Raw genomic sequence first — 576,716 nt, forward strand, 5'->3', positions numbered from 1 at the left:
TTAAATCCTGGGTCCGCACCTGTATCTAACGTTAAAAAATTAGATCACATGATAAAACATACCACGAATTTTACAATTGGCACATTGTTACACATATTATATTGAGGGGTGGGGTGGGTGGAGAGATGTTGTCATCCTAGCAAAAATAAACAGTTAAACTCGAATTAACGAAAATGAAAGCATCCATTCCCAAGTCCCGATAAGTGTAAATCCCGAATTCCAGCAAAAATAAAGGCCAAATCCCGATGTATTCTTCAGCTGAAAAAAATCTTTACGTTAACCTCAGTTAAAGTGACCACATTATTTCAATAACAGAATTAATTTGAATTTAGTATAAAAAGATTTTTGACATTCAGTAATTAAATTTTGGATCTTTTTTTTTACATGTAAATGAAATTGAAAGGTAGTAAAATAATGAAAATCACATATGTTAAGCTATGTCACAGTAACAGTTAAAGGGAGATAACACTTTTTAATTCAAATTAACACCAACCGATTTTTGTTTACTATTATTGATTGTTTTTGTAATATAATTCGTTGTTAATAAGTCATCAGGAGTGAGATACTGACTTGACCAATGATTATTATATATATATACACTTCCTCGATCAAACTAATAATACATTTATACCGTTTCCAAAATTTTGGTTCTTAGTAGCCTTATATATATGGTATTAAGACATGTATTGGTTCCAGAATCACTTCCGGGTCTCAAATAACTTGGTTCTGAATTAACACACGCTGACGTCTACTTATCGTTCTATTCACATAAATTTTGGCATATCTATCAGTCTCAATCCTTAATGGATGAGCGCTTATTCTAATCTTACAGATTGATTGCCTTAATCTAAAATCTTTTAGATCCAAATATTTTTCAAAACAAAATAGAGTTTTAAAGGAAAAATAGGTATTAAGTTTACCTTGATCTGATTGTAAAATTTTATTTCTATTTTCCTTCCAGAAATGGAGATAGTTTTTATATAACTTATCTTTGATAAATTTTGTGAAAGAGTAAATACTGGTATTTAAATTACATGTTTGTATGCCCAGCTTTTGTAAAATACAGTCTATACTTGAGAACCATGTATTCACTTTATTATTGTGAAGTTCTTTACTACATAAATATGCATCATATAATAACATGTTCTTAGAATTATCTAGTCGATGATAATATTTTAACATTGCTAATATAATATAAAAATACATTGGGTATCTCCCTAGTTCAGAAGTCACAGCAAGATTACTGGATTTCTTATTTACACCTAGAACATATTTCATAAATTTGATATGTGATTTTTCAGATGTATCATTTGAAAACACATTTTCTAAAATATATTGATCATTTTTCTTACATGCAGCTGAGTTTACAGAAAACATATCCCAGACTGGCTTCACATCCATAGGTTAAAATTGGTTTTACAGTATGGTCATATAAATGAAGTAAAGTTGAAACACTAGGGTTTGACGATGACATACATTGTTGTAATTTAAAACATGCTTTCGTAGATTTTTTGTACAGTTCATCTTTTCATTGAAACAATTTTCCACTGGGTATAAAAGTGATGCCCAAATATTTATAATTATATGTACAACCAATAGCTTTCTCACCTAGGTAAAAAGGGAGATTAAAATGTCTCCCTGTTTTATTAAAAATCATAACTTTTGTCTTGTTCTCATTTACATTTATACACCATTTAGAACAATAATTGTTAAGCATCGTTAACCTCTCTTGCAATCCCTCTGCTGAATTTGAGAAAATTACAATGTCATCAGCATACATTAAACAATCAACCCTTTGGTTATTAACATTGACATGGTTAGCACAAGAAAAGAAGACATCAGGGAGATCATTAATAAAAAGTTTGAATAAATTGGGGCTTAGAACATCCCCCTGTCTCACTCCAATAAATGATCTAAATAATGGAGTTGATTGGTTGTCAATTTTGACACATAGCTTACTTTTATTATACATATCTTTAACTATAACATAAAACTATCCGGCTATGTTGTGTTGAAGTAGTTTAAATTGTATACCTGTATGAATAACAGAGTCGAATGCTTTTCTGAGATCTACAAAGCATGCAAAAGGTTTACCATTTTTGCTATTAATACACTTGTCAATTAAAGTCTTAAGAACAAATATATGATCGGATGTTCTTGATTTTTTTGTAAATCCAATTTGACATTTACTTATGATATCATGTTCTTCAAGAAAGTGGTCTAGTCTATTATTTAAAACACAATTAAATAATTTACCTATGCAGGAGTTAATAGCAATACCTCTATAATTTTCAGGTTTGCATGGGTCACCAGACTTAAAAACCGGGGCTATATATGCTGATGACCATTGTAAAGGATAAAATCCTGTTGAAAATACAATACTATATAGTTTTTGTAACAATGGAACTAAAACTGATGAACCTGCCTTTAACATCTCTGCAGGAATACCATCTTAACCTGATGCTTTTCCATTTTTAAGTTTTCTCACAGAGTTTGCAATTTCTGTATTTGAGATTCTAAAATCTAATTCACAAAATTGTTTAACTTTCTCCAATTTTTCTACCTCAGACCTTATTTCATGTATTCTATTACTATGGAAATTTGATGGCTTATTGAGCTCTGAAAAATATTCATGCCACTCCTCTGGCTTAGCTGAATCTAGAGTGTTATCATTTTTACGTTCTTTAAGTGAATTTATGAGTTTCCAATATTTCTTGGGATCATGATCCCTTAACTGATCAAGCTGATCTAAAACTTGTTGCTTAAAATGTCTTTTTTTATATTTTCGCAATTTGGTGTATTCTCTGTAACATTTTAAATATGATCCTCTTATAATCGGATTAAAAGGATATTTAGAAAGCAATGTTCCTTTATCCATCAAAAATGTTCTTTTCCTCTTTAAATCTGAATCAAAATATTTACATTTTTTTGTCTTTTTTTTTATTTTTCATATTTTTTTTAAGAATACAAGCTTTTGAAGCAGCTAATTTTAGTATATCAGCAAATTGGGTAGCTGCTTTTTCTGAAACAAAATCTTGCTTTAGAAAATCATCTATTTTAGCCTTGCAAAGTGGGTGACATAGAGCATCTCTAAATTTTATTGGTGAGGAATTCCTCCAAATGTATCCTCCTGTTAAATCAGTCATATTTATATTACATTTTGACGAATTCTTAATATAAGTTGCCATAATATTGAATGAAAGCTTACAATGACAATCAGAAAAAGTTGGTAAAAAATCTGAAACCTCAAAACTAAGTATATTTGACATTAAACCTTCTGATACTACTACATAATCAACTACACTAGATCCGACTGGCTTATGGCAAGTGAATTTACCAAACAAGTCACCAAACATCCTTCCATTCAAGATTCTCATATTAGTGAAACCGGCGCTTGGGTACAAAATTTTGGGATAATTTTTTTTCAATGGTTGCACTCGCCACTGAATATTAAGTTTTCTACTTTAATACCACATACTGAACACAACAAAGCTTGTATTATGTCACCGGTTCTTGGATGAATTTATGCATTCTAAAAATATCCCTTATATTACTATCCATCATACCTTATCGATATATATAAGATCATATAACGTTATGTATATATACATGTGTCTGCATAATAGTGCCATATCTGGGACTATTATACAAGTAGACTATAATAGTCCCAGTTTACTTATAGATTTTAAGTATGGATAGTTAAATAAAGGATATTTTCCGTGAATGCATAAAATTAAATTCATCAAAAACAGACGGTTCTAGATTGGCATGTCAGTAACTTCTAGTAGTCCTTTGTGAATTATGTTGATCATTTTCATTTTGCTTAGTTTCTTCTGTAACCAATTTAACATCGGACTCGGACTTCTTTTAAACTTAGTTTTACTGTGCGTATTGCGGTTTTTATAGTTTATATATTCCACATAGACAAGAGGTATAGAGGAGGGTTGAGATATGTTTAACTGGCACGCCACCGCGATGATTTTTGCGCCTGTCCCAAATCAGGAACCTCTGGCCTTTGTTAGTCTTGTATGTTTTTTTTTTAAATTTTGGTTCATTTTATGTTCCATGTTCAGTTTGACGTCCATTTTCGCTGAACTAGTATATATATATACGTTATTGTTTAAGGGCCAACTGAAGCCCGCCTCCGAGTACGGGACTTTCTCGCTGTATTGAAGACCCATTGGTGTCCTTGGGCTGTTATCTGCTCTTTGGTCTGGTTGTTGTCGCTTTGACACATTCCCAGTTTCCATCCTCAATTTTATGAATTAAAATCAGTTCTCCGCACTTGCTTCTCACATGCTACGTCATTTTGGTTCGGTTTTTTATATGTCGCGCGAACCGGCGAACGAAAATGAGGAGCCTGGCAAGTGCAAAGAACTGATTTTAATTAAATTGGAATATTCAGTGCAAACTGAAAGAAAAAAAATATATTCAAATCCTGTACCCAAGCGCCTGTGGTCATTCTGGTAGTTGACGATATGATTAGGTCACAAGGTCTCGTTTAAAAACTGCCTCAGGTCACCAGGTCATTTTTAATTAATTTGACAGGTTTATTTTTCACAATAAACAACCTGCATTTATTAAAGATAACATGCCGTCTCTTTAAATCATTATGAGACGTCAGGTTGCACGGTCGCTCTCCGAACTTCCAATGTCGAAAGTCGGATTTGACCATGTTGGAGCCACATATAAGTACTGAAGGTAACTGGCAATTGTTTCTTACGCCTAGTAATCAAATTGTCAACGCGTATTTAGATAAAAATATCAATTAAATGGTCAATACTTCTGAATAAGCCATCTGAAGGTCGGGTCAACTGAGGATCCTCACCAAAAAGAATCTGGCCGGCATGCTAGACAGAGTCATTAATTTTTATTTGCAATATGACACATACGACTATAAAGATTATTACAAGAGTTAAATTTCGTAAAAAGTGTATAGCACTCCTTCTAAAATATTATTATTGAATTGTACTTCGAATGTCCCCATCCAATAGGATGTGACTGTATGAATTGCTGAGGCACCTCCCCTCTTAAAATGGATATTTCTACAAGACTGATGGATCCCAGTTAATATTAATGCCCAATTTATCCTTGTTGGTGTCTACAGTATGTGATGGTTTTCCTATCACATTTGACCACCTCGGTGGTCTCATAATGCATGGTGACGTGTTCGCCTCGAGTGCGGTAGGTCCGTGGGTTCCGGGCCTGCGAACCCTGTCCGGGGCAAACCAAAGACTTGCAATGTTAATTGCTGCTTCTCCGCTAAGCACGCGGCATTTAGGAGTAAGAGCAAACGTTTTTTTTTGCTTGGAGTCAGAATAATGTGTCCGGGCAGGGTGACAAGTCTTCCTGAGGACTGTTACCTTGGGAACTAGCACGTAAAACATTCCGCTCAGCGTATCGGTCTAGTACAAAGCAGGGTTTATACTAATATCACATTATCATGTTCTCATCCTGAATATGCATTTAATTTGCCACTGGATGTTAAACAGCCATACATCTATCCATCCATTCACATTTGCTTTAAAACAGATATCAAAATAGTATTATCTTTCCCCCTAAACATTACGTAGGTCCTTCATAGTTTCAAAACTGTCTTACATATAACATGTTTGCCTAGTTTTGAATGTGTCCCATCTTAAAGCAGTCATTCACTTCATAAATCATACAATGATAAATTCAATCATACCATGTAAGGCTTATAACTTCACAATTGTCTAAGGGGTCTGAATGAATTGTCATAGTTGTGGAGCCGGAAACTCACAGCTGCCATTCTGATTCGCTGTATACATCCCATGTATAAGTATATCCAGTAGTGATTTCAGAAACTCACGAAATACAAAAAGATTAGTTTAATGTCTTAGGGGTAAAAGTGATTTTTACGCGGTTTAAAACAACTAAGAGAGTACGGAGTTCCGAACCCTTGACTTTTTTTTAAATTTTTTTCGTATCTATATTTCCAATCAACGAAAGTTTGTAAACCTATGCATAAAAAGAAAAAAAAAGAGTATACGTCAAAGAGACAGCAATCCAACGACAAAAATAACCAAACGCTCAAAGACAATAATAGTCTTTAACAATATACAGATGTCGACATATTAAGTCATGCAGTAAATCGTCCCCATTCTATGAATTTAACAGAAAAAAAAGATCTTCTATAACACCATATTCTCAAATAACGAAATCATTAAGATATGACATACGATAATTATATACGCATGAAAATGGTGCGGGGGTAAACTATTTTTTTTTTTCAGTGAGATCTCAATCCTCCTTATCCTTTCGTCATAAATCCCTTTGTGCATGCCCTTATGAATGTACATCCACTGTGTCAGCTGGGTTATCAAAATCCGCTGGATTGGATCAAAATTTAGCTGATAAATTCAAATATTTTAAAGTTTAAATCATATTTGATCTGGTTATTTTAATGTGTATATGTTACAGTAAATTTGTAAAATAAGTGATTTTCTAAAATGACTGTTTTGGGAGTTTTGTATAATCACTGAATTGACTACGGATACTAATATTACAAATAAAGCACTGCAATAATGAAGAAACGTTTTACAGATTCACTAGTTTAATTAAAGTTATTTTGAAAAAATAGACTTTTTAACACTTTGGATGCTAGTTGTCTGGACTTGAGGGGAAACATTAGGATACAACAGCCCAAAAATTTAGTTAAAAATTAATTAAACTATATTTTCAAATATTTTGAAGTATCTTCATTTTTTTTTGTCCATTTGGGATTTAGAGGGTCTTTTTTTGCTGTCAACAGTGAAACCCATGTTAAAAAGGACGTCTGCTTTTCTGTGCGGGATGTATAAATACATTTTTGTACTATGACATCCACGTTCGGTCAAAATGAAGGCGTTTAATCCAATAACACATGTAGGGAGAGCGACAAGCTCTCTGGATGTTAAAGAGAGTAAGATTATTTGTGGGGTCCCGCGAAGGTAGCCTGTTGTAAGGCATAATTTCAACAACAAAAACGACATACCATAATTTTCCATTGACAGCCGAAATTCCCACCCGTTATCCCGGTATATCATCTTTGCACATCCTACGAATTGTTTTTTTTTTGTAGAATTGTGCTCGACTCGTCCTGAATATCACATAGATATATAAATTGTCATCAAATATTTGCCACTGAACGTTAGGCAAACAGCAATCATTCCATTACTGTTTATGTTTGGGAAATGTCAGTCTTTGATGATTATCATGCACCCTTTTTTGTGTGTTGTCTTTTATTTATTTTCAATATTAGGAGTTTACGGGGATAGTAACGAGTTTAAGTCGTATTTTTGGTGATGCATTATTAGTGCCGATTGTGGCGTTACTAACCGGAAGTAAAACTTAATACAATACCAGAAATAATTCCAAATTTCAGCCAATCGTAGACCAAAGTCACTCTAAAACGTTCCATTGGGGAACTGGCACGAAGGTTATTTGCATGCGTAATAAGACATAACTGTTTTACCATTTTGTGTAATATCCCCTTGGGGAACATATTATGAAAGTTACAATTTAGTGAAATGTTCCCAGAAGAACATAACCATGTATCCAGTGGAAAATATCACTGAATGGTAACTGTTATTATCTTCTAACCACATGCTCCTTAAATTTGTCACAACCGGTCTCATCTCTAATTACTTAACATATAGGTTAAATTATCCGGTTTAGGATGCATTCTTGTAGGGAGAGGGTATAATGATGTGCCTCTCAGGCCATTTTCGGTGGTTTCTTGATAAGACTGCTATTCTTACATTTTCATGAGTTAATTACATGATGGCTCTCATCGGCTCTACTCATTGAAGTGAGCCCATACCATTTAGTTCTTTCGAGGACGTTTGCTGCTCTTGCTGATCGAGAGTTGGATATTGCTGCTATCGTCACTGCTGGAGGGTACGGGTATCGCTGCTGCTGATCAACATCTGTTGCTCTCGAGTTTTGTTTTGGTAAATGAAGAAAAAAATAGTGTCGACAGTAGTATTGTTAAGCGATGTGCAATGGGAAATCAATAATAAGGAATATGGTGGTTCTTCATATAATATTCACTTTAGAGTTTACAAATAACATACATGTAGTTGGAAAGTTCAGGCCTTGAACTCCTTCAACACTTCATCTAGTAACTAATTTTGTTTTTTAAAAACACATTTCCATGATCTCATGTGCTCGCAATAATATCTCGCCATCTGATTTTGTTCCGAAACCACGATTAAAAGAGAGGCGAAAGATACCGAAGGGACATTCAAACTCATAAGTCTAAAAAAAACTGACAACGCCATCGCTAAAAAAAAAGACACACATAAAAACAACAATACACAAAACACAACATAGACACATAAAGAATGTGCAACACGAACACCACTAACAACTGGGGCTGATCTCAGGTGCTCCGGAAGAGTAAATAGATCCTGCTCTACATGTGGCATCCGTCATGTTGCTCATGTTATTACAAACCCGGTGATAAGTCAAATTCGGTAGGTCACATTCGGGAAAAAGAGGACGGGATTGTAGTTACGACAATTTGAACATATCCGTTGTCATCTGTGAAACGGATATTCCATAACGGACAACCAACTCGTGATGGCGTCCGTAAAATTTACGAAGGGATGTTTTCCACTTTACCACTTGGAACTTTTGGTTTAATTGCTTCCTTGTGTGCAGCAACCCTCTATCAAGGACATTATGATAGGAAATATAAGCCTTCGAATATCGTATCAACTGTGAGATATATACTCCGTATGCAGGCTTTGCTGGAATTTTGCTACATAGAAATGGAAAGTTCACAATTGGGAGGCTGAAATCATCTCTTTTGTCGTAAAGTTTGGTTTTCAACCGACCATCATTGTCAATTTCTAGATCTTAGTCAAGATCTGAGACAGACTTAACTGTATCTGTTGTATCAGGAGCACAATAAAATTGTAGTCAGCCTCATGTAAATAAAGGAACACGTCGACAAGAAGAGGTTCACGGTTGGTTCCCATTGGAGCCGATTGTTTGTTGAAACACACGTCCTCCAAACGTAGCAAATATGTTGTCAATCAAGAAATCAAGCATCTTGATAATGTCAGTTTCAGAGATTTTTTTGTTTGAATCAGAGTGATTATTTACAAATTACAAGTTATCCTTCCCTAAGATACTTGTATCTACGCTGGCCATTCTTTTTTATGAAGCAAAGCAGGACCAACTCTTTCTATTTGCCTTATAGTTTGGAATGGAGAATAATTGTGTAAAGTTTAGAAAAGTCAAATGTTTTAATACTATTGCAAGATGATAGAGTCTCAGATTGTATGTACTCTAAAAGATCTTCGGAATTTTTAAGTATCCACATCTGGTTCACGCCACCTTTAGAATAGGTAGTTTCACAATAACTTTGAAGCACGGCTTTGATTGCTGATAAAATTGATGTTAATAATTTAGAAAGTGGTTTCGTGGAGCATTTGGAAGACCCAGCAATATAACGTTGTTTGTAAGGACGCTTATGTAGTTTATAGTACAGTGAAGGAGGATCCAGTTATTCGTCTTTGGTTGAAATTCCAAAAGATTGATGTAGCATGTTTATTCATAGACCCATTGAGTTTTTAATTCTGATTTGTATAAGCGACCTCACAGCCTTTCTCCATTCGGAAAGAGTATCTACGTCTTCTTCCATAATCCTCGAATGTATCCATCAGTAATTTGAAGTTGTGTTTCCAATTGACGTATTTAGGCTCACGATATTTCGGGCCTTTGGATAACCCATTTCGCAGGGAAGTGTTTACGTGGCCATCCGGATTATATATGAATGGGGAACTAGCACAGGTGCAATCAGGATGTTTAGACTTGAAGTCGTCAATATTGAGATCATGCAACACGTGTTTGTATTTGAAAATTTTAGTTGCAATTGGTTTGGTGGAGGTATAAGAAATGATACAGGCACAGACTGATCTTTAAAACAGGGAGGTATTTTCGAGTGAACTGATTTATGATGAAGGATATTGCCCGAGTTGATGGCATCGATAGCTTTGTTGGCAAAGGAAAGTTTTAGAAAAGATCTTTTCTCATTTTCATCTTTTCCAATGCGAACTGGTTTGAAAAGTCTGTGACTTGCAATATCCGAGATGATAGCTGTAAGTTTGTATTGGTTTGAATAGGGGTTTGCAACAGTGGTTTCCAAACATAAGTTGTACAGAGAATGAAGTTTTGAAAGTGAATGTGATGAATACCTAACGGGTTATGTATAAATGGCAGCAGGTCATTAACAGAGTCATCATGGAGAGTAGGTGATATATAATGACGATGACCATGGCTGTGTCGACGTCGAGGGGTAGAGTTGAAAATGTTCATCACAATCACCGAGCTACAGGAAGGACTAGATAGAATACCTTTACCATCAATTTTGTCATTGCAACCATATGGTGTTGCAGTTCCCAATTGTTAAATCCAGTAGTCTTGTTTTTGTCTATGGAGAGGTGTTGCTAGATGAGAATTGTTAGTCCTGTGGTATATTTTTTCGATGATGCGAGCTTGCATAGAAAAGATTGAATGATCAGGCTGATTAAAATGCTGGTAAACATTGTCGCTTGCATTGTTCTTGATGTCTGATATGGCGCACATACGTTTATTAAACCTTCCTTTCGTTTCACCGACATATACCAATCCGCAAAGGTTACACTCTAATCCGTAGACGAGATTTGCTGATTTACAATTCAGATCATCGTAGCTAGTAGTATAAAATGGTTTATTCTACACCACCTTCCATTTTATAGTAGAAATTCAGCATCTTACCTCCAAAATGAAACATAAACGGTAAACGAACAACGTTTGAATTATTAAGTAGTAAATATGCAACATGATAGCATTTTTAAACAATGATAGAAACATCTTAGAAATTGAAATGAATAAAAGCTGTTGATATAAGTAAATAGATAGTTATGGGAATATATGACTTATATATGAGTAGTAATATTTGTGATGGAAGACGTTTTGATTTCAGTCCTCCAAGGTCTAATTATGTTAATAACACCATAAGGATGTACTTAGGTGAAATTAAAAAAAATCTAGAATTTAAAATTGATACTATAAGTCAGAAGAGCATTAGTTAAGGAACAAAATAAGCCAAAAAAAAATTGATAGAATATGGAGCTCCTTTTCGAGATATTTAATTTTTTTAAAAATGAAGGGAAAAGGCTGACTCGTATTTTTACCTTATATTTGCATTGGTATTATTTGGGTCTCAAATCGAAAGAAAAGAAATCTAGAATCTGCTTAAATTTTGGTAAATGTCCTTTTATGAGCTATTGAAGTCTTATATGAAAAGAAAAATAGGTGTTATGGGGCAAAATATTTTACCCTGTATCGTAGGAAAAAACCAAGGAGTCCGAACATCTGACAAAATTCCTAAACCTGACCTAAGTACATCCTTAAAGGGAGGTGTTGATAACAGTAATATGGAATCCAAAATTGAAATAAATAAAAGAATGACAACTGATCATAATAATATGGATTTGATACAAAGGTATGATTTTGAAAATAAAAAAAGATGACTTTATCAGCGACAACGCCTTCGAGGAAAAGGTACAGGAGCAAAATCAGGAAACTTTGAAATGGAAGGAACTCCCCGTGGGAGTGATTCATAAAATGTTAGAGGTAAGAGAAGTAGAGACTAAGTTTGGTAAAGGTAAAACACTTTCTTTGAAAAGCAGAGAAGGGAAGAGATTAAACAAACTCATCATAGATACCAGGATTGAAATTTTATATTTACGCCAGACGCGCGTTTCGTCTACAAAAGACTCATCAGTGACGCTCGAATCAAAAAATATTAAAAAGGCCAAATAAAGTACGAAGTTGAAGAGCATTGAGGACCAAAAATATCTAAAAGTTTTGCCAAATACAGCTAAGGTAATCTATTCCTGAGGTAGTTTTGTCCTGTAGTGGACTTAATGCTGAAAAAGAACCTATAGCACAAAACATTTGTACAACGTATGTAAAAGGAAAATTATTCAACAGTGTGTTAAATAATAGGTTTGATGTATTTATGACAGAACACAATATCATACATGAATGTCAGATAGGTTTTACAAGAAAGTCTAGAACTTGTGATCATTTATTTATTTTGAAATGTATTATAGATGAATATTGTAATTCAAAAGATGGTAGGGTGTATGCCTGCTTTGTTGATTTTCATAAGGCTTTTGACACTGTTATTCACACCGGGTTGAAATTAAGCTTTTAAAAATTGGTGTAGGCACATTATTTTACAATATCATTAAGCAAATGTATGAGGTAAGCAAATCCTGTATTCGACTTAAGAATAGCATTGCAGATTTCTTCCCTATGTACAGCTTGGAGTTAAACTGGGAGATACCTAAGTCCTAACCTGTTTAAGGTTTTCATCAATGACCTTCCCAACTATTTGGAAAAATCTCTAGACCCTGTAAACATAAATGGGCGACCTATCCATTGTCTGATGTATGCCGATGATATCATTTTACTATCTTCTACAGCTACTGGTCTTCAGTCAAAACTTGATATTATGGGAAAATATTGTCAAGATTGGTGTCTTACTCTTAACCCAAATAAAACAAAAAATGTGATTTTCAACAAGGCAGGAAGACATATCCGCCTCAAATTTAAATACAAAGAATATGATATAGAATGTGTACAATATTGTAAATATCTAGGTGTGTGTTTTAGTGCTCAAAATGAATTATACAAGAAAGCTTTAAAAGCATATTTTAAACTTAGAAAAGATTTATTATCTCTAAATCCTAGCTTAAAAACTAGTATACATGTTTTTGATCATACTATTAAGCCTATTCTTCTTTATGGAAGTGAAATTTGGAGCCCATTTAATCCATTTATAGCAAAATTTAGATTTGGAAACCAGTTAACATTAGATAAAATTTATTCGAATTTAACTTGTGAAAAGCTACACAGTAAATTTTGTAAATTTATTCTGGGTGTGCACAAAAAAAACACAAATTTTACAGTCTTATCTGAACTTGGTCGGTTTCCACTGTAATTGGACTTAGTCAAATCTATTTTGAATTATTGGCATAGACTCGAAAATTTAGACTCATTTCCTTTATTACCAGATGTATACCAGCATTCAAAAACTTTATTTTCTCAGCATAAATCGTCATGGTATGGCTCTCTCCAAAAAATTTTAAAAACTCTTCCTGGGTTTGCAAACCTAAATGATGGGAAAAATATTTCAAAAAATACCATCAGGAAAATATTTAAAGAGACGTGTATAAAACTTTGGAAGGATCAACTGACCAAGAATTCATAAGGGAAGCTTCGCACTTATGTAAAATTTAAGAATAATTATGGTTTCGATAAGTAACTAAATATCATGAACAATTTTGAACTTAGGAGACCATTAACAAAATTTAGGGTTTCATCTCACCATTTGCAGATTGAAATAGGACGATACTAGGGTACTCCTCCACACCTTAGACTATGTCAGCAGTGTAACTCTGGTAATATTGAAGATGAAGTTCATTTTCTCTTTTATTGTACAAAATATAACGAAGACAGACACCATTTATATCACATTATTTCGGAATCATGTCCCAATTTCATTAACTTAAATTCCCAATAGAAATTGCCTTGGCTGCTGTCTTTTGAGAACTCGACTGTATTAAAATAGTTGTGTATATTCCTGGTTAAACACTGCAAATAGCAGATTTATATGACATGTTTCGCATAATTAGCAATTGTTGTTATTTAAAAAATTATTTGATAATTGACCGGATTCAGTTTCTCTATTTATTTTGTTCATCTGCTTCTGACACGGGGAGGATTGCTGTTATTGCCTTCCGCAATCAACAGTATATCATGGAGCACCGTCCCTTGGTGTCTCCTGCAAATGAAAAAAATTCCATCTTTATAGATAATAATTTAAATATGTTCAAACTTTATTGTTTTTTTATTGTTCATCTGCTTTTGACACGAGGAATATTGCCGTTGCAGCTATTGTATACAACAGTATATCCATAAGCATAGTCCCTTGGTGTCTCCAGCAGATGAACAAACTATATATCTTAATTTTATAAATCTTAAACGATAATTGTGCTGATGTGAACACGAGGTGCACTGCTGGACATAAAAAAAAATACTCAAGAATACTTTTAATGTATTTATGTTATTAATGCTATTTTCATTTGTCTATTATACTATCTCTCACGTTATATACTGTACAATGTCTCATGTTTGTCGCTTATATTATCATAATTGTTAATTGTAAATGCCCCCCACCCCCCCCCCCCCCCCCCCCCCACCCCCGTGGGACCCTGATTAGAATAATAAAATATTTGATTTGATTTGATTTGATTTGTAAAAAGTAAAGGTTTAAAAACAAGTAAAAAGACCAACAATGATTATTTGATAGTGGTGTTTGTGAAAACGTTCCTAACGGAGCATACTCACGAAGCGTAGCGGAGTGATGTGTGCATGCGCCGTAAGGTCTTTCCTAGGTTGTCGTAGGTGTTGTTTTTCATCGTAGTAAAAGTCCAAAAATTTAACAATACCTGTAAACTCTATCTTACTAATATTCTTTGCTGACTGCATCTTCGATCTTAGATTTGGAGGTTTTGATAAGGTGTACAGTATCTTTATGTTTTTTTTCGTTTTTTGTTGATACGTTTGGATAACACTGTTAACCCCACCATTCCCAATTTTTAGAAGTCGTCATTCCACCAAAAGCTAACTCTCAGCCGGATGGACAAACAGATGTCGATGTTGATTCTTATCTCAGCACCGGAACTATTCAAGGATGCTCCAGTTTGGGGCTCGTATTCATGGACTTGGTAATTCTGAATATTGTCATAAAAAGATAAACCTTTTGTGATTTGAAGTATTTCAAACATTGTATATTTATTAATAGCGATTGACGAAGTCGTGAATGTTTGCAATACCACTGCCTATGACATTGTTTAAAAGGGCTTGCTGCTGATGAGTCTTTTTGTTTTTAGGTTAGATGATGTTGTTCAAACGCGCTTGCAGATAAGGAGTCTTTGTTTTTGGTTTCCTACTCACTTTATGAACCACATGATCCTCAGCGTTGGTAGCTCCTTTTGCAACACCTTTAAGAGCTACATTACTGGCTTTACTCCCCAGTGTCTTTGTGGTAGAAGAAGTAAACATGCGTCCAGCTAAACCGGCGATAGTGTCAAACAGACCTCTACCGCCATGCACGTATTTTCGACGGTCTCCTTTATTAATTTGCAACATATATTTATAGGAGTTTACGATGAACTTGCTTGTACTCCTCATTGTTGATTAAGCCACTCCTTTTCATTGCGTCGAGGATGGCTACGATCTCATTGCGTACACCATTGTTTCCAGTTTGACGAGAGGCGGCACACAGCTCCAATCGATCTAGAAGCTGATTAAAGTCTGAGGATAGAAATACGGTTGACACCCCACTACCATACTTATCTAACTTGTAGAGGCGTGAGACGATATTTCCCTATTTGTAACTCTCACTCGCTTTAGGGGTTTGAGAAAGGATCGAGTTGCCTTGGTACATGGCGCCTGTGCTTTTCAAGATCTCGTGATACTGTTCCAAATCATCAGGCTCGTAGGTGTCTGGTTCCTTCATCACAATGAGTTCCCACAAGCCGGGGTTCCTTTGTACCTTACTCCATTGACGAAGGTATCATCTCCATCAATCGTCACCGGTAAATTTCCGATGAAGATTCCACTGTCTTCAGAACGCAATCCAAAGGTGTGGTCAGCGTGACAGGTCATACAGAGTTGAAAATACTTTTGTGCTAGAGAACCAACTTGTTAAGATCACGACTTAAACCTTGTATGTTAAGTTGTTGGTGAAAGTTGCTAGCTTTGGTGTCATGCTTTACATCTATCAACTCCCTAGATCTTCACGCTGCTAAGGATAGGTAATTTTTACAAACGTTATTTATTTATAGCGATAGAACGAACGCTATCGAACGCCCTATAGCGATGGAACGAACGCTATCGAACGCCCTTTAGCGATAGAACGAATGTTCTATAGCGATGAATCGAACACCCCTAAGCGATGGAACGAACGTTCTATAGCGATGGTACGAACGCTCTATAGCGATGGAGCGAATGCTCTATATTGTATAGACCATCATCGATGGAACAGTTGATGGAACAACGGGGTGAATTTTCATCTTCTTAAACTCGCAGTGGTGGAGGCGAAGGTCTCGGTAACATGGATTCTCACACTGATGTCCTCTAGTTGTCATAGCACTGCATTGGGGTTATTGAGGCTTTGGGGACACTTGATCCTTAAGTTTCAAATGTCTGAGGCATTTGTCTTTACCCCGTCGACACGGATGAGTGCGTTAATGTCCTCTGTTCGTAATTGCACTACATTGTGATTGTTGAGGCTTTGACACCCAACCTGCTTTCCTTCCTGCATTCCAGTTATCGAAATCCTGACCATCAAAAGGATCCTCATACTTTTCAACGCCACATTCAACAAACATGTAACCTGGGATAAACCCGTGAAGGGATCCTGTGGTGATATTCACACGTTCCCACTTATTCTTACACACTCTTCTTGGAGGATCGTCATCGCTGTCATCTGACGACGAATCATTTTTACTGCTACTATCACCAAACACAGTCAAATATTCGTTAAAATTCCTTAGAAGTGTATCCATTCTTTATTTTTAAACGAAACTCTTTTAACTTAGATCTGTATTTGCCATTCCCCTTGGTGCTGGTGAGCTCGATGGTGACAAATCCGTAAGATTCAGACCAGCGGCGGTTGCACAAAGTCTTAACCTCTTTAAAGCTTAAATCCAAACAATGATCACGATGAATGTGTTGAAGATTTTTGACGTTTTGTTGAAAGAAACATATAAAAGAGGGACGAAAGATACCAGAGGGACAGTCAAACTCACAGATCGAAAACAAACTGACAACGCCATGGCCAAAAATAAAAAGACAAACAGACAAATAATAGTACAAATGACACAACATAGAAAACTAAAGACTAAGCAACACGAACCCCACCAAAATCTGGGGGTGATCTCAGGTGCTCAGGAAGGATAAGCAGATCCTGCTCCACATGTGGCACCCGTCGTGTTGCTTATGTTATTACAAATCCGGTAAATAGTCTAATTCGGTAGGTCACATTCGTGAAAAGAGAAGGGTATTGTAGTTACGACATAAGGAACATATCCGATATCATCTGTGAAACGGTTATTCCATAACGGTCAACCAACTCGTGATGGCGTCCGTAAAATTTACGAAGGGATGATTTCAACTTCACCATTTGGAACTCTTGGTTTAATAGCTTCCTTGTGAGCAGCAATCCTCTATCAAGGAAATCATGATAGGAAATACAAGCCCGGGAATATCGTATCAATTGGGAGATATATACTCCGTATGCCGGCGCTGCTGGAATGTTGCTATAAAGTTGGTGTTCTCCCGGATCGTCTGGCGTGGGAGTTTGAAATAGTTTTGACATAGATAGAAACAGTCCACATTGTTGTGTCGACCTCGGACATAATAGTCTTCGCATTTGTGCTGTCTGCTCAACATCAAATCATCAAACACCATTAAGTTCTTACGATGGGTATCAAGCTCTCGAGGGTCTGGCACATCTCCCCCTTGATAGTAAAAATGCATCAACGCCGCTGCGTTGTTTGGGTGGGGGTAGACCCTCAACAACATCGATCAAGGATACGGGACACTTCCGTTTGACGGATAAGAGGTTGCGTGGAGGTTTTAATTTCATTCACTTTTCCTCGAGGCATTGTTGCAGGGTGGTTTCAGACTTATCCACTTTTTCTTAAGTTTTTTTATTGTTGCATCATATCCTTTCTTTATTCGTTTGATATCTGTCTTCATCTGGTAACACTCGGATTGTAATGCTTCGGTTTTACTCATACTGTCCTTCACTTGCTGCATAATCCATCGTTTTGTTGCAGCACCCGTACCGTGACTCGGAGGTTTCAGGTTGACCTTACGACAGCAATTTTAACACACACAAACAAAAGTGTCCGCATACCTCTGTTCCTCTGTCTTGTATTTCATCGGTGTTGTAGTAGATCTTAGGTTCTAGGTAGTCAACCATTCCGTTGGAGGGTGGGGGGGGGGGGGGGGTAGTTTGCCCATAAGAGTCAAAGTACACCTTTGTTGATGTATTCTTAAACCAACACGTCCAATTTGTTCCTGGACCCATCGAGGTGTCATGGTTTAAAATATAACACTCATCTATGTGCGGTTTGGGTGGTAGGGTATCTCGCATAAAAACTCCTCTAAAATGAGATATCTGAAGAGCCTCGGCAGCTTTCTCTAGCTCTCTGTTGAATAGGGGTGTGTTGGGAAGAATTATGTTGTGTAGTCGTATGTTGTTCATTTATTTAAAGTCTTTTCTCAAAACAATAACATCCATCCTCTGTTTAGATCTATTTAATCGTTGTCGTTCTAAACCCATTGAATCTTTATGACAACTATCAATTTTGTGTGATCCAGCCATTCTTATTTTTATTAACACCTCCCTTTAAAGTGTTTTAATCAATTTTCACACGTTTAGTTGCAGATATTATCATGTTAGCTGATTTAACACGAAAACAAAATGTAGTCTATATAATAACTCTTCATTACTCTTATCATGTAGGGGTCTTGTGTAAAGTTCTTCGATCATATACTCTAGAAACTCATAGTCGGCATAATCGAGTTTATACTGAAGTACATAAACAATAAGTATTAGACGTGGGTGGTGTGTCTTATAGTTGTATGTATGTATGGTTGTGTAAATCTACCGCCATCAAATCGCGGATTCAAACGCAAGCTTCTTCAGGTGTCAAAGAAACTTCTATGCCGTCTCCTTCTTCACTCAAATCATATTCGGATATTTTGGAGAACTGTCGCACCTTCATGTAGTCTATGTGATTAAATATTGGATACTGTTAAAAGTAGTTAATTTCCTTTTGTAATAGTTGAGGTAGATCGTTGCTTGGAATCCCAGCCTCGAGAAACTTTCTTATACACAACTGTTGTAAGTTCATCATCATCATTAATCATAATTTATAAGTTGAATCTCTTTAAGATCTTTTCAATTTTGTAATGCCTATGAGCTAGGGTGCTGATTCCACCCGGTAGGATGCAAGGTTTGTCATCCTTGGCTGAGAGTGCGATCTTGTTGATCTACTCGATCTGATGAAGATGGATGCGGATGATATTCATGGGTCTGTTTATCTCCTGCTGCGTTTTGAGACATCTCTTGTAATCATCGACAACCGCCTTTTTAACCCCTTTGGCTTTCTTGTGACTTTACCATCATCCATCTGATACCCGTACAGCTTAGCCCGAAGGCCCACAAACTCTTTCATGATCTTACCTCCACATTCATCCTTCATCATTCCAAGTACCTTCTTGTTCGCAACCGTCGCGATTCCCGAAGAGTGTTCGGCTAGATAGTTAGAGGTGTCAAAGTTATCCTGGACGTGTGTTGCAATGTCTTTATAAAAATCTTCGATTTGGATTTCATAGGCTAAGCCGTCGATGTTCGTACAGATTCCGTATGATACCGTAGTGGAAGTCATACATTAGAGTCTTTAAGAGATTTAAAATACAAGTTCCTATGTAGACGGGTTTATTAAACTCAAGTTTAGTCCTCTCTATGTGAACTGCTAACAAGATTTCGATAAAGACGACTCTGCGATCAAAGTTGGGTTTGGCCACAAGCTTCAATGCCTGCTTTTCTGATGTTACCAGTTTCACATTAACTCTCTTGCGAATGTTCTCAATGGTCTTCCCAAACAACGATTCATTCATCAACTTAAAAAAATCCTTCTCAGAGTCAGTCTTAACCTTGGCGGGAAGATCGGTGTTGAGATCAATATATTGAAACGCTGCCTCCCTGGTGCTAGTGTCGGCCACCAGAGAACACAGGGTCATAAATAAAAAGAGAGTAAAATGATCTATAAAGTGTAAGTTCGACGTCCACTGTTTACCGTCGGACCAAAACACGTTACAGAAAGGGAAATCGTATACTTGTGTTTATATATATATTCTCAGTTGTGAAATAAAATATCTGAATAAAATAAAGTTTCATATTTTATTAATATCAAAAGTAATCCTCGACGGAGAGAATGGGTCTTGCAGGCTCTGTCACTGGTCTGTTCGGGTCCCCGGTAATGGTTGGTCTTACAGTATACAAACAAACTTTTGATAATAACCAGCTAATAATATATAATTCAACAGTTAAGTAACCCGGTGGTCCCTTATTTGGACTCTTTCAATAATCCCAATTTAAGGATATTATCACCATTTCACAGTATTCAACATCGACTTATCATAATAAAACATCTAAAACAAATATTAAATACAGAACGCAACAATTTTACCCCCGTCACTAACAACCTTACTTAGGACTGTCATTAACCACCTTAGCACCGTCCTCCACAACTTTATTTATTACTATCACTAATAACATTAGCACCCTCACCGGCAATATTATTTAGTCTCGTCATTCATTAAATAATTCCTATCGCTAACAAACTTAATCACTGTCAATGGCAATATTAATTAACACCACCACCCACAACCTTAGCACCGTAACCCACAACTTTAGCACCGTCACCGGCAACCTTAGCACCGTCACCGACAATCTTATTTAGCACCGTCACCCACAACCTTAGCACCGTCACCGACAACCTTAACACCGTCACCGTCACCCACAACCGTATTTAGCACCGTCACCGGCACCGACAATCTTAAATTAAAACAAAGTTAACTTTCAACGCCTGTCTGTATTTCTCAGACATATTCCAGCTTCTATTAAAGTTTGTCACTTCCCATTCTTTGTCAAACCAACACTCCCCCGGTTGTGTAGTTGCTTTTGCTTTTATACTTCCGACTGACCAATGGCAGAGCTTGTTACATATTGTTTGCCAATCGTCAACCATGGATCACACAAGGGAAATTCCCGTAATGTTGATATTATTTGTAAACATGGATTGATCTTCATCAATAAAGATGAGTTTTGACTTTAAATATATTAGTAGATCATTAGAAGAGTTTTATTTGAGTTTATAGTCTAACAAGGTAATTACCGTGAAAATATGGAATCAGTACGTGAAATAAAACTTCCTAACATTCACAAATCTGTCGTATCCTTGAAACAACAGCCAAAATAACAAATTACAGGTCTTATATTATTTTCAACATTGGACATCTCACTAACATCTATCGTTTATCCTCAATAATTTCCAGAAACTATACAGACATAGATTTACTATAAAAAGGGGGGAAGGCCGGCATTACAATATTTCTTGAGCCATCTAGATTGATTGAATCTAATGATGCGATGTACCTTTGTTAGTTTCATTCAATATGACAGGCCTTGCTTAAATTTTTTATCATTGAATACATATTTGATGCGTTTGTTTAAACGTGCCACTAGTTTATGCACCTTGTTGAACTCTTTATTCTCAGGTGCGGAAGGGTAATCGTTGTGACTACCGTGAAGTTCTTAAGGATACTCCAAATAACATTCCACCAACGCCCCATACTTGTGATCGTCTGGATAGTTCAAGATATTTTCAATCTCCTCTGGTTCCACCAATTCGAAATCTCCTGTGGGCAGGGGTTGTGTCATAGCCCACCCATACAACTCGTTAGCATCCACATAAGATAAGTACTTGGTAGGTTATGAACCGTTATGTGTATTCATGTATGGGTTGTTAGCCATACCATGTCGATGGGAGATCATGGATAATCCTCCTCTAATTTACTTCTCAAACATCAACAGTATGGCTGGATCTAGAGGAGTTCTAGTTTAACTCTGCTCATTTTAGAGCTGCATCATAGGATAGTCAAGGAGATGTGTTATATTATATTGGGTCGAGTCCATAGTTTATGCAAATATCTCCAAAATCTTCAAAGATGTCCTCTAGTATAGCCACATCGCTTTTTATGTAATGACTGTGATAGTCTTGCATAGACTGACATCCAAATTCTGTAAACACATGTTGAGCGTGTGCATTATCCTCGTCGCTAATGTACTCACCGTAAAGTTTGCTAAAACTAAATAGCTCGACCTTGGGTGGTAGTTCTGTTTCCCTCATCTGCGAGAGACCATCCGTGCAATCATAGGAATGCACTCCCTTCCTAATCACCATTACGGTCGCCGCAACACTTCTTTACCACCTTGAATTTATCATTCGTAAGATTCTTTGCCAAGGTGTCTATGGAGTTTGGCATAAACCTCACTGAATCTCCAAGTCTCCATTCTCTTTTTTGGGAAAAACTGATGTACTTTTCGTCCGTGTTCGGCATAGAGTTGATCTGCCCTTCCCCAAATTCTAATTCCTTCACGAACAGATGAGCGTTATACCCACTTTAATTGTGGAAAACAATAGGAACAAATTTTGGAAGTCGATACTCCAAGTTGCACTCATTGTGTGCTTCGTCGCGATACTTACCCATGAGGTAATTGTGATCTCGAACCTTGTCCTCACCCAACACTCCGCCACAAATGTGGCAGGGTGTACTTGCTGCAATGCTCTTCTTATCTTCCTCGGTCATCACCATCTCTTTCTTGTCTTTGTAAATTTTAGAAATCTCCCTCACTTCCTACTCTATTTGTTGAACAAACTGTTTGGCTACATCTTCCCCACAGTAACTTTTTGACTCTTTGTAGTCTCCGTGAGCGTACTTTACACGATAATAAAAACCTGGTTATCGGTAATGTTGATTCGTCTTTGTGTAGGCCCTCGCCTAATAGGCAGGTGTCAATCTTTTCCGTAAAATATTCAAAATCTGCATAAATGGTAAATGGAACTCTCATTTTACGTTATGGGTTTGAAAACTTATAAAGGTTCCTTCTTCCGGCATTTTTATTCTAACTGCATCCATCTGATTGCAATATTCCATGTGGTCGTCTAAAATGTCTTGTCTAGAAAAGTGATTCAAGCACCTTCGACAAAAGAAAAGTTCATGATCGTGTGATGATATTTGGTCACTTAAAAGTCGTGATATGCTTTTTATTCAACAGTAATGCTGTTTACTGGCGTTAGTCAAGAACAAGAGCTCTACGTGTTTCACACCGGTGTTCTTCGATATCCTTTGGGTGTATACTTAAACATCTTCTTCTCTATCCTCACCCTTCTTAATGCCATCGAAACCAAAGATATTGATGTTAATGCCCATATTTTATCTTTCAAATTTGTCGATCGCCTTGAGTGACACTGGAAATTTAATACCGTCACTAACATGAGCTAGTCTTCCCATTTCTTGCATTGATTCAGTCGTTAAGCATGATTCTTATCCATCTCATCTTGATGCAGTGCTGCTAACACCGCCCATTGAAAACACTGCTCATCCTCGCGATCGTTTCTCACGTTAACAATCGCTTTCTTTTTGGAAAGTGTTGATGGAGTTGCTATGTAAGAGCCCCTTGAGTGGATTGAATTTGTTTAGATGAATTTCTAATTTTTTTCGATGAGACCAAATGTCAATCCACTGCCTCCACGCATATACTTTGCCATATTTTCAATAAATTTTTCCGTCATAAATGCAATCTCCAATTCAAAATCCGTTGATTGGGTGATAGAGCTGTGAACGAGGTTTTGGGTGCTTTCTGGGGGTTATGATCTGAATGTAGTGATGATGTTCTTGTTTGTTTGTTTGCTGATGTTCTGCTGCTTGTGAGACTGTAATGAAAACAAGCTTTTAAGAATACAACTTTATTCAGTGCTGGTCGGAATGAAACTGCAATACGATATATAATATTCAACATATAAACATACATAACATCATATATAAGCGTCTTGTCTTTAATTAACCAATCATCAGTTACCCCACTGTAAAATAATAAAAACACCCCAAAACATGTTCACTTTAATCAAGACGGGGGAAAACTAGCTCACGTAATCTATTATTAGAATAATGATGCCTGGATGTTATGGAGTGCTTAGATAAAACATATGAGCAATGTCTCTTTTCAAAACAATTAACCAGACTTTAAAGCACACAATAAATTGTAATAAAATCAATAGGGCAAACTATTTAATGACATTGCCTTGTGAAATAATTAAAATAAAAGGAACTTGCTATATACATGTTCTTTAAACTAGAACCACAAAGGGTTATCTAATGTCCCAAAGTTAATCATATCTGAACACCCCCCTTTTCCCTTAATTTTCATTTATCACTAAATTTACACATAATAAAATATAATCATTTGATGTATGCAATTTGCCATAACATATGGACTTGAAATAATAATAGTTATCTCTTTGTTATACCTGGAAATGCCTGATATGTGCACAATTCAACATCTTTGTTTTTGTCGCGAAGAATGCGATTTCAAATAATGGGAGATAATTCAATATGCTACAACCAAAGACCAAAAAGGTAAACATACACTATAACGTGCCATGATTCAATTAACTGAGTATAGTTATGAAATTAATACAGACAAAGAAAAATAGAGTCTCGATATGTGTCGCACAGACATTACAAAAGAAAGCGTAATATATCAAATAAACAAACTAACGTATTTACATTGGTCATAAATTTAGTGCATACTACTTCTACTGAATGAGTAAAACTCTTTTCTGGAAAGCGTCTATTAATTTCTCAGAATCAATAACATCTATAAAAACAATAAACGTATTTACAAAAATCAAACTAGACTGACTCGACACTTTTGAAAGTGTTTATTCACTTTGCACACCATGGACGCTTGGGAAAGTTAATTCTTTGACGATCAAAGCTTACACATAAAAACATTAAAACTTGGACAATGCATCTTTAAAATATATACAAAACATTAGGACTTCATGCTTAAGACCTTTTTGATTTAGAGTACAAAAATATATAGTCTGACAATGACTCGGCATTTAAGTATTAAAATGTAAAAACATGTAAACTGACTAAGAATGATGAGGCTTCATCTGAGACCTAAACCAGAAAAGACATTTAAACACTTCAACGAATGGACACCAAGACTTTGTAACTTGACCAAACATTTGAATTAAACAAAGGATTAATTCAACTATAAAAATGCTCAATTAATGATTTTGAATCTAAGTAACTTTGTATTTGAATAAACTAAAATATCATATGAAAAATACTAAAAAAATATTGAACACTCACCTGTAATGAAAACAAGCTTTTAAGAATACAACTTTATTCAGTGCTGGTCGGAATGAAACTGACCAACACTGACGCTTGTTAACAAAGTTTCCTGCTTAGTTTTCAGGTGAGGTTCGACAAGGTTTACTTTGAAAGCTAACAAAAGGTTTAATTAAAAAATATCCTTTAGCTGGCCCCATGTCATATATGGGGACGCTAACAAAAATATCACCTTAACTTTTCTTGACATAAAACGGATTATTGAGATTCCTAAATAAGTAAATGACCCAAGATTACATAATATCACTTTGTCCAGATAAAACTTATTTATATCTATTGTCCTGTGTCTTTAGATAAATTGCTAAAGATTATAAAAGTTAATTTACGTGGCTATTAGTATTAAGTAATGAGATAATATAATTTACGTTAAATTATACTGATTCATAAATATTGTATAACAAATTTTCATACTAAAAAGTTCATATATAAAACATAATAATTTGAAACAAATAATACAAATTTCTTTAAATTATTAAAGTTAGAATGCAGCTGTTGAGGCATGAAGTTGCACTTAAATTTTCACTGTCACATATTTCCCACCCGGTCAAAAATTTCTTCGACCCCGAAGAAAAATAAAATTGTAGATAAATCCAAACTTAAAAATAATTATTTCCCCTTTTTGTAAGAAAGACATTTTACACAAGCTATTTTGAGAGTTTACCATAAGTCATGAAAAATACAAAAAGGCATTGTTCTGTTGCATACAGGATTAAATAAATTATATTTCCTATTTCAATATCATAAAATGGTTGTGGTGCGTGAGCAAAATATGGCAAAAGAATGGTGTGTTTAATATTTTTCGTATTTTTCTCGCAGTGTATGGGTTGATTGAAATGTATTGAGGTAGTGGTATTGCATGTTTTGTATTGGTCCCACGAATACAAAAATCATGCCAGTCTGCATGTAACCTTGTAATGAAAAATCCTGAAATTCTCATGTTGGTAATAGTATCTGGTACCTTTATGTCCCAATCTGTAGGACAAAGTGATAACTTGACTATTGGTATGGTGATGCATGATAATCCATTTGTGATTTCGAGAACGACTTTTGTATGATTGTTATTTGTAGACCTTTTGTAAAAATAGACTGTAAAAATTGTTAATGTAATTGTAGTTATTATGGATAATATAACAAAAGGCCATGGATTGCACTGAGTGTTAAAAATGTTTTCAATGGTACTTGGAGTTGTAGTTTTTGAAATTTGTTTGTAAATAAATGTTGGAATTGTTGACGCAATAGAGGTACTTTGTGCCTGTGGAATCTTTTGTAAAAGAAGTACTGTGGCTGTGAGGATGCGAACTTTGTTGACAAGTGTGAAGCATACGATTGCTAAAATGGATGACAGACCTAATGCTGCAATAGCAAGAATTGTACTGAGATCAAGCCATGAATTGTCTACTGTAATTTTACCATCAAGAAGGGGTTCGGACAGTGACGTAAATACTGTACGTTCTTTTTGTGTTGCCTTTGCAATTCTTTTTAAACTGAGGTGTAAAATCTTATCCTGTGCCAAAATGTTTGAAAATGTGTGGTTAAAAATATGTATTTTCGGAATGTCTATATTTATGGGTTTAGTAAAAACAGTATCTCCTAAAATAGAATTGTATGTTTCATGTGAAAAGAAATGTTGAATAAGTGCAAGATTCACTGGATGTAATACAGTAATAGTGTCTGTATTATTTTGACAATGTTCTATTTTTTTCGGAACAAAAATTGAGTCGGTAGATAATGAACATCTGCATGGAATGTGAATAAAGCAAAAATGACAGCCTTTGACAATGCTGTGTTTGTTTTGACACTCAAATGCGAGTGTGTTTGTTTTATAAACTAACAGTGTGTTGTCAAAAATTTGTTCGATTGAAGGTTGTATTGTGTTTAACAGAAATCTAAAATCACATTGTTTGTGAATATCTGATTTTGAGTTGAAATATAATGACGATATACAATTAGTTTTGACAGCTGATACTAGAGGTAAACTATGAGAACAATATAATGTGTTTGTTCCAGAACAAGATCTCAACTTATCAAAAGACAGTGATGCATAATATTGATTATTATGTGTAACGACAAAATATTCTGGTAAATCTAATATCTGGGTTGCATGGGTACTTGTAACATTTACAGGAACTGGATATGAAGTTATCTTGTATAAATACAGTGGAAAAGCAAAAGTAGATATAGGAAACTTTAAGGTTAAATACAAAGTTGAATGTTTTCTGGCAAACAACATGCTACATTCTGAGTAATAATATGCAGGATCTGAGTTTAGAAGATAAAAACCTTTAAACTTGTCACTAAGAATAAGTTTAATGTGCTTAATAGCATTATTAAGTATATTGGGAGAAATAAGAAAGGGGGATAATTTGCCTTTCACCATTTCATGAATTCCAATGTTCAATTCCTCTAAATATTTTGTAATTACAGAACTATCATTCATTTGATCAATAAACAGGTTGGATAACTTAAGACTAACGTCTTCAAAGTGAGCAACAAATTTTGCAGTTTCAAAAGTTACATTTTGGATGCTGTCATAATTTTTCTGAATACCACGCATCATGTTACTGAAACGACTGTCAGTATTTGTCATGAATGATGATAACTCTTCATCATGGTGTGACATTGCTTTTGCGAACTTATTGTTTCTTTCAGCCAATATATTGATATGTCTTGCTAGCTTTTGGACGTCTTTTACTGTAGCTGTTCCAAATAAAGAACGAGAAATAGATCCTATAAAATCAAAAAGCCCTCTTTTGCTTCTACTCTGGGAATGGGTATCTAAGTTGAAATCTGCTTTCTTAACTAATCTATGAATAACATCTATAGTGTTATTAATATTTGCTGTGACTCCTGTTCGGACAGCTGATAGCTGTGAAATTACTTGATTGAGAATATGACAATTCTGATGCACTATATCACATCTTGGGAACTGGACTGACGATATCTTGTGTGGAAGAGGTATCTCAAAAGTGTGAAGCCAATTTTCACTACCGAAAACAATTTTTGCTTCCTTAGCAAAAGTTACTCCATAGTTGATGCGGTGCATCTGTACTTCTCCATCTGCATTTACGGCATTTAAGTATTAAAATGTAAAAACATGTAAACTGACTAAGAATGATGAGGCTTCATCTGAGACCTAAACCAGAAAAGACATTTAAACACTTCAACGAATGGACACCAAGACTTTGTAACTTGACCAAACATTTGAATTAAACAAAGGATTAATTCAACTATAAAAATGCTCAATTAATGATTTTGAATCTAAGTAACTTTGTATTTGAATAAACTAAAATATCATATGAAAAATACTAAAAAAATATTGAACACTCACCTGTAATGAAAACAAGCTTTTAAGAATACAACTTTATTCAGTGCTGGTCGGAATGAAACTGACCAACACTGACGCTTGTTAACAAAGTTTCCTGCTTAGTTTTCAGGTGAGGTTCGACAAGGTTTACTTTGAAAGCTAACAAAAGGTTTAATTAAAAAATATCCTTTAGCTGGCCCCATGTCATATATGGGGACGCTAACAAAAATATCACCTTAACTTTTCTTGACATAAAACGGATTATTGAGATTCCTAAATAAGTAAATGACCCAAGATTACATAATATCACTTTGTCCAGATAAAACTTATTTATATCTATTGTCCTGTGTCTTTAGATAAATTGCTAAAGATTATAAAAGTTAATTTACGTGGCTATTAGTATTAAGTAATGAGATAATATAATTTACGTTAAATTATACTGATTCATAAATATTGTATAACAAATTTTCATACTAAAAAGTTCATATATAAAACATAATAATTTGAAACAAATAATACAAATTTCTTTAAATTATTAAAGTTAGAATGCAGCTGTTGAGGCATGAAGTTGCACTTAAATTTTCACTGTCACAGTTATAACGGATGATTTAAAGAAGGGAGTAACTCAGGCACTCTCTCCAGTCGCGGCGTTCGTTTTCACCAACTCCACTTGAAGCACTAATTGTACATTCAAACCCTTCTTTTTGGTGAGTGCATTAGTTATTTTACTGGAAATGGTGCTTTCACTTACCTTAAAAAACGTATCTAAATCATGTTGCTTCAAAGGCTCAATGGTCACCGAATCAAATACACCATTTAGCGCTTCGCGTCTATCAGTTCTTAAATTTCATCTTCAACTGGTGCATTTTCAATGTCCTTTATCACCAATTCATGCAGATCCTCTCTCCTTAGCCGAGAGTACTTGGTAATATTACGTCTCTTCGCAAGTGTTTTAGCTCATTTTGGAAAAAAACACTTTGCGATCAAATTTTCGGTTGGTTTTCTCCTCAATGAGCTTTATTAACTTTTCCTTTGAAATCTTACTGTACCTTGTTAACCCTCATCTTTAGCTATTTGACGGAGTTCCTTCATGTTCTTTTTTAACTGCATCTTTCCTCCAATATCAAAATTTTCATCATCCTGGATGGTTGTTTTCTATGTCCCCAGCACAGTCCGTCAATTCCAGAATTACTCTTACAAAACCCATTACTCCTCTTCAGTTATGCGCCACAAAACGTTTTAACAAATTTAGCACATCCGACTTCGCGTGGTATAAATTAAGATGTCAGCCCAGATGGACCAGGCATTTCTTCGTCGTCAATTATATTTGAATTCATTTTATTACTATCTCCACTTTCCTTTAAGGTGTTTAAATCAATATTATTATTATTATCAGTTGTCATTCTTTCATTGATATCAATTGAAATTGATTCAATCTTACTTGTATCAACACCTCCTTTTAAAGTGTTTCTAACATTGTTTAAAAAAGCCATAACTATCTTTTAAGTTGCATTTAACAACTTTTTCTTGCACACACCACACAAGGCATAAATAGTTTCGGGTTCTTCACTTGCACGCACTCGTTTCGAAGAGTACAACACGTTTTTCGAATGACAGTGTTTACACTCAAGTATACCTTCTTCGATGTCTGCATAAATATCGTCATAATCGGCTTCGAATTTAACACTGAAAATATCACGCCATCAAAAATTCGACCAGCTCACTTCCTTTGAACAGTCTACGTCAATCATCTGATGTACCATCCAGGGTTTTAATAACAACGCGTTTACGTTTATTTGGTATTTAAACATTTGCTCGTTTAAATGATTCACGATACTTTTGTAAGAAAGCCATATTATTATTATTAGTTGTCATTTTATTTTTTTTTAAATGCCATCATGTTGTATATTTACTTACTAACTAATTCAAACGTTGTTCGTTTACCATTTATGTTTCATTTTGGAGGTAAGATGCTGAATTTCTACTATAAAATTGAAGGGGGTGTAGAATCGGTCTTTTTATACTACTGTACCTTCTGGTAAGATAAGATTTTTAGTTAAATTGCTAGTGAACTGAGCATCTGTTATTAAAATTTTACAGGTTTTGCAGTTTTTGGTTTTACGAAATGAGACATTGTTGTTCAAAGTCATTAAATCTAAAATGTCTTGAAGAACTGAACACGGTCGCGTACGAAGATTATTGCTGTTGTCATTAGTATGATGATTTGAATGTGTCATATTTGAGACATTTGCCATGTCTGGTGATCCGAGACACCTGCCGTATCAGACGACACCGTGTCCATGGTGACGTCTGTTTAGGACCATTTTATACAGGGCGACGTCCGAGCCAGTATTATATTTATCTTTGTAAATTCATGCATACTATTCTACTAAGCGGGTGATGTCCTCGGGGACGAAATGTCCACACACAGAGACATCGACCCAGTAATTGTAAAAGAGAGGCGAAAGATACCGAAGGGACATTCAAACTCATAAGTCGAAAACAAACTGACAACGCTATGGCTAAAAAAGAAAGAGACAAAGAGACAAACAACAGTACACAAAACACTACATAGAAAACTAAAGACTGAGCAACACGAACCCCACCAATAAATGGGGCTGATCTCAGGTGCTCCGGAAGGGTAAGCAGACCCTGCTCCACATGTAGCACCCGTCGTGTTGCTCGTGTTAGTACAAACCCGGTGATAAGTCTAATTCGATAGGTCACATTCGGGAAAAAAGGGGACGGGATCTGTTTTCAAGCTCTTGTCTACGTTGGGTTCATAAGGGGCCAGCCAATATGCTTCTGTTATTACTGTCATGTCCGTCTGAATTTGGTCGTTCTTCGAATTGTTTTTTTATTAAACACGAAATTTTCTGTACAAACGGTCCCAGGGTCAGTGTTGTGGGATCTATTGCCAGCTTCCTCTGTTCATGATTCTATAATGGACGCTTACGACACCATTTCAATCAGTTTCTGTCTCGCTATTTTCTGTAGCATGGATATTTTCCTTGTGTCGATGAAGATTTGATTCACGTTTCAAGCTTTATATCCACAATATATCGCATCTGCACATTTATTTATGTGTCCAATTCTATTTACATCTAAATTAACAATGTACCAACCTTTCATTGCATGTTATATATGCATGGATATCTCTTAGTTTGACTCCTTCCCATTCTTTACATTTCATCTTTTTACAAAGAACATTTGCATTAACTGCACGTACTTGATGTCATCAAGCTCTTACTTGATGCGATATTTATTGTATTTCCACTAGTGATGATAAATGTAACGATAAGCTATACTATGTCTCCCTATATTTATGAATTGCTCTTGGTTTTTGTTTTACTGAATGTTGTGCAGGTTTGCTATTTAGTTTGTGATAAGCTCTTATCCCGGTTTTTTTCGTTGTGACATTTCGTAGAAAGTTGCTCATTATCAAATATACAAGTTATATTTTCTGTGACGTCCGTTTCCTTCGAGGTAATTCTAACGAACAGTTACTGATAGATGATATATATATATGAAGCGTTATTTATTTGCAAACCTTTGAATCCGCGTCGCTCGATGCACACTATTCCTATAGATATGACTGGATTTCATTGGTTCTTGATTTTTGTTTATACTGGGTGAATTGTTTAAAAGGTTCAAGCTACCGACTCTATACTTACATGAAACATGGGACAATAGAACAAATCAAATGAAATATAGTGGAAGTCCACGGGGGTCACCCCACCCCTCCTTTTTTTTAAACTTGTAAACAGTCGAGGTCCTAACCCCTAAACCATATATATTCTTGTATGGGACAAAAAAACAAATCAAACGAAATAAAGGGCGAGTCCCCTTGGGATCACAAACCCCACCCCTTTTAAGAACTTGTAAACGGTCGAGATCCAATCCCCTAAACCATATGTATTCCTGTTCGTCATTTCAAGAAGATTTAAATGACAAACAGGGTCAATCCCTAGGCGTCACTTATGCATATCACTTTACTAGACCAAACCAATTTGTACTGGACTTACCAAATGTCAGGCGACCATGGGACTGAAGAATTATGATAGCTTTGTTTGGGAGACTTCGTAACAGCATCCTGTTACAATTATTTCTTGTTTGATTTATTATTAATTTGTTTTCGTCCTATATTAACATAAAATATTTGCCACTGAACGCAAACAAACAACAATCAGTCAATCAAACAACATCCTTCTTATTCTGTGCTTCATATTTCACACTTTTGTTTTGAATCTAGATTTTTTTTATTCAAATGTTTGTAAATTTTGTTTTATTGTAAGATTAATTTGTCCTTCTGTCACCATGGCTATCTGAAATACAAAGTAAGTATAAACTTAAAGAAGTTTCACTAAAAAAAACTTATGACATACATACAAACTTTCCCAGTTGGTATCTGAAGAATAATCTTAATTTTACTTTACTATTAGGTATTTTCTTTACAATATATTGTGTTTTTGGTCATATCTCAATGATACTCTTTTTCTATAAAAGAGAGAGGCGAAAGATACCTGAGGAACATTCAAACTCATAAGTCGAAAATAAACTGACAACGCCATCGCTAAAAACGAAAATAACCAACAGACAAACAACTGTACACAAAACACAACACAGAAAACTAAAGACTGAGCAACACGAACCCCACCAAAAACTAGGGGTGATCTCAGGTGCTCCGGAAAGGTAAGCAGATCCTGCTCCACATGTGGCACCCGTTGTGTTGCTCATGTTAGTACAAACCCGGTAATAAGTCTAATTCGGAAGGTCACATTCGGGAAAAAGGGGGGGGGCGGGATTGTAGTTACGATATTAGGAACATATCCGCTATCATCTGTGAAACGGATATTCCATAACGGTCAACCAACTCGTGATGGTGTCCATAAAACTTACGAAGGGATGATTTCAACTTCACCACTTGGAACTCTTGGTTTAATAGCTTCCTTGTGAGCAGCAACCCTCTATCAAGGAAAAAGTAAAATCACAAAAATACTGAACTCCGAGGAAAATTCAAAAAGGAAAGTCCCCAATCAAATGGTAAAATCAAAAGTTCAAACACATCAAACGAATCGATAACAACTGTCATATTCCTGACTTGGTACATGCATTTTCTTAAGTTGAAAATGGTGGATTGAACCTGGTTTTAAAGCTAGCTAAACCTCTCACTTGTATGACAGTCGCATCAAATTCCAGTATATTGACAACGATGTGTGAACAAAACAAACAAAAACAATTGGTAAAAATGTCACAAATAGGGGTAAATAGTCTAATTCGGTAGGTCACATTCGTGAAAAGGGAACGGGATTGTACTTACGACATAAGGAACATATCCGATATCATTTGTGAAACGGATATTTCATAACGGTCAACCAACTCGTGATGGCGTCCGTAAAATTTACAAAGTGATGATTTCAACTTCACCATTTGGAACTCTTTGTTTAAAAATAAAATTCACAATTGGGAAGCTAAAATCATCTCTTTTGTCGTAAAGTTTTGTTTTCAACCGACCCTCATAGTCAATTTCTAGATATAAGTCATAATCAAATGGAAAAATTAAAAGCTCAAACACATCAAACGAATGGATAACAACTGTCATATTCCTGAATTGGTACAGGCATTTTCTTATGTAGAAAATGGTGGATTGAACCTGGTTTTATAGCTAGCTAAACCTCTCACTTGTATGACAGTCGCATCAAGTTCCATTATATTGATAACGATGCGTGAACAAAACAAACAGACACAATTGGTAAAATTGCCAACAAGTTGCTTTCTTTAAAAAAAGGAATGCAATCGTAAATCTAAATGCTTGTTTGGCATTAAATATCAGATAACTGTTTAATAAAGATGCATTGTTTTACATTATTTTTGTTGTATAAGAATTAGAAACTGACATTGATTGTTCATGTTACTACTGTTCAATGTGGGGTGAAATATTCTTGTTAAAGGAATCATTTTTTGTATCTCCGCTCTCCCGATAGACAACATGCTAAGTCACCTACTGGATGTTCCATTCTAAGGTGCTGTTTTTTTTTAGATAAGAGTTAGTTTTCAGGCTAATTTAAAAGTTCAAATGCAAATGTGAAGAAATTTAATCAATTAGTCATGATCATTATTTGTTTTTGTAGCCAGTTTGAAAATAGTTAAAAATTCTAAGCTGCATTCTTTTTTGATAATCCCAAACTAAAACCATTTTTTGTTGTTGAAAACGTATCAAACTGGTTTATAAATATATATATATATATATATATATATTAATATTAATGGTTTATATACATATAACTACTCTAAATATCATAACAACAATGTTAAATCTGCAAATTGCGGAAGCAAATTTTTTATTTTTCCTCGCCGAAATACTTATAGATAATTACATTAAAGTTTTCTTTTTTTAATATTGCTTTTGTTTTGTTGTTTGGTCATTGGCTATCATATTCACGATTTTTTTTATCAATTTATAAATACCATGCACGGGCAACAAATTCAAACTAATCTTTTGGAGTGAAACAGTTTGAAACCGGAACTTTATACTTTTTCAAACGAATCTCACTTTTTTATTTCTAGCTTGTCCTTTTGTAAATTTGCCCAAATAAAGAGAAGCTGTAGCTTTGTTGTTTTTATACGGCTGTGTGATAGAAACTGAGAAGGAAGCAGGAATGAAAAGGCCAATGCAGTATACATGTAGTTCAGTACGCGATTTAAAAAAAATGTAATTTTTTCAATCGCCTGTCCGTTGAATACGGATATTGACTTTCATTTTAAGAAAAATAATTTGTACTAAGCTGGGTTTTTTATGTGTGTTTTTATTTTGCTTATAACATATCGTCCTAATTTTTCGCCAAACACGCTCTGAGCCTCTGTCAACTAGACCCTCTAACTTGACTTAAGAATACAGATTGCCGCAACTCCTTGTAAACGAATTGACGGAATTCCCAAAACTTCATCTATAAGACTTATAAGACACAAAGATGTGCATCTGCTACATTATGTTTAAACTAGCTTTATTTGGGGTGGGGTTTCACATGACAAAAACAAAAGAATGCGCTTCTTTCTATAAATGTGTACGCGATCAACACTTTTTCAACCCTATCAAATTGCTAAAAGAAGCATTCATTTCTTATTTATAACTATATTTTTTGGATAGGGTTGTCGACACAGGTCAGTGTCCCTTTGAAAACTCACCTCCTCTTCCCTCCCCCCCCCCCCCCCCCCCAAACAAAAGAGAAGACAAACGGATCTCTGACTTGATAAGATAATCATCACTAAATAAGTACGTAAACAATATTGCTAATCTTTTCTCAAAAACAACATACCGGTAGTAATTTACAATAGTTTTCGATGGCAAACATCGAGGAATATATCAAATAGATATAGGAAGATGTGGTATGAGTGCCAATGAGACAACTCTCCATCCAAGTCAAAATTTATAAAAGTAAACCATTATAGGTCAAAGTACGGTCTTCAACACGGAGCCTTGGCTCACACCGAACAGTAAGCTATAAACGGCCCCAAAAATTACTAGTGTAAAACCATTGTTGTGTAATATGGTATAATGGACGTGACATTACTATGTAGACAGTACGGTAGTTAGATATACCGCGTAGCCCGGTTCCCGGAATGATCCATTGTAAACTACCTAACTCAGGATAAGATCTCGGATAGTTACCAGGTAACGAGAGTTGGCGTATTGGCGGGAATAAGGACGCAACGAGAAACATATTACCAGAGACATATCAGAGGAATCCGATATTTGGTAAGTTAGTACAATTAGAGGCGTTGAATTGTATAAGTAGTATTAGTATTGAGTGATAATACTCGGAAATCACATCACTGGCGCTTGGCGAGCAGGGTTTCTTGTGTTAAAAAGACGAATTAATCGAGAAACAGAAGTGAGTACGTCACGTGTCATTGCGAAGTTCATATTGCTATATTTGGTATATTACGAAGTGTTTGAACACGGAAATATTATAAGCATAAAAACTTGCGTTAATTACAGTGTTTACAAATTTTTTTTTTTTTATTTTCGAAAATTGTTTCACGTTTTGCTAAAATTAGCCGTTTTGTGTAGAAATTAGACAAATTAGCCGTTATCAGAGCAATTTGGAGAAAATTAGCCATTTTCGGAAAAATTAGCCGTTTTTTGTGTGGTTAGCCACATAGCACATACACATTAATTTTTTTTTCTGGTTCAGCAACCAGTGATTTAATTGAATTGTATTTGTTTTATAATAACATAATGGCAGACTTAGCTTTTCAGAAGAAGCGTACAAAGATTAATAGCTGTACTTATTAAGAATTATTATTGTTACCTGGTGTTGGAAATGTCACAGCTGACAAGATTATCTCTTTGAGAGAGATATATGGTAATATTCAGTTTGAGCATCTTTCTGAAATACCAAGACTACGACTTACTGAAACTTTGATGGATTTGATAGATTTTTCACCAGCTACACAGCTACAAGAATACAAATCACGGACTCAGTCAAGTTATGATTTACAAGACTATGTTGATTATGGTGAAGTTAAAACATCTGGATTTCATTCGGAATATGCAAGACGAGAAGCAGAAATCAATGACTTTTCAGATTCTGACACACCTTCTGATGAATGTTTGCTTAAACCTGAGCCTGAGGAAGTCAAACGTGAGTTATCACGTCCCAGTTCAGCAATGAGCAAGCCATTAAATTACAATTTGCAGTATGGGTACCACCAGTATTCAACAAAATTGTCAAGACCTGATGAATGAAAACCATTACTACAAACCAAGTATGATGACCAGGATAAAGTTCAAGATTTTTCAATTGATCAACAGTTTAAGCCAGACAAAATTCATAGAACAGATGAATTAGATACACGAAACCAAGTATCAGATTAAATGTCGAGGAAAACATTGATAAACGTGATTATTCAAGTAACCAAAATACACAGCAGCAGACATCACAATTGGGATGGCAGCAAGGTCCCAATGAGCACATTGAAAAACGTGATGATTCACGTAACCAAAATACACAACAGCAGACATCAAAATTTGGATGGCAGCAAGGACCCAACCAGCACGAACCTAGATCAGAAAGGCCAGTCCCAGTCCCAAGACGTCATCAACAGGTAGAATCACATATACTTTCACCAGAAATCCGACGCAGAATACCTTCACCTGAAATCCGTCGCAGAATACCTTCACCAGAAATTCGACGCAGAATACCTTCACCTGAAATCCGTCGCAGAATACCTTCACCAGAAATTCGACGCAGAATACCTTCACCTGAAAACCGTCGCAGAATACCTTCACCAGAAATATTTAGGGAACCAGTATATTCATTGAGAACACCAAACCCAACACACTCTTCTACAATAAAGAGAAATATGTACCCTCCAAGACCTTTTTTAAGTTATGAGGAGTCACCGCAATTATTACCTAAAGCGAAACCAAAATCAAAGAACCTAGAAATACCAAAAGGACTGAAGTATGATGGTTCATCAAGTTGGAAAACTTTTTACACCAAGTTTCAGAGGGATGCTGATCGTTTATCGTGGACTACCACGGAACGAAAAGATCAACTTTGTTGGTGTTTACATGGTAAAGCAGGTGATTACTATGCAAATTTACTGGATAGAGACCAAGGTGTGGATTACTTTGAATTAATTCACAAATTAGAGAAAAGGTTTAATTTTCAAGATTTACCAGAGACTTTGCAAGTTCAGTTTATGAGTGCACGACAAAATACAAATGAGAAATTAGAAGGTTGGGCAGACCGAGTTCTCTCGTTAGCCTGTAAAGCCTTTAGAAATCTTCCCGACAGTTATATGTATACACAAGCTATCTGGAAAATATTCCAGGGATGCTCAGATAAAGAAGTTGGTCAACATGGAGCCACAGCCAGACCAAAATCTGTTGAAGCAGTAATTGACCAGATAAAATGGTTCCAACATAACCACACAGCTATATTTGGTAAACCAACCGGTAGACGTGACCCAACACCAACTCAGGATGAACCAAGTGATTATGATAGCGACCTAGCTGTTCACGCCATTGGTAAGACAGACACAAAGTCTGAATTGTCTAAACAAATGGAAACATTGCTAGAGAAGATGACTGCTATGGAAGCATTTCATAAACAGGAAAAAGGAGACCTTAAACAGCAGCTTCAAAAACAACAGCAGGCAAAACAGTTTCCTGCACAAAATGAAGTCCAGCCAGCAACCCAACCATTCAGCAAACAAAATCAAGGTATTGGCCAACAATGGCGTAACAGGGATAATAGGCAAGATAATCAGCGACAATCACCATTTAAAAGGCGCTGGGGACCTATACCACTTGAAAAAATTAGCAAATATGGCTTGCTATTTCTGTCATCAGTTTGGACACATACAACGGGATTGTCCTGAATTACATTCAACGACAGGAAATAATTATACAGACCATTTAAACCAGAAGGAGTCGGGCTAAAGGGCGGAACCCTGACTCAGACCACACCTAACCGCCTAACGTTGAACACTATTTCAAACGAAAGAAACAAGACACCTGTTTCGGGGATTACCCCGTTAAAAACATGTGACATGTCAACATCCACAGATACTCTGTCTAATTCACCATTGCACACAACGCAGCCTGATAATTGCACACAACGCAGCCTGATAATGATTTACAGAAAGTAATTGACTTTCAGTTGCAAGATCCTGTACACTTAGGAGGAACTATTTGCCAGTTAGGCTCAGCATCTATGCTTCGATTCACTTTAAGTGCATGGGCAGCCTGTAATTTCGGTAGTAGATACCGCAGCAGAATTAACAATCATTTCTGACAAAGTTTAAGAATCTCTTAGCAAAAAACCACCCATGAAAAGAAAAACAACAATGCATGCAACAGGGCGTGGTATGCACATGGATGCATTAGTAGTGGGACAAGTTGAATTACAAATTGGTGAAAGAACATATCGGACAGATATTTATGTTACGCCTATTGATAATGACATGCTATTAGGACTTGATTTTCTAGTCAAAGCAAAAGTAATTTTAGATTGCAGAAAATTAGTCTTTTTCATCAATGGAGAGGCATTACCTATGGTTCATAGACATGTTGGACTGGTACCGCCTGTGAACGCGATAGCAAGAGTAGCCAAAATAACCGTTTCAAATAGAACAGTCATACCTCCTAATTCAGTTGTACAATTAGAGTCAGATTTGTCAGCGGAATTAATTGATTTTATAGTTGAACCTAATAAAGAGATAGATTTGTTAATCTCACGTGGTTATTACAACGCTAGTTCTTTGCCATGTGTCAGTTTACTTAATGTAACGAACAACAAGATAGTTTTGCAAAAGGGAACTCTATTAGGCGAAGCAATTGAAGCTGACGTTGTTGAAACGGGGCCAGCCCCGTCAGTAGCAACAACTGGAATAGCCAGAGATAACAATACACTACCGGAACAGTTGCAGAACATATTGGATAAATCCAGTACACTTACTGAAGACCAAAAGTCCAAAGTTGCAAACTTACTTCATGAATTTGCTGATGTTTTTGCACTAGATGATTTTGACTTGGGAACATTTAACCACATTGAACATGAGATTGATACAGGCGATGCGCGCCCTATCAAACAACGAATAAGACGAACACCTATGTGCTTTGCACACGAAGAAGAAAGCCATTTAAAGAAAATGTTAGATGCAGGTATAATAGAACCATCTATATCAGAATGGGCATCTGCCCCAGTACTTGTGCGCAAGCGCGATGGCAACGTGCGCTGGTGCATTGATTACCGGAAGTTGAATTCCGTGACGAAAAAAGATGTCTATCCGATTCCCTTGATAGACGAATGTTTGGACACTTTAGCGGAAAACGAATGGTTTTCAAAATTGGACGCTAATAGTGCATATTATCAGATTAAAGTGAAGGACTCAGACAAGGAAAAGACTGCCTTCATCACTAAATATGGATTATTCCACTTTGTCCGAATGAGTTTTGGCCTTTGCAACGCCCCAGGGACATATTCACGAGTAATGAATCTCGTTCTCAGAGGTTTATTCTGAAATGTAAATGGAGCAGAATCATATGGACATAGAAATTCAGTTGTTAATTGTTATTGGAAATTACATCAGATGTGAATAGATTGTGTTTAATACATCTATATATATATCAAGGAATGATATGCTAGTTATAAATTAACTCCGGAGAGCAACAACGGAGCAATTGTGGAATTTTGAAATATATGTATGTTGTTAATATGTCAACATTGGATAATATATATAAATATATATTTGGAGATTTATTTTTTATCCCTGTGGTGCGACCAGACGGGGTGGACTAAAAAGTGATAGTGAATATTCAAATAGGAAGTAAACTCACTCCTTTCAAAGTGGGGGGGGGGGGGGGGTGTTGTACGTGTAATATGGTATAATGGACGTGACATTACTATGTAGACAGTACGGTAGTTAGATATACCGCGTAGCCCGGTTCCCAGAATGATCCATTGTAAACTACCTAACTCAGGATAAGATCTCGGATAGTTACCAGGTAACGAGAGTTGGCGTATTGGCGGGAAAAAGGACTCAACGAGAAACATATTACCAGAGACATATCAGAGGATATTTGGTAAGTTAGTACAATTAGAGGCGTTGAATTGTATTAGTAGTATTAGTATTGAGTGATAATACTCGGAAATCACATCACCATTCAAACGGGAAAACCAACGGTCTAATTTATATAAAAAACGAGAAACACTTATGAACCACATCAACAAACGACAATTACTGAACATCAGATTCCTGACTTAGGACAGGTGCAAACAAATGCAGCGGGTTTAAACGTTTTAATGCAAACCCCATTTTTGCTTATCGCAATGACCATAAGTTTTAAAGAATTCGAAATTCGGTGTTCGTGAATCGTTTTATATAGATCTATAGAATAATTTTAAGGACTTAGTCTAACGCGTATTCATCAATCAACTGTTTCGATATGACATAATTTTGCATTTAATTGGCCAGACACTTACAATACTGTATTATATTTCACTGATTTAACACACCAAAAAAGTGCCTTTTTAATTTCGTCTTAATTTCCAGGGTTAACAGGCATTGTTTTCATATAAGATTGATAAAAAATGTGCACATATGGTATGATTGCCAAAGAGACAACTATCCACTAGAGTTAAAATGAAGTGGAGGTGAGCAATTACTGGCAACCATATGGCCGTACTTTATTCTGTTAAGAATTTAAACGCTGCTTACATGGACTGCGCTCTTTTTTTTATTTCGCTAAAAAATGGCCAAATTTTAAAATCATAAAAACGCTCTATCTATTCACTGACAGTCACTTTTTTTCGCTTAAAATCTTATCCCATATTGGAGCACAGCTTGTTCCGAAAGACTACGGAGGTCGTACAATATATACTGCGTAAACCCTCAGGGGTTTACGCAAAAATAGGGGTACAGCAGTCAACATTGTGTTATCATCTTAATCACTATAAAAATAAACAAATGTAACGAAGAAGCACAAAAAGGCATACATCAAATTTAACATCCTCATTTTGCTTATATTATACGATTTTATTTATCTATGTATAATCCACCCATAAAGGATATTGAAGGTTTTAAGTACTGGCGTAAAATCGCGCGTTTGAAATTCGCACAGGTAGACATAAAATAATGTTATCGTTCAGGATACATAAATACAGAGTCACGTAAAATGGATATCACAAAAAACAGACTTAACACTAAAAGTAATATCAATAAATAAAATAATTATGTCGTTCAAAGTATGACGGGATACATAAGTACAGAGTCACGTCAAATGTATATCACAAAAAAACAGACTTAACAGTAAAAGTAATATTAATAAATAAAATAATTTAGTCGTTCAAAGTATGACGGGATACATAAGCACAGAGTCACATCAAATGGATATCTAAAAAAACAGACTTAACAGTAAAAGTAATATTAATAAAGATAAATAAAAGAATACTATAACACGTTACTAAGATGATAAACACGCAAAATCTATATTTCAAGACCATCGTGTATTATTTGTGAAGTTGATACGGAATATTTATCAACAAGTTCTTGGTACCTTCCGATGAACTTTTTTAGAAAAAGGACGAGACGTTCTTTGACATACCCCTGGTTCATCAACTTTCTGCTCAGACACTGATGACGTTTTACAAAGTCTGATTAGGAGCTGCAAGCTCTTGAATACCGAATAAGTTGGGAAATGTATATCCCATATGCAGGTGAAGTTGGTATATTGCTACTAAGGTGGGGGGAAATTGATTATTTCAAAATAAAAATCGTCTCGTTTGTCATAGATTCTGGTACTGAGATGACTGTGTATGTCAAATTCGAGGTATAAGTCTAAAAATGAGGCAGAGGAAGCCGTGTCTGTTGTTTCTTTAATTTCTAGTTCTGGTGGATATATTAATGGAACCCAATCAGAAAAGTTCGGATTGTTAATGGAAAGAACATCATCAATATATCTGAAAGTGAAATTAAATAACCTGTCTTCTTTGATCTTCTTGTGTTTGACAAGTGTCTGAAGGAACTCCGATTCATATGAAAATAAGAAGAGGTCGACAAGGAGAGGCGCACAGTTCGTTCCCATAGGAATGCCGACAATTTGTTGAAAAAGTCTACCTCCAAATTCAACAAATATGTTGTCAATAAGAAACTCCAGCATACTGATCACTTGTTCCTCTGTGTAGCATGTTTTACCCTTTTGTTCATCATTAACAAAATATGCCTTATGGTATCCCGAAGTAATAAATTTATAGCGTATGCTACCATTTTTATGATGAAAAGCCTTGTGGATTATTTCTTTTAGACGGTTTCTCAAATTCACATGGGGAATGGTGGTATACAAGGTTGAAAAATCAAAAGTTTTGATAGAACTAATTTCAGAAAAAGACTGAGATTTAAAATTATCCAGAAGTTCTTTAGAGTTTTTAAAAATCAACATATGGTTAATACCAGTTTCACAGTATTTCTGAAGACCCTCTTTCACTGCGGACAGAATTTAAGTCAATCTAATGGACAATTCTTTAGTGGAACATGCAGATGAGCCGGCAATGTACCGTTGTTTGTACGGAATTTTGTGAAGTTTAGGTATCCAATACAAACAAGGTAAGTCCTCCGATTTGTTGTTCAATGCAATGTTCATTGAAGCCATGAAGGACTTATGATTCGCCAAAATCTCATCCTTGTCAAATGATATGTTTTTGTATGTGGGATTACCTGAGTGCTCATTTATTCCTAATTCTTTTACAAGACACTCGTAGTAATACGATTTACATACAAAGACAATATTATTTGAAGCTTTGTCCACAGGAACAACAACATACTTATCTTGAAGAGATGATAGACATTTCACAGCCTCTTTGTCTCTGAAAACGGACTTTGGTCAATCATTCACACAGTTTTTCAACTTATGAATGCGACGTTTTATCAGAGACCTGATTGTTTTGACCCATTCTGACAAAGTGTCCAGTTGAACTTCTTCTCGTTTAGCCCATGCTATGGCGTAGTCCTCAATGGAATCCATAATTATTTTGAAGTTATGGTTCCAATTGATGTGTTGGGGTTCTCTAAACTTAGGACCATGAGAACTCACCTTATAGATTTGCATATTGAATTATGTTTAGATCCCCAGTAATAACATGGCTAGAGGGTCTGTAATTGTAAGGCGAGTGGGAACAGTCACATGTCAGAGGGTTTTTTTAGGTATTGTTCTAAATCAAGATCCTGTAATGCTTGTTTATAGTTAAATATTGTGGGTGCAATGGTTTTGGTGTAACTGTAGGATACAATAGGAACAGACTGATTTTGAAAATAAATAGGAATTTTAGATGTTACCTCCTTGTGATGTAGAACGTTGTTGATGTTGATTGCATCAATTCTTCTATTGGTAAAGTAAACAGGAAGGAATTTCCTCTTTTCTTCATGTAAAGGTTCCGATCTTACTGGTTTAAAAAGACGGAAAAGAGCTACATCACAAATTATACTGACAAGTCTGTATATTGGAGAAAATGTATTTATGCATCCTTTGTCAAGTGCATAATCTCTCAAACATTTTAGAAAATTAACAGGCAGTGAAAAAAGAATAGTTCTAATGTAAGTAACCCTAGCGGATGATGAAGAAAAGAAAGAAGGTCATCAAAGCTCCCAGAGGGCGATCTAGATTTGGAAGACTTGTTTACATTAGGCCGATGGTAACGTTTTTGCCCATGACTACGTTGGTTTCGTAAGGTAGTATTAAATAAACTCATTACATTAACATCACTGCAGGCTGGACTTGACAACTTTCCTACTCCTTTGACATTATCATTGCAACCATAAGGCATTGCAGTACCTATTTCCCTTATCCAGAAATTTTCTCTATCTTTTCGAAAAGGAGTACTAAGTACAGGGCTATATGTGTGGGGATACATTTTCTCGATGATGCGTACTTCATGATAGGAAATACAAGCCCTGGAATATCGTATCAACTGGGAGATATATACTCCGTATGCAGGCGCTGCTGAAATGTTGCTACATAGAAATGGAAAGTTCACAATTGGGAAGCTCTTTTGTCATCAAGTTTTGTTTTCAACCGACCCTCATTGTCAATTTCTAGATGTAGGTCAAGATATGAGGCAGACTTAACTGTATCTGTTGTATCCTTTATCTCAAGTTCGATAGGATAGATGCGTTCAACATAGTCACCAAATTTTGAATTATTTATTGAGAGAACATCATCTATATAGCGGAAAGTTAAGTTAAAGGATACTGCTAACTTCTTTTCTTCCTTCCTAAGAAGTTCCTGTATGAAGCCAGCCTCACGTAAATAAAGGAACAAGTCGGCAAGAAGATAATGTCAGTTTCAGAGAATTTTTTGTTGGAATCAGATCGATTTTTTACAAAGTAGGATTGTATCTACAAGTCAAATGTTTTAATACTATTGCAAGATGAAAGAGTCTTAGATCGTATGTACTCTAAAAGATCTTTGGAATTTTTTAGTATCCACATCTGATTCACGCAACCTCTAGAAAAAAGTAAAATCACAAAAATACTGAACTCCGAGGAAAATTCAAAAAGGAAAGTCCCCAATCAAATAGCAAAATCAAAAGTTCAAAAACATCAAACGAATGGATAACAACTGTCATATTCCTGACTTGGTACAGGCATTTTCTTATGTAGAAAATGGTGGATTGAACCTCGTTTTATAGCTAGCTAAACCTCTCACTTGTATGACAGTCGCATCAAATTCCATTATATTGACAACGATGTGTAAACAAAACAAACAGACACAATAGGTAAAAATGTCAAAAATAGGGGTACAGCAGTCAACATTGTGTTATCATCTTAATCACTATAAAAACAAACAAATGTAACGAAGAAGCACAAAAAGGCATACATCAAATTTAACATCCTCCATTTGCTTATATTATATGATTTTATTTATCTATGTAAAATCCACCCATAAAGGATGGAAGGTTTTAAGTACTGGCGTAAAATCGCGCGTTTGAAATTCGCACAGGTAGACATAAAATAATTTAGTCGTTCAAAGTATGACGGGATACATAAACACAGAGTCACATCAAATGAATATCTAAAAAAACAGACTTAACAGTAAAAGTAATATTAATAAAGATAAATAAAAGAATACTATAACACGTTACCAAGATGATAAACAACGTCAGTACGCAAAATCTATATTTCAAGACCATCGTGTATTATTTGTGAAGTTGATACGGAATATTTATCAACAAGTTCTTGGTACCTTCCGATGAACTTTTTTAGAAAAAGGACGAAACGTTCTTTGACATACCCCTGGTTCATTAACTTTCTGCTCAGACACTGGTGACGTTTTAAAAAGTCTGAGTAGGAGCTGCAAGCTCTTGAATACCGAATAAGTTGGGAAATGTATATCCCATATGCAGGTGAAGTTGGTATATTGCTACTTAGGTGGGGGAAATTGATAATTTCAAAATTAAAATCGTCTCGTTTGTCATAGATTCTGGTACTGAGATGACTGTGTATGTCAAATTCGAGGTATAATAATAGAATTGAGAATGGAAATGGGGAATGTGTCAAAGAGACAACAACCCGACCATAGAGCAGACAACAGCCGAAGGCCACCAATGGGTCTTCAATGCAGCGAGAAACTCCCGCACCCGGAGGCGTCCTTCAGCTCGCCCCTAAACAAATATGCATACTAGTTCAGTGATAATGGATGTCATACCAAACTCCAAATTATACACAAGAAACTAAAATTAAAAATGATACAAGACAAAACAAAGGCCAGAGGCTCCTGACTTGGGACAGGCGCAAAAATGCAGCGGGGTTAAACATGTTTTTTGAGATCTCAACCCTCCCCCTATACCTCTAGCCAATGTAGAAAAAACATGAATAAGTCTAAAAATGAGGCGGAGGAAGCCGTGTCTGTTGTTTCTTTAATTTCTAGTTCTGGTGGATATATTAATGGAACCCAATCAGAAAAGTTCGGATTGTTAATGGAAAGAACATCATCAATATATCTGAAAGTGAAATTAAATAACCTGGCTTCTTTGATCTTCTTGTTTTTGACAAGTGTCTGAAGGAACTGCGATTCATATGAAAATAAGAAGAGGTCGACAAGGAGAGGCGCACAGGTCGTTCCCATAGGAATGCCGACAATTTGTTGAAAAAGTCTACCTCCAAATTCAACAAATAGAATAGGTAGTTTCACAACAAATTTGAAGCCTGGCTTTGATTGCTGATAAAACTGATGTTAATAATTTAGAAAGAGGTTTCGTGGAGCACTTGGAAGACGCAGCAATATTCCGTTGTTTGTAAGGTATCCAATACAGTGATGGAAGTTTCAGTTCTTCATCTTTGGTTGAAATTCCAAAGGAACATAGAACAGACCTATGGTTATCCAGAATTTCCTCTTTATTTAGTGTCGTGGGGGTATATGTTGAGTTTCCAAGTGAATTGTCAATACCTAATTCATTTATCAAGCAGTTTATGTAATGTGATTCACACACAAAACGATGTTGTTTGGGGCTTTATCTGCGGGGACAACAACATGTGGGTCTTTAAAGATTGATGTAGCATGGGTATTTATAGACCCGTTCAGTTTCTTAATTCTGATTTGTATCGACGACCTCACAGCCTTAATCCATTCGGAAAGAGTATTTACGTCTTCTTTCTCGCGTTTAACCCTTTGCCTGGCATAATCCTCGACTGAATCCATCAGTATTTTGAAGTTGTGTTTCCAATTGATGGATTTAGGCTCACGGGCCTTTGGATAACATATTTCGCAGAGAAGTGTTATTGACACTATAAATAACATGAAACTGAATAGGCAATTTGTTGAACTTCGTATTTTTAATCATTTTATATAACGCCTGTCAAGATTAGACATTTGGTAAACTGCCTGAAAATTCAGTCATTTTACAAAATGCTGAAATAAGAAAATGTCTGTAACATATACATACAAATACAGTGATCATGAAACAGTCTGAAAAATTAAAAAAAAAGCACCTAACAAAAACAAAGACCGGACGTGGCAGGAAATTTATACATCCCTCACAACAAAAGAGACACAAGTTACAGATCTGAGAGTTACTGGCAGCTAGTTTAAAGCCAATAACAACTAATAAAAAAAACATGTATCTAAGACAAATATATCAATCAGTACACATCCGACATCTAATGGATTTAGTTAAAGACGCCATTAACAGTCAGTAAAAAAACATGACCTTGTGCAATGCCAAAATGGCAAAAAAATTGGTATCGACAGATTGTAGAACAGTGAATGTGCATATGTGTATAACAATAATATTTAGTATGGTTTTAATTTACTGATGACAAAATCAATATTTATACCAATAAAACAGTATTTAAAGATCTAATAATAGTGTTGAATTGGTAACCTTTTAGAATATGTTCGTTTACAGGATCGATAAGTTTACCCGGATCGTATCTAAACTTCCGGGCTCGGTAAAAAAAGTAAAATAACATTTAAGGAAAATTCAAAATGGAAAGTCCCTTATCATATGTCAAAATCAAAAGCTCAAACACACCAAACGAACGGAAAACAACTGTCAGATTCCTGACTTAGTACAGGCATTTCCTTATGTAGAAAATGGTGGATTAACCTAATATATAGCTAGCTAAACCACTTGTAAACCACATCAACGTAAAAATTAGGATGTGCTATTCCGTTTAAATAAAGCTTATTACAGGTACAGCCAAACCAAATCTTTGTATATTTGGAAGAATTTAGTGAAGGGTTTAAGTTATTTGTGGAAACGAAATCCCTGACTTAATAATTTACCAATAATACATTTATTACGCTCATTGAAACCCAAAACGTCACTACAGACACGAGCATATAGCGAACAAGTTAGGACATATAAACACATTTTAAAAGATTTGGTTTGGAAGTTTGGCTGTACCTGTAAAAGGCTTTATTCAAACGGAACAAACTGAATAACATATCCTTATAATTAAATTGATGAAATTCAATAATGCATGTTTATGGTATATTTTTGTCAGTGTCGAGGGGAAATCCTCAAAATGACAGATTATATACATCTAAACAATATTTCAATTTCATTTGTTGTAATATTTGATACTTATTTATACAAATGCATGTATATGATATTTGATATGTGACGAATTTTATACCAGTCAGTATTCTCACTCTGTCACATCCCAGCTTTTAGGACCAAATTTTGTATTTTGATGCGATTGAAATATTTTTTTCTTGGCTTGCAAAAAAGAAAATCAAAGAATAGAAAGTGTTAGTATTATGAGAATGATTTATATTAGATTAAAATGTCACATTAACTAATTGATGAGTGGAATTCACTTAAATAGCAATTCAAAAGACCAAAAAAAAAACAACATATATAAACTTTTAGTTCCGTTAAAAAAATATGATCAAAATTATCAAATAATGTACAATTAAGTATGTAAAATTCACAGTCGATTACATATTAAAACATCACAAAAACACAAAACACAAAGGAGAAAAAATATAAAATGCTCCGAGACTCCTGTTCTTATAAATAAAAAGTCAGTCAAATTAGTTATAACAATGATAAAGATTATATACCAAAACTCAATCAACGAATTCCTTACAAGATGCTGCAGCAACTATCAGACGACTGCGGTGAGCTGTAGTTATAACGTGGATAACTCGCTGTCGGACGGTTGTAGCTCGAATCCCCATAAGTTATAGCGGGACGACTTTGTTGAGGTTCTTTTATCTTTCGTACCAAAACTGTTATTGGTTCAAGGAAAAAATTCTGTATCCATGAAAGTTTATAACACATGATCTTCTTAACTGCTACACGAGCTTCGCCGACGACCACGCTTTCAACGGCTGCGACTGTAACATTAGTTGCCTTTAAATTGAAAAATTCATTTCGGCTGTCACCACATGCATCAGGATTTAAAAATATGCATTGGCCTTCCATTACATCGGGTGATAGCTTCAGACAAAGTAGAACAAGAATTTTTTCATCTTCATTCGACAGATTGTAATATTGCTGATAATTAGTTAGCCGATTTAAGTCATATCCTTTGTTCTCCAAATTTAGAACATTACACATACAATTCAGATAGTACATAAGTTTTGCCCTTGGATCGTTTGGAACCGTAACGCTAACACCAGTTGCCTCAACGCCAACTCGATTATTACGGAGAACCAACGCTGCCATTGTACTGACGCAGTGAATGAGAGATGCAATATAAAACTTTAATATAACACAATATGTTTACTTTAAGTAAAAAAAAAAAGAAATCCTGCCACTCTATATATAAATCCGGAAGTAATGACAAGCATTTAACCAATGAAAATAACTCCTGCAGAGTTTTATCTACATTCTTTAAATTTCTTACTGGTTATCAATACCATTCATTTCAAAACTTTAATATTGATTATAAGTTTTTAAAACTGTTATTTATATCTTTATTCTGTCAAACCTTTGCAATTACAAGTTCTTGTTCACCGATTTGACTCAAATTTCATATTGATTAATAACATACTAACTAGAGGCTCTCAAGAGCCTGTGTCGCTCACCTGATTCTACTTTGGCTTTTGGAAATCATGAAAAATAGACTAAAATCATAACAGATACCCTAATAATGATTGAGGCCAAATTTGGTTTAATATTGGCCCCGTAATTTAATAAAAAGCAGAAGACTTTTGTAAAGTTTACAGAAATTACCAATAAAATCATTGAAATTATAGAAGATTACTTTATAAGGACAATAACTCCAACAAGATGTCAACTGACAATTTTGCTCTAGGATAACAAATCGTCAGTAAAGTAACAACACTAATTGGTTCGCACCCCATAAGGAACATTCATGCCATATTTGATTTCATTCCATTCAGTGGTTCATACAAGAAAACATTTTTATAAAATTCCTATAACTAGGTCTCCCGTTGGTGGCCATCTTAGATGACAAATCAGTAACAAAGTTACAAAGCCTGGTAAGTACCGGGTAAGCACCTCATAAGGAACATTAATACCATGTTTGGTTTCAATCCATACAAAGGTTCTTTAGAAGAAGACATTGGTCACATATTTCCCAATAGTGTTCTATGTTAATCTAAGGTCCTCCTGGTGGCCATCTTCAATAGTAAATCGGCTTCAAAGTAACAACACTTGTTCAGTACCTCATAAGGAACATGCATGCCATGTTTGGTTCCATTTCATTCAGTGGTTCTCTAAAAGAAGAAATTTGTATGTATTGTCCATATGGTCCAATGTTAAACGAAGTCCCCCGCTGGCGGCCATCTTGGGTGATGGATCAGCTTCAAAGTAACAACACTTTGTCAGCACCTCATAAGGAACAATCGTGCCATGTTTGGTTTCATTCCATTCAGTGGTTCTCTAGAAGTTCAAAATGTAAAAAGTTGACGACGGACGACGGACGCCAAGTGACGAGAAAAGCTCACTTGAGCTAAAAGTATATCCAAATTACAAAAAGTCTAAAATAAACAATTAACAATGCATGAACTCGATAATATTTCGTGTGTATTTTTGTCTAGACGTCATCTAATAAACTTTCGAGATGACCTCCGAAGACTGCCGACGGTCATTTAACCCGATATAAACATAAATATAAGTATAAAGAGGTAGCGACCACGTGCTTTTTTTCATCTTCTAGGTTTGTTTGATTTCATATCGCCTCTTATATAATCATGTCACCTTCCTGTCTCATCTGGAAATCGATGACTACCACATCTGAATGTTAAAAAAAAAAATGGTTATTCGGCAAAAATAATAAAATATTTCTCAGACGTAATTTTTGTCTACAAATTCTGTAACGTAGCACTTTTGTTGATACATATACATCTGACAAACACAACTGTTTAGTTGGTATACAACTGTTTATGTTTATTTGGTGTATAACTATTTATTTGGTACACAACTGTTTATTTGAGTCTTGTAATTTTGTTCTCAGTACACTTTTTGATACACATTTATCAGCAAACTATATATACCATATGTTTGACAATCCACAAGTGACTAGAATATTTTTTTAACAAATCACTTATTTTGAAATCAATAAATACTAAAAGATATGTCACTTTCTTTGTCATTTAATAGTCTGTCTCAGTAATTTATCATACGGCATAGACACTGAATTCAGGTGTACATGTACCCCTAATTTCTGAGCCGTATATTGAAGAACACGTTCTATTGCTGTATAAAAAAAATATCTAGCTGACACGAACTCTATATATAGATTGTTTACGTTGTATTTGTTTTTAGACAGAGTATATTGCTTTCATACATTTTTCATATAAATTTCTATTTTTGTTAAAACGAAGCACTTCTTGTGTAAAATATTCCAAGATATATTGTAATCCTATACAATCGTAATTTCACTATCGCTTATAAAAAAAAATTGTGGAATTCTACCACACGAAAAACATTAATTAACCATCAGCTTCAATCCTTAACAATATCTTGATTAGCATATTTTGTAAATGCTGTTCACAGAAGATATTAAAAGGAGAGCACATGTTCTAGAGAGCTTGGAAATAGGACGTGTAATTTTAGAAAAAAAATATAAAATCTCGATCCCTTTTAAAAGGAGGTGCAAATAATACATGTAAACTGGATTCGTGTTTTAATGTTGCAGGTTTATTGTCTTAGTTAAAATTCGTTTGCAGCCGAAACTTGTCAAACAGTGGTGGATCCAGGATTTTCAAAAGTATAAGCCCGGAGGGATCAAAGAAAAATAAACGAAAGTAAAAAATTAGAAAATTTTCATAAAAAAACAGTTTTTCGCCGTAAGTGTCAAGACCCTCCGCCTCCATCCCCCCTTTTTCAACACCGAAATCCATATGTTTTCAAATTAAAATTATTGTTAACTTATACGTCAGTAATCAAATAGGTTTACCTTCCTATATTTTCAGTAATGTCTACAGTATTTCTTATATAATATATCCCTAATCATTCCTGCCTTTCAAGTTATAGGGATTGAGCGTTCCTGGAGAGGTGAAATCCAGAAAATTGCAACGGAGGCAGGAAATTAATTTTAAGTGATATTTTTATTTTTGCTCGGAGTTTTTTCTCTCCAATATATGATAACAGAACAAATGTGTTACCTTAAGTCTAAAGAAAACTAGTTAAGCGAATACTGCTTATGATTGATTAATTACATTAGATTCGAAATCCTTTTTTGTTTTGACTATAATGACAGTGACGTATGTGTATTAATCTTCGTAACTATTGATGTTCACTCCTATTTCAAAATCGATATGAACATGTTCGAGCATTAAAAGTTGCGTTGCGTTCATTTAAAAGATATTTAATACTTTATTCGTATTATCATACAATAAATATGTCACAGGAATAATGATAATAACCCCTAAACACTTCCTCTTTTGAGTTATATTCATGAGTTCTCGGAAGCCTTGCTGATAGTAAATTTTCTAAAAACAAAAGTATTATAAACATTTGAACATCCTACTAAAATTTAAGTATGTTCAAATGTTTATAATACTTTTGTTTTTAGAAAATTTACTATCAGCAAGGCTGATAAGCATAAAATGGGGGCAATGATGTAGGTAAAATCATCTTTTATACAATTTTTATACCAGACATTCGAGTCGATTATTTTTTTTCAAGAAAACAATGTCAGACTGCTGATATATAAAGCAAAGGATTTTTTTTGAGAGAAAAAAAACCCACAATACATGTACATTCATCAATAAAAAGTAAGCATCTGATGTTGAATGGTCGTAATTCAAATATTTATGGAGTAAGTTTTATAATTATCAAAAATTATTCAAATTTCAGAAAGCGGATTGATATAACATTGTGTGCTAATTAAAATCAAGAAAATTTAAGGTATACTTAAAGTATTTAATTTTTACCTGATGCAGAAGAAAAACTCAAATGTTTGAACAATTTATCCTTTTTGTCCTCACAAACTATGTCAGTGCTATTTCATTCCATCCATTGAAATGATCATTACCTATGTTATATACTCACTTCATTATAAAAAGTGAATTCTTATTTAGTTTTGAATATTACAATGGGAAAGGATAACTTTGTAAGGTCACTCGAAAGTGTGAATATGTTCTAAATTGGTCAGACAATAAATCTTCATAAAACATGTCTAAGTATTGCCTAACCTATAAGAAACCACCGTGCTTTGAATTTATAATAGAGTTTCATAATGTCCTAGATGGTTCTATCTAGTAACGTCGAGATTTCTTAAGGATTCCATTTTCTAAAGGGCAATCAGGTTATCTGATAGGCAGCAACTTTTCTGGTCAGACTCCATTGAGTCATCTACATTACTATTCAATAAGAATGGTATGTACATGATGTATATTTACAGGTTCTTGTTTGAAACCAATTCACTGACTGGAGTAACATTTTTTCTCAGTAACGCCTTCACTTAGTAAGGATTTAGTGTCTATCAGTAAAACAAAATGATAACCGTCTCGAGGTACAATTGAACATAGGAAAATGTTTCACTGGCTGGGCTATAATGAATGGATAATTATATGAATCAGATAGCATATTTTAACTTTTGATCCGATTTGTAATCTTATTTGGCCACATCTCGCAGAACATATTTCAACATTGAAGTCATTGAATCTAATAGTCGATACTTTGTAAACAGGTTAGTCTTGTAGGCTACTTGACAGACTTACATTATGTTTTTCCATTGATTGAGATTGAAAGGGAAATTTGCATTAGCTTTTATGCTATACATTCTGATATTACAGATTGTTATTTTCAATTCAGAGAAAAAGAGTAAAGACATTTTTAATAAGCATTTACCGTTCAAGGATATATGATGTTATATACATGTATTAATATATTAATAACTTTCTAACTTTTTTTATCAAGCACCAACAATGAGTTTATGTAGACGAAATGCACGTCTGATAAACTTAATTATTCGACTGAGGATTTTCGTTCTATCCATAAAACCTCTTTTACTATTTTCTAACATCTACCAAACAGTATCTTGAATCATTGTACTAAAGTCTTACTTATAGAGATAGCACTTACATGTAATTCCTGTAGATGTAATTTTTTTAATTAAACGTAAAATATGACGGCAGCTTCAATAGTTATCAGTCGTAACATAGGGATCAAAATCATCATCATTATGTTTTAAAGATGGCTATCACCAAGCTAGATATCTCGCCAGTGTTTGTCAGTATCTCTCAATCTTTTTGTCATTTTTGGATTAGGTGTTGTAAAAAGATAATCTCTATTCATTTACAGTTTGTTGGACTATGGAGATATTTTTCAACCTTGTACATGTATTAATACTAATTTGATGTTATTTGATTTTTCGTGTTTGTGATTTCATGTATGAATGAACAGAGATGAGGGCTAGTCTTTAATAGTATCAACACAACATTACATGAAAAAAAATGAACTTTAGAAAGGCACTTTATTTCTCCGTATGTAAAGTAACAAAACATATAACCGAACCAAATTGTTCTAAATTACTAACACCAAGGGGTTGAAAGATTACTTTGTGATGACAAATTCACTGAACCAAATGTGTCACAATATTGCTTGCAACAATGAAAACAATTGCACGTTGTGGTGCTAAGCTTACCCCAACCAGTAATTCAAACGGCATCGGAAAAACAGGAAGTATGTGCCTGGCAGCTTCGAAAGGCACTCTAACGTTGAAACTCACAACTGTAAAGCTCCGGACCAAATATTAAGTCATTAATAGAGGGTTGCTGCTTACAAGGAAGCTATAAAAACCAAGAATTCCACATGGTGAAGTTGAAATCATCCCATCGAAAATTTCACGGACGCCATCACGAGTTGCTTGACCGTTATGAAATATCTGTTTGACAGATGATGGATATATGTTCCTATTGTCGTAACCACAATCCCGTCCTATTTTCTTCGAATGTGACCTACCGAATTAGACTTATCATCGGATTTGTACTTACACGAGCAACACGACGGGTGCCATATGTGGAGGAGGATCTTCTTTACCTTCTGCATGGAGCATCTGATATCACTACTAGTTTTTGGTGGGGTTCGTGTTGCTCAATCTTTAGTTTTCTGTGTTGCGTTTTATATATACTGTCGTTTGTCTTTTCGTCGTATTTCGCTTTTTGCCATGACATTGTCAGTTTGTTTTCGATTTAAGAGTTTGAATATCCCTTTGGTATCTTTAATCTCTTTCATTCTGTTTATATTAGTAGTTTCTGAGAACATTGATAAAAGAATGGGCAACAAACGAATGGATAAGGTGAATACAATATAGCCACCAATCCTTGAATGGAGCATTTATAGACCAACACACTAACATAAGCTCGATATGTTTATTATTATTTGATGGCGATAAGTATGTACAATCTTAAACATATTTATTTATATGAAGTTTATGATTTCCATATAGTCGTGAGACATCACATTAATTTTCTTTCTTCTTTCAAGCATCTCTATTTCATGATATTTTCATAGAAATGTAGAACTTACAAAATAACACAACAGTCCAAAGATTCTGATGTGGATGTATAATACCAGTCATCATTGTTCCTGGTAGTGTTCCTGTGCGTTTGTGGTGTAGCTGACCTTGTAGTAATGGCTTGTCTGTTACTATAAGTAATGGCTTGTTGATTTCTTGTAGGTGTAATGCCAAGCATTTTGCTTATCGGATTTATATAGTTTTTCCTCATCCATGATATGGAATAGACCATTATTTTCTTCACAGTTACTTCAGCTGATCCGACAAAAACATTTTCCGCAGCAGCAAAAGAGACCTCCGAACTGTTTAAGGTAAAAAATCGGTTTCCAACGTCCTGGCAAAGTTCTTCAGAATTGAAGATACATTTGCCGACCATCTTGTCGGGAGATAAATATCCACAAAGTAGAACAAGTGTTACTATCTCGTCCTCTGTCAACATATAGTAATTTTTGTAATCACTTAATCTTTCAATATTGAAATCCGTATCTTCCAATCCTAAAACACTGCACAATACACTCAAATAATACATGAGTTTTGCTGTATCATTGTCTGGGACATCAACAAGGGAACCAGTTTCGGTTATTCCTATTTCTTTACGATTGAACACTACTGCCGCCATATTTTACATGTATTAGTAAATAACATATATAGGATTTTAAATGAAGTACTATTTTTATATGGGTTAGTCCTTGGTACAATAATTCAGGATATTGTTTGGTAGATGTGAGATAATAGTACAAGATGTTTTATGGATCGAACGAAATCATCAAAGTTATCAGTCGAATAATTAAATACATAAGACGCGCATTTTCTACGTAAACTCATCAGAGGTGCTCGAATCGATTTATTGATATAGTGATATATAACATCATATATCACAGAAAGGTAAAACTCTCAATATATATTTTTTTCATTTATTTGAAAATAATAATTTGTAATATCAGAATGTATAGCACAAAAGCGAGAGCATATGACCTTTCCCTATCAATCTCCATCAATGGAAAAACAAAATGATAGTTTGTCAATAGCCTACAAGTCCTGCAAAAAATGTTTACAAGGGAGGCGAAAGATACCAAAGGGACATTCAAACTCATAATTCAAAAAATACTGACAACACTATGGCTAAAAAAGAAAAAAGACCAACAGAAAAACACTAGTACACAAAACACAACATAGAAAACTAAAGACTGAGCAACACGAACCCCACCAAAGTATCTACTCTTGAATTCAATGTGGAAAACGTGCTGCGATGTCGGAAAAATATGATATCAAAATCGGAACAAATATTGCTTTCATGAAGGACTATCATATAAGTTTATATCCATTAGTCCAGCCAGCTAAACGTTTTGCGATGTCTCAATTGCATTTCGAGATGTTCAACATTTTGGTTTACAGATAGACGATAAACCCTGATTAATGATTGGCCACCATTGAGAAATAAAATTACCCTAGTCAATGATTTGGTTTCAAAAAAAAAAGCTGTATATACTTTTTCCATAGTTTATAGTGCCGCCATCTATGACATAAGATCTGCATCATTATCCCAAATTTTAGAAAGGATTTTGTATATTATTATCTTTGCAAAGTATTACACCAGTGTATATATATGTACTTGTATAGAATACGCGATTTATATGTATCTGACATTCTCCGATTTCGGTCCTATATTTAACTACTATGTTCCATTGTGGAATGGCATAAACCCATTTAATAAAATGATTTTGAAAAAGAAGCTTTTTACATTTTTCTGTACATATTTTTGCTTTATATGATTTCAGATCGACTAAAAAAATCCGATATTTGTTCATATTGACAGAGTATCGTGAACATATCATTCCTACTGAACCGTTATGTAGATAGCTCAATGAAGTCTGAAAGTTAAAATCGCTGCCTATCACAAAACTTGATAGCCATATTGAAAATGGAATCATTAAAGAAATGGCGGCGGTTTTTGAGAGAACCATCTAGGACATTATGAAACCCTGTTTCAAATCCAAAGCCAGGTGGTTTTTGACATTTATTCGATTTCAGGACACTTGACAAGTATTTCTGGAATGACAATTTTAAATTAATACAATCGACAACAGTCTGCGCATGAAGCAAAATACAACCAAAGTCTTAGAGATGTTAACGTATACAAAAATATTCAAATGGATCAACTCATGCGAAAAGCTCAAACCAAACCAATATTATAACACTAATACATCCACGTTTGTAGTCTGAATTTGGACTTCTAATTTGAGCGATGACCCGACCTTTTAAGATTAAGGGTAGTATATAGGTATGGCAGCATGAATTGAGGAACCCGACCTTTTAAGATTAAGGGCAGTATATAGGTATGGCAGAATGAATTGAGGATTTTCAAATGTTTATTATACTATTATTTTTAGAAAATTTACTACCAGCAAAGGTTCCGAGAACTCATGAATATATAACTTGAACGAGGAAGTGTTTTAGGGGTCATTATTCCTGTGACATAGTTATTTTATGATAATACGATACGAATAAAGTTTTAAATGTCATATAAATTAACGCATTTTTTAATGTTTAAACAAGTTCATATTAATTTTGAAATTTGGTTAATTGGTAATGAGATCAATGTATCAGATAAATAGGACTGAAACAGTCAAAGTTATGAAGTTAAATACAGATAAATCCTAGTCAATTTAGCTAAAAATCACTCAACCTGCAACTAATTGCAACACAAGGTTTTTTCAGTGCAAAATAGAATATATACTTGTACTAACAACATATCAAAAATCTACATTTATTTGATTTGAGGAAAATGCTATTTAGGGGTGAAATATGTGGTTTTTAGAGAAAAATTACTGAAAACTGGAAAAGAAGAAAAATTGATATTTATGGTTACATTTTTAGACTTAAAGCTTGATGAAGACAGGCCAGCCTAGTGTTTCGTGTAGTCCTTTGATTATTATTATTCATATTAAAGTAATTTTGAGGTGAAATGTGTGATTTTTAGAGGAAAAACGCTGAAACTGGAAATGAAGAAAATCTCAGTTGTTAATGGTTAAAATTTTTGAAATGTGTCCTTTATAGAAAATAGTATACACCTATTGACTGGTTATGAGGGTAATAGCCACTTTGTTGTCCCTGAGATACCAACTATTGATCGAGGCGAAGCTTTTGTGCGTCTTGTGATATTTTGCCCGTGTGATATTTGTCAATATATATTATTTACTGTAATCAAGGACCAGGAATCATTGTGTAAATAAATTAATTTGAAATTACGACGACAGACACATACAGATTATACCGTTTACGATATTTCAGAGTTTAACGTTGCCAAGCGCACAAATCCAAGCATATTGTGAAGTCCTATAGTTACATATATTAATATTAGGGTAATTTTGGTTGAAATAGATATAAGAAGATGTGGTATGAGTGCCAATGAGACAACAGTAAGCTATAAAGGGCCCCAAAAAATTACTAGTGTAAAACCATTCAAACAGGAAAACCAACGGTCTAATCTATATAAAAAACGAGAAACGAGAAACACTTAACATTCTATATGTTTTAGAGAGAAAAAAGCTGAAAACTGGAAATGAAGAAAAGCTCCGTTATTTATGGTTAAAACTTTTGAAGAGGGATCTGTATAGAAAACAGAACATACTATCTTATGTTTATATTATGAAGTCTTATAGATATTAGTATTTAAAAAATGGTAATTTTTGGGTAAAATGTGGTTTTTAGAGAAAAATTGTGAAAAATGGAAGTAAAAAAGCTAGGTTATTCATGGTTAAAACTTAAAAATATGATCTTCATATAGAAGATAGTCCTTATTATCTTATGTTTATATATATATATTCCTCTAGTTATCAAGATAAATGGTCATATAATTTTTAGGTGAAACATGTAGTTTTAGAGACAAATTACAAAAAGAAATGAAAATTTAAAAACTTGGTGACTTATTAACCCGGAGGCTGTCTTCGGCTGGCCCCTAAACAATGATGTATACCAGTTTAGCAAAATGGATGCCACACATTGTGACTTGGATGGATAGTTGTCTCATTGGCACTCATACCACATCTTCTTATTAATTAATATTTTTGAGAGAAATAAAACCCACCGACCACCCAACAAAGGATATGAACTGTTGGTGCCTTACGTAGACACACTCGGTGGTAGAATTCATTCAAATACCCGAGTAGGTTTTTCACTATCAATAACATTGGAGAATTAGAATCTTGGATTATAAATTGCAGAACACAACCGGTCTATATCTTTCTTAAAATATACAAATTTTGAGAGAGGAAAGTGATTCATTTGTAATACTTTTCTTGTAAATTGAGAAAATTATGTAATTTCTTATTATTACAACTGTTTCTTTTAAATATAGAACATTTTTGTACGATTCAATTTTTTTCAACTTTGCAAAATAAGGGGAAACAACTCAGATAACCTTACATTTCTTACAAAAATGTTTGATTAATTACACCACTTTCAGCAAAATATATTTTTGTAGATTTTTAATATGTTGTTCATAGATAGTAACAGACTTGTTTTCCAGAGAAAAACTTTGTGTTGCAATAAATTGCAGGTTGTTCACCAAATTGACTAGACTAATACTTCACTTTCATTTTAGTAAAAACAACAAAAGATTTCATTTTTATTTAAATTATCATGAGCAGTGTGCTTCACTAACCTAAATTGCTAAAAGTTATGTATCGAGACTAAACGCAACATCTTTTTTTCTATCAATTTTTAATGAGAAAAAAAAAAACACCAGGCATAAATAAAAAGAACCTTTATCTAATTTCGTGCTTCTGAAGGCGGCTTTTTTGGGGACTTTCACCATCAGGAACGCTCAAAACCAAATATTTGAAAGGCAGAGATCAGGGATGTATAAATACGTATAAACGACTAAAGCTATATAATAAAATGGGACGGAATATTCCTAATACATTTGACAGAAAATCAAACAGTAGTTTAAGAGTGTGTCTCTAGCTAATCATCAATGTATCTAGCTGGTATGTATTGATGTGGTATGATTGCCAATGAGACAACTATCCATCAAAGTTCAAATGAAGCGGACTCATGTAAGCAATCATAGGCAATGAGAAAAAAACCATACCGTATAGTCGGCTATAAAAGGCCCCGACATGAAAAATATGAAACAATTCAATTGAGAAAACTAACGGCCTAATTTATAACAAAATAATTTACGAAAAACAAATGACAGTCATAAACCAACGACAACCTCTGAACTACAGGCTCCTGACTTAGGACCGGCACATACAAAATGTGGCTGGGTTAAACTAGTTTGCTGGCGCAAAAGCAGTTGAAAAGGGCTAAACTCATCAGATCGATACAAAGCAGAAAACATCTAACGAAGACACAGACCGGACGTGGCAGCGTATCTATACATTCCACAAACAAAAAGAATGCAGCATCACCGTCCAAAAAAGGAAATTTAACAATAGAGAACGAACAATCGTCCCTTTTGTCGTAAATTTTTGTGTAGAGTTTCTCGTGTAAAAGTGAAATATCAAAATCTAGAAAAGGACAGTTTTTTCTGTTAATATTTGATATATTTAAAGTAAGTTCATTGGGGTAAATTTCGGCAGTATATTTAGAGAATTCTTGATTATTTAACGAAAAAATAACATCAAGTTGTTGGATTTACCAATTAAATCGAATTTAGACGGATCTTTACTGAGTACTGATGTACTGGTTTTAACGCACGAATAATGAAAGAAACATATATATACAATACAGTGTTCATATTTATCAAATCGAGATAAACAAATTTTCCAACATTTAAAAAGGAGGATTGGCAGTTAAGTTTAAATGTACTTAGAATTAGAGAAAAATTCTACCAGTAGAATTATCAAGTCAGTAAAAGTTATTGTGTTATTACATAGTTATTATTTATGCAAATTACACCTTAATTACATACAGTACGTCTTTTCGTGACAGTGAGTTTTAGTATTATATTTGACCTACTTCGACTTCGAATGGAAGTTTCACAAAGCCTCTGAAGACTTTACTGGTGCATTCTGGGGACTCAAATAAGAACTGAAAACAACATAGATTTCATGTACATGCCTCTTCAGGACAACTTTGTCAGAAACGTGTTCTTAATTAATGTCTAAATAGGATTTATACATGTATAATATTATATTATGTCTTCTGTTGTAAAAAAATATGTTATTATCTCTTAAGCTATCACATGCAAAAAGTAAAATTACAAAAAAAAAAAAGAACTCCAAGGGAAATTCAAAACGAAAAGTCCTTTATAAAATGGCAAAATCAAAAGCTCAAACACATCTAACGAATAGAAAATAGCTGTCATATTCCTGACTTGGTACAGGCATTTCCTTATGTAGAAAATGGTGGATTAAACTTTGTTGTATAGCTAGCTAAACCTCTCACTTATAGGACAGTCGCATTGAATTCCAAATTGTACTGGCATGTTGGTTCAGGTCAAAAATGTTTTTATTGTCTGCATTCAACCAGTTGACTTACAAACATATGTTTAAATAATTGATACCAAAAGTGAATGCACAAAAACAAAGCAAAATCCTTCTGAAAGCAAAATATAAACTTGACATAACGTTGCTGAGACTATGATGGAGCATATAGTTTCTACATAAGGCTGATATGGAATTGGTTACCTCTCATACAATTGGGCCAAACTCGAATCACTACAATCGTATCAAAATGTTATATCACCGCAAAGTGAAAAATATTGGAATTTATTCCATATTGGTATCATTGAGTAAGTTTTTTTTCAAAGATGGCATGTCTTGTCTTTGTGTCTGTTGTTATTGTCTATTTGTGTGTGTTGTTATCATCTATTTGTGTTTTGTGCTACATTTGGAAATGACATAGGACTACAGAAAGGGAATATTGCAAGCTTGCTTTATGAGAACTTTCTCTGTGTTTGTTTAAGACTGCTGTGCCTAATTTATTCAAATCGGCAATATTTAATTATCAAAATGATATAGGTGTTCTAAACATTTATGTCGCTAAGGAAGTTATATGAAATAATTTCTTGTTATCAAACCATTATATTTAGTATTTCAGCGAACTCATTATTTGCTTACTAATAAATGTCGATATCTTTAAAAGTTGAGTGGATTTTTGTTTATATTCTTTTGGATAAAATTCAAGTTTATGTCGGTTAATTTCAATTTGATGGTTTTCGTCGAATATCAACTTTCCGTCTACCTTTTCCACTGCTTACATCATGTCATTTAATAATTTCCCCACCTTCGTGCCATATAAAGAGCCACCGAACATATGCTAGACCACATACCGTTGCAACTTCAAGATGGCGCTAGGCGTGAGATTCAACAATTATAATTTAGAAGTAACATCAACATGTTGCACAGTACCGGACAATCCAATATCGAAATTGATGTACTACTTAAATTCCGTTTGTACAGTTGTAGATCTTAGGAACTCTATTCCAGGACTTGAAAGGCTGACGAATTATATGGCATACAGAAATATTACAGATCGCGAGCTGCTATTATTGATAAGATTGTGCGAACTTTTAAGTCCGATGATACTTATTGACAAAGTATTTTTCCGGAACGCAAGATTGTGTGGTGACAGTTTAAATAGATTTTATAATCTAAGAACAATTCAACATACAATCGCTGCTGCAAGGTCAATAGTCGTTGGTAATAGACGAGTTAGTGTGAACAAAATTATGGTTTATCAACCAACGTGGTTTCAGAACAACTACTATGGGCCACTGAGATTCATAAAAGTACTGCTGAATATGTAGGACAGTAACTATCTCATTTGCTGAATATGTAGGACAGTAACTATGTCATTGATCATGGACCAAGGGGACTGTTGGAAATAAAATTGTGAGTACCCGTCACGGATGGAAATACCTGTGAAAGACATTTAATAATGATACGTTGAATATTTATTCCAGTCATAAATATTGTACATAAACATCATATATATATATATAAACTCGGATTGTAAATATATCAAACCCACAAAACTTTTAATAAGTTCGTCACTTACTAAACTTAATACCTCATTTAACATATTAGGTTATTGTATTATAAATGTTTTTATCTCTATCTCCATCTTTCTCTATTTATTTTGTCAGTATTCAATATTGAATTGTGAAAAAAATGTCATGTTGATATATATATCTTTATTTTTTTATTTCTTCAAAGACATGTATTACATATTTTCTATTACCTTATTGTTTTCTATACACGCTGTTGTTTTCTATACACACAATCAGTTAGTGCTGTTGTTTTCTGTACGCATACTCAGTTAGTGCTGTTGTTTTCTATACACACAATCAGTTAGTGCTGATTTTTTCGATGTAAAGTACAGTGGATATACAACGCGTTCGAATACAAATAAAAGCTGGACAATGGGACTAAGATTTTGTCACTCATGCCGATTTCAGACAAATATTTAAAACTAGGACGGAATAATAACAGGATACTATATAAATGGTCGCATAAATCTAAAAAGCTGGTAATTAGCAAAATGGGAAAACTGTAACAACCCTTTTTAAAGTACTTGTTTTTTATCAACTGTGTCATCAGCCTCCGCTTCCCCAAACCTAAAAGTAACATATGTCTTAAATTTTTTTTCTAATTTCTAAATTCCGAATGTCTGAGCTTGCAAAAAAATAGTTAACTTGATTTGTAATGAAGCATGAATAACTTTTCTACGCATTTCAGACCATCATATGAAAAAGGATGAAGGAAAATATATATTGGCCCAATTTACTTAAGAAAATGTCTTTTCGTGTGAATAAGCTCACAGTCTGTATTCCTCTGTTCTCTGCGTTATGGAAACACAGAGGATGAAGACGACTGGCCAAAGGGTGACATAAGCTATTTAGAATTATTTTTGTCACATGGGCTCATGCTCCCTTTGTATTGTTAGAATAATAAATCATGTTTGAATGTGAAACATAACATTCATGGACTTTCTATTCGTAATTTTTTGTTGACAAAAATACATTATGTGAAACCAAACACAAACACATTATTATGAAGCGAAGCATAATGACACCTTGATTTTACTGTTTCCTCCATATGTCTTGTTGGGTCGCAGCAATATATGAAAATAAGAAGATGTGGTATGATACAAGCAAAAACCCCTTACGGTAAAATATTCACGTTTTTTATCATATCTACATATTTTTACAAAGCAGAGAGAGTCCCGTAATGATATCGATCGACCTATTTGTATTAATATAAAGTTTAAACTCGTAGAATAATTTATGACAAACATGACGACTTTTCACTTCCTGTTCCTTGATAGTGATTCTCCGTGGCGAGACTCATCTCAAAGGCTTAGGGTGTACATTTTTCAGTTGGTTACATTCGCGTGCGTTTGCTGAGACATCGCAATGACATTATATTTTCTTTACACTGAAACAGGGATATATAGATGTCCAAAACTTTAAGTAAATTGTATTTTTCGAATACAGTGATGTAGTGGGGAAATATGATATTAATTGCAGGAATTTAGAAAAAAAGTTGACTGTCAAACCCAGTTTTTTTTATTGTAATTTGGTAAATAAAGAAAACAAGTTTATGATTGTCTTTTAGATATGATTTGTTTGGGTATTTAATGAAACATAGATAGTATACATAAGTTACTAGAGACCTCGTGGATTACCGATATAGTATACATAAGTCACTAGAAACCCTTGGGTAATAACTTCAGTATACATAGGCTACTTTAGACCTCGTTGTGACTATTAAAGAATACATAGCTTACTTAAAATATCTGTATTACAGATGTAATGAAAATAAAAGCAGTGGCAGCATTAAAAAGGTCGAATACAGAAATGTAAAACAATAAAACACATACGACCTTTATCGTGGAAGATTATACAAATTGGTCCTATCAGTTACAGACACCAGAAATCTAGCAATAATAATAAAATTCCGGCTATTCGTTTTTCACAAACAAAATTTATCGATATTTTTATAATCATTCTGCGTTTGTCCTCCATGCAAATACTAATACATATAAGATATGATTATCACATATCTCCGGGATCAAAGTACCTATACATCTGTGATAAAGTACCTGGTGCGAATTCTACCCAGTCATACGCCTGTGTTAATTTACTGACTATTTCATAACCACTTTTACTTATAATGACATTATATATTCGGTAAACTCAGGAAGAAAACAGATCTGCAAGAATTAGAACTCAAATTGTTAATCGACTTTTAAGTTTGTGAAAAGTAGAATTTAGGACATTAGTAGAACATATTCGGTGTGTAACAATGATTTTGAACAAATGGAACATCATAAACTTATCACATATATTGATAATGTTCATGCTTATATACTTAACAAAGGGTGAGTATTAATAACGTCTAATCTTTTCCTCCATTGAAAGACTATAGCGACATTCGTTGGTACTTTTATTTTCTCTTGTTTTCGTATAAATTCTTATTACACCATACCTTCCTATTTTTTGTCCATGACATCAACAAATTCGACTTATAAATCGGAATTGTACGTGTTATACACCTTACAACGGAAATTAGACGTGATTTGTGTTGCTAAGTCTTTGGTTTCTCCGTTGAAATTGGTGAATATTTGTTTGGTTTCGTTTTTATTTTATCTTAGTGATGTGGTATTGTTTTTTCTTCGAATTATGGTTTGATTTCCAATTAAATATATATAAACTAAAGGTCATACTGATTCTATAGACGCCCTCTCTATTTTGATTCTGTCATATGATTGATTTGACAGGTGTAATTGACACTGCTTTAGTCTATAGAACATATTAATCTACTGACAATGGTCCACCTAACAAGTTTATTCTATCTTCCACATACTCGGATAGTTTAACGGTAAAATCTCATCAAAGATATGATACACGGGACCAAAGTTGTGTATACATCAGACTTCGGAATCAAAACAGTTGGAAGGCAAAAAATAAATACGAATTTGAAGAGCATTGAAACCCCAAAATTTCAAAAGTCAGAAATTCTAAACTGCAATTGTATTTCTTTATTGTTTCAGCGGTTATTTATTTTTCTTATCGAAATGAAATGAAATGAAAAGGGAATAATCAAATTAGAATATAGAATATTCCTCAAATTAAATAAATGATCTAAATGTTGAAGGCCTAACCTTATACTTTATGGCTTGAAAATACCAAATGTATTTGTAGGACAAAGCTCATTTTAATTCAACACGGCATGCACATATAAAAAAGAGAGGGGTTCTCTTCCATAAGACAACAACCCAACGATACAAAAAAATCCAAGTGTTGATATATAAATTTCCATAATAGACAAGTGCATATACAAAATATGTCGAGCTGTCATTAACACAAATTTTCCGAAAGGACAAACATAGCATTTGAGACCACCACTGCAGATGTCACCTATACGGATCAGGCACTTGAATATCACCCGGGGTTTATGTACATTTGAGAACTCATTGTGCATCCCATTGTAATTGGAAAAAAGGAACCTCTGGCCTTTGTTAGTCTTGTATGTTTTTTTAAAGTTTGGTTCATTTATATGTTTCGGAGTTCAGTGTGACGTCCATTTTCGCTGAACTAATATACATTATTGTTTAAGGGCAAGCTGAAGCCCGCCTCCGGGTGCGGGATTTTTTTGCTGTATTGAAGACCCATATGGGCTGTTTTTGTCCTTGGTCGGGTTGTTGTCTCTTTGACAAATTCTCCATTTCCATTCTCAATTTTATTTAATAATGGGCAATTCATCACCCCTTGTCAGAGGGACGAAAGGTATAAATTTTGAGCTCCCAATCCTTTCCCTTTTTAATACAGGTCAGTGGGACAAAAGGGATAAATAGAAGAACCTTTAATGACACAGGTACAAGGAAAACAATATAACACGCCTCAATAAAGAAAGCAGGCATAAGCAAAATAGTGAAACAAATCGTATATAAACCCGGTATAAGTAAGAAGAGGAAACACAACGTATAAAAAAGTAAAACAATAAAAACCACACAGTATGAAAGAAAACAGAAATAAGTAAATACTGAAACGCATCGTTTAAAAACAGGATCAAGTAAATCAATGAAACAAGCCGTATAAAACAAGTACAAGAAAAATAAAACACATCAGATAAAATAATATGTACAGATACAAGAAAAACAATGAAACACATAGTATAAAAGAAAAAAAGTTTAAGTAAAACAATGAAACAAATCGTATCAAAAAAAGGTACAAGTAAAACAATAAAACACATCGAAAACTTATATGTGTTAAACAATAAAAAAACAAACAGGTGCCTGTACAAGTAAAACAATGAAACACAACGTATCAAAGAAAATATGTACAAGTAAAACAATGAAACACATCGTACAAAAAAATCCAGGATCAAGTAAAACAATGAAACACAACGTATCAAAGAAAATAGGTATATGTTAGAGGCAATCGGAAACACGTCGTATTAGAACAAGTACAAGAACAAATAAAACACATCACATGAAATAAAACACAGATACAAGTAAAACAATGAAACACATCGTATAAAAACAGGTACAAGTAAAACAATGAAACACATCGTATAAAAACAGGTACAAGTAAAACAATGAAACACATCGTATAAAAATCAGGTACAAGTAAAACAATGAAACACATCGTATAAAAAACAGGTACAAGTAAAACAATGAAAAACACTATAAAAACAGGATGGAACACCGTATAAAAAGTAGGTACAATTAAGAACCGGTACCTTTCTCTTTATTATGACTCGATCACATATACATGTGTGTTCCGTGTTATTGTACCATAAGAAACGCTAGATATGTATATATACTTGCTGTATCTTGTGTTTAACGACATGGTTAAAACTTGTCGTTATCAGTGATCAGTAAAGGTTGATAAGTACGGATTAGTCGGTTATCAAAACTATAGCCATGCAACAAATTTACAAAACCAAGTCGTTTAAACCACGCTCACCACAAACAATACTCAGGCTCCGTGTACGTAAATTATACTTTTCAGAAGTAATCTTGGAATCGTTCTGCATCTTTATATAAACTGTTTACTACAAAATAAATAAAACATGCCAGTTGATCTTGAAAATATTTATCTTACATGATACAGAACTTTGAAACAAGGATACAGATCATAACCAAACCCTCCCGTAACCTATGACAGTTGTGTCACAGCACAACATAAGAAAAACACTATAAAAATCAGTTGAAAAAGGTTAGACTAATCAGATCGACACAAAAAAAAATAACCAAAAAAACAGAAGACACAAAGTACCGATCTGAGAGTACTCGCAGTTATTGAAAGCTAGTTCAAAGTCAATAACAACTAATAAAAAATCAAGCATCCAAAACTAATTTATATATTTACGATAATATTTACAAAGCAATACAGTGTCCTCCAACATTTTCTATCTAGGGCCCTTGACAAAACTTTTTATTCATATTTCAGTTGTCAAAAAGTTCGTTGTACACACCCTATTTATCTATTAGACCACACCTATCGGTTCGACAGATGTAATAGGTAACAAATAGATCTGCTATACACGATTGCAAAATCCATGGTATTGTAATGGCAATCAGAAACGCAGACAAAAATCTTATCAGGTACAAAGATCATGCTATATCTGCAGTACCGATAGCCGGTAATAGGTTGCGTATACCGGTATCTGAAAACTAATCGCTTTTACTGAACTGAATTTTATTGCGAGTTCCTCTATGCACCTATCGATATTCTACTTTCTGAGATTAAAGGGTTGAGAGTAAAACAAAAACAAAAATGAATTTAACTCCAGCACAAATATGTATTAAGATGAAGAACAGCAATAAAAGCGCTGTTTCTTTGTTGTTTTTTGTGTTTTTTTACGGTGCATGTACTAATTTTGTGTCATGGGTGGATACCCCCATATCCTTTCTTTTCTATTAAAGGTGTCTGTCCCAAGTCAGGAAATTTTTCATATTGTCTTTAATTGTAAGGTTTTGTCTTTTATGGAATTTGGTGTTAGTGGCTGGTCTTTGATACATTACAGTCTGTTCAATTCGGTCAACACTGTCTAGACTTAGAGTTAGGCATATTGTAAAGACGCTGTTCTTCGGTTAAAGATTGTATATTGAGTTCTAAATATCTTTTGGGTTTCAAGATGGCAAGTTGCTGTCTCATTGGCGTGTGCCCAACCTAACATTTTTCTTGGGGCATAGATAGTTTCCAATTGTATTCTGTTCTTTGATCAGCCTTGCCTCCTTTAGAACAAATTCAACGCTAAAGTGGTCAAGACGATGGATTACCAAAACAAACGGTCACTGTTGGCCCCATTTCCTAGCCTACGAATTGTTTTTCGACCCTCAAAAATATTATGCCAATTTAACTTTAATATAATTTTTCAGTCGCCCAGTTCCAACGATACCTAATACAGAACTGTTGACTGTCCAGTGACAATTTTTTTCTTGTTTATACAAAGTACAAAATAAAAGATATAATACTAATTTTTACCATTAGAGCATGATCTAAATTATTTTTAATTACAATGGTATTCTATCGCATTTCAGCTAAAATATCTTTAGTCCAGGCATAAAAGATCATAAAACATACAAAAAAACCCAGCGCAATAACATCAGTATCGCATGATCTCTTATCAGAAATGAAACAACGTAACCAAGCAGCACCTGATATGTATGCATATCCCGTCCGTCACGATTCCAAACTGATATTCAGTAGTAATGTCAAAACCAGAAACATGACAACGATATCCAGGTCCTCAAATGATACGATCATTGACAACGATAAACTCTACTTTAAGTTTTGCATAATCAAATACATATTTAATGTACGAGTAACGAAATTATACAATGATGACAGACCTGTCCAAATTATCTTCTTTATCAATGAGTACAAGTCAGGATTGTTACAAAGATTATAAAAATCAGTCCATATCTTACAAATATTTGTGTCAACATTGCACCCAAAGGTCATTGTGTGTTTCGTCTTGTTGACTAAACAAGGACAAACTGTTTAATTTATTAGATAGTAATATCATATCCTTCCACCTTATTTATGCTTTCTCCTATGAAAAAAACAGATTATTTCATTTTTTCTATTTGTCGTCTTTACTTTGTTTACTTTATAAAATATAATACGTATGTACATATCCTAAAATATAATCTCAAAGCGTTGTATAAAAACCAACACTTTGAAATTGACTTCTCACGATATTTTTAAATCGTTAGTCTAGAATCGCTAAATATCATAAAGGTATAATATTTTTCTACCATGGGTAACGTATTTTGTCATGATGACAGTACAGGTACAGACGGTGTTCGGTTTGTATCCAAGACAGATAGAAGGTTCATGCAAATGGTTATACGTTACACTGTCGGAGATACGAAGTGTTTTACTGATTTCTGTTAGAACCTGTATCTGTGTGCAACCTGTTCTATGGTAACATTTTATTAATTTTGAGATTACAATTGTATTTGACAGTATCATAAATTATGATTGACTGGTATTCTACTTTACATGAAAAATGTATTTCAAATTTACAGGACAAACTCAACCAAATAGTTTACGACTGGTGCATGGTAAAAGACCTACTCAAGGTAGATTAGAGATATATCATAACAACACTTGGGGATCTATCTGTGATGACCACTTCGACAACAATGCTTCTATAGTAGCCTGTAAACAACTTGGATTTTATCAGTCGTAAGAAAATTTATTTGAATTCTTCTTAGCAATATTGCATCCCCTATTTATCACTATGCTATTTGTCCATACTGTAATGTACAGAGAAGTCTTACTTATTAGTCCCCTACCGACGAAGTCGAAGGGGACTTCAAGTTTGTACTCCGTCCGTCTGTCTTTCTGTCTGTCCATCCGTCAGTCCGGCAAATCAGTTTTCCACACTTTTTTCTTCGTGCTTGAAGATATTGATTTGATATTTGGTACATAGTTTCATCGTGACAAGTTACAGATCAAGTTTGAATTATGTTCCGGTCTGATGATTTTGTGCAGAGTTATGGTCCTTGGACTTAGAAAATTCACTCAAATGTGATCAGTTTTCCGCACTTATTTTTGTCATGCTTGAAGATATTGATTTAATAATTGATTTAATAATTGGTATATAGTTTTATCATGACAAGTTACAGATCAAGTTAGAATTTTGTTCCGGTCTGAGATTTATGCAGAGTTATGGTCCTTGGACTTAAAAAAATTACTCAAAATAATCATTTTTCCGCACTTTGTTTTGTCATGCTTGAAGATATTGATTTAATAATTGGTATATAGTTATATCATGACAAGTTACAGATCAAGTTCCAATTTTGTTCTGGTCTGATGATTTTGTGTAGAGTTATGGTCCTTGGACTTAGAAAATTCCCTCAAATACTCAGTTTTCCACACTTAATTCATCATGCTTGAAGATATTTACTTGATATTTGTTATATAGTTTACACCATGACAAGTTATAGATCAAGTTAGCATTTTGTTCCAGTACAATGAATTCTTAACCGGTATGGGACTATGTATTGCCATGCAATACTCTCAGAATGCTTGTTTCTTTTAATATTCTCAAGAAGGTTTGGGATTTGAACTGATCTAGCAACAGTATTAAAAAAAATTGCATATCAACATATATCAATATATATAGTACCAGAGACATATAAATAGTACAGTGTCCAGACCAACCCAAAAAACTATCCTATATTTGAATTGTCAACATAAGAATATCAAACAGCTTCATAAGTCACACTAGTGTTTTGATTTCTGCTGGTTATCCAGTTCTTTTCCTTTTTTGCGAGTCACTGTTTATTATGTATACGTATTGGTGCTGTTGTCTGTTCTTTTTAACCCTGCACGGTATTTTGTTCTTCTCAGAATGAAACTTTCAAGTTTTTGGATAAGATACGGTTTAATTGACAAACCATGCATATAAGGCCGTCCTGAAATTCACTCTCATTTTAAAAAGATTAACAGAAAACGGTCTTGGGTAAACAAATTGTGTCTTAAAAGAAATGCATATCTTAAGTAGAAGTTAAACATCAACAATCAATCAGTCAATAAAAAATCATTAAATATGATAACAGAAAAAATATAACTATGAACTTTCTTCCTAATTCATTGTGTATAAACTTTGTCTTTACTCAAATTATTATTAATCCTAGATGAATTTAAAATGTGTTATGTTTAACTTCCACTGTCAGCACACATGGCTATATCATCGCGCCCATTTTTTGATTGGTAGAAGAAACCGGACTACCAGTAGAAAACCATAGATCTTTATGAATTAGAAAACTTATAACTATGTGTTGTATTATTTGATAATAATGTTATTTGCTATAAATTATGCTTATGGATGAAGTTTGGCGAAACATTTAACCTGTAATAAAATCTAATTAGTGAAATGTCTTTTACCGTTACATGGGTTTCTCATTCAGATTTGCGCTAAATATCATTAAGCAAGCTATAGTTCTTTCCTGCTCTTGCTTAGTAAAGAAATGATTAGAAATCTTACCTATTTCTGAGCATAATAACGTCAAACTTTCCATATTATATGTTATTTGGGATATCCCCTGTAAAGCCCGGCTGGGCTCATATCCCCTGTTTATTTCAAATAGTTTGCTAGATTCGAATCGTCATCGATAAAAACATTAACATTTCGAAATTTCAATTTAATTTATGACTGAAGGGCAATTATTCTAGCAATTACCTGGTTGAAAGATTGAAAAAAAAAAAGACATAACATTGCAATAAGAATGTAAATAATTCACATTTGATGCACGCACATGATAATTATGAATGCGGGTATTTTTATAAGCGAAATCCATAATCACGATAAAATAGGTATTTGAACAAAAGCATACAAATCTAATATAGTTAATAATGATATGACAAGATACTGTGATGATATTAACATATAAGCTGCAAAGCAAGATACATAATTTGTATAGAATAAATAGCATATTTGTATACAAAAGACATTATGAGTGCCATTGCCGTGAGATCGTTGAACTATCCACCAGAGACCAAATGAGGTAGATGCCAAAGCAACTATAATTATCTATTGGCTTAATAACACTGGCTCGACCTCGAGGGCTCGATAGTTCCTGTTTATATATTCAGATGTAGTACCAAATGCGTTCAAAATATGACAAAAGCCCGCCAAAATGCCGCTCAATTACGCAAAGAATACTAAACGTTACATAGATATAAGAATATGTGGTATGAGTGCCAATGAGGGTCAATGAGACAACTCTCCATCCCGAAGTCAAAATTTGTAAAATAAAACCATTATGTATACATAACGTCCAAAATTATATTACTTACAATCTTTGAATAGAACTAAATAATGCAGACATGTCCATGGAGCGTTACAATCTGTTTAAAATTATAAAACACTCAATAAAATTATAAGAATCTGTGAAAAGTCAACACATATACCCCCACATTATTTTGAAAACTACACAATAAGCTCGTTTCTTTCCCTTTCCTTGTGACACCTAGGGTATCTAATCATTCTGTTTCAGTCTGTCTAGAGAATAAAACATGAATCGCATCATAATCACTATATAGTTATACTAATTTTTCACTATAGAACTCGTTTTTACTGAATCAGAATGCACTGAGGACACCAAATTTTAGCAGGTTTGGGAGAATCCTCATAGATGGGTATTATCCCAATTTATGGGTATTATACCCAAAATTTGGTATCAATCTACAGTGATAAAAAATCAAATTTTGTATTTCATTATAAAAGCTGTCATGGCGCAAATATTCATATTGTGACAGGATTGCTTCCCTTACTTACTATCCTCGTCTCATGGGTTTTCGTGCTATTAAGAATGCATTGTGACAACACAGTTTCCATTGAAAAAGCATGCATAGTACGAAGTCATAAGACGTACGAAAACATATGATCTGACCATACATGTGGTAGATACTTAGTCAGCTGTAAGCGGTTGAGCTAAAGAAGTACATCTTTAGCTCAGTCGGTTAGTCAGCGCTGCCTTGTAACACAGAGGTCCCGGGTTCGGGTCCCGCATGAGACTGAGTGATTTTCTCATAAGAATCATGCTCTCCTTTACATTTGGCGCCCAACTAAAAAACCCACGATGGTTAGAGAGGATTTCTAGCTAGGTTATGTGTTATGAGAGTCATAATGGTATGACGACTCTTTAGGTGGGGGAAGTGTGATGGGATTGCTTCCCTTAGTACATGTAGATACTTGAAGTCTTCTTTAGCTCAGTCGGTTAGAGCGCTGCCTTGTAAAACAGAGGTCCTGGAGGAGACAAAGTGATTTTCTCATAAGAAACATGCTCTCCGGTTACAATATAAATGGCAACATTTTTCCCTTTAAGACCAATATATATATAGTTCAAATGAGAACTTAATACATATAGATATAATGGCCTCCAAAAATCCTATTTTTTGAAGGCTGTTAACATTTATCCTGATGATAATTCAGTCATGGTGTCTTTAGGCCAAATGTTGTCCTTTACCTTAATGTTTGCGCCATGACAGAAAATATCTTTAAATCCAAAGTTTATATTTTTATCACTGAAAACTGATACCCATTTTGGGGTATAATACCCATAAGTGGGGATAGTACCCATTTATAAGGATCCTCCCCAACCTGTTTAGGATGACAGAATTACCATGTATGCGATCCCTTTTGGGTTTCTGTGTCCGGAGCGAATTTCTGAATTGGCCACATTGCATCTATTTATTTTTAACAAAAGATCCAGGTGAGTGAAACAGGCTCCTGTGAGTCCATTGTTTATACTCAAATTCAAACTTGCCAGAATATTCAAGTTGAATATGGGCAGTATTTGGAAGAAGAACTAGTCACTACATAAACTGATAAACCAACCTGTGTCAACCATTTTACAGCCTAAACTACATCAAATTAGTAATCTTTTTTTGTAAAATGTTTGAAAATTATTTTTTGGTAGGCAACAGTTTAAATAAGATTGAAAGGATTGTAATGACTTAAAAATGCAAATTCTTCAAGAATTGATCATGCTACTGTCGATTTTTAGAAATAATGTAAACATAAGGTTTCAAGTTGATTATGGATTGACAAGTTGGATTTTACGATATGGAGGCTGGGGTTGTGTCCTAAAGCTTCAAAATAAGATTTCCTTTGCTGAAAATATGTCTCTGGTCATGCTGATTGTCAAATGAATAATCGTTAAGGAATATTTTCAATTTTGTGATATTTATGATTTTCTAATTTGGATAGGATTTTTTTACAGAAGTAAAATATCATTATCAAGAACAAATGGGTATTTTGGTCCAGCTCCATCATCATATCCTATTTGGCTTGACGATGTGACATGTGCTGGAAATGAAAACAGTTTGCTTAATTGTCAACACAAAGATTTTGGTCGACAGAACTGTAAACACAATGAAGATGTTGGTGTAGATTGTGATGCAGGTAACAAATTGTGATGTTGTCGATTGTGGTACATGTAATGAATTGTGAAGATGTAGATTGTGATGCATGTAATGAATTGTGTAGATGTAGATTGTGATGCAGGTAACAAATTGTGATGTTGTCGATTGTGGTACATGTAATGAATTGTGAAGATGTAGATTGTGATGCATGTAATGAATTGTGTAGATGTAGATTGTGATGCAGGTAACAAATTGTGATGTTGTCGATTGTGGTACATGTAATGAATTGTGAAGATGTAGATTGTGGTACATGTAATGAATTGTGAAGATGTCGATTGTGGTGCCATGTAATGAATTGTGAAGATGTCGATTGTGGTGCATGTAATGAATTGTGAAGATGTAGATTGTGGTGCATGTAATGAATTGTGAAGATGTCGATTGTGGTGCTCGTAATGAATGGTGAAGATGTCGATTATGGTGCATGTAATGAATGGTGAAGATGTAGATTGTGGTGCATGTAATGAATGGTGAAGATGTAGATTATGGTGCATGTAATGAATGGTGAAGATGTAGAGTGTGGTGCATGTAATGAATGGTGAAGATGTAGAGTGTGGTGCATGTAATGAATTGTGAAGATGTAGATTGTGGTGCATGTAATGAATGGTGAAGATGTAGAGTGTGGTGCATGTAATGAATGGTGAAGATGTAGATTGTGGTGCATGTAATGAATGGTGAAGATGAAGAGTGTGGTGCATGTAATGAATTGTGAAGATGTCAATTGTAGTGCATGTAATGAATTGTCAAGGTGTAGATTGTGGTGCATGTAATGAATTGTGAAGATGTCAATTGTAGTGCATATAATGAATTGTCAAGGTGTAGATTGTGGTGCATGTAATGAATTGTGAAGATGTCAATTGTAGTGCATGTAATGAATTGTCAAGGCATAGATTGTGGTGCATGTCATGACTTGTGAAGATGTCAATTGTAGTGCATGTAATGAATTGTCAAGGCATAGATTGTGGTGCATGTAAGAATTGTGAAGATGTAGATTGTGGTGCATGTAATGACTTGGGAAGATGTGGATTGTGGTGCATGTAATGACTTGTGAAGGTGTAGATTGTGGTGCAGGTAATGAATTGGGAAGATGTAGATTGTGGTGTATGTAATGACTTGTGAAGATTTAGATTGTGGTGCCATGTAATGAATTGGGAAGATGTAGATTGTGGTGTATGTAATGACTTGTGAAGATTTAGATTATGGTATACATAATTAATTGTGAAGATGTAGATTGTGGTGAAGGTTATGAATGGTCAAGATGTAGATTGTGGTGCATGTAATGAATTGTGAAGATGTCGATTGTGGTGCATGTAATGATTGTGAAGGTGTTGATTGTGGTGCATGTAATGAATTGTGAAGATGTCAATTGTAGTGCATGTAATGAATTGTGAAGGTGTAGATTTGGTGCATGTAATGAATTGTCAAGGTGTAGATTGTGGTGCAGGTAAAGAATTGTCAAGGTGTAGATTGTGGTGCAGGTAATGAATTGTAAAGATTTAGATTATGGTATACATAATTAATTGTGAAGATGTAGATTGTGGTGAAGGTTATGAATGGTCAAGGTGTAGATTGTGGTGCATGTAGAGAATTGTGAAGGCATAGATTGTGGTGTATGTAATGAATTGTGAAGATGTAGATTGTGGTGTATGTAATGAATTGTGAAGGTGTAGATTGTGGTGCCATGTAATGACTTGTCAATATATTGTGGTGCATGTAATGACTTGTGAAGATGTCGATTGTGGTGCATGTAATGACTTGTGAAGATGTAGATTGTGGTGCATGTAATGACTTGTGAAGATGTAGATTGTGGTGCCATGTAATGACTTGTCAAGGTGTTGATTGTGGTGCATGTAATGACTTGTGAAGATGTCGATTGTGGTGCAGGTAATGAATTGTGAAGGTGTAGATTGTGGTGCATGTAATGAATGGTGAAGATGTAGAGTGTGGTGTATGTAATGAATTGTGAAGATGTAGAGTGTGGTGCATGTAATGAATTATCAAGTATATTGTGGTGCATGTAATGAATTGTCAAGGTGTTGATTGTGGTGCATGTAATGACTTGTGAAGATGTCGATTGTGGTGCATGTAATGAATGGTGAAGATGTAGAGTGTGGTGTATGTAATGAATTGTGAAGATGTAGAGTGTGGTGCAGGTAATGAATTGTGAAGGTGTAGAGTGTGGTGTATGTAATGAATTGTGAAGATGTAGAGTGTGGGGTATGTAATGAATTGTGAAGATGTAGAGTGTGGTGCATGTAATGAATTATCAAGTATATTGTGGTGCATGTAATGAATTGTCAAGGTGTTGATTGTGGTGCATGTAATGACTTGTGAAGATGTCGATTGTGGTGCATGTAATTAATTGTTCAATTAAATAACTTATGTAACCAAATATAAAACAGTATTCTGCCATTTGTTCATAGTTTATTGGCAATGCTGTTCTTTAGATAAAGGTACATGTATGATATTAATGAATAGAGTTTATTTATCATATGTTTAAGTACAAACAAAGTATCAGATTATTCAAAGGAAACACAAATTGTCCCATGATCTTTGGCTAAGTTTAAAAGCACAAAATAATAAAGAAATATTATCTAAAGACTGCTCTTTTATTCACCCTTAATACAATTTTCTTCTTTTCAGCTCGTGATGCAAATTTACAACTAAGATTACGTGATGGTACAAAATCAAGTGAGGGTCGTGTTGAGGTTTTTTACAACAACACATGGGGGACAATATGTGATGATGAGTTTGACAACAATGCTGCTAAAATTGTTTGTGCTGCCATTGGTTATACATCAAAGCAAGTATTAATAATTTGGTTTTTGTCTATGTCACAGAAATCTTCAATTTACTTCTTCTAGGATTTGTTGCCCTTAATGGAAAATTTCATCCATTTTTTTTTTCACGTTTTCAACTTTAGTTTTCAATTTACAATGGACATATATGTTTGTATTTCCAAAATGTAATTTGCCCCCTTATAAAAGTTTAAAACATGTATGAACATTAAATGTCTATTTTGTTTGAGTACCAATTTCAGCATTTTACCCAAATTCCTTGCATTGAAAACTATGATAGATAGACAAAAGCTGCTCACCACGATAATGATCAGCAATACAAGATCTACATAAAAGTCATATAACTAAATCTTCAATGAACTGCTTAATGGAGTTTTTGCCCTTTTTTGGCTATTATCTTGATAATTATGATAGATAGCAAAACTTTGATAGGCAAAGATGATCAGCAAGACAAGATCTAGAAATATGTCTGTATGACTGAAATTTCTACTGACTCCTAATAGGAGTTATTGCCCTTAAATGATTACTTTTGTCCATTTTTCCATAGTTAACATAGTTAATGAATACAATCCTGGATACATGGAAATCTGTCCTGATGTGCACACGATAAAAAGTATCATCATTTTATAGCAGAAGTTTAAAAGTAAACTTTATTTGATGTCATTTCTTTGCTCTTTTTTTATCGCTGAGGCTGAAATAATAAGTTATATAGCAATAAAATTTCTTACTCTCATTGCTTGACTCGTTATGGCCAAAAATAATAAGTCCCTGGACTTGCCTTCAAAAATCCTTAGTGAAAACCCTGATATGAATAGAATAATAAATTCCTTGTTATTGAAACATTAAGTGCACAGGTCAGCATGGTAGAACAATTTAAATGTGCTTGCAATGAATGAAGAGATATTTTATGGTTATTTTTATATTTTCAGTACTGTTGCCATTCCAATCAGCAGTTCCTTTTTTGGGAATGCCTCTAATCTTCCTATATGGTTAGATGATGTCAAGTGTACAGGAAATGAACCAGGACTTGGGGCATGTAGTCACAAACCTTGGGGAACAAACAACTGTGACCATGGGGAAGATGTAGGGGTATTTTGTTTACAAGGAGGTATGTTTATAATCAAGTATTTCATGAGTGTACTCATTTGAGAAGAACAATTATTCAAAATGTCTTTTCACAAGTTCTACATTTAAATGAAATGTTATGTTGAGAAAGTTATTTTGGTAATTATTCTTATTTCATAGTTAATGATATTATCATTCAGTTAATTGATTATAAATAATATTAAAGTAAAAATTCAAATTAATTTTACATAAACTATAAATTATTTTATACTTTAAGCTACTGCACAGCCAGCAAATGTACGGGTTCGACTAGCTGGTGGTAGAAATAGATATGAAGGCAGGGTAGAGATATATGTATACAACAGATGGGGAACGATATGTGATGACTCATTTGATGCCCGAGAAGCCAGAGTAGTCTGTAAAATGCTAGGATTTAACAGGTATGTCAATACAATGTATAGTCCAGATGGTATTGTTTATCAATACATTGTATATGTAGGAGTTTGTTTAAGCTCAATGGTATGAAAGTAAGTATAAGCATTTACCAGTAGTTAGTACCCATACATGATTAATACTTGAATCTTCTCACAAATTGATAGAGCAAACTAGATTTGTTATGGCAAAACTTTTCCTTATATAATTGGGACAGTAATTCTACTTTGCTGATCCAATTTGGATGTAACATATAACCCTATGCCCCACTCCTGTGTGACCAAAAATGTTTTAAATCCAATCATGACAAGAAAGTTTAAGGAGGCATTTACAAGGTGGTGTTACTTTGGCACTACTTAGCTGTCACACAATGTCCAGCTGAAAATTGAAGGAAATACATAAAACAAGTTTAGTCTTGATAACTGCTAATCTTATTTAAACCAGGTATTGCAGGAAGGCTCCTTTTTTATGTACATACTGGGAATTGTTGTTCTAGAGTTACTTGTAGCCCGTATTTAGGTCAGTACTGTCAGCAGTAGGAAACTTAGCTTACGTTGTAACATCCATTGAGACTTTGGCATCTCACGACTGCAGACATAGATAGTACAAAATATGACATGGTGTATCCATGTTTGGACTATAATGTGCTGGTTTTATAGTGAGGAAATTCTGCTTTACATAACAGATATCAGGGACCAGAAGAACATCACTAGATGTAAATTAATAGAAATTTAATGCCAGATTTTGTATTTGGTGCCATAGAAGCATTAGAATTATTTGTATTTGGTGCCATAGAAGCATTAGAATTATTTGTATTTGGTGCCATAGAATATTAGAATTATTTGTATTTGGTGCCATAGAAGCATTAGAATTATTTGTATTTGGTGCCATAGAAGCATTAGAATTATTTGTATTTGGTGCCATAGAATATTAGAATTATTTGTATTGTGCCATAGAAGCATTAGAATTATTTGTATTTGGTGCCATAGAATATTAGAATTATTTGTATTTGGTGCCATAGAAGCATTAGAATTATTTGTATTTGGTGCCATAGAAGCATTAGAATTATTTGTATTTGGTGCCATAGAATATTAGAATTATTTGTATTGTGCCATAGAAGCATTAGAATTATTTGTATTTGGTGCCATAGAATATTAGAATTATTTGTATTTGGTGCCATAGAAGCATTAGAATTATTTGTATTTGGTGCCTTAGAAGCATTAGAATTATTTATCCCATCAGATTCTTAAACCAGATAGATATATTTATTTTTTTTAAAACTAAATATATTTATATAAATTTTCAGAGGAGGTTCAGTTATTAAAGGGAGAACTTTTGGTGGAAGGAAAGGTCCTATTTGGTTAGATGACATGGAATGTCAGGGTAATGAATCCAGTCTACTGAGCTGTATACATAAACCATGGGGTGTAAATAATTGTGGACATGATGAAGATGTGGCAGTTATGTGTAATTCAAGTAAGTTCACCTTGTTAACTGGATTAACTTTATATTTGATAGATTTTGTTTCATAAATTTTCCTCTCTTTAAGTTCCTGTAAAGAAAAAAAAAATCAATAAAGAAAGACTTATATTATATACTATGCATAAATATTCTATATTAAAAGTCCTAGGCTCTTTTCCAAAAAAAATCTTACGACAAAAATTGATCATGACTTACAAGTATTTTTTCTCGTAATATTTTTTGTGAAATGAGTTGCTGATGTTATTACATGACCGACAGATGCAATTTGTGATTATGATCAATCTATTTTGTGGACATTTTGTTTTGTCTGTATGCCTTTTTTTTCTTTTTGCCCTTTGGGGTTTGTCACTCTTCTACTTAAGGTTTTATATAGACCCCTTGGTATCTAAGACCTCTCCATTTTAAGTTAGTGTCCCTAAAATGGAGGAATATTTTGTAATTGGCCGTTTCAGAATATAAAGGACTATGGGTAATTTTATTATTCATACCACAAAATGAAAATAATGTCACGTCATTGTTTGAATTGCAATTGTTTAGGACTTTTTTAACCAATCACAATGCTTTGGTGTACATTTTTGAAAATACTTCCCAGAATGCATTAGATTCTGAAACGGCAAATTGTAAAAGGAATTATCACTGTTGAATATAAACCAATATAAGTCTTCATTTCTTATGAAATTTCCAGATATAAATTGCATTATCAAAAGTTATTGATTTTAGGAAAAAATCTGTACAATATCTCCTTAGAGCCTCTAGTTAATGTATTAATATTTATGATTTCTTTTTACTTATAGTAGGAATTTGGCTTATATTTGTGCATGTGTGTATATTTGAACTGCTTTAATATTCAGTCAAGACATGAACTTTTTTATTTTCTTCTGTAGATACTCCTCCCACTATAAGCGTCAGATTAGCTGGAGGTCCAACAAGCCAGGAAGGACGTGTAGAAATACAGTATAATGGTATCTGGGGGACTGTTTGTGATGATCATTTTGATAATTCAGCTGCTGCAGTTGTGTGTCGAATGTTACATTTACCATTGTGAGTCAAATGTTGTACTTTAGAGGGAACAATATTCAGTACTACTTTATGTTTCATGGGAAAAGCACATTACAAAATATTTAAATGGCTATAAAAATGAGCTTAATTAAGTACAAATGGAGGAAAGTATGTACTGTAATCTATATTCATGCAAGTAAGTGAAAATTTCAGTTTTAGCTGTCACAAGTAAAATTTAAAAGAACAGAATTGATAAATATTTTTTTTTATCTTTCAGCTCCGGAGCTGTTGGATATTCTCATTCACCATACGGCCTGGGGACAGGACAGATCTTGTTGGATGATGTACATTGTATAGGAACAGAAATGACCATGCTTAATTGTAATCATTCTGCAATCCGTACCAGTAACTGTCAGCATACAGAAGATGTAGGAGTTAAATGTCAAACTAGTAAGTACTCAATCAGTACTAATTAATCATCAGTGTTACTTTTTATCGTTAAAAGAAAACAGGTGGCAATATCTATGGAGATAATTCAGTGACTAAAATTCTATATTGCTTAAATTGAAAAGTGGAAAGTTTTAAACTTCAAATTATCTGTCAGTCCAAAATAGCAAATTCAGAAATAATTGCAAGTTTTTTATTAATTCAATTTAATTAAAATTATTTCATTTTGATATTAAAAATTTAACAGGAATCTCTTGTTTACATGTAAAAATTGGAAGTAAACCTTTTACATCAATCATTTCAGACAGTGCCAGTGTAAACGTACGTCTACGAGGTGGACCAGGAACCTATGCAGGAAGAGTGGAGGTCTTTTACAATAATACATGGGGAACCATTTGTGATGACGCCTTTGGTACCAAAGAAGCTCAAGTCATTTGTACTCAACTAGGTCTAAATGGGTAAATGAAAGACACAGGAAATGATTAAAGGAGATGTGAGGAATTCATCAATGAGACAGCAAACCATCAACAAAAATACCTTCAGAGAGCAATTTACTTCTAAATGTTGTAAACTGCATGTATTTTTTTTTTTAAATTTTGGGAACAATGCAAAAATGATTGAAGTTCAAGAAACAAATAACTCATTGAAAAGACAGAAACAGTCTGAAAACAAGAAAACAAACAAATTACATTGAGATGTAAGAAAATTTATTAAAAACATTGGATTAAATAAAACACATGAAAGTAAGTAACTTTAAGAAGAAAGACAGACTGACAAAGAGTAGGAATCTACTTAATATTAACTTGAAAGGAAAGAAAATTCATATACAAGAAAGAAACAACATTCATAAATGGAAATTAAAAGAAAGAGGGAAGACTGAAACAATTCTAATACACAGGAAATAAGTTGAACACAGAATATCATGACTGAGACAGTTAGATAATTTTTGGGTTTTAAAAGTTTTAAACTATTTATGTTTGTCTAGTATAAAATAAAATATCAATATGTGTACTACAAATATTCTAAGCTGCATATTAAATATTAGACCTTTATAAGTTGGTAATGGAATCCATTTCCACAAGTACTTTTTAATACTGTGTACAAAATTTCAACAACAGAATTGCCAAGAATTAAGAGCTAAAATTTTAAAAGTGCTACCAGTTACATAGTTTTTAAATTTTTTTTTCTTTTTCAGTACAAATGCAATTGCCAAAGGAAGTTCATTTTATGGACGTGGAACAGGTCCTATTCAGTTAGATGATTTGTCTTGTCAGGGAACTGAGAAAAACTTAGCCTTGTGTGGACATCGAGGATGGGGAAAGAGTAACTGTGATCATACAGAAGATGCTTCAGTTGTTTGTATAGGTAAGTGGATTCAGGTGGAAGAAAAGTAACTGTGATCATACAGAAGATGCTTCAGTTGTTTGTATAAGTAAGTGGATTCAGGTGGAAGAAAAGTAACTATGATCATACAGAAGATGCTTCAGTTGTTTGTATAAGTAAGTGGATTCAGGTGGAAGAAAAAGTAACTGATCATACAGAAGATGCTTCAGTTGTTTGCCTGGGTAAGTGGATTCAGGTGGAAAAAAAGTAACTGATTATACAGAAGATGCTTCAGTTGTTTGTATAGGTAAGTGGATTCAGGTGGAAGAAAAAGTAACTGTGATCATACAGAAGATGCTTTAAGTATTTGTATAGGTAAATGGATTCAGGATGGGGAAAAAGTAACTGTGATTATACAGAAGATACTTCAGTTTTTTGTGGGTAAGTGGGTTTGGGTGGAAGAAAATTAACTGTGATTACACAGAAGATGCTTCAGTTGTTTGTATAGGTAAGTGGATTCAGGTGGAAGAAAAAGTAACTACATGTATTTTCATACAGAAGATGTTCAGTTGTTTGCGTGGGTAAATAGATTCAGCTTGAAGAAAAAGTAACTGTGATCATACAGAAGATGCTTCAGTTGTTTGTGTTGAGAAGTGGGTTCAGGTGGAAGAAAGAAAAACAAATTAGAACTGTATTGAAATTAACCAAATTTTCTGTAAATTATTTTGTTGTGCAATTCATGTTAAATATATGAAATGTGTTTTTTGCAGCTTCAGCACCTAGTGGAACTACCAATACCACTTTACGTTTGGTTGGTGGAACAACATCATCATCAGGACGATTAGAAATTAATTATCAGGGATCCTGGGGCACTGTTTGTGATGATTTGTTTGACAACTTTGCAGCACAGGTAGTCTGCAGGGAACTTGGATTGCCTTGGTAAGTAGTAGTAAGGTAGTTTAGACCACTTTGGTAAATAGTAGTCAAAAAGCTAGACATAGGTATGCTGTTTCGGCGGGGGCGGCTTCAACAATGTATTAGTTTGTGATTAGGTCTAGTTTATGGTGAACCACTAGTGGTAGGTCAATGATATTTGGTATACAGTTGTATTAGTATCTGTACATCTCATTTCCATGGAGATTATTTGACCCCACTCCCTCAGTCATGGTCTATGGACTTTGAAACTTGTGCTTAGTTTACATGAATTAGTTTGTGATTAGGTCAGTTTATGGGAAACCACTAGTGGTACATCATTGATATTTGGTATGCAGTTGTATAAGTATTGGCATATCTCATTTCCATGGCGATTATTTGACCCTGCCCCCTCAGTCATGGTCTATTGACATTGAAACTTTTGCTTAGTTAACATGTATTAATTTGTGATTAGATCAGTTTAAGATGAACCACTAATGTTAAGTCAATGATATTTGGTATGCAAATGTATTGGCATTTGCAAGTCTCATTTCCATGGAGATTATATAGCCCCACCCTCTCATCATGGTTCATTGACTTTGAAACTTTTACATAGTTTACAAGTTAATGTTTGTGTTTAGATTTGTTTAAAGGGAACAACTTATGATAAGTCAATGATATTTGGTATGCAATTATATTAGCATTGGCACATCTCATTTCCATGGAGATTGCTTAGCCATGTACCTTCAGTCATGGTTTATTGACTTTGAATATTTGCATAACTTACATGTTAAAGTATTGATATTTTAATTTCAACATTTACATTATCAAAATAACAAAAAGGCGAGACATATCTCTGTGTTAACAGTATATCTGTATTAAGTGTTCTGAATCATCATAGATGTATTTATAATGGAAGATTATCTGACTAAATGACAATTTTCACTTCATTTTCAAGTCAGACGGGAACTAATGGACCTTTTCACATTTGGAACAGAATTATTTATAAAATGACTCACAACCATAATCAAGAATGCTATCAAATGCCAAAAAGTTAGCAAAAATTAGAATATTAGATTTCAATTTATTTTTAAAAAATTAAGAGTTTATGGTTAAGCTATTTAGGTGTGGATTCAGTATTTTGAAAAAGGGGGCCCTCTGTCAAGACAACATTGGGAGAAGGACTTGTAAAAAGTCTATGTGTTAACCATATATGTAGTTCCATAAAGGGGGCCTAAATCTGCAATTGCTATTGTCTACTGTGGTAATTTTAATTGACTGAAAACAACTAATTTCTAACAATAATATGCATTATTTTAAAGGCAAGGTGCTCAAGTACGTCCTAAAGGTTTCTTTGGAGCAGGAACTGGACAGATAGTATTAGATAATGTTAAATGTAATGGTAATGAAACAGATATTGCATTGTGTAAACATAATCCATGGGGACAGAACAATTGTGGTCACACAGAAGATGTTGGTGTGATTTGTGGAACATGTAAGATATTGACCTCTTGATGTACTCTAAAGATAAAATGGGCCTTCTTTTAATTTGGGGTTCCAACCCATATAAAGCTAAACTAAACTATCCTTTACCCAAAACCTTACCTTAACACATACCTACCCTAACCTAGAACATCCCCTAACTGAACCATAAGTGAACCCTAATCCTGAAGTAAAAGAAGGCCATAAAAGGAAAGACTAACTAGATAGAAGATATGAAAAAATAATATAAATGAAATAGAAAAATATATTTGTTACCTTCACAGTGAACTTTGATTATATGCAGGATCACCAGATTGCTAAGGCAACAAGAGTAATTGATTATTAAGATAAAAGATTATTAATGGTGTAAACTCTTTTTGTGATATAAGCCTTTATGCTTAATTTTAAGTTATTTTCTATATTGAACATTATGGTGAAAACGATTTATTTGACTTGGTTATTATGAAGATATTATTTTGTTTGAAACATTTTTGTAATCCCCAGTAAAACGATTAAGAGTTCGACTTGTGAATGGTACATCTTCAGCCAATGGTCGTGTTGAAGTCTTCTATAATAGTACTTGGGGAACAATATGTGACGATTCATTCTCTAATCAAGCTGCTAGTGTTGTTTGCTCAATGTTAGGATTCAGAAGGTAAGATTTTTAAGCATAAAGATCCAGATTAAATTGTTGTACCCAACTTGGGAGTTATGATAAAATGTTGACCACTTCAGTACTCAAAATGTTCCAAAAGAGCATAGCTATGAATTAGTTTAAACCTTTATATGGAGTTTAATTAAAGTGTACAAAACTTGACTTGAGTGCTGATTTGTATTTCTGAAGTATTTCCTGGTGGTTTTAACAAAATAAATGTCAAAATTGTAATTAATTTTTATTCTTTCACACAGTATTCTAGTCAGTGCCAGTCTTTCAAAGATAAATTAAAAAATTTGTTGGACAATAAATGCTGAGGTCAGTTGTTACCAAATTTAAGGTCAAAACTTAGATATCAGTACATATAGAACAATAAATGCTGAAGTCAGTTTTAACCAATGTCATTACTTAGATATCAGTACATATAAAACAATAAATGATGAAGTCAGTTGTTACCAAGGTCATTACTTAGATATCAGTACATATAAAACAATTAATGCTGAGGTTAGCTGTTACCAAGGTCATTACTTAGATATCAGTACATATAGAACAATAAATGATGAGGTCAGCTGTTACCAAGGTCATTACTTAGATATTAGTACATATAGAACAATAAATGATGAGGTCAGCTGTTACCAAGGTCATTACATAGATATCAGTACATATAGAAAAATAAATGCTGAGGTCAGTTGTTACCAAGGTCATTACTTAGATATCAGTATATATAAAACAATTAATGATGAGGTCAGCTGTTACCAAGGTCATTACTTAGATATCAGTACATATAGAACAATAAATGCTGAGGTCAGTTGTTACCAAGGTCATTACTTAGATATCAGTACATATAGAACAATAAATGATGAAGTCAGTTGTTACCAAGGTCATTACTTAGATATCAGTACATATAGAACAATAAATGATGATGTCAGTTGTTACCAAGGTCATTACTTAGATATCAGTACACATAGAACAATAAATGATGAGGTCAGTTGTTACCAAGGTCATTACTTAGATATCAGTACATATAGAACAATATTAGATGAAGTCGGTTGTTACCAAGGTCATTACTTAGATATCAGTACATATAGAACAATAAATGATGAGGTCAGTTGTTACCAAGGTCATTACTTAGATATCAGTACATATAGAACAATAAATGATGAAGTCAGTTGTTACCAAGGTCATTACTTAGATATCAGTACATATAGAACAATAAATGCTGAGGTCAGCTGTTACCAAGGTCATTACTTAGATATCAGTAAATATAGAACAATAAATGATGAAGTCGGTTGTTACCAAGGTCATTACTTAGATATCAGTACACATAGAACAATAAATGATGAGGTCAGCTGTTACCAAGGTCATTACTTAGATATCAGTACATATAGAACAATAAATGATGAAGTTGTTTGTTACCAATGTCATTACTTGGATATCAGTACACATAGAACAATAAATGATGAGGTCAGCTGTTACCAAGGTCATTACTTAGATATCAGTACATATAGAACAATAAATGATGAAGTCAGTTGTTACCAAGGTCATTACTTAGATGTCAGTACATGTAGAACAATAAATGCTGAGGTCATTTGTAATCAAGGTCATTACTTAGATATCAGTTCATAAAGTTGCATGTTTTATTGCAGAGATTCAGCTTTATCAGTAGCAGGTTCATCCTATGGTGGTGGACCTGGTCCAATATTGTTAGATGATCTACAGTGTACAGGAACAGAGAGAAGTATCATACAATGTCGCAACAAAGGATGGTATATAAACAACTGTGATCATACAGAAGATGTTGGTGTTGTTTGTAATTCCAGTAAGTATAGGATATTGCTTTTTCTCATTGTTGAAGGGTGTACAGTGATCTATAATTGCTAATATCCACGTCATTTGAGCTCTGGTGGATATTTGTCTTATTGGCAATCATACCACAGTATAGCATCAAACTTTTTCACCCATTCGCCCAACATGCGTCGGAAGTGACGATGCCTACATTTTTGCCAGGTGGTGATGGAAGTCACATGACAGATATAATAACTACCCTATCTCGGAACTGGCGTTTTGTATTAATCTCACTAAAAGACAATAATGATATAATATGATATAATGAATTAAAATAGTAAATGATATAAACTTAGTAAATCAGAAGTAAGTTTTTGAAAAAGCATATAGTAATCATTAAATATTTCAATTCTGTACAATTCTGCCTAACATTTTCTTGTATACTGGGTTTATGATTTGATTTTGATTTTTTGTGTTTTAACGCCACTTTTAAGCACGGCTTTTGGGCTATTTCGTGGCGGCCAGTTTTTATTGGTGGAGGAAGCCGGAGTACCCGGAGAAAACCACCGACCTTCGATAGGAAAACTGACAATCCTAGTCAATTAAGATTGGAGTCGAATGCACCCGCACGAGCAGGGTTCGAACACACAACCTCAGTGTTGACTGGCTAGTGATTACAGTAGTAACTACTTAGACCACTCGGCCACCGAGGCCCCCTGGGTTTATGAGGTTTTTAAAGATCTGAACCTGAGTTACATTGGATGTTATTATTTTTTGACTTGAAGATGTCAAATTTGATCCAAAGGTCACCTATAACACCTTTGAAATAATTATTTTGATCAAGAAAACACTCAAATCAAAACAATTACTGTGACTTGACTGTTAGTGTTGCTCTCCAACTATTGCAACTTATTCAAAATTCTGACCAAATTGCAACTTGTTTTATAAAACCAAACTGTTCAACCCGTCAGAAATTTGAACAAACTGCTGTAGAAAACCACAGTCAAGTCGTGAAAGTGCAAGGTGATAAAATAAAGCATACTTACAATCCTATCAGACTTTAATTTCACTTCAATGTTATTATGAAAAATCAGTCTAACAGTTTGTATAGAAATTTTATTGTTATTGTCATGCTAAAGGTGATGGATAGAAATTTTGAATTGCTGTAAAAATGTCCAAACTAAGCTTTCATACAATTTTTGTCTCGCCTTGACAGAGTCAAAAAGCAAGACATAGGTATGCTGTTTCCGGCGTCGGTGACGGCTGTGGCGGCGGCGGCTGTGGCGGCGGCGGCAGCAGCGGCGTCAGCAATGTATTAGTTTGTGATTAGGTCTAGTTCATGGTGAACCACTAGTGGTAGGTCAATGATATTTGGTATGCAGTTGTATTAGCATTGGCACATCTCATTACCATGGAGATTATTTGGCCCCGCCCCCTCAGTCAAGGTCTATTGACTTTGAAACTTTGCTTACTTTACATGTATTAGTTTGTGATTAGGTCAGTTTATGAGGAACCACTAGTGGTAGGTCAATGATATTTGGTATGCACTTGTATAAGCATTGGCATATCTTATTTCCATGGAGATTATTTGGCCCCGCCCCCTCATTCATGGTCTATTGACATTGAAACTTTTGCTTAGTTTTCATGTATTAGCTTGTGATTAGGTCAGTTTAAGATGAACCACTAATGTTAAGTCAATGATATTTGGTATGCAAATGTATTGGCATTTGGAAGTTTCATTTCCATGGAGATTATATAACCCCACCCCCTAATTATGGTTCATTGACTGAACATTTTACATAGTTTACAAGTTAATGTTTGTGTTGAGGTTTGTTTAAAGGGAACAACTTATGAAAAGTCAATGGTATTTGGTTTGCAGTTGTATTAGCATTGGCACATCTCATTTCCATGGAGATTGTTTAGCCCTGTACCTTCAGTCATGGTTCATTCACTTTGAATATTTGCATAACTTACATGTTAGAGTATTGCTATTTTAATTTCAACATTTGCATTATCAAAATTACAAAAAGGCAAGACATATCTCTATGATAACAGTTTATTCTTTCCAAAAGTCTTCTATATTCATAAGAATTTGACATCATTTGAATTAAAACATTTTATATTCAGTAAAATATATGTTAAATTACAATACGTTGTTAATAAGTTTTCATGGGAAATAACCTAAAACATTATTCTTTTGAATATAGAAGACTTTTCGAAAGAAAAATTGATTATCTTCCATGGAAACTTCCTAACAACATATTGTAATTTCACACATATTTTACTGAATATAAAATGTTTTAATTCAAATGATGTCTGATTCTTATGAATATAGAAGACTTTTTGAAAGAAAAAATGTTAGAAACCTTAGTCTGGACATTTTTATAGCAATTCAAAATTTCTATCCATCACCTTTAGCATGACAATAACAATAAAATTTCTATACAAACTGTTAGACTGATTTTTCATAATAACATTGAAGTGGAATTAAAGTCTGATAAGATTGTAAGTATGCTTTATTTTATCACCTTGCACTTTCACGACTTGACTGTGGTTTTCTACAGCAGTTTGTTCAAATTTCTGAACAGTTGAACAGTTTGGTTTTATAAAACAAATTGCAATTTGGCCAGAATTTTGAATGAGTTGCAATAGGTGGAGAGCAACACTAACAGTCAAGTCACAGTAATAAGGTATCAGATTTTCAATATATCAATATTGTAAAAAAGTATTCCCTTTACCAAATATTGATCTTTTTGGCTTGTTCTGTTGTACCCCATCATAAAAGATTCATATTCGAAGTAGGTCTGATAACATGTGATAATTGGATATGGCTTGATATCAACTCATGTTATTTAATTTCATTATGATAATAAATGAGCCTCTGGTAATGATTATTATGATTGAAATTAAATAAATAGAGTTGATATCAAGCAATATCCAAGTCTTGTGAGTTGTTTAATCTCTTTCTGTTATGGTCAAAATGATCTTTGTTTTGGTGAAATATTTTCGATTTAGCATCACTCCTAATTGAAGTCCATGGGTAATCAGACTACTGTAAACATCAGAGGTTTTCAATCTTTTTATACATTTCAGTATGGAATCAAATTTGACAAAAAGAATATTTTCAGGTGAAACATGTGAATGTTTTGTATATTATCGAAGAAATCACAAATCTCCATTGCCAAAAGGGAAATGTGACCTTTTAAAGGTGTTATTGAACCAACAAATAACCAATGGAAATGTTGCAATTTCAAAACACATTGCATGATAGGCCAAACAAATTAACATATTTTTCATATCACATGTTTATATCACACTCAGTGTGATGTGAAAAATATCTCTTCGTGAGGAATTTAGATAACAGGTCACCATCCATAAGGGAATAATATATCATATCAATATGTAGATAATATGATAATCTGTACATTTCAATAAATTGTCTGCTGTATAAACATGTGATTTATCAAAAATGGTAATTTCCGACTGTTTCACTTTTTGTAATATATTGAGGTAAATTATATGACTTTCCAAATACCGTTTAGATCCCTAACATCACTGAAGAGACATTAATTGTCGAAATCCGGATATGGTGTACTTATTTTTGCACCTTTTGTTTGCTGTATACCATCTTCTCCGCAAGTTTATTGTTTTCTGTTTGGTATTAAATTAATAATTTTAAAAGATCCATTTTGTAACATCTTGTGATCCGTTTATTTGGCAATCACCAATGGCAGTCAGCAGGGTTTAAGAACATCTGTTGTTCGACCTGTTAGTCAAATGCGTTTTGTTAAAATATACTTTTTCACTTTTTTGGTCTTTTGGAAAATGTTGTTTGTGCTGTATTTGGACCCCTCTATCAAGAAATTTGTTTTGCATGCACACATATAAAAATTGCGTTTTTTATCCAACGCAATCATAGGTTTGAACGCTGTTTTCAATTTAGACTTGTTTATATTTTTTCGTTTGGGCTTGTATTATATTTTCCTTCGGGTTTATATGATCCGTTTATCCTATTTCTAATATTTCGACTCTTCAAAATTCAAGAGTCTATCCTAAATGGAGGTAAATTATATGGCCTTCCAAATACTGTTTCGATCCCTAACATCACTGAAGAGACATTAATTGTCGAAATCTGGATATGGTGTACTAATTTTTGCACCTTTTGTTTGCGGTATACCATCTTTTCCGCAAGTTTATTGTTTTCTGTTTGGTATTAAATTAATAATTTTAAAAGATCCATTTTGTAACATCTTGTGATCCGTTTATTTGGCAATCGCCAATGGCAGTCAGCAGGGTTTAAGAACATCTGCTGTTCGACCTGTTAGTCAAATGCATTTTGTTAAAATATACTTGTTCACTTTTTTTGGTCTTTTGGAAAATGTTGTTTGTGCTGTATTTAGACCCCTCTATCAAGAAATTTGTTTTGCATGCACACATATAAAAATTGCAGTTTTTATCCAACGCAATCATAGGTTTGAATGTTGTTTTCAATTTAGACTTGTTTATATATATATATATAAACATTTTTTTTCAGAAGTATGAATACTTTTAAGAAAAAATATCAGATTAATAGGATATTCATATTATAATATATGGGAATATATTAACAAGACAAATTCAAATTTATTTGTGTAGTTTAAGGTTTTTGAGATCACTTTTCCTTTAAGTCTTCCTTGTGAAGCTTAGAAAAAATGAACTGATAAACTTCACTTTAAGTTATTGTAACCTTTTTTTTAGGACAACCACAGCTAAGATTGACAAATGGTCCAAATAGATTCCAAGGTCGAGTGGAGATAAATATTGGTGGTAGATGGGGTACTGTATGTGATGACAAATTTGACCAGAATGCTGCATCTGTAGTCTGCAGAAGTCTAAACCTTCCAAGGTAATACCAAAGAAATGTTTTCATCATTAAAAATCGTTTATCAGAAATAATAAAACATTTTACAGCTTTGTATCACTTTTTTTATCTGAATGTTTTCCAATTCATTCTTAAGGGTAAATTTTTTTAAAGAAAAGACAAATTTACAGTATAGTAATGTCAGGGATCCAGATTTTTTTCACACACTTTCGGTAATTTTTAGAGGAATTGAAAGCACTAGGGTCCTTTTTCTCAAACTGTCTAATTCATACAAAAAGTCACAGTATAAACAAACTTCTATTAACGGTTTAACAGCATTTTCTTCATGAAATTTCTTACCATTTTTGTAAAAACATTTAAAAACGATTTATGGAATGCCAAACTTTAAAACGGAAATAACTTTAATGAATGATAACTGTAAATTTCTCAGGAATTGACCACACTACTTTTGATTTTGAGAAATGAAATAAAAACCTGAAGTTTCAAGTTAGTCATAAATTACGAATGATTCCAGAAAACGATTTATGATTATTGCTTAAAATTTTACACACTTCTTAGTTATACTAATCTAAAGATCTGTATACTTTTTGGTTTTGATTCAAAATTTTATTTTTGAGATATTGATTTTTAGCTCACCTGGCCCGAAGGGCTAAGTGAGCTTTTCTCATCACTTGTCGTCCGTTGTCCGTCGTCCGTCGTTCGTCGTCGTCGTCGTTGTCGTCGTCGTCGTCGTCGTCGTTAGCTTTTTACAAAAATCTTCTCCTCTGAAACCACTGGGCCAAATTTAACCAAACTTGGCCACAATCATCATTAGGGTATTTAGTTTAAAAAATGTGTCCGATGACCCCGCCAACCAACCAAGATGGCCGCCATGGCTAAAAATAGAACATAGGGGTAAAATGTAGATTTTGGCTTATATCTCTGAAACCAAAGCATTTAGAGTAAATCTGACAAAGGGTTAAACTGATTATCAGGTCAAAATCTATCTGCCCTGAAATTTTCAGACAAATCTGACAACCTGTTGTTGGGTTGCTGCCCCTGAATTGGTAATTTTAAGGAAATTTTGCAGTTTTTGGTTATTATCTTGAATATTATTATAGATAGAGATAAACTGTAAACAGCAATAATGTTCAGCAAAGTAAGATCTACAAATAAGTTGTCATGACCAAAATTGTCAGTCGACCCCTTTAGGAGTTATTGCCCTTAATAGTCAATTTTTGGTAAATTTTTGTAATCTTTTACAAAAATCTTCTTCTCTGAAACTATTGAGACAAATTTAACCATACTTGGCCATAATCATTATTAGGGTATCTAGTTTAAAAAAATTGTCCGATGACCCCGCCTTCCAACCATCATGGCCGACTTGGTTAAAAATAGAACATAGGGGTAAAATGCAGTTTTTGGTTTATATCTCTGAAACTAAAGCATTTAGAGCAAATCTGACAAGGCAAAAATGTTCATCAAATTTAGATTTATCTGCCCTGAAATTTTCAGACGAATCCGACAACCTGTTGTTGGGTTGCTGCCCCTGAGTTTGTAATTTTACAAAAATTTTGCAGTTTTTTGTTATTATCTTAGATATCATTATAATAACTAATATCTAATACTATTAATTATGATTTTAACCTTATTTTACATGATTTCCAAAGCATCAGTAAATACAGGTGAGCGACACAGGCTCTTGATGGCCTCTAGTTTTTTTTTTTAAAAGGGAGGTTTTCACATGTCGCGCCGTATCTCAAAAAAGATTTATGATTATTGCTTAAAATTTTACACACTTCTTAGTTATATTAATCTAAAGATCTGTATACTTTTTGGTTTTGATTCAAAATTTGATTTTAGAGATATTGAGTTTTTTGTAAAAAAAAAGGGGGGTTTTCGCATGTCACGCCGTATGTCAGAAACTATTTATGCTTATTGCATAAAAATTCACACACAAGACGACGGGCGTATCATGCGCTCATGGCGCAGCTGTTTATTTTAATTGGAATTGTCGACAGCCTTTGCTGAAAAATTATTAAATAGTAAAGTAACTTGTCATGCAATAGAATTTCTTAATTATATTAGTTCCGACGGGCATTACATTTGAGCAAAAACTTTACTCGTTTGCACAAAAAATTTTCAACATTTGTTCGAAAATTTACCTATTCAAAACATACTACGTTTTTACGGATAAATTGAATTATCTGTCAAAAGCAGTAATGGAAGCAATCATTATTTCTGAAATAAAACAAAATAGATTAGAAATGAAAAAAATAGAGTAAAACAACAAGGTGAAAATCTATATTCCATTCTTAATTTTATTCAAGATGGAGTTAATCATCTCTGAGACAAATAAAGGGTACAATGTGTTTTTAATGTCCTTGATATTCGGAGGATATACTTTATGTGTAGATATAGAGTTGAAACATGGATTTATATAGTAAGACTTTCTATATAAATCCTCGGTTGAAAATTAAAGAAATGGAGACATTTTCTGGAGATGAACCAAGAAAATATGCAAATAATGGTTAAGAAGTTTTGCTTAGGGGAAAAATGAACATAATCATGAGATCTCGAGTGATGAACATAAATGAGAAAGAAAACAAATTATACTGCAAGTTTAGGCAACTTCATATACTAAAATTCGTGGTAACAATACCCCAGCTTGTGAAATGTACAGACAAGGACAAAATTCAGTTCAACTAAATAAGGTTTATCTGATTATATATTTTAGCAGGTTTAAAACACAGGTAAAACTCAGGTAAATTCATGCAAGCGTAAAACCATATATTCGTGCAAACATTATACCTGTCAAAATTTAAATTTGCACATCTGATAATCGCCTAGTTCTTGAGCTTGAATACTACAAGGGTCTGAGTCATATCTTTTTTTATTTAACAACTTATCTAATTACTTGAATAAATGAAAATCAATTAGATGAGTATAATGAACACTCGGCTTTCAGGTAATGTTTTGTTAATCAATTACCTTATAGGTATCTATCGAAAACAAACATACAATAGTTCACAGTTTAAAAAAAAGTTTGATTTTGCAGTCAGAATGCATTACCTGTAACAGCTGCAGGTTTTGGACAAGGAACGGGAAATATTTACTTGGATGAAGTAACATGTATGGGAAATGAGTCCACCATATTACAGTGTAAAACAAATGCCATTGGTGACACTGACTGTGATCATACAGAAGATGTAGGTGTTATCTGTCGTAATAGTAAGTATTTAAACCAGAAAAGTTGGAAGTTATCTGTAGTAACAGTAAGTATTTAAACCAGAAAATTAAGATTAATTAATTGCACGGCTATTTTTGAATATCTAAAAACCAATATACTTTGTGACGTCATCTAATGAATTTCATGATATTGTTAGAGTTTGGTATTTTTGTTGTTTTAATTTTTTCTAATTTTAAAATAGTTTAATATACGAATTAACACTTAATGTATTACATCCTGTTCATACTTATATATTGGCATTGCACAAAGTCATGTATTTAGCTTAAAAAATTTTAAAATGTGTATATTTATGATTGATTATTTAAAAAAGATAATATTCAAGTACATAAGATGTACTAAATAAAAAACATAAAAAAATAATTGAAATAACAACTAATATTTTGTTATTGTCAGAGAGACAATATGATATCTATAAAAATCTTTGAAAATTCCAATCTAAATTAAATGAACGAAAAAAGGAAATATAAGGCACTGCCGATTTTGATACAAATATGTTCGGAAATTATTAATATAACAATTGTAGCCTTTGTATGAGGTCAATCAGGATATATGGACCCAAAGATGTATATCGACCTTAGTCTTTGTCCTCAGTCAATATACTTGGTTCAGGTCAATATATCCTTGTATCGACCTCATACAAAGGCTATAATTGTATAATAGTAAGTGTTCCAAAGAGAGTTGTTGGGACAAATCTGTCGTAATACAGAATTGCAGGGAGTTATCAATCATCAATGAAACAGCAATCCAACAAAACATATATTTTACATTCGGACATCATCAAAAAGAAAGTAATTTGTTTCTAGTTACAATATTCATTGTCACAAAGATATTGATTTTCCAGTATACAAAAAAACAAGTATAGTAGTTGTTTAAATTTTATGTATATATTCAGCAAGATAGTATTGAAATCAATATATTTTTAGCACCAGCTTCAAAGAATATTCAGCTCCGTCTGACAGGAGGAAACTCAACTAATGCTGGATTATTGCAAGTTAACTATGGGGGTAAATGGGGGACTGTATGTGATGATGATTTTAACAGTACTGCTGCCAAAGTGGTGTGTAATCAATTAGGAGTCCAGTTGTAAGTTTGTAATATTAAAAACCCAGAAGTTTTTGTTGAACATAGTATATCTATTTCACTCTTCAAGGAAAATGAAGCTAGCATGGCAATAACATAGATACAGATAAAAATGATAATATGCAAAATACCCTATGTATAAAAGGCCGTTCAGTCATATATTAATAATATTAGCTTACAATTTTTTTATTGTTGCAAAATGGATTTTTAGACATTGTATTTGAACTTTTTTAGTGTACAGGCAGTTGCAGTATCTGGTTCCAAATATTCCTCGTCGAATTTCCAGGGACCTATATGGTTAGATAGTGTTCATTGTGGTGGTACAGAAAGCTCTCTAGCTAACTGTGGACATGACCCTTGGGGTGTCAGTGACTGTGACCATTCAGAAGATGTCGGTATTATTTGTGAAACAGGTTTGTACTATGTCACATAGAATTGTTGATTTCAGTTACTTATTCTTTCTTACAAGGGGGATTCAACATTGATTATTCCAGCAAAAGATATCAGCACACAGATCAACAACAATATGTTTGTTTAGTCTTGAATATATCCAGAGTTAAGGATATTTACCTTTGTTCATCTGATCCATGAAATTTTCATCACATTTTATGAGGAACTACAAATCAAACTTTCCTTAACTTTAGTATCAGGTTTCATTCATTTGACCTTGCTATACTATGTGATGCACTTTCATATTCGTTGCTTATCAACTTTTTGTTTACTAATACTTAGTGACCATAAATGCAAATTTCTATGCATTTTTCTCAGAAACTATAAATTTGAGCCTCCTGAAATTGTACAAGCTATTTCACCAAAAGTCTAAGGAAAATGGATGCTAAATATATAGTTTGCATACAGTTTGTCCACTAGCTTCATTTAAATGTGACATGTAGTAAGTTTATTTAAAGTTATTATTATTATTATTTTAACAGCTCAGTCACTTCAGGTACAGGTACGTCTAAGAGGACCAAAACAGACTGCAGGTAGAGTTGAAGTACTTCATGGTGGAGTGTGGGGTACTGTTTGTGATGATGGATGGGGAGTACCTGAAGCAACTGTTGTTTGTCATATGTTAGGCTTTTCAAAGTAAGTATAGTCCATTCATATCAGTTGGAATGACCTAATGCTTTGACAGAATAAACCTTTAGAAAATGTGGAATAAAATTTTGTTGACCAAAAACAGTTGACATGACTTTTGACTATTTCTCTTATATCTGTGAAATACTTAAAATGGTGAATTGATTTTTTTTCTTCAAATAAGAAGTTGTTGATATTTCAAATAAGAAGTTGTCGATATTTCAAATATTATTAAGAAGTTGTTGAAATATATTGAACCCCAAATCAATGAGTGGGATCTATATTGCAACCCCCCTGGTTGTCTGTTTGTCAGTCTAATTCTGTCTGTCCATCTGATTGTCAGTCTAATTCTGTCTGTCCATCTGTTTGTCAGTCTAATTCTGCCTGTCCATCTGTTTGTCAGTCTAATTCCGTCTGTCCATCTGTTTGTCAGTCTAATTCTGTTTGTCCAGCTGTTTGTCAGTCTAATTCTGTCTGTCCATCTGTTTGTCAGTTTAATTCTGTCTGTCCAGCTGTTTGTCAGCCTAATTCCGTCTGTCCATCTGTTTGTCAGTCTAATTCCGTCTGTCCATCTGTTTGTCAGTCTAATTCTGTCTGTCCAGCTGTTTTTCAGTCTAATTCCGTCTGTCCATCTGTTTGTCAGTCTAATTCTGTTTGTCCATCTGTTTGTCAGTCTAATCCGTCTGTCCATCTCTGTTTGTCAATCTAATTCCATCTGTCCATCTGTTTGTCAGTCTAATTCCGTCTGTCCATCTGTTTGTCCAACAAATATTTCTGACACTCTACTGAACCGAATGACTTCCATCTTTGGTCAGCAGGTTGACAGTTATTAGTTGTAACCTGTTAGATATTTTGGATTTGTTAGTCACCAACCTCTTGTTTGCCAATGCTTTGAATTTTTCAATATTTTGAATGAACTTTATTTTTCATTACACATTTCTCCAATACCTTTTTTGGACCTGTCTGACACCTACATCTTGTTTTCCCATATTTTGATTTATGTGTAGGAGTATCCTTAGCACCACAATGCATGCAACTTCTTGTTCTTTTATAAATAAGTATATAGTTTTTTCAGTGTTGAAGGTTGTTTTTTAGTATGATTGGTGTGCCAGTTGCCAACTCTTACTATGGAAATGGGACAGGAAATATCTGGATAGATGATATAGACTGTAATGGTACAGAGACAAACTTAGGACAGTGTCAGAGGAAACCATGGGGTCAGAATGACTGTGACCATTCAGAAGATGCTTCTGTTATATGTATAGGTATGTATAAAGGCAGGTTGAGATCAGTGACCGTAACTATTAAAAGGCATGCACAAAAGTAAAAAATAATGTCATCACTTCCTTGTGTCAGAATGGTCAATGTATGTTAAACATAACTTTTGAAATGATTGCTTTTATTACTCTCCATAAATGTAAATACAATGCCATACTAAAAGCCCCATACTATAAGTTATATGGTTTGCTACTGAACCCCTACGGATCCAAAGAGGGGTAGTAAAATCCACAGGGGATGAGGCCGAAGGCCAAGTCCCCTCTCGATTTTACTAACCCTCTATGAATTTATCCTACACAGGACTTTTCTTCCCAAGTTTTGTATTAAAATAAAAAATGAAATACAATAACATTTATAGAAGGCGTGATGTCATGACCCCCTATGAAATCTACCTACCGGGCCCATACAGATTCATAGGTTGTCACCACGTGATGGTGTTAAAGCAATCACAACGTCACTTATTTACCCGAGGTACAATAAAAAATATATTGTCCCAATCCCCTTTTAGTTTACTTTGAATAGAACTCTAAGGCTGTTGCCTTGCTTGGTTGTATATATCAAATATCATGTGATAGATTTTTTTCCCAAAAAATAACCTGTATGTTTGCATTAAATTTCTTGCAATGTTGTAAAAGAAACATTATGCCATTACTTGCCTTCATGCTTAAATTTGCTTCTAAATTTACCTACATAAATGAATTAGTTCAACAGCTATAGTTTTGGTAGGAGGTAAATTACCACAATTCTTATCACCATGTCTATGTGTGCACATCCAATTTGTTATTGCAGGTCTGTTTAATTACAACTTAGAAGCACAAATGCAGAGACCCGAGAAAGGAAAAGTATAAGACAAACACAATTGTGTCAAAACCTGCCTTTAAATACAAATTAAGTTGCTAGCATTTTTTTTAAAAATTTATTTTACAGTTCCATCAAATGCACAGACACCACCAACAGTTCGTTTGGTTGGAGGACTTACACATGCCCAAGGCAGAGTACAAGTTAGTTACAATGGAGTCTGGGGGGCAATTTGTGACGATTCTTGGGATGACAGGGATGCTAAAGTTGTCTGTAAAATGTTAGGATATTCCAGGTAAATTTAGAAAAAGAAATTGGATTCTAAAGTTGGTCATATTTTCATGAATATTTTATGAAATAAGACATATAAAGTAAAACTGAAAACAAATCATAAGATAGCTGTTTACTTATTTGACCTCAGGCAAAGGAATTGACATAGGAAATGTGTTTGACCTCTCTACTGGCATGTCAATATTTTTTTGTCATCTGATAACTTTCGTTTCCTAACCAAATTAAATCAAATGTGTATGAATGGTTATTCTTGTAAAATCTTTAATCAGTAAAATCTAAAATCTCATGCTATTGAATCATTTAGCAATAAAACTATTATCTAGAAAGGATTGCAATTTCAGGGGTCAAATAATGGGTCTTACCATACCTCTTTTGGTTATCCAGATCAAAAAGCATGGCATTTTTTTTTGGGGGGGGGAGGGAACTTCTGTCTTTTCATCCATGTAGAGGGGAGTGATATCTGGTCTTGCTCACTATATAAAGATTCTTTCGTATATATTGACAAATAAAGTGAAAAAGACATGATTTCCTAATGTACCAAATATTGTGTCACACACAGTTTGTGTGGTATATAAAAGCATGAAATTTGTTTTCAGCATTGCCAAATCACATTTTTATGCTGATTATTGTTTATTTAATATTTTTCATATAAAAATTACACTATCATATAATAATTTTCTTTTAAATCGGATATTTTAAACTTAGGACACAATTTTTATCTCAGAATGCTTATCCCTTATTATGAACTATAATGATTGTGTGAACTGTTATAAGTTACAAATAGTAAAGAATGAAAAAAACAAAATTAACATTTTTGGTGTTAACAAGATCAGTTTGAAAAAGTTTTAGTATCACAAACCTATACCTAAGTATTTCATTGATGTTTGAAAAAAAAAGATATTTATAAATATGAACAAAATATTCCTGAATAATTTCAGAGGTGGAAGAGCTTTAACAGGAATTGGAACAGGTACAGGACCAATCTGGATGGATGATGTTGAATGTCTAGGATCGGAGACTAACATACAGAACTGTACCTTTAAAGGATGGGGGGAAAATGATTGCGATCATACTGAGGATGCTGGTGTTTACTGTTTTGATGGTAAACAGTACTCTTATAATCTTTGTATTCTATTTTAAGAACATGACATATTTTATTTGGAAGAGCATGATATATTGTCTCAGAGTTTTATAAATGAATTTTTCCAAAAACAAATTAATTTTCAAATTTAATAGAATAAAGTTTATATTGAATTCTGCTGTGGTTAAAACTTTGTATACACTGCTTCTCATTTGATTCTGAAAAATAATGCTAAATAAATAGTTCTAGGATTTAAAAAAACTTACCAACAAAGTAAGATTAATGCATGATAAGTCTGTTGATTATAGTTTTGTATCTTCATTGTTGTTTTTGGTAAAAATTTGTTTAGAGAACAACAAATCAGAGAATTATTGAAATTAGTTTGTATCTATATTATTTTGCATATTGGTCTTTATAAAAAACTCAGTTGTTTACTTGGTGCAGGGAATATCCAGAATGTGACAGCTAGACTTGTAAATGGTGGCTCTAGTATGGAAGGTAGAGTAGAGGTGAATTTTGGTGGACAATGGGGGACAGTATGTGATGATTTGTGGACTAACTCAGACGCTGCTGTTGTCTGTAGAATGCTGGGATTTTCTACGTAAGTGGGGACTATGGTTACATTAGTTTTTACTTAGTTATAAGTAGGCTTTTATTCCTGTCCTCTTAAAGGATATTAAGGCCAAGAGTTTTTGATTTGTAGTAGTCAAAGAATTTGATTATGAAAATTGTGTTGTGTTATGTGTGTGTTATGGGACTTTTAACAGTTATGTTGAAAGCAATAATTTATATGCCTAAGGATATCCTCAGGCAATTTTATGTTCAGAGCCATTTTACTAAATTATGATTAAATGCCTTCTAAATATTCCATTTTATTCTCACAACAATTCCAATATGCGCAAGACGGGATTGTCATGAGCTGTTGGTGCAGCTGTTTATTTCAGAAGTTGTGGCTCTACAATATAAAAAAGAAAGAAGCCATTGTAGTATATGAAAAATACAAAAACTTGTCTTAATGTTATTAGTGATGGTGCTACAGCAGTGCTAAGAGCCAAGTTTGGTCAGGGTACTGGTAAAGTTATTATGGATAATGTACAGTGTGTTGGAACAGAAACAAACCTTGGACAATGTACATTTAATGGATTTGGTAATAATAATTGTGGCCACAATGAAGATGCAGGAGTTAGATGTCAACCTCGTAAGTTTTCAATTTATCTTTATCATCAGTTTTATTAGTTTACCTGGCCCATAGTGCCAGTCTGAGCTTTTCCCATCACTTGGCGTACATTGTCTGAGGTTGTCATCATTCATCATCATTGTCCGTTAACTTTTACGAAAATTTTCTAATCTGAAACTACTTGGCCAAATTTGACCAGACTTTGGCCACAATCATTAATGGGGTATGTAGTTATAAAATGTGTACAATGCATCGACATTTGATAGGAAAACTGACAATCCTAGTCAGTTGAGAATGGAGTCTAGCACACCTGCCATGTGCCATGTGGAGGATCTTGAATACTATATTAGATAGATAGAAAATTTAACAATTAGATATGAGCAGCAAGATAAGATCTGCACAAAGGTCAGCGTAGTTGAAATTGTCAGTTGTCTTCTAATGGGATTTATTGCCTTAGAATGGTGATTTTTTTACACTTTTTAGCTCACCTGGCCTAAAAAGCCAAGTGAGCTTTTCTCATCACTTGGCATCCGTCTTCAATTGTCGTCGTTGTTGTAGTCCGTAGTCGTCTTCGTCGTTAACTTCTACAAAAATCTTCTCCTCTGAAACTACTGGGCCAAATTTAACCATACTTGGGCACAATCTTCATTAGGGTATCTAGTCTAAAAAAATGTGCCTGCTTACAAACATGGCTAAAAATAGAACATAGGGGTAAAATGCAAGTTTGGTCTATTATCTTGAAAACTGCTTTAAATGGAGAAAATCTCTTGGGGCGAAAATGTTCAGAATGATTACATCTACATATTGTTTATTTACTTCAAAACTTTCAGACAATTTCTTATAGGAGTAATTGACCTTAAATGACGAATTTTACTGATTTTTTTTATGTTTGCCAAATATTTGAAAAATTGTAATAGATAGAGAGAAAAATTATTTTCTACAAATAAGTCCACATAGTGAAAATCGTCAGACGACTCCTTATTGGAGTTATTGCCCTTAAATGAAGATTTTTATCAATTTTTTTTCATTTTTGTCTAATATCTGAAAAACTATTATAGATAGATAGAAAAATAGAGTCCATTGTGTTCATTGCACATAAACTTAAGTGAGCGACATAGGCTCTTTACAGCCTCTAGTTATGAATTATATACTAGTCTTTAGTGTAGGAGAGTCCATTTGTTCAATGCACATAGACCTAGGTGGGTGACACAGACTCTTTAGATCCTCTAGTTTAATATTCATTTTGAAGTTAGGAACACAACAGTTTTGTTTGAAAACCATTGTTTGCTTTGTTGATTTTTTGTTTGTTTTGAAATTGATGTTTCCAAAAAATGGGTTTAAATATAAGAAATATTTTTTTTTTAAAACCTTTAATAGGAGGTCAGGTGACAACTAATTTGAATGTACGATTAGTTGGAGGTAGGAGTGATAATGAAGGTCGTGTTGAGGTTTTCTACAACAACACATGGGGAACAATCTGTGATGATTATTGGGACCAAAGAGAGGCTCAGGTTATCTGTAGGATGCTAGGAAAACCAAGGTAAGAAAATGCTTTATGAAAGAAAGGATATAAAGCTTGCTTCCCATCTAAATGTTGAATACAATACAGCTGTTTATTACACACATATCAATTTCTAAACTTGTTTGAGAATTTAGGAAGGAAATGAGCTTTAAACAAAACTTATAGCATTAACAACATCGGTAGAAAGCTGCTGATGGATACTCATCCCCAATAGCAAAAGCCTATTTCAAAAAGAATTATAAGTTTTATCAGCCATATTTGAAGCATCATCAATAAATGCAGTCTTCTAGCAAAACCAATATTTTTATGACCAGAATCAAACACAAGTAAATCTTGGAAACTATTATGGTATTTCAAATCTGCATTGCATTTACAAAAAGCATAACTGACAATAATATAAAAAAAAAGAATAAAATTTGTGCAGATGGCCCTTAATCCAATTATTCTTACTTTAGATAATTTGTTCTTTTAAAACTGTGGAAACAATGAAGATACTTTTTATTAATATCATTATTTATTGAAAATATGGTTCAGTTATCAACTCATTACTTCTTTATAGAAGTTATGGAGAATTGATTCAGTTACTCAGTAATTCTTCATTGAAGTTATGGAGCAGTGTACCAGAGCATTGGCTTACTCAACATTTATTAATTAGAGTAATGGAGTAGTGGCTTACGCACTGTTGATTTGATTGAGTTATGGAGTAGTGACTAACTCCCTATTTTTTTTATTGAAGTTATGGAGCACTTGCCAAAGGAAATGCATTTTATGGTGCAGGGCGTGGACAGATTTGGCTAGACAATGTTAACTGTGTTGGTAATGAGACCAGTATTGCACAATGTGGCAGTCGTGGATGGGGTGTCAATAATTGTGGACATAGTGAGGATGCGTCTGTCAGCTGTGCAGGTAACAGTCAAACATCGTTTAGAATGCTTGAACTCTTATAAATTAAAAGACTTTTCAGAGTAGGTCTATTTACTTGAAAACTCTACTGTCGAGTCCAGTTAAACTGCCCTCCAAATTTCATTACAGTTCAGCGCATGAAATCAGATCTGCTTCAGGTTGGATCTATTTCCAGGAAAGGTAGATCAGAGAAAGAAATTGTATTGTATCATACAACAAATTTTTTCATTAAGATAAAGAAAAGTTAATTTCATTTTCATAAGGATGCTTATGCATTCCTTACCTTAAATATTCCCTTCAAAGATGAACTTCCAAAAAATACTGATAACTAACTGTTCAAATATTGACATTTACCCTATTTATTTTTATTACAAAATGAATTGAGCTTCGTACAGGCCTTCTGGAGTGACATTTTTATAGAATTTGTTGTCCTTAAAGTACAATAATTTACTTATAATAGTCATTTACAAGAACAGCAAAATTTTGCCTTGGCCTAGAGTGCTTCAATCCATAAAATTTACGGTAATTGTCCTATAAGAATAGAAATAATTGATGGGGGCTTGAATTAAAATTGGTATACCAAGGGTTGGCACTTGCTATCACTTTTGGTAAATATTTGGCATTAAGGGTTAACTCCTGGTAAATTCAATTAATATCAAGCCCCCATGAACTATTTCTTAATCAACCAACATGGCCAATATCATTAAAAATTGAACATATTTTGTCCTTTAATGAAAATTTGAATGAACTTGCTATTTTTTGGAGTACTATCTTAACAAAAATGCAAAGAGAGAAACTGTAAACAGCAAAATTGGAAAACAAAATAATTCAGTTCATTATCATTCCTAAAAGGATATGGAATGCTGTGTATTATATATGTTAAGGACATATATTTATAGATTATTACATGGCATTTTCCATATTGGCCCTGGTATCAGCCCTAGACTCCCATATCAAGCCAGAGGGCTTTAGCCCGAGGGCTTGATATGGGTCGTGGGCTGATACCACGGACCATATGGAAAATGACATGTAATAATCTATTTATCACATATTTTCAAGCAAGAGAAAAAAGATAGCATATACCAAATTATGTTTGATATTTTCAACAAAAATTCAAAAAAACATTTAACGAAAAAAAATTTAAAAATGTATCACAGTGAGTTAACAAAGTTCGTATCCCAGTGAGTAAACAAAGTTTTGTGAAAAGTTTAATAAATAATTAACAATAAATATATTAATTCCCAGAATTGAAAATATTAAACGACTTTAAAAAGTGTTACATTTCCAATTAATGCTGACGAAGAATACACCATATCGCTACTATGATTTGGAAATATGTTCCGCTTGATCTTTCGATGTCATACAACAATCGCTTTTTCATTGTGACGTCATATATTTTCTAAATTCTTTATGACGTCCAAATTTTACGGGAACTTTTGTGATTTCCACTGTTGATTTTTTACATTTTTTCTACTACAGCAGATTCGTAAATTTCTAAATTTCTTTTCATTGTGTTCTCATTTTTCATTTCTTGTATTACATAGATCGTCATTTGATCTGTGAGAAACCTCTCCTGATCGTCTAACTGCTTCGGATGCCAACTTGTTTACAAATAGTTTTTGATTGACAGGTTACCGGAAGTTAAACTCGGGGGCTCGATATGGATTTCAAGGGCTGATATCGATATTGGCCCCGAGGGCTGATAACCAACCTTGACTTCCGGCTATTATTGGCCATGCAAAAACGTACATATCAGTACAAAATATGTGATAATGTATCATTAGTAACCCCTTGTTCATACAACAGAAATAATTGTATAGGAAATTGAAGATATCCTCTCAAGGATTTATGTTAGAAATCAGACTAATAGGTCATAGATTTAATTTTTCAAAGTTTTCAAATTACTGTTTTTGATACACAGGAAGGTCAGCAACTTCACCAGTCAGACTTGTTGGTGGCAGTACTCGCTATGAAGGTCGTGTGGAGGTATATCACAATGGCCAATGGGGAACAGTGTGTGATGATGGAGCTAATTACCATATAGCCCAGGTTGTCTGTAAACAGATCTTTGGATATACTAGGTAAGTCATCAGTTAGCTAAGTCATGGCTGACTAATCTTTTTTGATATATAGGTAAGTCATTGCTTACAGATCTTTCAAAACTGTAAAAATCAGCTGGAAAGTTAGTCCCACCAAAAGGAACATTTTTACCCCTCGCTATAATGTAGTGGGGAGGGGGGTATACAGTGTTCCAGTTAGGATTTGAAAAGAGCAGGGAGCCAATCATGAAAAGGGCACTTTAGCACGCTGATTGATAATTCAAAAAGGGCACGTCAAACATTGTCTTTTATTATGTAAACAGCAGGGGTTTCAGCTAGGAGTTTGAGGGCTTTAGTCACTTTTACGCGAGATGAAAATCAACCTTATTTTGGGTAACAGTAATGGACCATATTACTAGCTATCCATATGCCTAAGTCCTTCAAGGACCAGGATCTTTTAAGGCCTTAGGCATGCTACAAATGTAGGCAGTTATTGCATGATTTGACTGATGTGATGCTTAAATAAAACAAAGATCTGGAAATCTAGTTCACAATTTCATTTCAGTTATTTTCAGGGGACATTCCTGATCAACAAAAGTTGGGTTCCTCTTTTTTAAAACCAGAAATCACAGCATAAAGGAAATTGTAATGACTATTTCACTGCATAATCATTATCCCTGTAAAAATGTTTAAATCGATATTTGGAATTCATTTGTATAAACTTGAAACGATTAAAATGACTGTATATTTTAAATTCATCAAGATTACATCATGTTTACTTTCGATTTGTAAACGAAATGAAAACGAGAAATGACAAGAGGATATTGAATTTAGAATGAATCCTGATTCATCTACGGATTGGTTCGTGTTTAACAAAAAGGCAGGAAATTATCATTTTTTAAATTAAGTTGCTCAGTAAGAAATATATTTGTCTCTCTCGTTTAATTTGAAACTAATTGATTTCGTATTTTACGTTTTAGTGTCTATTAAAATTATAAGAAAACGTTCAGGCATGCGCAGTACATGATAAAGAAAGCACCTGTTTTGACTCGTGAAAATATTTTTGAACGTTTTGAATAAAGTTTTATATTTATAATTGAAAATGTCGAATTATTTTGAAGAAAAGTTATATAAAATGTGATGAAAATACGTTCATGTGACAAAACTACGTCAAACGAGCTGCTAATAGTGATCTTTTGAGAAGTTTTGAAATTTAAATGTGAACTGTCCGGGGGAAAACAATTTTGTTCAATTGACGAAACTACAAAAACATCTATGGATAAACAAACTGCAAATTGTGGTCTTTTGAAAAATATTGAAATTGAAATGCAGAATGACCGATTTTACTGGGAAAAATAATTATAATAGCCTATTATGAGGTTTATAAATTAAAGGATTAGTGACCCATCTGATGGCGATAAGTGGATTACCTGTAATCACAACTTTTTTTTTTAATTTATCATATTTTAAGGAAATCTGTACATTTGTTAGTTAGAAAACATCTAATCACAACTTATGACACCTGCTGTAAATTTTAATTAGCTGAGGGTCTTAAAATTGTCAGAATCATGAAGACCGGTAGAATTATAGTATTTTCATGAAAATGATACGACAATAAAGGCATGGACTTGCGAAAAAGGGCAGGGCATCTTAAAAAGGGCACAGGGCGGCCCATGTTTATTCCTAGGTTTTTATGCCCCTGCCGTAGCGGTGGGGGCATTAAGTTTTACCCTTGTCCGTCTGTACGTACGTCCCAAAATTGGTTTCCGTTCTCTAACTTGAGTTTACCTCAACCAAATGTTATGAAACTTATAAACAATGCTTATTACCACAAAACACAGATCAAGTTTGAATTTTGGTGGCGTCACTTTAACCGTTCTAGAGTTATGTCCTTTATAAATGGAAAATTGCAAAATTTTTATTTTCTTTTAAATATCAAGTAATTTTTAAAATTGGAGTTATCTTCCTTTGTCCATGATTATAGTTGAATCAACTACAATCAATGCTTTATACAATGCAATGTTTAATTTTGACTTCCACTGATAAAACACAGATTAAGTTGAATTTGGGTAGTGTCACTTTAAGCATTATTGAGTTATGCCCCTTTATAAATCGAAAGATTGCAAAATTTTAAGTTTCCATTCTGTAACTTAAGTTTGCCCCAACCAAACATTATGAAACCTATACACAATATTCATTACCACAAAACTAAGATCAAGTACAAATTTTTTGTTTCCGTTTTCTAACTTTAGTTTGCCTCAACCAAATGTTATGAAACTTATACACAATACTTATTACTACATAATACAGATTAAGTAAGAAATTTGGTGGCGACACTTTTACCATTCTTGAGTTATGTCCCTTTATAAACATAAAAATTGCTGAATTTTTTGTTTCCGTTCTCTAACTTTAGTTTGTCTCAACCAAATGTTATAAAACTTATACACAACCGTTCTAGAGTTATGCATGTTTACAAATGGAAAAATTGCTGAATTTTTAGTTTCTGTTCTCTACTTAAGTTAGCCTCAACCAAATGTTATGAGACTTACACACAATGCTTATTACCACAAAACTCAGATCAAGTTCAAATTTGGGTAGTGTCACTTTTACAGTTCTTCAGTTAAGTCCCTTTATAACTATATGATACGCAAGCGGGGGCATCATCTGTGTCCACATGTGGACACTATCCACATTTATTTTTATCTATGACTGTCTTAGAGCTACATAAACAAGATGTATGTGTTGTTGAAAGTTTTCTTACATCCCTTTCACATACATGCCCTAATATTATTGATCATGGTGTTTGCAATAAGATAAAAGATGAACATAAGAAAGCATATCAAATAATACACAGCTCCTTGATGGTTTTATTATATACCAATGTATTCACTTTCTTAGCATTGATGTAGTTTTGCTTACAAAGGAAAGAAAAATATTTAAGTCAATATTATTTTGATTGGAGATTCTGGTACATTGTTGCTATGGCGACCGAATTACAATTCTTCGGTTATTTAGTTATTAAAGCTGCAATTACATTTTGATTAATTAGAGACCTGAACCCCCTCCCCCTCCCCCCAAAAAAAACCCAAACAATATGAATAGCATCTATAATAGATGAACATACATGTGAAAAATTGAGAAAAATCGAAAATTTTTAATAAAATCGAAACTAACAAAAATGACCATTATTCTGTTATTTTGAGGAATCTAGCAAAATAAATTGCCAGGGTGTTTTAAATCTATGTAAACTTCATAAAAATGCAAAAACATCATTTTGACCCTGGTACCTCCGTAAGCCTGAAAATCTCATGGCTGGTCACATATAATGAGAGGTAGATCAGTATCGTTTTTAAGGTCCCTATATTTAAGGTCAAGGTTACCAAAATATAGACAGAATTTCGGAAAAGAAGAGTTTTCCTAGTGCTAAATCAAATACTAAACATATGGGGCCCTTAATAGCTTGCTGTTTGGTGTGAGCCAAGGCTCCGTGTTGAAGGCCGTACTTTGACCTATAATTGTAACCTTTTTATACATTGTGACTTGGATGGAGAGTTGTCTCATTGGCACTCATATCACATCTTATTTATATATGGGATTGCAATTTTACTAGGACACATGGTCACATTTAATGAGAGTAAGATCTGTATTGATTTTGAGGTCACTATGTCTATGGTCAAGGTCAAAGTACTTAAAAAAAGACTGAAGATTGAAAAGTGGTTTCAGTATGTATTATATTGGATTGCAACAATACTTGGATATGTGGTCACATATATTGAGAGTATAAAGAGGAAGATTCCTATTGATTTTTGAGTCACTTGGTCTAAGGTCAAGATCACACTTTCAAAGAATCAATTAGCATCATAAAACAATATTATTGTCTAAAATCATAATTTATATGTTGAAGAGCACAAAAACTAAAAGTGCCTAGCTAGAATAAACAAAATTGGATTAAATCAACATTGCCTGAGAGATACATCTTAGCTTAAGCACAATTATGTTATTTTTCTCAACTGAAAATTTACAGAACAAATGAGTTTTATATTCTAAGACAATATAAAAATAAGGAGATGCGGTATGATTGTCAATGACACTATCCACCAAAGTTCAAATGAAGTCAATGTAAGCAATTATAGGCAACCGTAGGCCTTCAACAGTGAGAAAAACCCATACCATATAGTCAGCTATAAAAGGCCCCGACATGAATAATGTGAAACAATTTAAAAGAGAAAACTAATGGCCTAATTTATAACAAAACAATTTACGAAAAAACAGATATAACAAACATGAACCAACAACAACCACTGAACTACAGGCTCCAGACTTGGGAAAGGCACATAAAGAATGTGACTGGGTTAAACATGTTTGTGAGTGCTCAACCCTCCCCTATTCTGGGATAGTGTTGTAACAGTACAGCATAAAAACTAACTATGAAAATCAGTTGAAAAGGGCTTAACTCATCAGATGGATACAAAACAGAAAAACAAATAACAAAAACACAGACAGGACATGGCAGGGAATTTATACATCCCTCACAACAAAAAAGATACAAAGTACAGATCTGAGATTACTCACAATTACTGACAGCTAGTTCAAAGCCAATAACAAAAATAATAAAAAATCATGTATCTAAGACTAAAATATCAATCAGCACACATCCAACATCTAATAGATTTAGTGTAAAGACGTCATTAACAATCAGAGAAAAACATCTCTTGTGCAATGCCAAAATATAGGTATCAACAAATTGTAGAACCTTAAATGTGCATATGTTTATAACAACAATATTTAGTATGGTTTTGATTTATTGATAACAAAATCAATATTTATACCAATAAAAACAATATTCAGAGATCTAATTACAGTTTTGATTTGGTAACCTTTTAGAATAAGTTTATTTAAAGGATCCAAAAAATTACCCAGATCGTATCTAAATTTCCGAGCTCAGTAAACGACATCACCGGAAAAATTAGTATGTGCTATTCCGTTTGATATAAGTTTTCTACAGGTACCGGTACAGCCAAACTTTCAAACCAAAACTTTGTATCTATGGAAGAACTTAGTAAAGGTTTTTATATGACCGCAAAAAATTTTGCGGTCGTATATTGGTATCACGTCGTTGTCGTCGTCGTCCGAAGACATTTGGTTTCCGGACAGTAACTTTAGTAAATGTAAATATAAATGTATGAAATTTAAACACAAGGTTTGTAACCACAAAAGGAAGGTTGGGATTAATTTTGGGGGTTAAAGTCCTAACAGTTTATGAATTAGGGGCCAAAAAGGGGCCCAAATAAGCATTTTTCTAGTTTCCAGACAATATTAAACTTTGATAAACGGTGTATGGATCTCTCTGAAATTATACCACAAGTTTCCATACCACAAAGGGATGTTTAGGATTGGCTTTGGGGGTGGGGGTGGGGGGGGGGGGGGTTATGGCTCAAACTGTTTAGGAATTAGGGGCAAAAAAGGGGGAAAAACAAGGGTTTCCTGATTAATGGACAATTGAAAACAAGTACGATGTAATGTTTGGATTACCTCCCTTACACTGCTTTTAAATTATGTATAAAGAAATGTATTGTCTTGAGGTGATTAGCTGTCAATTTATTTTTAGAAGTTACTGTTTAAAAATGCTGGTAAGGAATATTAATTTTAGCCATGATTATGTATGTCATTTTCTATTTTAAGACTTTTATGATGTATTTAAATGGGTAATTATGGTTGCAAACTCCATTGGAAATTTGAATTCAGATTATGACCATATCTTGAGGGAAAGAATTTTTTTGGGGGAAAAAAGGGGGGGGGGGGAGTAAAAAAAAGAAATTGTGAGGGGGGGGGGGGACAATTTTTTCTCATTTCAGATTTCAGAAATTAAAAAGAAAATTTTTTCAAATTTTTTTTTTCAAAAAAAGGGGGTGGTAAAATATTTTTTTTTGGGGGGGGGGGGGGGGGGGGGGGGATGTCAATTTGCAACAGCATAGTGTATTGCACAAAAGCAAAAAATTTAATATAAATTCAAATCATATATCCAATTCTAAGTTCTTTTACTACAGTTATTCTGTGTCAAAAACCTATTATGTGTCAAATATTTAATTACAATCCAAATTCAGACCTGTACCAAGCGTGAATATTGTGTCCATTTTTGCCCCAACTGTTCAAGGTTGGACCTCTGCGGTCGTATCCAGCTGTGCTCAGCGAAACAATTTATTAGTATTTTGTGGTAACAAAATTCCTGACTTTATAATTTACCAGTAATACATTGATTACGCTCATTGAAATCCAAAACGTCACTACAGACACAGGTATAGGGAACGAGTTGGGATATATAAGCACTGTAAGACTGCGCCAAAGGAACATCATCATCCAAAAAAGGAATTGTTTTGTGCAGAGTTACTTGTGTAAAACTGAAATATCTAAATCTAGGAAAGGACAGTTATTGCTGTTATTATTTGATTTATTAAAAATAAGTTCCTTGGGGTGAATTTCAGCATGATATTTAGAGAATTCTTGATTATTTAACGATAAAATATCATCAAGATAGTGGTAAGTGTTGTTGAATTTATCAATAAAATGGAATTTAGATGGATCTTTACTGAGTTTGGCCATAAACTGCGATTCATAACAGTACATGAACAAGTCTGCTATATAAGGGGCACAATTGGTGCCCATAGGAATACCTACAACCTGTCGATAAACTTTATTGCCGAAGCGTACATAAATGTTGTCAAGGAGAATATTTACAGCTTTGATCATCTCATCACACCTGCAGTCAGTAAATCTACCATAGAGAAAAAGGCTTTATATGAGTTATACATTTGTTAGGTATGGTTATTCTACAATTATGAACAGATATTACTTTGTCAGTAATAATTTTTTGTTTAAATCATCACAATTCTTGCATTTTATTTGCAGAAATTATTTTGAGTAAGATATCCTCCATTATTATGTTATATTGCTTACATGTGTCTGTACAGTTGTAGCTAGTGTTCAGTGTCATATCCAGTCTTCACAGTTCCATATATGTCATCTTCATATATCACCTCATTTTACATTACTTGTTTAACCAAATAAATTATTAGAATGCTTTGATATTTTTAACTGAGAGTTCATTATTTTTGGATACAAATTTCAGCAACTGTTCTAATGAATTGGACGTGACTCTGATAGATTTATTATTTCCCCTGTAATTATGTTGCAAAAGGCAAGACTTGGGTATTGTTTTTCCACCAGTGTCATCATTAACTATTTCAGATACCTTAATATTTTTATTTTTGACCCAGACCTAATTCAGACTTGGGCAAAACCACAAAATCAAATATCCTTGAAAATGTAAGTTTCCTCAATCCATGAAAACTTGTACCCATCAAAATAAATGAATCCGCAGTATATGAAATTTTGATTTTTTAGCAGATTATGTCCATCTTAAATGAGGTCATCTGACATTGATGTCCTTTTTAATGTGAATAAAAGGAGATGTGGGTCTTCTAAGTCTATAAAAAGAGTATATGTCCTATCAGATGGCTTTGAATTCATTTCAATGCTCCAATAGTCAGGTTAAACTGCCTGGATATGGTCTCTTTTTCATTAAGAATTCCAACAAGACTTGATGTGGAGAGAATATTTCCATCTATGACCTTGGCCTTGATATAATTTTATCAAATTTGAGATTATTTTTAAGTTTCTAGATTTGATCTGGAATCAGAAATTATACATGATAGATAAACAATAATTTGTAAGTGAATTAATTCATTATAAGATGTACATCTTACAGGTGTCATTTAACCTTGACCTTGGATCCAGAATGCATTACCCTTTAAGATGATTTATATACATGTTTTGCAGTAGGCAAGACATTTTTTAGTGTCACCTTCTGTTTTTTTTTTAGAATTTGTTTTATAAACGTTTTCTTTGTTTTGCCCTTATTGTCATAGTGCATGTATTTTTAGTCCTTAATTTTGGGTAATTAACAATTTCTGGATTTTCAGCAGTTTATACTCTCATTTGATATATGTCATAATTCTTTTGTCTCAAATTTTTAAATTCATGTCAGTAGCTGAAACATCAGGGTTAAATATGAATGAATTATATACTTTCAAATTTAATTACCATGTAAATCAACAAAATAACTTGTTGTTTGGTATTTTATAAACTTTCCAGGTTATTACAAACAAACAAAATTTGTTTTACAGAAAAATCCAGAAATATTATCTGAATGCCCTATATAAATGTAAATTCAGAAATATTTGTGATGTTATTAATAATGTGGAAAAAAGGGCAAAATGAGTAGCCCATCAGTTAAACTGGAATTTTAAATAATGAAATCATTATCTACTAGAAGAATGCACCATTCCTAAAATCACATTAACATTTTGTATTTTTTTTTAACCATTGCATCTATAATTACACACAATTAATTCTGAATTTACAGTATGTAATAGTACTTAGACAGAGCTTCATATTATTATTATCCAATGCTTATTTAATCAGAAAAGCTATGGTGGTGGACTGTATTGGGGTGACTATTGTTATTAACTCATTACCTTTTGAACATAAAGATGATAAATCCCTCAATATAATGTATTAAATATATATACAGTTCACAGTTATGACTAATATAATTTTCCTAAAATGGACATATCATTTAACCATTAAACCAATTTTAAATCAGTAAAAAAGAGTTTCAGATAGTACTAGTGAAACAGAGCTTTATTTAGGTTAAGATGACATAAGAATCATTGAGTTTGAATTGACAGAGAAGACATTACTTCAGGAGAAGACTTTGATAGAAAAGAAAAACAAAGGATATAGGTTATGATATCCATCCATGACACAAGTTGTAAAAATCCACCTTTTGTATTGATTATGAACAGTCAAATATGTTTAAGCTATTTATGTGGAATATTGTGTAATTGATATTCAGTATCAATTATTGTGAATTTTAGACCAACAGTTGCAGTGAAGTCCAGGGCATACTTTGGAGCAGGAAGAGGAAAGATATGGCTCGATGATGTGAAATGTAGTGGAAACGAGTCATCATTAGATGGGTGTGCTGCTCGACCTTGGGGACAGAGCAATTGTGGTCGTGACGAGGACCTTGGTGTTATCTGTAGAAGTTTGTATATATATTATATAAAAACAAGTAATTCATTTTTTAGCTCACCTCTCCCAAAATACTAATGTGAGCTCTTTCTATCACTTGGCGTCAATCATCTGTTGCAGACCTGCCAACCTTCATGCTTTATGGGGGATTTCCCCCATGAGAGGTGTTGACCTGAATTTTGAAATTGGTTATTATACAAATTTAACACCTGAAAACAGGCATTCAAATGAGTTAAAAGGGGATTTAAGCACGTGCATACTCATTCAAACAATATAGTAGTAGATTAGAAAGTCTTATGACAATATAAGAGAAGCATTAAGTCATTTCGCTCTTGAAATCCCCCATGGAGATTTTGAAAACTTGGCAGGTATGCTGTTGTCTCTCGTTATCATCCATTGTTGTTTGTAAATTTTTACAAAAATCTTCTCCTTATAGATGTAACTGCCATTACATGATGATTTTTACCAATTTTGTTCGTTGTTGCCTATTTTCTTAAGAAGTATGAAAAATAGGGAGAAACTTTCACTAGTAAATGTGATCAGCAAGACAAGATCTACAAATAAAGTAGCTTGACCAAATTTTGTCAGTCAACTCCTTATAGGAGTTATTGACTTTCAATGACTATTTTAACCAATGTTTTTGCATATGATCTTGAGAACTATAATAGATATAAAGTAACTTTAAACAGCAAAAATGATTAGCAAGACAAGATCAATAAGTCAACATGGCTGAAATTGTTTGCCAACTCCTAATATGAGTTATTGCCCTTAAATGATGATTTTAACCCATTTTTGTGTTTTGGGCAACAATTTAGTAGCGAAAGGGAAACACCAAACAGCAAAAATGATCTGCCGACAAGATCCAGAAATAATTCACATAGCTGAAATTGTCAGTCTTTTCCTTATAGGAGTTATTGACTTTAAATGATGAATTTTGTTTGTCCATTTTTTGGCATATTTGGCAAAAACTATAGTAGAGAGAAAATGTGAACAACAAACACTCATCAGCAATAAAAAGAATTTTAGTCATGAATTATCTTCTAGTCTACAATGTTTGAGAATGGCCATAGTTGACGATGCACATAGATCCGAGTGAGCAACACGTACAGCCTCTAGTTTTTGAAAATATTATATTTTCCTTAAACCATATAATATAATCTTGCCGGCCATGACTTTTTCAATGCTCCAAATGGTTTTACCACATTTTAGCTATATTAAGATTCTTATTTGCCATGATAGGATATTTTTAGTGCAGCATATGCCCCGGGGTATGTTCAGACTACTTCAAATTCTTATTCTTGAAATATTTTGCTGACTGTTCAGATCCACACCACTTGTGGTCATGCCCAATCCTCTTATATTATGATTTGTTATTATATCAAAAACTCTTCAAATGGCTACTTCTAAACCTTATATATTCTGAATAACTTAAAGGCCTTTTCAATGCACCATAGGTTTAATCCCTGAGGGTCATGTCCAACCTTTTTAATTGTAAATTGTTAAATAGGTTTATATAAAAACTCTTCAGATAACAACCCTCAAACCATATATATTTTGAATTGCCTTGATAAGACATTCCAGCTTCACTATAGCTATATGTTATGTTCTCAGGCTTCATGTGTTGCTCCCTCAGATATAATTTCTAAACGACTAAAAAATTTGTTATTACATCTGGGATAAAAATTATATTTTTTATGCTCCCGCCATAGCGGTGGGGGCATTAAGTTTCCCGCCATAGCGGTGGGGGCATTAAGTTTTACCCTTGTCCGTCTGTACGTACGTACGTATGTCCCAAAATTGGTTTCCGTTCTCTAACTTGAGTTTGCCTCAACCAAATGTTATCAAACTTATACACAATGCTTATTACCACAAAACACAGATCGAGTTTGAATTTTGACGGTGTCACTTTAACTGTTCTAGAGTTATGCCCCTTTATAAATGGAAAAATTGCAAAATTTTTAGTTTCCGTTCTCTAACTTTAGTTTGCCTCAACCAAATGTAATGAAACTTATACACAATGCTTATTACCACAAAACACAGATCGAGTTTGAATTTTGGTGGTGTCACTTTAGCCGTTCTAGAGTCATGCCCCTTTATAAATGGAAAAATTGCAAAATTTTTAGTTTCCGTTCTCTAACTTAAGTTTGCCTCAACCAAATGTTATGAAACTTATACACAATGCTTATTACCACAAAACACAGATCAAGTTTGAATTTTGGTGGCATCACTTTAACCATTCTAGAGTTATGCCCTTTATAAATAGAAAAATTGCAAATATATTATTTTCTTCTAAATATCAAGTAATTTTTAAAAGTGGAGTTATCTTCCTTTGTCCATGATTATAGTTGAATCAACTACAATGCAATGTTTAATTTTGACTTCCACTGATTAAACACAGATCAAGTTGAATTTGGGTAGTGTTACTTTAACCATTATTGAGTTATGCCTCTTTATAAATCGAAAGATTGCGAATTTTTTAGTTTCCATTCTGTAACTTAAGTTTGCCCCAACCAAACATTATGAAACCTATACACAATATTCATTACCACAAAACTAAGATCAAGTACAAATATTTTGTTTCCGTTTTCTAACTTTAGTTTGCCTCAACCAAATGTTATGAAACTTATACACAATGCTTATTACTACATAATACAGATTAAGTAAGAAATTTGGTGGCGACACTTTTACCATTCTTGAGTTATGTCCCTTTATAAACATAAAAATTGCTTAATTTTTTAGTTTGTCTCAACCAAATGTTATAAAACTACATAACTGTTCTAGAGTTTACAAATAGAATTTTTAGTTTCTGTTCGCTACTTAAGTAAGCCTCAACCAAATGTTATGAGACTTACACAAAATGCTTATTACCACAAAACTCAGATCAAGTTCAAATTTGGCTAGCGTCACTTTTATCTTTCTTCAGTTATGTCCCTTTATAACTATATGATATGCAAGCGGGGGCATCATCTGTGTCCACATGTGGACACTATCCACATTTATTTTATAATTTTTCAGCACAGACCTATCCTATCAGACTTGTAAGTCCAGATCAGTCACCAAACAAAGGCAGAGTGGAGATCCTTGTGAACAGTACATGGGGTACAGTGTGTGATGATATGTTTGATGCTAAAGCTGCCAGCATTGTCTGTGCTATGGCTGGATTTAGTAGGTAGGTTGCTGTTATTCTGTGGATTCATTTATTTTTCGTGGATGGAGAAAATTTTACATTTTTGTGGATACTACATTTCATGGTTTTACCAAAGTCTGCATACAAGCCTATACAAAATTTGTAATTAGTTGAATATTTGTATTTGTGTACCAATGAAATCTACAAAAATTGGTATCCCACTAATAATAATGAATCCACAGTAGTTGCCATATCTGTGCTATGGCTGGATTTACCCAGTAGTAGGAAGGTTAATGTTATAGTTGCCATATCTGTGCTATGGCTGGATTTACCCAGTAGTAGGAAGGTTAATGTTATAGCTGCCATGTCTGTGCTATGGCTGGATTTACCCAGTAGTAGGAAGGTTAATATTATAGCTGCCATGTCTGTGCTATGGCTGGATTTACCCAGTAGTAGGAAGGTTAATGTTATAGCTGCCATGTCTGTGCTATGGCTGGATTTACCGAGTAGTAGGAAGGTTAATGTTCTAGTTGCCATTTCTGTGCTATGGTGGGATTTAGTATGAAGGTTAATATTATAGCTGCCATATCTGTGCTATGGTGGTATTTACCCGGTAGTAGGAAGGTTAATGTTCTAGTTGCCATATCTGTGCTACGGTGGGATTTAGTATGAAGGTTAATGTTATAGTTGCCATATCTGTGCTATGGTGGTATTTACCCAGTAGTAGGAAGGTTAATGTTATAGTTGCCATGTCTGTGCTATGGCTGGATTTACCCAGTAGTAGGAAGGTTAATGTTATAGCTGCCATGTCTGTGCTATGGCTGGATTTACCCAGTAGTAGGAAGGTTAATGTTCTAGTTGCCATATCTGTGCTATGGTGGGATTAACCCGGTAGTAGGAAGGTTAATGTTCTAGTTGCCATTTCTGTGCTATGGTGGGATTTAGTATGAAGGTTAATGTTATAGCTGCCATATCTGTGCTATGGTGGTATTTACATGGTAGTAGGAAGGTTAATGTTCTAGTTGCCATATCTGTGCTATGGTGGGATTTAGTATGAAGGTTAATGTTATAGTTGCCATATCTGTGCTATGGTGGTATTTACCCGGTAGTAGGAAGGTTAATGTTCTAGTTGCCATATCTGTGCTATGGCTGGATTTAGTATGAAGGTTAATGTTATAGCTGCCATATCTGTGCTATGGCTGGATTTAGTAGGAATGTTAATGTTATAGCTGCCATGTCTGTGCTATGGTGGGATTTAGTAGGAAGGTTAATGTTATAGCTGCCGTGTCTGTGCTATGGCTGAATTTAGTAGGAAGGTTAATGTTATAGCTGCAGTGTCTGTGCTATGGCTGGATTTAGTAGGAAGGTTAATGTTATAGCTGCCATGTCTGTGCTGTGGCTGGATTTAGTCGGAAGGTTGCTGTTATAGCTGCCATGTCTGTGCTATGGCTGGATTTAGTAGGAAGGTTAATGTTATAGTTGCCATGTCTGTTCTATGGCTGGATTTAGAAGGAAGGTTAATGTTATAGCTGCCATGTTTGTGCTATGGCTGGATTTAGTAGGAAGGTTAATGTTATAGCTGCCATGTCTGTGCGATGGCTGGATATAGTAGGAAGGTTAATGTTATAGCTGCCATATCTGTGCTATGGCTGGATTTAGTAGGAAGGTTAATGTTCTAGCTGCCATGTCTGTGCTATGGCTGGATTTAGTAGGAAGGTTAATGTTATATCTGCCATATCTGTGCTATAGCTGGATTTAGTAGGAAGGTTGCTGTTATATCTGCCATGTCTGTGCTATGGCTGGATTTAGTAGGAAGGTTAATGTTATAGCTGCCATGTCTGTGCTATGGCTGGATATAGTAGGAAGGTTAATGTTATAGCTGCCATGTCTGTGCTATAGCTGGATTTAGTAGGAAGATTAATGTTATAGCTGCCATGTTTGTGCTATGGCTGATTTATAAGGAAGGTTAATGTTATAGCTGGCATGTCTGTGCTATGGCTGGATTTAGTAGGAAGGTTAATGTTATAGCTGCCATATCTGTGCTATAGCTGGATTTAGTAGGAAGGTTAATGTTATAGCTGCCATGTCTGTGCTATGGCTGGATTTAGTAGGAAGGTTGCTGTTATAGCTGCCATGTCTGTGCTATGGCTGCATTTAGTAGGAAGGTTAATGTTCTAGCTGCCATGTCTGTGCTATGGCTGGATTTAGTAGGAAGGTTAATGTTATAGCTGCCATGTCTGTGCTATGGCTGGATTTAGAAGGAAGGTTAATGTTATAGCTGCCATGTCTGTGCTATTGCTGGATTTAGTAGGAAGGTTAATGTTATAGTTGCCATGTCTGTGCTATGGCTGGATTTAGTAGGAAGGTTTATGTTATAGCTGCCATATCTGTGCTATGGCTGGATTTAGTAAGAAGGTTGCTGTTATAGCTGCCATGTCTGTGCTATGGCTGGATTTAGTAGGAAGGTTGCTGTTATAGCTGCCATGTCTGTTCTATGGCTGGATTTAGTAGGAAGGTTAATGAAATAGCTTTAAGAATTACCTATGGATTCTATGATTGAGTTGAGTAGTTAGGTTGATGTTAAAGCTGTTTACACTTTATTTGCTATGACTGGCTTTATTAAATAGGTTTTATTTATCATATTTGTTATTGGTTTAACAATGACAGGGTTTGCTTATTTTAGTAGGTTAGCTGATATTCAATTTCTTCCTGTGGCTTTTTTTAACACTGGTTTTATTATCTGTTTGTGTATAAATTCTTCAGATATTTCTTTAATTTCAAGATCAGGTGCTTCTATTTTTATGTGACTTTTTATGATACTAGGATGGTTTTTGTCTGCATCATTTCTATCTTTTGCCACATTTATAAAGACACATTAAAACATTCTGCTTCATTGTTTTGATCATTTATAATTTCACCTTTTTTATATAATACATTTTTGTTATTGCAAAACTATGTAAATGATCAACTTGATAAGAAGAATCTTTATTTGATCATTTCTTCTGTTTCAAATGATGTATACTTAAAATAGTAAACTGTGATCATTATTTGATTAAAATAAGGAAGATGTTATGTAGATTTTAACTACTGAAAATGGATAAAGAACTTCAGTAATTGCAATGGTTTACAAAATTTTATGTGCTTTATCAATGTTTTTCGTCCATACCATACCTTAGTATGATTTGACATTATTCAAACTAGTCTTCCAATATTTCCACCAGTGATTTTGATCACCTTTATTCATGGAATGGTTGCCCAAGTTCCCATCCTATTTGCTGTTGATAAGGACATCAGCTTTCTAAATAATGGTTGGTGACAATTGTATTGTTTTACACTTTTAGTTCAGTCCTGTAAAATACAATACAGAATAACTTTTGCAGATTGTTCATTCAATTTAATTCTGTTTATTTTTTTACCTGATTAGACAAATGTATTTAGTTACATTTTGAATATGTTAATAATTTATAGAACTGGAGCTGTTGTTAAGAGTGGTGGCACCTATGGACAAGGTTCAGGACCAATCTTACTGGATGATGTCAAATGTGAAGGAACAGAGAGCACTATATTCCAATGTTCATCAAAACCAATTGGATCAAATAACTGCCGTCATCGGGAAGATGTGGGTGTCATGTGTCAGATAGGTAGGTATGAATTTTAGGAGGTATTGGTTATATATCAATGAAACAGCACCCAGTTACACAAAAATACCAAACAATATCTAGATATTGTATATGTGTTAAGTAAAAGACAAGTAGTTAAGCTCTAAATTGACTAGTCTAGAAATTATTTAGATATATTGAACTGTTAATATCAATTCCTTAAATGACAAAAACATTAAGATATAACAAAAAACCATCACTGAAAAGTTTTTGATTTTGGACAGAAGAATAGAATATTTTTTTTAGATCTTAACCATTCCTCTTTATACTCTTGATCAGTGGAGTAACAATAATCAGAAAGATCTCAAATGGTTGACCATTTTTCTTCATGAAGGGGGACATAATATTCTGTTTTGTTATAAGGGAGGTGGGTATATGTAAGCTTGCTCACTCAAGATTCTTTCGTTCTTATAAAGTAACTAACTTAAACATCTTCAATATATAAGATATATAGAATAATGGCATTTTAGTTTTTGATACTGACTTTATTAGCAAGAATATCAAGCAAGCCTGGATAGGCTAATATTCCAGCTGATAAAGTCAGCATCAAAAATTAAGTGGAATTATTCTTTTTATCAGTGATTTGTCTTAACAATAAGGTTTTGTTTTTGCTTAGAATAAGAAATATTAACATGAAATAGCTGGTAAAACTAGTTTTACTTGTACAAAATTTTGTGATAGTTATTTTTTTGTATGAATGAAATCACATGCATTTCATTGATGAATCGACGTGGATGGACATGGAAGCATGCAATCGCTGCAGTGCCAAGTGATGTTGTTGCCTGATATTTTCAAGTATCATGTCCTGTCCTTTATTTGAATAGAATTTAATCCAGAAGATCAAAGGGAAAAAGTATAAACTGCCAATAAATGTATATATTATCAATGATACATTTGTTGTACTGCTAAATGTAAGGGATATAGAATTATCTTACCTCCTATACATTTCCAGGAATATCATTGGTTAAAAGCAACCGTGTAGAGACCCTGTATATTTAATATGGGGTTAGTAGGCATGGTTTATTTTAATACATGGTTAGTAGTGGTGTTACGTCCCTTTATAAAAAACAACACAGCGTTGTTGAAAAATCTGAAATGTTTCATCTGGACAACAGATGAAGAAATTGATGATGAACGATTGAAATAAATGCAAAAAACACATTAAAAGCTAACAAGTTGTTATTGTTGGCATTTATTTTTGTAAAGATCAATGGAAGTAGGTTCTTTATATTGAAGAATTGATCACTTTGATAGGCCACTAGTCTAAATGCCACATGTTAAGATTGTCGGTAAGATAAACTTGTTTCACAGTGTGCTAGTGACCTAATAGGATATATATGGGGTCATATCTACTTAATAAAACTAATATTTTCTATAGTGACTATTATTTTGTTTACAGAAACATTCCAGGTTCGTTTAACAAATGGTAACAATCTACATAATGGAAGGATAGAAGTCCTGTATAATAACACATGGGGAACAGTTTGTGATGATTATTTTGATTCTAGAGCAGCTCATGTTGTCTGTAAAATGCTTGGTTATCCTTCGTGAGTATCATTTATTCCACTGTTTCAAATTTGATTCATTATTCTAGGATTGACTATACTAAAAATGCAAGAACTTCATATCATATTTTTATTCTGATATCACTTGTAGACAAATACTGCCACAGTAAAGAGGGTAGACTCTATACTTGTTTTGTAGACACTTCCATAAAGCTTTTAACATTGTAATTGACGTAGGTTTAAAACTGAAATTTATCAATATGAAAGTTGGAACTCTATTTTATAAATTATTAAATTTGATGTGTACAAACATAGTAAAGCATGTGCAGAGTTGGAGTTTCTCTTTCTGATTCATTTAGCATTAAATTAGGTGTAAGACAAGGCAATTTGAGCCCTTCTTTGTTTAAAATATTAATAAATGACTTTCCATCTTATCTTAACTCTTCAGTTATCAATATCAATATTGTTTATAGTACTGGAGCAGTATCTAAGTCGAGAGCTTTCTATGGAAGGGGAACAGGACAAATATGGTTGGACAATGTACGATGTACTGGAAATGAGACTAGTCTATCACAGTGTCAGCATGCTCCAATGGGTGTAACTAACTGTCATCATACTGAAGATGTTGGTGTTATCTGTACAGGAAGTATGTACTTAGTATCTGTTCTGACATCTAGTGTGTTCTTATTATCTGTACTGGAAGTATGTTAACTTATTATCGGTACTGGAAGTATGTCAGGTCTCACGCTTTCATGTCGCATACCTGCCAACTTTTTAAAATCTCCATGGGGATTTTAAGCGAAAGAGGAACTCATTTTAATCTACTACTATATTGTTTGAATGAGTATGTATGTGCTTAAATACCCTTTTAACTCATCTGAAGGCCTGTTTTGAGGTGTTCATAGATATAAGAAGATGTGGTATGAGTGCCAATGAGACAACTCTCCATCCAAGTCAAAATTTATAAAAGTAAACCATTATAGATCAAAGTACAGTCTTCAACACAGAGCCTTGGCTCACACCGAACAGCAAGCTATAAAGGGCCTAAAATATTACTAGTGTAAAACCATTCAAACGGGAAAACCAACGGTCTAATCTATATAAAAAACGAGAAGCGAGAAACACTTATGAACCACATCAACAAACGACAACTACTGAAGATCAGATTCAGTTCATATGATAAAGAATTTCAAAATTCAGGTCAACACCTCTCATAGGGGATATCCCCCATAAATCGGGATAGTTGGCAGGTCTGATGTCTGTCCCTACAGTGCCCAATCGTCAAAAGCAATATCTAGTCGCCCAGATTTTCACAATAGTTGTTTTCAGTCGCTTTGTCATCTGCAATTTTCCAGTTTTACCAAGTCGATGAAACAGAAATTTTTCATTTATAAGTTAAGACATTCAAAGAAATAAACGATTAATTTCTTTATAGAAAAGAGATGAAGTATTTTCTTTCACTTCTGGTACTTGTTTCTCGAGGGCGTACATCAAATCATTCAGATTTTTGACAAAATAAGTTTGTTACTTCATTAGAACTTGATGAGAATTGCCTTTAGTTAATGTTTCATCCATTTATTGTATTAAAAGCATCATATTCCTTTCCAAATCACTTGTCAAACGTTTATTTTTTATAAGTTTTATAATGTCAAGCTGTTTATATTTTACAGAATCACTGTTAGGAAAATATCTGTTTTAAATTAATACTTTTATTTTGTTTTCATGATAAAAAATAGAAAGTTGTTTTGTATTTAATGATGAAAATATGCAGATGTGGTATAATTGCCAATGAGACAACTATCCTTCAATGTTCAAATGAAGTGGTTGTAAGCAATTAAAGGCAACAGTATGACCTTCAACAATGAGAAAAACCCATTCCATATTCTAGTAGTAGATTTGCATAAAACATTATCAGCTTTGATTTTGATGTTTGAAATGTGATTGGTTAACATGGAACACTCAGACACAGTTTGTCAATGAAATGTGGGGGCTGACATTTCAAGTATAGTACATCCGTAGTTGCCAACTCACATGATATTCGCGTGTAATACACGCTTTTTCAACGGTTTACACGCGAAGATTTTGTCACATGGCGTGTACAAGGCTTTTCACCACTCATATTAAAAAGTCTGCATCTACGTCACGCGTTTTCACACACTTTTTGACATGTCATGTCATGATTTGTCATTGTCAGAGGTTGGCAACTATGAGTACATCACTTAAAATGCAAGAAATATTTGAAATTAATCCTCAATCAATGAGGAGCCATATGAAGTATTGTCATGTCAAACAGTATATATATGGTCTTCCTCCACCAATGATAACTGATTGCCATGATATAGCCAACTGTACTAAAAGTTATGTTAAACACCTACAATAAATCAATCAATTAATATAAATTCTTATTTATCTCACTATCTTACTTTTTCAGATAAACCAATTTAAATGATCTTGTCAGGAAGTCTAATTAAAGCTTTGATTTTAATAACTTGCATTGGTGCAATAAGATATTTATATAAAAGATAAAACAACCGGTCCATAGAGCAGAACAATAATTTTCTACATTTTACATAGCAAAAAAATATCCTAACCTCTTTCTTTATATATAAGAGGAGTTTTCAAGAAGAAGTCTTAAAAAAGGTATATGATATATATTGTAGGCATTCAATCCTTAACCACCAGCAGGCCAGGGCGAATCACTGGTGCAGTACCTACTCCCAACCCTAGTCAAGTGTATGTTAGGCTTGTTAACGGAAAAGACTCGTTCTCAGGAAGAGTAGAAGTGTATGCATTTGGTTTCTGGGGAACAATTTGTGATGATCAATGGAATGCTCGTGCTGCAGGAGTTGTGTGTGGCATGCTGGGATATCAAACGTAAGATTAATAAATAACTTTTATTTGTATTATGTATAATATTATGTAAATTTGAACACCACAAAATTTAAAAACTTCTTTTTGCATGTCAGCAAACTTCAGCAACAGCCAATGCTCTTTTTAATGATAGCATTATGATTTTTAATGATAGCTACCAAACTGCACACTTTACCTCCATAACTTAGTATAATTCTGTCCCAAATTACCTTATTGACATGATGATTGGTGACTTTATACTGGTTCACTGTTTTTTGCTTTAACATTTATTTCATGTTTCTTAATAAATTGACCTTTTTGAGAAAGTTAAAGTTAAGCACTAAATCAGAAAAAAAATATATGATACTTATGATATTTGAAAAAAAAACACAAATTGTCGTCCTGTTATGGAATATAAAATTGTTTGATCATTTGACAATGTCAATGAATGAATAGATTGGAATTATTGTAAATATACCAATATGACCAAAACCTTCATCAAAATTTTCTTTTACAGCAATGCAAATATAACTTCTAATACAATTCATTCCTACTCATTTATTCCAAATCATATCCTCAGAATGAAGTTATAGAAATCAATCTTTTCATCTATATACTTGTCTATCATTTTATCCATTCAAAAATCTATAAATTGTAATTATCAATAATAGCTATACAAATAATTTACGGATAGTTGCCACATTGAAATAAAATATATTTTTGTACAGTATGTATTCTTTATAAATATTTTAAAATCTTCAGTATCATTGCCTCAGCAAGCAAAGGTGTACAATTTAATAGCTATTTTACACAAGTTAACCCAGATTTCAAATTAACTGAAACAGAGATGGAAATGTGTCAGAAAAGAACCAAGGATATTCTGTTACACTCAGGTATCTTGAATGTATCCAGGGTAATTGTTTTAATAAGTTCACTTTAACATTACAGGACTAATGCAATTGCTCGTACAGGAGCATTCTTTGGTGAGGGAACAGGACATATTTGGTTAGACAATACAAACTGTACTGGTTCCGAGTCCAGTATAACTCAATGTAGATCCAACGGATGGGGACAACATAACTGTGGTCATAATGAAGATGCTGGTGTTGTCTGTTCTCAAGGTAAATGTCTGTCAGACATAGCAGTCAGGGAGATTGTTATTGGGAATCTTAGTTGATCATATTATGTTGTGTACTTGTTTATTTTAATGGATGTATACTGCTCTAGTTATGGTCTTTTGTTTAATAGTTTTTACACTAACAAGGTAGGCAATACATTAGTGTTTGCCCCTCAACCCATTTATTTCTCATTATATTAAAAAACAAACCAAATGCATATCTAACAAAATATGTTTGAATTTTTTGTTCTTTCTCCCTTTAACAGTTTCCAACATTTAGTGCTCATTGGGTGGCAAACATGGTGACCATGATGCCTGATAGGTTCCATTTGAAAGCTATTGGAAAAGCATTTTCACCTTTTTCTCTGAAACTACAAGGATGATCTGATCCATACTTGCCAGAAACAATACAAGAAGATCTTTTATGAAAGTATTTCATATCAACCTGTCAAGCAAAATGGCTGTTCCTTATTTGTGATTATTCAGTTTTTAAATGTCCTTTTGTCCTAAATTTGCATGACATATTTGCTACTGGACATGGAACAAGCTAAATTAAATAGTTGTCTCATTGGCAATCATATCACATCTCTTTATTTTTATAAAAAAAAAAATCAATCAAATTACTCTCATTTCAAATGCCAAGGCTAAACTTTATAAACCTCTTTAGAAGAGGTGCTTTGGAGACCACTGTAAAGAGTCATCATTTACACTGATGAGGTTGAATAAAGGGTAGCAGTGAAGCTTCATAGGTTCCATTTATCCTTTTGGAAATCCAATTTTAACCTTTTTCTTTAATTACATAAAAAATCACAACCATTTTTGACATGAATGATGTAAGGAAGCTTTTTTGTATTTTTTAAATATTTTATTTTGTTATGATCATGCAAAATACAAGACAGCTGGAGGCTTTTCTTGTGTAATGGATGTGATTAAGATAGTCTCCTTTTACTAGTTTCGAATTAGTATTTTCTTGAATAAATGTTTATTTCATGTTTAATTTTGATTTAAGCATACTAGAACACAAAGTGACTTTATCAATTTAACTTTAAAAGTATTCAAATTTAAAATCACTTTATAAATTTAATGAATATTCATTCATTTACTATTTCTTTAATACCATATCATTAGATATATCTTAGAAAGTGATAAGATTTTATTTCATTATTTTGATTTCATTTAATTTGAAATACTATTTAATTACCTTTCATTTTTATGCCCACGCCACAGCGGAGGTGGCATTAAGTGTTACCATTGCTTGTCATTCCATACATCTGTATGTATATCCCGAAATTGGTTGCCATTCTCTAACTTAGTTTGCCTCAACCAAATGTTATGAAACTTATACACAATGCTTATTACCACAAAAAACAGATCAAGTTTGAATTTGGGTGGCGTCATTTTTACCATTCTAGAGTTATGCCCCTTTACAAATGAAAAAATAACTGAATTTTTGGTTTCCGTTCTCTAACTCAAGTTTGCCTCAATCAAATGTTATGAAACTTATACAAAAATGGTTATTACCACAAAACTCAGATCAAGATTGAATTTGGGTGGCGTCACTTTTACCGTTCTTGAGTTATGTCCCTCTATAATGTTATATGCAAGCGGGGGCATCATTTGTGTCCCATGAACACATTCTCCATTCATTTATTTAACTTAACATTTGAAATACTATCTGTTATTGTCTCGCCTTGACTGAGTCAAAAAGCGAGTCAAAGGTATGCTGTTTCGGCTTTGGCAGCGGCAGTGTCAACAATGTTTAAGTTTGTGATTAGATCTAGTTTATGGTGAACCACTAGTGGTAGGTCAATGATATTTGGTATGCAGTTGTATTAGCATTGGCTCATCTCATTTCCATGGAGATTATTTGGCCCTGTCCCCTCAGTCATGGTCTATTGACTTTGAAACTTTTGCATAGTTTACATGTATTAGTTTGTGATAAGGTCAGTTTATGGGGAACCACAAGTGGTATGTCAATGATATTTGGTATGCAGTTGTATAAGAATTGACATATCTCATTTCCATGGAGATAATTTGGCTCAACCCCCTCAGTCATGGTCTATTGACTTTGAAACTTTTGCTTCGTTTACATGTATTAGTTTGTGATTAGGTCAGTTCAGGGAGTTCCATTAGTGCTAGGCCAATGTGAATTGGTATGCAGTTGTTTAAGCATTAGCACATCTCATTTCCATGGAGAATTGTTGGCCCTGCCCCCTCAGTCATGGTCTATTGACTTTGAAACTTTTGCTTAGTTTACATGTATTAGTTTGTGATTAGATCAGTTTAAGATGAACCGCTAATGTTAAATCAATGATATTTGGTATGCATATTTATTGATATTTGCAAGTCTTGTTTCCATGGAGATTATATAGCCCCACCCCCTCATCATGGTTCATTGACTTTGAAACTTTTACATAGTTTACAAGTTAAAGTTTGTGTTTAGGTTTGTTTAAAAGGAATGACTTATGATAAGTCAATGGTATTTGGTATGCAGTTGTATTAGCATTGGCACATCTCATTTCCATGGAGATTGTTTAGCCATGTACTTTCAGTCATGGTTCATTGACATATTTGCATAACTTACATGGTAAAGTATTGCTGTTTTAATTTCAACATTTGCATTATCAAAATTACAAAATAGGCGAGACATATCTCTGTGTTAACAGTTTATTATTTTATTTGACTATGTTTTACTTGATTGTTGTACATTTGTAAATAAGTTGTTGAGTTCTATTTGATTTATGACTTTGTTCAGTCAAAATCTGCCTTATGTCCCACTGGGGATGAAGAGGATAAGTAAGTAAGTCAGCCAAAGTCTGATATCAGGTATCCCGATGATTGAATAGGGACGAAGTACTGGCCACTTCACGTCCCAGGAGGTGTCCACACTGACCTCCTCCTGTTACACTTATTCCGGAATGGTCAATTTCCAAATTTCTTCTCCTCTCTCTGTGACTACATAGTCAGATTATTACAAGCTCTATAGAAATGATTTTGACACCCTATATAAAGATTCTATATTTCAAAGTGGTCAAAAGTTAAACCCTTCAACAACGAAATGTCAGATTGTTTTGAACCCTATTGGAATTCACATTTTCACCTGTTTGTCTGAAACTGCATGGCCTGTCAGTTTAGATTTTTACTAGGAATGATTTGGAGACTTTTGACAATACCTAAGATATTTCTTGATGCATGATTATTTCATGTATATAGCAGCAAGGATACCACAAAGGGGCTTGATTTTCATATATTGGAAGGAAAATAAAAAATTATGACATCTTATGAAGAAGATATTTTTTATCTAGTTTCATTTTAACTATGATTTTTGTGATAATAGGCATTTAAACATAATTTGAAAATTTTAGCTAGGAGAAGTGGTCATGTTATGGATTATTGAATATACTACATTTGCTTGTGTTGGTACATAAATTGACGTATAAATCTTACATTCTAATGAACATCTGCAAGAGCAGTATGTTGTGCGATGCCTGAAGTAAATTTCTCTTATTTTCATGTTTCTTTCACATTTCTCGATCGGTGTGAGAAAAATATTTCTCATTTCTAGAGAAAACTTTGTTTTTGGCAAATGATTGGTCAAAATCTAATTATGACGTCAAATTTTCTTGGTGTCTTCTGAATTTCCTATTGTGACATCATGAAAAAGGCGACCATGCCTGATGATGTCACATATAAAGAACACAACTTTGTGCAAATCTTTGTAAAGGAAGGATAAAACTTGGTTAGATATCGTCTAAAAATCAGTAAAGAAACAGATTCCATCACTATAACTCATGAATTACGATATTTCTCCACTCTCAACAGTTTAATTTTAATAACATATATTTAAAAAGCTTGGCAAGACGCGAGCTTTTAAACTTTTAAAATTTAACTGTCTCGAATGAAGAAATATCGTAACCCACTTGATGCAGGGGTGGAATCTATATTTTCATACAGAATTTCAAAACAGAAATGAAAAGTAATCAAACAGTTCAAATGATTAAATTATCTCCCATTATATTTAAAGTTTTATGTACATTCTTATTTACAGCAACGATCCCAGACAACTGGTTGATGATAACTGATAGTAAAAATAAGTCTATATATAGAATGGATTTAACTACAGGAGGTTACATTACTATTCCACTGATCGGCACTGATAACCCTATTGCCATCGACTATGATCCCCTGAATAGGATAGTGTATTGGACAGATGTAGGCAGCAAACAGATCAGGAAAGCTAACATTGATAATAGACAAGTCTCTACACTGTTACAGCTAGGCAGCAGTGAGTAATTGTTTTTAACATTGATAATAGACAAGTCTCTACACCGTTACAGCTAGGCAGCAGTGAGTAATTGTTTTTAACATTGATGATAGACAAGTCACTATACTGTTACAGTTAGGCAGCAGGGATTAATTGTCTGGAATATTTGACTGTTATGTAAATTTTTGACAATTTTGGAAGTTGCAAGGGACTCAAATGCTGATATAAAACACTGTCCAATGTCAAAAGCTGTTATTCAGTGTTTGTAATATTTTCAAGTCTTGTTTCCATGGAGATTGTATAGCCCTACCCCCTCATCATGGTTCATTGACTTTGAAACTATTTTAATTTCAAAGTTTTACTATTATACTATTACTACTACCATTATACTATCAAAATTACTTGAAGGCAAGACAAATCTCTGTGTCAACAGTTAATGATATATCTTAAGATAGGCAGGTTTAAGAACTCAGGATTTCTTGTTGCACAATTTCTTGTGGAATGATTCAAAATGCTGTGCTATGAATAATTGTGCATCATAATAGAAAATTTGTAATTTGTTGAACATTTAAGTTTGGGGTTTACCTAAACTCACAAATTCCGAAAAAATTGGTATCCCACAAAACATAATGAATCCTAAGTAAATACATTTTTGATTGATGCTCTTTTTTGTTTCTATGAGGTAATATTTCAATGTTCATTTAATTTGTTTTCTTTGTCCAGGAAATGAATATATAGTTTTTTTTTTGTCAGTACACAGTTTATAAGGCCAACTAAAATTAATTAGTAGATTTTCATCCAGATTTTTGAAAAAAATGGGGCGAATGGGAGGATTTTATTTTTCTATTTTTATTTCATACGAAATCCTTTTGTGACGTGTTCTTCATATATGCAACTGTAATAATAAGCTTATATCATGTATATACATGTATAAGGAATCTTACATAATTTTTCAAATTCTTTAATTAATATCTCTGATGGTAACCACTGTTCTACATGTAATTGCCGCTTTAGAAACCTATTTTAAGTAAAAAGTAAAAACGTGGAGAAATGCTCTCTTTAGTTAGACTACGTACACCAAATTTATTTTGCATTCTAAGCGATGGTTTGTAGTGCCCATAAAATGAAGCAAATGCATTGGTATGCAACACAAGTATTATGAGTACAGAGTAAAATGAAAACTCAGTGTTGAAAATAATAGGGTTGGTGCTATCAAGATTCTTATGCAATATGAAAATATAATTACAATGTAAAACATGAACTTAACCAAAAAGAAGAAGTTGTTTAATGACTTTATTGAGCGTATTGGGACAGAGGGTGTTTGCTGTTTGTCAACAAAAAACGGCAGCCTTGGGTAAACCTAAGGGCTTGCTATAATACATTTTTGTATGTTGGCCGACTTTTTGTACTCAATACACAGGGTTTTTTTACTATTTGCCGGGTTTATTATCCTTGGGAACCACTAAAAATTCACATTTTTCAAGTTCGTGCTTGTGTCAATTTCTTTTATTCCAGTCATGTATTTTGTACCAATGTGTTCAACGATTCTTGCGCTTTGGATATCATTCAAAGTCCAAATTTCCTGACACAAAGTCATTGTATAGATAAAAAAATCCACAGTTTATGTTCTTGGACACAGGGTATTACTCGTAACCAAAATATTTCATGCCCTTCTCGTAATCAATCTCTATTCTCGGTAGATATTTTTGTCATCACAGAGCAGCAGAATATGTCGACTTAATCATTTTGGTTAAATTACTCAAAGAAATACGAAAACCGAAATTTGAAACAGGAAGTTTTGAATGAAACAAAATTATCGGTAACGGAAATGAACAAAATCCGGGAGTCGTAATTTTTTTAAAATAAAAAAAAATCGGGGCGGGACGATTTCAGAGGGGCGGGCAGGGATGAAAATCTATCAATTAATTTTAATTGGATTAAGGGAAGAAAATTATTAATGAAGTCTTAATTTATTTTAATTTTCAACAGTTTCTGATGGAATTAGATTACCATTTTTGTTTTGAACTCCCACAAAAACATAAAACATTTTATTACAGGTTCTATTCCTGATGGTATAGCAGTAGACCCAATATCACAGCTGGTGTTTTACACTGATACAGGATATGATGTTATTGTTGCCATGAGAGCTGATGGAAGTGCTAGTAGAGTTGTAGTTAGCCAAGGACTAGATCAACCTAGGGCTATCTGTCTTGATACTATAAATGGGTATGTAGCCATGGACTAGATCAACCTAGGGCTCTCTGTCTTGATACTATAAATGGGTATGTAGCCAAGGACTAGATCAACCTAGGGCTCTCTGTCTTGATACTATAAATGGGTATGTAGCCAAGGACTAGATCAACCTAGGGTTATCTGTCTTGATACTATAAATGGATATGTAGCCAAGGACTAGATCAACCTAGAGCTCTCTGTCTTGATACTATAAATGGGTATGTAGCTAAGGACTAGATCAACCTAGGGTTATCTGTCTTGATACTATAAATGGATATGTAGCCAAGGACTAGATCAACCTAGGGCTCTCTGTCTTGTTTCTATAAATGAGTATGGTGTATTTCAGTTTCTTAAATAGGAATGTCTGAATTTTATGCCAATTTCTCAATGTCAGAATAAAACTAACCAGTTTATTTGTGAAAAACACTTGCTGTTTGATTGATTCTAGAAGATGTAAGCAGATTCTATAAAAGCGTGAAAAAAGGTAAAATAGACATCTGTAATCTAGTGTAATATTAGTTCTATATTTAATATTAGTCTTAGACTACATTCAGATTATACCATGTACTGTGAATTCATTTATTTTCGTGGGATTAAATTTTTGTGGTTCAAGGAAAATTTGATGTTTCTAGGATACTTAAATTTATGGTTTTGTTGGTTTTCAGTATTAACGCAATGTAAAATATGCCTATTGTTGGATACTTAAATTCGTGGTTTGAGTGCGCACGAAAACTACAAAATTGGTATCCAACGAAAATTAATGAATCCACAGTATTGAGGATATAGAAAACATATTATACAGGAGTCAGTGTCACTAAAAAACTTACGACTAAGATTGATCGTAAGTATACTGAATTGTTCATGACTTAAGATCAATCTTAGTCTTAAGTTTTTTTGTGAAACCGACTCCAGGACTTGAGGTTTTGATTAAGAAATAAAAGAGTTTTTATCTTCTAGCATTTGATTGTAATTCTTATGCAAAAGTTAGTGCTTAACCAGGGTTTTTCTGTCAGAAAAGAAACTAAAGCAACAATTTTGATAGCAAATTTTTATATTTTGAATGCTTGAATGTTGTAGTCAATTATTTGTAGCATAATTAGTATAAAACCTGCCAAAGTCATGATTTCTTTATTTTAATATTTTTAAGAATATAACATGAATGAACCCCATGGGAAAGAAGTAGTTATGCTTTCATGGGCATTCCAGATTATGTATCAATAATTATTTTAGATTTTATGATTTTAGTATGGTAACAACATGTCTGCTTTTGTTTTATACTTTTGTAATGTTTTATGTTTTATGTTGATATTTGATATATTCCTAGGCACTTTCTCAACCAAAATTGAATTGTATGTAATTGAAAATATGAATTGAAAAAGATTTTTAATTTAATCGTATAAAATCATAATCCTTAATTGCAAATGTATGTTTGTGTTACAGTGTGATGTACTGGACTGATTGGGGTTCAAGTCCAAAGATTGAAAAGGCAAATTATGATGGTTCTAATAGACAAATCCTGGTAAATTCATCTCTTGGTTGGCCTAATGGATTAGCCTTAGATACAAGTGGTAAATATTCATCTTTGTAGATAATTTTAGATATGATAAATACTGTATTTACTTGTAATTTTTTTTAGGAATCTGTATTCAAGAGAATTTGTCAATATTGTAACGTTAAGGTAGCTGGGGTGTCTAAATGTCGACAATAGATTTTTCTTAAGCTTCTGTAAAAGACTTATGGGTCAATGTTCTTTCAAATTTCAATATAAAAACTGGGGACCACAGACTTTTTTCCCCCCATTAAAATGCATTGAAATTAAGGAAATCAAAGTTATTTTATATGGTTTTCCTTATTGAGGAAACATTTAATGATAGAATTGGTTAAAATTCAATGAAAGAAACTTCCAAAATACCTAATGAAAATAGAGGGTCATAGCAAGGGTCTGGAAACATTCATATTTGCCGGTAATGACCTAAACTGAAAGCTATTTGTCCTAAACAAAAAATTGGGATTTAGGACAAATTTTATTTTTTTACAGAAATGATTTCGGTCATTTCATTGAGATCAGGTTTCTTGATCGCCATTTTGCACTTGCTTTTGTTGTACAATCCCTTTCCTGTAATAAAACTGCCACTCCAGTATAGTTTGATAATCTTGAGGACCCTCCTGATAACTATATTAATGCCTCCGGGAAATATTGGCTAATGATCGCTAATCACTTTTAACCTGTGTTTTTAATTCACACCTGACATTGATTACAAGTTTAGAACTAATATCATAAAGAAATTAAAATTCCATGACATCTGTATTTATTATTCAATTAGTTTTCAGCAAAGACAATCAATTATTCTGATTTGAAAATTAAAACTTAATTTAATTTACGTAGAAAAAAGTAATTTTTCACGAGTAACACATGTGCTTTATTTACTATGTAATACGCATGCGTGAAATTGTCTTCAGCAGATTAGACACTTAATCGTAAAATGCAAAATGATTTCATGCTAAATTAAATGAGTGCAACTATTATCTGTTATATTCAAACACTTTCAAAGGTAATAAAATTAAAAAGCCAGTGATTTCCTATCAATTTGATAAACAAAACGAATCCTGGAAATGAATCCGGCATTACTCGTACTTTAGCATTGTCCCAAAACTTCCGGTTTTAATTTCATCTTCAAAATTAGAAGAAATCATGAACGTTAGCGATGTCTGAGAAATAATCATTTTGAGTCATTAAAATCATTTCAATTTTAAACTGTTGCCTTCCCTAAACTGTTCTTGAACGTTTTTAGAAAAATGGTAAGAAAATTCACGAAGTAAATGCGATGAAACAGTCAATACAAGTTTTTTGATGCTATGAATATCTAGTGTGATATCAACAATTTGATAAAGGGCACTTACTTTTAAGTCATCTGAAATGACCGGAATTGTGTGAAAAAATTTCCGGATCCTTGGGTCACAGGCCTTATTTTCTTGAAAATAAAAAAATAATACAAGTTGTCCTATCAAATTCAATATAGTTATCTGCCCTTGATTTTATAAGGATTTTTTTTCTGAACATTTAAATGCACTTAAGAACACTGTTTTTTGATGGAAGCAGGACAAATCGCCCCACTGGCAAATCGCCCCACACCAAATCGCCCCTTTTTTTCACCAACTCGCCCCACTTTTAAAAAATCGCCCCAAAGTGGTTTACCAACTCGCCCCACTTTTAAAAAAAATCGCCCCACTTGTGAAAAGGGTTAAATCCCAAATCCCGTTAATTTTTCTCCTGCAAATTCGCCCCACTTAATGAAATAATGTAAACCTATAGATGAATATATAATTTCAGGTCTGCCAACTCGCCCCACTTAACTGAAAAAATCTTATACACAGAATACAAAAAAACGAAAATTTACTAAATCATTATTATTGACATTGAGTTGGCATGACTCAACTTGATTCATCAGGTATTTTCTATTTTTCATAAGTGGGTCGAGTTGGCATCACTAAATTCATCAGGATTTATCTATTTTTCACAAGTGGGGCGAGTTGGCAGACCTTATATCAGAGGGATTTTTTTCCCTTTTCATAAATGGAGCAATATATCCAACCTATTTTCAATGGGATTTTATCCTTTTCATAAGTGGGGCGAGTTGGTAAACAAAAGTGGGGCGATTTTTAAGAAAGTGGGGCGAGTTGGTGAAAAAGTGGGGCGATTATGAGTGGGGCGATTATGTGTGGGGCGATTTGCCAGTGGGGCGATTTGTCATGGATTCTTTTTTGATAGTTTATTCTTAAAATTTCAAGAAGTTTTAGATGTTTTTGTTGTATATTGGATGATACTTGGTAAAATATTTTTAAAGTATTTTTGCAACATGCACAGAAGGGATGCTCTGAAAAAGACACCTGATCTACCTTGAGGCACGGCTTTCATGTCGATCCGGCCCCAAGTCCATCCGTATCAAGTTGTTCCGTCCCAAGTCGATCCGGCCCAAGTTGTTCCGGCCCCAATATAAAAAATATTTATAAGGAATAAAAAAAAGATATATATGAATTCAGTGTAATTCATAAATAGTTATGAATTTTGATATAATAAAATAAAAGGTGGACAGTAAAAAAGTTGGCCTTTCAAGGATCTTTGAATATTAAATTTTCATAAGATGAGACATTTATTTGAATATTTTTTTAAAATTTATATTAAGATTTCACATTCAGAATATAATATTATTTTTATATAAAATATTTGAATTTAAATCAAATTAACACCTTAAATGAATACAGATGATTATGCAGTATAAAACAATTATGTTTTCAAGACTATTGGGTATGCATAATTATAATAAAAACTTATATAACAGAATTTAGTACCTTCGACATTAATCAGCAGTAATTAGCATTTTTCAATTGACTGTGATATTAACAAGTCTTTCAATGGGTGTAATAACAAATAGTTACATACACAACCGTACAAGCTGATGTATACAAACTTTGTTTTTAAATTAAACTCCGTTTGGTGAACCAACGCCTGTGTGAATCATTTCAATAGAGTCCCTGAAGTGGATACCTTGGTATGCAGGTTTGTCAAATTATGTTTGTTTTTGTTTAAAGTTATAAAAACTTCTCAAATTGAAAAATTTTGTTTGGTTGCCGAATCCTTTCTATAAAAGAGGAGAAGAAATGGGTTTTTTTCTTTTAATATCACAATTCGATGGTACAAAAAAAAAACCACAAAGAAGAGAGTGGTGAAAAGAAATAATAGTACATTTCTTCTTCATGTTATCTAAAAAAAATATAACAATTAGTTATTTGAACTTCAAATAAAAGACCTTGATGCTTAAGTAAATTTTATCAATCATGATTTTGATTAAATTATGTGATTACGACTGACGTTAATTATATACTAATGGTTTGAATTAAACAAGTCATTATGATGATTACATAATAATATGATCCATTGGATTTATCTCTTCTATGTGTGAATTAAATAAAAACTTTTTTCCCTGTGATATTCCAAGTTATCATGGAAAATAACTTCATATCCCCGAGGAACCAGTAATGACGCACCTAAGGTTGTTTTTGTCTCTGCATTTAATCTACCATTTAAAAGAATTAGAAAAACGGAATGGAATAAAAGATTGATAACTTGTTATTATATTTCAATTATTAAACAGTTGATATTTGAAACAGTAATAGCAATAAAAATCATGTTTGCTAACATAACAAACGGACTGCCAACTAATGATGGGTACCAGTAATGACGCACTATAAACAAACCAGTAGAAACCACTTGTACGTAACTGATAATCGAAAAATTGCTTCAATCCGGATTCTTTAAAGTTAAAACTGTTCAACAGATTCAATTTTATTAACAACTTTTGAAATTTTCATTCACTTTAATGATCATGATGATTGTAACACCAAATTTTTAATCAATTTAATTGTAACCTATATTTTGATATATAATTGTCCAAAATTTATGAAAGTGATAAACATATTCCATATATTTGAAAATAAAAAGTAATTGCATTCATTAAACAACATTGACAATAATACATTTATCAATGTACATATGTATACTTCATACATTGAATGAAAAAAAATCGATAAACCATAGAAAATGGTATAAGCGACGATCATTTTTTCTACAGTGATTCCCGCTTAAATGTAAAGCCATATCACATGACAGTCACGTGATTTGAAAAACACAAAATGGCGAAGCCTACGGTTACATACTTTTCTTGACCAAAGTGGAGATAGGAATGATAATCTTTCGGGGAAGGGTAGAATTTTTTTGACCTTAATAAAATGGCGGAAATTGCATCGTCTTTAATATCTTAAGCAATAATAACATTTCTGGGCAGAGTTTTAGGCATCTTTGTTGTAGTCAGATGACCTTCAACATCATGTTTTGAACAGCAAATGTTGATGACGTCACGGCTTTTGTTTAGAAATATAAAACCGTTAACTAAATCGGTGCGTCATTTCTGGTCCGCGTCAAAACAGGTACCAAGACGATATTTACATGCTGATGCTGCTTTACAAACAGTACCAATCATACTCATTTTTCGTATCGATTTAAAATTATTCATTATTATGGGCCGGATCTACTTGGGGCGGATCGACTTTGGGCCGGATCATCTTGGGGCCGGATAAATTTAGGGCCAGAACGACCTAATACCAAGGCACGTATGCTTTATTTAGATGTAAAGAAATTCCAAGATGAAAGAGTTTAATGGACTATGCAAATTCATTGTTTATTTTGATGCATATTGGTACAACAGCCTCAACTTGTGTATTTCGGTCCTGAATTTTTATCTGATATATGTGTACCACAAAAACAACAAAATGTTTGACATGGTCTGTTTTCCTCTTTTCCAGCTGGTAAAATATATTGGATTGATGGGAAAACTTACAAACTGGAATCAGCAAATTTAGATGGAACTGGACGAACAACATTACTAGATGAATCTCGAAAATCTCCCCATCCTCATTATTTTGATCTAGCTAAATACCAAAACACCATTTATTTTACTGACTGGGCAGCCAAGTAAGTAGATACAGATGCAATTGTTTGATTAAATCCATTGATATTGAATATGGTAATCATAGTAACAGTCATATTCCTTAATTTTGCAGTGAAATAAAATCTTATATATATAATACTGAGTTTTTCATCTTTTATTTAACAAATGCCTATCCTTTCATCTTTGAAATGAAAGAAATATTTGGAAAAAGATATCTTAAAAGTGATACAAGAATACAATCAGATACTTCAAGGATTTCAGTAAGAATTACTAACAATATAATGACAATAAGTATATTGATTAATTGATGTCAACTGCAATTTATGTCCTGATCAACAATTTGTACAAGATTTGACATGTTTGCTTGAACTGATTATGTGACAACTTGCTTTAGGTCCGTAAGGACAATTGGCCTAAGCGCTGGTACTAATGCTGGAACAGTTGGTCCACCTACTTTTGGGAGATTGAATGGATTGGCTTTCCATAAAAATGGTTATGGTATAACAGGTATATAAAAATAAGATAGGTTTATACTTTGTATGCCTTCTGCATTTGGTCTAAGAAATTGTTAACAAAACTGACCAGTTTTATGTTTTTCTATTTGGGGTTTCTGTGGCCTAGTAGTGAAAATAGTTCTTCTAATGTATCATTAGATTATTGTGACATGATAGGTTTTTCAAAAATGAAATCTTACATTTTATAATTTGATAGCATTATTTGTATACAGCATGTCCTTGAATCTTAATAACTATTATGACATTTTTGTTTATTGTTTAACAAATGCAATGATAAATGCACATCAAATATTTCTGAATATATAGGATACAATTTGTATACCCCCCCCCACTCTTAATAGAGTTATATTGTAATCACCTTGTCACCAATCTGTTCGTCTAACAAATATTTTCATCTCACTTTTCTCAGGAATTACTTAATGGAATGACTTCATATTTGATCAGCAGCTTGACAGTGATGAGTTATTTTCATACCTGTCAGACACCTAATTCCTGTTTTCCCATTATTTAAATTACAAATGGGGGTGTGTGTAGCAGGACAATGAGTGCAACTTCTCCTGCTTGTTCTTATTTTATAAACCTGGAAGGTGCAATTCATTTAGCAAGAAAAAAGATATGTATTTTAGTGTTACCTACTTAAAAAAAGGGTCTGCAGGTCATTTGTTTTATCACAAGCCAAACAACCTGAAAAAAATTTTTCTTCCCAGAATATGTTCAGGTATTATACATTTCAGAATAACAGAAGTTGCTATTTGAGATCAATCAGTGATTAAACGTTGATTAAGGATACTAAATCCATAAGATCAATCAGTCATCAAACGTTGATTAAGGTTACTAAATCCATAAGATCAATCAGTCATCAAACGTTGATTAAGGTTACTAAATCCATAAGATCAATCAGTCATCAAATGTTGATTAAGGTTACTAAATCCATTACATCAATCAGTCATCGAACGTTGATTAAGGATACTAAATCCATAAGATCAATCAGTCATCAAATGTTGATTAGGTTACAAAATCCATAAGATCAATCAGTCATCAAATGTTGATTAAGGATACTAAATCCATAAGATCAATCAGTCATCAAACGTTGATTAAGGTTACTAAATCCATAAGATCAATCAGTCATCGAACATTGATTAAGGATACTAAATCCATAAGATCAATCGGTCATCAAACGTTGATTAAGGTTACTAAATCCATAACATCAATCAGTCATCGAACGTTGATTAAAGTTACTAAATCCATAAGATCAATCAGTCATCAAACGTTGATTAAGGTTACTAAATCCATAAGATCAATCAGTCATCAAACATTGATTGAGGTTACAAAATCCATAAGATCAATCAGTCATCAAATGTTGATTAAGGATACTAAATCCATAAGATCAATCAGTCATCAAACGTTGATTAAGGTTACTAAATCCATAAGATCAATCAGTCATCAAACCTTGATAAAGGTTACTTAATCCATAAGATCAATCAGTCATCAAATGTTGATTAAGGTTACAAAATCCATAAGATCAATCAGTCAGAAAGACAAAAAGGAAATATTGGCATGTATTTGTATATGCTAATGTTACATGTAAAAAGTTAAAAAAAAAATATTAAAAAAGTGCAGAGCATTTACTTTACTTAGTATGAGATTTCATTTATTTTTAGGTCAAAATGGCTGCTCTTCTAATTCTGGTTGTTCCCATTTGTGTTTTCCTGGTCCTTTACAGAGTAAGAAATGTGCTTGTCCATCAACATTAAGTCTTCAACCTGATGGACTTACATGTAGCACAGGTAAGAAAATTTTATTGAGTGTTTAGCCATTATGGGTGTTCATGGGCCAAAATGCATTTATCTCCATTTGCCAATTATGATAAAGATATGCAAATTCATGATTCCTGCTTTTATTATTGATCCAGCTCTTCAATGCTTAGTGTAGGGACCAAATTTGGAGGAGGGACTGAGCAGAGAGTGGTGCTCACAGTTATACCAACACTGGAAAAACCATCACAAGGTTTGTTACACTGTGGCAACATTTCAAAGATTATATCAGGGGAAATTAAATAGCAAAAGAATTGTCAGTTTGCAGTCCCAGTTGTGTTTTTTTCATAGTAAAACAATATTATTGAAAAACGGGAAATAACTGAAACAAAGATATAATAAAAAAACTTAACTGATAGAACTTTACATTTAACTTGACCAAAAAAAAATGTGAATCCCTTGATATACTGCTAGGGTAAAAACTCAAAATTTTTAAATTTGAAACAAAATAGAAAAGTGCCTGCAGAAGTCCTGGATTAGCAAAATGAACTGCAACAAGTAAATTTGCTGATCAGTACAGTCCATTGTCTTGTGTCTGATGTTGATCAGGTCAGTTCCAAAATTGTTATTGAGCGAATGTATTGTTACTCAGAATCTACTATTTCATGTGATAAAACATAAATGCATCACATTGATATCACTATCACATTCAACTTCATAGTAAATTAGCTGAGAAATGACCACTCTTTAAGTAACACAAACTAACACAATGATCACATACATATTAAAATTTTATTACTGGACAATGGTAAGGAGAGTCTAGAATATGTAACATGTTTTTTTCTATTATTTTATAGCTAAATCATGTCCCAGTTTTACACTACCAGAAAATGCAATGGTAAATCCCAAAAACTGTTCTTCTGGACCATCTCCTCCAGGTAGCAACTGTACAGTTGTGTGTAGGACAGGATACAGTCTTTATGGTCAGTCCAGAGTCACATGTGGTTCGAATGGACAGTGGAGTGGAAATGTAGCATATTATTTCTGTAGAGGTGGGTAATTTTTGACAGACCAGGAAAGGAGTAGAAAATGCACTCTTGTGTTTTTTAAAAACGACAATATACCGGTACAATTATGGCCAACATTTTCAGAAGGCATCCAGATTTACCCCTCAGGAACTGACTGGTTTACCCCTCAGGAAATATTTGGCCAAGGGTTGACTTCTATGAATTTACCACCTAAAAATGTGAGCCATGTTTTTTTGGCTGATATTAGACAAAAAGTAATAAATACCGGTAATAGTTATATCAGGTTTGGTTTAGTCTTTATCAAAACTAAGATCATTCATTTTTTACCTTTTTATATCTATTGTAGTAGTTGAATATATCAAGCTTAACTTACTGTGTTGCATTACAAGGAGAAGGGTTTAAAATGAGGACCTAGTAGTATATATACCAATAAGAGGAAAGTGGCATGGGATATCATGAATTATTTTTGAAATATATTCCTGGCATGTTTATTATATTGTAGAATGAAGTAGAGTATATAAGACAATTGTTAGTATTTAGTACACTGTATGTTATTAAGTTAGCTACATGTCATTTGATACCTAGGTATTATTGTTGTTAGCTGAATCGGCAATTACTGACTAGATCAACTTGTTTTTGTGTTTATAGATACCCAAACATGATTGCCCAGCTATGGTGATTCTGATGTTTCAGCAATAACACCAGGTTACTATGATGACATTGTTAATAATTTATTCCTTATTTCCATTGCTTGTTTACAGATATCCAGGCTCCGTTGTTGAGTTGTCCGCTAGACATATCAGCAGTAGCTGATCAAGGATCTCAGACAGCCACAGTGAAGTGGAATCCACCAAATCCTATAGATAACTCGGGTAAAGCAGTACGTGTATCCCAGTCACTGCAGTCACCAGTAACGCTAGGAGAAGGAACTTACACAGTCAATGTATGGGCATCTGATGTTAATGGACAATCAGCTTCATGTACATTCAACATCATTGTAAAAAGTAAATGTTTTATTTCTTCTGTTACTATTATAAGTATATAAATCCTGTTTTATCTCACAACAAGTAGTTTGACAGTTCTCAACTTATCTAATAAAAAGTTTAACTTAAAAAATTCAATAGAGTTGGCTCACTAACTGTCAATTTTGGCCCTAATGATATGAAAATTTTTTGTGAAAACATATGTCCAACTGTGGTTTGAAAATCACCCCCATTCATATATTGATTTTTGCAAAAACGCATACCCATTCATATATTTCATTGGAAAATGACAAACAAAATTTACATATTTCCGAGTTATCGTGACATGGGATCATTTGAATTAATAGATAAATAGATCAGAACACAGTTTTTACAGACGTCTTAACAGAAGATGGACATTTATGACCCATTGACATATAAATGTCATTTATCAATAAATGAAATAAATGCCATTGGTATATCACCTCCATGAAATAGCATCCCATTGATATATTTAACATTCCAAAAAAGTTACCCATACTAGCAGCACATCAGTGTATACCTTTATAGAAAGAAACCCCCTCCCCCCTGACTTTCCATTATCATGAACTGCAGACACTTTCCGTATGAATGAACTGTAGAGATTTTCCATATAAATCAAAGAATAGTTTGATTTGACTTGTTCATTTACTGGCTTTTGAATGATATATATCTTTTAGTTTTGAAATAAATAACCTTTGATATAATGTGATCCTATAAAGAAAATGGAACATGTCCCTTAAAAGCACACGTATATCCTATTTGGAAATAAAAATTCTAAACTGTGTGAGACAAATGTATATAGAAATATACACAAATTATTGTAGTATTAAAGAATTAACTTTACATGGTGACTATAATAACAAAATTGTGTTATGTGTAAAAATTTATATTCAAATAAATTTTTTTCAGTTTTGAAATGTCCTCAGCTGAAGGCACCAAGTAATGGTATTATTGTCACACCACTCTGTCCTAACTATTATGGAGCTCAATGTCAGGTGGGATGTTTACAAGGGTACCAGTTAATTGGTGGTTCAGGAGCTGTCGTCTGCCAAACTGATGCTACAAACAAAGCATTCTGGTCACCTAACAATCTCCAGTGTCAAGGTAGTTAAATAAGATCCAAATATTGACTGTTATTACTGTTAGCAAAGACATTATTAGTTTGCTAAAGTACAGTCTTTGAACATTTTCTACAGCACCTTTCACTATCATATAAATGCAAAAACTTACTTGTTCAAAATGACTAACATGTAGGCAAATACACTTTAAAGCAAAATTTTATAAAATCATAATGATATTAAATGAAATGAAAATTACTTTTTACATCGCGATGACCGTGAGGTCATATCGATGTATTGCTATCGCCTAAATATCCATTATGCAAATTAGTTTTGGGTTTTCAACCGATCTATAAAAATTATAGATCCGCGGTCACTTATCTAGTGCAAAATAACATTACTTATCGCTTGTTTCAAATTCATTTTTTCAATGGATACTCCTATAAATATTTTTATTAAAACACAAATTAATAATATGAAAATGTGTTGTCGTTAGTTATATATATATAAAAGTAAAAAATCATTGATGATATAAATGCACACGTACCGAAAAATTGTGTTAAAGCTTACGGAAGAATATCTCAAGAACGTTTTGCGACACTCCAGGCAAGGACCGATAACTCTGTTATTAACAGGCTATTATTTGAACTTGGAATTATTTTCAATTATGGAATTTGCATAATTTCTTGTGCTTGAAATTTTTAATAAATTCCATGTTTATTTGGTATTATAATGTTTTGAGCAGTTTATAACACTTCTCATACAATGTATTTTGTATAGATAGTGTTGTGCGCGGCACAGTACATTCTATTGAAAATGTACTATCTTCTTTGTAATAGAAAGTGTTGTGCGCAGCACAGAACATTAAAGTCCAAATAAACATGGAATTTATTAAAAATTTCAAACACAAGAAATTATGCAAATTCCATAATTAAAAATAATTCCAAGTGTAAATAATAGGCTGTTTATTGTTTTGCGGGAAAATATGAATGGCTTCTCATATCCAATCTTTTAGAAAAATCGATTTTTTTACAGAAGAGTGTCCACCATGCACTTGCACTGCACTATAATTAGAATAGTAGAATAGAATGATATATAAATAGATGAAAATTATATATACATGCAACCGTAATATTAATATAATAAATAACAACAAACCAGACGTGTATACTCTGACACTATTATCATATTAGTATAATAGTCCCAGGTATACTGATTTGTATCACTACAATATAATAGTTATTACGGTGCGGTTGAATTTCCTGTCATTTATTCATCATCCATGCACGAACTTGTATCAGAAAAAAATATATCTCTGTAAATTAACCTCAGTTTCAGGTATAGAGATGTGATCTATTTCTGTGACATGTGCTTTTGACCATCCACAAGAACCTGCGGTCATCCGATGTTCAGTACTTCAGTACTTTGATTTATTCAACTCTACAGTACAGAAAGGTTGAAAAAAAATTACCTTTCAAAGAGCTCAAATATATTTATTAGATAATACAAACAAAGTGTTAACATATATTTGTTCCTCTTAACAGAATTTCCTTTGAAAAATTTGTTATGAACAATGCTATAATATCTAATGGAACAAGTTTTATAAACACTTTAATCTGTAAGGAACAAATTCTATAATATTTTTCTCAGTGGAAATAGTATTCCAGAATATTTCTTCCATTTGGAACTAATATAATAAAGGAATTTCTATTCTATGACAAAAGTTGTGTATATTGTTGATCACAAAAACAATTTCATAAGAATTAACACTTTTTATTATGTCTGTCAAGAAATTGATGTGCTATGGTATTCTTATTTCCTTCATTCTGTCTAATCACAGAAAGAGAATATATTAATCAAATTTCATTCATCTTGTATGGAATATTTTAATTGGTGAAATAATTCTTTGCAATTTTAAAAATGTTTTGGTTGTTGTTTAAGAGTTATAGGATTTTAATTGTCACATTTATGGCAATTTTTCACATATCATGCACTGACTGGAGTATAATTGGATCTATTTACTTGAAACGTTAGTGTTTTGTTGGGAGTGGTAAAATTAAGCTTCCTTTTGGTTTTGGAAATTGCCTTGTTTGTTGTTCAAGAGTCAAAGGTCTTTAAAGGTCAAATTTTCTTGAACTTTCACACATTGATTAGGATTGGAATTTCTAAGTTATGTTTCGACTTTGGAAATGTTTGGATATGTCATTCCAGAGTAATGGGACTAGAACTATCTGATTTATATTATGTTGTGTATTAACCTTAGTATGCTTATTAAGTCTCCCAAACGAAGTTTGGGAAGACTTATTGGTTTTGCTCAGTTCTTCTTCTTCTTCTTCTTCCGCCACTTTTAAATTTGAACTTGTCCGCACCCGTTCTCCAAAACCGCTTGTCAGATTAACTTAGGGTTTCACAATATGTTAGACTAACATGTCTAGTGGTGCAATCAGGGGTTTGTTTGTGCAATGGGGTTTATAAAGGGGTACTTTGAGGGGCAATAAGAAAGGAGGGTTTTACTATAGAACCCTATGGGATTTTATTTTTTAAAATTTTCAAATGATTATAAATTGAAAACCGTTTGTGATAGACACAATCTTTTTAATTGAAAATGTTCTAAATGATAAAGCACATTAAATGAAATACAGGGTTAGTCCCCAGGGGTCACCCCCACCCCCAGCCATTTAAGAAAGTTCTAATAACTTGTAAGTGGTCAAGATCCCCACCCCTAAACCATATATATTCTGGTTTGTCATGCGAAGATGGTTTTAATGATATACAGGGTTAGTCCCTAGGGGTCATCCCCTCCCCCTGCTATTTAAGAATGTTCTAATATCATGTAAATGGTCAAGATCCCCACCCCTAAACCATATATATTCTGGTTTGTCATACCAAGATGGTTTGAATGATATACAGGGTTAGTCCCCAGGGGTCATCCCGACCCCTTGTCATTTGAGAAAGTTCTAATATCTTGTAAATGGTGGTGATCCCCACCCCTTAACCATATATATTCCTGTTTGTCATGTCTTGAACATTTGAATGACATTTAGGGTCAGTCCCCAGGGGTTCCCCCCACCCCCAATGTTCTAGTATTTTGTAAATGGTCGAGATCCCCACCCCTAAACCATATATATTCTGGTTTGTCATGCCAAGATGATTTGAATGATATACAGGGTTAGTCCCCAGGCATCACTTATGCATATAACTTTACTGGACCAAACCAATTTTCACTGGACTTTGTCCAATGTCAGGCGACCCTGGGAATTACGAATTATGGGAGCTTTGTTTGGGAGACTTCGTAACAGCATCCTGTTACAATCATTTCTTGTTTTAATTTACATTTTTGATTTGAGAAGACTTTATCTGCTTCTTCTCTGTCAAGCAGGTCACATTAAAGAGTAAGAGCAATTAAAAAAGATTGTTTGGATCCACAATTATAATAATACTTCTATAGCAATACAAGCAAGTTGAAATTGTCAATATACTGGTGATCATAGGAGTTGTGATTATTTTGTAATATTTGTTTTATTTTTGACAGCCATGACTTGCCCTAACCCATTAACTCCAGCTAATGGAAAACTAAGTTGTCAGTCTCCATATAAAGTAAACACAGTCTGTACCCAGAGCTGTAACCCTGGATATCAGGCTGCATATGGCACAGGAAGTAGAATGTGTACTTCCTCTGGACAGTGGACAGGACAGCTGTTATCTTGTATGCCTGGTAAGTAATACATTTTAGACAGGAATGAAGCAATTTTTTTTTCTTTTTCTGTTGTTACATAGGCTAAATTAACATCTCTGTGCTCATATTTTTGTGCAGAAATTGTTTGAACTTTTAGGATACTTTAGTAAAAGATATCTTGACAGATTGGACCTAAAAAGTAATTCAGATTTGGACTTATGTACAGTGTAAGTTATTGACATCACTAGTCTTTCATTGCAATCATTTTTGATATATGTAAAACTACTCTGAAACCACTGCACTATTTTGAACTAATGGGTTTACAATCATCGTTGGGTGTTTCTTTATGGTTCTTTGCTCAAATCTAAGTGATCATGATTAGGTCAGATTTTTATTAATATACATGTACAAGTAAAGTGAACTTTATTGTTTTATAGATTGAGTTTAAGATGTACATGTCTGTCTGACATCATGCCATCCTACACTGAATTTAAGATGTACATGTCTGTCTGAGATCATGCCATCCTACACTGAATTTAAGATGTACATGTCTGTCTGACATCATACCATCCTACACTCTAATGTTGGTGGTTTACCTTCACAATAGATTGAATTTAAGATGTACATGTCTGTCTGACATCATGTCATCCTACACTGAATTTAAGATGTACATGTCTGTCTGACATCATACCATCCTACACTCTAATGTTGGTGGTTTACCTTCACAATAGATTGAATTTAAGATGTACATGTCTGTCTGACATCATGTCATCCTACACTGAATTTAAGATGTACATGTCTACCTGACATCATACCATCCTACACTCTAATGTTGGTGGTTTACCTTCACAATAGATTGAATTTAAGATGTACATGTCTGTCTGAGATCATGCCATCCTACACTGAATTTAAGATGTACATGTCTGCCTGACATCATACCATCCTACACTCTAATGTTGGTGGTTTACCTTCACAATAGATTGAATTTAAGATGTACATGTCTGTCTGACATCATGTCATCCTACACTGAATTTAAGATGTACATGTCTGCCTGACATCATACCATCCTACACTCTAATGTTGGTGGTTTACCTTCACAATAGATTGAATTTAAGATGTACATGTCTGTCTGACATCATGCCATCCTACACTGAATTTAAGATGTACATGTCTGTCTGACATCATACCACCCTATACTCTCATGTTGGTGGTTTACCTTCACAATAGATTGAATTTAAGATGTACATGTCTGTCTGACATCATACCATCCTACACTCTAATGTTGGTGGTTTACCTTCACAATAGATTGAATTTAAGATGTACATGTCTGTCTGACATCATGCCATCCTACACTGAATTTAAGATGTACATGTCTGTCTGAGATCATGCCATCCTACACTGAATTTAAGATGTACATGTCTGCCTGACATCATGCCATCCTACACTGAATTTAAGATGTACATGTCTGTCTGACATCTTACCATCCTACACTCTAATGTTGGTGGTTTACCTTCACAATAGATTGAATTTAAGATGTACATGTCTGTCTGACATCATACCATCCTACACTCTAATGTTGGTGGTTTACCTTCACAATAGATTGAATTTAAGATGTACATGTCTGTCTGACATCATGCCATCCTACACTGAATTTAAGATGTACATGTCTGTCTGACATCATACCATCCTACACTCTGTTAGTGGTTTACCTCCACAATAGATTGAATTTTAGATGTAAATGTCTGTCTGACATCATACCATCCTACACTGAATTTAAGATGTACATGTCTGTCTGACATCATACCATCCTACACTCTAATGTTGGTGGTTTACCTTCACAATAGATTGACTTTAAGATGTACATGTCTGTCTGACATCATGCCATCCTACACTGAATTTAAGATGTACATGTCTGTCTGACATCATGCCATCCTACACTGAATTTAAGATGTACATGTCTGTCTGACATCATACCATCCTACACTCTTATGTTGGTGGTTTACCTTCACAATAGATTGAATTTAAGATGTACATGTCTGTCTGACATCATACCATCCTACACTGAATTTAAGATGTACATGTCTGCCTGACATCATACCATCCTACACTCTAATGTTGGTGGTTTACCTTCAGAATAGATTGAATTTAAGATGTACATGTCTGTCTGACATCATGCCATCCTACACTGAATTTAAGATGTACATGTCTGTCTGACATCATACCATCCTACACTCTAATGTTGGTGGTTTACCTTCACAATAGATTGAATTTAAGATGTACATGTCTGTCTGACATCATACCATCCTACACTCTAATGTTGGTGGTTTACCTTCACAATAGATTGAGTTTAAGATGTACATGTCTGTCTGACATCATGCCATCCTACACTCTAATGCTGGTGGTTTACCTTAAGAATAGATTGAATTTAAGATGTACATGTCTGTCTGACATCATACCATCCTACACTCTTATGTTGGTAGTTTACCTTCACAATAGATTGAATTTAAGATGTACATGTCTGTCTGAGATCATGCCATCCTACACTGAATTTAAGATGTACATGTCTGTCTGAGATCATGCCATCCTACACTGAATTTAAGATGTACATGTCTGCCTGACATCATACCATCCTACACTCTAATGTTGGTGGTTTACCTTCACAATAGATTGAGTTTAAGATGTACATGTCTGTCTGACATCATGCCATCCTACACTGAATTTAAGATGTACATGTCTGTCTGACATCATACCATCCTACACTCTAATGTTGGTGGTTTACCTTCACAATAGATTGAGTTTAAGATGTACATGTCTGTCTGACATCATGCCATCCTACACTGAATTTAAGATGTACATGTCTGTCTGAGATCATGCCATCCTACACTGAATTTAAGATGTACATGTCTGTCTGACATCATGCCATCCTACACTGAATTTAAGATGTACATGTCTGTCTGACATCATACCATCCTACACTCTAATGTTGGTGGTTTACCTTCACAATAGATTGAATTTAAGATGTACATGTCTGTCTGACATCATACCATCCTACACTGAATTTAAGATGTACATGTCTGCCTGACATCATACCATCCTACACTCTAATGTTGGTGGTTTACCTTCAGAATAGATTGAATTTAAGATGTACATGTCTGTCTGACATCATGCCATCCTACACTGAATTTAAGATGTACATGTCTGTCTGACATCATACCATCCTACACTCTAATGTTGGTGGTTTACCTTCACAATAGATTGAATTTAAGATGTACATGTCTGTCTGACATCATACCATCCTACACTCTAATGTTGGTGGTTTACCTTCACAATAGATTGAGTTTAAGATGTACATGTCTGTCTGACATCATGCCATCCTACACTCTAATGCTGGTGGTTTACCTTCAGAATAGATTGAATTTAAGATGTACTTGTCTGTCTGACATCATACCATCCTACACTCTAATGTTGGTGGTTTACCTTCACAATAGATTGAGTTTAAGATGTACATGTCTGTCTGACATCATACCATCCTACACTCTAATGTTGGTGGTTTACCTTCACAATAGATTGAATTTAAGATGTACATGTCTGTCTGAGATCATGCCATCCTACACTGAATTTAAGATGTACATGTCTGTCTGAGATCATGCCATCCTACACTGAATTTAAGATGTACATGTCTGCCTGACATCATACCATCCTACACTCTAACGTTGGTGGTTTACCTTCACAATTGATTGAATTTAAGATGTACATGTTTGTCTGACATCATACCATCCTACACTGAATTTAAGATGTACATGTCTGTCTGAGATCATGCCATCCTACACTGAATTTAAGATGTACATGTCTGTCTGACATTATACCATCCTACACTGAATTTAAGATGTACATGTCTGTCTGACATCATGCCATTCTACACTGAATTTAAGATGTACATGTCTGTCTGACATCATACCATCCTACACTGAATTTAAGATGTACATGTCTGTCTGACATCATACCATCCTACACTGAATTTAAGATGTACATGTCTGTCTGACATCATGCCATCCTACACTCTAATGTTGGTGGTTTACCTTCACAATAGATTGAATTTAAGATGTACATGTCTGTCTGACATCATACCATCCTACACTCTAATGTTGGTGGTTTACCTTCACAATAGATTGAATTTAAGATGTACATGTCTGTCTGACATCATGCCATCCTACACTCTAATGTTGGTGGTTTACTTTCACAATAGATTGAATTTAAGATGTACATGTCTGTCTGACATCATACCATCCTACACTCTAATGTTGGTGGTTTACCTTCACAATAGATTGAATTTAAGATGTACATGTCTGTCTGACATCATGCCATCCTACACTCTAATGTTGGTGGTTTACCTTCACAATAGATTGAATTTAAGATGTACATGTCTGTCTGACATCATGCCATCCTACACTTTAATGTTGGTGGTTTACTTTCACAATAGATTGAATTTAAGATGTACATGTCTGTCTGACATCATTCCATCCTACACTCTAATGTTGGTGGTTTACCTTCACAATAGATTGAATTTAAGATGTACATGTCTGTCTGACATCATGCCATCCTACGCTCTAATGTTGGTGGTTTACCTTCACAATAGATTGAATTTAAGATGTACATGTCTGTCTGTCAGATCATGCCATCCTACACTGAATTTAAGATGTACATGTCTGTCTGACATCATGCCATCCTACACTCTAATGTTGGTGGTTTACCTTCACAATAGATTGAGTTTAAGATGTACATGTCTGTCTGACATCATGCCATCCTACACTGAATTTAAGATGTACATGTCTGTCTGACATCATACCATCCTACACTGAATTTAAGATGTACATGTCTGTCTGACATCATACCATCCTACACTCTAATGTTGGTGGTTTACCTTCACAATAGATTGAATTTAAGATGTACATGTGTGTCTGACATCATACCATCCTACACTGAATTTAAGATGTACATGTCTGTCTGACATCATGCCATCCTACACTCTAATGTTGGTGGTTTACCTTCAGAATAGATTGAATTTTAAGATGTACATGTCGGTCTGACATCATGCCATCCTACACTGAATTTAAGATGTACATGTCTGTCTGACATCATACCATCCTACACTCTAATGTTGGTGGTTTACCTTCACAATAGATTGAATTTAAGATGTACATGTCTGTCTGACATCATACCATCCTACACTGAATTTAAGATGTACATGTCTGTCTGACATCATGCCATCCTACACTCTAATGTTGGTGGTTTACCTTCACAATAGATTGAATTTAAGATGTACATGTCTGTCTGACATCATGCCATCCTATACTCTTATGTTGGTGGTTTACCTTCACAATAAATTGAATTTAAGATGTACATGTCTGTCTGACATCATACCATCCTACACTCTAATGTTGGTGGTTTACCTTCAGAATAGATTGAATTTAAGATGTACATGTCTGTCTGACATCATACCATCCTACACTCTGTTAGTGGTTTACCTCCACAATAGATTGAATTTTAGATGTAAATGTCTGTCTGACATCATGCCATCCTACACTCTAATATTGGTGGTTTACCTTCAGAATAGATTGAATTTAAGATGTACATGTCTGTCTGACATCATGCCATCCTATACTCTAATGTTGGTGGTTTACCTTCAGAATAGATTGAATTTAAGATGTACATGTCTGTCTGACATCATACCATCCTACACTCTGTTAGTGGTTTACCTCCACAATAGATTGAATTTTAGATGTAAATGTCTGTCTGACATCATGCCATCCTACACTCTAATATTGGTGGTTTACCTTCAGAATAGATTGAATTTAAGATGTACATGTCTGTCTAACATCATACCATCCTACACTCTGTTAGTGGTTTACCTCCACAATAGATTGAATTTAAGATGTACATGTCTGTCTGACATCATGCCATCCTACACTGAATTTAAGATGTACATGTCTGTCTGACATCATACCATCCTACACTCTAATGCTGGTGGTTTACCTTCAGAATAGATTGAATTTTAGATGTAAATGTCTGTCTGACATCATGCCATCCTACACTCTAATGTTGGTGGTTTACCTTCACAATAGATTGAATTTAAGATGTACATGTCTATCTGACATCATGCCATCCTACACTGAATTTAAGATGTACATGTCTGTCTGACATCATGCCATCCTACACTCTAATGTTGGTGGTTTACCTTCACAATAGATTGAATTTAAGATGTACATGTCTGTCTGACATCATACCATCCTACACTGAATTTAAGATGTACATGTCTGTCTGAGATCATGCAATCCTACACTGAATTTAAGATGTACATGTCTGTCTGACATCATACCACCCTACACTCTAATGTTGGTGGTTTACCTTCACAATAGATTGAATTTAAGATGTACATGTCTGTCTGAGATCATGCCATCCTACACTGAATTTAAGATGTACATGTCTGTCTGACATCATACCATCCTACACTCTAATGTTGGTGGTTTACCTTCACAATAGATTGAATTTAAGATGTACATGTCTGTCTGACATCATGCCATCCTACACTGAATTTAAGATGTACATGTCTGTCTGAGATCATGCCATCCTACACTGAATTTAAGATGTACATGTCTGTCTGACATCATACCATCCTACATTCTAATGTTGGTGGTTTACCTTCACAATAGATTGAATTTAAGATGTACATGTCTGTCTGACATCATGTCATCCTACACTGAATTTAAGATGTACATGTCTGTCTGACATCATGCCATCCTATACTGAATTTAAGATGTACATGTCTGTCTGACATCATACCATCCTACACTCTAATGTTGGTGGTTTACCTTCACAATAGATTGAATTTAAGATGTACATGTCTGTCTGACATCATGTCATCCTACACTGAATTTAAGATGTACATGTCTGTCTGACATCATACCATCCTACACTCTAATGTTGGTGGTTTACCTTCACAATAGATTTCATACAGCAATGTTATACACAGTTCAGGAAGACAAAACCTCTTTATTTTATACTTATCTAATAAGTAAAGTTTGTCTGAAATAATTAACCTTGACTTTAAGATCATGTTTCATTAATCAACATTAAGAGTTTGTGTTTGGATCCGCTTTCCAGTTAATAGTAATAAGTTTCCTTTGACCTCATTTTCAAGGTTCAGTGACTGCTTAAAAAAATCTAGTTTTTTATCACATTTTTTATCAGTTGGTATATAAAATATTGCAAGGTCTGCATATCCCTCAGACAGGGTTCATCTAACCTTAACCTCATTTCATGGATCAGTTATCATTAATTTTTCCTGGTCAAATCTGATTCTTAGATACTATAAGCAATAGATCAACAATATTTGTTATATGGATTGATAGTAAGGTTTACATGTCGGTCTGACAGAGTTCATAGATAAGAGATCAAAGGAAAGTTTATGTGGTTAGATCTGTTTCTCAGAAACTATAAGCAATAGGTCTACTTTATTGGGTTTATGGAATGATTTAAGGTGTACATGTTCACCTGAACTAAACCTAGTTTTATTGTCCATTGATCAAGTTATGTTTATATGATACTAGTAGTAAAATCTTTATCTAAAAGACTTTTAACATGACTTCAAACATGATCATTAAAGCAGGCGAGAGGTTCCAGCATGTGCATTCTTGTTCATCTATAGAAGGATTTTGTGGCATGCCCATCAGTCAGTGTTTATCTTACCTTAACCTCAGTTTAATGATTCATTTATCAACTTTAGGTTGTGTGGTTAGGTCAGTTTTTATTAAATAAATTAAGTAGAAGGTCAACTATATTTGATGAATAAAATGATTATAAGGTGTGCATGTTTATCTGACAACCTAGACCTCATTTTAATGGTGGTTAATAGTAGTTAACAATTTGTCATTTTCTCAGTCAGTATATGTAATAGAAAAATGACATATATTTTATTTAGAATGTTTATAAGGATAACATGTGTGACTGACTTAGTTATTTAGACCTTAACCTCTGTATCATGGTTCCTTGATCAATGTTAAGTTTTCTTAATTAATTCATTTTCTTGGTCATTATTATAGTAGGGCCACTACATTAGGACTTTGGAATGATCGTGATATTTACAGGTCTTCATGTACCCTTCACATCATTTTCATAGAGCATAGATCAATGTTATTTTTTTGTGATACATGTTGTTAGACCTTCATTGCAGACTTTCAACATAAATTAAGATAAAATCAGTAAAGCAGGAGAGATATTTCAGCATGTCCTGTTACTGTTAACATTGGAAGATAGATATTCCATATATACATGTATACATATATTTCTTGTCATCACACTTTTACTGGTTAACATTTGAAGATCTGTATTCCATATATATATATGTATACATATATTTCTTGTCATCACACTTTTACTGGTTAACATTGGAAGATGGGTATTCCTTATATACATGTATACATATATTTCTTGTCATCACACTTATACTGGTTAACATTGGAAGATCTGTATTCCATATATAAATGTATACATATATTTCTTGTTATCACACTTTTACTGGTTAACATTTGAAGATCTGTATTCCATATATACATGTATACATATATTTCTTGTTATCACACTTTTACTGGTTAACATTGGAAGATGGGTATTCCTTATATACATGTATACATATATTTCTTGTCATCACACTTTTACTGGTTAACATTTGAAGATCTGTATTCTATATATACATGTATACATATATTTCTTGTCGTCACACTTTTACTGGTTAACATTTGAAGATCTGTATTCTATATATACATGTATACATATATTTCTTGTTGTCACACTTTTACTGGTTAACATTGGAAGATAGGTATTCCATATATAAATGTATACATTTATTTCTTGTCATCACACTTTTACTGGTTAACATTTGAAGATCTGTATTCCATATATACATGTATACATATATTTCTTGTTATCACACTTTTACTGGTTAACATTGGAAGATGGGTATTCCATATATACATGTAACATATATTTCTTGTCATCACAATTTTACTACATGTAAGATAACTGTATAACCACTGAATCAAATTAATCTTAACTTGCACATAGCTGATGAACTTTAAAAAAAGGGGTTCTTATATATTACTGAAGTTCGCTCAGTTTATAATTCGGGAACTTTAGATGTTAATTAGTTCTTTAATTTTCCTGTAAAATGTGTTTTTTCTTAAACATTACCATTTTCATATTGAACAAAATGGTTGGGTATATCGTTTCTCATCAAATATTTTTTTGACTGTTGTATTTGATTTCAGCCAATGGCAATGGTTATCCTGTTGTGAGTGGACGTCCTCCATTAAATCCAGCGGCAGCACACCAACAACCAGCATCTCCAACATCTAATAAATTAAATGCTGGAGGAATCACTGCCGGAGTGGTTGCTGGAGCTGTAGTTATAGTTCTAATTATAGTGGCTGCTATTATCTTTCTAAAAAGAATGTAAGTTATTTACATAATAAATTTTACAGACATTTAGTCCAATTCTACACTTTTTGGTATATCAAAAGAAATCTTCTCATTTGAAAAATAAGTATGTTCAGTTTGTAATTTCAAAAACAAATATAATTTATATGTAATTGTAGAAATGAATATAATGAATGTTACTTTATGATTACATATTTCAAATGTATAAATGAAAAAAAATATATGTAACAAGTGTCAATTTGTAAGATAAATATGTTTAATGTGGAATTTGAAAAATGAATAAGGAACTGTACATCTTATAAAGTAGATAAAATAATGAAATTACATTATCATATTAAGTGTCAGACAGTGAAATATGCTTTATTATGTTAATTTCTAGGCAATATGGAAATAGTTCAGGTGGACGAGGCTATGAAATGTCTGGAATGACCAACCCAAATTATAGCTCAACTTCATCATGAAAAGACAATTGATGCATCATGTAAATAAACATTGAACCATTTCATAAGGGTATAATTGATGAGAACATATGATGGTAGTGCTTTTTAATAGAAGAAATCAAATGGATAGCAAAATACCTTTTTAATGACTTTGATTTCCAGTGTTTATGGTTTATGTATTTAGAAATGGTTGATGTAAAATATAAAATTCTTTGGATTTTTGCATGTGAATCAAGTTTTAAAGGTGGATTATGGTACTCCATATATGGTCTCTTTCAATCCATTTATTTATTTATTTTTATCGGAGAAGTCATTATGCGTAAATTGCAAAATATCATTGTAATACTTTTCACTTTAAAATGAAAACAAAAACCTATGATGAAACTAATAACTTTGTCATAGACTCATAATATCATTTATTTGTATAGTTTGGTAACTGTTTTGATGAGAGTAACTGAATTCTGGTTTGTTAACTGTTTTGATTAGAGTAACTGAAATTCATTTTAACACATTCCATAACTCACACCATCATTTCATTAGTTGCATTGACATATTTCATAAAACATTTTTTTTACTTAAAAGATACTTCCTGCCATTCTAATCAAAGAATTGAAATATTTATTAACAAATGATTTAAATATAAATTTTAAGATTGCATATAATCCGGCTTGATATTTGTGCCATTTTTTGTTATTATATTCAAATTTCATAACAATACAATTGTATGACAGATTTCTCTTCAGATTAACATATATTTTGTCATTTATACATATTGCCAGTTTGGTTATCTCATTCCCCATTAAAAATCAAAAGGAGCAATTACAAAAAATGGTAGATTTTGATATCTTGTGATTGCCATAGAAGACTTTCACGTTCGTGCATTTTCCCTTATATTTCTCATGTCAAATGTCACAGTAAGAGTTGATTGTTCAATGAAGTCATTTACACTGATTGACCTTTAGTCAACCTTTAGTCAATCAGTGTAACTCATTCATAAAAAAGAACTCGAAATTAGTCTAATAAAAATAGAAATCTAAGAGATAAAAAGTGGTATTTAAGTCAAAATTTTCCTAGGATGTTCATAAATTCTACTAGATTTCTATTTGTTTCCAAACTGATCTTCTTTCAACATTTGCATTACAACAGTTATAATTCCATTTATCTGTTTGATTGGGTTTTAATTTTTGAATGACATATTTTATAAAACTATGATAATGTTAATTGTATGTAATCAGTAAATAAACATACTTTGAACCTGAAAGGTTCATGTAGACTAAAACTAACTGTCTGTTGCAGAGAGCCATGTTTGCAAGTATTCAATTTGTATATTTCAATTCTTCAGAGTAAACATGTAATGGATTAAGTCCAATTATAATTTTTATTATTTCAATAAGCAAGCTATCAACATTGAAACACACTCAGATTCTGATATTTCTGTATGTAACACTTAACTATAACCTCAAAAGGACTTTTCATATGGTTTAATCTATGAACTATTATAGTTTTTCACATTTTCTTGTAAAACAACAAAATGATTTTGATCAAACTTTATATACAGCTATTTTTATACAATTTGAATACAGAATATATCTTTTTTTTGTATCTTAATACTCTAATGTGCAAGTGCAATAATATTGTAACTTATCTGTTCCAATTGTGTGCAATAAAATATGAAAACCTTGGGGTTTGTGAATTGTTATTTACTTGAAGTGTCAAGTATTGATAATAAAGTTGATGTACAGAAAATGTTCCAGATATTTGTACAAGAAATGGTGTACACATGTCTCAGATATTTGTACAAGGAATGATGTATAGTTGGTGTCCTATTTATATCATACCAGAAATGGTGTCTCAGATATGATGTAAAGATGTTGTCCTCAATTTATACCAGAAATGGTGTACGCATGTCTCATATATATTTGTACCAGGTAACTGATGATGAACAGATGTCCATTTATGAATTGTTCTTTACTTGAAGTGCCAAGTATTGATAGTAAAGTACATGTACAGACAATTTTTCAAGTTGTATGTACCAGAAACTAGAGGCTCTCAAGAGCCTGTGTCGCTCACCTGTATTTACTGATGGTTTGGAAATCATGTAAAATAAGGATAAAATCATAATTAATAGTATTAGATATTAGATATTATAATGATATCTAAGATAATAACAAAAAACTGCAAAATTTTTGTAAAACTACTAAGTCAGGGGCAGCAACCCAACAACGGGGTTGTCGGATTCGTCTGAAAATTTCAGGGCAGATAAATCTAAATCTGATGAACATTTTTGCCACCTGTCAGATTTGCTCTAAATGCTTTAGTTTCAGAGATATAAACCAATAAAATGCTTCGCTGGGGCGCAGCTTGATACGACCGCAGAGGTCTAACCCTGAACAGTTGGGGCAAGTATGGACACAAAATTCAAGCTTGATACAGCTATGACTTTGGATTGTCATTAAATATTTGACACAGCATAGGTTTCTGACACAGGATGAATGTGGTGTAAGAACTGGAAAAAATTTAATTTACCTATTATGGTGGAATATCCATAAACTAAATTGTATGTTAATTTCAATATATCAAAGAATATGTAGAATTCAATGTTTGATGTAATGTAATAAAGTTGAAATTTGGACCGTTTTTGTTCAATGTGGACCAATTTGGTAACATGTATAAATAATCAAAAATCTAAATACATGGGAGCCCATTTAAATACATCATAAAGGTATTAAAATAGAAAGTGACATCATAGTCATGGCTAAAAATAAACAAAAATCCTTAATCAGCAACATTTAAAGTAATATCTAAAAATAAAATTCCTTTGTAACCATAAAAGCCCATTTAAATACATCATAACAGATATTAAAATAGAAAATGACATCATAGTCATGGCTAAACATAGCAAAAAACCCTTAATCAGCATCATTTAACAGTAATATCTAATCAAAGCACGAAAGCGCTGTAAAGGCAGTTAATTACAGGTTGTGTGTATTTTAAGTCCAGTTATATCATTATCTTGCATAGTACAGTGTACTTATCAGAGGTGGCTTTCAGTATTTAAGATTTAGAGTTCTCTAATGATATTGAATAAGTTTTATGAATGTCATATTCTGAGCACTATATGAAGGCGATTGTTCTCACTTGTTTATGAACTAGTGCATTATGTCCAGTTTGTACCTTTTTTATCTATGTTTATAGTCAAATTAGTTATCAAAGGTACCAGGATTATAATTTAATACGCCAGACGTGTGTTTCGTCTACATAAGACTCATCAGTGACGTTCAGATCAAAATAGTAACAAAGCCAAACAAGTACAAAGTTGAAGAGCATTGAGGACCCAAAATTCCAAAAAGTTGTGCCAAATACGGCTAAGGTAATCTATTCCTTGGATAAGAAAATCCTTAGTTTTTTCATTGGCAATCATAACACATCTCCTTATTTATATAATGATCTATATTCAACGACCTCAGGTACAAAAAAAATGTATGTAACTAAACTATGATGGGAAACCTTTGACTTCTTTCTTTATATAAACTTTTGATTTGGTACCATAGAACTATGTAGAGTAAATGTACATTGCAACATGTCAACTCTTTCAACTCCAAGCAAAATTATATTTCCAAGCATAAAGTAATTTATGAATGAAATAAAATGCTCCGCTGGGGCGCAGCTTGATACGACCGCAGAGGTCGAACCCTGAACAGTTGGGGCAAGTATGAACACAACATTCAAGCTTGATTCAGCACTGAATTTGGATTGTAATTAAATATTTGACACAGCATAGGTTTCTGACACAGAATGAAAGTGGTCTAAGATACTTAAAAAAATTTAATTTACCTATTCAAACCATATCATTATTATTTGCTTTTATAAATAAATCAGAAATAACCAATTTAAAATGGAAAATTTTAAAGAAAAAAAAGGAAAAAGAATCCCCCCCCCAAATTTTTTTGAACCCCCTTATGATTCATCACCCCAAAACTCAATCCCAGCCTTCCCTTTGTGGTATGGTACCTTGCAGTACAATTTCAGAGAGATCCATACACTTGAACACATGTTATTGTCTGGAAACTAGAAAAATGCTTGTTATTTGGCCCCTTTTTGGTCCCAAATTCCTAAACGTTTAGGGCAATTACCCCCAAACTCAAACCCAGCTTTCCCTTTGTGATATGAAACCTTGTAGTACAATTTCGTAAAGATCCATACACTTACACACAAGTTATTGCCATGAAACTAGAAAAATGCTTGTTTTTTGCCCCTTTTTGGCCCCTAATTCCTAAAATTTGGAGGCAATTACCCCCAAAAATCAATCCCAGCATTCCCTTTGTGATATGGAACCTTGTGATACAATGTCAGAGAGATCCATAGACTTGCACACAAGTTATTGTCATGAAACTAGAAAAATGCTTGTTTTTTGCCCCTTTTTGGCCCCTAATTCCTAAAATTTGGAGGCAATTACCCCCAAAAATCAATCCCAGCATTCCCTTTGTGATATGGAATCTTGTGGTACAATGTTAGAGAGATCCATACACTTACACACAAGTTATGTCTGGAAGTTACAAAAATGCTTATTTTTGGCCCCTTTTTGGCCCCTAATTCCTTAACTGTTGGTACCATAACCCCCAAAATCAATCCCCACTTTCCTTTTGTGGTATTGAACCTTATTTTAAAATTTCATTGAGATCCATTCACTTAAACTGAGTGCGAAAACTAATGTGTCTTCGGACGACGAAGACGCCAACGTCATACCAATATACGACCACAAAAATTTTTTTGCGGTCGTATAAAAAGGAGTTCTTAATTAAGAAAAAAACTGATTCGCTGAGCGAAGCTGGATACACCCGCAGAGGTACTACCCTGAACAGCTGGGGCAAAAATGGACACAATATTCAAGCTTGATACAGGTCTGAATTTGGATTGTAATTAAATATTTGACATATTATAGTTTCTGAATAAATGTAGTCAATGAACTTGAAATCGGTTATATGAATTGAATTTATATTCAATTAAAGATTTCTTGCTGTTGTGCAATACACTGTGCTGTTGTGGAATACTTAATAAATCTGTTGCCAGACTATAAACAAATAAAGTTCAATTTCTTCTCAATGTCATATTTGAAATTTATGAAAATCAATAGGGAGATTACACCAATAGCTATAAATAATTCACCAAAGTTTCATGTGAACTGCTTAAAGCATTTTTGAGTTGTTGTCCAAAAACTGGAAAATCCCCCCTTTTTTAATGAATAAAACCCCCTAACTCAGAAATGTAAAATCTAAAATTTATAAAATTCTAAAGGGAGCTTACGGATTGATAATTTAGTCTTAGATGCAAGATTTTTTTAATCAGTTGTTAGTGGCTTTGAACTAGCTGTCAGTAACTGCGAGTACTCTCAGATTTGTACTTAGTGTCTTTTTGTTGTTTGGATGTACAACTACCCGACCACGTCCACTTGTATTTGTATTTATCCATCTGATGAGTTTAGCCTCTTTCAACTGATTTTTATAGTTCTTTCTTATATTGTACTGTTACACCACTGTCCCAGGTTAGGGGGAGGGTTGGGATCCCGCTAACATGTTTAAGCCCGCCACATTCTGTATGTACATGTATGTGCCTGTCCCAAGTCAGGAGCCTATAAAAGTGTAATTCAGTGGTTGTCGTTTGTTTATGTGTTGCATATTTGTTATATTTGTTCATTTTTTTACATAAAATAGGCCGTTAGTTTTCTTGTTTGAATTGTTTTACATTGTCATTTCTGGGCCTTTTATAGCTGACTGTGCGGTATGGGCTTTGCTCATTGTTGAAGGCCGTACTGTGACCTATAGCTGTTAATTTCTGTGTCATTTGGTCTCTTGTGCATGTGTGGAGAGTTGTCTCATTGGCAATCATACCACATCTTCTTTTTTATATTTACATCAACAGATATAAATAATAAAATGCTCCACAGGGCGCAGCTTGATACGACCGCAGAGGTCGAACCCTGAACAGTTGGGGCAAGTATGGACACAACATTCAAGCTTGATACAGCTCTGAATTTGGATTGTGATTAAATATTTGACACAGCATAGGTTTCTGACACAGAATGAATGTGGTCTAAGAACTTAAAAATTTTAAATTGGACATTCACCTATTATGGTCCAATATCCAAAATCTAAATACATGGTTAGATTCAGCATATCAAAGAACCCCAAGAATTCAATTTTTGATGAAATCAAACAAAGTTTAATTTTGGACCCTTTTGACCTCAATGTGGACAAAGTTGATAACGGGGCCCAAAAATCTAAATACATGGTTAGATTCAGCATATCAAAGAACCCCATATATTCAATTTTTGTTGAAATCAAACAAAGTTTAATTTTGGACCCCGATTTGGACCAACTTGAAAACTGGGCCCATAATCAAAAATCTAAATACATGTTTAGATTCAGCATATCAAAGAACACTAAAAATTCAATTTTTGTTAAAATCAAACTAAGTTTAATTTTGGACCCTTTGGACCTTAATGTAGACCAATTTGAAAACGGAACCAAAAATTAAGAATCTAAATACACGGTAAGATTCGGCATATCAAAGAACCCCAATAATTCATTTTTTGATGAAATCAAACAAAGTTAAATTTTGGACCCTTTGGACCTCAATGTGGACCAATTTAAAAACGGGGCCCAAAATCCAAAAACTTAATACACAATTATATTCAGCATATTAAAGAACCCCAAGAATTCAAGAATAAAACCCCATTGAAATTGATCAAGAAATAAGCAATTTATAAGAAGTATCTTCTTTTGCACAATACTGTGCAATTGAATATTTCTTGCTATTGCGCAATACTGTACAATTGACAATTTCTTGCTATTGCGCAATATTGTGCTATTGGAGATTTCTTGCTATTGCGCAATACTGTGCAATTGAAGATTTCTTGCTTTTGTGCAATACTGTGCAATTGAAAATTTCTTGCTATTGCACAATACTTATTATATAAAAATTTACACATTCTGTTTGGTGTGTATCTCCTACCATATCATTATTATTTGCTTTTAAATATAAATCAGAAATAACCAACTTAAAATGGAAAATTTTAAAAGAAAAAAAAAAGGAAAAAAAAAATCCCCCCCCCCCAAAATTTTTTGAACCCCCTTATGATTCATCACCCCCAAACTCAATCCCAGCCTTCCCTTTGTGGTATGGTACCTTGCAGTACAATTTCAGAGAGATCCATACACTTGAACACAAGTTATTGTCTTGAAACTAGAAAAATACTTATTTTTGGCCCCTTTTTGGCCCCCAATTCCTAAACGTTTCAGGCAATTACCCCCGAACTCAATTCCAGCTTTCCCTTTGTGATATGAAACCTTGTAGTACAATTTCAGAAATATCCAAACACTTACACACAAGTTATTGTCATGAAACTAGAAAAATGCTTGTTTTTTGCCCCTTTTTTGGCCCCTAATTCCTAAAATTTTGAGGCAATTACCCCCAAAATCAATTACAGCCTTCCCTTTGTGATATGGAACCTTGTGGTACAATGTAAGAGAGATCCATACACTTACACACAAGTTATTGCCTGAAAGTTACAAAAATGCTTATTTTTGGCCCCTAATTCCTTAACTGTTGGTACCATAACCCCCAAAATCAATCCCAACCTTCTTTTCGTGGTATTGAACCTTATGGTAAAATTTCATGGAGATCCATTCACTTAAACTAAAGTTAGAGCGCGAAAACCAATGTGTCTTCGGACAACGACGACGACGCCAACGTCATACCAATATACGACCAAAAAATTTTTAATTTTTGCGGTCGTATAAAAATTCACCAAAGTCAAGGTGAGACAACAAAACTTAGTTGTAAGATCTCTGAAATTTTTTACAGGGTACGAGTTTTTCTCATTGTTGGAGATTGTACGGTGACAGTAACACCTGTAACTGCTTAAACCCATTTCTTATGCACTTTAGTTTGATAAACTCACTGAATATCATACCACATCTCCTTATTTTTATATGCATTACAATTTACATGTGCATGTAATTGTAAATATATATATATCAGAACAAAATTCATTGCGTCACTTTTATTTATGCATCCTTTGGCACAATACAAGTTCTAAAATTACACAACATAAAACAACTAAATGTTATTTCAGATGAAAGTTTTGTTTCAGTTCCATTCATAGGATTTATTAGAATTTTGTATGTTTTGCCAAGTCCAATAATTCGCTCTATGTGACATAGAGACATAGTTGACTAAACCAACAGTCGTCGAACATTCAAGAATTTTCAGTGTTTCTGTTTTTATTTGATGAAAAGGTTGCCTGAGCTCTAGGAGCTTTAGGTTTTATCACGGGATATTCTGTGCTGTCAATAATAATCCAAGTCGTAGGAAACTTTAATTTGAAGTTGGATGGTGAAAAATAACTGACTAAACCACTAGATGGCCAAGTGTTAGCCTCACACCACTGTTTAGACATAAAAACAATCCATGTATACACAATATTCTTAACACTAGATTCAATCTAGAATCTAGACAGTTCAAAGTTGGGTGTATGATGCCTCAATTTCATCAAAGTCATAAAAAAACTGATTTTCAACTGACACCCTATCAATTTGAAAAGATATGTATCTCAAACAATGTGCTGCTGGACCAAGTGTGGTCAAAACAAATAAAAATTTAGTATACAACTCTAAACCGGTATAAAAATGCATGGCTGTGTCACGTGTCTTCATTTCAAAATTCTCTGCTGAAAACATAGGCATTGTTGGTGTTTGCGTAATTCCATCTGTGAAGCTCAACATTAGCTCGGCAGTTGGTGGTGGACAGTCATAAATCCTTTCTGCAGTATGAATGACTTCTTCAGGAAAACCAACTTTACAATCAAAACTTTCCTCTAGATTTCTACTACAATATTCATCAAGTTTATTTCTTTTGTTTTCACAGGAAACTGCCCTGATTTTTCTTTTTGCGGACGATTCAGTCTCTTGCTTGGTCCAGGAAAATAGGCTGGGAATTGCAGTAGACTTAAGTCTCTGTATGGTGGGTTTGCGCCCTGAAAAAGGTTATAAAACATTAGTTTTTTTATAATTAAATGAACTTCCATTAGCAATGTATACTTTGTACTACCTGGCGAAATATAAACTAGATTTATTCATTACAATCTGGATAAAACTATGTTTGCCTGATTCAATGTATGTTATGTAAATCCAAAGGACAAACAATGAGAGACTTATGCAACAAACGTACATTGTTTGTACCTAAATAACTATAATATAGATGAGAGCATGTCATTGTTTTGTTCCTGTTAACATTGTCATTGATATTTTTCAAGAAAGTCTATGAGGCATAGCTTATGCATTCCTGTCATTACTACATTAGCATAATTACTACTAAAATAATTCTCAGTATGATATACCTCTTGTAAGAAATCATTATAATTGTAGCAATCACCAAAAAATCTCAAACAGATCACATTGAATCGTAATCCAAAAAATTATGACGTCTTGAATTACCCACCCCCTTTTATTCTAAAACGATAATTGCGGTTGTAAACAGACTTTGGTTTATTCGCATGGCGATTACATATATAACTATATATTTCACAAAGAAAATAGATTTTTACCATGAATAGTTTCCTGCACGTAGTCTTTTTCAGTAAAACGTGCCTTGCAAACAACAGCTGATTGAGATGGACTCCACGATATCATCGTGTTCTCGTCCAATCTGCGTATGGGCCATGGCGTTGATCCAACTTCTTTTTAAGTCATTTGGAAATGCATGTCCTCCTCTTAAATGACATCCAGGTACACAACAACAAGTACTTATCATCGTTAATTAAAAATATAACTAAAATAGTTGCACAGAGCAGAAACCGGAAGCAGAGGAAAAGGATCCGCTACCACGGCGCCACCTATTCAGGAACGATAATTTGCTACTTTATATAACTGCGAAAATAACGTTAGACGGGTTCACGTGCATAAACAGAAATGCGCTTTAAATTGTATAATATAATTCATGTTCAGTCGACCTTTAATTATTATATCAACGACTGAAATGATTTATAAACATCTAGATTGCAGATAACACTCGAAATTAACCCGAGCTCTTTCCACACGGAATTCAAATAATTCTAGTTTGTCAATCGGTTGACTGCTTATAATGCAAAATACTAATATATCAAAAGTTTTTAAAACTAACAAAACACAATGATCGTTTCTCTATTTCCCAATGTAAATGAAATGAAACAAAAAACATTTTATATCGCAATAAGAAGAGGAGAGAATTCAACATTTCCGGATCTACTTGGAGTCTAATGACCCCCAACGTAGATAAGTTGGATATCGCGGAAGGAAGGATTAACCCGGCAACTAGAAAGGCATTAAAGCACTGCCTTTAAAAATGGAAATTACATCATAAAGGTATTAAAATAGAAAATGACATCATAGTCATGGCTAAAAATAAACAAAATCCTTAATCAGCATCAGCAACATTTTATAGTAATATCTAAAAATAAAATTCCTTTGTAACCATAAAAGCCCATTTAAATACATCATAACAGATATTAAAATAGAAAATGACATCATAGTCATGGCTAAACATAGCAAAAACCTTAATCAGCATCATTTAACAGTAATATCTAAAAATAAAAATTTCTTTGCAACCATAAAAGTAAAATAGAAAATGACATCATAATCATAGCTAAAAATAAACAAAAATTTTTTTTATTGGCAAATTTTAAATGGAGTTTATTATACTAAAACAATAAATTTGCAACCATAAACATGATAAAACCCCATTTAAACACATCATAAAAGTATTAAATAATTCAACTACATCATAAGGCTATAAAAATAGAAAATGACTTCATAGTCAAGGCTAAAGGTAAAAAAAAAACCTTCATCAGCAAAATTTTATATTGGCAAATTTCCAATGAAGTTTATTACACTAAAATTGTTGGCAAATTTCCAATGCATTTATTAACAATAAAGTTATTGGCAAATTTCCAATTTACATAATTTAAAAGCAGTGTAGATGAGATATTTAAATGAGTTTGAATTACCAACCTTACACTGCTTTTAAATAATGTTCTTTACTCAATTATTTGTCTATTAAAATGGAAACCCTTGTTTTTTAACCTTTTTTCCCCTTATTCCTTAAACATTAGAGCCATAACCCCCCCCCCCTCCCCCCCCAAAGCCAATTATTACTTTCCAATGTAACTTAAATTTCCAATATAAATAATTTTAAATTTCAATTCCTCATGATATATAACTGTATCATTATTATTTTCTTTCATATATAAATCCGAAACAACCATCTTTAAATGGAAAATTTTAAAGAAAAAAAAAGGAAAAAAAAAATCCTACCTCCCACACATTTTTTCAACCCCCTTTTGATTCATCATCCCCCACCTCAATCACAACCTTCAATTTGTGGTATGGTACATTGCAATACAATTTCACAGAGATCCATACACTTGAACACAAGTTTTTGTTGCAAACTAAAAAAATCCTTATTTTTGACCAATATTTGGCCCCTTATTCATAAATGTTTGAGCAATTAACCCCAAAACTCAATTCCTACTTTCTCTTCGTGATAAAAAATAACTAACTTAAAATGTAAATTTTAAACAAAAAAAAAAGGAAAAAAAAAAAATTACCCCTTTTTTGACCCCCGCCCCCCTTATGATTCATCACCCCCACCCCCCTTTCCCCCCAAACCAAGCTCCATAACAGCCTTGCCTTTGTGGTATGGTACCTTGTAATACAATTTTAGAGAGATCCATACACTTGAACACAAGTTATTGTCTAGAAACTAAAAAATGCTTATTTTAAACCCCTTTTTAGGCCCCTTATTACTAAACGTTTTGGGCAATTACCACAACACTCAATTCCAGCTTTCCCTTTGTGAAATGGAACCTTGTAGTAAAATTTCAGAAAGATCCATACACTTACACACAAGTTATTGTCATGAAACTAGAAAAATGCTTGTTTTTTGCCCCCTTTTGGCCCCTTATTCCTAAAATTTTGAGGCAATTAACCCCAAAATCAATCCCAGCATTGACCCTTTGTGATATGGAATCTTGTGGTACAATGTCAAAGAGATCCATATGCTAACACACAAGTTATGTCTGGAAGTTACAAAAATGCTTATTTTCGGCCCCTTTTTGGCCCCTAATTCCTTAACTGTTGGTACCATAACCCCCAAAATCAATCCCCACCTTCCTATTGTGGTATTGAACCTTATGGTAAAATTTCATAGAGATCCATTCACTTAAACTAAAGTTAGAGTGCGAAAACCATTGTGTATTCGGACGATGACGCCGACGCCAGACGACGACGACGACGCCAACGTCATACCAATATACGACCTCAAAAATTTTTTGCGGTGTATAAAAACTGCATTTTACCCCTATGTTCTATTTTTAACCAAGTCGGCCATGATGGTTAGAAGGCGGGGTCATCTGACAAATTTTTTAAACTAGATACCCTAATAATGATTATGGCCAAGTATGGTTAAATTTGTCTCAGCAGTTTCAGAGAAGAAGATTTTTGTAAAAGATTACAAAAATTTACAAAAAATTGTTAAAAATTGACTATTAAGGGCAATAACTCTTAAAGGGGTCGACTGACAATTTTGGTCATGACAACTTTTGGTAGATCTTACTTTGCTGAACATTATTGCTGTTTACAGTTTATCTCCATCTATAATAATATTCAGAAAACCAAAAACTGCAAAATTTCCTTAAAATTACCAATTCAGGGGCAGCAACCCAACAACAGGATGTCAGATTTGTCTGAAAATTTCAGGGCAGATAGATCTTGACCTGATAATCAGTTTTACCCCTGTCAGATTTACTCTAAATGCTTTGGTTTCAGAGATATAAGCCAAAATCTACATGTTACCCCTATGTTCTATTTTTAGCCATGGCGGCCATCTTGGTTGGTTGGTGGGGTCATCGGACACATTTTTTAAACTAGATACCCTAATGATGATTGTGGCCAAGTTTGGTTAAATTTGGCCCAGTGGTTTCAGAGGAGAAGATTTTTGTAAAAAGCTGACGACGACGGACGCCAAGTGATGAGAAAAGCTCACTTGGCCCTTTGGGCCAGGTGAGCTAATAATATAAAAATACTATCTAATACATTGTAGCAGTAATAATGTACAACTATTACTCCCAGATATTTGCACCAGGAATCATATACAGATACTTACCAGGATTGATGTTAGGTACCTAAGGATACACAAAAACTTCTACCAATTCTAAAATTAATAACTGTCCCTTCATTTGGCTTTACAATTGATATATACATATTATCAGGTGTATGTATAGTAAACTTGAAGATGAAACCAAATCTTTATTTCTTTTGCCCTTTGACATGCTATTAACACTGGTGACTAGACTTTGAATCTGCTAGAAAACCTGATAATTGGTTTGAATAAGTATGCATCAAAAAATAAAAGTCAGCTGTTACATTTACAGAGAGGGTGAGTACTTGAACACACAACATAGTCCAAATACAAGAAGAACGTGTCTCAGGACACAAATGCCCCTGCTCAAGCTTTGCAATTTTCCAAGTTATAAAGGAGTATAACTCTAGAAAAGTAAATGACTTACAATCCAAATTAGAACACTTTCAGCATAATGTGGTTCTTAAAGTTTGGATGAGGAACACTCAAGTTAGAGCACGGACACGAAAAAATTTTGCAATTTTTAAAGTTATAACGGGGCATAACTCTAGAACGGTAAGTGACTCAATGCCCAAATTTCGAAAATCTGCAAAAATGTTTTGGTTCTTTTCATTGTATAAGACTTTTATAAAATTTATAAACTTAAGTTAGAGTGCGGAAAAGAAAATGGGACGGACGGAAGGACAGTCAAAGTTAACACTTACTGCCCCTGTTGCTTACAGCTGGGGCATAAAAAATAAAACTAAATATACTGGTACTTGGAATCAATCAAAATGTACTCAATGCTGGCAACTGAGAAATAACTATTATCATTCTTGTACTTTTTAATATTTTTTTATACATTTCATTTCAATCTTTTTTGTTTATAAAGATACATGAAGAAAACAATGACACAATGATTTAAATGAAATTTATACAATGATTACGACATGAGGTAATGACATTATATACTCTTAATGATGAAATAATCCCTGAAAAAGAGTATATATCATACTGTTAAAACAATTCTACATTTGTCTCCAAATAACAAAAGAAAATATAATACTTGGCTTATGATTTAAAGATATATGAAACACCAAGTAATAGTAGAGGGAGCCCATAAAGCAACATCAAAAATATTTCAATACTGCTTTGATGGTCTATAGAACCATTTAATTCTTAGTCTCTAAAATCACAGATAAGCTTTCAGGTTGCTGATTTTATTCATCATTCAAATAAAATATCTTTGATCATCAAATCAAACTTGAGGAATAGATTGATTTCTATCCGATCCAATCAAATTCAACTTGAGGAATAGATTGATTTCTATCTGATCCAAAAATAACTTTTACAAGTACCGGTAAATCATATTTAATCAAATATTGAATAAATAAACCTAAATATTCTTACATGTAAAAATGTGTTTTATTTCCTCAATATTATGTTAAGAGTTAAACTTATATTTTAGATGCAAGTTTATATAGCATTAACATGAAGAAGTGGCCTTGACCTAAGACAAACTTTACACAAATGTAGAACTGGTTTGACAATCAAAGACCTAGCCAACACTGAGAAACTACTACTATAACATAATGAAAGCTTAAGAAAACAATATCGTTCTTTGACACAACTTGCACATACAACAGAGTTCATTGCAATTATTAAAAAGAAATTCCTGGTTTTACTGCATTTGAAAATATGTAGCAAAAACAAAAAAAAAGAAAATTTGAGGCCCGAAGAAGCTTGTACTACTCACCTGACAACGATGCATAGTATTGACTCAATCAGAGAATTATTTTCTAGAAGGCGACCATAATTTATCTAAAATTTGACTAAATAGATTATTTCTAATGTTTAACATTTACGTACCACCTAAGTGAAGTAAAATAGTTTTTAATGAAGGGGAAATTAAAAACATTCAAACTGAGATTCAAGAATAGGAAATGTGTGCCAAAACTGGTATTATTGGTAAGAATATTTATCAAATTTTGATAAATTTCAACTCGAAGTAGCAGCTGTCGTGTCAGTTGACTGGTAGGAAAATCAGATATAACATTTTAAACTAGATACTATAAGCATGACTGGCAAGACGTCATTCCAATCACTCAAAGTTTTCACAGAATTATCATTTTTTTCTGATGAATAGAATAGTCCTATGAATAGAATGACCATCTTTGATTTTAGGTGAGGCTTTTTGATGTAAATTTGAAAGAAAATCATAGGAAATCATTCTAGCAAAACTTATTCAAACTGGAAAATCATATATAGAATTTCAAAAGAAACCCAAAAAATTTCCTTCCATAGTAAAAGAGGTCATGCTCTTGGTTTGTCGGTGGATTCCATTGAATATATTTTAGAAATTTTAATACTCAAAGGATGATTGAGGTTCCAATTTACCACCCGATTTCAAAAAGGCCAATACATTTAAAAAGTTTATGGAAAGATGTCAAGTGATAGCAATACCTCATTTTGGCTTTGTAAGCAGAGGGAGTTTTAAATTCATTCAACTAAAAATTTGATTCGAAAAGTAGCTATTATCATGCTATCAATTGTACATGTGGAGAAGAAACAGGGTAAACTTATTCGGAATCATATGACTGATATTTAATTTATTATGAATATGCAGTTGTATCAAAATTATAAATCAATTTAAAATTATTTTGAAATCAAACATTTCAATCCATATTCATGTGTTTTATTTTAAAGAATTTAAAATATTTCCTTAGAGAGATTGTCCTGGAACAGTTGATAGATAGGACGGAACGATACTGTCTTAAATAATGGCTTTCAACCGGTTACATTATTTGAGGTAGATTATGAATGCATCTGTTTCTTTGAGCCATAGTGTACTCTGCAATTGGCTGAATATTATATGTATGCATTTTTAAAATTAATTGTCTTGAATTATTCTATGAAATATATTTGAAACTTAAAAAATTTCACAGCACAATATTAATACTTTTTTATAGAGATGTCTAGAAACATAAAACTCAGTGTGTTTCATTTTAGTAAACTTTTTCTCTACCAAAAATATTATTATTATTATAAATCTTTCATCATATTCTAAAATTCTTGATGATGTTATAAATTCACAAGAAATTGTCCATGGTGTCCTTTGTAAACATTACATCTAGATATTTTCATTTTCAAGCATTATTTTTGGGGGTAATATCTTGAATATTATAAACAGCCAATAGCAAATACATTTTACCATACAATCAAATTTATAAGTTTTATGAATGATTTCGTAATACACTGTAGGTTACTAACGATATTTGTAACAAGATGTTGTATGAAGTCAAAATACATTTAATGGCTTACCATTTACAATTTTAAAAATTCTACATGAAAAATGACATGCAATTTAATGTTATATGAATTTAAAACATGATATAATGCCACAGTCCTTATATACAATAAAGGAGACACAAAATTATGGCAGTGTTCTGAAATGCTTTACAGACTATTCAATGCTATTGCATTTCAAAGCAATAAGCAAAATATTTAGGAAAGTTTGGAAATTTAGCATAAATTAATTTTTATACTGCTTTTTCTTTTTCCTATCGTTCCAAAACCTTTTAACAGGCTGAAGATATTTATGAAATAAAACAAAATTTTAGGAAATAAATATGACAATTGTGACTTAAAAAAACAGTAACATTTTTCCTTCCATGGTTACGTAAATGATCACACTGAAAATATATCCCTTATGTATAAAATGCATGTAGTACTGTATTTCTTGTATGTGCCTGTGTAGTAAAGCAGTTCCAACAAAATAAACATCTATACAATACACTATATAATGTAACAACTGAGGTAGAAAGTCTGCTCGGTCACTTTTACAGGTTAAAGGAAAGATTTATTTGTCATTGTTTTTTTTATCGAGCCTTACCATATTTCATGTTTCTAAACAATGTAACAATTTATAAAATTGTTCAAATAGTAAGCATACTACAATCTTGCAGAGAAAAGTTTTCTTAAAGAGATAATTTAAAGTGAATGAGATTTATGGTAGCACTGTGCTATCTTTTGACTTTGTAAGAAGAACAATTATATATTTAAGGAGCCAACTTTACTACAATCTTGCAGAGAAAAGTTTTCTTAAAGAGATAATTTAAAGTGAATGAGATTTATGGTAGCACTGTGCTATCTTTTGACTTTGTAAGAAGAACAATTATATATTTAAGGAGCCAACTTTATGAAAATAATTCTTTTGGTCATTTTAAATTCATTACATTGTTCAGAGACACAAAATAAAGTTATATTTTCTTAACAAATAGAAAGTGAAACAAGCAAATAAGAATGACAACATGACAACAAGTAAGACAACCTTTACAATCATATATATCATACAAATAATACCTCCAGGAATCATGCCAGGTCATCAATATTCTATACAATTACTGACACACTTTTTGGGAAGCTAGATTAAGATCAAATGTGCACCTTTTATTACCAAAAAATTAAGTAATTAAATTAAAAACTTAATTATTATTTCGAAAAAAAAAAAAAAAAATTGTGATGTCCTGGAATTAAAATTTCACACAGTCTTTTTTTTAAATCTCAAATATGTTTTCTTCTATGTAACATATATGTAATCTGAAATGAATTTAATAGCCTCTAATGCATAATTACATACCATTTTGGTGTGCTTCAAAATTTACAATATATGAAAAAATTATAATGCATTTAATATGACCTCTATTTAGTTAGGAGATACCTGCTTCTAGTAAAAGGCTTCATGTGTACTGATGCTGCCTTATGAATCAATTCTCACACATTCTATTTTTTCAATTAAAAAAGTAAACAAAAAATGGACAGAACAATATTCCAGGGATTCCACAATTTCTTTAAAAAAATCAGCAAGATATGGCACAAAGAAAAAAACTTAAATTAAAACTTTGTAGCACTTCAAAGGGTTTTAGCACTTAATAGCTATGTAATATACATAAAAAATAGTTAAGAAGATAACAGCCAACTTTGAATATTAATTTTGTTATAACAAGATTATATTATGCATAGATTTGAAATATAGAAAATATTAACCAAAAGTAAATTGTGGTTAATTTTTTAAATTCTCAAAAAAATATCCAATTGTTTAGATAAATTTCCCTTACAAATTCCAAAGCAAAATATAAAGCGATACATCCTGTTGGCAAAATTGTTTCAAAAAGAACATTAATTTAAAAGACAATTGCCTGTGAAAAATAAAAAGATAAACTTACATGTATGATCTGTTTTCTTACATTCAACAGTACATATTACACATGAAATTGTATTAACACATACACCAAGGCATAGTACATATAATATAGTATTCCCATATACATAATACATTAATAAATGTAGTCATGTATACAATATCTAATACATGTATACATGTATTTATTCATACAATACATAATACATGTATACGTGTATTTATTCATACAATACATAATACATGTAAAATGTATTCATACAATACACAATGCAAAATGTATTTATTCATTCAATACATGTCATATGTATGTCTTTTTGTATGAATGCATACAACGAGTCAAAAATGTATACATATAACATGTAATATATGTATAAATGTATTCTAACATATGAAAATACTTTTTTAAATGTACTTATACACACATACAATATTAAAACATGTATAAGTGTACATTACATAATACATTAATAAATGTATTAACTTGTACAGCTATACATGGGTAAATGAATCGTCCTGAGTCAGTTCAACCTATAATAACAATAAAACACAACATATTATTTACCGGGATTACAAGAGATTAGTATGTTATGTACTTTGGACTTTCATAGATAATAAAAACATTTCATTCTTTGTACCAATTTCAATTCTATGATGTCACTGCAAAATTGATACATATGTGTGACTGATATATTTATGTATATTTGTATACCTAGCTTCCCTACAGTCATAATTCATAAGCACACTCATCAATAACTTCATTAACAAAAACTGAGTTTTCTATTTTCTATTTTATGCCTTTGTATGCTTTCTCATCATTTTAATTGAAGGAATTGAAAATTCAAATGGCATTGAATACAAATTACAAAGTCAAAGAAAATTTTTCATTGATATTTTTATAAAGATGTTGTTATATTCCAAGGCTGAGGAATAAATTATACATCACACCACTACTACGAAAGGTTTGAAATTCATAACACACTGATCAACAATAATTAACATTATTTTTACAATAATATCACATTCTAAAGCAAAACAGATGACCAAAAAATCTAAAACAATCAATATACAGCTTAATATGTACAGCTCCTCCTCAAAAACATTACAAATCATCAGATCTGTATTAACAATTCTCAGAGTAAACAATGGTAAACATCCAAACAAAGGTACCAGTAGAACAGGAAGAAAGAAAGGATTTCTTTTCTATTTTAAACAATACTTGTATTGTTGGCAAATGAATTATCAATACATTTTAGTTTGATTAAGGACTTCCAACTGTTTCTATTCAAATGCATACTTATTATTAGAAATAATTGAGAGAAAAATACAATGGCATTATTAAAATTATTCCAGGCAGAAAATAAAACTTCTTCCAATTTCTAAATTAATTTTTTCATTAAGATGTTTTGGAAGTCCACCACATAAAGCACTCCACACTGAAATAAATGTCCAAAATACAATACTGTTATCTACAATACTGTTGGTTTACAGTTAGATATACAACAATGTAATCTAGTCAACATTTTGGCAATAGTTTCTTTTTCTTTGTCAAAATCAAACATTTCAGAGAGGTGTCTCTATATACATTATAAAACGAATTTGTAAGTTTAATATTTTTCTTGAATGATAAGAACACAGAATTACATCTCAAGTCCACATAATTAAGTAATATCAATTTATACAACTGTAAAGCTACAAAGATCACATGTACTGAAACATCAATATATTTCGCCATGATGTCCATCGACAAATACAGCAAAACTAATTCCCTGTTCTAAACGATACACTCAAAATAAATAACATGAGGTAATATCTAAACAATAGTGATATGATTAGCACAACAATAGAACATAAAGCACCAAAAAATAGGCTATTCAGTTGGATATACCATGTAGCATAATATACAACCAGTATAGTTCTTTCTGAAGAAAAATAAAAACAAAAAAAAAACCCTATAATAAAAAAGCAAAACTGGTTTTAAAGCTTAACTTTTAGATTTGTGAATCTTTAGGACTACACATCACAGATACCATGAGCTGCCAAAATTGAGCAGGCACACCATTGTTTTAGTTAAGTATTGTTTTATTTTGTCATTCTCACCTTAAAAGAAAAACCAAAGCTTGTTCTGGATATAAGATAAATATAACTTGATAAAAATGTGAACTATACACACTGTCTTTTTAACAGTTTTAAGGTACGTTACTCAAAACAAAAATGTCTCTTTAAACAATGTCCAATAAATGGAGATTTTTTTTTTGTACCACTGGAATTTTTTTAAACAATAATAAAATGAGCATTGCCAAAAGATGAAAATGACATAATAATGAGAAGGCACATTGTGTTTTGATTTTAATATTATTTTTAATTACTTTTTCTAGTTCTTTATACTTCTTACTTAAATCATCACATCTTCCCTTAAATAAGTTTTAATGAAGAGCAGTCCAATTCTTATTTTATTAATGTCAATCTCACTCAACCAATCACAAATAATATACAAACAAGTCCATAATTCTGATGTGCATAATGCATCTTATTCAAGAGGTAAAATTATTTCTGATTTCTGTACAAAACGTTACAAAACCTTTATACTACTAGTATGCATGTCTGAAACACTATAATTTTCTACAATAAAACAGATTTTTGACTTATAAAGGTTCTAAAAAACATAAGTACAATAAGCTTGACAATGATCACATGCCATTTATCACTGCTAAAAACTTAGCAACAAAATTAAAATAAAATATAAAATCTGAATTAGCTCTATATGCAATACTGCTTGTAGCACCAATTTATAAATATTTAAGCCATGCACTGCAAAAGAACTAAACTAGATGCCATTTTAAAATCTTTTTAAAAAATAACTGTAAAATGACTTCAAATGAGTCAAACTAAAATGGTCGTAATTTAAAGTGTAAAGTAAGCTAATATAATACAACATAAAGGTTGTGCAACAAAATAAAATTGAGATATGTCAAACAGATTTTTAAATAAAGTAAACATACAATCTGAATACTTAATAAAAATAGAATTTATTCCCTGGGAATGAACATCATGGACTACCCGTGTAAAGCTGCAGTTCTGCAGAGTATGTTTCAGTACAGATGATACTTTGTATGACAGACACTATGAATTTACAGCAATAGGTGCTGTAGACATTGGGGTACTTTCCCCACTACCATCGATACCCATTTTCCCTGTATCTGTACGTTTTGAAGGACCTGAAAATGCAAAAAGATTATTTTACAACAAGTTCCTATGACATAAAAGCAGAGTTTTTCCAGTTGTATTAAGAATTGAATGCTTCTTTTTTAATTTCATTGGAGTTTAAGTGTGTTGACAGAAGCATGGAAGTAGTTCATACTAAAATGTGTGCACTTGCCTTTCAAAATTCTGGAATCATATGAAATATCTGTGTAATGTAACTATTATGAAATTAAGACATTTTAATAGATTTTAAATAGAAATGCTTTGATCATACAATACCTTTTCAAAGATATGCTAACCCTATGTTCACGTTTTACTAATTGAGTAAGAACTAAATTTTTGATTTTTTTCTGACAGGATTAAAATATTTTTTTCTTTCAAGCCAGATTTTTTACCTTGCATCCAGCATTAAAGCCAATTGGATATATACAGACGTGCCAACTATCCTGATTTATGGGGGGATATCCCCCATGAGAGGTGTTGACCTGAATTTTGAAATTCTTTATTATATGAACTGAACACCTCAAAACAGGCCTTCAAATGAGTTAAAAGGGTATTTGAGTATATACATACTCATTCAAACAATATAGAAGTAAATTAAAAACAACTAGATATCATTGAGATGGGAGCCATCTCTGTGGGCCCCGCTGTGAATAATGTGTGGTAAAAAATTTGTATCTTTATCATTGGACATGAGGTTGTCAACTGAAACCAAAGTTTTTGACCTTGACCTTTGACCTAGGAAGTTGTACATAAATTATGACACACCCTCTGGTGTTGGTTTATATACATTTCAAGTATAAACTTTGAAACCATAACGTTTCTCAAGATATAGAGCGGACACGATCTTTACTATAGGACATGGGGTTGTCAACTAAAACCAAAGTTTTTGACCTTGACCTTTGACCTAGGAAGTTGTACATACATTATGACACACCCTCTGGTGTTGGTTAATATACATGCCAAGTATAAACTTTGAAATCATAACGGTTTTCTAGATATAGAGCGGACACAAATTGTTACGGACGGACGGACAGACTGATCACTGTAGGGCGTCCACCAATCGGCGGGGCCCTAATTATGACATTTTAAAAGGAGCATTAGGTCCTCTTGCACTTAAAATCCCCCATGGAGATTTTGAAAAGTTGGCAGGTATGTATATATTACATTGACTATTACTTCAGTAAACTAGTAAATTGTGTTGGCTTATTATTCAAAGCTTATACCCATGTAAGACAGAAACTTTCTGATGCAACAGTAATTTCTCCCCAAACTGCAATTTTTGTTTAAATTCTATAGGACTAAAACAATTTTTGCACATTTGCACAGGGATGGTTTAGGTTAAATAAGATATTGACTACAAATTTATTTGCATGGTTGTCTTCCTTGTGCACAACACACTTTTTAGAAGTGGGGTTTGAAAGTTAGAGAGCAGCAAAGACTTTTGTACATATGCACAGGGAGACTTAGTTTAACTAAGTTTTTGACCTTGACTTTCACTGTAGGGTTTCCTTAGTTGTACATAACACATCAGGAGAAAGATTTGTGACGGGTGGACACTAGCATGAATAGACAGACAAGCTGATTACTATTGGCCTTCTGTTGATTAGTCAATAGTGTCTTAATCAACCTACCTGTATGTGTATGGATGAACCATAAAGCTGCCATTAATAATACACCAATAAAAAATGCTGCAAATGCAATACAGATGACTGTCCCTGATTCTAGTCCATCTACAACAACACTTTGTTTGCCTGTTTGTTTCCCTGTATCCTTTACTTCATCTTCAACACCAACTGTTATAAAATAGACCAGAATTAGTTTACCAGCCATGCATATTACAATCAAGATTCAAATACAGTCAAGGGATCAAAAATTAAACATTGTGTGAATTCTGTCATGTTTAGCTTCATCCATATGGGAACTGTAGGAAATTTGCACTTCCAAAATTTTTCCTCAGATAGTGCTGATTCAGGAAAAAAAATCAGCTGCTGGTTTATATTTATAGATGTCAAATAAAAAACTTTTTTTTTTTAGATAAACTCCCTGTGAAATATTTTTACAAGGCCTTACAACAGTACTGCCATTTTTTATATTTTATAATACTGCCATTTTAGATATTTTATAGTACTGCCATTTTTAATACTTTAAAGTACTGCCATTTTAAATATTTTATAGTACTGCCATTTAAAATATTTTATAATACTGCCATTTTAAATATTTACCATTTAGCTTTGGTGGCATCGGTACTTGTCTACTATTTACAATCTTCATTGGTCCTTTAGTTACATCAGTCTGAGCAGGAACTCTGGGACTAATTGGTGGCAGTCCAACTCTACAAATCTGATCTTTATTGTCAATACACTAAAAATAAACATCAGAGAAACACTTGTACAATGTGATTAGTGTAATGCATTCCCTGTGATGAAGTTTGTTGTGTTACAAATACATTACACCATTAAAAGTACCATTCAAAATATCACTGCAACTCTCTTCATAAACACTCAATAGTGTCCAAAATATATGGCATTATAATGATTATACTATTTACTCATAGTTAAAGTTCTATTATACCATTTACTCATAGTTCAAGTTATCTAATACCATTTACGCATAGTTCAAGTAATATTGTACTATTTACTCATAGTTCAAGTTATCTAATACCATTTACTCATAGTTCAAGTTGTATTATACCATTTACTCATAGTTCAAGTTATCTAATACCATTTACGCATAGTTCAAGTTATCTAATACCATTTACTCATAGTTTAAGTAATACTGTACTATTTACTCATAGTTCAAGTTATCTAATACCATTTACGCATAGTTCAAGTAATATTGTACTATTTACTCATAGTTCAAGTTAACTTATACCATTTACTCATAGTTCAAGTTGTATTATACTATTTACTCATAATTCAAGTTATACAAATCTACATAAGGAAATACCTGTACCAAGTCAGGAATATAACAGTTGTTTTCCATTCGTTTGATGTGTTTCAGCTTTTGATTTTGCCAATTGATAAGGGACTTTCTGTTTTGAATTTTCCTTGGAGTTTGGTATTTTTGTTGTTCTACTTTTTATATTATACTATTTACTCATAGTTCAAGTAATATTGTACTCTTTACTCATAGTTCAAGTTATCTAATACCATTTACTCATAGTTCAAGTAATATTGTATTATTTACTTACAGTTCAAGTTACATTATACTATTTACTCACAGTATAAGTTATGTCATACTATTTACTCACAGTATAAGTTATGTCATACTATTTACTCATACTTCAACTTATACATTTATTTTTTGTCATATATTTACATGGTTAAAACTATTGAAGTTTGAACACTACTGGGACAACTGTAAAATGATTTGGTTCTAATACTTTTAGTTACCACATTAAATTTATGAAGCTAGCAAAGTTTTGAGTGTATTTTGCCAGTTATTTTTAAATGTTTTTGCAGAGTGATCACTAACCATCTACATTACAAACCAACCTGTGGTATGAATTCATTGTCTCTTGTTTGATAGTTCCTACACACTGTTAAGTGGCAGCTGATATAAATATACTGATTTAAATATTGTGACAAAATGTCTGCTGGAAAACTGAATCTCTGACTCTGTGTTACAGATCCCATCAAAGGTTTCCCTCTCACAACTGGTTCCCAATTGGTATTTGAACCTTTACATCTGTAATCAATAATCAATTGTATTTTGAATGTTCATTTACCAGATAGTCATTTCAATAATACATCAATTAATAAGGAATTTGTGTCCATAGGACACCATGTCCTGTTCACACCATCACAGTTCTGTATTCAATGAACCTTGAAATCTGGGTCAAAACCCTTTTTGGCATACATCTTTAAAAGATCACATAATCATGAACATGTGGATAAGTTTTAAGTTGATTGACCACTACTTCATAGTAAACTACCTTAAATATAGGAAAATCAATGACCAGACGGACCAATGATTAAAGGCAAATCAGAAAAAAATAACCAATATTATCGTAAGGGGGTGGGGGGCATAAAAATATTTAATAACAAAGTTAACTTTAATCTGATTTTTTATAAATGTTTAACACAACACATCCACAATTTTTCTTCTTTAAAGTTTACTTGGTTCATACATGTATTTGACAGAATATGTAGTTTTTTTTTTTAAACTGTTGACAATGAATTTAAGATTCCAATAAAATTTGTATATTTTCTTTTTTCAAAAAAAGTATTTAAGGTGGTACCAAACTCCTTTACTAAAATTAATGTGGCTCGTTTAATTTTCATACAATTTTGACAAAATATTTACTTTGACCCTTTGACAAAAATATAATAATTTCAAAAAACTTGAACTGCACACTTTATCGGAAAAGTTTCATTGGATATATAGCAGTTTGACAAACACTAATTTTGATCATTGAGAAACTTAATATTTCCTTAACAGTAGAACGTGATTAAAACGTTCAGCTGATTTTTACAGAGTTATCTCCCTGTAGTGTTATGTACCACCTTAAATCTAAAAAATTTTCATGAAAATAATACATACCCATTTTGTATCAATGTCTTGACAGGTTTATGATCTCTGATTAGATAACATGAAATAATCTGTACACGCATTGACTTATCTGTAAGCAAAAAATAGTTTTTACTATAGAATCTCATTCCTTGTATGTTCAATATCAAAATTACATAAGGCTGCAGACAGCTCTTTACAGGTTTTTTTCTGAAATTTTCTGATTTTTAATAATTCTTGAGACTGTATCTAGTTACAATTGTGGTCACTTTCCAATTTAATGTCAGATGTATTATTTCCATTTTACTCAATTTTCTGTTTTTTATCAACAGCAAGATTTCATTTTTGCTGGCTCAAATATAATTGTTTAACAAGTTCATAAGAGAGACAGTATATGTATTTTCCCAAAGGGTCTTTCAGGATTTTTTTAACTGAATTGTTTGTCAAATAGTAAAAATGTGTAACTGTGCCAGCCATGAAATAGTGGTATCAGTTCATCAGCCTAAGTATGGGCCTTGGTGGCTGAGTGGTCTAAGTAGTCCAACTACTGTATCACTAGCCTGTTAAGACTGAGATTGTGAGTTCGAATCCCTCACGTGGCAGGTGCACTCAACTCCAATCTTAATTGACTAGGATTGTCAGTTTTCCTACCAAAGGTTGGTGGTTTTCTCCGGCTGCCTCCATCAATAAAAACTGACTGCCACAAAATAGCACAATAGTGCTGAAAGTGGCATTAACAGTTCAATCAATCAATCGATCATCAGCCTAAGTACTTAAAGGTTATCATTAAATTATCATGTTCCCAATTGGCAGCTTTTACCCTTGAAGGATGTGGATGATTGTGCTGAAGTTTGGCAAAAGTTAGCTCACAGAATAACAGGAGAAAGGATCTTTAAAAACTTTATAACAATTCTTCTATCTTCCATAACCTGATAGTTCTTATTTCTGCTAATTTATATCTTATCCCCCCTTTATTTTCCATATACTGCAAGTTATAATTCCCATATATGACTATTGAAACTCACATAAATAATGGGGATTTGACAGATGATGCCCCCGCCTGCATATAACGTTATAAAGGGACATATCTCAAGAACGGTAAAAGTGACGCTACCCAAATAATAAGCATTGTGTATAAGTTTTATAACATTTGGTTGAGGCAAACTTAAGCAAGAGAACAGAAACAAAAAATTCAGCAATTTTTTCAATTTGTAAAGGGGCATAACTCTAGAACGGTAAAAGTGACACCACCAAAATTCAAACTTGATCTGTGTTTTGTAGTAATTAGCATTATGTATCAGATTCATAACATTTGGTTGAGGCAAACTTAAGTTAAGAGAATGGAAACAAAAAAATCATCAATTTTTCAATTTGTAAAGGGGCATAACTCAAAAGGTAAAAGTGATGCCACCCAAATTCAAACTTGATCTCTGTTTTGTGGTAATAAGCATTGTGTATAAGTTTCATAACATTTGGTTGAGGCAAACTAAAGTTAGAGAACAGTAGCAAATTTTGGGATATAGGGACATACAGACGGACAAGGGTAAAACTTAATGTCCCCATGATAAGGCAGGGCATAAAAATGGGGATGGACACAGATAATGCCCCTGCTTGCACATAACGTTATAAAGGGACATAACTCAAGAACGGTAAAAGTGACGCCACCCAAATTTGTACTTGATCTGAGTTTTGTGGTAATAAGCATTGTGTACAAGTTTCATAACATTTGGCAAACTAAAGTTAGAGAACGGAAACCAATTTCGGGATGTACAGACATACAGAAGGACAAGGGTAAAACTAAATGGTGGGGGCATAAAAAATGTCAATCAATAAGTAATGAAAAAATCTGATTTATGTCTTCATTTAGCTTTGTAATTTCAAGTAATGGGTGAATTTAAACCTATACCAAACTGTTGTTTTTCTTAAACTGAAATTGCATGTTATATATTTTGCTTCATACAAATAATGATTACTTTTATGCAGTGTTATTGGCTTGACACACTAATAATCACGATATGAAAACTTTACTAACCCACACCAACATTGATACAAATTGTCATTTACAATATTTATAAGTTTTTAACAAGTTTTCTATAGTCACATGCTCAAGATGTAATATCATACTAGAAAATAGAAGAAATCATTCATTCGCATATATACTTGCCTCCTTCAATAGCTGCATCCACAAACACTCTTGAGCCTAAGGAGATATTCATTGGATAAAGGTAGTTGGCGTCCAAATAAAGTGGTGATTTGAACAGTTGTAAACTAAATGATAGATCCATGTTGTGTGTTATTTTGGTTGATGGTGGTGTCATAGGTTTTATTTTATCCTAAAATCAAGGCAGAATAATCAACATTAAATATAAAAGAGATACAGCAATACAAATCTCGATCTTTTTATATCATCTTTTCTTTTTTCTGGACCCTTGTTAACATTCTCTAGTTCCATCAGAAATTACCCAAAAGGCTTTCCCATTTCAGCCCAGGTTACAGTAAATGGGTTATGTCACAGATTTTGGTAACACTTTGCTTTGTTTAACTATAGGTTGCTCTTTGTAAATACAGCTGTTTCACAAGCCACACCTCTTTTGGGGAGATATATAATATTCATAGATATTTTGTTTTGATTACGTACTGGTTCCCAGATATGATCTCTATGTTTTATCTCATAGAGAAAAAACTTGGGAATGTTACCAGTATAAAAACACATGGTAGCAGTGAAAAATGAATTCTGAAATGAAGGTAGGGGTAGTACAGAATTTTAGTATAAGTTTAAACTCTTAGAAGTTTGGGGCATATAAACGTTGAACATATGCCGCACAGCCCTATGTTTTGACCTTTGAATAAAAAAGTAGTGCATATCAACTTTCTGTTCTAGGATATAATTTTTTACGAAACTGCAAAGCAACAGTGGTACAGCTTTAGCCGCAAAGGGAGTGCCTATGGGAAATTGCATTGTCTATATTTACAGAAGTGCAACCTATAACTGATAATCATAAAATAATATATTTATCTCTTTTATTATATGAAATATTATTGATTGAATTCTTTCAAATTAAGTGAACATTTGTATGGGAGGCACATCAGGTTTGTCTTAAAATCTTCCAACCCATAGATTTTCTTTAAAAAACTATATGTTGTTGATACATAAATTTCCATTTTAATGATGAAAAAAATAATAGGGTCAACAAGTTCATTTTAACAGTATACATCATTATTCTATGCATTTGAAAATAGAGATTTGATGATTTTAAGACAAATTTAAGAACATTTTTCACCAATTTTATGTGCTATCTATACAAATGTTCAAGTATTTTGAAGGAATTCAATCACTCCACATGAGAGACCTTTTATAGGCTGTACCTGTTGCTCAATCCTTTTCATATCTTAATGAATCACAAATATGTTTAAAATCATAGATAAAAATAACATTTCATTACTATCATGTTAGAACAATACAATAAAGTACAGCTTACAATTTATTATCCAGAAATATACTAATAAGTCACCAATTTCCCACCTGGTTTTACTGTTCAATTTAAAACTTTAACATCAGCATTATTTAAAGTGTGTACTAATCTAGCAGTTTTCTTCCCCCTTCCTGATTTGGAATGGTGAATAATTTTGTACTTTAATTGAAATTTATTTCTGGGATTTATCAAAATACCTTGAATTGAAATTCTTTAAATATTTCATGAGGGCACACTTTTTTATGTAAGTTTTGCCAACTTAAAGCTCCCCTTAAACCAAGTACTCATGTGTTTTAATTTACTTAACCGCTTTAACCACCATAAAATATGAAAAATCATTTAAGCATCAAAAGTAAATCTGTTTCTTTCCAAACTGTGAACAATTTTCTGATTGACATTCTAATTTTCCCAAAATAACTCCCAGAGTATTATCGAAAGAAGTGCTTGTATGAATACACATAAAAGATGTAAATTTTCAGCACATTTAACACAGCAGCCTGTGACCTAATCTGTTTGTGTAACATCCTGCTGTATCTAAATTCTGATAATTCAATTTCAAATATCTACATTCAATAGATTGACCTAATTTTTATGTGCACAGTAGGCTTTCAAACCAGCTGTTTTTTAATCAATTCCTCATAACTCAAGCTTTCTACTTATTGTTAACCTCGAATTAAACATAAACAAAATAAAAGCAGCTTTGATAGGGCATTGCTTTTATTAATTGATGTTCAGTTTTCTTTATTGTATAATGGACATGGATCTTATTCTACAAAAATATTTTAAATAAAGTTGTGAACTAACAAAATAAACAGCTGCACCATGAGCGCATGATACGCGACTCGCTTTTTCAAAGAATAAAGTTCAATAACTTCTCAATGTCATATCAGAAATTTATGAAAAACTAAAGGGAGGTTATCTTAATAGATATAAACCAGTCACCAAAGTTTCATGAAAACTGCTCAAAGCACTTTGAAGATATTGTCCGAAACCGGAAAATCACCCCTTTTTTATGAATAAAATCGCATAACTCGGAAACATAAAATCTAAAATTTATAAAATCGAAATGGAGCTTACATCAATAGATATACACAATTCACCAAAGTTTCATTAAACTGCTGAAAGCTTTTTTGAGTTATTGTCCAAAAACTGGAAAATCCCCCTTTTTTTAATGAATAAAACCCCCATTACTCGGAAACGTAAAATCTAAAATTTCTAAAATTTGAAAGGGAGCTCATGTCAATAGATATAAACAATTCACCTAAGTTTCTTGCAAATTGGTGAAAGTGTTTTTGAGTTATTGTCTGAAAACTGGAAATTCCCCTTTTTTAATAAATAAAACCCCATAACTCGTAAACGTAAAATCTAAATTTATAAAAACGAAAGGGAGCTCACATCAATATATATAAACAATTCACCAAAGTTTCAAGCAAATTGGTTAAAGCGTTTTTGAGTTATTGTCCGGCATATACCATAATACGTCCCGTAAACAGGCATATAAAAACTGAGTCCAAAGAGATGGGAGCACATAAAATGTTGAAACTGTTCAAAATAATAAAACCTGTCACATGACCCCTAGAGCTACTTGAGGTTAGATTTGATTATTTCATACTATACTTACACCATGTGACACAGTAGTTTTATCACTGCCATGCTGTAAACGACAGCTAACATCACTTGTTATTGGAGGATCATCGTGTCTATAATCCTCATCATCAATGTATGTCTCTGTCACCTGATTCAATGATCCAGATCCTGAGATATTCAATTCATCTTCATCAATGTTGTCATAGTGATAACCGCTTCCTGCTTCAATTGCATCTGCAGGTGAACGATGGATTAAAAGCTACAATGTAAAGGTTTATACTTTGTTTAAAACATATATACATTAAATTGATTTTTTAAGTCATAACACTAAAAAATCCTTTAATATATTCATTTAAAATATCTTCACTATTGCTTTCACTTTTCTGTACTCTTTGGTACAACTGAAGTCCAGAAAATATACCTAAACAAGAAGCTGCATATGTAGTCGTGCTAATCATACACCAACTCATACAATAACAGTGATATGCATTCAAAAATATCACTGTATTAATCCACATTCAGAGAAAATTTATGACATACAAGTTATCTGAATATTTCTGTGACAATAAAAAGTATACATACAGCATTGTGCAGAGTTATCTGTCCATCCTGTACTGTTTTTCTGGTTTTGCATTCTCCTACTGCAGACTCCCAGATAATATGTGATGCATTCTGGGTAGCAATGCACGAAGGACTTATTAATGACATCTGATATAGATCTAAACCATAAGTCTACAAAATAAGAAAAGTTTAGTGGTGAATTCCTTGTTATTATTCATTTGATTTTTGAAAATCTTGCTGCAGTAGTAAAGAGGGTTGTATTCCATGAATCTCCTGTTTAAATGTCTTAAAGTGCTCTCTTTGGTCCCGATTTAAAACAGTCCCTGAATCCTTCAAAAACTATAGACAAAGAAAAGCCTTTACCAGGACAATGATCTTTTATCTAAACATGATTTTTTACTTCTGATCCTTATAACATGTACCAACAAGTGAAACTGCAAGCTACTGCTCACTGATAATACCCTACCAAGTGGATAATTTTAATAGTGTAAAAATATGCAAGTGTTCCGTAAACAGGAAGTTGTTGAGTGATGAATCTGAAAACGCATCACACGGTAAAGCCGACTTATATGAACCTTGAAACCAAATTTCAGAGAAAAATGTGACGAAAATTTTCAACTTGGCTATCATGTGTAAAAAAATACACGTGTTCGGTAAATCCTTGTAATTTAGTTCCTGAGAAAGATGCGACAAAAAATATTCATGGGACGGATGGAGGGACGGACTGAAGGATGGATGGACTGACGGATGGACGGACAGACAGAGGTAAAACAGTATACCCCCACTTTTTTAAAGCGGTGTATAATTATTTTAATAGCTTTGAGTTCACAAAATGTTATGACCTTTATCTTTTCCTTGGTATTCAACTGCTAATCCCTCCTCTCCTAGTTTTTGACAATCATAAACTTTATATTTTGGAAAGGAACTTAAAGTAATATCAACATTAATTTTGACAGCTACATCTTTTGACCTCTAACATTTACTAAAACAAACTGGGGTTATTCCTTCCTGTAAGTACGAAAAGAGAAATTTAACAAATTCATTTGTTGTACATGTAGTAATTAAACCATTTGGAAGACAACTTGTCCACAGGTCTCTATTAGTATTCATGTACACAAAATATCAATTGATTTACATGGTGCTGTCATTGTGCTTTTTGCTTTCAATTAATACAATGAGAATAAATCCTTCATATCTTCCAGAGGAGAAGTACTTTTAACAACCCTCTGGATTGAAAATTCTCTTGTATCTTATTAATAAGAACTTATGGATTGTCTGAAAATAAGCATTCTTACCTGGTATACAGCTTTACTTAAAGAAACTTTAATCACTCCTTGTCCAATACATTCAGTTCTTGCATTCCGATTTAAAATTTTCTTTGTAAATGGTATGTCATCAAACGGATCGTTCAAAATTTGAGATTTTGTCTTTTCTTCATCATCAGTGTCTACAATTAAATAAAACATATAATAAACTGCTTTGTAGAAATAGATGTCTGAGGACACTCTTAGGCATATAAAAATTGTATCAAATATAACTGTTAAACATCACATATTAAACTCTGGAATGACAGACCAGAAAAAATTTTAAAATCATAAGTGAATCTACATGCACCAATCCAAACAACTGTGTTTAGGTTGTAGTAATTTGATCCAAACATACTAGAGCTAGTGCATGATTTTTAAAAAATCTGACTGTCCCATAACTCTGACATAACATTCCAGAACTTTTTTTTTAATTGAACAGTTTGTTATGTTCACCATTCCAACAATTATGTAAATCAATTCCAGCACACTCAAGTTATGGTACAATATTTACTTAAATCTGATAGTTTAACAAGTCTTGTTACTCTGGAACCACATACCTGAAAATTCAATGTTGTGTTAAAATAACATGAGAATAAATTAAGGCAATTATGAGATTTATATTAAGTAATGAAAGATGGACGGACGGATGGATGGATGGGCATTGGTATACCATAATAGATCCCGTCTTTGATGAGCGTATAAAAATATAAATACTGAATCTAAGACAGATTATAATAAAATGCTCCGCTGGGGCGCAGCTTGATATGACCGCAGAGGTCGAACCCTGAACAGTTGGGGCAAGTATGGACACAACATTCAAGCTTGATACAGCACTGAATTTGGATTGTGATTAAATGTTTGACACAGCATAGGTTTCTGACACAGAATGAATGTGGTCTAAGAACTTAAAAAATTTTAATTTACCTATTCAAACCATATCATTATTATTTGCTTTTATATATAAATCAGAAATAGCCAATTTAAAATGGAAAATTTTAAAGAAAAAAAAAGGAAAAAAAAATCTCCCCCCCCCCCAAATTTTTTGAACCCCCTTATGATTCATCACCCCCAAACTTAATCCCAGCCTTCCCTTTGTGGTATGGTACCTTGCAGTACAATTTCAGAGAGATTCATACACTTGAACACAAGTTATTGTCTGGAAACTAGAAAAATGCTTGTTTTTTGGCCCCTTTTTGGCCCAAAATTCCTAAACAATAGGGCAATTACCCCCAAACTCAAACCCAGCTTTCCCTTTGTGATATGGAACCTTGCAGTACAATTTCATAAAGATCCATACACTTACACACAAGTTATTGTCCTGAAACTAGAAAAATGCTTGTTTTTTGCCCCTTTCTGACCCAAATTCCTAAAATTTTGAGGGAATTACCCCCAAAATCAATCCCAGCCTTCCCTTTGTGGTATGGTACCTTGCAGTACAATTATTTCAGAGAGATCCATACACTTGAACACAAGTTATTGTCTGGAAACTAGAAAAATGCTTATTTTTGGCCCCTTATTCCTAAACGTTTTGGGCAATTACCCCAAAACTCAATTCCAGCTTTCCCTTTGTGATATGGAACCTTGTAGTACAATTTCATAAAGATCCATACACTTACACACAAGTTATTGTCATTAAACAAGAAAAATGCTTGTTTTTCCCCCTTTTTGGCCCCTAATTCCTAAAATTTGGAGGCAATTACCCCCAAAATCAATCCTAGCATTCCCTTTGTGATATGGAACCTTGTGGTACAATGTCAGAGAGATCCATACACTTACACACAAGTTATTGTCCTGAAACTAGAAAAATGCTTGTTTTTTTGCCCCTTTTTTGCCCCTAATTCCTAAAATTCGGAGGCAATTACCCCCAAAATCAATCCCAGCATTCTCTTCGTGATATGGAACCTTGTGGTACAATGTCAGAGAGATCCATACACTAACACACAAGTTATGTCTGGAAGTTACAAAAATGCTTATTTTTGGCCCCTTTTTCCTTAATTGATGGTACCATAACCCCCAAAATCAATCCCCACCTTCCTTTTGTGGTATTGAACCTTATGGTAAAATTTCATAGAGATCCAATCACTTAAACTAAAGTTAGAGTGCGAAAACCAATGTGTCTTCGGACGACGACGACGAGGCCAACGTCATACCAATATACGAATTTTTTTGCGGTCGTATAAAAATGCCTTATGATCATCTGAAGACCTTTATTTTTTTTTTTATACAATTCAATAAGCAAAAAAATTAATGTTTAAGGGTAATTAGTTCTTTGAATATTTATAAATCTCCCCAACAGAATATATTCTAGAAAGGACTATAAATTCAAATCTATCATACAACAAAGTTGCTTTTATTGTCCTTACAACTTTATATAGTAATAATTGAATGGGTATACATGAGATGACAGTCCAATGGTTACCTATCACCATTTGATCAAAGATAAAGTGTTTTCATTAATTCTCATCATTCTCACAATTACTGTGGATTCATTTATTTTTTGTAGGTACTTCTTTTTGTGAATTTGGGAAAAATTGTACTTTTGCAGATTTTTCATTTCAATATTTTGCCAAAGTCCGCATATAAGCCCATAAAAAATTGAATAATTTGTTGAACATTTAAATTTGTGGTTCACCTGTACCCACAAAATCTATGACATCCCATGAATAATAATGAATCTAAAGTACTTGAAGGCCATAAAAGTTAATTAACCTGTAATTGAAAATATGAGTTACTGTTTATATATAATAGTTGTAAAACATCAAGGTGTCATGTCAGAACACCAATTCAGAATCCCTATCTATTCAACCAAATCTTTCAATTTTCACAGCTTTCTAAATATTTTACCTTAAGTTTAACTTCATAAAAACTATGTATATCCTGAATTGTACATGAATCACCTTTCTACATGCCATTTTCAACCAATGTTTATTAAAGTCTTGTAGTGAGACACAAACCGCTCGGAAGGCAACTACTACTAAAAATAACCCTTGGTTTTCTAGCAATCTTAAATAAGTATACTATGGAGCCATTAATCCTCAATTTTAAATGCAAATTCATGGACAAGTAACTTTTGGCTCAATTTCTGCAAATTTGTTGGTTAGTTTAAGTATATTATGACATCAAAAGCACTATTTTTTGTCAGGGAAGGGCTACTTTCACATGTGTTCTAAATTTGAGTGGGTGAATTGGTGGTCTGACATCTCAAAGGCTGCATTTGTCCAGCATGATACGAACATAGCATATAAATTAACAAGCAACTCTCACCTGGTATGACCATTTTTATTTTATTAGCTGAATGAATAGCAGTATACATAGCTACTTGACCAACATATTTTTCCACCCACTTAAGGAATTTTTGTCCTGTTTCTGTAAAATCTTCAATCCTCTCACTAACAGGATCCATCTTAATTCCTGATATATCTATTTTGCTGTTAGACTAAAAAATATGTACAGTTTGTTAAAAGACAAAAAACTGAAAAATCATAAAATTTTGAATCCAGTAAATAGTATTGGTTATACATGTATATGAGATTACACAAAAAGTATACAAAAGAAGACCTCAACAAAAAGTACCTATTGAGGTATTTGGGGAATGAGAAAACAAGAATGCACATGCTAAGGGAGGTGGGGTATAATTATTTGACAACTGAAATTGAGCTGTTGTAGTTTAACCTTCGTACTTATTGAAATTTAACATTTTACCCCCAATGTGGTTAAACAAGTTGAAGTAACTGTGAGCTATTGCTCACTAAAGATACCCCTGCTTTTCCAATTTAAGAAATCTTATAGTATTGTCCTGCTCAAAATTGAATTTAAATTGGCTATTCTTTTTAACAAAGAAGATAATCTTAACAAATAAATGCATACCAGGTACTTCATATCTGAGAAACAGGATATATATGTCATCGATGATTAGAAGTTCGTTACCCTAACTTGAAAAGGGAAGAAATAAATCACAACCTTGGACATAGTTGCCAACTGACATGATATTCGCGTGTAATACACGCTTTTTCAACGGTTTACACGTGAGGATTTTGTCACATGGCGTGTACACGCTTTTCACCACTTTACACGCTATTACACGCTTTTTCGTTGTTTTGATTTTTTGGTCGTTAGTGATATCGCGATTCTCGGGTTTTTTCATTATTAGATGATAAATACCAAAAATTTCGAAGTAATTGTTTGTTCACCATTGTTTATTTTTCTATATGGACGAACAGCAAAAAGCACTTAAGGTAAGTAGTTTGTGATTAGTTTTTACGATTTTGTGACTTTCTTTCTTTCAAATTCACGTAGGGGAAATGTCCACAGAAAGAGGTCGCTTTCAGGACCTGTACCGTCGTCTAAAGAGCCGATTGTTAAGTGAAAACGATGTGTACGTCTAAGTTTCAAGATTTATAAATTATATTTGGGAGTTCGAGTTTAAATGATCGAGGGACGAGTAACGCATTGTGAACCCTATGTTGCAATCATAACAATACATGTGAGAGGAGAACTACAATGTAGTTATTTGATAAAGCATTCAACGTGTTTAATGGTAATCAAATAATAAAATACTTTTCTTTTTCAGTTTCAAATCTAGCCAACAGATTTCCACAGCCATAGGGGATGGACATATCACGGAACTGTTGGATCAGTTCTCATAGTATTAGTACCAGCTGTCTTCTGATGAACTACCTAGTTTTGACCAGGCAATATCAACATATATAGTTTGTTGGGAGTAATGCCTACTAATGCAATGGTAGAGATAATAGATGACATTTTAGATGGCAAAAAAACGTTATGACACTCTTTTAAAGTTTGATAAAGCGATTTTAGTTCAGCCAATATAAATTCTGACTGTGAGAAAGCATTTTCAATTATAAAGAAATTCACACTGAATTCTGATCAGAACTTGACAATGATATATTGTGAGCCTTGTTTAGTTGTTATCAAGTAAATGTAAGCAAACTGGCAGTTGTTTTGAATTTGTACTTAGTGGTGTTGCTTTAAAAGCACCAAAACAGACCATTGTTGAATACAATAAAAGTTTATAGTAGAATATTGTTTTTTATGTTAACAAATTTGTATAATGTGTTTTCTACGTCACACGCTTTTTGACATGTCATGTCATGTCATGACATGATTTCTCATTGTCAGAGGTTGGCAAGTATGACCTTGGAGCAAATAGTATCCAGTGTGAATGGAAATATTCTTTACTTATTTGCAAACAGTCTGATACACTTAATTGATAAATAGCTTCAGAAACATGGTCAATCTGTCTATGTTTCGTATTGTGACCCGATTCTGTAAATTAAGTAGACATGCTTGTAAGTTCGTGACCTTTGTCTTGGACCGTGGCTTTTGTACATGTGCAACAATATATAGGTCAGGCCTATTGTATTATGCATTTGAACATTACAGAATAAATTTGAGATCAAGTAACAAATGAATATCACGAAAAAAAAAAAGAGAAATTGGGACATACTAACTTTTTTATTCTCCATACTTTTTACACGTGATTTTCAATGGTCAATTTGAAAATCCAGAATTAAACACTTTAAACACGTTTAAGATAACTATAACGATGTCACATTGTCATTAATGCATCAAAGTATTTTTTCATTCAATTTGCATTAAATGGCATAGGATTCATAAATTACTTTTTCGAGCCAATATTTGGCAGGTTTTGTTTTATCAAAATATATCAAATCATTTTCTGATCATAAAACATCCGCTCACATATAGACTTTAAAAAATAATACTTTTGGCCTTAAAAAAAGGAAAAAGAACGCCACATAACCTAAAAATAGATGATGACTCATTGTTGAGATGTCAATAACATTGCTGAAAGGATTTTTCCAAGAATTCGAAGAAATTCTAGGAGAGGAATAAAAACAGTAATAGTGGAAATAGACGTTTCAACAAATAATATGCAAGAACATACTCAACTTCTCTTTTTCAAGGCGATATTAGTGAAAATGCAATGAAAAATATATGGTTAAGTTTTTTTGAAGTAGCACATTGCCGATGATAAATACTTTTGCATGACATCACAAATAAATTGGAAATCCCCAAATGTCATGAACTTGCAATCATAGACGATGCCCTCAATCTTAGAGTTCACTCATAATTCACTCATATGTTTTTGTATTATTCAAAATTACCAGTCAATATGTGTTCTACAAGGATCACCAGTCCTTCGCCTTTCATTTGATACCTTAATTACTAAAATATATTCTACATAGTTTGATATCTACACTGATATGTAGGAACTTTTTTGTTTTAAATATGTACTACTTTCCAGTATGTTCTTTTTTGACCGAGCCTGATTTGGTGGTGTTACATCTTACAAAGTCTATCCAAATCATTTTGTAAAGAATTCCGCTAAAAAACTGGTGCTAGGGGCAGTCTTAAACTTGCAATAAGGTGAGAGTTTTTTTGCTACGTGTTGAAGGCCCCACTGTGACTTTCAGATGAAGAACAGCAATAAAAGTGCTGTTACTTTGCTTTTTGTGTGTTTTTTGTGTCATGGATGGATACCCTATATCCTTTGTTTTTCTATTGTACATATATTTTTCTATTCTAACCTTTTTATCGTTCAGTGACAAACATGTACTTACAACTATTTCTGCATATCCTTCTAATCTTTTGGTTTTTACTCTCCAAGTGACATTCCTCCAAGGAGATTTTAGGACAAGATAAAAATTTCTATTTGTTTTTCTTCTTCGACCACTTTTGATTTCAAGTTCCACATCTTCAATTTCTATATGTTCTGTACTTTGATCTTCCTTTTCCAGTTCTATCACATAAGCAAGCCTGCAATGAAAACTTGATTACAAATATACTTTGTTTAATTATGTTGTTGGTTTGCTGCTTCTCTTGACATATACCTCACACCTCCTTTTATACTTATTTGTATTTTCTATTAAGTATTTACAGGAGGTTTTCAAATCATATAAATACAGATTTTTTATTTTTTAAATCAAATCATATCCTTAAATGTTTCCAATTCTATATCAAAGCAACCATAAAATTATACGCTCTGCCGACCTAATCAAACAACAGTATTTTTTACACATTGTTTGTGTACTTCCGGCAAACAGCTGTCTAAAAAATCACTAATCTTATCAATTTGAAAAAGAAGTTCACATTATATATGATAAATATAAATATTTAATAGAAATATGTAATAATAAATTTTGATCCTATGATAATAATGAATTAAAAATATTGAAATTTGATAAATATTTTATGAGCTATCAACTTTGTAATCGACATCTTCATTATGCAAATTTCATCTATATGACATATAATTGATTTCAAATCGAATTAATACTACTTTCATCTCTCTAGACAATTTCTGCTGAAGTTTTATTTGCAGATTCAAAATGTTTATAACATTCAATAAATGCTAACATTGGTCAAACTTAGCATATAAGGGCAATAACTCCTTTAAAGAGTTGTCCGCTATATTTTAGGTCAATGGAAAGTAGGCAGATCTTGACTTTCTGAGCATCTTCACTCCATCAGGCCAGACTTAAAAATATTTCTGTTTGCCCAAACCCTTCCCACCAGTCTCAGGTGTGGGTAGGTAGGTAGGGAAATTTTTTTTTTTTTTTTTATACTTTTAGAGAAAAATAGGGGGGAAAATTATTTTACCTTGTAAACAACTTTAAAATGAAAGACTATTATAGAGTTTTGTATAAATTGTCAGACACAAATTTTATGCCAGGATCTATATGTACTATAAAGATCTTTTCTATTAACAGTTTTTTTTCAGCATTCCACCTCAATGTTCACACTTTTTTTCTGAATGTTTACATTGTAAATACAAACATTTTAAATGAGTTTATACTCAGTACTACGAGAGAAAAATATTTCCCTGAAATAAGAAAAGAGATCACTGATAAAATCACACCAACAAAATGGAACTGCACCTTCACGAACAAAACTGTGATAGTACAATTGCTTATAGACTGTTCAAAATATAAGGAGCTGTTTGATAACTGTAAAAAATTCCAGGAAAATATTGAAAACAAAACCAGAAATATGTTATTCCAAATGCATATAATATAGAAAGATTGAAAATTATGGACAACAAATAGCAAGACATATATTGCATATACATATATATATACATATATCTCAAAATGGAGGAAATGACAAACAAATGAAAATAGTGATTATCATAAGTGACATATATATACCAACACAGAGTCTGTCATAAAACAATTGTAAGAAATGTAAAGAAGCTCTGGACAAATATTAAAAGCTATGAAAATGAAATTAGATAATTAATAAAAAGGTCCCTGTAAATATGCCATGCATGATACTTTTATTGTTTTATATTTATATGTTCTGTTCATATGTTGGAAAAAATGTTTTTGTATTTTTCTTTAAAATTTTAAAGTTAAGGAAAAACTCCATAGATATTTGGAGGTTCTCCTAATTAAAGGCGGCTCATACTAAGAAGTTTATTTGAATACAAAATTGAAATACAAAACACTTGAACAAAACATTGTTGACAGAACTTCTGTCAGAATAATATCATTTTAATCAAATTTTAATGCCGAATCAAATTCCTGAACAACTTGGATTGGTTCCTCAAAATCGGGCTCAAACGAGTGTCCCGATCGGTCTGAGACAGTCACATAAATTTCATCAGTTTTCAGTAGCATGAAATTGTCATCACACACCTCTTTCCATGTTTTTGCGTTTTCAAAACGATAGAATTTGTTAGAAACTACAGGTTTTTTAATCCAACCATTATTTGTACTAGACGGTAACATGTTGTTTTTGATCCGTATCAATTGGAGGCTTTAATACATAACACAAATTGTCCTGTGATAAAGCGCGGTCAGATCGGATCAGGTTATTCTATGCAACAAACTCAAGACGGACCCGGCAACGACAAAACTCCGCAAAAAAAAAAAAACATCTCGAATTTTGATTAAAAAAAGATTTTGACTCGGGTGCTTTTTTATGGGTCGGTCGGGTGAGGGCAAACCAACCTATTCTTTTTTATGGCCTCAAATTTTTCTTCAAATTTTACAATTTCAAGATGTTTAACATTATTTGCATTACACTTTTATGTTCTTATGTTAGTAATGATGAGTATGTTTATTGACAGGCAGGAATGGTGCGAACACATCTGAAACTAGTCATCCAAGGATTATCAAAAATAAACTGTTGACAGAGACATGTTTCGCCTGTCGGCAGATAATTCAGAAAAAGACAATCTGATGGACAGCAACATTGCTAATTAATTCAGTCACTGGCCCATCAAAAAGGGGGCAGGGCCTCAAAATAGTTGTCAAACTGATATGTACTGACAGTAATGCAACTTTATAGAAAATATCATTGATCTATCACAAGTAGTTCTATTCAAACTAACTTAACCCTTTCATCCGAAATGATGCCTTGAGGCATCGCCAGGCGCCTGCCCCAACAAAGCCTCAAGGCATCACCTCCTGTTGCCCCAACGATTTATGCCTCAAGGCATTGTTTTTTAGGTATTTTTAAAATCAGTTTCTAAACGAATTGACAGGGCGTATTAACGAGAAAATTGATGCAGTCATGGACCGTATTATGAAATTTGTTTCTATGCTTTGTTTTGTGCAATCGTACGGTTTAAAATAAGAAAAATACAGTTGAAACTTCGTTCACGGCTGAGGGAAAGTAATGGCTTCCTCCGTGGAGCAACATGGGTTCAACAGCCGTTTATTTCAATGTTGTACATTTCGATAAAGGTCTTGTCCGATGAAAATCACAAATATTTATTCCGTGACCTCATTTGCGATCAGCGATCATTTGCAAATCAATGCAGATAATAAGGGGGCATTTAATCCAACATTTCATTGAAAGTTGTCGTTTTCAGATTCGGAATGCGCTAACCTTTATGCTTCATTATTTCTTCAATTGTGCCTGCAAATGGCCACGGCAAACATTTTATTCAATCCAAAAATGAGACCGCATGCAAATCTATTATGACAAAATGAAATAAAAGAGGTAAATTCCAAATATTTTTTTTGAAGTAATATTATGAAAAGCCTGGCTGTTGTTTAAGAAGTTTCAATTCAAAATGGAAAAGTCCAAGTGTTTTAATAATTTCAGATAATATATCCTGAAATAATTTCGTGTGAAATAAATGCAACTATAAACAAATGATCAACATTCCAATGATAAGAAAGTGAAAGTTAACATTTTATATTTAGACTTTTAGAAAATCAAGAGACAGTTTCTTTTTTATTTTCCCCCTAAAAAATCAGGTGTTTAGGGGGCAAGGCCTCGAAATAGTTGTCAAACTGATATGTACTGATAGTAATGCAACTTTATAGAAAATATCATTGAACTATCACAAGTAGTTCCTATTTGACCCCACCAGAAAAGCAACACCTATGTCTTGCCTTCCCTGCCTTTCGTCATAAGGGAGACAAAAATCTTTAATTTGCACAGTGGTTTCATAGAAAATGCTCACAGATGGACAACAATAAAAAGGGAAAAAAGTGATAGCTTACATTGACCTATATAAAAGGTTAGCTAATAGTTAAAATGGGTCTGTTTTCTAGATCCACAAAGAAAACATAAATGGGGAATGTGTCCAAGGGACACAGATGATGCCCCCGCTTTCATATCATACAAAGTTATAAAGGGACATAACTGAAGAACGGTAAAAGTGACACTACCCAAATTTGTACTTGATCTGAGTTTTGTGGTAATAAGAATTGTGTTTAAGTTTCATAACATTTGGTTGAGGCTTACTTAAGTTAGAGAACAGAAACGAATATTTCAACAATTTTACCATTTGTAAAGGGGTATAACTCTAGAAAGGTAAAAGTGACGCCACCAAAATTCAAATTTGATCTGTGTTTTATGGTAATAAGCATTGTGTGTAAGTTTCATAACATTTGGTTGAGGCAAATTACAGTTAGAGAACGGAAACAAAAATTCAGCAATTTTTCCGTTTGTAAAGGTGCATAACTCTAGAACAGTTAAAGTGACACCACCAAAATTCAAACTTGATCTGTGATTTGTGGTAATAAGCATTGTGTATAAGTTTCATAACATTTGGTTGAGACACCTAAAGTTAAAGAACGGAAACAAAAAATCAGCAATTTTTCAATTTCTAAAGGTCATAACTCTAGAACGGTTAAAGTGACGCCATCAAAATTCAAACTTGATCTGTGTTTTGTGATAATAAGCATTCTGTATAAGTTTCTTAATATTTGATTGAGGCAAACTTAAGTTAGAGAATGGAAACCAACTTTTGGACTACGGACGGACGGACGGACAAGGGTAAAACTTAATGCCACCTCCGCTACGGCGAGGGATAAAAAGTTAAATCTATGATATTTCATTTGCACATAGTGAAAACCTCTGGTGCCACTATAAATCATTATTTTTTCCTTCAGCTTTGGACTAAATTTCCAACAAATACTTATTTTGATCATGAGCATGAATTACGTGATCATGAATTACCATTGTGTCGGTATAAAGATGGTGCAGAAAGTGATTCTCAGTATAGGCTAATGCTAATACATAATGTCCAAGAAGTAAACACTAATATGGAATTTATCCTGTTAAAATTAAAAGTGATGGTGCAGTTTTGTGAATCTCAGTATAGGCTACATAATGTCCAAGAAGTAAACACTAATATGGAATTTATCCTGTTAAAATTAAAAGTGATGGTGCAGTTTTATGAATCTCAGTATAGGCTACATAATGTCCAAGAAGTAAACTCTAATATGGAATTTATCCTGTTAAAATTAAAAGTGATGGTGCAGTTTTGAGAATCTCAGTATAGGCTACATAATGTCCAAGAAGTACACACTAATATGGAATTAACCCTGTTAAAATTAAAAGTGATGATGCAGTTTTGTCAATCTCAGTATAGGCTACATAATGTCCAAGAAGTAAACAATAGTATGGAATTTATCCTGTTAAAATTAAAAGTGATGGTGCAGTTTTATAAATCTCAGTATAGGCTACATAATGTCCAAGAAGTAAACTCTAATATGGAATTTATCCTGTTAAAATTAAAAGTGATGGTGCAGTTTTGTGAATCTCAGTATAGGCTACATAATGTCCAAGAAGTAAACACTAATATGGAATTTATCCTGTTAAAATTAAAAGTGATGGTGCAGTTTTATGAATCTCAGTATAGGCTACATAATGTCCAAGAAGTAAACTCTAATATGGAATTTATCCTGTTAAAATTAAAAGTGATGGTGCAGTTTTGAGAATCTCAGTATAGGCTACATAATGTCCAAGAAGTACACACTAATATGGAATTAACCCTGTTAAAATTAAAAGTGATGATGCAGTTTTGTCAATCTCAGTATAGGCTACATAATGTCCAAGAAGTAAACAATAGTATGGAATTTATCCTGTTAAAATTAAAAGTGATGGTGCAGTTTTATAAATCTCAGTATAGGCTACATAATGTCCAAGAAGTAAACTCTAATATGGAATTTATCCTGTTAAAATTAAAAGTGATGGTGCAGTTTTGTGAATCTCAGTATAGGCTACATAATGTCCAAGAAGTAAACACTAATATGGAATTTATCCTGTTAAAATTAAAAGTGATGGTGCAGTTTTATGAATCTCAGTATAGGCTACATAATGTCCAAGAAGTAAACTCTAATATGGAATTTATCCTGTTAAAATTAAAAGTGATGGTGCAGTTTTGAGAATCTCAGTATAGGCTACATAATGTCCAAGAAGTACACACTAATATGGAATTAACCCTGTTAAAATTAAAAGTGATGATGCAGTTTTGTCAATCTCAGTATAGGCTACATAATGTCCAAGAAGTAAACAATAGTATGGAATTTATCCTGTTAAAATTAAAAGTGATGGTGCAGTTTTATAAATCTCAGTATAGGCTACATAATGTCCAAGAAGTAAACTCTAATATGGAATTTATCCTGTTAAAATTAAAAGTGATGGTGCAGTTTTGTGAATCTCAGTATAGGCTACATAATGTCCAAGAAGTAAACACTAATATGGAATTTATCCTGTTAAAATTAAAAGTGATGGTGCAGTTTTATGAATCTCAGTATAGGCTACATAATGTCCAAGAAGTAAACTCTAATATGGAATTTATCCTGTTAAAATTAAAAGTGATGGTGCAGTTTTGAGAATCTCAGTATAGGCTACATAATGTCCAAGAAGTACACACTAATATGGAATTAACCCTGTTAAAATTAAAAGTGATGATACAGTTTTGTCAATCTCAGTATAGGCTACATAATGTCCAAGAAGTAAACAATAGTATGGAATTTATCCTGTTAAAATTAAAAGTGATGGTGCAGTTTTATAAATCTCAGTATAGGCTACATAATGTCCAAGAAGTAAACTCTAATATGGAATTTATCCTGTTAAAATTAAAAGTGATGGTGCAGTTTTGAGAATCTCAGTATAGGCTACATAATGTCCAAGAAGTACACACTAATATGGAATTTACCCTGTTAAAATTAAAAGTGATGCAGTTTTGTGAATCTCAGTATAGGCTACATAATGTCCAAGAAGTAAACACTAATATGGAATTTATCCTGTTAAAATTAAAAGTGATGGTGCAGTTTTGAGAATCTCAGTATAGGCTACATAATGTCCAAGAAGTAAACAATAGTATGGAATTTACCCTGTTAAAATTAAAAGTGATAGTGCAGTTTTGTGAATCTCAGTATAGGCTACATAATGTCCAAGAAGTAAACTCTTATATGGAATTTACCCTGTTAAAATTAAAAGTGATGGTGCAGTTTTGTGAATCTCAGTATAGGCTACATAATGTCCAAGAAGTAAACTCTAATATGGAATTTACCCTGTTAAAATGAAAAGTGGTGGTGCAGTTTTGAGAATCTCAGTATAGGCTACATAATGTCCAAGAAGTAAACACTAATATGGAATTTACCCTGTTAAAATTAAAAGTGATGCAGTTTTGTGAATCTCAGTATAGGCTACATAATGTCCAAGAAGTAAACACTAATATGGAATTTACCCTGTTAAAATTAAAAGTGATGGTGCAGTTTTGTGAATCTCAGTATAGGCTACATAATGTCCAAGAAGTAAACTCTAATATGGAATTTATCCTATTAAAATGAAAAGTGGTGGTGCAGTTTTGTGAATCTCAGTATAGGCTACATAATGTCCAAGAAGTAAACTCTAATATGGAATTTACCCTGTTAAAATGTAAAGTGGTGGTGCGCTTTTGTGATTCTCTGTATAGCCTACTAAATATCAAAGAAGTAAACTCTAATATGAAATTTATCCCGTTAAAATGAAAATTTAAATGAAAGCTGACAGAAATTTCTTAATTTATTCAAATGGTAGGTTAAATGACCGAAAGTCCTGAAGCAACTAAATCTTTAGTAAAACAAAGAATAAAATGTGGTCATAGAGAAGCTTTTGAAAGGAACAGATTTTTTACTTCTCCTTCATCTTATCTCTGAGGTAAAGCTAAACATACACCAATGTTCCAGGAAGTATATATGAGACCTCTCTTTAAAGGTAGATAGAGAAGGCTTACCAGTATTTATTTTCTTGTGCCTGTAATCCTACAGTATAAAGAAAATTTAGCCAATGTATAGCATAGAATTTTAAACAAACCTTTCCATAATATTTGACCTTGGCGGAACCATACATCCTGCAAAAGGTTTTGGCTTTTCATAAATGGCTTCAACTGTCTTTGCTTGAGAATCTTTTACTTCACAAACACTTGTTGCAGTGTTATCTAAAATTACAAAAATAAAATGGTGTTAAAATAAACAAACACAGGTGTGTATGTTACTTTATCAAAACTTTTTCTTCTGTCCTTTTGACAAAAATAATGGCATCACTCATTTCCGTTTTTCTTTTCCTTTTTAAATTGTTATATTTTTAGACAGCACAGTTCTTCACAAATAGGGAAAATAAATCTATTGTCTCTTTTTCATGTACAACTGATTTATTCCTTTATGTGTTTTCCTTTTGCTTTGTAAACAAAGCTGTGTTCTAATTTGCACCTTCAAAATACCTTTATTGCCTAATAAGTAATAATATTTTTTATATACAAAGGAAAAAAAATATATTGCTTATACTCAGTCATTCAAAGGGTGCAAGTGAGGATTATACTCCTTACTACAGGTGATTCAGTCATTCAAAGGGTGCAAGTGAGGACTATATTCCTTACTACAGGTGATTCAGTCATTCAAAGAGTGCAAGTGAGGATTATACTCCTTACTACAGGTGATTCAGTCATTCAAAGGGTGCAAGTGAGAACTATACTCCTTACTACAGGTGATTCAGTCTTTCAAAGAGTGCAAGTGAGGATTATACTCCTTACTACAGGTGATTCAGTCATTCAAAGCAAGTGAGGATCATAATCCTTACTACAGGTGATTCAGTCATTCAAAGGGTGCAAGTGAGGATTATACTCCTTACTACAGGTGATTCAGTCATTCAAAGGGTGCAAGTGAGGACTATATTCCTTACTACATGTGATTCAGTCATTCAAAGGGTGCAAGTGAGGACTATACTCCTTACTACCGGTGATTCAGTCATTTAAAGGGTACAAGTGAGGACTATACTCCTTACTACAGGTGATTCAGTCATTCAAAGGGTGCAAGTGAGTACTATACTCCTTACTACAGGTAATTCAGTCATTCAAAGGGTGCAAGTGAGATCTATACTCCTTACTACAGGTGATTCAGTCATTCAAAGGGTGCAAGTGAGGACTATATTCCTTACTACAGGTGATTCAGTCATTCAAAGAGTGCAAGTGAGGATTATACTCCTTACTACAGGTGATTCAGTCATTCAAAGGGTGCAAGTGAGAACTATACTCCTTACTACAGGTGATTCAGTCTTTCAAAGAGTGCAAGTGAGGATTATACTCCTTACTACAGGTGATTCAGTCATTCAAAGCAAGTGAGGATCATAATCCTTACTACAGGTGATTCAGTCATTCAAAGGGTGCAAGTGAGGATTATACTCCTTACTACAGGTGATTCAGTCATTCAAAGGGTGCAAGTGAGGACTATATTCCTTACTACATGTGATTCAGTCATTCAAAGGGTGCAAGTGAGGACTATACTCCTTACTACCGGTGATTCAGTCATTTAAAGGGTACAAGTGAGGACTATACTCCTTACTACAGGTGATTCAGTCATTCAAAGGGTGCAAGTGAGTACTATACTCCTTACTACAGGTGATTCAGTCATTCAAAGGGTGCAAGTGAGATCTATACTCCTTACTACAGGTGATTCAGTCATTCAAAGCAAGTGAGGATCATAATCCTTACTACAGGTGATTCAGTCATTCAAAGGGTGCAAGTGAGGATTATACTCCTTACTACAGGTGATTCAGTCATTCAAAGGGTGCAAGTGAGGACTATATTCCTTACTACATGTGATTCAGTCATTCAAAGGGTGCAAGTGAGGACTATACTCCTTACTACCGGTGATTCAGTCATTTAAAGGGTACAAGTGAGGACTATACTCCTTACTACAGGTGATTCAGTCATTCAAAGGGTGCAAGTGAGTACTATACTCCTTACTACAGGTGATTCAGTCATTCAAAGCAAGTGAAGATAATAATCCTTACTACAGGTGATTCAGTCATTCAAAGGGTGCAAGTGAGGACTATACGGCTTACTACAGGTGATTCAGTCATTCACTGGGTGCAAGTGAGGACTATACTCCTTACTACAGGTGATTCAGTCATTCAAAGGGTGCAAGAGAGAACTATACTCCTTACTACAGGTGATTCAGTCATTCAAAGGGTGCAAGTGAAAACTATACTCCTTACTACAGGTGATTCAGTCATTCAAAGGGTGCAAGTTGTCACGGAATAGAAGTTCCTTCATTATGTAAGTTCCAAATGGAAACAATATTCTGGAATATTATTTCCACTGGAATAAATATTACAGTAAATGTTCCTAACAGAATAAATGGTATAGAATATTTGTTCTGACAGGAACAGATATTATGACATTGTTTATAACAAAGTTTCCAGTGGAACTTCTGTTAGGCGGAACAAATATACGTTGACATCAGTCAGGATTATTATCCTTACTACAGGTGATTCAGTCATTCAAAGGGTGCAAGCGAGGATTATACTCCTTACTACAGGTGATTCAGGATTAGATACCATGCTACAGGTCAAATTCAGAGTTACAAGAAACCAATTTTTATGTAAGAATTCAAAACTTTCCTATAATAAACTGTTATCACAGAGATATGTCTCGCCTTTTTGTAATTTTGATAATGCAAATATTGAAATTAAAATAGCAATACTTTAACATGTAAGTTATGCAAATATTCAAAGTCGATGAACCATGACTGAAGGTACATAGCTAAACAATCTCCATGAAATGAGGTGTGCCAATGCTAATACAACTGCATACCAAATACCATTGACTTATTATAAGTCGTTCCCTTTAAACAAACCTAAACACTAACATTAACTTGTAAACTATGTAAAAGTTTCAAAGTCAATGAACTATGATCAGAGGTGGGACTATATAATCTCCATGGAAACAATAATTGCAAATGCCAATAAATTTGCATACCAAATATCATTGACTTAACATTAGCAGTTCATCTTAAACTGATCTAATCACAAACTAATACATGTAAACTAAGCAAAAGTTTCAAAGTAAATAGACCATGACTGAGGGTGTGGGGCCAAATATTCTCCATGGAAATGAGATGTGCTAATGCTTATACAACTGAACACCAATTAACCTTGGCCTACCACGAATGGTTCCCCTTGAGCTGACCTAATCACAAACTAATACATGTTAACTTAGCAAAATTTTCAAAGTCTATAGACCATGACTAAGGGGGCGGAGCCAAATAATCTCTATGGAAATGAGATATGCCAATGCTTATACAACTGCATACCAAATATCATTGACCTACCACTAGTGGTTCCCCATAAATTGACCTAATCACAAACTAATACATGTAAACTATGAAAAGTTTCAAAGTCAATAGACTTTGACTGAGGGGGAGGGGCCAAATAATCTCCATGGTAATGAGATGTGCCAATGCTAATTCAACTGCATACCAAATATCATTGACCTACCGCTAGTGGTTCACCATGAACTAGACCTAATCACAAACTAATACATTGTTGACGCCGCCGCCGCCGCCGGAAACAGCATACCTATGTCTCGCTTTTTGACTCCGTCAAGGCTAGACAAAAATAAGGAATTTCTATGCAAATAAATCAGCAATACCTGGACCAACATGGAGTGTGATTTGATTCCCTTTATCTAATTCTGCAAATGATGTAACAGCCCCATATCTCAGTTTTACCCATTCCAGAAGCTTCTCTCTTTTCTCTGGTAATTGGCCAACTCTCCTGACAATCCTGCGACTATTACCTTTCACAAGTTTAACACTAGAGTATCCTGGAATCTGTGAAAACAAAAAAATCAGAAATTACCTCACGAAAAAGATGTCATCATGCAGACAATAATGCAATATAAGGACAAAAAAAATACTTAAGCCACAGCATTACATAAAGGACGAAAAATATGGACTAATCCAACACTGATTGCATAAATGACCATATGGAAATTGAGAGTGGCAGGTCTATTTATCATTTTAACCGTAATAGGGTTCGTAAATTGTGATCTTTTTATGTAAGGGATCAAAACCAGCAGGTTCAAGTGTCCTGCATTTTCTTGGGATATCTGATATTATGACCCAGCAGGGTCAAGTGTCCTGCATTTTCTTGTGATATCTGATATTATGACCCAGCAGTTAACATATTAGACCTACTGCAATTTTTCAGAATTCTAGCTATGTGAGTTCCCTTGTATTATGTTATAATGAGTACAATACCAAGGCCCATCTAACACTGTTTGTTAAGTGTACATTAGAAATATAATAAAATGCTTCGCTGGGGCGCAGCTTGATACGACCGCAGAGGTCGAACCCTGAACAGTTGGGGCAAGTATGGACACAACATTCAAGCTTGATACAGCTCTGAATTTGGATTGTTATTAAATATTTGACACAGCATAGGTTTCTGACACAGAAAGAATGTGGTCTAAGAACTTGAATTTTTTTAATTTACCTATTATGGTCCAATGTCCAAAATCAAAATACATGGTTAGATTCAGCATATCAAAGAACCCCATATATTCAATTTTTGTTAAAATCAAACAAAGTTTAATTTTGGACCCCAACTTGGACAAACTTGAAAACTGGGCCCATAATCAAAAATCTAAACACATGTTTAGATTCAGCATATCAAAGAACCCCAAGAATTCAATTTTTGCTAAAATCAAACTAAGTTTAATTTTGGACCCTTTGGACCTTATGTAGACCAATTTAAAAAACGGGACTTAAAATTAAAAATCTAAATACACGGTTAGATTTGGAATATCAAAGAACCCCAATAATTCAATTTTTGATGAAATCAAACAAAGTTTAATTTTGGACCCTTTTGACCTCAATATGAACCAATTTGATTGCGGGGCCCACAAATAAAAAATCTAAATTCATGGTTAGATTCAGCATATCAAAGAACCCCATATATTCAATTTTTGTTGAAATCAAAAAAAGTATAATTTTGGACCCCAACTTGGACCAACTTGAAAACTGGGCCCATAATCAAAAATCTAAACACATGTTTAGATTCAGCATATCAAAGAACCCCAAGAATTCAATTTTTGTTAAAATCAAACTAAGTTTAATTTTGGACCCTTTGGACCTCAATGAAGACCAATTTAAAAAATGGGACCCAAATTAAAAATCTAAAAACACGGTTAGATTTGGCATATCAAAGAACCCCAATAATTCAATTTTCGATGAAATCAAACAAAGTTTAATTTTGGACCCTTTTGACCTCAATATGAACCAATTTGATAGAGGGGCCTACAAATAAAAAATCTAAATACATGGTTAGATTCAGCATATCAAAGAACCTCATATATTCAATTTTTGTTGAAATCAAACAAAGTTTAATTTTGGACCCCAATTTGGACCAACTTGAAAACTGGGCCCATAATCAAAAATCTAAATACATGTTTAGATTCAGCATATCAAAGAACCCCATATATTCAATTTTTGTTGAAATCAAACAAAGTTTAAATACTGGACCCTATCTTGGACCAACTTGAAAACTGGGCCCATAATCAAAAATCTAAACACATGTTTAGATTCAGCAAATCAAAGAACCCCAAGAATTCAATTTTTGTTAAAATCAAACTAAGTTTAATTTGGACCCTTTGGACCTCAATGTAGACCAATTTAAAAAACAGGACCCAAAATTAAAAACCTAAATACACGGTTAGATTTGGAATATCAAAGAACCCCAATAATTCAATTTTAGATGAAATCAAACAAAGTTTAATTTTGGACCCTTTTGACCTCAATATGAACCAATTAGATAACGGGGTCCACAAATAAAAAATCTAAATACATGGTTAGATTCAGCATATCAAAGAACCCCATATATTCAATTTTTGTTGAAATCAAACAAAGTTTAATTTTGGACCCCAATTTGGACCAACTTGAAAACTGGGCCAAAAATCAAAAATCTAAATACATGTTTAGATTCAGCATATCAAAGAACCTCATATATTCAATTTTTGCTAAAATCAAACAAAGTTTAATTTTGGCCCCTTTGGACATTAATGTAGACCAATTTGAAAACTGGACCCAAAATTAAAAATCCAAATACACTGTTAGATTCGGCATAACAAATAAATAAATGTGAACAAAGATTTTACAAATCTAATGCGCCATACTGTGCAATTAAAGATTACTTCTTGAAATTTTTCAATATTTGAAATTTGAAAAAAAAATAACATTTGAAGAATAATTCTTTTTAATTTCTGAAATCTGAAATGAGAAAAAATTGGCCCCCCACAATTTCTTTTTATCCCACCCCCCCCCCCCCCTTTTTCCCCAAAAAAAATTCTTTCCCTCAAGATATGGTCATAATCTCAATTCAAATTTCCAATGGAGTTGGCAACCATAATTACCCATTTAAATTTACCATAGTGCTAACTTAATCTATTTTATAATAGAATTAATAAAAATATAGTGTCAAATCTTTCATATGGATTTTTTTGTAAAAAAAAAAGATGAAAACATTTGCAGATATTTTTACTGGTCTTCCTTTATAAATATGCATTTCTTTAAACATAATTTAAAAGCAGTGTAAGGGAAGTAACCAAAACGTTGTATTTGGATTACCTCCCTTACACTGTTTTAGATTATCTTTATTGTTCATTAACCATTACTTTATACATAATTTAAAAGCAGTGTAAGGGAGATAATTTCAATGATGTATTTGATTTATCTCCCTTACACTGCTTTAAATTATGTTTTGTACTAAAGTATTTGTCCATTAACCAGGACAACCTTGTTTTTCCCCCTTTTTTGCCCCTAATTCCTAAACGGTTTGAGCCATAACCCCCCAAAGCAAATCCTAACCATCCCTTTGTGGTATGGAAACTTGTAGTATAATTTCAGAGAGATCCATACACCGTTCCACAGTTATTGTCTGGAAACTAGAAAATGCTCATTTTTGGCCCCTTTTTGGCCCCTAATTCCTTAACTGTTGGTACCATAACCCCCAAAATCAATCCCAACCTTCCTTTTGTGGTATTTAACCTTATGGTCAAATTTCAAAAAGATCCATTCACTTAAACTAAAGTTAGAGTGCGAAAACCAATATGTATTCGGACGACGACGCCGGACGACGCCGGACGACGACGACGACGCTGGACGACGACGACGACGACGACGACGACGCCAACGTCATACCAATATACGACCACAAAATTTTTTTGCGGTCGTATAAAAATAGCTCTTGAAACCTCATAATTGACTATTGTCAGCAAATGAAAGACAGATTTTTACAACTGAAAACATGACAGCAAAAGAAATTTTGTAAATGTTCATAACATTTATAATACAAATATCATCAAAATATCAGAATTTATGGCAAAAATAATAAAACAGGTGTGACTTTTATTACGTAATAAGTGATAAAATTTTAAAGCTTAATAGCTTCAAATAGCTTGCAAGCTATAAAACTTTTTTACTGAGACTATTAAATAGAATATCAAGGAACAAACTACACTTAAATCGTAACCCATGACATAAAATTATGCAAAAACATGTTCAGGGGTAATACTATACACTACTGATCTCTGCAGGAGTTTTTGGTTCTAAACTTTTGAACTGATTAACAAAGAAATTATGAAGCTTAGTTCCTTTTCTGACAAAGTAATGTACAATGAATTCCCCATACAATCCTAAATTAATGAGATATTGCATCACAATTTAACCCCTGAAAAAATTGACTTCAAAATTTAAAAGTGATTGTTGCTTGACGTCAGAGAGTTGGTTATTTGGAGGCAGATCTGGGGGTCATTCAGAGACAAAGTTCAGCTAAATACCAAAAGCGTAAATATGTCTATCAAAAAAATAAAGAGATAAGGACCTTATAAGGTCAATGGACATCAAGGCTATTCCAATGAATGTAAGGATATATGTCTCACCAAATTCAAGTGTTCTTATCTAGCATGTTACTCAGACATAAACTATTCAGTAAAACATAACTAAACAACTGATCACAGATGACTATGCTTGCAGAAAAACTCTTTAACAGTAAATGACATAACCACATTTTAAATTGAATGTGACCTGTATTTAATGTTTTATAACAATGTGTTAAAATGTAAAAAGATTGGTTTAAATGGTACTTTCATTATCACCTGGAAACCAAAAACAAAAAATCAAAATGTTAAGGTCAATAAGGGAAATAACTCTTTAATGCAAATGTTCATAACAAGACAATCATACTTCTTATGTTTCTATAGATGTGCAATCAGTCATGCACAGGAAAGAATATACCTGAACAAGGAAACAGACAGCACTGAACTTAATTAAGGCAAGCATGATGCCTGAAAACTCATCCACAGTCTAAAAATGAAGATCATGTCAGCCACCAATAGTTTGTAATTTGTGAAGATTTTCATTTCATACAAGTATTTTGGGATATTTTTCATTGCTTGGATTTGTGCCTGCCACCCATGTTGTTAAAAGTTTTGAAATCTAAATTATCTCATTAGTGATCAGGAGAATCCTTGAAAAGAGTTATCTATCATTTGGTTTCCATTTTCCGTGAGTTAGCACAAGGTTAAACTCATAATTAATAAAAAGCTGATTCTCCAAGTTCCAGATTGATTAAATATCATGCTAAACAAATCTCATTGATTAACAAGAATTTGTCAGTTCATCACTTTCAAGTGATGGATTCAAAACTCTTAAAATGCTTGACTCGTGAAAGAAATTTGTAACATGCCCGTCAATCTCTTACTAACTAACATATGTGTTTTATACGTCCTAATTAGTTTGCAACTGTGAACATAACAATTATGTAAATATTAAAGGTCTTCTATTCCAAAAAGTCCTGCCTTTATTGTATGTTAGGTTAGGACAAATCTCTGTCTTATTTTTGACAGCTGAATCAGAAATCAATTGCACTTTGTCCCACATTGTTGTTATTTTTGTCTCTCTTTTTTCTCTTTTATTGTTTTTTTAGGGGGGAGAGAAGAATATAATTGGAACTAGCATTATCACTGATTCTTTGATAACCTTTTTCGCTGTATCAAACTTGAGTGATGGATGAGGTGGTGTTAAATATAACATGCATATCAGGAATAGAACATAAAAAACATGTTGATATGATATTTATATTAACCCTGATTTGTACTACACCAACATGATCAACGAGATTTCAAATATATTAGTTCACAAACTATCTGTCAGCAGGAAGACATGTCAACCTACTTGGACACATTATTCCAACTCTGAGTCGACCAGTCTTTACCCTTTCTCCAAAATGTCAAATACTTAGAAAAGAAGCAGCCAATACAAATTTCCAAGTCTTTGGTTTTACATAACAAAGGATTGAGCCCAATACCTTACACATTACAGGTAAGCAAGCTATCACAAGACCAGAGGTATTATTTCAAACTTTAAACAAATAAATGGGAAATGTGTCCATGGGACACAGATGATGCCCCCACTTGCATATTACGTTATAAAGAGACATAACTCAAGTAATGTAAAAGTGACGCTACCCAAATTTGTACTTGATCTGTGTTTTGTGGTAATAAGCATTGTGTATAAGTTTCATAACATTTGGTTGAGGCAAACTTAAGTGAGAGAACAGAAACAAAAATTCAGCAATTTTTCCATTTGTAAAGGGGCATAACTCTAGAACGGTAAATGTGACGCCAACAAAATTCAAACTTGATCTGTGCTTTGTGGTAATTAGCATTGTGCATAAGTTTCATAACATTTGGTTGCGGCAAACTAAAGTAAGAGAACAGAAACGAATATTTTAGCAATTTTTCCATTTGTAAAGGGCATAACTCTAGAACGGAATAAGGGACACCACCAAAATTTAAAATTGATCTGTGTTTAGTGGTAATAAGCATTGTGTCTAAGTTTCATAACATTTGGTTGAGACAAACTAAAGTAAGAGAAAGGAAAGGAAAAATTCAGCAAATTTTTCCATTTGTAAAGGGGCATAACTCTAGAACGGTTAAAGTGACGCCACCAAAATTCAAACTTGATCTGTGTTTTGTGGTAATAAGCATTGTGTATAAGTTTTAGAACATTTGGTTGAGGCAAACTAAAGTTAGGGAATGGAAACCAATTTTGGGATGTAAGTACATACAGACGGACAAGAGTAAAACTTAATGCCCCCTCCGATACGGCAGGGGGTAAAAAATGAGCTGTCAAATTGACAGCAAACCAGGGTTTTCAGTATTTTGAAGGCTCTTTCAGGTTTGTTTGACCTACCACCTTCTGTGCCTAATTTCCAACCTTAGTATCAAGGACCATAACTCCTGAACAGTAAAAGTGAAAATCTTCAAAATCAAACTTTAAACTCCATTTTGTTATCTGTAACATATGAAAAGATTTGATAGAATTGTCCATACCTTATTGCACGGAAATGACATCAAGTGTCATTTTCTAATCATCGACTAATCATCGAGGACAATTACTTGTATAATGAATGGTTAATATCCAACTTAACCTCAATTTTGTCATCAGTACTGGTAACAACTTATCAAAATTTAAAAAGTGTACGTTGAAGGGTTCATTTTATTGCACCAAAACTGTTGGCAGCTGCTAGCCCTCCAACACACTGTACTTCACCAAATTAATAACTTTCAGAAAACCCAGTTAAAACAAGCATTCTGAGAGTATTGCATGGCAATACATAGTCTCGTTAAAATTTCATTGGACTGGAACAAAATGCTAACTTGATCTATAACTTGACATGGTGTAAACTATATAACAAATATCAAGTCAATATCTTCAAACATGACGAAAAAAAGTGTGGAAAACTGATTATTTGAGTGAATTTTCCAAGTCCAAGGACCATAACTCTGCACAAAATTATCAGACCAGAACCATATTTGTACTTGATCTGTAACTTGTCATGATAAAACTATATACCAATTTTCAAATCAATATATTCAAGCATGACCAAAAAAAGGTGGAAAATTGATTATTAGGGTGAATTTTCTAATTCCATGGACCATAACTCTGGACAAAATCATCAGACCGGAACAAAATTCAAACTTGATCTGTAGCATGTCATGATAAAACTATATACCCAATATCAAATCAATATCTTCAGGCACAAAGAAAAAATGTGGAAAATTGATTTGCCGGACTGACGGATGGACAGACAGACAGACAGATGGACAGAGTGCAAACCTAAAGTCCCTTTTGACTTCGTCGATAGGGGACTAAAAATCATACCTCAGTACTCTTACCTTTGTTTACATACATTGTATTGATTTTGACATTTAACTTGTATAACACTAAATTCAGATATTAAAAGATGGGATAACTATTACATATCAATCAATACAGTTCACTTCAATTATTACCCGTTGGGAAGTTCTCAAACCTCTTTCCCAACTTTGTTTATTTTGGCACCTTCTGGAGGAATGAAAAAAAGTGCACTGCAAAATTCAGTTAAGTTTTTCATTTTCTAAAAGAGAAAATGTATATGAATTTAATTTATCTAGAGCATGCTATGCCTTAAATTTTCTAAGTTCAGATAGTAAGAAAGTATAGACAGTGGAATAAAACATTCATTTCCCTTTGCTTCATGTGATATGAAGATTTCTTCACACTTGAAAAGTCTTATTTCCATCGGGCTGAGCCCTCGGGAAATAAGAATTTTCTTGGGTGAACAAATCTTCATATCTCCCTCAGACACGGAAAATAAATGTATAATATTTCCAATGCTGAAAGTAATTGGAAGAAAATAAAATAACAAAATGGTTTCATTGTAGTGCATTCATCTTTAATGCTTTGAAATTAATGAAAATGATGAGCTTATATTTCCAATGTTGGATGATATTCCAGCTGTCAATGAATTATTATTAAGCAGAAAAAACACTCAAAGTTGGTTAAAACATTGTTGAAAGATTATATAATATACTCATGCTTAAGCTTTAATGATGCTTCAATATGTTCCTTTGTTTTAGACATCAATATATATGTCAAACAGTCAGATTAACCCATTTTCAAAGCAGCATTAATAGTGGAAAGCTTTTCTTTCACAAATAACATGGTCGCCTGGTTTGATTACTATTCAAGGATTGTTACCTTGTGACCAAAATGTAAACAAGAGTGCATACACTGAAATGTTTCACCTGCTTGATTAATTATTACTAAATAGTATGTTGACATCTTCTTACTTGTAATAAAGGTCTTACTAGGTGTATTAAAAAACTTGACATTAATCAAGGAACTATGAAAATGATGTCAAGGCCAGGTGAATCTTGTTAGGCCAATTAAAATTAATTGATAGATTTTCATCCCCGCCCGCCCCTCTGAAATCGTCCCGCCCCAATTTTTTTTATTTTAAAAAATTTACGATTTCCGGATTTTGTTCATTTCCGTTACCGGAAACCACCGATAATTTCGTTTCATTCATAACTTCCTGTAGCAAATTTCGGTTTTCGTATTTCTTCGAGTAATTTAACCAAAATGATTAAGTCGAAATATTCTGCTGCTCTATGATGACAGAATTATCTTCCGAGAAAAGAGATTGCTAACGAGAAGGGCATGAAATATTCGGGTTACGAGTGACAGGCGGTGTCCAAGAACGCAAATCGCGGTCAGTGATTAGAAACCTGTGGATTTTTTTATTTATACAATGACTTTGTGTCAGGAAATTTGGAATGTGAATGATATCCAAAGCACAAGAATCGTGGAACACATTGCTGCAATAAAAAACATGACTGGGACAAAGAAATTGACACAAGCACGAACTTGTGCGATCTAAGACCATATATTGAGTACAAAGAAGTCGGCCAATGTAATGCTAAGTCTTAAAACTTTTCCAGATACACAGGGTTATCTGTACTCAGAGTAAATTTTGAGGTGAATGCAGCCATTGTAGCCAAAGGGTCCACATGAACCTTAAAAGCATAAACCATAGTATTTGCAACATAGTTTTAGTTTTTATTTCACTCTGTACTCATAATACTTGTAATGGGCACTACAAAGTACTACTTAAAAAGCAAAATAAATTTGATGTAGGTAGTCTAAAAGAGAACATTTCTCCACCTTTTTGCTATTTACTAAAAATTGGTTTCTAAAGTGGAAATCACATGTAGAACAGTGGTTGCCAATCCGAAATCTTTATTAAGAATTTGAAAAATTATGTAGAATTCCTTATATATACATGATATAAGCTTAATATTACCCTTGCATATGAACAGTCTGATTGAAACCAGCCCCCAATATCTACAAAGGCAAATGGAAAGTGGGGGCTGGTTTTAATCAGACTGGCATATGAAGAACACGTCACAAAAGGGTTTCGGAGGAAATAAAAATTAAAAAATAAAATCCTCCCACCCGCCCCATTTTTTTCAAAAATTTGGATGAAAATCTACTAATTAATTTTAGTTGGCCTTATACAGCCTGAACACCTTATAATGATTTCATACACCAACTCTAGTTAATCAATTACTTATAGTAATAATGGACTGACCTATAGATGAAAATAGAATATATAAATACAAACAAGGACATAACATAAACTCTAATGATCTTTTAACCAACATATATATCATTGAACCATTAACATGAGGCCAAGACAGGTTAGCTTTGTCAGACTAACATGTTTATCTAATAATAGAGGTCGGTCATTTAAAGACGTATCAACCGTATCATATACGTTGACGTATACGCATCTGCAGATTTACCAATAAACATTATGTTATCCCGAGCTTTAATTGTATATACTTTTAATAATGCAGATGGGCAACTGATTAATTTCCAATGCTAGTATTTAATTGTGTAGCTGACTTAATTGTTGGAAAGAGGGGCGAAAGATACCAGAGGGACAGAGGGAAAACTTATAATAGTCTTAAGCTCGGGATCACATAATACTTGTTGGTATATCTGCAGATGCGTATACGTCAATGTATATGATACGGTTGATACGTTTTTAAATGACCGACCTCTAATGATTCTAAAAAAAGACCAAAAATAGTTAAATACTCAATGTAATTTAAAGTGATAATTTGACCTACTGTAAATTCAGAAATTATTGCAAGGTTTTTATTAATGTGAATAATGCGACTGGGTGAGCATCGCAATAATAAGAACTTTCATTTTGATATGTTATGCATATATCTGTATACACCTTTTCCTGAAATCGCAATAATGAATCTAGCATTTTTTTGTAACCTTGACCTTGACCTTAGACATAGTGACCTTTAAATTAATCAGGATCTTCCTCTCATCCTATGTGACCATACACCCAAGTAAGGTTTAAAAAATTTGAACTTGATCTGAGTTTTGTGGTAATAAGCATTGTGTGTAAGGCTCATAACATTTGGTTGAGGCTAACTTAAGTAGAGAACAGAAACTAAAAATTCAGCAATTTTTCTATTTGTAAACACGCATAACTCTAGAACAGTTGTGAATAAGTTTTATAACATTTGGTTGAGGCTAACTTAAGTAGAGAACAGAAACTAAAAATTCAGCATTTTTTCTATTTGTAAACACGCATAACTCTAGAACAGTTGTGAATAAGTTTTATAACATTTGGTTGAGGCTAACTTAAGTAGAGAACAGAAACTAAAAATTCAGCAATTTTTATATTTGTAAACATGCATAACTCTAGAACGGTTGTGTATAAGTTATATAACATTTGGTTGAGACAAACTAAAGTTAGCGAACAGAAACGAAAAATTCATCAATTTTTATGTTTATAAAGGGACATAACTCAAGAATTGTAAAAGTGTCGCCACCAAATTTCGTACTTAATCTGTATTATGTAGTAATAAGCATTGTGTATAAGTTTAATAACATTTGGTTGAGGCAAACTAAAGTCAGAAAACGGAAACAAAAAATTTGTACTTGATCTTAGGTTTCATAATGTTTGGTTGGGGCAAACTTAAGTTACAGAATGGAAACTAAAAATTTTGCAATCTTTCGATTTATAAAGGGGCATAACTCAATAATGGTTAAAGTGACACTACCCAAATTCAACTTGATCTGTGTTTTATCAGTGGAAGTCAAAATTAAACATTGCATTGTATAAAGCATTGATTGTAGTTGATTCAACTTTAATCATGGACAAAGGAAGATAACTCCAATTTTAATACAAAAAAATTTCTTGATATTTAGAAGAAAATAAAAATTTTGCAATTTTTCCATTTATAAAGGGGCATAACTCTAGAACAGTTAAAGTGACGCCACCAAAATTCATACTTGATTTGTGTTTTGTGGTAATAAGCATTGTGTATAAATTTCATAACATTTGGTTGAGGCAAACTTAAGTTAGAGAACGGACACTAAAGATTTTGCAATTTTTCCATTTATAAAGGATCATAACTCTAGAACGGTTAAGACGACGCCACCTAAATTCAAACTTGATCTGTATCTGTGTTTTGTGGTAATAAATATTGTGTATAAGTTTCATAACATTTGGTTGAGGCAAACTTAAGTTAGAGAACGGAAACGAAAAAATTCAGCAATTTTTCCATTTGTAAAGGAGTATAACTCTAGAAAGGTAAAAGTGATGCCACCAAAATTCAAACTTGATCTGTATTTTGTGGTAACAATCAAATTGTATAAGATTCATAACATTTGGTTGAGGCAAACTTAAGTAAGAAATTGGAAATGAAAACTTCAGCAATTTTTCCATTTGTAAAGGGGTGTAACTCTAGAACGGTAGAAGTGATTCGACCAAAATTCAAACTTGATCTGTGTTTTGTGGTAATAAGCATTGTGTATAAGTTTCATAACATTTGGTTGAGGCAAACTTAAGTAAGAGAACGGAAACCAATTTCGGGACGTTCAGATGGATGGACATGCAGAAGGACAAGGGTAAAACTTAATGTCCCCTCCGCTACATCGGGGGCATAAAAAGTGATATAAGTAGATTCAATCACAAATTTATTCATTATTTCATTAAATAAATGGGAAATGTGTCCATGGGACACAGATGATGCCCCCGCTTGCATAAAATATCTAAAGAGGGACCTAACTCAAGAACAGTAAAAGTGATGCAACCAAATTTCGACCTTGATCTGAGTTTTGTAGTAATAAGCATGGTGTATAAGTTTCATAACATTTGGTTGAGGCAAACTAAAGTAAGAGAACAGAAATGAAAAATTCAGCAATTTTTATGTTTATAAAGGGGCATAACTTCATAACTTGATCTGCGTTTTGAGGTAATAAGCATTGTGTATAAGTTTCATAACATTTGGTTGAGGCAAACTAAAGTTTGAGACGGAAACCAAAAATTTAGCAATTTTTCCATTTGTAAAGGGTCATAACTCTAGAATGGTAAAAGTGACGCAACCAAATTTCTAAACTTGATCTGTGTTTTGTGGTAATAAGCATTGTGTATAAGTTTCATAAAATTTGGTTGAGGCAAACTAAGTTAGAGAATGGAAACCAATTTTCGGACGTACGGAGAAGGGTAAAACTAAATGCCCCATCCGCTACAGCGGAGGCATAAAAATAAATGGAGAATGTGTCCATGGGACACAGATCATGCCCTCGCTTGCATATAATGTTATAAAGAGGCATAACTCGAGAACGGGAAAAGTGACACCACACAAATTTATCTGAGTTTTGTGGTAAAAAGCATTGTGTATAAGTTCATAACATTTGATTGGGGCAAACTAGAGTTTTGTGAACGGAAATGAAAAATTCAGCAATTTTTTCATATATAAAGGGCATAACTCCAGAACGGTAGAATTGATGCACCCAAACTTGATCTTTGTTTTGTGGTAAAAAGCATTGTGTACAGGTTCATAACATTTGAATGGGGCAAAAAAAGTTAGAGAACAGAAACGAAATATTCAGCAATTTTCCATATATAAAGGGGCATAACTCCAGAGTTGTAGAAGTGACGCCACCCAACTTCAAACTTCATCTTTGTTTTGTGGTAATAAACATTGTGTAATAAGATTCATAACATTTGGTTGAGGCAAACTAAAGTTAGAGAACGCAAACCAATTTTGGGACGTACGTACGTACAGACTGACAGACAAGGGTAACATTATTAATTTGATTTGATTTTGATTTTTGGTGTTTTAACGCCACTTTTATGCACCGCTTTTGGGCTATTTTGTGGCGGCCAGTTTTTATTGGTGGAGGAAGCTGGAGTGCCCGGAGAAAACCACTGACCTTCGATAGGAAAACTGACAATCCTAGTCAATTAAGATTGGAGTCGAGTGCACACTATTAATTTGATATTTGAAATATAGTTTACAAGTTACAGATCAATTTCGAATTTTGTTAGGTTCAGAGGATATTTTTGCAGAGTTATGATCCTCTGACTTCTTCAAGCATGACAGTAAAAAGTGCGGAAAACTGATTACCTGAATGAATTTTCTAAGTCCAAGGACCATAACTCTGCTCAAAATCATCAGGCCAAAACAAAATTAAAACTTGATCTGTAACTGGTCATGTTAAAACTACATACCATCCGCTGCAGCATGTAAACCTTAAGTCCCCTTTGGCTTTGTCGGTAGGGGACTAATAATAAGAGGAAATGTCACAAAAAAAACCTTTCGAATGAAAAGAAAACCATTTAACAAACAATAGGAAACCATAGTTAAATTTGTGCCATTCTAAAACCTTTTTTAATGCAATATACAATGGGTATAAATTTTTGTGGTTAATGGTACAAAAGTAATAGTTCATAATTCATGACATTCCTGCTATAAACTCAAATAAATATGTATCTATAAGATGCCTGGAGGAAGTTTGTGTATATTTAATAACAAATGTTTTTTTTTTTTCCTTTGACATTTATCATCCATTATGGCTATGTCCAGAAAAAAACAAAACAAGACTATAAACATGTTTGCATACAAAAATTTGACAAACTTTTTCTCAACAAAATAGGTAAAAAAATCTATTGTTCATTGAAGTGTGACTGTCTTAATGGCACATAATTTTCCTAAATTTCTCATTTTCATAAATACTGTCAAATTGGAAATATTTTGCAAATGATTTATTTTCTCTTATTTTACAATTTCAATAAATTCGGGATAATATTCCTTCACGTTTATTTGATCTTTAAGGTAAATCAGAATGCCGGACAAGGAAAACATGAAAATAAAACCTTGCTTACAGGTTATTACATTAAAATATAACCTCTCCAAAAATAAACCATTTTACAGTATAAGCTTTACAATACCAATAAATTAATCAATGACTGTGTCATTGTCTGCACTCAACTGTATAGTACATGTATTAACTAGTCATTATTTGCATCTAAGATGACCTGATTATGATTTTGTTTCATTTTTCTTACCAACATGACATGACCAGAACTTGACTTCACCCTATGCTAAAAGCTTCATATTTTTACTCATTTTGGCACTTGGTTTAATTCACATAAACTTTCCACTAAATGAATGGCAAGGCTTTAATAGTTTGATATCTCTCATGTTTTGCAGATAATAACATCTTTTAAGTAGCAAAAGTTTCAAATGCAGACATTCTGAACATTATCAAAGAACATCCAGGGTGGTCGTTTTCCGTAATCATCCCACTTGACAGATTGTTTCTACTGTAATTATCTCCCTTTTCAAATTGCTTAGTCTATCAATCATCTATAAGCGCTCAAGTTTTCTCTTAACTTCACAATTTTTTATCCATTATTAAATTTTGTTTGTATGTTTGATTCTTTTATAAATACATTTAATTAAAGGTAAAGCATCATAATAGTTCTTGTAATTTAAGAGTTAAGGCAATAGGTATCCTTTTACAATTATCAGGTCTACTTTAATTTTTGACAAATATAACAATAAAACTTTTGACAGTGTATTTTTTTCTTTCAATGTAACACCCTTCAATTTAATTCCTGTAAACATTGGTCCTATAGGTAATTATTTCCTTTGAGCAGATGCACTGCAAAACCTCTATTTTGATGTCCCATCTTTAATTGAGTGGAATGAAATCTTTGCACTTGAACTACTTCAAATATTTTCTGAGGGCATTTGTAGTAAAGTACCCTTTATAAATAATATGATGGGATTGGCCTGCAACATAGCTTACAAAGACACAAAGGAGCCACACTGAAAGTTACCAAGGTCAATTACTTTATCAAGACCATCATATTTTACAACTTAATGTGTACTGTTTTCATAGAAAGTTGCTTAACTATTAAGGCTGATTAAATCAGTAATCAAGGAAGATTCGATTCTTACAATTTATATCATATAACTTTAATTCAAATACCAGCTAAATCTTTGCTAAGAGGGCTGACAAAACAGGAGAAAACAGTTTTCATGAAATTTATTTATTCCCATAGTAATACGGACAGTTACTAAAAATAAGGAAAGATGTGTTATGAGTTAGGCAACCATAAAAATCTACCAGAAAGCAACCAACGAGAATGTGAACAACTTTAAGGCACTGTACAGTCTTCAACAATGAGCAAAACCCATATTGTATAGTAAGCTATGATAAATTGCTTTGCCGAGCACAGCTGGATAAGACCGCAGAAGTCCAACCCTGAACAGTTGGGGCAAAAATGGACACAATATTCGCGTTTGGTTAGAATTGGTTATATGATTAGAATTTATCTTAAAATTTTTGCTTTTGTGCAATACACTATGCTGTTGCAAATTGACCCCCTCCCCCACAATTTTTTTTAACCCCCCCCCCCCCCCCCCCCAAAAAAAAAAAAATCTTTCCCTCAAGATATGGTCATAATCTCAATTCAAATTTCCAATGGAGTTTGCAACCATAATAACCCATTTAAGTACATCATAAAAGTCTTAAAACAGAAAATGACATACATAATCATGGCTAAAATTAATATTCCTTAATCAGCATGTTTAAAAGTAATTTCTAAAAATAAATTGACAGCTAATCACCTCAAGACAATACAACATTTCTTTATACAAAATTTAAAAGCAGTGTAAGGGAGGTAATCCAAACATAACATTGTACTTTTGTCCATTAACCAGGAAACCCTTGTTTTCCCCCTTTTTTGCCCCTTATTCCTAAACGGTTTGAGCCATAACCCCCCCAAAGCCAATCCTAACCATCCCTTTGTGGTATGGAAACTTGTGGTCTCATTTCAGAGAGATCCATACACCTTTCCACAAGTTATTGCCCTGAAACTAGAAAAATGCTTATTTCGGCCCCTTTTTGGCCCCTAATTCCTAAACTGTTAGGACCATAACCCCCAAAAATCAATCTCAACCTTCCTTTTGTGGTTATAAACCTTGTGTTTAATTTTCATAGATTTCTATTTACATATACTAAAGTTATTGTCTGGAAACCAAATGTCTTCAGACGACGACGCGATACCAATATACAACCGCAAAAAAAGCTTTGGCATGACAAAATATGAAACGATTCAAAGGTGAAAACTAACACTTGCATCATTTTTCTTATTTTTGTTATTCTCTGTAAAATACATGTAACACCTAATATATCCATATAGCCAGAAGCAAACACTTAAATAAGAGAGAGAAAAAACACATTAATTTGTTTGTCAAGGCGATAGGTTGTTGTTAGGTCGTGTTGGCTTAATTACAAAAAAACTATGTCTACCATTCTGTGAACTGTTTAATTGTTTAACAACCATAAATATCATTTTCACACATAATGCAGGGCTTTTAACAACAGAACATAAACAACTGAAGAGTTGGAAGGATAAAATCCACTAAAGTCAAAACTTGAAGAGGTCGTTTAGCAAAAAAAGTATCACCTCTCTATAACAGGAGGATACATATCCTACAGGGTGGTATATAGACAGATGTAAAACTTCCTGTGCCGAATTAATTCAAATCAATTTTAATACTTAATGGTAACAAAGCATGCAATATGATCATAATTTAATTCTATAAAATATAAGTTGGTTTTTAAAAACATGACAACTGCTCATTCATAATCCAGTGCATTAAAATGCCACAATATACACATACTGAGCAGCTTAAAGGTTCCACATTCTCTTTGTGCCTGTCCAAAAATGAGCACATGGAACCCTCTTTTTTATTCTATTTTTATTAAAGTTTTCTTCTTTTTTAAAATAGAAAAATGAACTTTTTCCAGATCACTTTCATCAGAGGGAAACTACTCACTCCTGATGGTCAAGGTGGCTGGGTTATTCACTTGTTAATTGTTCTTATCAAACTTCCCTTACAGAAGGAAGTGATAAAAAAACTTGGGGCTCACTAATACGCACCTTTAACTATACATAATATCAAACTAAGACTTCCCTTACAGGAGGAAAACGATAAAAATAAATGTGAATAGTGTCCACATGTGGACACAGATGATGCCCCCACTTGCATATCATATAGTTATAAAGGGACATAACTGAAGAACGGTAAAAGTGTCGCTACCCAAATTTGAACTTGATCTGAGTTTTGTGGTAATAAGCATTGTGTGTAAGTCTCATAACATTTGGTTGAGGCTAACTAAAGTAGAGAACAGAAACTAAAAATTCAGCAATTTTTCTATTTGTAAACAGGCATAACTCTAGAACGGTTGTGTATAAGTTTTATAACATTTGGTTGAGACAAACTAAAGTTAGAGAACGGAAACAAAAAAATTGTACATTATCTTAGTTTTGAGGTTATGAATATTGTGTATAGGTTTCATAATGTTTGGTTGGGGCAAACTTAAGTTACAGAATGGAAACTAAAAATTTTGCAATCTTTCGATTTATAAAGGGGCATAACTCAATAATGGTTAAAGTGACTCTACCCAAATTCAACTTGATCTGTGTTTTATCAGTGGAGGGCAAAATTAAACATTGCATTGTATAAAGCATTGATTGTAGTTGATTCAACTATAATCATGGACAAAGGAAGATAACTCCAATTTTAAAAATTACTTGAATAATGACATTGATATTTTTAGAAATTATATTTAGTTAAGACAAACTCAAGTTAGAGAACGGAAATGAAAAATTCAGCATTTTTTTTCATTTGTAAAGGGGCATAACCCTAGAACGGTAATCAAAGTGCTTGTAAGCACTGAATGGTAAAGATTGTTTTAATTTATCAGTAGGAAGTAAAATTGAATATTGCATTGTATAAAGCATTGGTTGTAGTTGATTCAACTACCATTATGCACAAAGAAAGATAACTCCAATTTTCAAAGAAGACTTCAAAATATTTTTAGAAATAAAGGGTAAAAATTGCTTTAATTTATCAGGTGAAGGCAAAATTAAACATTGCATTGTATAAAGCATTGATTGTAGTTGAATCAACTATAAGCATGGACAAAGGAAGATAACTCCAATTTTAAAAATGACTTGATATTTAGAAAAAAAAAAAAAAAATTAAACAATTTTTCCATTTGTAAAGGGCATAACTCTAGAACAGTAAAAGTGACGGCACCAAAATTCAAACTTGATCTGTATATTGTGGTAATAAGCATTGTGTATAAGTTTCATAACATTTGGTTGAGACAAACTAAAGTTAGAGAACAGAAACCAACTTTGGGACGTACGGACGTACAGATGGACAAGGGTACCACTACGGCAGGGGCATAAAAATCTTGGGGCTCACTAATACACATATCTAACTTTACATAATATCAAACTTAAACTTCCCTTACAGGAGGAAAAGGATAAAAAAAACGTGGGGCTCACTAATACACATCTCTAACTATAAATGATGTCAAACTTAAACTTCCCTTACTGGAGGAAAAGGATAAAAAAAAACTTGGGGCTCACTAATACACATCTCTAACTATACATAATATCAAACTAAGACTTTCCTTACAGGAGGAAAAGGATAAAAAAAAAAATTGGGGCTCACTAATACACATCTCTAACTATACATAATATCAACTAAAACTTCCCTTACAGGAGGAAAAGGATAAAAAAAACTTGGGGCTCACTAATACACATCTCTAACTATACATAATATCAAGCTTAAACTTCCCTTACATAAGGAAGAAGATCTACCCTTTTCATGTTTTGAATAGCAATAAAATGCTCCGCTGGGCGCAGCTTGATACGACCACAGAGGTCGAACCCTGAACAGTTGGGGCAAGTATGGACACTACATTCAAGCTTGATACAGCACTGAATTTGGATTGTTATTAAATATTTGACACAGCATAGGTTTCTGACACAGATGAATGTGGTCTAAGAACTTAAAATTTTTTAATGTACCTATTCAAACCATATCATTATTATTTGCTTATATATATAAATCAGAAATAACCAATTTAAAAAGGAAAAAAAGGAAAAAAAAATCCCTCCCCCAAATGTTTTGAACACCCTTGTGATTCATCACCCCCAAACTCAATCCCAGCCTTCCCTTTGTGGTATGGTACCTTGCAGTACAATTTAAGAGAGATCCATACACTTGAAACACAAGTTTTTGTCTGGAAACTAGAAAAATGCTTGTTTTTAGGCCCCTTTTTGGCCCCAAATTCCTAAACGTTTAGGGCAATTACCCCCAAACTCAAACCCAGCTTTCCCATTGTGATATAGAACCTTGTAGTACAATTTCATAAAGATCCATACACTAACTATTAAGTTATTGTCCTGAAACTAGAAAAATGCTTGTTTTTTGCCCCTTTTTTGCCCCTAATTCCTAAAATTTTGAGGGAATTACCCCCAAAATCAATCCCAGCCTTCCCTTTGTGGTATGGTACGTTGCAGTACAATTTCAGAGAGACCCATACACTTGAACACAAGATATTGTCTGGAAACTAGAAAAATGCTTATTTTTGGCCCCTTTTTCCTAAACGTTTTGGGCATTTACCCCCAAACTCAATTCCAGCTTTCCCTTTGTGATATGGAACCTTGTAGTACAATTTCAGAAAGATCCATACACTTACACACAAGTTATTGTCATGAAACTAGAAAAATGCTTGTTTTTGGCCCCTTTTTTTGGCCCCAAATTCCTAAAATTTTGAGGCAATTATCCCCAAAATCAATCCCAGCATTCCCTTTGTGATATGGAACCTTGTGGTACAATGTCAGAGAGATCCATACACTAACACACAAGTTATGTCTGGAAGTTACAAAAATGCTTATTTTTGGCCCCTTATTCCTTAACTGTTGGTACCATAACCCCCAAAATCAATCCCAACCTTCCTTTTGTGGTATTGAACCTTATGGTAAAATTTCATAGAGATCCATTCACTTAAACTAAAGTTAGAGTGCGAAAACCAATGTGTCTTCGGACGACGACGCCAATGTCATACTTTATCTACTTTTTACAAACCAACACTGATTTTTTTCTTTCATTATGTGATCATCAAGGAGAGCATTTATCATATTGAAGTCCAATCTAAAGAAGCACATAAAAAGTTTATGTTGTGGTCCTTTAGATTGTTAAGGGTGGTATTTAGATAGATCCTACTCAGAAATATTCAAATGTCCTATGCATTTAACAGTCATTTACTATATCATGCATCAATAAAATGATTAAAAGATGTGCCTGACATAGCTATAAGATTGTTAGGGGTGGTATTTAGATAGATCCTACTCAGAAATATTCAAATGTCCTATGCATTTAACAGTCATTTACTATATCATGCATCAATAAAATGATTAAAAGATGTGCCTGACATAACTATAAGATCATTACTTTTGATAAAAACAACCAGAATTTGGACAAGCCTAAAGTTATAGTACCTATACATGTATTAGTACTGCATTACTATAGCTACATGACACATTTACAAATCCCTGAATTTTCAGCATTCTTGGCAAAGAACAAACTTGGGAGGTTCTTTATAAACAGAACAATTGTCTTAATGTCACTCTTATCATTACAACTTATTAAGCAGTGCCAAAAAAAATATATTTTACAAGTAATACAGTAATAATAGTATACGATATAAGCAGGTTAACAGGAATTACCATAATATTAGGCAGAACAAGACCACATGACTACCAACAACTGACTCCTCTAAATGACAGATTACTATAATATTAGGCAGAACAAGACCACAAGACTACTAACAACTGATTCCTCTAAAAGACAGATTACTATAATATTAGGCAGAACAAGACCACATGACTACCAACAACTGACTCCTCTAAATGACAGATTACTATAATATTAGGCAGAACAAGACCACATGACCACCGACAACTGATTCCTCTAAAAGACAGATTACTATAATATTAGGCAGAACAAGACCACATGACTACCAACAACTGACTCCTCTAAATGACAGATTACTATAATATTAGGCAGAACAAGACCACATGACCACCGACAACTGATTCCTCTAAAAGACAGATTACTATAATATTAGGCAGAACAAGACCACATGACCACCAACAACTGATTCCTCTAAAAGACAGATTACTATAATATTAGGCAGAACAAGACCACATGACCACCGACAACTGATTCCTCTAAATGACAGATTACTATAATATTAGGCAGAACAAGACCACATGACCACCGACAACTGATTCCTCTAAAAGACAGATTACTATAATATTAGGCAGAACAAGACCACATGACAACCAACAACTGACTCCTCTAAAAGACAGATTACTATAATATTAGGCAGAACAAGACCACAAGACTACAAACAACTGATTCCTCTAAAAGACAGATTACTATAATATTAGGCAGAACAAGACCACATGACCACCGACAACTGATTCCTCTAAAAGACAGATTACTATAATATTAGGCAGAACAAGACCACATGACCACCGACAACTGATTCCTCTAAAAGACAGATTACTATAATATTAGGCAGAACAAGACCACATGACCACCAACAACTGACTCCTCTAAAAGACAGATTACTATAATATTAGGCAGAACAAGACCACATGACCACCGACAACTGATTCCTCTAAATGACAGATTACTATAATATTAGGCAGAACAAGACCACATGACAACCGACAACTGATTCCTCTAAAAGACAGATTACTATAATATAAGGCAGAACAAGACCACATGACTACCAACAACTGACTCCTCTAAAAGACAGATTACTATAATACCGACAACTGACTCCTCTAAAAGACAGATTACTATAATATTAGGCAGAACAAGACCACATGACCACCGACAACTGATTCCTCTAAAAGACAGATTACTATAATATTAGGCAGAACAAGACCACATGACTACCAACAACTGACTCCTCTAAAAGACAGATTACTATAATATTAGGCAGAACAAGACCACATGACTACCAACAACTGACTCCTCTAAAAGACAGATTACTATAATATTAGGCAGAACAAGACCACATGACTACCAACAACTGACTCCTCTAAAAGACAGATTACTATAATATTAGGCAGAACAACACCACATGACTACCAACAACTGACTCCTCTAAAAGACAGATTACTATAATATTAGACAGAACAAGACCACATGACCACCAACAACTGACTCCTCTAAAAGACAGATTACTATAATATTAGGCAGAACAAGACCACATGACTACCAACAACTGACTCCTCTAAAAGACAGATTACTATAATATTAGGCAGAACAAGACCACATGACTACCAACAACTGACTCCTCTAAAAGACAGATTACTATAATATTAGGCAGAACAAGACCACATGACCACCAACAACTGATTCCTCTAAAAGACAGATTACTATAATATAAGGCAGAACAAGACCACATGACTACCAACAACTGACTCCTCTAAAAGACAGATTACTATAATATTAGGCAGAACAAGACCACATGACTACCAACAACTGACTCCTCTAAAAGACAGATTACTATAATATTAGGCAGAACAAAACCACATGACTACCAACAACTGACTCCTCTAAAAGACAGATTACTATAATATTAGGCAGAACAAGACCACATGACTACCAACAACTGATTCCTCTAACAGACAGATTACTATAATATTAGGCAGAACAAGACCACAAGACTACCGACAACTGACTCCTCTAAAAGACTGATTACTATAATATTAGGCAGAACAAGACCACATGACCACCGACAACTGACTCCTCTAAAAGACAGATTACTATAATATTAGGCAGAACAAGACCACATGACTACCAACAACTGATTCCTCTAAAAGACAGATTACTATAATATTAGGCAGAACAATACCACATGACTACCAACAACTGATTCCTCTCAAAGACAGATTACTATAATATTAGGCAGAACAAGACCACATGACTACCGACAACTGACTCCTCTAAATGACAGATTACTATAATATTAGGCAGAACAAGACCACATGACTACCGACAACTGACTCCTCTAAAAGACAGATTACTATAATATTAGGCAGAACAAGACCACATGACCACCGACAACTGACTCCTCTAACAGACAGATTACTATAATATTAGGCAGAACAAGACCACATGACCACCGACAACTGACTCCTCTAAAAGACAGATTACTTTAATATTAGGCAGAACAAGACCACATGACTACCAACAACTGATTCCTCTAAAAGACAGATTACTATAATATTAGGCAGAACAAGACCACATGACTACCAACAACTGATTCCTCTAAATGACAGATTACCACCAACAACTGATTCCTCTAACAGACAGATTACTATAATATTAGGCAGAACAAGACCACATGACCACCGACAACTGACTCCTCTAAAAGACAGATTACTATAATATTAGGCAGAACAAGACCACATGACTACCAACAACTGACTCCTCTAAATGACAGATTACTATAATATTAGGCAGAACAAGACCACATGACCACCAACAACTGATTCCTCTAAAAGACAGATTACTATAATATTAGGCAGAACAAGACCACATGACCACCGACAACTGACTCCTCTAAAAGACAGATTACTATAATATTAGGCAGAACAAGACCACATGACTACCGACAACTGATTCCTCTAAAAGACAGATTACTATAATATTAGGCAGAAAAAGACCACATGACTACCAACAACTGACTCCTCTAAAAGACAGATTACTGTAATATTAGGCAGAACAAGACCACATGACCACCGACAACTGACTCCTCTAAAAGACAGATTACTGTAATATTAGGCAGAACAAGACCACATGACTACCAACAACTGATTCCTTTAAAAGACAGATTACTATAATATTAGGCAGAACAAGACCACAAGACTACCAACAACTGATTCCTCTAAATGACAGATTACTTTAATATTAGGCAGAACAAGACCACATGACTACCAACAACTGATTCCTCTAAAAGACAGATTACTATAATATTAGGCAGAACAAGACCACATGACTACCGACAACTGATTCCTCTAAAAGACAGATTACTATAATATTAGGCAGAACAAGACCACATGACTACCGACAACTGACTCCTCTAAATGACAGATTACTATAATATTAGGCAGAACAAGACCACTTGACCACAGACAACTGACTCCTCTAAAAGACAGATTACTGTAATATTAGGCAGAACAAGACCACATGACTACCAACAACTGACTCCTCTAAAAGACAGATTACTGTAATATTAGGCAGAACAAGACCACATGACCACCGACAACTGACTCCTCTAAATGACAGATTACTATAATATTAGGCAGAACAAGACCACATGACCACCGACAACTGATTCCTCTAAATGACAGATTACTATAATATTAGGCAGAACAAGACCACATGACCACCGACAACTGACTCCTCTAAAAGACAGATTACTATAATATTAGACAGAACAAGACCACATGACTACCAACAACTGACTCCTCTAAATGACAGATTACTATAATATTAGGCAGAACAAGACCACATGACTACCAACAACTGACTCCTCTAAAAGACAGATTACTATAATATTAGGCAGAACAAGACCACATGACTACCAACAACTGACTCCTCTAAATGACAGATTACTATAATATTAGGCAGAACAAGACCACATGACCACCAACAACTGATTCCTCTAACAGACAGATTACTATAATATTAGGCAGAACAATACCACATGACCACCGACAACTGACTCCTCTAAAAGACAGATTACTATAATATTAGGCAGAACAAGACCACATGACTACCAACAACTGATTCCTCTAACAGACAGATTACTATAATATTAGGCAGAACAAGACCACAAGACTACCAACAACTGATTCCTCTAAAAGACAGATTACTATAATATTAGGCAGAACAAGACCACAAGACTACCAACAACTGATTCCTCTAACACACAGATTACTATAATATTAGGCAGAACAAGACCACATGACTACCAACAACTGACTCCTCTAAATGACAGATTACTATAATATTAGGCAGAACAAGACCACATGACTACCAACAACTGATCCCTCTAAAAGACAGATTACTATAATATTACGCAGAACAAGACCACAAGACTACCAACAACTGATTCCTCTAAAAGACAGATTACTATAATATTAGGCAGAACAAGACCACATGACCACCAACAACTGACTCCTCTAAATGACAGATTACTATAATATTAGGCAGAACAAGACCACATGACTACCAACAACTGGTTCCTCTAACAGACAGACCATATCGGATTCAGTGTTTTAAATTAAAGTGTTCGGAAGCAATTTTGTTTTTATTGGGTTTAGTGACTCTCACTAAGAATTCACTGTATAATAAACAAAATACTCACTTAATAACTTATTGTCATACCATTGGAATCAAAATAACAACACCTCACAAGAAACTTTACAGCCATACCTTTTTCCCCTCCTCATGAAGATTTTGTTTACTTATTTCCCATAGAAGACAATGCAATCTAAGTGATTGGTCAATTACCACCAAATTTCATGCTAAATAAATGAAGAATGTGTCTGAGGACACGAATGCCCTGCTCAAGCTTGCTTGTAATATGTGAAAATACTTTTTGAGAGCATTTGATGTCACTTCTAGTTTTTACAGAGTTCTAGTTTTAGATATTTTTGTGCTGTGTATTATTTTCATATTTTCTCTGTTTTGTTTTTATTTCTTATGTAATAAGTTTACTGATAAAATCTGTTGTGTCCATTGAATTTCTCAATCCTTGAACAATGCTTTGGTTCTTTTACATCTAATCTATTTGTTAGCTTTACAAGTTTATCCTGTGAATGTCTTATAGCCGTCAGGCAAGTTCAACATTAAATATGTTAAACTTGTTGTTAAAGAGTCCAGGAACGAAATATCTGAGCATTGTGCTTAGCGAATCACTGCCCAAATTCAAGATCTGTTTCCAAGTTTTGGTTCTTAGCACTATGTATGGGTTTCAAAAAATTTTCATGAGGCAAACTTAAGTTAATGGGGAAACGAAAAAATTTGCAATTTTCCAAGATATAAAGGAACATTTCTCTAGAACGATAAATGACTCAATGCCCAAATTTGTACTTTGTATGCAAGTTGTGGTACTTAACATTGTGAATGAGTTTCATAAAATTTGCAAGAGGCAAACTTAAGACAGAGTGCGGAAACGAAAATGAGATGGACAGACGGACGGACAGTCAAGATAAACACTTAATGCCCCCTACGTTAGCATAAACAAACTTTGACCTTTCTGTCATATCTGGGTTCAAGTTGTGTAAAGCAGTTACAAGAAAAAGATCTTTGAAGTTTTAACCAATCAAAGAAGCCTATGTTTGGTTATTAAAGACTATATCATGTCAACTGATCAAAACTACAGTAATATAACTTTGTACTGTTAACCAAAGGAACTTCCTTGCCAACTTTTTGTCCCCATCTGCTTGATGCAGATAGAAAAAGTGTTTATAACTTACATAAGACATGAAACCAATAAATTTCAAAAGATCTTATTGACAACAGCCATGTTATCTACAAATTAAAAAAATTGGTGAATATACAACGTAAAATTATCAATTTTGGGTGTTTAAAGAAAGCATTTAACAGCACAATTTTCTTACAAATTTGATTAAATGGTATGTGAAAATCCCTTTAATGCAATAAACATTAAAAATAAAATAAGTTTTGCTATTAATTTTACATTAAATGAAGAAAAGACTTTGATGAAAAGCTTTAAACATGTAGGCTCTTGACATTCCCTCTAATGTTAAAACTACTTTTGAAACCTGTGACTGAACACAAAAGGCTCTTTTTCAACAACAACAACAAAATCACAAAAGTATCCATTTTCCCAGGCAATTACAGACAATGTGACAACTCAAAGACTAGTACACTATTTGCATATATATGTATATATTGTTTTATAAAGACTCTTCTATACATATACAATATTATCTACATGCTTGTTGAAGTTTGTTCTGGAACCTCAAATAAAAACATCACAACTAATAGAAGGACACATCAGGATTGTTGATGAAATTAAATATCAATTATGATTTTTAAGTATCTTTAAACTCATACATTTCCATTTAAGAAATTTTCCATTTCTTTCAAAAAGATATTAAATTTGTTCATTTTATTTAATGATTTGCTCACAGATAAAGTAAATATGTTAAAGGACAATATCTAAAGAATTATGTTCATTTTATCTTTCCTGTAATTTAATGGATTTAATTCACCATTTCACTAACTTGATTTATTCACGGCTTCTGATATGTTTGATTTCCTACATTTTAATTTAATTTTAAAAGCATTTTTATTGAATTATCCTTGAGATTCTCGACTATTTGCTTTCAGTGTAACAGAAATAATGAAAATAAGTCACAATATAAGGTTATTTATACATATAGAGTATTTACAGTATCTAAATATTACAACATTTTAGAACTGCATGCAAGATATTCAAAATATGTATGAACAACTAAATCAAATTTTGAAATGCAAGTTTTGCATACAGAAATGATATTGTTTCTTGGTTGCTTATAAATTTACATCAATATATATGTGGCACAGATTTAGTCAAAATTATAGTATTTAAGGAGCTCTCGAAATATTTCGGGACCTCCATAATTCCATTTCAGGATATCCTTTAATCATTAAGGACCTCCATAATTCAATTTCAGGATATCCTGCGTCATTTCAGGCCCTCAGTAATTGGAAATCGAACTGTGGAGGTCTTAAAATTAATCAAGACATCCTGAAATATTTCAGGAGGTACTCAATGATTGAAGGATATCCTGAAATATTTCAGGATCTCCATAAATACTAAAATTTTGACTAAATCTGTTCCTCATAAAAATATTACACCAATTGATATCTAGCATATGAACAGATTCCAGTTTCAACTACTTGTTCTCAGAAAATATGATTATGAATAAAATGGGATATGGGATACATGTAAATGACAAAGCCTTAAGAATAAAAATAATCCCCAAACCTACCCATATTTTCAGGCATTCAAGCATATTTTTTATTTTCATTTTGAGCCGAACACTTTCTTGTTTTTGTTGAGACTTTCTGGAAACAGGTATTTGATTATTTAGCCTTATAGAAAATCTTACCACAAATATGTGTTTCTTTCTGGCTGGAGCTAATATTTCTGTTCTTACTCTCCATTTTACTGGGTTAATGGAGTTCAACACAATTATCAATGGTTCCCAAAGAACTGGAAAAAATATCATCAATTATACAAGAGTCCATTGATACCAACACTGATATCTATCTTTAGAAGCTGATTAGTACAAAACAATATAATGTTAAAAAGTATACATTGATTTCAACTGATTTTAGAATACTGTGACCCTGAAATTGAAACCATTAAGAAACTAGATTTAATCGAAACACAACAGTATATGCCAGTATCAAGTCTGAATCTATGAGGGCCAATATTCATCAAATGTGTAAACCCTGCAACATTCTTTATGTGCCTGTTCCAAGCCAGGAACCTGTTATCCAGTGGTGGTTGCTGGTAGCTGTCTGCCATATTTTGTTGTTATTCTTTTTTGTAGTACAAATGTATACATCAGGTCATTGTATACATCAGGTCGTTGGTATTCTCTTTTGTAGTACAAATGTATACATCAGGTCGTTGGTATTCTCTTTTGTAGTACAAATGTATACATCAGGCCGTTTGTATACTCTTTTGTAGTACAAATGTATACATCAGGTCATTGGTATTCTCTTTTGTAGTACAAATGTATACATCAGGTCATTGGTATTCTCTTTTGTAGTACAAATGTATACATCAGGTCATTGGTATTCTCTTTTCAATTGTTTTACATATTGTCATACAGGGACCTTTTATAGCTGACTATACAGTATGGGTTTTGTATGGTTGAAGGCAGTGCAATGAACAGTAATGATTCACATCTTTGTCCATTGGTCTGTATGTATACTTGTGTCTTGACAAACATAGTCCGTGTCTCCTTATCTTTATATGTGTGTATACTTGTGTCTTGACAAACATAGTCCACATCTCCTTTTTGTATACATGTTATATGTGTGTATACTTGTGTCTTGACAAACATAGTCCCTCCTTATCTTTATATGTATGTATACTTGTGTCTTGACAAACATAGTCCATGTCTCCTTATCTTTATATGCGTGTATACTTGTGTCTTGACAAACATAGTCCACATCTCCTTATTTTATATGTATGTATACTTATGTCTTGACAATCATAGTCCATGTCTCCTTATCTTTATATGTGTGTATACTTGTGTCTTGACAAACATAGTCCACATCTCCTTATTTTATATAAAATTGAGAATGGAAATGGGGAATGTGTCAAAGAGACAACAACCCGACCATAGAGCAGACAACCTTATCTTTATATGTATGTATACTTGTGTCTTGACAAACATAGTCCATGTCTCCTTATCTTTATATGTGTGTATACTTGTGTCTTGACAAACATAGTCCACATCTACTTATTTCATATGTATGTATACTTGTGTCTTGACAATCATAGTCCATGTCTCCTTATCTTTATATGTGTGTATACTTGTGTCTTGACAAACATAGTCCACATCTCCTTATTTTATATGTATGTATACTTGTGTCTTGACAATCATAGTCCATGTCTCCTTATCTTTATATGTGTGTATACTTGTGTCTTGACAAACATAGTCCACATCTCCTTATTTTATATGTATGTATACTTGTCTCTTGACAATCATAGTCCACATCTCCTTATCTTTATATGTGTGTATACTTTTGTCTTGACAAACATAGTCCACATCTCCTTATTTTATACATGTTATATGTGTGTATACTTGTGTCCTGACAAACATAGTCCACGTCTCCTTATTTTATACTTGTTATATGTGTGTATACTTGTGTCTTGACAAACATAGTCCACGTCTCCTTATTTTATACATGTTATATGTGTGTATACTTATGTCTTGACAAACATAGTCCACATCTCCTTATTTTATACATGTTATATGCGTGTATACTTGTGTCTTGACAAACATAGTCCACGTCTCTTTATTTTATACATGTTATATGTGTGTATACTTGTGTCTTGACAATCATAGTTCACATCTCCTTTTCTTTATATGTGTGTATACTTGTGTCTTGACAATCATAGTTCACATCTCCTTATATTTATATGTGTGTATACTTGTGTCTTGACAATAATAGTTCACTTCTCCTTATCTTTATATACATTGACATTTAAATTTGATGCCTTATTTCACAGTTTCAGTTTTTCATTTATTAGCTTCTGATGCAGGGAAATTTTGAGCTTGAATTAGTTCCCTATTTGTAGATGTTATCTAGATATTCCATTTTTTAATTCCTTATCTTTTTGGTTTTCTGTCAAAGTAATATTTGCATGATGTACTTTTACTCATGTCAACTGTAACTGAAATGATCCTTGTTGGGCCAAATTTGTACATAAATGTCAAAATTAGCCAATTTCCATTGTCTTTTCGACCTAAACATATTGTATATATGTTGACATACAAGATCTTTTACAATATTTTTATTTTAACAAATAACCTATCGCACTTAAATTTGCAGAAATGATAACCGATTATAAGGAACGCTTGACAAAAATTGTCTTATTTCACTTGGCCATATAAGACCCTTACCGGTGCAGTGCCAAATTAACTCCTTTACAACAAACTATGTCATTCTAGGTGAAATATGTCAATTAAGACATGTTTATGACAAGTTGGTGACATCACAACTGACATTTTAGCACTAATGTGTTATTCTATTCCTTTATTTAATAGGTTAACATAATTATGAAAGGAATGATGAATCCTACTATTTTTTTAATTTCAAGGTCTAGATATTGGTTGTTGCTTTACCTCTTTATTTTGTACCTAGAATATAATATCAAATATCAGTATTTCTAATAACATTCCAAACAGATGTATGATTAGAGGCATTGTTTGATCCATAAAATTACAAAATTGTAAAAATTTTCAATCCTTTCAAAATTCTCTTTTTTTTATAAATTAACAGCTTGATGTTGGTGTAGTCACTTTAGAGGGGGTAGGACCTTTATCGGGACTCAAGATCGGGTGTTTTTAAGCTCGGGATTTCGGGATTGATCCTTTCGGGATCCGGGAATTCTTTTTTCGAATTTCGTGATGTCCGGATTTAAATTTTTTTAAATTCAGGACCTCTGGATTCCATGTTTTTAAGCCCAGGAATTCGGAATCAGGACCCCTCCTACCCCCCTCACTTTATTGCAGAAATGGAAGTACTAATGTCATAAACATGTAAAAACTTACCTTATTTGGAAATATTTACATAGTTCTATTAAAAAATAATTTAAATCAGCAACAGTTTTACTTCAAAATATCCATTACTCACATCAACATTTTAATTTAGAGCAGATTGTGCAAGGCTGCTGTGCTCATTTCTAATTCTGAACAACCAGATCTAATTTTAAAGTTTGTTGGAAGTATTGCAATTTTTGCTTTCAAAAGCGGAAGAAGAGAATGAGTAAAACAAATATGAAGTTAAAATTAAAAAAAAAAATATTATCTGACTGAACATCTGGAGGATTAAAACTTTATGATTTTCAAATTCAAGGGCATACAAGAGAAGCCTTAGCATATCTTCTCCTTACTTATAAAATCTACAACATTCAATGAATAAAGTAAATGTACTCTTTTTTCAAATTACCTTCATCATTTCTTGACTTAACAAAAAGGTGGACCTCTGCCACTTCATTTCTATACACTGCCACGCTTTTCTTCAAATTAATCACATGAACTTCCTGGTTGGTCTTGGTGGTCACGTTTGTCACACATCCTATCCCAATGATCGGCTGTTTGTAAAACACTGATATGTGTGGGTTGGTAAATGGAAGTTCTATCTGACAAGGTAAGGCAGATGAAGTTTGACCTATAAATTATAAAACAATGTTTTTAATCAAATTGTTGAGTGGAATAATTTAAAATAAAATGCTTCGCTGGGGCGCAGCTTGATACGACCGCAGAGGTCGAACCCTGAACAGTTGGGGCAAGTATGGACACAACATTCAAGCTTGATACAGCTCTGAATTTGGATTGTTATTAAATATTTGACACAGCATAGGTTTCTGACACAGAAAGAATGTGGTCTAAGAACTTGAATTTTTTTAATTTACCTATTATGGTCCAATGTCCAAAATCAAAATACATGGTTAGATTCAGCATATCAAAGAACCCCATATATTCAATTTTTGTTAAAATCAAACAAAGTTTAATTTTGGACCCCAACTTGGACAAACTTGAAAACTGGTCCCATAATCAAAAATCTAAACACATGTTTAGATTCAGCATATCAAAGAACCCCAATAATTCAATTTTCGATGAAATCAAACAAAGTTTAATTTTGGACCCTTTTGACCTCAATATGAACCAATTTGATAGCGGGGCCTACAAATAAAAAATCTAAATACATGGTTAGATTCAGCATATCAAAGAACCTCATATATTCAATTTTTGTTGAAATCAAACAAAGTTTAATTTTGGACCCCAATTTGGACCAACTTGAAAACTGGGCCCATAATCAAAAATCTAAATACATGTTTAGATTCAGCATATCAAAGAACCCCATATATTCAATTTTTGTTGAAATCAAACAAAGTTTAAATACTGGACCCTATCTTGGACCAACTTGAAAACTGGGCCAATAATCAAAAATCTAAACACATGTTTAGATTCAGCAAATCAAAGAACCCCAAGAATTCAATTTTTGTTAAAATCAAACTAAGTTTAATTTTGGACCCTTTGGACCTCAATGTAGACCAATTTAAAAAACAGGACCCAAAATTAAAAACCTAAATACACGGTTAGATTTGGAATATCAAAGAACCTCAATAATTCAATTTTAGATGAAATCAAACAAAGTTTAATTTTGGACCCTTTTGACCTCAATATGAACCAATTAGATAACGGGGTCCACAAATAAAAAATCTAAATACATGGTTAGATTCAGCATATCAAAGAACCCCATATATTCAATTTTTGTTGAAATCAAACAAAGTTTAATTTTGGACCCCAATTTGGACCAACTTGAAAACTGGGCCAAAAATCAAAAATCTAAATACATGTTTAGATTCAGCATATCAAAGAACCTCATATATTCAATTTTTGCTAAAATCAAACAAAGTTTAATTTTGGACCCTTTGGACATTAATGTAGACCAATTTGAAAACTGGACCCAAAATTAAAAATCTAAATACACTGTTAGATTCGGCATAACAAATAAATAAATGTGATCAAAGATTTTACAAATCTAATGCGCCATACTGTGCAATTAAAGATTACTTCTTGAAATTTTTCAATATTTGAAATTTGAAAAAAAAAATAATATTTGAAGAATAATTCTTATTAATTTCTGAAATCTGAAATGAGAAAAAATTGGCCCCCCACAATTTCTTTTTATCCCCCCCCCTTTTTCCCCCAAAAAAATTCTTTCCCTCAAGATATGGTCATAATCTCAATTCAAATTTCCAATGGAGTAGGCAACCATAATTACCCATTTAAATTTACCATAGTGCTAACTTAATCTATTTTATAATAGAACCAATAATAATATAGTGTCAAATCTTTCATATGGATTTTTTTGTAAAAAAAAAAGATGAAAACATTTGCAGATATTTTTACTGGTCTTCCTTTATAAATATGCATTTCTTTAAACATAATTTAAAAGCAGTGTAAGGGAAGTAACCAAAACGTTGTATTTGGATTACCTCCCTTACACTGTTTTAGATTATCTTTATTGTTTATTAACCATTACTTTATACATAATTTAAAAGCAGTGTAAGGGAGATAATTTCAATGATGTATTTGATTTATCTCCCTTACACTGCTTTAAATTATGTTTTGTACTAAAGTATTTGTCCATTAACCAGGACAACCTTGTTTTTCCCCCTTTTTTGCCCCTAATTCCTAAACGGTTTGAGCCATAACCCACCAAAGCAAATCCTAACTATCCCTTTGTGGTATGGAAACTTGTAGTATAATTTCAGAGAGATCCATACACCGTTCCACAGTTATTGTCTGGAAACTAGAAAATGCTCATTTTTGGCCCCTTTTTGGCCCCTAATTCCTTAACTGTTGGTACCATAACCCCCAAAATCAATCCCAACCTTCCTTTTGTGGTATTTAACCTTATGGTCAAATTTCAAAAAGATCCATTCACTTAAACTAAAGTTAGAGTGCGAAAACCAATATGTATTCGGACGACGACGCCGGACGACGACGACGACGACGACGACGACGCCAACGTCATACCAATATACGACCACAAAATTTTTTTGCGGTCGTATAAAAAATACGAAGGACTTAGAAGTCATTTTCAATACTTTACCAAAATAAATAACACAAATCTCAAACGTCAAGAGATATCTTCACCAGGTCTTTTGCAAAGTGTTTCTTAATTTACTGACCTTTAAAGCAGTCTGAATAAATTGCTACGCCGAGTGCAGCTGGATACGACTGCAGAGGTCCAACCATGAACAGTTGGGGCAAAAAAGGACACAATATTCGCACTTGATACTTGTGAATTGACCCCCCCCCCAAAAAAAAAATGTTTACCCCCACTTTTTTTGGCAAAAAAAAAAAAATATTTGAAGAAATTTTCTTTTTAATTTCTGAAATCTGAAATGAGAAATAATTGTCCCCCTCCCCTCAAAATTTCTTTCTTATACCCCCCCCCCCTTTTTCCAAAAAAAAAATATGTCTTTCCCTCAAGATATGGTCATAATCTCAATTCAAATTTCCAATGGAGTTTGCAACCATAATTACCCATTTAAATACATCATATAAGTCTTAAAATAGAAAATGACTAATCATGGCTAAAATTAATATTCCTTAATCAGCATTTTTAAATAGTAACTTCTAAAAATAAATTGACAGCTAATCACCTCAAGACAATACAACATTTCTTTATACAAAATTTAAAAGCAGTGTAAGGGAGGAAATCCAAACATAACATTGTACTTTTTTTTAATTGCCCATTAACCAGGAAACCCTTGTTTTTCCGCCTTTTTTGCCCCCTAATTCCTAAACGGTTTGAGCCATAACCCCCAAAGCCAATCCTAACCATCCCTTTGTGGTATGGAAACTTGTTGTATAATTTCAGAGAGATCCATACACCGTTCCACAAGTTATTGTCTGGAAACTAGAAAAATGCTTATTTGGGCCCCTTTTTGGCCCCTAATTCCTAAACTGTAGGGACTGTAACCCCCCAAATCAACCCCAACCTTCCAATTGTGGTTATAAACCTTGTGTTTAAATTTCATAGATTTCTATTTACATTTACTAAAGTTATTGTCCAGAAACCAAATGTCTTCGGACGACGCTGACGACGCTGACGACATGATACCAATATACGACCGCAAAATTTTTTGCTGTCGTATAAAAATGAAGGTTTAATGAGTCAAAATTTTTGTGAAATTATACAATAATATGTAATAAAAAGCCATAGATAATATTCTTGCTAACACAAATGTAAATAGAAAATAAAAAAGTTTGGAATACTGACTATTTCAATAGATTATATAACGGTTAAAGTGACGCCACCATATTTCAAACTTGATCTGTTTTTTGTGGTAATAAGCATTGTGTACAAATTTCATAACATTTGGTTGAGGCAAACTAAGTTAGAGAACGGAAACCAATTTTGGGATGTACGTATGTACGTACAGACGGACAAGGGTAAAACTTAATGCCCCCTCTGCTACGGTGGGGGCATAAAAATTCTACTGTTGATTTTTTTCTTGCAATTTTGATATAACATTCTTCAAGTAGTACATAGTCGATTGCAAAAGAAAAAAATAGTGGTCCATGTGCTCATTTTTTAGCTAGAAATAGAAATCCTAGTTTGTTAAATGTTGGAGGTCACATTTCCCTTCTTTGTGCTAAATTACATTGCAGTGTATTCTTAATGCAACATTTTGGTGCAGGCTTTTCCAGCTGTACCTCAAAACACAGTTCAAATAACTGTCATATACAAATTTATTGATAAACATAACAACTGTGACATCTACCTTCAAAACACACATGACTAAAAAGAAACTGTTAACACAGAGATATGTTTCGTCTATTTGTTATTTTGATAATGCAAATGTTGAAATTAAAATAGCAATACTTTAACAAGTAAAGTTATGGAAATATTCAAAGTCAATGAACCATGACTGAAGGTACAGGTCTAAACAATCTCCATGGAAATCTGCTGTGCCAATGCTAATACAACTGCATACCAAATACCATTGACTTATCATAAGTCGTTCCCTTTAAACAAACCTAAACACAAACATTAACTTGTAAACTATGCAAAAGTTTCAAAGTAAATGAACCATAATGAGGGGGTGGGGTTATATAATCTCCATGGAAATGAAACTTGCAAAAGCAAATACATTTGCATACCAAATATCAATGACTTAACATTAGTGGTTCATCTCAAACTGACCTAATCACAAACTAATACATGTAGACTAAGCAAAAGTTTCAAAGTCAATAGACCATGACTGAGGGGTAATGACCAAATATTCTCCATGGAAATGAGATATGCTAATGCTTTTACAACTGCATACCAATTATCATTGACCTACCACTAACGGTTCCCCTTAAACTGTCCTAATCACAAACTTATACATGTAAACTAAGCAAAGTTTCAAAGTCAATAGACCATGACTGAGGGGGTAGGGCCAAATAATCTCCATGGTAATGAGATTTGCCAATGCTAATACAACTGTATACCAAATATCATTGACTTACCACTAGTGGTTCACCATAAACTAGACCTAATCACAAAGTAATACATTGTTGACGCCACCGATGGAAACAGCATACCTATGTCTCGCTTTTTGACTCCGTCAAGACAGACAAAAATAGTTATAAAGAAATTTTGGACAACTCCTGACTAAAATCAACTGAACAGAAACAATCATTGATAGACTATCTATCCATATACTTATTAATTACACCATTTCTGTTCAAAGGGAAATAACTGATAGACTATCTATCCATATACTTATTAATTACACCATTTCTGTTCAAAGGGAAATAACTCAAAATAAAAATAAATCATATAAAAAATAACACTTTTCGCTACTGAAAGGTCTACAACTCAACAAAGAGAAAAGTTAAAATCGTGAAAATTGAACTTCGACCTTCATTTGGTCACAGGAAACAACATATCTAAATTTGAAAAGATTTCGTCAAAGCGTTTTCATGTTAATGAACGGACAGTTTGGCAGCCGCCCGCCAGCCTGCCGTAAATCTCCAAATCAATAACCGATTTTTCCTTCGAACATCCTGTTAATAAAACTAGAGGCTCCCAAGAGCCTGTGTCGCTCACCTGATTCTACTTTGGTTTTGGAAATCATGTAAAAATAGATTAAAATCATAACAGATATCCTAATAATGATTGATGCCAAATTTGGATTAATATTGGCCCCATAATTTAATCAAAAGCAGAAGACTTTTGTAAAGTTTACAGAAATTACCAATAAATTCATTGAAATTGTAGAAAATGACTTTATAAGGGAAATGACAAAACAGCTACAAAGTAACAACACTTGGTCAGCACCTCAAAAGAAACATTCATACCATGTTTGGTTTCAATCCATTAAGCAGTTTTCTAGAAGAAGACATTTGTATATATTTCCCATAGGGTCCTTTGTTAAACTAAGTCCCCCATTGGCAGCCATCTTGGTTGATGGATTTGCTACAAAGTAACAACACTTGGTCAGCACCTCATAAGGAACATTCATGCCATGTCTGGTTTCATCTCATTCAGTGGTTCTTCAACAGAAGACTTTTGTATGTATTTCACATAGGGTCCTTTTTTAAACTAAGTTCCCCGCTGGCAGCCATCTTAGGATGATGGATGGGCTTCAAAGTAACAACACTTGGTCAGCACCTCATTAGGAACATTCATGCCATGTATGGTTTCATTCCATTCAGTGGTTCTCTAAAAGAAGACATTTGTATGTATTGTCCATACGGTCCTATGTTAAACGAAGTCCCTTGCTGGCGGCCATCTTCGATGATGGATCGCCTACAAAGTTACAACACTTGGTCCGCACCTCATAAGGAACATTCATGCCTTGTTTTATTTCATTCCATTTAGTGGTTTTCTAAAAGAAGACATTTGTATGTATTTCCCATAGGGTCCTATGTTAAACGAAGTCCCTCTCTGGCGGCCATCTTGGATGATGGATCGGCTTCAAAGTAACAATACTTGGTCAGCACCTCATGAGGAACATTCATGCCATGTTTTATTTCATTCCATTCAGTGGTTCTCTAAAAGAAGACATTTGTATGTATTGTCCATAGGGTCCTATGTTAAACAAAGTCCCCCGCTGGCAGCCATCTTAAGATGATGGATGGGCTTCAAAGTAACAACACTTGGTCAGCACCTCATTAGGAACATTCATGCCATGTATGGTTTCATTCCATTCAGTGGTTCTCTAAAAGAAGACATTTGTATGTATTGTCCATAGGGTCCTATGTTAAACGAAGTCCCCCGCTGGCGGCCATCTTGGATGATGGATCAGCTACAAAGTAACAACACTTTGGCAGCACCTCATAAGGAACATTCATGCCATGTTTGGTTTCATTTCATTCAGTGGTTCTCTAGAAGAAGTTCAAAATTTAAAAAGTTAACGACGACGACATACGAAGGACGCCAAGTGATGAGAAAAGCTCACTTGGCCCTTCGGGCCAGGTGAGCTAAAAGTAACCAGCCATGCTCTGTCAGCACATGTTGGTTAATCACTGTCCTTGACTACTGACATAGACACAAATGATAAAGTTGTGACAAGAATTACTTATAACTAGATGTGTCAGAACGACTCGAATGGCCCTGCTGGCAATAAATAGGTTGAAGCCATTTTTAGAAGTGGAAATTTGAGAATGAAAATCAATATAACTGTTATTTTCACGAAATTTTCAAAGTTCAAAGCCCATAATTTCAGCAAAAATCAGTGTAGTGGAACTAAACGTAAACTCGATCTGTAAATCATCAAAGAAGACTAACATACTTAAAATCAGTTCTATATGTGAAGGCTCATAGAAAATAAATGGGGAATGTGTCTATGGGACACAGATGATGCCCCCGCTTGCATATCATATAAAAATATAAAGGGAAGTAACTGAAGAAGGGTAAAAGTGACACTACCCAAATTTGTACTTGATCTGAGTTTTGTGGTAATAAGTATTGTGTATAAGTTTCATAACATTTGGTTGAGGCAAACTTAAGTTAGAGAACGGAAACCAAAAATTCAGCAATTTTTCCATTTGTAAAGGGGCATAACTCTAGAACGGTTAAAATGACACCACCAAAATTCAAACTCGATCTGTATTTTGTGGTAATAAGCATTTTGTATAAGTTTCATAACATTTGGTTGAGGCAAACTAAATTTAGAGAACGGAAACCAACTTTGGGACGTACGGATGGACAAGGGTAAAACTTGAATCTACAGCAGGGTCATAAAAAGTCTGTGTTACAGTTATTTTCACGAAATTTTCAGTCCAAAGTCAGTAATTTCTGCAAAAATCTTTGGAGTAGAACCAAATGTAAACTCGTTCTGTAACTCATTATAGTAGACTCACATACTAATAATCAGCTCAATATGTGAAGGGGTTTAGAAAAAATTTGTATAACTGTTTGTTGTGGAATGAAAAATGACACCACCAAAATTCAAACTCGATCTGTAAGGGTAACATTATATGGCCCAGACCACTTTGTGGCGGGGCCTTAAAAATATACAGACTTTTCCATGCTTCAGTTTATTTTTTTAAACCTATGCTTTTCGTAGGAAATGGACATCAAGACTAACCACCTGTACACCAAAGACTGTACTATTTCAGTACAAAATATTCACCACAAGTAAATTTAAACTGTCTCTCTTTTAAGACAGTTCAAGTAATGGTCCAAATTATTTCTAAGCTAATTTTTCTTAAGAGAACAGTAAAACATTGGAAAAACAAAATAATTCCATCAATATGACAAATTTATGTATACATTCACTAAAATAAAATAAAAATAGGTAATAGGGCTAGTACATGTATGTATACTAAGTATATATGAACTCTGGTTCTGATGTTGAAAAAGTCTATATTCTTTGTTAGGGTTCATGGAAAAAGGGCAAATATATTTTAATAAATTTTCATTTAGATTTAGATGTAAATATATTTAATGGTGCAGAAAGGAGGGAATTTAATATAAAATTTGAAAATAAAATAAATGTTCTCTGCTATTTTTGGCAAGGATAAGTTGGTTAAATGATGGTGATAATCCATATGTTTATATTTAATTGAATTATTTCCTTCTTTCTTCCATCTTTCTTTATATTATGTAATGGAAGACACTAAGAGAAAAACATTACAAGAATATTTATATCTTGTTAACAATAAAGTCAGTATACAATCTAGACTGTTAACAACAAAGTAATTAATGTCTTTAAAACATTACATTGTTACCATATACTGGTATAGCAAAGTCTTTGTATTAGTTGAGAAACAGGTAGTCATATTTATTTATCAAAAGGTCATAACACAAAATAAACAGAGACATAAGATGATATAGCTTTGATGGCCTGTGATGTGTATACTGAGAACAGTCTATCTAGGGTAGCTGCTCATTTATCAATAGTATCAAAGGCATTTAGAATATATGAATGATAATCATGAAAATTACTGAAAGTATTTTAATCCTACCAAAAATGTAAATGATAATAATCTAAGTAATTAAACTGAAGTATAAAGCTGATTAAGTTCAAAATGTAGTCCATTATACTTTACATGATACTGGCAGCTCATACAAACAAAACAATTCCTATCAATGACAAACATTTTTTTTTCAGCCTTTCTCTTTATTTAGTTTACAGTCATTCATCTAATTTCTACATTATAATTAAACTTGAAATATTGGTATGCATGATGATTTATGATTCCTTATAATCGTCATAAAAGTTCTATTAATTGAACAAGTCTTAATTTGGTACAAGCAAAGTACCATAACTATTTCCCTCAAAATCTTTCTTATAGAAACAATGAGATGGTGAAATTGTATGTTTCTCTGGCCCTTTCCTCCTTGCATTATTTACACCTATTTATATTCTTTCACAAGGACAAGAAATAGCTTGTGGTCAGACATAAGCTGAGGTCTGATGTGATGTATTCTATCCTGAATGTTCAAATTACATGTGTGCATGTAATAGGTTTATCTTGATTTTAGAGGATAGATTTCAGAAAAGGGCATATGCATTCAATATACCCCTGGTTTAGCTGCTTTTTTTTCTAAAATCTGTATATAATTTGTTTGTGATACACTGTGTAGGGGTAACATGCAAATATGCAGATCTGGAAGGTATCAATTATCATGTTTTTACCCATAAAAAACTAAAATTCAGAGGTGTGTCAAGGCCTAAACAATAGAGCATACTATAAACCAACTTATGTTCACGGATACTTTAAGTCCTGTTTAGCCCTTTCTAGTCCACTTCACAACCATTTAATTTCACGATTTTCAAATGTATTTGATGTAGTTAAATAAGAAAGATCCAAGTTTGAAATATTCACGGCAATTTATATTCACGTTATATTTCTTCTCAAGAAAGTTGCGTAAATAAATCGCTCGCGAAAAATTAGTTGGTTTATAGTAATTTATTGTACAACTATGTACATACTACAGAGTGTGCTAAGTGTAAGGTCCTACAAATATAATAAAAAGATAGCAAAGATTGTATTTTCCTCCCAAAAATTGTTATAAATTGCCAATCACTTAGAAAATGTTTGTAGTTCTGTTTGCAATATCTCAAAAGTTCTATAAGAAGACTGCAATCCAATCTATAGCTAGGTGTACATGGTGTAGATTATACAAGGATCCAGCATCTATTAAATGTAATGGCAGATGATAAAATAGACCATATTTCTATCAAGTTATTCTCTATTTTATATACATGATATATGTTAAAAGTGACTTTTAATATTCTGAAGATAATATTGAGATCAATTTTTAATCATTTTTATTTAAATAATACTAATAGAAAATCAAATAGATTATTTTTATTCCTAGTTTAAGCCTAGTTATACTTACATAGGGTCATGTAAGCTATTTAATTTTCTACAGGTATTCTTTACATCAAAATGATAGTATGTTCACCTTTATACATGTATTATTTTAAACATGTTTATTGTACCTTGAATACAGTAATCATGTTAATATTTAAATAAACAATGAATAACATGATAATATATTGGTTAATTTTGTCATCAGCCATTTAAGAATCTACATGGAGCTCATTAGTAAGTGTTGGTTGGTTAGTAAAATTACTAAACACATAAAAAGTGCATAAAAACATGTGACTTAGGTTGAAAAAAATGTTAATAATGAAAGATGGTATTTTAATATCCAGCAGGTAAAATGTTGACCCTATTCAGTAAGAAAACATTGTGATGTGTTATGAAAATGACTCCTACAACACTGAAATGCTGTAGTGTAGAGATTTTTTTATGTGCTCACTAAACCCATGTGGTTAGAGTGATTTTCACCATCAGGAAACCACTAATGATGTGTTACAATTAGAGCACTATACCAATTGTATAAGACTGCAAGGCATAAAAAAAACAATTTTATTCAAAATTTAGGTGATCAGGCTCCAGGAGAAGCAATATCAACCTTGTTAGGCACAGATGAAATACCTGTACTATGATTTTTGTATGAAGTATACTTGAATATGCTTTGACTCTATTCTCCATTCTACAGATTTCAGGAAATGTTTGCAGTAGGCATTTTTCCACAAAATATACCCTCATATTCACAATGCCATGAAATGCAAAAAAAATAAATAATGTGGAGATTTAACTGCCTCTTGTAAGGCCTATACCACAAAGAAATCTTGAATTAAAATAACCTGATACATGGTATTCAGTTAAACATATAAATTGACCAGTGAAAATATTTCACCTTATATGTTCATGTATAAAAATTACATTTTGAACTTCTGACCAAGCTTAGTCAGGTAAAGGGCAAATTAAGTCAATAAAAGGATAGAAGCATAATAAAATCTCCATTTTACACATCAAACAGATGTCTTTTATGGTTTTTGTGTCCTCATTTACATTGAAAACACATAAAAATAGCTGTATGAATAAAAAGGTGATTTTAGCGGTCACATAAGTATAAATACAACTTACTGGACATTAAAGAATTTATAGTATACTTTTGAAAAATAAGAAGGCTATTGTGAAATATCAACTCTCTTCTTTTCATTCCTTATGATACCCTACTATTAATAATCAACTATCCATGAAATTGCATATAATTCCTTGTTGATCTTATATATACACTTCTTATCTACTTAAAACCTTTGACCTTTGAATAAATTAAAAATTTGAGTTGCTGTCCATTTCATCAAGAGTTGACACAGATGTTTTGCTTTCTGCAATGACATAAACAGTACTGCACCAGATGCACATTTCAACAATTTAATTTGAATTAATGTTTTTTTCCATGATGCTTGAGGACAAAATATTTGAAAATTCAACCCCATATACAAATATTAAAGAGTTGATAAAACCATAATTGCAATATTACATTTTTTAGTAAATGGAAAACACAACTCTCAATCTGAAGTCCAATAAAATCAGGTGCATATGTTCAGTATATTAAATTTATCCACATATATTTTCAACCTCTGAGCTACAAACATAATTGACCTCTGACAATGAGGTCAAGGCCACTCCTCACAGCCAATTCATTGCAAAATATTGTCGACCAATGAGGCATAGTTTCTGCGGAACAGACTACATCCTGAAAACTTTGGATCATGAAACTGATGCCAAATGACATACGTTATACTACTCACAACAAATTCAAATTCTAAATAGACATATTAATCTGTACCTTTTCTATTTTTTATACTTTGTTATTTCTATATCTTTTTGCTTTATACAAATGGTTTTTTTTTTAATAATGTGACAATTAAATAAAATGAAACTTCCAAACTTCTTCAGAAATTTGTTTGCACTTATACAAAGTTTGTATACAGTATTATCACTACCAGCTGTGACCTATCAAAGATATCTTTCATACTTATATTGAAGTTATACAAGGAATGTCATGATCAATATATATTGAACTTACTATAAACTGAGCATTCATAATCATATATGGAATTTTCAAATATTTCTTCATAAAATTACACAGTTTGGGAAAAAATATGTTAATGGATTGAAAGCAAAGTCACACAAGCTGTGAAATTCAATACAATGTCAAAGTCTAAAAATAGACCAAAATCAATACATTCTTTTTTTAAAGCACTACATTGCAAAAGATGCTCAATAAGATTTGTTTATTTTTAGATTTAAAATCCATTTAATTTTTTTTTCCTAACAGCAGACTTTCTTTTTTCATCCAGATCTAGAAAAAGTCATCACAAGTCAGATGCTCTCTTCAAAAAAAATCTCACAACAAAAACTGATCATGTTATACTGAAATGTTCATGACTTACGAGTATTTTTTCCCATAATTTTGTTTTTTTGTAATTGATCCCAGAACTACATACTACAGCATTTAACTACACTTCAAACATACCAAAACAGTCTCAACGTTAAATATCAATGAGATGTAGACTTCAGACTAAATAAACCCCTAAACGTTAAAGAGTGTTAAGAAGGTATGATCTCTGTACCAGATGATCAAATTGCTTTTAGATTGCTTTCAGTACTTGAAAAAGACAGAGGGATGGATAGTCAAACTCATAAGTCAAAGACAAACTGACAACTCCATAGCAAGAAACTAAACATGACTAAAAGACAAACAACAGTTTACAAAACACAACATAGAAAACATAGAAATAGTCTTGCTTGTGAAACTACAAATTCAATGATAAGTCTCATACAGTGATGCCACATTCAATAAAAACCAGGACAGGATTGCAACTATTTTTGAAATATTTCTTTTTGCTTTTGTTTTACTTGTACCTATACATGTGATTTTGTGAGTTTAACTTCAATCTTAATTATTGCGATATTATTCCATCTTAATCAAAATGTATAAATTTACAGTATTTTTTTATTATATATATATGTATAATTCAGAAAATTCTTTCTGGATTTTAAATTAATTATAAAGAAACATCCCATTCACATCAACCGCTGCATAACATATCTACGGTATGTTTAATAAAAGTATCAGAAACACTATCATGTTTTATTCAGCTTCATATATGTATAATTTCAATCAAAATCATAAAACTATTAAATAATATTTATAAGTAATGACATGAGAATTGTTCTTTTTAAGGTTATCAATTTAAACAGGGACCTACAATACAAGAGATCAGCAACTCGATTAATTCTCGTGATACTCTGCCCTCATGATTTCATTGAAAATGTTCAAGTATGAATTAAATTCTTATTTTTCTTCTGGAAAATCACTAAAAAATATTACAGGCAATATTCTAGCCAGAAATTATTATAAACAAAATAAGATGTTTCAACACCACCACTCTTACTGTGACTTAGTGGAATTTTCAATATCATGATATCAACTTTTCACTTTGAATTGATTGTTCATAAAATTATATTTCAAAAGACATGGTGAAATAAAGGTTTTTCAAACTTTTAAACCAAATCCTGAAATATTCTAACAATGAGAAAAACTTAAAAGTGAAGGTAAATAAATGTATGTACATGAAAAAGTAGTTTGAAGTAACTTCAGAAAACTACTAAATTATCATTTGATGGCATAAGGGTGGCTTCCAGCCCAAAAACAAGTTTCACCTGATTTTAAGCACAACTATGTTACTCATGTTTAAGACTTGGATAGTTATTTATAGATCGTCCCCTTGCTATCTTCTCCTTTTTTTTACTGGTGCACAAACACAAGTAACACACACACAAGTAACAGTCTTATTGGATCACCACTAAAGATTTTTAAATTAATGAACCAGGCCTAGGAGACTACTTAAACAATATGTCATAAATGTAAAGCTCCATATAGAATAAATGGCTCATCTGGCATAAATATACCATATTGATTTGCCTATAAAATAGAGATAAAGTAAACTATTTACTTACCCCTAAAAGCAAATGGACCTCACCTAAGCAGTCGTCAAAATATCAACAACGAATGAAATTATTTATAGATCTCAATTTATTCGTTGATTAATTTTGCTAGTTACAATAATCTCTTGAAATGATTGTTTTCAGGAAAATATCAAAAGTTCATAATAATCCTTTAAATATGGTAATATTCCAATGAGAAAAAGCCTTTCAGAACTGAGAAAATCTAGATTTCACTACAACTTTTTATACATTAAACTATAACATTTGTATATGCATTTTATCCATGTTCTTTTTTTATATGGTTGAAGAATCATAACATAATTCACAAAATAAAATCTAAACATATTAAAAATCTTTCATGTCTAAGGAGTCAGAGCCAGGAACCCCAATAAATAGTCCTGTAAATAATGACAAAGGTGTATTTTTTAAACTTCAATTGTTTGAGCAAATCTAATATGTATGTATTGCTAAATGTATTATTTTTGAAAGCATAAGTCAAAAAATTGTATATCTGCTTCATGCATTATAAATCTATATATTAGCCTGAAATAGGAAAAAATTTCAATTAATAGTCCTATTTTTCTAGAAATTCTTCAGTTTTTCAACCTTTAATTCATTATCTCATGTGAAGCACCACCTCTGGCACATTGAAATTTTGGTTGAAAAGTAAAGAATATGGTATATAAAGAATATGGTACATAAAGAACATTTCAGCATAAATATTTGTGGGCAAAGGCAAACAATCGATGCACAGTCTTGTTTGTGTGAAGTAATCGTAAATCGTGTTTTGCTCATCATTTTTGCTGTTTACTGTTAAATTTAAGTTTTATCTGAAACAGTTTTTAAGATTATAAGAAATATTATATATTGTTAAAAAAAAACATCAAATAGTGTCAATAACTCCTACAAGGAGTCAATTGATGGACTTCAGCATTTTAGTATATAATAGAACTTTTAATGCTGATCAATTCAAATTTGCCATCTATCTATTTAATTTTCAAGTAAATAGTAAAAAAACCTATATGGTAAAAATTTTTATTTAAGGGCAACATTGATTATACTACATTATAGAGAGTATCAAGAAAAGTCTCTTTCAGCTAAAATTACACCAGGGTATACTTAAATTCTTTCTGAAGAAAATGGGTTCAGAACTAATCTAATATGGCTAATCTTATTCATGTATATAAAAGTAAACCATACATCTTTCTCATTCAAAAATTGAAAACATATCAAGCAGTGTCTTACAAGCTTATGGCTCCATGATAATTGATGAAAAACAATCAAAATATTTGAAGTTGTCTGTTTACAAAACTGTTTGCAAGGGTCTTTTCTATAGTGTCACAACTTTTTTTATTGGGAAGTTGTGGATCATAACAACTACCTTATTTTTAAATTTAAATTATCTCAATTTATTATTTCAAAATAATCAGAATTATAAATCTAACATTAAAAGTCCTTACTTCAGAAAAAAGTATTATGGAAAATAAAACCCTTCTCACATCCTGTAGTTTAACAAACACTTAAAATTTAAACTTGAATAAATACTTGACAAAACTTGAACTTACAATACGATATTTTGCTCTCATTTGTTGTGAATGCAAAAAACTCAAAAGTATCCAGAAATCACCAGGTAAACATTTTTTAAATAATGCTTACCAATATTGTTAGTATTAACTTAGAACACACATTTTTAAATATTAAATACTGCAGACAACTCCTAAACATTGGATTCACTGTATGTCTCAAGTTCAAGTAAATATACTAATTCATATAAAAATATAGATAAAAATAAACATATATATATATCATTTATACAAGTACATACATTATTCATATATTATAAATGTATCATTCATTTGTATATGATTTAAAATATGAAATTCCTCATACTTCAGGTTTACCGTTTAATATGATTTCCATGTATTTTTTAAAGATATTCTAATTCACCCTAAATCTTACATCATGTACACTGATAATTTGCATCGTGTAGCCTATGTCTTAAACAAATATACAAACCAAAACTTCTTTTACAACTTACTTATTTTATATATCCAGTTTTTGTTTATGTAATTTTACAGAAGACCTAACTTTTAAAATGAGAGAAATTTTAATGATATTGTTATCATGTGACTTTAAACTATACCTATACTAATATCTATTTTCTTATGATTATTTTAACACTAAAATATGCATCTAAATTTTAAGAAAATACTTTAATATTTTATTATCCCTGTTAGCATGGTTAGATTACATGATGGGTTGCCTGCATGTTTCTTTACCATTCCCAAAAACATGATGCATGCCCTCTAGATATTTCAATCAGTATATCTCATCCCTACTAGAACTAAATAACTTACAAATTTATATACACCCCATTAATACTGAAAATGAATAAACTATTTGTTTTTCATCCAACAACAATCATCGCCAATCAATGTCAACATCGTAAATTCAGCAACAAGGATCATCCAAACATCTTTCTTGTATTTTTGTTTATTTACACTTACCAACTTGTATTAAGCCAACACTAGTATATATTCCCAAAGCAAAAAGCAAAATATACAGCGTATGCATTATCTGGTTATCTCTTGTCTTCACATTGGTCAGGCTGGTCAGATAATCCAAACAAAGATGTGTATTCCTCGGTCAGAGCACCAACAAAACCCTTGACCTATTTAATCTGAGAAGAAAAAAATGGCGCTCATCAGCAAAATAATGATACTTGTTATGCTAATGTTGTTGCTTAAAAAACATAACACTGCAAACTGTTTTATCCTTTTTAATTCTTGTAAAATTATTATGCTATTGTATACAATCTAAATTCAAACTGTAGATGGAGTAAACAAACACATTCCTGAAATGTAGTTGACCTCAGTTTTGGCCAGGTTTACCCTGCAACACAAAAGGTCACAGGTTTATTTGGCCTTATTCCAACTCCATTTCAAACAATTAATGACTCCTCAAATTATGATTTTAAGTTGGCTTATTTTTTAACTAACATTTCATGTGTCAAAATATTGATTTGGTGTAGTGACTGCCAAATATTAAATGTTGTGTGTTTGTGTATTGCAACTTACATGTGATAAACAGAGCTGCGTTTGTTTACATATTATCATGTATCACAATCCGTCAATAAGCTATTAAAAGCGTACATCCATAAAATCCATTAATTAAATCCTCAAGTATTACTTCAATAAAATAACAAATGTAAACACAAATTTCCCACCAAAAAATTACGTTGTGTATTGAATGTTGTTTTACTTTGCATGTAATTGACACATTTCCCTATAAGGATATTCTACGTCACAAGCACCTGCCAAAAGCACCATCTGGTGATTTGCAAGATCAGTACCGACAACTTTAACAAAATTTCTGTAAATGATTGATTGCAGTGTTGATTGTTGTGTGCTTAACGTCCAGTGGCAAATATTCCATGCATGTTTAGGATGAGAACAATTTCCTTAACAAATTAAATACAAAAGGTAGTTCCGGTAATAGGGATCTACCGGGATGAAGGTCGGAAAATTTAGACTGCCATTGGAAAAAGAAGGTATATTGATCTATATTGCTCTATATTGGATAGCGGCGGAAATTTAGCCATATGTAGCCCATAAAACTCTTAGCGTTTCATTTGAGCAACGAAACCAGAGATATATATACTTTTAATATATTAATTAGATTGACAAAATCTTTGTACTCTTGTAATCCACTCCTGATAAAAATTAATATAACAGTAAAATTTTGATATGCATGCATCTTTTTAAATATTCAATAACTCAAAATATCAAGCTGGCTATTTCGAGTTTAGCGAAAAGGGTAAACAAATCAATGCTGAATAAAAAAAATGACCAAGATGAAGATGATCGAAGTGGCGGAATACAATAAATTTATTAAATATTATGTGATAATTAAGGAGTATAGAACATTTGAGCGGAAATAAAAAAAATGCACATAGGGTCATTTGAGCGCCGACATTATGGGACATTTTAGCGCCGGAATATTAACATAACCTGGATTATCAAATAGGACGTTTGAGCGAAATTACATGTGATACTTTCCCCCTTATCTCTGGGCCGCAGTTCCATCTACGTCAAAACGTATAAACAATGAACTCGAATCATTTCATGCCCATTAAAATGAGCAATTTTATCATAGTTATCCATCAATTTATACTTTCTTTGACACCATTGTCAAATTGCAATCTGTGACTTACATCAAACTGATTCGGAGTTTGAATATTGATGCACCTCGATCAGAGTTGAACAGAAAAGGAGAATGAACAGAATCTCCTGGACTTGCATTCAGGGTACTGCCAGCAGGAAATAACTCTGTTACCCCTTTCAAGCCCGAACTGACTTGTAAATAATGCCGTTGCCGAGTTTTAAGTGCTTTGTTTTTTTACAGTAAAGGGATGTTTTAAACTTTGTGCGTTATAAACTCCACATTTTACTAACTATATCCTGCTCGAAATCCTACTTTCACCTCTCTGTGGTGAGCAGGGGTAACAGATTATATCTTGCGAACGCCAACGGAATTGTTTTTTTTAGCTCAAATGTCCTTTTTTTTTTTTGCTCAAATGTCCTAAAATTTCGGCGCTCAAACGTCCTTTTTTATCGCTCAAATGTCCATTGCCGCAATTAAGAAACGTCTCAGATTTGCACATATAATTATGTTATGATGATGAAGTGTGTGCCGGGAATACAATTAATTTATTTAAGCATTGAGTGCATTGGAAAATAAACGAAAAGCTTGATATAACTCTTACTTTCATGGTTGTAGCATGAAAATGTAATTATAAGAATTGAAGGCTTCTTTTTTTCTAAAATAAGATAGATGATGAAGATTATTTCGTATTTTATTGTAAACAAAATGAAAACTTCAGACTTGAATTCTTAAAAAAAAATCAAAAAATATCGATTCAAATATAGATGAGATGGATAACTTGGATACATTGGTTTTATATCTTTCATGTCCGTCAGTTATGGTTTTATTTATATCTTTCATGTCCGTCAGTTATGGTTTTATATCTTTCATCAGTGTCCGTCAGTTATGCGGTATGCCGAGTGCTCTATTTATTAAAAGTCTTGGTCACTGAGGAGAGTGGATTCAACAACTGCATGATATGTACATATATGTATTTTTTAAAATTATTTCTGTAATGTATTATGTAGTGTGTTATTTTGTTAATTTTCATGTATACCATCAACCCCATTGGAGTATAATAGAGCATTATTTTCAATAAACTATAATTTCATGCTTCTTTTTTACGGCTGCCATTCGGTACATCGAGAAAAATGATCGTGAAAGAATAAGAAACGGTGGTCAAGTATTGCGATAGGATCGTGAAAGTTCTGGTATATATGGGATCGTGAAATAAATCTTATCAAGAAGACACATGGAAGGTCAATAGATAATCTAATTTATTGAATTATAAGGACACATTTTGAAAATAATAAAACTGTCTGTCAAAATGGTTCAACATAACGATTCGTATCTTTGAAGATCAGAGTTTAAAAAATATTACCGTCTTAACAAAACTATACAAAATGCAGATTGCTCTTCAAAATTTCAATGACATAAAAAATGTTAAAAAAAAACTGATTTGTTTATTTATATGAATGATTCTCTGAAGAATGTCGTTCTATATTTATGTTTGAAGTGGCTCCCGGGACTATTATACGGATGTCCCAGGTCACTCAACAGTCTCAATATTATTTTGAAGTTGCTTAATCAGAAAGAGGGTCAAAATTGTATTATTTGTATAAATTCGATATTTATGATCGTGAAAGATCGGTACCCCCTTTTTTAAGATCGTGAAAGATCCAATGTCGCTTTTTTGTCATTGCACAAATTATTGAAAGTGTTCAAATAATTTTGCAATTATTATGTAATTTGTACATCAAAAGACTGGACTTCTTTGAATTTTTCAGGTTTTCTTTGGTTAAGGAATAAACTGTTAATTACCAGGATCAAAAGGTGATCGGGGGGATTAATATTTATCTTGTTTGGTTATTTATTTGACATCGCTTAAATTTCAAATGAAAGAAAAGGTCAATATTTTAAAACCTTAAAGGCAGTTTATGGTATAATTTTTTTTATTTAAAAAAAAAAAATTGGTGTGATCATAAAATTTAGGATTTAGGACACAAGTAATTTGGGAATGCACACCCATTTTTTCTAAAGGTTTTATTTCAGTGGTTTTTGCAAGGAATTGTATATTTAGATATACAATTCCTTGGTTTTTGTTGTAGTTTTAAATGCTCTTATAGATATTTCAACTTATTTAATGATTTTATTGCTCTTATATTTCTACGATATAGGTCATCTATATCTTATTTTCTAATAAAAAAAATAATATATATATACATATAAAATAAGCCTGTGATTTAGGACACAGACATCAGCCCAACAATGTTAGATCTGTAAATTTGTTTTTGCAAATGTTTTGTTCTTCCCTCGCCGGGATTCGAACTCATGCATCTGCAAATTTGCTTTCGCTACATTTTTTTTTCTTGAGTTCGAATCACGGCGAGGGAAGAACAAAAAATTTGCGAAAGCAAATTTACAGATCTAACATTGTTGGGCTGATGTTTAGACGAGTTGTATATACATATATATCTAAACATCAGCCCAACAATGTTAGATCTGTAAATTTGCTTTCGCTAATTTTTAGCTCAATCCCGGCGAGGGAAGAACTAAAAATTTTCGAAAGCAAATTTACAGATCTAACATTGTTGGCCTGATGTTTAGACGAGTTGTATATACAGAATGTACACAGCCATGTATCACCATCACTGCTGGTGATCCGATGGATAAATCTGTTGTAGAGTTGTCACTGGTTCAGACGTACTTATAAATATAATTATTTCTGTGACTGTATCTTGCATTAATTTGTAGGATCCTTTACAATAGATATTTCAGCTGATCTGTAACAATTCCATCTTCATGCCTTGTATATCATGTACTGTATTACGACGCTAGATTAAAACTGACGAGGAATGGTAACACCCGGCCACCGAAAGCTTTATTATAGTGAAGCCTAGGTGGTCGAGTGGTCGTCGGATACAGTGCAGGCGATTTGGTGTCACGATATCTCAGTAGCATGAGTTCGAATCCCGGCGAGGGAAGAACAAAAAATTTGCGAAAGCAAATTTACAGATCTAACATTGTTGGGCTGATGTTTAGACGAGTTGTATATATATATGTATATATATATATAAATTGCGGGTATATTATTATATAATTATATAATTATATATATATATATATATATATATAAACAAGTCTAAATTGAAAACGACGTTCAAACCTATGATTGCGTTGGATAAAAACCGCAATTTGTATACGTGTGCATGCAAAACAAATTTCTTGGTAGAGGGGTCTAAATACAGCACAAACAACATTTTCCAAAAGACCAAAAAAGTGAAAAAGTATATTTTAATAAAACGCATTTGACTAACAGGTCGAACAGCTGATGTTCTTAAACCCTGCTGACTGCCATGGCGATTGCCAAATAAACGTATCACAAGATGTAACAAAATGGATCTTAAATATTTATTTAATACCAAACAGAAAACAATAAACTTGCGGAAAAGATGGTATACCGCAAACATGAGGTGCAAAAATTTGTACACCATATATATATATACAAGTCTAAATTGAAAACAACGTTCAAACCTATAATTGCGTTGGATAAAACCGCAATTTGTATACGTGTGCATGCAAAACAAATTTCTTGTTAGAAGGGTCTAAATACAGCACAAACAACATTTTCCAAAAGACCAAAAAAGTGAAAAAGTATATTTTAACAAAACGCATTTGACTAACAGGTAGATATATATATATATATATATATATATATATATATATATATATATATATATGTAGGACTCTAATGTGCGATGGTACTCTAAAGTGCGATGGTCACGCTAAAGTGCGATGTTATACGCTAAAGTGCGATGATGTCAAACGCTAAAGTGCGATGGTATGACACGCTAAAGTGCGAAGGTATAGCACGCTAAAGTGCGATGGTGTAACAGGAATGGGGTTGCGGCAATGGTTTTCGTTTGTTTCTGTGTTCCTATTATTGTAGTTTTCGTTTATTATTATGTTTATTAATCAAGCCGTTGTCTTTCTCTTCTTATTTGTTTTTTAAAATTTACACTGGACATTGTGTGGCCCTATGGATATATAATATATAGATTGCGATGCGGCGCAGGCTAAGGCTCCACGTTAAAGGCCGCAGTTATTAGTTGCATATATAAACGACATTTGGTCTTGGGTATATATGTGTCTCATTTTTTTATTCAAAGTACAATAGTTGTCAAAAAAGTGTAATGGGTACATTGCAGCTTCTAGTATAATTATACGTTCAAGTTAGAATACTATGCGGTGAAAGCCAATGCTCCGCGTTAAAGGCCATGCGGTAACCTATAGTTGCTTACATTAAACACATTTGGTCTATCTGGTCGTTAGGTTATTGTCTAGTTGGCGTATATCCATATCTTTAACAGAAATAACGAACCATATTGTAAAAAAAAAAAATGTTTTATAGAATGATTCCATTAGAAAGTAAAAAAAAAAAGACTTTATTTCACGCAAGTTCATAACATCTGATTACAAACATAGAAGAAGCTGCTAAATTAAAATTGGACGAATTTAATTCCTCAACCGTGATCCAAGTGAGCCATCTCCAGAATCTCCTTTTCCTCTTAAGTTAAATTATATTTTGTAACTTTAACATGAATAGTAGAAATACTAAAATTATGTCAGAATAAATGATCAAATGATCATGGAGGGGCCTGATGGGTTATTTTCGTTCTTCGTGATCGGCGCATTTTCGCTATCGTGATCCGTTTTTCTACAGATTTATACTCTTTTTATATTTTCGTGATCCGTGATCATGGAAATTTATTTTCTGTGAATCGTGATTGACAAAAAAATCAACTCGTGAATCGTGATGAGACCCCCCCCCCCCCCCCCCATCAGGCCCCTCATGTATATGCTAGAGTCAATGTCAGTGGTGCTCACAGTGGTGGTGCTGTTGTATTACTATTTATTTGCATGCTGCACGCCTTGTTTTATTTGTTATTGCATATGTTTTTATGTTCGATGAAAAGCTCATTATAGCTTATGTTTAAATTTGTTTGTCAAATATGTAGAATCCAAATAACGTTTTACTTACTTACTTACTCTAATCCAGTCGTTCTTACGAGAAGTGCGGAATATTGAGTTTGTTCGGTAAAGCACTCCGTGTATTACAACAAGTTTCAGCAGTCTATTTCCGGATGATAAATATGCAAGGAAAAGACCAGAAAGACCATCACTCCTTTTCTCGTTCATCAGATTCTGCAGAAGCAGCGTCTGGTATTTCATATAGAAGAGATACCTCATATGACGATAACTTTAACTATCCATACTGTCAAGACATTAATAAATATGAAAAACTATGTAAAATTGGACAAGGAACATTTGGGTGCGCAGTTTTCTTTTCTTGTACTGTTCTGTTATATTGGGTAACACGAATGACCGAATGACACTCGGAATGACAGAATGACACCTAAAATTTTAATATTAGCACATATTGGTGACTTTTAAACATTGATTAATAAATAATATTACGTTATAAGTGTATTTTATAACTGAAAAATGATTTATAGAAGCAGGCAAGAATTTGTATAGTGAGACTATACAAATCCTTGAAGCAGGTAAGTTCATAAAGATCATTATAAATATATAGTGTATACATCCAACATGGCTACCAAGGAAATCACAATGGGAAGACTAAAAGAATGATTGCATACAATCCCTCAACATGTTCATTTTGGACCACAAAAGTGGAGCCCTCGCGCCACGACAAGGCAATGAACCATGTGAGGGTGGGACCCTCCCCAATAAGACCCTGAATTTATTCATATCTAAGTTACCTTTTAAATTGCCCTTTTAAAGAAAATATCGAATAGTTAACTGTTTAGAATAACCAGGGTTGGCAAAGTATTACCTGGGCCCGGGTTTTCCCGGGCTGGCCAATACTCCTAGAAACAGGTAATGCTTGGCAATACTGGGTAATATGATTTTTCAAACTTATTTTTACACTAAATAGTTAAGACTTGTTTGTAGTGTAATAGTATTATAGCTAAATATATACATTTTATACAGATAACCATTGAGAGTCATTCCTGAAGATTGAAAATTCGATTTCTTCCTTTTCTCCACTAATTCTATGTAGGCAGAATACAAGTTTAGGACGTTTCAGGATACCTTATTAATTTCAAAGCCTTGTTTCAATATCAAATCCAAGTTGAAAAATGCATTTTATTGCAGTGTTTAAGTGAATTGTAAATTCTAATTGTTATACAATCATATTGCTAAATAAACACCCAAAGGGAACAGGCCATGAACACTTATAGAAATCAAAAGGCTGATTAATGTTATAAGCAAATCTGTGATATCATCTGAATAATTAATTATTAATTAGTGATGTACATAAACATATGCTAAAACTTAGTAAACATTTTTAGTAATGAACAAAAAATGTTTAAAAGTAAGTTTCCTTACATAGAATTGTTAATTCTTAATATTAGTCATGTTAGTTATATTTATTAAAAAAAACAAATTGAATTCTCCGACTTTAATGTATTTAATGTATTGCATTTGTGATTAATCAATGAATCCTCTTTAAAATTCAGGCCAGTATTTCATATTACCCAGTATTGCCCAGTATTACCTGGTAAAACCTGGGTTTTCCCAGTATTTTCCACTGGGCTGGGCAATAGTCATAAAACCTGGGTTTTTGCCAACCCTGAGAATAACTATTTATTTTATTATATATGTTAAAAAAAGTAATATTATAATTAAAAAATTCTACTTCTACTTTTAAAGAAAATATCTGTTTAGAATAATTATTTATTTTTTATTTATATATAGAAAATAACCAAGCCCTTTTAAAACTACTAAGACATCCTGCACAAGGCACGACTTACCTGTTGTAGTCTGCAAAAACACTTCATTTAGAATTTATTGTAAAAAATGTGGATAGTGTCCACATGTGGACACAGATGATGCCCCCGCTTGCATATCATATAGTTATAAAGGGACATAACTGAAGAACAGTAAAAGTGACGCTACCCAAATTTGAACTTGATCTGAGTTTTGTGTGTAAGTCTCATAACATTTGGTTGAGGCTAACTTAAGTAGAGAACAGAAACTAAAAATTCAGCAATTTTTCTATTTATAAAGGGGCATAACTCATTAATGGTTAAAGTGACACTACACGAATTCAACTTGATCTGTGTTTTATCAGTGGAAGTCAAAATTAAACATTGCATTGTATAAAGCATTGATTGTAGTTGATTCAACTATAATCATGGACAAAGGAAGATAACTCCAATTTAAAAAAAAACTTGATATTAAGAAGAAACTAAAAATTTTGCAATTTTTTCCATTTATAAAGGGGCATAACTCTAGAACGGTTTAAGGGACGCCACCAAAATTCAAACTTGATCTTTTTTTTGTGGTAATAAGCCTTGTGTATAAGTTTCATAACAGTTAGTTGAGGCAAACTAAAGTTAGAGAACGGAAACTAAAAATTTTGCAATTTTTATACGACCGCAAAAAAATTTTGAGGTCGTATATTGGTATGACGTTGGCGTCGTCGTCGTCGTCGTCCGAATACACAATGGTTTTCGCACTCTAACTTTAGTTTAAGTGAATGGATCTCTATGAAATTTTACCATAAGGTTCAATACCACAATAGGAAGGTGGGGATTGATTTTGGGGGTTATGGTACCAACAGTTAAGGAATTAGGGGCCAAAAAGGGGCCGAAAATAAGCATTTTTGTAACTTCCAGACATAACTTGTGTGTTAGCATATGGATCTCTTTGACATTGTACCACAAGATTCCATATCACAAAGGGTCAATGCTGGGATTGATTTTGGGGTTAATTGCCTCAAAATTTTAGGAATAAGGGGCCAAAAGGGGGCAAAAAACAAGCATTTTTCTAGTTTCATGACAATAACTTGTGTGTAAGTGTATGGATCTTTCTGAAATTTGACTACAAGGTTCCATTTCACAAAGGGAAAGCTGGAATTGAGTGTTGTGGTAATTGCCCAAAACGTTTAGTAATAAGGGGCCTAAAAAGGGGTTTAAAATAAGCATTTTTTAGTTTCTAGACAATAACTTGTGTTCAAGTGTATGGATCTCTCTAAAATTGTATTACAAGGTACCATACCACAAAGGCAAGGCTGTTATTGAGCTTGGTTTGGGGGGAAAGGGGGGTGGGGGGGATGAATCATAAGGGGGGCGGGGGGTCAAAAAAGGGGTAATTTTTTTTTTTCCTTTTTTTTTTGTTTAAAATTTACATTTTAAGTTAGTTATTTTTTATCACGAAGAGAAAGTAGGAATTGAGTTTTGGGGTTAATTGCTCAAACATTTATGAATAAGGGGCCAAATATTGGTCGAAAATAAGGATTTTTTTTAGTTTGCAACAAAAACTTGTGTTCAAGTGTATGGATCTCTGTGAAATTGTATTGCAATGTACCATACCACAAATTGAAGGTTGTGATTGAGGTGGGGGATGATGAATCAAAAGGGGGTTGAAAAAATGTGTGGGGGGTAGGATTTTTTTTTTTCCTTTTTTTTTCTTTAAAATTTTCCATTTAAAGATGGTTGTTTCAGATTTATATATGAAAGAAAATAATAATGATACGGTTATATATCATGAGGAATTGAAATTTAAAATTATGTATATTGGAAATTTAGGTTACATTGGAAAGTAATAATTGGCTTTGGGGGGGGGGGGGGGGGTGTGGTTATGGCTCTAATGTTTAAGGAATAAGGGGAAAAAAGGTTAAAAAACAAGGGTTTCCATTTTAATAGACAAATAATTGAGTAAAGAACATTATTTAAAAGCAGTGTAAGGTTGGTAATTCAAACTCATTTAAATATCTCATCTACACTGCTTTTAAATTATGTAAATTGGAAATTTGCCAATAACTTTATTGTTAATAAATGCATTGGAAATTTGCCAACAATTTTAGTGTAATAAACTTCATTGGAAATTTGCCAATATAAAATTTTGCTGATGAAGGTTTTTTGTTTACCTTTAGCCTTGACTATGAAGTCATTTTCTATTTTTATAGCCTTATGATGTAGTTGAATTATTTAATACTTTTATGATGTGTTTAAATGGAGTTTTATCATGTTTATGGTTGCAAATTTATTGTTTTAGTATAATAAACTCCATTTAAAATTTGCCAATAATAAAAATTTTGTTTATTTTTAGCTATGATTATGATGTCATTTTCTATTTTACTTTTATGGTTGCAAAGAAATTTTTATTTTTAGATATTACTGTTAAATGATGCTGATTAAGGTTTTTGCTATGTTTAGCCATGACTATGATGTCATTTTCTATTTTAATATCTGTTATGATGTATTTAAATGGGCTTTTATGGTTACAAAGGAATTTTATTTTTAGATATTACTATAAAATGTTGCTGATGCTGATTAAGGATTTTGTTTATTTTTAGCCATGACTATGATGTCATTTTCTATTTTAATACCTTTATGATGTAATTTCCATTTTTAGATATTACTGTTAAATGATGCTGATTAAGGGTTTTTTGCTATGTTTAGCCATGACTATGATGTCATTTTCTATTTTAATATCTTTATGATGTATTTAAATGGGCTTTTATGGTTACAAAGGAATTTTATTTTTAGATATTACTTTAAATGTTGCTGATTAAGGATTTTTGTTTATTTTTAGCCATGACTATGATGTCACTTTCTATTTTAATACCTTTATGATGTATTTAAATGGGCTCCCATGTATTTAGATTTTTGATTATTTATACATGTTACCAAATTGGTCCACATTGAACAAAAACGGTCCAAATTTCAACTTTATTACATTACATCAAACATTGAATTCTACATATTCTTTGATATATTGAAATTAACAAACAATTTAGTTTATGGATATTCCACCATAATAGGTAAATTAAATTTTTTCCAGTTCTTACACCACATTCATCCTGTGTCAGAAACCTATGCTGTGTCAAATATTTAATGACAATCCAAAGTCATAGCTGTATCAAGCTTGAATTTTGTGTCCATACTTGCCCCAACTGTTCAGGGTTCGACCTCTGCGGTCGTATCAAGCTGCGCCCCAGCGAAGCATTTTATTCCATTTATAAAGGGACATAACTCTAGAACGGTTAAAGTGACGCCACCAAAATTCAAACTTGATCTGTGTTTTGTGGTAATAAGCATTGTGTATAAGTTTCATAACATTTGATTGAGGCAAACTCAAGTTAGAGAACGGAAACCAATTATGGGACGTATGGACGGACGTACGTACGTACAGCCGGACAAGGGTAAAACTTAATGCCCCCACCGCTACGGCGGGGGCATAAAAAATTTTCCCATGATGTTGCTGTTATCTCGAAATGTTTATGTGAATCGGCCACACAGTACTGGCCCCTGGACACCAAAGCACGCTGCAAGTCCTTGAATTGGGTTTCCACGAATTCCTTAATAATCACTATCAAGTCCAGTAACGGTTTCGATTGCCAGTTTATGGCTGATTTAAGTACGTGGTTCAGTGATTCGCTGTTGTTGTAGCCTGGGATCCTGGCTCACTGCTCCACAGTAGACGAAGTATTAGATTGGGTCAGGATGCCAGGCTATTGTTGTTGGTCCAGCCTTTGTCAAAGTAACCTGGTGGTGTCGGTCCCGCCCATTAATCACGAATTGTACGTGCTACACGAGTAGCTAAATATCGGTGGAATGATGCTGACAGTTCCTTTGTCAGGTCCTCAAGCTGTTCACACATCACATCAAAACAAATGTCGTCATTGGAATGTACTAGTCCTTGGTCACCGAAGATGCTGTCTAGTATGGACTCTCTATCTTTTTTGTCGATTCCATCGTCTATCATTTTCTGTTTAATGTTACCCTTTAAATGTTGAATACAAAGAATGTGTCCAGATTCAGGGAATGCTGTTTTAATAGATTTCACTAATCCTGCTTCTTTGTACCAAAAAAAAGTTGTTCTGTGTCAGCTTCGATTAATTTTACTCTAAGATGGTTGAAAAAATTGCTAAAGATGTCGAAGTCGCTGTTGTCATGAATATAAATCGAACCCATAAAAAACAGCGGTTCTTTTGTCTTCTCCATAACAACGGCCATCTGCTTGTAACAAGATACTGTCACATGCATATCACACAGATTAAAGGTCTTGTCTACTCATACGATGGATAGTCCGGAACAACACATATGTTTGAGGTCTTCTAGTTGAGATTCGGAATAAAGGATCAGGCACGGTGCCTTCCCCTTTTCTCGTATGATGGATCAGACAATATTGTCTTTATCACCGGCTAGCATCCTGTCAATTTCGTTTATGTGATCGGCGATATTTCCACGACTTACAGAATGGCCTAGATCTTGTATTCACTTGTATTTTCTTATCATTTTAGTTCTTGTCGTGCACTTGCTTCCTGTTACTCGGTCAACTTGTCACCTCACATTTGTTCGTGAGCTTGTTGTATAAACATTCAGCGGTCTGTCTTTACGGAACATATCGGACATCTCGGTCATAACGCTTGAGGGTGTTCTTAAATATTCTTCAACTGATTTTGAATTACCATGAGGTGGTAATTCTGGAAACTTTCCTATATATTCTACTACAGCAACACTTTCCTTTGCGCCTTGTCCTAACCAAGAAACTCTCTTTTTATAATTACAATCTTTCTTCAATGTTGCATAACATCGACTAAGCTTGAACACGTTCTCCAGAGTTGGTTGTGGGTCCATTGGAACATAAACTTTCTTCTTGTTTACTCTTTTAACTAAGCGGTAAGCTCCATCTCTCTTAAAAATGAGTCGTAATCCGTTTGTTGATAAAAATATTACGGTGTCGAACCTTCGCTGAAAAACTATTATTGGTCAATACCCTAATTAATACTTTATTTTCATAGCAATTCCCTTTGAAAGCATATGCTATCATTCTTTTAGTCTTCCCATTGTAATTTCCTTGGTCGCCATGTTGGATGTATACACTTAATTTATAATGATCTTTATGAACTTACCTGCTTCTATAAATCATTTTTAAGTTATAAAATACACTTATAATGTAATATTATTTATCAATCAATGTTTAAAAGTCACCAATATGTGCTAATATAAAAATTTCAGGTGTCATTCCGAGTGTCATTCTTATAATGACGATGTCATTAGGTCATTCGAGGTACCGTGTTATATTTATTGTCATTTCTTGAACAAGAGTACATATACAGCATGATGAATAACTTAAGAACTGGATACTCAAAACAAAATTCATATTAACATTTAATTTATCCTCACAGTTCTGTGCCAGACTGTGGTCAAATAGAAGGAGATGTTGAACATTGCATTCTCAAATAATTGATTGATTGGTGTTTTAACGTCACTATCAGCACTATTGTGCTATTTTTGTGGTGGTAAATTTCTATCGTAGGGGGAATCTGGTGTGCCCATAGAGAACCACAACCTTTGGCAGGAACATTCTCTAATGTACGAAAGAGAAAATCTTATACAAAATATATACATTATCACAGGAAATATAACATTAGATTTGGACATTTGTCCTGATGTTAATTCAAAGAACAATGAAAACATAATTCCAGTAAGAGCTGATTTCATTAAAAAAACTCGCTGTTTTTAATATGACCACAAAATTTTTGCGTTCATATATTGTGATGGCAATATCTGCCACGTCGTCGAAGACATTTTGGTTCACAGACAATAACTTGAGTATAAGTGTATGGATCTCTATGAAATTTTAGCACAAGGTTCTATACCACAATTGGAAGGTTGGGATTGATTTAGGGGTTATTGTCGTAGCTGTTTAGTAATTAGGTGCCAAAAACAAGCATTTCTTGTTTCAGGACAATAACTTGTGTATAAGGGAGCAACCATTTAACTTCAAGGGGGAGGTTATGGTTTTTTGTCTGAGTCAGAAAATTTTACACTATAAGGTATGGGGATTTTCTGGATTCAGAATAATTTTTTTTGGTCATTGTTCGAATTGACCACAATATTTTTTTCATCTAATTGGGGATCCGATTATTTTTTTAGGAAAAAACCATAACCCCCCTTGAAGTTAAATGGTCTTTCCCTAAGTATTATAGATACAATGGATCAGCATTGATTCTTGAAAATGAAACCATGTGCCTGGAGGGCAAATGGTTTGTTTTTCATAAAACATGCTTATCCATTGTGTCTCTAACTTAAACTAGTGTGTTGATATCTTGTAAAAATTAAAGCCTTTTCTTAATTAGAAGGTATTAATGTAAGTCAGTTTAAATAACCATGTTATCATGTTCAAACAATACATTAATAAATCAAAGTTCACAATTAATTGGTTAGAGATGTACAAATATAACATAACACGTCTGTCTTTAGTTGTTATGCATCTGAATATTACAAAATGAGACATATGAGAGCTTACATGTATTTCTAAATATATATATAATAAGTATGTTAACAAAATTTCTAGCAAGAAATCTAATTCTAGGCACATCACGATTTACTCGAATAGGGATTTGCGAATATACATTTGTAAAGATATGTAGTAAAACAGATGAAATCATACTTTATTTATAAAACAAAAATAGACAAATTTGTATATAATCATTTTCTTTTCAAATACGTGAAATAGCCAATAATACTTCAAAAATAAACAGGAAAACCAGCTATTATTACAAAAATATCCACAATAACATACAAAATAAGAAAAACAGAAAAGTTAAAGGTAAGTTTTTAACTTAATTCCATTAGTGAACAGAAAATAGTTAATTAGCCAATTCAAACTTAATGAAATTAGGTACCAGTACTTAAAAGAAACATTTGAATATAATTTGGTGAGTCCATTTCAGCGACAGATTTAGGAAGCATTGATTCTAGAAAAAGAAACCACGCTGAACGAATAGGCTGACGTTACGGCAATGGTTTAAGAGTATGGATCTTTACAGGGGCGTAGCTTGAGTTGAATTTTAGTTTAGGCATGCTTGACGAACAAATTTTGGACCTTTTTTTTAAAGAGAATAATTTTCGATGTGTACGCAACTGCGTTTTTGCGTACGGGTTCCCAATATGACATTTTGAAAACAATGGTAATTATTTACTTGGGGGGAAAAAACATTTCTACCCAATTAAAAGTCTACAACACAAAATGCATACATTTGTAAGTCACTCTTTTAGTACATATTATATTCTATACCAGTGACTGCTAGTAAAGTTTGACAAATGTCGTCAGAATAAATTGCCAAGTTTAATAACTATTGCAAGACAAGTTATTAGCCAGTTAGAAGTACAGGGTGTAATAAACACATCATCCAAAACAGAGATGCATCATACTCTTTGCAGTTGGCTGCGTATCCATTCCTTTTAAATATACAATTCCTTGGTTATATGTATACCCGACATTAAATAAATCTTTAATTAATAATTATTAATTATTTCTGACAGGTATATGTGTAGAATGGGCGGGGTTAAACAAGTTTTATATACGTTAAATAGACTACACCCATTCACACACAGTTGTCTATTGGACAGTTGCAATGATCGCATATATAATAGCAATGGACAAATAATTGAAGACGTAAAAGGCCCTAGACATACTTCAAATTTTATTTTGTTAACATGATAATGATTGTTTGACAAAGATGTGCAACCAAACGGATTTCTAAATAAAATAACAAGCACAGTTTAGCAGCACATTAATTGGGGAAAAAAATGATTTCATTTTAACCGAGGCATATTCATATTTTATGTGCGGGTCAGATTCTGATAAATACTTACATGATTAAGAAAAAATGCCAATCATATTGAAAACATAGCACCTGTCTTCTGTGTAGAATGTTAAAGTGTTAGATCTGGAACCTCTAATTGGCAAATTTATGTATAGGCATGTGCCTAGTCGAACCTTAGGTAGCTACGCCACTGCTTTATTAAATGTTACCACAAGGTTCCATACTTCAAAAGGAAGGTTGGGATTGATTTTGAGGGCTGAAAACGTTTAGGAATTAGGGTCCAAAAAACTAGGACTTTCTGGTTTCCAGACAATAACTTGGGTATAAGTCTATAGATTGCTATTTAATTGTGCCACAAGGTGTTATACCATGGGTTCTTTGATATGCTAAATTTATGTGTGTATTTAGATTTTGATTTTGGGTCCTGTTATCAAATTGGTCCACATTAAGGTCCAAAGGGTCCAAAATTAAACTTTGTTGGATTTCTTCAAAAATTGAATTCTTGGGGTTTTTTGATATGCTGATTCCAACCCTGTATTTAGAATTTGGATATTGGACCATGATTTGTAAATGTACAATTTTAAATTATTTAAGTACATAGACTACATTCATTCTGTGTCAGAAACTATGCTATATCAAGTATTTAATCAGAATCCAAATTCAGAGCTGTATTGTACAATTGATAGAAATTTTAATATGAGTCATAGTTAAAAATAGATATAGCATCATATTCTTCATATGTTTAAATATAGTTTGAAATTTACTGTTCATTATTGTCCCCTGCACAAGGCGTTGCAGGGGACATTGAAATACTGGGCATAGGGTCTTGTTAGCGCTCTCACTAGTACAATTCTTGCCAGATTTTTAATAAAACTTATATCATAGGTTTATATTAGCAATGTCTTTGACAATTTGAAAATTGGTGACGATCAATAATTTCTAAAAGAGTTATGCCCGTTGGAAATATTGATTATATGGAAAATTACATTGTCAGCATTCTCATGTGTACAATTCTTACCAGAATTTTATGAAATTTATATCATAGGTTTATATTAGCAATGTCTTTCAGTTTGACACTTTTGAAAATAAGTTCTGATCAAATATTTTTAAAGAGTTATGCCCTTCAGAAATATTAAATATAATGGACATCACATTGCATTTGCTCTGAAGCCTTCATTCCTCTAAAATATTAATAAAAAGTTTTAAAGCGGAGGGGGCATAAAGTTTGACCCTTGTCCGTCCGTCTGTATGTACGTACGTACGTACGTACATCCATACATCCCAAAATTGGTTTCCGTTCTCTAACTTTAGTTTGCCTCAAACAAAGGTTATGAAACTTATACACATTGCTTATTACCACAAAACTCAGATCAAGTACAAATTTGAGTAGCGTCACTTTTACGGTTCTTCAGTTATGTCCCTTTATATCTTTATATGATGTGCAAGCGGGGGCATCATCTTTGTCCCATGGACACATTCCACATTTATTTTAGTTATTGCCCTTGTACCCTGGATAGATAATATATGTGCAACGCGGGGACATTGGAACTCTGTTCTTTTAATAGATATTTTGAAAAAAGATAAGTTTTATAGATTTTTTAAAGACACTATATTAATGATGAATGATATTTTGGAAATTGTTTTTTTCATTTTTTTGTAAATTTTTTAAAGAACTTAGGTTTGTTTGTTATTTTGTATAAATTAATTTCAGAATGTTATTTTTTATACGACTGCAAAAATTTTTGCGGTCATATTTTAGTATGACGTTAGCGTCGTCGTCGTCTGGCGTCGTCCGGCGTCGTCCGAAGACACATTGGTTTTCGCACTCTAACTTTAGTTTAAGTGAATGGATCTCTATGAAATTTTACCATAAGGTTCAATACCACAAAAGGAAGGTTGGGATTGATTTTGGGGGTTATGGTATTAACAGTTAAGGAATTAGGGGCCAAAAAGGGGCCAAAAATAAGCATTTTTGTAACTTCCAGACATAACTTGTGTGTTAGTGTATGGATCTCTCTGACATTGTACCACAAGGTTCCATATCACAAAGGGAATGCTGGGATTGATTTTGGGGGTAATTGCCTCAAAATATTAGGAATTAGGGGCCAAAAAAGGGGCAAAAAACAAGCATTTTTCTAGTTTCATGACAATAACTTGTGTGAAAGTGTATGAATCTTTCTGAAATTGTACTACAAGGTTCCATATCACAAAGGAGAAGCTGGAATTGAGTTTGGGGGTAATTGCCCTAAACGTTTAGGAATAAGGGGCCAAAAATAAGCATTTTTGTGGAGCCTTCGACTTTAGTCGAAAAAGCGAGACATAGCGATCCTACATTCCATCGTCGTCGGCGGCGTCCACAAATATTCACTCTGTGGTTAAAAGTTTTTGAAATTTTAATAACTTTCTTAAACTCTCCTTGATTTCTACCAAACTTGGACAGAAGCTTGTTTATGATCATAAGATAGTATCCAGAAGTAAATTTTGTAAAAAAATAAATCCATTTTTTCCTTATTTTACTTTTAAATGGACTAAGATTTTCTGCCAGGAAACAACACATTCACTCTGTGGTTAAAGTTTTTAAAATTTTAATAACTTTCTTATAATATTTTGGATTTGTACCAGACTTGGACAGAAGCTTGTTTATGATCAAAAGATAGTATCTAGAAGGAAATTTTGTAAAAAAAATAAATCCATTTTTTCCATTTTTTACTTTTAAATGGACTTAGATTTTCTGCCAGGAAACAACACATTCACTCTGTGGTTAAAGTTTTTAAAATTTTAATAACTTTCTTATACTATTTTGGATTTGTACCAAACTTGGACAGAAGCTTGTTTATGATCAAATGCTAGTATCTAGAAGGAAATTTTGTTTTCTTCCAGTTAACATTACATTCAGTCTGCAGTTAAAGTTTTTAAACATTTATTAGATTCATAAACTATCCTGGATTTTTACCAAACTTGGACAGAAGCTTCTTACAATCAAAAGATAGTATCAAGAGGAATATTTTTATTGATTTACTTCCTCATTTTTGTTGAGCCTGTGATTAACAGAAAAAGTAGGCGAGATACTAGGTTCCGCGGAACCCTTACGAATTTTTCTAGTTTCCAGACAATAACTTGTGTTCAAGTGTATGGATCTCTCTGAAATTGTACTGCAAGGTACCATACCACAAAGGGAAGGCTGGGATTGAGTTTGGGGGTGATGAATCATAAGGGGGTTCAAAAAATTTGGGGGGGGGGGGGAGATTTTTATTTTTTTTCCTTTTTTTTCTTTTTTTCCTTTTTTTTTTCTTTTAAAATTTTCCATTTTAAGTTGGTTATTTCTGATTTATATTTAAAAGCAAATAATAATGATATGGTAGGAGATACACACCAAACAGGATGTGTAAATTATTATATAATAAGTATTGTGCAATAGCAAGAAATTTTCAATTGCACAGTATTGCACAATAGCAAGAAATCTTCAATTGCACAGTATTGCGCAATAGCAAGAAATCTTCAATTGCACAGTATTGCGCAATAACAAGAAATATTTAATTGCATAGTATTGTGCAAAAGAAGATACTTCGTATAAATTACTTATTTCTTGACCAATTTCAATGGGGTTTCATTCTTGAATTCTTGGGGTTCTTTAATATGCTGAATCTAACCGTGTATTAAGTTTTTGGATTTTGGGCCCCGTTTTAAATTGGTCCACATTGAGGTCCAAAGGGTCCAAAATTAAACTTTGTTTGATTTCATCAAAAATTGAATTATTGGGGTTCTTTGATATGCCGAATCTAGCCGTGTATTTAGATTCTTAATTTTTGGTTCCGTTTTCAAATTGGTCTACATTAAGGTCCAAAGGGTCCAAAATTAAACTAAGTTTGATTTTAACAAAAATTGAATTCTTAGGGTTCTTTGATATGCTGAATCTAAACATGTATTTAGATTTTTGATTATGGGCCCAGTTTTTAAGTTGGTCCAAATCTGGGTCCAAAATTAAACTTTGTTTGATTTCAACAAAAATTGAATATATGGGGTTCTTTGATATGCTGAATCTAACCATGTATTTAGATTTTTGATTTTTGGGCCCCGTTATCAACTTTGTCCACATTGAGGTCAAAAGGGTCCAAAATTAAACTTTGTTTGATTTCATCAAAAATTGAATTCTTGGGGTTCTTTGATATGCTGAATCTAACCATGTATTTAGATTTTGGATATTGGACCATAATAGGTGAATGTCCAATTTAAAATTTTTAAGTTCTTAGACCACATTCATTCTGTGTCAGAAACCTATGCTGTGTCAAATATTTAATCACAATCCAAATTCAGAGCTGTATCAAGCTTGAATGTTGTGTCCATACTTGACCCAACTGTTCAGGGTTCGACCTCTGCGGTCGTATCAAGCTGCGCCCTGCGGAGCATTTTATTTTTTTATGAAGCGAAACCCCTTTAAAAACTTAGCTAATATTTAAGAAATAATTCATGGAAGCCATAGATTTGTTGGAAATTTACACATGGCCCAGGCCATGTGTAAATTTCCAACAAATCTATGGCTTCCATGAATTATTTCAATTCTAATAGGGCAAATACGTTCATTTAAAAACTGAAGCGAGGGTGGGTATGCCGTGTGTGTAGCTGTTCTATTTTACCCACTGTTAGATAAAGCTTAAAATGTCCAACTAATCTATAGCTTGCATGAATTGTTTCTTAAATAACCGCTTGAAAAAAATGTGTTTAATTCTTTTAATTCTTAACCCCAACAATTGTCATTTTTAATTTACATTTATTTCGCGTAAGCTACCGTCAAATCTACAGTTGACATTTCGTAACTAAGGAGCTGCCATGTTGACTTGCTGAAATCAGTAAATGTGCTAATAATGCAATAAAATAGTAAAATAAAACAACACCTACCTAAAAACTCCATTTTCATGCAATATAATCCGAATTTGGAGGGTTCAGGCAAAGGAAAAACCTTCAGCTATGGTGTTTTCATTTGTATGACGTCATGTTTTGAAATGACTTTAATGCACCAAAAGCATTAATGGAATTTCACGGAGATTTATTTTATTTTGATTTTGTACATTTTTTTGAGCTCTAATACATTATTCTTTTTGTTATGCATAAGAATAAGAATAAAGGTTATGTATTTTTTTTTCAATTGCAATTTTTAACACTGCAAAATCGGCAAGTTGCACATAGGTTACCATACATGTGGATTTATGTGGGAGGTGTATTGTAATAGCCATTGTCTTGTCTTGTCTTTTAGTAGATCCGTCCTATATAGGACCACCCCCAATAAACGGAGTAGGATATAATTTACAATTGTTCTATTTAATAATGTTTTTGTTTAGGAACAATATTTTACAGAGGGGTGGCTGCCCTTAATCCCTTTCTCTTGCTACTAGGTAAGAATGGTATTTCTGCCCACGTTCAAAGAAAAACACAATCTACAGCTAAGGTGTTCTAGCAGGTTTCGCTTGTGAGTACAGTTACAACCACAACCACAGAATACAGCACTCGGGTTCAATATACTTAGTGTATCTACTGTAGTATTGTCCTTGGTGGAACATTTACCGTAGTACACACAGAAATTTCAAGAAGATTTTGGTATTCAGGCAAGAATGACATGCGTATAGGTGACAAAGCATTGCATCTTATGAGAAAGTGCTCATGTGTTTCTGTCTCTTCATTTCAAAGCTGGCATGTTGGGTCTTCTTGATTCTGGTTGAAAGCTGTTCTCGTACTCTGTAGTTTGTAGGTTCCAGTCATAAGTTAAGTTTCACCGGTAGTCTTGCAACATTTCTAGTTGACTAGTTAATACTGGATGGGGGAGTTCCAATGTCATATTGATCAATGCCAATATAATCTATCCTATTATACAGAGTTGCAAGGTCTGTTGTATATCATTTCCAGTAAGTGTCTATGGCCTTAGACAGGGTTTTTTTCCAGGCATTTTTTGTAGGTGGATTGTCTACATCTCTGCGCTAAGTATAGATATATTGAGAATTTTATCACAGTGTTTACAAAGCGAAAGAAGGACGTCATGTGTATATTATAATGTCCATTAACAAATAGATAAATAAAATTCTTGGTGTACTAAGATATTATGGTCCATTAATTAATAAATTAAATTCTTTGTGTACTTGGATATGCTGAATCTAACTGTGTATTTAGATCCAATTTCAAAGTTTTAAGTTCTATGACTATATTCACTCTGACAGAAGGGGCCCACTGAAACCTATGATGTGTCAAATAATTAATCGCAATCCAAATTCAGAGCTGTATCAAGCTTGAATGTAGTGTCCATACTTGCCCCAACTGTTCAGAGTTCGACCTCTGCGGTTGTATCAAGCTGCACCCAGCTTAACATTTTATTTGACAATTGTCAGCAAAATGCCAAAAAATATCATAAAGACCATATGAGCTATGGTTAGCACCTAGATATTGTCATGATTATAATACTAACTGTCATGATGAATCAATGTTAATATTGAAGTAAATATTATCCTTCTAAAAATTAGGCTGGATTATTTTACTACCTTTATTATGCTTTCCATACACACTTTTCTATTCAGATTTCAAAGGGGTGACTCTTAATGTTACTTTATAATAACTACATATGAAGAAATAAAGAGTGAGATATGCATATTCATTTACTTTTTTATTTCCAGAGAAGTTTTCAAGGCAAGAGACAAAAGCAATAGAAAGACAATGGTAGCCATGAAAAAAGTGTTGATGGAAAATGAAAAAGAAGGTGTAAGTTATTGTAAATGAAAGATATAATTTATAAGGATATACATGTATCTAAATTGTAATATAAAGAAGCATATATGGGTTCCTATTGGACACATTATGGCACCAAAGAGATTCATTCTTGGAGTTACAGGACAATTTTTCCAGAAAAATAATCAAATATACATATTTAATTGACACTAAATTAGAGTTATTAAAGACAAGTATTCTATCAGTATCTTATGCTTGTGTAAGAAATTGAATAAAATATGGTACAAGCTGTGTATTAAAAGTGTTTCAAAGTGGATTCCCTCACTTTTTAGCTCACCTGACCTGAAAGGTCAAGTGAGCTTTTCTCATCACTTTGCGTCCGTCGTCCGTCGTCCGTAAACTTTTACAAAAATCTTCTCCTCTGAAACTACTGGGCCAAATGCACCCAAACTTAAACACAATCATCATTCAAGTATCTAGTTTAAAAAATGTGTCCGATGACCCCGCCAACCTACCAAGATGGCCGCCATGGCTAAAAATAGAACATAGGGGTAAAATGTAGATTTTGGCTTATATCTCTGAAACCAAAGCATTTAGAGCAAATCTGACATGGGGTAAAATTGTTTATCAGGTCAAGATCTATCTGCCCTGAAATTTTCAGATGAATCGGACAAACCGTTGTTGGGTTGCTGCCCCTGAATTGGTAATTTTAAGGAAATTTTGCCGTTTTTGGTTATTATCTTGAATATTATTATAGATAGAGATAAACTGTAAACAGCAATAATGTTCAGCAAAGTAAGATCTACAAATAAGACAAATGACCAAAATGGTCAGTTGACCCCTTAAGGAGTTATTGCCCTTTATAGTCAATTTTTAACCATTTTTCATAAATTTTTGTAATCTTTTACAAAAATCTTCTCCTCTGAAACTACTTTGCCAAATTTAACCAAATTTGGCCACAATCATCATTGGGGTATCTAGTTTAAAAAATGTGTCCGGTGACCTGGCCAACCAACCAAGATGGCCGCCATGGCTAAAAATAGAAGATAGGGCTAAAATGTAGATTTTGGCTTATATCTCTGAAACCAAAGCATTTAGAGCAAATCTGACATAAGTTAAATTGTTTATCAGGTCAATTTCTATCTGCCCTGAAATTTTCAGATGAATCTGACAACCCGTTGTTGGGTTGCTGCCCCTGAATTGGTAATTTTAAGGAAGTTTTGCCGTTTTTGGTTTTTATCTTGAATATTATTATAGATAGAGATAAACTGTACACAGCAATAATGTTCAGCAAAGTAAGATCTATAAATAAGTCACAGTGACTAAAATGGTCAGTTGACCCCTTAAGGAGTTATTGCCCTTTATAGTCAATATTTAACCATTTTTCGTAAATTTTTGTAATCTTTTACAGAAATCTTCTCCTCTGAAACTACTTGGCCAAATTAAACCAAACTTGGCCACAATCATCATTGGGGTATCTAGTTTAAAAATTGTGTCCGATGACCCCGCCCGCGAACCAAGATGGCCGACATGGCTAAAAAATAGTACATAGGGTAAAATGCAGTTTTTGGCTCATATCTCTGAAACCAAAGCATTTAGAGCAAATCTGACGAGGATAAAATTGTTCATTAGGTCAAGATCTATCTGCCCTGAAATTTTCAGACCAATCAGGCAACACGTTGTTGGGTTGCTGCCCCTGAATTGGTCATTTTAAGAAAATTTTGCAGCTTTTGGTTATTATCTTGAATATTATTATAGATAGAGATAAACTGTAAAAGACAATAATGTACAGCAAAGTAAGATCTACAAATAAGTCAACATGATCAAAATTGTCAATTGTCCCCTTAAGGAGTTATTGCCCTTTATAGTCAATTTTTTACAATTTTCATAAATTTTGTAAATTTTTGTAAATTTTTACATAATATTTTCCACTGTAACTACTGGGCCAAGTTCATTATAGATAAAGATAATAGTAAAGAGCAAGAATGTTCAGTAAAGTATGATCTACAAACACATCACCATCACCGAAACACAATTTTGTCATGAATCCATCTGTGTCCTTTGTTTGATATGCACATAGACCAAGGTGAGCGACACAGGCTCTTTAGAGCCTCTAGTTTATACCACGGCAAAAAAAAAAATTTGCGGTTGTATATTGGTATCACGTCATCGTCGTTGTCCGAAGACACATTGGTTTCCAGACAATAACTTTTGTTTAAGTGTATGGATTTCTATGAAATTTTACCATAAGGTTTATGACCACAAAAGGCAGGTTGGGATTGACTGTGGGGGTTATGGTCCTAACAGTTCAGGAATAAGGGGCCAAAATGGGGTCCAGCTTATCATTTTTCTAGTTTCCAGACAATAACTTGTGAAATGGTGTATGGATCTCTCTGAAATTATACCACAAGTTACCATATCACAAAGGAATGGTAAGAATTTGCTTTGGGGGGTTATGGCTCAAACTGTTTAGGAATTAGTCGCAAAAAAGGGGGAAAACAAGGGTTTTCAGGTTAATGGACAATTACTTAAGTACCAAACATAGTTTTAAAGCAGTGTAAGGGAGGTGATTCAAACACATATTGTCAAATTACCTCCCTTACACTGCTTGAAAATTATAAAGAAATGTATTGTCTTTAGGTGATTAGCTGTCAATTTTTTTTTTATACGACGGCAGAAATTTTTTGCGGTCGTATATTGGTATAACGTTGGCGTCCTCGTCCTCGTCCGAAGACACATTGGTTTTTGCAAAATAACTTTAGTTTAAGTGAATGGATCTCTATGAAATTTTACCATAAGGTTCAATTCCACAAAAGGAAGATTGGGATTGATTTTGGGGGTTATGGTACCAACAGTTAAGGAATTAGGGGCCAAAAATAAGCATTTTTCTAGTTTCCAGACAATAACAATAACAAGAACAGTGTATGGATCTCTCTGAAATTATACCACAAGTTTCCATACCACAAAGGGATGGTTAGTATTTGCTTTGGGGGGTTATGGCTCAAACTGTTTAGGAATTAGGGGCGAAAAAAGGGGGAAAAACAAGGTTTTCCTGGTTAATGGACAAATACTTTAGTACAAAACATAATTTAGAGCAGTGTAAGGGAGGTAATTCAAATACATCATTTGAATTACCTCCCTTACACTGCTTTTAAATTATGTATAAAGTAATGATTAATGAACAATTAAGACAATTTAAAAGCAGTGTAAGGGAGGTAATCCAAATACAACGTTTTGATTACCTCCCTTACACTGCTTTTAAATTATGTTTAAAGAAATGCATATTTATAAAGGAAGACCAGTAAAAATATCTGCAAATGTTGCATCTTTTTTTTTTTACCAAAAAATTCATATGAAAGATTTGACACCATATTTTGAATTCTATTATAAAATAGATTAAGTTAGCACTATGGTAAATTTAAATGGGTAATTATGGTTGCAAACTCAATTGGAAATTTGAAATGAGATTATTACCATATCTTGGTTTATTTAAATAGTATTATTCCAATTCTTTCCTAAGGCAAGTAAGAGTACTGATACAATACTAGTATGAATTACACCTTGTATCAATTGGAATCACCTCCACTATAGCATAATGCCAATCTTATTTGACCACATTATTTATTGTATTACATAATTCAACAGACAATATATTATACATCTCATCAATACATAATTCTTGACCTCAATATTATACATATAATTACTTTTGATCTACACTACTTCAAATAAATTTTTCTGTAAATTATGTGTTAAAAATGGATGATTAAGGATTAATAAGATACATTCTTTTCTAAGGAAAAACAGAAATTAAAATGTGTATAAGAAAATGCAAGAAGGGTCTATTACTTGTCATACTCATCTGAAATAAGTTAATAATCTAGGTTAACTTAAGTTACAATTATCAGTGGTTTGATTGAAATATTAATAAAATTGCATAACTCTACCTTAGCATTTTCTGCAATAAAATTTATTTGTTTATTAGTCCCCTACCGACTAAGTTGAAGGGGACTTTAGGTTTGCGCTCCTTCCGTCTGTCCATCCGTCAGTCCGGCAAATCAGTTTTCCACACTTTTTATTATGCCCCCGCCATAGGGGTGGGGGCATTAAGTTTTACCCTTGTCCGTCTGTACGTACGTCCCATAATTGGTTTCCGTTCTGTAACTTGAGTTTGCCTCAACCAAATGTTATGAAACTTATACACAAAGATTATTACCACAAAACACAGATCAAGTATGAATTTTGGTGGCGTCACCTTAACCGTTCTAGAGTTATGCCCCTTTATAAATGGAAAAATTGCAAAATTTTTAGTTTCCGTTCTCTTACTTAAGTTTGCCTCAACCAAATGTTATGAAACTTACACACAATGCTTATTACCATAAAACTCAGATCAAGTTCAAATTTGGGTAGCGTCATTTTTACCGTTCTTCAGTTATGTCCCTTTATAACTATATGATATGCAAGCGGGGGCATCATCTGTGTCCACATGTGGACACTTTCCACATTTATTTTATTTTTTTCAGTTCCCAATAACTGCTCTGAGAGAAATCAAAATCCTTCAGCTGCTTCGACATAATAATGTTGTTGATTTGATAGAGATATGTAGAACAAAAGGTTTGTAAATTATAAAGGTATCGTAAATCACAAAAACAAACTATAACAATTCATTGAGGTTGCTGTATACCTGAAATCTAACAGAATTTATAAAGTTATTGATTTATGGATGCTTATTTCCAGTTTCATACATAGTATGTAACAATATTTTTTGAATGGCTGTGTTTCTTAAAAATGTTTGTGTTGAAAAATCAACTAAGAATATATTGATTTAAGACTCTCTATCTTATTCTCTGTCACAACCAATATTAATAGTTTTTTTGTCTCGCCTGTTGTGTAAGGGAGACATAGTGATACTACTATACATTTCATCATGTTTCTGTCATATACATTTTGGTCATTAGTCTGTAGTTAAAGTTTTTTACACAAAATGATGAAAATGCAGTTTGTTTCATTTTCGTCGCAGTATTTGAGACATAGGGATTACTATCCGCAGCAGCAACCTACATACACTATTTGAATAAAGCTAGATATTTCAGAAGTTAGAAGACCTGGATGCTTCATACCTTTTATGCAGATACCTTATATTACGAAGTTTTTGTCTGTCATATGTCCATTATCCTTGACCTCATTTTCATGGTTCAGCCACTGATTGAAAAAAAAATTATAGTTTTTTTGTCACATGAATTTCTCATCTATTATAAGTAATAGGATAACTATAATTGGCATATGGGTTCCTTGCAACGTCTACATATCCATCGTACAGGATTCACCTTACCTTGACCTCATTTCATGGATCAGTGATCAAGGTTAAAGTTATATATTAGGTCCATTTCTCAGATACTATAAGCAGTAGGTCAACTATATATGAAATATGGAATGATTGTAAGAGGTACATGTCAGTCAGGCAGGTTTCATTTGACCTTGACCTTTTTTTCATGGTTCATTGGTCAATGTTAAGTTTTGATACGACCGCAAAAATTTTGCTGTCGTATATCATGTATATTGGTATGACGTTGGCGTCTTTGTCGCCGTTGTCGTCGTCGTCCGAAGACACATTAGTTTTCACACTATAACTTTAGTTTAAGTGAATGGATCTCTATGAAATTTTACCATAAGGTTCAATACCACAAAAGGAAGGTTGGGATTGATTTTGGGGGTTATGGTACCAACAGTTAAGGAATTGGGGGCCAAAAAGGGGCCAAAAATAAGCATTTTTGTAACTTCCAGACAATAACTTGTGTGTAAGTGTGTGGATCTCTCTGACATTGTACCACAAGGTTCCATATCACAAAGGGAATGCTGGGATTGAATTTGGGGGTAATTGCCTCAAAATTTTAGGAATTAGGGGCCAAAAAAGGGGCAAAAAACAAGCATTTTTCTAGTTTCATGACAATAACTTGTGTGTGAGTGTTTGGATATTTCTGAAATTGTACTACAAGGTTCCATATCACAAAGGGAAAGCTGGGATTGAGTTTGGGGGTAATTGCCCGAAATGTTTAGGAATTGTGGGCCAAAAAGGGGCCAAAAATAAGCATTTTTCTAGTTTCCAGACAATAACTTGTGTTCAAGTGTATGGATCTCTCTGAAATTGTACTGCAAGGTACCATACCACAAAGAGAAGGCTTGGATTGATGATGGGGGTAATTGCCTCAATATGTTTAGGAATTGTGGGCCAAAAAGGGGCCAAAAATAAGCATTTTTCTAGTTTCCAGACAATAACTTGTGTTCAAGTGTATGGATCTCTCTGAAATTGTACTGCAAGGTACCATACCACAAAGAGAAGGCTTGGATTGATGATGGGGGTAATTGCCTCAATATTTTAGGAATTAGGGACAAAAAAGGGGCAAAAAAACACATTTTTCTAGTTTCCAGACAATAACTTGTGTTCAAGTGTATGGATCTCTCTGAAATTGTACTGCAAGGTACCATACCACAAAGGGAAGGCTGAGAATGAGTTTGGGGGTGATGAATCATAAGGAAGTTCAAAAATTTGGGGGGGGGGGGATTTTTTGTTTTTCCTTTTTTTTTTTTTTTAAATTTTCCATTTTAAGTTGGTTATTTCTGATTTATATTTAAAAGCAAATAATAATGATATGGTAGGAGATACACACCAAACAGGATGTGTAAATTATTATATAATAAGTATTGTGCAATAGCAAGAAATTTTCAATTGCACAGTATTGCACAATAGCAAGAAATCTTCAATTGCACAGTATTGCGCAATAGCAAGAAATCTTCAATTGCACAGTATTGTGCAATAGCAAGAAATATCCAATAGCACAATATTACGCAATAGCAAGAAGTTGTCAATTGTAAAGTATTGCGCAATAGCAAGAAATATTCAATTGCACAGAATTGTGCAAAAGGAGATACTTCGTATAAATTGGTTATTTCTTGACCAATTTCAATGGGGTTTTATTCTTGAATTCTTGGGGTTCTTTAATATGCTGAATCTAACCATGTATTAAGTTTTTGGATTTTGGGCCCCGTTTTTAAATTGGTCCACATTGAGGTCCAAAGGGTCCAAAATTAAACTTTGTTTGATTTCATCAAAAATTGAATTATTGGGGTTCTTTGATATGCCGAATCTAATCGTGTATTTAGATTCTTAATTTTTGGTTCCGTTTTCAAATTGGTCTACATTAAGGTCCAAAGGGTCCAAAATTAAACTTAGTTTGATTTTAACAAAAATTGAATTCTTAGGGTTCTTTGATATGCTGAATCTAAACATGTATTTAGATTTTTGATTATGGGCCCAGTTTTCAAGTTGGTCCAAATCGGGGTCCAAAATTAAACTTTGTTTGATTTCAACAAAAATTGAATATATGGGGTTCTTTGATATGCTGAATCTAACCATGTATTTAGATTTTTGATTTTTGGGCCCCATTATCAACTTTGTCCACATTGAGGTCAAAAGGGTCCAAAATTAAACTTTGTTTGATTTCATCAAAAATTGAATTCTTGGGGTTCTTTGATATGCTGAATCTAACCATGTATTTAGATTTTGGATATTGGACCATAATAGGTGAATGTCCAATTTAAAATTTTTAAGTTTTTAGACCACCGTGCACATTCATTCTGTGTCAGAAACCTATGCTGTGTCAAATATTTAATCACAATCCAAATTCAGAGCCGTATCAAGCTTGAATGCTGTGTCCATACAAAAATTGAATTGTTAGGGTTCTTTGATATGCTGAATCTAAACATGTATTTAGATTTTTGATTATGGGCCCAGTTTTCAAGTTGGTCCAAATCGGGGTCCAAAATTAAACTCTGTTTGATTTCAACAAAAATTGAATATATGGGGTTCTTTGATATGCTGAATCTAACCATGTATTTAGATTTTTGATTTTTGGGCCCCATTATCAACTTTGTCCACATTAAGGTCAAAAGGGTCCAAAATTAAACTTTGTTTGATTTCATCAAAAACTGAATTCTTGGGGTTCTTTGATATGCTGAATCTAACCATGTATTTAGATTTTGGATATTGGACCATAATAGGTGAATGTCCAATTTAAAATTTTTAAGTTCTTAGACCACATTCATTCTGTGTCAGAAACCTATGCTGTGTCAAATATTTAATCACAATCCAAATTCAGAGCTGTATCAAGCTTGAATGTTGTGTCCATACTTGCCCCAACTGTTCAGGGTTCGACCTCTGCGGTCGTATCAAGCTGTGGCCTGCGGAGCATTTTATTGTGTTTTGGTCTGTTTTATCAAGTACTATATAAGCAATAGGTCAACTATATTTGGTGTATGGAATGATTGTAAGGTGTACATGTCTGTCTGGCATGTATCATCTGACCTTGACCTCATTTTCATATATTGTTCATTGGTCAATGTTAAGTTTTTATACAACAATTGCCCAAACTGTTCAGGAATTAGGGGCCAAAAAGGGTATAAAACAAGCATTTTTAATCGGATGTTCGAAGTAAAAATCGGTTATTGATTTGGTGATGTATGGCAGGCGGGCGGGCGGCTGCCAAACAGTGTCCGTTCATTTACATGAAAACGCTTTGAAGAAATTTTTTCAAATTTAGATATGTTGTTTCCTGTGACTAAATGAAGGTTGAGTTCAATTTTCATGATTTTAGCTTTTCTCATTAGTCAGCTATAGCCCTTTTCCAAGAATTCAATTTTTGATGAATTAATCCATTTCTGTACGAAGGGAAATAACTCATTTTTAAAAAGATTTTTAAAAGGCATTGTATTAATGATAAATGACATTTTGGATTTATTTTAATTTTCTTTGGTAAAACGTTTGAACAATTTTGTGGTAGGTTTGTTTGTTATTCTGTATAAACTAATTGTCTGAGTGTGTGTTAATTATAATTTTTACTTGATCCTGTTCCAGATTTGTAAATTCATTAGATAATAATCTATTTGTATTAAAGGATATATTTCATTACATTACATTGTGTAGATAAAGTTGTTGAATTTCATAGATTAGTTGCAGATCTTTATTAGTTTGTTACAAATTAAAGAAAAAATATTGGGAACTATTAACTATATATATATATATATATGTATGAAATTTGATTACACCATAGATATAATAGCAATAGATAAAGTACTGGACCCACATCAAAAGCAGATGATATTTGCCGAAATTTTATCACCCTCTTATTATATACATGTCATGCTTGGTGTTAATTAGCCTTCATTGGCAATTGCCGTCGATCGATATCTAATAAATTGTGAATCGGGAGACTTTTAAACACACGAATGTGCTACGTAATGACTTTTAACCATAATAAAAAAACGACTTTTTTTTTTAACTCTGCCAGGTCCAAAGCTCGGATAAACTAGGAGGGAAGTCATGAGAAGTAAATATTGTAAAAGCGCAAATGTCCTATATAAAAAGCGCAAATGTCCATTTAAAAAAACACAAACGTCTTATGTAAAAGCGCAAACGTCCCACGCCGGAAGGGATATATAGCTGTAATTATAGTACGAATCACACCTCTAACACAATTATAAGAAGGAAAGAAGGAAGAGGAAAAAACCATGAATGACACAGGACAAAACTCCTATATTTTCATTTTATCATAGCCATTATAACGCTTAATCTATATATTGTTTACTTCAAAAATGAAATCGACAATCAGATTATACCACCATCTATTTAATAGGAAAACAAGCACAAAAATGGTAAACGGAAAGGAATATAGAAGAAACAAATTCAGAGACATGATTGTGCTATTTCCCAATTATTTAATGTATTCAGTGTGTCCACTAAATAGGATTTCTTCACCAAACGGCGTTTAATAAGTTTATAATGTATTCCTTTTTTTCTCTTTATTTTCTAAAACTTCGTGTTACGACAGAAAGTGAACACTTGTAAAAATCTTTTTTCTTTTCTAAAAAATAATAATTTCTTCTTTCTGGCATAAAATATGATTACACTATTTAGAATCTCGATAAAAATGAAATGTCTTTAACTCGCCATAGAAAAATTCGACCAGGTTCGACCTCTTAACCACGTATACCATCAGTAAACGATATGTCTCCTCTTGTCAATCATACAGGTCTTATTTTCCGAGTGCAACCGATGCAAGTGCTATGACAATTTAATTTCACATGCCTGTTAAGTCCATTTTCCATGATTTTTCTATTTTATTATTTCAACAACAGCATAACCTTTTCATTTGTTGACCGATTTTCTCCAAATAAATTACAATCCGAACAGCTTTTACAACCAGACGCTTTATATTGCTTCCGCGTCATGGCATATTATTACTTGAGACAGGTAACGCATATTAATTATCGGTTGATAAGACGAGTGCCCGATAATTTAAATATAATTATGATAAGTAATTAGTCTATAGGGAGGATGTCGACAAATATCATCTACATCTTAGGCCACTACGCGCAGTGCCCTGCTTTTGATATTTCAAAGGAAACTACATGGGGCTCAGTGTGACAAATTCTGAGTACTTTATCTATGGCTATTATATCTATGATTACACTAAATGATTTTCACCTTTTATCAAGATAACACACCATCTGGTAATTGTCAGTCACCCAATTATAATTGTAGTGACAGATTTATTTGAAAACTATAAATTATATTAGATTATAATTTGAAAATAAATATAACATCATATCTAATTACATCATAACTTATTTTAGAGAACTATAGTTAAATCATATCTAATTTTAGATTTACATTATTGGTTCATGGAAATAAAGTTATTTCCCTTTGAACAGAAATGGTTTAACTAAGAAGTATTTCATAAAAAATTGAATTATTGTGGTTCCTTGATATGCTGATTCTAGCAATGCAATATATATATAGATTTTGGATATTGGACCATAATAGGTAAATGTCCAATTTCAAATTTTTCAGTTCTTTGACCACATTTATTTTGTGTCACAAACCTATGCTGTATCAAATATTCAATCACAATCCAAATTCAGAGCTGTTTTAAGTTTAAATGTTGTGTCCATACTTGCTCAACTGTTCAGGGTTCGACCTCTGCAGGAAAATCCGGTTTGCTGTCTCCCTGACAGCCTCTTGTTCTAGTTTTCAGACAATAACTTGTGTTTAAGTGTTTGGATATCTCTTAAATTGTACCACATTTTACAAAAAGAAAATTTCTTCAAATATTTTTTTTTTTTGGAATAAAGGGGTTTTATTGGGGGGGGGTTGAGAAATTGTCAATGTTCCAAAGAAAAATTGGGGTTCTCAATTTATTTTGCTAATTCTTTGTATATAGTCTGAAAACAGATTTACTAAGTATTGCGCAACAGCACAGTGTATTGCACAACAGCAAATCTTCAATTGAATATAAATTCAAATCATATAACCAATTTCAAGTTTTTTGAGTACATTTATTCTGTGTCAGAAACCAATAATGTGTCAAATATTTAATTACAATCCAAATTCAGACCTGTATCAAGCTTGAATATTGTGTCCATTTTTGCCCTAACTGTTCAGGGTTGGACCTCTGCTGTTGTATCCAGCTGTGCTCGGCAAAGCAGTTTATTAGTTTTTGTCAAGCCTGCGACTTCTCTCACAGAAAGTTAGTTATAGGTATAGTGATCCGGTGGCTGCGGTGGCATTAACTAACTTCTATAAAGCTTAATATTTCAGAAGGTAGAAGACCTGGATGCATCATTCTTTGTTTTTAGATGCCTTATGATATGAAGTTTCAGTCTTTCATATGCCCATTGTCCTTGACCTCATTTTCATGGTTCAGTGACTACTTCAAAAAAAAGTTACGATTTTGTAATGTTTATTTCTCTCTTATTATGAGTAGTAGGATAACTATATTTGGTATGTGTGTAGCTTGCAAGGTCCTCGTGCTTGTCAGACAGTTTTCACTTGACCTCAACCTCATTTCATGGATCAGTGAACAAGGTTAAGTTTTCGTGGTCAAGTCCATATCTCAGATAATATAAGCAATAGGTCTACTATATTTGATGTATGTAATGATTGTAAGGTGTACATGTCCAACCGACAGGTGTCATCTGACCTTGACCTCATTTTTATGGTTCAGTGGTAAAAGTTAAGTTTTTGTGTTTTGGTCTTTTTTTTCTAATACTGTATGCATTAGGTCAACTATATTTGGTGTATGGAAATATTTTACGATGTACATGTCAGTCCGGCAGGTTTTATTTGACCTTGAGCTCATTTTCATGGTCCAATGCTCAATGTTAAGTTTTTATATGGCCGCAAAAATTTTTGCGGTCGTATATTGGTATGACGTTGGCGTCAGCGGCGTTGGCGTCAGCGGCGTCGTCGTCCGAAGACAGATTGGTTTTTTCACACTATAACTTTAGTATAAGTGAATGGATCTCTATGAAATTTTACAATAAAGTTAATTGTCACAAAAGGAAGGTTGGGATTGATTTTGGGGGTTATGGTACAGTTAAGGAATTAGGGGCCAAAAATAAGCATTTTTTAGTTTCCAGACAATAACTTGTGGAACGGTGTATGGATCTCTCTGAAATTATACCACAAGTTTCCATACCACAAAGGGATGGTTAGGATTTGCTTTGGGGGGGTTATGGCTCAAACCGTTTAGGAATTGGGGGCAAAAAAGGAGGGAAAAACAAGGTTTTCCTGGTTAATGGTCAAATACTATAGTACAAAACATAATTTAAAGCAGTGTAAGGGAGATAAATCAAATACATCATTTGAATTACCTCCCTTACACTGCTTTTAAATTATGTATAAAGTAATGGTTAATGAACAATTAAGACAATTTAAAACAGTGAAAGGGAGGTAATCGAAATACAACGTTTTGATTACTTCCCTTACACTGCTTTTAAATTATGTTTAAAGAAATGCATATTTATAAAGGAAGACCAGTAAAAATATCTGCAAATGTTGCATCTTTTTTTTTTACAAAAAAATCCATATGAAAGATTTGGCACCATATTTTAAATTCTATTATAAAATAGATTAAGTTAGCACTATCGTAAATTTAAATGGGTAATTATAGTTGCAAACTCCATTGGAAATTTAATTTGAATTGAGATTATGACCATATCTTGAGGGAAAGAATTTTTTGGGGTAAAAAGGGGGGGGGGGGGGGGTAAAAAGAAATTGTGGGGAGTCATTTTTTTCTTATTTCAGATTTCAGAAATTAAAAAGAATTATTCTTCAAATATTTTTTTTTTTCAAATTTCAAATATTGAAAAATTTCAAGAAGTAATCTTTAATTGCACAGTATGGTGCATTAGATTTGTAAAATCTTTGACCACATTTATTTATTTGTTATGCCGAATCTGACCGTGTATTTAGATTTTTAATTTTGGGTCCAGTTTTCAAATTGGTCTACCGTACATTAAGGTCCAAAGGGTCCAAAATTAAACTTAGTTTGATTTTAACAAAAATTGAATATATGGGGTTCTTTGATATACTGAATCTAAACATGTATTTAGATTTTTGATTTTGGGCCCAATTTTCAAGTTGGTCCAAATTGGGGTCCAAAATTAAACTTTTGTTTGATTTCAACAAAAATTGAATATATGGGGTTCTTTGATATGCTGAATCTAACCATGTATTTAGATTTTTTATTTGTGGGCCCCGCTATCAAATTGGTTCATATTGAGGTCAAAAGGGTCCAAAATTAAACTTTGTTTGATTTCATCAAAAATTGAATTATTGGGGTTCTTTTGATATGCTGAATCTAACCATGTATTTAGATTTTGGATATTGGACCATAATAGGTAAATTAAAATTTTTTAAGTCCTTAGACCACATTCATTCTGTGTCAGAAACCTATGCTGTGTCAAATATTTAATCACAATCCAAATTCAGAGCTGTATCAAGCTTGAATGTTGTTACCATACTTGCCCCAACTGTTCAGGGTTGACCTCTGCGCTCGTATCAAGCTGCGCCCAGCAGAGCATTTTATTGTTTTTTTGTCTGTTTTCCTAATACTGTATGCATTAGGTCAACTATATTTGGGGTATGGAATGATTGTAATGGGTATATGTCTGTCTGGCAGGTATCATCTGACCTTCAATTCATTTTCATGGTTCATTGGTCAATGTTCAGCTTTCATTGTTAACTTTGTTTCTTAGATACTATAAGCAATAGGTCAACTATAAATGTTAATGTGATACTTGTAATAAAACTTTATATTTAGGACTATCAACATAAAATCAATGGTCAGTATACCGTATAGCGGGTTATTTTCGCAGGTGTAAAATTTCACGATTTTCATTGAATAAGGTATACAAAATATTTTGGCGGTTATTATTTTGGCAGATTCAAATCTTTTATCAATACCATTACATGTGCACTTTTAAATTGGCGGAATTTATTTTGGCGATTTTGTTCTATCCGCGAAAAATTTACACCCCGCGAAAATAACCCGCTATACGGTAGTAGGCTAGACATTTCAGCGTGTGCACTCTTGTTTTGTCATGTGAAATATCCCTTATTATGAGTAATAGAATAAGTATATTTGGTATATGGGATCCTTGCAAGGTCTAAATGTCCATCAGTTAGGGTTTACCTGTCTTCAACCTCATTCCATAGATCAGTGATCAATGTTAAGTTTTCATGATCAAGTCAGATACTATAAGTAATAGGTCAACTATATTTGGTGTATGAAATAATTGTAAGGTATACATGTCCGACTGGCCAGTTTCATTTGAACTTGATCTCATTTTCATGGTTCATTGGTCATTATTAAGTTTTTGTTGTTTGGTTTAGTTCTAAGATAGTTTAAACTATGAGCCACTATATTTGGTGTATGGAATGATTGTAAGATGTACATGTCTGTTTGGCAGGTTTCATCTGACCTTGACCTTATTTGTTTGGTTCATCACTCTGTGTTAAGATTTTATGGTTATGTCTATTTCTCAGATATTTAAGCAATAGATCAACTATATTTGTATGGAATGATTGCATGGTGTTGATGTTGTCTGGCAGTGCACATCTGACCATGACCTCATTTTTATACGACAGCAAAAAAATTTTTGGGATCGTATAATGGTATGATGTTGTTGTTGTCGTCGTCCGAAGACACATTGGTTTCTGGACAATAACGTTAGTTTAAGTGAATGGATCTCTATGAAATTTTTTAAGAAGGTTCAATACCACAAAAGGAAGGTTGGGATTGATTTTGGGGATGATGGTCCCAACCGTTAAGAATTTAGGGGCCTAAAAGGGGCCCAAAACCAGCATTTTTCTAGTTTCAGGATAATAACTTGTGTATAAGTATTTTGATTGCTCTGAAATTGTACCACATTGTTTAATACCACAAGTAGAAGGTTGGGATTCATTTTAGGGGTTATGGGGCCAACACTTTAGGAATTAAGGGCCAAAACATGTAGAAATTAGGGGCCGAAAAAGGGCCAAAAACAAGCATTTTTTTAGTTTCCAGACAATAACTTGTGTTTAAGTGTATGGATCTCTCTGATATTGTACTACAAGGTTCCATACTACAAAGGAAATGCTTGGATTGAGTTTTGGGGTTATTGCTCCAAGGGGGGTTTCAAAAAGTTGGGGGGGATTTTTTTAGGGGATTCAATATTTTTTCAAAATTTTTCAAATTTCGAATTTTTGCAAAAGTTTCAAGAAGAAATCTTAAATTGCACAGTATTGCGCAATAGATTTGTAAGATCTTTGACCACATTTATTTTGTGTCAGAAACCTATATTATGTCAAAAATTTGATCACAATCCAAATTCAGACGGTATCAACCTTGAATATTGTGTCCAAATTTGACCCAACTGTTCAGGGTTCGACCTCTGCGGTCGTATCAGGCTGCGCTCAGCGAAGCATTTTGTTATGGTTCTCAGTCAAAGGTTCAATTTTCGCAATTGAGATTGTTTCTGAGATAAAAAAGGCAATAAACTAACTCTTTTTATACGACCGCAAAAATTAAAAATTTTTTGGTCGTATATTGGTATGACGTTGGCGTCGTCGTCGTCCGGCGTCGTCCGAAGACACATTGGTTTTCGCACTCTAACTTTAGTTTAAGTGAATGGATCTCCATAAAATTTTACCATAAGGTTCAATACCACGAAAGAAAGGTAGGGATTGATTTTGGGGGTTATGGTACCAACAGTTAAGGAATTAGGTGCCAAAAAGGGGCCAAAAATAAGCATTTTTGTAACTTCCAGACAATAACTTGTGTGTAAGTGTATGGATCTCTCTGACATTGTACCACAAGGTTCCATATCACAAAGGGAAGGCTGTAATTGATTTTGGTGGGTAATTGCCTCAAAATTTTAGGAATTAGGGGCCAAAAAAGGGGCAAAAAACAAGCATTTTTCTAGTTTCATGACAATATCTTGTGTGTAAGTGTTTGGATATTTCTGAAATTGTACTACAAGGTTCCATATCACAAAGGGAAAGCTGGAATTAAGTTTGGGGGTAATTGCCCGAAACGTTTAGGAATTGGGGGCCAAAAAGGGGCCAAAAATAAGCATTTTTATACGACTGCAAAAAAATTTTTGTGGTCGTATATTGGTATGACGTTGGCGTCGTCGTTGTCGTCGTCCAGCGTCGTCCGAAGACACATTGGTTTTCGCACTCTAACTTTAGTTTAAGTGAATGGATCTCTATGAAATTTTACCACAAGGTTCAATACCACAAAAGGAAGGTTGGGATTGATTTTGGGGGTTATGGTACCAACAGTAAAGGAATTAGGGGCCAAAAAGGGGCCAAAAATAAGCATTTTTATAAGTTCCAGACATAACTTGTGTGTTAGTGTATGGATCTCTCTGACATTGTACCACAAGGTTCCATATCACAAAAGGAATGCTGGGATTGATTTTGGGGGTAATTGCCTCAAAATTTTAGGAATTAGGGGCCAAAAAAGGGGCAAAAAACAAGCATTTTTATACGACCGCAAAAATTGAAAATTTTTTGGTCGTATATTGGTATGACGTTGGCGGCGTCGTCGTCGTCGTCGTCGTCCGGCGTCGTCCGGCGTCGTCCGAAGACACATTGGTTTTCGCACTCTAACTTTAGTTTAAGTGAATGGATCTCCATGAAATTTTACCATAAGGTTCAATACCACGAAAGGAAGGTGGGGATTGATTTTGGGGGTTATGGTACCAACAGTTAAGGAATTAGGGGCCAAAAAGGGGCCAAATATAAGCATTTTTGTAACTTCCAGACAATAACTTGTGTGTAAGTGTATGGATCTCTCTGACATTGTACCACAAGGTTCCATATCACAAAGGGAAGGCTGTAATTGATTTTGGGGGTAATTGCCTCAAAATTTTAGGAATTAGGGGCCAAAAAAGGGGCAAAAAACAAGCATTTTTCTAGTTTCATGACAATAACTTGTGTGTAAGTGTTTGGATATTTCTGAAATTGTACTACAAGGTTCCATATCACAAAGGGAAAGCTGGAATTGAGTTTGGGGGTAATTGTCCGAAACGTTTAGGAATTGGGGGCCAAAAAGGGGCCAAAAAGGGGCCAAAAATAAGCATTTTTCTAGTTTCCAGACAATAACTTGTGTTCAAGTGTATGGATCTCTCTGAAATTGTACTGCAAGGTACCATACCACAAAGGGAAGGCTGGGATTGAGTTTGGGGGTGATGAATCATAAGGGGGTTCAAAAAATTTGGGGGGGGGATTTTTTTTTTTCTTTTTTTTTCTTTTTTTCCTTTTCTTTTTCTTTTAAAATTTTCCATTTTAAGTTGGTTATTTCTGATTAATATTTAAAAGCAAATAATAATGATATGGTAGGAGATACACACCAAACAGGATGTGTAAATTATTATATAATAAGTATTGTGCAATAGCAAGAAATTTTCAATTGCACAGTATTGCACAATTGCAAGAAATCTTCAATTGCACAGTATTGCGCAATAGCAAGAAATCTTCAATTGCACAGTATTGCGCAATAGCAAGAAATATCCAATAGCACAATATTGCGCAATAGCAAGAAATTGTCAATTGTACAGTATTGCACAATAGCAAGAAATATTCAATTGCACAGTATTGTGCAAAAGAAGATACTTCGTATAAATTGCTTATTTCTTGATCAATTTCAATGGGGTTTTATTCTTGAATTCTTGGGGTTCTTTAATATGCTGAATCTAACCGTGTATTAAGTTTTTGGATTTTGGGCCCCGTTTTTAAATTGGTCCACATTGAGGTCCAAAGGGTCCAAAATTAAACTTTGTTTGATTTCATCAAAAATTGAATTATTGGGGTTCTTTGATATGCCGAATCTAACCGTGTATTTAGATTCTTAATTTTTGGTTCCGTTTTCAAATTGGTCTACATTAAGGTCAAAAGGGTCCAAAATTAAACTTAGTTTGATTTTAACAAAAATTGAATTTTTAGGGTACTTTGATATGCTGAATCTAAACATGTATTTAGATTTTTAATTATGGGCCCAGTTTTCAAGTTGGTCCAAATCGGGGTCCAAAATTAAACTTTGTTTGATTTCAACAAAAATTGAATATATGGGGTTCTTTGATATGCTAAATCTAACCATGTATTTAGATTTTTGATTTTTGGGCCCCGTTATCAACTTTGTCCACATTGAGGTCAAAAGGGTCCAAAATTAAACTTTGTTTGATTTCATCAAAAATTGAATTCTTGGGGTTCTTTGATATGCTGAATCTAACCATGTATTTAGATTTTTTATTTGTGGACCCGCTATCAAATTGGTTCATATTGAGGTCAAAAGGGTCCAAAATTAAACTTTGTTTGATTTCATCAAAAATTGAATTATTGGGGTTCTTTGATATGCCAAATCTAACCGTGTATTTAGATTTTTAATTTTGGGTCCCGTTTTTATACGACCGCAAAAATTGAAAATTTTTTGGTCGTATATTGGTATGACGTTGGCGTCGTCGTCGTCGTCGTCGTTGTCGTCGTCGTCGTCGTCTGGCGTCGTCCGAAGACACATTGGTTTTCGCACTCTAACTTTAGTTTAAGTGAATGGATCTCCATGAAATTTTACCATAAGGTTCAATACCACGAAAGGAAGGTGGGGATTGATTTTGGGGGTTGTGGTACCAACAGCTAAGGAATTAGGGGCCAAAAAGGGGCCAAATATAAGCATTTTTGTAACTTCCAGACAATAACTTGTGTGTAAGTGTATGGATCTCTCTGACATTGTACCACAAGGTTCCATATCACAAAGGGAAGGCTGTAATTGATTTTGGGGGTAATTGCCTCAAAATTTTAGGAATTAGGGGCCAAAAAAGGGGCAAAAAACAAGCATTTTTCTAGTTTCATGACAATAACTTGTGTGTAAGTGTTTGGATATTTCTGAAATTGTACTACAAGGTTCCATATCACAAAGGGAAAGCTGGAATTGAGTTTGGGGGTAATTGTCCGAAACGTTTAGGAATTGGGGGCCAAAAAGGGGCCAAAAATAAGCATTTTTCTAGTTTCCAGACTATAACTTGTGTTCAAGTGTATGGATCTCTCTGAAATTGTACTGCAAGGTACCATACCACAAAGGGAAGGCTGGGATTGAGTTTGGGGGTGATGAATCATAAGGGGGTTCAAAAAATTTGGGGGGGGGGGGATTTTTTTTTTTCTTTTTTTCCTTTTTTTTTCCTTTTAAAATTTTCCATTTTAAGTTGGTTATTTCTGATTAATATTTAAAAGCAAATAATAATGATATGGTAGGAGATACACTACAAACAGGATGTGTTAATTATTATATAATAAGTATTGTGCAATAGCAAGAAATTTTCAATTGCACAGTATTGCACAATTGCAAGAAATCTTCAATTGCACAGTATTGCGCAATAGCAAGAAATCTTCAATTGCACAGTATTGCGCAATAGCAAGAAATATCCAATAGCACAATATTGCGCAATAGCAAGAAATTGTCAATTGTACAGTATTGCACAATAGCAAGAAATATTCAATTGCACAGTATTGTGCAAAAGAAGATACTTCGTATAAATTGCTTATTTCTTGATCAATTTCAATGGGGTTTTATTCTTGAATTCTTGGGGTTCTTTAATATGCTGAATCTAACCGTGTATTAAGGTTTTGGATTTTGGGCCCCGTTTTTAAATTGGTCCACATTGAGGTCCAAAGGGTCCAAAATTAAACTTTGTTTGATTTCATCAAAAATTGAATTATTGGGGTTCTTTGATATGCCGAATCTAACCGTGTATTTAGATTCTTAATTTTTGGTTCCGTTTTCAAATTGGTCTACATTAAGGTCAAAAGGGTCCAAAATTAAACTTAGTTTGATTTTAACAAAAATTGAATTTTTAGGGTACTTTGATATGCTGAATCTAAACATGTATTTAGATTTTTGATTATGGGCCCAGTTTTCAAGTTGGTCCAAATCGGGGTCCAAAATTAAACTTTGTTTGATTTCAACAAAAATTGAATATATGGGGTTCTTTGATATGCTGAATCTAACCATGTATTTAGATTTTTGATTTTTGGGCCCCGTTATCAACTTTGTCCACATTGAGGTCAAAAGGGTCCAAAATTAAACTTTGTTTGATTTCATCAAAAATTGAATTCTTGGGGTTCTTTGATATGCTGAATCTAACCATGTATTTAGATTTTTTATTTGTGGACCCGCTATCAAATTGGTTCATATTGAGGTCAAAAGGGTCCAAAATTAAACTTTGTTTGATTTCATCAAAAATTGAATTATTGGGGTTCTTTGATATGCCAAATCTAACCGTGTTTTTAGATTTTTAATTTTGGGTCCCGTTTTTTAAATTGGTCTACATTAAGGTCCAAAGGGTCCAAAATTAAACTTAGTTTGATTTTAATAAAAATTGAATTTTTGGGTTCTTTGATATGCTGAATCTAAACATGTGTTTAGATTTTTGATTGTGGGACCAGTTTTCAAGTTGGTCCAAGTTGGGGTCCAAAATTAAACTTTGTTTGATTTCAACAAAAATTGAATATATGGGGTTCTTTGATATGCTGAATCTAAACATGTATTTAGATTTTAGATTTTTGGCCCAGTTTTCAAGTTGGTCCAAATTGGGGTCCAAAATTAAACTTTGTTTGATTTCAACAAAAATTGAATATATGGGGTTCTTTGATATGCTGAATCTTACCATGTATTTAGATTTTTTATTTTGTGGGCCTGCTATCAAATTGGTTCATATTGAGGTCAAAAGGGTCCAAAATTAAACTTTGTTTGATTTCATCAAAAATTGAATTATTGGGGTTCTTTGATATGCCAAATCTAACCGTGTTTTTAGATTTTTAATTTTGGGTCCCGTTTTTTAAATTGGTCTACATTAAGGTCCAAAGGGTCCAAAATTAAACTTAGTTTGATTTTAACAAAAATTGAATTCTTGGGGTACTTTGATATGCTGAATCTAAACATGTGTTTAGATTTTTGATTATGGGACCAGTTTTCAAGTTTGTCCAAGTTGGGGTCCAAAATTAAACTTTGTTTGATTTCAACAAAAATTGAATATATGGGGTTCTTTGATATGCTGAATCTAACCATGTATTTTGATTTTGGACATTGGACCATAATAGGTAAATTAAAAAAATTGAAGTTCTTAGACCACATTCTTTCTGTGTCAGAAACCTATGCTGTGTCAAATATTTAATCACAATCCAAATTCAGAGCTGTATCAAGCTTGAATGTTGTGTCCATACTTGACCCAACTGTTCAGGGTTCGACCTCTGCGGTCGTATCAAGCTGCGCCCAGCGAAGCATTTTATTTAAATTGGTGTACATTAAGGTCCAAAGGGTCCAAAATTAAACTTAGTTTGATTTTAACAAAAATTGAATTTTTGGGTTCTTTGATATGCTGAATCTAAACATGTGTTTAGATTTTTGATTATGGGACCAGTTTTCAAGTTGGTCCAAGTTGGGGTCCAAAATTAAACTTTGTTTGATTTCAACAAAAATTGAATATATGGGGTTCTTTGATATGCTGAATCTAAACATGTATTTAGATTTTAGATTTTTGGCCCAGTTTTCAAGTTGGTCCAAATTGGGGTCCAAAATTAAACTTTGTTTGATTTCAACAAAAATTGAATATATGGGGTTCTTTGATATGCTGAATCTTACCATGTATTTAGATTTTTTATTTTGTGGGCCTGCTATCAAATTGGTTCATATTGAGGTCAAAAGGGTCCAAAATTAAACTTTGTTTGATTTCATCAAAAATTGAATTCTTGGGGTTCTTTGATATGCTGAATCTAACCATGTATTTAGATTTTTTATTTGTGGACCCGCTATCAAATTGGTTCATATTGAGGTCAAAAGGGTCCAAAATTAAACTTAGTTTGATTTTAACAAAAATTGAATTCTTGGGGTACTTTGATATGCTGAATCTAAACATGTGTTTAGATTTTTGATTATGGGACCAGTTTTCAAGTTTGTCCAAGTTGGTGTCCAAAATTAAACTTTGTTTGATTTCAACAAAAATTGAATATATGGGGTTCTTTAAATTTGATATGCTGAATCTAACCATGTATTTTGATTTTGGACATTGGACCATAATAGGTAAATTAAAAAAATTGAAGTTCTTAGACCACATTCTTTCTGTGTCAGAAACCTATGCTGTGTCAAATATTTAATCACAATCCAAATTCAGAGCTGTATCAAGCTTGAATGTTGTGTCCATACTTGCCCCAACTGTTCAGGGTTCGACCTCTGCGGTCGTATCAAGCTGCGCCCAGCGAAGCATTTTATTCTAGTTTCATGACAATAACTTGTGTGTAAGTGTATGGATCTTTCTGAAATTGTACTACAAGGTTCCATATCACAAAGGGAAAGCTGGAATTGAGTTTGGGGGCAATTGCCGAAACGTTTAGGAATTGGGGGCCAAAAAGGGGCAAAAAATAAGCATTTTTCTAGTTTCCAGACAATAACTTGTGTTCAAGTGTATGGATCTCTCTGAAATTGTACTGCAACGTACCATACCACAAAGGGAATGCTGGGATTGATGATGGGGGTAATTGCCTCAATATTTTAGGAATTAGGGGCCAAAAAGGGGCAAAAAACAAGCATTTTTCTAGTTTCAGGACAATAACTTGTGTGTAAGTGTATGGATCTTTCTGAAATTGTACTACAAGGTTCCATATCACAAAGGGAAAGCTGGGTTTGAGTTTGGGGGTAATTGCCCTAAACGTTTAGGAATTTGGGGCCAAAAAGGGGCCAAAAAACACATTTTCCTAGTTTCCAGACAATAACTTGTGTTCAAGTGTATGGATCTCTCTGAAATTGTACTGCAAGGTACCATACCACAAAGGGAAGGCTGGGATTAAGTTTGGGGGTGATGAATCATAAGGGGGTTCAAAAAATTGGGGGGGGGGATTTTTTTTTTTTTCCTTTTTTTCTTTTTTTCCTTTTTTTTTACTTTTAAAATTTTCTATTTTAAGTTGGTTATTTCTGATTTATATTTAAAAGCAAATAATAATGATATGGTATGAGATACACACCAAACAGGATGTGTAAATTATTATATAATAAGTATTGTGTAATAGCAAGAAATTTTCAATTGCACAGTATTGCACAATAGCAAGAAATCTTCAATTGCACAGTATTGCGCAATAGCAAGAAATCTTCAATTGCACAGTATTACGCAATAGCAAGAAATATCAAATAGCACAATATTGCGCAATAGCAAGAAATTGTCAATTGTACAGTATTGCACAATAGCAAGAAATATTTAATTGCACAGTATTGTGCAAAAGAAGATACTTCGTATAAATTGCTTATTTCTTGACCAATTTCAATGGGGTTTTATTCTTGAATTTTTGGGGTTCTTTAATATGCTGAATCTAACCGTGTATTTAGTTTTTGGATTTTGGGCCCCGTTTTTAAATTGGTCCACATTGAGGTCCAAAGGGTCCAAAATTAAACTTTGTTTGATTTCATCAAAAATTGAATTATTGGGGTTCTTTGATATGCTGAATCTAACCGTGTATTTAGATTCTTAATTTTTGGTTCCGTTTTCAAATTGGTCTACATTAATGTCCAAAGGGTCCAAAATTAAACTTAGTTTGATTTTAACAAAAATTGAATTCTTAGGGTTCTTTGATATGCTGAATCTAAACATGTATTTAGATTTTTGATTATGGGCCCAGTTTTCAAGTTGGTCCAAATCGGGGTCCAAAATTAAACTTTGTTTGATTTCAACAAAAATTGAATATATGGGGTTTCTTTGATATGCTGAATCTAACCATGTATTTAGATTTTTGATTTTTGGGCCCCGTTATCAACTTTGTCCACATTGAGGTCAAAAGGGTCCAAAATTATACTTTGTTTGATTTCATCAAAAATTGAATTCTTGGGGTTCTTTGATATGCTGAATCTAACCATGTATTTAGATTTTGGATATTGGAACATAATAGGTGAATGTCCAATTTAAAATTTTTAAGTTCTTAGACCACATTCATTCTGTGTCAGAAACCTATGCTGTGTCAAATATTTAATCACAATCCAAATGCAAAGCTGTATCAAGCTTGAATATTGTATCCATACTTGCCCCAACTGTTCAGGGTTCGACCTCTGCGGTCGTATCAAGCTGCGCCCTGCGGAGCATTTTATTGGTGTATGGTATGATTGCAAGGTGTACATGTCTGTCTGATAGGGTTCATCTGACCTTGACATCATTTACATGGATCATTGATAATGTTAAGTTTATGTAATACTTGTTGTAAGACCTTCATATAACAGACTTTCAAAGTAAATTCAATCATAAGTTAAGCAAGCAAGACATTTCAGTGTTTGCACTTTTGGATATTCCAGCCAATCAAGCTTCATGGCCTCCATTGCTAAAAAAAAGAGTAAAATGCATTTATCATATGAGCTGCGCCGGATAGAAATCGACCTTATGCAAGTGCACGTATACATGTACATTGCTAATACTTTGTTTGATTTTTGGAACATTCAAATACGAAATAAAAGAGGAATGTTGGTCTGTTTTGTGGGGTTCTTATATTGCCTCAATTTTCAGACATTTACAGACTTTGCATAGAGATTTTTTTCAATCCTTTTTAAATTAACATATGTATTGATATTCATTTACATAAGGTCGATTTCTATCCGACGCAGCTCATATTATATCTAGAAAACCATAATAGAAAGAAATACAGACAGGGGCAAAAATGCCCAGAATTTCAAGAGCTGCCTCCTATCAACTTCCAACAATATTATCAGATGAACCCTTATAGAGGTCATTGTCCCTTACTCATTGTATTTGACTAATTTACTATTTAAGGTAGATTAACTTATACCGCCATCTTTGATTGTTAGATAGCAGTACACTTGGTCTAGTTCTTATCTTAAATCTGCAAGTTTTTAAACAGCTTGGCAATTAATGTAATAAAAATAAAACAAGTTTGGTCAACTTTGGTTACACAATTTTTTCTTCGTATTTTCTGAAAGTATATTATAAAACCTATCTTCTCATATTTTATTTCAAAATTATATCTCAATGATTTCTTTTCATTCACAAAAAGTGTTTTTCATAAATAATCTATGCAAAATTGAACAATTTTACACGACTTGTTGCTTGACATATAGCATGTGAACCATACTTATATTTTATTTTTGAAAAAAGCATAGTAAAATCTACATTTTGTGCAAAGTTTTAAAAAATTCTATCTGAAGAAATATATATAGCAATGATCCAACTAAAATGCAAATATAACCAAATCCTTTGGATGACATCTTATAGGAGGTATTGCCCTTAAATGAGAATTTTTGACTAAGTTTTAAAATTTGTATATTGATTTTTGACAGTGAGTGATGCTCTTAGGAGCCTCTTGTTTTATTACAAAGGGCTTTAATTTATCTTCCAGCTTTGATTGTTCTAAGTGCATTATATTCAATTCATTTCAACAAGACATGAAATAAATATTGAAAATGGTTATCATGGTTATTGTGCTAAGTTGGCCATAAGATTATGAGCTCTGCAGTCACTATCTTTATTTAAAGTTAAGGAGTATATATAAGATAAAAAATCTATGGTTTGTAGTCATACAGAAAAAAATGTCATGATGTTTCTTAGATAGTATAATATACAAGCTAGTATAATACACAAGTCCTCAAAAGATGCCCTCTACATAAATGTTGTTTCTAGTTTTAATTGTTTTCCATTTTCCATTTCAGCAACACCATACAATAGGAATCGAGCAAGTTTTTATTTAATCTTTGAATTTTGTGAGCATGATCTTGCTGGTTTGCTGAGTAATGCTAATGTGAAATTTAACCTTGGCGAAATCAAAATGGTTATGAAACAACTTTTTGAAGGTTTATACTATATTCATGAAAGTAAAATATTACATCGAGACATGAAAGCAGCTAATATACTTATAACAAAAAGTGGAGTTTTAAAACTGGCAGACTTTGGATTAGCTAGAGCATTTAGTTATAGAATGCCACATGAAAAACAGAACAGATATACCAATCGTGTGGTCACTTTGTGGTATCGTCCTCCAGAACTACTGCTTGGAGCAAGGGATTATGGACCAGTGATTGATTTGTGGGGTGCTGGATGCATTATGGCAGAATTGTGGACTCGAACTCCAATAATGCAGGGAAAGACTGAACAACATCAGCTACAATTGATTACACAACTATGTGGCTCTATTTCAAAAGATGTCTGGCCAAATGTAGAACGACTTGACCTGTTTAATGAAATGGAGATGCCTCAAGGTCATAAAAGGAAGGTGAGGGACAGATTAAAACCTTATCTAAAAGATGCCCAAGCTATTGATCTGTTGGACAAACTTTTATCATTGGACCCTTCAAAAAGATTAAATGCAGATATGGCTTTGAATCATGACTTTTTCTGGACAGACCCAGAAGTAATAGATTTGGGTAAAATGCTTTCACAACATAGTACCTCAATGTTTGAGTACTTAGCTCCTTCAAGGAGACCAGGCCAACCAGTACCTCAACATAGACCAACTAGACCACAGAACACTGAACATCATTTTGAAAGGATCTTTTAACAGTTTTTGTTCATCTGTATAACTGTGCTTTCTGATAAAATCAGTTGCTAGGTTAAATTCATTTTGTAAACTTTTTGGTGCTACATCATGAAATATGTATTCTATGTATAAAAGGCAAGATAGTCTAATGATTTTAAAGTTCATGTGATTATAGCTAGAGCAGTATTTGTAAAAAAATGATATTGTTATTATTCATATTTGTTTCAAGTATTTAATTTTGTTATCTTTTATATTTGTTCACAAAAATAAATAAATTTTTGTATTCTAATGTGTTCCTTTTCTTATAGAATTATAAATCAAAGCCTTAAAGGCTGTTAAAGCAATTGCTGCCTAGTTAATATTTTTGTGACTTTTATTTTTCATCCACATGTAAAAGAATAAAACCTGAAGGAGTCTCATCTAGTGAGAAGTAAGGATGTTTTAACTTTATATCAATAAAAAACTTATCCAGTAGAAAGTCATTTTTACAATATTTTACATGTTCTCAGGGGGACAACACGTATAGAAATAAGACAAAAATTTATAGGTACTGCATCTTTGAATTTTGTCAATCAGCCATGCTTTTCTTCTTATGCTGTGTAAGAACCTTCTTGCAGATAAAAATTCATTTGCCATGATTTGTACAATTCCGACATACAGACATAGGAATACAACTCAAACGATCATAACAAGTTCAAAATTTAGCATGTTTGCAATGCCCAATAATCAGGAGAAACAATGATTTTGATTGGCTGATCATGATTGTCTCCCTTGGGAAAAGTTCAAAATCGGAAACAATCATTTTTTGTGCAGAAATTCACAAAATCGGACAAGGCGTCTCAAAGAGGGCATAGGGTGTCAGTCGGGAAAGGGCAGGTGGACCGCCCTATGAAAACGATCAAACTGTAACACTGATGGTCAATGCTAAGATCTATTTTAAAGAATCCAATGAAAAGACGCTGATCAAGCATCAAAACCAGAGACATGACGAAACATTATAAAAGTAAATAAAAAGATAATTTGGGTTTAACATATGACAAACAGAAACACTCTTTCAGTTAAATTTTTTTTGATTTTTAAAACCTCAGAATATAAAACACAAAACTCTCTAATTCCTGAGAATTACAGGTAATCATTTTCAATAGCCTAGAGGGTCATTATGACATTTGACATTGTCTCGAGAAGTAACTTTGATCAGTTGATCATCATTTGTTTACAGAGTGGAGTCTATCAGTATCAATCCCCAATTAAGGAAACCCTTAATAATCAATAGGGGCCCATAATTTCAAAAAAGTATTAAAACCATGGTACGTGTAATCAGAACGCATAAACTGTTTTACTTTTAATTTAAAACAAATAATGTGAGATAAGATTACATTACTATAACATGCGTAGTGATTTTACGATAATTTTATGAATGAACAAGAGCAACTTGACCTCTTTCAAAAGGAAACACGAATTAAATAACATTAAACCGTATAAGGGATCCAGTCAAATTTTCAATATTAAATCAACAACTGACATGATCTCGAGAACAAAATCGCAGGTATAAAAATGAACTTTTTCACTCGGACTTCTACATTCTTTGATAGTCAAATGGTTGTCTCCTTAAATACATCTACAAGAACATATGTTGAAAATTCACAAACCCACTGTTGTTTTTCAACTGTTTCAATTAATGTATTTCATTAGAAAACATACATAGGATTTTTAGAATGACAGACGAGGAATCTGCTCAAAAACTTTGGCTTGATCTGGGTCACAAAGATGGCTATACGCCATAGCATTAAAGCAATTGCTTTAAAAATTAAATAAAGTTATATGTTGCAAATGTTTTATAACCATGTATATTTTGAAAGGGTAGTCTAGTAAGTTTGTAGTTATCTTAACTTCTGACTTGCTATTTCTATAGAGTTTTGGCATATGTTACCCAATTTATGCATAAAAATAAACCACATTCATCATTAATATATAGGTGAAATGCTGATGAAAACATTGATGAAAAAGTTTTTAGTGTGTTAAAATAAATATTGAAACTAATTTCCATGAAATCTAGAGATACAGTTGAAGTCCAGATAGCTTGTGTACAGTATGAATAAAAGTCTCCGCTTTAAATGGAATGTCTCATTAAAAAAGTAACCAAAAAAAGCATCCATTCCACAAAACTTTTTCATCTTTTATCAAACAATTTTGTTAACATCATGGATAAATTCTTAAGAATATTTAAAATATCTTAGATAAAGTAAAAAATAACATAACTGTTCTGTTGAACTAATTTTCTTCAGACTTTTGACATAGCATTTTTATATATATATTTGTCGACATGAAAGAGTGTACATTGAACGTGTACCTACACATGTGTTTTCGTTTTGACAATTTTTCAAAATCTAAGTCCACTTTCAGCAGCATTCTCAATTGAGGTTAATTCTTTTATAATTTGATCTATTTTAGCCTACACATCTCCTGGGAGAAAATAGTTTTCCATAGTTTGAAAATTTGTAGAAACCAGTAGCTTTCGCCTTACATATCAAATACTAGCAGACATGTGTTATTACCATTTATAAGGCCTTCTCAAACCACATGTATTGCAACCCAGCCTATTGAGTTTTTGACCCAATTATTTGGTTGTCTGCTGAACACCTTTATAAACCATAACAATATAAGTATTCATAAATTTATCATTAAAAAAGCTACAAACTGGATTGATAACACAAACTTTGGTAAAAACTTTTACTGCGAATTATCTCCCCTTTAACAAGTGGGACCAGGTTTATAATCCAATATGCACGACTTTAAGTAGTATTGTACACACACAACTTTTTAAAGTTTCATCAATTGATAGCTGTAATGCTTGTGTTGCGCTTATAATGAAGGAGGACTTACCAACAGATATGTGATTTCTATAGGGGTCGCCCCGCTATTCTGACACCCCATTGGTCCGACACCCCGCTATTCAGACACCCCAATAGTCCGACACAAGCTGTAATTGAAAATCTACTTCATACAAAGAAGCACTTTCCAACTGGTAAATGTATGTAAGAAATACAATTATCCTATAAATACAAGGCAATTGATAACCTTCCAATATTTTGCTTTACAAATACAAAGTGTGACCTAGCTCTTTCATAAAATAAAATGCTCCGCAGGGCGCAGCTTGATACGACCGCAGAGGTCGAACCCTGAACAGTTTGGGCAAGTATGGACACAACATTCAAGCTTGATACAGCTTTGCATTTGGATTGTGATTAAATATTTGACACAGCATAAGTTTCTGACACAGAATGAATGTGGTCTAAGAACTTAAAAATTTTAAATAGGACATTCACCTATTATGGTCCAATATCCAAAATCTAAATACATGGTTAGATTCAGCATATCAAAGAACCCCAAGAATTCAATTTTTGATGAAATCAAACAAAGTTTAATTTTGGACCCTTTTGACCTCAATGTGGACAAAGTTGATAACGGGGCCCAAAAATCAAAAATCTAAATACATGGTTAGATTCAGCATATCAAAGAACCCCATATATTCAAATTTTGTTGAAATCAAACAAAGTTTAATTTTGGACCCCGATTTGGACCAACTTGAAAACTGGGCTCATAATCAAAAATCTAAATACATGTTTAGATTCAGCATATCAAAGAACCCTAAGAATTCAATTTTTGTTAAAATCAAACTAAGTTTAATTTTGGACCCTTTGGACCTTAATGTAGACCAATTTGAAAACGGAACCAAAAATTAAGAATCTAAATACACGGTTAGATTCAGCATATCAAAGAACCCCAATAATTCAATTTTTGATGAAATCAAACAAAGTTTAATTTTGGACCCTTTGGACCTCAATGTGGACCAATGTAAAAACAGGGCCCAAAATCCAAAAAATGAATACACGGTATGATTCAGCATATTAAAAAACCCCAAGAATTCAAGAATAAAACCCCATTGAAATTGGTCAAGAAATAAGCAATTTATATGAAGTATCTTCTCTTGCACAATACTGTGCAATTAAATATTTCTTGCTATTGCGCAATACTGTACAATTGACAATTTCTTGCTATTGCACAATATTGTGCTATTGGATATTTCTTGCTATTGCGCAATACTGTGCAATTGAAGATTTCTTGCTATTGCGCAATACTGTGCAATTGAAGATTTCTTGCTATTGTGCAATACTGTGCAATTGAAAATTTCTTGCTATTGCACAATACTAATTATATAATATTTTACACATCCTGTTTGGTGTGTATCTCCTACCATATCATTATTATTTTCTTTTAAATATAAATCAGAAATAACCAACTAAAAATTGAAAATTTTAAAAGAAAAAAAAAGGAAAAAAAGAAAAAAAAGGAAAAAAAAAAAATCTCCCCCCCAAATTTTTTGAACCCCCTTATGATTCATCACCCCCAAACTCAATCCCAGCCTTCCCTTTGTGGTATGGTACCTTGCAGTACAATTTCAGAGAGATCCATACACTTGAACACAAGTTATTGTCTGGAAACTAGAAAAATGTGTTTTTTGGCCCCAAATTCCTAAACGTTTAGGGCAATTACCCCCAAACTCAAACCCAGCTTTCCCTTTGTGATATGGAACCTTGTAGTATAATTTCAGAAAGATCCATACACTTACACACAAGTTATTGTCCTGAAACTAGAAAAAGTCTTGTTTTTGCCCCTTTTTGGCCCCTAATTCCTAAAATTTTGAGGCAATTACCCCGATCATCAATCCCAGCCTTCCCTTTGTGGTATGGTACCTTGCAGTACAATTTCAGAGAGATCCATATACTTGAACACAAGTTATTGTCTGGAAACTAGAAAAATGCTTATTTTTTGCCCCTTTTTGGCCCCCAATTCCTAAACGTTTCGGCAATTACCCCCAAACTCAATTCCAGCTTTCCCTTTGTGATATGGAACCTTGTAGTAAAATTTCAGAAAGATCCATACACTTACACACAAGTTATTGTCATGAAACTAGAAAAATGCTTGTTTTTTGCCCCTTTTTTGGCCCCTAATTCCTAAAATTTTGAGGCCATTACCCCCAAAATCAATCCCAGCATTCCTTTTGTGATATGGAACCTTGTGGTACAATGTCAGAGAGATCCATACACTAACACACAAGTTATGTCTGGAAGTTACAAAAATGCTTATTTTTGGCCCCTTTTTGGCCCCTAATTCCTTTACTGTTGGTACCATAACCCCCAAAATCAATCCCAACCTTTCTTTTGTGGTATTGAACCTTGTGGTAAAATTTCATAGAGATCCATTCACTTAAACTAAAGTTAGAGTGCGAAAACCAATGTGTCTTCGGACGACGCCGGACGACGCCAGACGACGAAGACGACGACGACGACGCCAACGTCATACCAATATACGACCACAAAAATTTTTTTGCGGTCGTATAAAAACCACTACGCTAAACAAGAATTTGATTGATTGATTGCTGTTTTCTTTACGTCCAGTGTTATATAATTCATGCATGTTAAGGACGAAAATAAGTCAATAATTAATACAAAAGGTATGACCTGTAATAAGGAATCGACCAGGATTGAGGGTGGAAAATTTGGACTGACACAAGAAAATGAGGGTATACTGGATAGGCATAGAAACTTGGCCTGGCAACAGACTGTCATGGAATAGATGTTCCTTTATAATATATGTTTTAAATATGGAATATCATTTCCACTGGAAAAAATATAACGTTTCTTGTTCCTGACAAAATAAAAGGTATAATATATAATATTTGTTCCAAAAGGAACAGATATTATAGGATTGTTTATAACAAAGTTTCCAGTGCACTTCTGTTCAGAGGAACAAATATAGGTAAACAAGTGTGGGTACCTACCTACGGACCTACCATATTGTTGCAAGGTTTCTTAAAGAGCAGAGAGCGTGCCACTCTCTCTATACGAGGCATCTGTTTTAATGTCCTTTTTAGGACCGAACGTGGCTGCTTATTTATACATCCAGCATAACCAAAGGACGCCCAACTTGGCAAGGGGTTAACTTTATCGAAAAAAAACAACAAAAGTTAACATAATTTTATACCCCAGTCATCCTTGGGGTGAGGAGAATTTGGAATTTGAAGAACAGTGTCTCGTCATGAAGAAAATGTCCAGACTGCACTATACTCTTCGAAACTGTCAAACTAAAAAGATTTCATTAACAAACAAACAAAAACTAACTTATTTTATCCAAGCATGTTGGTTTCCATCTCCACCAAACTTGAATTTAAAAATCGAAGCTTTATAAAAACTAGAGGCTCTAAAGAGCCTGTGTCGCTCACCTTGGTCTATGTGAATATTAAACAAAGGACGCAGATGGATTCATGACAAAATTGTGTTTTGGTGATGGTGATGTGTTTGTACATCTTAATTTACTGAACATTTTTCCTGCTTACAATTATCTCTATCTATAATTAACTTGGCCCAGTAGTTTCAGAGGAGAAGATTTTTGTAAAAGATTACTAAGATTTACGAAAAAATGGTTAAAAATTGACTATAAAGGGCAATAACTCCTAAAGGGGTCAACTGACAATTTCGGTCATGTTGACTTATTTGTAGATCTTACTTTGCCGACATTTATTGTTTTTTACAGTTTATCTCTATCTATAATAATATTCAAGATAATAACCAAAAACAGCAAAATCACCTTAAAATTACCAATTCAGGGGCAGCAACCCAACAACGGGTTGTCCGATTCATCTGAAAATTTCAGGGCAGATAGATCTTGACCTGATAAACAATTTTACTTCATGTCAGATTTGCTTTAAATGCTTTGGTTTTTGAGTTAAAAGCCAAAAACTGAATTTTACCCCTATGTTCTATTTTTAGCCGTGGCGGCCATCTTGGTTGGTTGACCAGGTCACGCCACACATTTTCAAAACTAAATAACCAAATGATGATTGTGGCCAAGTTTGGTTTAATTTGGTCCAGTTGTTTAGGAGGAGAAGATTTTTGTAAAAGATTACTAAGATTTACGAAAAATGGTTAAAAATTGACTATAAAGGGCAATTACTCCTAAAGGGGTCAACTGACCATTTCGGTTATATTGACTTATTTGTAAATCTTACTTTGCTGAACATTATTGCTGTTTACAGTTTATCTCTATCTATAATAATATTCAAGATAATAACCAAAAACAGTAAAATTTCCTTAAAATTACCAATTCAGGGGCAGCAACCCAATAACGGGTTGTCCGATTCATCTGAAAATTTCAGGGCAGATAGATCTTGACCTGATAAACAATTTTACTTCATGTCAGATTTGCTTTAAATGCTTTGGTTTTTGAGTTAAATGCCAAAAACTGAATTTTACCCCTATGTTCTATTTTTAGCCGTGGCGGCCATCTTGGTTGGTTGACCAGGTCACGCCACACATTTTTAAAACTAGATAACCAAATGATGATTGTGGCCAAGTTTGGTTTAATTTGGCCACGGAGTTTCAGAGGAGAAGATTTTTGTAAAAGATTACTAAGATTTACGAAAAATTGTTAAAAATTTACTATAAAGGGCAATAACTCCTAAAGGGGTCAACTGACCATTTCAGTCATGTTGACTTATTTGTTAATCTTACTTTGCTGAACATTATTGCTGTTTACAGTTTATCTCTATCTATAATAATATTCAAGATAATAACCAAAAACAGCAAAATTTCCTTAAAATTACCAATTCAGGGGCAGCAACCCAACAACAGGTTGTTCGATTCATCTGAAAATTTCAGGGCAGATAGATCTTGACCTGATAAACAATTTTACTTCATGTCAGATTTGCTCTAAATGCTTTGGTTTTTGAGTTATAAGCCAAAAACTGCATTTTACCCCTATGTTTTATTTTTAGCTGTGGCGGCCATCTTGGTTGGTTGGCCGGGTCACGCCACACATTTTTTAAACTAGATACCCCAATGATGATTGTGGCCAAGTTTGGTTTAATTTGGCCCAGTTGTTTCAGAGGAGAAGATTTTTGTAAAAGATTACTAAGATTTACGAAAAATGGTTAAAAATTGACTATAAAGGGCAATTACTCCTAAAGGGGTCAACTGACCATTTCGGTTATATTGACTTATTTGTAAATCTTACTTTGCTGAACATTATTGCTGTTTACAGTTTATCTCTATCTATAATAATATTCAAGATAATAACCAAAAACAGCAAAATTTCCTTAAAATTACCAATTCAGGGGCAGCAACCCAATAACGGGTTGTCCGATTCATCTGAAAATTTCAGGGCAGATAGATCTTGACCTGATGAACAATTTTACCCCATGTCAGATTTGCTCTTAATGCTTTGGTTTTTGAGTTATAAGCTAAAAACTGCATTTTACCCCTATGTTCTATTTTTAGCCGTGGCGGCCATCTTGGTTGGTTGACCGGGTCACGCCACACATTTTTAAAACTAGATACCCCAATGATGATTGTGGCCAAGTTTGGTTAAATTTGGCCCAGTAGTTTCAGAGGAGAAGATTTTTGTAAAAGTTTACGGACGACGGACGACGGACGCAGGACGACGGACTCAAAGTGATGAGAAAAGCTCACTTGACCTTTCAGGTCAGGTGAGCTAAAAATGAAAGTCAAAATATCCATAGTAAAATTGAACAATCGATTATATTTGGTTCTTTATTGAATGCTGTATTACAGTTGTTAAACTCAATTAAAACAGATGGCATTTGCCGTCCGAATGGACTTACAGTGAATATTACTGCTTCATATTAACGCTCTTCATTCTGGTCGATCCCTATTACTGAATTTATTATACCCCACGCAACGAGTTGCGGAGGGTATAATGTTTTTGACCCGTCCGTCCGTCTATCTGTCCGTCCGTCCATCTGTCTGTCCGTCCGTCCTTCTCTGTCCGTCAGTCCGTCAGTCCTGTTTCTTGTCATCGCAACTCCTCTCAAACCACACAACAGAATTTCACGAAACCTTTTTAGATAATAAGGACATACTGTGTAGTTGTGCATATCGACAGGAAATTACGATTCAATTTTTTTTCAAGGAGTAATGCCCTTTGAACTTATTTGCCCAATATACTACTGCAACAGTTTGTCATCGCAACTCCTCTCAAACCACACAACAGAATTTCATGAAACCTTTTCAGATAATAAGGACATACTACGTAGATGTGCATATCGACAGGAAATTACGATTCAATTTTTTTTCCAGGAGTTACGCCCCTTTGAACTTATTTACTTTAATGTACTACTGCAACAGTTTGTCATCGCAACTACTCTCAAACCACACAACAGAATTTCATGAAACCTTTTAGATAATAAGGACATACTACGTAGATGTGCATATTGACAGGAAATTATGATTCAATTTTTGTTGTTGATACAATTTTTTTTTATTACACTTATTTTATTTCTCCAATGACAATGTGGGGACGTGGGGTATGTCGCGCGCTCACTAAGGTTCTTTCATTGTTAATTAAATCTTATCCTGAACATGCATGAAATATTTGCCACTGGATTTAATAACAGATGTATCTCCCATTGCGTCTATGTTGTTGAAAAACGGCATGTTTGCGAGTTATGTTGCTTTCGCCGGGAAATTTGAAATTTTTGATCTAATTGAAACAAAAGCTGTGTAAGGTAATCGTTGATCGGGAAATCAATAAACATGCTTCTGACTGAAGAATCATTTAGGAAGGAAATGAATGCCCTTAAAAGATATACAGTCACATAGAAATATTTTTAATGAAGGGTAGGCTATTCGAAATCGCGATTTAGATCCCTATAGCGTTTTTCAGTATACTGATGTGGATAGTAAACTGCACATTGCTAGAAAACTACACATTATTGATGCCTGATTAAAACAAATGGAGAATGTGTCCATGGGACACAGATTATGCCCACGCTTGCATATAACGTTATAAAGGGACAAAACTAGAGAACTGTAAAAGTGACGCCACCCTAATTCGAACTTGATATGGTAATATCAGAGACATATAATACTTGTATTATATGTCTCTGGTAATATGCATTGAGTATAAGTTTCATAACATTTGGTTATGGCAAACTAAAGTTAGAGAATGGAAACTAATTTTGGGACAGATGTACGTTAGGACGGACGTACTGATGCTTAATGCCCCCTTCGCCTAACGAGGGGGTATACAAATGTTGATCTGCATACCGAGTCCCTGTGCGGCGAACACATCAAAAACTGAAGAGTATTATTTGGAAGAGAGACAATCATTGAACCAGCTTACCCACTATTTGAAAAACTGAGTGTTCTGTCCTAATTTTACTCTTTCTTAAATATTGGTGCCCATATATACAAACTAAACTGGTGTTCTTCTTCAACTAATGGTATTGTACTGTTACATTTTAGCTCCCCTTTTCAAAAAAATATTAAATTAGAAGTTTTAGTTGAGTTACAGCACCGTTATTACTTTTTGCTGCTAGAGTTATACCAGAAAAACGTGACCGTCATATTCACTCATATAATCGTGTACGCAGCAAAGCTTCATTTGTTCCTTTATTTTCTTACTTCGTCATTTTTAACCTGTATCTCTGAGATACTGTATCAAGAGGTATTTACTAAGCAATTAGTCAAGACTTAACAAAGTATGTTGTGCTTTTAGTTAGTGGTGATGAAATTCTGCTACTTTATTACTAATACATTAACCTAGCTTGCAACCCCTGTTCCAACTAAGGACAGTGTCCTCTTCTTTATATTGAACAAACCTTTTTATTGGGCTTTCTAATATAAAAATAAATACATATTTTTTGTTTAATATCGATGTAAGACTAATGGAATGTCGAACCAATAGGGTGTTGGACTATTGGGGTGTAGGACTAATGGGGTGTCGGACTATTGGGGTGTCATACCAATGGGGTGTCGGACTATTGGGGTGTCGGACTAATGGGGTGTTGTAATATCGGGGCTGCCCCATTTCTATATACCCCCAAAAGTTTGCGCAGGGTAAAATGAAGGTTTACACAAAGCATTTTATTCACACTTGTTAACTTACGTCTGTTTGTCTGTCTGTCTGTCTGTCTGTCGGTCGGTCGGTCGGTCGGTCGGTCGGTCGGTCCGTCCGTCCGTCCGTCCGTCTGTCTGTCTGTCTGTCCATCTGTCAGTTCGGCAAATCAGTTTTCCAGACTTTTTTTCTTCGTGCTTGAAGATATTGATTTGATATTTGGTTTATTGATTTATCAAGACAAGTTACAGGTAAAGTTCAATTTTTATGATTTTAGCTTTTCTCTTTGTTCAGTTAATGCCCTTTCCCTAGAATTAAATTTTTGATGAAATACTTATTAATTAGTAGATTTTTGTTCAAAGGGAAATAACTCATTTTTTAAAATACAAAATGACATTTTGGATTTTTTTCCTTTTCTTTTGTAAATTGTTTGAAGAATTTAGTTGTAGGTTTGTTTGTCATTCTTGAAGATATTGATTTGATAATTAGTACATAGTTTTATCATGACAAGTTACAGATCAAGTTGGAATTATGTTCCAGTCTGATAATTTTTTGCAGAGTTATGGTCTTTGGACATAGAAAATTCACTTAAATAATCAGTTTTCAACAGTCTTTTTCGTCATGCTTGAAGATTTTGACTTGATATTTTTATGTAGTTTACACCATGACAAGTTATAGATCAAGTTAGAATTTCGTTCCATTACAATGAATTTGTAACCGGTAGGGGACTATGTATTGCCACGCAATACTCACAGAATGCTTGTTGATATAATCTTAATCATTTTGTTCTAAAGATAAGAAAGATTTCCACTTAAATTATGAAGAATGAGAAATAAACTTTTGCCCAAATGCTTACCTCTTCCATCATGGAGCAAATTGATGCAAGCTTTATGCAGGCTCCTTCCTTTATCATATAATGGTGCATCTATCAGTATTTAACATGTAAATAAGATAACATGACCTTCTGTTGCTGACTTCCAAACAAATATTGAACAACTTCAATTTAATATAAACAAGAATGCACTTGTTGTCATGCTAAGCATACTCCAACTTGTAATCAAAGTACACATATGTATCAAAAAACAGGGTTAAGGTGTCTGACAGATTAAAACCCACATGTGTTACTTCTCATCACTGTTGAGCTGCTGGTCAAATATTAAGTCATTCTGTTGAGAAGTATTTTGAGAAATGTGCGATGAAAAATTTAAAGTTCATTCAACATTTTGAAAAGTTTAAGGTATCATAAGTAGGAAATAGGTTTCTGACAGATCCAAAAAGTGCTCACTTTCAAGCTGCTGACCAAATATGATGTCCTTCTATTCAGTAGTTTCTTTTTTCAGTTCATTTGAATTTTTCATCAACATCCTACAAGAATTGCAAGTCACTGTCGTTTACCACTAAGAAAAAAAATTCATAAAAATTTGGACAAGAAATTTTGGTGTGAGAGTGAGCATAAAATGCAACGTTCAATATATAAAACATTCCAAAGGGACACAATTCCTGTTAAATTGATTGGGAACAATTTTGGAACTCATCCAAGACATTGCTGATAAATAACTTTGATATAAATTTCAATAAAATGCTCCGCTGGGCGCAGCTTGATACGACCGCAGAGGTCGAACCCTGAACAGTTGGGGCAAGTATGGACAAAACATTCAAGCTTGATACAGCACTGAATTTGGATTGTGATTAAATATTTGACACAGCATAGGTTTCTGACACAGAATGAATGTGGTCTAAGAACTGAAAATTTTTAATTTACCTATTCAAACCATATCATTATTATTTGCTTTTATATATAAATCAAACAATTTAAAATGGAAAATTTTAAAGAAAAAAAAAGGAAAAAAAGGAAAATAAAAGCCCTCCCCCAAATTTTTTGAAACCCCTTATGATTCATCACCCCCAAACTCAATCCCAGCCTTCCCTTTGTGGTATGGTACCTTGCAGTACAATTTCAGAGAGATCCATACATTTGAACACAAGTTATTGTCTGGAAACTAGAAAAATGCTTGTTTTAAGGCTCCTTTATGGCCCCAAATTCCTAAACATTTAAGGCAATTACCCCCAAACTCAAACCTAGCTTTCCCTTTGTGATATGGAACCTTAGAGTACAATTTCATAAAGATCCATACACTTACACACAAGTTATTGTCCTGAAACTAGAACGGTTGTATAAAAATGCTTGTTTTTTGCCCCTTTTTGGCCCCTAATTCCTAAAATTTTGAGGCAATTACCCCCAAAATCAATCCCAGCCTTCCCTTTGTGGTATGGTACCTTTCAGTACAATTTCAGAGAGATCCATACACTTCAACACAAGTTATTGTCTGGAAACTAGAAAAATGCTTATTTGTGGCCCCCTTTTGGCCCCTTATTCCTAAACGTTTTGGGCAATTACCCCCAAACTCAATTCCTGCTTTCCCTTTGTGATATGGAACCTTGTAGTACAATTTCAGAAAGATCCATACACTTACACACAAGTTATTGTCATAAAACCAGAAAAATGCTTGTTTTTTGCCCCTTTTTTGGCCCCTAATTCCTAAAATTTTGAGGCAATTACCCCCAAAATCAATCCCAGCATTCCCTTTGTGATATGGAACCTTGTGGTACAATGTCAGAGAGATCCACACACTAAAACACAAGTTATGTCTGGAAGTTACAAAAATGCTTATTTTTTGCCCCTTTTTGGCCCCTAATCCCTTAACTGTTGGTACCATAACCCCCAAAATCAATCCCAACCTTCCCTTTGTGGTATTGAACCTTATGGTAAAATTTCATAGAGATCAATTCACTTAAACTAAAGTTAGAGTGCGAAAACCAATGTGTCTTCAGAAGACGACAACACCGGACGACGACGACGCCAACGGTCAACCAATATACGACCGCAAAATTTGTTGCGAAGATTGTACGTGTGAGAATTGCTTACAAGACTGTACATATAACTCCCAGTATTTCTATGTCACCCGCACCACCTTGCATTGGGAACAATAAGAACTTATGCTCAAAACAGCAGCAAACAACTGATGTTAATCAATAAAAACAAATAGTTCTAAATGTGTAAAAGAAATAACCCGTGGAGTAATTACACTATTTTCCTTGCTAACAGATGAAAGCTGAAACCATTAAATTACTATTCTAAAACTCAAATAAAATATAAGTGAACTCATCCGTTTTTCTCAATTTTATTCATTGCTTAATGTAAACAAAACATCTGTACTTTAACATTACCTGTTCACATCAATGAATTCAATCAACCTTTCTCCCTTCTACTTAAAATTACCAAAAAGCCCCCATCCCATTTTCCAATCAGGCACTCAAAATTTGTAAGAAATAAAAAACAGATGTTTATATTTGGCTTTTACTATTAAAAAAAGTGATGACAAATTAGAAAAATTTCAGCATCTTTGCTTATATATGCAAACTTCGTCAAGGTGAGACTAAAAACCGTTAGCAGAATACAAAACAGATAATATAAAAAAATAAAAACTTTACACATAATTTAAACAATAATTCATTTCAATTAAATTAAAATTTAAAATCTTGCAGTGGTTATACATGTATTGGTATAATTTGGAATTAACATCTGACATTCATACTCTTGCAAAAACACTATATATATACCAAAACCAAATAATTTGATTTAATGGGTCACTGAACATTTTAATAAATATGTGATTCTAAATAAAGTTGACAAACAAATGTATAAATCTTATAATATATACAACTATAATCAACATTTTTCTCAAATACATGTACATTAAAACTGTAAAAAAAACAACAAGTTAAATAGGTGCAACTAATTAAGTAGGAAAGAGTACAACACTGTTTAAATATAATTTATTTTAACATACCTGCAACCATATAAATAAAAGGCAAAGCAAACATCTTAGATAATGTAACAGTAAGCTTAGCTAACTAATTTAACTCAATTTGGGAAAAACGATGAAAGCAATTCTTTTCTGTTGGGAACTTCACAAATCCTACTTATTAAAAAAATCTCATACAAGTGAACAATGTTCTTAAGTAATGCAAATTATGAGAAATGATGATTATGATGAATTTGTGGTAAAAGTCTAGTGGCCAGTATTTCATGGAAGTGAAGACCGGAACATTGTAATGAAATATGAATATGAACTGTGCTTTGCATTAAACAGTCACACTGATCGTATTTATATATGCTAGATCACAAGTTTACAGTCTGCAGGAAGACCTGTTGCCCTACCTAGACTCATTATTTTGACTCCAAGTCAACCAGTTTTTGTCCTTAATTGTAAATTATGAGTCCTTAGAGAAGAAGAAAATACCAAGTTTTAAGTATTTGGTTTGAATCACTCCAGTCTGTGATCAAACCCACAACCTTCTGCACTTGAGGTGAACAAGTTATGACAACACCTCAGGATGGTCTGAGAAAGCAAATTCACTTGACAACCATGAAGGCATCGTGGATGGGTATGCCTACCAACTATAGAAGCTTTTATCTGACAAATGAGCTGAATAAAGATACTAGGTTGATAAGGCTTAATTCAATATCTATATAGATCCTCTGGAAATAGCCCATATACATCAATAACACAAAACTATAACTTTAACAGATCATATTGTCTTTTACTAGAATGAAAACAATTGTATTACAATTAATTTGAAATAATTGACATTGTGCACCAAATCTTTCAATTACTGTATTTTTATCTATTTATACACGGCAAACTTGCTTCCTTGCAATACACACTTTGTTTTACACACATTTCACTGAAATGCTTAAACATGCTGTACATAGCACTTAATGGAACATACACAATGTAGCTTTCAATTACAATTATACAAATTTGCATTTACATACATGTACACACTTTAACTTGCTTTTACATGCACTGTAATTATGTATTTCAATACACACAGTAATTCCATATTTGCATACATGCAGTTGTAAATTAATTTCAAACAGAATTTAAAAACTTGTATACACTGCAGCAATACAGCATTTATACACATTTTTAAACGTGGTGTAACAAACATACTGTCTACATTAGTGTAAATTATTTTTATATATAAAATTAAATACTGCAAATAAGTAGATCACAGATTATTAAAATTCTAAATATGATAGATAGTTTATGGATAGCAAGTAATTCTGAGACATTTAGTATGAATACCTTCATCCTTTTTGTTGAGTATGCTGCATTATGTTGTGAAAGCAAGACATAGCGATCTTAGATTCCGTCAGCGGCAGCAGCAGCATCTCCGTCGGCGGCGTCAACATTTAAGTTTAAGTTAAGTTTAGTCTGTGGTTAAAGTTTTTCATTCATTGATAACTTTGTCTAACCTTCATGAAATTTTATGACATTTGAACAGAAGCTTGTTTATGATCAAAAGACAGTATCCAGAGCAAAATTTTGAAAATATTTATTTTCACTTTTCCATATTTTTCTGATAGATGGACTTTTTTTTTTTAAAGTTAACATTTATAGACAGTCAATGCTTAAATTTTTTTGACATATCTTGATAAATTTTGTTAACCTTCATGGAGTTTTATGAAACTTGGAGAGAAGCTAATCTATAAGGACAAATTTAATTCTTTTTTGAAATTCTGTATTTTACTGATAAATGAAACACTTTTTAGTCAAAACACTTTTACACTGACAGCAGAAATCACAGGCGAGACACAGGGTAACACAGAAACCTTTACAAATAACTTTTTATTTTTACTATGTTGTTTACTATTTCATAATGACCATGATTTATTACCCGTACATATATCTGATAAATTATCAGATGATTAATTTTGTTATATCAACAAAACTAAGGTTCAAACTCCTTTAGACAAGGTTTACCTTAAAACAGACAAGGCTATTCTTTTAAGGCCACTCCAAATTTATTCATACTTCTTTGGATTTGCTCACTCCGAATTTTTGGAAACATAAAATCATGATAAACTTAAGCCAAAAGAAAAGTATGGAATGGTAATATAATGAATATTATTTTTTCGCTATGTATATGCCTTATATTGTATTCAACAGTGAAAAAAAATATCCGTAAGATTTATGGATCAGTTTTTTTTTCAAATTTAAAAAAATAAAAAAATATTGCACACAGGCATTTTAATCTTTATAGAGCATATTTCATTTAAAACAAAATATTCTGAAAATATTCACACAATCACTGAGAATAAATAGGTAATGCATGTCCTTCTGTGTTAAAGACATATTTATCAAGAGATAAATAATCAATGCTGTCTTCAAACAATAAATAGAAGTATTTTAATGTCTCAGCTAAGAAGAAACTTTCTAGTTTGTCTCTGAATCCAGGATTTCCTATACTTCTGACATTATTTATCGAAGAGAAACCAGCTCCTTCTACTTTGGTATATTTCATGAATGCCTGGAAAATTTGCCATCCCCAGTCTTGGTATATTTTATCACCAGTTATACGATGAAGATAAAACAAACTTTCAACTGTTTCAGGTCGTAGCAGGTTATGAGAATCAGCAGGCTGAAAGTATATGAAATTTAGCTGTTAGACATTAAAAATAATTCATTTTTTGTATGAAACATGCTTTTAAAGTAAACTAGGACACTGGTTCATGTCTGTTTTATTTGTTCTTCATAAATTGTTTTGTTAAAAATTAGGCCATTAGTTTTCTCAACTGAATTGTTTCACATATTTATTGGGGCCTTTTATAGCCTACTATACAGTATGTGTTTTTCTCATTGTTGAAGGCCGTACAGTTGCTTATAACTGCTTAATCCTTTTGGTGGCTAGTTGTCTCATTGGCAATCATACAACATTTTCTTATTTTTTTTGTTCATAAGAAAATATAAACTACTTTTTGTTTGATTGTTGTTTCTTTACATCCAGTGGCAAATATTTAATGCATATTCATCAAGTTTTTGACAAAACTTTAAAAAAAAATGCACCAAGTTAAAATATTGCATACTAAACAGAGTGAAGCATGGAAAAAGTATATTAATTTTTTTATCTATAAAAGATTATCCATATTCCAAATTCCTTCTCAAACAATTATAATTGCACTATGGATGGAACCCTACTTGTTTGTTTTCCAGAAGTGGAATTGGGTCAAGACCTCAAAAATTAGCTGGGTTAGACTGCTTACTGACAAACCTTGCTAAATTTTGTTGAGAATCAGCTTAAAAAAGTGTTCATTCTATGTGCGTATTAGTTTGAAATGCCATTCAATGCATCATTTTAAGAGAGAATACTTCCAGTGGTCAATATAATGCATATATGCCAGATGAATAATATTGGCTACTTGGAACCTTTAGGCTTTTAGTAATGAACAATTAGGAATGCTTGCAAAATAACCCTTTTTAAATTTCTACCCTCATAATACAAATAGACTTACATAAATTTGACCCTTAAAATTTCTGTGAAAGGAATTCTATATTCCATTTAGAAGTTACCTTTACAAATAAGTCATCTTTACTCTTCTGGGCCTGATTGAAAAATACAATTTCAGGACTAAGTTTTGTTGGCATTTTATTATACATTTCATAACATGTCCTCATTAGCTCTTTAGCAAGATCCATGTGTTCTTTAGGCATTCCATTGATATATCCTAAGGCAAGTGTTCCTGGCAAGAAACACACTAAATGATCCTGAAATTAGAATTTCTCTATTACATTAAACACTACTTAAGTGTTTTTAGAGCTTTTATACAATTGCATGCATAATTTAAGTTATCTTATTTCTACCTTTACTTTAAATACAATTGCGCTAGTAAGAAATTCTGTATAGAAGGGTCTGTTAATCTATAACTATGTTTTTCTTTATTTACACAGCCTTGTATTGTATAATTACACAGTACTTTATAACTAAATGAGTATATACAATATAATTTCAAACTGAATAAACGGCTGCGCCATGAGCGCATGATACCCTCATCACTTTTTCAAAGAATAAAGTTCCATAACTCCTCAATGTCATATGAGAAATTTATAAAAAACTAAAGGGAGGTTATTTTAATAGATATAAAACAGTCACCAAAGTTTCATGAAAACTGCTCAAAGCACTTTTGAGTTATTGTATGAAAACTGGAAACTCCCCCCCTTTTTATGAATAAAATCCCATAACTCGGAAATGTAAAATCTAAAATTTATAAAAATCAAAAGGGAGCTTACTTCAATAGATATAAACAATTCACCAAAGTTTCACGAAAACGGCTCAAAGCATTTTTGAGTTATTGTCTGAAAACTGGAAAATCCCTCTTTTTTGATGAATAAAACCCCATAACTCGGAAACGTAAAATCTGAAATTTATAAAAATCGAAAGGGAGCTCACTTCGATCAATAGATATAAACAATTCACCAAAGTTTCATGCAAATTGTTTAAAGCGTTTTTGAGTTATTGTCCGACATGTTGACGACAGACACACAGACGGACGGACAACGATATACCATAATACGTCCCATAAACAGGCGTATAAAAATCAACAGTATAATTTTCAAAAATACAGTTATAAACTTTTCAGAACTTTTGTAACATCTCAATTAAAATTTCAAATACAGACAGTATTTAAGCAATAAAATACACAACATAATGTTTAGATACAAATATAAGCAGGTTATATAAACTAATTAATGGAATTTCTGTTTATATATAATCAGTATAAAAATTACACAACTTACCATTTTAGGACTAAATGATCTGCCTCCTAGCAGTTCACCTATATAAGTAAGTTTATTTGGTTCTGATTGTCTGACTAGCTGTGACCTCATACCATCCACAGCTTCTTTATAGTCATCTTTGTACCTAAAATATGAAGGATCTCCATTCATATATTCCACAGTACTTAAAAGCTAAGACTAGAATGGGTTGATCTAGTACTCTAATGCAACCTTTATGTGACAACTTTTTTCATTGCAAAATATTTACAGTCAAATCCACAATTGACATGTCTTGGGCTGCCATTATGAATTGCTTGAATTTTCAAATGTTAGATTTATTACAATATTGTCGAAAATGAAACATAACCTACCGTAAAAGTTCCCTTTTTAATGAGACTTTATCCAAATCTGAATCGTTCAAGTAAAGAAATAACCTTCGGTTTGAAAGTTTTCATTTGTATGACGTCATGTTTTGCCATGATGTTTATGCACCAAAATCATTTATGACGATTCACGGAATTCAATTTTATCTAAGTTTATACATTTTTACGAGCTCTTATGTACAATTTCTTTTAGTAATGGATTAGAATAGGATTAACCATACTGTAGTTGAAAAGTTGCCCCCATTATGTGATAATGAGGAGAAGAAAAACTTTCCTAAATTGTCTATTTATAAATTAATAAATTATTAAGAAACTACGGTTCTAACTCCCTCAGGCAAAGTTGACCTAAGATGGATTTGGCTATTATTTCTACATCCTTTTTTGGTTATAATCCTATTCAACTGTTTTGGTTCTTATATATACATCCTTGGCTTTCAAAATATTTGGCTTTGAGTGTTTCTGATGAAGGTCAATCCAGAAAAGGGCTTTCGTACCCATAAATTTTATATACATATTGGGTATCCGATTTGCCGGAGTCTACTGTAGTGTTATTTTCATTTTTTAATTTTTTTTTGGCACTCCATGTTCTATTGGAATTAGAACATAGTTTTGTTTACAAAGCGACAGAAGAACATCTTAATAGAATCAAAATTTCCCTTTTCACAGTACCTGAGCTAACAACTGTATTATACCTGAACCATTTCAGATACTAGACAAGATAGATGATTGCATGAATATAGTTGCACAAACATTAGATTTAGCAAATAGTGATGTTGAAGTACAAACTGAAATGGTGGTGTTTGTAAGACATATTTAATGCACCCCTCCTCTTTAAAATTTATTCTATTATGCAGGTCAATTCAATTTTAGTTCCTTTCAAGCTTCATTACTCAAGTTTTGTAAAGTTAACAGGAGGTAATATATGTGAATGTTAATTGAATGTGGGACTGATGTGATAAATATAGATTCTACCACTGTATCGAGTGTGATACGATATTTATCCACTCAAGACAGTTAAATTTTCAAATTTAACCGTTGAGAGTGGATAAATATCGTATTGCACAAGATTTGGTGGTGGAATCTGTTTTTCTGAAGATTTTTAAACGATATGCAGACAAATTCAATCCTTCATTTCGAATGATCTTCAAAAAGATGTGTTCTTTCTATGTGACGTCATCAGGCATGGTCGCCTTTCTTTTTTTCAAGACGTCACAATAGGAAATTCAGAGGAAAGCAAGAAAATTTGACGTCATAATCGAATTTTGACCAATGAAGAACTGAGATCAAATGAACCACAAGTTGATTAAATAAAAATAATCAACAGGTCAGGAAAAGGATAAATCGTGTAAGAATTAGAGAATTCTATTTTTCAGATGAAAGTCATAAAAATTACTAAGTTAACCATCCTGTGATCTATTGAAAATTTAAAGAAAAACAAAACCCTGCCATATTGCCCTTTCTTAGTGTATGTGCTAACATTCTGCGTATTATGAAAGTTTTAGCTTAAAAACTGTAAGAGGAGTTAGCTTCAAACCATTACTAAGTATGAATAATTTCCCTAAAAATGAAATAAGTTCAACATCCTTTCATTTGTGAAAAATTCAAAGAATATCAAAATCCTGACAATATGCACACCCTTACTATATGTACTTACATTTAGCATATGAAGATAAATACAAAGGTTCTGGCTTAAAATCTGTAGAAGGAGTTAGTCTGACAAACCATGTTACTCTCATGCATAATTTCACCCAAAAATGACATATTTCAAGATCCTGTCATTGTGTTAATTTAAAAAAAATCAAAATCCTGACACAAAGCACACCTTTTATAGTACATGTATATGTACTAACAACTTGTATAATTTATTTTTTTTAGCTTGAAAACAGGAGGAGATGGCTGGACAAACTATGTATCATATGTGGGAAGGATGAAAGGACAGGGATAAAACAATATGCCAACTGACATTTTGTCTTTGTGGAATAGAAAAACAATTATGGGTAAAAGTAATTCAAACTGACATTATTTGTCTGGATGCTTACATTTATATACAATAAATCACACCTTGAAATTCATCAAATAATGAGAAGAATTCTCACATGTATACCCATAGACAATTTTAAAGCCATGTGATTGCTCCATTATTCTGATTTTTTTGTTTACATATATATCATATTGTATTTGGTTAAAAAAAAAACTTGTATTTGATAGAAAGTTTGTACTTTGAAATGAATTTGAATTATTGTCAGTAAAGCATTAAATTATACATACATGCTGTTTGTCTTTCCAGTCTGAAGCCACTGCTTTAATAAATATTCATAATAACTGTCTCCTCTTGCACCCAGAGTTATTGTTGCAGAGTTTCGAAAATGACCTGTATTTGCATTGATAAATATTGGAACTAACCCATTCTTCTTAGGTAAATTATGGACATGATTTGATACTGTATCAACAGCTTTCTACAACATATAAAACAAGTATAGTAACAGTCCTCAGGGTTTTCACTATTCACAATTGTATCAATAAACTTAACCAAGAAGATTGATATCCTCAGAAATTTAAAACATGTACAAATCTCACAATATATTCTTATTTCCTTGGTTTTTATTAAATGTAAAAGAAATAAGGTCAGTTTTAAAAGTTGAAAAAATCTTTTCAGAATAACATCTAGTATAAAAAAAAACTGATATTGCTTGAAGGTTAACTATGTCACCAAAAAAAGTCATGTACTGATACAAATATTAATAATGTAATTGTATGTCTGATAATTCTATAAAGGTATGATTGAGTTTTATGTATGTCTGCACTGCACATGTGTACTGTTTTGTGTTATTCGAGGCTTTTCACACAAAAGTTTTGTACAAAAGTATTCAAATACAAAATTATTTATAATACCATATTCATACCATTCTAATTAATTTAAGGAAGATGGGAGGTCTCAATAAAATAAAAGAAGAATGTGTATGAGGGACACAGTTGCATCTAATCAAACATGTTAAAAAGGGGCATAACTCTAGAACAGCAAATGAATCACTTCCCAAATTTGAACTCTGTCTGCATGTTGTGATTTTTAGCATTGTGTATGAGCTTCATAAAATTTGGACGCGGCAAACTTAAGTTAGAGTGCGAAAATGAAAAAATAATTGCAATTTTCCAAGTTAAAAAGGAGCATCACTCTAGAATGGTAAGTGACTCTCTGTCCAAATTCAAACTCTGTCTGCAAGTTTTGATTTTTAGCATAAAATTTGGAAGAGTAAAACTTAAGTGAGAGTGTGGAAACGAAACAATTTCAAATTTTCCAAGTTATAATGGGCATAACTCTAGAACGCTAAGTGACTCATTGCCCAAATTTGAATTCTGTCTGTGAGTTTTGGTTCTTAGCATTGTGTATGAGTTTCATAAAATTTGCATGAGGCATACTTAAGTTAGAGTGTGGAAATGAAAATGGGACAGACAGACGGAAAGATGGACAGAAGGAAAGACAGTCAACGGTTACAATTAATGCCCCCCGTTGCCTTCAGTGGGGGCATAAAAAACATAGACATTTCTTATACTTTGCCAAAAGTAGTTTATATCATGCTTCTTTCAAAAATATAATAAAAAGTATGGACTGTTGAGCTATTTTTCAAGCTACAGGTTGTGCAAAATTGACAGATATTGTATAGATTATACATGAAAAAACAAATATTTTGTGAATAGAAATAAACCTAAACGATAGAGTTATAAAATAAAATTTTCGTAAATAGCTTTCAGAAAATGAAAATAAAATTGGGGAGGAAGGACTTGTTTTCTTGCTACAAAACAAAATAGGTAAAATTACTATTAAAAAATTCTTTAATAAAATTGAATTATCTTGAGTTATCTCTCATTACATAGTTAAAATTAAATTAAATCGCAACAAAATATTCAGTATTTGTAAAAACAGAATAATAATACGATAAATCACATTATTTTCAATATTTTAATTAATAAACTTACAATTCACTTGCATTCCTGTCTCAAAATTTGCATATTCAATTAAAGATCAAGACCACTTGTGTTCTGCTTTTTACAATCAAATCTACCTTAATGACATTCACTTCTATATTAAATGGAGTGAGACTGTTAAAATGAGTAGGCCTGGACTTGTTTGGGGGGGACATATTCTTATAATGAATATTTACCCTGCTTTGTATTAGACCGACACACTGAGCTGGATTTTTAACGTGCTAGTACACAAGGTAACAGTCTGCAGGAAGACATGTCACCTTACCTGGACACATTATTCTGATTCCGAGCCGGCCAGTCTTTGCTCTTACTCCTTAATGCTGTGTGCTTAGGGGAGAAGCAGCAAATACCAAGTTTAAAGCCTTTGGTTTGACCCCGCCGGGTTCGGACCCACGACCTCCCGCACCCGAGGTGAACACCCTACCATGAGACCACCAAAGATACCGGAATTATAATTTGGTATGGCAAAAGTGCACTTCTTCTTCATAAGACTCATCAGTGGCGTTTGAAACAAAACAGTTGGAAGGCCAAATCCAAAAAAGTTGAAGAGCATTGAAGACGACTATGGCATTATAATTCATATGTTTTTTAATTTTAACAACTCTCGCTATCTTAAAACTGACAGGACAGTGATAAACAAAGTTCAACTCAAAGGGAGCTGAGGAGAAATCAATCAAAAGGTGACAACTTTAATTTGCATAAGATAAAACAGTTGGTCAATATAATTTTTTTCCTTTGAGAGTGTGTTTTAAATTTCTGTAGCTGTTTTAGTACTATATTTAACTTATTTTTATTTATTCCATTGTGAAAGGTCATTGTGGGGAGGACCATTGTTATAACATATATTTAATTACCTTATTTGTGTTACAATATATACTTTTTGTTGGCGTGTCTAAAAAAATCCAGAAAGAAGAAAAGTTAAAAAATGTAAAACACAACATTCTTGAATATATATTTCAGAGCCGCACAAAATCAGGTTTATTCATAAACCGATGATCAGACCAGTGGACAACTTTTTACACAAATGTGTCAACTGTGTTCACCTATAAACTAGTATTTTTGAAGATTACCTCATACTTTTTGTCTCCAGTAATACGACTTAAATCTCGAAATTCCAGCTGTATTGTTGTGACTTCTGAAGTACTGCTGTCAGGTCCCCACCGTGGGGCATGTGCTCTTCCTGTCAGTAGATTGATGTCAGAGTACGGAACCTTTGATGGAGAATTAAAACAGGGAAGCATTCTGTTTCCTATGTCAGTCTGAAATTGATATAATACATGAATCATTTTGATAAGGCTCCATAAATTACAGAGAAAACTGTCTGATTTATTACAAAATAATAAATGAAAAACAAATATAACAGACAACAAACAAAGATTGCAAAATACAATTGATTTTTGTATTGGCTACAATAGCAGTCTTTTTCGAGATGCACCTTTAGACAGTTGAATTTTAGAATGAAACCTTGCTAGAATTAAAGAAAAATTATTAGGACAGTATATTTTAGTCCCAAAAATATGGTTCCTGTGGCTTTTTTTTAATGTAATGTGTACTTATCGCCCTTGCCTATCAATTCTACACTTAAAAATATGTGTCTCATCCTTTAGGGCTAAGGAAAATATTTTATTTTGCCTTTGGTATAATGCAGAGTGCACAAAGTGTCTATTAATAAATAATATCAGCTGCACACAACAACTAATCAGGATAAGCCATACTCTTAATTCTGAATACAATGTTATCTTCATGGCTGTGACCATAATATCTAATGATTTATTCTAACCTATACAGTATTTAAAAATTTTCTAAAATCATGCAATTCATGGCGCACTAGATGCACAAAACATTCTCTCATTACTCTCTGAATTTTGACAATTTTTATCAGAGGTGAGCCCAGTCTAAAAATGGATTTTTTTTTCTCCCCTGATTTCTAGAGTAAATGTGGTACTGTTAAAAAGGATCAGAAGATAATGTCTATCAACTCCCATGATTCTTTATAGGTCATCAAGTACAGATTTTATTTATCCAAAAACCGATCTAATATGTAACAGCTACGATGAATTTCGCACAACAATTTTAAATGAAACCATTGTTGTATAAAAATACATTTTTGAAACAGACTATAGAATTTCAAAATATAAAAAATGTGGAAATATTTGTATTTCAACATTGAAAACTATTCTTTATATTCAATATTTCATGCCTATTTTAATTTGTTCTACTTTGCAATTCAGGTTAATATCCTAATGTTTTACTGAATTTGTTAATTTCATTTACAGCATTTGGGTTGAGATCGTCATGTTTGGCCTTTGATATAATGCAGAGCCCACGAAGTGTCTAGAAATAAAAAAATATTGGCTGCACACAACAACCAATCAGGATTAGCCATACTCTTAATTCTGAATACCATGTTATCTTCATAAAATGGCTGTGCCCATAATATCTAATGGTTTATTGTTATCCAAAGACAACCACTGAAATACAGTCTCCTGACTTGGGACTTTAGAATGTGGCAGTTTTAAAACATTTTTATGAGAGCTCAACCCTCCCCATGTTCTTCCATGCACATTTATCACCTTTGCAACTTTCATGTGTAAAGAAACCCAATTATCCTGTTTAAACATGTGTTCCAGTGTATGCAATGCAGTATTAGAAACATTTTGAAAACAAAAATCAAGCACAAGGCTTGTATAAAAAAATCACATCAATATTTTGAGTTGTTCTTCTTTGAATATACTTACTGCCTTTTCTTTAAACACATTATCCCTGGTCAGGTGGAAGGCACTCAGTAAACCACCTAAGATTCTTATTGTTGTTTCAAAAAGATTCACATCTCTATCATGAGTGAAAACCAGGTCATTTTGTATCCAGGCTCTAGCATCTTCATATTCTGTGGATAATATATATCCCTTGAATAATTGGGAATTAATTTACAATATAAAATAAAATACAATCTATTTTACAGTCTTTTTTCGTGATTTGCTGACTGAGTCTTAATTCATGATAAATTCACATCTTCTTATTTTCATACTTTGAATTCATGGTGTCATGTTTAGTTTTAGTTAATGATCTGGAAACTACAGTTGTGTATGTACCATTAATAAGGGACTAGTTTTAGCATATGTCAATTGTTACTTGATGTGACCTCAATCCATTATATCATGAGCACTTTCAAATCAATGGGGTTTACAGATAATAACAAATCTTTATAGACGTGTAAGGCAGTGACAATGAAGTGATAGTGTATTGAAATAATTGGACAGGCAGGTGTATTTTATCCTAATTGTAACAAGGAAAATAACACTATATAAATTTGGTGTGGCTGAATTTGTTTTCTTGATTTACCTTCATCAGAATACTTAAGGATGTATTCTTCTGACATTTCAGTCTCGTTGAAATCTCGTTCTGGGATTATTTCCAAAACATGTGATACAAGTGGAAAATATCAATGAATTTAAAAAATGTTATAATGAAACTTAACTCTGTGAAAAAATTGTGTATAAGTAGTTTTTGAGTAATAAATTTTTCAAATTTTTTTACCAATCAAGTCAAGACTTTTTAGCCAAAATTTTGATAAAATGGGTGAGGGGTACAAGAAATGATTTTACCAGAAATATGTACATCCCATATCACTTTTATCTTTTCAAATTTCTTAGATATGTATTTTTTCAATCATTTATAACAAAGAAGTTGAAATAATACGCATTTTGTTCTTAGAATAGAGAAAAATCACAAATTTACAAAATTGACAACATGGTAAATTTGACTCGAAAAAGCATCAAAATATGATAAAACTTTCTTATATTAACACCTACCTATAGTTTTTTTAAGTTAAATTTATTCAGATTGGTCCACTTCATCTTTATTGAAAGTATGAAAAAAAGTTTAATTGTGGAACTGTGATTTTTTTCACGATAATAGCCCAAAAATGGGTAAAAAGTCATGAAAAATGAAAAAGTCATCAAAATTGGGTACTTTCAAAGGGCCGTAGCAAAAACAGAAGTGCACCACCGTATGTTTTTTTTCTTCAGCAATTATTTTTTTACAGTCATATAAACCCAAAAATCAGGTTAAGAAAAAAAGTTTAATTCTAGAAATTTTTGGCTCCTCAGAAGTGTACATCCTTAAACCAAAAACTATGAAAGCTACATGAAAAGTTGGGGAGCTTTATGACCTAAAAGGACCTAATAAGAATATCCAAATCACCTTAGCTTTTCTGAATTGTTATTTTCCAAGATGCATTGAAACCAAAACTAATGTTGCCCTTCCATTATCAAACCAACCAATACTGAATTTTTACAAATGAAATAAACTTATGGTAAAAAGATAACAGCAGTATGCCTTATTTACTCATACCATAACTTACTTTTTTGTGTGTGCATGCACTGTTTGATTGTTATAGGGTTTTAAATTTCTACACTTTAACCATAGGTGCAAAATAAATCAAAATATGACCACATGCAAAATACTCATATTCTTGGTACCACATTGGTAAAAAACGGAAAGCTTGATTGTGAATATTTTGTTAAAAACAGATTGTTTTTCTTTGTTTTTTGCTTTTTATAATGTCAAACAAATTCTAAAGCTGGTATGGCATACCTCCAGTAATCATAACATTAATGTAATCTAAAAATATTTAAATATGAAAAACCTGTCTTGAGTCCCATAATGATTGCTGTATCAATGCCATCAACAATGGTCAGACCAAGCTGGAACCATTCAGAATGAGTTTTACTGATTGGATGGAATTCATCATGACCCCATGCATATTTCTTATAGGCTGACCAAGAAATTTTGAAAGCATCTATAACAGCAGACTGCTTAGAGCTATGTTTTCTGTAAGCTGTAAAACAACATGTTTATTACTTATAAAACTTACAAATGCAAAACATTTCATTAGTATTTATAGAAACACAATAAAACATGTGATAAAGTGACATTATACTGGGCTGTTTTAATTGAAACTTTGATTTTATTACAACTTCAATGAAGAACTAGCTGTTTCAGAATTACTTAAAATATTCCAAGAAATACATGTATGAAGGCTTCAGTAACAGAAATCTTGTAAAATAAAAGTAAATTTCTATTAATTCTGCTCATTGGTCTGTGTATTATCATTTAAATTTACAACTTACGACTAAAATAATCATATACTGCTGAATTTTCTTTCTGCTCTACTTTGAAATCATTATCTACAGTTTTGAGTGGATGATTCTGAAATAACATCAATTGTAAATACAATGAATACCTAGACAACCATTAGTAAACAATAGCATTCATGCTTTATAAAATATTGTTCAGTATTTGGGAACTTGATCTTACAGTATAAGTAAATGCTGAAATCCATTGAAACCTCTTAAATTTTAACTTTTCAGCAATTTGTTACTTCTATATCCTGGAGGAGTCGACAAAAAGCAATACATGAAAAATTGACTAGAACCTTTTTGCTATTTCTATAAGTTGTTTTGTCTATGAAGAAATAGGTGGTGATATCATAAATCAAAGCTCATTTCACTGAAAGAAAAAAATGTGGATTATAAGTTATCCCCGTGGCGAAACTAGTCGACACAATAAAAGATACCGCAACTTAGTGATAGCTTTTGTGTTGTTGTCTTTTTGTATACTGACTATGCGATAGACAACCGCCGTATACCGCTAGGTATCCACTTTAGCTATCCTACCATACGACTACCATAGATAGGTGTTGGTTCACTTTTATCTTTCAAAAAGAGAGTTGTAAATTAATAGGTGACTAAATCGTGTGAGGAATTTAGTACCTGTTACCTGTCAACTTATCTGTAAGTTCCCTTTCTGTCAGGCACACCACAAGTGGTGTATTTGGGATTTGCTATAACTATCATCAAGGACAGATTCAAAATAATGTCAATTATTTTATTGATTTTGCCAAAAAGTATAAGTTTGACATATCATACCAACCCCTTTGGACAATTATTGAAGAAAGTATTCTATTTTCTTTCTAGAGGAAAGGTAAAAATATTTGGTGTGTGTATGGAAGGAAACAGAAGCAATATAACCATTTGGCTGATGAAAATGAAGGAAAGTTGAAAGATTGTGATGATACAAAGAGTCAAATGCAACAATTTCCATGTTTGGCCATGTAATAAATTGTAATGTAGTTTAAATGAGGCTGAATATGGAATCCATAACTCTCAAGATAAGTTACTTTTTAATTCCATTTCAGTACATTGATCTTTTCTAATCACAGAATCTGACCGATAACAGTATTAATTGTCCCATGTTTTTATACAAACAACAAGTTTAAAATTACCAATAAAAGTTCAAAATTTTGATTTATGCAGATCAATACTATTCAATGCGTTGGTCTTTATTGACAATAAGATAATGAACTTTAAAAGGTATTTTTAAACACCAAATAAATACAAAAAACAAAACAAACAATACAAATAAAAACAAACGAAAATCAAAAAAGTAGAACAATAATCAAAATATTAATAATAAAAAAAAAAAGACAACCACATTGCTAATTTTAAAATGCCCACTGATCTTCTTTACCTTTGTATTATATTATTAAAAAAAACGATTGATTGTTGCTTGCTTTACACCAATCATCAAATATATCGTGTGTATTCAGGAACAAAAATTAATAACTCGCTTCCAATCAATAAAGATATTGTTATTTGGGTCATGTTTTGGCAACTTATATAATTTGCTAATTTGAATCCTCCAAATCTCTACAAAAACAGTAAAATATAATTGTCTGTGTTGGGTACTTAACTAATATAAAAATACGAAGATGTGGTATAATTGCTAATGAGACAACTCTCCACCAGAGACCAAATGACATAGAAGTTTACAACTATAAGTCACAGTACGACCTTCAACAATGAATAAAACCCATACCACATTGTCAGCTATAACAGGCCTGGAAATGACAAATGTAAATCAATTCAAATGAGAAAACTAACAGCCTGATTTATGTTAAAACAATGAACAAAATACAAATATGATATACAGCAACAAACAACAACCAATGAATTACAGGCTCCTGACTTGGGACAGGCACATACAGAATGTGGCAGAGTTATACATGTTAGAGGGTGCCCAACCCTCCCCCTAACCTTGGACAGTGGTGATAGCCTTGTATTATGTATGCAAAGCCTGATCAATTATTAACATTTCCCGAATGATAGAGTTTTAGTCTTTGTTTTTGTGTTTATTTCAGATGTATACGGATTTTTTATTTTAGTATGTTGACTAAAATGTTGTGTTTAACTAAAATTGAAAATCAAAATGACTTTTTCACAGATTGTTACATGTATCAATTTGTTTGCATACAAATGGCATTGGAATTTTTTCTTTAAATAAGATAAAAATTTTAAATATACATAATTTTTGCCATAAGGAAATAAGTATTGAGCAGCAATATTTTCGACAACTTACAAGCTGTCCATCTACATTGTCATCTTTATCACTATCTTCATCTTCATTGCCATGATCTAACCTGGCATCATTACTCAAAGCTTGTTCCTTTTGATCATCAGGTGGCAACAAGACATTATCCTCTCCATGACCACCAGCTTTTACTGCAGGAGCTACATTAGCATTTTGATTTTTCACTTTTTTCTATAAAAAAAGTTTTCAATAAATTATACAAACTTACTCAGCTTGCATAAAATTACCCCTTACATTCATTTAATTATGTTAAATGATGGGGACATTCTTTTTCATGGAACGAAAATCTCAAGATTTTCTTGCCAAAGTAATAATATAAAACAAGACTTTTTTCATATTCAGTGATGTAAAAACATTCGACTGAAAAGTCCAATATATGAATACATGATATAAGAATCAGATTTCACTGAAGTTAGTTTTAACTCTGACGTGAATGCAAGTGTTACTATCCTGCCTGTTTATTGATAATTATCACAGGCTAGACAAATTAACAATTTGCTCATTGTTGAAGGCAGGACAGTGACCTATAGTTGCTAATATCTACATGGTTTGGTCTCTGGTGGTCTGGTGGATAGTTGTCCCATTGGCAATCATACCACATCTCCTTATTTTACATGTCTATTTGTATTCAATTTATTAAACTCATCATGGTCAAACATGTGTTAACTCAATTATACAGATATTTATGTATGAATAAAAGGAGATGTGGGCTATACATCAATGACAGAGTGGTATTACCCCCCCCCCCCCCCCCCCCTCTTCAGCAATGGAGCTACATATAAGGTAAAAGAATAGACTTTTAATGTCCCGCTCCTTATGTTGCCTTGGTGAGCACTCTTAATTTTTTGACTGAAATGGAAAAAAAGAATAGAAACAAGTTTCATGATATGTACTCCTGGTCCATTTATGATTACAGTCTGTTTTGAGTTCCAGTAAAACATTTCTACCTGAAAACAATTGTCATATTAAAGATTTACCATGAGATCATCAATCTGATGTTTAGCATGTTTCCTAGTTACAGTAAAACATTTCTACCTGAAAACAATTGTCATATTAAAGATTTACCATGAGATCATCAATCTGATGCTTAGCATGTTTCCTTTTCAAACTAGCAATAAAATCAGCCTTTTCTTTTTCCAACTTCAACTTTTGAATTGAGTCTTTTTCATCATGTTTGACAGGGTCTACTTGGTCTGTGATGGTAGTGTGAGACTGACGCAGATTGGGAATTATATAAATAGCAGATATTCCACATAGCAGGAGGACGAGGAATATCAAACTTCTCTGTAAACTGGATAATCTCTTCCAGATCTGAAAAAATATGAGATGTTGTTGTGTGAGTCTAATAGTGTTTTATGATCTATGATAAAAATAAAAATATCTATATTTTTGAGATTAAGATGTAATGATTTATTTTCGTATACAACTTGAACTATGATATGAGATTTCTACGTTAGATATGAATTATTGTCAGAGCTATACTGTTCCAGCTCCACACTTTTCATTTTATTATAAGTTATCCTATTTATCTACATGTAATTGGAGACTGAAGTTTACAGTCAAAATGTTGTTATAGTGTTGTATCTTCACTACTTTTCTGATATTTTGCTCTTCAAAAATTGTTATCCAAATTATCATAGTAATATACTGTATAAATTTGGTACATCATTTTAACCCAATCTATGAGCAAACCATGCATTGCAGAATTAGGGAATATTAAAACATTTCAAACAAAATATAAAAATATTGGACATAATTTATTTGAGAAAAAGATGTGCTTTTTGTAATTTTAGGAACTTGTTTACCCAAAAATAATTGGGCAGAGAGCTGCTCTTCAAGGTTATATTTTTTATTCCTACATAAATTTCTATCTTTCGGTCAAATATTTTGGTTGTTTTCATTTTCTCTATATATTCAACAATATCTACAAAAAAATCCACAACAATGGGCTAGAAATTGTCAAGGACAATATTAAATCCTAAAAGGAATCAACTAAATATTTCAGACGCATTGACTTAATTGTAGATTTTGTCCTACTGATCATATTTGCTTTTGACAATTTCACTCTTTCTACTATATATTGTTTTTGCAAACAAAATAGGGTAAAATTCAGGGTCCAAGGAAAATAACTTCTATAAGGAGTCAACTGATGATTTCACCAATGCTGACTTATCTTGGCATTGCACAAGGTCATGTTTTTCTCTTACTGTTAATTATGTCTTTACACTAAATCCATTGGATGTTGAATGTGTATTTTAGTCTTAGATGCATGATTATTTTTTATTAGTTTTAATTGGCTTTGAACTAGCTGTCAGTAACTGCGAATAATCTCAGATCTGTACTTAGTGTCTTTTTGTTGTGGGGATGTATAAGTACCGGTACCCTGCCACGTCCACTCTGTGTTTATGTTAGATGTATTTCTATTTGTATCCATCTGATGAGTTAAGCCTTTTTCAACTGATTTTTATAGTTTGTTCTTATGTTGTACTGTTACACCACTGTTCCAGGTTAGGGGAGGGTTGGCGCCTTCAAACTAGTGTAACCTGCCACATTCTGTATGTGCCTGTCCCAAGTCTTTCATTATTTTGTACATAAATTAGGCGTTAGTTTTCTTGTTTGAATTGTTTTACATTTGTCATTTAGGGGCCTTTCATAGCTGACTTTGCGGTATGGGTTTTGCTCATTATTGAAGGCCATATGGTGACCTATAGTTGTTAATTTCTGTGTCATTTGGTATCTTGTTGAGAGTTGTCTCATTGGCAATCATACCACATCTTCTTATTTTCATATCATCTGTTGATTTTGTTCTACTATTTACTTTTACTATTAACAATCTCTCTCATTCAACTGCAGATATTCAACTAAAAAAAACCAATCAATGCGTGAAAGCGCTGTAAAGGCAGTTAATTACAGGTTGTGTGTATTTTTAGTCCAGTTGTATCATTATCTTGCATAGTACAGTGTACTTATCAGAGGTGGCTTTCAGTATTTAAGATTTAGAGTTCTCTAATGATATTGAACAAGTTTTATGAATGTCATATTCTGAGCACTATATGAAGGCGATTGTTCTCACTTGTTTATGAACTAGTGCATTACGTCCAGTTTGTACCTTTTTTATCTATGTTTATAGTCAAATACTGTTTAAAATTGTTAGGCATTTTCTTTTTAGTAATAAGTAAATGTTATCAACTGTATTTTATTCAACTTTGCAAATGTGGTTTGTTACTGGTAAGTATGGATGATACTTGTTTCATTGGCAATCATAACACATCTCCTTATTTATATAATGATCTATATTCAACGACCTCAGGTACAAAAAAAATGTATGTAACTAAACTATGATGGGAAACCTTTGACTTCTTTCTTTTATATAAACTTTTGATTTGGTACCATAGTACTATGTAGAATAAATGTACATTGCAACATGTCAACTCTTTCAATGACAATACTTTTTTTAGAAACTATAACTCCAAGCAAAATTATATTTCCAAGTATAAAGTAATTTATGAATGAAACAAGAGGCTCTTAAGAGCCTGAATCGCTCACCTGTATTTCAGAGGAGAACATTTTTAAATGTTAGCAAACTTGATGAACAAATTCTGTAAAATTGTCTTTAAAGGGCAATAACTCCTTAAGGGGTCAATTGACAATTATGGTCTTATTAAATTTTTTGTACATCTTACTTTGCTGAACATTATTGCTGTTTACAGTTTATATCTTTCTATAATAATATTCAAGATAACAAAAAACTGCAAAATTTCCTTAAAACTACCAATTTAGTGGCAGCAACCCAACAATGGGTTGTTCGATTCGTCTGAAAATTTCAGGGCTGATAGATCTTGACCAATTGAACAATTTTACCCTGTGTCATATTTGCTCTAAAAGCTTTAGTTTTTAAGATATAAGCCAAAAACTGCATTTGACCCCTATGTTCTATTTTTAGCCATGGTGGCCATGTTTGTCGATAGATCAAAACTTCGGATACAATTTATAAACTAAATACCCTAAGGAACATTTAGTTAAAGTTTGAAGGTATTTGGCCCAGTAGTTTCAGAGGAGAAGATTTTTGAAATAGTTTACGACGACAGACGACAACGACAGACGCCAAGTGATGGCATAAGCTCACATGGGGCCTGAAGATGGGGCCCTGAAGGGCCCTGGTGAGCTAAAAAGGAGTTCTTAAGAAATAAACTGATTCACTGAGCGCAGCTGGATACACCCGCAGAGGTCCAACCCTGAACAGTTTGGGGCAAAAATGGACATAATATTCAAGCTTGATAAAGGTCTGAATTTGGATTGTAATTAAATATTTGACATATCATAGTTTCTGAATAAATGTAGTCAAAGAACTTGAAATCGGTTATATGAATTGAATATATATTCTTGCTGTTGTGCAATACACTGTGCTGTTGCGCAATACTTAATAAATCTGTTGCCAGACTATAAACAAATAATGTTCAATTTCTTCTCAATGTCATATTTGAAATTTATGAAAATCAATAGGGAGATTACATCAATAGCTATAAATAATTCACCAAAGTTTCATGCGAACTGCTTAAAGCATTTATGAGTTGTTGTCCAAAAACTGGAAAATTCCCCCCTTTTTTAATGAATAAAACCCCTTAACTCAGAAAAATCTAAAACTTATAAAATTCTAAAGGGAGCTTACGGATTGATAATTTAGTCTTAGATGCAAGATTTTTTTATCAGTTGTTAGTGGCTTTGAATTAGCTGTCAGTAACTGAGAGTACTCTCAGATCTGTACTTAGTGTCTTTTTGTTGTTTGGATGTACAACTACCCGGCCACGTCCACTTGTATTTATCCATCTGATGAGTTAAGCCTCTTTCAACTGATTTTTATAGTTCGTTCTTATATTGTACTGTTACACCACTGTCCCAGGTTAGGGGGAGGGTTGGGATCCCGCTAACATGTTTAACCCCGCCACATTCTGTATGTACATGTATGTGCCTGTCCCAAGTCAGGAGCCTGTAATTCAGTGGTTGTCGTTTGTTTATGTGTTGCATATTTGTTATTCGTTCATTTTTTGTACATAAATTAGGCCGTTAGTTTTCTTGTTTGAATTGTTTTACATTGTCATTTCGGGGCCTTTTATAGCTGACTGTGCGGTATGGGCTTTGCTCATTGTTGAACCTATAGCTGTTAATTTCTGTGTCATTTGGTCTCTTGTGGAGAGTTGTCTCATTGGCAATCATACCACATTTTCTTTTTTATATTTACATCAAAAGATATAAACAATTCACCAAAGTCAAGGTGAGACAACAAAACTTAGTTGTAAGATCTCTGAAATTTTTTACACGGTACGAGTTTTTCTCATTGTTGGAGATTGTACGGTGACAGTAACACCTGTAACTGCTTAAACCCATTTCTTATGCACTTTGGTTCAATAAACTCACTGAATATCATACCACATCTCCTTATTTTTATATGCATTACAATTTACATGTGCATGTAATTGTAAATATATATATATCAGAACAAAATTCATTGCGTCACTTTTATTTATGCATCCTTTGGCACAATACAAGTTCTAAAATTACACAACATAATACAACTAAATGTTATTTCAGATGAAAGTTTTGTTTCAGTTCCATTCATAGGATTTATTAGAATTTTGTATGTTTTGCCAAGTCCAATAATTCGCTCTATGTGCATGTGTTAATTGGAGACTTTTCAATCCCGTATAAGAGTTTTGGAACTAATTCTGTTTCTTTTTTTGAAAAAAGTTAGCAAACAAATCTTGTACATTTAAACCTTCGTCTGCCATCACACTGTCACCTGGATCACATATTTGAACTATTCTACATCTTTCAACTATTTCACAGTCACTGGTACAACCAACATATGCATTAGAGACATAGTTGACTAAACCACCAGGTGTCGAACATACAAGTATTTTCAGTGTTTCTGTTTTTATATGATGAAAAGGTTGCCCGAGCTCTAGGAGCTTTAGGTTTTATCACGGGATATTCTGTGCTGTCAATAATAATCCAAGTTGTAGGAAACTTTAATTTGAAGTTGGATGGCGAAAAATAACTGACTAAACCACTAGATGGCCAAGTGTTAGCCTCACACCACTGTTTAGACATAAAAACAATCCATGTATACACAATATTCTTAACACTAGATTTAATCTAGAATCTAGACAGTTCAAAGTTGGTTGTATAATGCCTCAATTTCACCAAAGTCATAAAAAAAATGATTTTCAACTGACACCCTATCAATTTGAAAATATATGTATCTCAAACAATGTGCTGCTGGACCAAGTGTGGTCAAAACAAATAAAAATTTAGTATACAACTCTAAACCGGTATAAAAATGCATGGCTGTGTCACATGTCTTCATTTCAAAATTCTCTGCTGAAAACATAGGCATTGATGGTGTTTGCGTAATTCCATCTGTGAAGCTCAACATTAGCTCGACAGTTGGTGGTGGACAGTCATAAATCCTTTCTGCAGGAAAACCAACTTTACAATCAAAACTTTCCTCTAGATTTCTACTACAATATTCATCAAGTTTAGTTCTTTTGTTTTCACAGGAAACTGCCCTGATTTTTCTTTTTGCGGACGGTTCAATCTCTTGCTTGGTCCAGGATAATAGGCTGGGAATGGCAGTAGACTTAAGTCTCTGTATGGTGGGTTTGCGCCCTGAAAAAGGTTATAAAACATTAGTTTTTGATAATTAAATGAACTTCCATTAGCAATGTATACTTTGTACTACCTGGCAAAATATTAACTAGATTTATTCATTACAATCTGGATAAAACTATGTTTGCCTGATTCAATGTATGTTATGTAAATCCAAAGGACAAACAATGAGAGACTTATGCAACAAACATACATTGTTTGTACCTAAATAACTATAATATAGATGAGAACATGTCATTGTTTTGTTCCTGTTAACATTGTCATTGATATTTTTCAAGAAAGTCTATGAGGCATAGCTTATGCATTCCTGTCATTACTACATTAGCATAATTACTGCTAAAATAATTCTCAGTATGCTATACATGTACCTCTTGTAAGAAATCATTATAATTGTAGCATCACCAAAAAATCTCAAACAGATCACATTGAATCGTAATCCAAAAAATTATGACGTCTTGAATTAAGGTTCATCTATACACTTCAACAAAAATGGCTGTGTTTAAACCATGAAATTTTCTCTGAATGCAGACAAAACTGTGTAATTCTAATAGTTTTAAATCCTGGCAGCACCTAGATATATACAAGTTGTATTCATTTTGTGTTTTAAAAAGAAAAATACTTATGTGCATTTTGCTAAACATTTTCTTTCCTTGCTACAGGTGGTGTAAAAATAAACAAAGTCATGTGAAATCTTTAAGATGGTCCCCCTCAGGTAATGATTGTATTGTATCATATTGATTGATATGGACAATGGAAACAATAGAAATCTACTCACAACAAAGGTGATTTAAATAGTGTAAATGAGTGGACTGTATCAAAGAACACTCAGGTGTTTGTTTATTTCACCATCTTCTGTGGCAAGGAAAGAAAATGTTCATCAAAATCCGTAAAGTGTTTTAACTTTTTAGAACATAAATTGGATGTAACATTAATTTATCTAGGTGCTGCCAGGTATTAAAACTTTTAAAATTACACAGTTTTGTCTGTACTCAGAGAAAATTTCATGGTGTAAACACAGCCATTTTTGTTAAAGTGTATAGATGAACCTTAACCACCCCCTTTTATTCTAAAACGATAATTGCGGTTGTAAACAGACATTGGTTTATTCGCATGGCGATTACATATATAACTATAAATTTCAAAAAGAAAATAGAGTTTTACCATGAATAGTTTCTTGCACGTAGTCTTTTTCAGTAAAATGTGCCTTGCAAACAACAGCTGATTGAGATGGACTCCACGATTTCATCGTGTTCTCATCCAATCTGCGTATGGGCCATGGCGTTGATCCAACTTTTCCTTCTTTTTAAGTCATTTGGAAATGCATGTCCTCCTCTTAATGACATCCAGGTACACAACAACAAGTACTTGGCATTGTTAATTAAAAATGTCACTGTAATAGTTGCACAGTGCAGAAACCGGAAGTTGAGGAACATGATCGGCTACCACGACGCCACCTATTCAGGAACGATAATTTGCTTCTTTATGTAACTGCGAAATAACAATAACGTTAGACGGGTTCACGTGCTTAAACAGAAATGCGCTTTAAATTGTATAATATAATTCATGTTCAGTCGACTTTTAATTATTATATCAACAACTGAAATGATTTATAAACATCTAGATTGCAGATAACACTCGAAATTAACCCGACCTCTTTCCACACGGAATTCAAATGATTCTAGTTTGTCAATCGGTTGACTGCTTATAATGCAAAATACAAATATATCAAAAGTTTTTAAAACTAACAAAACACAATGATCGTTTCTCTATTTCCCAATGTAAATGAAATGAAACAAAAAACATTTTATATCACAATAAGATGAGGAGAGAATTCAACATTTCCGGATCTACTTGGAGCCTAATGACCCCCCACGTAGATAAGTTGGATATCAGCGGAAGGAAAGATTAACCCAGCAACCAGAAAGGCATTAAAGCACTGCCTTTAAAAATGGGTAATAATCCTCATTCAATGGCAATAACTTTTACTTAAGAGTTTACGGATGATTTAAGAAATTTTGACTTAGTTGTAGATCTTGTCCTGCTGTTAATTTTTTCTTAATGCAGATTCTCTCAATAAACTAAAGTATTTACACACAAAAAAATGGATAAAAATGATCATTAAAAATGCAATAACTTCTATAAGGAGATGACTGATTGATGATGTTGGCAACATTGTATTATTTATAGATCTAGTCATGCCAGTCATTTTTTGGCTTCTCCTATCTATTGTTCTTTGCAAATAATAGCCAATATTGCTAAAATATTGGTATAAATTATCATATATTGGAAGGCAATAACTCCAACAAAGATTATCTGACAATTTTGACTTTGAGATGAAGAACAGCACTAAAGGTTCTGTTTCTTTGCTTTTAGTATTTTTTTGCTGTGCATGTACAGATTTTGTGACATTGATGAATACCGCCAAATCCTTTCATTTCTATTATGGTGTACTGAGATAGAATTACATTTACACTCATGACCACCATTTTCCAATTGTTTGATTAAAAATAGATTTTATTACCCTGTAAACTGACTGTTTCTTTTTATTGTCATAGCCATGTTCATCTGGAAATCCAAGTGTTATTGATAAACCTTCATTCTTGTTGCCTATCATTTCCTTCTCTGAGTAAACGTTATCTCCACATTACTTGTCATGGATATTTACAGCTATTACTCTGCTAACAGAAAAAATAACAAAATCAATGTTGCAAAATAGAATGCAAAAATAGAGAGCTGGCAAAAGGTACATACAATGTATATTACCACCAAAGTTTTAAATACAAAAATACTTAAACTAAAACAAGAATGTGTCCATAGTACACGGATGCCCCACTCACACTATCATTTACTATGTTCAGTGGACCGTGAAATTGGGGTCAAAACTCTAATTTGGCAATAAAATTAGAAAGATCATATCATAGGGAACATGTGTACTAAGTTTCAAGTTGATTGGATTTCAACTTCATCAAAAACTACCTTGACCAAAAACTTTTACCTGAAGCGGGACAGACGGACAAACAGTCGGACGAACGGACGAAAAAACTGATGCACAGACCGAAAAACATAATGCCCTAGGTGGGGCATAATAAACAGATGCTCAAGAAGCAAAAAAACATGCCCAATATATGCATATTGCAATATTCTGTTTATAGGTATCCTTTGTTTCACATTGTAGAATGAGTAATTTAACAAATGTATCTTTTATCAATGAGTTTAAACCAAAGCAAATGCATGGGTTCAAATATAGCTGTTATTAAAGAGATTCTAACAAAATGTCTACAATGCAATAATGAATGTTGAGGGCATATTTTTCACTTGCTGGCTAATTATCAAATATTATATCAGCCAAGTCCTGTATCTAATTTAAGTTATCATCACATATATTCAGATTTTGGTCATTGTCAGTCCCCATTCTATCCATGCTTAATATTTGCAAATGGCGGGAGCTTAATGCGATGAAAATTTTTACAAATAAATCATCTCTGACACAAGATTTTGGAAGGAAATACACCATTATGTTCATAGTCATACTGTTAATATATGTATCAAGGATCATCATTTATTGATTAATGAAGTAGCAAACTTGTTTAGCAGAAAATCAGAATCTGTTGATGAACACTCATGATCATGTATCATTGACTGAAATGAAAGAAAACACTGACTAGTCTGCATAAAACAATGCTTTATTGAGAGAATGTTCAAAAAAGTCTACAAGGTCAACACTTTGACTTTATTCCCAGAGAAAAAAATCATCTCCGTAAATTTCTATTAGTATTTTAACTTAACTTGAATCTAGGAGAAATTATATTGTTGTTGTTAATTCCATAAACAAAATGGTATTGCTGCGCTCTCTTTATGAGATAAACAATATAATGTTCTTATATTTATATTCAATGAAATGGAATGTTTTTAACCATAGATTAGCAATACATGTACATTAATTTTTGTTATAAATTAATTGATTGGTGTTTAATGCCACTTTCAGCACTATTGGCTATATCCTGTCGGCCATTTTTCAAAAATAAAATAAAAAGTTCAAATAGTAGTTTTATTAGAAAATAATCAAATAATTAAGGATACAAAACAGCTGGTATCAGAACATTTTAATTCTTTTTTCTCTACTGTTGCCAATAAAATCAGGAATGATCTGATATGTGACCCTTCTTATCACTCTAGCATTGAAGATTGGCGTTCTGCATTTGATAAAAAATCTATATTTTGACTGCCTATCACATGAAATTTTGCTTGACAAATTGTCGGCATATGGCGTTTCAGCTCATTCATCTTCTCTTCTAAAATTATGCTCATCAGCTAGAAAGCAACAGATTAAATCAAATTCTGTTATTAGAACCAAGACTGACATTCAGAAAGGGGTACCCAAAGGATCTATCCTTGGTCCCCTTCTTCTCTACATTTCTACAATGATATATTTTGATTTATCAAAAAGGGTTCACTGTATAATCATGCAGATGATAAAACCCTTTCATTCTTTAGCCCTGATAATAATACTTTAATTTCAACATAGGAATCCGAGTCACTTTAACTGATAGATTTGTTCAGGGTGAATAGGTTCGTAATTAATCGGTTCCTAATCCAACCTAGCATTTCGGCAATTAGTGTCCAACGTAACAATAACTTTTTTGTTATTGTTCCGTTTTCAATGTAATTGTAGCCAGTGCCCTTATTTTATTTCACTGTGCTTATTTTATATTACTTTGCTCTTTTATATTTTTGCTAAAATTGAGAATGGAAATGGGGAATGTGTCAAAGAGACAACAACCCGACCAAGCAGAAAACAGCAGAAGGCCACCATTGGGTCTTCAACACAGCAAGAAAATCCTGCACCCTGAGGTGGGCTTCAGCTGGCCCCTAAACAAAAATGTGTACTAGTTCAATGAAAATGGACATCACACTAAACTCCAAATCATATAAATGAACTAATATTAAAAACATACAAGACTAACGAAGGCCAGAGGCTCCTGACTTGGGACAGGCGCAAAAATGCAGTGGGGTTAAACATGTTTTGTGAGATCTTAACCTTCCCCCTATACCTCTAGCTAATGTAGAATGAACAAACACACAGCAATGCGCACAGTAAAACTCAGTTTAAAAGAATCCTATGTCAGAAAAGGTAGCAAAAGAAACTAAGCAAAATGACAATGATACATTAATGCTAGCATGTATATAAATATTAATTTCAAATACAGTAATATACTGGATATTCCCCATGTAAAATCAAGTTTGGAAAGAAAATTTTTAGATTTACAGCTGCTACTCTGTGTAGTTTTTCACAATTCAAGAGCCTTATATACAGTCCTGGAATGGATCAGAATGTCGTCATTCTGCATGTAGATAAGCTTTTCATGTATCATTTTTAGTTATAGTGCTTTCCATTTAAACTGAGTTGCTCAACTTTTGCATTATGCCTTAAATTTTGGATGTTTGCTATAATTTTTAGTTGTGCATTAATTTTAGTTATGCATCAGTGTTAGCATGTATAGATGTAAAGTTTAGTAGTGCTTTGCAAATAAGCTTGTGCTGTCTCTATGCATTGTAATACATGTTGCTTATACAATATCTTATCTGCATGATCCCTTTTTTAGTGTTATGTATATGTTATTTACCTTCAGTAAAAAGCTCTCAAGAGCTTATGTCTGTACTGTTATATGTGAAACAAATCAAACTAAAATTTTCATATGTGTATGTATAATTTGCTTTGCCATATAAAAAAGAAGATGTGGTATGATTGCCAATGAGACAACCAGAGGCAGATTTAGGGGGTGGGGGGTGGGGCAGGGTGCCCAGGCCCCCTCTTTTGTGGGACAAATTTGGTTCATTATTTAGGAACCACTGAAGCATGACTGGAGTGGGCCCCCTCTTATGGCAGTCAGTGCCCCCACCCCCTTGTGAAAATATCTGGATCCGCCACTGACAACTCTATACAAGACCAAATGACGCAGAAATTAACAACTATAGGTCACTGTACGGCCTTCAACAATGAGCAAAGCCCATACCGCATAGTCAGCTATAAAAGGCCCCGAAACGACAAATGTAAGACAATTCAAACGAGAAAACTAACGGCCAAATTTATGTACATGCTTATAACTTATTAAGGGGATGAAGTCCTCTAGAACAGTAGAAAAATTAATAAAAAAAATATATATAATTTCCAATGTACTAATGAACTCAAAATCGTTAACTTTTTTATTTTCCCGCATTTGTGCAGAAATCTCTTTCTTTCTTGCGGTCTCGTTTGTCGTGAGACTTTGTATTCCTAACAAGAGGACCAACATCGGAAACGTTACGGTATTTCCGTTTCTTTTTGAACATTAAAATATGTTAGAATTAAAAAAATAATTGATACGGACCTTGTCCCCTTTCACATGAAACGCCTGCCTCATATTAGTGTGCTATAAATTTGAGTTTGCTTGCATGATTATGCTTTCTATATGGTTGTATATGTTTGCATGTTTTACGTTAAAAGCTATATAGAGCTTAATTTATCTAGTTTGTAACCAAACCGAATCTAAATAAAACTTTTGTATATCGAATACTGGTCCGATCATGCATAGAAAAGTTGGCCCATGGGTCTACTTTCTTGGTAAAACAACCGTGCTATTTATCGTTAGGAAGTATATTTAAAATGGTTTACAAATCACTCTAACTGAAATATACCTATTCAACTTCAGATTAAGTTAAAAATAATAAGTGGTATTGAACTCAGGACAAAGTGGTACGTGTGTTGTTTTCGATGGTCATTTAGATGATGTCGTAATAATTTAGTTGTATTTTTTTAATTATGTAAAATAATAAATACACATTGATATATGAATCGTATAAGTATACTGATACAACTATTTACGAATGCTTATTTGTAAAATCTAATGAAGTTTTCAAAATATCATTCTGAAATAAAAAAAAATACGACAGTTGAAGAAATTACAAATTACCGAGAGAAAAAAAACTAAGAAAATGCATAGTACACCACAACGAACTGAATATGACAAAGACCTTAGTTACGCAATTAATTTGTGTACTGAAAAAAAATCCTATTATCCCGTCTAAGTTTTGCTTCATTAAACGCGATTAAAAAAAACTCATATCATTTGAAAAAAAGTTGCTTTCTTTCAAAAAAGAAAAGCAATATGTGACATTTTGTGTGTTGTATACTGTTTTAATCTTTTTTAGTTTTTTACCATGGCATTGTCAGTCATAGGCGGATCCAGGGGGGGGGGGGGGGGGGCTGGGGGTCCCGGGCCCCCCTTTTGTGTGAAAAATTTGGTTGATTATATAGGGAATCACTGAAGGATGACTGGAGCGGGCCCCCCTTAGGTCAGTCAGTGCCCCCCCCTTTACAAAAAGTTCTGGATCCGCCACTGTCAGTCTGTGCTTGACTAATGAGTTTTAATGTTCCTTTGGCATCTTTGCCTTTCTTTGAAAGAGGTCACCATAAATTGTTGCTGATTTTTGCTTTTGCCATGAAATAATTTAATTTTGGATGTAACACGTCTTCTGATTGGCTGACGTTGTTTTGTTTATCAGCTCATAGACATAATTTTGTCATGTGACCGTGACGTCATCAACGTTTTTTCATGGTTTACTCCGGTTTAAAATGGAATTTAGAATTAAATTATAAGAAATGACTGTAATTTTTTTCTGTCTATTCGAAATAACATAAAAAATGTGGTGCACACTTTAAAATAACCCGCTACGCGGGTTATTCAGTGTGCACCACATTTTTGATGTTATTTCTTCATAGACAGAAAAAATATTACAATCATTCCTTAAATAAATGACTGTGAATAAGGTACAATTTATGTTATAACACCTGTATTGAAAATATTTAATAGGATGCATTGAGGTTTAAGTTGTTAAACTGTGCAGATTCTTGCACAAGTACATTAAAAGCACTGTTGGGGTTTAGTTGTAAATAGAAACGTGTATACAGCTACCATTGGATTTTACCTTTTCGGGGTTGACTATTTTATTTAAGGCACTGGCTACGGTTAACCGTAAAAATGTAACAATAAGAAATCATTATTGTTACTTCCGAGACTAATAGAACATAGCAATGATAATTAAAATTATTTTATACATAATAAGAAGTATTATAGCTATATATTTTGGTGGCAATTCCTGTACATCCAGTATGTAGACTTAGCTGAAATTTTGAGGCCAAAACGTACATTATAGATGGAACCAGTGAAACAAAAATGTGACAGAAAATAGTAACTCAATTTTCTTTATTATCTGGATGCATATATTTTATTGTTCATACCTTCCTGAATGCATCTGGTATATTGTCCCTTCAGTGTTGGTCTAATCGTTGAAACCATCTGTGACAACCATACAGAATGTATGTGTAAATGCAAGTCCTGGGGGACTATGGGATATCAGGACAGTGTAAGTGTTAACGTGTTTTGAAGTCATATTGGACAAGTCAGTCTGAATTTTCTCATTACTGATCTAAATTCAGGACAGGAGGATTTTTTCTTGATTGATCATTTATTTTCATCTGCTGCTATGCATGCTTATTTTTTCCGCGGCTCTGTGAGATTCAAGAATTTTAAATCCTTGTGAATTGGAACCCTGAAAATCATTTTTCTTCTTCATTACAGTTGAGATTTTAGATACTAATTTATTTATTTGCATCCCTGATAATTGGTACTCATATGTTACATATAATTTTCATAAATTCATTCATTATTAAAACCTGGAACATAATACATGTATAACACTATACAATTATTGACTTTTGATGAGGTTGATAAATCATTTTATCATATATACTTAGCATTGATATGATAGTTTGTATTGTATTGTATTGTATTGTAGAAGCTAGGACAATCTGCGATATCTACACAACAATAGGTGATTTAAAGGGTGTAACTGAGTGGACAGTATCAAATTCAATTAAGGTGTTTTTGTTATCATCATCTGCAGTGATGAAACAAAATTTCCACCAAATCCCCCCAAAATTGTACCTTTCTGAAACAGAAAATGCATTTAACTTTTATATATCTAGTACGTGGATACAAGGCCCTTAAAACTTTTCCAGCTGCACAGGTGTGTCTGTACTCAGTGTAATTTCCTAGGTGTAAATACAGCCATTTTCGTCCATTTGTTGTGACCAGAGACATATAATACAATAATTGTATTACATGTCTCTGTTACGATTAATTTTAACTTAGTGAACGGTTTACTCCAAGAAACGTAGTATTTTAATGAGCGAAGTAAAAAAAAATATACTTGTTTTGATATCACCTTTTGAGAAAGGGAATATCGATTTATTTTCACTGAAAGTGCTTTACCTATATTATATATTGTAAGGTAAAAACAACTGAACGGACTTCAATTAAATAGCCGGAGGATGGCATAGCACATTTTCCAATTTCTTAGTTGTGGTTGTTAGATATATCATTAAATTAAGCCAGATATCTGTGAGAACAAGAACATTCTTTAAAAATACTCAAGAACTGAACGAAGAAGTTAGTCCGTTTGTTATTGGTTCTGTATTTGTTTAATATGATATGTTTTTGATACTGATTATTGCACTGGTCTTAAAATAAATGCATTTACATGTGTATTGACCACAACATTTGTAAACACGCGGTCAGGGGAGATAATTTTATTGCGCCAAAAATCTTACTTGTTATGATATTCAGTATACCGGAAATAATGTTGCTATTTTACACGTAATTATGTAGACAGCGATAACTTATTTGTTGGGGATGGGAACTCTAATAACTGAACAACACAAATCCCATCTTAAACAGGTGATATCAGGTGCAGGTGCTATGGAAGGGTAAATAAAGCAAATCATGTTTCACAAGTGGCACCTGTTGTATACACCGCTGCTGGATAACTCGGACTAAAACAAAATCGGCCTATCACAAAATCGGACTATCACAAACTCGGACTATAACAAACTCGGCCTACCACTATTTATATGCAGAAATATATTGAACAAACTCGGACTACGATTAGTAGATTGTGTTGTTAACTTTTTTTTCTGACTTTAAAAAAAAACAACTTTATATATAAAAAAATTATAAACGAATTTATGAGAAAATGATAAATATTTAAAAAAAAAAACAATATATAGAAATGTATTAAAATAAATGTAGATCCATCATTAAAATATGTGTTATATGAGTTGAATTTGATATTTTTGAATGAGGATAATTTACTTCTATTTGAAATTTTATTGAGATTTTCTCGTTTGTTATGTTTATTGACAAAAGATGTTTTAATGATTGGCATGTGTGCATGTTTGTATTGTGTTTAATCCTTGATGTTCATTATGAGTATACAAACAAAGAGAAATTTGATTGACAGTGAATAGGTTCTTTACAATTTCACTTATCTGTAATTCTTTATTAATGGAAAAGTAATTATATTTAAAATTAAATTGTCACATCAAACAGATACAATGTTTTTAGAAAGGCAAGCTGACGCAAACATTTATAATACATATTTCTCAAAATAGATGTGGAGTAAAATTGAAAAAACAACAGAGATTTCTTTTTCTCACAAACCGCTGGGATTCAACCGTTACCAATAAAAGTATGATCAGAAACATATAATTCACTACACTGTCTTATAATTACATAAGAATTGTAATCAAACTAAAAAAAACCAAAAAAAAAAACCGTCAGTTATACCATAGACATAATGGCTATTACATCTATTGTTATACACAAGCTGCTACTGCAAAGTTATTGGATATTTAGTTAATTACAATTTTATGTAATTACAGGTAGTTTTGTTCTCACTTTGGGTGATTAAATAGGTGTCAACAGTACATGTGCCAGTTGTTAGTTTAAATTCAGGTAATTAAAAAGGTGTCAACGATACACGTGGCATGATGTCATATTCCCAGTTCAATCATATAAGATATGCATATGATAAAAGATACCTAATATCATTTTAACATGTCGAGTACTTTTTTTGGGAAATGTCGTTGAAAGTTTGACGGAAAGAATAATAATAATAACAATAATCAGAAGAAATACAGTAAAGTCTTTCCTTATAGTGAAAGGAAAGACCTTAATGAGAGGGACATACAAATAATAATACAGAAAAGACAAATAAGTGCTAGATTTTCATTATTAAATGAATTTATTATTACTTTTCATTTAATACATATCTTGTTAACGTAATTTATATTACTCGCTTCTAAAATGTTCAAAATGATTATTTAATTAATTGTAAATCATAATTAATTGCAAATTAAGTATTGATAATTAATTTCCAATAAAGAAAACAACATCCAACATCATACTTATATTCTTCTAGTAGTCCGAGTTTGTTATAGTCCGATTTTGTGAGGCCGATTATGTTATAGGCCGAGTTTGTTATAGTCCGATTTTGTTATAGGCCGAGATATCAGGGATTCGTATACACCTTATCCCTATTTAGATGTCAGACCACCAATTCAAAACCCTATCTATTCAATAAAATTCTGCAATTTTCACAGCTTTCTTAATATTTTACCTCAAGTTTTAACTTCATAGAAACCAGGTTACAGGTATATCCTGAATTGTACATGTATCACCTTTCTTCGTGCCAATTTCCAACCCATGTTTAAAGTCTTTTAAGAAAGAACTGCCTTTCGGAAGCCAAGTACTACTAAAAATAATCCCTGGTTTTCTGGAATTCTTAAATTAGTATACTAGGGATCGCAATCAATCCTCAGTTTTTAATGCAAACTCATAGACAAGTAAATTTTGGCTCAAAATGGTCTAAATATATTTCTTTTTCGCCAAAAGTTTCATTTCTGCAAATTTGTTGGTTAGCTTAAGTAAACAATGACATCAAAAACACTATTTTGTGTCAGAGTGTGACAGAATATAAGTTCCCCCATAATATTTGTTCCAAAGAACTTTTAGCATATAACAAAAGTTCCATTGGGAACTGTCCTTATATAATATTTTATCCAATGCTATAGGATAAAATATTACATAAGGAAAGTTCCCAATGAAACTTTTGTTATATGCTAAAAGTTCTTTGGAATAAATATTATGGACAATGTTTTATATAATAAAAGTTCCAGGAATATTTGTTATAGTATAAAAGTTCCAGGAAAATTTGTTATATTATAAAAAGTTCCAGGAATATTTGTTATATTATAAAAGTTCTAGGAATATTTGTTTTATTATAAAAGTTCCAGGCATATTGGAATATTGGCTATATTATAAATGTTCCAGGAATAGTTATCATGGTTATTAGATAATTAAAGTTCTAGAAATATTTATTATATGAATATATACTACAATATCAAAAATTATTTCTAGATACAAATGTATGGAAATAAATTTCCAATAATAAAGTACATGCAGGCATTTTCATCTGAAATTTGTGGCTAACTTCATGCTTGACTAAAGTATAAGCTAAACTTTCTTCATTGGTACAGACTAACGGACCATATAGTTAAGTAAGTCACAGTGGAGCATGCAGTAATAAAATATTAAAAATTATATTCTTACCTTGTTTAGAGTAAGAGCCATCGTTTAAATATGTAAAAAAAATTTTGTATTCCTCAGACTCCATTCTTTGTATGTACTACATGTACAGGTAAATGTCATGTGAGGTGAACATTAATTTAGATGTAATCAGGTGTAAAAAATCAAATGACACTCTTTCTTTAAAGGAACAAATATTATGAAACCATATGACGTTTTAGTTCCAGGAAAATATCTTATGAAGGTGGAAATAATATTATGTAATGTTTGTTCCCAAGAACTTTTATCATCCATAGTTTTGTTCCAGGGGGAACAAGTATTATGCGGAACAAATATATGTTCACAACAGTAGGGCTACTTTTACATACGTTCTAAATAGGAGGGAGTGGATTGGTTGACCTTTATGCCAATCTGGATCAGTTCTGAAATTACCCAACTTATTCAAACCAGTTGAAGCTGTCTGAAGCCTTGTTCAAACAATATATTGTGCATAAAACTTTTCATAGAGACACGTTTAAACCATCGTAAACACATCAAACAAAGCATTTTTGGAAAATGACGCTATCAGCAGTATGTTTCCGATACCATTGACCAGAACTTACGGAAGTCGATTATTGCCTCCGCCTACCGCACTCGGTTTCATATTTACTATTTTACATACTAACTGGAATCTGCTTGTATTACGCTACACTCGAACAAAGTGTTGTAGTCGGACGGGAACCAGTTTACATACTTTATTTTATTTACCAAAAAGATATCTTGACCTGTCCATATGTTTTTTGTTATTAGATGGTATTTGGAGCTATCCCTTTGTTATATTTTCATATTTATTCGAGCTTTCACTTTTATGCACATGTCTTACAATCGTAAACAATCGGTATGTATACATGATAAATAGATCCGTTTTGTTATGGTGTTGGACTTTTTACCCTCCAATGATCAGCAATCGCTAGACAAAATAGTTCTCCTAAATAATGTCAGCCTTTCATGCCATTTCAACTTTACAATCATTAAAAAAAGTGAAAATCGGAATCATTTTGATATCCATTGGATAGAAACTGGTCTTTATCCAGATTTACGAAGATTTTAAAAATCGGAAATTAGTAATACGGTTATACCCACGCGGTGCATATGAATCTTTGTTTACAAAACAGGATTTCGGAACGCCTCTAGTTTTTAGATCGTAAGTCACGATAAACTCAAACTGAAAGTAAACAGTTGTTTGTAAGAAGCAGGTTTACTCACCATAAGCAAGCTGAAACGTTCAGTATGGCATATATTTTAGGTTAAAGACGGTCCCATTCATTTAAAAAGCATTTTGAAAGTAGACGATGGGATTATTTCAAGTTTGGGGAACGAGTAAATTATCACAAAGTTCATTTCTTGACGACCTCATAATTTCATCATGTCGATGGTACAAATAGATTTTTACTGTTTACTGTCGCTTCTCATGTTTTGTATTTAAACGATCGTTTATTTTTAAACCCGAACCAGGCATATGCATTCTGTAATTGTGCAAATCTTCGTTCTTTGGTCAATTGGCTTATGGATAGTTGTATCAATTTCAACTATTACATTATTTTTTTTTTAAATATATTTGCATTACACATGCAATGGCAGTACCTTTCCAATTACTATTTATGTGTTGTGTCTAAATTAAAGTTGTAACACTTTATAGTGACTGGAAAGGGTAGAAAAATTCATCAGATGAGAAAAGGCTGAAGATACTTCAAACGGCACCGAATCATTAGATATTGCATCTTATAAAAAGAAACTGAGATTTGGATAGTTCCACTTCAAGGTAAAAATGTTTATCTCTTGTGAAATGAAATAAAAAAAATATTGTAACACTGTAGTTAATTAATAAAGATACTATTACTTGTATTTCTGTATTGGCCTTATTATTGGTCCTCGGCCAGCAGTATTGGCCTTTCACTTCGCCTCAGACCAATACACCCTAGACATGGACCAATAACAAGGCCAATACAGAAATACTTGCGCAATGATATTATAGAATGACAGTATGGTTCAATAGCGGGAATCAGCCCCTCAACTACTTTTTACATAAATATTAACTTCTGGCTTCAACGCTTTGTTCGTCTTGTCTGGAGATCTTGCTGTAGTTCCAGTTCAGCAAGCATTTTAGAGATGTATCCCGTCCATCCTCTTTTGACTTGTAATCTCTGGTGATAGATTTTGCCGCTTGACATTGTATCCTTTCAAGCTTGTTTTTTTTTTGTTACCGTGTAGGGGTCCCATACTATGGCTCCATATTAAATTATAAGATCCATTCCTAAAGATCTAGATCATTGTTCTAATCTGACACAAATTTCAATAACTGGAATGCTACCCAAGTTGAATATATGGTGACCCACGAGAACAGCATTATCACTATTGAAATTGTGTTTAATACCATGATTGTTCAATGTCATTAACTTAAATGGAGACAGACATTTGACCTGAAAGACATGAAAGGTGGTGTGGGAGTGCAAAATCAAAAACTAACTGACTATGATATATGGTTAAAGAATGAATATCAATTACATGGGTCAACATGGTCAAGGGCAGAGTTGTTATTTATAAAATAACAATATGGCAGAGAAGTGGTTTCAAGTTTCATATAAAGCGACCTGACTGACATGAAATAAAAAATCGAAGGAGTATCCCTATTTGTCTAATCTTCAAGGTGAAATAAAACGAGTAAAACAATATCATACTATTATCTAAATATACAGAAATATAACTTGCTTCAAGTAACAGAAATAACTAGGTCACTAGTAACTTATTTAATGAGTATGTGGGGTATAAGAGCTTGCTAACAACAGGCTCTTCATAATCATTTGGTTTGAAAAGGATACTAGTAGTCTATATTCTTGATTTAGAAAAATGTAATTGCAAGAAAAAAATCACATTACTTAGAATACTTTAGATCATTCAGGTAGTCTTTATTTATATGTACAAAAGAACAGCCAGTAGTCATTGGATATTGTAGATCATTCAAATAGTCTTGACCTTTTTATTAGTACAAAAGAACAGCCAGTAGTCATTGGATAATGTAGATCATTCCGGTAGTCTTGACCTATTTATTTATACAAAAAAACAACCAGTAGTAATTGGATACTGTAGATCATTCAGGTAGTCTTGACCTATTCATTTGTACTGAAAAAACAGACACATATACGAATATCAATTATATGCTTACGAGACATGTTGCAATGTTAAACTTATTACGGTATGTGAAAATCAAGACTTGCATAAAAAATATCCCAATATTAGAGACAGTGGCGTCATTTTTCCTTTTTTTTTATCTTTTATTTGTTTTTCAATAGTCAGGATTTAATATACATGTACCCCTACACTACCACCTGACAAGGGTATCAAGGGGTTACATATAAAAAATAATTCAGTATACAATATATATCACTGACAAGTTGATTTTTATAATTATACATTTAGTATTTAAGGTTACATATAAATTTTATTTGATTATATTCTCTCGCTCTCTGACTTTCTCTCATACAATACAAATACTCTTCACTCATTTGCTTTGCTACAATATGTACATGATGTATCTTGACTTACATTTTAAAAACAAAATATTTTAAAGAAAAAAAAAAAAAAAACAAAAAAAAAACTCAAGGCTAAATATTTGCTCATGATATATAGATATTTTATTCTCTCACTTATATGAAACAATAATTAATTAAATATTACATGTAAAGGAGACCAAAATTTTTCACACACTTGGACTCTATTATTTTTCTTTGCAATATAATATTCAAGAAATTGGTATTTCTTTATTCTATTCTTTAACCCAACCATATTTGGTTTTGTTTCATTTAATTTACATTTGTATATATAGTTTTTTGTAATTATGACTAACAGATTCAGTAATAAACTTTCATGTTTGCAACCAAGAAACACATTCTCTATGTTAAGAACAAAGTTTACAAAAAAAAGTTTTACTGCATTTGAAAAAGACTGCCACAATTGAAAAGTTATTGGGCATTCAAAAAAAAGGTGTTCAATGGTTTCTTCACCAAGTTTACAAAAAGTACACATCTTGGTGTCTTTTAATTTAATTTTGTATAAAAAGGTATTAGTTGCTATGATTCTATGCAAAAATATGTATTGAAAAGTTCTTAAATAAACATCTCTACATGATTTTTTGGTTATCCTGAAATATTCTGACCATTCTGTTGTATCAATAATCAACAGTTCTTCCCATTTCGAAAACTTGACTGTTGGTAGTTCAATAACTTTATTTACTAAATTTTTATATACAAATTTGGCTTTCACATTACCTATAATTCTCTTTAAAAAAATATCACCATTATCAGGCTTATCCAAATCTTGCTTTAAACAGTTCTCTTTAAGGTATTTTTTCATAGTCTGAGGGATTCTTGAAATCAGACCATGATATTTGATAAAATTGTTGATTTTTACTCTTTCTTGAAATTGCTCAAATTTATAAAAATTCATATTTTCTTTATTAATTAGGTCACTTACTGACTGCACACCTCCTTGTTTCCATTGAATATAATATGGGAAATCATCCAAAGAAGAAAAGTTCAAAATATCTAATGATAAAATGTCACTGACAGAATTCTCAGTATTAGGTTTTGCGATAGAAAAGCATAGTAAAACATCCTTCCAGAAAGGATTTTTACATTTTTTAGAAATCTCAATCAGCTTTTCTTTCTGTAGATGTAAAACCCTTTCACCCCCATACTGTATAAGGTCTGCCAGTAACAACTGCTGCCAGCCACCAACTGGGTTTGACATCAGTCTTTTTATCCAACTAATTTTTAAATAGATATTAAAGGAATGAAGATGTACCATATTAAGTCCACCTTGTGAAATATCACCAATAAGTGTGTTACGCTTAATTCTGTCTGGTTTTCCACTCCATATAAAATTATAAAATAATGAAGTGAGCTCTGTTAACCTGGATTGTGATAGGTTTGGCAATGCAGTCATTAAGTGTACCAATTTCGAAAGAGCAAGTGATTTAACTACTGTAATTTTCCCCAATAATGTTAGTTTACGATGTTGCCAGCTCTTCAGGATTGCAGAGACTTCTTTAATCTTCTTGGCAAAATTAATTTCTGTGATACAGTTTAAATCTAAAGAAAATTCAATCCCCAAAAGTTTAAAATTTGAATGTGACCAATGAAGTTTTAAGTCAGGACAAAGAATCATATCTGAATACTTTTTGTTTCCAACCCATAGTGCTTTTGTCTTTGAAGCATTTATTTTTAAACCTGAAATTTTATAAAAAGATTCAAAACATGAAAGTGTTTCCCTCAACGATATTTCCCTTCCATCTAACATAAGGAATGTGTCATCTGCATACTGGCTTAAAAGTGATTCATTATCATTTACAGTTATTCCCCTTATTTCAGGATTATCTTTTAATTTTAAAGATAGTAATTCAACACCAATTATAAATAAATAGGGTGAAAGAGGATCTCCTTGTCTGTTGCCTCTTTCCAATTGAAAAAACTTAGAAGTATGTCCATTATTTATAACACAACTTGATGCCCCTGAGTATAAAGTTTCAAACCATTTACAAACTGAAGGCCCAAAATTAAAACTTTTTAAAGAATTTTTTAAAAATAACCATTCTAAGGAATCAAAGGCTTTTTCAAAATCAACAAGTAATAAAAGACCTGTCTTATTATTTTCTTCAAGATAGTGCATTAAATCATATAAAAGGCGTGTGTTCTCACCCATAAATCTATCTTTGATGAAACCTTTTTGTGTATCACTTATGACAAATGGTAAAACTGGTTTAAGTCTATTAGCTATAACAGCAGAAGCTATTTTCATATCAGTATTCAAAAGACTAATAGGACGCCGGTTACTTATATACTGTCTGTCTTTCCCCTCCTTAGGAATGCATGTAATTACACTTTGATACTGAAAATCAGAAAATTTTCCAACCTCGTATCCAAAATGAAGAGACCGAAAGATGAAAGGACCAATATCTTTCCAAAAAAATTTATAAAAGTCTACTGTGTACCCATCAGAACCTGGACTTTTACCATTTGTCATAAATTTTAACGAATCAGCACACTCTTTAAAAGTTAAATTTCCCTCACAAAAATCTCTTTGTTCTTCTGTGAGCTTAATGTTATGATTAAAAAATGATGAATCATCACAATCTAATTTTTTGCTTGAGTATAAATTTCTATAAAAATTTTGTTGTTCCGTTAGAATTTTTGATTGCTCTGATATATGTTGACCTTTATCATCTATTAGTTCTGTTATTGTTTTCTTTATAAAATTTTTCTTTTCTAATTTACAAAAATAATTTGAACATTTTTCACCATTCTCATGCCAGTTAGAGCGGGATCTAAGCAGCAAACCTTCAACCTTCTTTTGTCGACAATTTTCTAGTTCAAGTTTTTTATCAAGTAAAGATTTTTGAACCTCCTCATTTGGAGAATGGTTCATAATAGTTTCTAAATGTAAAATATTATTTTCAAGTTTGAGGGTGAAATTTTTTCCTCCTTGGATTTATTTATGCTGTAATTTATGGACAAAGATCTAATCTTCATTTTCAATATTTCAAAAAATGTTTGATCATTACATGACAAATCAACAGAAAGAAGATCTTCCATATCACCTGACAGATAGTATTCCAAAATAGTATCCTTAATGCATAATTTAACCTTTTGTATATAATCTGCATCTCTGAGTAATTGAGAGTTAAATTTCCAGTAACTTTTGCCCCGTTTCTCTAAACAAGCTGAGAAGGTGAAAATAATTGCTGAGTGGTCAGTTCTATAACCTGGTATAATTTTAGTATTTTTCATTAGTGAAAAAAGGTCTTCTGAAATTAAAAAATAATCTAAACGACTTTGTTTTATAGGTGAGGACTGACGCCAAGTATATTTCCTATCTTCTGGATAGCATGTACGCCAAGGATCAAGTAGTTCAAAAACATCAATGATTTCATCAAGTTTTTTACGGGAGTTAGGGTTTCTATTATGTCTGATATTATATGTATCCATAAATTTATCTAAAACAACATTCCAGTCACCACATAATAAAACACTTGTGTTTTTAAAGGATAAAATGTTCTGCATTATTATATCAAAGAATGCAGGTTCATCTGTATTATAACCATACAAACAGGCAAAACTCATTCTTTGTGAAAAAATTGATACATCTAAAACAATGTAACGACCATTATCATCAGTAACAGAATTATGCACAACAAAATCCAGACCCTTTTTAAACATAACAGAGACACCTGCACTTTTACTGTCTTTATGACTGAAAAAACATGTGCTTCCCCATTCATCCTCCCAGTTTTTTTCAATGTCTTTTTTACTATGAGTTTCCTGGAAACACACTATCGAAGTATTTTTACTCTTAGCCCAATCAAATACATCTGCCCTCTTTTTGGAATTTGAGAAAAGTCCCCTCACATTCATTGATAATATCGTTACATTATTATCCATGATTATAGATGAAGGGATGTTTTATAAACCATATAAGTAAGTTCATAAGTACAAATATACAATTGTAACAAATTTGACATACACAAACATACACACATACAAACATAAGATGTCTCTTATTATTTTCTTCATTCAACATTGAATGTATTAATTTATTTACAGTATGGCATGTAACAATTATACATAAATCTATCAAAGGAATAGATGTTTAAAAGGGAGATAAAATTGAATATTTATATCATTATTAATGTTAGAGTTATTTCCCCTTTACTGTATAGTGACAGTATAATTTATTTTAAACAAATTTATCAAGATGAATATCTCTTATATTCTTAACTATTTATATAGGAATATGTAATTCACGACTGATATAAAACACTTTTTACTTCAGCAATTATCTTTTACATTTATATCTATCTATTGAAATTAATAAAAAGCTGGACATTATTCAAAAATAAATTAAATGATGTAACTGACAAAACAAGATTGATTAAGTTCCCTCTTTCAATTTCTTTTTCATTTTTTCATCTACATTGTCAAACAGGTCAAATCTTATTCTGCTACTAGTTTCAGTTTTGGCATACACGTTACAGTTGTAAAACCATACATTTTCAAATTTTTCAGTGTTCTTAAGTCTTGCCATAAGTCCAATATTGCGTTGTGTTATATCATCATGAAATTTAAGTTCATTTTTCAAGGATCTTTTTTGTCGCATTATCCGTATTTTAGTGTCAGTGTTTCTAACCTTCACGATAACAGGCTTCTGGTAACCTTCTTTTCCAGGTATTCTCTGGATGGCTAGCACATCACTGGGCTCAATATTTACATTTAGGTCACTATTTACTAGTTCAACAAAGGCTTTTTTCAAGTTCTCACCCCTTTTTTCAGGAAAGTTTAGCATTCTTATGTTATGTTTCATTTTTCCTCAGAGCTTTCAGCTCTTTGATTAATTACTTAAATTTGTCTTTTAAAAATTGCTTCATAAACTATAAAAATTTAAAATGTTTACTTTCCAAACTTTTTCCTCCCTAAGCTCATTGCTGATGACCTTTGTTTTTGCGATATTTGACCCAAATAGGAAGTTGCCTAAATGACTGTTTTTTCCGGAATTGACTAAATAGTAATAAGGTGTATTGCTTATGGCAAATACACATTTGGTATATATTTAGGCACATTTTGGTGACGACACAATCAAGGAAAAGCAATTTATTAGTTATATACTCAGATTTTCAAGTTAGCATGATGATGTGCTGCCACTTTTGGGTATATAAAGCCCCCAAAATGTCTTTTTCTGGCCTCCAGCCTTTCAGATTAAGGTTTGGTGAGTCTGAATTTGTTATTAATGTTGTAGGGTTACTAAGGCAGATCCACAAATTCAAGAAAATTAAATGTTTCTCTAAGTGTGATCCTAATTTACACAACACATCCAGTAATTTGCACACGCTAGATGGTTTTCAAAAGTTCTGACATCTTTTAAACCAATGCATGTCAATTTGTTCGAAGTCCCAATTGTTCCATGCAAATTTCATCCCAGATTTGCCCAATTTGTTGCAAGTTGGTGGTCAATTCGTTCCAACTGATGTTTTTCATAAATACTGTATAACTAGTACTGTAGCTTGAAAAAAGCTAGGTGACTTATCAATTTTATCATATTTTTATACGACCGCAAAAATAAAAATTGGTATCGCGTTGTCGTTGTCGTCGTCAGCGTAGTCCGAAGACAGATGGTTTCCGGATAATAACTTAAGTATAAGTAAATAGAAATCAATAAAATTTTAACACAAGGTTTATAACTACTAAAGGAAGGTTGGGATTGATTTTAGGGGTTATGGTCCCAACTGTTTAGGAATTAGGGGCCAAAAAGGGGCCCAAATAAGCATTTTTGTAGTTTCCAGACAATAACTTGTGTTAAAGTGTATGAATCTCTCTGAAATTATACCACAAGTTTCCATACTACAAAGGGATGGTTAGGATTGACTTCTGGTGGTTATGGTTCAAACCAATTAGTAACTAGGGGCAAAAAAAGAGGAAAAACAAGGGTTTTTCTGGTTAAAGGACAATTGAGACAATTTAAAAGCAGTGTAAGGGAGGTAATCCAAATCAATTAAAAGAACACTGTTTGATTACCTCCCTTACACTGCTTGTAAATTATGTATTAAGAAATGATGATTGTCTTGAGGTGATTAGCTGTCAATTTATTTTTAGCAGTTACTATTAATTAATATTAATTTTAGCCATGACTATGTATGTCATTTTATATTTTAAAACTTTTATGATGTATTTAAACTGGTAATTATGGTTGCAAACTCCATTAGAAATTTGAATTGAGATACTGACCATATCTTGAGGGAAAGATATTTTTTTGGGAATAAGGGAAAGGGGGAGGTGAAAAAAATTGGATGGGAGGGCAATTTTTCTCATTTCAGATTTCAGAAATTAAATTTTTTTTGGGGGGTTAATATTCAACAGCATAGTGTATTGCACAAAAGCAAAAAACCCGGGTAAAATTTTTTTTTTTTGGTGGGGGGGGGGTCAATTCGCAACAGCATAGTGTATTGCACAAAAGCAAAAATTTTATATAAATTCAAATCATATAACCAATTTGAAGTTCTTTGACTACAGTTATTCTGTGTCAAAAATTTAGTTACAATCCAAATTCAGACCTGTATCAAGCGTGAATATTGTGTCTATTTTGGCCCCAACTTTTCAGGGTTGGACATCTGCGGTCGTATCCAGCTGCGCTCAGCAAAGCAATTTATTTAACATATCAGAATATACTACATTTTGAATTTTTGGCAAAGTATGAAAAAAATCGATCAATTTATGTTATACTCCCATACCATCTCAAGTCAAAACACACCATAAATAACAGAAATAAATAAAAAAAAACTACATCTTATATTTTTTCAATATTTTTTTTATATTTTGAACATTGGTGATGTATAAATTGTCCCGTTTAAGAAGGGTGAAAATGATACTTATATTTTACCATAATCTTTATTATAAAAACAAGTTGATAACCAATATAGATACATGTATATATAGTTATTCATGCTATATCTTCTTTTATATATAAGCAATATTTATGCCGATTTTGGAGCATTCATTATGCACCCAACAGACATGACAGAAATTTAGAACACATTTTCCCTTATAACCATTAAAAGAACTGTAAATGGACTGACACCTATAAGTATAACATGAAATTCCAAATTGATTCCAGATGTAAAAAGTACATGCATATTCGAGAAGAGAACTTGTTCATGAGTTATTGAGTTATACATACAGTCACACCTGCCTTAAAGGTCAACTTGTTTCAGTAGTCACCTGCTTCTTATGGTCACTTTCAAACCCTCCAAAACAGTTTTTATGCCCCACCTACGATAGTAGAGGGGCATTATGTTTTTCAGTCTGTGCGTCTGTTCGTTCGTCCATCTGTCTGTCCCGCTTCAAGTTAAAGTTTTTGGTCAAGGTAGTTTTTGATGAAGTTGAAGTCCAATCAACTTGAAACTTAGTACACATGTTCCCTATGATATGATCGTTCTAATTTTAATGCCAAATTAGAGTTTTGACCCCAATTTCACAGTCCACTGAACATAGAAAATGAAAGTGCGAGTGGGGCACCCGTGTACTATGGACACATTCTTGTTCTATATAATTAAACTCTTTTCAGCGGTCACCTAATGTTCGCACGAAATCATCATTTCACTTTTTAACAATGGTCATTTTCATGATTTTAATAGGCAAAATATCATCATGATGAAAAATATATGTTTTCAGTATCGAGGCCCAAATGAAAATCTAAACCCATTTGCAACCAAGATCGCGCAATAGGAGGTTGATTAGTAAATTTCTCTTGTGACTCTCCTTTCAGTTTCCATTGAAAAACGAATCATCGACTTAATTCTCCAGGAATTTTAACTATTTCAAATGTTATTTTCAAATTTAGAATGCTGGAATCCGCCATTTAATATTTGTCTGCTCGCACGAACGATAACTCTACCGATTGAAAAAACTAAAAGAATTTGCCCTGATCCCAGCCATGTACAATGTTGTAATTGGAATTTTTTCGGAACCTCATTTAAAAGGTCACCACTATTGTGCAGTCAATTTAAATACTTCCCATGAGTAACTGCTTAATACAGGTTTGACTGTATGTTTTATTTTGTATTAAGTCAAGTTTTTACATGCTAGCTACATCTACAAAAATGTAACAATGTACATGTCACAAGCTGCAGGAAGACATACAAGTTTTATCACCATTCTAAGAAATCCCATTTTGATTCTGAGCATACCAGTCTTTGATCTTACTCAGAAATGCTGTGTGCTTGGCAGAGGAGCAGCTAAAACCAATTTCTAAGTTTGAGTTGGCAAGCAGGCTACCATGAGACCACAAAATGGTTGACATATGTTGACCTATAGATGTCATTTGGATTTTTTTTTAGGTTGCTGTCATTGATGTATATATTTTGTGTATAAACTTTTGTTCTAAATGTAAAAACTGTTTAGTTTATGTGAATAAGAAAACAAATTACTCCTTAAACCCTGCTTGTATTTTTCAGAATGAGAACTTTTAGTTAATTTTGAAATGACAGATCCAAAGAAACCAGCATTGCCACATGGTTGGGTTGTGAAACAGTCTACATCATATCCTGACAGAGTGTATTTTTTCAATGTTAATACTGGTAACAGCACATGGCATCTTCCATCTGTAGACATTGTAAGTTAGATTTAATGTCTATGCATGGATTGATAGGTCCTTGAAAAATACTTTATAGACTTGAAAAAACTGTTGGAAAATTCCAGAGCCTTACTTTCTTAATATGATTCTCTCATGTTTTTGTCAGTTGTGAATTGAGTGTCAAATGGTTGGTTGTCTCTATTGAATAAATTCCCAACAGTGACATAACCAAGCAATATTTGTCTCCCTTGCAACCAAATCATGGACATGAGACTTAGGCATGCTGTTTTCAGCATCTGCGTCTGAAATTAAGTATACAGTTGTGTTTGTGTTGGTACATCTTTATGGAGATCGTTCGGCTCTACCCCCTTAGTCATTTTTTGTTGACTTTAAATTTTTTGCATAGTTTACATTTTCAAAATTATTATGAAGTCAGTATAAGGTGAACCACTAATGGTAAGTCAATGATAATTGATATGCAGTTGTAGAGTTATCACTATCTATTGACTTTAAACTTTTGCATAGTTTACATGTTAAATTTTGTTATAAGGTTAATTTATGTATATATATATACATGAACAAATTAATAAGTGCAATGATTAGGAATGGGTCATAAATTGTTTATAATTAATATAAAGGGATAAAGATCACTTCCCTTGGTCCTTGTCTTTTATTGTTCTTAGTTACCTTTGTTGCTCTGTATTTGGGATATTCACCCTTTTAAAATGTTTAAGCAGTATAAGAAATTTTAATCACCCCGGGGCCCTCTGGATCCAATATTCATGAATGAAATCAATACATTTTCTTCCCAAAATAAATTGGAATCAACTACCCCAACTGCATACATAATTTTATTTCAATGCACATGTACAATTGATCTAGACATAAAGCAATGAAGGGCTTAGCACCAAAAAAATATGTTTGTGTCCTGCCACCAGTCTTTTGGTATTTAAATTTTTTTTTATTACATGTATTATTTGTTTGTGTATCAACAAAGTACAGAAAAAATACATGTTTTCTCGAAGTCTGAACATCAACTTACATTAGTTTGCACATGCAAGATGGTTCATTTGTACCGGTAATTTTCAATGCTCTGACAAATTTTTCACTTGATTTTGGTCAAGCTTATTAAAAATATTTACTGAATAATCCATGGGAAAAAGGATTGAAAGTTTACTCAAACAACACAAAACTTTATTTCTTGAATAATTTTCTGGATGGGCAATCAAATTTAGGGTGAGTGATGAGCAGGCAGGAACCAGACATATTTTTTTGTTGGATTTATCTTGGTTTTTTATATTGCTCTCCCCATTTGTAGACATGGTAGAAGGTCGAAAGGTGACCTTAATTTGTCTGCTTTGGTTAACTGTTGTTGTGTGGTATCTGTCTTGTCATTAACCCCACATTGCCTTTATCATGTTTATTAGCTTATCTGATCAAAGGACCAATGTGAGGTACTTCCATCATTTTGTATCCTTTAATGATGTGTCCTTCATTTGTCTAATGAATTTTTAAAAATATTTCTTCTAAGTCTAAAACCACTGGGCCATTTGACCACAAATTGGGCAGCAGTTATTCTAGGGTTTTTAATGATCTAGAGGATCAACCAGCACAATGGCTGTGCTGTGTTTGGAAATAATAACATGAATAATAGGACATTAGGGTTCATCATATATAATCATGATAATGGTAATATTTATGGATTCTCAACTTTTAAATATTTGTTAAATTTGAATTCGGCATAAAAAGATACCCCTGGTAGGTACAAAAAAATAGGATAGATAAGGTTAGGCGAAATACAAGTATTTTTTTTATTTGGCCTTTCATAATTATAAAGGAAGAAAATAGATGAAGGTATGGTTGCTAATAAGACAGCTATCCACCAAAGTCCAAATGACATTGATTGGAGTTTTAAGAAAACTGGCCTCCAAAGAATTATAGCCAGAAAAAGTTTCCCAGCATGAAATTTTTGTCAAGATTTCCAAAATGATTGCCTCAAGACTTCTCCCCCACATATTTTTACACATGCATTTTTTGCTAACCTTAATTTGATTTGAAGTCAGTACATGCATATATATAAGATTAATTGTAAATAAAAGGGTTTGAATGAAGTTTTCCTAGCTCACCATCATGGTGTCTGGAAATATAAATGCTACATACCTTTTCAATGCTCAGAGTTGAGTTCAACAAGTTCTAAGTGAATACAGAATTTCATTTAAAATCCAAAACACCCCCAAAATACCTTCACTCTGTAAAAGTAAAGTAGCTTGTATGTTATTCAAGATTCCAATTTCTAGTTTGAAAACAAAACTTCTGCAATGTTAAACTAGCATAAATAATATAACCCATGGTTAAAAATTGATACAAACAATTGGAATGTGATATTCAGGAAATTAAATAACTATTTATGTGACTTATGTATGTGATTTATGCATGTACTGTCACAACAATGGTACTTTACAAATTCAAATAAGAACATTTTGTTAGATAAAATTATGTTTTATCCTATTAACACTTGGTAATTTTAGATTTTAGATGATATTGATCCCTTCAGAAAACCAGCCAATGTAATAAAATATCATAGAAAAATTGTATTTGTAACAGTACTAACTTATAACTTCATGCTTGTCAATGATATATTTCAGGCTCCTTACCAAAGTAATAATGTTCCAGAAAAAAGAACAAAATCTTGTTTATCAAAGCCTGGTGTTTCTCGACATCAGACGACAAAAAGTGTTTCTATTGCCCCTGAACCACAGTTTAGTCCTGAAGCAGATTCTCATGAACATAGTGATGATGATTTATTGGATCTTACTGATGAGGATGGAAAAGCCGAAAGTGAGGGACATAAACATCATATGGAAATCTTACATGGATCAGAAAGTCCAGTTCATACAAATATACCACATCAAAGTTTAATTCATCAAAGCCAGTCAGGTAGTGGTCAGTTATATGGGAAACCATATAGTTTTGATGACCAACTTGCTTCAATGCAAGATGTCGACATGAGAAAAGGTATTGTTCCACATTCATCCTATCAAAGGCCAATGCTGTCTCATTCTAGTCACACGAACTATCAACAAAGATCAGTGCCAAAAACTGAAAATACTCAGAAAAATTCACTACTTACTGCATCAACAGTAAGTGCTTCAGATTCTAGAAATTATTATCAACAAACTATTGTAAATGAGCCTTTACGGACTGATGATGATGCTGATGGAATTAGAAGTTTAAATAACAGGTCGTTATATCCATTACGATTACCAATAACACCTGACAATAGTTATAGTTTTGTACCCCGTACACCCAGTGAACAACCATCTTTGTCAGAAAGAGATTTATCATCTAGTTTCCAAACTCTTCCATCAGTTCATAGTAGTCTTTTGCCAGGATATCATCAGTATTCATCAACTCCAATTGAAAAACGAAATAATGTGCAAAACAAAGCAAATATTAGATATCCTGAGTCAAACAAACTATTTCAAGGCAATATGGATACAGATTTAAGAATTGAAAGAACTATCAAAAACGATATTGAAAATAAATCTGTTTTCAAACAAAAAACTTTAAATGAAGAGCGAAAAAGAAGATTGAGTGATTTGTGGACTTCACAGAAAGATGTCAAAAAAGTAAAATGTAGTAGTTCACCAAATAATACAGAAGAGTATTTGTTTAATGTAAAGTCAGATACTAATGAAGTCAATAATTTAATTCAAAGACCCAAAGTCCTTAGTGCTAATGATTTAAGACACAAAGTTTTAAAGAAACAAGAAAATCAACATAATAACATGCCTCAAGATTTACGAAATAAGGTGCTATCAAAGAAAGGTGTACAAAATTTTGTTCAACAAGAAACAGAAGTAAAAAATGTTAAATGGGAACCTGAAAATTGTGGTACTGACTTAAATAAACCATTCATTCCAAAGAAGAAAAGTTGTAAATCGGGAACAGAAACAGGTAAGAGTGATATTCGAAAAGTTGTGTCTCATGCAGAAAGCACAGGTTGTAATTTTTCTGATCTTAGATCTGAGGATGTTTTCCAGCGAGATCATTCTCCTGTAGACAGTGAGGAAAATAATAAAACAGATGTTCACATAGATCATGATAAACTATTGTCCATACAAACATGGATAGATAATTTACAGCCAGATGCTAGTTTTTGTGCTGAGGAGGAAGAATCTTCCTCTAAAAGGACATCCCCTGATTCTGGTGTGCTTAGTATAACATACAGTAATGACTTAGATAATCGTAGGATTGTTGTGGAGAAAGGGGCACAACCTTTGAAGACTGTAGATAGTGGTATATCATCTGTCAGTAACAACACTGTGTTCCAGCCAATTGTTGAACCATTGAGATCTTCACAGGTTTATCAGAACACCTGTTGGAAAGGTAACACTGTTTTACATTTCTTTCAAAGCTTAAGTTTAAATCTACTCTTTTTCTAATTTGGCTGAAATGGAACACTTTTATTAAATAGGGCTGAGCTTAGAAATAATGCTGTTTACAGTGTCTTCATGTAACTTGAAGATCTAGTTGAACATACATGACAACAGTACGGTAATACATGTATCTGAATATCTGTAACCTTTGGATTTTTATGTAAATGAACATAAAATGACAAGAAAAAGCTGTATCTGACAATCTATCAGATTGTCAAGTATGAAACAGGTACTAAAGTGTCATGAATAAATGGAGTGTGTTCTATTAATAGTTTAATGGATAAGCATGGAACAGTCTTAGTCTGTAAGTTGGTACATCTAATTATAACATCATGATTGATTGATTGATAATAGAGATCAGTTTTTATTGGTGGAGAGAACCATGACTTTTGGCAGGAAAACTAACAAATCCTTTTCATTTAAAATTAGGAGTCTAGCGCACCTGCCACATGTGGGGTTCCAACTTACGACCTCATTGTTGACAGACTAGTGATACAGAAGTTGAACTACTCAGACCACTTGGTCACCGAGGCCCCATAACATCATGAAATTTGATAATTAAATTAGTAAGGATTTTTTGCTACATGCAAAATTGTCCTTTAACCATGTTTAATTCTATGGCTTATATTACAAATTACAAAACATTCAAAACTAAATTAAAGTCAAGAGTTGAAGACAAATCATAATTACTTTTCAATCCATGGTACAAGTGTATAACATATAATATAAAACATATGTGAATTCCAACCCATCTACAAAAAACTGAGAGACTAAAATGACAATAATGAAATGCAAACTATTTGCTTATTCTACAGAATATACAGCTTCACTTAGGAACAGGTTTGGTCTTCTATAAACGAAAGTTCTATTAATGAATGTGATCTGTCACTGCATATAACAATGAATAAGTTTAGAGGTTACATTCTGTCAACTGCTAAAAAGTTCCCATTATTTTTTTCTAATTATATCACTGATACGAACTGTCAACATTGGTCAATGGCTATGCATATATGGGAAAGTTCTTAAAGTATTAAAATATGATTTTAATATTGTAACGTTCCAGGGTTTTCGAGTCAGGATACCCGTGTTACTTATGTGGGCCTCTGGTGAAGGAAGTAATAATAAAAGCCATAATGGAAGTTCATAAATTGTAATATCTTCTGCTTCAGTAATATGCAATACAACAAAGACAGTGGTTCATAAAACACATGAAAAGAGATATATATTATAATAAATATAGGTGCATTTGTCCCTAAAGGCTTAATAGTAGTTCATATTAGCACTCGGTGCAAGACAATTTAGTTGGTGCACAGAAAATAATTTGGGACCCTGCTTGGTGCAGGTTATATATATATAGTTGACCTGATAATTTCATAAGGATAAATAAAAGACTAATAAGTAAATATTTAGAAGCTTTCTCTTGAATAAAAATACTTTTTCACCAAGTAATTTCACTTGGTGTAGCACCCAGCAAATCTGCTTGGTGCTAGCCAAAATAAAAACACCGACTACACAGCTTGGTGCAATACTGCAGACGACTGAGTTTTAGGATAGCCTCCGATTAGTGAATTAAAATATTTTTTTATTTTTTATTCTCGGAATAGATATTTACCAATTTCTATCCAAAACTAATATGTTTCTGCGTCATTTTTACAGCATTTACAATGTTTTGCTTGGTGCAATATTATTGTTTTCTAATATTTAGAAACAGTGAACTTTCTGCATGTGAGGTGAAAAGCCTACTCGGTGCACGCAAACTTGCTATATATACTTTTGGCTCCGCCCACAAATGACGTAATACACAAGAAATACACAACGTAAAGAATGGCGCCGAAAAGTGAAAGTAGTGGACAAATGCACCTGTAAAAGAAGATGATACATCGATTGAATAGCATCTTTTAATAGATTTTAACCAGGTAAACCACTCCTTTCATAAAAATACAGTACGAGGTGTATCCGGAGACATCTGCATGGACAAGTGTGGAACGGAGGCCACAACTAGAAAAATACATGTTTTACAAGTTTTAGTTCATGACATGAGGCCAATGACCAGAGCGTAACAATATGACGTTATTCTTTTGCTTTGAAAACAAAGCCATGTTCTAATTCGAATAAAACATGGGCTGCACAAAGTGCACATGATTGAAGTCACAATTGAAATTGCAACGTCAGATCAAAATGGACATTTGTGTTGGTGTTGCTCGCTAAGAAATTAAATAAAATCATTCTAAAAGTAAGTTTACATGTATCTGTGTATTTTTTATCGTGAAACGGTTATTTTTTTATATCGTTTTGGCTTCTTCAATTCAAAATGGCTGCCTTTCGAACGTGTATTATAGAGAATAAAAGTTGTAACGCACGATATAAAGATATTGACAAATATAATGTTTACCCATGTTAAAATGAGCATAGAGCATGGAATAAAAGTATTATTTCTGAATTAAATCAGACATCTGGCATTTGTTTCACTACAAAGTTCATTAAGCAGTTCTGCAGTCATTGATTCTTCCTAATCATGCTAATTATCATAAAAATAAAATAATACACTATAGTAAAAATATTGTCAAATTTTCAGTCCTAAAAAGGATACAATATTATATACAAACTAGTCAGATCTCTTGTCAAAAATAAAATGTTACTCCCAATTTCAAGGCTGTATGATGACAATTAAGGACAATTGAGGCATTGCATGTAGTACTCTAAGGATTTTTTATGGAAAGATGTTCATTTGAAAGCTTGACCCATATCAGTGTTAAATTTAACTCATCCATTGTTCCTTCCAGCACGTGACATTATATTACATATACAATACCCTTAGAATGCTTTTTTCTTTTTGTTTTGTCAAGGATTTTTTAAAGCACCATCTATCTGTCCTACAGTATACTTTGGAATTTGATTGAATAATATGCAGTTATTAACCCTTACGTTGAGATGTGCATTTATAACTTAATTCGCCTATTTGTGGTGAATAACTCCAGAGTTATTTGCAAAAACTTAAATAAAAATCATTAACAAAAATCATTTACAATTGTTGTGAGCACAATTTCTCCTACAGTTTATTTTGAAATGCCATGACATTTTAAGAAGCTGGTTTATCTCCATTTGGAGATTTTATTTTGACCATATGAATTTTCAGAGTTATTTAACATTAGTCGTCAAAAATCAGATTATTGTCAGAATTTGTAAGCATGTTACTCATACTGTTTTTACTTGCATTGCCAAAGGTAATAACAGGTCTAGTAACAGCTTGACTCTGCCTGTATGTCCATTTGTCTGTCTGTCTGTCCCGAAAGACCTTCTATGAAAAGGAATGATTTAATATTTAGTCTGCAGTTTGATAATCGTATGTTGTAGCGAGTAAAGAATTTTTACATTTGCCATGCAGCCACTTCCTGTTCACCGATATTTTGAAAATTTACAACACTCATTATAAAATTTTCGTCATATTTTTTTTTGTCTTTAATGAAAGAAATTGTATGCAGCAACACACGTCCAGACTCAGTATTGGTCTTGTTCTTTATAGAATCGAACGAAATTGTAATTATACATAATTGAATCAAAACTGAAAAAAAATGTGTGTTTCCCCAACTCAACATTGCCTAACCATGCTAACCGACCATTAAAAATGTTGTGACTAAAAATGTTTTGTAATTTGGACAACATTATTTTTTTGAAACCAACATGGAAAATGGTCAAAATTTCCTGATAATGCTCTGAACATTATTTTGGACAATTTGCACTTGTTCCCATTTACTTCTGTTGCTATTCAATTATTCAAAACATGAAAAAATATTGATTTTAACAAATTAAAATGACTAGGAATGGCATGTGAAACAGTGAAGAATCTATTTTTTGTTGACAGTTTCCAAAGATAACAAAGATATCTGAGCAAAGTCTATTAGATAAGATTATATAATAAAATAAGTATTAATCTTGTAGCCAAGGAAAAAGAGTCTATTGGGGAAATAAGTATTTATTAATCTGGTAGCCAAGGAAAAGGTTCATTTTAGGTTGCACTTTGTAAATACAGCTGTTTCACAAGCCACGCCTCTTTTGGGGAGATATATAATATTCATAGATATTTTGTTTTGTTAACGTACTGGTTCCCAGATATGATCTCTGTGTTTCATCTCATAGAGACATAACTTGGGAATGTTACCAGTATAGAAACACATGGTAGCGGCAAAAATTTAATTCTGAGGAAGACCCAAATTGAAGGTAGGGGTAGTACAGAATTTTAGTATAAGTTTAAACTCTTAGAAGTTTGGGGCATATAAATGTTGAAAATATGCCGCACAGCCCTATATTTTGACCTTTGAATAAAATAGTATACACATATTGACTGGGTATGAGGGTAAAAGCAAGTTTGTTGTCCCTGAGATACCAACTATTGCTCGAGGCGAAGCCGAGGTCAATAGTTAGTTTCAAAGGGACAACAAACTTGCTATTACCCTCATAACCAGTCATTAAGTGTTTTATTATACCGAACAAAACAACTTTCTAAAAAGACTACATACACCACTTGAAAAAAAAAATGATCACATAGACATGTACAACATGAACTATCAGGTTTTTTTCCCTGTGTGGTATTTGTCAATAATCTATTTACTGTAATCAAGACCAGGAATCCTTGTGTAAAAATTCCCGTGCATCTGATAAACATTAGCTAAAATATTTTACCGTACACCAAAGCAATCCCAGATTATGAAGACGACGACAGACCAATACCATACATTACATGTTTTAGTTCTTGAAATATGTCTCGTAGATTTTCTTTTTCAATTGCTTCTGGTAAGTAATATATTAATTTGAAATTACGACAGATACATACAGATTATAACGTTTACGATATTTCAGAGTTTAACGTTGCCAAGCGCACAAATCCAAGCAGAATAGTCGATGACGTCATTGTTGTCCAATGAAAAATTAGTTTGAAAAAGTACGGGAAATATGTTTATAAAACTATTGACCGGGGTAATAGTCTTTGAAACTATTGACTGGCAAATAGTCTGTGGAATGAAATAGCACAAATATTTCATTCTTTTTTATATAGAAAAAACATACTGAGGTATAATAATATTATACACCTATTGACTGGGTGTGAGGGTAATAGCAAGTTTGTTGTCCCTGAGATACCAACTATTGCTCGAGGCAAAGCCGAGAGCAATAGTTGGTATGCGAAGGGACTACAAACTTGCTATTACCCGCACAACCAGTCATTAGGTGTTTTTATTATACTGAACAACACAGACATTAAGTGTTTTTATATACCAAATTAACTAATTTTCTAAAAGTGTACATATATCATCTGAAAGAAAAGAAAAAATGTCACATAACTTGACATGCACAAGATGAACTATACGTTTTTTTTTTTATAGTTCTTCTTGTATTTGTAAATATTTTATTAATTGCAATCAAGACTAGAAATACTTGTGTTAAATTTTCCATGCATATGATAAATTTAAGCTAAAGTACACCAAACGCAAATTCGCTTTTAGAATACGACGACCGAACCCATATTATGAATAAGGTACTATATTTTAGATCTTTAAAAAATGCGCGCGAAGATTTTCTCACTTTTATAATTGCTTCTTGTAAGTGAAATTACTATCGACACAAACTGATTATACTGTTTACAATATTAGAGTTTGACGTTGCCAAGCAAAATAGTCAATGACATCATTATTGTCCAATGAAAAATAAGCATGAAAAAGTACGGGAAAGATGATTATGAAACTATTAACCGGGGTATACGTAATAGTCTTTGAAACTATTGACTGGCAAATAGTCTGTGGAATGAAATAGCACAACTATTTCATTATTTTTTATATAGAAAAAACATACTGAGGTATAATAATATACAATTATAGCCTTTGTATGAGGTCGATACAAGGATATATTGACCTGAAAGAAGTATATTGACTGAGGACGAAGTCCGAGGTCGATATACTTCTTTGGGTCGATATATCCTGTATTGACCTCATACATAGGCTATAATTGTTATATTATTAATTTCCGACCATATTTGTATTAAAATCGTCATTTGATTTTGTTGAAATTTTATAGATATCATATTGTCTCCTAGACAATAACAACATATTAGTTGTTATTTCATTTACTTTTTATGTTGTTTTTTTTTTTACATCATATGTATTTGAAGATTTTTTCTTCTTCAAATAATCAATCATAGATATTTTTCTACAAATCTTTTAACAATATCATGAAATTCATTACATGACGTCACAAAGTATATCGGTTTTTAGATATTCTAAAAATAACCGTGCAATATGCTTTTTGCTATGCAATATGCTTTTTGCTATCCGCCGTTTTCTACATACCTTCGAAAATATAGTTTAACATGTGACTATCCCTGAACGAATCAAATAAGTTAAAATATACGAATTAATAATATTAGTGCATATTAACTTTCTGTTCTAGGATATAATTTTTTACGAAACTGCATAGTAAAAGTGGCACAGTTTTAGCCGCAAAGGGAGTTCATATGGGAAATTGCATTGTCTATATTTACAGAATTGCAACCTTTAAATTGTTATGTGTAAAGAACACAAAGCAGATATTAGACATAATAGGGGAAAGCAGTATTTAAACATTTTTTCTATCAGAAGGACTTTTGAAAAGAGGACATGACAGTTCAAGTTCTTGAACAAATTTATGAAAAATCTGCAAATTAAAGTAATGCATTGAAGCATAGTGGACGCAAAGACTAAATTTATACAATTAGGTAATTTGGGGTCAACATTAGTAAAAAAGGAGAATAACTTTGAATTATCTGATTACAAATACTTTGACTTTCATTCATAAAAAGATATTATGTTGTCATGTTATTGAGACCAGACGTCCAATTATTAATTATTTAAATGTATAACATCTTAATGATTGTGAAAGTGACATGTCTACCATGTAATTTAGAATCGAAAGATAATCAAGAAACAGAAGAAGGCCAGTGGCCGAAAGGTCCTATAAAATGGTTTAATTACTACACTAATGTAATATGTGTTTTCTATTAGAATTTCTAAACAAGAATAAAATCTTCTATGCAAGTTATCATTGGACAAGTCCAATATTGTATCTACATGTAGACCTGCATTGCTGGATGCCATTGATTGAGGTAACATGTATACTGAAGGATAACTGATCATTCCCTATCATTTTTGATGAACATTTTATTTTACAGTGAGCATGATTGGTGTTGTAAAATTTCAAACTTTCTGCAAACAGAAGTGGCTGCATGGTAGATTTAAAATTTCTTACACGTTCAACATTATCAAGCTGCAGACCTAATATATATCCTATCTATCCATAGAAGCCAAGAAAAGTTTGATGAAAATTTTCATTTGTACAATGAGTGCTGTAAAATTTCAAAAATATTGGCAAATAGGATGTTGCTGCACTGCAGCTGCTAAAACTGGTTACACACTACAATAATTTAGGCCTTCTTTTACTTTAGGGGTCCAATCCATACAAATCTATACTAAACTATGCTTAACCCTAAACCTTACCCTAACCCATACCCTAACCCATACCCTAACCCATACCTAACCTTAACACTAACCCTAACCCTAACCGAGAATATCCCATAACCATAAATGAACCCTAACCCTAAAGTAAAATGACCATAATTTATCAAGCTGCAGACCAAATATAAATTATTCCTGTCAATAGAAGCCAAGAAAAAATTGAGGAAAATTTTCCTTGTACAATCGTGTTGTAAAATTTCAAACTACAATGTAATGGCAACCAGGAAGTGGCTGTAAGTGGATGTTAAAACTGCTTAAACACTACAACTCAACATTATCAAGCTGCAGACCAAATATAAAATCATTTTCTTTCATGGATGCCAAAGATTTTTTTAGCTGCAAGCATTTTTTTTTGTAAAGTTCTGCATGGAACAGAATATAGTCAAGAGTTTTCTTCAATAGTGAACAACTTACAAGAGTCCATCAATGGTAAATTGAGTTGTTTCCTTGTAATGAATGGAATAATTCTGTATCCAAATCATTTGTTGTAAGCTATTTTTCATTTGAAACACAATTAACCTATGGAAAACAAATTATTTCCATCCCTATTATGTGAATAAAATCTTTTTTATACCAATACTTTGACGGAAATTCTAGCCAACAGAATTGACTTTAATATGAATAAAAAATGCAATTTGATAGTAAGGCTAAATCATAAAGCTCAACTTAAACACTAAATAGAGGTAAAGTCAACCATTTAAGTCTATTACCAAATAAAAGTGTTTTTTTTTTTTTCTACTCAAGATCATCTGACAAATTTTATTTTTGATATAAAGTAAGAAGATGTGGTATGCATGATCACCAATGAGACAACTCTCTACCATAGACCAATTGACCTGGAAGTAAGCAAAACTTGTCTTCCTTGAGGCTGAATATGACTGCATTTTATACATCTATGACGTAGCACTGGGCAGCAGGAATATTGTACATCAGTTAAAGATGTATTTTGGTGCTACTTCTTAAGATGTCAGATATTGGGTAACTTAATTGTCAATGGTTTTAGAATTAAAAAAAGTACATGTAAATTGTATGAATATTTTACAGCATGTATACATTATAAATGGGATGGCACAGTATTTAAAGATGACCATCTTAAAAAAATATATATCAGAAAGGTGGTCAAACAGAATTGATGCTTTATTTCTATTACAGTATATATATCTATGGTCATGGGTGGTTGACTTGACCATGACAAGAGGCTACCAGAGGATATGTTTTCCTTGTCTACTGCTTTGAATAGCTCATAATTTTAAGCCTTAATTGATCTTGAAGTACAATCTTTAATTTCTTTGTGTCATCCAAGTGAAAACTATATTAAAATATGCTTCTCAATCACAGAAAACACATGTCTATCATAACACTCATATTTCTATTAAGAATGCTAATTATAACTGTTCTCAGTTCTTGGTTTGACTGGTCAAAAACAACTGTTCAGGTGTTGGCTTATTGCCACTCTGTCCAATAAAAGGTTTTCATGGTTATTAGTCATACTTGAGTGAATATCACCTCAAACCAACTTTTGAAAAGAATTTAAATCTTAGAAAAGACTGCCTGTTCAGATGTTGTGCTGAGGGATATCAACATACAACAAAATGTCTACTGCTTGCTACATATGTCTCTGCTTACGCAAAGGTTTACAGATTAATGGTAGGATACAAACTTTTGTAGGGTCATCTTTTTACATAGATTAGGTGAAATTAAATGTCAATCTGACAACAACTGAATAAGAAACAGCATCTGTTTATATATAGTGTTATGACTGGATACAAACTCACTGTTAATTTAACATATTAATACATTGTATCCGGGGCTCAAAAAGGGTATATACTATATATAGTAATATATAAAGTATATTATAATTATTGTATGGCGTTCTAAACTAGGTGTTATGAAGCGTAAATGTTTTATTCATATAGTCTAGAAGAGCTGGGATGTAAAATAGTTATCCCACTCGGACTTGGTGTGTCAGTGTAAGATCACCCCGGAGGCCGGAGGGTGATCTTACACTGACACACCGCTTCTTCATGGGATAACTATTACTGAATCTTACTCTGGACAAACATAATTGTACCCTTGACTTTATCATGTTAATTACCTGGGCAAGAATCTTTGTTCTTGTTTGTACAAATTCCTTTATTATTGAACAGTAGATCTAACCTGTTTACTATACAGACATAGGGATAACAATCAAGTGGTGACGGTGTAAACTATTTGTATAAAACTTTATATTTCAGAAGGTAGAAGACCTTGATGCTTCATACCTTTTATACAGATACATTATATTACGAAGTTTCTGTCTGTCAAATGTCCATTGTCCTTGACCTCATATTCATGGTTCAGTGACTGTTTGAAAAAAAAATGCAGTTTTTTTGTCAAAGGAAATACTCACTTATTATGAGTAATAGTATAACTATATTTGGTAAATGGATTCCTTGCACGGTCTACATGTCCGTCAGGTAGGGTTTATCTTGACCTTGACCTCATTTCAAGGTTAAAGTATATGGTCAAGTCCTTATCTCAGATACTATAAGCATTAGGTCAACTATATTGGGTATATGGAATGATTGTAAGGTGTACATGTCAGACTGGCAGGTTTCATCTGTCCTTGACCTCAATTTCATGGTTTATTGGACAATGTTTAGTTTTTGTGGTTTGGATCTATTTCTCAATAGGTCAATTATATTTGGTGTATGGAATGATTTTAAGGTGTCAATGATAAGTTTCATAATTTTGTTAGTTTATCAGATACTATAAGCAATAGGTCAACTATATTTGGTGTATGGAATGATTGTAAGCCGTACATGTCTGTCTGGCAGGGTTTATATGAACTTGACCACATATTCATGGTTAATTGGTCAATGTTAAAATTTTTTGGTTTATTTTGTTTCTTGGGTACTATTAGTGATAGGATCACTACATTTGGTGTATGGAATGATGTGTAAGGTTCACATGTCTGTCTGGCATGGTTCATCTCTCCGGCACCTAATTTTCATAGTTTATGTGACACTTGTAGTAAAACCTTCATATTACAGACTTTCATGTTGTACTGTTACACCACAGTCCCAGGTTAGGGGGAGGGTTTGTTCCAACAAACAAGTTTAACCCCGCCAAATTTATATATGTGTCTGTCCCAAGTCTGGAGCCTGTAATTAAGGGGTTGCCGTTTTTCGTTGATTGTTTCTAAGGGGAGGGTTAGCACCTTTAAACATGTTTAGCCCTGCCACATTCTGTATGTGCCTGTTTCAAGGCAGGAGCCTGTAATTCAGTGGTTGTTGTTTGTTGCTGTTTATGATATTTGCTTTTTGTTCATTGTTTTGTACATAAATTAGGCCATTGGTTTCCTTGTTTGAATTGTTTTACATTTGTCATTTCCGGGCCTTTTATAGCTGACTATGTAGTATTAGTTTTGCTCATGTTGAAAGCCGTACAGTGACCTATAGTTGTAAACTTCTATGTCATTTGGTCTCTGGTGGAGAGTTGTCTCATTGGCAATCAAACCACATCTTCTTATTTTTATATTTCAACATGAATTCAATGATAAGTAAAACAGGCGAGACATTTCAGTGTGTGCACTCTTGTTTATTCTCCAGACTACAATAGTGGAGGGGAGGGACAGTATTCTCCTTAATATATGTTTGTTCGTCTACCATCAGGTATTCTTCAATGTGAAGCAGCCCAACAATACAAACAACAAATAGACATCTAGAGTACAACAGTCTTTAACAATAGACAGATGTACAGATCTATACAATATGTTAAACCCTAAATTGTCAGGAGTTTATGAAAGATGTGAATGAATTAAACAGAACCAATGAAGGATCAAGAGTTAAATCCCAATTCTCCAAATAAACTTTTCTGCGATTTCCGAGTCAGGTCCTATGATATGAGAAAAATAAAGATATTTCTGGTCAAGTTTGAATTTGACGTAAGTCTCATATTTATTTGCATATTAAAAAATGTGTTGGTATACTACATATACATTGGTGAGCAGCAATCTATGTTCAATCTATGTTCAATCTATGTTCAATCTATGTTCAATCTATGTTCAATCTATGTTCAATCTATGTTCAATCTATGTTCAATCTATGTTTAATCTATGTTCAATCTATGTTCAATCTATGTTCAAGAATGGCATCTACTTTTACTTTTGAATCAAACATACATGACAGAAATTCTCAGAACATGGATGACTTTTAATGTCACCTAAATTTCATCACATTTATGAATTAATGTGTATTCCTGTCATTTTAACTATTTATATTTTTGTGATTCCAGTAGTTAATTTGTACCTTACATTATAGGGGTTCATGCACAAGGTGTAGCAATAGATCATACTAGAGATATCATGGACATGGAGATAGATGATATCCAGAATAATCTGACAGAAGAAGACAACAGACCCGTGGAGGATATGGAAGTAACAGATATAGTTGTATGTTATTTTATTTATAAAATTTTGGTTTTAGTTTTTCCCTTCCAATTGCACATTTCTGTTACGACTATTTTTTCAATTCAAACTCATGTAAGTGACTTGTAGAGGGAGTAACTAATTCCTGGTCAAGCACTGTACATATCTGATAAATAGACAGGTGTATTATGTGATAGAGGATGAAGTCGGTGTTAATAGTTATTTAAAATACTGGAACTTATCCTTGGGAAATATCTTTATTGCCTTCTTAGTTGAAACCAGAATAATAAAAAAAAAAACAATCCATTTTCCAGTCTACAAGACATTAGGTCTTTATCCCTTCCTGTTTGAAACCCATATAAAGAAATTTAATTACCTGGTTTACAAAATATTATGTATTTATTTTTGCTGCAATTTCTGTTGAAGATGGCAGCTGAAATGTTCCTGTTATTGGTCATACTTTTTTGTGCTTTCTGCAATTTTAAATGTTACACCATTCACAATGTAAAAGTGGCAAAACTAAAATACTACTGAGCATACACCCTTGCTTATTCAATTGGGAATTCAATAAGCTGATTAATATCTTTGCAAGCTATAAAAACAATAGACAATTTTGATTTTCAGGACATCTCTCAACTTATGGCTGGTTTTTCCTTACATTAATTTGTCAAAGTTTTTAATTTTGAATTTTTTAAATAGGAGTGGTATTGGTTTTTTTTGTAGGTGAAAGAAGTCAGAGCAACTTTGAAAAACCGATCTACTGAGGTAAGATTTGATTATTGGTTTTACACATGGATTTACATGAGATAATAATATCATGAAGTACTTGGATATAACCACAAAGTGAAAACAGCAGTTTTAGTGTGGTTCTTCATCTCAATTGTTTCTTAAAGATCTTTAGCAATATATTTCTTAAAGTTATCACTTTTTACTGCCAGAATATCCATAGCATTGATGTGTGTGGCACTCCTTAATATTGATCTATAACTGCTGCATAACTTCATAATGAATATGCGGTTATTTTTTTTTTTTCATTTTATTGTTTTCTAACATTTTTAACAATTAGGAATTTCTCTGTTTTACAGTTTCTAACTGTCTAGTCTATAAGAATGAATACACTTAAGTATTATTTTTATAATATATAACATTGTTTTGTTACTTCAGGTTGTAGGAATGTTAACTGAGATGATTTCAGAAGATACCAAAGTGACTTCCAAGTACCAGTCTCACAGGGTAGGCACTAAAGAACCCTTGTAATAACCCTTCAAGGGGTCTGTAGGTGGTTTGTTGCAAGGCAAAATATTTTCTGTCCCTTAGCAAGCATATCCTGATTTTCCAGTGACTCCAAATTTCCTGCCTTTTATACAGTGAACCTACTTTGAATAACCTGTCAATCATATTAATTGTTAATCCCTTCTTGTCCTGAATGTGCATGAAGTATTTACACCTGGCAAGCAACAACCAATCATTCACAGGGTAGGTAAGATCAATTGTCAGTAAAACTACCTCATACTCATCTCACAGGGTAGGTAAGAACAATTGTCAGTAAAACTACCTCATACTCATCTCACAGGGTAGGTTAGAACAGTTGTCAGTAAACCTACCTCATACTCATCTCACAGGGTAGGTAAGAACAGTTGTCAGTAAAAGTACCCCATACTCATCTCACAGGGTAGGTAAGAACAATTGTCAGTAAAACTACCTCATACACCTTTCGCAGGGTAGGTAAGATCAATTGTAAGTAAAACTACCTCATACTCATTTCACAGGGTAGATGCAGTGATCAGTAGCTATACCTCATACAGATACTACTCTTAGAAGGTATGTGTAATCACTACCTCATACACATCTCAAAAGGTACAGGTTCTCATCTACAAGGTAGATGTAGTGATCAGTAACTGCCTCATACTGGTACAACTCTCAAGAGGGTAGGTATAATTACTAACTCATACTCATCTCACAAGGAACAGATACTCATCCAAGAGCTAATTGTAAAAAAATTTGAGAGCATATACTCATATCCCAACCTTTTTGATAAAGTTCATGTTCTTCAATCTGTAATGGTCTGTGTAGTGTAAGGACTATTGTTTGTCTTTTTCCTTTTGACAATGGTGTTTTCTGTCTTTCTTTTACTATAGGTATCTTCTCCCCATTTTTTCATTAGTATTTATATTTCATTGTTTTGAAAAAAGAACTTTTTTTAGATAAGAGTGGCCCCTAATATAGGGGCCAGACAATTGCAATCTGAAGAAGTTTTAAAGTTTTAAAATAAAGGGGTTTAAATTTCACAATGTCAGAGGCTAATTTTTATTTTCATGTTTTTCTTGTCATTGATTCTAAAGTTCCTTTAAAATCAAATTTATGCAAATGATATTATCACAATTCTGTCTGAATTGGAAAATTATTGGAAATATACCAATACGAAAATTTTGCATTTCACAGTATTTAAACTTATTTTTAAGTGAACTACAGATAATTTCTTGTGATGACAATTATATAGAGCAGTATTTATGAATTTGAAGTCTATGAAAATACCTATGTACAATTTTGTAATTTAGATTTTTTTTTCAGGGTTTATTTATAGTTATAGATACCAATGTTTTAATTGGAAACTTAAGCTATATTCAAGACCTGAGAGATAGAAATATTCCTGGTGAGTTGAAAAAAGTAAATGGTTTCATTGAAGTACAAAAGCATAAACAGACTTGATAGGATGAATTTGTTAATAAACTTTCAAACAATATTTACTTTTTGTAAAATTTTATCCTCTAGATGTGTATTTTGGTTAATTCAAGATATTGGGTTGCTGTCTTATTGCCATGAACAGTTACTTATACCCCACATATCTTTTTATTCATACTCATTTATAGCCCCAAAAATATATTTTCTTACCTTGAAATAATACTTTTTGTTAAGTGCTGACATAAAAAATGCTTTTGATTGATTGAACACTTATGTGAACAGATACACATTGAATGAGCATGTGCATTTCTGTAGCTCTATGGGTAGTATTAAATTTCCTTTTGATTTTTATGCCCCCGCCATCACCGGAGGGGGCATTAAGTGTTCTCCTTGTTCGTCCTTATGTACGTCCTGAAATTGGTTTCCTATCTCTAACTTCAGTTTGCCTCAATCAAATTATATGAAACTTATACACAATGCTTGATACCACAAAACACAGATCAAGCTCGAATTTGGGTGGCATCACTTATATCGTTTTCCAGTTATGGCCTTTTATAACATTATAAGCAAATATATTTATTTACATCATTTAATAAGAATGACATAACATTTGTATTTGCAGCTCATGGTAGACCAATTTTAGTATTTCCATGGGTTGTAATGCAGGAATTGGACTATTTGAAAACAGGAAAAACAACAAGTGCTTCACTTGTAAGTCAAGAATATGTTTGGAACTTGGATACAATACAAATACAATACACTGAACATGCTGAAGGATTAAAGTGCTTTTTGACAATACTTTTATCAGGAAATTTAACTTATTATTGGACATTGTGAGACTTGGTCCCAATTTCTTTTACAAAACAAGGCTGTGAAAACCTTTAAATTAAATAATTATTAAAGTTTTTTTTTCTGATCATGGGTTAACAGTTCAGACAAAAAATAATTAAGAAGGATATTTGAAATCTTTTAGATGAAAAAAGAAAGAGAGGCAAAATAACATTCAGCAAGAATACCAAAAAAACATTAAGAAAAAAAAAACATCTATACTATAGAATTTGTTCTAAAAGTTATTTGATTCATATTGATTTCAACTGCACTCAAAGCTTGAGTGAAAAAGGTTAATGTAAAGTTTCTGAAATGGACATCCTTGATATAGAAGCTAAAAATCTGTTTGAGTGAATAGAAATCTTGAATGTGTTAGAAATGGAATTTCAAAGTATTCCTAGGGAACGTTAGATATTATTAGCTCACCTGGCCTAAAAGGCTAAGTGAAATTTTCTCACTACTTGGCGTCCATCGTCTGTTGTCGTCTTCGTTAACTTTTACAAAAATCGTCTCCTCTGAAACTACTGGGCCAAATTTAACCAAACTCTGCCATAATCATCATTAGGGTATTTACTTTAAAAAATGTGTCCGATGACCCCGCCTGCCAACCAACATGGCCGAGATGGCTAAAAATAGAACATAGGGGTAAAATGCAGTTTTTGGCTTATATCTCTGAAACGAAAGCATTAAGGGCAAATCTGACATTGGGTAAACATGTTTATCAGGTTGAGATCTGTCCTCCCTGAAATTTTCGGACGATTTAGACAACCCGTTGTTGGGTTGCTGCCCCTGAATTGGTAATTTTAAGGAAATTTTGCAGTTTTTGGTTATTATCTTGAATATTATTATAGATAGAAATAAACTGTAAACAGCAATAATGTTCAGCAAAGTAAGATCTTCAAATAAGTCAAACATGACCAAAATTGTCAATTGTCCCCTTAAGGAGTTATTGCCCTTTATATTCAATTTTTAACAATTTTTCGTAAATTTTTGTAATCAATTTCAAAAATCTTCTCCTCGGAAACTACTGCGACAAATTTTACCAAACTTGGCCATAATCATTATAAGGGTATCTAGTTTTAAAAAATGTGTCCGATGTTTCCGCCTGCCAACCAACATAGCCAACATGGCTGAAAATAGAACATGGGGGTAAAATGTAGTTTTTTATACGACCGCAAAAAAAATAAATTTTGGGGTCGTATATTGGTATGACGTTGGCGTCGTTGTCGTCGTCCGAAGACACATTGGTTTTCGCACTCTAACTTTAGTTTAAGTGAATGGATCTCTATGAAATTTTACCATAAGGTTCAATACCACAAAAGGAAGGTGGGGATTGATTTTGGGGGTAATTGCCTCCAAGTTTTAGGAATTAGGGGCCAAAAAGGGGCAAAAAACAAGCATTTTTCTAGTTTCATGACAATAACTTGTGTGTAAGTATCTGGATCTTTATGAAATTGTACTACAAGGTTCCATATCACAAAGGGAAAGCTGGAGTTGAGTTTGGGGGTAATTGCCCAAAACGTTAAGGAAAAAGGGGCCAAAAATAAGCATTTTTCTAGTTTCCAGACAATAACTTGTGTTCAAGTGTATGGATCTCTCTGAAATTGTACTGCAAGGTACCATACCACAAAGGGAAGGCTGGTATTGATTTTGGGGGTAATTGCCTCAAAATTTTAGGAATTAGGGGCAAAAAAACAAGCATTTTTCTAGTTTCGGGACAATAACTTGTGTGTAAGTGTATGGATCTTTATGAAATTGTACTGCAAGGTTCCATATCACAAAGGGAAAACTGGAGTTGAGTTTGGGGGTAATTGCCCTAAACGTTTAGGAATTTGGGGCCAAAAAACAAGCATTTTTCTAGTTTCCAGACAATAACTTGTGTTCAAGTGTATGGATCTCTCTGAAATTGTACTGCAAGGTACCATACCACAAAGGGAAGGCTGGGATTGAATCATAAGGGGGTTCAAAAAATTTGGGGGGGGGGAGATTTTTTTTCCTTTTTTTTCTTTAAAATTTTCCATTTTAAATTAGTTATTTCTGATTTATATATAAAAGCAAATAATAATGATATGGTTTGAATAGATAAATTAAAAATTTTTAAGTTCTTAGACCACATTCATTCTGTGTCAGAAACCTATGCTGTGTCAAATATTTAATTACAATCCAAATTCAGTGCTGTATCAAGCTTGAATGTTGTGTCCATACTTGCCCCAACTGTTCAGGGTTCGACCTCTGCGGTTGTTACCAACGGAGCATTTTATTGGCTTTTATCTTTGAAACTAAAGCATTTAGAGCAAATCTGACATGGGTAAAAATGTTCATCAGGTATACATATATCTGCCCTGAAATTTTCAGACTATTCAGACAACCTGTTGTTGTGTTGCTGCCCCTGAATTAGTAATTTTAAGGAAATTTTGCAGTTATATGACTGCAAAAAATTTTTGCGGTCATATATTGGTATGACGTTGGCGTTGGCGTCCTCGTCGTCCAAAGACACATTGGTTTTCGCACAATAACTTTAGTTTAAGTGAATGGATCTCTATGAAATTTTACCATAGGTTCAATACCTCAAAAGGAAGATTGGGATTGATTTTGGGGGTTATGGTACCAACAGTTAAGGAATTATGGGCCAAAAATAAGCATTTTTCTAGTTTCCAGTCAATAACTTGTAGAACGGTGTATGGATCTCTCTGAAATTATACCACAAGTTTCCATACCACAAAGGGATGGTTAGGATTTGTTTTGGAGGGTAATGGCTCAGGAATTAGGAATTAGGAGCAAAAAAGGGGGAAAACAAGGGTGTCCTGGTTAATGGACAAATACTTTAATACGCAACAGCATAGTGTATTGCACAAAAGCAAAAAAAAAGGGGGGGGGGGGGGTAAATTTTTTTTTTTTTTTGTGGGGGGAGTGGGGGTCAATTCGCAACAGCAAAGTGTATTGCAAAAAATTGAATATAAATTCAAATCATATAACCAATTCTAAGTTCTTTGACTACAGTTATTCTGTGTCAGAAACCTTTTATGTGTCAAATATTTAATTACAATCCAAATTCAGACCTGTATCAAGCACGAATATTGCGTCCATTTTTGACCCAACTGTTCAGGGTTGGACCTCTGCGGTCGTATCCAGCTGAGCTCGGCGAAGCAATTTATTGGTTATTATCTTGAATATTATTATAGATAGAGATAAACTGTAAACAGCAATAATGTTCAGCAAAGTACTATCTACAAGTAAGTCAATTGACCCCTCAAGGAGTTAATGCCCTTTATGGTCAATTTTTCGTAAATTTTTGTTATCTTTTACAACAAAAATCTTCTCCACTTCATCTACTGTATCCGATGACCCTTTCATCCAACCAACATGGCTGCCATGGTTAAAAATAGAACATAGGGGTTTACTATAGAAGGCTAAGGGAAAATTGTAAAAAAAACAATTTCAAATGGTCACAACTTGAAAACCAATTTAAATAATGATAAGGGGTCTTCAGTAACTATTGTAAGACTAAATTAGGATGACCTGCTTCTAATTTAACTACTGGGCCAAATTTAACCAAACTTGGCCTCAATCATTATTAGGGTATCTAATATTTTTTATTATGATTTTAACCTTATTTTACATGATTTCCAAAAACACAGTAGAAATAGGTGAGAGCCTCTAGTTATAATTCTCTCTTTTTAGTCTTTGTCAACAGCCAAGAAAGCAAGAGATGCTGTTCAGTATTTATATCAATGTTTCCAAGCCAGTCACCCACGTGTTGTGGGTCAAACACCTGCACAGGTAGGTACAAAGGAGTTATTTCTCAGATACCTGCATAGATATGTACACAAATATGTGGAAAAACAAAACATCATAGTTTTGTCCATTGTTATATATAGATTGATTGATTGTTGCTTGATTTATGACTATCGGCAAACATTACATGCATAATTATGAAGAGTTATGTTTAGAAAGAACTTGCAAAACAGATTTTTGTCTGGCCTGCAACGAAAATCGCGTAAAGAGAGACAAAGGGATTGCTTTTCTGGCAACAACGGCTCCGGCGTCAACAATTGTTAAGTTTTCTGCTCAAGTTAGTTTGATAGGAACTACTTGTGATAGATCATTGATATTTACTATGAAGTTGCATTATTATCAGTACATATCAGTTTGATGACTATTTCGAGGCCCTGCCCCGTAAGTCATGGTCCAGTGACTTTAAATTAATAAGCAATTTTCAATGTTAAGTTTTCTGTTTTGAGTTAGTTTGGTAGGATCTACTGGTTATAAATCATTGATATTTTGTATGAAGTCGCATTACTATCAGAACATATCAGTTTGATAAATATTTTGAGGCCGTGGCCCCTAGGACATGCTCCAGTGACTTTGAATTAATTAGCAATTTTAATAAGTTTTCTGCTTAAGTTTGTTTGATATGAACTACTTGCGATAGGTTAATGTCAGTACGTATCAGTTTGACAACTATTTCATGGTCCTGCCCCCTAGGCCTTGGTCCAGTGACTGAATTAATTAGCGATTTTCAATGTTAAGTTTTCTGCTGAAGTTAGATTGAAAGGAACTACTTACAATAGACAACAATATTTTCTATAAAGTTACATTACTGTCTGTACATCTCAGTTTGTCGATCATTTCTAGGCCCTGCCCACAAGATCACGGTCCAGTGACTTTACAATAAGCAATGTTGCTGTCCATCAGATTGTCTTTTTTTAATTTTATGCCGACAGGCGAGACATATCTTTGTGTCAACAGTTTATTAGGTTAAGAGCCCAATTATCAACCCAAGATAAGCTGAGTATTTGCACTAATAGTTTGGTAACTATGTTGATAGAATTTATTTAATTGAACTGAAAATAAGGATACCATAGACTACTTTCAATATAGTGCACGTTCCAATTAATTTCCTATGTCGCATGCTAATGTTATTACGTCACAGTAAGAACCAATTGTTTGATGACATTGTTTATGCCCTTTGACCTTGTTTCAAGCGGTGTAAACCATGAACAAACAACTATATATAAATAGATATAACTAGATGAACTCATATTTTGACTTGAATTTGAAAATTGAAAGTGAGTATCGGTTAAGAACTAAACTTCAGAACAAAGTAGATTGAATTAAAATTTCCCATTGTGAGCTCCCCATTTTATGTTGCAATGGGAAGATGTATGAAATGTTTGCTACTTTTCATTGATTTGAGGGGAACCTGCATCTGGATTATATCTACAAAATGATATGATTTTCTAGGGATTTTTTTTTATATCCATCTTTGCTAGCCAAGGGCTACAATCAGGTCCCCTACTCTTCACCCTTGGCAGATTAAGTCAGAATTTTGAATCAACACGGTAATGATTTCTATTGGTCACAGTGGTAACTGGCTACATCCAATCAAAAATTCCTTTAAGTTGATCACTTGAAAATGTAGAAAATGTAAATAAACAATTACCATGTGCCGATTGTGCTTAGAGTCATTACCCCCAAAACCTAGGACGATTTTAAGTGACACTGCTTACTCTCCTAGGATCACATGACCAGGTGTGGAACAGGAAATTCTTGCTCTCCTAGGATCACATGACCAGGTGTGGAACAGGAACTGCTTACTCTCCTAGGATCACATGACCAGGTATGGAACAGGAACTGCTTACTCTCCTAGGATCACATGACCAGGTGTGGAACAGGAACTGCTTACTCTTCCTAAGAGAACATGACCAGGTGTGGAACAGGAACTGCTTACTCTCCTAGGATCACATGACCAGGTGTGGAACAGGAACTGCTTACTCTCCTAGGATCACAATGACCAGGTGTGTAACAGGAACTGCTTACTCTCCTAGGATCACAATGACCAGGTGTGTAACAGGAACTGCTTACTCTCCTAGGATCACATGACCAGGTGTGGAACAGGAAATTCTTGCTCTCCTAGGATCACATGACCAGGTGTGGAACAGGAACTGCTTACTCTCCTAGGATCACATGACCAGGTATGGAACAGGAACTGCTTACTCTCCTAGGATCACATGACCAGGTGTGGAACAGGAACTGCTTACTCTCCTAAGAGAACATGACCAGGTGTGGAACAGGAACTGCTTACTCTCCTAGGATCACATGACCAGGTTTGGAACAGGAACTGCTTACTCTCCTAGGATCACAATGACCAGGTGTGGAACAGGAACTGCTTACTCTCCTAGGATCACATGACCAGGTGTGGAACAGGAACTGCTTACTCTCCTAAGAGAGCATGACCAGGTGTGGAACAGGAAATTACTATTCTAGGATCACATGCCCAGGTGGTTTGTAACAGGAACTGCTTACTCTCCTAAGAGAACATGACCAGGTGTGGAACAGGAAATTACTATCCTAGGATCACATGACCAGGTGTGGAACATGAACTGCTTACTCTCCTAAGAGAACCTGACCAGGTGTGGAACAGGAACTGCTTACTCTCATAGGATCACATGACCAGGTGTGAAACAGGAACTGCTTACTCTCCTAAGAGAACATGACCAGATTTTCTTACACAACAAACTTTAACAGATTGTTTGAGTTGGAGGTATTAATAAATCATTTGAAAAATGTTGAATGATACAAATTAATTAACAATAAGCATGTGATTTCAGTTGAAAAACTTTAATGTCCTGTGAGTATGGAGTTGCTATATAGTGGTGATATTGCTTTTAAATACCTATACTAAACAATGGTTTATTTACAGGCAAACATGACTTGTGATGTTATTAAACCAGAATGTAATGACGACCGCATCATAAAATGCTGTGTTCAATTTCAAAATGACCGTAAGTATTATCTGTAAAAAATGACTGAATGATAGGATGGAGTAATTGCTTGATATGCATGACATAAGTATGTCAATTTTGTACATTCTTTTTTGATTTTGCCATGAAATTGTACCACTATATTGCAAGTAATATTGAATTACAACTTTAAGCACTTTTCATCTGCCTTTTTGAAAAGACAGAGATAGTATAAATCTGTTTTGTGTTTATGTATTCTGGTAAAGAATAAAAAAAAACAATGCTTTGCTTTGAAATTTGTATGATTTAAATAATTGTTTAATGAACAAATCGACCTTACAGTAATTTGTATTGAAAAGATATTTAAAAAGCTTTAAGATCTTTGACAGCAGACTATATTTATAGAATAATGTTGTTTTTAGCATTCATTATGCAAAAAAAGGTAGCCCTGGTTGAAGAGATAGTGTATGACCCATAGCAGTGTGTACTATGTCTCAATAGACTGAGAGGCTACTATTTCACACAGTCAATGCTCAACACTGACTGTTAGCTCTTAACCAAACCAGTACAAAATAACCTCAAAATATCATTGATTTTGACTATTGCATGACACCCAAGAAAACTCTAAACTGATTATCAATGGGATACTTTTCCTGAATAATGAATTTTAGCTGTATGCCAAAACAAAGAATTTTAATTATCAAAGAACAATTTTTCCTTAAGTATAATATTTTATGATAGATTGCCTCTCAGTTTTTAAGTTTTATATTATTTGACTGAGTTTTATATATTTATAACAGATCCAGATTGTATGGTCATACTACTTACAAATGATAGGAACTTGTGCAATAAATCTGTAATAACGGGCATTAAAGCATTTCCTCAACAGGTAAGTTCATCACATTTTTTCCTTACCTGTATGACTGTATGTAACAATTTACTGAATGAAGCTAGTAATTAGAGTTAAAAAATTGTTGTATGAGTAAAAGTTCTAGACCAAACTTAGTTTATAATCTCAATGATTGAGTAAATATAGATGGTCTAAGATAAATGTACATTAACTATCCCATGAAATATTATGCAATAAAATTAAAAAGAAATAAAAGTACATGGACTATGCTGTATGAGGATAAAGTACAACTCCGCAGAAAAAACTCATCAGGATTAATTGTTATACTCAGAAGTAGAAACAAACAAATTACTCAACTCAGATGAAGATTTTATTGTTTTGGAGTAAAAAATGTCACATAAATGTTTTAACCATAGAATCATTTCTAATTTTAGTTTTAATATTATCAATTGTAGACACTTTTATCAGTATTGCCAACATTAGAAGTAGTTGTGAACCCTCAGAGACCAACAGAAGGTAAATTTCATGTTACTGTGGCATATTGTTATTCATTTTATGGTTGTGTACCGGTACATACTTCTTACTCAAGACTGAGTTCTTGCATATTGGTCAAATGATAACATAGAAAAACATTTCTTTTTTTTTAATAATGTGTCTGTGTAGGTGCAGACCTGCCAACTATCCCGATTTTGGCGGTATCATCCCGATTTTCATGCCTCAACCCGAATCCCGATATTGGCTAATCAACAGTCACAACAGGTGTCATAACTTGTTGTTACAGGTAATCTGCTTATCTGATGGGTCATAACGATCCTCAAAATTAATTAATTTGTAAATAGAATTGGTTGGTCAGCATTTCAATTTTAATCAATTTATCATACGATCCCAATTTGCAACGTTTACCGTAGTTTCATGACAGAATTGTAATTAACTGAAAGACGAAAACTGGAATGAACTCATTAGAAAACATGGGTTATCTTGAAATCCGTTAAAATTTTTGAAATCAGACGTATTTCTGTCCACTTCTGATTTAAAATCGACACTTCTGCTGTGTATAAGCCTCTGTCGGTAGGAGTGCCTCTGAACACAAATAAAAGATAACAAAAATTTTATCCATTTTCTCATTAATACTGATAGACTAACGCAAGATCTGTCTTCATTCTTCTAACTTTAGGACATTTAGGTTTAGGTCTTTTCAGTCGTGGTGCAAAGATAAGGTCTTTGGAGGGGGAAAAGGGGAGTCTTCACTTTGTATCCTTTATTTTTGGGACCATTTTTCTCTATTCTTAAGTTATTTGGCCAATTAATAAGTACAAATCATGCAAATAAAAAAAATCAAGGCTTATTAGCTCATCATCAGTTTACCATAAGAAAAAAGATGAGATATGAGACTATTTCAAGAGTAAAAAAACAGTGCTCACAGAAACACCGCAAAAATTGTAACCCTTAAAAATCCCCCATGGGGATTTTCAAAAGTTGGCAGGTCTGTAGGTGATGTATCTTCCTGTTACATCTTTAAAACTTGATCGACCTTGTCGTTGAGTGGTCTTAGTAGTTATCTACACTGATAGCCTGTTAACACTGAGGGTGTGAGTTATTGAGTGGTCTTAGTAGTTATCTACAGTGATAGCCTGTTAACACTGAGGGTGTGAGTTGTTGAGTGGTCTTAGTAGTTATCTACACTGATAGCCTGTTAACACTGAGGGTGTGAGTTATTGAGTGGTCTTAGTAGTTATCTACACTGATAGCCTGTTAACACTGAGGGTGTGAGTTGTTGAGTGGTCTTAGTAGTTATCTACACTGATAGCCTGTTAACACTGAGGGTGTGAGTTGTTGAGTGGTCTGAGTAATTATCTACAGTGATAGCCTGTTAACACTGAGGGTGTGAGTTGTTGAGTGGTCTTAGTAGTTATCTACAGTGATAGCCTGTTAACACTGAGGGTGTGAGTTGTTGAGTGGTCTGAGTATTCTGGGTCCAATTTTAGTATTGAGAGGTTTTTTGTATATACTATAACATGTACATGTACCACTGAGTTTCCTAAAAATATTCACTTTTGTATTTGTTAAGTATATAAATATTCATCATTTATTAAATATCTTTCTTAAGCAATGCCCTTTTATTGTTTTATTCACTCTTTGGAGACAGAGCTGTGACTCTCTGTTTGCCATCTGCCGCATCCATATTTACTGCTGAAGCAAAGGCAATAATTTTGGCTTTGAAATTTATTGCTTCTTCAGACAAATCAAAATTTATTATATGTTCTGATTCACTTTCATGCTTACAAGCTATACAACATACTAAAATTAAAAACCTGATAATTCTCAAGATTTTATATGTAATGAGGAATTTAAAAATTCTTTATAAAGAAATAATTAAATAACTTTTCTATGGGTGTCAAGTCATGTTGTAATCCATGGAAACACTGTTGTAGACCAGGAAGCAAAAAATGCCCTGGATGACCCTTTATCTAACTGTGATATACCATATACCGATTTTAGATCTAATATTAGAGAATATGTTTTTAATATATTGAAAAATGAATGAAGTAAAAAAGATGATAGAAAATTACATGAAATTAAACCTATATGTAAATTAGGTAAACCTTTTAATAGTTTTATGTGCAGAAAAGATCAGTGTGTTATTTCTAGATGCCGTATTGGTCATACTAGAATAACACACGAGTATCTTCTAAAAAATGAAGATGAACCACAATGTATACCTTGCAACAGCAAGTATACTATTAAACATGTTTTAATTGGTTGTATTGACTTTGCCGATATTCGTAGGAAGCATTTCAATGTCAATAATATGTATGATTTATTTGATAGTGTTCCAATCACAAATATTGTTTCATTCTTAAAAGAAGTTGGAATATGTTATAAAATATAAACATGTTGTATAAATTTAAAATGATTTTAATTTTTTGGCACAGTAAATTAGAAAATTCTAATTTCAATTGTTTACCTTTTCAAAGGAAAAACGCAGAGAAAACCGAAAGTATATTTGACTTCTAAATACCTGAAACAATACCTTTCAGAAATACAGGTGAAAACCAGGGCTTCCAAAACGGTCATATATTCCGGACTTGACCGAAACTTTCATAAAAAGACCGGTTGCTCTCAGCCTCAAACGGTCAAATAGAATTGGTGTGCCACATTTTGTTATTCAAGGCATTTTCATGAAACGGTCATTTCAATTTTTACCAACTATCGATCGATAAAAATGTCCGTTTGGGGCTTTGGGCATGTCCGTTTGGGCATTTTAGTTTATAATTGTGGCAATCTATTTCACAAAGATATTTCGGTCATAATTGGGTTTGATAAAACAGAAGCAGCATATTTCAGATACTTTGAAGTGTCTCAGTTAGTCTAATCCTCTGGGTACATAAATGTACGGCTTGGTCTTTAGCTTGTGTACATCAATAAAAAGTAGAAAAAACACGTTTTCTTTTATTTAAATAACAACAAGCTGTCAAACAATTATCCCTTCAATAAGTTATATTGAAGCCATAAATCATTCACTGATTAAAGGTTTGTTACCTTTGATGAGGTGTCCTTAGCTTGTCTTTATCAATAGAATTAATGATGCATAACAATGTACATAAAGGTAATCAGGTAAACGAGGTCAAACATGTAAGCGTGTATGGAACAACATCCTATTTAATTACGCTTTATAGATATTATTTTAAATGAGCATTCAGTTTAAAAAAGTATCCTGATATTTAAAAGTTATTCTTCAAATAAGGATATTTATAAATGAATAAGTATGATATATATTATTTTATTTAACACTGTACATCGTGTTAAATACTTCAAAAACGTGACTTGTCTTATGCCACCGTGAAACAATTAGTTGACTCTTTTCTTATGGCAATAGAGGCCGAGTACTTAACCGAGATTCCTTCATTTGGACCATTATGTGCCGAATTTCTAAAATCAACAGACCAATCTGACAGCTTCAACACTATCACCTTTAAACGTAACAACCGTGACATTCATCTAAAGACAAGAGCCGTGCAATGTGCCCAATTGATACATGATAACATTCGTGACTGATTTCCAGACAACAAAATTTTCGAAGCATTCTCTGTATTTGAACCGTCGAACTTTCCTTGTAGTGTTGACGACCTTCCTCGCTACGGTGAACAACAGTTAGAGTGTCTCGGAGACCATTATAGTATAGTCAACCAAGAAGAACTACAAATAGAATGGGGCATACTTAAGTATTTGATCTTCAACAACTACAAGGGACTTTCGTTTGCCGATCTGTTGACTGCAATTATTTCAAGAAAAGACCAGTTCCCAAATACAATTTCGCTAATGGAAATTTCACGTGTTTTGCCGGTTTCTAGTGTTAAATGTGAAAGGGGTTTTTCAAGGCAGAACATTATCAAGACAAAACTAAGGTGTAGTCTAGGTATTGACGCTTTAGATCAACTTATGAGGATAAGCTTAGTAGGTGTAGATGTTAAAGACTTTGACCCTGTTCCTGCTATCCGCAAATGGCAATCCGTTCGTAACCGCTGTGTTTATCAGAACAATGCATTTAGCAAGCTCATGAATGTAAAATCTTAAATTAGACTAAATGAACTCTAATCTTGTGCTGTGATCTGTGCTTCTTTTCAATGTGCTCATTGTAATATTTATTGCTTGTGTTTGTCAACATTGTGCTCTTCTGATATTTTATTGTTGTTATATGCTTACATAAAATATGTTGTTATTCATTAAATTATTTATCAACTGAGTATGTTTTTATTTATTCCTTATTTTCTAAATCTGGTTGGGAAATTGTACAAAGAAAAATGTTATCACTGTTCAGTAGATTTTACACGGTTTAAAACAATATCCTTCATTGGGCCTCCTCAATGTTATCTATAAATACCGCATCAGTTGTAAAAGTCACGTGGTCAGGTAATCAATACACAAAAATAAAAGTATCACGTGTATTGATGATCAAGTTGTACTGCAATTAAAGCCAACATCAACAGTTTCAAATAAGATGGCCTTAATTTACAAAGTGTTAAGTACTCACAGAGAGAAGATAGATTATATAAACAGAAACAAAAACATGAGAACAGTCAGGTACTGAAGCTGATTGATGCAATGATGGTTACTGTATAACGATACACAGAAAAATGACACAATACCGAGGATAATATTTTATTTATTTTTAGAATGAAGAAAACAAAACAGTTATAAATAATTTTATTACATATAACACTACTAATTATTTAGACACATATATCAATTTATGCATCCTCTCAGTTACATTTAAGTATCCAGCTGATCATTGACCGTCAAAAATATTTCTTTGAAAAATGTCCGGCTGTCTTCAGGAAATTTTGGAAGCCCTGGTGAAAACATGTCATCTTCTGAAATCCCGTGTGAAGGGGGAAATTCTCGCAGAATACGAGTCAATTGACAGCTATGAGTTGCATACAAATTCATCTGCAATACTTAATTCATGAAAAAAATGACAAATTCATGTTTCATTTTGATTAGACATACAGAAAAGTAAACCTGACAGCAATGTACAGCAAAAAGAAACACAGATTGTGATGCAGACTAGTAGTAATGTAGAAAGTGAGGCACAATATGTAAGTCAGTCTTCTGTGTGTAATCATATCATCATAAAAAATGTGGAAAATTTTAAGATTGAATTTTCCTTTTGTTTGCTGATTGAATGAATTGAAATTTAAACCTCACTTTGGAGATAAATACATATCTATAGGATTATTATCCTAATGAAAGGGCAAACTTTTCCAGCTCAGGATTTAAATAGATAGCCTTTCAAGATGGTCTCCAAATGTAATTTACATGATATTTGCAAAATTTTAAAGGTGTTCTGCTGGCAGCTTTTTCAAGACTAGCAATTTTTATGTCAGCATTTACAAGATATTTGCTGACACAAACGTGAATGCTATGACAGAAAGTCAACAATTATGGTATTTTGTAGGTAATAATTACTGAAATAGGATCTTTAAAGCAGAAATTTTTTCTCAAACTGCATCAGAATCATGTTATAGTCAGGTTTGTGAAAAATTTGTTTGTCAGAAATGTGATGTGGGATTGTGTTCAGATACAATATAAAGTGTTTGAATGACTCACTACTTTCATAATAATTTATCTCTTTGATGACAGAATTATTTCCGCAAATATGAAAAAACAAATACAATTTTCTTGTTTGGTAATTTATTCTTTTACTTTATATGTTTTTAATTATTTTTGGGACTGTTTGCAAAATATTAGGCCACTGGGTGACCTTTAATGATATTATAGAATAATTTCTGAATTTATTTGTTTACTCTAAATATTTATTAGAATGATATTTCCTTGACAGTTGGATGATGTATATTGTAAAGTGAAGTCCTTGATACAAGAAGCTTTATCTATAATCCTAGAAAGAGAAATGAAGAAACTGTTTGATGACATCTGGTAAATATTAATCCTAACCAAAGTACAGACCCATGTTGTTAATGATTAATGTTTACAGACCCATGTTGTGAATGATTAATGTTTACAGACCCATGTTGTTAATGATTAATGTTTACAGACCCATGTTGTGAATGATTAAATGATTAATGTTTACAGACCCATGTTGTGAATGATTAATGTTTACAGACCCATGTTGTGAATGATTAATGTTTACAGACCCATGTTGTGAATTATTAATGTTTACAGACCCATGATGTGAATGATTAATGTTTACAGACCCATGTTGTTAATGATTAATGTTTACAGACCCATGTTGTTAATGATTAATGTTTACAGACCCATGTTGTTAATGATTAATGTTTACAGACCCATGTTGTGAATGATTAATGTTTACAGACACATGTTGTTAATGATTAATGTTTACAGACCCTTACAGACCCATGTTGTTAATGATTAATGTTTACAGACACATGTTGTTAATGATTAATGTTTACAGACCCTTACAGACACATGTTGTTAATGATTAATGTTTACAGACCCTTACAGACACATGTTGTTAATGATTAATGTTTACAGACCCATGTTGTGAATGATTAAATGATTAATGTTTACAGACACATGTTGTTAATGATTAATGTTTACAGACACATGTTGTTAATGATTAATGTTTACAGACCCATGTTGTGAATGATTAAATGATTAATGTTTACAGACCCATGTTGTGAATGATTAAATGATTAATGTTTACAGACCCATGTTGTGAATGATTAAATGATTAATGTTTACAGACCCATGTTGTGAATGATTAATGTTTACAGACCCATGTTGTGAATTATTAATGTTTACAGACCCATGTTGTGAATGATTAATGTTTACAGACCCATGTTGTGAATGATTAATGTTTACAGACCCATGTTGTGAAAGATAAATGTTTACAAACCCATGTTGTGAAAAGTAAAATCACAAAAATACTGAGCTCCGAGGAAAATTCAAAAAGGAAAGTCCCTAATCAAATGGCAAAATCAAAAAAACAAACACATCAAACGAATGGATAATAACTGTCATATTCCTGACTTGGTACAGGCATTTTCTTATGTAGAAAATGGTGGATTGAACCTGGTTTTATAGCTAGCTAAACCTCTCACTTGTATGACAGTTGCATCAAATTCCATTATATTGACAACGATACATGAACAAAACAAACAGACACAATAGGTAAAAATGTCAAAAATAGGGGTACAGCAGTCAACATTGTGTTATCTTAATCACTATAAAAACAAACAAATGTAACGAAGAAGCACAAAAAGGAATGATTAATGTTTACAGACCCATGTTGTGAATGATTAATGTTTACAGACCCATGTTGTGAATGATTAATGTTTACAGACCCATGTTGTGAATGATTAATGTTTACAGACACATGTTGTGAATGATTAATGTTAAGAAAACAACACTGAGATAAAAATTTTTGTCTAGCTGTATAAAAGAAATACTTGTAGTGAGGACTACATTTAAAAACAATTAAAGAGTTTTGTGTGTTTAGTGTGATGGTCATACTAAAGTTTGATGGTCGGGACAGCATTGTTGTGTTGTAGTACAGTAGTCTGGATGTAATGCTGACTTGTCATGATAAACTGGTGCTGGTGTGCTTACTTTGATTGGTACAGTTATGATTTATCAACAGGATTCAAAAGGTGTCACACAACAGGTATCAGGAACAATTGAATCTTCTGTAATACCCTAGCTAATCTTTGTTTATAGTGGATTGTCTATTGTTCAATCGTTATTTTTTTTGTGTAGTGTTTTCTTTTAGCCATGGTGTTGTCTTTCTTCAAATTGCTGTTTATGATTGCCTTCATTTTACTTGTGTTGCGGAAGGTGAAAGCAGGTCTATTAACCACTTGACTCCATCAGTCTGTCTGTTCATCCGACTGAAAGACCTTTTGTAGAAAACATTATTCAAAGTTTTCTTGGCTTCTTAGAAGGAAATGATTTGATATTTGGTCTGCAGCTTAATAACGATGAGTTGTAGTGTGAAAGTAAATTTTATATCTGACATGCAGCCACTTCCTATTTGCCAATAGTTTTTACAACACTCATTGTACAAGGAACATTTTAATCAAAGTTTTCTTGGCTTGGCTTGTATGAAAGGGAATGATTTTATATTTGGTCTGCAGCTTGATAATGATGATTTGTATTATGTCAGCAATTTTTATATCTACCATGCAGCCTCTTCCTGTTTGCTGATAATTTGAAATTTTATTACAACTTTCATTGTACAAGAAATATTTTCATCAAAGTTTTCTTGACTTGTATGGTAGAGAATGATTTAATATTTGGTCTGCAGCTTGATAATGATAAATTGTAGCATGTAAGCAATTTTTACATCTGCCATGCAGCCACTTCCTGTTAGTTGATTAGTTTGAAATTTTACAACACTTATTGTACAAGGTAAATTTTCATCAAAGTTCTCTTGCCTTCAGTGAAAGGGAATGATCAGTCATGCTTCAGTATACATGCAACCTCAATCAGTTACATGCAGCAATGAAGGTCCAGACCCGGTTTTGGTCTATTTACAATTAGAAACTGAAAAAGGTATTAGCTGCTTTTTAAGGATATGTAGGTCATGTTCAAAATCCAGTACCTTTTGTACTGTAAGGGTATGAGTTGATATGAAACTGTTATCAGATATAGTCTGTTTATCAATGCGTCTGAAAAACTCAAAATATGAGTCAATTACAATTTGTTCCTATGCTGGACATTTAAAGATATTTCCAGTATATATGGAGATGAATTATTTTTTAAATATATTTTTCATAACTTGAAGAGAAGTACATTTGTTGCTTCTTATTATTCCTGCTATTTTCAACCTGAATCCTTTTACATTTACAGAATGCTTGTATACACATCAAACATTATCTAAGTGGCCAACAAACTCTTACCTATTCCTTCATTTTGGAAACATTTCATAAAAATTAGGGTATTTAGTTTGGAAGATTAAATTCTACTACAATATTGAACAAAATGTTAAGAATTTGTTTTTTTTCCTCTAAAGTTATTTATAATAAACCTTGTGAGTAAAGGTCACTTGACTATAATTTTTTTTCACCATTACAGGTTAAATATTGTTTACAGAAAACCACCTTGGTCATATAGAGACGTATTAGAATGTTTCAAAAAGTAAGTATACATATTACTTCTTAATGATGATTCTGTACTTCCATAATTTCCTAATGTAGGTATCTACAATACCATATATAATAAAGGGAAGGGGCATTAAGTTTTTTTTAGAGCTGTTTGAAATTTGCACATAAATATGGAAATGCATAAGATCAGAAAATATAACAGAAAGGCACTAAGATTTTTGATTCAATGAAATCAAAATTGAGTTGTAATATGTGCCTTTTCGTAAAAATGAAGAAAAAAGCTGAATTTTTGCATTTCCTTCGAGGAAACATCTTGCACAGCCAAGAAACAACAAAATGATTTAAGAGAAGCTTTAAGATAGCTATTACATATTCTCACCAAATATTTTAAAAGTTGTTTCTTGGGTGCACTCATTATTTTCCAATCCAAAATATACACCTATGATTATTTTAAATTGCAAAATTAACTATTTGTATTAAAGAATTTAAAAGCACTCCTCCATATCTATAAAAGGATATATTTATTTATTTCTCTGAGAACTAACATTTCATTTTTCTTCAGATTAAAAAAGTTATTGGAATTATCTATGTTACTTCTAATTGCAGACATTGGATAGCTGTATTTGGACAGATTTACAACAGAACATTAATCAGATGTGTGGAAAACCTTCTAGGTCTGATTGTCAAAGGTTATTACAAGTTTAGTAATTTGTGAATTTCAATTTCTTGGTTTTTATGATATCATTTGATTGTTTCCTGTATTATAAATCAATGTTAGTATTTTACAGATCCTGTGTAAGTTAAATTGATGACGACATACTTAATTCTTAAATGTGACCCATTGCCTTAAAAAATAAAGACTTGTAGGTGACAATAACAAAGCTGAAGTCTAAAAAGCACAGACAATACCAATATCAAAAGAAAATAAATAAAAAGACAAACAATAGCTGGAATAAAATTGCAAACAAAAAATCTTATGTTTTCCAGACCTACACAAAGATCTGCTTGAAATTGACCTTAATTACAAGATTTGTAATTTGATATTTTGATTTGATTATTAGGTCAGCTTCTTGAGGTGAATATAATTTATGCAGGTCAGTAATGTTTAAATTGTTCTTTTTACTTGGTCTCAAACTTGAAACAAATTACTATATGATCATAACCACTATAAGGGAAAACATATGTGTTGTTCATATTTATCATACTTTATACATATGTGTATATTTGATATAGGTGCTACGATAAAATGGTCAATAGTTGAAGAGATGATTGGTGACGCCATTCAATTGTTAGACCAAGATCTGAAACATGTGAGGTAGGTCAAATATTTTATAGATGAAAATAAGAAAGATATCATTGACAGCTAATGGAGAGAAAAAGATATTTAAGGATCAATTACAGTGACAATAGATTTTATTTGACATTTGTATTTTTTTTTAAATTTGCATGAATTAAAGTGGTATAAAAATAAGGAGCTGTGGTATGATTGCCAATGAGACAACTATCTGCCAGAAACCAAATGACATGGATGTAATTAACTATAGGTCACTGTACAGCCTTCAACAATGAGTAAAACCCATTATATTAAGCATAAAAAGCCCTGGCATTTCAAACAACCAACGACAAAATGATAAATGAAAAATATGACAGAACTCAAACAAAGAAAATCACTGAATTACAGGCTCCTGCCTTTGGACAGGCACATACAGAATGGCTATGCAAACATGTTTCTGAGTGCTCAACCCTTCCCTAACCTGACAGGGTGATGTAGCACCAAAACATAGGAACAAACTGTAAAAACTCATCGAAGCACAAAAGTACTGATCTAAGAATACTCACAGTTTTTTGTTTTCTTTTTTGGAAATTTTATCATGATGATCTAACTGTATCTTATGATGATTATTCTAAAATACATTATATTTTCAAAAATATTTCAAGATTGTAATGAAAAATTATCATGTGAAAGTTGGGGTTATACATACATAAATGTAGATGTTTTTATTTGTTAGTTGCAACAGCAGTATTTCCAAGATAAAGTCAGATTTACTAGATCTAAAAAGTTGTTGTCATGGACCAAAGAAAACCAATATTAATCAGGTAAACATGTAATATTTTTTTACAATGATTTTTAGCTCATCTAATTTATTTCCATCTCTCATGAAGTTGATGTTGTTTGTTAAAACTTTCGTTTTTTTTTAAATCAAAGAGCCAGTTTAAATCAAAGTTTTTTCATCATTTGTTTTGATGGCTTGTAACTGCATCTGATGTTTATGCAGACAAACCTTAATGTCTGCTCTAACATAAAGTATAACAAAAGAGTATTGATCTTTCCTTTAGCAATTACAGACTTTATTTGGAATGATGGGTTACTTGTTCCTTGGATGAGATCCAGTGGCAACTATTTCACACATATTCAGGACAACATATTTGCATATTAAGGCAAGAGTATTCCAACCTCTCAAGATGGTGATTAATGTTAGAAAGGATAATAATTAATTGAATTATGTTTCATAAAAAATTGTTTTAAAAAACAACATTTAATAATTGCTTGCTTAATTAATAATTAAACTTGATTTTGCAAGCATGGTTGAAATATTGTATCCTTTCAAATTCACCAAATATGATATCGAAGGTGACTGCCCCATTTAATCTGACACAGACCTCGGAAAAGTGCAGTTCAAAAATCTTTCTTGAAACTACTGGTCTGATTATATTGCATTAACTCTGTCTATCTGTTCGTCCAACAAATATTTCTGCAGCACTTTTCTTAGGTTCTACAAAACAGAATATTTAGTCAGCAGCTTGAAAGTGATGATTTTTAATGTGTGAGCACATTTAAGATCTGTTGGATAGTTACTTCTTGTTTGCTTATACTTAAAATTTCATATATTGTCATCAGCTTGCCAATAATGAGTTGTAATGTGTGTGCACATTTTGGTTCTGTATGAAGCCTTCTTCCTGTTGTCTGATACATTAAATTACAAGGGGGTATGCTTAGCACAACAACAACAACATGTGCAGTCTTGTTGATACATGTAGTGGAAAATATTTTGACCTTTAACTAAGTGATACTGAAAATATCTTTTTGGCAAAGATAGAGTATCTGCATTGGTGAAAAAACTTTTCATGTCTATGTGAATATGAATATTGATATTTTAGAATTGTCAGCAAGTAGAAAGGCATAAGAAATCTACCTCACCATTCAAACCTCTAAATCAGCAAACATCAAAGAAGAGACAAGCTATTCAATCATCACAGGCTAATGACAGAAATAAACAATCACACAGTGGTCAAGCAAGTCAACTATCTCAGTCTAGTCAAGGAAGTAAACAAGCACATAGTGGTCAAGGAAATAAACAATCAAACAGTGGTCATGGAAATAAAGAATCACACAGTGGTCAAGGAAATAAACAGCGGAAGAGGAGGAAATCAGGAAACACAAAATCCCCAACACAACAGCATCCATTTTCTAAATCAGAAATTAAACTTCAACAGATCTGGCATACCATACATAAAACTTGGTATGTGGTTTTCAGAAATGCTTTGATAGTCTATGCGAGAAAATATTTAGCAAAGCTTGATTCTGTTAGCAGTAAAATCATATTTAAAAAAAAATTGAAAAGTATATTATATGTTAGAGCTTTCCTTGTAAAATGTTCTGACAAGGAATATTTCTTACTTGTTTTATTGAAAGCTAGTATTAGACAAGCAAAGCTAAATTTTGCTAAGATGTCCCCAACTTTCATCAAAATTAAATGAGACTAAAAGCAATTTTTTTTTAGCAATTTCCAATGACAAACAGTAGTTTAAAATATTATTGATAGATGATTTAGTGGTAATTATAGGTTTAATATCGAGTCAGAATTGGATATTGCTTAATATCAACTCGAGTTATTTAATTTCAATATAAGCGAGACTTTGGCGAGTTTATTATTACTATTTCAATTAAATAACAAGAGTTGATATCAAGCGATCTCCAATTCTCATGAGTTGTTAAACCTATTTCTCTTGTGGTCAACACTATCATTATGTTAAATTAAAAATTCCATGAATCATTGATCTAGTCTTTTGCACATACCAGTGTGACGTCATATGTCCTGTTTAGGCGACAGAATTAAACCTCAGGCATTATAAAACATTTAGTACGCTTCAGACTGTAATAAAATTTCACATAAAGAAAATTTTCAGGTGAAAAGTGTGAGTGTTTTGTATATTATTGAAGAAATCACATGTGTCTGTTGCCATGAACGAAATGTACATTGTCTTAACCTTTGAAAGTTATCAATGACCTAACGAATAGCCAAAGGAAATGTCGTAATATCGTCTCATAATGCTGTATGGCCAATCAAATTCACACAGTTTTCATATTTCTTTTTATTATGCCCCTGCCATAGCGGAGGGGGCATTAAGTTTTACCCTTGTCCATACGTCCAAAAATTGGTTTCCGTTCTCTAACTTTAGTTTGCCTCAACTAAATATTATGAAACTTATACACAATGCTTATTACCACACAACACAGATCAAGTTTGAATTTGGGTGGCGTCACTTTTACCTTTCAAGAGTTATGCCCCTTTACAAATGGAAAAATTGCTGAATTTTTCGTTTCCGTTCTCTAACTAAAGTTTGCTTCAACCAAATGTTATGAATCTTATACACAATGCTTATTACCACAAAACACAGATCAAGATTGAATTTTGGTGGCGTCACTTTAACCGTGTCTCTTTATAATGTTATATGCAAGTGGGGGCATCATCTGTGTCCCATGGACACATTCCCCATTTATTTAAACTCCGTGCAGTTTGATACAAGAAATTTCTCTTCATGAAAAACAGCCCACCCCTGTAAGAGAAATATAGATTCCACCACCGCAACAAGTGTGTTACTATATTTCTCCACTCGAGACAGTTAAATTTTAATATTTAAAGTGCGAGGCTTGCCGAGCTTTTAAATAATTAAAATTTTACTGTTGAGAGTAATAGTGGTGGAATCTGTTTCTCTAATGATTATTATCCTTCCATTTCAAAGATTTACAGAAAGTTGTGTTCTTTATATGTGACGTCATCAGGCATGGTCGCCTTTTTTCATGACGTCACAATAGGAAATTCAGAAGAAACCAAGAAAATTTGACGTCATAATCAAATTTCAACCAATCATTTGACGAGAACAGATATTTCACTAGTGAGGGGAACAATTTTTTCACAATCACAAAGTCCTGTATATTGATAACTTTCTTTTCAACATAGATGTGTTGGTAATTTACTACCATGATTATTATTTGATGAATTTTATATTTAATTTATTATAAAGTAACGAGTTGAAAGAGATAGCAGTTAGTACTGATAGTCCACAGAGACGTGTGTATGATATGTGTGACAAACTTGTTCCAGCTGTTAAAGACTTAGAGTATTATTATAGCAAGTAAGTCTCAGTCTAGAGTACTTATACGGCACATAAGTCTCAGTCTGTTCAATATCAATCCACTGTCATGTGATAGTCATTCACCAATGAAAATGCCAATGGATTATTCCGGATACTCAAGTTCCTCCATCAATACTGTTTAAATTATACTAATGTATGGAAGGTGTCCTTAACCTTGATCAAGCTGAGACAAACAAAACTATTAAGTTAGTATTGCAGAAAGTTAATGTTGTTAATTTGCAAAAAAAGATCAGGAACTACTTGATGAATAAAATGAGATATAAGGTATTTCTAAATAAGAGCAACCTAACATAAAAAATAAAAAGATATCTTGTAAAGTTTAGTTTGTTTTATTTTTTCAATATCTACAGTAGGATAACCTTTGCATGACATTTTACAGCTGAATATGTTTTAAGTTGCATGATAAGATAACGAAAGATACCAAAGGGACAATTAAACTCAAAAGTCGAAAACAAACTGACAAACCATGGCAAAAAAAAGAAAAAGAGGAAAAGACAAACAACAGTATACAAAACACAACATAGAAAATTAAAGACTGAGCAACATGAACCTCACCAAAAACCAGGGGTGATCTCAGGTGCTCCTGATCCTAATTTACAATAATAAAGACAAATATTCAGCTTTAATGAAAGATAAAAATGATAACAGAACTACCAAAAATGTTGGGCAGTACAACAGACCACACCAGACAAACAATTCATCGTCTCCTTATTTTGCCTAAAAATATGACAAACAAAAACCTGAACACTTAATATTTAATAGGCCTTTTAGGGGAAATAGAAGTTAAAAAAAAAAAATGAACATATAAAAAAAAAAAACACAAAACAAACTGAATTTTAACACTTTAAAAAAGAAATTGAACATAAATTTATAAAACTTTCCCTTTTTTTTACAGAGCTCTAATGATTCCTCCAGGAGACATTCGTTCACACATTGAAAATATCATAGAACTATGTGATCACTTGAACAGTTTTCATGACAGTATTGAAATAGAGGTTTGTTATTTGTGAATGAAACACGATAATGATAAGTGAATGTAACTGTAATCAATGAAAAAAGAACAAAAATGGATTGAAGGTTTTAATTTTCTTTTTAAATAAAAAAATATTTGCAGTAGGTTGGTTACCCTGTTTATTACATTTCAAGATCTAATTGATATATATGACATGAAAATTTTAATTAAGGTAGGCATAATTTTTTATAATCTGACAATGTTTGGGAATAGAAATTTCCTTAAAAATTTGTTTCAAATAAAGGAAAACTGTGGAATTTATTTCCACATGGAGAACTTGCCTCACTTAAATTCCTAGAACAATTCCAGTTTCTACAAATTGCCAATATGTTGAGAAATCGGTATGTATTGAAATGCTTAATCTTAACTTTGCTTTAGTCAAATTATTAACTATGTACAAATTTAAGTTATTAGGAAATGAAAACAGCATTTTGATGTAAATTAATGATTAGTTGATGTTTTTTTAGGACACAGAAGGACCTATTGAAACATTTGACCTACTTGATCTTTTTGCTGCAGACGACAAAAGGTATATATCCTTCGTGTTCATTTGATACATAACAATGAAAGGGTCTGAAATCAGTTACATACATGACAGGGCTTTACAAATTTTAATGTCACACATTTTGACTTCCTGATATTATTAAGAAAAGCATGACTTAATCATTTGAATTTATTACAAAATGGCATGGGCAATACTTTATGGGTTTGAATTAGAAATAAGATGTTGTATGCTTGCCAATGAGACAGCTATCCACCAAAGTAAGTGGGTGTTAACAACTATATGTCATTGTATGACCTTCAGCCAATGAAAAAAAACCCATGACTTATAGTAAGCTTTGAAAGGCATCGTTTAAATTCATTTTGGCAGACCCTACATGGATGTAAGGGATATTTATACAGTAACAACATAGTAATTAAAGTTAACCTTGACCAAATATGACGTGTATTGTCATCACTTTGCATATATCTTCCTAATAGAACTTCTCCTTCAAAACCACAATGTGCATTTACATATCACTACAGGGAGATAACTGTAAAAAATCAGCTGAACGTTTTAATCACATTCTATTGTTATGGAAATATTAAGCTTCTCAGTGATCAAAATTAGTGTTTTTCAAACTGCTTTATATCCAATGAAATTTTTCCGATAAAGTGTGTGGTTCAAGTTTTTTGAAATTTTCATATTTTGTCCAAGGGTCAAAGTAAATATTTTGTCAAAATTTTATGAAAATTAAACGAGCCAAACTAATTTTAGTCAAGATGTTTGGTACCACCTTAAACAAATATTATTCTTTATCATTTAAAAAATCATGGAAAATTTATTTGAAGTCTCACTTTTTTCTAAACTTTGTAGAAATGATACATTTATGATCAGTTTTTGAGAGTCATGCACAGCGACTAAAACAATAACCAAACATTGTTGCTACAATTACTAAAATTCCAAAATTGGACAAAAACTTCAGTAAAATGAGAATTAGTGAGCACTTGCAATTTGATTAGTCTTTGACAATTTTAAAATAATTATGTTCCATGTCAACATCCACAGACATTGCTGCCAGCATTACTAAAAACAAAAAAGTTTACAATAAATTCCAGAAAGAAAATTTCCCCAAAATTATATGCTACTTGAATTTGGTTATAAATACTGTTTTAATCCCCATTCCATTATTGTCGGGTAAAAACCCACCACAACCGTAAGATATTCTTCATTTGAAGCCTTACCATGCAGGGGCCGTAATATTACAGCCTCTATCCAAAATATCATTTTTTGGGTCCCATGGCTCTCTACATTTTTAAAGGTCAACTGTATGATATGTATTTCAAAATTGATTCATTTCCCCAAACCTTATGCTATTTATTGTCGTGTTTCTCAGGTTAAAGGTGCAGTTTGAGCCCAAAAACTAACTTCGATAAAAATGATTTTTCTGGACGGTGGCTGGGACACGCAGTACAGAGACCTAAAACTTCCAAAAAATAGTGTGAACCCACAGGCATTTAACTACTGATTGTTTTTATTGTTGAAATAAGCTTGATAATGACTACTTCCGGTTGCAAGTCCAGGGCCCTTGGTCATAAAACTTTATTTAGTACTCAAAGTATCAAATTCATCCAAATTTTTGGTGGAAATGACCTTCTTTAGACTACCATAATTAGATCAGGTTCACTCCCAACTCACCACTTTTGTTGTAAATTTTCGTTGGGGTCCACTCTACATGAAGACTACAGTGAGACACATCTATCAGCATCCCTCTGTCTTCCAGGTCAAAAACTAAGATGAAAAAATGTCAGAATTGCTTTTTGCACCTTATGACCAACTTTAAGGCAGAAATTTTTTTTGTGTTTAATGTTGAATTGTTTGTTAATAAGTGTGGCACCATTTAGATTTGACAATCTTTGACAGTGTTATTGAACTTTGATTGTGTAATACCTAATGTAACATAAAGACACTCTGTGAACTACCATACTTAGCAAACAAGATTATTGACAATTAACATAAATGGAAAAAATGTGATTATACCTAAGGATAGGAAAGTATTTACTTAAGATGTGACTTGGAAATAGCATTGTATTTTTTTTTGCAGACCAGTTTTGGAAAATGGGCATAAACAATTGAAAGATTTCATGCAAGAGATAGCCTCGTGTATTGAACAGCTGCCAGACTAAATTGATTTGTGCTAAATGGTGGCAATATCAATGATTGTAGAGGAAGCTTAGAATAAAAAGAAGTTCATGGTGTATGGATTTATTTCATCTGGTTAATGCTCATAGTTATTACTGTATCATACATACAGATGTATTCAAAATAATGTGTATATATATGGTGAAAGTTTCTAGAGCAAAAGTATGAAATGGATTGAATTTGAATATTATTTTGATTAAAAGGACTGGCTTTAAATTAAAAGTGTGAAGGTAGGTGGTGGAAAGATAATACCAAAATGATAGGGTGGTAGTGGAAAGGTATTCTCAAGGTATTTCAAGAGGAAATAGGGAATTATTCGAAAGAATATTGTTTTAGTTGTATAGTGTTGCTATATTTACAACAGCTGTATACATCTGATTACTTTTGAGCTTTTATTTCAGTTCAACAGTACCACTTGTATGCATCAGGATTCTCAAATTGTAAAAGAAGGTTTTGTATTGGTGAAATTTTTTGTTATTTTTTTAACCCGCAATATCTTTGTGCATCCTTCATGATACAACAGTTCCCTGCTGTTTTTATATTCGTGTAGACATAATATATACAATTTCTACAGGGGAAACATATTTTTTCTGGTTAGGCTGAGTCTAAAATGTATTTTTTGTCTAAAACGATGTGTGAAATAGCTGTTTTAGGTCAAATATGTCAATTTTGATATGTAGATGACAACACAACTGACATGGCATGCAAGGTTATTCTTGTCATCCTAAATGATCTACTTTAATATGACCATGCCACTTAGTGGATGGGACATATAGTGTAAATCATGTCTGTCTTGTCCCCCTGTCCTCCCAAAATCCAATAGTTGTCTGCACTTTAAGCTTGGCGATAGGGCCATGTAAGCTATTGTCATCACTGTGTTCCTCCACTGTTCATTATGTGACAATTTATATTTTCCATCATCAATGATGTTCCATTAAAACATTCCTGGGACCCAGTGAAGACACTTCCAAATCTCAAATATGTGTGGGGATTAGAGATTTTTTTTACAATGAAAATGAGAGAAAAATACTAAAATTGCATTTGTAACTATTGCAAGAAACACTTTTATTCTAATTACATTTTTCTCAGCAATACTTTTGGTAGAATGTAACCCCAAAGACCAGCTGTGATTGGGATCATTGACTTATTCATTGTCCATTTTTTGCGCAGTGTTCCCAAAAAGATTTTATTCCATTTTGGCAAACAGCTGCATATGACTTACAATGTTATGTTAAATGTTTGTTTTTCAACATATTTAAAGTGTGAATACACTGGAACAAAGGTAAGACTTGGTATTGGAAACTCTGAATGATGATGTTTCAGGGTTAATAGCATTTGTCTTCAACAATAGAAGGATGTCTAGACAAAACATCATGCTCCAAATGGCCCTCAGTCTTAAAGTTGTCACTACATTAGACAGAGACTGTCAGAGATCTGTCATCAACACTAAGTTCTCCAAATAACAATAGCATTAAGAAATAAGATATCCATTAATGAGGTTCCTTGCATTAGACAGGCACATGGGCACTATGCATGATTAGGGTTTTGAAATAGACAAATTTGAAATAATTCAGATATGGTGATTCAATTATCAAGCTTAATTCATTATTTGTCAGTTAAGCTTTACAATGAGTGTTTTGTTAAATGTTATTATTGATATTTTTCAGCAATATAGAAGTACATGCTGAAGGTAAATTTTATGTAAATATACAAAGGTCATGAACACATTTGAGATGACCAGTGATAACATTTATAGACTAGATATTGTCTTGTTATTAGTCAGTTTGTTTTCTGATGTGATACCTGTGTAAAAATATCTCATAACAAATATCGTAATGTCTAGATCAAGTTATATAAAACTAGAAAGAAGTTTTTACAAGTATATTAAGCAACCTTAATTTATCAAATGTAATAGTGAAATAGTGATGTTGTTAGGGAAATATGAAAAACGTTTTGTTGTGTAAACAATTCCATGGTATGAATAGAAATTTATAAAATACTGTTTGATATGCAACATCAAAGCATGCATTCGAAGTTTTGGAAAACTTGCAGCTCTTTTCATAATGCTAGCAAGGCAAAGGTTTGTTTGGCTTGCTTGCTTTGTTTGTATCAATGTTTACTCAAGCATTGTAATTAAGATTGACACCTGAAAACAACATAAAAAGGAGGATTTAAACTTGTATACATTATATTTAAATTTGATTGGACATTATCAAATAATCAAATTTACCTTTACACAGATTTAACTCCGCCTACTTATATTTTTGGCAGATGTCAATCTTAATTACAATGCTGGAGCAAACATTGATACAAACAAAGCAAGCAAGCCAAACAAACATTTGTCTTGCTAGAATTATGAAAGGGCTGTAATTAAAATTTTATGTAGGAAATAAGAATGATGTGAAAATTCTATACAGTACTGTAAAGGGACAATATAGTTTATAAATTGGTAATATAAGCTTTAATGTTAGATAAATCTAGGAAGCTTCAGATGAGACCTTTGATCAAACATAGAAAAAAGTGAAAATTTTAATGTTAATTCCAGTTTTTGTCTTGCTTGCAATACATTTTGGGAAGAAAAACCTAGTTTTACAGAGTTTTTAAAACAAAACCAAAGTAAAAATGAGTATATGTGAGCTTAATATTTCTTCTCAAGATATTTGTACATGTACTGTGATCCAATGTTTTGAATTTTTCTTTCTGTTATTAAAAAAAAAACCAAGACATTTGCAAAAAGTGTTATGAAATGAACATTGCTGTAAGGGTTGATCTGTATATGTATTTGGTTGTTTTTTTTTAAATAATTGTATGTTAGTAGAATTTCAACTATGGATATTGGTGCTATTTAAATGGGTTCAAAACAAAATGATGCATAATTGTGGTATATGTTATCAAAACTAATTCCTGTATGAGTGAAGGTTGTCAATTTGTTTATGTTCATTTTATTGTGAGTTAACACCAAACATCCAAAATAATCCAGGGTGGCTGTCAAGAATCTGTTTCTATGACTTGTCCATTGTCATCAGTGGATCCTTCATAAAACTCTTTGGGCTACTTCAAAAGAATTAGCTAAAGAAGTAGATCCGTTTCTGCCAGGTGTCTACCAAATGTTATTACAATTTGATAGTATATGCTCTCTGTTGCAATATAGACGTGTTGCTAAAGGCACATAATCCAGTGGGTACACAGGTTTTAGTTTTCATGAATTTAAAAAGCTTAGTTGTATCTACAGAAAAATGATTTGAAGACTGATTTTTAGGTATCACTTTGTAAAAATAACTTAAAAATATATTTTATTATGAATGAATATGGTGACCATTGCCAATTAACACTTAAGACCAATTCTGTAATACTGTGAGTACTTTACCATCATTTAACAAGATGACTGAATTAATGAACAACATGTACTGAGGTGTTTGAAGTGGGGAGGTTTTTTGCTTTTATTAGTGTAAAATGAATGTTATGAAAAGTTCTTTAATATGTTAATTGTTATGTCAGTACAAATATTGTTTTATCAAAGTATTGTTTCTGTTATGTTTAGTAAAGCTTTATTTATGTTGCTCATCCAACACATATTTTTGTCACATTTCTCCAGTACAACTGAATAGACTGGATTTATATTTTGTCAGCCAACTTGTCAGTGATGACTTCTAAGTGCTTTTTGGATCTGTCAAATACTTAGGGTACTTGTTTATCTGTACTATTAATTATGAGTGATAATAAACAATACATGCAACTTCTTGTTGTCATTGAAATGGCAAGTAAATCTTTGAAAACAAATCTTGATCACTACAGTTTAAAAAAATAATAATAATTTGCTGGACATGAGAATAATATTGTGTAGGATTTGCAATGTATTATAAATGAGATTGTTAAAGTTTACCTATGTATATACTGTAGAATATTTAATGTTGAACATTGCAGTGTTCAGAGGCAGTTAGGTATGTTCGCTCCTCTTGTTTTTGATTTTTTTGCCAGATATTCGGAATCCTCTGGTTTTATCCATGTAGTGCCATTAAAAATTTTGCCTGATGACTGCTACTTTTCTTTTCATAATTTTATTACATGTAGTTTAAAAAGCCATATTTGAAAATCTTACAAAAACCTTGTTATTTTTTCATTGTTTTTGAAAGAAAAAAGGTACCAATATTAAATGTATGAAGAAATCTAGAGAGAATCATTTCCCGCCAAATTTCAATGGCATATATGTCGAAAACAAGCACATGAACCCTTCATTTTTTTCAGCTTTTTTAGTTACTTTATTTATATACTATCAATTTATAACCTTCTTTTAAAAAGCTTGTTATTTTGAAACAGAGTAGCGAACATCCTTAACTTGCTTTCTTACCTGAAAGACCATCAATGGTAGCATCAACCTACCATTTGGCTGTTTTGTATCCTATAAAACTATATTAAATTATAGATTTTGAGAACATTTAGACCTACTTTGCTTTTTACCTCTGAAACATAGAAGGATTTAGTGAAAAAAAATCGTATGAATGGTGCAAAGAAAATGGACCATCATTCTTTACCTTTTCTGTTGCTTATTGCATTTTAAGAAGACTTAATATGCTTTTTTTGTGACTATGATGGGTAGAGGTAGATTAATATGCAGCATATGATATAGAAATTGTTTTATTGGAGACAGTAATATTATGTAGAAATAAGTTTCTTGAATGTAACTGAAGTTGCCTGATTTATGCAAGGGAAATTTAGTAAGGTTTGTTTAGAAAGGTTAGGAATGAGAATAGTTAGAGATACTTTTATTATAAGAGGGACACCATGCCTTAAGACTAGAGTAAGTTTTGTTTAGAAAGGTAAAGGGATGGAATTAGATTAAGACTATACAGTCCTTGGATGGTGTAAACTTCCCACTAACACCATACACCATTACACCATTCACCATACACCCTGTGCCATTACACCATACATGTTACACCTTTGCACCATACACCTTACACATTACACCATAATGCATTTTAATTTCAAAGAAAGAATGCGACTACAAAATTATTTATTTATTTTAAAAAACGAATTTTGATCACAAAATTGTAAATTAATGTATAAAATTAAAAATCAGTTCTTATCAATATTTTGCATAGTTTTAAATGTCGTACACCATTCATTCACACCATTCCCGATCCCACATTACACCATTCCCCTTACACCATACACCATAGCACCATACACCTTCTACCATTGCACCATATGCCATACACCATTACACCATACACGTTTTTTGGGAAGTTTACACCATCCAAGGGCTGTAGAAAATAAGAAAATAAGCTAACAGGGATCAAGTGCCTTAAGGCTATAGTATGTTTTTTTTAAAGGTTGAGGGAAGGGATTAGAGTAAGGGTATATATATAGTTATAAGACAACAGGGATCCAGTGCCTTAAGACTATAGCAAGTTTTGTTTTTATAAAGGTAAGGGTTGGGATTAGAGTAAGGTTTTATTATTTAGAATGGTTAAGGGTTGGGATCCAAGTTAGGCTAGAGATAGTTATTATATAACTGGGACCCATGCCTCAAGACTATAGTAAGTATTTTTTTTAGAAAGGTTAACGGTTGGGATTATAGTTAGGCCAGATAAAGATTAACCTTAAAAAGTAAAAGTAGGAAAACATATGAAGATCATCACTTATTATAGTACTGGGACCCACTGCCTTAAAACTATAAAAAGTTTGTTTTTAGAAAGGTTCAGGTTTGGTAGATAAAGGTTAACCTTAAAAAGTAAAAGTAGGGAAAAATATGAAGATAATTACCTCAGTATGCAGTAATTGTTTGTTAATTAAATAATATTATAATTAAGATACATACAAAGTTATATATATAAAGATATTGGAATTATTGATGGTAGTCATGTAATGTTACTGATACTTGGTATTTAACCTACAGTGGAGACAGCTGTAATCCATGCTCAAAAAACTATTTCTTAAAAATTTCAAAAATGTAAATAAAGAATTTCTGTTGTAAATAGGATAGGCTTTATTGTATATACTGTGGATTCATTTATATTCGTGGATACCAATTTTCGTGGGTTTGAGGAAAAATGTATTTTGTAAGTATTTTGATATTGTGGTTTTGCCTTAGTCTGCATACAATAATTTAACAAATTTGTACTGCATTGAACATTTAAATTTGTGGTTTATATTTACCCACAAAAATCAAAACAATTGGTATCCCAAGAATAATATTGAATTCACAGTATCAAGTTTTCAGTTTTACCTTGAAGTCTGAGAAAAGACGCAATTATTCACTGTTATGATTGTTTTGTTACCTTTTTTGTATAGTTGAATTTTTTCTTTGTTTTAGCCTACCTGGCTCAAATTGGTCATTAAACTATTGTCATCTTTTTTTGCATTACACAAGAACCATATATGCAAATATATAAGTCCTAACCAAAGATTAGTGAAGTACTGTTTTTAAAAGCATTAGTTTTCATGGTGTTCATTGTTTTTCTTGTATATACATAAAATACCATTGAGATGTTATATCATTGTAATGTGTACATCCATGTCCAGTAAGGGTAAACCTTCTATGAAGAACAATTTTACTATTCCTATATATAATAGATATACTTAAATTGGTGTTAAGAAAAGTGTACATGTGCAAAATAGTTGGATTACTGTGGATTCATTTATTTTTGTGGGACCAATATTCTTGGATACTTGATATTGTGGTTTTGGAAAAGTTTCCTTACAAGCCTATAGGAAATTCATACTTTCTGGTTTGCCTCTACCCACAAATTTAACAAAATTCAGTACCCATCAAATAATAATATATCCACAGTATACTTTCAAAACTTTAGGGCCTAATCTTGGATCCCCGACACAGTATTACTGCTAGGGGCCTCATCTTGGATCCCCGACACAGTATTACTGCCAGGGGCCTAATCTGGGATCCTTGACACAGTATTACTGCCAGGGGCCTAATCTGGGATCCCCGACACAGTATTACAGCCAGAGCCTAATCTGGGATCCCCGACACAGTATTACTGCCAGGGGCCTAATCTGGGATCCCCGACACAGTATTACTGCCAGGGGCCTAATCTGGGATCCTCGACACAGTATTACTGCCAGGGGCCTAATCTGGGATCCCAGACACAGTATTACTGCCAGGGGCCTAATCTGGGAACCCCGACACAGTATTACTGCCAGGGGCCTAATCTGGGATCCTAGACACAGTATTACTGCCAGGGGCCTAATCTGGGATCCTCAACACAGTATTACTGCTTTACAAACTGTACTCCTTTACCATAATTGGTAGAACAGTGGATTTTTTCAGCCTTCACAGATTCATTCCCTGAATGGAACTGTAGTTATTTTGGAAATGAATATAAAAGTTAGATGTTAAAAGAGTGTAATATATGTATGTTCAAATACTTATTGAAACTTGCAGCTGCTAGTTAGCTTTATTTTTTACATACTGCTGCTGTGTAAAGTTCCTAAAGGTACATGAAAGATTTAACATATCAATTTAGCAATGGCTTGAGTAATGAGCATGTATGAACTATGAGCTTATAATGAAAGTATTATCTCTGCCTAGTCTGGCAAAACAAGGTTGTCAGTGTCAATATCCATAAGTTATGAAATTGTGTTTTTAGTGTCCGTTTTTTTAATGAAAATTGTTATAAAAAATTATGTTTTCATACAGTATGTAACAAATGTGTTCATGTAATGTAACTTATTTGTCATTTTTTCTCATTTGAAACAAAAGCTGATAGCTAATCATTTTTCATAGTCATATTTTTTTTTTTTTAGTTTTTGAATTGTTCACCACCTGATGTAAATTCAGGCTTTGTTACGAAATGATGCCAAATAAAATTGTTTGTTATATCAAGTGTTATTTGTTTATAGTCAAATAATCCTTCAAATTTAACAAAAAAAGATGAATATGTTTTATATTCTTGAATGGCTAGGTTTTACTATACAACAGGTAAACAAAGACTTTCTTTGAAAAGAAAATCTTTTATTTTATCCAAATCTTCAGAAATGTACTGCAATTGATTTATTGTCTTCCATTATTATACTTTAATTCACAGATAGCTTTCCCTATGCAGTAACCTTAACTATGACACCTCTTGTTAGATGTTATGCACAGAGTAAGTGCAAAGGGAAAAATCATGAAGAAAGAAAAAGTAAATAAATGTAGAAGGAAGATTTTGAAAGAACAATTTAAATACACAAAATTATTTTACAACTGTTCAATAAACAAATGGGAATGCATGGAAAATATAAAAAAATATAAAAAAATAAATATCTCTATATAATATCACCTATTTTTCCTGTGCTCCATGGTCTGTTTTCATTGTTTACCAACTTGTCAAGGAAACAATAGGTACACTTCGGCACCAAACCTGGAAGTTAATTCGCAGTCATAGTTTTTGTTGAGCCTGTGACTTTTGTCTCAGAAAGCTCACCATAGGGGTAGTGATCCGGCGGCGTTAACTAACTACTTTAAAGCTTTATATTTCAGAAGGTAGAAGACCTGGATGCTTCATACTTTGTACATAGATGCCTTATGTTATGATTGATTGTTGATTGTTGGTGTTTTAACCCCACTTTTAAGCGCCACATTTGGGCTATTTCGTGGCGGCCAGTTTTTATTGGTGGAGAAAGCTGGAGTGCCCGGAGAAAACCACTGACCTTCCATAGGAAAACTGACAATCCTAGTCAATTAAGATTGGAGTCGAGTGCACCTGCACAAGCAGGGTTCGAACTCACAACCTCAGTGTTGACTGGCTAGTGATTACAGTAGTAGAACTACTTAGACCACTTGGCCACTGAGGCCCCTGCCTTATGTTATGAAGTTTCTGTCTGTCATATATATATATATATGTCCTTGACCTCATTTTTATGGTTCAGGGACTACTTGAAAAAAAACGTTTTTGTACAGTCATGTTAATTTCTCTCTTATTATGAGTAATAGGATACCTATATTTAGTATGTGCATACCTTGCACAATCCTCAAGCCGGTCAGACAGTTTTCACTTGATCTCGACCTCATTTCATGGACCAGTGAACAAGGTTAAGTTTTTATGGTCAAGTCCATATCTCAGATACTATAAGCAATAGGTCTACTATATTTGGTGCATATAATGATTGTAAGGTGTACATGTCCAACTGGCAGGTGTCATCTCACCTTGACCTCATTTTCATGGTTCAGTGGTTAAAGTTAAGTTTTTGTGGTTTGGTCTATTTTTCTAATACTGTATGCAATAGGTCAGCTATATTTGGTGTATGGAAATATTTTATGATATACATGTCAGTCTGGCAGGTTTTATTTGACCGTGACCTCATTTTCACGGTTCATTGCTCAATGTTAAGTTTTTGTGTTTTGGTCTGTTTTTCTTAAACTATAAGCAATTTGTCAATTATGTTTGGTGTATGGAATGATTGTAATGTTCACATGTCTGTCTGGCAGGTATCATCTGACCTTGACCTCATTTTCATGGTTCATTGGTCAATGATCAGTTTTTGTGGTTAAGTTTGTTTCTTAAATATATTTGATCCATGGAATGATTGTAAAGTGTACATGTCTGTCTGGCAGGGTTCATCAGGCCTTCACCTCATATTCATGGTTCTTTACTCAATATAAAGTTTTCATGGTTTGGTCTGTTTCCTTTTTACTATAAAGTATCATGTTTTTGTCGAGCCTACGACTTCTGTCGCAGAAAGCTCAACATAGGGATAGTGAACTACTTAAAAGCTTTATATTTTAGAAGGTAGAAGGTAGAAGACCTGGATGCTTCATACTTTGTATATAGACGCCTTATGCAATGAAGTTTCTGTCTGTCATATTTCCATTGTCCTTGACCTCATTTTCATGGTTCAGTGACTACTTGAAAAAAAGTTAAAATATTTTGTAATCTTAATTTCTCTCTTATTATGAGTAATAGGATAACTATATTTGTTATGTGCGTACCTTGCAAGGTCCTCATGCCCGTCAGGCAGTTTACACTTGACCTCAACCTCATTGCATGGATCAGTGAACAAGGTTAAGTTTTTGTGGTCAAGTCCATATCTCAAATACTATAAGCAATATGTCATGTATGTCTACTATATTTGGTGTATGGAATGATTGTAAGCTGTATATATCTGTCTGGCAGGGTTCATCCTACCCTGACCTCATTTTCATGGTTCATTGGTCAATGTTAAATTTCCTGGTTAAAAAAAGTTTGCTTCTTAGATACTATATGCAATAGGTCAACTATATTTGGTGTGTGGAATGATTGCAAGGTGTACATGTCTGTATGGCAGGGTTCATCTGACCTTGACCTCATTTTCATGGTTCATTGGTCAATATAAAGTTTTCATGGTTTGGTCTGTTTCTTGTATACTATAAGCAGTAGGTCAACTATATTTGGGTTATGGAATGATTGTAAGGTGTACATGTATTTCTGGCTTGGTTTTTCTGACCTTAAAGGGAAAGTCCGCGATTTTTTACTTATCATCTAAATATGTTCATCTTAACATAAAAAACACATTCACAAAGTTTTAAATTTATATTCGTTCTAATAACGGAGAAAATCAAGTATTTGTAAATGTTTTGGTTGACCTACGTCACTGGGTTGTGACGTTTTAACCCGATTTGTTGAATCATGGGAAAAAATAAAATCTGTTAAAGGCTTAATTGCTTATCGAAAGTTTACGTAATTAAAAGCGCACAGATGGTCGTTGGTCGTAGTTAATAACCACAATATAAGAATGAAAGAAAATGAATATGCGTTAACCGTTTTGTATTGATTGAATAAAACTTCCTATATGAAGTTATCTAAATATAAATATTTTCGAATTAATTTCATAAATTATTGTTGAGATTTTTTCATAAAATATCTTTTGAACACTTTGACTGATATTAAACTGAAAATATTTTACGTTTTATTTACCGTTATAACTTTGGTAACCATTTCAAGGCAAAATATTTGTGAACAGAGTGTGTATATTATTTTGTAAAGTCATTGTTTATTTATCGATTTGAGGAGAATTCGTTTGAACTTTACCTTGCAGCAATTTAGCCTCAGGCGTACACAGGTGTGAATGTTGTCATTTTGAATGGATTAACAGAAAGAGTATAGCGTGTTTAATACACCAAGCTTTAATACCCGATGACAATAGAGAAACAACAATTATAATGTATAAATTATGAAAATAAACATTCAATTTTTTTAATTCCGGAAGTGTATTTTGAAATGGAACAATTTTCGATTACGCTCTATGCAATTAGCATAAAATTAAGTGAATATGAAGTTAAAAGAAAATTAATTTAACATTTCCCAATTAATAATTGCACATCTGTTTAATTTACTTTACCGGAATTCTTTAACTTGTATTTAAATCTGGCGATGTTTAAATGCTAACAATCGAAAAACTATCGCAATTTTAAAGTTTTTATTGAAAAAATACAATAGTACATGCATGATTTTTTATCTTCTTTTTAAAATTTCATTCCTACATAATAAATTCAACTAACAATCTCTTAGAATAATTATTTGTGAAAAGAATGCCAATTATCATTTATTTCATTCATTATAAATCTAAGCTATTAAAATAATTGTTTATTCCGTCTGGAAATTTTTCTTTTCTTTTTTTTTCTTTTGATCTGTTTTTTGTATGAGGTGTTCTTATTGTCTTTAACGGTTTGAACATATGAAAATTAAATATAATCATTTTTATATTATATTATAATTTAGTGTAATACTCTACAGGGTAGCCGTCATTAATCCAAAATAGTAATTGTAGTAATTAATGGCATAGCTTAGTAATGTATTGCTGACAATGACGATTTTAGAACAGTTCGTCTCCTTGAAACAAGCTGTACTAGTATACTTTTCCTGAGGTATAAGCGCCGTTGAAGACGAGCTCCAGATGTTCTTTCTAAAGGACAAAGCAGACTAATAGCGTATCATTCGTTTGTTAGTTGGGTCAGGGGAGGCCAACCACTTGCCCAGAAAAACAGAATCACCATACAAGCATAGTTGTCAACACTATCGGAAAAGAGTTCCTATCGTCGGATGGGGTACACGAATGCTTCCAAGAATGAATAAGTGACATGTCTGACTCTGAACAGTCAGTAAACGAACTGAACAATGATCTGCAGACATCGACCTCTTATTCTTGATATCATAAACTGCATGCATGTACGTTTATGAGAGCGATTATTTATCTTGTACCTGACGAAAACTTAATGCCTGAATGGTTATGTATTTTGCTATACGTTTTTATTATTGGTTTGGTGTGTGTTCACTCAAAATCGTAATTCAAAGATAATGTTTGTGAGATGTAATTTCACTTCTCAATACCGAATTTCGTCTATATATTTCACAAGTGTATACCACTGAGAAGCTCTGATTGTATATAATTCCTTTTTTTTTGTGTGGACCATCGTTGTTAACAACAATATTTGATGAAGCAGATGATGATAGTAGACAGCAATATGAGCGTATTATTTATCTTGTGTCTGACGAAAACTAAATGCCTGCATGGTTATATCTTGCCATTTTGTATTGGTTTGGTGGGTGTTCACTCAAAATCGTAATTCAAAAATAATTATTTGTGTTTGTGAGATGTAGATTCACTTCAATAACGAATTTCGTCTATATATTTGTGACAAGTGTATACCACGGAGAAGCTCTAAATGTATATTACTTCCATTTGGTTTGGGTGTGAGCCATCGATGTTTACAGCAATATTTAATGAATAAGATGATGATAGTAGAAAGAAATATGAGCGTCATGTGGCAAATATTACATAAATGTCGGACTATGAGTTATCTATCTGTATGAAAAGATTTCCAATACAACCATATTGAGTAGAATTTTTACATGCTATACTCGAGTCGTACTAGTATACAGGCAACTCATGTCGCCGTTTGACTCAGACACACATCTTTTACTTTAAGATGTATGAAAGATTCTATATATATATATTAAATGTAACAATAATGAAACGCCTACAGGCAATAACTAAACGGGTATGAAGTTTTATACAGATTTATTCTTATTTACATAATCATTAACAAACTAAATAAATTGAACAAAGAAACACAGTGACACTACGATATAACAAATGGGATACTTAATTATTTTTAACCATGCTATGCAGAAACTTAACACATCAAGTTAGCGCACGTGAATACCAATTTCGAACACGATGTGTGATTTTGTATAAAAAAATATCAAAGCGAGCAGTAACTTTGTCTAGCAAACATTTTTTTACTATGCCTCTCTTTATCTCTTTTCCTTTACAATAACTATTACCCTTTTCGTCGATCATTCTCTATGTAGTATAATTTTCTCTAATCGGTTAATTTTTTTTTCACTATGCCACTCTATCTCCGTTCCTTTACAGTGACTGTTTCCCCTGTCGTTCTAATCCGTATAAAGATAGGGACATTAGACATAGAAGGAGCTCTCTTATCGTCAATAAATAAATATTTGATACTGACTATAAGTGCTGCATTACTTTATACTGCATGTTTGCCAATCTTCAAAAGCTTGCATTTGCGTGAAGTTTTTTTTTCTCAAAAGAAGGGTCCAGAATCATGACAAAACAGTATAATTATGTATTTCACAATTTTTTTTAAAGATCATGTTTATAAAATTTTTAAACTTATTATCAGCAAAAATAGTGGATAATATTATTATCAGAACATCATTCATTAACAGGTGGAATTATAATTTCAAACACGCACAAGATAAATAACGTCGAACACAAATATATGTGGTTCAATAAATGTTACCTGTGCACGTCGGGTACCTCAATCAAGAAGCCATGCATGAACCTGTATAATATATTGTGTAATAGGAATTTTTAGTCGACAGGATGTCACTGGAATAACCAAGGACGTGTATCTAATATACGTCCTTGGGATAACTAACTGAATGTGTCGCTCTGACACGACATCTATCAATAATTCTGACATACCTATTATCAATTCGGGAGGAAGCCAATATATATATATAAGATAACGTTAATAAAATTTAAAAAGAAAAAAAAAAAAAACCTTTTTTTCCAAACATACCAGATAGGGTCACACATTTAACTGTAAAGTGTCTTTATAAGTGACTGTTCCGAATTGATCCCGTATCAATTTGATATAGTTAAAAGATTAGTTAAAAAACTTTTTTAATAAAAAATTGAGATGTCCAATCATGATTTCGATATTTACATTTCTATAACCTGGGAATATTATACTATATCAACATATTTTGTCTTAGCTAAAACCTCTTAATAACATTGCTTCCCGTCAATATCCGTTAAATATCATAATTTAAAAATGTTACATTTATCGTATAACTTTATTAATTTAAAAAATTATCTTGACTAAATACGGAACTATTCTTTATATAAACCAATGCACTTTATATAAAAGAGGCATACTAATGAATCTTTTGTAAATCAGTGATTGTTACAAGAACACTGCATTTGTCTTTCTTTTAATTGAAACTTTTCTTCCTCATCAAATCTATATTTTATTGAATCAACGAGATCATATAAGGATTTGATAACTAAAGCTATCAGAACTGCTAGGTTATTTTGTTATTAAAAAAAGTATAATTACCATCAAATCTCCCTCGAAACAAGATTGTTCAAAATGGTCTTCACACATCAACTTGTGCTTGCTATAGATCATAACTATTTTCTTTTTTTGTGGGTTTGGGAAAACTATTTAGACTTTTGTCATAACTTTGTCGGACAGAACAACCGTACGCTTGATAAGACATTTTCACAATGGGTGATCATCTATGGTAATCCCCGATTGATGATGGGAGTTTTTAACGCATGGTCGGTAAATCCCTGATTCATTTTGGTCTTTGTGGTTTATAGATATCACGTGACTTTTTAGATCGAACATGCCGACAAGATGGCGATATGTCGAGAACTGATAGTGAATTTCAAAAATCGATTTTGATCTCTTTTCATAGAGAATAAAAGTTTTTTATTTATGAACATGTGGTTTTTTATGCTTAAAGAACAAAATATCAATTTTTCATTTTTTTGCGGAGTTTCCCTTTAACCTCATTTTCTTGGATCATGTTAAGTTTTTGTGATACTTGTAGTAAAACTTTATATTTAGGACTATCAACATAAAATCAATGGTCAATAAAGGCCAGACATTTCAGCGTGTGCACTCTTGATATATTATCTTTAAAAATACATTGTAGAAATACACCAGAACTAATGATTCATTTGCAATTAAGCAATGAGATAAGTCACCAGTTGTGCAGAAATTGTCATGTTTGATTCACAATACTTGCCATATCGAGCACTTGGGACATAATCAAAATGAAAAGTAATATCTGATTTACATTATATTCATTTAGCAAAATAATGATCAGATTACATTTACCTGCCTTAGTTTGTTATGAAGATACATAAGAGGGAAATAAACTGTTATCAGTAAGTCTATTTAGTGCACAATACTTTGAACCAAATTAAGGCTCAGGAAACATAGTGTAAGGTTCAATATTGAAGTCAGATATGTAGTTAGTTCTAATAATCATAATGTTACAAGAACTTTTTTGTCAACTTGCCACTGGATGTTAAGCAAACAAAAATCAAGCAATCAATCTTTTTTGGCGACTCACTAGTGGTTCCCTTTTAACTGATCTAATCACAAATTTTAACATGTATACTAAGCAAAAGTTTCTAAGTCAATAGGACATGACTGAGGGGGCCAAATAATCTCCATGGAAATGAGATGTACAAATGTTAATACAACTGCATACCAATATCATAGACTATCACCAGTGGTTCCCCTTAAACTGACCTAATCACAAACATACATTGTTGATGACTCAGACACCATCCAAAACAGTATTTCTAAAGTCTTGCTTTTTTCGACCTCGTCGAAGTGAGACAAAAAGCAATAGATAAATAAAAGTCTAAACAATATACAAACTATATGTCATGTTCTAAATTGCATGAATCTACACAAATTTCTTATTATACCAAATTTTCCAGCCCATGTAGGGTGAATGCCACGCTCTCTGTACACCAAAGAACCATTGCAACAACCCTCTTAGGGATAAGAAGGTGGTCTGTTGCAAGGCAAAAACTCTGCCTCTATTCAGAAATGGTCAAAATCTCCCAAACTTATTAAGATTTTGATAGTTATCTTAATTGTATTCACAAGTTCAAACTTGCATATATTCCACAGTGTAATTACTAAAACTATTGTATTCTCAAATTTTATTCATTAATGAATCTTGATTTTAACAATCATCAATTTATCTTAAAACATGAATAAAATAAAAGCTTCCTCAATTTGTTGACTCATTAATGACAACCAAATTTAAAGAACATACCATTTCACTATCTTCAGACACAGTTAAATCTCTCTAACCTCACATTTAACCCTCAATTATAATTTGTTCTTACTGCCTTTTTTTCATTTAACATCCACATTTGAAATCTCACACCAACCATTCATAAAAAAGTATAACAAAACAGACATTTATTACTTAAATATTTTCCATGAAATCTATGGAAATTGTTGCTTCAAATATGTCAGCTTAGTTCTATACATTACATGAAACATTTCAATACCATTTTAAATTGTCTGCAAACTAACCAGCATCAATACATAGCATATACATAATCCGTTACAAATAAAGATACATTCTATGGACATTTGTGACAAATGTTAGTTTTTACAATCCATTAAATAAATTGCCAGTAAAAACATTTACATATTCAAATAAAAGTATGTATTAAAAAACTTTAAATTACAAAAGATGTATACTTTATATATTGTAGCAGTATGTTGTTTTCATATACACAAACAGCCACATGACCATATCACATGACTATGGTTCTCACTTGTCAATCAAGGTTCCTTTTGTCTTTTTCTTTGCCTCTTCAGCCTAATAATAATACAAGTGTTCCAAAATGTATATTCAAAACAGGAAACAATAACAAAAGCAGACAAAAAAGCAATGCATTTCAAGCTGACTGCTAAGTTTATATATGTACTGACACAAAACAGTCGCTGTACTGGTTCAAGTGAGTATATAGATCTACAGGACAGTAGTTTAATAAGTGTATCTGTATTTTCTTCTTTTTGTGTGTGTGTGTGTAGGGGATATTGCCTTGCAATTGATTATTTCTGATATACAAAATGAGAGATAGTTAAGTTAAAATAAATTGTTTGATAATTGTTTCAACACAAGATATGAAGTCTTGTTTAACTCACCTAGTAAGCTTATACAAAATGCAGTCATGCATAACACTGTATCTTAAACTACTTATATATATATAATTAGTGCACACATGGAGATTTGTTAATTCTATATTTGAAAAATATTGACATCAATTTCCATTATCAATACATTGTGTACAAATAATTTGGATTTTTTTAGATCTCCCACCTGTGATTAACAAATGTTTTATTCATCATGCATAAACTTGTGTTGATTCACACTAAAAAAAAACAAATTGTTTCTTTTAACCCCATGGCAGGTTAAACCTTCAGTTACCAAACCTAATTTAAAAGTGAACTGGTACATACATGACATTAATATAATTACCTCTTCCATCAGCTTTCGTTTATTCATTCCTTTTCTTATTAACTGCTTTTCTATTACTCTGGCATTAGCAGCATATGAGTCAGCTATTTCTTTCTATAAAAATAAATCAATTAGGGTACAACGAAGACTAATGAATTAATATAAGAAATAACAAGAGTCTCTGTTGCTTACATGTACCGGATATCAATGCATTATATTGACTTGTCATACTTGGAAAAGGCATAGTACTTTGGAAATAGAAAGGGCCAAAACAAATGGTCAAAATCCCTTTAGAACTCCATTCTGAAAAGCTTGAGCAATAGTTTTCAACATCCATCCTAACCTGGTTTGTCTGGATGTAGTCACCTAACAAAACATTTAGCATGGTATTATACCAGCCATGTCATTTGCAAGCATTTGATCCTGAAATTGAAATCCTGTGCAGGAAAAAAAAGTCAGGGATAACTTTTCTGTATAGATTAATTTCACAGACAAATACAAACCAAATTTGGGTACAAAATAGTCATGTACCAAGAGAAAAGTTATGATGTGAGCTAATCTGATTGTCATGGAAATACTTACGGCTTCTATTTCATCTTCCTCGTCTTCCACTGTTGATACTGTTACTGAACTGAATTTACCCATGTTCTTTGTGTGTTTAGTCAATGTTACCTTGATAAATAAAAATACCAGAATTATAAGTAATACAAAATATCATTATTCTTATCTAAATTAGTTTTATATCAAATCAAATAATATTTTCCAATAGAACTGAGCATGGCTAGTCTAAATATCATTACCCCTCATGTCAGTACTATGTCAGGGATTTCCAACAATTTCTTTTGGGTCAATTATTTAGTTTTCTTTTTTCCTTCACTCGTTTAAGAGAATGTTTATCTTTTCAGTAATGTGTTAAAGTTAGATTCTGGACCTAAGTCAGGAGCCTGTTGTTCAGTGGTTGTCGTTTTTGGTGTGGTTCATAAGTGTTTCCGTTTTTTATATAGATTAGACCGTTGGTTTTCCTGTTTGAATTGTATTACACTAGTCTTTTTGGGGCCCTTTATAGCTTGCTGTTCGGTGTAAGCCAAGGCTCCATGTTGAAGGCCGTACTTTGACCTATAATTATTTACATTTTACACATTGTGACTTGGATGGATAGTTGTCTCATAGGCACTCATACCACATCTTCTTATTTATATCTAAACTGTTTTCCAATGAAACTCACTTTTTTAGGTTTTGAAATCTGACTATAAACATCTGTTTTTGCTGCATCTCTCTTCAATGCATTGTCAACGATAAACATCACATTACTGTTACCTTGGTGATGATAACACAACCATAGTCCACAACTAGAAAAAGAATAACAGGATAGATAAATCAATTCAATGTCTAAAAGTAAAAAGCATGGCTACAAAATCAAATGCAACTCTAAATGGTCTCCTTACCAAATCTATCTGAACACTAAACATATGTTGAATCCCTAACCTACCAGTCTCAGATAAATATGTGTAACAACTCTATTTGGAGCAGAAATTATATTTCATACTAAGTATTAAAAGCAATCACTTATTATCAAATCATAACTATTCCAATCTGAAGTAAAATAGTGAATTTGGCTACCTTTGCTTAAGCTCTTATCTACTTATCATACCAGTACATATCTCAAATTGTTTAAGAAATTACTATGATTTTTATCTAATAAAAATTTCTGAGGATTTTAGCAAGTGAATGAATCATCAGAATTTGGTCAGACAGACCTAATTTCAGTTACTTTTAAATCATTTTTCTCACATGTATACACGGATAGATGATAATACAGTTGAAGACCAAAGCTGTTGTCATGCATTCCTAATTGTCTCCCTATATTCATGTATCTCATACAAATGATAGTTTTTTTTAGTTTAGTTCAATCCTTTGTGATTTTTTTTTCTGAAATTTTCACCATTTGAAAGCACAACTATTCCAAGTGCTTAATCATAGCTAATGATTGCATCTGCACAGTTTTAGATATCTTAGTTTTCTAGCATATCTTAATCAAACAAAAACTTTAATGTTGATCTCTCAAAATCCCTATATATAAATTAAAGCTATAGTAAATAATGACATTAATGATGAAAGTTGTATTCCAGTCATTGTTTTTAAAGTAATTAGTTATAAAAGTTATGTAGTAGAAATCCCCAAATTTGCAAATAGTTCTTCTTGTGTAAATGTGTAAATGTTGATAATAAAAATAAAAGAATAAGAAATCAATTCAATCTTCATAAAAAAAAAAGATTTTTAATATATGAAAATGAAAGAGAAATCATTGGGTATTTTACATTTTTTGCCACAAATTGTACATCCATCTAAGTCTTGGGGCGCATGATAAATAGCTTAACGTTATCTGATTTTGGCTGAATGCTTATCTATATACTAAGATGAACACCTAACCAAGTTTTGATGTACCTTATACCCTCAAATCCAGTCTGGTTAACATAACGTTAAATGAATGAACAAACTTGAAGAACAAACTTTCTACTTCATTGTATACCCTTCATAAAGTCTGTTGAATATTTGCCTGCTGAATATAGAGCATGTAACTAAAAAACAGTTGTAAAAAAAGACTGGTTCAATGAATGAACAATGTCATAAGGACCAATTTCATTCCAAGTATTTGCCTGACTTAAAGAAAATGAAACATTCAATAAGAATTAACTGTAATCAAACACTTATACAGAATGTAATCAAACACTTCTACAAAATGTTGTCAAACACTCCTACAGACTGTAATCAAACACTTTTACAAAATGTAATCAAACACTCCTACAGAATGTAATCAAACACTTTTACAAAATGTAATCAAACACTCCTACAGAATGTATTCAAACGCTAATTGTACTAACTCTTACTTTTTACATTTCTGTCTATATTGTTTCTCTATGCCTTCAGGTCTGAAACAAAATAAGGTATTGATTCAATTGGAGTACATATCTTAAAATTACCAAGATGCAGACCAAATATAAAATTATTCCCTTTCATAGAGCCAAGAAACCTTTACCTTAAGTGCTTTGTACTGATAATTTACCATCAGTATCTTTGTAGGTCATGTGACCAGATTTATTTTAGAACTTTACTTTATTTAGTTTACAGAAAAATAAAGATACTGCAAATAAGAATTTTCAATTATATATAAAATGTATTGTTTCAAAAGTATATTTAGTAACATGTGCCATTCAAATCAAATCATTATCCTGAATTTGCATGCAATATTTGCCGCAATAACCATCGCTGAAAACAATCAGCCAACCAACACCTTAATGCCAAGTGCTTAGCAGAGTAGCAACATATACAGATGTTCAAGTCTTTGGTTTAACAAGGTCAGAGATAGAACCATGACCTTCTTTTCTATCATGAGACCATGGTTCATGGTTCAGTAATGAAGGATGATGGCAATCAAACAAATTAAAACTAACAATATAACTTTATCTTTAATAGTTAAAGGTTTATATAGATATGTTCAATTAAACATCAAATCATGGCACAAAGACAAGGACCATCACACTACAGCCAGACCATGCAAGGGATAGAAATGATGTTTTGCAAATTTTGTTACACTGCTTTAATAAGCCAAAATAAGCACCCCTAGAAAATAATGTGCTACACAGTAAAATGTTTGTATCTTACCTTTTCAGAAACACAATATCATCTGGTTCACATGTCAGTCTATGTGCATGTTTCTGACTGTCTATTACTCTTGCATTATCTCTTCTTCTCATTGGTAACTTATCCATTGCACAATCTACAAAACAAAAACAAAAATGCATGTGTTGTCGTGCTAATTCAGAAATATAAATCAACATGCAGACATCTTATACGTTCAGGTATTTCACATCCAATCTTTTATGGTAATATTCTATACAAAGCACAAAAATGTCGATATTCACCTCAAAAGCTAACCAAACCTTTAAACAGACTTATTCAGAAGTCTTATAAATATTATAATAGATAATCGATTACACTACAGATAAGATTGTATATTTAATTAGATAATTGGATTAGCTAAGTCAAAGTGATAGAATTAGTGTCATAGTGATCGACAAAGGCATGTGTCAGACATGGGGTCAATTACTTTTGAAAGTAATTAATTACATTCAATTACAATTACAAAATCTTCAATTAAATTACACATTACATTTGAATTTTTTTGACAATGTAATTAATTACTTTCCAATTACTTGGCAAATGTAATTGATTACTTCAATTACTTTTGAAAGGAAAATTTAGAACATGCATTTATTCTAGCATATGTACATAATTATTATACATTGCTTTATAGTAATAACAAATGAGATCTACAGTGACTATTTTCAAATTCAGCCAGTATCAAAGAAGAGTAAAAGTTAAATATCTGGTGTGTTACGGGAATAAAGAAAAAACAAATATAAATCTGAAGTGCACATAATACTTTGTCTATCAGGAATCGTTAGGACTAGATGTTTGGTTTAATTTAATGCGCAAAATGATTAAAAGCCTTATTAAATATTTGGAAAATATTAAATTTTGTTTAATTACCTATTGAAATTTTATGTTTTAATGTATTTCATTGAAAATGATACAAGAAGAGAGCCCTATAGATAAAATTTTATTTTTTTAATTTGATCACAACTTATCAAAATTATTTTTCCTAAAGAAATGATTTAGAAAGTCTGACTTTTTAAAAAATATAATGTAGTTTTAATCACAATTAATTAATCTAAATAAAAATCCTGTACCTAGGGGTATATTTATCTCTCTCTAATTGGCTTAACACCTGTTTAACATGCAAACATAACTGTTGTAAAAACAGTCATTATATAGTTCATGATAAAACAAATAGCCAGAGGTTATATTTATTGATTGACTTATGACCTTTCAAATTGATTATGTTAAATCAACGTCTAACAATATCCATCTGAATATACATGTAGGTAACAAGCTAATTAAGGTATAAGACAGTGACTTACTAATGGTTTCTTTTAAACACAAATTATGGCATGTTTCTACAATATTTTTTTTTTCTTTTTAATATTTTGTTCATTTATTACAAAATAAAGAATCTTCCACGGTTGTGTAATTACAGAAAGATCTTAAAATATGTCGCGTAGATTTTCTTTTTCAATTGCTTCTGGTAAGTAATATATTAATTTGAAATTACGACAGATACATACAGATTATAACGTTTACGATATTTCAGAGTTTAACGTTGCCAAGCGCACAAATCCAAGCAGAATAGTCCATGACGTCATTGTTGTCCAATGAAAAATTAGTATGAAAAAGTACAGGAAATATGTTTATAAAACTATTGACCAGGGTAATAGTCTTTGAAACTGTTGACTGCCAAATAGTCTGTGGAATGAAATAGCACAAATATTTCATTCTTTTTTATATAGAAAAAACATACTGAGGTATAATAAATATATATATATTACTATATACAACAAAATCTCTTAATATAATATGAAAGTATGGCCGACACGACTTTTATTACATGGCCGTATCGACCAAGGCCGAACTGGCCCCATGGCCGAAATGTCTTGGTTCCTACAGATCTATGAGGATCTTCCCCAACCTTTTATAGATACATCTATCATACGTAGTGTACCTAAAATTAGAGACATTTGACCACAGATACAGTAGTATACATATAGAGGCTTTTCTCCTTGATATTCCTCCTGATCTTTGGTGTCAGTACACACTACACTTCTAGAAACAACTTTCGGCATTTTGTTGTTCAATATTACAACATGTTAAACAAAAAATAACGTGCAGAATAAATCCATCTGTATAGTCGTGCCGCTTAAAGCATTAATCAAATGTCAAATTTCAATCTCCCATGCAGAGTTGTGGTCCTTGCTCTCTCTCAGATACAGGTTAATAAAATCATTTTATGTTTTCCATATCTGATTCTCTAATAAGTGCGTTGAGATTTTTTTAGTCATTTTTATAAATTCATTCAATTATTAGATTGTATAAAAAAAAGTTATTCCTGTATTTTGCTATGATGTAAGCGTTAAAGTTTTAGCCAGATTGTTCTTACATAAAATCGATACAGGTATAACTAATAATTTTATGAAACTGCAACGCACCACAACCAACTAGTTCGAAAAAGATGGTATAAAACCTCCTTTTATCTCATTAAAAGTAACTAAAGATTATTTACATCCTACAATCATAATTGGTCAGTCGTGGGCTTTCCATGCTAATCCTCAATCAATCTTCATACAACTCTAAGTCACATAATTGTCAACATCATAACTGGAGAGATTTTTAGAGACTGAAACTCCAAATTTACATGGGATCAAGCAATATACTCCAATACTACTAGCAGATAACAAGGGATACCAATTATATAACCAAAGAAATCATAACACCGTTGAAAAAGAAATCCAGTGGTGGGGTGATTCTGGATATACCACAACAGATGGTCTTCAATATATCAAACGAAATATCAATAGAGCAATAAGACACTTTGGTAACATTTGGATCTGCATGTGGCTTGGTACCTGCGATTTAACCGTCAAAGAGAGAGATTACAAAAATAAATATACGGTCAACATCAGATTCTTCCATTATCCACCTCCGTGCGAAATTTCAAGAAATTGGTCACTTCCTATCAGGCTTCCCAGAAGTTAGGTATACTGTATTGCTGATCAATTTTTCTCTTTACAGTTTCTCTCTATTTTTCTTTAATTTTAACCAATCAAAAACACAAAAAAAAACAATTAAAAAATTATCATTTCTTTAAGGCAATCACTCCTATAGAAAGAGTAAACCAACGATTTTGACTTGCACTTATATGCAGATCTTGTCTTGCTGATCATGTCTATCTTTCTTTTATAGTTTCTACTTCTACTTCTACCAATACGCGGCCACCATCAATAAGTTGATTATTTTGTCACTTTTTGGATGCGCATTTAAAATTTAGACAAAGAATAAATATTGAATAGTTTTCAAGATAGTAGGCAAAAACATAAAATATTGGTAAAAATTGTCATTAAAGAGCAAGAATTCCTACAAGGAGTCGATCGACAATTTCGGCTATATTGACTTATTTGTAGATCAAGTCTTGCTGATCATTCTTGCTTATTTAAGTTTCTATCTATCTATTATATTTTTTTTCAGATATTAGACAAAAACGTAAAAAAATCGGGTAAAATCATCATCAAAGGGAATTAACTCAAATAAGGGGACGTCCAACGATTTCAATAGTATTTAACTTATTTGTAGATCTTGTCTTGCTGATATTTTTTGCTTATTCAAGTCTATCTATATGTTGTAGTTTTTCAGAGTTAATCAAAAACGCTTAAAATCGATAAAAATCGTTATTAGAAAGGGCAATAACTTGAATAAGAAGTCGTCTGAAGATTTCCACCATTGAAGACTTATTTGTAGATCTTGTCTGACTTGCTGATCATTTTTCGTATATAAAGTTTCTATCTATCTATTATAGTTTTTTTCAGATATTAGACAAAAACGCAAAAAAAAATGTTAAAAATTATTACCAAAGGGCAATAACTCTAATACGGGGTATTTATAAGAGCAGAAGTCCATTACTAGACTAGTAATGGACTTCTGATAAGAGTCATTTGTAGATCTTGTCTTGCTGATCCTTTTTGCTTATTTAAGTTTCTGTCTATCTATTATAGTTTTTTTCAGACATAAGCAAAAACGCTAAAAATTGATAAAAACCGCCATTAAAGGACAATAACTCGAATAAGAAGTCTGGCGATTTCCACAATCGTAGACTTATCGGTAGATCTTGTCTTGTTGATCATTTTTGGTTATAAAGTTTCTAGCTATCTATTATAGTTTTTCAGATATAAGCTAAAACGCTAAAAATTGTTAAAAATCGTCATTAAAGGGCAATAACTCGAATAAGGATTCGCGTCTGACGATTTCCACCATGTTGAGTTATTTGTAGTTCTTGTCTTGCTGATCAATTTTGTTATATTTAGTTTCTCTTTATCTATAATAATTTTTCAGATATAAGCTAAAAATGAAAAAAATCGGTAAAATTCGTCTTTTAAGTTCATAAAAGTTCTTTATACAATGACCAAGAAATTTATCACGACATTATCTGAGATGGCTAATGAAGAAAAAGCTTATAATTAGAAATAGAGTAAGCATGGACTTTTCTCTTTTTTTCTTCGTTTCCAATTTAGTATTTGTATTAAATGCTAAGATATTATCTTATTTTTTGGGTTTACATCCTGTACGTTGTTGTGTACTTTTCTTTACTTTTCCTCTGTTATTTGGTTATGACTATACCTTAAATGGTTCTGTAAAGAAACAATGTCATGATACGATAGGTCAAACAAAGCAAGGCTAGTTTATCAACAAAAATGCAAAGAGAAGATCACAATATTCATTATCCTTTCTGTCAGGACTCTAGCAAATATGAAAAGTTGTGCAAAATTGGACAGGGAACTTTCGGGTATAAATATGTAACCTAAAATTTTTCTATGAATCCCACAAAATTTATGCATGCTACAACTTAGTACAAGTATTAACTGATTAAGGATTGTCTGGACCCATTGGCTAAATTTTTCGTGTTTACATCTCAAATAAACCCTGAGTCCAGACAAACCAGTGCATCTGGAAAAGTTTTAAGGTATGACAACCCTCAGATAAATAAAATTCAAATGCATTTGCCATTTAGGCCAAAATAAATTAATAGTGTGTTTCCTATTTCACCTCCAAAAAAATTAGGTAGGGTAGGTAGGTAAAACATTTTATTTTATGAAAACATTTTATTTTTTTTTTCTATTGAAGGGTCGACAGCAGAAAAAAGTTCCAAATCAAATAGTTTGATGTGCGGGCTTCTTTGATATTTAGAATAGTAATTATATCTACAGCTTTTTTAATTTTCTGTTTTTGTTCTGCTTCAGAAATATGAAAATAAACTTTAATGAAAATTTTATGCATTTCATTGGTCGTAAAAGGAAAAGTGTATGTTCTTCCCAATTAATTATCTTAAATAAAAAATGGCAGTGAAAAATCTGGCATGGTATGTTATTATGTTGGGCCTCGTTGAACCTTAAAATTTAAATGTCACACAGGGTTTACATGTGGAAGCAGATAAGTACCCCTTGAAAACACTGTGAACCGATGCTAAGCAGCAGTTAATTATGATTTTTTGAGGGTTAATACTCTGCCCTTGCACCCTCTTTATTTGATATAGAGATGTGGTTGATGTTTGACAGAATGTGATGTTGATTGAAGATTGGGTGGTTCTGACAATATTAAAATTCCAGGTTTTGAGAAGAGTGAGAATGTGAAATCTTTGTCTTATTAATGAGGGTAGTAATGCCCTTTACCGTCAGGCGTCAATCAGTCATTTTCGGCTACCGTTAGCGTCAAATTGGTTAAAATTTTACCTTAATTCGTCAAAATATCCTTATCGTGATTCGTCAGAGCAATGATGTGTATACTATACAAATCCTTGGTCAGAGGTCTCAAATAATTATCGTTACTGTTATTTTTGGAAAAAAATTTACGTGATTCGTCAAAATCAGTCGATTTATTTACCGTCTAAAAGAAAGTGTACATTTTATCTATTTTTTATCGTTATTCTGTTTACGTATATTTGTTCTGCCTAACAGAAGTTCCACTGAAAACTTTGTTATAAACAATGTCATAATATCTGTTCCTGTTGGAACAAATATTCTATACCATTCATTCCGTTAGGAACATATACTGTACTATTTATTCCAGTGGAAATAATATTCCAGAACACTTTTTCCATTTGGAACTTCTATTATGAAGGAACTTCTATTTCGTGGCAATTCGTCATGAAGGTACCCCAATTACGACACTCATTAATCTACTGGTCAAATAAATTGCAGATGTAATTATGACATGATTTTTTTCCCTTTTCTTGTATAAATTGTTATGGGACCAGCCAGAGAAATAAAAAAGAATAAAAGTAGACATGGTGCTGGGGCAGATTCATTTATAAATGAATATGAATCATACACCATGTCTGCCTACTGGGGAAAGCTTCTCAAGTTTCATCTTTCTTGTTCCACATTGTCTGTCCCCTGGCCATCATAAACTAAAAAGCATTGTCTGTCCCCTGGCCATCATAAACTAAAAAGCATTAACAGCCGTTTATGTTGCGTCCTGAGCACAATTCTGTACAACATTCGTAAGAGCATGCTTTACAACAAAAGCTGGATTGATTTTAGCAGTAAATTTGAACTCATTTTACTATAAAATTGTTAGTCAATTTACCGACAGATACAGTCTGTCCAACCTGAAACGAGTCTGACTTTTGGTCCAAAGAAGTACAGGTACAAAACGAGATTTTGTTAATATATGTATATATACTGAATACTCTATTCGTAATATATACAAATATTTAAAAAATCTCGCTTGTACCTGTTCAAAGAAGTTGACTGTTGAGCAAAGTGCGTCAACTTCGTTTTTTTTTTGTCTATAGATCCATCATGATGTTCTTCAAAAAGATTTATCATATCGTTATTATCCGGAATCGATGTCATTATATTTTGCGTCAATGTGAACACATTTCGCATATTTGACAGCTAATACGCTACACGTTTTCCGAAAAGCCATGCTTGTTTATTTAAAATCTTGGTCCTTGAAACGCTTTACTTATCCATATTGGTCGTTATTATCAAACGCTTTGAAGATCAGTAGTATTCTAAACAAATAATCGGATCCGGACAGATTGAAAAATCCGGATTTTGAATTTTTATTTTTATTTTTGTCAATAAAATGTTTAGGGTCGGCGTCGGAAACGGAGGTAGGGTCGGGAAACCGGAAACACACCATTTATTTATTTTGGCCTTATGTTCTAGATTAAACTTGCTGGATTTTGCTGAGCACTTTTTTCGTCCCTGCAGAAGATGATAAAATCAACAAATACCCGAGTTTCACTTGATATGGTCCACTCGGTCACAAAGTTTAATTCACTCATTTTTGTCACATTTCTACTGTCCCTCTATTGTCCATGTCAATCAATACAGTTCACTTCAGTTACATGTATTACGGGATCTTCTGTACTTGGCGACAATACTGGAACAAAATTTTATACCAGTATTGCATTCCAGTAGTATACGAGTATTGTGATGGCCAAGTACAGAAAATCCTTATTATCTATGGGAAATTAAATTCCAATTTTGTTTATTTTGACACCTTTCTTTCATGTCTGTAGCAGTGGAAAAAAATTTCTCTGCAATAGATAAGTGCAAAATCAAATTAGTTTTTGATATTCTGAAACATAAAAATGCATTTGAATTCTACATTGTATATATGTAGGTCATGTCATGCCATAAAAATATCTAGATGCAAAGTTTTGTCTGTGCGTGAGAAAATTCTGTGTTATAAATATGGCCATTTGTGCTAAAGGAGCTACCATTTGATTTTTATGGGGGGGGCTAGGATGAAAAATTTTGTCCTGCCTCTTTTATTTTTCCCTCTATTCGGTCCAGCCTTTTTATTTTTCACTCTATTCGGTCCTGCCTTTTTTTTTTAATTTATCCTGACTTTTTTTATTTAACTAAATTGTCATCCTGCCTTTTTTTTTGTGCAAATAATCTCATCCTGCCTTTTTTTTCAAATTTCATCCTAGCCCCCCCCCCCCCCCCCCCCCCCCCCCCCCCCATAAAAATCAAATGGTAGCTCAACATATGGATAGTGATCCGGCGGCAGCGTTAGCTAACTTCTTAAAAGCTTTATATTTTAGAAGGTGGAAGGTCTGCATGCTTCATACTTTGTATATGGATGCCTCATGTTACGAAGTTTCCGTCAGTCACATGTCCAATGTCCTTGACCTCATTTTCATGGTTCAGTGACTACTTGAAAAAAAGTTAGGATTTTTTGTAGTGTTAAATTCTCTTTTATTATAAGTAATAGGATAACTATATTTGGTATGTGCGTACTTTGCAAGGTCCTCATGCCCGTCAGGCAGTTTTCACTTGACCTCGACCTCATTTCATGGATCAGTGAACAAGGTTAAGTTTTGGTGGTCAAGTCCATATCTCAGATACTATAAGCAATAGGTCTAGTATATTCAGTGTATTGAAGGACTGTAAGGTGTACATGTCCAACTGGCAGGTGTCATCTGACCTTGACCTCATTTTCATGGTTCAGTGGTTATAGTTAAATTTTTGTGTTTTGGTCTGTTTTTCTTATACTGTATGCAATAGGTCCACTATATTTGGTGTATTGAATGATTTTAAGGTGTACATGTCTGTATGGCAGGTGTCATCTGACCTTGACCTCATTTTCATGGTTCAGTGGTCAAAGTTAAGTTTTTGAGTTTTGGTCTTTTTTTCTAATACTATATGCAATAGTTCAATTATATTTGGTGTATGGAAATATTTTATGATATATTTGTCAGTCACACAGGTTTTTTTTTACCTTGACCTCATTTTCAAGGTCCATTGCTCAGTGTTAAGTTTTTGTGTTTTGGTCTGCTTTTCTTAAACTATAAGCAATAGATCAACTATATTTGTTGTATGGAAGAATTGTTAGCTGTACATGCCTGCCTAGCATGGTTCATCTGACCTTGACCTTATTTTCATGGTTCATTGGTCAATGTTTAGTTTACTTGGTTAATGTTAAGTTTATGTGACAGTTGTAATAAAGCTTTATATTTAGGACTATCAACATAATATCAATGATTAGTAAAGAAGGCGAGACTTTTCAGCGTGTGCACTCTTGTTGATTAACCTTATGTTTTTTTTAAAAAGAAAAGTTGGCAGCCAATAGTCTATTTACCAATTCTGTAATTGACCCTGTAATACGCTTGATTCCAATTGTTATGTTGCCATCAAAGTATTTGGTTTAACATGACATTATACATTTGAAGTTACAATCAAATATATATTACATTTGTACATCATTTATGAGTTTGTTGGGCATAAAATCTACATCAGTACTTTTAGCAAAAGGATGAACATCTTAAATATGGAATAATTCCATAAATGATAAAGGAAAAAATAAATACCATTCTGTAGGTATAGGTTTCAATAAATAATAAGAAATAAATGACATCATGATCTGAAATCTGTGTACAGTACCATTCAAACGGATCAGCTCTCCCACACCCTACACCAAGGAAAATTTCGGAGTCACTCCGAGAAACTCCGATATTTCTCCCAAAATGTTGGGAGGAATTTAGGAGTAATCTCTCCCAAAATCGCTTAAATGTTAATTGTGATAGCGAGCTCACTCCCAACACCAAGGAATTAATTGCCCTAATCCTACTTTAATCTATGCCGGCACACGACTGATAGGGTAATTGGATTACCTGATGTCATAAACAATTATATTTCCGGTCTACTGTACCAGTTTAAGTGTCAAACAAGTGTATAATTTTAAATGTCTTTTTATATTGGTTAAGTTTAATTTTTGTGTTAAAAATAAGTTAAAATATTTTCGTATTTCTTGCTTGCTAATCTAAAAATACCTTTACTTAAATGGACTTGCTTGTTTAAAAAAACGGACATTACCGAAAAAGGTTTATAAAATTTTGTGGAAAATGTGGAAAAAAATGCGAAATTCTACTTCAAAGCTGAATAAATGTGTGCAGTTTAAAGAAAATTACGTGTCTCAAAGTTTTGTATACAAGTAAAAAAGAAAATATTATTCACCATTCGTTATGATTAATAAGTCTACGGCATTTTCTTTTTATGATTATCTAATTGCTTGAAACAAATAAAAGATTTAAAAGCAAAATGTTGTTGTTAATTCTTTCAATTGCATTAAAGTTTTATAAAAAACATTTACGAAAAGGGACATACTTGTGTAAAAATAAACGGAAACTACCGCTGATTAAATGTGATTAGTTTAAAGAAAATTAAGCGTCTCAAAGTTTTGTATATGCAAGTAAAAAAGAAAATATTATTCACCATTCTTTATGCTTAATAAGTCTACGGCATTTTATTTTTATGATTTGTTGGCATTACTTTAGGATAATAATACATTTCGGCTACAACAGGAATACCTCCGCAGCTGCACAATGACTCGTCTTTGCATAATATTTATTTACGCACAATGAATGTAAACTTGTGTGTTGTATTTTGGACAGCACTTGATCTTAAAAGATTTTAAAATGATTAATTTGCCGTGGGAAGACAATTCCACGATACACATCTCAGTGATCAACAGTGTGTGGTTGAACTTCGCTCACAATATTAAATGCTAAAAATAGCTGACATCAATTTTATCCACAGCACGAGATCTTTATATGGCGGGAAATAATATCACGTACCAGTAAACTCAGGTGACCTCTCTGAACGACCGTGGGAAAATTCATTCAGGTTTTTAAAGTTGCTTTGTATTAATGATTGACATTTTTGTACGTTAGTATTGAAGCTCTAGAAGGTCCTTTTACAATTGATTAACCAGAATCTAAAATATAATCCTTTTCCGAATAAACAAACACACGTCTTCTTTAACTATTTTATTTTAGTTTTATCAGTCAAAACAGGACGGGGGCCTCGGTGGCCAAGTGGTCTAAGTAGTTACTACTGTAATCACTAGCCAGTCAACACTGAGGTTGTGAGTTCGAACCCAGCTCGTGCGGGTGCACTCGACTGCAATCTTAATTGACTAGGATTGTCAGTTTTCCTATGGAAGGTCGGTGGTTTTCTTCGGGGCACTCTGGCTTCCTCCACCAATAAAAACTGGCCGCCACGAAATAGCCCAAAAGCGGTGCTTAAAAGTGGCATTAAAACACCAAAAATCAAAATCAAATCAAAACAGGACGTAGACCTGAACATTAGTTATACGTCCATGGTCAACAATATAAATTTATTGTCAATGAAAACACGATGCATGTCGTTAAGTTGGGCGTTGGTAGAGATCCTCTGTGAAAATGTGTAGATCGTTAAAATCCTGTCCACTTATTTTTTCATGTAACATCTGGGTACACGATATAATTTCATTTTAATATTTTTCGTATATATATTTGATTTTTTTCTATAGTAATTGTTGAAAAAGTTCATTTTTTTTCATTTCGCCAAGGACTTTTAACGAGCAGTGAAATACGGATTGCGCTAATCCAATTTTTAAAAAAAATAATTAAAGATCAATAACAGAGATAAACGCATGATTTTTATACGCCTGTTTACAGGACGTATTATGGTATACCGTTGACCATCTGTCCGTCCGTCTGTCTGTCCTTCCGTCCGTCGTCAACATGTCGGACATTAACTCAGAAAAGCTTTAATCAATATGCATGAAACTTTGGTGAATTGTTTATATCTATTGACGTGAGCTCCCTTTCGTTTTTTATAAATTTCAAATTTACTGTTTCCGAGTTTTGGGGTTTTATTCATTAAAAAAGGGGGGATTTTCCAGTTTTCCGACATTTACTCAAGAATGCTTTCACCAACTTGCAAGAAATTTTGGTGAATTGTTTATATCTATTGACATGAGCTTCCTTTCGATTTTTATAAATTTTAGATTTTACGTTTCCTAGTTACAGGGTTTTATTCATAAAAAAAGGGTGATTTACCAGTTTTCGGACAATAACTAAAAAATGCTTTCAGCAGTTCTCATGAAACTTTGGTGAATTGTTTATATCTGTTGATGTAAGCTCTCTTTAGAATTTTATAAATTTTAGATTTTACATTTCTGAGTTATGGGGTTTTATTTATTAATAAAGGGGGGATTTTCCAGTTTTCGGACAATAACTCAAAAATGCTTTCAGCAGTTCACATGAAACTTTGGTGAATTATTTATAGCTATTGATAAAATCTCCCTATGGATTTTCATAAATTTCCAATATGACATTAAGAAGAAATTGAACTTTATTTGTTTATAGTCTGACAACAAATTTACTAAGTATTGCGCAACAGCACAGTGTATTGCACAACTGCAAGAAATCTTTAATTGAATATAAATTCAATTCATATAACCAATTTCAAGTTCTTTGACTACATTTATTCAGAAACCTATAATATGTCAAATATTTAATTACAATCCAAATTCAGACCTGTATCAAGCTTGAATATTGTGTCCATTTCTGCCCCAACTGTTCAGGGTTGGACCTCTGCAGGCGTATCCAGCTGCGCTCAGCGAAGCAGTTTATTTTCCATATAATTAATTAAGTTGTCAATGTTGTGTTGTGCCTGGGCGGGGAAGTTCTCTCAGTGTTTTGTTTTCACGAATAAAGGGCATGCATACAAAACTTATTCCCTTTGTTCAACAGAGTTGTCACTTTACAGTTTCTTTTCAGAATTCAAATAATTCAAGTCGGTCATGTACCGAGGTAGTGAAACATAATATTTTACATGATTGTAATATACATATGCACCTGAAATTGCTTACTGAGAAAGTCATAAAAGATTCTAATTGTGGTAAAATCATCTTTGTTGAAAGGACACAAAGTATGACCTGACCAGACTATAATAGAAATACAAAACAAGTTTTTTCTTCGTATTTTTATTCGTTTGTAAGTTTTATTTCAAATGACAATGACATAAGGCAAAAGCGTATAAGAATAATTATCTTATGCTGAATGATAATGTCACATCTTTATCTGTCAAAGAAAGGAAAACATTTGTTAAAATTTTAATACCGTGTTTTTAAAGCACACAGGTGCAATCAAGATCGATTAAATGTACATAGGTAAATAATCTGGCTAATCCGATAATGTTGTCACGCGTCGTTAATTTTTAGGACATCCGATGGGCAATAAACCAATTAACAGTCACACGGTGTTGGGAGAGAATCTTTGGAGGAAATTGGGAGTATAATCCTCGGTACGCAGTGTGATTCCGAAAAACACGGAAATCGAAAAAAAACGATCTTGAATCAATTTGTTTAAATGGTACTGTATAGTGTAAGAGTATTTCTGGTGTAGTAAATGATATAAATCAATCATATTAGAGCCCCATTTGTAGGTGTTGTTTCTCTTAGGAGGGACATGCATATTCATTGACAATGTAGAGCAAGCAGAAAGAGCAAATAAATCTCTGCATAAAGTATGTAATCTTTTAAGTTTTTCAAATCTTGTAATTACATTTAATCATTATCTTATGTTAAGCTAAAACTTTTGATATCAATAATTATTTTTCATTAAAAATTGGTTAAAATGAGTCAAGGATCCTTCAGACTTTCAGTTTGTGAGTTAATCACCCCAGTTTACACATCAATAACCTCTAGAAAAAATGTGTATAATCCTATAATGAAAATACATGACTTGCCACTAATGGAAGTATCTTTGAATTAATGCAAACTTTATAGTACTTATCCTGATTTCAGGGAAGTATTCAAAGCCAGAGATAGGAATACAAAGAGGCTTGTTGCTATGAAAAAGATACTCATGGAAAATGAAAAGGAAGGGGTATGTAAGATACAATGTAGATCTATTACTAATTAAAAAAAATTGGCTGTTAAATTGTGTTGTGCTGTACTTAGATGAGCATATGTAAATCCAAAATTGATATATATATATATATATAAAGTAGTTGGCATAGCTTTATATGATACTTTTTAGTTTCAGTAAATGTATAATTTCTAATTTGAATTCTTGGTAAAATGATGGAAATTTTAGATCTTATGTTGAGTTTTGTTATTGACTGGGTACCCTGAACGAAATAAAATGATAAAACATGAATTCAATACAGGTAACCTTCTTATAATGGTTGCAATCTTTATAAAAGGTAGTTCAGTAGGAGCTATACTGTATGCTTGAAATACTTTAAAGCCTCCACAATCTTAATGAAATGAGGAAAAGTTTACATCAAATTTCATATCTCAGTTTTAATTTTAAGGTCATTATAATTAAAGTTTAAAACAGCTATGATATTTGCTGCAGTGGACCACAAGTCAAGGTCTTTCTTTTATCATATTACACCCAAAATTGCATTGACTGATTGAGTCTTCAAGTATATATGGGTTTGTATAAACTAAATTGATCATTTTTTGGGGTTTAACCTTGATTTCTTAATTACATTTAAACATGCAGGTGCACTTTATAAGGTCATCATTCAAATCAAGAAAATCTAACAAATTCCTCTTCAACTTTCTGCTGCAGCTAGTTTACATTAATGTTTATACATTTTTGTTTTATATATTTTTATTACATACAAATATTTCTACAAGTATGAACTATTGGCCTGTTTCAGATAATTGTCTACTGTCTTCCAGCTTAGCTGACAAAACTACTCACGTACAGAAGATATCACACACAAAATATTAAGACATTATATACATGTGTATATATGAATATGAAAAAAATATTTATATTAGATATGCTTACATTTAATTTATGACTTTGATTCAAGTAGAAGCATATTCAAATTTGAGTTTTATTTTTTAGTTTCCAATCACTGCTTTGAGGGAGATCAAGATATTGCAGTTACTTAAACATGACAATGTGTTAAATTTAGTAGAGATTTGTAGATCTAAAGGTAAAATTATTAGAAGTAAAATACATGTATAAGATAGTCTTAAAATTGTAAAACAAAACATTCTGTGTAATTGAAACTGATTTTTCTCTTAGAGTTGTCCAGTTGCAGTCATATATTATTTGACTTTCATAGCCTCAAAGGCTAAACAATGGTTTTTATTCATTTGAATTAGCAATATTAAATATATAAAGTGAAATTTATTCTCATTATCCAATTTTTAGTGGAAGTATTTATAATAGACAAAAATTTTAAGTTGTACAACTTCTTTCTTTTCAGCAACACCATACAACAGATATAAAAGCACATTCTATATGATCTCAGACTTTTGTGAACATGATCTGGCAGGATTACTCTCAAATACAAATGTCAAATTTAATTTAGGTGAAATAAAAAAAATTGTTCAACAGTTGCTGAATGGACTTTATTTCTTGCACAGTAATAAAATTCTGCATCGAGACATGAAAGCTGCCAATATTCTGATAACCAAAAATGGTGTATTGAAGTTAGCTGACTTTGGACTTGCTCGATCTTTTAGTTTAAGTAATAAAGGCAACCCAAACAGATATACTAATCGTGTTGTCACATTATGGTATAGACCACCAGAACTATTATTGGGTGAACGGGACTATGGTCCAGGAATTGATATGTGGGGAGTTGGATGCATCATGGCAGAAATGTGGACGCGTACTCCAATTATGCAAGGCCGAACAGAGCAGCATCAGTTGCAGTTAATCAGTCAACTTTGTGGATCAATCACAAAGGAGGTGTGGCCAAACGTAGAAAAACTCCCTCTGTGGGGAAAAATTGATCTGATATCTGGTCAGAGGAGGAAAGTAAAAGACAGATTGAATTATTATGTTAAAGATCAGTATGCTTTGGAGATGCTTGACAGACTGTTGACGATAGATCCAACAAAAAGAATAGATGCTGATACTGCACTGAACCATGACTTTTTCTGGACTGATCCAATGCCAATTGATTTGAGCACTACTTTATCAAAACACACAACTTCAATGTTTGAATATTTAGCACCAAGAAGACCTGGTACCCGTCAGCCTGCTCCAAATGCACCTGGTAAACCAGCACACAATCCAGACCAACATTTTGAACGTGTTTTCTGAACTTTATTATATGTACTATGTTAGGGTATATTATATGTTCATGTTATTTACCTTTTTTTTAAATTATGTTGTAAAAACTGTTTACACATAGTCATTTTAATCATTTCTACAAAAGCAAAGTTAAAAACTTCTTCATGTTACAATGTATCTACGAAACAAGCATATGTCTTGCATGTACTAGATATTCTATTTAGTGCATTTCATTTTCTCAATTTTTTCATTCTCTGTTTAACAGTGGTGATGTTAGATTTATAATTCTTGATAATTCCTCTATCTTCATTTTGTAATGAGATGTGACATACCTCTCATGATATTCTAAATATTAACAAGTTATTGTGTCTAAAATGGAAAGGCCAATGAAGTACCAATTTTTTAAGCTGGATATTGATACATTTTTTGCATTTTATTTATACGAAAAATCTTCCTCACAGTCATGCAATATGTTTGTTGTACATTGTAGCTCTAAAATTTAGTTATCAAAAGGGACAAAAAGCAAACATTAAGATGTTGAATTAAGCTTGATTTAAAAATATTTCAATGCACCAAGAGTAATTTAAAATTATCTCAAAATTCACAATTTTATCTTAAAATTTACACTACATGAAAAATTGCTTTTTTCCACATTATTCAATGGTAGGTTGCCTGACATCAGTAGTTTTTATTGCTTTGAATGGATTCACGATTCAGTAAGCAAAAACTGTATTATGACTTTAATGCAGACTTTGTTGTCCATTTTGAAATATTAGATTTTGTTTTTTCAATAGTCTTTTATAGCTTACCAACAGTATAGATTTTCTGATGATTTTAAGGCTGTAAAATGATTTGTAGTTTTTTACATACCTCTTTTATTTCTATAGTTGTCAATGTGTTGTCTCAATCAAAACCAGTGTTACACAGTGCTCGAAGGTAAATGATACATACAAAAAAAAAGAAATAAAACCGATAATTATTTACATTAATATCTTGTTAAGATTTTAAGTTGTATACCGTATAAATGTGCATATGGAGATTTGAAAATTTTACATTAATTATAAACTTAATCTGCAAATATTTACATATAATACTTTTGCCTTGTTAACTTGCTTACAAAGCAAATAAACCTCCATGATTTTATGCAATTTTACAAATTTTTTTTATTTAATGGAAACTTTTATCTTTTGTTGTCTTCTTAATCTATTGGTCTATATCAGAATTGTGATTATCAGATCTTTTTAAGATACCTAAATACTAAATGTTTCTAGAGTTGATAGATTTTACAATAATGGACATGTTTTGTACACTATTTAAACCTTTATCAAGAAGAATTACCATTTTTGTTATGTGTTTGATCAGTTTTACATGAACATTTTATGTATATTTATATATTACAAATATTACATTAAAAATAATTTGCCTTTAATTTCTTTTTAATGTTGTTTGCTTTTTTCTGTAAGGTTGGGAATTCTTGTGATGAAATATTATCGTTCTTTGGACAGAAATTTTCATTCTTTCCAGTATGCTATTGATTATAAGTTCTGCAGAAAATGTTTTAATGAATAATAGCATAATAAGGAAAATATAAACCAAAATATCATATTAATTGAAAAATAATGCTTTATAAATTTTGTGCGTCTGAAGCATTTTTCTGGATTTACCTTCTCTAGGAATGCTCAATCCCTAAACCTGTAAAGTGAGGAGCTATATGAGGAAAATAGACCTATAACGTATAGCCACATCCATCTAAGGTCAACTTTGCCTTTGGGAGTCATAATAATTTCTTAATTTATAAAATGATAAAGGCAAATTGAGGAAAGGTATGTTATAAATCATGTCAGTACAGAGGCACTGACTACTGAGCTGATGATACCCTCAGGGACTACCAATCCACCAGCAATGGTATAAATCTATTGCCAAACACTCATTTTTGTCGAGCCTTCGACTTTAGTCGAAAAAGCGAGACATAGCGATCCTACATTCCGTCGGCGTCGTCGTCGTCGTCGGCGGCGTCCACAAATATTCACTCTGTGGTTAAAGTTTTTGAAATTTTAATAACTTTCTTAAACTATCCTGGATTTCTACCAAACTTGGACAGAAGCTTGTTTATGATCACAAGATAGTATCCAGAAGTAAATTTTGTAAAAATAAAATTCCATTTTTTCCGTATTTTACTTATAAATGGACTTAGTTTTTCTGCCAGGAAATATTACATTCACTCTGTGGTTAAAGTTTTTAAAATTTTAATAACTTTCTTAAACTATCCTGGGTTTGTACCAAACTTGGACAGAAGCTTGTTTATGATCATAAGATAGTATCCAGAAGTAAATTTTGTAAAAAAATAAATCCATTTTTTCCTTATTTTACTTTTAAATGGACTTAGATTTTCTGCCAGGAAACAACACATTCACTCTGTGGTTAAAGTTTTTAAAATTTTAATAACTTTCTTATACTATTTTGGATTTGTACCAAACTTGGACAGAAGCTTGTTTATGATCAAAAGCTAGAATCTAGAAGGAAATTTTGTAAAAAAATAAATCCATTTTTTCCGTATTTTACTTTTAAATGGACTTAGATTTTCTGCCAAGAAACAACACATTCACTCTGTGGTTAATGTTTTTAAAATTTTAATAACTTTCTTATACTATTTTGGATTTGTACCAAACTTGGACAGAAGCTTGTTTATGATCAAAAGCTAGTATCTAGAAGGAAATTTAGTTTTCTCCAAGTTAACATTACATTCAGTTTGCAGTTAAAGTTTTTAAACATTTATTAGATTCATAAACTATCCTTGATTTTTACCAAACTTGGACAGAAGCTTCTTACAATCAAAAGATAGTATCAAGTGGAATATTTTTATTGATTTACTTCCTCATTTTTGTTGAGCCTGCAATTAACAGAAAAAGTAGGCGAGACACTGGGTTCCGCGGAACCCTTACGAATTTTTCTTCTCAACATTAAAAAACATTTTATAGGAGTTTTGTAAGTAAGAAGATTATGATATTACAATCAAAACAAATTCCTTACTTTCCATACATTATTTATTTTTTACTACATTTAACAGGATTCCCTGTTTATGTATGAAGCTAGACCAGAAAAAAACTTCAAAATGGACAGATATGCAACAGACAGCACATATTTAACTTATCTCAGAAGAATATTAAAGCAATGTCAATGATACATGCATATTTAAATCAAATAAATCAGAAAGACCATACATATTGCAAAATAATTGAGATTAACTTCATGAAGAGAACTATTAATAGTTGTTTTATAAAAATATTGTTTTTGCTGATATATTTACTTTTAACGAAAACCTAAATTCTAAACCTGAGCAAGCATTAATAGTGTAAGATTTTTGGATACTGTATTATGTTTAAAACTACCATATAATAATTCTAAGGATTTAAATCCTTGGTAGTTCAATATGAAAATTGAACTTAGAATTCTCTTAGTACATGATTTTTGCCAGATTCTTTAAATTTATGTGCAACAACAATTAATTCAAAAAATGAGTGGTTTATGGAAAACAAAATGTAGACTTCTATCTCAATCATACTTTTCATGTATACATCGATGATGCCACTACATGTATTTATTGTCACTTTGACCTGAGGTCATAATGATTTATAGGCATTTGCTTTGAAAAAGCACCTGGAATATATCTACTTATGGCACAGTTTAAACTTTCTTGAACTGTAAGTTAACAACGAAGGATACTTATGCTTGACAAATGATTAAATCACTATTAAGGATGAGGGTCACAATGATCGGACTCCTATACATTATTGTGCATAGCTTTCCAAGATCATGCACACCAAAGGAACAATCTGATGTATTGTGTTCATCATTGGTGGTTTGTCATCAGTTGGTAAACAGCTCATATTTCCATTTACTCCTAAAACCCTCTGGCCCATTAGAACAAAACTTTGGTGGGAATGACCCTGTAAGTAAAATTATATTCATTTAATGTCCATCATTAAAGATGACTGTCAAAATCTCTTCAGCTAAGACTATTTTCATTGTTCTTATACTCTTGGATAAGTATAACCTTGTTTTAATAAATCATCATATATTTTTTATCAGAGCCTCTGAACTGACGAAGACAACTTTTGTCAAGTCTTAAACTAAATGGACTCAAAATGTGAACTTCAAAGTAAAAGTCCCTAATGGCACTAGAGACATGTCTCTGCTGGTACTATATACACTTACAGGGTGAATTTAGGCACCAGTAGTTTACTGATATTTAAATCACATTAGTTTAAAACGATACAAATCAAGGTAACAAAAAAACCTGGTGAATCCATGAACTCCAAAAGAATCGAGACCGGGTGTGTCTACAAGGTAGGCGTCTCCTGCTACTAATGCATCTGATTCAGTCGCCATGCGAATTCACACTCAGTGAGATAATCTGGAATAGGACACATTTGTTAAAATCACAGACCAGATGACTATTCTGGAATCAAAAGAAATAAAACCAACAAAAGTCGCTAGTGAGTTGAGACACAGACATATCGTATTGGTCAACCGGTTCGTCAAAACTTATGAAGTGTTAGGTTTCAGTCGATTTCCTCATAAATTGTTTGAGTAGTTTTGTGTAAGGAGCACACCCCCTGTTAATGAAGTCTTTTAAGTGAACATGCACGAGGTTATATTAATTGAGATAGGTAAATGCTATAAGATGGAGCAGAGGGTATGTGACTTTTGAGAAATGAGAATTTGAAATTTGGAAAGCTTTAACATCACGTCTGTCAAGATATGATGCAGACCTTTTAGCTTCGGTAATATCTTTAGTCTCAAGTTGAATGTGTTATATGAGATGCAATCACTCACGGAAATGTTGGTTCTTGAGTGACAGTAAAAAGGAGTTGCCATACAGTCGGACGAAAAGTAAGTGTAAGTGTAAATTTATTGAATATTACAGAAATACATAAAAAAAGTCATTTCGGGAATGGAACAAGGCAAACAGAAATAGAAGAATGGTTACGAGAATGTTGGGTGGTCAAATAATCACTCATTTTGATTGAAGCCGTAGACATTTTATTTCTGTAACATTGTACACGTAATCATAATTTTAAGGTAGTTTAGTAGATTTCTGAGATGTATAGTATCTTAATTTTATATTTGGTAAAAAAAGCACAGGTGCAAAGAGGAGACGAATCACAATACTCAATAAAGATATTATTTTGTTTCTACTTATCTGCCATCTCACTAGTGTTTTGTTCAATATTTGGATACAGTGCAATAGTGCTTGAAATTGATCACGTCATCAGTAGGTAAACATTGGTACTGTTAATGTAATAACAAGGTTAATTTTACAATAAAAGGTTTATGGCACATATATTGGGAATATTTTCACTAGTAGAAAATTAATCATTATATATCCCAGGGGCGTAGATAGCCTTAGACAGATTGGGTACAACTGTTTGGAACTTTTGGTTTTCAGTGCTCATCAACTTCGTTATTGATTTGGCTGTCCAACTTTTTATTTGTTCTAGCAACCCTAATGGCTATTATTAGACAAAACGCGCGTGTTCAAACAAAATTATAAGCTTCTTATCTTTGATGAGTGCAAAGGGTGATGGTAATGCAACTACAAAAAAAAAAAAACTGGAACATATCCATGTTCAAATGTGTGACTTTTAACATCGTCACGATAGCGTCAATCAAAGCGTCGAACCTCAACTTAACCATGATGAATTCTTCAGCAAATTCCGAGTAAAATGAAACACATTATCGAATAAATCATGACCGAAAACATAGGCATTGGAAAATTGTACCAAATGGGAGATTTATAGTCTATGTGCTCCATGTACACTGCTGCTACAAAAAAAAAATATAACAAAAATACCAAACTCCAAGGTAATTTAAAAAGGGGGGGGGGGGGGTCCATAAAAACTGACAAAATCAAACGCTATCAATCAACGGAAGAAGTGAAAAACAACTGCCATATTCCTGACTTGGTACAGGCATTTTCCGAAGAAGATGGTGGGTTAAATCTAGCTTTATTAACACGGCAGAAATGGATGCAATAAACACAGTCATAATGCTTAAATTATTTAGTGAAATGCCATCTGTAACAAAGGAACGTAAGAATAAAAGACAGCTAGCTTTTAATATTTTATAAAAGAGAGGCGGAAAATTCATAAGTCGATGACAAAATGACGGGGCAAAAAACAAAAAACGAACAAAGAACATACAACAGTATCCAAAACACAACATATAAAACTATTTGTTATATTAATTGTTTAGGCAACACGTAAAAGCACATTGGTTTCTTCCCTGTCCGTGAACTTTTTTTCTAGTTTCTTATTTAAGTTGACAAGCTTCGGACGCATAAAATTTATTAAGTGTTGTTTTCATATTTTTTATGAACAATATTTATAAAAATATCTCTTTAATGTAACAGGTAGGTAAATGGGTGATTTCATGGAATTTTATGAAATTCTGCATGCAAGTAGAGCACGAGAAACTACACATGAACATAGAAAAAAAACTTTTATACATTCAGAGATATGAAAAATTAGATATCCGGAAATGATATTTTGCAAAATATTTTCAATCAAAAGAGTACTTTTGCATGCCCTGAGGAGATGCTCAGAAAAAGACATCCGATCTACCTTAAAGGCAAAAGTAATCGTGACGTGACTAAAAATCTACTTTGTCGACAATTAATTCGATGACACTCTATCTTTCATATCAATAAAAAAGAAATTTTAGTGGCAATAACATATAAATTTTAAAGAAAATTCGTAGGACACGTTTTTGAGAAAACAAAATTTTAGTCAAATCATTCAATATTTACCTGCATCCTATACATTTGAACTTCTTTCTACAGAATATTCAATTTGCTATACCACGAAAGCATAACATTTATTCACATATAATTATTTCGATTTTCATATGCGATTCCTGTTACCTTAATTAATTCACCATATCTTTTTGGTGCCACCCATGCATTTATCTTTTGGTAAGCATATTTAATGCACCCATTATCACAATATTGTGTTTTAACAGCTGAATCAATTCTCTTTACTTTTGGAACTGATCTCAATGGTCACATAGCGTCAATATACACATTTAACATATGATGGATACTCCACAACATATCACGTGACAATTCAATCAGACCTAAAATTGGCACAGCCACATAAACACCATCTGTAATAAGGCTAACAGTACACTAGGCTTTCTTAGAAGGAATCTTAACTTCAGTTCCACATAGTAAAGGAACAGGCATACAAATCTGTAGTCAGACCATAACTAGAATATGCCTGTTCAGTATGGGACCCTTACTTTACTGAGGATATAAACAAACTAGAAAAGGCGCAAAGAAGGGCTGCTAGGTTTGTCACTAACCGACACAGAAACATCTCAAGTGTAAGTGACATGATAGATCATTTAAAATGGAGAGACCTCGCACACAGAAGAACAAATGCACGCCTTGTCATGTTTTATAAAATCACATACTAGTATCATCTCATCGCAATCACAAAAACAGATAGACTAATACAACCGCTCAGACAGTCCCGGAATATGCACACACTCTCATACCAAATTCCATCCTGCAGAACACAAATACGCCAACAATCATTTTTTCCACGAACAACTAAAAACTGGAACAGCCTTCCTCTGAGTGTTGTAATGAGCGACTCTATAGAGTCGTTCAAAGCAGCCATCTCACCCTACACCTACAGTAAGTAAATTCATCATGTGTAAATAGTTTTATCTTAAAAATAAATAAAATAAAAATATGCACTACCACTATGTAAAAATGTTATTATCAGTTTCGTTTATAATTATAAAATTGTTAAATTTTCACTGTGTATACGTCTCCACAAAGTAATGCGCAGTACAAGTGACATAAACTTCAACGTATTGAAGGCGGTCACTACAAAGTAGAAGTAGAAGTAGAAACACAAAAAAAAAAAACAAAAGATATATTTAGTGTCTAATAGATGCGTCTTCATGTTATAATGTAAAGCCAAACGCAAAACTGATAATTTTGATTTTGGTATGCTATATCTAATATATTATGAGACTGCTAAAACATAATAGATTGTGTTCGTTTTCGATGAGTAATGCAAAGACAATGTAAGCAACAACCTTGTCAAATATCAAGACACAAACTTAAGGAGGTTTTACTAAACAAAAGGGGAAAAAACACCATGGGCAAAATAAAAAAATTAAGACAAACAGACAAACAGACAAACAATAGTCAACAAAACATTACAAAGAAAACTATTACTTGAGTACTAGTATCACAATTTACAGGGTAAGGAGATCCTGTTCCTCCAGTGGCATACATAGTATATTGCTCACCCATTCTCGCTCTTTTTGGGGTTCATGTGATTCTCTCAGTTTTTGTTTGTTACCTTAACTTGTCTTCTTAGTCGATTTATGAGATTTATGAGATTTGAACATCGTTAAAACAATGCTGCTTATATTTATTACAAGTAAAATGTGATGACAAATCAACCAACCGTTTGCTATTATGAATACGACAAATGTATGATTTTGTTGTGATTTGTAACAGTCAACTTAGTCATGATTGCATTCGTAAAACTTGAAATGAGGTGACTCCAACCTGCCAATCAAGAACGCCTAGTTTAAAAATTTCTTTGCAAGCAAAAAAACTTCTATTAAGGAACTCTCAATATGCAACTAAATGTCTAGTGAGGTAAATGGCAGTCACTGGTAAGTGATCACTCCCTATCCAGGTGCTGATGGAATCTCACTTAAAACACTGACAAGTTTGCACTAAGAAATTAAATTCATATCTCTTTTTTTCATTTTGTTTCAGTTCTGAACCGACCATTGCTGTAAACTTCTAGGTTCAGGATGATGAATGACGCAGAACTATTTGTACGGCAGATCGAAAAATCCGTGTTCATCAGTGACAGGAATACTAATATATGACATCACATTTAATACAAAGAACCCTTGTAAGTAGCAACCCTCTCTAAAGGAAATGCGAGCCCTGGAATATCATATCAATTAAGAAATATTAAATATTTTCTTCATATGTAGGCATTTCTGGAATGTTGCTACAATTTGAAAGTTTACAATTGGGAAATTAGGATACGAGTAATCTCTTTTGTCATAATGTTCATGCAGTTATCATCCGATGAAGCAGACCTGAGGAAATTTATGGTGTCAGTTTATTACACAATTAAATGGGTCAACATTAGCACTTCAACTTTCAATTGCAAGGTCATCGACTGTTTATCACAACATTTAAGGGAAGTTCAGGTTTTTTCATTAGACGCCCATGTATGAAGTCTACATCTTTCGTAGGAGAAGTAAACAGACAAGCAAAGTTGGGTCCCATTTGAAGTTCCGAAACATATAAAAAAGTTGTCAATAAACAAAATTATTATGCATCTCTTTGATGCTATTTTTAGGGCATTGAATTTCGTTCTTTAAATTTACTAAATATCATTTGCTCTTTCCTTGTATCTGCATTGTCCATTCTTTTAAATGAAACACAGTTGAACTCATACGTTTACTTTTACATAAACATAAGGAATACTATTGTGAAAGAGGCAGATTGGAAAGTCAACCGAAAGTACAGTACTGTATCAATTTTATTTTGAAAAACCATTAGTTAGAACATAAACGTTAGTAATAAAAAAGAGGTTCTGAGAGACAGTCTTCAAACTCAGCAATATAACATTGTTTACATGGACACTCACAATTTAGAGATACTATATTTAAAGAATTACGTTCTTACATTTTGTCTGTACTTAATGTTTACAGAATAACAACTAGGCATATTATATGAAGCAATGCTTTTTTAAAGGGAAAAGTTTTATTTTGTTTGATGTTCCACTAGTCGTCATATTGTATCACGGTTACCAATACACGTTCAACAACTCTATTGATGTCCTTGTAAACCATGGGAATTTTCCAAAAGGTCACACTGGAAATGTTGATGATGACAAAATGAACTTCCAACCGGTTCACAGATTCCTACAATATATCGATCTTTATATTAATCTTGAAAAAAAACTATTTTCCACCAAATAAAGTACTATGACCATCGAAATATTGTTCGTATTCAGCCTCCTTAATTTCCTATATTATTATCAGTCTATACAAAAATGGCTTGTTACCTCACCTGACAAGCGTCATAGGAATTTTTCCCTTATCATGCAGATTGGAAAAACGACAGCATATATTTTTTTTTATTTAGAGCTTTTCCCCGATTTCGTTTATCCTGTTGCGTAAAAAGAATAATTATAAACACATTTTGATATTTCTTAATTATGGGGAAAATCTTTCAAAACGATCATCTTCCAGATATTTTTGTATGGTTATTTTTCGTCAACTTCAGGAAAAGAACATTTTCCCTAGATACCTTTTAGTTTTGTTGCGTTTATTTAGTGAGTTTTAAAATGTTCAAAAGTTCAAAAGTTAAAAGAAACTTATGTTCTAACTTTCTCAAGCAAAGTTGATCTTAAATGGAGTTGCATGGCTATTCCTTTTCTGTCCCTTTTGTTCGTATTGCTGAATCATCAGGCATTCAAGTAAATTTCGTGTGCCAGAAGCGCTTTCCCGTATTTATATCCGTATTCAAATATCGTCTTATTTCACCTAATAAAGTAGTGATATAAGTGATCAGCTCATAGATATAAATTGAGGTCACCTGCAAATGTTGCAATATAAAGTAGCACGAAGCAAGATCCTGAAAAACACACGATGTGATTCAAATCTAGACTTGCCTTTTCATTAAAATGATGAAATTATAGCCACATAACAAATACACAAACAAATTAAGTTATTGATACATTTTTATGCTTTGTGGCATTTATGAGTAGTTTTCTATGTCAACAGTCAGTTCTGTAACCATACATGCTATACAGAAAGCTACTTTGATGAACAAATACACCATCCTGCCAGAATATTGAGATTCAACGACCGGTAAAAACGTATTAAAGATACCAGGCTTATAATTTGGTACACCAGATGCACATATCGTCAACATTATACTAATCGATCAGTGGTGCTAGAATAAAAACTGTTGGTAGGCCAAATCAAATTTGTAGTTGAAGGGCATGAAAAACTGACAACTCCGAATAGCAAATACGGCTAAGGCAATAAAAGTAAACGAAATACACTCCTAGTTCTGAAAAAGATACAATGTCTAAATATTGACATTACTTTAGTCATTTATCTTTTCACAAAAATGGTACATGAATAATGTCAACACTGAATTGCCCGTCTATTCTATGCTCAGTTTAAAAAGTGTAATCTTATTATGTCAAAATCAAATGGCACATATTTAAAAAAAACTAATTAAATGGTATCTCGACAAGCGTATTTCAATAACGTCTTATATGTTACATATGAGTGAATTGACACTTAATATATTATCCGTACCGTCTTCTAAGTTTGACAAATTGTGGCATAGACCTGAAAAACAATAACACTTCTTGTCGTTGTCAAATATGTACGAATTGATACTGTTCTTCAATAAAAATCCTCGCTTTATAAGCATTTGAAAAGATTTTTTTTTACATTTTCGTAACTCCACTGTGACGGATAAACAATCAAATCTCACTGTTTTCATCATATTTGGCAGTATATTTTACCTGGATGTCCAATCGGATTGAACGTTTTTTGACCTCGATGCCATGAACAATTCGAATCTCCAAGTTCTTCTCCATTCGTCATTCCATCTCCGTCAGAATCTTTTTTACATATTGTAGCATTCCATTTAAAGCCATTTGCTCTGAAATCCTATGGTTTTAATAAAATTTGTTATTGGTATACTTTTACAATCAATATAATTAATATAGATTAATTGGCACATGTTTCTTCATAAAATCTTAAATTGTTTTTTTTTTCTTATTTTTCAATTTGACTGTTAATGTTTATGTAAACTTTATAAAAATGTTTACAGTGAAATGGGTGTAATATATTAAATATTTTTTTGAACAAATGCATTAATAATTGAACTGCTATTTTGAGAATGAAAATAATGACTAACATCTCTTTCTGTCGATAGACTGCATTTTTATATCACAGTGTTCTGTTTTAATATATATTTTTAAGAATTTTATTTGACCGAGTTATTAAAGACACTGCAATTGCTAGATGGCGTAAATCAGAAAACTTTAATTGAAAATAAGAGACACTTTACCTCTGTGTTTAAAATAAGTTTAAAACAACTTGATGACCTCTTTGTTTAGGTAAAAGGATAGATATCCGACTAAATGGTCAGACATCTGTTTAAATACTTACAACACCAAACGGGTTTTTCAGGTTTGTATAATGTTCTGGATTATAGTGACCAACTGGGTTCCAGGTTGCAGGTATCCTACACGGATTAGGCACGTGATAACCATTTGGTATTAAATCCCGAAAATTTGGCCTACTAAGAACCAGTGGTGTGATAACTAATAGCAGAGTGGCAAACTTAATCATCATTAAAATCTAGAATAAGAGATAGAAAATGTTTGTAAATATAAGGAAAATATATTGCCATAGATTTATAAAGGAGGATTAATGAAAAAAGCCATTAGCTGGACGTTCAGATTTAAATTCTTCAAGCCTCCCAACATTGTAGTAACTTTGTTGATAAATGAATAGGATGATGTAATCTAGACTTTTCGGAGTAGAAAGGTTACTTGCAGTATGCAAAAATGAGAAATGTCTGACAAACTTATGACTTATGAACATCTGAAGGATATCACTTGCTATATATACATATAATAATTTAATTTTGATATTCAGATTTGAAGGGATTAAAGGATTAAAGGGTAGCTAATCATACATTCTCTATTTTTCTTTCCCGAAATGACGTATAATTACAAACATGTTATCATCTATATGCATAGAATAGGTATATATTTTTTAAACCAATCGTTAAGAATCCTTACTTAGTGAAATCTAAACACAAATAAGACAGAGAAACTGTTAAGAGCCTAACAGTTTTAACATTGTCATGTATAAAAAAATAAGTAGTCGAAAGCAGTACGAAGCATGACATTCGTGAAAAGCAAACGGTAAAATCCTAAGTATCTCAGATTTCCATTTTTTGGTGAGGTTACTAATTTTTCGTTTTAGGATTTTTTTTGTTGTGTTTCCATTTCGCCTTTTTTATTAAGTAAAGTTATTTTACTCTGTATCTGTATCTTCTTCGATTTTAATTACAATTAACAGAAAGTATGCAATCTAAAAGTAAGGGGCTGCTATCTAAATTTTCAGGTCAATGTTTTTATCGCTAAATTTGGTTATACTGATTTTATTTTGATCAATCGACAAATATGGTATAAATAGAACATAAAGATAAAATGAATGTAAACATATAAAACTATATTAAAATCCATTTTTATCAAGAAAATAAGACAATTACGTTTAAAATGTCGAGAATGACAGGATATGAATATCAGATAACTTCTTAGAGTTGTTACTGCCCTTACGTGAAGATTTTTAACGGGTTTTTGTTTATCGACCTTAAACCTTATCAATATAGGTAGACAAACATGTTAACATATTTAAAGATCAGCAATGCAAGATTTACAAAATAAAAAAAAACTGAAACTATCAAACGACTCTTTATTGCCCATTGTTACCAATTTAAGCATTTTTGCCTATTACATGCATCGTGAAACCTATAAAAGATGAAAAGAACTGTATAAAACAGGAATGGACAGCAAGCAATATGTAAATAATATCAATATGACTGGAAACACCTGTTGACTCCTGTAAGTAGTTCTTGCCTAAAATGCCGATTTTGGTTCAATTCTATCATTTCCTCAAATCATCTTTAAAGTTACCACAGATAAACAACAAACATTATCAACAATAAAAAAATATACAAGAAACCACCTGACTTAAACCAGCAATTTGACTCCTTATAGGAGTTAATGTCCTTAAATGACAATTTTTTTAAATCCTTTATTTTGTCTATTGTCTTGAAAACTTAAAAACAAACAGACAACTATTGCAAACAGGAAAATATATTAGATAGGCAAGATTATTTAAAGTGTCAATCTATAATGGTTCATTGGAGGTAGTTCATTTAATTAATGACAAATGTTTTCTCGATTTATCGATTTGAACACCGGTATACTACTGTTGCCTTTATTTACATATTTTTGCATTTTTTTAAAGAATTTCTCATCAGAAACAAACAACTTAGTGTTAAAGTGCAAATTGTTGTATTATATCTTGAATAATTGTAGATATCGAAAATACAACAGGCGTACAAATCTCGGTAGGCCAATCTATCCAAATGATGTATGTTCACCCCATGAGTGATCCAGACTCCTTAGAGCCTACACATTTTTTTAAACTAATGTTTGAAAGTATTTAAAATCGTTAAACATGTTGATAGATTGGTGAGTATAAGATACACGCGTTTTGAACGCGCTTACTTTGGTAAATAATATCAAGCACAAGAAATGTTAAATTGTCAAGGCCGCTAATACAAAGTATACATATACGAAGCTGAAAAAAAAATGTGTTTTTAACAAATAGGCATTCTGCTCACCTTGTTCTGCTAACTTTGAGTTTCAAGTATGATTAGATTTTGAACTATTGTAATACCTTGTGAGAACATGGTGGTATGTGATTGGATCATTGACGTAATTTTAAAGTGACGTATCGTGCCGATAATTGATTTGAGAGATAAGACTTTATTTACATGTTACAGTAGACAATTTACTGCATTGGTACAAAAATGGGAAAAAATGAACTATAATATATGAAAACAGACTTTTTCAACTTCCCTTTTAGATTACTACATCCTACGTTGTGTACATTTCACAACTTTTTTGGTTTGTTAAAGTATGTTCCAATAAAGTTGACACGTAAATGAGATTTATCTTGAATTAACACATAAGTTACTCTTACATGGGGTTACAGTAGCCACATACTTTTGAAAACTTTCAAAATGTTTGACAGTTGTTATCATTACTATATAATGTTTCTCGTAAAACAATAATATTATTCATCTTACCTTTTTTATATAATGTCAAACATAGAACTAAAACAGCGAAAAATGATACATTTAAACTTTAGAAAGTTCTTACATCTTTTAATATCAAGGGATAAAGGTGTGACATACTAACTAATTGAGTAAAAATGGTTCTTTCTTCCAAAGTTCTGACTTAATACTTCTTGGCTTCTCATAAATACTGCCGATCTCATTTTGGATTTTAGGATGATCGATCGAGACTTGATGAAACCTGTTAGGTCGTCTGGAAGAAGCTTAATCGCAAACCAAGAACTCAAGGCAATCCAGATTTTTTATTATTGATCTCCAATCCAAACTGCAGGGCGAACCAGACAGATTCAAAGTGAAATGAAAAAAGTAACAATCAGAAAATTACTGCTGCGTTTTTTGTTAGCTCATTTTTTTATACTATTAAATGATTTATGTTTTAGGATTGCCATCAAAAAGCATAAAAAAATTAAGATAAAGATACAACTACTGACAACCACTAGCGAGCTTCAACTGTAATCATGTCTGCTTGGTCGTGCGATTGTGAATATAACTTACGTATATTAAACATAAAAGGCCTTGATAACCTTTACCTAATGAATTCCAAACCTAATTGATCTCGATTATGTAAGAACAATGAGATAAGCATGAATAGCTTGTCCTATCTGAAAAGATGTGTATATATATATAGAACATTGAAATGCTTCAGTGATACAGTTCTACTGAGTTACATAATGTATGCTTCCATTAATGGACAAGTTTATTTTTCAGGACAAACCATTACGTAGACAATGATATGAACATATAAAAAGTAAAATAACAAAAAGACCGAGATCCAAGGAAAATTCAAAACGGAAAGTCTATTTTAAATGGCAAAATCAAAAGCTCAAACACATCAAACGAATGGAAAACCACTTAGAACATCATCAATATATATCTGAATGTGAAATTAAATGGTCTGTCTTCTTTGATCTTCTTGTTCTTGACAAGTGTCTAAAAGAACTCCGACTCATATGAAAAGAAGAAGATGTTGGCAAGGAGAGCCGCTCAGTTCGTTCTCATAGGAATGTCGACATTTGTTGAAAGAGCCTACCTCACATTCAACAAATATGAGAAACCCCAGCATAATGATCACTTGTTTCTCTGTTAGCATGTTTTACCTTTTTGTTCATTATTAACAAAATACGCCGTATGGTATCCCAAGCAATACATTTAAAGTGTATGCTACCATTTTTATATTGAAAAACGTTGTGAATTATTTCTTTTAGACGATTTTTCAATTTCACATGAGGAATAGTGATATAAAGGGTTAAAAAATCAAAGGTTTTGATAGAATTAATTTCAGAGAAAGACCGAAATCTAAAATTATCCAGAAGTTCTTTAGAGTTTTTTAGAATCCACATATGGTTAATACCACTACGCGAGTAAACAGTTTCACAGTATTCCTAAAGACCTTCTTTCACTGCGGACAGAATGTTTATCAATCTCATGGAAAATTCCTTTATAGAACATTCAGATAAGCCGGTAATGTACCGTTGTTTGAACGGAATTCTGTGAAGCTGTATCAAATACAAACAAGATAAGTCCTCAGCTGTTCAATGTAATGTTCATTGAAGCTATGAAGGACTTATGATTCACCAAAATATCATCCTTGTCAAATGATATGTTTTTGTATGTGGGATTACCTGAGTGCTCATTTATTCCTAATTCTTGTACAAGACACTCGTAGTAGTAAGATTTACATACAAAGACAATATTATTTGAAGCTTTGTCCGCAGGAACAACAACATATTTATCGTGAAGAGATGATGGACATTTCACAGCTTCTTTGTCTCTGAATACGGACTTTGGTCGATCATTCACACAGTTTTTCAACTTCTGGATTCGACGTTTTATCAGAGAACTGATTGTTTTGACCCATTCTGACAAAGTGTCCAGTTCAACTTCTTCTCGTTTAGCCGATGTTCTGGCGTAGTCCTCAATGAAATCTATAATTATTTTGAAGTTATGGTTCCAATTGATGTTTTAGGGTCTCTGAACTTAGGATCATGAGATATGACCTTTCGGAGATTTCCATGTTGAATTATGTTTAGATCCCCAGTAATAACGTGACCAGAATATATACAGAGAGCTTCATAAAAGTAATCACATAGCATTATTCTGTTGATCATCTATCAATATACTATAATACCTTTACAGAGACTGATATGGTTATTCAGAAAATGAGAAATTACTAAAGTCGTTAATGATTATTTTCAAAACAAGCTTGGATTATTAAAGTTTTTAAATGTCCTTACAGTATTTTTATCCGGGTTAATAGGCAGCTGCTGTAAAGTCCCTACGGCTGTGTAATGTTTACCGGTATCAAAAAGTAAAATAACAAAAAATACCGAACTCCAAGGAAAATTCAAATCGGAAAGTCCCTTATAAAATGGCAAAATCAAAAGCTCAAACACATCAAACGAATGGAAAACAACTGTCATATTCTAGACTTGATACAGGCATTTCCTTATGTAGAAAATGGTGGATTAAACCTGGTTTTATAGCTAGCTAGACCTCTCACTTGTATGACAGTCGCATTAAATTCCATGATACCGACAACAATGGGTGAACAAAACAAACAGACACAATAGGTAAAAATGTCAAAAACAGGGGTACAGCAGTCAACATCGTGCTATAATCTTAATCATCACAAAAACAACGAATATGTCAACGAAGAAAAACAAAATGGCATATAGACATAGCACATAAACAAATGTGAAAGACAAGAATACAAAAAAGGACCACAGCACAACAACACATTGGCGGGATGCATAAGTACCGAGCCACGCCATAAGGATACTACCAAAAATGGACCAAACATTAAAGGTTAATATTCTACAAAGACAAACAAAAGAACATTTTAACACGCAATCAAGATGATAAAGAACGTCAATACCTAGAATCTATACTTCAAGACCATCATGTATTATTTGTGAAGTTGATACGGAATATTTATCAACAAGGTCTTGGTATCTTCCTTATAGTCGGAAATCCTAATTACTCTTTAGATACTTCTATTTAATTTCGGCAATGGGGAATTACGATCAATTACGTGCTTTATAATATAGGGTCAAATATTTTAAGATATACTGCTGGGGAAATATTCCTCAATTTTAGTGCCACAACTCTATGATATTCGCTTTTTTTTGTGAGTTGTTAGGTTGGGTCATTAATGCATCTCCATATATTGACCGTGATAAACGTAATTCAACCTTTACTGTAACCTGTACTTTATTAGTTTTTTTTAGTTCTAGATTTGAGCAAAGTTAACGATTAACAAAGATTTGACTTTCTGTTCGTGTACCAGGATAAAGCTACATATATTGTTCAAGCCAGACCCCTATGCTTCAAATAAAGTGCAGAATAGGACATATTTTTTTACTTCTTGTTATATATATGTATGAAATTGATCTATTTGCTATTTGATATAAGTTCGTTTGGAAAAATGCAGTCTTACAAATCTGATTAATCATGCTGTAAATGGTATTTAAGGTTATTTTCATGGTGATATTTATATTTGTTTTTGAGAGAAAGTATACCACCAAAAGAATGTTATGTCAACAGGAAAACAAATATATATATGTGCTCTTGTGGACTTGTTCATTTACTATTATGAAGCTAAACTTCACAAAATATAAAATTAGAAGATATGATATGATTGCCAATGGACTACTATATATAACAGATACCAAAAGGAAGAGGATGTAAACAACTATAGGTCGGCCACCCTACATCCTTCAACATTGAGTGAAGAAACTCATACCGTATTGTAAGCTATAAATGTCGCGGAATGACAAAATGTGAAACAATTCAAAAGAGAAAAAACGATTGATGCTATAACAATAAACTTGACACAAACATCGCAAACAGCAAACAACAATAACACAGAATTACATGCGCCTGACTTTGGACAAGCAAAAAATGAATGCGTTGGGGTTGAACATGTTTGTGAGCGCTCAACCCTCCCCTAAACTGGACAGTGTTGTAACAAAACAATATCAGAACAAGCTGTAGAAATCAGTTGGAAAGCGCCTGATATCGGTATTAGGCATACAACAATTAACAGAAAGACAAGACGCATAGTATCAATCTAATAGTTATGGAAAGCCAACGGGGTCAAAGTTCTTAATTTGTAAATTGTCAATTTGTAACTTGTAACTGTGTAATTTCAAAATTCTTAATTCGTAAATTGTCAATTTATAACTTGTATCTTTGTAATTTCAAAATTCTTAATTCGTAAATTGTCAATTTGTAACTTGTTCCTTTGTCATTTCAAAATTCTTAATTCGTAAATTGTCAATCTGTTACTTGTAACTGTGCGATTTCAAAATTCTCTATTGGTAAATTGTCAATTTGTATATTGATGTTTTGTAACTTGTAACATGTCGATTCGTTAAATGTCGATTTGTTAAATGTCATCGTTGTATTATGCTAACGATCATTATGACGACAGATGGCGCTCGGTTTCTTCGGTGTATAAGCCTCCTGTCAGTAGGAGCACCTCCATATGGAGAATATACCTTAGTAATTTACATTAATTATGTACAGCAAATGCATCTAAAAGAAAACAAATTGGAAAATATTTTTTTTGTTTTTATATGGCATGTATACAGGAACCCGGTTTTATTTTGTTTTCTGAAGACGACAGGACCATGGCCTTTCGTTCGAGGACAGAAACTATATAAACATACAACCCGAATAGTTCATACCCTCCACTTAATCGATCCCTCCTACTTGCGAGGTTAATGAAGTAGTCGTAGATCAGCGGAATATAACGACTGAATTATTCGGGTAAATAGATCTGGGAGCAGTATATCTAACAATATATATGTTCCTGAATATATATAAGGAGATGTGGTAATGAACCGTATGATTGCCAATAAGACAACTATCCCCTAAAGTTCAAATAAAGCCGATGTAAGCAATTATAGGCAATGTACGGCCTTCAACAATGAAAAAACCCATACCATTTAGTCGGCTATAATAGGCTACACCATTACTGGAAAACCCAGGTAATAAACGGTTTCTATTAATCCTAAAATGTTATTATCGGACTATTTTATTCTGACGGAGGGGAAGGGCTGACCGCTATATATATATATATTAATATACATGCCTACTAAACTTTTCTGGTCAAGAAGTTTAAGAATTGCCGCTACCTGATTTTCCGTTCAATAAAAATTTACAAAACAAAAAGACCAAAATATTCCTGATTCCCTACCTCTCAACTCCTGCTTAATGCCCCGTACTCCCGGTATCCCACCGTGCCACCCCCTCCTTAGATATCCTTAGCCTGGCAACCTGACCCAATCTAATACTTCTTCGATCGGATCGTTAATTAACAGTTGATTCACGATGTTAATCAATAACGTTTGTATTATATAAGCTAATTTTTTTGAAATTTGCATTTCATATGAAATAAAAAATAATTTACAATGAATTCGTAACAATATATATATTTCCCGCCCGATGATATGTCAAGAAATGACGCTATACTATGATGCATCATTCTAATATCCAATTGACGAAACCATGTTGTTGTATTCCGCCTGGCTCTTATGTCGAGCAGTGAGCCAGGATCCAAGCTACCATCTCCGCACAGTTTGCCACCATATTACTCTCCAAAATGATCCCCAAATCATGCGCAAAGATTTTTAAGGAGAAATAAAATTAGGGTGAGCAGATTGGAGATGATTGCTTCTGTCATGCAAATGGCGAGATCGTCTCTCAGACAAGTCAAAGGGGTAGGGTGTCACTTTGGTTAAAAGTGGCTACAGGTGTGTAATAAAAAAGAAACATTTTCATAGTTTTACGATCATGGTCAAAATATCCAGAGGGGAAACCTCCTAGTATATGTCGATCCATTACTATGATCATTCTAGATCTGTATCTGTATCTGTAGGAGTACGTGGTGGATACCAATACTGGCTTTAATACAATGGTAGAGAGAGCGCCGTCGATTTATTGACAGTGCACGAGGACAGTTTCTGAACTTTGCTATCAACGCTCGGTGTGCGCACTACAGTGTCTTCAAGGTGGTTCCACTCGATTACTGTTTTTACGAAAAATGAGTTAGAATATTGTGGTATTTTGCTCGTTGAAATCTCAGAACACTTTGTGTAGTTCTTGACCTCTGTTTTTTCCACAATATTTATTGGCTGATAATTGTCAAATCCCTTGGCAGCAATTGTTCTTTTTGGACGAGGTTTTTTTTTTAAATTTGTCTGGTTCTATAGCAGGAACAAGCCCCTAAGCCACCTCGTACAGAAATATTAGCTTCTGGCTTGATCGTCTTGTCTATGTCTTGTAGTTCAAGCTTGGTGAGCATGTTTGAGACGCAACCATCTTCTCTGGATTTGTAGTCTCCTGTTATAAATCTCGCAGCTTGTCGCTGTATTCTTTCAAGCTTGTTGATGTTCGTAGATGTGTAAGGTCCCATACTATTGCCCCATACTCCATTATTGACCTGACCAGTGAAATATATGCGGTTTTCTTGCATTCTGGTGGGCAATATATCAAATTCCTTAATTATCAGGAAGCCTAGTGTCGAGTTTGCCTTCTTGGCTACGTTGGAAATATGGGTAGTCCATTTTAGGTCCTTGCTAAGTTTTCTGGTTCCTTAAGATTTTATACAAAATATTGCATATTCAATACAGTTTTAATATATAGTAAACATTAACTAAGTGACTTATTTAAAATAATACTTCATTCAATTTGTTTTGTAAAGTACAAACATGATATCAAACATTTTTATCTTCATTACTCAACTTTCTCAAGAGCCAAATAAATAAAGATTTTTCATCCATTTGCTTCTTGTATTAAAAAATCATAAAATGATTGAATTCTTTTTCAAAATTTTAACATTGAGATTATATTATTAAGGAATAATGGGTGTTAATCCATTTCTCCCATCATACATTTAGTCCAAAATTTTCGACCCAGAACAATATAGGTATGAACTTTCCAGCTCAGTCTTATATTTCATGTATTTAGTATAATTTTGACCCGGTCAAATATGAAGAAGAAATTTCCTGCCAAGTGACGGTAATATATTTGCGAAGTTGATAAGGGAGCCCATTCCATCGACACATCTATATTTACCTTAATACAGGAAGTGACACACCCCCTTCCAGGTGTGGTGACCAGTACAGTAGACATACATGTTTATTCGAGGTCACCTCTATTTAAAACCGTATCCCTGGTATAATATGCCATATAGAACAAACAATGTATTTCTTTTATATGTATGTGCTGTACATAATTGAATTAAATTATTTTGGTATATACTCTATATGGAGGTGCTCCTACTTACAGGAGGCTTATACGCCAAAGAAGAAACCGAGCGCCATCTGTCGTCATAATGATCGTTAGCATAATACAACGATGACATTTAACAAATCGACATTTAACGATTGAATCGACATGTTACAAGTTACAAAACACTATTATACAAATTGACAATTTACCAATAGAGAATTTTGAAATCACACAGTTACAAGTAACAGATTGACAATTTACGAATTAAGAATTTTGAAATGACAAAGATACAAGTTACAAATTGACAATTTACGAATTAAGAATTTTGAAATTACAAAGATACAAGTTACAAATTGACAATTTACGAATTAAAAATGTTGATATTTCATAGTTACAAGTTACAAATTAACAATTTACGAATTAAGAATTCTGAAATTACACAGTTACAAGTTACAAATTGACAATTTACAAATTGACAATTTACACATTGACAATTTACACACTTTGACAATTTACAAATTGACAATTTACGAATTAAGAATTTTGACCCCGTTGGCTTTCCATAAATAGTTCTTCTAAGAGTAACAAATCGATCAACATATCAATGTTTTATTAGATAAAATAAGACAATATCATCTTTATTTCAGACACAGAGAGCGCATATATATGTCATTCAAGAAATGCATGAGGTGCACTAAAATCTGTATCATCGTTTATTTCTACCTATTGATTAGTGATTGTATCGGTGGAAATTTAATATCCAAGGTGTCCATGCAACCTGCAGCTATTGAAAATATATAGCGGTACTTGAATGATGTGAATGATGCGTTTTGACCTTAACGCGTTTGTGCAATACAAAGTTAGAAGTATGCGATAATTTTGATTTTTGTCGCTTTTGTCGGCACGTGTTCGTCTGTCTTCTTTTTATAATCAGTAGAAGATGTAGGTATGAACGTACTTGAAGTCGTGATCTCAGTGTATTGATTTATTTTAGTATAAAATCATCGGCTTAAAACTACACAACGTTATTAACAGCTTTGTCAGCAGGTACAACAATTAATTCTTTACGAGAGTCTTTGATTCGTTTTACGTCTAGATATCGTTGATGAAAAAAAAAATATAATCATACGAGATGATTTTTTAGATAATTGTAAATAAAGTTTTACAACGACAATCTATCAAAGTCATACCATCATCATCAAATTTCCAAAATCATCAACAACATTAAATATAATATACTTGTAAATAATAACTAAAACTATATTAACTAGACAAACAAAAAATAACTAAGCAAAGAAAGAACAAACAAAATTCAGGCAAAATGAATTGAAACAACACATAAGACTACTACATCGCATATATCAATTTGTTCACCATTAAAAAGACAGTGATCGTTACCTTTAGTTGTCTAGTGTTTGTGAATGCAATGCTAATAGTTTCTATGAACAAAAATATAACATCATGTTCAGGCTTCTTGACAAGCTCTCATCAGGTACGTTCGATATCATGTTTGGAAAGCACAAAAAGGCACGTTTGAAAAAACAAAAATCATAGGCATTAACAGAGTAAACAGAACCGTCTTAGGTCAGTGAAACTATACGTGGGGTTTAATTCAATGAGATAACAACCCAAATCACAATGAATCAAAATACATCAAGATGTCAACAAAGGGTCTACAACAGTAGACAAGTAAACATATTTTACATTATACTAGGTCAAACTCTGCCCATATTCTACACATAATGTTATCATTGAGTATCTTAGATATGAAGAAAACTTTTGATATTTATGGTTTTATTCTTTTTATTTTGTTTTCATAAACGATCAAACCCAAAATTTGAAAAAAAACAAATTGCTAGAAAATAATTCAAACTAAACAATGATTGTTTTCAGATCAAATGATTTGCTGTCTAAAGGTACATCAACCGTCGTGTCGATCGTCGCAAATAATGATCCAGTGGCAGGTCGCTTCGGTGATGTCACAGTCGAAGAGAATAGGACGGGATCGTGTTTACCACACGTGGAACTTATCCATGATACTCAACAATGGTAAATCAAACAATGATGACGATAGTCAAACTTCAGAAGAAATCATATAAACTTTTCTACTAAGAAACTTTGATTCAATAGCTTTCTTGTTAACAGTTACCATCTACCAGGGAAATCGTGATATACAGCACTGTTCCTGGAGTAATGTAGCAATTGGGATGTATATTCTCTGTCGGCAGGCGCTGTAGGAAATTTGCTACATATTCTGGAAAATTCATAATCGGAAAACACATATTATCTTTCATGTCGTAAAGATTAGGTTACACTATTTGCTAATTTTTATATTGAACAAAGTTAAATGAAGCAGTGGTTCCAGGAATTGTATGCGACTGTCATTCAAGTGAGAGGATTAGCTAGCTATAAAACCAGGTTAAAATCACCATTTTCTACATAAGAAAATGCCTGTGCCAAGTCGGAAATATGACAGTTGTTTATCATTCGTTTGATGTGTTTGAGCTTTTGATTTCGCCATTTGATAAGAGAATTTCTGTTGTCAATTTTCCTTGGAGTTCGGTACTTTTGTTATCTTAATTTTTCCTTTATTTCAAATTCAATAGGATATATTCGATCACAATTAATCATCAAGTTTTGAATTTTAAGTGAAAAACATCATCTGTATAAGAGAATGTATAGTTAATTGGCAATGCTCTCCCCATACTTCTTGAGAACCCCCTAAATGACGTCTGCCTCATACCGCGAGAATATGACTCGAGGCCTGTCTTCTGAAAAAAACACGTCCATCAGATGTAAAATATAAAAAGTAGTAGGTAACAAGACAATTCAGTTTCTGAACAATCAGAAAACAATTGACAACTTCTCTAAAAATATATATGAAAAAAAAGAAAACTCTTTTAGGACATTCATAACTGTATTTTATTGTTTTATTTGCCAATTACGTTTATCTTAATATTATGTTATTAATTATCTGGATAAGTTATATCTCCATATAAACCATCACAATGTTCCATACAGTCACACTTAAAACGTTGATACTGACAAGACGGATCTCCTATCGGTTCACAAATACCTAAGATGAATAGGAGAAAATGCGTCATATTATTATTATATCAGCATTACTCAAAAGATAAACAATGCTATTCAAATTAAAGTATTATCAATATTCAAATTGGTGCTGCGAAATAAATAAAAATTGAACAGCGACACATTTCACAAACAATCTTACCAGAAAAAATTCTCATGAGTTATGAACATTTCAGTATAAACTACGATCAACTTTTATCGTAAGATTTTTTTGTGAAAAGAGCCCCTGGTTTTTAACGTTAAGTGTGTGCTTTGCTCTAGAACGCAAGCCTCAATCTTATTTGGTAGATCGTTTCAGTGTCTCAATATCTTGGCATTGCAAAATAAATTGTATCTAACTTTTTACCGATATCCCTGTGTTTAATAATGTAAATTATTTGAGTTTGGAAAAAAGAAGTATGTTTCGTGTTTGTTGCTGTATATCATATTTGTTTTTCGTTCATTGTTTTTTCACATAAATCAAGGCATTGGTTTTCTCGTTTGAATTGTTTTACATTTGTCATTTCGGGTCCTTCTATAGCTGACTATGCGGTATGGGTTTTGCTCATTCTTGATGGCCGTTCGGTGACCTATATTTGTTAACTTCTATGTCATTTGGTCTCTGGTGGAGAGTTTTCTCATTGGCAATCACACCACATCTTCTTTTTTTATATGAATGTTGAATCCAGATGTGGATTCAGGATTTTGAAAAAAAACTAGACAAAATTTGTAGTGGAACCTGTATAAAGTCTGGATTAACTATACATGAAGCTCCTTAAGGGGGGGGGGGGGGGGCACCCCGCCTCCACATAAAAAATCCGCCTCTGGTATCATGTAAATATGTATACTAACAGTGCTTTAAGTTTTGAAGACAAAGAAAACATATATTGAGTTAGTTTGAGGCGACGACAATATCTAAATTCCATGATTTTCCATTTTTTATCAGTCTTAGTTCATCGGACAAAGTTGCATAACTTAGACTTTAAATAGGTATGATTTTCGTTAATATGTGATATTTTTCAAACATAAGGTTAATGATTACAGAAGAATCTTTATCTGAAACTTGTAGATTTTACAGATGTAACTATAAATCAAAAAGGTTTGACTATTTACCGGGATGTCCAACTGGATTGTATGTTTGTTGACCTGGACGCCATTTGCAGTCTGGGTCTCCCAATTCGTCTCCGTTCGTCATTCCATCTCTGTCGGAATCTTTCTTACAAAGTGTAGCATTCCACTTGAAATCATTTTCCCTGAAATCCTATTATAACAGCATAATAAAACATTTCAATCTGTAAAATTTCAGTAAATTGCAAAGCAATAAAGGTATATTCTTTGGTCGTAGTAAAATTTAAATATTGGAAATATTTTGTCTAAATTAAAATTCTGGGTAAAAATGATATTATAAATTAATACAGTTTCCCTGGCATTGTGAAAGAATCAGCGTTGTTTCCCAAAATTATCATAATCAATTTAAATTCGTCTAATTATGTTTCCGATAAAAAGATATGTGAATGAGATTACAACCAAAATACACTTATATTCAAAACAATTTAGCATAGTGGTCAACAATTTAACAGATAAGTTACTTTACAATATGTCAATTTCATAGTTTTTTTTCCGAAATAGAAACAGTAGATCAAAGTGAATTATATTAAATAATTTTTTGACGTATGCACGTTTCGTTTGGGTCTATTTAAAAAAAATATTCAGAATTTGTTATCTCGTATACATTTTAAAATAAATGCAAATCGTGATATTCAACTGACCTCAGAATAAAAAAAAAAGGACTTAGTTTAAATTCAGAATTGGAATTCGCAATAAAGCATTCATCAATTAGATTCGTTCACAATTAGTTTGAAATCCATTAATTGTACATTGTATCTAATTTCCATTCAATGGTGAGATCCTAAATGCTTTCACATCTAAGAACTAAAATCAATATTTAAGAAGATTTCTAGTAATAACTAAAAAAAAATAATGTTTTCGTGAAAATTAATACGGTAATAATGATGCATTTTCAATACTTACAAGACCAAATGGGTTTTTTATTGACGTGAAATGTTCTGGATTATAATGGCCTACTGGGTTCCAGGTTGCAGGTATCCTACATGGATTAGGAACACGATATCCACTTGGTATTTTATCTCGGAAGTCTGGCCTACTAAGAACCAGTGTTATGGTAGTTAATAGTAGAGCGCAAACTGTGATCATTGTTCTAAAATTTTCAAACAGTATAGTGCGAATAACTAAAGTCTTGACCTCATATAATAATAAGATATACAAATGTGAAACCATCTTTAAATACAGGCAATTTTGTTAAATGTACATGGCATTTTAAAAGGTGCGATTTTTCACCTTTATATGAATTATACATCTTAAAGATTCCTGACTAATTATAAATAAACTCATCATAGATACCAGGATTGCAATTTTGTATTTGCGCCAGACGCGCATATTCACCGGATTTCTGAAAAACGAACAGCATGATACATTTATATGCCGGTATTTGATTGTCAACTAAAAATATATCGTAAACTTAATAGAAAATGAAAGGATATGGAGTAAATGTACATGGGACAAAATCGCACACAATACATAGAAAACATAGAAAATTATCAATGAACAGGGCTTTTATTCCTGTTCTTCATCTTGACAGTTGATCTATCTGAACTAGTTCTGCACAGTGAATGATGATAAATCTCCATATTTCAAACAATTTTCGCATAAAACTAAGTTTCCAATTTAGGCCGTATTGGCTAGTTCTTCTATGGATTCTTACACTTGTAAGATTTTATGAAGCGAAACTGTTATCAGACATGATGAGGTTGACGTTCTTCAAATGTTAGGTCGATATGAAAACCGTATAGAATGGTCATAATTGTTTGTCTTTTAAAATCTTGTATCTATAGCAATAGTTGCTTTATGTTATGTCATATGAATGATTATTAACAAAATGACGATTCTTGTAAGTCCTAAAATAATAATAATAAAGAAAAAAATTATATATGAAATATTTCCATACTTATCGGATTTGGAACTTTAATTACTGTGGCAGGGTTGATTGCAATATAATAGTTTTTACTAGAAGTCTGTAGTACGAAAGGTACATTTCTAACACTCTTTGAACATGTTACTCTGAACTTTTTACTTCAGGTACTAGAAAAGACTTTGAACTGATTTTAGTCATTGGTTATCTTTTTCAAAATATCACATATATTGACATTGGTCCAATAAAACAGTTTAAGGTTTTTGGAAATGGCCTACGCAATGTCACGACAGTAATGATATAGTTGTTCAACCAGTTGATATATAAAGTGTTTTCCTTCTTTTGTAACTGGCTTGGACTCAAGATTTTAAACCTTGCCCAAGAACTCTAAATGCATTCCGTTAAATTAATGTTATCTATTCTCGAAAGGCGCTTTCAAGCTTTTTAAAAAACAGTAAGATATCTTTTGTTGTGTTGTTTTTAATATACCATTTTGAAACATATTCCTATTTAGGTGGATGTTGATATGGCCACAGTGTGTAAATCTTATTTGATGTCTTTAAAAAAAACCTAAGAACTCTTGAAAAATCGAGAATATTTGGCTTTGAGCGTTTCTGATGAAGGTAAATCTAGAAAAGCCCTTCGGACACATAACATTTACAAAGTGTTAGGCTTTGGGCGTATCTGATGAAGGTAAATCCAGAAAAGCGCTTCGGACACATAACATTTACAAAGTGTTAGGCTTTGAGCGTTTCTGATGAAGGTAAATCCAGAAAAGCCCTTCGGACACATAACATTTACAAAGTGTTAGGCTTTGGGCGTATCTGATGAAGGTAAATCCAGAAAAGCCCTTCGGACACATAACATTTACACAGTGTTAGGCTTTGGGCGTATCTGATGAAGGTAATTCCAGAAAAGCCCTTCGGACACATAACATTTACAAAGTGTTAGGCTTTGAGCGTATCTGATGAAGGTAAATCCAGAAAAGCGCTTCGGACACATAACATTTACAAAGTGTTAGGCTTTGAGCGTATCTGATGAAGGTAAATCCAGAGAAGCCCTTCGGATGCATGACATTTACAAAGTGTTACTTTCATTGGGGTTAATTTATTTAATTCATAGTGATCTACATAACTTTATGTTAACAGATATAAGCACTGTTCCATTGGTTTTTTGTTACTTTTCCTTGGGATTGCTGACTCATTATATATGCATTCACCTGACATCTCGTGTTTTGATATAAGCATTGTCTTATTATACATGACAGTTATGTACAAGATCATGTAAAACAGCAACTGACAAAAGGAGCATTTCACTTACCATATATATATGTCTGATAAACATAGACCAAAACAAATAGTCATTGGGAAAGAAGGTCAACAGTTCATATTACTAATCTAATTAACAAGTACGATAAGGCACATATATAGGTCAATAGTTTACAAGTAAGTACATGCAAGTACTTTACTTTATATTAATGCTTGCTACATTGGGAAAACATCATCATGATTCTATTTCAATGTTAAAACTGAATTCCTCTCCAGTGGCGACACACATGATTTTATTTCAATTTTAGAACTAAATTTCTCTCCAGTAGATTCACACTGAGACTACTCACAGTGTTGTAGTAGTCTCAGATTCACACATAATTTTTGGAATTGTTAAAAAGAAGTTTCACGTTTTGTGGGTTTCATTCAAACTTTAACAATTTTTTTTAGCCTATAGAAAATTTAACAAATTTTGTTTTGGAAAATGTTGCATTAGACACAATTAACAAAGGAAAAGAAAGAAGAAAAGAAAAGTCTTGGTCCCACCCCAAATCACCTGCGTGAAGGCCATGATGGCATGATTTTACGTCAGCGAGTTGATGAGCTTGCTTCCGGTTATTGCGATAGGATCATATCTTCAGTGGTTTTTCTAGTTCTATATTTGTTCGTTATGTTATGTAATTTTAGGACTTCGGTGTTGATTGCAAATCTCTGATATAGTCTCTGCAAAATGTAGTCACAGTTTTTAGACTTGGATTAAGAGCATGAGATATTGTAGGACACCTGTGTATTGTTGGAAACTATATGTCGACTTCTCAGTAACAGATAGAAAACTCAGGGTAAACATTCATAGAACCGAGACAAGGGGCAGTGGCAAATATTTCATGTATATTTTGAACACAAAGAGGATTACCCCGGTACCCTTTGCCAAAAATAATCTTCTTTTTCTTCTATGTGCCAACGGACTTTATGTTATGAATTGTAGTTTCACTTTCCATATTCGGTATTTATTGTAATTTAAGCACCACGTAGTAAAAATCACGTGATTCAGGAATATAGTATCTTGGAGTTAGACTATTTCTTTCTTTTCGGGCGGGGACTCCAAGCAATCAACATGCATGTGTATAACGGCACTGTAGATTTTCTTATTAAATAATAAAGTTGCCGGTCCGGTACATGAATAGATCGGTTAGAAATCAAAGTTTTAATTTTAATTAGATTAGAGGGTTGAAAATAGAGAGCACAAAAAAAGGGGGGGTGGGGGTGTTCCACAGGGAATATTTCCTTCTTATGAACTCTACATCTGAAAGGTTTAATTTTTTTTTTATTTAATTGAAATAGAGAAAAACAAATGTAAGACAAATTGTGAATGGTCTTTCTTCCTTTCTCCCATGCCAAGAAATTGCCTCCGTTGAAATTTTGCAAACATCCCATAGAGCAAATTACATGGATGATTAATTTTGACCATTTGGTATATGTCTGTGTTTTAAGTGAGACGTACACGCGGGTCATAAATTAATTTATTGAATGAAATCAAATCTTTAACTACTAATGGATGCCGTAGGAGGTCGACCGGAATTTTTAGCGAGGATTTCTTGGCATGTCTAGTTATGTGTTATGTTTGGCCAAGTATACTGTCAATTAAATTCTTAATTTATTTCATAAGCCCTCCAGCTTTCCGGACTTGCTTAACCCAGAGACATATATACATGTCTACTTTATGGTATTAATTGAGGCAAATGGATTTCATCAGGTTGACATTTTTTCCCGATCTTCAATATAAATGTAACAAAAAACAACAATACTAAAAGTGGAAATAAAATTATCATACAGTTTTTGCTGATTTGATATATTTTGTCAAATCGAAACATATATTTACAGATCAAATAAAATACGTTAAAATAAGTCTGGATATGCAGTTTTCACGGGATTTTCTTTTACTATTGGCCATAATTCCGTGAAAAGTTGGCATCCGAAACCAAACGCAAATTTATCAAATGAAAAAACTAGCTCAGTCTCAACATAAAAGGATCTGTTGGATTCCAGAATTGCGGAAGCACTAAACAACGGAATGACGGAAAACGTATCTTAAATTAATAAACAACAAAACAAGGCTAAGGTCAGCTGAATCGTTTCATGTGCTGATATGGCTCTAGGTGTGGTATGGTTGCCAAGGAGACAGCTTTCCGATAAAATTCTTAAAACAATGATGTTAACAGGTCGCTGTGTGATCTTCAACAAAGACCGAAAAATCGTACCTTAAAATCATGACGCTATAAAGGATCATAAAGTCTCTGGATGACAAAATGTAAATCAATTCAAAAAATAACCCAACAGCCAGAATCATACTTAAAAATCAAGAAAAAAAGTTACTGCAGCCTGAATCATACTAAAACAATCAATAAAAACAAATTACTATAGAGAGCAAATAACGACAATCCCTGGATTACAAGTCTTGGCGTAGGACAGGCACTTAAAGAACTTTTTAATCAAATATAATTGATATTGATTCTATATCATAAATAAATTATATATATTTGGTAAATAAACAATTCTAGATAAAAAGAAAACAAAACTATAAGGTGCAATACTTGTAGATTTTTAAAATAATTGTAAATTTTTCGTAGATCACCTGTCCCAAAGGGCAAATGTGAGTTGCCGTCCGTCTTCCTTTAGCTTTTACAAACATATTCTACCGGTCCTCTGGAACTGAATTGGAAACAAACATGGCCACAATCATTATTGGGGTATCTGGCTTGAAAGTGTGTCCGTTGGTGCCACTTGACAACCATCATTGTCACTAGCGCTTCAAATAAAATATTAGCGATTAAATGGAAACTGAAACTAATGCATAACGAGAAAGGTAAATATGCTAGATATACTTAATGGAGGTGTGAAGAGATGATTGAAGCCACAAACTTTCTCCTTGACACTATTTATTTACGTTTCGGCAATAAAGTTTATCGACAGATTGTAGGCACTCCTATGGGCACCAATCGTGCCCCTTTAATAGTAGACTTGTTCCTGTACTGTTTTGACCAAACTCAGTAAAATCTTGTCTTAATTCCATGTAATTGGTAAATTTAATAACACTTACCGTTATCTTGATGATACTTTTTCGCTAAATACTCAAGAATTCTCTAAAAATACTGCCGAAATTTACCCAAAGGAACTTAATTACTTTAAATAAATCAAATATTAACATCAATAACTGTCCTTTCCTAGATTTAGATATTTCAGTTTTACACGAGAAACTCTACACACAATTTTACGACAAAAGGGACGATTTTACTTTCCGTATTGTTAATTTTCCTTTTTTGGACGGTGATGTTCCTTTGGCACCATCTTACGGTGTTTATATATATCAACTCGTTCGCTATGCCCGTGTCTGTAGTGAGATTGGATTTCAATGAGCATAATCTATGTATTACAGGTATTTTATTAAGTCAGGAATTTCGTTACCACTAATTACTTAAAACCTTTACTGAATCCTTCCATAGTTACAAAGATTTGGTTTGGAAGATTGGCTGTACCTGTAGAAAAACTATTTCAAACGGAATAGCACATCCTAATTTTTACGGTGATGCTGTTTACCCGCGAGCACGGAAATTTAGATACGATCAGGGTAAACTTATTAATCCTTTAAAAAAACTTATACTAAAAGGTTATCAATTTTCAACACTAATTAGATCTTTAACTATTGTTTTTGTTGGTATAAATATTGATTTTGCTTGTGATCAGTAAATCAAAACCATACTAAAGATTATTATTATACATATGTCACATTCACGGTGCTACAATCTCTTGATATCTACATTTTGGTATTGCACATAGTCATGTTTTTCTCTGATTGTTAATGACTTCCGTACACTAAATCCATTGGATGTTGGATATGTACTGATGGATATTTTTTATAGTTATTATTGGCTTTGAACTAGCTGTCAGTAACTGCGTGTACTCTCGGGTCTTTACTTTGTATTTTTGTTGTGGAGGAAGTATAAATACCCTGCCATGTTCGGTCTGTGTTTTTGTTTGGCGTTTTTCTGCTTTGTTTCGATCTGATGAGCTAAGCCTTTTCCAACTGATTTTTTTAGTTTGTTCTTATGTTGTACTGTTACATCACTGTCCCTAGTTAGGAGGAGGGTTGTTGCCTTCAAACCCCGCCACATGCTATATGTGCCTATCCCAAGTCAGGAGCCTGTAGTTGAGTGGTTGTCGTTCTTTGGCAAATTGCTGGTTTTCATATATTCGTTTTTCTTTTATTGCTTTGCAAAGCTTGTCCTTGTGTTATGTTGTTACACCACTCTCCCAGGTTAGGGGAGGGTTTGCGCCTTCAAACTTGTTTAACCCCGCCACATTTCAATGTGCCTGTCCCAAGTCAGAAGCCTGTAGTTCAGTGGTTTCCGTTTGTTCATGTCTGTCATATTTGTTTTCGTAAATTGTTTTATTATGAATAAGGCCGTTAGTTTTCTCAATTGAATTGTTTCATATTTTTCATGTCGGGGACTTTTATAGCTGATAATACGGTTGGGGTTTTTCATTGTTGAACGTACGGTTGCCTAGACTTTCTTACATCCACTTCATTTGAATTTTGGTGGATAGTTGTCTCATTGGTAATCATTCCACACCTCGTTATTTTTTTATAATATCTTGAAAACCGTTATAAATCATGAGAGAAGATCATGAAAATCTAGCATGAGCAAAATTAAGATCAACCTAAAGTTCGTGTTTTGGTTGTTATCTTGAAACTATTATAAATAGAAAGAAAATTAAAATTGCAAAAATGACCCAGCAAGCCGAAAAGATATACAAATAAGTTAGATAGCCGATATGTCAGTCGACTCCCTAGTATATAGGAGTTATTTTCCGTTTAAAGACAAATTTAATCTATTTGTTCTTTTCCATCTATAATAATGAAAACAATAATTGATAGAGAGAAATCTTAAACATCAAAATTGATCAGAAAAACAAGATCTACAAAATAATTACATGGACCTTCTTTCTTTCCTTCTTTTGCTTCCATTAGAACACCCCATATTGGGTAAAACAAAAATTTTTAAAAGAACACATTTTAGTCTAAATATTAAAATATGATCAAATGTGCAGTTTGTGCAAAGATGAAAATAAAACATAAGGGGGCCATTGGCTTTCATTATTTGATATTTTTATAGATGGGTTTAAGATAGATTTCATATACGGAGTTTCACCAACTTGACTCTGCAATTAGACAATTCGGCGGGTAGTTGATCAACAAAATCAAAACAAAATGGATTGTATAGATTTAGAGAGGGTATTATAGCATGTTTGTTACCAATGTCATTTTATTTGCATTTTTTATACCCATGAAAATTGAGTATTAATTTTTGCTCAAATGATATCATATGCTGGGGGCAAGAATTTTCTATTTTCGTTTCTTCACTCATTGTTTCACCGGGTTATTATTATATTAACGTTACTCAATATTATATCCCCGAGGAACCAGTAATGACGCACCTAAGGTTGTTTTTTTCTCTGTATTTAATCCACCATTTAAAAGAATTAGAAAAACGGAATGGAATAAAAAGATTGATAACTTATTTATATATTTCAGTCATTAAACAGTTGATATTTGAAACGGTAACAGCAATAAAAATCATGTTTGCTAACATTACGAACGGACTGCCAACTAATGATGGGTACCAGTAATGACGCACTGTAAATAAACCAGTAAAAACCACTTACAAGTACCTGATAATCGAAAAATTGCTTCAGTCTGGATTCTTTAAAGTTAACACTGTTCAACAAATTCAATTTTATTAACAACTTTTGAGATTTTCATTCACTTTAATAATAGTAACACAAAAGCAATGTGAATTTAATATTAATTGTTTATATTGTTCCCTTGATTGATAAAAATAGAATGTTATACATGTAGCTATGGGTTCTCTTATTCCTCTATTGAGGTACTGTGACAAGGACATAAAAAAGTGTCATGCCTCCTAAGCACGGTTTTGTCACAACAATATTTCAGATGCAGCCAATGACCACAATTTTCGAGTGTACACTGTCCCCAATTGGGAAACACTATGAAATTACAGTTCCTTAGTTCTTGAGGTAGGCCAGTAAGTTTGCATACGCAGCACGGTTCTTCATCTTCTATTACATCAGAGTCCATTGAATCATCAATACTTATGGGCCCTCCTCGCAAATTAAGTCCAGAAGTACCAGCACACGGCTCATCAACAACTGTTATTGTCTTTTTTGGAACTCTTTTTGACTTCACTTGTTTTGAGGATTTTGAAGGTTTAGCTAACTGTTTTCCTTTCTCATTTGATTTACTTTTCTGACTTTTCTGACTTGGTTTTCTGCTTACATTCTCCTTATGTTCTTTAATTTTTTCAATTGTATCATTCTCTGTAATTGCCTCCCCACTTACAACTTTGCTCAGATAGCGTCTTTGTTTAGTTCTTGGTTTCTTTTTGAATAGGTTTTTCTCTCGATCTTCAAAAAAAGTGTCATTCTTCTTCGAAACTGTTTTTTCTTGTGTTTCAATTATTGTTAAAGCATATTCATTTTCTTCTACATTGTTTATGTTAATTTCAATTTCTTCAACAGGTACATTTATATCTTTCTCAATTGGTTCAATTTCATGTACAGGTTCTCTATCTTCAGTTTCACATGTTTCTTCTATGGAATCTTCTTGAATGAACACTTGTGCTGGTGCAAAATTGGAACGATCAACCATGTGAGGATCATACGGGTAAATCCCAGTTTTTCTAAATGCACTTTGCAAATTGCTAGGTGAAAGTGCATGAAGATAACCCTTACAAGCCAGACCACATTTATTATAATGTGTTATTGGTTGTGAACAGTTTTGCCGCATAAATTTGTGGCACTCATTATTAAAAATCCTTTCAAAAGGTCCAAAGCATCCTACATCCATAGGTTGGAGAATGTGGCTTGTATGTGCAGGTAAGACAAACAAAATAATATTTTCTTTTCTTGCCCATTCAATTAGTTCCAATGAAATATGGGATTTATGTCCATCAAAAAGAATTAATACTGGAACATCAGATGTTCTGTGGGGTATTTTTTCAAAAGATGATTCTCCATGTATTTGCGGAAAATTTCTGTATTAGACCAGCCGCTTTCTGAAACATCACCGTCTGCACCTGTTGACTTATTTTCAAGAAGTTCTTGTCTCATCCTGTTACCAGGAAATACGAAAAACGGTGGCACACTGTGGCCTTGTGCATTTCCACACCCTAAGACTGTGACCAAGTGTTTGTCCCCTGAGGTAATAGCTGGTGGTGTAGACCCTGTAGCTGCAATAACATATGGAGACTTATGGTTAGTGCATATTCCTTTTTCATCAACATTGTAAATTCTTTCTGGTTTATCAAACAGATCATATTTTTCCGAAATTTTGTGAAGTTCAGAGTAATAGTTCTGTACATTGACCTCAGATGTAGCTTTTGCACGCTGCATTTCAAGACTTCTTGGTTTAATGATTTTTAAATCTGGCCAACGAGCCATGAAGTTTTTATACCACTTTGTTGATAATGGATGTTCACTGTCCCTTAATCCTTTGTAAATGGCATAATTTGTTGCAATATCTATTACTTCTGACCTGCTGTAACCATATCCCACTCTAGCCATGAGCTTCAAGTGATTAACAAGATGTGCTTCATCTTCTTCATTAAATAAAGGTGCGGGTCCGGACTTGACAGCTTCAGGATTTACATACCCACTCAGTCTATGTCGTAGAGTAGCTTCAGGTACTTCATATGTACGTGCCGCTGTCTGGATAGGAATGCCTTGTTCTTTTACTATGTGATATGCATTATTCAATTGTGATGGTGAATATTTTCTGTACTCTTTAGTAAATTTCTGAAAATAAAAAAAAAATAAAAATTATTTTTTTAATCTCATTTTAATTGTTACCTATAATTTTATTCAAATTTAATATATAATTGTTCAAAATTGAGGAAGCAGACGGCTACATACTTTTATTGACCAAAGTGGATATAGGACTGATAATCACTCAGGGAAAGGTAGGATGTTTTTGACCTTAATGAAATGGCGGAAATTACATTGTCTATAATATTTTTAGTAATAATTACCTTTCTGGGCGGAGTTTTAGGCATCTTTGTTGTAGTCAGACGACCTTCACCATAACGTTATGAACAGCAAATGTTGATGACGTCACGGCTTTTGTTTGGAAATATAAAACCGAAAACTAAATCGGTGCGTCATTTCTGGTCCGTGTCAAAACAGGTACCAGGAATAACCATCAAATGTGTATTACTATCAATTTAAAAAATGTTTCGTCAGTCCAAGAATAACATTGAGACAGTTAAATTTTTGACTTTGTAAGTTCTGTCAGCACACAGATCACAGAAATGATCTTTGTGCATGTAATGATGTATAATTTGTAGGATAGTTTTGTCAGTCCAAGGCGGTCTCACTAATTGGCGACAAGAAGAATAATTTAGCGACAAGAACACTATTTAGCGACAAGAAAACAAATTTAGCTACAATAAATTTTAATATTCTATCAATAAAAATAAATTTATAAAAAAGTCAATATCTATAGTAGTAAATTAAAGCATCACACATGTTTGAAACATAGATCTAATTGCTACATTTATTTGTGATATGTATTACAGCAAATATTACGTTTTTCCTGTCATATTATGATATAAATTTTTACTTGTGTTTTAGAACAATTATATATATTATCTTATAATTTTTTTAACACTCTCTTTGTCTAATATATAATAAACTGACTGCATGCAAAATGCATGATTTGTGCATCATTGTCCGGCAGACATAATTTGTGAGAAACAATGAACCAAGGATTGGTATAGTAAGATTTACTATACAAATCTGAAATCATTGAAATCAAACAAGAGGAAAACGTTATTAAAACGTAAATATTTTACATCATTTCATTTTGTGTATTGCCTCATTAAACGATATTTATCATGTTTATGCATGACTGAAGATTAAAGGTAATTAAAGACAACATATTTTTTTTTTTCAAAAAAGACAAATGGATTAGACACAATTTTTTTAACTTAGTAACGTCTTCTCATTTGATGTTTCACATTGTGTGTACTGTTATCTGCAATCTTTTATTCGGAGTTTGGTATTTTGGTGATTTTACTTTTTCATACAATGACTTTGCTTAAAACAGTACATACATTATCTTAAACATATTTCTTTATATTTAATAGAAACTAGACAATCCCTTTCTTTTTTACAAATGTTTAATTTCATCATCTATCAATATAATAAAAATAATGAAAATCACGTTATTACTGCCCATATATATAAAAAAAAAATGTCCTATTTGGAATAAGTTTAATAAGAATTATTTTAAGTTTTCTCGTCGCTAAATAGTCTTCTTGTCGTTTCTTGTCGCTTCTTGACGCTTCTTGTCGCTAATTAGTATGACCCGTCCAAGGAAAACATTGAGACCATTAAATTTTTAACTTTGTAAGTTCTGTCAGCCCACAGATCACAGAAATGATCTTTGGGCATGTAGGATAGTTTTGTCAGTCCAAAGAAAACATTGAGACCGTTAAATTTTTAACTTTTTAAGTTCTGTCGGCCGACAGATCACAGAAATGATCTATGTGCATGTAGGATAGTTTTGTCAGTCCACAGAAAAGATTGACAGTAAAATTTTTATCTTTGTAGGATAGTTCTGTCAGTCCACAGAAAAGAATTGATCGAAGTGATAGTGATGACTCCCCTGTAAAATCTAAATCGAACAGAAGACGTGGACTGGCAGCGAGACTGAAGACTAACAAAACTTTAGAAATCAAGGAAGTGTCAGATCATGCTACAGTCTATTCAACAAAAGTATCTAAGTTATTTGGAAGCTTTGAAGATACTTCTGGTTCCCTGTCTGTAAATTCTATGATGAAACAAGGTAGGATGATCATCTATAAACAATACCATGTAAATCTATGCTACTAAAATAACCAGGTCCACCATGGGTTATGGTGTACTTAAATTTAACACACTGTATCGGTACAGATGTAGTAAGAAAACCAGGACAGGTTCAAACAGAAAGATTTTGAATGCAGAGAAAACCATGCACCTTATAATCAGCATGACTTTATCAGATGACAATACCGATACTAAAAATCCAAGCTAAAAATAAGGCGTAGGTACTTTAATTCAGTCACGGACCCTTGGGTGTGTTTTAGTACATGTATATATATATATAAAATAAGGAGATGTGGTACGATTACCAATGAGACAATTATAAACAAGATTTCAAGTGAAGTGGATTTTTGCAACTATAGGTAACTGTTCCTCATTCACAGTGAACAAAACCCATGCCATATAGTCAGCTATAAATGGCTCTGACCTGACAAAATGTGAAACAATAAATGAAAAAAACAAATATGACAGCAACAAACTACAACCACTGAGTTTAGACAGGCACATATAGAATGTTACTATTGTGTGAGCCCTCAACTCTCAGCATAGCCTGGGACACTGGTGTAACAGCACAACATTAGACCAGTTCAGTTAATATGGTGTGTCATGGTATAAAACAGACCAAAAAAGTAGTGAAAACAATTGATATTAACTGAATAGGGGGAAAGAATGAGCATCTCATTCTGTACATGCAACTGCTGTCACACAATTCCATGTTCAGTAGAGAACTCTCTCTCGTTGAACTAACATTGGAATGTACATAAACCTGAGATTAGTCAGTATCATGGTAGATTCTTTTGAATAAAATCATTTGTGTTTACAATTTCCTTCTTAAAAATAACTTGATTTGAATTTTTTCATAATGAATACTGGTTAATTTGGTGATTCAACCTGAAATATCAATTTGTAATTCTTATCCATCATCGCCTGTTTGACAGTGAAACATAAAGCACCAGAAAAAGCGACTTTTAACTGAAATTGTTTGAAAATATGTTGATTGATTTCTCTTTTTCAGAGTCCTTCAAAAAGAAACAAGCAGAAACGTCTGTTGTGGAAGGAAATACCCAAGATGGAGTTATTCCTCTTCAGAATGGTGATGATATTTGTGAGGGCGATCATGATGTTATACCACTAGAACTGGAAGATGATGAGGATTTTCCTTCGTACGTTTTTTTTCTTCAAAAGTTAACGAGAATTCTTAACTAGCTGGGAGAAATTATTCATTTTGATTAAAACTTGTCCTTTTACACTCAAATGAACTTTCTTTGTATTTTTTCTCTCACTAAAAAAAAAAGAAAAAGGGATTGATCTTGATTTCTCAATTGTTTAAAGGGAAATCCCACAGCTCTGACATACCACAATGGCATGCATTGTTAGATGGAAATATTACCGGTCTGACATAGTTTCGAGAGTAATATTACAACTCTGACATTGTTAGGCGAAATACCACAGTGACATTGTTAGAGGGAAATATCTCAACACTGGCATAGTTTGGTTTTTTTTTGGGGTGGGGGGAGGGGATAACACAACTCTGACATTGTAAGAAAAATGCTACTTTCACATTGTTAGATGGAAATAGCACAGCTCTGACATGGTAACCGGAAATTCCCATTACAGACATTTTGGAAACTAGCCAACTTGCCATTTCCGGGATTGATAGACAGATAATTGTGTTAAAGTTTTTATGTATACACCTGATAGGAATTTGCTGAATCAGATATTTACACCCCCTTTAAAGTGCTCATGGTACAAAAGTGCATTTGGTTTTATATATGTTATCTAGGTATAACCTCACTGCAGTTTCCAATACCTATACTTATAAACATGATAAAGTAATTGTCAATTATCATCTGTTTTATTACAAAAAAAAGCTAACAGATTTGCATCAAACAATCTTGTAATGAAGTTGTAGTCTCAATCTTGCTTGCCAAGTGAACTATCTATCACATGGCTGACAATTATTTACTTAAAGGGGCATTAGCTACGAGATATATAAAAAATAAGATATTGATTTTTTTTTTGTTCAATCATTAATGAAAGTGAAATAGTGAAATAACAATTCGCTTTTAGCAGGCAATTTGGTTCAATTTTGTCAAAATAAGCTAAGAAATATGGCTGATGAATAATTCGACCTCATTGAATCGATATTCATGTGACCTTCAAATTAACCCTTTAGCTGGACATGGGTTATGCATGTATTCAGTAAATGAAAAGAGTGTGGCAATATTGAAAGTGAAACAAGGATGAACCATCTGGTTGACTGATTCGATCCACAAAAAATCATTCTTATACAGGTAAAAACGATGATAAACATATTTTTTAACCTACAGTATGAAATCAAACAGACCTAGAAAAATCCAATTGTACGTGGTCGCTATCTATTTATATTTATATTTATATTGGGTTATATGACCGTTGGTAGTCTTCGTGGTCATCTTGATGGTAAATTAGATGACATCTATACAAAAATACACACGAAATGTTGATACATAGTATCGAGTCCATGCATTGTTAATTGTTTGTTTTATACTTTTTGTAATTTGGTTATACATTTTAGTATGTTATTAATCAAATATGAGAATTTGAGTCAAATCGGTGATTATGAATTTGACAGCTTATGCCTCTTTAAAGGGTTCAATCTGAAAAAAAAATTGGAAAGAAAGAAGTTGAAGACTATTTGAAAAATTTCTCTCCATGATTTGGCAAGCTCTCCTAATTTTCTAAAGCTTAATACATGGTATTGATGTCTTCTTAAAGTATAGTGTGATAAACCGCTGAGACACAATGAAACAAAGTAATCGATTAAACTTTTTGTTTTAAAGAACACCAAAAATGGCAAAGACCACAGCTTACCTTGTCAAATCACCAACCCCTCCACCACCACCGTCACCACCAACTGGTTTAGCTATACAGCATAAGAAGAAAAGGATGTCAAAGGCTCTTAAAAATGCCATAAGGTTTGTATCTTAAATACAGCTTAATTCAATGAACTTTTAAAGTAATGGATACTAATAAAAATGCCTTTTTAAAAGATTTCATACACAAGTACCAAGAAAACCACAAGCAAGGGTCCAAAACTGTCATATATGCTAGTCTTTACCAATTAAAAATACAATTAACTGAAATAAAATTCCAGAATTAGGTCAAACTGAATTTGAAAATTAATCAAGATGGAGATTTCAATTCCTTTTTGTCAGAAATTGGAATGTTTGGTTATCAGTAAAATCCTGTTTGCCAGAACTGTTAACTAGGTATTGTATATTAATCCACAGGGCCTTAAGTTTTCTGTTTTAATGACACTTTGGATATCAGGAAAGGATCATTAATCATTTTTACCTAAAACATGACTTGAGACTATGTCATGTATGTAGATAAGTTCAGACAATTAAATTCATTATGTCAGCAAAGGCAATCCACAATTTAATTTTAGAAAAAAAAGACCAAAATTACATAAAAAATATTCTGGCCCATTGACTATAACCTCATTTTGGTGTTCTTAAAAATGTCAGAAGTCTTTTTGCCTGCCTTTAGCAAAGTAGAAAAAGTGAGACTTGGCGAGCTATTACCAGGGGTGTCAGATGCATCAACAATAAAAAAAGACCAAAATTACATAAAAAATATTCTGGCCCATTGACTATAACTTCATTTTGGTGTTCTTAAAAATGTCAGAAGTCTTTTTGCCTGCCTTAGCGAAGTAGAAAAAGTGAGACTTGGCGAGCTATTACCAGGGGTGTCAGATGCATCAACAATGTATTAGTCTGTGATTAGGTTAGTAAAAGGGGAACCACTAGTGGTAGGTCAAAGATGATTGGTACACAGTTGTATTATCATTGGCACATCTCATTTCCATGGAGATTATTTGGCCCTGCCCCCTCAGTCATGGTCTATTGACTTTGAAACTTTGCTTAGTTTACATTTTACATTTGAGATTAGGTCAGTTTAAGGGGAACCACTAGTGGTAAGTCAATGAGATTTTGTATCCCGTAACGTTGTATTAGCACATCTCATTTCCATGGCAATTATATGGCTCACCCCTCATTCATGTTTTTTTTTTACTTTGAAACTTTTGCATAGTTCACATGTGAAAGTTTGTGATAAGGGAAATTCAAGATGAACCACTAGCTAATGGTTAGTCAATGATATTGGTATGCAGGTGTATAAGCATTTGCATGTCTCATTTCTATGGAGATATAAATATGGTCTGGCCCCCTGATTATGGGCCACTTACTTTAAAACTTGTGCATAGTTTACTTGTTAAAAGTTTGTTTTTAGTCAGTTTAAAGGGAACCACTTATGATATGTCAATGCAAATGGTATTTGGCATGCAGTTGTATTAGCATTGGCATTTTTTATTTCCACCAAGATTATTTGACCCTGCACTTTCAGTCATGGTCAGGGTTTAAGCTAGGATTTTGAGGGCTTTAGTCACTTTTGCGCGAGATGAAAATCAACATTATTTTGGGTAACAGCAAGGGACCAAGGATGTATGTATATTACTAGCTTTACATCTTTGTCTGACTTTGAAGGACTTAGGCATAAATTTACTAGGCAGTAATTGCATGATTTGACTGATGTGGCACTTAAATATGAATATTAGGATATAAGATCTGAAAATCTAGTTCAAAATTTCACTTCAATTATATATAATTAGTTTCAGGGGACATTCCTGATCAACCAAAGTTCGGCCCCTTTTTTTAAAACCAGGACTCACAGTATAAATGAACTTGTTAAACTTTGTAAGACTATTAAACTGCATAATCATTATCCTTATAAAACGTTTAAATCGATATTTGGAATTCACTTCTATAAAGTTGGAACCAAGGATTTGTGTACAAATTGTTATTGGGACGATTCTAATAACTGTAAATTGTAAATTAATCGAGAATTGATCACGTTTACTTTCGATTTTCAAATGAAATGTAAACGGGAAGTGACAAGTAGATAATAAATTTAGAATGAATCCGGATTCATCTAAGGATGGTTTCGTGTTTAAAAAAAGGCAGGAAATTATAATTTTTTGAATTTAATTTGCTTAGTAAGAACTATATTTGTCTCTATCATTTATTTTGATACTAAATTGATTTCGTATTTTACGTTTTAGTGTATATAAATTCATAGGAATACCTTCACACATGTGCAGTATATCGTAAAGGAAGCACCTGTTTGACGCGTGAAAACATTTCTGAACGTTTTGAATAAAGTTCTATCTTTTTAATCGAAATTGAACGTTTTATATCAAAGATGACGAAAATATGATCATTTGACGAAACTATGACAAACGAACTGCAAATTGTGATAGTTTTAGAAATATTGAAATTAAAAAGCGAACTGTCCAGGGGGGAAACAATTTTGTCAAATGACGAAACTACGACAAATGAACAGCAAATTGTGCTGGTTGGCCTTGAGAAATATTGAAATTAAAATGCCGACTGACTGATTTAACAGGGGAAAATAATTATGATGGTCAATTATGAGGTTTATTAATAATTAACGGATTAGTGACCCATCAGATGCCGATGGCGATAAGCAGATTAACTGTAATCACAACTTCATAACACCTGTTGTAAATGTTAATTAGCTGATCGTCATAAACTTGTCAGAAACATGAAGACAGTAGAATTATAGTATTTTCATGCGAAAATATTTTTACACTTTCCGAATTAAAGTGACGAAATTGATTTGAAATACCTTCGTCATTTTGAAAACAGTTTTGTAAATGACAAAAGTGATGAGCGCTAGCAAAATCACTGGTCATGGTTCATTGACATTGAAAGTTTAGCATAGTTTGCATAATAAAGTATTGCCATTTTAAATTCACTATTTTCATTATACTATCAAAATTACAAAAAGGTGAGACATATCTCTGTGTCATCAGTTATTTATACTGAAGGGAGGTTGTCTCGTGTAAATCTTTCCTGTTTCTTTCTGACTTTTTTATCAGAAGTCAAAAATGCTATTTTGTTATTTAGGTCATATTTTAGGTAAATTAAAATATATTTATGTTTACAGAAACATATGTGATGCCAAGGAACACTTAATAACAGAAGAAAGGGTACGAGGACCAGATGACCAGGAAGTAGTTTGTTTAGAAGACGATAATGGTGAAGATACTTTGACTGTCAGAATTAAATATGGTTCCAAAACATACAGATATCCAATGAAAAAGGTAGGAAATTACAGTATGAAAATCCTTGTTTGTTAAAGGAAAATGATATTTCTAATAAACAATGAAATATTTCGTTTGACCTTTTACTATATAGTGTTCCCCATTTCTGTCATGCAGTAATACTAAAATCAATCAAATGTTCAGACTTTTCCTCAGATGCACACAGATCTAGATTTTTGGTACATTAGTGTATAATGATTACTTCCAAATCCAATTTGCTTTTGTTGGCAGTATGCCATAAAAAAACAGGTCATGGAGATCCTTGCAGTACTTGGAAACAATTTTATAAAGTTTAAGTCATCAGTGTCCTGACTTGGTTGCAAGTATTGTTGCTAGACATTTTCTTTTGTTATCTCAACAGCTTTTCATTTCAAATATATTACTATATCTCATCCATTGATTATGAAGTCTGTTTTGGTTGATATACAGAGAATGAGTAAGAAATCGGCCATTTGTTACAGGGTGAATTGTTTAAAAGAGTGATAATGGAAGTTGCCAGTAAACTGGATGTTAACAGTAACAAAATACTATTTTTGTTAAATGATAGAACAGTCCATTCCCATGATTCACCAAAGAGTTTGGGATTACAGGTTGCAGATATTTTATGTAAGTTTTAATTTTATTTTAATGATATTGTGTTTAAAGATGTGTAAAGGTAATTTAGTCTATAACATTTCATTAATGTATTCCTCAAACTTCATTTTATTAAAATTCCATATGATTCGAAAGCATCTACTATGAAGAATTGTATGATGAAATGGTCAAAATGTTACAACTTATCAATGTCAAGTTGATATGAAGTCATTATATTCAGTAGCACTGGAGATCTAAGCGACAAACATATTAACTTCACTCAGCATTTGGAACAAATAAAAGTATTGGCAAACAGAAAGTAGGTGTCTAACAGATCCAAAAGTACCCACATATTGATACTACTGTCAAGCTTCTGTCTATTTAAGTATTTCTGTTTAGCAGTACATTGTACCTGGTAAAAGTATGATGAATATAATTGTTGGTACTAAAGAAAGATAAGACAGACAAGGTAAATGCAATATATATCAGAACACAAGATTGTTCAAACCACTAATTCAAAAATTACTATCGCAACATATAAGGGATACAATATCTTTCTAGATAATTTCCTGAATTTTTTTCTGGTTGAGAAAACATATGTATATCAATTGTTTATATTTATTTGAATAGATTGTCATGTAAGTAAAGAAGATAGATCAATTCTAGATGACAGTTCATGCACATTTGAATTGACTGATAGCATACAGTTATTTGTTCAGAGTAAAATGAGTAAACACAAAGAAGAATACACAATATCAAAGGTATGGTCAGTTATTATAAACTATCAAAGGTATTGTCAATTATTATAAACTATCAAAGGTATGGTCAGTTATTATAAACTATCAAAGTTAGTGTCAGTTATTATAAACTAACAAAGGTAGTGTCAGTTATTATAAACTATCAAAGGTATGGTCAGTTATTATAAACTATCAAAGTTAGTGTCAGTTATTATAAACTATCAAAGGTAGTGTCTGTTATTATGAACTATCAAAGGTATGGTCAGTTATTATAAACTATCAAAGTTAGTGTCAGTTATTATAAACTATCAAAGGTATTGTCAACTATTATAAACTATCAAAGGTATGGTCAGTTATTATAAACTATCAAAGGTATTGTCAACTATTATAAACTATCAAAGGTATGGTCAATTATTATAAACTATCAAAGGTATTGTCAACTATTATAAACTATCAAAGGTATAGTCAGTTATTATGAACTATCAAAGGTAGTGTCAGTTATTATAAACTATCAAAGTTAGTGTCAATTATTATAAACTATCAAAGGTATGGTCAGTTATTATAAACTATCAAAGGTAGTGTCAGTTATTATAAACTATCAAAGGTGTTGTCAATTATTATAAACTATCAAAGGTATGGTCAGTTATTATAAACTATCAAAGTTAGTGTCAGTTATTATAAACTATCAAAGGTATTGTCAGTTATTATGAACTATCAAAGGTAAACTATCAAAGGTATTGTCAATTATTATAAACTATCAAAGGTATAGTCAGTTATTATAAACTATCAAAGGTATTGTCAGTTATTATGAACTATCAAAGGTAGTGTCAGTTATTATAAACTATCAAAGGTATAGTCAGTTATTATAAACTATCAAAGGTATTGTCAGTTATTATAATTTATCAAAGGTAGTGTCAGTTATTATAAACTATCAAAGGTATTGTCAGTTATTATGAACTATCAAAGGTAGTGTCAGTTATTATAAACTATCAAAGGTAGTGTCAGTTATTATAAACTATCAAAGGTATTGTCAGTTATTATAATTTATCAAAGGTAGTGTCAGTTATTATAAACTATCAAAGGTATTGTCAGTTATTATAAACTTTCAACGGTAGTGTCAGTTATTATAAACTATCAAAGGTATTGTCAATTTTTATAAACTTTCAAAGGTATGGTCAGTTATTATAAACTATCAAAGTTAGTGTCAGTTATTATAAACTATCAAAGGTAGTGTCAGTTATTATAAACTATCAAAGGTATGGTCAGTTATTATAAACTATCAAAGTTAGTGTCAGTTATTATAAACTATCAAAGGTATTGTCAGTTATTATAAACTATCAAAGTTAGTGTCAGTTATTATAAACTATCAAAGGTAGTGGTATGGTCAGTTATTATAAACTATCAAAGTTAGTGTCAGTTATTATAAACTATCAAAGGTAGTGTCAGTTATTATAAACTATCAAAGGTATGGTCAGTTATTATAAACTATCAAAGGTATTGTCAGTTATTATAAACTATCAAAGGTATTGTCAGTTATTATAAACTATCAAAGGTATTGTCAGTTATTATAAACTATCTGCTGTCTACTTGACACAGCTATGGATGGAAGGTTTATAATGATATTCTCATTGCAAGAGTTTCTTGCTCCCTAAACTCCTGAATAATATATTTTGAATGTGGAGTTTACATTATTCAAAATCTTTGAATTTGAATCAGCTGAGTTTTTGGTCACATTTGATGTGTATAAAATGTGAAATAATTAGATTAGTAAAAGAAACCTTGATTATGTGCATAATTCATGACAGGACCTTGTTAGTAAAATAGAATTACCTTGATTAATTCAAGGATTATAAAATGAAATAATCAGCAAATAAAATAAGCGTATTTATTTATTTATGTTTATGGCATTTATTACAATACATTGACACATGTTTATGGCATTTATTACAATACATTGACACATGTTTATGGCATTTATTACAATACATTGACACATGTTTATGGAAATGTCAATCAGAATAAGACTTTCTATTGTAAAAATATATTACAGTATATATCGGATTACAAATGTGTCAAGTTTTGTGATTGGATAACAACACAGATATGTCAGTATATATTCAGGAAACTGCCGGGGTATATATTTCGTTTTTTTACCCCAATTGGAACCTCAACAACGTCACGTCAATGTGACATAGTCTTTAGCTATAGAGAACACTTAAATAACGTCAGAGGCTCACAGAGGGAAAATAATGACGTGTATCCGTCAATAATACGTTTTTGATTTAAAATCACACAATTTACACATTAAAATACTTAATTAATGTCTTAAAGTGTTATTACAAATTATTGCAAACACGATAGAATTATTTTCACAGCAAATTAAAAAATCCTTCACGTATGCGGCAAATATATATACTGCATGGTGAATGTTTAACAAATATCTGGTACTGGAAAAAATATTAAGGCAGGGGTAATCCGTAATATATGTGTAATTCAGGTTTCAGACAGGGTATATAATATGACATTCCCGGCTTAAGGTTTATATCCCCTTCGACTTCGGCTCAGGGAATATAAACTCTAAGCCAGGAATGTGTCATTATATACCTTGTCTGAGACCTGAATAACATATAATATTTAGTTCAATGGATCCCAATTTTAAAAATCAAAATGTATAATGTTTCTTCCAATGTTGTTTAGATTTTTACCTACTTCAATGTAGAATTTACTTTTAAAATAATCAGAAACATGTTGACGGATCAAATTGTGCTTCTTTCAGAACCAGCCTTTAGATGCCATTCTAAGAAAGTATTCCATAAAGACAAACACTGACATTACAAAACTGCGATTTCAATTTGATGGTGAAGACTTATCAGTGGACGATACTCCCAATGATTTAGATTTAGAAGATGGCTATTGTTTGGATATCATACATTTGACTTGAGATTCTCGGAGCTATATATATATTATCTCAGGAAAAACTAGGCTAGAGGCTGTTCATCAAAACTAATCGTATTTACCTTTTCCAGTTGGAATCAAGAATAAAATACTTATTTGTGAAAACTGATCTAATTTAGGAGATAATTCAACATTTAAAATTCATTTGAAAAGAGTGCAATTTTCCCTTCATAAAACATGCGTCAATTATTGATGCATTACTTAAAATGGAAGAAGGAATTAAATGGAAAAAGATTGAAGTAATTGTTGTCACTATATTGGATGAATGTATACTTCACACTTGTCTCTAGTTATGTTAACAGCTAAAGGATAGCCATATATGACAATGATTGACAGGCTTTCTAATCAAATGTTAGGATGTTTAATGTGATAGTTTAATCTTTTCCAAATCAAATGTACATGTATGTTAGTGCTTGTAAATTGAACTGCAAATAAAATATATAGTTAGTAAAATATTATTTTCTAATCAAATATTCAGATGATCATTAAAGAGGATATTAATTATATTTTCAATCAAATGTACAGATATTCTTGTATATTACATTGAAACTGTTAGAATTGCAAGTACAAAAAGCTGTGCATCCATTTATTCTACCGGTATGATTTAAATCACATATCTAAAGCATAATTTGTGTTTTGTTTGTCATGTCTTTGGTATATATTGTTAAAAACAATGTAAAGCAGGATATACAAGTTCTTTGTATATATATACATACAGCCTTCAGGGTTGTCAACAATTTAATGGAAATTGATGCAAAAATGTAATATTTAACATCAATCTAGTTTATATTAGACCAAAAAATTAGTATTCATTTAAACTTATTGAAAAAATAAAAGAAAATATCACTATTGATGCTCTTCTATTATTATCAAAATATTTGTGTGTTGAATATGAAATATTCCTATGTATTGTTGAACAATAAGTCGCGCCTTGACGGAGTCCAAAAGAGAGACATAGGTATGCTGTTGTCGGCAGTGGCAGCAGCATCAACAATGTATTAGTTTGTGATTAGGTATAGTTTATGGTGAACCACTAGTGGTAGGTCAATGATATTTGTTATGCAGTTGTATTAGCATTGGCACATCTCATTACCATGGAGATTATTTGGCCCCGCCCCCTGAGTCATGGTCTAATGACGTTGAAACTTTGCTTCGTTTACATGTATTAGTTTGTGATTAGGTCAGTTTATGGGGAACCACTAGAGGTAGGTCAATGAAATTTGGTATGCAGCTGTATAAGCATTGGCATATCTCATTTCCATGGAGATTATTTTGCCATACCCCCTCAGTCATGGTCTATTGACTTTGAAACTTTTGCTTAGTTTTCATGTATTAGTTTGTGATAAGGTCAAGTTTATGGTGAACCACTAGTGGTAGGTCAATGATATTTGGTATGCAGTTGTATTAGCATTGGCACATCTCATTACCATGGAGATTATTTGGCCTCACCCCTGAGTCATGGTCTATTGACTTTGAAACTTTGCTTAGTTTACATGTATTACTTTGTGATTAGATCATTTTAAGATGGAACCGCTAAAGTTTAGTAAATGATATTTGGTATGCAAATTTATTGGCATTTGCAAGTCTCATTTCCATGGATAATATAAAGCCTCACCCCCATCATGGTTGTTGACTTTGAAACGTTTACATAGTTTACAAGTTAATGTTTGTGTTTAGGTTTGTTTAAAGGGAACGACTTATGATAAGTCAATGGTATTTGATATGCAGTTGTATTAGCATTGGCACATCTCATTTCCAGGGAGATTGTTTAGCCATGTACCTTCAGTCATGATTCATTGACTTTGAATATTTGCATAACTTACATGTTAAAGTATTGCTATTTTAATTTCAACATTTGCATTATCAAAATTACAAAAAGGCGAGACATATCTCTGTATTTATGTTTTTGAGCAAGTGATGGTTAATTTGTATTTATACAAAGCTGTCATTGTTTTGTTGATTATAACATTAAGTGGATAAATGATTTAGTTTTATGCGTGAATTAGTGATACCATTTATAAATAAGGATTTTAAAATTGATGTAGAGAATAAATTCAGAGATCGTGTGTGCAATTTTTTATTAAAGAAAGGTTTAAAAAAATAACTTACATTTTGTATAACCTGCAGATTTAAAAATGTTTACATTCATTTATCATTGTTATTGTTGAATATTAGACAAATATGTGAGATTAATTATTACGATTCAGGAAATGCTGCAGACAAATGATGCTTTCAATATTTAGAATATAACATACCTGTCAACTGACGTGTATTCTGCAGGTGACACACTTAAATTTCACCTCTCACCCAGGACTTTTTAAATACCTGATGTGTCGTTAAATAACCTGGGAATTTGGAAAATGACACGTTTTCTTCCGGATTCTTGAGCCTTCAGACTTTGTAAGTATGAAATGCTAGATTTCATAAGTAATTTTCCTTCGAAATACCGGCAAATTCGTAATTCTTCGTGGACAGGAAGTTCAACTAACTGTGTTAAGGTTCATCAAAAGGAATTGAAAAATATGGCTGTGTTTACACCACAAAATCTTCTCTGAGTACAGACAAACCAATGCATCTAGGAAAGTTTTAAGGCATGGCTGGACCTAGATATATAGAAGTTATATGTAGTTTATGTTTCAGAAAATTAAAAACTTAATTGGATTTTGCTGTGCTTTTTTTTCCAGTCTTCAGAAGATAGGAAAATAAACTAACACATGAGTTTCATTTGATATGGTAAACTCTGTTACACAGTTTAAATCACCTATTGTTTGTAGATGTCAATTGTCCATCTATTGTCCATTTAAATCAATACAACTCACAACATTTATTATATGAAGGGAGCTTCTCAAACCTCTTTCTCAACTTAGTTTATATTGGCACCTTCTGCAGGAAGGAAAAAAAAAATGAATAGCAAAATCCAGTGAAGTTTTTAATATTCTGAAACTTAAAATGCATTTACATTTTATATATCTAGGTCCAGCCTAGCTCCAAAACTTTTCCAGATGCACAGGTTTGTCTGTACTTTTAAGTTATATATTCTAATATCAACTACTTTAAATTAGAATATTAAGTAAAGCTGTATAGTGATGCTGTAAAGCATATAATGAAACATGTGGCCTGTGGGTTGATTTAAATTTAAATCTGTGAATGAAACAATAAGAGGGGTATGGCTTGGCTTGAATTGATATAGTATAATGAATTAATAAATCAATGGTTTATAAATGCAATGAAAAAATAAAATTACAGTTTTTAAATTATTTTCAGTTAATACTTATTTATGTGAACATGTTTTCGAAACTGTTCAATTTAAAGTATAAAAAATGTCCCCTAAATACTTAAATTCACATGGAAAAACTTCATACGGGTTATGACCTTAGATTTTCTTCTTCAATGCAGGTCATGACCTGCTTTTTCATTTTCATATGTTGACAGGTATGATATAAGTTTTTATTTTTTTGAAATCTCTCCAGTCGCAATTTTCTCCATGATAAAAACATCGCTAATATATATGAATTTTCAGTATATAGAGATGGTTATCTTGATGTGATGACTGTATTAATTATTTTTATGATTTTTAGCTCACCTGGCCCAAAGGGCCAAGTGAGCTTTTCTCATCACTTTGCGTCCGTCGTCCGTCGTCGTCGTCGTCCGGCATCGTCTGTTAACTTTTACCAACCAAGATGGCCGCCATGGCTAAAAATAGAACATGGGGTAAAATGTAGATTTTGGCTTATATCTCTGAAACCAAAGCATTTAGAGCAAATCTGACATGGGATAAAATTGTTTATCAGGTCAAGATCTATCTGCCCTGAAATTTTCAGATGAATCTGACAACCCGTTGTTGGGTTGCTGCCCCTGAATTGGTAATTTTAAGGAAATTTTGCCGTTTTTGGTTATTATCTTGAATATTATTATAGATAGAGATAAACTGTAAACAGCAATAATGTTCAGCAGAGTAAGATCTACAATTAAGTCAACTTGACCAAAATGGTCAGTTGACCCCTTAAGGAGTTATTGCCCTTTATAATCAATTTTTAACCATTTTTCGTAAATTTTTGTTATCTTTTACAAAAATCTTCTCCTCTGAAACTACTAAGACAAATTTAACCAAACTTTTACACAATCATCATTAGGGTATATAGTTTAAAAAATGTGTCCGATGACCCCGCCCACAAACCAAGATGGCCGACATGGCTAAAAATAGAACATAGGGGTAAAATGTAGATTTTGGCTTATATCTCTGAAACCAAAGCATTTAGAGTAAATCTGACATAGGGTAAAACTGATTATCAGGTCAAGATCTATCTGGCCTGAAATTTTCAGACCAATCAGGCAACACGTTGTTGGGTTGCTGCCCCTGAATTGGTAATTTTAAGAAAATTTTGCAGCTTTTGGTTATTATCTTGAATATTATTATAGATAGAGATAAACTGTAAACAGCAATAATGTACAGCAAAGTAAGATCTACAAATAAGTCAACATGACCAAAATTGTCAATTGACCCCTTAAGGAGTTATTGCCATTTATAGTAAATTTTTTACAATTTTTTCATAAATTTTGTAAATTTTTGTAAATTTTTACAAAATATTTTCCACTGTAACTACTGGGCCAAGTTCATTATAGATAGAGATAATTGTAAGCAGCAAGAATGTTCAGTAAAGTAAGATCTACAAACACATCACCATCACCAAAACACAATTTTGTCATGAATCCATCTTTGTCCTTTGTTTAATATGCACATATACCAAGGTGAGCGACACAGGCTCTTTAGAGCCTCTAGTTTTATTTGCTCTGTAGTTATCTTTCCTATCACTTTATGTTGACCTCATTTTCATGATTTGTTTGTCAACAGTAAGGTTCCATCTTGAGGTCAGCTCAACAATTATCAAAAAAACATTCAATTATATTTGTTCATTGATGTATTATAAAAATGTATAAGTGCAATTGACAGCTTTCACTTGACCTTGATGACATTCATAGTTCATAGTAAAACACTGTTTTTATGAGGTCATTGCTCAGTTAAACAGAATTTATAAATGCAAGTAATATGTCAACTGTATTTGGTATAAATATAATAATGGCATTACACTTGTCTGTCTGGCAGGGTTCAGTTAATGATGACCTCATTTTCATGACTCCATTGATCAGTTTTGCTTTAATTTTTCTATAAACATTGAAATTTCCCATATATTATTTTTTGCTTATTTACTGATAACTTAGAATGTGCAAAACTATCCCCAGTGTGAATGGTTTGTAGAAATCATTTATAATGATGAAAAAGGAAAACTTATCCTTGATGCCCAAGTTCAACCCCTGATCAATGAGTTAAAGCATTGAAATGGCAAAAATAGGAACCCAGGAAAATATCCATGTTTACAGTAAATTGTTGTCTTATCTATAGTAAGACCATGATCTCAAAGATTTTACAGTAAAGTGTTGTGTTATCTATAGTAAGACCATGGTCTCAAAGATCAACATAATATTCATCCATAATCATTTATGCTTTCAAGGTATTTCTGTGTGTCCACTTTAGTTGAAGAACATTTGCTGTTGCCATGGCCACACATTTTTTGATTTTATTATTAAGTCTCCCAAACGAAGTTTGGGAAGACTTATTGTTTTTGCTCAGTTCTTATTATTATTATTATTATTCTTCCTCTTCCGCCGCTTTTAAATTTGAACTTGTCCGCACCCGTTCTCCAAAACCGCTCATCAGATTAACTTGGGGTTTCACAATATGTTAGACTAACATGTCTAGTGGTGCAATCAGGGTTTTGTTTGTGCAATGGGGTTTATTAAGGGGTACTTTGAGGGGCAAAAAGAAAAGAGGGTTTTACTATAGAACCCTATGGGATTTTATTTTTTTAAATTTTCAAATGATTATAAATTGAAAACCGTTTGTAATAGACACAATCTTTTTAATTGAAAATTTTCTAAATGATAAAACCCATAAAATGAAATACAGGGTTAGTCCCCAGGGGTCATCCCCACCCCCTGCCATTTAAGAAAGTTCTAATACCTTGTAAGTGGTCAAGATCCCCACCCCTAAACCATATATATTCTGGTTTGTCATGCTAAGATGGTTTGAATGATATACAGGGTTAGACCCCAGGGGTCATCCCGACCCCTGCCATTTGAGAAAGTTCTAATATCTTGTAAATGGTCGAGATCCCCACCCCTAAACCATATATATTCTGGTTTGTCATGCTAACATGGTTTGAATGATATACAGGGTTAGTCCCCAGGGGTCATCCTGACCCCCTGCCATTTGAGAAAGTTCTTATATCTTGTAAATGGTCGTAATCCCCACCCCTAAACCATATATATTCTGGTTTGTCATGCTAAGATGGTTTGAATGATATACAGGGTTAGTCCCCAGGGGTCATCCCGACCCCCTGCCATTTGAGAAAGTTCTAATATCTTGTAAGTGGTCAAGATCCCCACCCCTAAACCATATATATTCTGGTTTGTCATGCTAAGATGGTTTGAATAATATACAGGGTTAGTCCCCAGGGGTCATCCCGACCCTCTGCCATTTGAGAAAGTTCTAATATCTTGTAAATGGTCGAGATCCCAACCCCTAAACCATATATATTCTGGTTTGTCATGACAAAGCACATGAAATGAAATACAGGGTTAGTCCCCAGGGGTCACCCCCACCCCATGCCATTTAAGAAAGTTCTAATATCTTGTAAGTGGTCAAGATCCCCACCCCTAAACCATATATATTCCGGTTTGTCATGCTAAGATGATTTGAATGATATACAGGGTTAGTCCCCAGGGGTCATCCCGACCCCCTGCCATTTGAGAAAGTTCTAATATCTTGTAAATGGTCAAGATCCCCACCCCTAAACCATATATATTCTGGTTTGTCATGATAAAGCAAATCAAATGAAATACAGGGTTAGTCCCCAGGGGTCATCCCCACCCTATGCCATTTAAGAAAGTTCTAATATCTTGTAAGTGGTCAAGATCCCCCCCCCCTAAACCATATATATTCTGGTTTGTCATGCTAAGATGGTTTGAATGATATACAGGGTTAGTCCCCAGGGGTCATCCTGACCCCCTGCCATTTGAAAAAGTTTTAATATCTTGTAAATGGTCGAGATCCCACCCCTAAACCATATATATTCTGGTTTGTCATGCCAAGATGATTTGAATGATATACAGGGTTAGTCCCCAGGCATCACTAATGCATATAACTTTACTGGACCAAACTAATTTTCACTGGACTTTGCCCAATGTCAGGCGACCCTGGGAATTACGAATTATGGGAGCTTCGTTTGGGAGACTTCGTAACAGCATCCTGTTACAATCATTTCTTGTTTTACACTTATTTTAGCTCACTTACCGTAAGGGTAATCTTTCCTCATCTCTTAGTCCCTGTCGTTTTTTCAATAATCATTTTAAAGAATCTCAATTTCTGACACATTGATTTGAACCAAACTTCACCTTTAGGGATCTACTTAAAGTCAAAGAATTAATGTCTGTCATTTGATTTGTGTTTTGAGCTTTTCAATTTGCCATTTGATAAAGGACTTCCGTTTATAATTTTCCTTGGAGTTCAATATTTTTGATATTTTATTTTTCATTTCTTCAAATTGAATATATGGGAATAATTATGAAATTTTAAATGTTCAGCTTTTTTGAAACAACATTGAGCAACATTTTGAAATTCAACAGTTTTCTGGAGTTTTTTGTAATGCCTGCAGATATGTAGATGATGTTTTGGTTTATAAATGTATAATGATTAGGTGGAGATAGGGTTCCAATTCCGAATGACCTATTTTTCAAAGCTCTTTGATTTCAGAAAATATGAAAATAGTACTAGTGAAGACATTTGTTTTCTTGTTATTGTTGATATTTAGCTAATATTTTTAGTATTTACCAGTAGTATACAACGGTGAGAGACATTCCAGATGATTGACTTTTCACAAATTACTTTGTCATTCAGGAGGTTGAAGCGTTCACCTTGTCAGGTCACATCTATTTTTTCTTTTTTCTGATCCAAAACACTTTGCAGAAAGACTTCACTTAATTTTCATCCCTACCATGCTTGTCATTTACCTTAGCTACGAGTTAAGTCTCAGATATTAACTTTCTCTTTTTTAGAACCAATAAATGAATGTTTTTATCAGTAGTTAGCAATACTTAGATTTATCTGTGAATTTACATATTTATAAAATATATCCTATTCCAGCTGTATTTCAACTATATTGTCACTTACATCAATGTAAATAGAGATTCTACCACTGCATCAAGTGTGATACAATATTTATCCACTCATGACAGTTAAATTTTCAAATTTAAAATGTGAGGCTTGTAGAGCATTTTAAGTCTGTCAAGAGTTGAAAAATAACGTATTGCACGAGATTCAGTGGTGGTTTCTCGTATGATTCTTTGTTTCAAATTTTATACTTTTAGTCAATGATTTTCAAAAAGATGCATTCTCTCTATGTGAAGTCATCAGACATATCAAATTGAGAGGAAAGTAAGAAGATAATTGAATTTTGAACTGAGATCAAACAAACAACAGGTTGATTTTGAAAAAAAATAATCTATCAATTTGGAAAAGTATATATTGTTGACTACGAATTAAGAGTTTTGTATCCACAATCGTGGGTCAAAGTTGTCTTGATGTGACATATATCATCCTAATAAATTATTTGCAGCAATGTTTCATTTTTTGTTGTTTTTTATTTTTTCAATAAATGTATTGCGGTCCTGCACATCCAAATGTTCTTTATTTAGATATACTTCTTACAAGTGTATTACTCATTAGCTTTTGAAACATCAGTTGTGCATGTTTGTCATTGTTTGTCTGTTGTTATGTGTTAAAAAGATACTGACCTTTTTATCTTCAAACAAATTAAAAAAATTGCATTAAGTAAAAGCAATATTTTGCTTTTCTTCATTTGAAAAGATTAGTCACACGGGTCTTGCAAATCAGTTTTGTTATTCTTGAACCTGAATCTGTTCTTTAATTCAATGTTTTATAAAAACTGAAAACAAAACTTTAAAAACCATGCATCCAAAGAATTTATTTGGATTTACCTTCATCTGGAATGCTCAAAGCCGAATATATTTGAAAGTCAAGGACGTTTAAGAACGGAAACAGTTGATGAGCTATATGACCTAAAAAGGACATAAAAATAATAGGCAAATGCATCTAAGGTCAACTTTGCCTGGCAGAGTTGAAACCTTAGTTTCAAAGTATTGGAATGTGGTATGATTGCCAAAGAGACAACTGTCCAAGGACAAAAGAACAAATATAGGTTCTGTATGGCTTTCAACAATAAGCAAAACTCAAACAATTCAATGATTTATTTCACAACAATGAAGTAAACAAAATATGAAAGACAGCAACCAATGACAACCACTGGATGAAAGGTTCAGACAGGCACATACATAATATGGCGGGTTCAACCAGCCAAGTAGCCAGTACTAGCATGAAAATACAGATATTGTAAGATTAAAATTTGGAAAACATTTTAAATTAAGGAGTTTATCTCCTTCATGCAAAGCTCTGATTCCTTGTCCGGATTTGACTTTAGGTAGTTTGATCACCTCTTCAAGGTTTTAATGAGGCTTTGGACTTTCAATATTTAGGCCTCTAGCATCTGTGAAGAGACATTAATTGTCAAAATGTGCATCTGATATGATATGAACTCAACATTCCTCTTAACATTGGACAGTGGTGTAAAAACAAAATATTAAAACAAACTGTAAAATTTTAGAAAAGGCTACTCTACCCTTCTGTCCCACTTTTATAACTACAACTGTTCTTGAATTGGTTGACAGCTGCAACATTAACAATTTGTTAAAATTTGTGTTTATGTCAGTATAAAGGGAACCACTTGGTAAATCAAGGATATTTGGTATGCAGTTATATAAGCATTGGCATATCTCATTTCCATAAAGATTGTTTGGTCCTAGCCCCCCTCTCAGTCTCAGTCATATTCTGTTTACTTAGAAACTTTTGTATAGTTTGCTTGTTCAAGTAGTGATTAGCTCAGTGTAAGGGGAACCACTTATAATAAGTAAATAATATTTGGTATGCAGTTGTAAAAACTTTGGCACGTCTCATTTCAATGGAGATTATTTGGCCCTGCCCCCCTTAGTCATAGTCTATAAATTTAAAACAATTTCAAGTATGTGATTAGGTAAATTTAAGGGGAACCTCAATATATGAAATGGTAAGTCAATGATATTTAATATGCAGTTGTATAAGAATTGGCATATCTTATATCTCAAAAAGTATTTGGCCCTGTTCCTACAATCATTGTTCATTGACTGAGTATTTTGCATAATTTACATGTTAAAAGTACTGCTATTTTAATTTCATCATTTGCACCTTACCATCACAATTATATAAAGGAGAGATGTCTATGTGTCAACATTTTTTTTTTTACAAACTTCATAAAGTGTTTAATAATTTTCCTTTGCACCTCAATAGTTCATTCATCAGAATACCGAGTGTGAATTTGCATTGCTATACGACGTGTCTCGGTATTTTTCTACATTCAACATTCATGTATTTATTTTTGATGTTTCTGTTATGGTTTCGGTTGGATGATGTGTTATTTCTTATCGTTTGTAGTCAAAATAATTATAAAATTGCCTTTCAATACCATTATTGTCATGAAAATTGTTAGGACGAGTATTGTGAAAATAATTGTATAAAGTTCGAGATTGCATGTTAGTTACGTAAGCTCGTCACTGTTTTTGATATCCTGTGATATCTGTCGTTGATGGAATATGTTCGTTGTTGTTCTGCGGTTTGCATGTTGTGTCGACTATTATATTATTTGTTTGTGCGTTTCTCTGTGATGAATCTTCTAACGTGTGTATTTGCTGTATTTCTGTCACGTAGTGTTGTCATTTTAGCGATGTTTTTTTAACATTGTCATAAAGCGGGAGGTTTGGCTAGCCATTAAACCAGGTTCAACCCACCATTTTTTCTTAAATGTCCTGTACCAAGTCAGGAATATGGCAGTTGTTATCAAATAGTTCGTTTCTATGTATGTTGGCGTTTGTTTTTGTTGCACTTCAGTGTTCCCGTTGTTCCTTTGTTTTCTTCTTATAGTTGATGTGTTTTCCTAGGTTTTAGTTTTTAATTCGGATTTGTTTTCTCTCAATCGATTTATGACTTTTGAACACCGGCATACTACTGTTGCCTTTATTTGTCGAGCCTGCGACATTTATGTCGCGAAAGCGAGACATAGCGATCCTGGATTCCGTCGTCGGAGTTGGCGTCAATAACATTAATAACTTTCTCAAACTTTCATGGAATTTTATGAAATTTAGACAGAATAAAATTGAGAATGGAAATGGGGAATATGTCAAAGAGACAACAACCCGTCCAAAGAGCAGACAACAGCCGAAAGCCACCAATAGGTCTTCAACGCAGCGAGAAAATTCCGCACCCGGAGTTGGTCCTCAGCTGGCCCCTAAATAAAATTGTGTACTAGTTAGTAAAAATGGACGTCACACTAAACTCCAAAACATATAAATGAACTAAAATTAAAAAAACATACAACACTGACAAAGGCCAGAGGCTCCTGACTTGAAGCTTGTTTATGACCAAAATACAATATTCAGAGCAAATTTTGAAAATATTTATTCTCATTTTTCCGTCTTTTACGGATAAATGAACTTAGTTTTTTTTTACAGTTAACTTTCAGGCTAAGTCTGAGGTGAAAGTTTTTCAGTCAACAATAACTTTGTCAAACCTTCATGGAATTTTATGAAATTTGGACAGAAGCTTGATAATGACCAAAATACAGTATCCAGAGCAAAATTTTGAAAATATTTATTTTCGTTTTGCCGTATTTTACTAATAAATGGACTTAGTGATTTTTTACAGTTAACAAGAAGATACAGTCTAGGGTTAGAGTTTGTAACACATCAATTACTTTGTCAAACCTTCATGGATTTTATTAATCTTTGGCAGAAGCTTTTTTATGATTAAGAGATAAGGTCTGAAGCAAACTAGATTTAGTTTTTTACAGTAAACATTTACAGATAGTTAGGGATTAATTTTTTTTGACACAATACATTTGTAGACCTTCGTGGATTGTTATGAAACTTGGACATACGCTAATTTTCAAGACCAAGAAATAGCATCTAAAGAAAAACATTGCATTGTTTTTTAAATTCTGTATTTTACTGAAAAATAGACTCACTTATTAAGTCAACATTACACTTTTACACTGACAGCAGCAATCGCAGGCGAGACACAGGGTTCCGCGGAATCCCTTACGATATTTTTGTGAAAAAATACTTTGGCATAACATAGATTTTATCATATGCATATGCTTCAGCACTGTTTTGTATCTGATATACCTCATACACTGCTAAGTAGTATTTAGATACTTTCTCACCATATAATTCCATTTTGCGTCTCCTCTTTTGTTTGTGATCCGATCTGAGAGGGGTTCACTTAGCACATTATGTACTTTATCATTGCTTTGATTAGGGATTATTATTTGTATCTTTGCAAATACTCCTAAACCCCATATTAGGATTACTTGAAACTTTCTGAGAATCTTTACCATATAAATCAATTTTGAATGTCCTATTTTGTATTTTGACGTAAAGTAATTTTTGTGTTTCCCTAATCAAATCATATACTTTTAGATTGCTGTATATGGGTGTGGATGATATTGTTTTTTCTGATGAAATTTTAATTTCCAAAGAAAAGCAAATATTAAATGTGTTTTTCGTCTCTTAACATTAGTTTACTTTTTTTAAGTGGTGTTATGAATCACTAATGCAAGTGTTTATTTTCCTTTGGAATAGAAATTTCTTGTCTGTCTTTTTACAATTTAATTGCTAGTTTTGGTCCTATCCATAATCATTACTTTAAGATTTAATTTTTGTAGTAGAACATTATTTCTAATATGCACAAGTATATTCAGTTTTTATACGTAGCTGTATATTGCACGCGAAATAGATAGACAGTCCAATTTTTATTAATTCATATTGTACACAAAATTGTAGCACACCCTATTTTATTTCGACTGGCCGAAGGACCAGTGTGCGCTTTTCCCTTCAGTTGGCTTCTAACTCCTGTGGTCGTCCGTTAACTTCATAAAAATATTTTTAACAACTATGCCAAATGGAACCAAGCTTAGCCACGATCATGCTTAGGGAATCTATTTAAAATATGTCCGATGGTCCCGCCTGCCACCCAACATGTCTGCCAAGGCTAAAAATGGTACATAGGAGGTAAAATACAAGTGATGTCTTTTATCTTGTAATCCGTTATAAAGAAAATTGACAGGGTTGAAATGTTCAGAATGTGGTATGATTACCAAACAGACAACTGTCCAATGACAAAAAAACAAACACATGCAGGTTCTGTATGGCTTTCAACAATAAGCAAAACTCACACGTTATCGTATGCTATATAAAAGACTCTCGTATGACAAAATTTGAAACAACTCAATGATTTATTCTACAACAATAAAGGAAACAAAATATGGAAGGCAACAACCAATGACAACCACTGGATAAAAAGTTCCTAGTTCACCCTCAATAGAATTTAATAAAACTTTTTTCAAAATCTTAATCATTGAAGGTTATTGTGCACCTCTTATTTTGAGTTGTGAGGTTAACTATTATTCGGGTTTCCATTTGCAAATCACAGGCTTTACCATTGCTCTATGCGGGAAGCTTACTCGCAGTAGATTTCTAGTTTACTATTGATTCCACTTTTAATCATTCCAAAGTGCAAACGTCATTACTCGTAACATGTTTTTTCTCAGGAAATATATTTTACATCTACTAGGTTTTCTGTGATGCCAGTTGATAAAAATGAAATTCACAGTATTGTCTTTTCTTACAGTTGCAAACCTTTGTTTTCAAACTATACCTGACCTGAAGGCTATGTGAAATTAACCTATAATGAAAACATATTCTTATGTATATGATTTGATTTGGCATTTCCACTTTTTGAATGGAGAGCCTTTGATTAGTCCTACCAAGAAAAGAACCAAACATTTGCATACTAAATTATAACCCGGTTTCTTTGATGACTTTTTATCTGAACTGGCATAAATATGAGCTATTCACATCGTTAGGTGAATGTTGTCTCCCGATCTTTGTCATCCGGTTAAAATTTACAACAATCTTCTCTTAAACTACAAGGCGAATTGAAACCGAATTTGGCCATAATCATACTTATTGTGTCCAATTCTCCAAAATTATTAGATAACTCCTTACTTGATGTATTAGTATTCACGTTTATTGTTATTTTGTTTTATCAAAAACTATTTTCATTTAAAGATACAGTACTGCAAAACAAAAATAATAGTTGTTGCAATGCAAAAAAAAAAAATTATGCGTGTGTACAGAACTGAATAATGACAGAACTTTTATGATAAATATTACTAGTATACTAAACTTTTGATATAAATAATATGTTCTGATGTATTTTTCTTCTCTGAAATGTTTTTGGCATGAACAGTTATTATCTCACTTGTTACATCCATTGTACTAATTGTTGCTAGTAAAGATACGGTGATAAAGAAGATTCAGGGATGACACAATCGAGGAAAAGAGGACTGGATTATGATTATGGCAAGTGGGACTTATTTGTTGCAATCTCTTGACACAAATATACCATAAAAATCAACCAAATTATAATGGCATATAAAGATAGAAACTGTAAAAGGCAAAGCAAGATCTTCACATTCTTCATGTCATTGATTGAAATTGACTTTTAGGAGGATTTAGCTTAATCAGAAACGTTCACATCCAATTTGTGGAACCGAATGATGTATAAATACGTTAATACTGGAGGAGCTGTATGACCAAAAGGAACATGAAACGTATAGTCAAATCTATGTAAGATCATAGTTTCCCGCAACATTGTTTCTTAATATTTTCAAAATTAATGAACGACGAACTTAAGAAAGGTATGTAATAAATTATGCCAGTACAGAAGCCATCACTATTGAGCTAGAGCTTATGATGCTACTAGGAACTAGTAAAAGGACCTGCAAAGAATAAACAAATCCACATGAGGACAACGTTGCATGACGGAGTTGGTAGCAGAGATATCGACCCAGTGCTACAAAATAAAAATATTTGTTTTTACATTTGGTGCATCCGAAGCCCTTTACTGTGTTTACCTTCTAGGGGACGCTCAAATCCAAATTTTCTAAAGCGAAGGATGTATAAAAACGTTATACTCCATCACCTGTTTTGCCAAAAAGAGATTTAAGAAGAATAGCCAAATGCACTCAAATAGAATATCTGTTTCACAGAGGACGACGGATATGTTCCGGTTGTCGTAATCACAATTCCGTCCTTTTTTCTTCAAATGTGACCTACCGAATAAGACTTGACGGGTGCCACAAGTGGCGTATGATCTGCTTACCCTTTCCCTTCCGCAACACCTGAGATTACCCCCGGTTTTTGATGGGGTTTGTATTTCTCAGTGTATAGTTTCTATGTTGTGTTTCGTAAACTGTTGTTTGTCTTTTGGTCGTTTTTCGTATTTTGCCCTGACGTTGTCAGTTTGTCACCACTAATGATTTTGAATACTCCTTGGTATCTATCGCTTCTCTTTAAGGAAATTTTGCTTGAGGGTGTTGAAATCTCGGTTTTTTAATAATTTCTTAGTTCATCAATGGCGAATTTCAGAAAGAGAGGCGACCAAAAGACAAAAAACAACCCACAAAGCACCACTTAGAAAGATGAATACTGAGCAACAAGAGAGACTAAACAAAAACAGGGATTAATTTCAGGAGCCCCGGGAGGATAAGTCTATCCTGCTCCACACGTGGCAGCCGTCGTGTTGCTCATGTAAGTATAAATTCGATGATGTTACATTCGAGGAAAGGAGGACGGGATTAAGGTTACAACAATCTTTCGTCATCTATTAAACAGATATTCCAAAACGGTCAACCAACTCGTGAGTGTCCGTTAAAATTTCCGAAGGGATGACTTCAATTTCATCTCTTGGAAGCCTTGGTTAAATAGCTTCTTTGTTAGCAGCAACCATCTATCAAGAAAATCATGATAAGATATAAAAGCTATGACATATCGTATCAACTGGGATATATATACATATATTCCATATCAAAAAGATAAGAGATAACTCATGTCAGTAGTGAAGTACTGGCTGATGAACTGAAGTATCAATCTAGCGCTAGACAGTTAATAATACTTTATAAATTTGATGTGTCCTACGGTTTCTTTCTTTCTTCTTATTCAAACCTGGAAATTTGTAAGCCAATGATGTATAAAGACTTAAATATTCGAGGAGCTATATGGGACCATAAACAAATAGCCAAATCCACCTTGGGTCAAAATTGCCAGAAAGAGCTGTAACCTTTTTTTAAATCATAAATTTTTCAGCGGTGAATAAGGAAATAATATGAATGTAAGGAAACTGTATTATGTACAGGTTGACTTACAAATCAATTAAATAAATTGGATAATCTAGGTTTTACTTTATTTCAGAATCAAACGACACAATCACATATCTTAAACATCATGATATATATGAGTTTTTTTTTTTTTATTTGCCTGACTGTTTTTGAACCAAAACTGAATCTTTTGGCTTGATTCCGGTATTACAATAGTCACCATGACAACAGAAGTGGCATTCGAATGCATTTTGATTTTTCACGACATCATACTTAGAGCAGTAGTCTTGATCAGCTGATTCTGTTAACCACTTTGTTCGACAAGTAGTTTCATCGACACATCTGAAACAAAGTAATAATAGTAAAGACCAATCCAAACATAAATCCAAACTATTGTAGTAAATGTCTGTCTTTTGTAACAAAGGCGTACATACCTTAAACTACTGTTAAATGACACTTTGTAAATGTTCATACAACTACTTAAGGACTAGTTTTTGATTAATATATATAGGCATGTTGTTCATCTTTGTTACAACCGTGGTAAAACTGTAAAATTTTAAACCTTATAAGAACATACCATTTAATGAAGTCGTAAATGAGTGCATGGTGTTTATTCCAATAGAGAAATACTGTTACAGTAAATATAGCATAGTCCCGTGAATTGTATGAAAGAACCATTATAACACAGTCCTCTTGATTTGTATTTTCGATTCGGTGTTTATGTTTCCATTGTCATGATATGGTGCAACTCTTTGACATAAACACCAGTCAGCTGTTTTCTACATCTGCACATACTATTATATTAACAAACGTCTAACTTATAACATATATGCATGCAACATTTTTTTAAATTTTGAGTCAATTTGTATGCAAACCATACAACTTCAGGAGAGAAGAGCGGATATTACACTTAGTTTGTCAGATTTTACATGTCATTTTAACATTTTACAATGGAAATGGACTCTAATATCAGATAAAACTGTAACGATTTGGAATGTCGCATACCTTTTGAAAATATCTTTGTTCCCAGAAGAATCTTGAAGCACATCAGTCATGCAAAACTGTTGGCTACCCGGACAAGGGTTTGTTGTGGTGATGTTCTTAAAAACGAGGCTCTGAGAGCAAGGGATCTTACCGGCTAGGTCTCCGCATGTATTGCAAGTTACGGTGGCTATGTAGGAAGAAAACTATATTACAATAAACTGAGTGACTACAAAAGAAACATTGATCACCAATAAATGAAGCTATGTAAATAATGAAATGTGATAGTTGAGAAAGCATATTAAACGATTATTTAGAGCATTACATATTAAGTGTTGTGAAAAACGAAATGTATATTAATTCAGGCTACCTCTAGCTCATACCGTATCAGTCAGTTTATAAATTTGTTTTATTGATGAAACAATGAAAATTCCTGGCATTGATGTTCATAAAAAGCTAGTTAAGTGGAACTGACACAAGTGTGTTCTGCTATAACCTGATGTCACCTAATACGAATAGGCTGTATATATAATAAAGTTGATTTCATTTGACACTATGATGAAAAAAATATTGGCTACAACAATTTTGTCACGCAAACATGACGAATCGACAACTATTGTTTTCCGTTTTCGGTTCACACGATCAGAAAGTTATTAAAAGTATGTAGCGCATTTAGGCATTTAGTGGGGGTTATAAAAAAGAAACTTTTTTTTTCTGGCATTCAATCAGTTTCCTTTACTATTTATGGAAATGTCAACAAAAGTTTAAAATTTGGAAAGTCTAAAAAAAAAATACTCATATATATAATTATTCAAAAGTCTTTACAGTATTATAGTGCCATAATTTAAGGTATACAAAAAGAACGCTTCTTTTATGGCGTTTAATGTCGGTATCATTTTAATAAGCATATAGTAAGATGCATGGTCAAAGCTATACTGATTCCGCCAGTGATACAAATTATATTCAGTTACAAAACCTTAAATATTTCCTTAATTTGAATGTTCCTGGTTCTTTAGTATATATTACCAGAAGGAGGCTACATCAGTGCAATATAACAACACTACTTACGGTTCAATAAGGCTGAAAAACATGATAAAAAAATCATCAAGGATAAACGCGACCAAGAACATTTATATTTATAGTTTCATATAATACACCGGGACATTTCACTCTCGTAAATTTCACGTGAATTTAGATTCATGTGAATCTTGCGTGAAATTTCACCTCAAACGAGCTTATACGTGAAACTCATGTGAAAGTCACAAGAATTGTTATCACGTGAAATTAAAAAAAAAATGTATTCATATTTTCCAATTTAATTAAAATCATGATAAATACCAATTTATTTTGTACAGTATACGCGAAATTCAAGTGAAAAATTTCACGTGAGTTTCACGTATAAGCTCGTCTTAGGTGGATTTCACTTGAACTTCTTGTGAGATTCATGTGCAATTCGCGTGGGCAAAATTTGCTTGTGTATGATATTGAATGTTTTCAACGCATTTATTTTAAACAGTTGTTTATACATGCAAAATGAAACCAATTTTAATCTAGCTACGTGACATTTAACAAAAAACTTTTATACCCAATAGTGGTTTAATGGTGGTTGTATGCAAAGAGTTACAATGCCATTTTGGGGTATTATATGTCGATCATACTGTATAAGCACAGTAATCTTTTGTGTGTATTATAACAATTCGACTTTTATATCAATAACAAAAGTGACAATTTAAATATGAATTAAGATAAATTAAAAACTTAAACCATGGGAATTACATAGCAACACCATCAAAGACCTTTTAAAATGGTAATGGAAATTAGTTCCCATGGTAAATTAAAAAAAAATTATCAGCCTTTTGAAAGGATTCATTTTCATGACACTGAAACCAAAGTCAACTAATTATAGCAAGATGTTTTTTTATTGTGACTGTCATTCAAATAAAAACTTTGTGCCATTCAAATTTGGACATTATCTCATTAAAACGGAGTTTGTTTTATGTAGGCTTTGTTTAATTTTACATTATACTGTATTAATCGAACATTTTAGATCCCAGCTATTCAACATGGCGGCTCATTCCTTAGTTACGACATGTCAGTTGAGAATGTGATGGTTAATCTTAGCCAACGAAAACAAAAGCTATGATAAATGTAGAACGGAAAAAAAGACTTCTCGTTCACAGTAAAATGGTTGCACGACATTAATTCATCTTGTGATACAAAATACAATATACCGTACGGTAGTAGATGCGTTTAAAAAAATATAATGTCAGCGATAATCCAAACAAAATTTGGATTTTTGTTGTTGTTGATAGTTTAAATAAAACATACACAGAATATATTTTCTAATGTTACTAAATTATATTCTCTTTGAAATATATTAATGATTTCTTACATAATACATACCATAATATTCAGTACAATAGTTACATGTCAACGGACATGTCTGAATTGCATATTTTTTGGTATCCGGTACTGCATTTGGATTACACAATAAGTTTTTATAAGTAGCTTTTGAACATCGACTATCGTGGTCTATACACGGAGGTAATGTCGTAGTTCCTATAATGTACAAAAAAATAACAAGGTAAATTGCCCTACACGGGAAAACTAGGCTATTGTGAAATTTTTGTAATAACTACTGCTTTCATACTGTACTACGAGTCATTCAGTTAAGAAGTAAGAATGATTGTTGCTTTGGCAATACACTTTGGGATCGTACGTCTATTTCAATGACATATGGCACAAAAGATTAAAAAAAACGAAAATTTTGATGATTATTAGATTATGTAGATTGCTAACCGTTATTATATAAAGATAAAGTGAAAATGTTAACGTGTAGTGTGAGATGGTAAAAAGTTTTTAATATTTTATACATCAAATTGTATAAGACAAAGAGTTTTGTAAATAGCAGCTGTGTATAGTATTTCGGAGAAATACATTGCTTGTAACAATTTTCGTGGAGTTTTTGTACAGGTAACAATTTATTGTTAGTTTTATTTGTTTACTGAATATTTCATAAAAACAAAGCGTAGTCTGTGCTGTGATCCAGCCAATTTTTTAACCAGTCGAACATTATTTCTGATGTCATTTTCTATATATTTTTTTTCATTCTAACAACTCCTGTAACACATGTCAAGACAATCCTCAAAACTTGGGTCAAGATATTTTATTCTGACATTAATTAATCCAATTAGAACACAAGGATCGAAAGTAGAAAGTCAATAGTAAGTCATTATTATTTCACTAAAATATTACCAGCGTAATTTTCATTTTTTGCCTCGCCTTGCAAAAATATTTACTTCACAGAACTTTGATAAATATAAATATAATTAACACATCCATCCATAAAAACTTCATCATTGGTATACATTTCAATGATATTTAAAAATGATTAAAACTTAAAAATCAGCTATGGCTTGAATTAATCTAACTTGCATGAAAAACTTGGCAAGACTTACCCGTCAACGTGAACTGAGTGGGTGCTGTTCCGTTTACTGAAATACATTATTGAAACGTATATTAAAAACGCCAAGGAACAATTTGAAATGTTGATGAACACTAAGATTATCCAGAGTACCATAATTCAATGGTTTATACATACCAGCCCCTTACAAAAATTGATGGTGTTATATAAAAAACCTTTTTTTTTGTAATTTTAGTCACTTATTTATCTATTAAAAATATTTCAGTTCCTTTAAAAACAGCTTAAAATCATACATTATTTCAGGGAATACACATGCTAAGAAAAGTCTGTGTTAAAAAAATTTAGAAATATCATATTTTAGTGTTTGAGGTGTTTTCGTGACATTTGAACAAATAATTAAAAAATTAAATAATAACGTGAAGTCTATTGTTGGGATTCAAAATCTGTTTTGTTAAAACACTTTAACAATTGAGAACAACTGAGAATAATGTAACAAAAAATTCATAAACGAAAAGTACAGTTAAACGACTTTTACATTCGTGCCGTGGTTTTCTAGTAGAATGCTTATATTCTTACGCCACAGTAAGAGTCGATCGTTCAATGACGTCATTTACACCGATCGACCTCGGGTAACTCATTCATAAAAAGCATACGACGCGGGAGTATGATTGGATCAACCCAAAGAAATTATGACGTTGCCGATCAGCTGACATATTCAACATATTCGTATTTTACTACGGATTGTACTCAAGGCGTTTGAAGAACTTCATCTTAGAATGTAGAAGATTAAACCATTTAATCTTCATTTCAACCTCTATTTTTATGATGATTTGGACATCTGTTGACACACCATTATTTCATAATTTAGTTTAATTTTTTATTTTTTTTTATTTCTAATTTTCATTATCTATTTTATCATTTAAGCCTAATATCTTGGATAAGTTTTATCTTAAAGAATTGAATTGCATTTTGAATTTTAATACTTAGCTCATTTAATTTTCAATTTGCATCTAGTTTAGTTATGAATTTGCATCTAATTTAATTTTGAATTTGCAGCTAATTTAGTTTTGAATTTGCATCTAATTTAGTTTTGAATTTGAATATAATTTGCGGTTATCCAAAGACCCTTTGTCCATGGGTAGGTAACCGACATAAACCGTGATCTTACATGTATTTCGCCAATAAATAAATGTTTTCCTTAAACTATTTCTTCTCTCTTATAATTAAAAATAACAAGTTGAATATCTACGCAACTTCATATCTCGATAATTTTATAGGAAAACCCTTTTTAAAAATAATAACTGCTGTTACTTCATATATAACAAGAACTGGTCGTCAATTTTAATAAACTATTTTAGAAAACCACATTCAAGTTGTGAAAGTGCAAGGTGATAAAATAAAGCATACTTACAATCCTATTAGACTTTAATTCCACTTCATTGATATTTTGAAAATGTTTATAAGAATTTCTATAACATTTCTGAACAGTTGAACAGTTTGGTTTGATTAAACAAATTGCACTTTGGTCAGAATTTTTAATAAACTGCAATAGGTGGAGAGCAACACTTACAGTCAAGTCAAAGTAACTAAGTTTTGAATTATAACCATATCTCATTTAACTGTGATTGTTTCAATTTATGACACTGATATTGAGTAAATGTCTACCGTTTCTTCCATATGTTTCTTTTCTTAGTTTAAGGCGCCTTTTCTCCGTATTCAGAATAAGGACAGATGTTAATGGATATATAGCCACCATTGAACGAATCTAAAACAAAACCACCTTCTTCTCCCTTATCTATCAAAAATATACATGGAACAGTTGCAAGGACTGACATTTTAAAGCTTACAAAATATAATCTTTCTAGCTTTATGTCAGTGTCACATCAATTAAGGAATAACAATTCTGTAGTTGAAGAGTTGCCACCGTCAATTGTCGATTTGACGGTCGCAAATGCAGTTTTACTGGCGACGCGTAGCGGAGATAGTAAAACGGAAATTTGCGACCGTCAAATCAAAATTGACGGTGGCAACTCTTCAACTACAGTACTGTTATTCCGATTCTAATGCATTACAAAAAGAAATACTACTTTAAAGCTTGAAAAAATGTATAAATTTGACATACAAAAAAATTCCGCGAAAGTTCATGAATGATTTTGGCGCAAAGACGTCATGGCTAAACGTGACGTCATACAAATGAAAACTTACAAACTGGAGGTTATTACGTTACCTCTACGATTCAAATTCGGATAAAATTACACTAAAACGGCGAATTCGAGGTAGGTGTTGCTTAATTTTCAATAATATTGTAGTAATCGAACATTTGTTGATCCAATCAATTCAAAATGGCGAGTCCCTCCTTAGTTACGCCTGGTCAACTGTGGATTTGACGGTAACTTTTAGCCAATGAAAAAAATTGTTACATAAAAATTGCATTAGAATAACATTTAAAACCTACCTCCACAGAGGTTGCAAAACTTTGGACATCTGGTCCATGCTATATTTTGTAGTGTAGGTGTAAGAGATGTACATAAACTATAGTGGTTGTTGTAGTCTTGACAATTGAAATTAACATCTTCATGGTTTGTACATAAAGTCATTGGTGTTGTTCCTGCAACATATAATATTTCAATTACTATTACCATATTCTTTCCATTTCAATTAAAATCTTCCAGTTCCTGCTTTAGTTGTAGGATAGATGATTGATCACATTCTAAAAGGGAACATTACCACGTATTCCAATTAGATGTATATAACATTCATAGTAATTAGTCAATATCAACGATAAATCCTGCTGAACAACTTATGTAATTTTGATAACAAACTGTTTCTGAATAAACCTAGAGGTTCTAAAGAGCATGTGTCGCTCACCTGGATTTATTATCACTTAAAATGGAAGCTCTCCAACATTGTAGACTAGAATATAATTCATGACTAAAATTTCATATTTGTTGATATAGTATTGTTGATATTTTTTTTTTGTTAATTTCGGTTTATCTACTATAGGTTTTGCCAAAGACACAAACATTGGTAAAAATCCTACCTCCAAAGGCAGTGACCTCTTATAAGAAGTGGACTGATATTTTTTCTTTATTGACTTCTTTGTTGAACGTGTCTTGCTGGTCATTTTTACTGTTTATAATTTCTCTCTATCTTCTACTTTTTTGGGCAAAAAATGCCAAAAGCGTAAACATATTGTTTAATGTCAATAATTCATGTAAAGAGTCAACAGACAATTTCGGCTATGCTTATCTATTTGTTTATCTTTCTAGCTAATCATTTATCGTTTTGAAGTGTTTGTGTGTCGATTGTAGTTTTCAAGACAGTAGGCTAAAAAGCAAGAAGATAGGCTAAATCGTCCTTTAAAAACAACATCTCCTATAAAAAGTCGAATTACGATTTTGGCCATGTTACATATATTAAAGATCTTGTCTTGTTGATATTTTTGCTCTTTATCTGTCTTGGTTGGCAAGATAGAAGGCAAAAAAACTAAAATGGTAAAGAAGCTCATCATAGATACCAGGCTTAAAATCGCCATTTATTGACAGCAGGTAGATCTCAACATTTTTGCTCCAGTCAGATTTTCTCTATCGATAGAGGCTTTTAAGAAATAGACAAGACTTGCATTTACCCCAATATGCTATATTTGCCTTGACGGCCATGTCGGTTGGCAAGCGGGGTCATCGGAATTTTTTTTCAACTAGATACCGCAATGACGAGTTTGGTTAAAATTGGCCCAGTTGATTCAGAGGGGAATATTTTGAGTAAGTCAACGGAAGACAGACGGACAACGACGACTACGGACAACGAACAACAAGTGATGAGATTAGCTCACTTGACCCTTTGAGTCCGGTGAACTGAAGAAAATAAGAATAAACAACAAAATATTATTGGGCTTACTCACTTAATCAAACGTTAAAGTAACTGTTATAATTGAGTGAGTGAATGACACCAAAATAAGCGTCTACAATTTGACTCCTGAATATGTGCATCATTAAATTTCAATAATTTACCAAACTCCTTTTTTGAATGACGTTATATAACATTAAACCATTAATTTATATAATTGTCCCTTTGCATTTTCGCGGTGATTGGTCATTCATTATGTACTATTCCCATATGCTGCCAAATTAAGGCGACATAAGTTGGCCGATGTTCAAACTCCTAAATCAATAAGGAAAAGACAAATCAAGGTGATAAACAAACACCAATGGAATCCGATGAACTCTAAAAAGAGCAAATCCGGGTGCGTCGAGAGGGGGAGTGTCTCCTGCTATGCATGCATCATACGTCAAGCGAATTTACACTCAGTCAAAATGTCAAAATCGGGAACAGGACACAATCGGTAAAATTACCGATCAGAAGACTGTGCTGGTATCTAAAAATCTAAGACAGAGAACATGTCTCTTAATAAGAGACACTGACACATCGTATTGATCAACAAATTCGTGGTGGTGACCGTAAAACTTATGGAATGTAGATATCAGTCGTTCTTCCTCATAACTCTATAGGACCAGATTTTGTGTAAGGTTCACACCCCTGTTTATGAAGTCCGTATGATGTGAACCTTCACGAGTGCAGTGTATTCAACAGATTAGCGATCATCAAAGGTGTTAATTGGGCCATACACATGACACTTAAAGAACATGGTTACATACAAAAATGCTACAAATGTACTTTGAATTGTAGAATTATTACTTGTGAAATAGAAAAGCAAGCCAAAAATGATTTTTTTTTCATATGAGAATTTTGAGGTCTGGAGATAAAATGAACACATCATCATTGCATGCCATCACCGGGTGTCTGACTTTCATCGATCAAATCTATTTTTTTATGAAAATTAAAAAAGTCGTTCAGTTTATTCTTAAAAAAAAATTAAATTGGTAAAATCCTGTCAGAAGATGTATATATAGTTCATACGGCGTTTACGGATATTCGATGCATTCTCTAAATTATATGAATGTATCCATGTAGTCGAACCTAAATGGGGATCTTTCCATGTTTTGATTTGGACATTTGTTATATTTCGTTTGACACTTAAACTCGTCGATTAAGCCATCCACGAGAACCACAAAAATTGATACCCAATGAATAAAAGTACTTTCACAGTAACTGAGATATGTGAACGCCGTACGATGGAGAAGATGGTATGTTACTGCCGAGAAATTTGATGTCGCGACAATTAGAATGTTGAAATCATCAAATTTGTCACAGATTCTAGTTTGAAGTTGTTCATCTGTGTCAAAATCGAGGAAAAGATAAAGATATGAAACAGACCTTATACTTTCGGTAGTATCATTAATATCAAGTTCACTAGGATATATAAGATACAAGCACTCATTGAAAAGTGGGTTATTTTGTGACGGAACATCATCAGTTTATCTGGATGTGAAATTAAAGAACTTAGCAAGAGGATTTTTCTTTTTGTCTTTGAGAAGGTCCTGTATGAATTCTGCTTTATTTGAGTACAAAAGCAAGTCGGCCACTAGTGGTGCATAATTAGTGCATATTGGAATACCGACCGGCTGCTGAAATATCAATCCACAAACCACCTCAACAAATATGTTGATGATGAAAAAAGTCCAGCATTTTTATGATATCATCTTCGGTGTATTTGTCGTTTAGAATCGGTGTGGTTATGCACAAAGTAAGATTTTTCATTACCTAAAACAAGGAATTTGTATTACGTTTCCCATTTTTGTAGATAAAGATCTCTTAATGAAACGATGTAGTTGATCTTTCAATTGAGCATGGGGAATAGCAGTGCAAAGCGTAGAAAATCAAGGTTTTGATGTTAAAATATTTCTGAAGGCCATCTTTTGGTGAATGGTGGTAACAACTTCAGAAGGATGTTTGGTCGAACATATTGACTACCCGGCTATACATCGTTCTTTATAAAGATTTTTGTGAAGTTTCGTATTCCAGCTTAAAAATGGGAGATTTTCATCGTCTTTTTTTTATGTAAGTACCAAATAAGAGGACGAATTTGTAATTTTCTGAAATTTCCTCTTTCCAACACTCGTGAGCTCATTATACATAGTAGATTTTCAATACGATTCTGAATACATGACCCAAGAGCAATCGGGAGGTTTGATTTATCATCCGTGAGGGTAAAGTTTTCTAATATCCTTTTTGTGATTGAGAATCTTGAAAGCAATATGTTAAGTTTAAGTATATGACATGACGGGTGTAGTTTTATCTTTGAAGTAATCGGGTATTGTTTTGTACACAGATTTTTGTTTTGATGGCACCCAACCCCTTATTATCAAATTCCTCACGAAAAAACTACATTTTCAATCATCTTTGGAAGTATGTGTCTCTGGTCAAAAGAAGCCAGATTGTTTAAATTCACATTCAGATATATTGATGATTTACATTAACAATCCAAATTTTTCTGATTGGGTTCCTTTAATATATCCCCCAGAACTAGAAATTAAAGAAACAACAGATACGGCTTCCTCCGCCTCATTTTTAGACATATACCTCGAATTTGACATAAGCGACCATCTCACTACCAAAATCTATGACAAACGATACGATTTTAATTTTGAAATTATAAATTCCCCCCACCTTAGCAGCAATATACCAGCTTCACCTGCATATGGGATATACATTTCCCAAATCATTCGGTATTCAAGAGCTTGCAGCTGCTACTCAGACTTAATAAAACCAGTGTCTGAGCAGAAAGTTGATGAACCAGGAATATGTCAAAAACGTCTCGTCCTTTTTCTAAAAAAAAGTTCATCGGAAGATACCAAGACCTAGTTGATAAATATTCCGTATCAACTTCATAAATAATACATGATGGTCTTGAAGTAAAGATTCTAGGTACTGACCTTGTTTATCATCTTAATTACGTGTTATAATGTTTTTTTATTTGTTTTTGTATAAATTTAACCATTACTGTTGAGTCCATTTTTGGTAATATCCTTTTGACGTGGCTCGTTATTTATACATCCCGCCATTGTGTTATTGTGCTATGGTAATTTTTTTGTATTCTTGTCTTTCATTTTGCTCATTAGAGTATCTATATACCATTTTATTTTTCTTTGTTGAAATAGTTATTTGTGTTTATAGTGATTAAGATTATAATACAATGTTGACTGCTGTACCTCAATTTTTGACATTTTTACCTTTTATGTCTGTTTGTTTTGCTCACACATTGTTGTCAATATAATGGAACATGTTGTCAATATATTTGACTGTCATACAACTAAGAGGTTTAGCTAGCTATAAAACCAGGTTTAATCCACCATTTTTTACATAAGGAAATGCCTGTACCAAGTCAGGAATATGACAGTTGTTTTCCATTCGTTTGATGTGTTTGAGCTTTTGATTTTGCCATTGGATAAAGGACTTTCCGTTTTGAATTTTCCTTTTACTTTTGAATAACCTGTGGTTAGCAATGTCCATAATTATTGCAACCAATGCAGAATTTGTATCAATTACAGAAGTGTTTTGGCCCCTTGAAATAGTGAACTGAGATTTGATAAAGGTGTGGAAAAGAGTTTAGTTCCAATATAGTGAATTCCCAACGGTTTATTGACAGAGGATAACAAACCATGCATCTATATTCTGGATGTGAACTGCGGGTGGTTTATATGTTTGACCGTGACTCTTATTGCACCATAAATCACATGGAACAGCAGGTCTTTTATAATTCAAAAATTTCTGTATCGCGCCTTACACCCCTCCCGTGTTACCACAAAGAAGTCAATATATTCTTTGACGTATTAACAGTCGTATCCGGCTAATTAAGCAACACGTCTCCAGACTATTCGAAATGCTTCGTCAATTTGATAAACATTCTAATGGATAAATTCTTATAGTTTTTGATGTTCTTTTTCAAAATGGTATCTAGCGACCCGTCCGCTTTTTTTTTTTAAAACCGTGAATAATGTTTTTTAAAGGTATTGAACTAGCATTAGAAAACCACCTTTATGATATCAGTAAATGTCAGGAAAACTTTTTTGTATTAAAAAATGAGTATAAACTTACTAACCATCAGTTGAAGTTAATCCCATGGTGGTTACTTGAGCTGAAAAATAAAAACTAGTTTTAAACAATAGATTTATAACATTGACATGTCAATTATTGGAAGTTGTTTGTTGTCCTCTTGATGTCTTTTTGTCGTTTGGATGCTGTCTCATTAATATTAACCCCACACCCTCTTCAAAAAAAGATCCACTGCAAATCGGATGGAACTAAGAACACCAAACTACTACACAATAAACTTAAGTGTCATGCGACTCAATAGTATGGATATTGTTTGTTTTCAAGTTGTGAAAGTTGAAAAAAAATACAAATTAAACAAGTAAAGATTAATTATTTGCCACATTATAATATTTTTAAGGGCACTATTAAGGCATTTAGTTTTATACTTCACGATATTAGATTGGTGAAAACTTTGTTATACAGTGAGTCACCGGAGATAGCTGAATTGGAAGCTGAAGTAATAACTAGTTAGAAAAAACAGCAATACTTGACCAAATCCTTTGTCTATATTTTGTTAGTATCCTTACACATGCACACTGCATCGAAATCTTAAACGTACAGTACTGATCATTTCAACAATACTCTAACATCATTCCCTTGGTTTCTTCATTCTGTATAAAATATTGTAAAATAAACTCACCAGTTACAGCTGCTGTGGAAGCTAGTGGCGTTGTGTCTGTAATATCAAGAAGTTAATTCTTATTTGATTATTTCCCATTAAAGGCATTAATGTTTTTATCCTTTTAATTCGTGATATTTGACAAAGGTATGGAAAAGAGTTTAGTTCAAATATAGTGAATTCTCAACGGTTTAAGTTCAGAGAATAACAAACCATCTAATACAGAAAAGCGCTTTGGACGCATGAAATTTATAACGTGTTGTTTTCATTTTTACAGCACTGGGTCGATACCTCTGCTGGATGACTATCAGTCCCCGAGGGTATCATCAGCTCAGTAGTCAGTACTTCGGTACTGACATGATTTATAACAAACTTTTCTACTAAAATTGTCCGTTTATAAATTTTAAAATTATAAAGAAATTAAGGTTCAACTCCCTCGGGCAAAAGTGACCTTAGATGGATTAGGCTATTTTTTTAGGACCTTTTTGGTCATATGGTTTTTCAACTATTTCGGTTCTTATACATCCTTGGCTTTCAAATATTCGACTTTTAGCGTTCCTGATGAATGTAGATCCAGAAGAGCGCTTCGGACGCATTAAATTTATAACGTTTTGTTTTCATTTTTAATATTTCAATAATCAAGAATGAATACTTAGAAAAAAGGAAAGATGCAAACGAGTATAAAGTATATAAAAATTAGGAAATATATACAAAAAGCTCAACTCGAATAATAATAATAATAATAATAATAATAATAATAATAATAATAATAAATGTTACCTGCATCACGTTACCGTGAAATTTTGCAATGATATTTTGTAAATCATAACAAGTTAAAGTGTATAAATTGATTGTAAGAAACAACTGTAATTTTATACTGGCCGACGTCTATCGCTTATTTTACGGTTGTAATTGAGCACAATTTCGATGAATGAGAGGAGCCGGAAAACGAATACTTGCTATTGTTTAGTATAAGACTTCTGTCAGTGATAAAAGACACAACAATCATTCCTATGAAATTGCAAAATCTTGCAAGATAAATGCATGCGTAGAAAAACAAAAGTGCACACGCTGAAATATATCACCTGTTTTACTTATCATGATTGAATATATGTTGAAAGTCTGTATATATATGACTGTTTTACTACAAATATCACATAAACTTAACATTATCAATTATCCATGAGGTCAAGGTGAAATGAACCCTGTCAGACAGACATGTACACCTTACAATCATACCGTACACCAAACATAGTTCGTCTATTGCTTATATTAACTGGGAAACAGACTTTATTACGAACATTTAACATTGAACAATGAACCATTAAAATGAGATCAAGGTCAGATGAACCCTGCCAGACAGACAAGTACAATTATTCCATACACCAAATATAGTTTAACTATTGCTTATAGTATCTCAGACATAGACATAACCATAAAAAACTGAACATTGACTAATGAACTTTATAAATAAGGTCAAGGTCAAATGTACCTTGCTAGACAGACATGTACACCTTTCAATCATTTAATTCAACTTACATAGTTGACATGTAGCTTAAAGTATCTGAAAAACAGACCAAACCGTAAAATCTTAACATTGACAAATGAACCATGAAAATGAGGTCATGGTCAGAAGAAACTTGTCAGTCAGTCATGTTCACCTTACAATAATTCCATTCACCAAATATAGTTGATTTATTGCTTTTTAAGTCCGTGACCACGAAAACTTTACCTTGATAACTGATTAATGAAATGAGGTTGAGGTTAGCTGAACCCTGTCTGGCGGACATGTACACCTTACAATCATACCATACACCAAACATATTTCGCCTATTGCTTATAGAATCTGGGAAACAGACTTTATTACGAACATTTAACATTGAACAATGAACCATTAAAATGAGACCAAGGTCAGATGAACCCTGCCAGACAGACAAGTACACCATGCAATCATTCCATGCACCAAAATATAGTTTATCAATTGCTTATAGCATCTGAGACATAGACATAACCATAGAAAACTTAACATTGACTAATGAACTTTAAAAATGAGGTCAAGGTCAGATGTACCCTGCTAGACAGACATGTACAGTTTTCAATCATTGCATACAACTTATATAGTTGACCTGTAGCTTAAAGTATCTGAAAAATAGACCAAACCTTAAAAACTTAACATTGACAAATGAACCATGAAAATGAGGTCATGGTCAGATGAAACTTGTCAGTCAGTCATGTTCACCTTACAATCATTCCATTCACCAAATATAGTTGATTTATTGCTTTTTAATTCCTTGACCACGAAACATAACCTTGATAACTGATCCATGAAATGATGTTGAGGTTAGAAGAACCCTGTCTGACAAACATGTAAACCTTGCAAGGATTCCGTAACGGTATACCAATTATAGTTATCCTATGACTCGTAATAAGTGAATATTTCGCATAACAAAAAAACTAAATATCTTTTTAAGCAGTCTCTGTACCATGGACAATGGACATTTGACACACGGAAACTTCATAGCATAAGGCATACAAGGTATGAAACATCCAGGTCTACTACCTTCTGAAATATAAAGCTATATACAAATACTTTATACCGTCGCCAGATTGTAATCCCAATGCCTCGCATTCTTCGTTTTTTCGTCGCAGGCGATACAACGAAAACGTAATCTGTATTTACGCAGAAAATTGTAACAGTTAAATCCTAAATTTCTAGACGCCTTTCAATCATAATTGTCACGCCTAGCGAATTGCAGGAGAATAATAGATACATCCCAATTGGCAATGGACTGACTTATGGAGATAATTAGGTACATGATACTTTTAACCATGTATTGATAAATATATATATTTCAAATGGTTTTAAATCTAATTATGTTTTAAATAGTGAGAAAGATGCTTTAGTGAATCAACTTTAATCTGCATTTATTTCATGTGCATTGCCTTAAAGGCATTTTAAAGTTGAATGAGAATATACGGCTTCAAATTTCCATGTAAAACAGACTCACCGGTTACAGAAGCTGTGGAAGCCATAGGGGTAGTGGCTGTATTAGCTAGAAGGTAAACAACAAGAATTTCATTTTGTAGTTTTTTAAATATCTCAGACTTCAGAGTCAACGTTATAAAACGTCAAAGTGCTGATTTGGTGCTCAACTCACACATTTAACAGGTAATTGATGATCAAATCCAACGCATAATAGGAATTGTCAATAATTATTATGTTCAAAAACTTATCTAAAACTGAATTACATTTTATATAGTTGGTTAACAAAAAAACCTGGCTGAAATATTGTTTTTGTTATGAAAATTCCAGGTTAAGATATGTTCTTAACAATTACTGGTGTCTTAAGCATTGTCCAAGCTTTTAAAGGACTTAATATCGTCAAACATTTGAAAATTAACTGGAAAGAGAGTCGCAAAGTAAACAACGACGCCCATTTTCCATCTTCAAAATTTAAGTGCAGGAATACTGATGAAAACATGTGATAATGTATGAATCAGGTTGGATATCATATTAAGCACTTTGAAAGTAACTTCTACCAAACATTTTTACTGAAACAGAAGCATCGAAATCTGCGATTACATAAGAAAACTTACAAAGTTTCAATTTACATCACCATCGAATTACAGATCTATCTGTTTTTGAAATTCGTCTTATTGACCTTATGTTATCCGGTCTGGGGTGTAAAATATTAATAAATATATAGTATAAAACCTTTTCTTTCATACATTGCATACCTTGACTTGTTGACTGTGTGGTCAATGTATCTGAAATAGTAATAGTTTACAAAGAATTATTTTATTGACATATCTTTTTAATACAGTCAAGCATGTCCTCTAACATATAAACTTCACCAATATTTGAACGCATGAGCGTAAACGTTCCCAATTCAGGAAAACAACAACAAAAACATGTCAATGTATTGCAAGGGTGCATGTGAAATCTAACCAGTAAAATGTTTTGACAGGATATCAAATACAAACTAATAAGACATAGAACCAGGCAAAGAGACGAAATGGTAGTTCATAAGTGTTAGAATGACCGGAATAATAAAATATATGGATACTATAAAAAATGGAAATAAAATATACAAGAACGTATCACTCAAAATAATAACTAACTCATTTAAAACAAATATAAAAACTAAAAACTGCTGCGAATGTAAGACTAGTCGATTGAAGTGACAAACACATTAAATAAATATCTGAGTAGTCATCTTCGAAAGACTCACTCTGCAACGGTAACCCAACTTAAGATTGCATCCGAAATCCGTTGTCTTCGATAATTCAAATGTAGTACTAAAATGACCATGTGTTCCAAGCTGCATGTCTTACCTATAATTCCTGTGCATAGTCTAGAATCACAAGTACAGTCTCCGTTTGAAGGGATAGGTATACAAGATATTGAATTCTGAAAGATATAATCTTTATCTACAGAATGATTTTCAGTGGTTATGATAAAATGATAGTGAACTATTTTCAATTATTGATTGAATTAACTATTGCAAAAAGAAGAAAAACTCCCCTAAAACCCATTATTTTAATGAGTAAGACACTTGAGTAGAAGATAGTCCGTCTCCTTCCTACACATTTACTTATTACAGGAACAGAGAAGATGATCCATTTTAGAGAAATACGATTGAAATGCTACTCTATCTACCAGTATAGGTAGCTCCACTCAACAATGTAACAATTAAGACCTGAAAATCTGCTGAGCGTGTTGTGCTTGTTTTATCTTCAATAGATATCTTTGCATTTTTCAGGTACTATGATATGTCGTTGTCGCATCGGTAACTTTCATATCCCTAATATTATAATAATGTTAGCTAGGCAAGCATTTTGTCGTGTGAGTCTTATTGTGTTCTATGTCCACTTTTGATAAAAAAAAAAGGAGATAGCTATATATTTGATATCCAGGTACTATGGTCTATTTCTCTATATAACTATAATACGAGATTTCTACATTTTGATTATGAGTTTTTGTCAGAACTATACTGTTATATCTCCATACTTCCATTGAATTATGATAGCTTATTCATAGTTTTATAGTGTTTTATCTCCACTATTTTTCAAGTTGTTTTGCTATTAAATATTTGTTATCAAAATTATCTAAGTACTAGACTTAAATTGTTTGCATGGTTTGAACTCAATTGAAAAAATCCACGATCTATCTCCAATAGAAATATAGGGATTAATTTCTATTTCTAATTTTTATTGCATAATTTTAAAACATGTTTGTCATTAAAAAAAATAACCGAAAAAGAGTTACTATTCATGACCACAAATTCGTTTCCTACATAATTCTCGTAGAGCTATATCTCTGTAAGATAATAATGATATTGCGTTTTAAACTTCCAATTTCCAAACATTTTTAGGACATCATCATAACACTCACACGACGAAAATTTGTCGCAGTTTCTTCGTTATTAAGATCATATATATATCGCTCGAGGGAGAGGCGGCATTTCCCAATATATATAAAACGTCTAGATATTAGTCAACGATCTTTCTTACGAGGGCGCTGGATCGTTACGAGTAACCATACCTGTACACAATGAATAAAAAGTGTACAAAACAACACAAATATTAAAAAAATGAAACATTAAATGTTAATATCTATAAATATTTCGGATAACAGATATCCTTCATCAGTATAATTATTATGTAAAATGAATCATATCAATCTATTCTGATTTAACTATAACCATCTTTAAATTTATACAATTAAAACCGAACAACGCTTGACGTAAGTTAGTTATTTACAACAGAGACTGCATATATATATGCTTCTAACTTTGACACATTCCCCATTTCCATTCTCAATTTTATTCTAACAAAAATAGTATTGTGCGATATGAACTGGTACATTTCTAAAATTTCACAGGTGACGAAAGTTGAGTTATTACAACAACGACTGCGTAGAAATGCATTCCCAATGAATAGCAGACCGATTTGAGCTGGTATAATACTCAAATTTCAAATTTGACGAAAGTAAAGTATTTACAACAGAGGCTGCGTATTTACACACCCCAAATAAATAGCAGTTTGATCATTTTTAAAATTTTTAATTTTGTCAAAGGTTAAGAAATTCACAGTGGCTGCGTATTTATACATCCCAAATGAATAGCACCCTGCGATTTAAACTGGTATAATTCTAGAATTTCAGAGTTGATAAAGGTAACGGAATAGCAACAGAGACTGCGTAGTAATATGTAATATAACCCAAATGAAAAGCACTGCGAGAATTAGAACTACACCTGTTCATTGATCCCATTTGGTGCCAAAGTTTTTAATTTACTTATCCGAAATCTTTTCAGAGTGAGTCTATTCTCCTTAGACCAAGTAGTGGTGTGGTCTATGATTGTAATGGTCAGTCGATTTAGATCTGCATTAGCGTGGCCAGGGGATCTCAAATCTCAAATATATATATATATTTGTTGCAAGCTATTAACTTTGGTCAACTTTAAAAAACTTTTGAATGATACAAGAGTGGTTCGCTTTTTAATTTGTATAATGAGTTGCGTTGGTATCCGTAAATATCTTAAATTAAGTAATTACGAAGATTTAAGAAAAAGAAATCGGTTTATGCCATACATGAACATTTTTATATTTTCTTTATCATTCAAAATCGGTGATTTTTTTTATCCTTATGTTAATTTTCAATGTTTTGAGCTTGTTCCGATGTTGTTGTTTTGTAAATATTCAACGTCTTCATGTCATGTAAATTAAATAACGGAAGTTAATTTTTTACTAGTCCTGCTTTTTTAAATATTTTTGGTTTAGGTTTTGACTAGATAAAGGAAGTATGACTGTGCTACACAGGTGTTTAGAATGCTTCAAGCCAACAGTGAAATAAAACTGTCGTCATGCAGAGATTCGACGAAAAATAATATATGTGATAGTTTGTCCAATCGAAGCGTTTGTATGTGTTAATACAAACCATGTGTTAAAAATAAGCTTATAAATTATAGATAAACATTGAGTCTGACATCTTTCATTCTTTTTTTATTTGAATTATAAAATCCATAGCAAAGTTAATTCTGGAAATTTAGTTCAGTAAAAAAGAAAAATAACAAATAATAAATTGAAAAAAAAAATTAAAAAAAAATTCCTATAGGTCTACAAGTGTGCAATGGAAAGTTTACGAAAAGGAAAAGTCAGTTGTGCATATGTATCCGAAAATAGAAATCGTCACCCTTTTTTTTTAATAAATAGCTGACTTACTGCTTGTGGTATTTCACACGATCCACTAATAGGAAAGGCGTTTACGAACGTCACACGACAAACCTAAATAGAAATGCTGATGTTCTAATAAATCGTAACAACTATTGATTGACACAAATATTATATAACTTAAAGATCAATCAATAGACGAAACCCTCATTTTTGTCTGTTATTGATCAACTCAACTAAATCAATTTTAATGTACAGAAATAAAAAAATAATGATTTTATGCTGATTAGTGTCAATACATGGGCAATTTCTACATATAAGCACTCCCTGGCTATCAATCTCATGAACAACTTCATCTATATATATAAACCATATTAATAATAATTTTCAAAAAATCACCAATCAAAATCTGTAACCTTGTTATACTATCAACATAGGAATATATATGCCATTGAAGTAAGTTATAATCGTGACTTTTTATGTAAAAAATCCATAGTTGATATTCAAATTTGATGTATTCTGAAAATGATCTGAAAATACCAATTGAAGCACTAACAACAACGTAAGCAAAATGTGTATAATGGTAGAAAAAGAGATATGTTTTAAGTTATCTTAACGAAAAAATGTACCTACGAAAGAAGGAAATCAGCAAACATATAGCCAAAGGCACTGAAGGGAAAAACTTGGGTGCTGGTATTTCGATAGAGGCAAACACCTGTATGGAAAAGTTTGTACTTACTTTAGGTGTTAAACATGTTGTTCCAAAACATGTAAATACTTCAATTCTAGGAGCTACTAAAAAAAATTGAACGACAAAATAAGAATGTCTATCGTTAAATATACTTACTCAACCACAGAATATTTGTATCTTTGAAACATTAATGACTACATGTTTATGACAAATCAGTCGGGTTTCATGTGAATTAAATTACATTTTTTTATTTTCCATAGACCATACATCCGTTTACACAATGTTGTAAGGGATAATCTAAAAGAAATACCACTTGCATGACGGTGTATTTGGAATATGAATAACGAGAAAAGTGTTGGGCAGATCAATAAAACCAAGTTTATAGAGACATCCAGGGAGGAGAAAACATTTATTTTTATTGATGATTTTGGAGTTATAACATAAATGACTACATGTTTATGACAAATCAGTCGGGTTTCATGTGAATTAAAACACAATTTTCATTTTCCATAGACAAGACATCCGTTTACACAATGTTGTAAGTGATAATCTAAAAGAATTACCACTTGCATGACATGTATTTGGAATATGAAAAACGAGAAAAGTGTTGGGCAGAACAATAAAACCAAGTTTACAGAGACATCCAAGGATGAGAAAACATTTATTTCTATTGATGATTTTGGAGTTATGGTCTTCAGTGGTGAAGCACAGGTGCTTGGGCATGGATCCCTATTTTGCTTAACTTTTTTGTGTTTAATTTTATAAGTTAATGTTCATTTATATTTTAACTTTTTTTCTTACTTATTTAATGTGTTTGCTCGAAGGCCATACGATAATATGTAGCTGTTAAATTCTACATCATTTGGTCTTTGGTGGAAAGTTGTCGCACTTGTTATCATACCACATCCTCTTATTTTCATATCAAACAAATAAGTGAACGGATTAATTTGGGGCGTAAAACGGGTTATAATGACGGCCTTAAAATGTCGACTAGTAGCTTAGAAATTTCGCTTCAATAGCCTGCACACACGGTCGCATTAATATGTGAAAAATGAAATTGAAATATATGACTTGGAGTGAAGTGATATCAAATTATGATTTTACAATATCGCCTTTCAGCACTCTAGAAGGGAATCATTATCAGGCCAACTTCTTTGTCCCCTGAATTCGAGAGTAAAATTCTATCAAATACTAGTAACATCTTTGAGTGTGCAAATTATGTTGTCCTTTTCGTTTTTTATTTAAGTTAAATGTTAAAAGAATGAAAGAAATTTACAACTTTTCCAATTTCAGGGACCAAATACTGGTTCTTACCACACACCACCTCTATATCGAATTTGGATGTTATATCCCAAACCGTTTGTCATAATCAAAAGTTCAAACACAGCCAATGACTCTATCCCCTATATGTCATAACAGTCAATCTGCATACAAAATCGCTTACTTTAAATCTGATTTTATTAGACAACTGAACAAAAGGGCATACACAGATTGATTTTTCACCAACTCACAAGGTCCTTATTCAATTGTAGGGCTTTATTCCCTACAAAAAGCGTTATTTCACTAAAGTACTTTACTTATGTATAGACACTGAAGTTCTTATATGATTCACTTATCTAAAATAAGTTTCGTAATGAGAGGAGGAAAACATCTTGTAAATTAAGCTTTTACAAAATCTAGTTTCAGTCAATGGTTGTTTTTAGTTTACAAAACTAAACTAAGGCGTAAGGGCACTAAGCCTCTTATTTGGTATTAAATTAAGTGCAAATAATAAAAGTTACCGTAAATGATCTTACATATGCCGTAAAGATTAAAGTTGTCAGTAGCTTACAACAAATTCACATTGATAAGTCGAAATTTTCATATTTTGTAAAACTTCTTTATTTCCCTTGTTTTGTATCAATTGTTAAGTATATTTAGGTTTGGAAAAGTATGTGCATAAGAATGTCTCCCTCAAAGTTTTTTCTCGTTTTCTATGTTTTCAGAAAGGAAATAAAATCGAAATCTGCATAAAATCAGAATTTTAGCATTTTCTTGAAATGGGTCCATTACATGAAGTTATTCTGAAATCATTGAAAATCTTGTTTCATTTAATTATTGATTTTTGTTTAATTTGGTTAATTTTCCCTGTATCATGTACAGACTTGAAGTATTCTCAAAACCTTCATGTTCTGTGGCCAAAACGGGCCCTATTTAAAGCCCTTACTCCTTTGTTAATAGTATATGTGGAATGCATACATGGTGTTCCTCGTTCACACATAGATTTGTAACTCTAAGTGCAATACAGTAACATAATTTATCCCTGAAAATAAAGTCTTCAACATTATCGTTACAATTTGTTTGTAAATCTCAATAAATAAACTAATACATAAGGTAATTAGGAAGTATAATTACAAAAAATATATTATCAAATAACTCTTACCTCCTTTCATGTTTACATGTACAATGTAATACAGTTCTTTTATATAATTCTCGTTTCGCTAAAATTCGACACGAAATTGTATACAGATCCGTTCATACACTGTATCAATATACTATATATAATTTATCAAAGGTGGTAGATAAAGAATTCAGGCGATAAATTGAGAATTGTAAGATACCAACTCTTTTAAAAGCAATATCTATATCAGAAGCGTAATAAAAAAAAGAGGATTTTCGACGAATAAATACAGAGCATTTCTAAGAACATTAGTTATGTACCTGTTGTTTGATCTAGTCCAACTGTTTGTGCGGCAGTTGCGACAGTTGGGGCGGCAGTTGCAATAGTTGGGGCGTTAGTTGGAGCAGGTGTAACTTGTTGTCTGACTGAAAACAAAGAAAGGCAAGATGTAACAATAAATAATTAAGGACATCCTGTCAAATGAACATCATGAAAGAGGTGTTTACAAATTCTTTAAACAAGAAAACCCTTTCTACTTTGCACAAAAACAAACGAAAAGCCATGTAGAGGTCAACATGCGGTCTTCAACATTAGACAGTTCTCTAAAAATATGTCAAGCTCTAAGTCGTTCCGAAGTTGTTAAAAAGTTGTCAATAAATTTTACACATTTATCAGAGATTTGCCTTCAGCACCAAATGTCCTTAATGACAAGAAACACATATACATTCGATTTATACGTGGAAAAAATCTAAACTTTTAAATAAGCACTTGGTTTAAAACTGAAATGTAAATTTTGATTGACTGGTGTGTTTGATTGGTGTTTACCGCCACTTTGAGCACTATTGCCTGTTTCGTGGCGGTCAGTTTTTTTTTGGTGGAGGAAGTCGGAGTGCCCGGAGAGAACCACCGACCTTCGATAGGAAAACTGACAATCCAAGTCCATTAGGATTTGAGCCGAACGCACCTATCATGTGCGAGAATCGAACTCGCAACCTCAGTGTTGACAGGCTAGTGATACAGTCGTTGAACTACAAAGACCACTCGGCCACCTGTGACCCTGTAAATTTTGCACGTAAATGTGACAGATCAAATGTCAAAATTCATTCAAAGTCCTAAACTAATAACGTTTTCAGAATAGCTGAATCCAATTTTTATGTCAATTTTAATTAAAATTGGTACTGATACAGGACTGTTAAAATTTAAAAAAAAAAGGTGAATATGTTTTATATACTTGAATGGCTAAGTTTTACTATTAGACAAGTGTACGTGAACTTTTTTGTAAAAGAAAATACTTTATATTATCAAAATATTCATAATTATACTGCTATTTAATAATTGTCTTCCCGTACTCTAATTCGCCGATGTTTTCAGGTATGCAGCGACTTTAACTACGAGACCTCGTGCTTGAACTTCGGCCACCGTACAGCGCAAGTGCAAGAGGAAACCGTGATAAAAGAATGTAAACAAACGTGCATTGGAAGGTAAATAGTAAGAACTGATTCTTAAAGAATGCAACACATCATTTAACAACTGTTAAGGAGAATTAATTAACAAATGGGAACGTATGGAAAATAAGAAAAAATATCATGGCTGTACCTATTCACTTATTTAACACGTGCTACACGTGCTCTATGTGATTGTTTATCAATGTCATAATCCGGTAAATTTCTCAAAAGTTAAAAAGCTTGCGATCAACAATCACTGAATGAAATAATATTTGTCGATAATACGTTATAGATAAATATAAAAAAAAAAACGTTCATACAGGACTCAGTTTAGTTTATATGCATGCATTGGTTCAATAATTTCGATAACATTAAAATTACAAGAAACTCGTTTCATTTGACCTGAGATATTGTCTATGAACAATTCGGTTAGTCTTCCTATTGTCATTTTCAAATTCTTAAGTATTAGCATAACATCAGCCCATGCATCCTGTGTGCTGAAGATAATTCATATTTGCAATGCAAAAATTATATTACTTGAGATTAAGATGTACAAACATGCCAGTCTAAATGGAACTAGTTCCCTTGACCTCTTTGCATGGTCCAGTTCTAAGTCTGTTTCTCAATGACGAGGTTGTGCTCAACATGAAATATCATCGATACTTCATTTGTGTAAATTTACTGAACATATATATATTTTTAATTATCTGAAATATTAATATTTTCTAACCCTATTCCTAATCATCTTAACCAAATATATGACATTTATTTGGAATTGTTGGTTATCAATATTCGACGTTTGTCTCCTTAATTGATTTGATTTTTCGAACTATTTCGAGCGCCACCGATGAATCTGGAGCAAAGAAACGCGCGTCTGGCGTACATAATCATAAGCCTGGTATTTTTGAAGGTTAAGAAATTACATATGCATTAATTAATTAATAAAATTCGTTATTGATCTATTCAAATGAGTAAACAGTTTTTTTTTTTTATTTCAGCATAATTTGTCTTTTTAAACGACATAATGTCGTTATTAGGGTGTCGTAATTACGACAGAATATGTCGTTATAACGACAAAGGATGTCGTTATTGAGACATAGTGTGTCGTTATTACCACACAATTATTGTTGCACTGCGCACTAATCAGCTTCCGAAAGTTACCAGTTTCATATATGAAGAAGTCATAAAACGTAATTCAACGGAAAAACATTGCCTACACTGTATAAAAATCTCTCTAAATCTCCCAGAGTCTATACAAGTGGTAAATAATTGTAAAACGACACCAACACAAATTCTCATACGATAAAATATACGGAGAGAGAGAGAGAGACAACCACAAGATTCCTGACTTGGCACGGGCATATTAATATGTGGCGCAGTTAAACTAGTTCCCCCCTTTCAACCTGTAATGTCGATCAGTAAAGGAACATACGAAGTACCGTTAAAAGAACCTACAGTGAAAAGGTACGACTAGATAAAGTATGTTTCAATTCTTCTCTTGTTTTTCTGTTCGCCGTTTAAGTATTGTTTTGTTTTCTGTTTACATATGTAAGTTCTTCCAATTATCTTAACTTTAACTGTATTTGATATGCGGAGAATCTTTTGATATACTAGACGTTTCCCAAAAAGTTCTTTTGTTGTAGATTTCACAAGCCAATCAAAATGGAACCTTTTTTTCTGAGTATCTTAAATTACCCTTCATGTTGATTTTTTAAAATGTCTTATACTAGCACCGCATATCAAAACACTTTATCTATTACTTGCAAATATGAAATGTCGATCTAACTTTAATGTGAATAATTTTTCTTAAAACTGTTCTCGTTATTTTTTCAGCATTTACTTTCTAGAATATGACTGTAAGATTCCTTTAAAATCTCTTATTTGATATCCGTGTTCTAAAGTTGAAAAATCAAAATATTACCTGCTTCAATTTAAAATGTTCACCTTTATAGATAAAAAAAACCTTTTAGTACATACATATATTCAATACTTGGTCTCTTTAACTTTTGATAAACGATTTCTAAATGACTAAACATGTGGTCCAATATACCAAACCAGTATAAAGACCATATCCTAGATCTATGACATCTAACAGAAGTATACTGCATGAAAATACTACATAGACCATATAAATAGCTGCTTATTATTAACAGTTGATCAGAATATGCACCATACCCAATCTGATTAAAATACAGATTTTGTGTTCAAGCGTTCTCTCAAAGCTTGGACACAGGATCTGTATTTTAACCAGATTGCACCATACCTGTTTTACATTTTGAGTACGAAAAAAAGATACCTTAGACAATATTCGAAATTAGAAGCTTTATCGAATATATATACGATGGTGACGTTTTACGCTTAGATAGGAAAAAACGTCATGCATGATAGAGATGAGCATCTTCGCTAGCCGAGGGTTACGATCCAAAACCCTCCTCTCCACCCTTGGCAGATTGAGATAGAATTTTGGATCCACGAGTAAATTATTTCCATTGGTCGCAGTTGTAACTGGCTGCATCCAATCAAAAAGCGCCTTGAAGATGATCACGTGTAAATGTAGAAAATGTAAATAAACAATTGCCACGTGCTGATTGTGCAACAAGTCTTTATCCCAAAAACATAGGACTATATTTAGTAACAATTCTAAAGTCTTTAATCAACTAATTTAAGTTCCTTGGTATGTTTCTCCCGCAAATGTTGGAATGTCAACGTATATTTTGGGTTCCTGCTTCACGAAATTCGTAAACACTAGACACAACCATTTTACACCTCCACATTGATGAGGGATCAAGTGCTGTCATTGGTTAAGAATAATGTAGTCGGAATGGGCATGACTTTTATCTACCGGTAGATGGCATTGTAATCACAAATGATAGCTAAATCTGCCAAGGGTGGAGAGGAGGGGACTGGATCGTAACCCTTGGCTAGCGAAAATGACAGAGGAGTCTTTCTAGAACTTTTTTGTAACTAGTTTATATGTCCCTGGATAACATTTTATAATGTAAGATACAATGATTTTTATCTTGTTGCTTCAAAGAGATAATTAATGCCGAGGGATATACTTTTCTAAATAAAATACAGTTAGATATTATACATACCCATAGAATCAACACATGCTTGCTCGTGACAATAACAATGATCTCCTGGATGGTGGAGTCCTATGCATAACTGGTGATCCTGATGGTGCTGCAAAATTGAGATATAAGCAAATAATTGAATTTGCTGTTTCACAGTGATCCCTTAGCACTTAGCTTATAGACTGAATGCCTTTGCTCATGATTGAGGACCACATTATAGCTTTCGTCAGTCGAGTAATGCCTTCCTCGGCGGTTTTATCTTGGGTTCAACAATGAACACTCTCCAACATTGTAAACTAGAATAGAATTCATGACAAAAATCTCTTTTTTTGTTGATCTTGTATTGCTGATTTATGTTTACAGTTTCTCTCTGTCTTCTTTAGTCTTTGCCCCAAACAGAATAAAGGGTAAAAACAATTGTCATTCAAGGGCAGCAATCACTACTATCAACCTCCTTGCTTCTATAAAGCGTCTAAACCCGGCTTTCGGCAAAAGTTATCTTATATGTAGATTGTGTCTTACTTGTAATTTTTGCTATTGAAAGTGTCATTCTATCTTTTATAGTTTTGAAGATAATATGCAAAAACGCAAATAACGGTAAAAATCGTCATTTAAGAGCAAGAACTCCAATAAGGAGTGTACTGACGATTTCAACCATGTTGACTTATTTATAGATCTTGTCTTGTTGATCACTTTCGTTGTTTAAAGTTCTGATCTATCTATAATAGTTTTTACGAAAAAATGGTAAATATCGTCATTAAAGGATAATAACTTCAATATGGAGTCGTCATTAAAGAGCAATAACTCCAATAAGGAGTTCACTGACGATTCCGGCAATAACACTTATTTGCAGATTTGTCTTGCTTAGTTCGAAATAATCATTAAAAAAACGGTTATATCTCAAGTGTCAAAAAGTTAGAACGGAATTATATGAGCGGGATTCGTGCTTTCAGTGATTGATTTGGGACATTATTTCAGTAAATCAATAATTTAACATATATGTTATAACTACAAGAACGAAAAAAATATTTTTAGAGTGATCTCTATACTTTTGTTGAATTTGACAATAAACAAATAAGAAATAACGTACTTTAGAAACGTATAACATCAAGAAAAACTGAATTGAAAAGTGAAATTTCATATTATTCTCCAATACTCATTAAATTGTATTCAAGATATTTTTTTGAATTAAACTGCAACATAGTACATTGAATGAAAGCATTACCATTGAAAAAGGGTTAACCATTATTTTGTATTAAAGCATTACATATGGAAAAAGGGTTATTTATCCCTTATAGACCGTTTCATGTGTGTGTGCTTTTGTTGAAAATTGTATCTTTTTACCATCACTTTTATAAAAGATGAGGATTTTGTATCTTTCTTTTGAATTTTTTTATCGAAGCATCATTCAAATCATCTCCTAAATATTGTTTTTTTAAAATAATGCTTTATAATCAGGAATTTGGTTTTTCTATTTTCCCACATGGAGTAGTTTTCTAATATAAATCAATATCCTGAATGAGATACAAAAATGTCCAATGCTGCGGACAAGAAAAATTATATATCAGAATCAGCACGAATGGATCAAATATCTAGCAGATATGTTTACATATAAAGAGAACTTCTACTCACGTGTTTGCTGTAAAACAATCAATATATATCAGCGCACTTTTTAAAATAAACCTCTGATTGGATTTAGCCCTCGCATGTTAGGTGGTGCATTAAAGTCCTTAATAAAACAGATTTTTTAAAAATGTCACACAACCATAAAAAAATACATTGAAGTAAAAATAAATGGACATTTCGATACAGTGTTGCCAGTTTACGACCATTTTAGTAAAATTAAATTAAATACAAAACTTACATTATGTTTGTTCGGTAAAAAACAACTTCCAGTGTCATCATGAAGTTGAATCAAACAGTACTGAAAAAATACATAATAATATAATAAAATCAAATAATTTCTGTTGTTTTGTATTATTAGAAACAAATATGACACCGTGACCAAATATCTTAATTCTACCCACATGCAAATCTTCGGTATATATAAAGTTGTTCTACAAAATAAAAAGGTTTTAACTTGTAAACTGTCAGAAGAGTTTGTATCTTATATAGGATTATTTTGTAATGTTTCCATTTTTTATATTTCACCTTTATCAATTTTTTTTTGAAAAACTCATCATTCAAGACTTACTAAAATATAATTCAAAATTGATTTTCAAAACTGCTTTGTCAACTATCACACTCAATTCCAATTGTATATATGTTGTCTCTAAATAAATTATTTAAAAACGATCATACCATAAATATTTAATCATTTCATAAAAAGAAAAGATTGAATGATAAACTACAATTTGATAGAAAGTTATAGATTATAGATAGAGAGGAATTAACATGTGACCAAAGCTTCTTTTCATTAATTCATTTGGTAGAGCTATTTTATTAAAGGAATATATTTATTCATTTTTGTTAAATGAATATAAAATCACTTAATTAAATATGACAACAGAAAGTATAACAAATATGTAATGGAGAATATGGTCAAAACTTGTTCAAGGTAATGAATTATAATGTGCTCTTAACATGCATTATGATACATGAGTAATCGGGAATGCACTGTACTACTGTCCTCCTTGTCAAGTATATCTACATATTATAATAATGATAAAAGAATAATTCCCGTTGTATCACATTTTAAAAAACAACGCATTTTTTCTCTAGTTTTCAGTTACAGAAGTTTATTTCTTTGGTATACTTGCGTTAGACTTCCAACGACATCAATAGAAGAATGATTGTAAAAAAGGGGGAGAGGATACCAAATCGAGCAATCCAAAATCATCAATCAAAGAAAAACAGACAACACTATTCTATCTGAATATGAAGTGAGTCTTGGTACTTTAGGATGGGTTGTTGTTGAGCTTAGAATGTAGGCAATATAGGCGTACAATTTCTTATTATTTCCGTTTTTTTCACAGTACAAATATTTCTTTCATTAATCACAATCACATACAGGTACTTGATATCAGTAGACTTGGTAACTTATGATGGATGGATGGGTGGCTGCTTAACGTCCAGCGGCAAATTAATATTCATATTCAGGACGAGAACATGTTAATGTAATATGAATATAAGCCCTGCTTTGTACTAGACCGACACGCTGAGCCGGATTTTTAACGTGCTAGTTCACAAGGTAACAGTCCGCAGGAAGACATGTCACCTTACCCGGACACATTATTCTGACTCCGAGTCGACCAGTCTTTGCTCTCACTCCTTAATGCCGCGTGCTTAGCGGAGAAGCAGCAAATACCAATTTTAAAGTCTTAGTTTTGACCAGGCCGGGGTTCGAACACGCTACAACGAGACCACCGAGGCGGTGGTAACTTTGGTAATATTGTGTTTTATATATATAGAATGTGAGCAATATAGGTGTACAAGTGTACAGTTACTAAAAATGTTGTTAGCATTAATCGATAATGCCCATAGTTTCTTCATTTTATTGCAAATTATGTACCAGTATTAAAGGTGGTATCTCGGGATTGATTGTTTTACATAATAATGTTAGTAGATACTATTTTTTTTCCAGCACATGAACATTTCTCTTTTTTGAGATAAGTATAATTCATAGACTGAAGCTACCAAAAACTTAGAATCTTTCATAGAATAATCATTTCATACATAAATGATATACAATAAAGAACATTCAGATATTACATAACACATTTGAGTAGTGTTACTATCCAATCATACAAATTCTTTCCTTCTGTTTTAAAAAAAAAATGGGTAAAAAGAAATGCATTTGTGACATGTGGAATTATAATTAAATTTTTACGAGGATGTTCAATCTCGAGAAAATAAAGTCAAACGTAATATATGGAGTATATTTCTACGTTATACTGGCATAATAGAATAAATACAGTTAAATACAGAAAATCTTTTCAATAAGTTTTGGATTTTCCAATATTTTGGCCTCGAGCATCACTAAAGAGACTTTTATTGTCGCAATAAGCATCTGATGCAGAAATATTGGTACTGTTAAAGTTATTATAGATTATATAAACAGAAAAGTCCTGTTTTTCACCTGCCCTCAGAACTGATCAGAAGCAGACATGCCCTCAGAAAAAAATGAAAAACTGCCAATATCGTCTTTTTATTTTCTCTGCATATAACCCACATGTTTAACCAATATACAAAGGGATATTATTATCATAGAATTATGAAAATTTGACGTCTTTTGAAGTAACATTAACGAGTAACAGATAAAAATACATGATGCAAAAAGTAATAATAACTTTTTTCAAGTAATTAAGACTTTTATTTCATCAAAATATATTATTATAGGTCTATTTGATATATAAGGAAGGTTTGTAGACATTGGACTGGTAATATATAGAATAACGACATTAAAAAGAAGAGACGCCTAGATTTTGGGATATAACTACATGTATATCTCGTGGAGAGTAGTCTCATTGGCAATCATACCACATCTTCTTATTTTTATATTTACAAGTAGTATAATTGTATAAGAACAATTATCATCCGAAATCTCTATTTTTTGTTGACGTCTTGTTTAACAAATATGTTGTACAAGTTTAGAAAAACAAGGTTGAGCTATACAAGGTGATATTGTTTTGCTATATATTCATATAACTTAAACTACATTTTCGTTCAATATCAAAGATATGAAATTTATTGAATGATAGCCTAAGCATGCGGAATTATTTCAAAACAGAAACACACAATTTATGTGTACTGTACTTATCAATGCCATTACATGTATATTGTGGTGAACCGGATTTTACATAAACAGGAACACAATAAGGTGGATAGACACTAATATGCATGTAGAATACATTTTTCATAAATTTTGCAGAAAGAGAGATAAATGAAAATAAATTAAAAACTCAAATTAAACATATACGGTCTACAAACTTATTTGTAAGAAATACGAGGTTCAAAAGTTATCAATTTTTACATAGATTATATAGGGGAATATAATATCTTGTAAAACGAAAACTTTTGAAAAGAAATTGACAACTGGTTTTTGAAACATTTTTTTTGTCAATCTATTATAGGAATAAGATGTTTGAAAAATACATTCCAGAAAATGATAATATGTCAGCTTTGTCTTAATGTTTGCACATTTAAAACCATATGAAATCGACTTATAAAATAAGCGAAAAGTAAAAGATACCTATGCCCAGTGCTGTGTCTGTTATAAAATCACTAACAGTCAAAAAACGTTGTATAAATTCTAGTTTTCTTGCTTTTTCACAAAATAGTGTTGCGCTTGGTTGAACAGCAGTAATATCCAGTTTTATCGTCTCTTGGAAAGATCACACATTCTTTGTTTAAAATTTTTTTTTGAAATAGACGTGTGTCTAATGTTGAAACAGTATGTTGACCTCTATACGTTTTTTGTTTAATCTTTTGAGTCATTGAGTTGTTTCATAGACGCATATCTAACATCTCGTTTGATTCATAACTAATCTCGACAAAATTGCACTTCCTATATAGCCTTTTTCATAGTTAAGCCAAAAAAATAAGTTAACGTAAGGAGGAAAAGTATATGAATTAAAGTTATAGTAATGTTGTTACTTCAGATGATGTAATAGATGGCAATACTATGTTTGTTGGATATCTTTACAGGGATGATATCTTTTAAGCACAATTCTATCCAGAGCAATATTAAGATGAATCAGAAGTATAATTAAGCAAATAATTATAGCCTTGTTAAATCTAATACGAATCTTAAAATATATCTTTTTTTGGCTAAAAACTTTAGAAAAATGTCTATTTATCTGAAGATGAGTCCTTAATCGTATTTGATAACTTATAAGAAGAAACTTAACAGAATGATCCAGAATGTATAGACAACATCGACACATTTTTTTACTTTTATTTATCTTGCATTTAATTCGACTTACCTGACTACCTGAACAATAATGTCCATAGCAGTTCAATCCGTCTGTTGTCGCTATAAATGTAAATATATAGAATAGAATATAAAGCAATAAAGTTAGCGCAGAATAAAAAACAAAACCCGCATGTTATGTAATTGTGCCATAAATAAGGTTTCTACTCCCTTAAAGATGACCCCGGATGGTTCGTTCTTAGTTTTATTTTCTGTTTATATATGTATGAATATATTTATCGTACATAATTATGGGTTTACAGAAGTGAAAAGTCCTTTAATCAGAGTAGAATGGGTTCGTTGGTCTGAATTTATTGAAGAAACGTTTAAAGATCAGTTGCAAATCTAATATTATTACAATTTGTGCAAATTATTTTATTATCTAAAATATAAATGAGGAAAAATTAAAAGGTTCGTGTATGTCACAATCACAACTCAATTTGTTCAAATTCAGGCGTAAAAGAGACCTCGATGAAGGTGTGTTACTCAATCTTATAATTTTATAGAACAAAATATAAACAAAGGCAATGCCCTATTCCCCTCCTTAGAAATACTATGGGGTTTGTAAATTATAATATTTACATCAAACCATTACCCTAAGTAACATTAACATTGAAATTATTATTTTTTTACATAAAATTATGTAGTTTTCAGGGAAATGAATTTTTCAAATTAATTAATTGTCCGTTGATGAGCCAACTTCTTCAAAGTAGGCCTGTTGATTGGTTATTTGTGTGTAAAGGTTGCGAAGATTATCTTACTTTATCTCTCAATTGTTTAATATTTAGACACGTTAATATATATTTTATCATCTGAATTCACTTAAACGAAGACTATTATTAATTTTATTTTAACAAAGCTTTCAACTTTCATTCATCACACGCGCATTTTAATGATATGTAAAAAAAAGGAGATGTGGTATGATTGCCAAGAAGACAAATATTCTAAACCAGGGTCTTTGTAAGCAGGCTCTTGCAAGGGTTACTGAGAACATATTAAGATGACGGACTTGCAGACTTTATCTCCTGCAATGATTGATTGATTGATGCTTATCCATCGTATGTCTCTGACTATAAGCAAAACCTTCCTAACTTTCCTTTGCCAACAAAGGACTCGATGCCATCAACTTGGGCAATATCCTCCATCATAAATCCGTTCACTTAAAAAATACCTCCCTATTTTAAAGATCAATCTATATCTATCATTTCTTATACCTATACCAAACCAATTGCAACTAAAACTTTCAATTACAAACACGTGTTGCAGGATCTCAATATTGACGATTTGAAGTCTCAACCTTCTGATTGCCTCTGTGCTGGTTCCCCATTCATATGTAATCCGACTGGCAACGTTATTACTAATGACCTAAACATTGTCAATCACACTTCTCTGCGAAATTTGTTATTTAAAGGCTTGAACTATTTTGAGTCTAAATCCGTCAATTAGAAACATAACTTAAAATACTGATTGATTTAGTCGAGGATTATGCCAGGCAATGGGTTAAACGCATATACATAGAAGTGACCTTGAAATGTTCAGGAAGCCTTAAACTGAGATGTGGTAGTGGCATGCTTGTTTACTATTTTACTCTTTGTGGAGAGCACTGACTTGAATATAGAAGAATTTATACTTTCATTAAGAACTTCGTGTGTAGAATATACATTATACCACACTATTAGCTGCTTTGTCGGCCGATACGAACACAAAACGCTTTGCGAGGACTTAAAGATACTTTTTAATCCATTAAATGGCCTCATTACTAACCCCTTTAAAAGTTTCTAACTTATTTTCGAAATTGTTATATATGCGAATATCCACAATATTTTGACATTAATTCAAATGGGACTGAAGTGACTTTTTGTCAGATTTCTCCCATTTACACCCTTTTTACAATAGGACGAAAGCACATCTTGAATGACTTGACGACATTCTTTCCAATTTTTTTTCAATGTAGGACAATATTTTGGGTTTTTTAACAACCTCTCGCACCTCAACGATGTTGAGATAACTTGTAATGACATGGCCACAGGAATTATATATAAACTTGGTTCTTTTGTTGTGCTGTTACACCACTGTCCCAGGTTAGGGGGAGGGTTGAGCGCTGACAAACATGTTTAACCCCGCCAAATTCTTTATGTGCCTGTCCCAAGTCATGAGCCTGTAGTTCAGTGGTTGTCGTTGGTTCATGTCTGTCATATTTGTTTTTCGTAAATTGTTTTGTTATAAATTAGGCCGTTAGTTTTCTCATTTGAATTGTTTCATATTTTTCATGTCGGGGCCTTTTTTAGCCGACCATATGGGTTTTTCTCATTGTTGAAGGTCGTACGGTTGCCTATAATTGCTTATATCCACGTCATTTGACCTCTGGTTGATAGTTGTCTCATTGGCAATCATACCTCATCTCCTTATTTTCATTACTTTCTATACAGACGTTTGATGTAACTGATGTATAATTAAAATGAAAAATTCTCGGCGTTTTTTTTATAAGTATAAAAAATTATTGGTAGTATTATGTTATCAAAACTTGGAGATATACATTTTTGAACGGTAGAGTCATTTGGAATACTAAATAAAATCAATTCTTCTTAAGGTATTTTATTTTAAGAAAATGTTTAATAGAATCTTCAGGTTTGTCAATTTTAGGGAACAGTCTATGGTTACAAAAACTGTTGATACACTTGCACTCATATATTGGACTGAGAAACAATATTATGTCACGCTCGTAATAAATAGTATGTTATTTAAATATTAGTATTTGATCCAGTTTGCATAATAATTGATGTCTACCATTGTTTTTAAATATAGATAAGAGATCATCAAGTGTAAAATTCGTTGATAACGATTGATACGTTTGCTATGAGAACTATGAGAAACTTGCAGTGAAGTGAGAGGTTGTTTTTGTGTGTCATGGATGGGTACCCCATATCCTTTGGTTTTCTATTATATGACAATGTTGTCTTTTATCAATATTATTCGTGATATCAAAAGAGGAAGTTTAAAATATTTTCGCTTGCCAACGATATTGTCATTTCGACCGAGGAAATATGTTGTCTGGGTCGTTTAATCATAGACTTTACGAGAATCTTCATATTGTTTATTTGATTGTGCTAACTGTGTCTGGATGGTTTCAAGTTGTTGAGAAATTCCTGCATGGATTTTCGTAACATATTACTCAGCTTTTGCATTTCGAAATAATTTGGTAATTGGTCAGGAACTTTATAATGATGAGTTTGACAGTGTAAGTAATCCTCTTATCTTTCAGGCAGTCACTTCCTGTTTGACGATATTTTGATTTTTTTTGTCCATGTCTAATTACTAGTGTTGTATACCAAATTTGCATGCCAACGCGTGCAACTTTTTTTGTAAGTGAATGTTCCAAGTGCTTCAATGGTTGGACTGTTTGGGAAGATTTTATCCAAAAAGAACCGGTGTTTATATATAATGACTTTTTTTCGAATATTTTTCATCGATGATGTTTGGTTTTTTATAGATTATCGATGATATTTTAAACGATAGGGTGTTTCTCAGCTACAATCTCATCGAAGGCCGAGAAAAATTGGGTTCGAGCGTTTCTGACGAAGTTAAATACAGAAAGCGCTTCAGACACACGAAATTTATAGAGATACAAATGTATTGTCAATTATAGAAAGCCTTATTGTGAACTTTATATGTTGTTTGTGTTTGATTTGTGTTGCTGTATCGTTGTCTAATTGGTGCTAATCCCATATCTTCTTTTATTGAATGATGCTAATTAAAAAAATATAAAAACAAGAAAAAAGATGTGATTGATTTGAAATGCAACACGATATTGTTGTTTACTTGAATCAGCAAATGCCTGAAATACTATATATACTATTCTAATTACTTAACAAGTGCACAGGTTCCTGACTTTGGACAGGCATATACAGAATGTGTCGGGGTTAAACTAGTTTGCTGGCGACAACCCCCCCCCCCCCTAACCTGGTACAGTGGTGTAACAGTACAACATAAGAACAAACTATAAAAATCGGTTGAAAAGAGCTAACTCATCAGAATGAAACAAAGCAGAAAAACATATAACTAATCACAGACCAGACGTGGCAGGGTATTCATGATACATCCCACATCAACAACAAAGACACTAAGTATAGATCTGAGAGTACTCGCAGTTACTTACAGCTAGTTCAAAGCCAATAACAACCAATTAAAAAATCATGCATCTAAGACTGGCTCTTGATAATTCTGGTGTGGATACAATCAGTTGCTTTCTTTATTTTTATCGTTTTTGAAAGGTTTACGCGATTACAAAAAAAAACAGGATTTGGGATGGAAGCCTTCAGTATTCCTAATTAATTAAACATTATTCTTACTGACGATAAACGATATTGAAATGTCACTCATTCGATATTGAAACACAGCAGTACTATGTATATGTGTTTTCTTTAAAGATTGACTTAATTGATCACTTTAAGATATGGAGAAAAAAGAAATTGGTGTATTAGATTTGCGAAAGTTTGATGGTTACAAATTGTCAACGGACTGAGTTTAGTGTATACAACCCATCAACAGACAGTTTTTTTGTAATTTTATGACAACATTTTGAATTTTGTATCCATTGCTCTAGACATGATTAATATGAATCTCGTTAAGTTTCTTCAATGTTCGATGAAAATTTCACCGTTACTACTCGCTCCTCTTATTGTTATCGCAACTTTTCAAAAAGACTGTAATGAAGCTTTGAAGGAGTCTCTTGTTGCCTTTCATTCGAAGATCAAAACATTTTGACTTTTGTATTTACCGTTGTTGTTTTTGTAATGCTAGAAACTCAATATTATTTTCAAAAGATCCGTTGAAATAAAATTCAACCTCAGTAGCAATGTTAATGCGTCAGATGCACATTTCGATCTCTTCAGCGATGTTTGAGGCCAAAGTATTTATAAACCCAAAACCGATTACAAACGTCGAATAGCTTATATAACCAAAAAGTACCAAAAGGAAAGCCAAACCACAACAAGGGATTTGGAGATATCTTGAGGGAGACATATTCCTTAGTATCAAATGATTTCCGAAATTTTTATAGCAGCAAATTAAAAAATAAAAAAAATAATCCGTATTTTCATTTCAAACTTGTAGAACAACTTACCCAAAACAGCAACAAAAAAGAGAAGACTTGTCAGCGCCATTTAGTATGATTGTGAAGATTCCTATTTTGGAAATCACTGGTCTTAATGACTAGGTTCGAGGTTACTATCAAAATTTTTGTCATGCAATGACCCGAACAATTTATCGACAGAATACTATGGTCTGGCATAGTTAGACACATGATTTTCTCTCATGTTTATCTTATTTAAGTAACGATAAAACTTGAACTGTTTTTATTCATTCCATACACATTTAGAATACAAAATGTATATGAAGTTTGAGAGCATAACAGTAAAAAGGCATTAAATGAACTGTCAAAACTGACCGTTTAAGGTCACTCATGCCCGAGGGATTGCAACATAAGTTTAAGTACATTTACATAATTTCATGAAATGAACATTTACAAACAAAACGTGTCATTTAAATCATACAATTCCATAGAACTCATATATATATGGCCAAACTCATTAGTTACTTTATTCATGAGATTTATAATACGTAACTTGTCCTTTTAATTCAATTTCGCTCTTTAGTTGTAGATTGAAAGTTTTAAGATTATACCAAATTAACAGATAAATCAAGTTTTTCCTTCTTCGAAAGTTTATCACTTTAGGATAAATTGGTAAATTCTAATCGTTTCGAATTCTACTCTCCGTTCTTAATATGTGACGTCATTCCTGTGTCGATCAAATAGGAAAGGCTGCCCGCTTTCTTGGTTAAAATCGAATCCATCGGAATCCTTCCGGTACGTTGCTGAGGAAGCTGCACGCAAAATTTGCTCCTGTACAAAATCGATTATATACAACCGAATAACTAAAATATGCGATTTAAAGCGGTAAAAAGATTCCTTTGTTATTAACTCTTATCTTAGCGTGATTCATTTGACTCTATATTCTTAAAAACAGTTTTCTACATAATACTTAGGCAAAACGCGAAAGAATATATCTATGTCTATCGACAGAACGTCACTATACGTTACAACAATTGAAAACAATCGGATAACCAAAGAAACGTCAAATATGGCTGTAAATACTCAACAAGCCGAAGATGAACTATCGGAAAACCTCTCAAATGACATAGATGCTAAAGCTATTCTTATGGAAATTCTGATGTCGTTGCGAGTCCTAACGGATAGGGTCGAGAAAATAGAGAAAGAAGTAAAGAAAATCGATTATATAAAGGAAAGCTTGTCGAACTTGTCAACAAGAGTACAGACGAATGAAGTAACAATCAACAAAATTCAAGAACGCAATAGGCAAGTTGAAGAAAGTATAGAAAAAATGGGACATATCGTTGATACCGGGATTGATAAATTTTCAACTCATGTAGGAGAGTTATTTGAGATAAAAGACAAGATGGAGGCGATAGAGAAGGAAAATGGGACACGCTCAAACATTGACATAAAAGAATTACAAGCCGAAGTGCTGGATCTCAAATGCAGAAGCATGAGTGACGATCTAATATTCTCCGGGTTAGCGTTTCAACGAGACGAGATATGTCAATCGAAAATACAGAACTTTATTACAAACGAACTTGAAATACCGTATAGAGTTAATCTTGGTAAGTCCATCGTTTTGGAAAACCCGGACTAAATGGAGCCCGTCCTACTGTAGCGAAATTTATCCACAGAAATGAGCTTGAAGATGTACTTAAAGGAGACATGACACGATTTTCAATTTGTGTTTCAAAATGTTTATTTATACTTAACTTTCCCCAAAAATACATCGATAGCAATATAAGTGTCAACTATTTAGGAAAATATGTATTTTAATGAGATTTTAATGCAACGATTTATCGACCTGTCAAATATGCATATTTCCATCCCGGAAGTCACTCAGAACGAGGCTACTACGTCAGTGGTTACATTCATTCATCTCCGGGTGCGGGAATTTCTCGCTGCATTGAAGACCTGTTGGTGACCTTCTGCTGTTGTCTGTTCTATGGTCGGGTTGTTGTCTCTTTGACACATTCCCCATTTCCATTCTCAATTTGATATTGACATATGGGTACAGCACAAATTTAGTTTCGATTATTATCCAACAAAACGCATGACAGTGATAAATAATGATTATTTGTGATGCCGATGGATTCAACAATATAATTAAAAAGAATATTGACATGATATTTTCTGTTTTTTGAATGACACGCAGACTTAGAAGGTGTAAAGATGGGACTTTTTAACAAGCCCAAACTACACTTCTTTCCGCCCACTTTCATAGGGAATTCAGAGTTGGGGTCTCGGGTGCCATGCCATGAGTTCATCAAAGGTCACAGGTATACGGTACAGATGATTGACTTTCGCAATTTCAGGTCTCGTTTGAAGTTGCAAACTTCAGGTGTCACTCCACATGGGGGATTGATAAGACATATAGTGATTGCGCAATATTACTTCATAAGCTCTTTGTGTACATCCTGGATGTTGGTTTTGCCGAGGGCATAGGTGAGATTGGAATATATTATTGTTGTGTACCGTAAAACACATCGGCTATGCACTACCAATTAAATACCCTAACCCGTGTTGATAACTAATAGACAACCTGTATATAGATCTTATTTTTATTGCTTTTAAGAATATGCAGATATAAAAAGGTTTATAACAGATGCATTTTTTAATTGACTTCTTGAGATGGAAAAGTAATATTCTTGTATGCTTGCAAGTCTATAACTTCATAAGAAATTGTCTGACAAAAAGCATAAAAAGCAAACAAGGAAATGATACGAGAATGTGAATCATAAGTCTTTTACATTCTTTTTTTGACACATTCCCTATTTCCATTCTCAATTTTTTTATATTGAACATTGAATATAATTATTGACAACTATTTAGTTGGTAAAGATTCAGATGATGAAAAACATTTCTTTTTAAAATGGAAACTTTATAATAAATGAAGAAAGTGTCGTTTACCGTACGGCCTCCAATAATGAGAAACCCCATACCGTAAATTTGGCTATAAAAGTTCTCAACGTGAAAATGTGAAACATTTTAACGAGAAAACTAACTTATTTATAACAAAATAATTTCCGTAGAAAAAAATTGACAGACATGTCTCAACGCGACAACCATGCACTGATCTATATGCTCCTGATTTAAGACAGGCACATTCAAAATGTGTCGGTGGTATATGTTTGTGAGCGCCTTCGGTACCCTCTCCCCCTCCCAACGTGTGACAGTGGTCTTACAGCAGTACATAAGAACTATAAAAACCAGTCTAACGCAAAAGGTCCGAGTACACAGTTATCGTCCTTTGATTTTCGTCCCTAGTGTGGACAGTGTGTTTCTTGCCAATTATTTTTATACCCTTCCAAATTTATTTCTACATGTTTTATGACTCAAATAGCAAGTAAAGGGGGGGGGGGGGGGTGAAATGACACTGTAAAAAAATTTGGGTCATGAATTTTAAAGTAAAGTAGTGATTTGGTCCAGCTGAAAAATGTTAAAAATTAGCACTTCGGAAGCTGTCAAAAGATTTCAAGACCCCCTTAACATAAAATTGTCCATATTTTGAGTTAGAGCTGATGAAGTTTTCTATAATTTTGATATAATTTGTCTCAAAAGTAGTACAACACACTGTAAAAAAAAATATTGAGAAAGCGCAGGTGGGATTTTTTAAATTTTCATTTATGTGTCTAAAAGTAATGCACTACGAAATAACTGTGTACTCGGACCAAAAGATCGGTACGAAGTAGAAAAACCACTAACGTTAAAACAATAGAGACAACGCACAAATACTGTTAGCTAGATCAAACAAAGCCAAGTACAGCTAATACACAACTCATGTTCTTGAAGACTGAAGTATATTACATGTAAACATTTTCCTGCTCAGTCCGATTGAAAATCTAACATTTATTCAAATGACCCCTTTTAGAAAAAAATATTTTGCAAAAGAACATTATGTGTTGCGAATATTTTCCTGGACTCAAGCGTTTTGCTGGTAGCAATAAACAAATTGAACGGCTAAATGATATTTGGAAGAGAGGGGTGGAAATATTAAAAGTGAATTTGAATTTACTCTGTGTAATTCAATAAATTTTAAGTTAGATTTATAAGGGTCTGGGTGGAATAGCATACTTTAGAAGTGTAGTATAACTATATTAATTATTTCAACATAAGATAGTTTTTCTTAGAAATGTATGATTTTAAAAGGTAAATAACATAACTCGTGACTAAATCACACTACAGGTGCCTTCTTACCTTTCACCTGGTCAAGTATGCTATAGGTGTCAACATTTAATCACTAAAACAACAGCCTCCACTAAATGTTTTGTATTGTGTAATTTTATACATTAGGTGAAGACACCGATGAGACGGAAATAAAATATTGAATTGAATTGTCATAAAAGGGGGAAAGTAATAAAATTGTTAAATTGAATATCCTAATGCAGAAATAGTGTGATAAAGGATTTTCACTATACAAATCCCTTGTGTGATGTATGGTTTCCAACCAAAAAAATTATAAGCATAACTTTTGGTGATAATTTATACATATTAAAAGTCTCTATGTAATAAAAAAAAATTAAAAACGGACACTTTGCGAACGCTAGCTAATTTGACTTTTACTATCGTTTTTTCTGCTTCTGGCGCACACATAATTATAACATTACCGTAACAGAGAGAAAAAAAGGACAATTTGATCATCAATAATAAGAAATTTATATTTTCAATCATGATTAAAAACTAGTTTTATTTAAATGAAAAAATGCAGAAAGCGGTCTATTAAATTTATTCATCAGACAAACCAAATATGTATGGTAACAATCCTATCGGTATTGTCTGAAAAATCGTCGTTTTTGGACTCTTCGCATGAAGATTTAATATCCTTTTCTTGGTTATTTTTCACACACAATGTCTTTATAGTTTGTCAGTAATCGGGAAAAGTGCTGTCAATACCGTCCATAGTGTATAGACATCGTCCAGTTAAGAGACATTTTCCCAGCCTGTAACCACTGACGTAAGCACAATCACGTGATCGTTATCTAATTAAAATTCAGTCATTATGACAAGCGCCAGATTCTTTGACCAGAAAAATGCTGATTTATCAGGTTTTGACCAGCAAAATTGTACAAAACATGTTTTAAGACTAATATTTATTAATTAAATAAAAAAAAAAAAAAAAAAAAATCGTGCCATGTCTCCTTTAACAATACATTTAAGTTGAAAGGGAAACGATTTGGGATAAGCGAACAGTTCCCGATTGAAATTGAAAGAAAACGGAAAGAACTCTACCCAGTAATGAAGAAGGCCAAGAGTGAGGGTAAGAAAGTAAAACTGGTAAGAGATAAATTATATATCAATGGAAAACCTCACTTATCAGTCGACACAAAACCAAACGGCACTGAATATAGGGATGTTCTACTACGTGAAGCTCAACAAAATTCTGCTAGAAACAAAACTGTAAATGGGCGCCCTTTCAAAAGGTCCCGTCAGGAATCTGGAAACAATGAAGCCATTAGTGAAGAAACCACAACCACGCGGATGTAGACCGGGTCGAGAGAGTCCTCGAAAAAACAGAATTATCAGTTAAATCATTTAAAACTTACGTGTATTAATTGTGTGGATTTAAATCAAAACTCAAATATCCTGAATTTACTGAACTGCTATATAAATCGGATATTGCTGGCATCGTGGAAACAAAACTAGACGATATCGATGATATAAAATTACAGGGATATGAATTAATTTTCAAAAACAGAAATAAAATTGGCAAAAGAAGATCAGGTGGATTAGCGGTATCGTACAAAAATCATCTCCAAGATAATATTGAATATATCAAAACTGAAAGTAAATTTGTCTTGTGGTGTAAAATATCGAAAGTAATTAACCGATCAGATGACATACTTTTGGGAATTATTTACATTCCCCCTGAATAAACCTCGTATTCATTGTTTCATTTCAATGTATAAAAAAAATGTTTTTCTGTTACAAATCATGATGTATTGTTTTATGTGTACATGTCATGCTGTCCATCAAGGGCCCTTGATTGGAATAATATTCATCCACCGAAACAATAAACGAAATTGAGATGGAATTCTTGAAACTATCAAATAGGTTTTCGAAAACTTTACTTGTTGGTGACTTTAACGCAAGAACCGGGTCCGAAGATGATTTTATATTTGTTCCTGATAGTGAATCCAATATCATAGATATTGAAAATATACCAATAAATGCTGTTTGTACATTAGACCAATATGAATTCCCCTGCAAAAGAAATAGTAAGGGTAAAAACAAGAATAGGTTTGGAAATCAACTACTTGAATTTTGCAAGGGAAATAACTTCTTCACCATGAATGGGAGAACTTTAGGCGACATAGATGGAAAGTTCACATGCCGTAATTCAAGCGTTGTTGATTATTGCCTATGCAGTGCAGAACTTATTGAAAATTTTACCGAATTAAAAGTACTTGATTTTTCAAGTCTCTACTCAGATGTTCATTTCCCAATCGACATTTTGCTGAAACAAACCGATCAGGAAATTAGCATCAAATGTAGCGATGATACTAGAATAAATGAACAAAAAATAAATAAATGGACCAATGAAAAATCACACAAGTTCCTAGAATGCTTGAACCTTACAGAAATAGAAAATATTAATTCTGAAATTGATGGCACTGCAGTAGTGACGCAAGAAACAGTAGATTTAATAATCAATAAAATAGGCAAAGTGCTAATAAATTCAGCGGGAAAAACTTTTGGGTTAAAGACAATACAGGAAAGAAGCCAGAAAATAGCAAAAATAAACCATGATTTGACCATGACTGCAAAGTCGCCAGGTCAGAATTCCTTAAGATGAAACGAAATAAGAATAAGTCACCTTTCCACAGAGCACTAGCTACAGATGCCGAGAAGCGATATAAATAGACAATGAACAAAGCGCATAAGAAATACAGAAGAGATTTCAGAAAGAAAATGTATGATCTGAAGCAAAAGGATGCAAGGAAATTTTGGCGACTTCTTAATGCAAACAAAAGTACTACTCAGCCTTAGATAGATTTTGACAAATTGGTCTCATATTTCAAAGAAATAAACAGTAATCAGCGAGATGATACAGAAGAACAACAAAATGAAATTAATATTGCCTACGAAGAAATAAACGATGAGTTAAATAGCAGAATTACAAAACCTGAAATTCTTAAAGCCCTGAAAAATCTGAAAAACAACAAAGCATGCACTGAAGACAAACTGATAAATGAATATTTAAAAACATCCGCTCATGTTCTTATAGACATGTAAGTGAAAATTTTCAATCGAATATTCGACTCCGGAAAAATCCCAAAACAATGGGTCCAAGGAATGATAAAAACTATCTACAAGAACAAAGGTGACAAATGCGACCCCAAAAATTACAGACCAATAACTATTGTGAGCTGCTTCGGAAAAGTTTTTACAGCGGTTTTGAATGAACGTCTAAAAAAATTTCAGAACAAACGTCTCTACTTAAAGAAAATCAAAATGATTTCCGAGAAAGTTACTCAACAATTGATTGCGTGTTTGTCTTGAACTCTCTAATTGAAATTCTACAACACACAAAAAAGAAACTATTCTGCGCATTTGTGGATTTTGAAAAGGCCTTCGATACGGTTAATCGTAATTTCTTGTGGTTTAAAATGCTGAACAACAATATAAATGGGAAAATGTTTCATACTATTTTTAGCATGTACCAGAATATCAAATCAAGTCTGAGGTATGATGAACAAATATGTGAACCATTCGCTTGTGAAATCGGTGTCAGACTAGGAGAAAATCTGTCACCCTTTTTATTCTCATTATACTTAAATTACCTAGAGGACTTTCTCATCTCGGAAAATTTGATAGGTTTGAACACAGTAAGTAAAGATATAGAAGAAAAACTTGGAACTTTATTGAAATTGTTTATAATTCTCTACGCAGATGACACGGTAATCCTGGCAGAATGACCTGAACAACTTCAGAATGCACTAAACAAATTTAAGAAATATTGCGAAACCTGGAAGATGAGAGTAAATGATGCTAAAACTTAGATCCTAATTTTCTCAAAAGGAAGAACGACAAACTTTCCAATTTTCCAATACAAAAGTCATCCTATTGAAACCGTAAATAACTTCAACTACTTAGGAATTATTTTCAACAAAACAGGCAGCTTTAAACAGTGCAAACAACATCTAATGGACAAAGCAATTAGTGCAATGTACGAAGTTTTAAGGAAGGGACGAATTCATAACTTATTAATTAAGTGCCACGTAGATTTATTTGACCTACTAGTAAAACCTATCCTGCTATATGGATGCGAAGTATGGGGTTATGAAAACATCGAAATACTAGAAAAAGTTCAAACAAAATTTTTTAAGCTACTTTTACATCTTCAACCGTCTTCTCAAAACGACTTCATTTATGTAGAACTGGGTCGTTATCCTTTAGAAATAGATATACAAACTAGAATTGTATCTTACTGGACAAAGATTATTACCGGTAAAGAAAGCAAGCTCGCTGCTATAATGTTTAAATACCTTTTCAAGTTGGCACAGGAAACAACATTTCGATCACGTTCGTTGGATAAGATGAAAAGTATTCTAGACAATTGTGGATTCTCTTACCTATGGTCATTCCAAAACACAACGTCTAACATTAGATCAGTAATTAAACAAAGACTGGAAGATCAATTTACACAGTCATGGTCAGGAAAACAATTCACCAAAAACTCTGAATTATCGCCTATACAAGACATCACACAATTTCGAACATTACCTTAACATACTTACTGATAAAGATATAATAACACTGTCGAGGTTCAGGACAATGAAACATAACTGGCATAAGCTACCGATCGAAAATGGTAGATGGCAAAATATACCACGAGAACAGAGAAAGTGTCCATTGTGCAGAGTTGCTATCGGTGACGAATACTACTATTTAATGGAATGCAACAGTCTACTGACAGATAGAAAACTACTAATTGACAGGACATACTTATCGAACTGTAATGTTTTAAAATTTAAAGCTATCATGAATCAAAAACAGCAATCAAAACTTCGAAAAATGTGCCAATTTATTAGAATTATAAATGACAAACTGGATTCTCTCTGATGTTAACCTGTCGGCTGCTCCTGATACCGTTATAACGTAACTCATTTTTATGTTTCCTCAACAAATGTACAACGCAATATAATGTAAATAAAATATTTTTCTGCATACCTTTGAACAACATTCATAGTAGTAAAACACATACAAATTAAATGCTTACCTAAAAAGATCTGTCACAACCAGCCTCAAAAACGTTTGAAAAGGATACACCATTAATCCCGAAGGATGCTTTTCTTTGCGAGCAGCAAAGGAAAACTTTCCAAATTAAAACCAGACACACGCACATCGTTAAAAAAATAAAATTTTCAATTGGAATGCCTAAATTGTATACGGGAAATGTACTTTAAAAACGTTCGACTTAAAAAAAAAAAAAAGACCAATGAGAAACAATGACGTAAACAGCTCTCGCACAAATATCCATAAATAAATGAGACAACCTTGCCGCCGCAAAGCTTGATTAAAGATATTCTGGTTCAACAGATTCATATGTCTGGAATGTTTTTAATCGAAAAAGAAAAGATGTGAGCTAATTGAGGGATTTTTAAAATATTTTGATAATTATGCTTGTCGTATACATAATCAACTTTTAATGTCAATTTTGGCTGTTTTCGGTCTTATTTCGTTGTTTTTTTAGTATGTTTATTGTAATTATTCTTCTTTCTTATTTTCATTAATATATAATTACAATTGTTATTTTTTTTATTTGCTTCAAGGCATGACATGTGGCTAACTTTTCTAAAAAAAAAAATATTTTTAATTCAGAATATCTACTTTTTGGCATATTACATTGAAAAGTAAAAGATTCGGCTTGATATACTGGTCAACACTTATGACTTATAAACAGAATACCTTCAATTTCTGAGTTATTCCTCAATATACTCAAAATGTTGCATAACTTTAATTAATATTTAGACATTAATAAACAAAATTTAGAACTTGATTGAAAAATCAAATGAGGAAGAAAAAACTTTACGACTATCAAATCCCAACAGTTCTGCCTTTTGAAAATTTACTGTATTTAAACTTATATCTATATGCACTGTAATAGTGAATATAGAAATATGATATAGGAAAACATTGTGAAATTTAAATGTCCATTAAATCCAAGCTATGAAAAATCAAAACTTTTTCTTATATTTTATTTTTTAGAAAGTCAAAATATGGCGATAAACCCCAAAAACAAGGCGAGATTAAAATGGCAAATTTACGACCATCTTCGCTGGCTTCCGGAAGAGGAGGGGACTGGACCGTAACCCTTGGCTAGCGAGGTTGATTTACGACCTGATTAACAAGTAAGTTGCAATGAATGCCTTTATTTGTTTTTTTACCAGCTAGAAAATGGTATGAACAGTCTGGCTGCTGCTTAATATTGAAGCAGTAAAGATGCAACAGAAGAAAGTTTTTTCTTTCAGTATGTTTTTAGGAAGTTACGATGAAAACTTCCATGTTGAAACTGTTACTCCTCCGATTTGAACAACTAATTTTAAAAGTTTGACGTTAATACACTTTGTATTTGTCATTGAAAATGGGGATAATACCAAGGGGACATTCAAAACTCATAATTCAAGAGCAACTATGAACGCTATAAAACTTAAATAACGAAAAGACATACTAATCTACAAAACACTACGAAGAAAGTTAAAGTCGGAGCAACATGAACCCCACACAAATTCGAACGATATCAGGTGCTTCGGAAGGGTAAGTAGATGATCCTACTTCAATAGTGGCACTCGTCACGTTGCTCATTGTAAGGGGACCACCATTTGATTTTAGGGATGGGGAGGGGAGGATTTTGAAAACGGATAACTTGGCCTGATAAGAACGGAAGATAAATAATATTACTTTGCACAAGATAGGATGAGAATGAATATTCTGCAACATAAAATGCAGGATAGTTGAGGATACAAAAGTGTACAATAGTGAAAATAAATTTCTGGGTGTCGTATCCGCGGTAAAAAAACTAAGCATGCGCAGCAACAGCTAAAAATAAATGATAAATCCGGAAAAATCCTCCTGCCCCCTACCCTCCCCAAGAATATCAAATGGTTCCCCCCTAAGTATATATTATGTGATTAGTTTTATTCGATGATGTCATAATCGATGTTTAAAGGATGGGGATGTAGTTATGACAATAGGAACATCGTCTTGGCGTCCGTAGAACTTTCGAAGGTAAGACAACAATTTTACCACTTTGAACCCATGGTTTAATAACTTCCTTGTGAACAACCGTCTATCAAGAATGTCATGATAGGAAACACAAGCCCTGGGATACCGTATCAACTGGGAGTAGTTTACTACATATGCAAGTGCTGCTGAAATGTTACTACATAGAAACGGAAAGTTCACAATGAGAAAGCTGAAATAGTCCCTTTTGTCGTAAAATGTTGTTTTCAACCGACCTTCACTGTCAATTTTGAGATACGAGTCAAGGTATGAGGCAGACTAAACCGTATCTATGGTATATTTTGTCTTTTTAAAGACAGTTGTCTGATAAGCAATCATAATTGGCACCAATCATCTCTTTATTTTTATCTAAACGAAAAAGTAGATTAATATGTTATTCTTCAATTTGAAAATGAAAATGAAAATTTTAGTTTGAAAAATATTACTTTTTTTAAAATATGATTATTTTACTTATTGAACATATTCGTAACTACCACTGGGATAAATAAATTGTTAAAACATAAAAGTTTTAAATTTAAATACCCTGAAAAGTGAAAAGCGAAGAAAAAAACAAAGCTGATTTTATAGATATGTTTCACCTATTGAGATCGAATGTGTACGGACTCTGCAAGATTTTCATTTTTTAATCCTGCACGAAATAGCTTTTTTTTTTAAATTGTTTTGTTGCTGTCTAGTTGCCGTATAAACCATATCACTTATGAACGTATATGAACAATATCACGATCAAGTTGTGTAAATTGGACAAATAGAGACTATAAATAAATATTTAATATTGACCGACATTTAGAAAGCGTGAACTGATTTTTTCCTACATAATATATTGAAGTGAATGACATGTTTTAGTTATTAACTCTAACATCAGAATTAAGTTATAATTGCATGGTTTTTCGAAACGTTATCTGACCATGGCAACTCGTTGTTACTCGGCAAATATACCTCAATGGTACGTTTTCAATGAAATAAGTAACACGGAAGGACGAAATACGAATATTAGGAAACAGGAGAATATTTTATAAGAATGTAAAAAAAATCATACAATAAACGCATTTTTCAAAGTGTTTAGATTTAGTTTGCTCTATAAAAGTGCTGCAAAGTTCAACTTCAACTATCTTATCAATTAAGGTCTGTCTATTATAGGATTAAACGCCTTTTTAAAGCAATTTATTGGTGTATAAACTAGACCAATTCAATCACAAACAAATAATAAATTATGATATGTATGTGAGTGACTTTGTCCAGTTTATACACCAATAAATTCCTTTTAAAAGTCGTTTAATCCTTATAATTCATTAAAATTGGAGATAAAAAATTAATTTCCCCACTCGTAACCTCTATCACATGTAAATTGTATATCTGTTTGAATACACCTGCTACAAGTGAATCAACACCTATCATTTCTTCTTGTAAACACAAAAAAGGAAAAAAGGAGCACGTGTAAGACATGAAATATGTTAATCACGACTCCTGATTTTACCAGT

The 576,716-nt window shown here is 32.7% G+C and overlaps 10 protein-coding genes and 2 long non-coding RNA genes across 14 annotated transcripts; 6 read left to right on the forward strand and 6 right to left on the reverse strand.

Annotated features, from left to right (window-relative positions):
- Positions 1-36,863: 36,863 nt before the first annotated feature.
- Positions 36,864-162,402, forward strand: LOC127727774 (deleted in malignant brain tumors 1 protein-like). Its single transcript, XM_052234891.1, has 46 exons — positions 36,864-37,083; positions 37,401-38,669; positions 76,576-76,770; positions 79,431-79,590; positions 80,515-80,693; positions 80,928-81,090; positions 82,389-82,558; positions 83,449-83,605; positions 83,841-84,013; positions 84,315-84,468; positions 85,206-85,375; positions 86,104-86,272; positions 87,568-87,740; positions 88,232-88,382; positions 90,029-90,201; positions 94,905-95,052; positions 98,066-98,238; positions 99,181-99,340; positions 99,572-99,750; positions 100,270-100,423; positions 101,510-101,679; positions 102,620-102,785; positions 103,720-103,883; positions 104,307-104,463; positions 104,888-105,060; positions 106,417-106,579; positions 107,298-107,467; positions 109,386-109,545; positions 118,440-118,609; positions 121,612-121,765; positions 125,192-125,364; positions 126,782-126,929; positions 127,361-127,533; positions 129,548-129,761; positions 130,686-130,858; positions 134,903-135,139; positions 137,176-137,344; positions 138,791-138,918; positions 143,711-143,879; positions 144,251-144,363; positions 146,033-146,158; positions 146,983-147,177; positions 147,915-148,157; positions 149,067-149,261; positions 152,748-152,930; positions 162,215-162,402. The coding sequence occupies exons 1-46, from the start codon at positions 36,864-36,866 to the stop codon at positions 162,400-162,402; spliced, it is 8,964 nt and encodes a 2,987-aa protein (XP_052090851.1).
- Positions 162,403-170,426: 8,024 nt separating this feature from the next.
- LOC127730835 (uncharacterized) lies at positions 170,427-172,562 on the reverse strand. The gene is made up of 2 exons (XM_052239441.1): positions 172,428-172,562; positions 170,427-171,857 (listed from the first exon to the last, which is right to left on the reverse strand). Exons 1-2 carry the CDS (start codon positions 172,510-172,512, stop codon positions 171,343-171,345), a joined length of 600 nt encoding a protein of 199 aa, XP_052095401.1. The 5' UTR covers positions 172,513-172,562; the 3' UTR covers positions 170,427-171,342.
- Positions 172,563-176,802: 4,240 nt separating this feature from the next.
- On the reverse strand, positions 176,803-263,907 carry LOC127730825 (transforming growth factor beta receptor type 3-like). Of its 2 annotated transcripts, XR_007995315.1 has the most exons (18): positions 263,712-263,907; positions 263,142-263,314; positions 246,245-246,466; positions 242,662-242,765; positions 214,022-214,202; positions 210,409-210,532; positions 202,422-202,617; positions 199,084-199,255; positions 195,808-195,959; positions 194,534-194,683; positions 193,986-194,210; positions 191,056-191,224; positions 188,925-189,003; positions 187,877-188,069; positions 186,605-186,743; positions 186,014-186,175; positions 181,376-184,393; positions 176,803-181,339 (listed from the first exon to the last, which is right to left on the reverse strand). XR_007995315.1 is itself a non-coding variant. In XM_052239424.1 (17 exons), the coding sequence occupies exons 2-17, from the start codon at positions 263,206-263,208 to the stop codon at positions 184,299-184,301; spliced, it is 2,430 nt and encodes an 809-aa protein (XP_052095384.1). In that variant the 5' UTR covers positions 263,209-263,314; positions 263,712-263,907; the 3' UTR covers positions 176,803-184,298. The 2 variants fall into 2 exon arrangements, 1 of the variants encoding a protein (XP_052095384.1); XM_052239424.1 differs by having other exon boundaries at positions 176,803-184,393.
- A 5,992-nt stretch (positions 263,908-269,899) lies between these two features.
- Positions 269,900-313,320, forward strand: LOC127730828 (cyclin-dependent kinase 9-like). Its single transcript, XM_052239432.1, has 4 exons — positions 269,900-270,109; positions 286,087-286,171; positions 290,662-290,752; positions 312,208-313,320. The coding sequence occupies exons 1-4, from the start codon at positions 269,922-269,924 to the stop codon at positions 313,050-313,052; spliced, it is 1,209 nt and encodes a 402-aa protein (XP_052095392.1). The 5' UTR covers positions 269,900-269,921; the 3' UTR covers positions 313,053-313,320.
- A 492-nt stretch (positions 313,321-313,812) lies between these two features.
- Positions 313,813-335,221, forward strand: LOC127730837 (uncharacterized). The gene is made up of 2 exons (XR_007995317.1): positions 313,813-314,034; positions 334,825-335,221. It is a non-coding gene; the product is annotated as an uncharacterized LOC127730837 (long non-coding RNA).
- Positions 329,223-357,788, reverse strand: LOC127730826 (endoplasmic reticulum mannosyl-oligosaccharide 1,2-alpha-mannosidase-like). Of its 2 annotated transcripts, none has more exons than XM_052239426.1 (12): positions 357,706-357,788; positions 353,552-353,705; positions 345,430-345,675; positions 344,353-344,535; positions 342,066-342,144; positions 341,582-341,773; positions 339,672-339,820; positions 338,004-338,192; positions 335,218-335,405; positions 332,588-332,711; positions 331,364-331,558; positions 329,223-330,434 (listed from the first exon to the last, which is right to left on the reverse strand). In XM_052239426.1, exons 2-12 carry the CDS (start codon positions 353,642-353,644, stop codon positions 330,102-330,104), a joined length of 1,971 nt encoding a protein of 656 aa, XP_052095386.1. In that variant the 5' UTR covers positions 353,645-353,705; positions 357,706-357,788; the 3' UTR covers positions 329,223-330,101. The 2 variants fall into 2 exon arrangements, with proteins under 2 accessions (XP_052095386.1, XP_052095385.1); XM_052239425.1 differs by having other exon boundaries at positions 353,552-353,708.
- Positions 349,867-352,456, reverse strand: LOC127730843 (uncharacterized). Its single transcript, XR_007995322.1, has 2 exons — positions 352,192-352,456; positions 349,867-351,030 (listed from the first exon to the last, which is right to left on the reverse strand). It is a non-coding gene; the product is annotated as an uncharacterized LOC127730843 (long non-coding RNA).
- A 2,663-nt stretch (positions 357,789-360,451) lies between the features above and the next one.
- Positions 360,452-422,133, forward strand: LOC127730822 (transcriptional protein SWT1-like). The gene is made up of 23 exons (XM_052239414.1): positions 360,452-360,518; positions 375,529-375,686; positions 378,293-380,036; positions 391,926-392,056; positions 392,756-392,797; positions 393,197-393,265; positions 394,604-394,685; positions 395,337-395,425; positions 399,224-399,322; positions 402,246-402,327; positions 403,086-403,174; positions 403,591-403,651; positions 408,638-408,732; positions 409,476-409,570; positions 412,688-412,750; positions 413,323-413,405; positions 413,950-414,031; positions 414,726-414,813; positions 415,876-416,237; positions 418,024-418,134; positions 419,051-419,150; positions 419,635-419,696; positions 421,753-422,133. Exons 2-23 carry the CDS (start codon positions 375,555-375,557, stop codon positions 421,832-421,834), a joined length of 3,843 nt encoding a protein of 1,280 aa, XP_052095374.1. The 5' UTR covers positions 360,452-360,518; positions 375,529-375,554; the 3' UTR covers positions 421,835-422,133.
- A 15,899-nt stretch (positions 422,134-438,032) lies between these two features.
- LOC127730834 (STING ER exit protein-like) lies at positions 438,033-445,351 on the reverse strand. The gene is made up of 7 exons (XM_052239440.1): positions 444,984-445,351; positions 443,027-443,141; positions 442,252-442,293; positions 440,589-440,712; positions 439,946-440,035; positions 439,385-439,477; positions 438,033-438,721 (listed from the first exon to the last, which is right to left on the reverse strand). Exons 1-7 carry the CDS (start codon positions 445,102-445,104, stop codon positions 438,674-438,676), a joined length of 633 nt encoding a protein of 210 aa, XP_052095400.1. The 5' UTR covers positions 445,105-445,351; the 3' UTR covers positions 438,033-438,673.
- A 2,323-nt stretch (positions 445,352-447,674) lies between these two features.
- On the forward strand, positions 447,675-460,290 carry LOC127730830 (cyclin-dependent kinase 9-like). Its single transcript, XM_052239434.1, has 4 exons — positions 447,675-447,815; positions 456,620-456,701; positions 457,680-457,770; positions 458,047-460,290. The coding sequence occupies exons 1-4, from the start codon at positions 447,724-447,726 to the stop codon at positions 458,889-458,891; spliced, it is 1,110 nt and encodes a 369-aa protein (XP_052095394.1). The 5' UTR covers positions 447,675-447,723; the 3' UTR covers positions 458,892-460,290.
- A 33,372-nt stretch (positions 460,291-493,662) lies between these two features.
- Positions 493,663-509,660, forward strand: LOC127730829 (NFATC2-interacting protein-like). Its single transcript, XM_052239433.1, has 8 exons — positions 493,663-493,732; positions 498,127-498,361; positions 499,394-499,541; positions 501,201-501,335; positions 504,388-504,544; positions 505,006-505,150; positions 505,748-505,878; positions 508,631-509,660. Exons 1-8 carry the CDS (start codon positions 493,709-493,711, stop codon positions 508,793-508,795), a joined length of 1,140 nt encoding a protein of 379 aa, XP_052095393.1. The 5' UTR covers positions 493,663-493,708; the 3' UTR covers positions 508,796-509,660.
- An 18,886-nt stretch (positions 509,661-528,546) lies between these two features.
- Positions 528,547-537,614, reverse strand: LOC127727775 (uncharacterized). Its single transcript, XM_052234892.1, has 4 exons — positions 537,593-537,614; positions 532,049-532,201; positions 529,628-529,663; positions 528,547-528,728 (listed from the first exon to the last, which is right to left on the reverse strand). Exons 1-4 carry the CDS (start codon positions 537,612-537,614, stop codon positions 528,547-528,549), a joined length of 393 nt encoding a protein of 130 aa, XP_052090852.1.
- Positions 537,615-576,716: the final 39,102 nt, after the last annotated feature.

The sequence above is a fragment of the Mytilus californianus genome, unplaced genomic scaffold (assembly GCF_021869535.1).
Source record: "Mytilus californianus isolate M0D057914Y unplaced genomic scaffold, xbMytCali1.0.p SCAF_2, whole genome shotgun sequence".
NCBI lineage: Eukaryota > Metazoa > Mollusca > Bivalvia > Mytilida > Mytilidae > Mytilus > Mytilus californianus.

Bases quoted from the DNA above. Each gene is read 5' to 3' on its own strand.
- LOC127730822 (XM_052239414.1), top strand. From the start codon at position 375,555: ATGACAGATCCAAAGAAACCAGCATTGCCACATGGTTGGGTTGTGAAA. The intron at 375,687-378,292 runs GTAAGTTAGATT...GATATATTTCAG, and splicing joins ATCTTCCATCTGTAGACATT to GCTCCTTACCAAAGTAATAA. The intron at 416,238-418,023 runs GTATGTGGTTTT...TTTATTATAAAG, and splicing joins CATACCATACATAAAACTTG to TAACGAGTTGAAAGAGATAG.
- LOC127730828 (XM_052239432.1), top strand. From the start codon at position 269,922: ATGATAAATATGCAAGGAAAAGACCAGAAAGACCATCACTCCTTTTCT. The intron at 270,110-286,086 runs GTGCGCAGTTTT...TTTTATTTCCAG, and splicing joins ATTGGACAAGGAACATTTGG to AGAAGTTTTCAAGGCAAGAG. The intron at 290,753-312,207 runs GTTTGTAAATTA...TTTCCATTTCAG, and splicing joins AGAGATATGTAGAACAAAAG to CAACACCATACAATAGGAAT.
- LOC127727775 (XM_052234892.1), bottom strand. From the start codon at position 537,614: ATGGGATTAACTTCAACTGATG. The intron at 532,202-537,592 runs GTTAGTAAGTTT...TATATGTTGCAG, and splicing joins GGGATTAACTTCAACTGATG to GAACAACACCAATGACTTTA. The intron at 528,729-529,627 runs GTAAGTCTTGCC...TGTACATTATAG, and splicing joins CACTCAGTTCACGTTGACGG to GAACTACGACATTACCTCCG.
- LOC127730826 (XM_052239426.1), bottom strand. From the start codon at position 353,644: ATGATAGGCAACAAGAATGAAGGTTTATCAATAACACTTGGATTTCCA. The intron at 344,536-345,429 runs GTAAATCTTTAA...CTTTTTTTATAG, and splicing joins ATCAGATTGATGATCTCATG to AAAAAAGTGAAAAATCAAAA. The intron at 332,712-335,217 runs GTATGTATAATT...TTCATATTTTAG, and splicing joins ACTGGAAAGACAAACAGCAT to GTACAAAGATGACTATAAAG.
- LOC127730830 (XM_052239434.1), top strand. From the start codon at position 447,724: ATGCAAAGAGAAGATCACAATATTCATTATCCTTTCTGTCAGGACTCT. The intron at 456,702-457,679 runs GTATGTAAGATA...TTTATTTTTTAG, and splicing joins TGGAAAATGAAAAGGAAGGG to TTTCCAATCACTGCTTTGAG. The intron at 457,771-458,046 runs GTAAAATTATTA...CTTTCTTTTCAG, and splicing joins AGAGATTTGTAGATCTAAAG to CAACACCATACAACAGATAT.
- LOC127730835 (XM_052239441.1), bottom strand. From the start codon at position 172,512: ATGATATCGTGGAGTCCATCTCAATCAGCTGTTGTTTGCAAGGCACGT. The intron at 171,858-172,427 runs GTAAAAATCTAT...AACCTTTTTCAG, and splicing joins CGTGCAGGAAACTATTCATG to GGCGCAAACCCACCATACAG.
- LOC127730829 (XM_052239433.1), top strand. From the start codon at position 493,709: ATGGATTGTATAGATTTAGAGAGG. The intron at 505,151-505,747 runs GTAAGTTTTAAT...TTATTTGAATAG, and splicing joins ACAGGTTGCAGATATTTTAT to ATTGTCATGTAAGTAAAGAA. The intron at 505,879-508,630 runs GTATGGTCAGTT...TGCTTCTTTCAG, and splicing joins AAGAATACACAATATCAAAG to AACCAGCCTTTAGATGCCAT.
- LOC127727774 (XM_052234891.1), top strand. From the start codon at position 36,864: ATGGATTTGATAGATTTTTCACCAGCTACACAGCTACAAGAATACAAA. The intron at 79,591-80,514 runs GCAAGTATTAAT...TTATATTTTCAG, and splicing joins GCCATTGGTTATACATCAAA to TACTGTTGCCATTCCAATCA. The intron at 87,741-88,231 runs GTAAGATATTGA...TGTAATCCCCAG, and splicing joins TGGTGTGATTTGTGGAACAT to TAAAACGATTAAGAGTTCGA.
- LOC127730834 (XM_052239440.1), bottom strand. From the start codon at position 445,104: ATGCCGAAAGTTGTTTCTAGAAGTGTAGTGTGTACTGACACCAAAGAT. The intron at 443,142-444,983 runs GTACACTACGTA...TTTGTTTTGTAG, and splicing joins TCAAATGTCTCTAATTTTAG to ATTGTGCAATGGATAAGTTA. The intron at 442,294-443,026 runs GTAAGATACAAA...ATTTTGTTTCAG, and splicing joins GATATTGTGTTTCTGAAAAG to ACCTGAAGGCATAGAGAAAC.
- LOC127730825 (XM_052239424.1), bottom strand. From the start codon at position 263,208: ATGCATACGCTGTATATTTTGCTTTTTGCTTTGGGAATATATACTAGT. The intron at 210,533-214,021 runs GTATTGCTGATT...TTGTAATTTTAG, and splicing joins CACACTCCATGTTGGTCCAG to ATAACACTGCAACAAGTGTT. The intron at 188,070-188,924 runs GTATGTATTATT...TATTGATTACAG, and splicing joins AAGACATTGATACAAAATGG to ATGTAAAGGTTCAAATACCA.